Genomic DNA, 576,716 nt, shown 5'->3' with positions numbered 1-576,716 from the left:
GTGTTCCACAAGAGTTAATGGCAAATGGAGATGAAATTTGAGTATTTAAATTTTTGGGCAAATTTTCCATTTTATTAATTTTTTCCAGTAACAAAGCAAGGGTTAACAGCAAACAAAATGCTATATTTATTGCCCTGATTCTGTAATTTGCAGAAAAACCCCATATGTGGCAGTAAACTACTGTACGGCCACACAGTAGGGCGTAGAGGGAAAGGTGTGCTGTATGGTTTTTGGAAGGAAGATTTTGCTGGACTGGTTTATTTACACCATGTCCCATTTTAAGCCCCCCTGATGCACCCCTAGAGTAGAAACTCCATAAAAGTGACCCCATCTAAGAAACTACACCCCTCAAGGTATTCAAAACTGATTCTACAATTTTTATTAACCCTTTAGATGTTACACAAGAATTAATGGAAAATAGAGATACAATTTAATAATTTCACTTTTTTGGCAGATTTTCCATTTTAATAATTTTTTTCCAGTTACAAAGCAAGGGTTAACAGCCAAACAAAACTCAATATTTATGGCTCTGATTCTGTAGTTTACAGAAACACCCCATATGTGGTCGTAAACCGCTGTACGGGCACACGGCAGTGCGCAGAAGGAAGGCAGATTTTGCTGGACTGGTTTTTTGACACCATGTCCCATTTGATGCACCCCTAGAGTAGAAACTCCAAAAAAGTGACCCCATTTTAGAAACTACAGGATAGGGTGGCAGTTTTGATGTACTAGTTTAGGGTACATATGATTTTTAGTTGCTCTATATTACACTTTTTGTGAGGCAAGGTAACAAGAAATAGCTGTTTTGGCTCCGTTTTTTGTTGTTGTTACTTACAACATTCATCTGACAGGTTAGATCATGTGTATTTTTATAGAGAAGGTTGTCACGGACGCGGCAATACCTAATATGTATAATATTTTTTTATTTATATAAGTTTTACACAATTATTTCATTTTTGAAACAAAAAAAATCATGTTTTAGTGTCTCCATAGTCTGAAAGCCGTAGTTTTTTCAGTTTTTGGGTGATTGTCTTAGGTAGGGTATCATTTTTGTGGAATGAGATGACGGTTAGATTGGCACTTTTTTGGGGGGCATACGACTTTTTGATCGCTTGCTATTACACTTTTTGTGATGTAAGGTGACAAAAAATGGCTTTTTTGACACCGTTTTTATTTTTTATGGTGTTCACCTCAGGGTTTAGGTCATGTGGTATTTTTATAGAGCAGATTCTTACAGATGCGGCGATACCTAATATGTCTATTTATTTATTTTTACGTTTAACATAAAAATGCATTTTTGAAACAAAAAAATCATGTTTTAGTCTGAGAGCCATATTATTTTTTATTTTTTGGCCAATTGTCTCATGTAGGGGCTCATTTTCTGCGGGATAAGGTGACGGTTTCATTGGTACTATTTTGGCGTACATATGAATTTTTTGATCACTTTTATTACCTTTTTTGGGAAGTAAGGTGGGCAAAATTTAAATTTCATCATAGTTTTTATTTTTATCTTTTTATGGCGTTCACCGTGCGGGGAAAGTAACATGACTTTTTTATAGATCAGGTCATTACGGACGCGGTGATATCAAATATGTGTAGGTAATTAGAATTTTTTCATTTTTAATCAGTGATAAATGTTTTGGGGTTTTTTTTAAATTTTTTTCACTTTTTTTTTACATTTTTTTGACCCAGACCCACTTGGTTCTTGAAGATCCAGTGGGTCTGATGTCTGTATAGTGTACTGTACTGTATTTTCATTTTACAAAGTCTGATTAGACTTCTGCCTTTAGCAGAAGTCTGATCAGCACCATGGACAGCCGGATGCCTGTGAAGGCGTGTGGTTGCCATGGTAACCATCACTCGCTGCCACAGCAGAGCAGTGGGTGATGGGGAGGGAGGGGGTCCCCCTCCCTCTCCCATCGGGGGCTGAAAAGGCACAGCAGCCCCCGATGGGAGAGGGAGGGAGCTCCCTCCCTGTTAACCTCTTCCATACATCGGTCCCTACGGACCGCGGCATGGAAGGGGTTAAACGTCTGACATCTGTGCCAGCAATTTGCTGACACTCTGCAAACTGCTCGGCCATACTGATAGAGGGAGCGGACGGATGATAAAATAAAGGCATTTTGACGTTTCTTATCCCCGTGGTCACAGGGATCAGAAACCTCCCGAAAGCGCTGCAAGCCGCAGGTCTGAATTGACCTGCGGTTTGCAGCGATCGCCAATACGGGGGGGTCACAGGACCCCCCTGGGCATTGACCCTGGGTGCCTGCTGATTGATTTCAGCAGGCACCGGGTACCGATCACAGCCCGCCGAGCGGCGGTGATCGGAAATACATAGGACGTACCGGTACGTCCTGTGTCCTTAAGGACTCAGACATCAGGGCGTACCGGTTAAGGATGGGTTCACACTTGGGTTCTGGCATTCTGCTATAGGTTCTGATTATAACGGAACGCACAGACGGAATGCAAAACGGAAACCTTTAAGAGGGATCCGTTATACTTGTCCATAGACTTCTATTGTGACGTATCAAAACGGAATGCCTCTTAAAGGTTTCCGTTTTTCATTCTGTTTGGGTATTCAGTTATAAATGGAGCCTATAACAGAAAGCCAGAACGCAAGTGTAAACCCACCCTTATTTGCTTGTATACAGTAATTTTGGTACTGGCAATTGATGGTGCGGGCAGCGGGTGAGAATGCAAGACCTGTGCCCGCATCATAATTGCAACATAAAATTACAGCAAGTTGCAGAAAGGAAAACTACAACTCCCAGCAGGTCCTGAAGGTTTGCATCTGAGAAGGCATGCTGGGAGTTGTACTTTCTCTGCAGACTCCAGGGCGCGGCGGGGAACCTTACTGGCTGCTAGTGTTGAGCGCGAATATTCGAATTGCGAATTTTTTTCTCGAATATCGCAATTTAGAGATTTCGCGAATATTTAGAATATCGTTCTATATATTCGCGAAATCGAATATTCGTTTTTTTCGTTTTTATTTTATTATTATATTTTTTTCTTTCCCACTTCCCTAAAGTTGTTCTTACCTGTCCTTTGGATTCCTGGCTTCCTGGCTGCTCCAGTCAGTGGCGTTTTCAACTTACTGCTATATTCCATATTAGCTAAATTACAATCTAATCTATATGTGTATTTTACGAAATTTCGCAATAGTCGCAATTGCGATGCGAGTAATATAACACGAAATATTCGCATGAAGATTTCAACTTAGCACTGCTATACTCCATATTCTAGCCTAATATGGAATATAGCTGTGCTAAGTTAGCACTGCTATATTCCATATTAGGCTAGAATATGGAGTATAGCAGTGCTAAGTTGAAATCTTCATGCGAATATTTCGTGTTATATTAGTCGCATCGCAATTTCGACTTTTTCAAATGTTCTTAATATTGCTCTAACTTCGTCTTTTAGAAATTTCGTAATATTGCTCTAACTTCGTCTCTTAGAATATTACGAATATTCTAAAAGACGAAGTTAGAGCAATATTACGAAATTTCGTAAAATACACATATAGATTGTAATTTAGCTAATATAAAGCTATAATCCCTTTTTTTTCCTGTAATTTTTTTTTGCCTCTTCTGAACTTAAGTTTTGTAAAATATGTACACTATTAAAAATTATTACTATAGCAGTATATTAGCTTAAATACAATCTATGTGTATTTTACGAAATTTCGTAATATTGCTCTAACTTCGTCTTTTAGAATATTACGAATATTCTAAAAGACGAAGTTAGAGCAATATTAAGAACATTTGCAAAAGTCGAAATTGCGATGCGAGTAATATAACACGAAATAGTCGCATGAAGATTTCCACTTAGCACAGCTATATTCCATATTCTAGCCTAATATGGAATATAGCAGTGCTAACTTAGCACAGCTATATTCCATATTAGGCTAGAATATGGAATATAGCAGTGCTAAGTTTAAATCTTCATGCGACTATTTCGTGTTATATTACTCGCATCGCAATTTCGACTTTTGCAAATGTTCTTAATATTGCTCTAACTTCGTCTTTTAGAATATTCGTAATATTCTAAGAGACGAAGTTAGAGCAATATTACGAAATTTCGTAAAATACACATATTAGCCAAGCCATAGTCATTAGCATAGGAACGTTGCCTTATACTATCAAGATAAATATTCGCAATATGCGAAAAAATAATTTCGCGATAATTGGAATAATTGCGAATATTCGATTTCGACGAATATAACACGAATATTCATGCGAATATTCGCGAAATATCGCGAAATCGAATATGGCACATCCCGCTCATCACTACTGGCTGCGTGCCTGCGCTACGTAGGGATGCTCTGTACGTAGAGCGCAGCGCAGGCACGTCACATATGAGGAGGTGGGGTCCACGAGCAGCGCTGCAGGGGAGCGGTCTGGAGAGGAGGCGCTGGGCACTGGCGGGCGGCGGCCATGGCAAGTGAAGTGGCGAGGTAAATGATCATGATCTGGATCAGTCATCTCGCCACTTATATGACAAGTCTGAGGACTGGAGTCAGTCACTGTCGTCAGTGCTCATTGAAGTGGCAGGCAGTGGTGCTTGCCAGCGGGAAGCTGGAGAGCTGCCTGCCGCACTATTACTAATCATTATGAATGAAAATGCCTGGGGCCCACCGAGAGTTTCCCCAGTTCCGCGGTGGGTCAGTCCGAGCCTGCACATACAGATATTTCTCCCAGTCCGAGCATTCTCATTTTATATACTAACCTTGTATGTGGTACAGTGTCAAATGCTTTGGAGAAGTCCAGATATACGACATCCATTGATTCGCCACTGTCAAGTATAGAACTTGAAAATAGGGTAGCAGGCAACACTAACATAAGGAGCACGTATTTATTATTAAGTGTTAAAAACAAATAGTATTAAAATATATAGCAGCTAGTACAAGTGGATGCAATATATAGCAAATGACAAGCAGCAAGTAAATATGGTGCAAAATCGCAAATAAATATGAACAAGTAAAAGCAGTAGCTGGTGGAGATCGAACAAGTTCAATTGAGATCGATAGTATATGAACAAATATGGCAATAATTCGCTGAATGTTCCAATTGTAAGGAGAGTGCTTTGGTTCAAATCAATAATCCATAGAAAAACAAGATGTCATAATAGTTGCAATGTGGACAGAAATAGTAGTAGTTTTTATCTATCGATGGAAGCGCAACTCAGTTTCAAATAAATTAAGGACCTGCAATTGAGGGTGGAATGGATCACAGGCCGGATTGCTTTAGTGCGGCGTCCCGCAAATTCTACAGTATACAATCCGGCGCTTACCTTTCCTGTAGTTTTCCCTCTGCAGACCCGTAAGTATGCGTCTCTCTGTTCAGACTTTCTCGGCGTCTCACGTGGAGTGGTATTTCCAAGTTCCGTTGTAGTGGAGTGATGTTGTATAGTTGTAAGCAGTGACGCTGGGTTACCTTTTGCACGTGACCCAGATGCCGGAGAGCAGTATGCTGGATTCAATGGAGTACCTTTTTTTATCGCTATTCACATTGATATCACTATGCGTTTTCTGGTTTTTTCTAATTGAAAGTCCAAAAGAAGTTATTTTCTTAGCTTGCAAGCAGAGGGTACCAGTTGCAGTCACAAATCAAGAAAATAACTTTGTTTGGACTTTCAATTAGAAATAACCAGAAAACGCATGGTGATATCAATGTGAATAGGGATAAAAAAAAAGTACTCCATTGAATCCAGCGTACTGCTCTCCGGCATCCGGGTCACGTGCAAAAGGTAACCCCAGCGTCACTGCTTACGTCAGGACTATACGACATCGCTCCACTACAACGGAACTTGGAAATAGCACTCCACGTGAGACGCCGAGAAAGCCTGAACAGAGAGACGCATACTTACGGGACTGCAGAGGGAAAACTACAGGAAAGGTAAGCGCCGGATTGTATACTGTAGAACTTGCGGGGCGCCGCACTAAAGCAATCCGGCCTGTGATCCATTCCACCATCAATTGCAGGTCCTTCATTTATTTGAAACTGAGTTGCGCTTCCATCGATAGATAAAAACTACTACTATTTCTGTCCACATTGCAACTATTATGACATCTTGTTTTTCTATGGATTATTGATTTGAACCAAAGTACTCTCCTTACAATTGGAACATTCAGCGAATTATTGCCATATTTGTTCATATACTATCGATCTCCATTGAACTTGTTCGATCTCCACCAGCTACTGCTTTTACTTGTTCATATTTATTTGCGATTTTGCACCATATTTACTTGCTGCATGTCATTTGCTATATATTGCATCCACTTGTACTAGCTGCTATATATTTTAATACTATTTGTTTTTAACACTTAATAATAAATATGTGCTCCTTATGTAAGTGTTGCCTGCTACCCTATTTTCATTTTCAATATTTAGAGTGGGTGAGTCTAATAGCAGTGCACCTATCCGTTTTTACCCCTGGTTGAGCAACCCATTTTATTTTTGCAAGTCTAGAACTTACCTCCTCATAGAAACTGATTAAATTAGTTTGACATGACCGATCCCTCATGAAGCCATGCTGATATGATGTTATTTGCTTGTTTTCATTGAGATCCTCCAAGATAGCATATCTTAGAAAACCTTCAAAGAGTTTACCCACAACAGATGTTAAACTTACCGGCCTATAGTTTCCGGGGTTCTACACCACTATAAAGGCTCTTTGCAGCCAGGAAATAGCTGTTTTTTAATGCGATTCATCACAAATAAATTTGGATCGAAACCAATATTTTTGGGAAATTCGGCAAACTGTTCGAATCGAATATTTGAAAAATTTGCTCATCTCTAGTTATTATCCATATTGCTCCCTTTGCTGACTTGAATAATTTTTCCACCACATTATACACTGCTCGTTTCCATGGTTACAACCACTCTGTAATCGGTCAGAGATGGTCGTGCTTGCACACTATAGGAAAAAGTGTTGGCCTAGGCTGGTGCTTTTTCCTATAGTGTGCAAGCACGACCACCACTGCTGGATTGCAGAGTGGTCATAACCATAGAAACAAGCAGTGTATAATGTGATGGAAAAATGAATCAAGCCAGCAAAGGAAGTAATATGGATAATCACATTACATTAGTAAGTGGGTTGTATTAACTTTCTCTACATAATAAATGTTATTTTCTGAAGTGAGAGAACCCTTTTAAGGCCCCTTTACATAGCCCTATGTAGCAAGTGATTCTCGGGAAGGAAGTGTTCTTTCCTGACAATCACCTGCTCATCAGTGGAAGAGCACAGTATGGAGAGGAGCTATCGCTAATGCCATCACTCATCCATCATACAGAATCATTGTTTGCTGGTAGCAGAGTGCTGGTTAGACCGCATAATCTGCTGCCAGCAAATGATGATTTAGTTGTCCCCACATTCAATCCTAATACCAGGTGGACGAGCGTTTCGCTCATTCATCTGTAATTGGCGGAACCTTATCACTAATGAGTGTTCGTACAAATAGTCATTAGTGATAATCTGCCCGAATAACGGCCCCTTAAAAGTACATTGTAAATATTTACAATTACTGCTTCTAATATCTTGATTCCAGATAAAACAGGACACCTTAAGAGGTCTTCTGCAGTCTATTTAATCAACAAGTCGGAGCTGCATGAGAGAGACACAAAATTTCATTCAGGAAGTTTTAATGTATTTTTCTGATTGATATATGTTTCTATGCATGTCAATTTATCAAAACTAATGCAAGGGAAAGGCAGGCTTTGTCCATAGCAACCAGATTCCAGCTCTAATTAGTAGAGCTCATTTTGAATAATGAAAGGGGTGGGGGTGTAAAAAATTTGAATGATTGTAAAAAATATTTCCTGCTTGATATTAAAAACAAGCATTTATTGTATGCTGTTTGGTGAAATCTAGTGACAAATCCTCTTTAAAAGAGTATTGCAGAATTCAGATGGGAAATTTGAAAGAAGATTACATTGCAGTGTAACACTATTGGTACGAATAGTATAATTGTGGCACAAGTGGTACAATTGTGCTCCTATCTAATGCATCAAGAGTGGATTTGGCTTCAGCAGCAGCCATGTTGGTAGGAGACTTCAGTTCCCATCTTGCATTTTTAACATCTATTCCCGGCTGTTCTTCACCCCTTGTAGCTAAAGAGGAAGTGCCCCACCCCACCCATTATTCATTTCATATTGTGGTCCCTTACGACTGAACCTCTCACATTAATTCCCAGTTACAGCTTCTCCCATCCATTGCTGTTTCATAGAAAATTGTTTAACTCCTAGTGCGGAAACTGAGCAAGCTGAAGTTGAATTACAGGTCGTAACCCTGGGCAATAATCTGGTAAGTGGTGAGTTAATAAAAAGATTCATTACTATATATGGAGCATCTTTACTTTGTACACGTTCCATAGGATTTAAGATTTGTATACTAGAATACCTTTACTCATAGGCATATTTAGTTTGTTATAAAACGTAGATTCAAGATTTTGAATAAGTTTCACTCTTTTCATTAGCTGCATTAAATTCATTTGAGTCAAATAATTCAGAAATAATTTAATGTTTCTACACATAACCTCAGAAAATATTCAAAAATATAAATATTTGTTTTTATTTTTGCATAGTGTTTGACATTTAAATGAAAAAATACTCAAAATGTGTGAATGAATGAAACAAAACAGTTTTACATTACAAAAAATGTTCATATATACAAACACTTCCTGAGATTACAACTTGAAAGAACGGCAATTTTAAAAACTAGCTTAAAAGAAGAGATGCCCTTTGTTTTTAAACAAATTGGATGGATGTTTGATAAGAGTCCTGAAGATAACAAAGCTAAACATTAAAACATATTCATAAAAAATTAGAAGCATCAAACAATAAATTAAAAAGTCAACGGGAAGATTTATCAAAAGTGACAAAAAGGAAGACTGGCCTAGATGCTCATAGCAGCCAATCAGCTTCCATCTTTCATTTTCACCTTTGAAAAATGAAATTATCAATCTGATAGGTTGCTAATGGGAACTAAGCCAGTTTACCTTTGCACCATTTTTTATAACTCTCCCTACTGTGTGTTTTGGGAAGTAGGTTTTCAAGATTAAAGGACCCTTTACACTGCTAGATATAGCAAACAACTGTACGGAAGGAAACATTCCTTCCCATAAGCTCCTGCTCATCAGCAAAGGAGACCACTGCATTTTGTTCATTTATTGGGTAAACAGCTGCACCTTTACACCAGCAGATGATTGATAACGCTTGTTAGCGATTATCTGGCCGATGCTCAGCCAGTGTAAGGGATCTTTACTAACCTGAGACACAACTAACTCAAACCGAGCAATTAGGTTCAGTTTGCAAAAAAGGTTGACTCCTTCATCATAGGATTTTATCTGCACCACATAGACACAATTGTCTACATTATTTGGCCACACAAGCAGTTTGATTGTGATCATCTTCCAACACAACTGCTGTGATAATGTGTTAAAATCAAGTATGTTGTATCTATTTGTTATTGCAGCATTAATAAATTAAAACAACCATAAAGGAGATTTTAAGGATTAAAGGGTTTCTACCACCAGATTTTCACCTATTTAGCTGTCTGACACTAGTGATCTGCTAGTGTCTGCTGTACCTAACCATGTTCATGTATTACCTTTGTCTGGAGCGTTTAAGCTTAAAAACGTAGTTTTATTGATATGCAAATGAGCCTCTAGGTGCTATGGGGGCATTTTTTCAGCACCTAGAGGCTCCGTCTACTCACTATTTCTGCCGCCCAGCACGTCCCTCCAGCCCGGCCCTCTCCTCTAGATTGACAGCCTACTTCTCTCCATCTCGGCCGAATTCTCGCACCTGCGCCGTGTGCTTCTGTATTCGCCCCAGGCGCAGTGACTGTCGGACCGCTCCCTGCGCCGTCATCTTCACTGCGCCTGCACCGATTACGGAGCAGGGAGCGGTCCGACAATCACTGCGCCTGTGCCGAATACAGAAGCACACGGCGTAGGTGCGAGAATTCGGCCGAGATGAAGAGAAGTAAGCTGTCAATCTAGACGAGAGGGGCGGACTGGAGAGACGCGCTGGCGGCAGAAATAGTGAGTAGACAGAGCCTCTAGGTGCTGAAAAGACGCCCCCATAGCACCTAGAGGCTCATTTGCATATCAATAAAGCTACATTTTTAAGCTTAACCGCTCCAGACAAAGGTAATACATGAACATGGTTAGGTACAGCAGACACTAGCAGATCGCTAGTGTCAGACAGCTAAATAGGTGAAAATCTGGTGGTAGAAACCCTTTAAGATAGGCCATACAATATATGCTGGTTGGGTCCAACCTTAGGAAGAGCCAATAAGAAAAAACACAGTTGGCTGGTAGGCCCATTCTACTGATCCGTGAAGTTGAATCCCCACTGTTCACACTTTCATGACCAATAAATGCCATAACCGGGTTAAACCCCGTACCATAAGCTGGCCATGCCATTTATCATTTCAGTTTTCTCATCTTTCAGGGTTGGTCTGTGAAGGTTGACATTTTCGATGAAAACAATAAAACACTGATCAATCGCTGCTCTGATCTGTATTCAGATCTCTCCACAGATATTTTTATTATGTCAGCATCTCTTATGCCGATTCGTGTTATGGAAAGACCTTGCTAGGTATGTCTCCAACTCATCCTTTTTGTTGTCCAGAATCTGTAGTGGATGGCCAGCTTTAACCAGTTGCAGTAACTTTTTTTTTGGTTGACTGAAAGATATTTATGAAAGCAATTTGAAGGCATTAGATGCCTTATTTAATCAGCAATTGCCTGAAGTTTGCTTCCATGTTTATCCACTGTAAGTAAGAGACTGCTTAACATTTTAACTCATTTGCTGATTTAAAAACAGAGATACGAGCAAAAAATATAACTCAGCATTTCAGTGACAATACAATATTGGCTATTACAAATAGAAAACACATACTAAATTATTCTTATTAAACTAAAAAGATAAGTCATTCATGCTTGCCAAGTCACAATGCTTGGCTTTTTGACTCTCATAATGGTAATTCACTGCACAAATTGGATTTTATGGTAAATAATCCATTACCAGTAGCTATCGTGTTTTCAGACATTACCGGCTAGACGTAAACTTAAAATGATATCAGGCTGTGATTATGTATACTTGTGACAGAATGTGTCATTGACTTGGCTGAAAAATCGTTGTTGAAATGGGTTTCCATTTTATAACTGAACTGCTAGGTAAGAGAATAATAAACAGTTTGGATATGTTTGTGGAGAATAAAGAAACTTTAAAAAAGTTTTTCTTAAAACGATTTCTCAGCTAGTACAAATTCTCTTTATACAGTATGAGGAGATTTATCATATCCCTGCGCCAGAAAATCGGTGTTAAAAAGTCACAAAGAACAGTTTTTACACTGCCCTCGCCACTTTTCATAAAGGGCATGTGGCAAGGGTGAGAAGGGGGTGTAGCCAGATCCAGCAGCAAATGTATCTTCATTTATGCCATATTTATGGTGCAAATGAAATTTCGAAAAAAGGAAATATATAGGATGAGATTTATCAAGACCGACACTTTCTGTGCCACTCTTGATATCCCCTGCACTGCCAGAAGATATGCTTAATTTATGATGAGACGCACGCCTCGTCATAATTTAGGCAAATCTTCCTGCAGTTCATGCGTCTCAACATAAATTAACAACAGCTCAGAGCTGCAGTAGATATCTGGCTTCATTTGCACCAGAAAACTGATCTAAATGAAGATAAATTTGTTGGGACAGCTGGCCATGAGGTGTAAAATGTTTAAAAAAAAGTCATAGTTGAATAGTGGCAAACACACAGGGGGTCATTTATTAAGATCCGCGTTTTAGACACCGTGTACCTCGTCATAAATAAGGGCATCCTCTGGCAGCGAGGCGGATATCAAGACCGGTGCAGAAACCACCGGTCTTAATAAATCTCCCCCTATGTGTTTGACAAAATATACCACTTACTAATATAGTTGAATTAACGAGAGTGCCATGGATCTCCTGCTGTCGGCCATTATCCCAGTGCCTCTACTTCTGGCTTGGAGTCGACAGAGGAGAGTTTCCTGAGTTGGCATGGGACCTATGTTTTGTGTGAAGGGGTCTGGCTGAGTGAACTATTCTAATAGCTAAGCCAGCACCCTTCACTGTCCTTGCATCAGCCATGACAGGAAAAGGGACTGGCTTCGGTACTGAAATGTGCCAGTCAGTCAGCCACCTTCTCAGAGCAGTGGAAACACTCTCCTTTGATGAAAGCAAGCCAGAAATGGAGGTGCCAGGACCAGGACTGACAGCAGGAGATTAGGACACCTTTGTTAATTAATAAGCTGTATTTCCTCTGTTTTTAAAACACAGATATTTTTCTAGCTGGAAAACCCCTTTAAATGCTCATTTATGTTAAATTTGTTGGCCTTTTATTCATTGTGATGATTGTTAGTATGTATATTAAATCCAAATGCAGTACATATCACAAAAGATATGCACTGAGTTGTAAGAATAGTTCTTTTTGCCAAAAGGAAGCATCAATTTTTGCTGGTCTCCCAAAATGGTAAACAAAAAAAAAATTATTAACTCGTTCATCACAGCAATAAACCTTTGTTTTCTACATGTCATGTAAGTGTTAAAACTACTTTATCTTCAACTGAAAATGTACCTTCCAACTTTTCAGACAAATTTATTCTATGATTTGCTAATAGCTCCTTATGTACATATTTACAGTCAAATACATGCAATCTGTGTTGCCACATAAAATATAGCAAACATAAACTCCTGCATTAAAACACAATAGGTGGCACGTACTGTAGGTTACTGATTGTTTAGGAATCCCAACCGCCTATACAAGATCTCAAAAATCTCAGCTACACACAATACTATTGTAATTACAGTAAATGTGTACATAGCAATTAGGAAGATTGTTTTCTCAAAGTGTTCTGGTACCATGCATCTGGTAAAATTATATTTTTTATCTAGGCTTCCTGCATCACATTTAAAAACTGGATTCACTTGAAAGCCAAAGAGATGACTCTGTAACCAAAAGGCTACTACTTCCAAAGTAATCCTTAACAGTACAGAGATTATATAAAAAACTGTGTAAACAGGCTTCTGGAGAATATCCTCTTGATCAATACTCTTACAGGCTGCATAGAGATGGAAAACTGCTCCTGGAACTAATACAGTAACAAGCTGTAGGGCCCAAAATACCTGAAAAAAAAAAAATGTTTTACTATTGCAATGGTGATTAACATTTAGAAAATAAGCCTATTATTAAATATGCGGTAAAAATTAGGGGTTGTCTTTTTACCAAATAGTAAATGTCTTATAAGCGTCGTTATGCAGTGTTCACAAAACCCTTTGCATATATATTTATAGGCGGAATTTAACCACTTAATGACCAGCCTGTTTTAGGTCTTAATGAGCTGGCAAGTTTTTTTTTATTGTCCAAGAGCTATAACTTTGTTATTTTTCTGTCATATGAGGGCTTGTTTTTGCAGAAAAATCATAGAAAATAATGCACTAACACAATAGATGCAAACATTATATATAGAAAAGTCCTCACTCTGATATGATAAAATCTGAGACTCTCAGCCAATATATTTTGACCAAAATACATCTGTGCCTGTCTCAGTCAGGCATAGGAAGGCATCAGTAATTCCAGCAAACCTTGCTTGTTCCTGGGGTGCAGGTTCTGTGTGATACAGCCATTTACGGGGTATGTTAATAGGAAATATACGTACGTCCTATTAGCCGTTCTGTGTTGATTTTACGTTGTTTTACATTTTTTTGGGCGGTGTATTAATAGTAAAAAAAAAGGAAACAATATATATCATAATTGCCGTTCTGCAGCGAAGTTACATTGTACTACAGCCATTTACAGGGTGTATTAATAGGAAAGATAGGTACGTCCTATTAGCCGATCTGCAGTGAATTTTGATTGGTTTTATTTTTTGGGCGGTGTATTAATAGGGAAAAAAAGGAAAAATTGCCATTCAGCAGTGAAGTTACATTGTACTACAGCCATTTACAGGGTGTATTAATAGGAAATATACGTACATTTTATTGGCAGCTCTGCGTTGATTTTACATTGTTTTACATTTTTTAGGGGGTGTATTAATAGGATATATACACTCACCTAAAGAATTATTAGGAACACCATACTAATGCGGTGTTGGACCCCCTTTTGCCTTCAGAACTGCCTTAATTCTACGTGGCATTGATTCAACAAGGTGCTGATAGCATTCTTTAGAAATGTTGGCCCATATTGATAGGATAGCATCTTGCAGTTGATGGAGATTTGAGGGATGCACATCCAGGGCACGAAGCTCCCGTTCCACCACATCCCAAAGATGCTCTATTGGGTTGAGATCTGGTGACTGTGGGGGCCATTTTAGTACAGTGAACTCATTGTCATGTTCAAGAAACCAATTTGAAATGATTCGAGCTTTGTGACATGGTGCATTATCCTGCTGGAAGTAGCCATCAGAGGATGGATACATGTTCTCATTCTGTTTACGCCAAATTCGGACTCTACCATTTGAATATCTCAACAGAAATTGAGACTCATCAGACCAGGCAACATTTTTCCAGACTTCAACAGTCCAATTTTGGTGAGCTCGTGCAAATTGTAGCCTCTTTTTCCTATTTGTAGTGGAGATGAGTGGTACCCGGTGGGGTCTTTTGCTGTTGTAGCCCATCCGCTTCAAGGTTGTGCGTGTTGTGGCTTCACAAATGCTTTGCTGCATACCTCGGTTGTAACGAGTGGATATTTCAGTCAACGTTGCTCTTCTATCAGCTTGAATCAGTCGGCCCATTCTCCTCTGACCTCTAGCATTTACAAGGCATTTTTGCCCACAGGAATGCCGCATACTGGATGTTTTTCCCTTTTCACACCATTCTTTGTAAACCCTAGAAATGGTTGTGCGTGAAAATCCCAGTAACTGAGCAGATTGTGAAATACTCAGACCGGCCTGTCTGGCACCAACAACCATGCCACGCTCAAAATTGCTTAAATCACCATTCTTTCCCATTCTGACATTCAGTTTGGAGTTCAGGAGATTGTCTTGACCAGGACCACACCCCTAAATGCATTGAAGCAACTGCCATGTGATTGGTTGAGTAGATAATTGCATTAATGAAAAATAGAACAGGTGTTCCTAATAATTCTTTAGGTGAGTGTATATATATGTCATAATTGCCGTTCAGCGGTGAAGTTACATTGTACTATAGCCATTTATGGGGTGTAATAATAGGAAAGATACGTATGTCCTATTTGCCGTTCTGCGGTGAATTGTGATTGTTATATTTTTTTTGGGGGGGTATTATTAGGAAAAAATATATGTCTTAATTGCCGTTCGGCGGTGAACTTACATTGTACTACAGCCATTTATGGGGTGCATTAATAGGAAAGATACGTACGTCCTATTCGCTGTTCTGCTGTGAATTGTGATTGTTATATTTTTTTTTGGGGGGGTTATTAATAGGTCAAGGATGGCTGAGCCATGTGCACGTGTTCAATCTGGTCGTAAAGCGATTCCTGAAGTCTTCACCCCATCTGAAAGACATTCTGAAAATGGTCAGGAAACTTTGCATGCACTTCAGCCACTCGTACACTGCAATGCACACCCTTCTTGAGCTGCAGCGGCAGAACAGTGTCCCCCAACCTAGGCTGATGAGCAGCGTTTCCACCCGTTGGAATTCCACCCTCCATATGTTGGACCGGTTATATGAACAGAGAAAGGCCATAAGCGATTTTTTGACGATACAGACAGACAGAGGTACTCCCCTGTGTAACTTCGATGTTAGCCAGTGGCAGCTTGTGCGTGACAGCTGCTGTTGGCTCGGGCCCTTTGAGGAGGCCACTTTATTTGTCAGTAACCAGGACTACGGGATCAACAACGTCATTCCACTGATTCATGTCATGGAACAGATGCCGCTAAATCTGTCTGGCCAGGGGACAGGAGACATGGCGACTACATGTCATGGCCACATGAGCCCTGTGGGGGCTGAACTAGAGGAGGAACAGGAGGCGGACATTCGAGCACAAGCAATGCATAGAGAAATGACTGTTTTTTCTACACAGGTGACAGGAAAGGAGGAGAAGGAGCAGCCGAAGGAGTTACAGGGTGATGAGGAAGACGAGGTAGATGACCCAGACACACAGTGGCAGTATGCAGTGGAGATGGAGGCAGGGAGTCCCGATGCATGCTCAGTTGCTTCGTAGTGACAGCTGAGTTGTCACCATTCGGCAGAGGGATGACTACTGGCTCCCCATCATGTTAGACCCTCACTACTGGTTGAAAATGGAGGCATTTTGTACACCTGCTGAGAGGGAGGACAAACTGAACTACTATTGAGATATACTATGTAGTCAGTTAGCCGTTGCCTATGTGCACCATCGCCCATCCTCGCCCATTCTCACGCAGGTCTGACGCACTCATGTTCCACTGCCATGGCTGCCTGAGGGGTGGGGGGGCAGGAGCAGTATCAGCTCCATCAGCAACAACTTAAGTCTAGCGTCGCTGGGATACCTTTAAGGTCTATATGAGGGGTATAATGGTCAGTCATATTGCAAATCTGAGAAAGATGTACGGGAAAAGTGAGAAAATTTTTAAAAGACAAGCCTCTTCAGCCACACAGTCTTTCTATATAAATAGGACAGAGGAAAATAGGGAAAATATGCAGAAGGCTGCACAAGCATACTCTGACTTCTTGTTGGAGAAGGCACAACAGAGATTATTCTTCAAAGGGCAAAAATATTTTACTGAATCGGGGCGATCGGGGAAACTTCTATCTAGGGTGATCTCGAGTCAGGAATCCAAAAAGAATATAGATAATATACGATTGGCCAATGGGAGGATGGTTAGGGGACAAGACTCCATAGAGAAGGTCTTCCTCGATTACTTTTCAGATCTTTACAGAGCCGATGGTAAGATTACGGATGAATTAATGGACTTTTATCTTGATGGTATAGTCTTTCCTACTATAACTCTGGCTCAAAGGAATGTACTCGAGGCCGATCTCTCTATTCAGGAGCTGGAAGGTGCAATCAAGCTATGTTCGGGTAACTCCACCCCCGGCTGTTAGATATAAAGAGGATGTTTTTCCTAGATTGTTGGAGGTCCTTGTTGAATCGGTGGAGGAGGGGAACCTGCCTGGTTCAATGATGGAGGCCGTAATAATATTAATCCCAAAAAAGGTAAGGACCCCATGGATATGGGATCCTATAGACCGATTTTGCTGCTGAACGCGGATGCAAAACTCCTGGCGAGTATCCTGGCCACAAGACTTTCTGGGGTTATCTCCTCCATTGTCCCCCCGGACCAGAACGGCTTCATTCCAAACAAAGGCACACAATATAATCTCCACCGGCTTTTTGCCAACATACAGGCCCCTGGGGGGTCTGCTCGTTCCATCCTGTCCTTAGATGCCTCTAAGGCCTTTGACAGGGTGGAGTGGCGGTTCCTATGGAGGGTTTTGGCGAGGATGGGCTTTGGGGAGAGATTTATAAACATGATCAAAACACTCTATAGATCCCCTACGGCCAAGTTGAGTATCAATTGGAGCCTTACTGCTAGTATTGATCTAAATAGAGGTACTCGTCAGGGTTGCCTATTATCTCCACTCCTATTCGATATTTATATTCAGCCTCTGGCCTTGGCCATTAGGCAGGATGTCCAAATTAAAGGATTTGGAACACTGGGAGAGGAAGATTGTATCTCTCTATACGCGGATGATATCCTTTTTTTTGCAGATAATACAGAGATAACTGTCTCAAGAATGATTCGGATGGTTAAACTATTTGGTGAGGTATCAGGCCTGGACATAAACTGGTCAAAGACTATTCTGATGCCAATAGACCCGGTGTCTCAAGAGGAGTCCTTGATAACCCAGTTAGATATTGTTGATACTTTTCAATACTTAGGCATGACGATATCCCCCAAGGTTGAAAATTCTGTACATCTCAATCTGACCCCATTGATAAAAAAAACAAGGGCAAAAATAGGGATTTGGTTGAGGCTTCCCTTATCCAGAGCTGACCGAGTTTCACTGGTCAAAATGGTAATTCTACCCCAATTCCTCTATGTCCTTAGGAATAGGGTTGTCCCGATACCACTTTTTTAGGACCGAGTACAAGTACCGATACTTTTTTTCAAGTAGTCACCGATACCGAATACCAATACTTTTTTTAAATGTCATGTGACCGTTTTGGGGGATCTGTGGATCTGTGGATGACGCACTGTCATGTGGGGGATCTGTGGATGGCACTGTTATGGGGGACCTGTGGATGGCACTGTTATGGGGGATCTGTGGATGGCACTGTTATGGGGGACCTGTGGATGGCACTGTTATGGGGATCTGTGGGTGGCACTGTTATGGGGGATCTGTGGATGGCACTGTTATGGGGATCTGTGGATGGCACTGTTATGGGGGATCTGTGGATGGCACTGTTATGGGGGATCTGTGGATGGCACTGTTATGGGGGATCTGTGGATGGCGCTGTTATGGGGATCTGTGGATGGTGCTGTTATGGGGGATCTGTGGATGGCACTGTTATGGGGATCTGTGGATGGCACTGTTATGGGGATCTGTGGATGGCACTGTTATGGGGGATCTGTGGATGGCACTGTTATGGGGGATCTGTGGATGGCGCTGTTATGGGGATCTGTGGATGGTGCTGTTATGGGGGATCTGTGGATGGCACTGTTATGGGGATCTGTGGATGGCACTGTTATGGGGGATCTGTGGATGGCACTGTTATGGGGGATCTGTGGATGGCACTGTTATGGGGGATCTGTGGATGGCACTGTTATGGGGATCTGTGGATGGTACTGCTATGGGGTGGGATATCTGTGGATGGCATTGTTATGGGGTGGGGGGATCTGAGGATGGCATTGTTATTTGGTGGGGGATCTGTGGATGGTGCTGTTATAGGGGATCTGTGGATGGAACTGTTATGGGGGGGGGGGGGGGATCTGTGGATGACACTGCTATATGTCATCCACAGATCCCCCTCATAACAGTGTCCCGCAATACACCGGGCCCCGCCGCTCACCGAAGTATTTATAAACGTGAATCCTTATCCTGTTATTAAGTTGAACTAACGCTGCCCTCTCCCATGTTCCCCTGTATCCCCACAGCACTTACTTAAGCTTCCATAGCAGGCAGAGCGGACGGCACCAGTAACGTCACTCACTGACGTCGCGCGTCTGCTCCGCCTGCTTCACTCATAAAGTGGGCGGAGCAGGCGCTCTACGTCAGTGAGTGACGTTACTGCTGCCGTCTGCTCTGCCTGCTATGGAAGCTTAAGTAAGTGCTGTGGGGATACAGGGGGATACAGGGGAACATGGGAGAGGGCAGCGTTAGTTCAACTTAATACCAGGATAAGGATTCACGTTTATAAATACTTTGGTGAGCGGCGGGGCCCGGTGTAAGAGTACAGTGACTGCACCGGGCCCCGCCCATAGTTACGCCCATAGTATTCTATTTATGTATCGGGGCGGGGTATCGGCGGCTGAGTACCGCCGAGAAAACTCGGAATCGGTCCCGATACCGATACTAGTATCGGTATCGGGACAACCCTACTTAGGAATATACCTATTTGGGTAGAGGATAACTACTTTAAACTAATTGAAAGAATAATCAACGATCTGGTTTGGGGAAGAAAACGAGTAAGACTCAAATTAGAATATTTGTATAAGCTGCTGGAGCAGGGGGGCTTAAATCTCCCATGCTTTAAAGGCCATTTCATCGCTGCTCAGCTATGGATGTGTAATGAATGGCCAAATAGTACTTCACTAAGTAGCCTAGTAAGAAGCTCTGCACATAATAATATATTTACGCTTTTGGAATCTGGGCTATTGAATAATAGGGACTGGGGCCATAAAGGGACTAAACAATTACTATTGAAAATGTGGGCTACTACTAGAGGATGGTTGGGGGTAAAGGGATCACTTATATTCACCCCTCTCTGGCACAATTCTCACTTACAGATGTTAGATGGTATACCAAGGGATCAATTCTGGCAAAATAATGGGATTCTCTATACGGCACAGGTGGTTAAGAATGGAGAAATTAAGTCATTTGTGGAATTATCACACAGTGCAGAAAATCTATCTTGGTTCAGGTACTTTCAGCTTCGCTCTGCACTTTTTAGTTTGGAGGATAAATCACTGTTAGATATAGATAGTTCTTCTCCGTTAAACGAGAGGTTCGGGAAGATACCACTAAGAATGAAGATGTCAAACATATACAAATTATTAATTAAGTCACGGTTTTCTGAGACACTCTCTCCCAGGCCTTCTGCCCTGGTGATTGACTGCCCAAATATACGAATGGTAGGGTGGGGGAGCATCTTCACTAATCAAGATGCACTTTCTTATAACTTCAATCATGTTATAGTACAGTTCAACATTTATCACAGATTATATGTTACCCCTGTTTGGTTAAACAAGTGTGGAATAAGAGATACCTCCAAGTGTCCTCGTTGTGACACAGATGGTGCGGATTATCTACATATGATCTGGGCATGCCCAGAACTCGAGGCATACTGGAGTGGTATTAGTAACATAGTACATAAGGCCGAAAAAAGACATTTGTCCATCCAGTTCGGCCTGTTATCCTGAAAGTTGATCCAGAGGAAGGCAAAACAAAAAAACCTGTGAGGTAGAAGCCAATTTTCCCCACTTTAGGGGAATAAAAAATTCCTTCCCGACTCCAATCAGAATAACTCTTCTATTAACAATCTTCTCACCCACAAATTAAAAGTACAGATTCCTCTTGAGCCACAATTGTTTTTACTGAACGATCTTTCCACATTAAGTAGCCAGAAACCCCAAAAGATTCTACTAGGCAGAACATTACTACTGGCCAGGCTCCTGATTAGTCGGAACTGGTTTGCACGCCATGCCCCAGAGGTAAACAATTGGATAAACCTGGTTAATAAGGTGAAAAACCACGAACAGATTCTTTATAAGCAGAGAGGTGGACGAGAGAAATGGGCTAAGATTTGGGATGGCCAGTAGTTCTGAAAGAATCGTATTATTTATTTATTTAAATTATTATTATTTTTTTTTTTTTTATTCCTCGTCTTCTTTTCTCCTGCTCTTCCCTCTTCCCTTCTCCTTATTTTCTTTTGAGGGGGATAATGGGGTTAAGCGGGAAAAATGTTGAAATTTTTTTTTTTAATAAGCTCTAATTGCACGATGTGTATTTGCTTTTCACAGTAATAAAGATGTTAAACTTAAAAAAGTCTAGAGTCGCTGATGAGCAGTTTTCTTCACCCACCTACTGAAGAAACTACTCACCAGCAGCACCAGCTGCAGAACCTATAGCAGAACCTGAACTAGTAGCTTGTGGCATACTTGGACTGCACCCTGCCACCGCACATCGAAGATCCCCTGGACTACTGGGCAGCCAAACTTGATTTTTGGCCGCAACTGGCCGAGTTTGCCCTGGACAAGCTTTCCTGCCCGGCCATCAGTGTGGCATCAGAGCGGGTGTTTAGTGCGGCAGGGGCCATAGTTACCCAAGGATAACTGGCCTGTCCACCCAAAATGTGGAGAAACTGACCTTAGTGAAGATGAATCAAGCGTGGATCAGCCAGGATTTTCAAACACCAGTGCCTGATGCATCAGACTAGATCATCCATGGTGCCACACCTAAACTTTGTCAAAAGAGACCTGTTTCTTCCAGCTACCTGCTTCAGCTACTATTCTGAGGCTGCCACCTGCCTGATGCCACACCTGCTGCCAGGTCCTCCTACTGCCACCCACCATCTTCAGCTGGTACTGGTATTCCCTCCCCACTCTGTCACTGGGCCACTCTGTGGTCTCCTCATGCTGCTGCCACCTCCCCAATAGGTGGTCTCCTCATGCTGCTGCCACATCACCACTCTGTGGTCTCCTCATGCTGCTGCCACCTCAACACTCTGTCATTGGGCAACTCTGTGGACTTCTCATGCTGTTCCCACTCTGCCCACTCCATGACTGGGCCACTATTTTGCCTTTTTGACCTGGTTGACATCATAATTCATTTGACCCTTCTTCTGATCTGTCAGAAGGAAGGAAAAATGAGAATCACAAGGGATCTTGTTTATGTAGCAGCTGTAAGGCCTGTATGACATGGTCCCTATTTTGCATGAGAATTAGCTTATGATTTGGTAGCCAAAAGCAGGAGTGGGTACAAAACACAGAAGACATGCAAATATTCCATTCACGTGTCATCTCTGTTTTGGATCCACTCCAGTTTTTTGGGGGGCTTTAGCAATACTGATGGATTACTTACCAAATGCTGACCGAGTGAAGGCGAAAGCTCAACAGACAGGATCAATTTTTTTAGGGTTATTGTTCTGACAGATCAGAGGAAGGGTAAAATAATCAGTGACATAGTAACATAGTACATAAGGCCGAAAAAAGACATTTGTCCATCCAGTTCGGCCTGTCATCCTGCAAGTTGACGGCAACATAAACCTACTGCTGACACCCTCTCCACTCTGTCAGAGGGGTTCTACTTGTATAAGCGTTTAATAGAATAGGTTCTGTAGAAATCTATGTGGAATTAGCTGATGACGATGTAACAAAAAATGCGCTTTTTCATGCTATAGTAGGATCTTGGGCCTCTGCAAAGTTCTTTATACTTGGTGCTAACATTGACCTGTAAGGCTGAGTTCACACTTATTATTATTCAAATAAGTGAAGTGTGCAGTGATTCTAAGAGCGACGCCTGTCATCTGCGTGTCATACTGACTCACAGTATTGTTTCACTATCACAGCAGACTCCCTATGCGTGTTTCTGCAAGGCACAGTGTTCTTCATCATTATATAGGCTCTCTGCAGCCAGGAAATAGCTGTTTTTTAACGTGATTCGCCACGACTAAATTCGGATCGAATTGAATCTTTTTGGAAAATTCGGCAACCCGACCAAATCAAATTTTTTAGAAATTCGCTCATCTCTAATTATAACTATTACAGGCAGTGTGGGGGCATTATAACTATTACAGGCTATGTGGTGGCATTATAACTATTATAGGCTATGTGGGGGTAATATAACTTACAGGCAGTGTGGAGGCATTTATAACTGTTACAGGTAGTGTGGGGACATTTATAACTATTAAAGGCAATGTGGGGGCCTTATAAGTATTACATGTAGTGTGGGGGCCTTATAACTATTACAGGCAGTATGGGGGCAATTATAACTATTGCAGGCATTGTGTGGGGGTATTTATATTTATTACAGGCATTATAACTATTATAGGCACTATACAGGCATTATAATTATTGTGAGCACTACAGGGGGCATTATAACTGTTGGGGAGCATTATAAGTACTAGGGTACTATATGAGAGCATGATTACTGCATGCACTATATAGTATAATACCTACTGGAGACACTTTGGGGGAAATATTTTCTACTAAGGGGCCATCATTATTACTGTGGGTACTATGGGTGCATTATTATTTGGTACAATATGGAAGGCACTGATACTAACGAAGGCACTGAGAGAGAATTATAACTATTGGTGGGGCTTTGGAGTTTGCTATTACTACGGGGGGACTATCTGCATAGCATTATTGTTTCTGCAGTATAGTATATGGGGGAGCACAGTGGTCAGAATACTGGGGGTAGCAGCAGAATAGGGGCATCAGGTAATAAGTCGAATAATCAGGCCTTCTCATTAGATGTCATATGGCTATTGAGCCAATCAGCAGCTGACCTCTAATGTACCAGCCTCTACTTTGCTGCCCCTTCGAGCTCCGAGCTCACCAACACTACAGTTCCTGTGGGGGCTAAATATCCAACCAGCTCAAGATACAAAATGATTATATAATGTATACAGTGAAGGTGTATCTACTGTAAGTGTAGTCTATGTGTAATTTATATACTGTATGGTGTATAGTACTTACAATACGTGTTTGTATATGGTGTATGAATGTGTGTAGTGCACACTATATATGGTGTATGCATATTTATATGTAAGTGTCGTATATATGGTGTATTTGTGTGTAGCATATACACTCACCTAAAGAATTATTAGGAACACCTGTTCTATTTCTCTTTAATGCAATTATCTAGTCAACCAATCACATGGCAGTTGCTTCAATGCATTTAGGGGGTGGTCCTGGTCAAGACAATCTCCTGAACTCCAAACTGAATGTCAGAATGGGAAAGAAAGGTGATTTAAGCAATTTTGAGCGTGGCATGGTTGTTGGTGCCAGACGGGCCGGTCTGAGTATTTCACAATCTGCTCAGTTACTGGGATTTTCATGCACAACCATTTCTAGGGTTTACAAAGAATGGTGTGAAAAGGGAAAAACATCCAGTATGCGGCAGTCCTGTGGGCAAAAATGCCTTGTGGATGCTAGAGGTCAGAGGAGAATGGGCCGACTGATTCAAGCTGATAGAAGAGCAACGTTGACTGAAATAACCACTCGTTACAACCGAGGTATGCAGCAAAGCATTTGTGAAGCCACAACACGCACAACCTTGAGGCGGATGGGCTACAACAGCAGAAGACCCCACCGGGTACCACTCATCTCCACTACAAATAGGAAAAAGAGGCTACAATTTGCACGAGCTCACCAAAATTGGACTGTTGAAGACTGGAAAAATGTTGCCTGGTCTGATGAGTCTCGATTTCTGTTGAGACATTCAAGTGGTAGAGTTTGAATTTGGCGTAAACAGAATAAGAACATGTATCCATCCTCTGATGGCTACTTCCAGCAGGATAATGCACCATGTCGCAAAGCTCGAATCATTTCAAATTGGTTTTTTGAACATGACAATGAGTTCACTGTACTAAAATGGCCCCCACAGTCACCAGATCTCAACCCAATAGAGCATCTTTGGGATGTGGTGGAACGGGAGCTTCGTGCCCTGGATGTGCATCCCTCAAATCTCCATCAACTGCAAGATGCTATCCTATCAATATGGGCCAACATTTCTAAGGAATGCTATCAGCACCTTGTTGAATCAATGCCACGTAGAATTAAGGCAGTTCTGAAGGCAAAAGGGGGTCCAACACTGTATTAGTCTGGTGTTCCTAATAATTCTTTAGGTGAGTGTATATACGGTGTATGTAAAGTGAGTGTAAGGGGTATATATTATGTATGTATATATGAGTGTATTGTATATGTGGTGTATTTGTGTGTGTAGTGTATACAGTATATGGTGTATTTATTTATGTGCGTAGCGTATAACTGATGTATTTGTGTGTAGTGGACATATGATGTGTGCGTAGTGTATACATGGTCTGTTCATGTATGCATACACTCCCAACCATCCGTGATTCGGTATAACTACTGTGTGGGGTCACAAAGGGGACTGGGAAGGATTAGGACATATGTATAGTATATGAGCATAGATAGACACTGGGCATAGGTAGAGGTGTGGCTTAACGTAAAAAAAAGAAAGAAAATTGCTATGTTGCGTTAAGCGCGCAACTGATGTGCATCTGTGTTTTTTTTTAAAGTTGAGAGATATGTGTGTGTAGTGTAAATATGGTGTATTTCTGTGTGTGTAGTGTATATATGGTGTATTTATGTGTGTGTAATGTGTATATGGTGTATTTCTAATGCTGCATGTCTGCCATTGAACAGGGAACGTGTTGTCGTGTTGTTAAAATTTTGAATCCCACCCCTGCCCTGACTGGATTACACAACATCAGCACAGAAGGAGGCTGCCGCTCATTCCTGTGCTGATGATTATACTGTCACAGCAGGCCAAAAGCTCCCGGAAGTGCTGCAGGTAATAAATCTATTTACATCACACAAGATTCTGTGTGTAAAGACAAAGATGAGAACAACTCGCCACCATTTCTCTGCCACAACAAGTCAACAATAAGACAACGTGAGAGAGGGTACTATTGCGCTGCCACTCTTCTCTAAAACCTCGGTGTCTGGAGTTGCCCTAGGTGTAATCCCAGGGGGCAGCGGCTGGGTTCCAAACGTGAGCCCTGCCTGGACTACACTGCGTGCAGAATTATTAGGCAAATGAGTATTTTGACCACATCATCCTCTTTATGCATGTTGTCTTACTCCAAGCTGTATAGGCTCGAAAGCCTACTACCAATTAAGCATATTAGGTGATGTGCATCTCTGTAATGAGAAGGGGTGTGGTCTAATGACATCAACACCCTATATTAGGTGTGCATAATTATTAGGCAACTTCCTTTCCTTTGGCAAAATGGGTCAAAAGAAGGACTTGACAGGCTCAGAAAAGTCAAAAATAGTGAGATATCTTGCAGAGGGATGCAGCACTCTTAAAATTGCAAAGCTTCTGAAGCGTGATCATCGAACAATCAAGCGTTTCATTCAAAATAGTCAACAGGGGCGCAAGAAGCGTGTGGAAAAACCAAGGCGCAAAATAACTGCCCATGAACTGAGAAAAGTCAAGCGTGCAGCTGCCAAGATGCCACTTGCCACCAGTTTGGCCATATTTCAGAGCTGCAACATCACTGGAGTGCCCAAAAGCACAAGGTGTGCAATACTCAGAGACATGGCCAAGGTAAGAAAGGCTGAAAGACGACCACCACTGAACAAGACACACAAGCTGAAACGTCAAGACTGGGCCAAGAAATATCTCAAGACTGATTTTTCTAAGGTTTTATGGACTGATGAAATGAGAGTGAGTCTTGATGGGCCAGATGGATGGGCCCGTGGCTGGATTGGTAAAGGGCAGAGAGCTCCAGTCCGACTCAGACGCCAGCAAGGTGGAGGTGGAGTACTGGTTTGGGCTGGTATCATCAAAGATGAGCTTGTGGGGCCTTTTCGGGTTGAGGATGGAGTCAAGCTCAACTCCCAGTCCTACTGCCAGTTTCTGGAAGACACCTTCTTCAAGCAGTGGTACAGAAAGAAGTCTGCATCCTTCAAGAAAAACATGATTTTCATGCAGGACAATGCTCCATCACACGCGTCCAAGTACTCCACAGCGTGGCTGGCAAGAAAGGGTATAAAATAAGAAAATCTAATGACATGGCCTCCTTGTTCACCTGATCTGAACCCCATTGAGAACCTGTGGTCCATCATCAAATGTGAGATTTACAAGGAGGGAAAACAGTACACCTCTCTGAACAGTGTCTGGGAGGCTGTGGTTGCTGCTGCACGCAATGTTGATGGTGAACAGATCAAAACACTGACAGAATCCATGGATGGCAGGCTTTTGAGTGTCCTTGCAAAGAAAGGTGGCTATATTGGTCACTGATTTGTTTTTGTTTTGTTTTCGAATGTCAGAAATGTATATTTGTGAATGTTGAGATGTTATATTGGTTTCACTGGTAAAAATAAATAATTGAAATGGGTATATATTTGTTTTTTGTTAAGTTGCCTAATAATTATGCACAGTAATAGTCACCTGCACACACAGATATCCCCCTAAAATAGCTAAAACTAAAAACAAACTAAAAACTACTTCCAAAAATATTCAGCTTTGATATTAATGAGTTTTTTGAGTTCATTGAGAACATGGTTGTTGTTCAATAATAAAATTAATCCTCAAAAATACAACTTGCCTAATAATTCTGCACTCCCTGTACACACTAATAATATGAGTGAAAACTGCCAGTGAAATAGGAACCCGCGCTATGTCCCAGACACGTCCCTAAAGTGTTAAAACTGGTAAGAACTATTAATATAGGTTAGTGTGCAACAATCTCAGCATACAGCGATCTCACCTGGAATGTAGCGCTGTTGGCTGCTTCCGATATCTGTCTCTTATCCGACAATATTCTTTCCTATAGGGTCTTCTGCCTCTGTCTTTAAACCTTGTAATAGTTAAATTCCTCTGTTCTTTCGCCTCCCCTCCTCAACACACGCCGCACTGGCCGGTAGCTGGCGTGGAAGCAGGGAAGCTTGAAAAAAAAACTGGTCCTGTGTGACATCAAACCTCTAGGTACGAGTACCTCAGGGGGAAAAAAGACCATCCATCCCTGACGAAGAAACACGAGTGTTTTCGAAACGTGTTGGATGGTCTTTTTTCCCCCTGAGGTACTCGTACCTAGAGATGTGAAGTCACACAGGACTTCTTCTGGAACCTGTTTTTTTTTTTCAAGCTTCCCTGCTCCCACGCCAGCTACCGGCCGGAGCGGCGTGTGTTGAGGAGGGGAGGCGAAAGAACAGAGGAATTTAACTATTGCAAGGTTTAAAGACAGAGGCAGAAGACCCTATAGGAAAGCATATTGTCGGATAAGAGACAGATATCGGAAGCAGCCAATAGCGCTACATTCCAGGTGAGATCGCTGTATGCTGAGATTGTTACAAGCTAACCTATATTAATAGTTCTTACCAGTTTTAACACTTTAGGGACGTGTCTGGGACATAGCGAGGGATCCTATTTCACAGGCAGTTTTCACTCAAGTCAACAATAAGGTTAAGTTAATCATTCTTAAAATGGCACTAACCAGCAGTTTGGGGCTTTACACTTATTATCTGTCGCTGACTCTAAGGGGGAGATTTATCAAACTGGTGTTTGGAAAATGAAAGGTGAAATTTGGTTGCTATGGGCAAATAAGCCAGGTCTACTTTACACCAGTTTGACTAATTTTCTTGGCAGAGGGATGTGATATTCTAAGGGAGGTGTGAAACACCAAAAGTAATACAGAAATATCAAATGTCTGACTCAAGCTGTGTATGCACCTGAAAGGGAACCTATATAGAGCCAGTACCCTACCTATGCCTATGCACATTAATAGGGAGAAAGCTGTCAATTGGCAACAAGTGAGAGGGTGGAGCCTGCATCTCATGAAGAAATTAGACTGATTCGTGCCTCCTTCTGACCAAAAGCCTTTTGTTTTGGAAGAAATTGCCTTAAGTAAAGTAGTCAATGAATTAAAAACAAGTTTCGTTATAGCATACAAGCTTTTAGTCATAAGGTTTCCTTATAAAAGGTTACATATATTCAACAATATCAAGGTAACACCTATTATAATTTAATCTCTATCAAATACTATAATTAATTAATAAGCAATGCTGTAAAACATACCTCAATATAATGAAAAAAGACCTTCTGTACCATATGTGAACTCTGAAGCAAAAGTTGCTGCTGGAGTGACTAGTAAAACAGGCTCCCTAGAAACTAGAATTTATCAGCAGACATGTTCAGTGGGTTCTCTTCCATGGAGCATTGATCTAAAAGATATCCATTACACTTCCAAAGTGACTATTGTTACAACCATTATATCCCAAAGGAAACAATGCATTTATTGAGTAGGGATCATTTCCCATAACAAGCAGACCTTTTCAGAACTCTCTTTTTCTTCAATGATCGGAGAACTTGTATTTATATCTTCCTGACCAATGAGATTGTGTTCGCCTTGCCCATGAAAATGGACATGGGTACCTGCTGGAAACTCCAATTTAGCAAAATATGCTGTCTCAGGAGAGTCAGTTCTACTTGGTTCTCTTACAGTTTTACCTGACAGCATGAAAGTTAAATCTTATTAAATTAGCAAAACCTGATCCCAAGCTGAAACTAGCAGAGGTGGACTGGCCATAGACCCTACAGGGAAATTTCCTGGTGGACCGATGGCTGACAGCCGGGTACATAATGATCTGATGCTGTAGGTATTAATAAATGCTAGGAGCATCAGGTACTGTACTTAAGAACCTGGCCAATCGCAGCAGGAGCCCTCCTGAACTGTATCACTGTCCTCAGGGCGGTCATACAGTTGAATAGTGGGCTGCATGCGCCAGTATTTTGTGCTGCACTGTGGTATTTGCTTCTGCTGAGGCAGTATTTTGTGGTATTTGGCTCTTTTGAGGAGGTATTTTATGCTGCACTACAATATTACAGGCCCTACCTACTTATTTTGTCCCTGCCTACTTGTGTTGCCCCACCTTCTGTCAGTTTGTACGTACTTACAACATAGGTCCACTTTTAGCTTTTGTTTTCCCAGGGCCACTTTAAGTTCCCAGTCCACACAGGAATACTAGCAAAGTTTATATCCATAGCAACACTATTTTTCTGCTACAATAAGACTCCAATAAATTTTCTCATTTACACCAAATCATCTCTTCTGAATCGAGAAAAGTTTAAGACATTATCGAAGTTTACAGCTAAAGTATTTTAGTATTTTTTAGCTTGATGACTTTCCTAGGATCCTTTAACCCCTTAAGGACACAGCCCTATTTCACCTTTAGGACCAGGCCATTTTTTGCAAATCTGACCAGTGTCACTTTAAGTGCTGATAACTTTAAAACGCTTTGACTTACCCAGGCTGTTCTGAGATTGTTTTTTCGTCACATATTGTACTTCATGACACTGCTAAAATTGGGTCAAAAAAGTAAATTTTTTTGCATAAAGAAATACCATATTTACCCAAAATTTTGAATAATTAGCAAATTTCAAAGTTTCAGTTTCTCTACTTCTGTAATACATAGTAATACCCCCAAAAATTGTGATGACTTTACATTCCCCATATGTCTACTTCATGTTTGTAGCATTTTGGGAATGATTTTTTGGGGATGTTACAAGGCTTAGAAGTTTAGAAGTAAATTTTGAAATTTTTCAGAAATCTTCAAAATCCCACTTTTTATGGACCAGTTCAGGTTTTAAGTCACTTTGTGAGGCTTAGATAATAGAAACCTCCCAAAACTTTGTTAACCCTTTAGGTCTACCACAAGACTTCATGGCAAATGGACATACATTTTAAGAATTTTGATTTTTTTGGAAAATTTTCCAATATAATAATTTTTTTCATGGAAAAAAACAAGGGTTAACTGCCAAACAAAACTCAAAATGGGTTGCCCTGATTCTGTAGTTTGCAGAAACACCCCATATGTGGTCGTAAACTACTGTTTGTCCAAACGGGAGCACATAGAAAGAGGGGAACACCATATGGGTTTTGCAAGGCATATTTTGCAGGACTGGTTTTGTTTATACCATGTCCCATTTGAAGCCCCCCGTTGCACCCCTAGAATAGAAATTTCAAAAAAAGTGACTCCATCTAAGAAAGTACACCCCTCAAGGTATTCAAAACTGGGTTTACAAACTTTGTTAACCCTTTAGGTGTTCCACGAGAGTTAATGGCAGATGGAGAAACAATTTAGAAATTTCAATTTTTTTGAAAATTTTCAACTTTAACCCATTTTTTTCAGCAATAAAGTAAGGGTAAAAAGCCAAACAAAACTCAATATGGGTTGCCCTGATTCTGTAGTTTTCAAAAACACCCCATATGTGGTCGTAATCTACTGTTTGGCCAAACGGGAGCACATAGAATGAGGGGAACGCCATATGGGTTTTGGAAGGCAGATTTTGCAGGACTGGTTTTGTTTATACCATGTCCCATTTGAAGCCCCCCGTTGCACCCCTAGAATAGAAATTTCAAAGTGACTCCATCTAAGAAAGTACACCCCTCAAGGTATTCAAAACTGGGTTTACAAACTTTGTTAACCCTTTAGGTGTTCCACAAGAGTTAATGGCAGATGGAGAAACAATTTTGGAATTTCTATTTTTTGGAAAATTTTCCATTTTAACCCTTACTTTATTACTGAAAAAAATGGGTTAACAGCCAAACAAAACTCTAAATGGGTTGCCCTGATTCTGTAGTTTGCAAAAACACCCCATATGTGGTCGTAAACTACTATTTGGCTAAACGGCAGGACATAGAAGAAGGGGAACGCCATATGGTTTTTGGAAGGCAGATTTTGCTGGACTGGTTTATTTACACCATGTACCCTTTCAAGCCCCCTGATGCACCCCTAGAGTAGAAACTCCATAAAAGTGACCCCATCTAGGAAACTACGGGATAAGGTGGTTGTTGTTTTGGGACTATTTTAGGGGTAAATATGATTTTTGGTTGCTCTATATTACACTTTTTTGAGGCAAGGTAACAAAAAATTTAAATTCTAAAATTGTTTCTACATTCGCTATTTAATTTTGTGGAACACCTAAAGGGTTAACAAAGTTTGTAAAGTAACTTTTGAATACCTTGAGGGGTGTAGTTTCTTAGATGGTGTCACTTTTTTGGAGTTTCTAGTCTAGGCTAAATCAGGGGGGCTTCTAATGGGACATGGTGTCAAAAGAAACTGTCCATCAAAATCTGCCTTCCAGAAACCATATGGAGTTCCCTTCGTTCTATGCCCTGCCGTGTGGCTATATAGCCATTTATGACCACATATGGGGTGTTTCTGCAAACTACAGAATCAGGGCCATAAATATTGAGTTTTGTTTGGCTGTTAACCCTTGCTTTATTACCGGAAAAAAAGGATTCAAATGGAAATTTTGGCCAAAAATTGGTGTTTTGGCACCGTTTATATTTTATATTTTTAACGCTGTTCATCCGAGGGGTTTGGTCAAATGTTATTTTTATAGGGAAGATTCTTACAAACGCGGCGATACCTAATATGTCTACATTTTAGAATTTATTTAGATTTTACACTACATTATCATTTTAGGAACCCAAAAAAAATATTTTAGTATCTCCATAGCCTGGGAGCTAAATCTTTTTTTTTTTTAATTGGGCGACTATCTAATGTAGGGGCTCATTTTTTGCGGGATGAGATGGCGGTTTTATTTGCAATAATTGGGGGTGCATATGACATTTTGTTCGCTCGCTATTACACTTTTTTGTGATGTTAGGTGTCCAGAAATGGCATTTTTTTACACTTTTTTTTTTTTTAACGCTGTTCATCCGGGGGGTTGGGTTACATGTTACTTTTATAGAGAAGATTTTTACGGACGCGGCGATGCCCAATATGTATGGCTCTCAGACTTTGGAAACAATAAGCAGGCATCCTAAAACTACGGCCCTCCAGATGTTGTAAAACTACAATTCCCACCATGCCCTGCTGATGGCTGTAGGTTGTCTGGGCATGCTGGGAGTTATAGTTTTACAACATCTGGAGGGCCGCAGTTTGAGGATGCCTGCACTAAAACTAATATTTTTTTTCCCAAAAAAATATTGTTTCTGTGTCTCCAAAGTCTGAGAGACATAGTTTTTTATGTTCTCTAGGGGACTGTTGTGGATTATAAAAATTTTGTACTCCATGGAAGTGTGATACTCCCTAAAGCAATCGATAATGCAGAGGCCCGGATGATCGGGGCAAGTGTTACATTGAGTAGTGGTGTCCTTCCGTATCCCCCTCTTGTGACACACTCTGCATCTTTTTTGGTTTCGTCCCTTCTTTCCAGTATGGGGGACCACACCTGGAAAATGTTGGCCAGGGACGATCCGGGCGCCTCCAATTCCCGAGGTACTCCGGCCTGCTCTTTCCCGGTCCGAAAAGATCAGGTCTTTGAGGACTGCCTCATAGAATTGGAGGAATGTCCCTGTGCTGCCAGCGCTTCGGGATAGTACAAAAGAGTTGTACATGGCAACCTGTACCAAGTAGACCGCAACTTTTTGTACCATGCCCAGGTTTTGCGCATGGCGTTATATGGCTTGAGGACTTGATCAGAGAGATCAACTCCTCCCATATACCGATTGTAGTCGACGATACAATCGGGCTTGAGGACCGTTGCCGCGGTACCTCGCACAGAGACGGGGGTGGTGCCATTACCGTGGATTGTGGACAGCATAAGGACATCCCTCTTGTCCTTATACCTGACCAGCAACAGGTTTCCACTGGTAAGGGCACGGGTCTCACCCCTGGGGATAGGTACCTGGAGGGGGTGGGCAGGGAGGCCGCGTTGATTTTTCCGCACGGTCCCACAAGCGAACGTGGATCTGGCGGCAAGGGACCTGAACAAGGGAATGCTGGTATAAAAGTTATCCACATACAAGTGGTAACCCTTATCCAGCAGTGGGTACATAAGGTCCCACACGAGTTTCCCGCTAACACCCAGAGTGGGGGGACATTCTGGGGGTTGAATACAGGAATCTCGCCCCTCGTACACACAAAATTTGTAAGAGTACCCTGAGGTACTCTCACAAATTTTGTATAGCTTCACGCCATACCTCGCCCGCTTTGTGGGAATGTATTGGCGGAAACTGAGTCTCCCCTTGAACGCAACGAGAGACTCATCAACCGCGACCTCCCTTCCAGGTACGTAGGCCTGCTGAAATTTGGCCCCAAAGTGATCGATGACCGGCCGTATCTTATACAGCCGGTCATAGGCAGGATCACCTCGGGGGGGACATGCTGCATTATCGGAATAATGCAGACATTTCCAGATGGCCTCAAACCGGGAGCGTGTCATGGCCGTACTGTAGAGTGGGGTCTGGTAGAGGATGTCCCCACTCCAGTATTGCCTGACACTGGGTTTTTGCACTAGACCCATATGCAGCAGGAGGCCCCAAAATGTCCTCATCTCGGCTGCACTGACCGGCGTCCAGCCACCAGGTCTAGCCAAAAATGAGCCCGGGCGCTGAGCAACGAACTGTTGGGCGTACAGGTTCGTCTGCTCCACCATCAGATTCACCAATGGGTTACTGAAAAAAAAACTAAAAAAGTCAATTTCAGTAAACCCCACTGTGGGAATCTGGATTCCTGGATTGCCAGCAAAATCCGGAATCTCGGGCTGAAAGTCCACTGGGGGACACCAGCTAAGTTCATCGGCAGGGGGCTCCGGTGGGCTTATTTGGTGGTCTGGGAAACCAGAACGAACCCCAGGGCGGCTCGTACTAGGGTGGGCCACAGGATCCCTAGCATGTGGGGCCCCTGGCTCCGCCTGGCGGCGTCTCCGCCGCCTTGGGGGCTCATCGTCATCAGATGATGATGAGGAGGATGCGGATGACAAAAGGAACGTGGGGTCATCCTCACTGGGGCTCTCGGAGTCGGAGGCAATCTGGGCGTATGCCTCCTCTACTGAGAACATCCGGCGGGCCATTGGTATGTGTGTGCGTGTGTGTGTAAACCTTTATTCTATGTGCGTGTGTGTGGGGGCACGGGTGTTCGCGTACTAAAAAATCCAAGCAAAAAAAGTGTTAGGAAAAAATAATAATAATAAAAAGTTCAAACTTGCTGATCAGCGGTGGGGCGGGCGATGCGCTAACAGTGGCCGCCGAACGCTAAGAGTGCCGGCCAGTCAGCGCATGCAGAAAAAAAAAAAAGTGGTGGTGGGGGGCTGGTGGTGGAGGGGGGGGGGGTAGGCGGGGGGGGGGGTCTAGGGTCTGAAAGCTGAAGCAAAAAAGTTTAGAATAAATGTGCTTTTTTTTTTTTTTTTTTTACTTTTCCCTTCTATCCCTGCCTAACGGTGCCTCTTCCTCACTGACCCTAACCTACCTGGAGGGCGATGGGTGCAGGAGGGTGATGGATGGCGATTAGGGGGACTCAGGAGCTGGTGCTGGATGGTGCTGCAGGGTGCTCGTGCAGAACAGGAAGAGGAGGGGAGAGAGGAGCGCAGGAAGTTTGAATCTCGCGCCTCTCTCCCCTGCACCAATCAGCACCCTAGACAGCAGCATTCAGCACCAGGGCCAGCACTGCCTCTCCAAATCTTCGGACTGTGATTGGTGGTGTATAATCACGCCACCGATCGCAGTCTTTTTCCGGTTCATCGGGTCACCGGAGACCTGAATGGACCGGAAACGCAGCAAACCGCAGGTCTGAATTGACCTGCGGTTTTCTGCGATCGCCGATACGGGGGGGTCAAATGACCCCCCCTGGCGTTGTTACAGGATGCCGGCTGAATGATTTCAGCCGGCATCCCGTTCCGATTAACCCCCGCGGCGCCGGCATCGCAATTTAAAGCCATGACGTACCGGTATGTCATGTGTCCTTAAGGACTCGGGAAACATGCCGTACCGGTACGTCATGTGTCCTTAAGGGGTTAATAAATGCCAGCTTTCAGCCAGAGAAAAAATACTGCATGCAATGGTATTTGTCCGACAGAAGGCCAGCATTTAAGCCGAAAACCAGACAGATCTCAGTCGGATCCCATTATAGTCAATAGGGATTCAGCAGTTGCAGCAGTATCTGGATATGGTAAACTCCGGTAGTCCGTTCCTCTGCGAGAACAGACTACTAGAGTTTGTGACACATATGAGAATGTAACCTTAGCAAAGCTTTAACAGCATTGCTAAGTAGAGTCAGTATTCAGTGTTCCACATTTTACTGAGCGCTGTGTGTAACATATAGAGGCTTCCAGTCTGCTTCTTGTTACTACCTCAGTCCCTGATTTTCTACATGTGCCCTATCACTGTCCATCACTCTGCCTATCTGACTTGTTATGCACAGGCACCTTCAGTGTTGCAGACTGAAGACAGACTCTCCTTATCAACGTTCAGAGCTTTGCTAAGACTTGTTAATCTGAAAAGACAAGGACTTGTTAAACCGAAAAGGCTAGAATTTGGTCTTAATTTTCATACAATACATGTTTTGTTCCACATGTATTATGTGGGTTAGATTTTTTTTTTCTCAAGCAGTAAGAATGGCTTAGGGAGAAAAGGACATGGCTTAAGACACACCAATGTGTGCCACAAAATAATCTGACCAGTAGGTACTGTAAAGTTAGACAAAAGTTCCTAAAGATGCACCAGATTTATCGTCCAGCATGAGCTGCTTTAATCAATTTGTCACATGTTTAGACTATTTAGTTGGTAATTTACACACTCCATATTAGACAGGATTAGTAAATCTGCCCCAAAGTACTAAAAGTTGTCAAATCAATCATAAGGTACCCTCTTGATCCATCCCCAACTTACAATCTACTTCTTAGTGATGACTTTTCCCATCGAATAACTTACTGTTTTCGGTTTCTCTTCTCTTCCTCCTCTATATTTCATTTTATTGTGAACGTGCACCTTTCATTTCAGGTGTCATTTTGGAATAAGCTGTTGTATGTTACATAGTAACACAGTTTGTAGGGCTGAAAAAAGATGTTTGTCCATCCAGTTCACCCTGTTTCCTGCAAAGTTAATCCAGAGAAAGGCAAAAAAAAAAAACTTATGAGCTAGAAGTCGGTTTTCCTCATTTCATGGGGAAAAAATTCCTTCCCGAAAATCAGGCAATCAGAATAACTCCTTGAATCAACAACCCTTGTGTGTACATGAGGAAGAACATTATATCTGCCCATTATATGACTTGTCTGCATTATTCACCAGTTTTCCCTTCTACAGGCTTTATCCCTCCTAGTTTCCCTGAGCTTGTAGGTGGAAAGTAGCTACTATGATGTCTCGCATACACTGCACACAAAAATAAGAGGCAAAATTCATAAATATAGAACATTTGGTGTTGCAGAAAATGTTCCTAAAAATAATAGTCTTGAACAACTTTGCGTAGCTACTGACAGAAACCACTTCCATCATCCAATTAATGGGTAAGTACGTCATTATTCCACACAAGGGAAACAGGGTTCTGTTTTTCGTGGCCCACCCTTTACTACTGATTTCTACAATGTTTTTTGAAAGTACATTGCCTATTAAAACTTCTTATCCCAATTTCCTTTTCTATTAATAATATCACATGCTAAAGAAGTTATATATTTATAAATGAATTCATTTGTACTATATAATTAATAGCTTATAGTTTTGATGGTGAAGTCATAAATGCTGATCTTATTTTAGGCAAGCGCAGCCTGTGGCTCCTTAGATATTCATCTAGGTGCTTTTTATTCCTTCCTGTATAACTCATTGGAGACATTTTGTATTGCTGGAAATTCATCACTGTTCTAAGGCTAGATTTAAATGTGTGGTGGAGGTTACAGCAGGAGCCTCCATCACAGATTCTGGCAAAAAAAGGATAAAATATTGCTGCATGCTGCACTATTTTGTCTGACAGAATGCTAATGGTTTGGCTGGGTGAGCCTCTTGGGTTTAATTCTGGATTTTAGGGTACCACTTTACGTCATTATGAAAGTATTGTTAATGTTCCACTTGGAAACATTAACAATAAGTCCGGGGAAACCATCTCTTTACAGGTGGTTTCACACAAAGAGCCACTTATCAAAGCTATCTTAAAAAACAAATGTATTTCTTGCCCAGAGCAAACAATCAGAGCTCAGCTTTCATTTTATTAACTGCTCTGGTAAAATGAAATCTGCACTTTGATTGGGTGCTATGGTCAACAAAGATAGTTTTGCTTTTAGATATCTGCCCATAGTCTTTTTGGTGTATTTGCTGTTTTAATGGCTTTTTTTGTGGCCTTTTCTTTTTTATGCAGCCACATGTAGCTACACAATCTATAGTGCATGGCATTTTATTCTGGGGGTTTTATGTCAACATCTATGTAGGAGTTGAAAAAATTGCAAAATACATAAAAATTGCTAATACCCCCATCCTCCCTCGCACACACAAACAGTAAATAATGTAAGTTTTTAGCACAAAAAAGACTGCAACTTTTTGCCCATTTATGCTGCACTCCCTGATTTTCTTAAAAGGCAGGAGTGGCATTGCCTACAGAGTTAGGCAAGTTTACAATTTATCTATGCCAGGGAACTAGTGCAAATAACACCTGAAATCTATGCCAGCTCCTAGTTGGCATCAATTTCAGTTTCTGCAACACTGACATGTTCCTCTTAACAAATTTGGCACACCTTACACCAGCGTATTTTTCTTATTAAGACTTATTAAAAAAAAAAAAATTCCTCCTTGTGTGTGAAGGAATCCCACCCAAAATGTATACAAACAGAATAGTTTTTTTTTTCTGTGGCAGATCACACTCACAAGCCCTCTCAAATTCTAAATGCAATAGCCACACTAAATAGAGTCTCTTTCCTTAGGCTTCATTCACACGTCTGTGGAAAATGGTCCGTGAGATACCGGACTGGCGTGTTCCACAGACGTGGAGGTTTAGGGTTGAGCAAACCCGAACTTTACGTTTTTTTGACCCCGGTTCGAGTTCGGTGTTCGGCAATTTAATGGCGCGTGTTGAAAAGCTGCAGGGCAGCCAATCAACAAGCATTTAACTCGTGTGCCCTTAGAAGCTACTAATGGCATGTCTGTGATTGGCCAGTGCAGCATGTGACCCAGCCTCTATATAAGCTGGAGTCATGTAGCGCCGCACGTCACATCAGCTCTTACTAGTGTAGGGAGAGGATGCTGCAGCTGTGAGGGAGAGATTAGGAAACAATTCGGGTGTTCTTGGTGTTAAATCTGCAAACTACAGCTATTGTTTTTGTGGGTACTATGCTATAATTTTGTACCCCTGAGCCCAGTTCCACAGAAATAATAAGCTTTAATCAGTCAGTTTGTTAGGTGGGCATCGGCGACCATTTTTGCAAGTGCAGTGCCCTTGCAACTGCATGTGTGCCAGGGACATTACTTTAATCCTGTTCTGGTAGCTCAGTGGGCGACATCTAGGCATTTTTTAAGGACACCTGCACTGCATATGTGCCAGGGGAAGGGAAAATAATATAGGTAATCCGTCTGTGACTTCTGGGCCCCGGGGGGGGGAACATATTAAAAAAAAATTCTGTGAAGTACCCCTGTGCTGAATATCTGACAGGGAAAATCTATTCATTAAATCCAGGGGGACAAATTCCCTTTTTTTGGCGGTAAAGTACCCCTGCGGGCTACAGTGCATACCTGCCAGTGAAAATAATTCAATTACTTTAGTCTGTCACTTATTTGTGTGACCTAAAGCAATTTTTTCTCTTTCTGACACTGGCACTGCATATCTGACAGTCAAATAAAACCAGTAAATACTGCTGTTACATTGTCGGTTGACAAATTCCCATTTTTTGTGCTAGAAAGAAATTTTTTTGGCCTGCGCTGCATTTCTGGCAGTCCAATAAAACCAGTAAATACTGCTGTTACATTGTTGGTTGAAAAAAAACACACTTTTTGTGCTAGATTGTACATTTGCAGCCTGCGCTGCATTTCTGACAGTCCACTAAAACCGTTAAATACTACTGTTACATTGTTGATTAAAAAAAGCACACTTTTTGTGCTAGATAGTACATTTGCGGCCTGCGCTGCATTTCTGACAGTCCACTAAAACCGTTAAATACTGCTGTTACATTGTTGGTTGAAAAAAAAAAAAACTTTTTATGCTAGATTGTACATTTGCAGCTGCATTTCTGACAGTCCAATAAAACCGTTAAAGGGAGTCTTTCACCTATACTGACCGTTTTTGAACACTAACAGCATGCTCAGCATTATAGTTCCCATATGTGAATGCTACTTACTGTTTAGCTGTTCGTCACTTATTTCCTTCAAAAAACACTTTTATCCAATATTCAAATTAGGTCTGAAGGTGCCCAGGGGAGGCGTTCAAGTGGCCAGTACCCAGGCCCCTCTTCGCTATTCATATGAAACCCCTCCCCTTTAAACACTCAGGCCGGCCCTAGGTTCTTCTTATTACTGCCTCCCTTCAGTGTGAAATCCTGTGGATGCGCCATTCATCCGAATCGCCGCACCTGCGCCCAGCATTGCCCATTATGGGCATCGGCATCCTAGCATTTATTGCGCATGCGCCTGCCCCAACATCCCGATCTAGCCGGCGGAAGTAAACAGCCGCATCGGAGGGCTGTTAACCCTTTCACTGATAATTTCTTTTGGCAGGGGGCTCTAATCACATGGTGTATATGTGGGGATGACTTTTAAGAGTGGGGCTGTGTCTGACTTAAAAGAATTGGTGGACACCTACTTCGCAGCATCACAACTAAGGGATGGCAAAGGAGTAGAGAGATGATACTGCGCCGACCCGCCCCCCCTTCTCCGGCTTCAGTACAGCCCTCCGATGCGGCTGTTTACTTCCGCCGGCTAGATCGGGATGTTGGGGCCGGAGCATGCGCAATAAACGCTAGGATGCCGATGCCCATAATGGGCAATGCTGGGCACAGGCGCGGCGATTCAGATGAACGGCGCATCCGTGGGATTTCACACTGAAGGGAGGTGGTAATAAGAAGAACCTAGGGCCGGCCTGAGTGTTTAAAGGGGAGGGGTTTCATATGAATAGCAAAGAGGGACCTGGGCACTGGCAGCTTGAACGCCGCCCCTGGGCACCTTCAGACCTAATTTGAATATTGGATAAAAGTGTTTTTTGAAGGAAATCAGCGACGAACAGCTAAACAGTAAGTAGCATTCACATATGGGAACTATAATGCTGAGAATGGTGTTAGTGTTCTAGAACGGTCAGTATAGGTGAAAGACTCCCTTTAAATACTTCTGTTATATTGTTTGAAAAAAAACACCCTTTTTGTGCTAGATAGTACATTTGCGGCCTGCGCTGCATTTCTGACAGTCCAATAAAACCATTAAATGCTGCTGTTACATTGTCGGTTGAAAAAAACCTAACTTTTTGTGCTAGATAGTACATTTGTGGCCTGCGCTGCATTTCTGACAGTCCACTAAAACCAGTCAATACTGCTGTTACATTGTTGGTTGGCAAATTCTCATTTTTTGTGACCGTGAAGTAATTGTATTAAATTCGCCTGTCACACTGTCATGTGACCTCAAGAATTTTTTTCTCTTTATGATACCGGCACAGCCTTACTGTCAGTGAACTAAATTGTTGACTATTGGCGGTTACATTGTCGCCTGACATAAACCATCTGTTAGTTTGGTGGGTGAACGCAAAGAATGAGGAGAGCATCAAATAAGGGATGTGGCCCTGGTCGTGGTGCTGCTGGTGTTGGTGGAGCTCCTGCAGGGAGAGGACGTGGTCAATCTGTGCCAGCTACACACACAAGTGAAACACCTTTCTCAGGTGCGAGTAGGCGACATAACCTTCAGCGTTATTTGGTAGGCCCGAATGCAGCTCTACAAATGGTGAGGCTAGAACAAGTACAGGCGATAGTAGATTGGGTGGCTGACAGTGCCTCCAGTTCCTTCACATTGTCTCTCACCCAGTTCCCTGCTGAAATATCAGCGTTGCCACTTGCAGCCCATGGCCATCAGTCTTTCACCTCACCCCCTTGCAAATCAGCCAAGCAGTCTGAGCCCCAAGTCATGCAGCAGTCTCTTCTGCTTTTTGATGACTCTGCTAGAAGGGTTTCCCAGGCCCATCCACATAGCCCTGCCCCAGAAGTGGAAGAGATGGAGTGCATCGATGCCCAACACTTATGTTTCAGGATGAGTACATGGGAGGACCATCGCAGCACTTCTCGGATGATGACGAAACACAGGGCCAACTGCTGTGGCTTTCTGCAGTGTGCAGACCGACAAGGAAGGCAGGGGTGAAGACTGGGTGGAAGATGATGTGGAGGACGATGAGGTCCTTGACCCCACATGGAATCAAGGTCATGCGAGTGACCTGTGTAGTTTGGAGGAAGAGGCAGTGGTCGCACAGAGCCACCAGCACAGCAAAAGAGGGAGCAGGCTGCAAAAGCGTAGCGCCGTCCCCTAGACAGTATGCCTGCTACTGCCCACTGCACCAAGGGACCGAGCACACCAAAGCCAGCTCCAAGTAGTTCCCTTGCGTGGCAGTTCTTCAAACAATATGCTGACGACAAGACACAAGTGGTTTGCACGCTGTGCAATCAGAGCCTGAAGCGAGGCATAAACGTTCTGAATTTGAGCACAACCTGCATGACCAGGCATCTAAGTGCAAAGCGCAAGCTGCAGTGGAGTAGACACCTCAAAAACCAAGAAAGGTCTCTGGCTCCTCCTGCTTCCTCTTCTGCTGCAGTCTCTGCCTCTTCATCCTCCTCTGGAGTGACAGTGGCACCTGCCCCCCACAAACAGAGGATGTGCCAGCAACACCACTACCTCGGTCACCAAGCATCTCCACAATGTCCCATGGAAGCGTTCAGCTGTCTATCTCCCAAACACTGGAGCGAAAGAGGAAAAAAAAAACTACCCACCCCAATTCCTGGCCCTGTATGCCAGCATTTCCAAATTCCTTGCCTTTGAAATGCTGTCATTCCGTCTGGTGGACACGGACAGTTTTAAGAATCTGATGGCGGTGGCTGTCCCACAGTACGTTGTGCCCAGCCGCCATTACTTTTACAGGCGAGCCATCCCTTCCCTGCACAACGAAGTGGGGGACAAAATCAGGTGTGCACTGCGCAACGCCATCTGTGGCAAGGTCCACCCAACTACAGATACGTGGACCAGTAAGCACGGTCAGGGACGTTATATCTCCCTAACAGCACACTGGGTAAATGCAGTGGCGGCTGGGCCTGAGGCAGATAGCAGTTTGGCGCATGTCCTTCCACCACCGAGGATTGCAAGGAGTTTCTCTTTGCCTCCTGTTGCTTCCTCTGCCTACTCCGCTTCCTCATCCAGTCAGCGTAACACCTTCACCACCAACTTCAGCACAGCCAGGGGTAAATGACAGCAGGCAGTTTTAAAACGTATCTGTTTGGGGGAAAAACCCCACACCGCGCAGGAGCTGTGGACGGGCATGGAACAACAGACCGATGAGTGGTTGGTGCCATTGAGCCTCAAGCTCGGCCTGGTAGTGTGCGATAATGGGCGAAATCTCGTAGCAGTTCTGGGCCTAGCCGTTTTGACGCACATCCCTTGACTGGCGCATGTGCTGAATTTTTTTTAATAACTTGACCCACCCTCTCCACCCAATCAGATTTCAGCCATTGACCTCACTTGGATGTGGTATCCCTTTCTCAGGCTCCCTCTCCGGCATGGAATCCTGATTCCCTGTTACCCGTGATCACCATGGTAGGCGCATAAAAGAACATTGAAAGTTGATAGAGAAAATATTCAATAGGATCGTGGACATCACGGGGACGTGCGATCAGGCAGAAGTTATCTAGAGTCAACAAAGCGGCAGCTGGGCCTCTCCTGTATAACGTTTCCTCGTAGCAGTTCTGGGCCTAGCCGTTTTGACGCACATCCCTTGCCTGGCGCATGTGCTGAATTTTTTTTAATAACATGACCCACCCTCTCCACCCAATCAGATTTCAGCCATTGACCTCCCTTGGATGTGGTATCCCTTTCTCAGGCTCCCTCTCCAGCATGGAACCCTGATTCCCCGTTACCCATGATCACCATGGTAGGCGCATAAAAGAACATCGAAAGTTGATAGGGAAGATATCCAAATGGATCGTGGACATCATAGGGACGTATGATCAGGCAGAAGTTATCTAGCGTCAACAAAGCTGCAGCAGGGCCTCTCCTGTATAACCTTTTCTCATCCAAAATACCGCAGTGACATTCCATGTAATTTTTTCTTACTCATTCCAATAACAGGGCATCTTAAGAGTCCTGTATTGTTATTTATCGTCACTACCTCTCCGAGTCGGGAGTGGGTAATTGCTGCGTGCCTCCTGCCTTCCTTCGATTTTTCTGCTTTAATAACTTGTTCCACATATCCACCCAATCAGATTTCAGCCACTGACCTCACTTGGATGTGGTATCCCTTTCTCAGGCTCCTTCTCCGGCATGGAACCCTGATTCCCCATTACCCGTGATTACCATGGTAGGGGCATAAAAGAACATCGGAAGTTGATAGAGAAAATATCAAATTGGATCATGGACGTCACGGGGACGTGCGACATGGTGGAGCAGTATGTGTGCACACGCCTACACGTACTGACTGATGGGTCTGCCCCCTTCAACTTCTGGGTCTCCAAATTGGGCACATGGCCTGAGCTTGCCCTTTATGCCTTGGAGGTGCTGGCCTGCCCTGCAGCCAGTGTATTGTCTGAACGCTTGTTTAGCACGGCATGAGTGGGTTATCACAGACAAGCGCAGCCGCCTGTCCACAGCCAATGTGGACAAGCTCACGTTAATTAAAATGAACCAGGCAGGGATCCCACAGGACTTGTGCGTACCTTTTGCAGAATAGACATGTATACCGGCATCACCCAGCCATTGTTGTGTGAAGGCTGCCTGGGGTCTGATGCAGGCCCCAAACCAGCCTTGAGTAATTTCCAGCAGGCTGCACCTCTCTGGTGCAGCCTGCTGGTCAATGTCAGAATACCTTTGCCATTAAAATGCAATGCACTATAGGGATAGTGCATTGCATTTAAAAAGCAATCAAAAAGCTGTCTGTTATAGTTCCTTTGTGGGACTATTAAGTGGTAAAAAAAAAGTAAAAAAATAAAATAAAATCATTTATTCAATAAAACAAAATCCCATAAAAAATGACGCTTTTTTTCCCATTGAAAATACGTTTTTCAATTAAAAAAGTTGCAAAAAAAATATCTTCCCCATGTGTTTGGTATTGCCGCATCCGTAACAACCCGGACTACATAAATATCCTGTAAATTATCCCCTATGGTGAACACCGTAAAAAAAATAATAATTTGAACACAGAATTACTAATTTATTGTTAGTTGCCACCGAAAAAACTTAACAACAAGCGATCAAAAAGTGCAATTTACTCCAAAATTATACCAATGAAGAATAGAAGTCGTCCCCCAAAAATCAAGCCCTCACACAACTCCATATAAAGAAAAATAAAAAAGTTATGGGTCTTGGGAAGTGGAAATGCAAAAACATTTTTTTCTTTAAAAAAAACTTCTTCACCCCAAAATGGTGCCATTAAAAACTACAACTTGTCCCGCCAAAAAAAAGCCCTCATAAAGCTATATAGATGGAGAAAAAAATAATGTATAGCTCTTGGAACACGATGATGAAAAAAGGAAGAAAAATGCTTGGTCAGTAAGGCCCAAAACAGGCTGGTCACTAAGGGGTTAAACAGAGAGAGGAGGTGATTGTAGGGTGTTGATGGGTTGTCATGGCAGCCAAGAATATAATAAAGGCTCCTAGGTCTGTTAACTTCATACACCAGAGGCAGGATCTACTAGGAAAGTCTGTAAGCATTACGCTGACAGGGATAATACACTGCAATACAGGAGTATGGCAGTGTATTGCATAGAAGATCAAGCCTTCATATAAGTTCATGTTTTTTAAATAAAAAGAAAAACATTGTTAGTTAAACACAAAAGTACACATAGTTATTATCAGCACATAATTAACAACCCAAACTAAAATGATCACATTATTTATCGTACATGTTAAAACCATTAAAAATAAAATAAAAAATAATGCCAGAACTACTGTTTTAGCATATCTGCAATCTTCAAAAATGTAATATACCCCAAAATTATACCAATAATTTTACCTTAACTCTCAAAATAAGCCATCACATACCACTGTTAACAAAGCAGAAAAATTACAGCACTCAAAATATGGAGATTTTTTAAAATGTTTTTTATTGTAATAAAACATAAAAAAATTATATAAATTTGGTTATCCCCATAATCCTACTATCCCTTAGTGAAAACAAAATAAAAAAGCTCAAAAACGTTTTGAATTTTTTATTTTTTTCCAATATACCCTCAAAATAATTATTAGAAGATTTTCTGTTTGTTATAGTTAACCTAAATTGATGGCATTAAGAAACACAACTCCTTCTAAAAAAACAAGTCTTCTACATTAATGGAAAAATTTAAAAAAGTTATCACTTTACAAAGGGATGGATGAAAAAACAAACAAAAACATTGAGTAGTGAAGGCTACGTTGCGTCCTTAAGGGGTTAAAGATCACTTCAGACCAATGGAAATGTGTTTCATCAGTCAGAACAGCTTTGTTCATGTTTTTGCATTTGTAAAGTTTACTATTGCCAGAAAACAAATTCATATGCAAGACAAATGCTTATGCAACTATCACAAACTGCAGTGGTTTTAACTGAACACCAACCTTCCCCAATCTTATCACCTGAGATCCATATCTCTCATGTAATTCAACATGCCTGATACTTCGTTCCTCCAACATTTGCCACAGGATGGTTGGCACACCTACATATTAAAGCTCAGTGAATTTCTTGAAATTCATTTTGGGTCCAATTCTAACGAATCAATCGAAAGATTCAATTCAGAGTCAAATCCATTCTACCTGAATCAAAGTTGCTTTGATTGGCCTAAAAATTGGTATTTGAGACTCTGAGGTCTCCTAGAATTCCTATTTTTCTCTTGTCTTTCTTTCTTTCTTGTTCTCTTTCTCTCTCTCTCTTGCCATCTCTTTTAGGCCTCATGCACACGACCGTTGTGTGCATCCGTGGCCGTTGTGCCATTTTCAGTTTTGTTTCGCAGACCCATTGACTTTCAATGGGTCCGTGGAAAAATCGGAAAATGCACCGTTTTGCAGCCACATCCGTGATCCGTGTTTCCTGTTCGTCAAAAAAATATGACCTGTCCTATTTTTTTGACGGACAACGGTTCATGGACCCATTCAAGTCAATGGGTCCGTGAAAAAACTTGGATGCACACAAGATTGGCATCCGCGTCCGTGGCCGTTGGCAACTTTCACACAGATGGATCACAGATCCGTCTGCATAAAAGCTTTTTAAGATATGAGTTTTCACTTCGTGAAAACTCATATCCGACAGTATATTCTAACACAGAGGCGTCCCCATAGTGATGGGGACGCTTCAAGTTAGAATATACTGAGAACTGTGTACATGACTGCCCCCTGCTGCCTGGCAGCACCCGATCTTTTACAGGGGGCTGTGATCCGCACAATTAACCCCTCAGGTGCCACACCTAAAGGGTTAATTGTGCGTATCATAGCCCCCTGTAAGAGATCAGGTGCTGCCAGGCAGGAGGGGGCAGACCCCCTCCCTCCCCAACTGGGACTCCGATCGGAACTCTCCACTGCCACCAATGATGGAGGATTCGGAACGTGATTTTAACTAGGGGGGGGGAGATGTGAGGCCGCACTGGCCACCAATGATGGGGGATTTGGAACGTGATTTTAACAAGGGGAGGGGGGGAGATGTGAGGCCGCACTGGCCACCAATGATGGGGGATTCGGAACGTGATTTTAACTGGGGGGGGAGAGGGGAGGCCGCACTGGCCACCAATGAATATAATATTGGGGAGGGAGGGGGTCTGCCCCCTCCTGCCTGGCAGCACCTGATCTCTTACGGGGGCTATGATACGCACAATTAACCCTTTAGGTGTGGCACCTGAGGGGTTAATTGTGCGGATCACAGCCCCCTGTAAAAGATCGGGTGCTGCCAGGCAGCAGGGGGCAGTCATGTACACAGTTCGTAGGATATTCTAACTTGAAGCGTCCCCATCACTATGGGAACGCCTCTGTGTTAGAATATACTGTCGGATATGAGTTTCACAATCTAACTCAAATACGATCGTATATATTCTAACTTAGAGGCGTTCCCATGGTGATGGGGACGCTTCAAGTTAAAATATATAATCGGATTGGAGAAAACTCTGATCCTATGGTATATTAACTCCTGACTTTACTTTGAAAGTCAATGGGGGACGGATCCGTTTGTAATTGCACCATATTGTGTCAACGTCAAACGGATCCGTCCACATTGACTTGCATTGTAAGTCAGGACGGATCCGTTTGGCTCCGCACGGCCAGGCGTCCGTGGATCCTCCAAAAATCAAGGAAGACCCACAGACGAAAAAACGGTCACGGATCACGGACCAACGGAACCCCGTTTTGCAGACCGTGAAAAAATACTGTTGTGTGCTTGAGGCCTTAATCTCTTTAATGCAATTACAAGAATAGTAAATAATGTTAGACTGACACTGACATATATAGCTATGGGTAAAAGCATGGTTGATGGTATTAAACAGCCTGTTTAAAACACACTATGCTATTGTATTTGTTAAGCTTTTTAAAATTAAAAATGTTTCAAAAATAGTCCCTTTTTAGGGGAAGAGGCCTGCCGGTGTTTATGTACACATGATGGTATCAGAAAAGGCAGTGGGTTGTTCTGAACAAGTGCCCAAAACTTGTCCCTTTTCAGGAGCAGCAGTGCAATGCAGAACCGCATGTACAAGGCAGGAGATGCGCAGCCATTTAGAAATAATAGTAGTGGCACCAGGGGGAGTAGCAGCTGCTGTACAATATGGAACATAATGAACAGGCAGACAGTGACAGTTGCGTCATTTGGCCAGAAAAAATAGCCACTGTCAGCAATGGCAGATCTTTTTCATTATCATTAACTGGAGGTGTGTGAAAATCCTCACAGATTCATGCGCATGATTCATTTTAACACCTAAACGGGACATTTTTGCCCACCTGAGTGTGAAGATGCCACCTGCCATGCTGAGTCTCTCTGACACAGGGGCATTGCTAGGGTCTCAAAAGATCCAGGGCCCAAGCCCCAATGAATATGGCCCAGTTCTTTAAATCAAGCCTCCCCCGCACACCACATTTTGCTGTACTTGCTATACAGCAGCACATACCTGTCACATCCAGGGCCTCCCAGGTGAGGTTTCCTCCGATGTACTGTAGATCTTCTCTGTCATCATCTTCTCCATTTAGTCCGTACAGCTTCTTTCAGCCGCGCCTCGTCTCTGCAGAGTGTGACACACAGCTTAGCTTCCTCACATTTCTATCATCATCCCCCAACCTGGTGTCCCAACAGTGTTATCCTGTTGCTCGATGTGCTCCCCAATACCCCCCAAAAACTAACCTGAAGAAAAATTAGTGCCCCCTATAGTAATAGTGATCCTCTTACAATAATAATTCCCTTCTAGAATGCCCTCATTAGTATCACTGCCCCCTACAGTGCCCCCAACCGTGATAATACTCCCCAAGAGTGCCTCCATTAGTAGAAGAGCCCCCCATTATTAATAAAACCCTTACAGAGCCCCCAGTAGTAATATCCCCTGGATTTAAATTATTCCTACAGTGCCCCCAGTATTTATACTGCCCCCTACTGTTATAATGCTCACCCTGAAGTGCCCCCAGTATCTATAATATCCCCTGCAGTGCCCCCTGTACTTACACTCACCTAAAGAATTATTAGGAACACCTGTTCTATTTCTCATTAATGCAATTATCTAGTCAACCAATCACATGGCAGTTGCTTCAATGCATTTAGGGGTGTGGTCCTGGTCAAGACAATCTCCTGAACTCCAAACTGAATGTCAGAATGGGAAAGAAAGGTGATTTAAGCAATTTTGAGCGTGGCATGGTTGTTGGTGCCAGACGGGCCGGTCTGAGTATTTCACAATCTGCTCAGTTACTGGGATTTTCACGCACAACCATTTCTAGGGTTTACAAAGAATAGTGTGAAAAGGGAAAAACATCCAGTATGCGGCAGTCCTGTGGGCAAAAATACCTTGTGGATGCTAGAGGTCAGAGGAGAATGGGCCGACTGATTCAAGCTGATAGAAGAGCAAGGTTGATTGAAATAACCACTCGTTACAACCGAGGTATGCAGCAAAGCATTTGTGAAGCCACAACATGCACAACCTTGAGGCGGATGGGCTACAACAGCAGAAGACCCCACTGGTACCACTCATCTTCACTACAAATAGGAAAAAGAGGCTACAATTTGCACGAGCTCACCAAAATTGGACTGTTGAAGACTGGAAAAATGTTGCCTGGTCTGATGAGTCGCAATTTCTGTTGAGACATTCAAATGGTAGAGTCCGAATTTGGCGTAAACAGAATGAGAACATATATCCATCCTCTGATGGCTATTTCCAGCAGGATAATGCACCATGTCACAAAGCTCGAATAATTTCAAATTGGTTTCTTGAACATGACAATGAGTTCACTGTACTAAAATGGCCACCACAGTCACCAGATCTCAACCCAATAGAGCATCTTTGGGATGTGGTGGAATGGGAGCTTCGTGCCCTGGATGTGCATCCCTCAAATCTCCATCAACTGCAAGATGCTATCCTATCAATATGGGCCAACATTTCTAAAGAATGCTATCAGCACCTTGTTGAATCAATGCCACGTAGAATTAAGGCAGTTCTGAAGGCAAAAGGGGGTCCAACACCGTATTAGTATGGTGTTCCTAATAATTCTTTAGGTGAGTGTATATTCCTCCCTCCGCCATAATATCCCATGTAAATAACATCACACCATCTCTCCAGCCCCCTCCAATATACAGTCCCATGTAAATAACATCACTCCCCTCCCTTCAGCACCTCCAATATATAGTCCCATGTAAATAACACTATTTCCCTCCCTCTGCCATAGAGTCCCATGTAAATAACATCACACCATCTCTCCAGCCCCCTCCAATATACAGTCCCATGTAAATAACATCCCTCTCTATCTACAGCCCCCTCCAAAATATAGTCCCATGTAAATAAGATCACCCCTTCTCAGCCACCTCCAACATGCAATCCCATGTAAACATCATCCCCTCAACATCCAGCCGCATGTAAATAACATCACTTCTTCCCCCAGCCCCCTCCAACATTCAGTCCCATGTAAATAACATCACTCCCTCCCACAGTCGCCATCAACATACAGTCCCATGTAAATATCACTCACTCCCCAGCCCCCTCCAACATACAGTCCCATGTAAATAACATCACTCTCTCCTACAGCCACCATCAACATACATTCCCATGTAAATAACATCACCCCCTCTCCAGCCATCTCCACCAACATCCCTCCCTTCATCCCTAACATACAGTCCCAGTTAAATAACCACAACTACCAGCATTCTTCTGCCTCTCCCTTCACTTACCTCTCCTCATGTAGCAGGCATCACCACATCTTCTTCTCCTCTTCCATGCTGTCCTCTCCTGCACTGATCACATGATGGTGACATAGCAAGTTCTTCTTAACCACTGCCTGTTTTACTGGTCACATGACCTGTGATGTCATCACGGGTCCTTCAGCTCTTCCAATGCATTAGATTAAATTGTATTACCATCCTGAGGACAGCAATACAGTTGTATCTAGCTAGCAGGCAGTACATTTGGGGCATGGGACTAAACATTAGGGGCCCAGGCCTGAATGTTTTAACCTAGCAATGCCCCTGCTCTAGACCAGTCCAAGCCACTGCCAGTTCTGGCTCCCCAGAAGTCCATGGGAGCAAGGTATGTGCTAGAGAAAGAGCACAGGTATTTAGAAAATGAGACAATTTATAAACAGACAGCCTGCCAAAAGTACTACTATGTGATGGCTAAAATTTGAACGAAGGCTTGGAACTGCACCACATCTAGAAAACGAAGAGATACATTTTACAGACATCTGGCAAAAAGTTTGAATGCAAAATAAAAACCAAGTCAGCACATCACAATGTGTAGGTGCATGTTGCAACAACACTCTGCAAGAACAAAAAGCTAAATATATAAAATAGTGCCATACTCACTATACTCAATATACTAATGCTATACTCATATAAATGTCAGTTTCCACCATGTTTGTAGAATGACAAGACGCGGTTTACGGACAATAATGGATGAAGACACGTAACTCTGCCACATTTGGAGAATGTAGAATAAAAAGGAAGGACTTTTGTGGATCAGCACTGACAGAAGCAAGAGATTGTCAGGAAGGATTATAGCTTCTAGTCCTTTATTAGTACATGTTACAGACAATATGTTTCAGAGGTAAAGAGCCTCTTTCATCAGGTCACAAGAATAGACCTTCCTGATGACCTCCTGCCTCTATCAGCGCTTTTCCACAGAAGTCTTTCCTTTTTATTCTACATACTCGTGAACTACCTGGATGCCGCGTTCAGTGCCTACCTGGTAAGGACTGGACAGCAAGTGCACTCATCGGCGGCTGAGGTCCAAAAAATACAAGCTTGTAAAGTTGTTACTCTCTCATAACAAAATCAGAGAAGCGCTTTATACAGCACATTTATTGCCTGTAAAATCTAGCAGTATTACACGAGAGGTGCTGCCTCTTTTTTCAGAAGGAGTAATTTTGGTGAAGGCACAGATCTGCACTATAGTTACCATAACTAAGTGGTATAGCAGCAATTGTACAGCCAGCAATTTGGCCAGGTGGGAGTGCAGCATGCTTGCAACTGGACTGCGGAGCTCACAAAGTTGTGTTCTGGCCATGCATTCCTTTATCAATGACAGAGCGTAGGAGGAGGACAGTCTTGCTCAGATTGCTGGCCAGTTCTATTTTTCCACTAGATCTGGTGATCCCGCTTCATCTGTGTGGAACTGCATGACATTTTAAAAACTAGACAATTTTTAGGGAAAATGGGAATTCAATTTAGGTGAAATGTGCCACATTTACTACAAATAAGTGGTATGGCATCAACTACACCACCTGAAACTTGGCCAGGTGGAAGTTCAGCTTACACACAAGCTAATTGTTGGTTGTGTTTTCTCATGGCCACACTTTCTGTTATGGATGTCTCAGTAGGAGAAGAACTAGCTGATGAGGATTATAAGGACACTGTACTTCTTGAGGATGCAACCTGGCTGCAACAAAGAAGACCAGGAGAAGGACAGTCTTATTTCAAATGCTGGCCAGTTCTATTTTCCCACAGGATGCAGTGATGCCACCTCACGTGCTGCAATGAAAACTATGTTTGGGTTTGAAAGCCCATGGCTTATTTTCTTCCTGCAGATATTGCACACAGCAGTGGTTTTGTGTGCTTGCCTTGTGAAGAAAAACTGCCAAACATGAGATACTTGTCATGATGGCAGCTGTCCCATGGTACGTGGTTCCCAGCCGCCACTACTTTTCCAGGTGGACCATCCATGCCCTGCACTTGCACAGAGCTAGAACATAGCTCTAGAATGTTTTAAACCTGTGCCCACAGTATCAGCAGCATCACCAATTCCCAAACTGACCATAATAGAAGCATATCTGGCGCTAGCAGTTTTTTGGGAGGTTTGGCCGTATAATGCCTCTGCTCTTAATTGTCGCCGTGGCCACAGCCCTCCTCCTCTGATGTCACCTCCTTCTTTGTGATATGTTGTGTGCCCCATGGCCCCCCTTCTGATTCCCTCCACTTTATTTTCTCTGAGTGCCAATGTCGCCATGGCTACCACTGCCTCTACCACCACCATCGATAACAGTGCCACGAGTAACACCAACACAGCTATGCATGAGGTCCCCCACCTCTGCCTGGACCTCCTCCTTATGGCGGTCCAAACACTGACACTGATTCTTCTCATACAAGTCATCAACAGGAAGACTATCTTGAGTATCTTCCATGAAGTTTTGGTGTCTTAGGAAAGAAAAGACTTGAGGGGGCAGTGAAGACAGCAAAGTCAAAGGCTTATCATGGGCCACAAGGAGGAGCAGCAGGAGGAAGGTGCTGGAGGCACAGTGTCAGACTCAGAGGTGACATCAGCATCATCCTGACGACCCATGCAGTCCACAATGTCATGCTCTTTGCCCTCAATAATTTGGCACCTACCAGAAGCTAGGGAGAGCTGTGGCCTGCTGCTCTGCTACTACTACTGGCTGAATGTGTAGTGTTGACTATGCTACTATTGCTGTTTGCACTACTACAGCCATCCACATTCTCACTTGCAGATGACAAGGCACCAGTCTTTTGTTTTCCACTCTGTCGTTTACTAGAAATTTTATTATAAGGCCTATTTGAACAATGCCAAGTCACAGGTTTGATACTCTGATTATTAAATGGTAGCAAAATTGCAGGTGTATTTTCTGTAATTAACTGACAGAGACATAATTAAACTACCCTCCTCTTCTATGAACACACTGCACACTGGCATTGACAATGTACAATGTGTCGTAGTCCAATGGGTTGAATTAAACTGCTATATTAACACAACAGTATAATGCATTAAATTTAACTGCTTTATTAATACAACAGTATAATGCATTGAATTAATCTCCTTTCCAATAACGCCGATCATGATATTAAACCCTTTATATGCTGTGGTCAAGTGTGAACACGGCATCTGTGATGCTTATAGCTCTGCGATCAAGGAAGCCATTTGGTTGCCATGGCAGTTTAGGAAGGATCCAAGGCTACTACATCAATAGTTCCTATAGAGTCCTACCTGTGGCAAGGCTCCATAGAAAAGTATTCAATCCCCCATATACTTCAATGGTAATTTATTGCAATCTATAGGAGAAGCGATCTAATGAACGCATATTCAAATCTCCTATGGGGATTTAATATGTAGAAAAAAAGTTAAAAACAAGTTTTCATTTTTTTTTTTTATTATGTATATATACACATTATATATATATATTGTAATGGATTGCGTTTGACTACAATGGATGTTTAGTGTAGCGGATTGCGTTTAGCTACAATGGATGTTTCAACTGGACTGTTGATTGGATTTGCAATGTTATGTTTAATTCCCTATGGTTCATTACTTGTAAGACAAAAAGTAATCAGTAACCTGCTGAGCACTCGTCTGGTTGTGCGGTAGAAACACAATGGCAACAATGTATGTCTCAACTGGACTGTTGATTGAATTACTTCTCAGGCTAAGGGGAGGGGATGTGTGGGCTGTAACCAGTCTGTGATTGAAGAATGGATAATTTTCTGTAGGTGTCTCCCTTGTATGGGAGAGTGGCATAAAAGTAGGACATGTGGTATTAAACAGTGTCCTGCTCCTGATACTGTGTGTCATCCAGTTATTGGGAAGAGTGATGGGATATTCGTGGATGGTTTTATTTACTACTGATGCTGTGCTTCCTGTGCTAATAACCTGATCCTGAAGTGACCCTTAGAATACCGGCGGAAAAAGCCTATATCGCACTAGCGCTCCTCTACATTTGGTTGGCAGCAACGGGATCCAGAACTCACAAGGGAACAAGTAACAGGGAAGGCAGCAGTACCAATGGATTGCAAATGGAGATCGACTATTCTTCACTTAAGCGGTCCGGGGTATTCCGGCCAGCAACAAGAAAAAGGCTGTTCTTGTTACAGAAGTAAGGGCGGAATAACGAATGGAGGGCGGTTCGGTTCCCGAACTGAGCCATTCGGCTAACGAAGAGGAACAGTCTGAGTTCCAAAGGGAGCTACAATTCAGGCTGTCGTTTTATGGCGAAAACCCACCAACGGATATAATCTCCCGAACCATGACAGAAGTTCAGGAGTTTGTACTGAAACAGAGAAACCAGAAAACCCCAGAAAGAGGCCAAAAAGTGACAATGATACAGGAGGGTAAGCCTAACATACCTTACCATGCTTTTAAAACATATGTAGAGGCAGAGGAAGATATAGATGAATTCCTCCAGGATTTTGAGAGACTGTGCCCTACATAAAATAAATACGGAAGATTGGGTCCCCATCCTAGCAGGTCGGCTGTCAGGGAGATCAACGGAGGTACCCAGTTGGGGTGCCAGGAGATCCGTTACATATATATATATATATATATATATATATATATATACACACACACTCACAAAAAGTTATGGATATTTGGCTTTCGGGTGGAATTTTTGGAAAACATAACTTGTCATGTGGCCTTGAGCATCAAGTACAGCTTGACGACGACGTCTCATTCTGTTCACAAGTGGACTTATTGTCTGCAGAGGCATGGCATTTCACTCTTCTTGAAGGGCGGCCCTCAGGTCATTGAGGTTCTGGGATACAGAGTTACGAGCCACTACACGGCGACTCAGCCGTGTGAAAGTGCAGGGTACTCCATTTGAGGTACCCCAGTCTCCCTAATCATGCAACCTCGACCAGCTGGCGCATTGTCATTCACAAAGATGAAATTAGGCCTGTGTTGCTCATGCAGAGGCACAATGACTGGATTAATGATGGTATTCAAGTAGTATGGGATTGTCACTTTACCATTCACAAAGTATAGGGTAGTTCTGTATTGACTAGACCCATTTGCCCACACTGTAACACCACCACCACCACCAAAGGCTTGTCTGATGACAACAGTGGCTGATGCATAGCGCTCTCCTTGACATTTCCAATATCGTTGACAGCACTGAGGCCCACTGGTCCCTCGTCCAGCATACTGTAGATGCTCCCTGGCCCATGTAAGACGATGATGCCTGTGCTTGGTGGTGTGGTCAGGTACCCTTGCAGGTCGTCTAGCACGCAGACCACGCTAATGTAAATTCTTTCAAATGGTCTGGCATGACACTTGGGTGCCTCTCACTTCCCTTAAGTTGTGTGGCATTCATCATCCGGTTCCACAGGGCATTGCTCACAATGAAGCGGTCATCAGTGTGGGATGTGGCCAAAGGACATCCACTTCTATGCCTTTCAGTGACTCTTCAAGTCTCTCTGTATCTCCGTTGAAACCTGCTGATGACACTCTGTGACACTCTAAGCTTAGTGGCTGCTTCTGTCTGAGAACATCCTGCTTAAAAGGTTTCTGTCACCCCAATTTTCGCTATTAAACAGGCTGACATTATGAATGTGAAAATGTCACCTGAATTTAACTCTGCATTTCTTTTATTTATTTAAGTATGCCCCCGTTTTCGTGTAATTTTAACTTTTATTATATGCAAATGAGCCTCTAGGAGCAGGGGGGGGGGGCGTTGCACCTGCTCCTAGAGGCTCCGTTCGCCCACCTCATTTCCACGCCCTTCTGTCTTGATTGACAGGGCCAGGCCAGCGTTGGTTCTCCTGCTGGCCCCGTCTGCCGTGTAAATCTCGTGACTGCACCGTCCCGTTAAGTATTCGGCGCATTTTCACATCTATGATGTCAGCCTGTTTAATAGCGAAAATTGGGGTGACAGAAACCCTTTAAACCCTTGCAGTACTGTTGATGAATTGTTAGGGTGTCGTCTTGGTCTCATGATGTCAAAATGTTAACAGTATGAGGAGGATGGCTGTTTAAATAGTAATTCTAATTGAGGGCTCTTTCACACTTGCGTTGTTGGGATCCGACGTGCACTTCCGTTGCCAGAGGTGCCCGCCGGATCTGTAACACCGCAAGTGAACTGAAAGCATTTGAAGACTGATCAGTCTTCTAAATGCGTTCAGTGTTACTATGGCAGCCAGGACGCTATTAAAGTCCTGGTTGCCATGGTAGTGGTGGGGAGCGGGGGAGCAGTGTGCTTGCCACCCGTGCGGCTCCCGGGGTGGCGTCGGATTGCGTGATCCATGCGATCGCGTGGTCCATGCGCGTGGGGCGCCCTGGCGTCGCTCTGGGGCCGCGCGGACTGTGGGTGTGCTGCTCGCCACTACACTTTACCATGGCAGACAGGACTTTAGCGTCCTGGCAGCCATGGTAACCATTCAGAAAAAGCTGAACGTCGGATCCGGTAATGCGCCGAAACAACGTTTAGCTTAAGGCCGGATCCGGATTAATGCCTTTCAATGGGCATTAATTCCGGATCCGGCCTTGCGGCAAGTGTTCAGGATTTTTGGCCCGAGCAAAAAGCGCAGCATGCTGCGGTATTTTCTCCAGCCAAAAAACGTTCCGGTCCTGAACTGAAGACATCCTGATGCATCCTGAACGGATTTCTCTCCATTCAGAATGCATTGGGATAATCCTGATCAGGATTTTTTCGGCATAGAGCCCTGACGACAGAACTCTATGCCGGAAAAGAACAACGCAAGTGTGAAAGAGCCCTTAACTAGTGAATTTATTGGGCGATTCATGGATCAAACACCTGTTGTGTATTTTGCCTTGAAGTTCCGTGTTAGAGAACAGCAAGTTGTGAAAAAGTTTAGAGAAGGTCACATTAAGTTCACTTGTAAAGGTTAGAGTGCATTTTAGGTTTATCCAGAAATTTCACCCACAAGCAAAAAAATCTAAATGGCCGATTCACCAAAATTAAATAAAAAGTGATCAAAAAGTGACATACAATCCAAAATAGTATTAATAAAAACTGCAGATCAATCCACAAAAAATGAGTCCTCACACACCTCATAGACTATAAAAAAGTTATGGAAGTCAGAATATGGCAAAAGTTTTTAAGAAAATCAATGAAAAAAAAGTGATATAGATGTAATCGTATTGACCCAGTGATAAAAGGTAACAGGTCAGGGAGCCCGGTAAAAAAAAAAAAAGGAAACTGGCTTTCTGGTTTGCACTGGTGCCTAGCAGTGTTGGGGTCCTAGGTTCTAATCCAACCAAGGACAACATCTTCATGGAGTTAGATTGTGAGCCCCAGTGGGGACAGTGTGATGCTTATGTCTGTAGAGTGCTGTGGAATATGTCCGTGCTATTTAAGTGAGTAAAATAAAGTAGTGTTTCTTTCCAATTCCAATTTTTTTCTGGCTTACCACTATATCGCATGCAATATTAAAAGGTGGCAACTTGTCCTGCAAAAAACAAGCCCTTGTATGGCTATGTGAACAGAAAAGTATAACAGTTATGGCAGGGAGTGGAAAACAAAAATGTGAAAACAGAAAATTGCCCGGTCAGGAAGGGGTTAACTGCTTTATTAATGGAACAGTATTATAGATTGAATTTAACTACTTTATTAACACAACACTATAATCCTTTGAATTTAACTGCTTTATTAACGCTACAGTATAATGCATTGCATTTAGCCGGTATATTAACACAGCAGTATAATGCATTGAACTGGTATATTAACACAGTAGTATATTGCTTTGAATTGAGCTAGTATATTAGTGCAGTAGTACAATATGTTGGACTGCGCAGTTTTAAATGATAGCAAAATTGCAGCAGGTTTGTACAATTGTGCAGCATAGCCAGCGAAATGTATACTGCAATACTGGAGTTGCCTGGGAATATGCTAATAAAACCCTTATGAACTGTAGAAGCTTATTTTTTTTTTTTCTTTAAGGCTGGTTTCTACACGCACTGAAGGATTTTAGTCATTGCAGTAGCTTTCTACTTTCCAGCAGCTGCCCTCAGTATAAAACACACAAAAGTCAGAGTGGCCCTATGCTTTCCCTGTCTGATAAAACCCTGACTTTTCTACCTATTGATTAAATCTATCTAACTAAATATGTCCCTAAACTGTCCCTACAATAACCTAACATTTCTGACTTGTGTGTGTAATTTTTTTCTGCCAGATTGGCTTACAGACAGTCAGCCTCTGAGACAGTCAGGGCAAGCCACTTCCCTCCCAGGGTTATTCTCCCTGCCCTGTTTCCTGTAATTATCACAATAAAATAATGTAGATTAGCAGATTAGTTTGGCGGCAGAAATTTTATAAAATTTGTAGCAATAAATTTGCTCATCTCTATTCCATACACAATTGGTAGTCAGCTGATCTTTCCAAAAATGTTTAGCCGATGTACTATATGGGAAGCTTTTGATCAAATACACGGCAGATTTTGACAGCGCAAACTTGGATCAGACAATCTAGAACTGCACCAAATTTATGACAGTGACTGATGCTGTGTAATACTTTTAGACTGTCTACTTTAAAGGGGTTTTCCAATTATTATTTTTTTACTGATGACATATTTTCTGGATAGGTCATCAGTATCTGATCAGTTGGGGTCCAATAACCAGGACCCCCACCAATTAGCTGTTTGAGAAGGCACTGGCACTTGCATTAGCTCCTCGGCCTTTCCTCCACTTACCAAGCACAGCTCCATACGCTGTATAGCGGCTGTGCTTGGTATCGCAGCCCAGCCCAGTTCAGTTCAAAGGGGCTAAGCTGTGTCTAGGCCATGTGATCGATAAACGTGACTTCACATGGCTTAGGAAAAGCTGGAGAACGCACTACTGTGAGCGCCGCTGCCTTCTCAAACAGCTGATCTGCAGGAATCCCCGGTGTCGGCCTCCCACCAATCAGATATTAATTACCTATCCAGAGTATAGGTCATCAGTAAGAATCAATTGGAAAACCCCTTTAATATTGATAGCCTATTCCCAGGATCAGCCATCAATATCTGATCATCGGTGGTCCAACAACTCGCTCCTCCACTAATCAGCTGTTTCAGCATGGTTCCTCTGCCAGTAGTTGGCAGCAGAACAACACACCTCTGTCCATTGTGTAGTGGATGGAGCTGGTAACTGCAGCACTGTTCACATGAAGTGATGCAGTGGTTCAGGGCTGCAGTTACCAGCTCCATCCACTATACAATGTGTAGTTCAGGTGCTAGCTTCCAGCACAAGAGCTACATTGAAATAACTAATAGTCAATCAAATATTGGTGTCTTATCATGAGGATAGGCCATAAATATTAAAATCCAGGAAACCCCTTTAAAGGGATTGTCTGTGTTCCGGAGTAAATGGACACCCCCAGCATTCACCTGAAATAAATAACAGGTAAGTACTCACCTGACAGATCCTGTGCCACCACTCTGTTTCTCCTGGCTGGACTCTATTTACCCAACTGTTGCAATGTCACGTAGACAATATGTGACCGCAACTGCAGCCGAGTAAGTAGAATCCAGCCAGGAGAATCAGAGTGGCAGCATGGGATCTGTCAGGCAAGGATTTTCCTCCTGAAAATGGATAACCTCATAAGTTCATACCAACTGTTAGTTTTCTTACTTTACACCAGAATCATGCCCCAAAATTTTGTTGCTAAGTTGCACATCGTAGACCAGGTCCCTGTTCTCGCGAAACAAGTCCCCTTGTTGAGCACGGCAAGAAAATAATCTAAAACACTTTATTATTGTGTTCCAGTATTCTGGCTCAATTTGAGTTAAAACCCTATGGCCTTTTTTTATTAGAAAAGTTGGCCCAATATGTCTTGAGGAAACAGCAGCAGAGTAGCTGCCGGGATAAATCAGTTATAATGCTGATAAAAAGACAGATACCATCTAAACTTTTGAAAATAATAAAAAATATTATATTTGTAAGTATGGGATATTTGATATGACACTTCACACAGCTTCTCCTTTAAATGTTAATCCCTACAGGTCAAGTAAATGTAGAATGTAATAAAAATAAATTTTTGGGTGAGTAACTAGTGAGCAATGTGCACCTTTTTCTGAGTAGGACTTGGTTCACATTAGCATCAAGACTTCCATTCATTACAAAGCTGTGGTGGATCAGTATGCTTTACAATGGGATGAAGATTTTGTGGGGACTTTGATGTCTTTGAAGGCAAGAAAAACAATGAAGACTACACTGTTCTTGCTTTCAAATATACCAGAACCATTGAGGGATAGCGAATAATGCCATTGGGCCAGATTTATCACTACTCTGACAGCTCACGTCACTTTCACATATGGCTAAAGTCAGTTTTAACCAAGTCAGATTTATGATCGGTCCTTTAAGACTGTAATAAATGTGGTTTGACGGTAGTACTTTATCCGTCAGTAAGCAGCTTTACAAAAGTCGCACGTCTTTACGAAAAAGTCGCATGTTCTATTAAAAAGTCGCATAAGATAAGCATGGTCCTCACTGGAGTGAAATTGCACATTTTTTTGCGACTTTTTAAATAGTCGCAATAGTAAATCTGTCTAGAGATTCATTTACATAAGAAAACACGCCCACTTTCAGAAAACTGGCGAGCATAGTGCACAGCCAATAAAAGTCGCAAATTTTTGCGCAATTTAAGCGATTGCGCAAAAATATTCGTCCTTTTTCACTCCATTATTCTGACTTGAGCTAATGATAAATCTGGCCCATTGTCTATAGAGACTTACTAGTCAGAATAATATGATTAGTTCCAAGTACTTCACTAAATAGTACTTTCAGAGTTTTGCTACTATTTTATGAACATTATCCAAGGACCAATATAGACTTGTAATTATGTTACAAAAGAATATAGGTTATTTTGGCAGGGTTAACATGCAACTAAATATTGCTTGTGCAGGTCACAGACTTTTTTAGTTGAAGGAGTTGTCCCATTAAGACAACCTATCCCCTAACCACAGGATACAAGTACTTGGCTATCTCTGGCAGCCCCACAGAGCTGAATGGAATTTCAGCGAGCATGCATGACCGCTACTACATTCAAACAGGGGAGACCAGACACCTGTTCTCATGAAAAGCGGGGACCCCAACAGTTGGACCCCCTGCAGATCAGACACATAAGCCCTATCCTATGGATAGGGGATAAGTGGTTTTATTGGGACACCCCTTTAAAAAGAACTAATACAATTAAGTAAATGTTCTATTAAAATTGCTTGATGCTGGTGCTAAATTTAGGAGAAATATAAACGAGGCTACCTGGATAAAAGAAAGGGTTAATCTTCATTTAGGCTACATTTTACTTAATTTCACACACATTAATATGAATGACCAATTGCTGTGATGTTTCATGTGTGCCACTATGTTGCCTCACCTGCGGCGTTATTGGTCGAAATTGGTTGTAGCAGAAGAGGTTAACTTCCCTCTTGTCAGGATCACAGCTGAAATGTAACGCCTCATTTCCATATACAGCAAAACCCAGGACACCAAGGAAAAACATTCGCACAGATCCAAAGAAAAGAGTGTGGAACTGACCAATCACCGTTGGAGGTCTGAGCTTCAAAAAAAAAAATATTATTTTTAATACCAACTCTTGTAATAAGTTTAAGTATTCCTATTACATTTCTATTAATTATTTCAAAAAAATGTCTTAAATAAATACAACTTACATACATTCTTCACTGATCACATATTATTTCAGGTTTTACTTTGTTGTGCACTACTGACACGTACAAGACAGACTGGAATCAACATAGTAATTATGCTAGAAAAAAGTTCACAGTATGCTCATGCAACCAATGTGGATCTAGAGGCCTCGATTGCTTATTGTACTATATCAAAGAGGAGTCAGCAATGTAGGAAAACAGAGCACCAGATTTATCCATTGTTGTCCACCATACAGTTGATAGAAATCTCCAGATACACCCTAGCAAATAAATAACTCCTGTTTGTTTCACATTATTTTGGTACATCAGAGCAAGCTTCACTTTCTAGAAGACAAATATCTTAGTTAAAACATTATTACAGAGCCAAAAGACAAAACTACATACAATGACCACAACACATGGACCAAACTCTAATATTCTTAAGTCATTACCTAAATCCCATGATTAAATTCTACAGAATTGTAACATTTTCATTTATTTTGTATCAGAATAATTTAGGAGTCCATGTTGTGTTTCACTTAGTCAACATTGTTGACTATAACAACTGCTAAAATACTCTACAGAAAGAAGCCTCTCTGGTACTTCGCAAACATTGCCTCGGTCAAAATGCTGCACTGTCACTTAATACTCACACATCCTTCATAGAAGTTCTTGATATAATTTAAAGACATCTTTTGTAAAAATGTTATCTCGGTGTAAATATGAAGTAATTCATGTCTCTCATTGCCAATTTGCTGTCACCGTAACCCAGTTCACTGTTATTGCTCTCTCATGACCCTTGCTGTAGAAAACTCTTGTGACTGCACATTTCTCTTTTATCTCTAGGCCCCAATCAATTTACTCTCTCAGGACAAAAAGAGCAAAACAAAGCATAGTACATGTGGTCAGCTCTATGGTGCTCAACAAACATGTCAGCATAAACCTCAACACAATTATAAGGTAAGAGTACAACAGTTATATGTAGACTTTTGACAAAGACAGATCTTCTGCCCAGCCTTTTTATTCATAAAAAGCAATTCAAAACTTACTTTCAGTAGAGAGCACAGAAACGGGAGGCAGTACATGCTACACATTTAAATTACATCTTTATATGATTTGTATGTCTTTAGGCAAAGTAATAAAATATCACCTTAAGTTACCAATGCAGGTAGAAACACATCCACTCATTTGAGTTTTCATTATGTATAGAACATAGAAACATCTTGTTTAGTTCATTATATAAGAAAGGTCTATAAGGTTCTTTTTAGTATTGTAATTGTTTGTAAAAACTGTTTACTCCAATTTGTATTAGTTTTAGATTAATTCACTCTGTTTCACTGACATAAAATGATATAGTGACCATACAGCATAAGTTACTCACCAACCTCAGTCCAGGTGTTGTGTTGTTTGGACGACCCATTTATTCCTTTTTTGGGATCAGTTTCATCCTTAGAATTCCCAGTCTGATCTGGAGTAACAGAGCCAGTAAGAGCCATATCTCCTTCATCATTAATTAGTAAATTGTACATGTAAAAAAGTCATCTATAATGCTTGAATAAGCATCACCAACATAATATCAAATAGGCACATTATATTCCAGCATTGGTGATCAATTCTCTGATGGCAGGTGTTGTACCTTACTATTGCCGGAGTCACAAAATAGGAAAGAACCACGTACTCCACAGGAGATCCACCAATACAAAAATGTACTACACAATGTGTCTGATGAGTGTACTGAAAAGCTAAGCATCATGTGACACTAGAGCTAAAAGCTCTTTATACCCTAGGCTTTTAATAGTTGACATAGCGGATTTTTTCCAAACTGTCACCAATGGCATTTGCTTGTTTAATTATTTGCTTGCTTAATTATTTAATAATATTTATTATTACTATTATTATTATTATTATTATTATTATTATTATTATTAATAATGTGTATAATATATTAACATACGTTCAGTTGCTACACAGTTTTGTATAAAAATGACAGGAATTTACAACCAAGCTAGTGTTCAGCTTCCTGACCAAGCCTAATTTTGCAAATCTGAAATATTGTAATAACTTTGGAATGCTTTTATTTATCCAATTATTTTAAGATTATTTTTTGGGGCACATTGAACTTCATGGTAATGGTACATTTGGTTCCATATGTTTTACCTATATTTATTTTTAAAAAATCCCAAATTAACACAAAATTTACATGAAAAATTATCAATTTTCTAAATTTGAGTTTCTCTACTTTTAAGACAGATAGCTATGTCTCACAACATAATATTAACATTCTCCATATGTCTACTTTATATTTGCATCATTTTGTAAATGTTGTTTTATTTTTTTAAAGACATTAGAAACTCAACTGAGACTCTGAGACTCAACCACACTTCTTAACCACCTCCCGACTGCCTAACGCAGGATTGCGTCCTGCGGGCGGCCGGGTTATTCCTCCTGGACGCATCGGCGCGTCCTCTCGCGAGACGCGAGATTTCCTGTGAACACGCGCACACAGAAGCGCGCGTTCACAGGATCGGGAGGTAAACGAGTGGATCTACAGCCTGCCAGCGGCGATCATTCGCTGGCAGGCTGTAGATGAGATTTTTTTTAACCCCAAAAAGGTATATTAGACGCTGTTTTGTTAACAGTGTCTAATATACCTGCTACCTGGTCCTCTGGTGGTCCCTTTTGCTTGGATCGACCACCAGAGGACACAGGCAGCTCTGCAAGTAGCACCAAACACCACTACACTACACCCCCCGTCACTTATTAACCCCTTATTAACCCCTGATAACCCCATATTAGACTCCCTGATCACCCCCCTGTCATTGATCACCCCCCTGTAAGGCTCCATTCAGACGTCCGTATGTGTTTTGCGGATCCACGGATTTGCGGATCCGCAAAACACATACGGACGTCTGAATGGAGCCTTACAGGGGGGTGATCAATGACAGGGGGGTGATCACCCCATATAGACTCCCTGATCACCCCCCCTGTCATTGATCACCCCCCTGTAAGGCTCCATTCAGACGTCCGTATGTGTTTTGCGGATCCGCGGATCCACTGATCCACAAAACACATACGGACGTCTGAATGGAGCCTTACAGGGGGGTGATCAATGACAGGTGGGTGATCACCCCATATAGAGTCCCTGATCACCCCCCTGTCATTGATCACCCCCCTGTAAGGGTCCATTCAGACGTCCGTATGTGTTTTGCGGATCCGCGGATCTGCAAAACACAAACGGACGTCTGAATGGAGCCTTACAGGGGGGTGATCACCCCATATAGACTCCCTGATCACCCCCCTGTAAGGCTCCATTTAGACGTCCGTATGTGTTTTGCGGATCCGCGGATCCACAAAACACGGACACCGTGGATCCGCAAAACACAGACACCGGCAATGTGCTTTCCGCATTTTGCGGATCCGCACATTGCCAGAACTATACAGAAAATGCCTTTTCTTGTCCGCAATTGCGGACAAGAATAGGACATGTTCTATAGGCTCTACAAAAAAACGCAGTGTTCGTCTGATCAGGCCTGATCTTGTGCGCACACTTGCGTTCAGTCCGCCCCACCGCAGTGACAGAATTATTTTTTTTCTGATCACTGCAAAAACACCGTAAAATCGCTGCGGCGCTATAAAAATCACTTTTGAGGGGCATCGCGAGTTCATAGAAGATTTTTTTTTGCACAAGTTAGCGGAAATTGATTTTTTCTTTATTTTTTTCTTACAAAGTCTCATATTCCACTAACTTGTGACAAAAAATAAAATCTCACATGAACTCACCATACCCCTCACGGAATCCAAATGCGTAAAAAAATTTTGACACTTATATTCCAGACTTCTTCTCACGCTTTAGGGCCCCTAAAATGCCAGGGCAGTATAAATACACCACATGTGACCCCATTTTGGAAAGAAGACACCCCAAGGTATTTCGTGAGGGGCATGGCGAGTTCATGTAAAATTTTATTTTTTGTCACAAGTTAGTGGAATATCAGACTTTGTAAGAGAAAAAAAATCATTTTCCGCTAACCTGTGCCAAAAAAAAAATATTCTAGGAACTCGCCATGCCCCTCACGGAATACCTTGGGGTGTCTTCTTTCCAAAATGGGGTCACTTGTGGGGTATTTATACTGCCCTGGCATTTTAGGGGACCTAAAGCGTGAGAAGTAGTTTGGCATCCAAATGCGTAAAAAATGCCCTGTGAAATCGTAAAGATTCTCATTGGAATTTGGGCCCCTTTGCGCACCTAGGCTGCAAAAAAGTGTCACACATGTGGTATCGCCGTACTCAGGAGAAGTAGGGCAATGTGTTTTGGGGTGTATATTTACATATACCCATACTGTGTGTGAGAAATATGTCTGTAAATGACAACTTTTTAAAAAAAAATTATACAAAGTTGTCAATTTACAGAGATATTTCTCTCACCCAGCATGGGTATATGTAAAAAAGTACCTTTAGGCTTTACAGGGTTGCTCACAATTTAGCCCCGCCCAAAATGCCAGAACAGTAAACACACCCCACAAATGACCCCATTTCGGAAAGTAGACGCCCCAAGGTATTCGCTGAGGGGCATATTGAGTCCATGAAAGATTGAACTTTTTGTCACAAGTTAGCGGAAATTTCCGCTAACTTGTGCCAAAAAAAAAAAAACTTCTATGAACTCACCATGCCCCTCACGGAATACCTTGGGGTGTCTTCTTTCCAAAAAGGGGTCACTTGTGGGGTATTTATACTGCCCTGGCATTTTAGGGGCCCTAAAGCGTGAGAAGAAGTCTGGAATCCAAATGCCTAAAAATGCCCTCATTGGAATTTGGGCCCCTTTGCGCACCTAGGCTGCAAAAAAGTGTCACACATGTGGTATCCCCTTACTCAGGAGAAGTAGGGCAATGTGTTTTGGGGTGTCTTTTTACATATACCCATGCTGGGTGAGAGAAATATCTCTGTAAAATGACAACTTTGTATAAAAAAAATGGGAAAAGTTGTCATTTTACAAAGATATTTATCTCACCCAGCATGGGTATATGTAAAAATACACCCCAAAACACATTGCCCTACTTCTCCTGAGTACGGCGATACCACATGTGTGACACTTTTTTTGCAGCCTAGGTGCGCAAAGGGGCCCAAATTCCAAAGAGTATCTTTACAATTTCACAGGGCATTTTTTACGCATTTGGATTCCAAACTACTTCTCACGCTTTAGGTCCCCTAAAATGCCAGGGCAGTATAAATACCCGACAAGTGACACCATTTTGGAAAAAAGACACCTCAAGGTATTCCGTGAGGGGTATGGTGAGTTCATGTAAAATTGTATTTTTTGTCACAAGTTAGTGGAATATGAGACTTTGTAAGAAAAAAAAATAAAATTAATATATCATTTTCAGCTAACTTGTGACAAAAAATAAAAACTTACATAAACTCACTATGCCCATCAGCGAATACCTTAGGGTGTCTACTTTCCAAAATGGGGTCATTTGTGGGGTGTTTCTACTGTCTGGGCATTGTGGAACCTCAGGAAACATGACAGGTGCTCAGAAAGTCAGAGCTGCTTCAAAATGCAGAAATTCACATTTTTGTACCATAGTTTGTAAACGCTATAACTTTTGCGCAAACCAATAAATATGCACTTATTGCATTTTTTTTTATCAAAGACATGTAGAACAATAAATTTAGAGAAAAATTTCTATAGAAATTTAGTTTTGTTTGAAAAATTTTACAACAGAAAGTGAAAATTATTTTTTTTTTGCAAAAATTTATGTCAATTTCGATTAATAACAAAAAAAAGGAAAAATGTCAGCAGCAATGAAATACCACCAAATGAAAGCTCTATTAGTGAGAAGAAAAGGAGGTAAAATTCATTTGGGTGGTAAGTTGTATGACCGAGCAATAAACCGTGAAAATAGTGTAGTGAAGAATTGTAAAAAGTGGTCTGGTCATTAAGGGGGTTTAAGCTAGGGGGGCTGAGGTGGTTAAAGAGGACTTGTCACCAGACAGCAGTTATAGAGCACAAAAGGATAAGCAGATTTATATATAGTTTTATGAGAAAATATTCAGTAAAACCCCAAAGAAGTGACCCCATTTTTTAAACCACACCCCTCAGAAAATGTATAAAGGGGAGTATTAAGCATTTTAACCCCAGAGGCGTTTTGCAAAAATTAATGCATAGCAGATGGTGCAAATTGCAATTTTTCCACAGAAATGCCATTTCAGTGAAAAATATGTTGTGCCCAACTTGTGCCAGTATGAAAAGTCAGCCTTTATTAATATGTGTTTTCTGGCATTAGAAACATCCTACATGTGTCCCTAATCCTTTGCCTGGACATATAACAGGGCTCAAGTACTGTAAAAGAGCATCATGAGTATTCAAGGCCCAAAGTGGTGATTTACATAGCCTGTGCTGACAACTATAGAGGCCCTAGGGTGAAATCATAAATAGAACCCCTCAAAAGAGACCCCATTTTGGAAACTAGCTCCTGATGGTATTAAGGAACAGAGTGAGCATTTTGATGCCACAGGTATTTTGCAGAAATTAATGTGCAGTAGACTGTGCAAAAATTTAAATTTTACAGATATGGAATGTCAGCTCCCAATATGCTGGTCCAGTTGGTGCTATCTGAGACTCAACCACAGTTCTTAAAGAGAACTTGTCACCAAACAGCATTTATAGAGAACGAAGAGCTGAGCAGATTGATATATAGTTTTGTGGGAAAATATTCAGTAAAACTTGTAATTTATATATTTACATCTCTGCTTTTCCTGACTTTAGTTGTACAAGGGTTATTAGTGATTAGAAGCATTCTCTGTGAAAGTGTGTATCCGGAGATAGCGGTCAGTCACTGCTAGCTGTATATGGGGAAGTCTAAAGTAAAAAATATATATATATAGAAATAAATGTATAAACAGAAATTTTACTGAATCTTTTCCCACAAAACTATATATCAATCTGCTAAGCCTCTCTTGCTCTATAACATGCTGCCGGTAGACTGCACTTTATTTTGTGGTGATGGAGCCTCTTTAAATTGTTAGCTGAGTTTTACTGGGTTGCAAATGCCATAAATGTGGACCTCAGCTGTTCGGCAAGGCTTAGAAGGGAACGAGCGCTTTTGGAGAAAAAAATGTATCTGGAATGGACCCTGAGATACCCATACAGTGAAAACCTCCAATGAGTGACCCCATGTTTTAAACTATACTGCTCAATTTATCATGGGTTGGAGTGAACATTTAGACACCACAGGTATGTTGAAGAAATTAGCAGGGGACTGTGCAAAAGGAAAATTGCAAGTTTTCCACAGATATGGCATTTCAGTGACCATTATGCTGTGTCCAGCTTGTGCCATCTGAGAAACACTATGGGGCACATTAAAACCAGCATTTTAGACACTTTGTAAATGGTAAAGTGACAAGCCCATACTACTTGAATAACATCATGGGGGTATACCCACCACTGTTGGAGGATTTTGTTTCAATAAATTGTTTGGATGAGGAATTTACCATTACATGCTTCTACTTAAATGCCCTACTCTCATGATATAATATCACTGTAGCATGAACGTTTTATGTTTTCCATAAATTTCCCCTGAAAGCCAAATATCCCTAACTTTTTGTGAGAAGCGTATATAGCATGTAGAAGGGATCACAGCACTCCTGTCACCGCCGGCCCTGGGAGAGAACTTAGAAGTTCTAATAGACGGAAGACTCAGGTGTCTATTTGACAGATCTCTCTTGTTTTCATTGCTGCTGACAGGTTTCCACCCCTTCGCAGATGCTGCTCATTATCATTCAGGTGGCTCTTTATATGGTCCACCTCTTCCTTGTTTTCTCTGCAGCTGATAGCTCTTCTGTGGAGTGCTCTGCCTCAGGGAGACACTGGCTCCTTCAGTTTGGAAGGAGCCGGTTGCCTCTTTCCCTGTTCCCTAAGCTGAGGGTTTGGTGCAGTGTTTCAGCAGTCTCAGGTTCCTGTGCATGTGCATTTCTACCATTGAGATTTGCGCATGTTGTGAGCAGCTTAGGGAGAGTATCAGGGAATTCTAGGAGGTGACCTCATTATTCCCTAGGTTTGTGGCCTAGTCTGTTGTTGTTTAGTTGCGGTTCCCTTTGGTTGTCTTTCCTTTCCCGTACTTCCCATGACAACTCCAGGGATGTGAAAAAAGTAGTAGATTTATTCCTCTGTATCCATAAAAATGCAATGTTTCAGCTCCCACCCGGAGCTTTTGCTCAGTTGGGAGCTGAAACTTTCCTTTTTTATGGATATACAGAGGAATAAATCTACTACTTTTTTCAAATCCTTCAGAGTGCTGTGATTTCTTGTACATGCTATTTGGGACTATTTGATCAAGGTCTGGATTGTGTGCACCATACTTTGAATACTTTGTCTAGTGCTGCTGTAATAGACTGCCTGTCTGAATGACTATGCATTGTAATACAGGAGTATTACAGTGTATAGTACAAATGATCAAATGAACACAGGTTCAAGTCCCCTAAAGGGACTAAAAAGATGTTAAAGAGTAACTAAACCTTTGTGTAAATTTTCAATAACATATCCCTAATGCCCTAATAAAACTTTTTCTAATATACTTTATTATACTTTTCCCTACCTGCTTCTGCTTCTGCCGACTCCGCTAAGCTAAGAGCTGACATGAAGCTCTCTTAGCTTAGCGAAGCAGGCAGAAGCAGGAGCACTCTCCGCTTAGCTAATCCTGGCATAGTACATGGTTATGGGGTACCCATGTATTATACCAGGAGTTAGTAATCCTCCGGGGGACACGGCCAGGAGCAGCAATATGTGCTCCTGACCATTCTCACTGCTGCTGTGGCCCCATTCATAAATTTCACAGTCCATACTCCATACACCGCTGCGGTGTACAGAGAACTGAGTTTTAAGCGCATAGTGAATGGTGCACTTTAGGTAGGGAATCGTATAATAAAAATACAAAATTAATTAATAAAGTACCGGTATATTGGAAAAAGTTTCATTAGGGCATTAGTGACATCTTATTAAAATTTTACACAAAGGATTAGTTACTCTTATAGCCTCTTCAGAATTGGTCACCAATATCAGATCAATAAGGGAGCAGAAGGCTCTGTACACTATATAGTTTCTGGCGTCAGCATACTAAAGCTCAGCTCCTAGCTCCATACACTGTATAGCTTCTGGTGCTGCTGTAGTTTTTGAGTTCAGTTGTACACGGAAGCTGTTTTATCAGTGATTGATAGCATTCCCTATATGTGTGTATATAGAGATAGCTATCAGTCACTAATAGTTGTGTACGGGCGTGGTCTTAATTTCAGAAAGAGCAGGAAAGAGGTTTAAATGAATAAATACGTTTTGCTGAATCTTTTCCCACAAAACATATCAATCTGCACATGGTGCCTGCATGACTGCACTGCATCTGGTGAGGACAGATTCTCTTTATCCCTTTCTCACCATTTTCTGTTTTTGTTTTAGTTTTTTACTCCCAGCCTTCTCAGAGCCATAACTTTTTTATTTTTCCATTCACATAGCCATATAAGGGCTTTTTTTTTTTTTTTGCTGGATAAGTTGTACTTTCTAATTGCACCATTTGCTGTTGCAAGTGATGTAGTGGAAAGCTGGAAAAAATTCAAATGGGGTGGAATTATAAAAAAAAACACAAGCCCACCATAGTTTATGGGTTTTGTTTTTGCAATGTTTCCTATGCGGTAGAACTGACCTGTTATCTTCATTCTATGGGTAAGTACAATTACAATGATACAATATTTATATAGTATTTTAATACTGGAAGAAAAATAAAAACTTTGTAAAAAACAAATTTTTTCTTTGCATTACCATATTAAGACCCCCATAACTTTTTTATTTTTATGTGTTTGGAGCTGTGTGATACCATTTTGGAGAGTGTATGTCTGTTTGATTACTTTTTATTTGGGGAGCTATTTTGATTTTCTTTTTCCATTATGCAATTAGTCATATAAGATAAATATTTTATATTTTAATAGTATGGGCATTTTCACACACAGAGATGCCCATGATGTTTACTTTTTTTTATTGTTAGTTTTTATTTTAATCTTGTGGAAAGGGAGGTGATTATTTATATTTTTTATATTTGAAAAACGTTTTCACTTTCTTTTCCACTTTTTATAAGTTCCCCTAGGGAACTAGAACAAGCAATCATTAGATTGCTTCTCTCATAGACTGCAATGCATTAGCATTGGGGTCTATGAGCATCTAACTAAGTTCCTATGGAGCCCTGCCACAGGCAGGGCCTTCATATGAACAGAGCTGTGGCAGCCTCAGATCATTCAAGAGGACTGAGGCTGCCACACACACCATCTTACTCCCCCGATCCCTACTAGAGGGAGACGTTGCACACCCAGGAGTACATGATCCTGGGTTTTTAAGGTCGCAAATGGCGTGGTTGCATTTGACAATAGCATCTGAGGGGTTAAATCTGTTCGACCTACATTATTGTCAATCGCATACATTGGCTCCTGCTGTCTGCTGTTTAAAACTGCTCACAAGCGCAGTAGGCACCATATTTAAATACTCGACTCCTAACGCAAATTTATAGTGGTCTGTCGAGAAGGGGTTAAGGGGTTAAACACATCAATATAATAGAATTGTATTGTCAGACTCTATTTAAACTGAGAATTTTAAACATTAAAAATTACTTGTAAGATTAGTCTTGCAATTGAAAATTATATCTAAAATCAGGCATATCTTGCAACATTGTCCCATCATATGCAGTTGCAAAAAGATGTAAGCGAACTGTTTGGAATTGCCTAATATAATGTTGTCTCATTGTTATCTATGTCAAAATTATAGACAAACACAATCTAAATAAACACACAAACATTTATACCATTTATGTCACTTATTGAGTACATTAAAGGAGTTCTGTACCTTTATCTTACTGATGATCTATCCTTCAGATAGATCATCAGCATCTGATCGGCTGGGGTCTGACACCCGGGATCCCTGCTGATCAGCTGTTTGAGGAGGAAGTGGCACTCGCAGTAGCTCTGCAGCCTTCTTGTTGTTTCCCGCAGGCCAGTGACAGCACGACTATTTCACTGACCCGAGCATAGCTCAGCCCCAATGAAGTGAGTGGGACACCTTGATGTGGTGAGTAAGGGTACTTTCACACTAGCGTTATTCTTTTCCGGCATAGAGTTCCGTCCTAGGGGCTCAATACCGGAAAAGAACTGATCAGTTTTATCCTAATGCATTCTGAATGGAGAGCAATCCGTTCATGATGCATCAGGATGTCTTCAGTTCAGTCTTTTTGCCTTTTCAGGACGGAGATAAATCCACAGCACGCTACGGTTTTATTTCCGTTCAAAATTCCGTCAAAACGGATTCGGCATTGCGGTCTGCGCATGCTCAGACCGCAAAAAATGTGAGAAAAAAAAATGACGCATCCGTTTTTTCCGGATGACACCGGAGAGACAGATCCAAACATTAAATACATTAAATAGAATATTAATAATATACTAATAATCAAAAAATAATAATTCTAATAATATAAAACATATAAGCTCTTAATATGTGATAAATAATGTTAATGTCACTTAAATACAGAAAATGTATGCTTTGAAATGGCAAGATGCTGTGGCATGACCTGAAGAGAGCTGTGCACACAAGGCCTTCCAGAAATATTGATGAACTAAAACCAAAAAATCTGGCTGAAATTATCCAAAATTCCTGCTCAATGTCATGCAAATATTATTTGCAGTTTCTGGAAATGTTTGGTTGAGGTGATTGCTGCTAAAGGAAGATCTACAGCTCTTTAAATTCAAGGGTTCAATTACTTTTTCTCCCTGTACATTTATGAGCAATCAGTGCAAAATCCAGGTAATTCTAAAAAGTTCACTTACTTTTTCTTACAACTGTATATAAAAACTCTGCAAAGCACAAACCAAATTACCAACAAAGGGTCATACATTGATATACCAAATCTTCTAGAAAACCATTGACTTCTTCTTACATGCAAGTAAGGGCTCTTTCACACTTGCGTTGTCCGGATCCGTCATGTACTCCATTTGCCGGAAATGCCCGCCGGATCCGTAACACCGCAAGTGAACTGAAAGCATTTGAAGACTGATCCGTCTTCAAAATGTGTTCAGTGTTACTATGGCAGCCAGGATGCTATTAAAGTCCTGGTTGCCATAGTAGTAGTGGGGAGCGGGGGAGCAGTATGCTTACCGTCTGTGCGGCTCCCGGGGCACTCCAGAATGACGTCAGAGCGCCCCATGCGCATGGATGACGTGATCCATGCGATCACATCATCCATGCGCGTGTGGCGCCCTGACGTCACTCTGAAGCGCCCCGGGAGCCGCACGGACGGTAAGTATACTGCTCCTCCGCTCCCCACTACACTTTACCATGGCAAACAGAACTTTAGCGTCCTGGCAGCCATGGTAACCATTCAGAAAAAGCTAAACGTCGAATCCGGTAATGCTCCGAAACGACGTTTAGCTTAAGGCCGGATCCGGATTAATGCCTTTCTATGGGCATTAATTCCGGATCCGGCCTTGCGGCAAGTGTTCTGGATTTTTGGCCGGAGCAAAAAGCGCAGCATGCTGCGGTATTTTCTCCGGCCAAAAAACGTTCCGGTCCTGAACTGAAGACATCCTGATGCATCCTGAACGGATTTCTCTCCATTCAGAATGCATTGGGATAATCCTGATCAGGATTTTTCCGGCATAGAGCCCCGACGACGGAGCTCTATGCCGGAAAAGAACAACGCAAGTGTGAAAGAGCCCTAACATCACAATTAAAAATATCTTTCATACTACCACATAATGCTTGTAAAAGATTGATCCTGTAAAATCTGTCATGCTTTCATGAGGGTTCTGGTATTTTGACAGCAAGGAAAAATATAAATATTGAACTGACTGAACACAGCCTAATATGGTGCTTTCAGCACATTATTGACATAGGCTGAATACAAACTTGGCTTCTTTCTGTACCATCAAGAATGGAATTACTTATGACAAAAAAATCTTGTGTGTGTGTGTATATATATACACACATATACAGTCAGGTCCATAAATATTGGGACATCAACACAATTGTAAATTTTTTGGCTCTATACACCACCACAATGGATTTGAAATGAAACAAACAAAATGTGCTTTAACTGCAGACTGTCAGCTTTAATTTGAGGGTATTTACATCCAAATCAGGTGAACGGTGTAGGAATAACAACAGTTTGCATATGTGCCTCCCACTTGTTAAGGGACCAAAAGTAATGGGACAATTGGTTTCTCAGCTGTTCCATGGCCAGGTGTGTGTTATTCCCTCATTATCCCAATTACAATGAGCAGATAAAAGGTCCAGAGTTCATTTCAAGTGTGCTATTTGCATTTGGAATCTGTTTCTGTCAACTCTCAAGATGAGATCCAAAAAGCTGTCACTATCAGTGAAGCAAGCCATCATTAGGCTGAAAAAACAAAACAAACCCATCAGAGAGATAGCAAAAACATTAGGCGTGGCCAAAACAACCGTTTGGAACATTCTTTAAAAAAAAGGAACGCACCGGTGAGCTCAGCAACACCAAAAGACCCGGAAGACCACGGAAAACAACTGTCGTGGATGACCGAAGAAGTCTTTCCCTGGTGAAGAAAACACCCTTCACAACAGTTGGCCAGATCAAGAACACTCTCCAGGAGGTAAGTGCATGTGTGTCAAAGTCAACAATCAAGAGAAGACTTCACCAGAGTGAATACACAGAGTTTACCACAAGATGTAAACCATTGGTGAGCCTCAAAAACAGGAAGGCCAGATTAGGGTTTGTCAAACGACATCTAAAAAAGCCTTCACAGTTCTGGAACAACATCCTATGGACAAATGAGACCAAGATCAACTTGTACCAGAGTGATGGGAAGAGAAGAGTATGGAAAAGGAAAGGAACTGTTTATGATCCTAAGCATACCACCTCATAAGTGAAGCATAGTGCTGGTAGTGACATGGCGTGGGCATGTATGGCTGCCAATGGAACTGGTTCTCTTATATTTATTGATGTGACTGCTGACAAAAGCAGCAGGATGAATTCTGAAGTGTTTCGGGCAATATTATCTGCTCATATTCAGCCAAATGCTTCAGAAGTCGATGGACAGCTCTTCACAGTGCAGATGGACAATGACCCAAAGCATACTGCAAAAGCAACCAAAGAGTTTTTTAAGGGAAAGAAGTGGAATGTTATGCAATGGCCAAGTCAATCACCTGACCTGAATCCGATTGAGCATGCATTTCACTTGCTGAAGACAGAAATTGAAGGGAAAATGCCCCAAGAACAAGCATGAACTGAAGACAGTTGCAGTAGAGGACTGGCAGAGCATCACCAGGGATGAAACCCAGCGTCTGGTGATGTCTATGCGTTCCAGACTTCAGGCTGTAATTAACTGCAAATGATTTGCAACCAAGTATTAAAAAGTGAAAATTAGATTTATGATTAGTATTCTGTCCCATTACTTTTGGTCACTTAACAAGTGGGAGGCACAAATGCATAATGTTGTAATTCCTACACCGTTCACCTGATTTGGATGTAAATACCCTCAAATTAAAGCTGACAGTCTGCAGTTAAAGCACATCTTGTTCATTTCATTTCAAATCCATTGTGGTGGTGTATAGAGCCAAAAGTTTTAGATTTGTGTAGATGTCCCAATATTTATGGGCCTGACTGTATAAATATAATTAAAATTAACATCAAATAACACCATATAGAAACTAAGTACAATTGATAGTTTTTGTATTTGTGGTTATCATTTATGTAATCTAAAAAAAATACTCAAATCTGTGATTTTTCCACTCACAAGCTATTGTATATAGACTATAATGTAAAGTGGACCTACAGTATCATTTAAACAAATGTCTACAATTAGTAAAGTAAAAATAAGTATATCCATACCATAGAACATTTTGGAAAAGCAGTAAACCTTTGTCTCTGTCAGAAAGTTCCTACTACTGCAAAGTACCTACCAAAGCAGGACTTTTATTTCTACACTTCGTCATGATGAGAACAAGATTTCTATAGATTTCTACAAGAGCTTATAGCTAGATAGTTTTCATTTATTAAAATGATGTGTTCTTTTAAAATCATAAATGTTACATATCTACCGGTATATGACAGTAAATATGCAAACCTCAAGTCAGTGAATGTCTGAGATTTAATTTATTCAAATTACGTGTTCTTTTAAAATCATTGGATTATTAAATGTTATATATCTATATGACATATGCCGGTAAGTATGCAAACCTCAAGTCAGTGAATGTCTGAGATAATTTCTAAGTAACAATAAAGTAATGAAGTCAAACAGTTGTATGTTCAATATATGCTAGCCCTCATATAACATTTGTGACACATATTCACATGATTTACCACATTGTTAAGAAACTGTACAGTTAAATGTTTGGATAATCCTAATCAGTTGTCTTTGCTTATGGTTAAACACTTGACTAGTGCATGCATTTAATAATATTAAACATGGTGGTCATTTCATTACAATTATTCCTGCAAATTTTTTATTTTAAGTAATTGTCAGAGTTTTTTGGGGGTCCAGTAAAATTTTAAAGTAAAAATTACAGATACACAGGCACAGTGGGGAATATACTAATATACTAGCCTCCCAATGTTACACTAACCTCTTTACCTCCCACGGTCAGTTGTAATCCAGATATCTATTTGTTGCATGGAACAAAAGTTGATGCTCTTGTATCTACCCCAAAAACATATCAGGAGTCTCCTCTCTAAATATTTAAACCACAAAAAAAAAAAAAAGTGAAGATCAAATGTTGCAACTGCTACAAAGAGAATGTAAGGCTGTAAACAGAGATTTGCAGAGCTGCACAAACAGTACCCCCTCCAACTTTCTGCATCATATGAACTAGTTGAGCTGCTACTAGAACAGGCAGGTTTGTTTCTGAAAGGCTGCTGAATGGACCCTATGAATAACAACCTCCTCCCATTTTCTGGTCCTATTAACACTGTTGAGCATGGCTGTCTAAAAACTAGAATGTAAATTGCATTACTTTGTTAACGCATGACACATGACATTCTGGATATATTTTTGCTAATAATACAGATTATGTGGACTGTGAAAAATATAATTTTGTAGGTAAAGGGCAAATGTCTTCTTGCAGTAGTGGTAAAACTAAAGTTTGCAATATTTAAACATGTCACAGTATCTAAGAATTTTGGGGTGTTTACTAGAGATGGTACAGCCAGACCATTCTGCCTTAGGGTACGGCCACATGTAGAGGCCGTGCTGTGGGCTGTTGCGGCCATGGTATGCGGTTTGGCTAGTAAGGTGGGGACACAATATGCAAATTATTGCTGTTCTAGCCTGCAATCTCCTGAAGGTTATTTGACAGTAAACACAGATTATTAATCAGCTCTGGCATACCCACTTCTCCAACCCCAGCGCTCTCCTGCCCTACAGGTGGGAGCCCTTCCTCTGCCATCTACGTTTCCCCCTTTTCCACATCATCTAATATTGATGAGATGTCACGGATGAAGTTAACAGATAGCTGGAACATATAAATAAACGAGTGACTGGCTTGATCCCAAAATAAGGAGCTTATAGGTGAGCCCTATAAAACCCTAAGAGCTCTCCCTGACTGCTATGCACATGCATGGATCTGTATGGTAGACGATTGCATGCCCGCGTACCTACTACTGTGTGACACCTGAAAACCCTATAATAGTGAGGGGACACGACCACCGGCTCCCTGCACTTAATACGGACGGAGTCAGGGTCACCTAGAATCAAGCCAGCAAGGAAACACAATAAAGTAAATGACTTATCTGAACAAACAGCAGAAGCAGCCTCCAGCAGTGAACACCCCATCCAGGAAGTAGTATAAACCGCAAAGTGACGCAGTATGGGAGGGATTATAAAGGAAGACAATTAGTCGAAATAAGTGACACCTGGCAGAAGGAAAGGAGATGAGAAAGTGAAACCAAAATAAAGAACATCATACAAGAGGTAGAGAAGAACGTCTGCCAGATCTTCTCACAGAACTGGCGGTAACATGAGAATATGTCATCAGGAACATCCAGCTCCTCCTCTGTCTGCATCTTGATGAATTTTCTAGGACATGGAGACTTTGAAGGATGATTTGGAAGAGGAGACTTTGAAGGATGATTTGGAAGAAGTAAAGCCAGCAAAAGACAAGAATGGTCATCATTAAGATCTGGCCCCCCCTAAGGGGTGCAGACTGGATGGTATTGGTCGGCATGCTGGCACCAGAAAAATAAAGGTTTCCATCTTATTGGTATTGAATTACATTTACAGCTGATGTAGAAATAAATAAAACTGATGCAGAATAAGTCTCCCTGTACTCTGCCTCTCCAATATTCTTCAATTGTTAATTTTCATAAATTTTTTTCAGCAACACTGTCCCTAACCCATGAGCACTAGCCATGTCTCTCCCTATGGTCAGCTCACAGGGCAATGACGGAGACCGCGTGGATGAGGGTTTTATAGGATTGTGACATCACAGGAGATCTGTACGGCATTATGGGTGATCTTGCATTCCCGGGTTTGTCTCTTCTCTTACTTTCGCTTTATGTGCAGCCGCCATTTTAGGTAAACCTGATTTGTTACCACGAAGCGTGAAAAAAATTCAGATTCAAAAGCTTCGCTTTGCTCAACACTAGTGTTTACTATATGTGTTGAACAATTGTAAATTGAAGTAAATAGTACAGGTGACTTTAAAAAACCTTATAACCTTATAGAATCTATCAAATCTTTTGAATCTTGAATCCTACGAATCCTGTACATAAAAATTGTGTGAACGGTGTAAGAAACAAAGTGATCCAAACACTTATGGGGGGAGGGGGGGATCTGTACATGACACTGCTATGGGGGGGGGGGGGGAAATCTGGGGATGGCACTGTTATGGGAGGGATCTGTGGATGGCACTGTTATGGGGGGATCTGTGGATGGCACTGTTATGGGGGGGATCTGTGGATGGCACTTTTATGGGGGGGATCTGTGGATGGCACTGTTATGGGGGGGATCTGTGGATGGCACTGTTATGGGGGATCTCTGGATGGTACTGTGATGGGGGGGGATCTGTGGATGACACATATGCATCTTATCCACCTCCGGACCGCTGTACGCAGATTCGCGTTCCGGAGGTGGCAGCGCTGCGCACAATCACACATATACGCGTCATCTCGCGAGACGCGAGATTTCGCTCAAAGCCGGCCCGCGCATGCGCATCGCGGGCCGGCAAAATTCAAAGAAGAAGTTCGTCACCAGCCTGCCAGCAACGATCATTGGCTGGCAAGCTGGCGATTTTCAAAAAATCCAATCAAAAGTCATATAACAGATCATATTAGTAAATATGATCTGTTATATGGCTTCTCTGCTCCTCTGCTGGTCCTTTTCGTCGGTTGGATCCAGCAGAGAAGCAGACTGAACTGTGAGTACACCAAACACTTCACTGTAGCCCCTGATCACCCCCCTGCACCCCAATTAACCCTTTGATCATCCCTTTGATCGCCCCTGTCAATCACTAGTGAAAGGAAAAAAAGTGATCAGTGTAAACTGTCACTTTTATTTTTCCACTGGTATTGGCTGTTAGGTTTTAGGGATAGTTTAGGCCCCTTGGTTAGGTAGTTAGCGTCAGTTAGCGCCCACCCCACCGCACCGCAGTCACTTTTATTCGCTGAATAGCGTATCGCTAATCAGCATTTGTACTTTTATAGTATCTGTAAGTAATCAAAACTGATCACGGTCAGATCTATAATAGTATTAGTGTCACTTTAGTTCGCCCTCCACCCAAAACGCAGTGTTTGCCCGATCAGGCCTGATCGGTCGCCCACACGTGCGTTCACCCACGCCCGCCCCACCGCAGTGACAAAAAATATATTTTTTTTGATCACTGCACATTCATTTTACACGCACTGCGGCGATAAAAAAATCAGTTTTGATATTTTTTATCAACCGCAGCGGCCTCCGGTACTTCGCTAGCCTCCCCTTTGTAAGACAGGCTTGCTTTTTTTCTTGGGTAGTCTCAGGGAATACCCCTAAATTTAGTAGTCCAAAATGTCAAACAGGGGGTATTCTTCTGAAGAGGCCTACAGGATTCTGACCCAGTCGGATGAGGAGTGGGAACCCTCATCTGATGAATCTAGCGGGTCAGAATATGAACCTGTGGAAAGCAGTGGCTCTCTGACCCAAAGTTCGGACGAGGAGATGGAGGTCCCTGGCAGCACCAGGCGTACCCGGCCCCGTGTCGCTAGACCACAGGTTATGCAGGATCCGCTTCAAGAGCAGCAGAGTGGGGCTGTCGCTGCCGGATCACGTGGTGAGGCATACACCAGCAGCGCAGCCCTCCCTGGACCTAGTACCAGCACTGCCGTACAACATGGTGACGTGGCGAGCACCAGAAGGGCAGTTGAAGCTGGTACGGTGGCACGTGCACTAGTTACCCCGTCGCAGCCACCGCACAGACAGGCCCGTAGAGCCCCTAGAATCCCTGAGGTGCTGGCAAACCCTGATTGGCAGTCACCAACTTCAGCCGCACCTGTAGTTCCCCCTTTCACCGCCCAGTCTGGAGTTCGGGTTGAGACGGCTCAAATCGGTTCGGCCCTGGGATTTTTTGAGCTGTTCTTGACTGCGGAGCTCTTGGACTTAGTCGTGGCAGAGACCAACCAGTATGCCACACAATTTATATCCGCCAACCCGGGAAGCTTTTATGCCCAGCCTTTCCGGTGGAAACCAGTCCAAGTTTCCGAACTTAAAATTTTTTTGGGCCTTCTCCTCAACATGGGCCTGACAAAAAAGCATGAATTGCGGTCATATTGGTCAACGCACCCGATTCATCACATGCCCATGTTCTCTGCTGCTATGTCCAGGGCACGATTTGAGGCCATCCTCCGTTTCCTGCATTTTAGCGACAACACCACCTCCCGTCCCAGAGGCCACCCAGCTTTTGACCGGCTCCACAAAATTCGGCCCCTCATAGACCATTTCAACCAGAAATTTGCAGATTTGTATACCCCCGAGCAAAACATCTGCGTAGACGAGTCCCTAATACATTTTACCGGGCGCCTTGGCTTCAAACAGTACATCCCAAGCAAGCGTGCCCGGTATGGGGTCAAATTGTATAAGCTCTATGAAAGGGCCACAGGCTATACCCACTAATTTCGGATCTATGAGGGAAAAGATCAGACCCTGGAGCCGGTTGGTTGCCCTGACTACCTGGGGAGCAGTGGGAAGACAGTCTGGGACTTGGTGTCACCCTTATTCGGCAAGGGGTACCATCTTTATGTGGACAATTTTTACACAAGTGTGGCCCTCTTTAGGCATTTGTTTCTAGAACGGATTTGCGCCTGTGGCACCGCGCGAACTAGTCGCGTGGGCTTCCCCCAACGGCTTGTAACCACCCGTCTTGCAAGGGGGGAGAGGGCTGCCTTGTGTAACGAAGAACTGCTCGCGGTGAAATGGAGAGACAAGCGTGACGCTTACATGCTCTCCTCCATTCACGCAGACACGACAATCCAAATTGAGCGAGCAACCCGTGTCATTGAAAAGCCCCTCTGTGTCCACGACTATAATGCGCTCATGGGAGGGGTGGACTTCAATGACCAGATGTTGTCTCCGTATTTAGTTTCCCGCAGAACCAGACGCTGGTATAAGAAGGTGTCTGTATATTTAATTCAATTGGCGCTGTACAATAGTTTTGTTCTCTACAGTAAGGCTGGGAGAACACGATCTTTCCTCAAATTCCAGGAAGAGATCATCGAGAACCTCCTTTACCCAGGAGGTTCCGTGGCCCCATCCACCAGTGTAGTTAGCCGTCTACACGAGCGACATTTCCCCAGTGTCGTTCCTGGTACCTCAACCCAACCGTCACCCCGAAAAAGATGTCGTGTCTGTAGCAGGAGTGGAATAAGGCGTGACACCCGCTATTTCTGTCCTGACTGTCCTGACCACCATGCCCTATGCTTTGGTGAGTGTTTCCGGAAGTACCACACACAGGTACACCTAGCATAGGGATTGCATCTCACAGGACAGGCACACAGGGCTATTAGGGCCCTTTTACTCTCAGCTGCTGCAAACCTCTCCTTTCACCTGGGATAAAGTGCATAACGTACTTTGCCACATCTTTGGGCGATTTGCGCTTTGCACATTGTCCCATGGGGAAGGAGAGGTTTGTTCTATAAAGGTAAAAAAAACTAAACAAAAAAAAAATTACCGGTAAGTAAAAAAGTTAAAAAAAGTTAATATGTTCTGTTCTAAAGTTAATAAAGTTATTGCTTTGCGGCCTGGTTTTTTCTTTTTTGTTTTGTTTTTTTTACCTTCCAGGTGGACCAACCGATCGACCAGCTGCAGCACTGATGTGCATTCGGACAGAAGCATTGCGCTGCTGTCAGATTACACGCAAGTCGGTGTATGCGGCGCTGCAAGACGAGATTTCTCCTCTGCAGTAAAAGATATGTTTGCCGAGGCATATGAGCTGAGGAGGTGGCGGTGTTCATATACTTTGGCAAACACTTTGTATATATAAAAAAAAAAATCCCGGCAATGATTTATTCATCCACATCGATTGATGTGAATGGAGAAATCTGGTTTGCCAGGGCATACGAGCTGAAGTGGGTATGGATGTTGGGCGGAGCTCCTATGTCCTGGCAGACGCCTTTACCCTCCTTTTTCTTTTTTTGGCAGAGATTTTTTCATCCACATTGATCGATGCGAATGAAGAAATCTGTGCCGTTCATTTTTTTCTTTCAGCCCAGAGGCTGAACGGAAAAAAAAAATCTCATTACCCGTATGCTCAATATAAGGAGAATAGCAGAAACTCCTAATGCTGGGCATACATGTAATGATTGCAGAGACCCTCAAATGCCAGGGCAGTACAAACACCCCACAAATAACACCATTTTGGAAAGAAGACACCCCAAGGTATTCACTGAGGGGCATATTGAGTCCATGAAAGATTGAAATTTTTGTCCCAAGTTAGCGGAAAGGGAGTCTTTGTGAGAACAAAATCAAAAAAATCAATTTCCCCTAACTTGTGCCAAAATTTTTTTTTTTCAATGAACTCGCCATGCCCCTCATTGAATACCTTGGGGTGTCTTCTTTCCAAAATGGGGTCACATTGGGGTATTTATACTGCCCTGGCATTTTAGGGGCCCCAAAGCGTGAGAAGAAGTCTGGTATCCAAATGTCTAAAAATGCCCTCCTAAAAGGAATTTGGGCCCCTTTGCCCACCTAGGCTGCAAAAAAGTGTCACACATCTGGTATCTCTGTATTCAGGAGAAGTTGAGGAATGTGTTTTGGGGTGTCTTTTTACATATACCCATGCTGGGTGAGATAAATATCTTGGTCAAATGCCAACTTTGTATAAAAAAATGGGAAAAGTTGTCTTTTGCCAAGATATTTCTCTCACCCAGCATGGGTATATGTAAAATGACACCACAAAACACATTCCCCACCTTCTCCTGAGTACGGAGATACCAGATGTGTGACACTTTTTTGCAGCCTAGGTGGGCAAAGGGGCCAACATTCCAAAGAGCACCTTTCGGATTTCACAGGTCATTTACCTACTTACCACACATTAGGGCCCCTGGAAAATGCCAGGGCAGTATAACTACCCCACAAGTGACCCCATTTTGGAAAGAAGACACCCCAAGGTATTCCATGAGGGGCATGGCGAGTTCCTAGAATTTTTTATTTTTTGTCACAAGTTAGTGGAAAATGATGATTTTTTTTTTATTTTTTTTTCATACAAAGTCTCATATTCCACTAACTTGTGACAAAAAATAAAAAATTCCATGAACTCACTATGCCCATCAGCGAATACCTTGGGGTCTCTTCTTTCCAAAATGGGGTCACTTGTGGGGTAGTTATACTGCCCTGGCATTCTAGGGGCCCAAATGTGTGGTAAGGAGTTTGAAATCAAATTCTGTAAAAAATGACCTGTGAAATCCGAAAGGTGCTCTTTGGAATATGGGCCCCTTTGCCCACCTAGGCTGCAAAAAAGTGTCACACATCTGGTATCTCCGTACTCAGGAGAAGGTGGGGAATGTGTTTTGGGGTGTCATTTTATATATACCCATGCTGGCTGAGAGAAATATCTTGGCAAAAGACAACTTTTCCCATTTTTTTATACAAAGTTGGCATTTGACCAAGATATTTATCTCACCCAGCATGGGTATATGTAAAAAGACACCCCAAAACACATTCCTCAACTTCTCCTGAATACAGAGATACCAGATGTGTGACACTTCTTTGCAGCCTAGGTGGGCAAAGGGGCCCATATTCCAAAGAGCACCTTTCGGATTTCACAGGTCATTTTTTACTGAATTTGATTTCAAACTCCTTACCACACATTTGGGCCCCTAGAATGCCAGGGCAGTATAACTACCCCACAAGTGACCCCATTTTGGAAAGAAGAGACACCAAGGTATTCGCTGATGGGCATAGTGAGTTCATGGAAGTTTTTATTTTTTGTCACAAGTTAGTGGAATATGAGACTTTGTATGAAAAAAAAAAAAAAAAAAAAAATCATCATTTTCCACTAACAAAAAATAAAAAATTCTAGGAACTCGCCATGCCCCTCACGGAATACCTTGGGGTGTCTTCTTTCCAAAATGGGGTCACTTGTGGGGTAGTTATACTGCCCTGGCATTCTAGGGGCCCAAATGTGTGGTAAGGAGTTTGAAATCAAATTCTGTAAAAAATGACCTGTAAAAATCCGAAAGGTGCTCTTTGGAATATGGGCCCCTTTGCCCACCTAGGCTGCAAAAAAGTGTCACACATCTGGTATCTCCGTACTCAGGAGAAGGTGGGGAATGTGTTTTGGGGTGTCATTTTATATATACCCATGCTGGCTGAGAGAAATATCTTGGCAAAAGACAACTTTTCCCATTTTTTTATACAAAGTTGGCATTTGACCAAGATATTTATCTCACCCAGCATGGGTATATGTAAAAAGACATCCCAAAACACATTCCTCAACTTCTCCTGAATACAGAGATACCAGATGTGTGACACTTTTTTGCAGCCTAGGTGGGCAAAGGGGCCCATATTCCAAAGAGCACCTTTCGGATTTCACAGGTCATTTTTTACTGAATTTGATTTCAAACTCCTTACCACACATTTGGGCCCCTAGAATGCCAGGGCAGTATAACTACCCCACAAGTGACCCCATTTTGGAAAGAAGAGACCCCAAGGTATTCGCTGATGGGCATAGTGAGTTCATGGAAGTTTTTATTTTTTGTCACAAGTTAGTGGAATATGAGACTTTGTATGAAAAAAAAAAAAAAAAATCATCATTTTCCACTAACTTGTGACAAAAAATAAAAAATTCTAGGAACTCGCCATGCCCCTCACGGAATACCTTGGGGTGTCTTCTTTCCAAAATAGGGTCACTTGTGGGGTAGTTATACTGCCCTGGCATTCTAGGGGCCCAAATGTGTGGTAAGGAGTTTGAAATCAAATTCTGTAAAAAATGACCTGTGAAATCCGAAAGGTGCTCTTTGGAATATGGGCCCCTTTGCCCACCTAGGCTGCAAAAAAGTGTCACACATCTGGTATCTCTGTATTCAGGAGAAGTTGAGGAATGTGTTTTGGGGTGTCTTTTTACATATACCCATGCTGGGTGAGATAAATATCTTGGTCAAATGCCAACTTTGTATAAAAAAATGGGAAAAGTTGTCTTTTGCCAAGATATTTCTCTCACCCAGCATGGGTATATATAAAATGACACCCCAAAACACATTCCCCACCTTCTCCTGAGTACGGAGATACCAGATGTGTGACACTTTTTTGCAGCCTAGGTGGGCAAAGGGGCCCATATTCCAAAGAGCACCTTTCGGATTTCACAGGTCATTTTTTACAGACTTTGATTTCAAACTCCTTACCACACATTTGGGCCCCTAGAATGCCAGGGCAGTATAACTACCCCACAAGTGACCCCATTTTGGAAAGAAGAGACCCCAAGGTATTCGCTGATGGGCATAGTGAGTTCATAGAACTTTTTATTTTTTGTCACAAGTTAGTGGAATATGAGACTTTGTAAGAAAAAAAAATAAAAAATAAAAAATCATCATTTTCCGCTAACTTGTGACAAAAAATAAAAAGTTCTATGAACTCACTATGCCCATCAGCGAATACCTTAGGGTGTGTACTTTCCGAAATGGGGTCATTTGTGGGGTGTTTGTACTGTCTGGGCATTGTAGAACCTCAGAAAACATGACAGGTGCTCAGAAAGTCAGAGCTGCTTCAAAAAGCGGAAATTCACATTTTTGTACCATAGTTTGTAAACGCTATAACTTTTACCCAAACATTTTTTTTTAATCAAAGACATGTAGAACAATAAATTTAGAGCAAAATTTATATATGGATGTCGTTTTTTTTGCAAAATTTTACAACTGAAAGTGAAAAATGTCATTTTTTTGCAAAAAAATCGTTAAATTTCGATTAATAACAAAAAAAGTAAAAATGTCAGCAGCAATGAAATACCACCAAATGAAAGCTCTATTAGTGAGAAGAAAAGGAGGTAAAATTCATTTGGGTGGTAAGTTGCATGACCGAGCAATAAACGGTGAAAGTAGTGTAGGTCAGAAGTGTAAAAAGTGGCCTGGTCTTTCAGGGTGTTTAAGCACTGGGGGCTGAGGTGGTTATGCTATGTGCCATCCACAGATCCCCCGCATAACAGTGTCCCTGCAGTGTGAATGACCCCCAATACAGGGGCTGGGGGCCGGCATCTGGATTAGTAATGACAGCGGGGACCGATGCAGTCCTTGTATTCTAATGCACCGGCCCCACTCACTGTTGTATAATCTTATTCTTATCTAACCTGTAGGCATTGTTAAAATATAATAATCATTTGTAATCCAGCTGTATTACGTCATGCCCCTGCGCCGCCCACTTTATGAATAAAGCAGGCGGTACGGGCGCGTGACGTAGTGAGTGACGCGCCACCCGCCCGTCCTCCAGGCCTGCCTCCTGCCTGCCTCCTCCCTGCTACGGAACTTAGCTGTAAGTAATACAGCTGGATTACAAATGATTATTATATTTTAACAATACCTGCAGGTTAGATAAGAATAAGATTATACAACAGTGAGTGGGGCCGATGCATTAGAATACAGGGACTGCGCCGGTCCCCGCTGTCAGGATTCGTCGGATAAGAATTTTACAAAATAGGTTGGGATTCGAGTCCACGAATCCCTCGAATCTTGTTAGATTCGAGGGATTTGTGGATTCAACGGATTCGTCGTCCCACCTCTACTTATAATATATTTTATCGAAGAATTATGCTTCTTCCTGGACTTCTCTGGGTGCTTTCCTCCTCTTTCTCTTCACTCAGCTTATCTCTTTTAGCACCCATCTCCATATCCAGCCTCACACACAACAGTTTAAGGAGAGAGGTGTAGGAAGGAGGACACTGCTGCCATCTAGAAAGTGATTTATTATCACACTCTGAACAGTGGTAGCCTCTTATTCTACTAGACAAGGGCGGATAGAACTTACAGGGAAATTTCCAGGTGTGCTGATGCCCAGGGGGCTGCCTGAGCCCTCCTCACAGTCGGCCAGTGGAAGTTTTTGGGGATGTATTTTGTGCTGCTGGCGGCAGTAATTTGTGATGGACTGTGGTATCTGTTGGGGTGGTATAATGTGCCACAATATAGTATTGCTGACCCCGCCTACTTGTGTTGGCCCTGCTTTCCATCAATTTGGACCCGACTACAAAAAGGGGCCACTTTTAGTATTTTTTTCCAGGGCCACTTTAAGCTCCCAGTCCGCTCCTGCTACTAGATATAGTAGAGTCAAATGTGCTAAGTGTAGCAGAGATAAGAACCTGCAGTTGTGTGTGTCATCCAACAGCCTCTCTTACCCCCTCCTCTCTCCATAGACATCAATGTTAAAAGCAGAATAATAATAATATTTATTTATATAGCGCCACCATATTCCACAGGGCTTTACAAATTCAGAGGGTTCATGTACAAAACAAAAGACATCACAACGTATCTGGCTAATATACAAACTGAAACACTAGGAGTGAGGGCCCTGCTCGCAAGAATATACAATCTATGAGGAAGTGGAGGTAACATAAAAGGTAGTAGAATAGAACAAAGCAGCCTGATAAAAGCAAATAGAAACCATTTCCTTTAATAAAATATACTGTATTACAACATTTCTTATATTTACCTGCATTATTTATTTATGGAAAGTTGTTTTAAAACTGGAGGTACTCTTTAACATATTGTAAGGGATCGCTTTACTTCAGGGGGTCGCCATCACAAACTTCTTCGCCAGACACCAAGTTTAAACTTGTGATTTATTATGGCACTTCAGAATCAACAAAACAAAACAAACACCTGCTCGTCTGGGCACTACCTATACAAAATATGTCCCTACCTCTCTTGTAGAGCACTGTTCACACGTGCAAGTCGGTCCGGCTTTACTCAGTAGTCCAAATAGTCTACCAAGGGAAGTGATCAGGCGTTGGCAGGTCTCTGCTTTTAAGTCACTCTCTCTTCCCCCAGACTGGCACCCTGGTAAGGCACTTTATCCCAGCCTGACTAGAGCAGGCCTCACCTGGGAATCCCTTCCTGCTAGGGAAAAACCAGCCCCGGACTGGGGGAAGGGGGAGGTGTGGATCGGAAGGTCCCACTGCCAAAACCTACCAACCCAATCAAAGTAAAATCCAGCCCTGAACAAATAAGGGCTCTTTCACACTTGCGTTCTTGTCTTCCGGCATAGAGTTCCGTCGTCGGGGCTCTATGCCGGAAGAATCCTGATCAGGATTATCCTAATGCATTCTGAATGGAGAGAAATCCGTTCAGGATGCATCAGGATGTCTTCAGTTCCGGAACGGAACGTTTTTTGGCCGGAGAAAATACCGCAGCATGCTGCGCTTTTTGCTCCGGCCAAAAATCCGGAACACTTGCCGCAAGGCCGGATCCGGAATTAATGCCCATTGAAAGGCATTGATCCGGATCCGGCCTTAAGCTAAACGTCGTTTCGGCGCATTGCCGGAGCCGACATTTAGCTTTTTCAGAGTGGTTACCATGGCTGCCGGGACGCTAAAGTCCTGGCAGCCATGGTAAAGTGTAGCGGGGAGCGGGGGAGCAGCATACTTACCGTCCGTGCGGCTCCCCGGGCGCTCCAGAGTGACGTCAGGGCGCCCCAAGCGCATGGATCATGTGATCACATGGATCACGTCATCCATGCGCATGGGGCGCTCTGACGTCATTCTGGAGCGCCCGGGGAGCCGCACGGACGGTAAGTATGCTGCTCCCCCGCTCCCCACTACTACTATGGCAACCAGGACTTTAATAGCGTCCTGGGTGCCATAGTAACACTGAACGCATTTGGAAGACGGTTCCGTCTTCAAATGCTTTCAGTACACTTGCGTTTTTCCGGATCCGGCGTGTAATTCCGGCAAGTGGAGTACACGCCGGATCCGGACAACGCAAGTGTGAAAGAGGCCTAAAGAAAATAGCTCCAGCAACTATGTTTGCTGAAGCCAGCATTATCCTGGATTTCACCCACCTCAGCCAGTTGAGGAATCTGGGATAGATATACCCCCTTCCAGAACTTTCCCATGCATTTTATGGTTCACATAAACACATCCCCCCCCTTCTTCAGACCGGAGGTCTGTGGATCTTCCCACATCGTACCATGCCCTCTGGAAGTTTCACATTTTTCCCTCTATTCTGCCACCCCCAAACTAGGAGAGCTTGGTTTTTTATAAACACTGACTTACTACCTAGCAAATAGTGTCTAAGGGACTCAGTTGCCCATCTCATGGCCAGATACTCTTTCTCTACTCTTTTACGGGTGACGATGATGCGCTCTCGCACCCTTTGATCTCGCTCTCTTTGTCTCTTTATTTTATCAACAGATAGTATCTCCCTTTTTCCTTTACCATTAGAGTTTCGCTCTCGGCTTCTGTTTCCACATATGTATTTATACAACCGGCAGACTCCCTTTTTAGATTCTCTGGCTCCTGAACATGCTCCTCATGTCCTTTCTTGGACTGCTGCAGCTCTTGACCGAACTATTCCCAGTCATGGTCGTGTCCCGATTAGAGTTGAGCGAACACCTGGATGTTCGGGTTCGAGAAGTTCGGCCGAACTTCCCGGAAATGTTCGGGATCCGAACCCGAACCGAACTTCGTCCCGAACCCGAACCCCATTGAAGTCAATGGGGACCCGAACTTTTGGGCACTAAAAAGGCTGTAAAACAGCCCAGGAAAGAGCTACAGGGCTGCAAAAGGCAGCAACATGTAGGTAAATCCCCTGCAAACAAATGTGGATAGGGAAATGAATTAAAATAAAAATAAAAAAAATTAAAATGACCCAATATCAATTGGACAGAGGTCCCATAGCAGAGAATCTGGCTTCACGTCAGCAGAGAATCAGTCTCTTCATGCCATAGCAATGAATCTGGCTTCATGTCAGCAGAGAATCAGTCTCTTCATGCCATAGCAGAGAATCTGGCTTCATGTCACCCACCACTGGAACAGGCCACTGTCACATATTTAGGCCCCGGCACCCAGACAGAGGAGAGAGGTCCCGTAACAGAGAATCTGGCCTTATGTCAGCGCAGAATCAGTCTTCATGTCATAGCTGAGAATCAGGCTTCACGTCACCCACCACTGGAACAGGCCACTGTCACACATTTAGGCCCAGGCACCCAGGCAGAGGAGAGAGGTCCCGTAACAGAGAATCTGGCCTTATGTCAGCACAGAATCTGTCTTCATGTCATAGCAGAGAATCAGGCTTCACGTCACCCACCACTGGAACAGGCCACTGTCACATATTTAGGCCCAGGCACCCAGGCAGAGGAGAGAGGTCGCGTAACAGAGAATCTGGCTTCATGTCAGCACAGAATAAGTCTTCATGTCATAGCAGAGAATCAGGCTTCACGTCACCCACCACTGGAACAGGCCACTGTCACACATTTAGGCCCAGGCACCCAGGCAGAGGAGAGAGGTCCCGTAACAGAGAATCTGGCCTTATGTCAGCGCAGAATCAGTCTTCATGTCATAGCAGAGAATCAGGCTTCACGTCACCCACCACTGGAACAGGCCATTGTCACACATTTAGGCCCAGGCACCCAGGCAGAGGAGAGAGGTCCCATAACAGAGAATCTGGCCTTATGTCAGCACAGAATCTGTCTTCATGTCATAGCAGAGAATCAGGCTTCACGTCACCCACCACTGGAACAGGCCACTGTCACACATTTAGGCCCCGGCACCCAGACAGAGGAGAGGTTCATTCAACTTTGGGTTGCCCCGCAATATAATGGTAAAATGAAATTAAAAATAGTATTGAATGAGGAAGTGCCCTGGAGTAGAATAATATATTGTTAAGGGGAGGTAGTTAATATCTAATCTGCACAAGGGATGGACAGGTCCTGTGGGATCCATGCCTGGTTCATTTTTATGAACATCAGCTTGTCCACATTGGCTGTAGACAGGCGGCTGCGTTTGTCTGTACAGACGCCCCCTGCCGTGCTGAATACACGTTCAGACAAAACGCTGGCCGCCGGGCAGGCCAGCACCTCCAAGGCATAAAAGGCTAGCTCTGGCCACGTGGACAATTTGTAGACCCAGAAGTTGAATGGGGCCGAACCATCAGTCAGTACGTGGAGGGGTGTGCACAGGTACTGTTCCACCATGTTAGTGAAATGTTGCCTCCTGTTAACACGTTCCGTATCAGGTGGTGGTGCAGTTAGCTGTGGCAACTGCACCACCACCACAAAACTTTTCCACATCTCTGCCATGCTAACCCTGCCCTCAGAGGAGCTGGCCGTGACACAGCTGCGTTGGCGACCTCTTGCTCCTCCTCTGCCTTCGCCTTGGGCTTCCACTGGCTTCCACTGGTTCCCCTGTGACATTTGGGAATGCTCTCAGTAGCGCGTCTACCAATGTCTACCAATGTACTCGCGCATCTTCCTATCACGCTCCAGTGTAGGAAGTAAGGTGGGCACATTGTCTTTGTACCGGGGATCCAGCAGGGTGGCAACCCAGTAGTCCGCACACGTTAAAATGTGGGTAACTCTGCTGTCGTTGCGCAGGCACTGCAGCATGTAGTCGCTCATGTGTGCCAGGCTGCCCAGAGGTAAGGACAAGCTGTCCTCTGTGGGAGGCGTATCGTCATCGTCCTGTGTTTCCCCCCAGCCACGCACCAGTGATGGGCCCGAGCTGCTTTGGGTGCCGTGCTGTGAACATGCTTCATCCTCATCCTCCTCCACCTCCTCCTCATCCTCGTCCTCCTCGTCCTCCAGTAGTGGGCCCTGTCTGGCCACATTTGTACCTGGCCTCTGGTGTTGCAAAAAATCTCCCTCTGAGTCACTTCAAAGAGACTGGCCTGAAAGTGCTAAAAATGACCCCTCTTCCTCCTCTTCCTCCTGGGCCACCTCCTCTTCCATCATCGCCCTAAGTGTTTTCTCAAGGAGACATAGAAGTGGTATTGTAACGCTGATAACGGCGTCATCGCCACTGGCCATGTTGGTGGAGTACTCGAAACAGCGCAACAGGGCACACAGGTCTCGCATGGAGGCCCAGTCATTGGTGGTGAAGTGGGGCTGATCCGCAGTGCGACTGACCCGTGCGTGCTGCAGCTGAAACTCCACTATGGCCTGCTGCTGCTCGCACAGTCTGTCCAGCATATGCAAGGTGGAGTTCCACCTGGTGGGTACGTCGCATATGAGGCGGTGAGCGGGAAGGCCGAAGTTACGCTGTAGCGCAGACAGGCGAGCAGCGGCAGGGTGTGAACGTCGGAAGCGCGAACAGACGGCCCGCACTTTATGCAGCAGCTCTGACATGTCGGGGTAGTTGCGAATGAACTTCTGCACCACCAAATTCAGCACATGCGTCAGGCAAGGGATGTGCGTCAAACCGGCTAGTCCCAGAGCTGCAACGAGATTTCGCCCATTATAGCACACCACCAGGCCGGGCTTGAGGCTCACCGGCAGCAACCACTCGTCGGTCTGTTGTTCTATACCCCCCCCCCCCACAACTCCTGTGCGGTGTGGGGCCTGTCCCCCAAACATATGAGTTTCAGAACGGCCTGCTGACGTTTACCCCGGGCTGTGCTGAAGTTGGTGGTGAAGGTGTGTGGCTGACTGGATGAGCAGGTGGAAGAAGAGGAGGAGGAAGCTGAGTAGGAGGAGGAGGAGACAGGAGGCAAAGAATGTTGCCCTGCGATCCTTGGCGGCGGAAGGACGTGCGCCAAACAGCTCTCCGCCTGGGGCCCAGCCGCCACTACATTTACCCAGTGTGCAGTTAGGGAGATATAGCGTCCCTGGCCGTGCTTACTGGTCCACGTATCTGTGGTTAGGTGGACCTTGCCACAGATGGCGTTGCGCAGTGCACACTTGATTTTATCGGACACTTGGTTGTGCAGGGAAGGCACGGCTCTCTTGGAGAAGTAGTGCCGGCTGGGAACAACATACTGTGGGACAGCAAGCGACATGAGCTGTTTGAAGCCGTGTGTGTCCACCAGCCTAAATGACAGCATTTCATAGGCCAGTAGTTTAGAAATGCTGGCATTCAGGGCCAGGGATCGAGGGTGGCTAGGTGGGAATTTACGCTTTCTCTCAAATGTTTGTGAGATGGAGAGCTGAACGCTGCCGTGTGACATGGTTGAGATGCTTGGTGACGCAGGTGGTGGTGTTGGTGGTACATCCCATGTTTGCTGGGCGGCAGGTGCCAACGTTCCTCCAGAGGCGGAGGAAGAGGCCGAGGCGGCGGCAGCAGCAGAAGAGGCCGAGGCGGCGGCAGCAGCAGAAGAGGCCGAGGCGGCAGCAGCAGAAGAGGTAGCAGGGGGAGCCTGAGTGACTTCCTTGTTTTTAAGGTGTTTACTCCACTGCAGTTCATGCTTTGCATGCAGGTGCCTGGTCATGCAGGTTGTGCTAAGGTTCAGAACGTTAATGCCTCGCTTCAGGCTCTGATGGCACAGCGTGCAAACCACTCGGGTCTTGTCGTCAGCACATTGTTTGAAGAAGTGCCATGCCAGGGAACTCCTTGAAGCTGCCTTTGGGGTGCTCGGTCCCAGATGGCGGCAGTCAGTAGCAGGCAAAGTCTCTTGGCGGCGGGTGTTCTGATTTTGCCCACTGCTCCCTCTTTTGCTACGCTGTTGGCTCGGTCTCACCACTGCCTCTTCCTCCGAACTGTGAAAGTCAGTGGCACGACCTTCATTCCATGTGGGGTCTAGGACCTCATCGTCCCCTGCATCGTCTTCCACCCAGTCTTGATCCCTGACCTCCTGTTCAGTCTGCACACTGCAGAAAGACGCAGCAGTTGGCACCTGTGTTTCGTCATCATCAGAGACATGCTGAGGTGGTATTCCCATGTCCTCATCATCAGGAAAAATAAGAGGTTGTGCGTTAGTGCATTCTATCTCTTCCACCCCTAGGGAAGGGCTAGGTGGATGCCCTTGGGAAACCCTGGCAGCAGAGTCTTCAAACAGCATAAGAGACTGCTGCATAACTTGAGGCTCAGACAGTTTCCCTGATATGCATGGGGGTGATGTGACAGACTGATGGGCTTGGTTTTCATGCGCCATCTGTGCGCTTTCTGCAGAAGACTGGGTAGGAGATAATGTGAACGTGCTGGATCCTCTGTCGGCCACCCAATTGACTAATGCCTGTACCTGCTCAGGCCTTACCATCCTTAGAACGGCATTGGGCCCCACCAAATATCGCTGTAGATTCTGCTGGCTACTGGGACCTGAGGTAGTTGGTTCACTAGGACGTGTGGCTGTGGCAGAACGGCCACGTCCTCTCCCAGCACCAGAGGATCCACTAACACCACCACGACCATGTCCGTGTACGCATCCCTTATTAGATGTTTTCCTCATTGTTCCCGTTCACCACAATTTTGAGAATGGCAAATTTGGGAATAGTTTTTCAACCCAGAACAAAAAGTGTGCTTTTACGGTCACTACAAATAACTTGACCAGCTAAAACAGTACAGATTTGGTTGAATAGAAATGCCAGGCCTGTTTTTTTTTTTGCGCTGTGTGACAGGTATAGGTTTAATCACAGAATTAGACTTCTATCTGCACGGTAGCGTGTGTCTTAGGTTTTTATGAATGACACTATCAGCACCTTCAATGTAAGATATCCTTTTTGGGATAGATTTCAAGTAGGCCTCATATACCAGAAACTAGTTATTTTGAGAATGGCAAATTTGGGAATAGTTTTTCAACCCTTAACAAAAAGTGTTCTTTTACGGTCACTACAAATAACTTGACCAGCTAAAACAGTACAGATTTGGTTGAATAGAAATGTCAGGCCTGTTTTTTTTTTGCGCTGTGTGACAGGTATAGGTTTAATCACAGAATCAGACTTCTATCTGCACGGTAGCGTGTGTCTTAGGTTTTTCTGAATGACACTATCAGCACCTTCAATGAAAGATATCGTTTTTGGGATAGATTTCAAGTAGGCCTCATATACCAGAAACTAGTTATTTTGAGAATGACAAATTTGGGAATAGTTTTTCAACCCTTAACAAAAAGTGTGCTTTTACGGTCACTACAAATAACTTGACCAGCTAAAACAGTACAGATTTGGTTGAATAGAAATGTCAGGTCTATTTTTTAGGCGCTGGGTGACAGGCTCAACTTGCCCCTGATGTAGTATATGGCCAAAAAATAACCACACTATTGATGGTTAAATGCACTTGGGTGACACAGGCTCAGCCTGCACCAGATGTAGTATATGGCCAAAAAATAACCAGACTGTTGATGGTTAAATGAACTTGGGTGACACAGGCTCAGCCTGCACCTGATGTAGTATAGGGCCAAAAAATAACCAGACTGTTGATGGTTAAATGCACTTCGGTGACACAGGCTCAGCCTGCACCTGATGTAGTATATGGCCAAAAAATAACCAGACTGTTGATGGTTAAATGCACTTTGGTGACACAGGCTCAGCCTGCAGCTGATGTAGGATATAGCACAAAATAACCACACTATTGATGGTTAAATACACTTGGTGATAGCTTGTGCTGGCGCACCACAAGTCACAAAATGGCCGCCGATCACCCCAGAAAAAAGTGATCTAAAAACGCTCTGGGCAGCCTCAAAAAAGTGAGCAAGTCGATATTAGCACTTCAATGATCCACAGCTGCAGATCGATCACAGAATGAAGTCTTTTGGAGGAGTTAATCTGCCTAATCTCGCCCTAACGTCGCAGCTGCAACCTCTCCCTATGCTTGAATCAGCAGAGTGACGTGCAGCGCTACGTGACCCAAGCTTATATAGAGGCTGGGTCACATGCTGCACTGGCCAATCACAGCCATGCCAATAGTAGGCAAGACTGTGATGGCCTCTTGGGGCAAGTAGTATGACGCTTGTTGATTGGCTGCTTTGCAGCCTTTCAAAAAGCGCCAAGAAAGCACCGAACCCGAACTTTTACGAAAATGTATACAGTTCGGGTTCGCTCATCCCTAGTCCCGATCCTTTCTCCTTTGCCTTGCGGGGCTTTTTCAGCAGTGCAGGCTTGTACCAGCTCACTTCTTTTACGTGTCTCCAGTTCACTTCTTCCTTCTTTCTAGCAGTGGCTTCCCCCGCTTTGGGGCCAGTTTCAGAGACATCTGCTTCTTTAGTGTTTTTTTCCACTTCTGTAGCTGCTCCTTCGGTCACTGCAGCACCTGAGGACTTCACGTCCTCCAACACATTGGCCTTAATTTCTTCAACCTTTGTTTTCTTGGATCCGGCATCATATACTTGCCCTCGTAAGTCCTTTTCCTCTTTCTCATCGAGGTAGGAGGCACCGGCAGACTGGGGTCTTCACCAGACTTGTCGACTTCTGGCATTTTCTGCATAGGCTCCCTCAAAGACACTGTTGTCCTTTCAGGAAGAATTCAGGAGAGCCAGCCCATAGTAGTAGACAAAATCTGCATTCTGGTCGTCTGTCTCCCCATATTTCTTCCCCAGAAGACTACCGGCCTCTTGGAAGGTATTGTTGGCGGAGGGGACACCTTTCATGACCAGGTCCTGGCTACTCACTGCCATGAGTCTTTTGACTTCTGCCTCCACATCAGCTTCATCAACTTGTTCAGAAGAAACTTCTTCCATCTTCTCTGCCTCGGCCAACAGCACAGTGCCACCATCTCCAGACCTATTCTTAACAGGCTCTGACTTCTTGGCATCTTTCAGAGGATTCTCCTCTTCAGGTTTCTCATTTTCCTTTAATTGAGCCAACCTCTCATCTCGAGAAGCTCTTGCCTCTAACTCTTCAGGCTTAGTCTTCTCCAACTCATAGAGGTTCTTCCCGACGTCATCCTTTGAGCTCATGAGATCCTCCATCTCTGGTCTGAGTTGCTTGTTCAGCCTCTCACCTTCACCTCGCTCCTTAAGCGCTTCTTCAAGGGCTCTAACCAAGGAGAGGGCATTGATCAGCCTCCGCTCGGTCATGTTGTTCGGCATATCGGGCCAAGATGTATTTCTCTTCAAACAGGAGCCGGTCAAACTTCTCCATTTTTCGCACCAGCTTGTTGGAAGCGCTCCGCTCTTGGGCCTCCTGTTCTAGCTGCTCTTCACTCTGCTCTGCTGCAGCAGATGTACGAGTATCACCATTCACTTTTGGACACCCTGTGGGGGTTCCACCCAGGGTCCCTTTAAGCACTTTGTCTGTGTCTCTTGCAGTTTTCTGTGCTTCTTTGGAGCCTTTACTCTTCACCTGGATATCAGACAGTAGACTCTTCAGCTCACTCATCTCTTTCTGGGTCTCCTCCTTTTACCCTTCTGAAGCCTTCTTCAGTTGCTTTGTGAAGACAGCTAGTCCCTTCTCTAACGTATCTAGGAACTGTGTGGAGAGAGAGAAATCATCTTCCTGATTGCAGCTGTACTGACATGTCAGGTCATCTACCACTGCCTGGGTATGGGCTTCAGACACTAGGCTGATGTCACCTGTGTTATCTCTCGTCAGCTATACAGTTGTGTTCAAAATAATAGCAGTCAGACATCACTAACCTGATCAATCACTGTTTTTGGTAGAAATGATATTTCTTTATGGCAAATAATTTACTAGCAGGTGTAGTAGAGTAATAGAAATTCAACAGACCCAACAGTCATGACATGCATGCTGCTGATTCTCTGTAATTCAATCATTTACAGTGTGGAGTTCAATGGGTGAGGTCATTCATTCTTTGAAAAACAGGTGGCAATTAATGCCCTTATTTAAGGAAGGAAGGCAACAAATGTTGTACATTTTACAGTGCATTTCTCTCTGAAATTCTGAGGAAAATGGGTTGTTCCAGACATTGTTCAGAAGTACAGTGTACCTTGATTAAAAAGTTGATTGGAGTGATGATAAAAGAAGGATGTTATAAATGTGTCCTGCTCTTGTAGGGTTTGGGAGGGGGGTGGGGGTATGGGTTTATTTGTTTATGGAAGATATTTATTATCACATTGGAGATGTCTTTGATATTTGAATTTGTATGTAAATTCATGCCATGTCTTTTGTAGATATATGCTACATAATATATATATTATATTTTATATATGACTGATAATGTACATGTCTGCTGTCTACAAAAAAAAATGTCATGTTAATGTTATAAAAAATGACTGAAAACTGTTAATAAAGAAACATCTGATTTAAAAAAAAAAAGTTGATTGGAGAGGGGAAAAAATTGTCACGGATGGTGTTGCAGAAAGCTGGAACTTATAAATAAACATCCGACTGGCTTGATCACAAACTAAGGAGCATATGGGTGAGCCCTATAAAACCCCTAGAGCTCTCCCTGACTGCTATGCCCATGCAAAGGTCTTTATGGTAGACGATTGCATGCCCACGTACCTTATACTGTGTGACACCTGAAAACCCTATAATAGTGAGGGGACACGACCACCGGCTCCCTGCACTTAGTACGGACGGAGTCAGGGTCACCTAGAATCAAGCCAACAAGGAAACACAAATAACGGAAAAGGACTTATCTGAGGAATCAGCAGTAGCAGCCTCCAGCAGTGAGCAACTCATCCAGGAAGAAGTATAAACCGCAAAGTGAGGCAGTATGGGAGGGAATATAAAGGGAGACAATTAGTGTAAATAGGTGACAGCTGGGAGAAGGAAAGGAGATGACAAAGTGAAACCAAAACAAAGAACCTCATGCAAGAGGTAGAGAAGAACGTCTAACAGACCTTCTCACAGAACTGGCGGTGACAAAAATATAATGAAGTGCAGAAAATGATAGGCTGCTCAGCTGAAATGATCGCAAATGCTTTAAAATGGCAACCAAAACCTGAAAGACGTGGAAGTAAGCGAAAAACTACCATTCGAATGGATAGAAGAATAGACAAAATGGCAAAGACTCCAGGAATATCAAAGAAAGTCTAAAGTTACCTGTAAGTACTGTTACAATTGGAAGAGGCCTATGTGAAGCCAAGCTATCTGCAAGAAGCCCCCGCAAAGTCCCACTGTTGAAAAAAAGACATGTGTTGAAGAGGTTACAATTTGCCAAAGAGCACATTGACTGGCCTAAAGAGAAATGGCGCAACATTTTGTGGACTGAGGAAAGTAAGATTGTTCTTTTTGGGTCTAGTAGCCGGAGACAGTTTGTTAGACGACCACCAAACACTGAATTGAAGCCACAGTACACTGTGAAGACAGTGAAGCATGGTGGCGCGAGCATCATGATATGGGGATGTTTCTCATACTAAGGTGTTGGGCCTATTTATCGCATACCAGGGATCATAGATCAGTTTGAATACATCAGAATACTTGAAGAGGTCATGCTGCCTTATGCTGAAGAGGAAATGCCTTTGAAATGGGTGTTCCAACAAGACAATGACCCCAAACACACCAGTAACCGTGCAACATCTTGGTTCCAGACCAACAAGATTGACGTTATGGAGTGGTCAGCCTAATCCCCGGATCTTAATCCAATAGAAAACTTGTGGGGTGACATCAAAAAGGCAGTTTCTGAGGCAAAACCAAGAAATAGAGAAGAACTGTGGAATGTAGTCCAATCATCCTGGGCTGGAATACCTGTTCACAGGTGCCAGAAGTTGGTTGACTCCATGCAATACAGATGTACAGCAGTTCTCAGAAACAGTGGTTATACAACTAAATATTAGTTAAGTGATTCAAAGGAAAGCAAAATCTTCAAACATTTTTCAGTTTACCGGTATATAGTGAATGTTTGAGTTTGTAAAGAAGAATACAAACACTGCTATTTTTTGAACAGTCTAATATTCACTTTTCTTCAATTTTTTAGAGGAACAACACAAATTTGATAAATTTTTCTTCATGTTTTGATTTGGAATAGAATGTGTAGTGTTCCCAATGCATTTGTGTGTATGGAAATATAAGTTATTAAAAGGATTTTGAGCTTTATTCACTTTTTTAAACACACTGCTATTATTTTGAACACAACTGTAACTGTCATCTGGTCGCTACTAGTATCCACCTTAGTTTCACAGGACCCTGACTGGGTTGCCTCACTCTCTCAGTTGCTATTGGTCTCAGCACATATGTCACATATACCTCTCATGTCAATATCAATCCTGACCTCTAGGGGCTCCGATGAACCAATTCCCACACTGGACACTTCCCCAGCGACCATAGAACCCCGTGGAGACTGCATATCCACCTCTGGTATGTGTGGTACACCTTCTAGTATTGCCACACTTTCCTGCACGTTTACCACAGTAGGTTCGCTCCAATCTGTGCTTACAACATCATTCACAAAAATCCACATTGTCATTATGCCTTTCAAGTAACTTGACACTTTCACTTTGCACCTCATCTGTACCATTGTTTTCAATGTGCAGCTCCCTCACATTATCATTTAAAGGGACAGGTACAGGTTCTGAAGGAGTTACGTCACTGGTTGCAGGAGTGTTCCCCTTTCCCCACAAATCACGGAACAACGGGAAATCACAGCCCAAAATGACATCATGCATGAGCGTATTTGCAACTCCAAACTTATGAGTCTCAGTTCCCAATGGAGTGTCACACTTAGTGGGAACCACCGGATAGTCCTTACTATCCGCGCGAACGTCCCGCACATAGTCCCCAGCTACCAAGCTGGCATGTTCCAGGCTCACCTGGCTTTCTGCGTCCAACAACGCCCAAACTGGACTGCCATTTATCACAACGTCGCACATTTTTTTAGCAGTCTCGCAGTGTCTTATCACCTCCAGACTCGGCACATAGCGACTGCCGCCTGCTCACATCACAGTTTACGATCTCTGAGGTACCAGGGCACTGGTCAGCAACCTGCCCAGTCTCCAGAGCCGTGCCCACTGTCACTTTGTCTCTTACACAGGAAAAAATCGGAATAGTCTTACCCTCAGATGTCACAGGTTCGGCAGTCCCAGGCGATGAGGGAGTTCCAGGAATATCTTCCCCGAGGTCACCGTCCTTCTCCTGGACATTAGGAACCTCCCGCCTTTGACTTCTCCTTACCTGACTCCTGATCATAGGACAATCAGGTGCACATTTTGCCACCTGGCGGCATCTCCAGCAGCACTCTCTCTGTTGCCGGGAAGCTGAATGCTGTCGTAGTTGGTTGCACCTAGCAACCGCATCACGGCTCCTACGCACATCCTCTCTAGGACTCTGTACACACTGGCTGTAAACACTTGAACTCTTGAGAGCCGCACCGCTCTTCATCTCACTCTCTTCCTATCGGTTGCTCTTGGCAATGGCACATACCACCTTTTCCTCTGGAACTCCAGGTACATCACCGACACCTTGGACTTTTATAAAGTGTCCCCTCAGTGTTGAAGAGTTGCGCCCTCAAAGCTTCCCCCTCTGCATCCAACTGCATCCTGAGAACCTGCAGTTATTGGTTCCTGGCCACGAGGTCACTGCCCAGTTCCTCAGCACAGGGGTTACCACAGGAAATGCCTCGACCTTGGGTTATGACTTCTCTTGGTCGGTCAAACTGCTCCATGAGCTTTTCATGCTCCTGTTGCCACTTCAGGTGCCTTTGTTTAGCCTCCAGATTGGCCTGCCTCAGCTGATTGGTGTGATCCTCCATCCACTCCATAGCAACAGACAGTATAGGCACCCAAAAACATATTTTTTTAATTTTTTTTTTTAACACGTCCACTTTAGGCTACATGCACACAAACGTTATTTGTTTCCGTGTCAGTTCTGTGTTTTTTTTTTTGCGGATAGGATGCAGACTTATTCATTTCAATGGGTCCGCAAAAAATGCGGACAGCAAACCGTGTACTATCCGCATCCGTATGTCCGTTCCATAGCCCCGCAAAAAAAATATAACTGTTCTATTCTTGGCCGTTTTAGGCATTGTTACAATGGATCCACACACAAAAACAGATGGCATACGGATGTCATCCATTTTTTGGGCGGATCCGCAATTTGCAGATCGAAAAACACATATGGTCGTGTGCATGTAGCCTTAGGGCTCATGCACACGAACGTATTTTCTTTCCGCTTCCATTCCGTTTTTTTGCGGACTGTATTCGGAACCATTAACTTCAATGGATCTTCTACAGAAGAAACCATATCAATACATAAAAACACAGAATATGTGGTGGGAACTATATCATATCATTGTTGCAAACTTAAATCCAATCTTTTGTTTAAACCTTTTGGCTGACAGCTGTTCAGTTGAAAAATCCAAAAGGATTCCCTATTTAGGAGTTTCCTTTTGTGATCACCTCCTCTAGCTGGCATCTTAACCCTTTCTATTCCTTGTATGCACATACCTGACGTGTCCCCACCATGAGCCACCGCAAAATGCAGACTGACTGCTGACACATTGCGGCTCCCATGGTGTGGCACGTCAGATATGTGTCTGCGTGCCCTCACTTTTATCGCATTGGTCGTGCAACTGACATACTGTAATTCACAGATTGTGCAGGTAATCAAATAAACAGCAAATGTAGTATTACAATAAAGGTAAGATTTTATCTCAAATTCATTACCATTCGCAGTGGATTTGAATGTTTTAGCAGTCACTGTGTGGTCACACTTGTAGCTGCCTTTAGTACTCAGCCATGTAGATTGTGATTTCTTTCCATCCTGATACAGACTGGGACTAACTGAGTTTGCTATGGTAGGGGCCCTTCTGGCTGCACATTTTACACCTCCTTGGGCTATTTCTGCCCATTGTTTATCATACGCTAATACTGGGAGATGTTTTTTAATTGTGTTGCAGATTTCTGGAAATTCAACACTGTCTTGTGTCACAAAAGTGCTTTGGGGCTTATTCACAAGAGGCATTCCATATTTCTTTTATTTATTCTGAGGGTATACTAATGACTTCCTATCAAGTTCCAGTGTCTGATGCATGCAGCTGGTGACATGTTTCACTGAATAGGCCCTCTGAGATAACCTACTGGTTATATCTCTCACCTCCTGTACAAAGGTTTCCATATCTGAGCAATTCCGTCTCGCACGGATCATCTCGCCTTTTTTAAATAGAGGAGTGTTTTTGTACCTGATTGCAGGCATGTTCTCTAATCACATGATGCCCTAATCATAGGTGCAGCTGTGTGGCTGGCTTATATGCTGGAATCATAGGTATCCTCAGTATGTCATGAGTAAGGGCAGACATCACAACAGCCCGAAACCGGTAGACAAGGATTTTGTTTAACTGGATATTTGATTTTTAACCGCTGAAATAAAGTACCGTTGCACCGTCTGCGCATTGAGCTGGATTACCTTTCTTTCTACTGGATTTCCACTTACCCGCATCCAAGTGTGGTTGTTCCGTGCTCATAGCAGATGAAGATCAGGTGAGAGCCGTTTTATTTTTTATTTATTTATTTATTTATTTATTTTTGCTGTGTTTGGATTAACTTCAATGAGTCCGCAAAAACAACAGAAGGTACTCCGTGTGCATTCAGTTTCCGTATTTCCGTTCCGCAAAAAATAGTGCAAGTCCTATTATTGTCCGCAAAGCACGATACGAGGCCCCATTTAAGTCAATGGGTCCGCAAAACATACGAAACGCACACGGAACACATCCGTATTTTGCGGATCCATACTGTAGAAATGCTATGCCCAGCCCATATTGCTCATGTGTTTGGTGATTAATAAGTTACTGTTTCCGATCCGCAAAAAACTGAACACATACGGAAACCATATGGTTATGTTTTGTGGAATAACGGAACGGAAGAGGACTTAAATCAGAGGGGAAAAAAAAACTCAGATAATAAACAACGGATCCGTGAAAAACGTACCGCCAAACAACAACAGTCGTGTGCATGAGCCCTTAATCTGAGACCACAGTCTCCAGGTGTCTCTCTCTGTAGAGACAATCTCAGCACTGCACCGCAGACATCGGTCTCTTTAAACTTTGCTTCTGGCCCTTTACATTTCTCACAGTCACAAAGCAGCATTCAGCAGCACATGCTTTTTCTGTCCTGTCGTTGCCCCTAGCAACCTGCTGTCGTTGTTTATGCACGCATCCTCCACCAGTTGTAAGGGATCGCTTTACTTCAGGGGGTCGCCATCACAAACTTCTTCGCCAGACACCAAGTTTAAGGTCCAAACTTGTGATTTATTATGGCACTTTAGCATCAACAAAACAAAACAAAACAAACACCTGCTCGTCTGGGCACTACCTATACAAAATATGTCCCTACCTCTCTTGTACAGCACCGTTCACAAGGTGCAAGTCGGTCCGGCTTAACTCAACCAAATAGTCCACCCAAGGAAGTGATCAGGCGTCGCATAGCCTTGTGGCCCCTCAGTCCTCCTGACTGGGACCACACAGAGCCTCGGCAGGTCTCTGCTTCCAAGTCACTCTCTCTTCCCCCAGACTGGCACCCTGCCAAGGCGCTTTATCCCAGCCTGATTAGAGCAGGCCTCATCTGGGAATCCCTTCCTGCTAGGGAAAATCAAGCCCCGGAATGGGGGGGGGGGGTTGTGGATTGGGAAGTCCCACTGCCAAAACCTACCAACCCAATCCAAGTAAAATCCAGCCCTGAATAAATAAACAAAATAGCTCCAGCAACTATGTTTGCTGAAGCCAGCATTATCCTGGATTTCAGCCAGTTGAGGAATCTGGGAGAGATATACCCACTTCCGGGACTTTCCCATGCATTTTATGGTTCACACCACCACAATATTCAGATTGCATACTTAAAAAGCATTTTTGTTGATTTGGTTGTACGTGTTTTCTAAAGGGTTGTCCTAAATTTTTGTGGGAACCATTAAAATGGTTTTCCAAGATTTATTTTACTGATCACCTACTCTCTAGATAGGCCATCAAAATGTGATGAGTGGGGTTCCGACAGCCCTGCCAATGAGCTCTTTAATAAAGCACCAATGCTCTCAGTAGCACTGCAGCCTTCTTTCTGCTCACCAAGTACCACGCCTTGATAGTGGTTATGCTCGGTATCGCAGTTCAGCCCTATTGACTTTAATGGGTCTGAGGTGCGCTTAGGTCATGTGACCAATGAATGTGATGTCACATGGCCTCGTTCAGTGATGGTGAACCTTTTAGAGACTAAGTGCCCAAACTGCAACCCAAAACCCACAAACACGGCAATTCAACCTGAATACTCTAAAATACTGCTCAAGTTGAGCTGTGGGGCGTGGCACAGGCCCCAGTAAAAAAAAAAAGTCCTGTTATTGGCTCCTAGTATTAATAATGCCCCAGTATTAATAAGGTCCCCATTAATGGCACCCAGTAAAATGAATGCCCCCTTGAGTGTCCCCTGGTATTAGTTCTCCTCCATTAGTGGCTCCCAGTATTAATAATGCCCCCATTAGAGGCCACAGTATTATTAATGCCCTTTCCCCACTCTTCTTGTGCAAAAAAATAAAAAAATAAAACTCACCTCATCCATTTGATCATGGAGCGGTGAGCACTCGCTGCTCACTTTATGCGCAGGACAAGAACTGCATTTATTCCCATGGTGCAATCAAATAGATGAGGTGAGTTTTATTTATGTATTTATTTTAACACAAGCAGAAGAGGGGGGCAAAGGCTGAACTAATGAGCTCTCAACAATAGAAGCGCTCATTAGTAATGAGTGGCAATCCTAGGCATGGCCCACACAGAGCCACATGCCCAAAGAGAGGGCTCTAAGTGCCCACTCTGACACGCATGCCATAGGCTCGCCGCCACTGACCTAGGGAAAGCTGCAAGCAGGCCGCGCTGCTACTGCGAGCGCCAATGCCTTCTCAAACAGCTCATTGGCGAGGTTTTTGGTGTTGGACCTAAACCAATCAGATACTGATGATCTATCTGGAGGATGGGTCATCAGTTAAAAAAACTGGTAAAACCCCTTTAAATATTTTGCTTGTTTATATTATGCTTTGTATAATGGTTGAGATTGAATACTAGAGGGATTGCTACTCCTGTGACACATAAATTGTACATTATAGCATCTTTATCACTTCTTTTTCACAAATGATATATTGTTTCTATATAATTGTTATTGTATATACTGTGGGGATTTGCTCTGGTAGACAGGCTGGCGGACGCAGTATAGAGGCAACGACAACGTCTTTAACTTAAACAGTTCGGTGTTTATTCACACATCCCTATAAGCAAAACAAAAAGTTAGTTTCAAGGAAAACAGTCACCTTGAGTCTGGTGTTTGTTCACACCATGCAGCAATGCAAAAGTCCTTGGACATAGCAGAAACCACCTACTCTCACCAACAAGGTAGCAGGCCTTTACCCAGGCCCAAACTCCCAGGTCCCAACACAGAGACTGACAGAGCTTCACTGTCAGAGAGGAGAAAATGCCTACCACCTGACAGTGCTGCCAGACAGAGCCGGACTGGGGGCGCAGCCTTGGGGGGAGGCGACCATGACGGGGGGCTGGTTTGAGGGAGCCCCTGGGGAGGGATTGGTCAGTTTGAGTTAGGGGGGCGGGGGAGCGAGGGGTTAAAAAGGTGAGGGCCTGGGAAGAAGGAGGCCATTTTGTGGAGAGAACCGAGCTGCACACAACGACTCATTGCGCTCACTTACATTCGTCATGGACGTCGATTCACTCCTGGCGGATCTCAGGTCGGCGGCAGCTGCTCGGGGACCAGGCTGGCTCCAGGAACAGGTCCAGCAGCTGCTCAGAGGGGCGGCTGAGGCTCCCGCTTCGCCTCAGCCACGGGCATCCCGGCCGCGGCGGGCCCGGCCGCCGGCGCGCCTCAGCCCAGATATGGCCTCCCCTAGGGCTCAGCGCCGCAGACGGAGCCCTGCTTTTCAGGACCCTTCACGCCTCCAGGCGCCGGCTGCAGCTCCTTCCCGGGCGCCCAGGCGTGGAAGGAATCCAGCTAGTAGGCGGAGCCCTCGGTCAGGCCTCAGCAGGCCTCATCAGCAGCGCAGCAGCGCCACCTTGTGGTCGGGACCAGGAACGGCGGGCTCTCTCCAGGATCTTGATGTGGATGAGGCCCCTCAGCCAGAGCAGTGTTCCAGAGGGCACGGGGCTGCTGCGGACCTTGGCAGCAGGCCCTCGTCGGCCAGGCAAGTTGAAGAGGATGGTGTCGTCGCGCAAGTCGGTTCCAGGGAGGATCCGGAAGATCACGTCCCTGGCCCCAGCCCGGCCAGGGGACATCCGTGGGAGCTCGCTGTGCCAGGACCGTCTCAGAGGACCGAGCGTCGGGAGTCAGGACCTTCGGCTGATGGGGTCACAGCACCCAGGCAGCCAGGTGAGGCACCTTGGGGACCTTTATGTCAGTTAGTGTCTGGGGGGGTTGGGGGGTCTCAGTCGGATTTGAGTAAGGGGCTGGGCCAGCTCTTGGGGGGTTTAGTGGGGTTGTTAGCAAATTTGGGGGCGGCAGGGAATCCCGTGTTACCGTTGGGGGGCCTGGGGGGTGGGGTCGGCGGGTCGGTGGCGTCAGGGCCGTTGCCGGCGTGGGGCGTGGGGGCGGCCGCCGGGGGGCCGCCAGCTTCCAGTACACCTACGGTGGTTTCATGTGGTACTTCGGCGTCTGTCCAGACGCAGGTAGGTGGGTCTGATCAGGAGGATGTAATGCGGTTGGACGATAGGGCTAAGGGCGAAGTTTATGTTTGTTTCGAGGGCCCGTTGGGGGCACATTTGAAGCAGGAGGTTAGGGAGCGCATTTGGAAAGGGGAGTATGTGGATATATTTTCCTTACTCCCTTTGGAAAGGTTCAATTTGGATAGGGCGCGAAAGGATGAGGGTAAGAGGGAGGACGAGGAGAAGCGTAGGCACCGACTGATACCGCGGACGTTCCCTAACTGGTTGCAGGCGTTCGCGATATTGGCCAGTGTGATAGGGGAGAAGGCGCCGGAGTGCTGCTCCGCGCTTTTTTGTTACCTGGATGCTATTGGGGAAGCTTACCGGGTGTATGGGGGTATGGCCTGGCTGCGTTACGACGAACAGTTTAGGCAGCGGAAGGCGGTACGCCCTAGCATAAAATGGGACCACAAGGATATCGCTTTGTGGCTCAAAGTGACGGCGCCGGTTCGGTCAGGTCAGCCCTTTCGGAGCGAGTCAGGGGCGGGGGGACAATCCGGTTTCGCGGCAGCATCTGCGAAGGGGTTGTGTTTTTTATTCAATGAAGGGGGGTGTAAATTTGGAGCCAAGTGCAAATTTAAGCACGAATGTTCCACCTGTGGCGGGTCTCACGGAGCCACGCGCTGCTTTAGAGGGGCAAGACAGAAGGGGGGCGAGAGTTCTGGAAAAGGGGGAGACGCCGGTGCGTCTGGAAGAGATGGACCGGTTTCTCGCTAGATATCCAGATAGGGGGGCTGCGCAATTGTTGCGGGAAGGTTTTTCAGGGGGGTTTAAAATTCAGTTTGTTCCATCGGGGCCCGTGTTGCTTAAGAAGAATTTGCAGTCGGCGAGGGAGCACCCTGAGGTGGTGACTACTAAGTTAGAGAAGGAAGTTAGACTGGGAAGGATGGCGGGCCCGTTTTTGGAACCACCTTTGCAGAACTTGCGTGTGTCGCCTCTGGGGGTGGTCCCAAAGAAGGAGGCGAATACGTTTCGCCTGATTCAACATCTATCCTTTCCTAAGGGATCGTCGGTCAACGATGGCATTGACCCGACGCTGTGCTCGGTAGTCTATACCTCGTTTGATGCGGCAGTGAAGTGGGTTAGGAAGTTTGGGAGGGGTGCATTGATGGCGAAAACAGATATTGAGTCAGCATTTAGGTTGTTGCCGGTGCACCCAGAGAGCCTGCATTTGTTGGGATGTTTTTGGGAGGGTAAGTTTTTTGTTGATCGTTGTTTGCCAATGGGGTGTTCGTTGTCCTGCGCGTATTTTGAGAAGTTCAGCTCTTTTCTAGAATGGGCGGTAGTGGATTCCTCCGGATGTGAATCACTTATTCACTATCTGGACGATTTCTTATGTATTGGCCCCCCGGGATCCAGGGTGTGCTCTTTACTGTTGCACACGATGGAGGCGTTGTTTGATTCCTTCGGGGTTCCCTTGGCGGCAGGGAAAACGGTGGGGCCGACCACGGAATTGAGCTTCCTGGGCATAGTGATTGACTCAGTGAGGATGGAATGTAGGCTGCCCTTGGACAAGGTTGAGGATTTGAAAATGGAGGTTGATAGGGCGAGGCGACTGCAAAAAATCCAATTGCGGAGCCTACAGTCACTCCTGGGGAAGCTGAATTTCGCCTGTAGGATTATCCCCATGGGTAGGGTATTTAGTAGGCGTTTAGCGGCAGCAACGGCAGGGGTGGCAGCGCCGCACCATTTTATTAGACTGGGGAAAGAGCTTAGGGCGGATTTGCAAGTTTGGGCATCGTTTCTGGAGTGTTATAATGGCAGAGGTCTGTTTATGGGTGAGGCGGTAGACTCCTTTGATTTTGACCTTTTCTCTGACGCGGCGGGAGGAGGCGGTTTCGGGGTCTATTGCGGGGGGCAGTGGTGTGCGGGGGGTTGGCCTGATACCTGGGTGGAGAGAGGCTGGGTCAAGAATTTAGCGCTGCTGGAATTGTTCCCCATTGTGGTGGCAGTAATGTTATGGGGGGAGGAGTTTAGGAACAAGAAGGTTCGTTTCTATTGTGACAACTTGGGGGTGGTGCAAGCGATTAACGGGTTGTCGGCTTCTTCACCGTTGGTCGTTCGTCTATTGCAGAGGCTGGTGCTGGAGTGCTTGTCACTTAATGCTTGGGTGGTAGCAGTGCATGTACCAGGGGTTGATAACTGTATTGCTGATGCTCTCTCTCGTTCACAGTGGGAACGTTTCCGCCAGCTGGCTCCGGGGGCAGAGGAGCGAGGGCTGGACTGCCCGAGTTGCCTGTGGGAACTTCTGGAGACACCGTAGCGGGTCTCATACGGGCTTCACTTGCACCCGGTACGTGGGAGACATATGATAGGGCATGGCAATGCTGGGAGGATTGGAAGACCAGGTTGGCTGTTGTGTCAGAGGACTTTGAGATTCCATTGCTATTGTTCATAGGGCATTGTAGAGAGGAGGGGTGGTCTGTCTCTAGGATTAATAGTTGTGTTTCAGGTTTGGCTTTCGGTTTTCGTCTTAGGAACCTGCCGGACGTCACCAAGTCTTTTCTGGTGGTGAGGGCTTTAAAGGGTTGGCGGCGTTCTCAGTCGGGGCAGGATGACCGTAGGCCGGTGTCTTTTGCTTTGCTGTTGAGGTTGGGGGATCAACTAGTCGACGTTTGTGCCTCGTCGTGGGAGTTACGTTTGTTCCGGTTGGCTTTTTCGCTGGCATTTTTTGGGGCCTTGCGTTTGGGCGAGTTGGTTTCTCCGTCGGTTAAGAGACAGGGCGGTTTGTTTAGGGACGATGTAGACCTTTTTCAGGACAGGGTGGAGTTTCGTATTAGGCGGTCAAAAACTGATGTGGAAGGGAGAGGGCGGAAGGTTGTTTTGTTCGCGGTCCCGGGTTGCGCAATGTGTCCGGTATGTTGCTTGAGGGAGTACGGGGTTGCGGTGGGGAGGGCGAATTCCCCTCTCTTAGTGCATGCGGACGGGTCTTTCCTTTCCCGTTTCCAGTTCACGGCGGTCTTTAAGCGGTGTCTAGGGCAGTTGGGCCTAGCGCTTGGGGGTTACTCTAGCCATTCTTTTAGAATCGGGGCAGCGACGGAAGCGGCCAGACGCGGGGTGGGACAGGACGTGATCATGCGGATAGGAAGGTGGGAATCGATTCGCTTTAGATCATATATTCGTCTAGATCGGTTGTGATATTGTATTGTATGCTGTCTCATCACGCACGGTATGCTTTTGTTTTGTTATTTCGTTGCAGGTTCGGACCCAGCGCTTATCTGGATAATGGGTCACTCCTATGTTTTCTGGGGAGCCATCCGGGCAGCGGTTCGGCCGGATGGACAACAGTTGGGGATTGACCGGTCGGTAGCGGTGGTAAGATGGTTGGGGCGTAGGGGAATGGTGTGGGGGGGGCGTGTTACCTGAGGTCCACAAGTTTGTTAGGTTGGATAGGGTGCCGGATGTGTTGGTGTTGCACGTGGGGGGCAACGATTTGGGGGCGCGGCCGTTGCGGGAATTAGTGAAGGACGTTAAATTCGATCTACTCCGGTTGTGGGCGCTGTTCCCGGGTCTTATTTCCGTTTGGTCGGACATTGTTCCCCGCAAAGTGTGGAGGGGGGCGAGGTCGGTGGAGGGGATAAATAAGGCTAGGATAAAAGCTAACCGGGCCATAGGGCGGTTTATGGCAAGGAATGGTGCAGTGGTAGTACGGCATACTGAACTGGAAAAAGGGGTCGGAGCTTTTTGGCGGTCTGACGGCGTTCACTTGAACGCAGTGGGTATTGACATGTGGTGTCTGGCAATACAGGAGGGCATTGAGACAGCTTTGCGGATGTGGAGGGACGCACAGGCTTAAGGTGTCAAGCATGTGCGTTCGTGGCGGTGGGAGGTCCTTGAAGTTGGAGAGATTCAGGTGACGAGGATGGGAGGGCTCCACGGTTGGGGCTGGACTCCTATGGCTGGTGGTCGGTTGTGGCGGAATTTGGGCGAGCCGTCAGTGGTGCCCCCGAGCTGGTGCTTAACGGCTGGGGGCAAGTCGGCTCAAAAAGGATACTGGGAAAATTCCGAGGTTTGGGGCTTCCAGGACCTCCCCCGTGTTACTCAGGTGAATTAAGTTGGTTATATCTTATGGGGATGTTTTGTGGAAAATAAAAGGTTAATTATTTATGTATATGTTTACAATAAACGGCTGCTGTGGCCGATATAATCCAACTTGGTGTCCGTGTCTTATTGGGGTTTCTGACAGGGCCAGTTTAGAAGGTCAGGGCTTGTGGTAAGTGAGTCAAGGGTTAGTATGTGACTGTTCATGAGGGGCGAGCGGGGAATAACCAATACCCTGTCAAGACAGAGCCGGACTGGGGGCGCAGCCTTGGGGGGAGGCGACCATGACGGGGGGCTGGTTTGAGGGAGCCCCTGGGGAGGGATTGGTCAGTTTGAGTTAGGGGGGCGGGGGAGCGAGGGGTTAAAAAGGTGAGGGCCTGGGAAGAAGGAGGCCATTTTGTGGAGAGAACCGAGCTCCCACCCACCCACCCCTTTTGGCTCAGGTTCCAGAGCTTGGGCCGGATGGCGGGGGATGGGAAGGGGACAGAGTGGGGGGATTGTTTAAATGAATGAGTGAAATAAAATATTAATTATTTTGTCACGGCGGCTGTGGCGGTGGGAGGTCCTTGAAGTTGGAGAGATTCAGGTGACGAGGATGGGAGGGCTCCACGGTTGGGGCTGGACTCCTATGGCTGGTGGTCGGTTGTGGCAGAATTTGGGCGAGCCGTCAGTGGTGCCCCCGAGCTGGTGCTTAACGGCTGGGGGCAAGTCGGCTCAAAAAGGATACTGGGAAAATTCCGAGGTTTGGGGCTTCCAGGACCTCCCCCGTGTTACTCAGGTGAATTAAGTTGGTTATATCTTATGGGGATGTTTTGTGGAAAATAAAAGGTTAATTATTTATGTATATGTTTACAATAAACGGCTGCTGTGGCCGATATAATCCAACTTGGTGTCCGTGTCTTATTGGGGTTTCTGACAGGGCCAGTTTAGAAGGTCAGGGCTTGTGGTAAGTGAGTCAAGGGTTAGTATGTGACTGTTCATGAGGGGCGAGCGGGGAATAACCAATACCCCGTCATGTGTTTTATAGCCCAAACCAAGACCCGGCCTGGAACGTGGGGAGAAGCCACCCACCCTGCACTTTGGCTGCTCCCAGTAAGAGCCGGCCCAGATAATCTTTGCAGCCATACTAAATAGCAAAGCCATGTCACGTATATGTAGAGAAAAAAGGCTCCAGCACTCGTAGTAAAAGTTTTCAGGTCCCGGTCTTTATTCCACCAAAAGTATCATGTACAAACACAGTAGCACCTTCTCCCACTCTCCCCAGATTTACGCGTTTCGAACACTTCTGTTCTTACTCATAATCCAGTGTGTCTGTTCCACCATGAGCTTAGATAGGCTACACTCCCATCCGCCCAAAAAGAGGGGGGAGGGGAGCCCAGACCTAATCATTAGTGTGTCAGACACCTGTTCAAACACAATACAAAATACACCCGTGATAAGTGAAATAAGTTGAATTGAATTAAATAATCCATGTGATTCTATGTCAGTGAGTTGGCACCACTAAACTAAAATAAGGTAAGATAAAATAAAATAGAGTAAACATGCAGGTCATAAATAAAAACATATAATATGCACCCTCATGTGAAATCTTTTATCGTTGCATCATGTTCTAATATAGGTCGCAGATGTTATCAAAAATATGCCATATCCATGCCACTTCATAACAAGTCGCATTATAGGAACCTGGTTCAGAGGGCTGTTCTGTACAGGTATATCTCTTTTTTTGTCTCTTGCTCCAATATAATGCTATTCCCATGTAAATTCATAATAAATTGCATGGTGGGAACGTGGTTCAGAGAACTATCCTGCGCAGATATAGTCTTCTTTCTTTCTGTGATGCTTCGGTGTGGTGCAAACTCAGTCACATAGGTCAATAACCATTCAATAAAAAGCAACAAATATATAAATACATAAATTCAATAGAAATACATAAATTCTTTTCTCATGTTCAGAACCCGTGGATATCTGGTGTTGAGTTTCCAGATCCAGAAGTCTTCACGTGAGAGAATTTTTTGTTTAATATCTCCTCCCCTTCTTGGAACTGTAACCCTTTCCAAAGCGAATGTACTAAAACCATTGATACTGCGATTATGTGTGTTGATGAAGTGGTTTGCTGCATTAGATACTCCAGTGGATGTGGGATGTAATTTAAATGTTCCCTCAATCTCTCTTTAAATTTTCTGCTGCTGCTGCCCACATACATCAAATCGCACAGGATGATATAAATGACTCCTGTAGGGTTACAATTAATGTAGCTTTTAATGGGGAAAGTTTCAGAATGTGTTGAGTCATGAAAATCTTTTGTTATGCACAATACATTACAGGTTTTGCAGGGATAACCCCCACATTTTGAGAAGCCTGTATATTTTAACCAAGTTGATGGTGTCTGTTTCTGTGCTGAAATGTACATGAATGGTGAGAGTGTAGTGCCCAGAGTATTGGGTCTCCTGGACACAATCTGGCATCCATCTTTTAGGATTTCACGGAGTGTATCATCCTCATATAAAATTGGAAGACCTTTTTCAATGATCTTTTTTATTATGGGAAATTGGCGGCTGTATGTCAGCACAAGAGTGGGTTTGGGACCCCTTTCTTGTTCCGTGAGGGGTTTGTCAGGTATGTTATTTATATTTATTTTGTTTTTGTGGGTATTATTGTTTTTCTTATTGTGATTTATGTTGTAGTCTGATGTTAAACCCAATAAAACCGAACTTAGTTTATTCTTTGCAATATTGAGACCCCTGGAAAGCATCCACTGGGGATATCCTCTTGTTGTTTAATGTTTCCAAATAATCTCACATTCCTTGTTAAATGCTAACTCAGTACTGCAATTCCTACGGGCGCGTATGAATTCCCCCACCGGTATTCCTTTGATTGTATAAGTGGGGTGATATTTCTTTTCGGTATGTTGCAGTATTAATTATTTGGTCTGGGATCCCTATCAGCTTTAAATAAAAAAAAACGGTCATTTCAGCATGTAGTACATTAACAAGTTTTAGGTTATATGTGTTGTCATTGACATAAGCTATGAAATCTGGTATGGCAGATACATCGCCGCCCCATATAATGAGCAGGTCATCGATTTATCTGCCATACCAGACCACACATCCAGAGAAAGGATTGTCCACTGAGAATATAGATCTCTCCTCCCAGTAGGCCATAGTGAGATTGGCTAAAGAAGGGGAGAATTTGGCCCCCATGGACACTCCTGCAATTTGAACATAAAAACCCCCATCAAACAAAAAATTATTATGTGTCAGCAGATATGATGTTATTTCTAAAATATAATCAATAAACATATTGGAGTGCTTGCTGTATTTATGTACCGGTAGATGGTATTCCAATGCTAGAAGGGCAATTGAATGGGGAATGGATGGATACAGCGACACCACGTCCAAGGTTAACCATGTATAATCTCTCTGCCATCTGCGGTCATACATACATCTGTAGTGTCTTTGATGTATCCAGGAATTATTTTGACTAGTGGTTGTAACACTGTATCCAGCCACTCACCCATTTTTTCTGTCAGGGATCCAATAACTGATACTATAGGTCGTAATGGGGGAGGATTAATGCCTTTATGGACCTTTGGCAGGGCATGTATGATGAGATAGCAAATACATTAGGCGTGGCCAAAACAACTGTTTGGAACATTCTTAAAAAGAAGGAATGCACTGGTGAGCTCAGTAACACCAAAAGACCCGGAAGATCACGGAAAACAACTGTGGTGGATGACCAAAGAATTCTTTCCCTGGTGAAGAAAACACCCTTCACAACAGTTGACCAGATCAAGAACACTCTCTAGGAGGTAGGTATATGTGTGTCAAAGTCAACAATCAGGAGAAGACTTCACCAGAGTGAATACAGAGGGTTCACCACAAGATGTAAACCATTGGTGAGCCTCAAAAACAGGAAGGCCAGATTAGAGTTTGTCAAACGTCATCTAAAAAAGACAATCAAAGGGAACCCGCGCTTCCTTCTTTAGTAGAACAATGTGTAATATATGGTGCACTGAGTAACACTCCTAGGAGTGTGCCGCTGCAGGTTTATAATAGGGAAAAAAATGCCTAAACCCTAGAACAAATGAGAAGAATCAAAAAATTCCGAAACAGGTATCCAAGACTGTACGGAACCCTCATTAATTAGTAATCACAACAGAAGCTATAGCGCTGTAGTTAAAAGTAATGCTTCAAAGAAGGACCGTATATCATTACCTAGAAGTTATACCCCTAAAAACACTAGATCTACAAAATATACAAAAAATACACCAATATCTGAGGCTAATACGAATTCAGTTATAACCAAAAATAAAACATTGAGGAAAAGTATCAAAAAGGATTTTTTTTCAAGCACGTCCATCACGAAAACAACAAAAAGAAAACAACGAACCAAAAGGAGAAAAAGGGGGGAAAAAATCTCCAAGAAAGTAATTAAATCTGAGGGACAAAAAATATATAATTTGAGTAAATATGTCCTTACTACCGGTGACCAAAAACTATTACAAAAAGGTCTGAAATATGCACCATCCTCTCTCTTTAACCCCTTTAATGCGTTTGTGGGCTTAAAAAATTTTTTGCGCAATCTGGCCCTCAAAAAAATTTTGGGGAAAAAAGAATGAATGATATGACTATGCTAATCACCAAAAAAAATGGAAACAAAAATGAAAATAAAATTACAAATATTATAATGAAGAATTATATAGATAACAAGAGAGCAGATATGAAAAATAATAAAATGAATATAGGAAAAATCATCACAGTAGAAAATATAGATAATAATGATACCAAAGCGACACCGGAAGTAGTACCAAATAATGAAGTGATATATTATAATACTTTTCTAAAAAATAAGTCCAATTTCAATCCCTTGAATGAATACTCGGAAGCATTTAAAACCTTTGAACATCTAGTATTAAGGGACTTGTGAAAAATAAAACCAAACCGAAAAAGACACAAACACAATCTAAGTCGAGACGAACAAGCGAGTATAAAATCCCTTCAAAGTAACAATGATATCATTATCCGCCCGGCTGATAAGGGTGGGGGTATCGTTGTATTGGACTATTCACAGAATCATATTGAATCCATGAGACTCCTGGGGGACACTAAAACGTATCAACCACTTAAATCAAACCCTATTTTTCAATACAAACATGAGATGACCAGGCTGATACAAAAAGGGAGAAAAAAGTTATCACCAAAGAGGAAGCTGATTTTATTAACATCCGATCCCCACGTATGGCTATATTTTATTACTTGCCCAAAATTCATAAGAGTACCACTGACCCACCAGGGAGGCCTATAATTTCGGGCATAGGCAGCCTCACATCAAATCTGTCAAAATATGTTGATGTGATCCTACAGCCCTATGTTCAAAAACTTCCAGCGTATTTGAAAGACACTCAGCATATTTTGGAAATTTTGGATAGTGGAATGGAAATCAGGATACATTTTGGGCACTCTTGACGTGTCCTCACTGTACACTGTTATCGAAAATGAGAAGGGTAGAGAAGCTGCCGAATATTTTTTAAGGAAAGATTATGCACTACCATTGGAACAAATCGAGTTCATTGGGGAGTGCATTTTATTCATTTTAAAACATAATTATTTTAAGTTTGAAGATAGTTTTTTCCTCCAGACATGGGGTACCGCCATGGGGACCAGATTCGCGCCGAGTTTCGCTAACTTATATATGGGACGGTGGGAGGAACTTACCATCTACCCAGGTGGCGAGCTCCGCGCGAATCTGGTCCTCTGGCATCGCTTCATAGATGACATTGTTTTTATTTGGAGGGGGGGGCAGGAATCACTCCAAGATTTTTTAACGGAAATTAATAAAAATGAGTTTTATCTTCAATTCACCCCAACCTTCAGCACTGATCAGATCCACTTTCTGGATCTTACAATTTCCATCCAGAATGATACAATATTGACCGAAACCTATCTAAAACCAACTGATAGTAACAGCTATATCTCACTGGAAAGTTGCCATTTACCAACTTGGCTAACCAACGTGCCACGGAGTCAATTCATCAGACTCAGGAGAAACTGCACACTTTTGGAGCAGTTTGACAAGGAGGCCAAGGTGTTAATAAGTAAATTTGAGGAGAAGGGCTATAGGACTGATGAATTGGAAAAAATAAAGTTAGAAATAGCACTAATTGATAGGAAGTCACTGATACATAAAAAGATCAATAGGGAGGACAATGTCCAAAAAGATTATTTGGAGAATGCAACTGACCTCATAAAAATTCCCATTATAACACAATATAGTGAAAAGGAAAAAGTTTTTAAAAGGATTGTCAAAAGCCACTGGGATATCCTGAAACAGGATAAAATAATAGGGGGAAAAATATCTAAACACCCATGCTTTGTATTTCAGAAGGCTAAAAATGTGGGTAATTTAATAGCTCCGTCTGTCAAAATAATAAAGAAAAATATAAAAACTATCACTCATAATCCTAATTCTGGTTTCTTTCCGTGCAAAACCTGCAAAGCCTGCCATATTACAAGTCAGACAAAACCAATAAACACCATAGAAGGCACGCAGGGGACATTTGGGATAGAGGGTCACCTCACTTGTTACACCAGTGGGGTGATTTACTTTATCAAATGCCCCTGCACAAAATTATATGTGAGGAGGACTAAAAGAACTTTGCAAACCAGGATAAAGGAACATATTGCTAACATAAAGAAAAAATTTGACGGTCACCCACTATCCCGACATTTTACCGAAAAACATGGAGGAATTTTCAGAGGATCCACGTTTGGTGCGCTGGAACATATTAAGCCTGACCAACGAGGCGGAGACTTTATTAAAATAATGTCCAGAAATGAAACAAAGTGGATTTTCAATTTAAACACCCTTGCACCAGCGGGACTCAATCAAGAGATTGAACTATTCGCCTTCTCCTAATATCCATGACTGCATAATAGCTGTTGAAAACAAATGTATAATGATGACTTCAGGATTCATACAACCTATATTGTTTGAAATCGCATTTATATTAACAATATATCATACAACCATATCCTCTAAAGCCCCTATCTGACTGCAACCGCAGAGACGCTAAAATGTAGATTCCTGCATGTAGTCATAATTTGTTGCGGGGAGTGACGGGTTAACTGGTGACCATGGAGACGGATGCCTATTTACTCTACGAGAAATCTACCAGAACTCATCCCTGATGAAGAAATTCGGCAATTTCGAAAGGCGTTGGAGAGGTGTTTTGGTCTAAAAGAGTATCCTTACTCAGTGTGACGTCACACGGAAGCAGCGTCCTCCTTGATCATCAGCCTGGGTTTCCCTCACGCGCACGAGTCACCGGCCGGGACCGCGCGCATTTGAAAGTGGAAACCTGAAGACACAGCCGTCACCACTATCCCTGAACACAAGCATCAGGAAGCTCTGTAAGGAATCCGCAACAGCCAGCGGCAGTAAGGCAAGTTTATAGCATACATACCCTGTTCCAGACACATAACCTGTAGATTCACACTGGATAGCCAGCGCGGTTTGTCATCTAAAAAAGCCTTCACAGTTCTGGAACAACATCCTATGGACAAATAAGACCAAGATCAACTTGTACCAGAGTGATGGGAAGAGAAGAGTAGGGAGAAGGAAAGGAACTGCTCATGATCTTAAGCATACCACCTCATCAGTAAAGCATGGTGGTGGTAGTGTCATGGCGTGGGCATATATGGCTGCCAATGGATTTGGTTCTCTTGTATCTATTGATGATGTGACTGCTGACAAAAGCAGCAGGATGAATTCTGAAGTGTTTCGGGCAATATTATCTGCTCATATTCAGCCAAATGCTTCAGAACTCATTGGACGGCGCTTCACAGTGCAGATGGACAATGACCCAAAGTATACTGCAAAGGCAACCAAAGAGTTTTTTAAGGGAAAGAAGTGGAATGTTATGCAATAGCCAAGTCAATCACCTGAACTGAATCCGATTGAGCATGCATTTCACTTGCTGAAGACAAAACTGAAGGGAAAATGCCCCAAGAACAAGCAGGAACTGAAGACAGTTGCAGTAGAAACCTGGCAGAGCATCACCAGGGATGAAACCCAGCGTCTGGTGATGTCTATGTGTTCCAGACTTCAGGCTGTAATTGACTGCAAAGGATTTGCAACCAAGTATTAAAAAGTGAAAGTTTGATTTATGATTATTATTCTGTCCCATTACTTTTGGTTTCTTAACAAGTGGGAGGCACATATGCAAACTGTTGTAATTCCTACACCGTTCACCTGATTTGGATGTAAATACTCTCAAATTAAAGCTGACAGTCTGCAGTTAAAGCACATCTTGTTCGCTTCATTTCAAATCAATTGTGGTGGTGTATAGGTGTATAAAGCCAAAAATGTTAGAATTGTGTCGATGTCCCAATATTTATGGACCTGACTGTACCTATAATATAATTTCTATATAGTGCATTTGTATTGTGCAGCATTTGTGTGCGGTTCTGCTGAGATACCGCAGCTATACAGAAGGACAAACGTTATTGGAACAACTAATTGCAACTGTTGTGATTAGAGATGAGCGTATCGAAGCTGACGAAGTCTAATTCGTTCCGAATTTCAGGAAAAAATCGATTATCAACTAATGCGAATTTCCTCACGCTTCGTGGTAACGAATCGCATTAATAGCACGAGTTTAAAGTGACCACATATAGCACATAGTGGAACACTGCATCAAGATGAATCAGGCGTGGATCAGCCAGGATTTCAACACACCAATGCCTGATGCATCAGACTAGATCATCCATGGTGCCACGCCCAACATTTTGACAAAAGAGACCGTTTTCTTCTGGCTACCTGCCTCAGCTACTATTCTGATGCTGTTACCCGCCTAATGCCAAATATCTGATGCCAAGGGCTCCTTCTTTCACCCACCATCTTCAGTGAGTACTAGTATTGCCACCCACCTACACACTGTCACCTTGCCACTCTGTGGCCTACTGATGCTGCCATATCCACACTATGTCACCTTGCCACTCTGTGGCCTCCTGGTGCTGCCATGTCCACACTGTCACAGTGCGACTCTGTTGTGTCATGCTGCTACTGCCATGTCCACACTGTCACCTTGCCACTCTGGCCTCCTGATGCTGCCATCTCCACACTATGTAACCTGGCCACTCGCTGGCCTCCACATACTGCTGCCAACTACATACTCTGTGAATGTGCCACTCGATGGCCTCCTCATACTGCTGCCACCTCCAAACTGTCATTGTGCCACTCTATGGCCTCCTGATGCTCCAGCTACCTCCAGACTTTGTCATTGGGCCACTGTGTGGTCTTCTCATGCTGCTTCCATCTCACCACTTCATGACTGGGCCACTATTTTGGCTTTAGGCCTGGCTGACATCATCATTTATTTGACCTTTCTTCTGATCTGTAAGAAGGAAGGAAAAATGAGACGCAAAACAGATCCTGCTTTAAGGCCTGTATGGTCCCATCAGAATTGGCTTGTGATTTGGTAGACAAAAGCAGGAGTGGGTACAAAACACAGAAGACATGCAAATATTCAATTCACGTGTCATCTCTGTTTTAGATCCACTCCTGTTTTTTTGGGCATTAGCAGTACTGAGCAAATGCTGATCGGGGGAAGGCGTATGCTCCAAAGACAGGATCCATTTTTTGTGGGTTATTGTTCTGATGGTTCAGAGGAAGGGCAAAATAATCAGTGACGTCAACACAAACTTACTGCTAACATCCTCTCCACTCTGTCAGGGGTGTTGGATTTAAATATATATGTATATATGCCCTTACATATATGCATGTATATTGGCCCTTTTGCATGGGCCGGTCCAGGTGGTATGGGTGTATACATGGAGATGTATGTATGCCCCCTTGTCAGCATACATCAATATGTATAATATATCCATAGGCAGGTGGGCTTATTACTGCCCATTTATGCCCCAGAATTATATTGTGTATATGTACATGCAGGTTGATGTGCCCCAAACATCTATATGGATGTATATACGTAAATGTTGGCCCAGTAGGTTTGTATTGTGGTGTGTGCGTCTATATGTATATATATTTATAACCATTGATCTATAAATATATATAGATATAGCGTAGGGGTGGGCGATATGGCCTAAAATCTATATTGCGATATAATTTTAAGCATGTGCGATATGCGATATATATTGCGATATATTGTTTTCTATATTTGGGGGGGCGTGTTTAAACTTTTTTTTACTTTTTATTTAATAACTATTAGTCTCCTTAAGGGCTAGAACGTAGAACCCTTGTCATATTCACCCTAACAGAGCTCTATTAGGGTGAATAGGACTTTACACTCTCCCTGCTGCCCTGTGCTTTGTGCACACAGCAGCAGGGAGCTGATCCCCCTCCCCTAAACGGTGCCATCCCCAAATCCCCCCCCTCCCCTAAACGGTGCCATCCACAGATCCCCCCCTCCCCTAAACGGTGCCATCCACAGATCCCCCCCTCCCCTAAACGGTGCCATCCACAGATCCCCCCCCCTCCCCTAAACGGTGCCATCCACAGATCCCCCCCTCCCCTAAACGGTGCCATCCACAGATCCCCCCCCCCCTCCCCTAAACGGTGCCATCCACAGACACCCCCCCCCTCCCCTAAACGGTGCCATCCACAGACACCCCCCCCTCCCCTAAACGGTGCCATCCACAGACACCCCTCTCCCCTAAACGGTGCCATCCACAGACACCCCTCCTCCCCTAAACGGTGCCATCCACAGATCCCCCCCCCCCTCTCCCCTAAACTGTGCCATCTACAGATCCACCCCCCCTCCCCTAAACGGTGCCATCCACAGACACCCCCCCTCCCCTAAACGGTGCCATCCACAGACACCCCCCCTCCCCTAAACGGTGCCATCCACAGATCCACCCCCCCTCCCCTAAACGGTGCCATCCACAGACACCCCCCCCCCTCCCCTAAACGGTGCCATCCACAGACACCCCCCCTCCCCTAAACGGTGCCATCCACAGACACCCCCCCCCCCTCCCCTAAACGGTGCCATCCACAGACACCCCCCCCTCCCCTAAATGGTGCCATCCACAGACACCCCCCCTCCCCTAAACGGTGCCATCCACAGACACCCCCCCTCCCCTAAACGGTGCCATCCACAGATCCCCCCCTCCCCTAAACGGTGCCATCCACAGATCCCCCCCCCCCCCCGGACGCTCACAGGAATACATTTAAAAACTAATCAGTAACTTTATTCATTGGTGATCTCTTTACTGTATACCTTACTAGGTCTTAGCTCCGGTAACAGCAGGCAGTGCGGGCGGGCGGTGCTCACTCACTGACGTCACGCGCCTGCGCCGCCTAGTGGGAGGAGCAGGCGCGTGACGTCAGTGAGTGAGCACCGCCCGCCCGCACTGCCTGCTGTTACCGGAGCTAAGACCTAGTAAGGTATACAGTAAAGAGATCACCAATTAATAAAGTTTAAAGTTACTGATTAGTTTTTAAATGTTCTACTGTCAGCGGCGTGGCCCTGTATGTTCTAACCCCCAGGCAAGCGTCCCTGTCACCATGGGAAAGCCTGGGGGTTAGAATATACCATCGGATTTGAGTTTTCACGCGCTCACTGAGATCGTGAAAACTCAATGATTTACTGTCAGTCCCTCCCCTCCTCCTCTTTTGTCATTGGTGGTCAGCGGCAGCCGCGCACAGTGGGGAGGGAGGGACTCTCTCCTTCTCCACTGTGCCGGCTCAGGATCATATCGCGGTCCGGCGATATAGGCGATATGCTCAAAATCCATATCATGGCACAAATTTATATCGCATATCGCCTATATCGTCTATATCGCCCACCCCTAATATAGCGTATAATTAGACTTGTATAATTGTCCCTGACCAATAACCCCTTCACTACATGCTGTCCTGCCTCAGCCCTGCTCTGCAAGTCCCTGCAGAGCATTAACCCCCGCATTACCCAGTGTGAAAACCCAGCAGTAGCCCCTTTACTGCTGCTGCCTTGTTAACCCTTTCTTGGGTTACCCCTGCATAGTTACTACCCCGTGTTCCTTGGCCTGCATGTATTAACCCCTGCAGTGCCACAATTGTGTGATTAAACCCCTTGTACCCCGTAGGGACAGTGAGTAGCCAGGCGGGTGGGTTATTGATATTTGTGTGTATTATTGTAATTGTAGTTAGATCCTGGGGAGGACTTGGGACTGTGTTAGTGTAGTTAGAACCGTATTAGTGTGTTGTTATAGTGTGTTTACTTATATTGCTGTGTGCTGCTATAAATATATATATCTATTCCATTGATATAGATATATAATTATAAGCAAATATTAGACTGTTACGTATAGTGTGTTAATAAATACCTTTTATTTAAGCACAGTGTGTAGTCTTTTGTAGTAGTAAGGCGCCTCAGCAATAGTCGCACGTAGTGTAGTTCAGTGGAGTGTATAGGTAACCGAGGTAGTTAGCTAGTTAACATAACTTAGGTTAGGTTATATATATTTGATTTAGGCATAAATAGGCAGAGTCTTCACTAGATGACTCACGCCTATTTATGAATATTAATTATTGAGATTTGCACAAATATCAATAATTAATACCCCCTTTAACATTGGCGAGTCAGGCCCACTGCTAGGAATCTGTATCTGTATCTGTGTTTGGTTTTGGTGAGAAAAATCATTTACGCTGTGAACTAGTCAGGTGGGAGGGACGTGGTCAGTGGATTCTGAGCGTCCATAGCCTGATAGTTCGGACAGATAAAGTGGATTTCTCAATCAGAACTAAACACAAGGCAATTTCTACAGCAGAGAACCTAAAATCTTTTCTGATTTTTGTGTATTAACGGTTTTCTGATTGCCTTGCACGCCCACTGAACACTGGAGATAAGTCGTCACATGCGTGACTGAAGAGAGGACCATCACCGTCAGAGCTGAACAGAGAAGTCCGGCTTGACGGGAGAAGGCGTTAAAGGACCTCCTCCACGCAGCACACAAGGGACAACAAAGGACAGCACCAAGGAAGATGGCCTCTCATCAAGACGTAAGTATGGACTTCTCCACACTACACCACCTAGCTAAATACAGCACATTTAACCCCATCCTCCCCACCACTTACAAGTCAGCAGAAATGCTGTGGTCCGATTTGTTAGCACAGGCTTGTAGCTATGACAAGCTATGTGTTAACAAACGGACGGTGTTGAACAAGGCCACCAAACGGCTTCGGATGCTAGCCAAACTTGTGCATACATTTGAGGTTAGCATCTGCAAGCCGAAGGAAGTTGCTCTGGTGTCTCAGTCAACAGAGACAATTCCTCCAAACATTCACTGCCAATGCTGTGCCAGTAATTTGGACCAGGTTTTGGCATTGCGGGCACAGCTGGCGGAGAATGTACAGTCTACTGTTGACCGAGATGCGCAAGTGGCTAGGATAGAGTCAAAGTTAGTAGAGCTGCAGAGGCAGAAGGAGGAAATTGAGGCTAAGTTGACTCAGTCTTCTACTGAGGTCAAAACCTTCAAAGAGCGGACTGCCTCTACTGTCGTGACTGTAGCCAAATTGAAGGCTGAGGTTGCTGTAAGGTCCCAGCTAATGTCTGACATACAACAGGTTATCACCAATTTGGTGCCGGCCCTTTCTTTTTCCGTAAAGTCAGGGTCGGAATCTCCCAAAACGTTGCCCTGTGCAGGGCAAACGGGGGAGAGTAGTCTGTGACCGGTCAAATCATCAGATCAAGCCGGTCCAGACTAACAGAGATTTTTCCCTGACTTTGGGAAAAAGAACTGTTGTGAAGAGTGCGTCCCTGAGAATGGAACAATTCAGGAGAAGGGAGCACGGCTGCAGTGTAGACAGACCTGGGCCATGCAGAGCAAACATCAGATGTTTTGCATGTGGTGGCCTAGGTCACATAGCGAGACACTGCAAAACAGATAGGAACATAACACACAGGACAGGAAACCAATTCACGTGTTTCAGGTGTGGGAACAAAGGACACATTGCAAGGAATTGCCCTTGTGCAAGTAATTGTGTCCAACAGTAGTATTAGCCAGGTAACAAATTGTGTAGTGGGGTCTAGTCAGCTTGGCCATAAAGGAGTTACCTCTCGGCAGCATCACCAGCTGCTGAGGGGTCAGAATGGCCAAGCTAGGCTAGGCAACATTTGACACCCCTGTACTATTTGTTACACCGTTTGTTCCCTGTGTATGTCCATGTTGTGTGTTTTTGTTATCTGTTTGTAAGTTTTCTTGATGTTGATGGTGGTAGTCCTTGTCTACGGATGTGTTCCACCATGCTGATTTTTGTAGTTTACATTCCTTGCTGTAAGTCCAGTCGCTGCTGTTTTTGATTCATTCTTGTGTCCCCTTTGAGTAGAACTTTGTTATACTGTGGATCGAGAAAATTGTTGGTTTGCGGAATGGGTGACATTGGAACACAGTTAAGTGGGATGTCACGATGAGCAACCAAGGTCTCTGATCGATACAGGTAACACTGTTTTGCTCAAGGTTTTCGGTAGGGCTGTGTTACACTGGGGACTGGGGCTGACAGACAACATTGGTGTAATGTTGTGCTGCGCACTTAATTCTAGTCCGAACAGGTAACACAGCTCTGATAGGGATTGGACACAGAATGTATGGCAGCAGAGTGTGGACTGTGTTCTTGTATTGTGGAGTCCTGGGGAGCCAGGGCATGACCCATGCCACTGATTCTGCAGGCCTCCACAAGACAGGATCACAGGGGGAAATCAGCCTGGATACACATGAGTGGACGGGGATACGGTGCCATTAATAACAAGATGGTGCTTTGTCCACAGCTCACTTCAGTTATCCTAACCTAGTAGGGTGGCCATCCTTATCTGTTGCAGAGGGATGTGTAGCGATCCTCTGAAGATAGGGTGTTCAGACACCAGTGTTAGGATAACGAGGGGTCCTGTGAGATGAAGGGCAGCCAATACCTTTCTCTACTCATGGGTCAAAGGTGTTGGTGCTGGGATTTGACATCTAATTACACCGTGAGGGAAGAAATCCCCCAGGAGCGCCTGGTATTTTCTTCCGTCATAGGTGTGTTCACTATGGAGCAGAGGAAAAACCCAGATGAACGCCACAGAAGAGAGTAGCTATCCCCCCTGACACTCTTGTGAGGATCCCACTGGATTTTGGCAATCAAGCGACCTTTGTTCAGAGGTTTTCAAGAGATAGAGGACTGTGCCACAATCCAGCGGGAGCATTATCTCAGGCTCTAGAGAAAGACTTGGAGATGTTTGGGTGGAAGAGCTTATTCAGCTACGATCTCTTGTTTCACCCAGTGAAACTTCTTTTAGTTCTGGTCATCATCATCTACATTAGACTGCGTATCGGAGGGTCAAGGGACTTATTGACCAAACACACCAGAACCAGACAGAACTTTACCAAACTAACCGAAGGAGGAGGCTCAGGACATAACTCCAACATAGTTCTGTAGCCAAATATCTTATGGACACACTTTGTTCAGGACGTATAACTTGTGCTATCCTGAAACCTCATAGCACTATGTACATATATTGATTTTGTTTGTTGTTGATTGTGTACCCATGGACACTCTAGGTACAAATGTGTGCCTATACTCAGGGAAACTCGCCAAACGCACTGCGGTGAGTTATAATTTGGCTGTACACATTTGCATATTATAGTCGTTTCCCATTGACACAGGGGTCTGTGACCTACCTGTGTCTTTGGAGGTGTAGAGAGATAGGCCAGGTTGCATGAGTCTCTATGGGTACACACATTTAATGGAATTTGGTGGTGTTGGGAATTTGGTGGTGTTGGGAGGGATGTGACCTGTTTTGTGTGAATGGGGAAGAGTAGATTCCCTAGGGACAGGCCCCCCTCCTTTACCAAGGTATTTGCCACTTTAACCCCAAGAACGGTGACGTTTGTAAGGGTTGGACTGAATGTCAGTGAGTGCGGTGTTCTTTCCCGCAATTAGAATTTAGGTACCATGACATCACTTCTTACCAGAAATTCTGACCTGCCTTGTAAAGACCTACGTATCCGTCCATGGGAGAACCTCCCCAACAACTGATTCTTCAATCAAGATGGAAGAAGCAGTGTCGGAAGAAAAGTCGTGCCGTTACTAACAGGAAGCCATTCCACGGTTGACCGTACTACCTGGAGATCGTGAGGGTGAAGCGATCCTAGAGTCTGACTAAAGAAAGACGAAGATGGGGACAGCAGTGGGGTACCTAAAGATCGACACTGACAGCATAAACGAAAGGAGGCCAGTCCACGGTTGCTACGTGGATCGACCCATAGACTGTGAGGGTGAAGCCATTCCAGAATCATTGGGAGAGGCTGATACCTGAAGATTGACACTGACAGACCACAGACCAAGAAAGTTCCAGAGAAAAAGACAGGGCCATATTACTTCAGTCCTTCCTGAACTGTTACCAAGAGGGGGGTTGAGGGGGAAAAAATATCCCAACCCTTCCCCCAAAAGTTGATTGTCGGAATTTCGACAACACGGGGGTTGTTGAGGGAAGTGTTGGATTTAAATATATATGCCCTTCCATATATGCATGTATATTGGCGCTTTTGCATGCGCCTGTCCAGGTGGTATGGGTGTATATATGGAGATGTATGTATGCCCCCTTGTCAGCATACATCTCTAGGTTTAATATATCCATAGGCAGGTGGGCTTATTACTGCCCATTTATGCCCCAGAATTATATTGTGTATATGCAGGTAGATGTGCCCCAAACATCTATATGGATGTATATACGTAAATGTGGGCCCAGTATGTTTGTATTGTGGTGTGTGCGTCTATATGTATATATATTTATAACCATTGATCTATAAATATTTATAGATATAGCGTAAAATTAGACTTGTATAATTGTCCCTGACCATTAACCCCTTCACTACATGCTGTCCTGCCTCAGCCCTGCAAATCATTAACCCCCGCATTAACCTGTGTGAAAACCCAGCAGTAGCCCCTTTACTGCTGCTGCCTTGTTAACCCTTTCTTGGGTTACCCCTGCATAGTTACTACCCCGTGTTCCTTGGCCTGCATGTATTAACCCCTGCAGTGCCACAATTGTGTGATTAAACCCTTTGTACCCCGTAGGGACAGTGAGTCGCCAGGCGGGTGGGTTACTGATATTTGTGTGTATGTAAGTGTATTATTGTAATTGTAGTTAGATCCTGGGGAGGACTTGGGACTGTGTTAGTGTAGTTAGAACCGTATTAGTGTGTTGTTATAGTGTGTTTACTTATATTGCTGTGTGCTGCTATAAATATATATATCTATTCCATTGATATAGATATATATAATTATAAGCAAATATTAGACTGTTACGTATAGTTTGTTAATAAATACCTTTTATTTAAGCACAGTGTGTAGTCTTTTGTAGTAGTAAGGCGCTGCAGCAATAGTCGCACGTAGTGTAGTTCAGTGGAGTGTATAGGTAACAGAGGTAGTTAGCTAGTTAACATAACTTAGGTTAGGTATGTAAATATGTTATGATTTAGACATAAATAGGCGGAGTCATCACTAGACGACTCACGCCTATTTATGAATATTAATTATTGAGATTTGCATAAATATCAATAATTAATATCCCCTTTAACAGGGCTCTACTTGTATAAGCCTGTAATAGAACAAGATCTGTAGACATCTATGTGGAATCAGCTGACAAGGGTGTAAAAGGAGTGCACTTCTTCTTGACACTAACATCGACCTATAAGGCAGAGTTCATACTTGAGTTATTAGGCCAGTTTTGGCAAATTTAAGTATACTTTCTTATAATTTTAATCAAGTTTTGGTTTCATAAAATCAATGTTAAAATATTTAATAAATTTAATAATAAAAATTAAATGTTGCATAAGACAGGAGAGAATCGACTTGGTGTTGCGATGGAGAAAGCATAAATTTTTTTTTTTTTAAATTACTCTCCACCTAGAGCCGAATCCTGTCAACATTGAGGCAAGTGCGGCATTGGCTGCTCACCCAGCAAGATACTTATGGGGTAACCTGCCTGGCATGCTTAGGCCTCTACTAGCGACAGACAATGAGAAGAAGACAAAGCTTCAAGATTGCTTGGAGCCCGGAACAGTTGCGAATTTAATCACAATTCAAACCAACCAGGTCCCAGTCTCTTCGTCAGGGGTTCCCAGTCATCATGGAATGGAAAGGAGGGCATCCTTATTATATTTAATACATTTAATAATAAAATGTTTAATAAATGTTCTAATAAAGATTACATTTTTCCTAACACAGGAGGAGGACATCCTGTGGTGCACGGAGATGAAGATGGACTTCGGATTCCCACACAGACCTCTCAGAAATGAACCGCGGCTCCCAAAAGCAGCTCCTGGGAAGATCATGGAGCGTCCCGATCATCCGTCATCTATTTGCCCCACTCTATTTTGAAAGTGTATAGAGCCCGTGTGGGACCCCCACGCTGAAGATTGATCATGGAGACACCGAATTTTATAATATATTTGGAATAAATTTCATAATAAAATATTTAATAATAACATAAAAAAAAATTCTTAGGAGAGAATCGGCCAGTCTTCAGTTTATTCAACAACGTGGAGGGTGTTGCGATGGAGAAAGCATTCCAAAAAAACTATTCCTCTACACCTGGAGCCGAATCCTGTCAAGATTGATGCAAGTGCGGTATTGGCTGCTCATCCAGCAAGATACTTCTGGGGGAACCTGCCTGCCATGCTTAGGCCTCTACTAGCGACAGACAATGAGAAGAAGACAAAGCTTGTTCTTTTCTGTACATTGAATAAATAATTGGGGCCTGTACTCCACTGGCTTACAGTAAAATTGATATCTAATGACCATCTAATATACCTCCAGCCACATAATCACTTGATGTTTTCTGTCCGGTGAATGCCTAATGTTTGGGGCCTGTACTCCCATGACCTAAAATAAAAAATTTCTAGGCTCCAGCAGGGCACATTTTTGAGAGTTTCAATTTAAGATGCATAAAAATGGCCCCTGATTAAAAAAGATATTTTTTTGGTGGAAATTTTTGCCATTGATCGCCCCCCTGGTATGTATTTGCTGGCTGCAAATATGAGCTGAAGGATTTTCAAGTTCGCCTGCCATTAAAATGAACGGGGCCCACCGCGAACTTGCGGTTCGCGAACATTTGATCGCGTTCGCGAACCATCCCGGGCGATGTTGATCCATCACTAGAGATGACTACTCTTGTCCACAATAATGACAAGAATAGGACACGTTCTATAATTTGTGGAAAGGACACACGGATGCAGACCGCACATGAATGACATCTGTGTGCTGTCTGGTTTTTTTTGTGGATCCTTAGAAATGAATGAGTCTGTGTGCAATCACAAAAAAATACTGATCGGACACAGATGCAAAATACGGTTGTGTGCATGAGGCTTAAAGGGAACCCTGTCAGTGGCACAACCCATCCCAAACCGCCAGCAGTACCTTCAAGGAGGTGGCAGTGAGTTTCAAATGATGATTTTCTTACTGCATTCTGATGAGGCAGAAGTATGAAAAACATTCTTTTATCCTCTGTCCGCACTTTTTTCCAGTCAGGCTTGAAGTCAAGGGGGCAGCGGCCTCCTTGCTTCAAGTCAAAGTAACTGCACCCCCTTCCCTGCCCCTTCTCCTGTGACTGACAGCGCTTATGCCCGACAGCCGGCTGTCAGTCACAGGAGAAGGGGCAGGGAAGGGGGCGCGGTCACCTTGACTTGCCCCCTTGACTTTAAGCATTTTGCCGCTGACAGGTTCCCTTTAAGGATGTTTCTGAAAGTCCTTTCAGAAATGGAAACTGCATGATGCAGCTGCAGAAGCGGATAGCGGGCTGACAGTGACAGCAGAGCTCACTATAGAGAAGGTAGAGACTTTGTTTGCCACCCCTGCCATCCCCAGTGATGTTCCGGTCCAAGCAATCATGTGATCGCTGGCGGTGGGGTAACTGCATGAGCTGCTGGGTCTTAGCAGAGCCTGATCAGTAAGGCCTCTTGCCCACGAAGCTAAGGGCTCGATGCTCGTGCTGCGGACCGCAAACGGCAGTTCCACAATACATGAGTCACCAGCCGTGTGCATTCCGCATCACAGATGCGGACCCATTCACTTGAATGGGTCCGCAAATCCGGAATGGAACTACAGAGTGCTTCCGTGGTGTTCCGTTCCGTGCTTCCAAAAAAAATAGAACTTGTTCTTTTTGCGGAACGGACGGATCGCAGACCCCATTCAAGTGAATGGGTCCCCGATCTGCATGCGGCTGCCCCACAGTCGGTGCCCATGCATTGCGGACCGCAATTTGCGGTCCGCAGCACGGGCACGGAGCCCTTACGTTCATGGGCAAGAGGCCTAAAGCTTAACATCCATATTAAAGCCTTCAGGGGCTGCATTTCCCTGTAACTGGGTTTAATATGTCAGCCCCAGTTACATGTGAAATTCGCAATATAGAAATGTAAAATCTATGTAATGCCAAATTTCCCCCAAAGGTCTTGACCATGACAAAATAAAGAAAAAATTTTTTTTGTTGTACTGTACTTTGAGCTAAGTATAAAAACAAACAAAAAAAGCTAAATTAAAATGAATGAAAAATAAAGCCCCATGTATATTTAAAGAGTTGCAATTATATAACCAAACAGAATAAAAAGTTACAGCTTTAAATGATGCATGTGATAAAAAAAATATGTGGTCAGAAAGGTAAATAGTCCAGTCAGCTGGTTAAAGGCTGCCAGTGATGAGCACATGATCACTGCAGCCAATCATTGGACTGATTGATCACATTCAATATTTTAGCCCCGAGGGTTGATGCCAGTCTATGATAGTACATGATTGACCAGTGAGACAGTGATTGACTGCAGCTATCATGTTCCGATACAGCATGTCATCAATGGTAGCTTGTTCATAAAGACCAGTGGAGAGCCATGAGAGGCTAGAAAAGTGCTCTTTTATTTAGCTTTTTAGAAATCTCAGGCAACCCCTTTAATATTTGTAATGTTCTAGAACAGTGGTCGGCAAAGTGCTGCTCGCGAGCCACAAGCGGCTCTTTAGACACTTCTATGCGGCTCTTTGGTGCGCAATAATCGAATCGCGAATAATCGAATAATCGATAAATGCGATTTTGCGGACCCGAAAATTATATATGAAGGGGCAAATAACTGGCTTTGTGTGTGAAGTTTGTTTACTACTGTCTGAACTCTGAAACAAGCTCTCTCCTATTGATAATATGGCCAGCCTCTGTACTCACTGTCACTATGAATGCACTGCAGCGAGCGGCTTCCGGTGCAGCTACATCACTTCCGGGTATAGACTTTTGTCCGGGTATAGAAAAGTGGCAGAACACCGGCCCGCTTGCTGCAGTGCATTCATAGTGAAAGTGAGTACAGAGGCTGGTGATTTTATCAATAGGAGAGAGCTTGTTTCAGAGTTCAGACAGTAGTAAAAAACTTTACACACAAAGTCAGTTATGTGCGCAGTTTAGGACACATGAGGGGACACATAGGGCCATGAGGGGGACCAGCATAAGATGCTATATATGTGTCTTATGCTGGCCCCCCTCATGGCCCTATGTGTCATAGCACACATCCCTGGCCCTGCCTATAACAGTGCCATCCACAGATCCACCCCATAACAGTGCCATCCACAGATCCACCCCAAAACAGTGCCATCCACAGATCCACCCCATAACAGCGTCATCCACTGGTCTCCCATAAGTGTTCTCCACAGAACCCCCACATAACAGCGTCCTCCACAAATCCTTCACATAACAGCGTCCTCCACAGATCCTTCACATAACAGCGTCCTCCACAGATCCTTCACATAACAGCGTCCTCCACAGATCCTTCACATAACAGCGTCCTCCACAGATCCTTCACATAACAGCGTCATCCACAGATCCTTCACATAACAGCGTCATCCACAGATCCTTCACATAACAGCGTCATCCACAGATCCTTCACATAACAGCGTCATCCACAGATCCTTCACATAACAGCGTCATCCACAGATCCTTCACATAACAGCGTCATCCACAGATCCTTCACATAACAGCGTCATCCACAGATCCTTCACATAAGTGCGTCATCCACAGATATCCCCCATAAGTGCGTCATCCACAGATATCCCCCATAAGTGCGTCATCCACAGATATCCCCCATAAGTGCGTCATCCACAGATATCCCCCATAAGTGCGTCATCCACAGATATCCCCCATAAGTGCGTCCTCCACAGATATCCCCCATAAGTGCGTCCTCCACAGATATCCCCCATAAGTCCGTCATCCACAGATATCCCCCATAAGTGCGTCATCCACATTACATCCACATCTGCAGACAAGTTTAATAAAAGTAAAAAATGATAAAGATAAAATGAAATAATAATCAAGATCCAAATAAAAGAAAGTACATATAAAAGTATTCAAAAACACACTCTGGGCTCATGCCCACGAATGTAAGGGCGCCGCAATGCACGGACACAGACCATGGGGCAGCTGCATGAGGATCGCGGACCCATTCACTTGAATGGGGTTCGCGATCCGCATCCGACTGCCCGCACCGCAAAAAAGTAGCGCATGCTGAAGTGAATGGGTCCATGATGCGGGCTGCACACGGCCGTGTGCAGCCCGCATCATGGACCCATTCACTTCAATAGGTTCAGGATCCGGGATATGAGTGCTACAGTGTGTTTCCGTGGTCCTTCTGGCTGTGCCTCCGCACCGCAAAAAAGTAGTGCATGCGCTACCTTTTTGCGGTGCGGAGGCACAGCCAGAAGCACCACGGAAGCACTCTGTGGCCGTGTATTGCTGACCCGCCGTATGCGGCCTGCAATATGGCAACGGCAGGCACACGGTCATGTGCATGAGCCCTAATAGTTGTCACTGGTACTGTTGACGCAATATTTTAGGTTTTAAAAATGTGGCTCTCGAAAGAAATTTCAATCGTGGTTTTGGCGATATTTGGCTCAGTTGACAAAAAAGTTTGCCCACCACTGGTCTAGAACAATGCCTACTAATCATTACTAAGTCAAGTAGCCCCTAGTCAAACAAATTACCTAAGGTTATGATCATACCTTGTGCTATAGAGGCCACAGTGCAAGTACCCTGCATAGGAGTACAGTGCAAGTACCTGTTAGATATACTGTAGCATGTACTTGGGGTATATACACCATAGGTTGAAAACATAGATTTTAAATAGCATTTAGGTCAACATGGCAGTATTGTGGCTCAGTGGTGAGCACTGTAGCCTCGCAGTGCTGGGTCCTGGGGTTTCAGATCTCATTAAGGCTACATTCACACGAACGTATTTTGTTTCCGTGTCCGCATCCGTATGTCCCTTCTGTAGCCCCTCCAAAAAATATAGAGCATATCCTATTCTTGTCCGTTTTGTTACAATGGATCTGCAAAAAAAAGGGATGCAATACGGATGCCAAAAGGACGTCATCTGTATTTTTTGCCGCAAAACACATACTGTGTGAATGTAGCCTAAGACTAACATCTGCATAGAGTTTGTATGTTTTTCCCTGTTTTTGCTTGGGTTTCCTTTGGTTTTCTCCCACGCACCAAAGACATACTTATAGGGAATCTAGATTGTGAGACCCACGTCAGACAGTGACTGATGACAATGCTAGTAAAGCACTGCAAAATATGTTGTGCTGTATAAGCATGCAAAATGAATTTAGGACAAATTCACATTAGGTTGGTCCAGTAAAGAATAGTAAGTCCATCTTCCCCTCTATCATTCTTTAGACTTTACTTCCAGATATGTTATGTTTGTTTTTATTGACTTGTCTTTCCTGAAAACATAAAGGAAAAAAAACACGGTCATGTTAATTAAAGCACAGGCTCATATCTCCAATAGGCTACTAGTAGGCTACCTCTCTTGTACAGACTTTTGATCATGTTTGGCAGTACTGAAATGGTTAACTGCAAAACTTCAAGTTCTATACAACTCTGGCATTGGCACCAAAATAGAGCTGTGTATTACAGGTAGCAGAAACTGCAAGATCAAGATGACAAAAACGTACATCATGACGTACGTTTTCACCATGGCTTGGGAAACCCAGTGGAACCATTATCAATCAATGAGGTTTGTTGGGCATTGGTAGTGTTCACTGCATTGTGGTTTCTGTTCTAAATGTCATAAACCACAAGCTCGATGTGAAAACAATCTTTTATTAATATTACTACAGTTCTCAATGACCCTTGGAAACTAAGCAAATACTATAAATGTTTTGTTTAGTATTTTAAAGAAATAAAGCCGTTTAGAATTTACCGTAAATTAAAATGCTACTTTGTATTATATACTTTTTTTTTTGTTTTATAATGTTTCCCAGTTCTCTGAATACAGACCACGATGTAAACTAGGGATTCGTTCTGTTTGCCATGATTACATAGTTGTGTCTGCTGCTGCATCAACCATCCAGAATTTGCATGGAATGCTCCTAATTTAGACACCCAGCACCCCCGCCGATCAGCTGTATGAAGAGAAGGTACAAGTACTTGCTCCATTCAAGTGAATGGATGGAGTGAGTATTCGTCATTGCACTGCATTTCCGAGACAACGTGCAGTGTAATGAACAGGAAGTGGCGCTCGCATGCAGCACCGCCTCCTCTTCAAACAGCTGATCAGCGGGGGTGCTGAGTGTCGGACCCCCGCCTTTCTGATTTTGATGACCTATCCTGACTGGTCATAAATATGTATGGCAGGACAACCCATTTAATATAACACTTGTTTAACTCACCTATGTAAATTCTCTGCTTCTTCAATGGTTTCTGGGAGAGCACATCCTTTGGTTTCAGGAAGAAAAAATACAAGTATCCCCGAAATTATTCCTGTAACCGCTGTGTATGAAAAATAAACAAAAAAAAAGGAAATGAAATAAAAACTCTGGTAGGGAGACAAATTATTTAATTGACCAACTTGGCAGCTCCTGTATCATTTTTACAGTGTGGTGTCCAAAACTCCAAATTTTCTTAAAAGGAGTTTCTAAAGGCAACATTGTATACACCGTACATGCAAGGAGAACAACAATGTATGGCTTAGTAGAGATAGATATTACACTGCAATTGCAACATGTAAATTAGTAGTATGGTCAACTTAGACTGGGTTCACACCTGAGCGTTTTACAGCGCGTTCCTATGCGCTGTAAAACGCTCAACAGGCAAAAACCAATGTTTCCCTATGGGCATAGTTCTCACCTGAGCGTTTTACAGAGCGTACGAATGCGCTGTAAAACGCCCTACGCCCCCAAGAAGTACAGGAGCTTCTTTTGGGCGTATTGTCGCGCGTAACACCTCTGTTTTTCATTGTACGCCTCTGTGGCCAATAGCAAGAACGCGCGTACGACGCGCGTTTCCAAAATACAGAAACGCCCCAAAACCCGCCCGATAAAAACACCTGTAAACAGCGCATATCGAATACGCTCAGGTCTGAACCCAGCCTAAGACTGATGAGATGGAGAACTTTTGACTGTCACATACTGAAAAACATTTATATTTAATATGTTAATTGATGGAATGTTGATTTTAGCTCTGGGTTTCTTACCAAAGACTATCAGTGGTAATTCTTTCCAAATACCTGCCAGTCGATAAACAATGAATGGCGTTATGGTTCCACCAAGATCACACATGGAGGAGCAGACCATTACGCCAAGGTTCCTGAAAATGCATTACATAAATAAAAGACAGCAATGCTTAAATGGTTCTAGAAAGAAAAGCTCAAAGAAAGGTATGGCCACATTGCACAGGTTTCACTGGAACTGGAATATTTAGCAAGCAAAGTGTAGCATGTCCACAAAAGTGAAAATGGTGTAAAGTACAACTGGCTTAGTTGCCCATAGCAACCAATCAGATTCCACCGCTCATTTTCCAAAGGAGCTGTGAAAAATGAAAGATGGAATCTGATTGGTTGCTATGGGCAACTAAACCAGTCCTACTTACCCCAGTTTGATAGATCTCCCCCTTAGTTGTTTGTAAAACAAATCTTGGCACCCTATCAGTTTTGTATGAAAGTAATAATGTACTGAGCACATGGAATTTCTATGCTTTAACCCTTAGGCACCCACACTGTATCCTGACCCATTCATTTCAATGGCGATGTGTTTTTTTTTCACGTATCATTTTTGCGTTGTGTGAAAAACGCAATATTCTATATATTCTGCGTTTTTCCGTCTCCGTATGTCCGTATTTCCGTTCCGCAAAAAAACATAACATGTCCTATTATTGTCCGCATTACGGACAAGGATAGTACTATTCTATTAGGGGCCAGTTGCTCCGTTCTGCAAAAAACGGAATGCACATGGACGTCATCCGTATTTTTTGTGGATCCGTTTTTTGCAGACCGCAAAATACATACGGTCGTGTGCATGAGGCCTAAGGCCTATTGCACACGACCGTATGGCTTTTTCAGTATTTTGCGGTCTGCAAAAAATATGGATGACGTCCGTGTGCATTCCGTTTTTTGCGGAACGGAACATCTGGCCCTTAATAGAACAGAACTATCCTTGTCTGTTATGAGGACAATAATAGGACATGTTCTATCTTTGAACGGAAATACGGAAACTGAATGCATACAGAGCACATTCCGTTTTTTTTGCGGACCCATTAAAATTAATGGAAAACGGAACGGAAACAGAAAAAAAACGTTTGTGTGCAAGTGGCCTAATAGATGTTGCTTGTAAACCTTCAGTTTTTTATCACGCAAGTGAAAAACGCATCAAAACGCATTGCACCCGCGCTGAAAAAACTGAACTGAACGCAATCGCAGACAAAACTGACCGAACTTGCTTGCAAAATGGTGTAAGTTTCACTGAACACACCCTGAACGCATCCAGGGCCAATCAGCCACGCTCGTGTGAAAGACGCCTTATAGGACCTGGCAATTTTCCATTTTTGCATTTTCGTTTTTCAATCCCTGACTTCCTAGAGTTACAACTTTTTTATTTTCTGTTAACTTAGCCTTATGAAAGCCTATGTTTTGCGGGACAAGTTGTTCTTTCTAATGGCACCAATTACAGTTGCATACAATGTAAGCGGGAAAATTCCAAATGGGGTTGTTCTGTCCTCAGATACAAATCTAGTCATTTCTGTGTGTTTACCAGTTTAGACATTGCTATTACCTGTGTCTGTATTCCATCTGCATTATATTGTATGATAACAGCACCATCTACTGGTTTAGTGTATTTCGTCTAGCCTGTGTTTCTATGCATTGTGGGAGTCCCAGGGCATTGTGGGTAGTTCCTGGTTCTTTGTGGTCTTGTTCTTGTTTAGAAGCAGCAACCATCTTATGTCAAGAGCCACACTCTCACTGGTTCTGCTGCCCCATGATCTGTTATTCAGCCTGTTTTTAAGCATAGTCGGTAAGGGCACTATCTATGTGTCATTATACTGCAGTTTATTATGTTGTTGCATTTGATATTGCATTATTACCTCATGTACTGTATGTATAGCAGATTATTCTGTATCCTATGCAATGTACTATCGATGTATATGTTCTGAAATAGTATTGTTTTTATTCTGCAGTTTCACCTTTCCTGTCACAATCTACTAGCAATAAAGAGAAGGTTACAGCTGCACAGCCTTTATCTTATGAAGACAGGGGGTTTAGCTACATGTCAGATTACACACCCTGCTAACGTGTATGAGGACAGTATAGGGGTGGAATTGGGGAAAAAAACGCAATTCTGCCACAGTTTTATTTTTTTTTAAACGGTGTTCACTATGCAGTAAAATTGACCTGTTGCCTTCATTCTCCAGGCCAGTATTACAACCATGCTTGTATACAACACTTGTTTAGTTTTTCTTGTGTTTTAATACTGAAAATAAAAATTAAAACCTTGAAAGAATTTTTTTTTCATCACCATCTTCTGACCCCTATAACTGTTTAATATTTATGCATGCAGAGCTGTGTGAGGGCCCATTTTTTTTGTAGGTCGATCCTTACTTTTCAGTGATGTCATATGGAAGTGTGTGTGACTTTTTGATCACTTTTTATAAAACAAAGTTGGAATGACAAAAAATTGTGAATTGGCTGTTTTTATTTTTTTCCATTATGCCATACGCCATATGGGATTAATATTGTTATATTTTAATAGTACGGGGTTTCACACTCGACGATGCCCATGATGTCTATTTTTTATTGGTTAAGTATTTTGATTTTGATTTTGGGGAAAGAGGGTGATTTGAATTTTTATATATTTTTTAATGTTTTTAAAAACTTTTTTTAAGTCACCTAGAGTGACTATAACTGGAAATTATTAGATTGTCCATTGTGTTCATTGATGCCTATATGGCCACTATTGAACACTTCATTTTTAATATAACAATACAGTGCCGCCACCTGGTGGCTTGTATTTGGCTTAGTATATTCTACTAATAGTTGCAAAAGCCTGCTTGAGTCTTTGGGCTATTAGTATAGTGTAACATGTTCCCAGATTTCAGCTGAGGAATGCTGCTATGGGAGCGGGAGCTGCTAAGACTGCTGTGGTCACCTTTGACCATGGCATCTAAAGGGTGAAATATATGCGATCGGCCATATAACTGATCTCATACATGTGTCGCAGAAACTCGGTGGCTATGGCGCCCGCTCACGCGTTTCAAACAGCAGAGACCCGCTTGCAATCAGTTTAAAAACGCAACTTGGAGTCATTACAATATGGCTATAAGTCACCTTCTAACATAGGTCATAAATTCAATGAAGGCATGTAAGTGCATGTATTTCTGTGAGTGGCGCTCATACTTTTTCAATTTTAAAATTTTTCATTATTTTGTTTCCATTTTTCATAATTTACACATCATTAACAGGTCTTTAAGTCCTGTGATTTCCATATTTTTGCAACCTTTCCTTTTTAGTGTTGCAATTTCAATGTTGAGGAGTGTATTTGCATTTTTGTTCAGTAACATACATAACTCATTATACACCTGCATACTGAAATATGATTTTTATATATTCACACCTGATAAATGTTGGATATAACTCAGCATTGACCAAACAAATCATCTCATAAGAAAGTGTAATGCCCATTCTGCTCACACATCCCAGTGCTATCTTGAGTCCATGGAATCCTACAAATAACAAAAAAAATTAGATGTTTTACAACACTAAATATACTGCAAAATGATGTAAAGCATACATCTGATCATTTCTATATTTCAAGAATATTTCAAGATCTTTTTGACTATAAACCTTGAGTCATAGGAAACTTGGAACAAGCATATTTAGTTATAATAATTACAAACCACAGTTAGTGGTGGTCAGCACTATCAAAATCAAGTATTGATCAATAGATCAGAAAATATATAACCAGGAGTATACCACTACTGAAGGACCAATATACATTAAAACTTCATTTTTATTCATCCTCAGTTAAGACAATAATCAAAAGAGATAGATGTGTAAACCCATAGTGACATAAAAAAAACGTGCACAACTCCATTGAGTTGTCTCCAGGGAGGTTTTAGTGGAATATAAACACACTGCCCCTAGTAATTCATAATTACCCTAGACTGTTCTGGCTTTCCCGATAATAGGGTGTTCTCTCTGACAGAAGTAGCACCTCTGGAGTTTCCCTGTCAGCTACCTACAGCAGAGCCCTAAATACAACCTTAACTGACTGATATTTAATCCTAGTAGTAAAAGCACTATAGACCACAAGGGACCATACATACCAATATGTCCCAATAAAGCATAGCATATTGCTCTGTGTAGGGAACTATGTTGGGCAGCAAGTGGGGCGTCCCATGTGTGAGCATAACTAGTCGGGACGCCGCTCTAACTCTGCCCACAGACACTATTAGAGATGAGCGAATCGAAGCTGATGAAGTGGAATTCGTTCCGAATTTCAGGAAAAATTTGATTCACACCAAAGGCGAATTTCCCGGCGCTTCGTGGTAACAAATCGCATTTTTTCCTAAAATGGCTGCTGCACGTGTGAGGACATGGAGAAAGGAACTCTGGGAATGCGGGATCACCCATATTGCCATGCATGCAGCCAGTCAGCAGCCAGCCATCCCTGTGATATCACAGCCCTATAAATAGCGGCAGCCATCTTAGATTCTGCCATTTACCAGTGTACGTAGTGCAGGGAGAGACGTCTGCAGGCGCTAGGGACAGAGATAGGAAAAACTTGATTGTGGGGAAAAAACTATTTATAGGTGCAGGGAAAGGATAGGGAGGAATTGTTCCACAACGTTTGTGTAGAACAGGGTTCAGTAGGAGAGATTGACTGGGTAATAGGAACAATGCTATTACACCTTGGTGCACTGACTGGGGATCCAAATTTCCATTAAACAGCTATGTGATTCCAGCAAACCGTTCTTGTTATTGGGGTGCAAGTGCTGTTTGATACAGCCTTTAACAAGGTTTATTACAAGGAAATATTTCAACAGTACATCTTATTTGCCCTTGTGTGGTGCAATTACATGTTAAGCTCTTTTTGCCGTGTATTAGTGGCGAAATAAAAATATATTCACCGTCCAGCTTTGCACTTATCTGTTGAAAAGCCTGTTGTGTAAAAGTAGAACTGAATTAGGACCTGATTGCCGTTCAGCTGCGCAGTGATATATTCTACAGCCCTGTTTGCCGTGTATTAAGGGCGAAATAAAAATATATTCGCCGTCCAGCGTTGCACTTATCTGTTGAAAAGCCTGTTGTGTAAAAGTAGAAAGAAATTAGGACCTGATTGCCATTTAGCTGCGCAGTGATATATTCTACAGCCCTGTTTGCCGTGTATTAGTGGCAAAATAAAAATATATTCGCCATCCAGCATTGCACTTATCTGTTGTGTAAAAGTAGAAAAAAATTAGGGCCTAATTGCCCTTGTGCAGTGCAGTAATATATTCTACAGTCCTGTTTGCCGTGTATTAGAGGCAAAATAAAAATATATTTGCCGTTCATTGTTGCACTGATCTGTTGAAAAGCCTTTGGTTGAAAATTAGGGCCTAATTGCCGTTCAGCTGTGCAGTGATATATTCTACAGCCCTGTTTGCCATGTATTAGTGGCAAAATAAAAATATATTTGTCGTTCAGCGTTGCACTGATCTGTTGTGTAAAAGTAGAAAAAAATTAGGGCCCAATTGCCCTTGTGTGGTGCAGTGATATATTCTAAAGCCCTGTTTGCTGTGTATTAGTGGTAAAAAATATATATATTCGCCGTTCAGTGTTGCACTTATCTGTTGAAAAGCCTTTTGTGTTGTGTAAAAGTTGAAAATAATTAGGGCCTAATTGCCCTTGTGTGGTGCAGTGATATACCGTACTCTAAAGCCCTATTTGCCGTGTATTAGTGACGAAATAAAAATATATTCGCTGTTCAGAGTTGCACTTATCTGTTGAAAAGCCCGTTGTGTTGTGTAAAAGTTATAAATAATTAAAGGGGTTATCCGACTTAAAAAAATATGTGTTAGGGCTGCTTTATACATCATTAAAGATACATTTCTAATATACTCACTTTATTGATTTTGCGCTGTTTCCAGACTGTTTATTTGCGTCATGTGACCCCCAACGTCATCAACCCTTCTCTGGCACTGATGTCTCGTTTACAAGCTTCTCCCTGCTTGAGGGAGTGGCCCAGCTCTGTAAACGAGACGTCAGAGCCTCTGGTGCCCGCCCCCTCTCTCCCTGTATCTGGCTGCTGGGATCTCATTATCATAACAATAGAGCAGCAGGGCTGTCATTTCCATACACATGGCCGATAGTACTGTGCAAAACAGAAGCTCCTATGTTGCACTGAAAGAGTTAACAGGAGAGCTCTGATAAGGAAAGGGTTACCCAGGCGCTGCCACCCATCCTTGCCCCCAGGACCCAATCTGTGCCCCAGCACCCCCCATCTGATCAGCAGGTAATTAGGGAAAGTATAGGGAAAGGTTGGGCAAGGCAGGGATAATAAAGGGAAAGTTAGTGTGAAAAAAAAGTTTTATTGCATCACCCCTGCCCCCCCTCCCACAACTTTTTTGGGGCGCAGGCATTTTTTTTTTGTTGTTTTGTGCGTTCGCTGACTGTGGCCGGCACTCTTAGCGTCCGGCCACTGTTAGCGCATCGCACACCCCACCGCTGATCAACTTCGGACGGGTGATCAGCGGTTTTGAATTTTTTTATTTTTTCACATTTTTCCCCATTTTCTAGTTAGTTTTAGGGATAAGTACGTGAACACCCGTGCCCCCACACACACTGAATAAAGATTTACATGCACACACACACGCAGACACACACTCCCCTATGGCCCGCCGGATGTTCTCTGCCGAGGAGGCATATGCCCAGCTTGCCTCTGAGTCCGAGAGTCCTAGTGAGGACGAGGATGACCCCACTTTCCTGTTGTCATCCGTATACTCCTCATCATCTAGCGATGATGATGAGGCCCCAAGGCGGCGGAGCAAGGGGACCGCCATGCTACAACATTGTTCATTTTATCAACTGTAGTGTCACAGGAATCATATATCACGCCACATGTCCATGTGGCCTGATATATATTGGTATGACGACTCGTGAGTTTCGGGTTCGCATACAGGAACATCAGAAAGACATTCGGGCAGCTGCCAAAATTGTGGATGGAGAAAGAGATAAACTTGTAAAACTAAAACCTATTGCAAAACATTTCCGTCAGAAACATAACAACTGTTGGCAGGACTTAAAATTCAGGGGGATAGATAGGGTCTCCCTTGGTGCGCGTGGCGGAGATCTGTTCAAACGGTTGGAGCAGGTTGAAAGCAAGTGGATTGTGAAGTTGAACACTCAGGTGCCATTTGGCCTGAATGACAAAATTCCATTTGCCTCGTTTTTGTAGGGTGCAGCATCATCCCTGATGTGTGGTGTTTTAGATAGTTAGGATGTCTATGTTTTTAGGTTATCTCTAGCCGGGTTCCTATGGTGTGATGTTTGAATTATGCACACTGATTTGATCTCTTTTTTGTCTACATATGTAGGGTATATATATACTGCTGTTGTGGGATCGGAAAATCTTTTTCTCCATAAGAATAAATATGGATAGGGCCTACAAACCAGTGGATCGTCTGGTGAACTGCGATCAATGAGTCATGTATATACATCATGTTATGAAATGCATTTATGTCTGTACATTATAAACACATGTTGATGAAATCATGTATTCTTATTACTAATAATTTTTAAATACATGTCTTTCTTTATTTTTATAACACATGTATTGTTCGTTCATGCCGGTGTTGTTGTACCGTGATAAGGTAGAGATTGTGGTCAGTATGCTTCCTCATTCATGTCATTATTTGTTTAGAGTCACCGATGTGAGTAATAGGTCCTTTTTAGTCTATGGTTTAATGTTTACCGTTTGCTACATGGTATAGACAGGACTTAACTCGGTGTTGGGCATTGACCAATCTCCTCTGCTGTAAAGTAATTTTAGCACTTGCACTTTACGCACAATTATTGTAACTACCACATATCTGCGGTCTGTATGGCATTTTAAGTGTTCTTAAATGTCTGTGTGGCCAGTGGTCACAACTCTATTTTTTGTACCAATAAAAAGATCTGTGATTTTGTATAAAACTTTATTGCTTGAGTTGTGATTTGATACTTATAGATCCATATATCTTGTATTGGTTTCGCCATGCTAGGGACCCTGTGGCCCACCCTAGTACGAGCAGCTCTGGGGCTCGTACTAGTTTTCCGGCCCACCAGTTAAATCCACCGGAGCCCCCTGCCGGTGAACTTGTCTGGTGTACCCCAGAGCGATTTGAGCCCGTGATTCCTGAGTTTGTAGGCCAATTAGGAATCCAGATTTCCACAGTGGGCTTCACTGAATATGCCTTTTTTATTCTTTTTTTCAGTGACCAACTGGTAAACCTAATAGTGGAGCAGATGAACCTGTATGCCCAACAGTTCATTGCTCAACACCCGGGCTCCTTTTTGGCTAGGCCCGGTGGCTGGACCCCGGTCAGTGCAGCCGAGATGAGGATATTTTGGGGCCTCGTGCTGCACATGGGCCTAGTCAAGAAACCTAGTGTCAGGCATTACTGGAGTGGGGACGTCCTCTACCAGACCCCACTTTACAGTACGGCCATGACACGTACCCGGTTTGAGCCCATCCGGAAATTCCTGCATTATTCAGATAATGCAGCATGTCCCCCCCAAAGTGATCCTGCCTATGACCGTCTGTATAAGATACGGCCGGTCATCGATCACTTTGGGGCCAAATTTGTACAGGCCTATGTACCTGGAAGGGAGGTAGCGGTTGATGAGTCTCTCATTGCGTTCAAGGGGAGACAAATTTTCCGCCAGTATGTTCCCTCAAAGCGGGCGAGGTATGGCCTGAAGCTGTACAAACTTTGTGAGAGTACACTTAGAAGTTTCGTGTGTACGAGGGGAGAGATTCCCGTATTCAACCCCCAGAATGTCCCCCCACTCTGGGTGTTAGCGGGAAACTTGTGCGGGACCTTATGCACCCACTGCTAGATAAAGGTTATCACCTGTACGTGGATAACTTTTATACTAGTATTCCTTTGTTCCAGTCCCTCGCCGCCAGATCCACGTCCGCTTGTGGGACCGTGCGGAAAAATAAACGTGGCCTCCCTGCCCACCCCCTCCAGGTACCTATCCCCAGGGGTGAGACCCGTGCCCTTACCAGTGAAAACCTGTTGCTGGTCAGATATAAAGACAAGAGGGATGTCCTTGTACTGTCCACAATTCATGGTAATGGCATCACCCCTGTCCCTGTGCGAGGTACCGCGGCAACGGTCCTCAAGCCCGATTGTATCGTCGACTACAATCGGTATATGGGAGGAGTTGATCTCTCTGAACAAGTCCTCAAGCCATATAACGCCATGCGCAAAACCCGGGCATTGTACAAAAAAGTCTGGCCAGACTATTTATTGTATGGTATTGTTATGGACTATTGATACAAAATGGATACTTGCTTGTTGAGGACTATGTTTAGCTAAGATGGCGGCCAGGCATTCAGCCAACACCTATAAACTAGAATCTTACTTTGTGTTTTATCATGTGTTTCTTTGTGGTTTCCGTTCAGCTCAAGCAAGCAGTTACAAAGAAAGAAGAAGTAACGGTTTCACCCACGAGCAAGGGGGGAGGGGGGAGGAATTTCCTCTGAGCCGTCAAGGTTACAGAAAAGTATAGAGTTCGTAGCCAATAGAAAAGATATACTCTATCTTTCACACCCCCCCCCCTCCCACTTCTTCATGTCGTAAAACCTATGTATTGTCTGCTGTTTTCAGAAAATAAACCAGAGATCCTGTTATAACTCCGAGCAGTGTGTTGTCTCAGATTTGATCTCTCCGTGCACGTACATTAATTAATTTGGAGCAGTACATCAACCGAACTGGCAGCTTGGCCAGAACCAGAACAGTATTTATTTAGAGTTTTAAATGCTTATAGTATACCACTAATATTAAGATTTATCAATAAAGTACCGCCCACTCCAGGTAATGTGAGTGCCCAGCCTTTTCTTCATATACTATGTCACCTTGCCACTCTGTGGTCTCCTGATGCTGCCGCAACCTCCACACTCTGTCATTGTGCCACTCTGTGGCCTCCTGATGCTGCCGCCACCTTGCCACTCACTAGTTCCTGATGCTGCCGCCACCTCCACACTGTCATTGTGCCACTCTGTGGCCTCCTGATGCTGTCACCACCACCAGACTCTGTCATTGGGCCACTCTGTGGTCTCCTCAAGCTGCTTCCACCTCACCACTATGTCATAGGGCCACTCTGTGGGCTTCTCATGCTGTTCCCACCCTCCCCACTTCATGACTGGGCCACTATTTTGCTTTTCGGCCTGGCTGACATCATTTATTTGACCCTTCTTCTGATCTGTCAGAAGGAAAGAAAAATAAGACGCACAATGGATCCTCTCTGTGTAGCAACTGTAAGGCCTGTATGGTCCCATCAGAATTGGCTTATGAGTGGGTACAAAACACAGAAGACATGCAAATATTCCGTTAACGTGTCATCTCTGTTTTGGATCCACTCCTGTTTTTTTTGGCATTAGCAATACTGATGGATAACTGACAAAATGCTGACCGAGTGTAGGCGGATGCTCCACAGACAGTATCCGTTTTTTGTGGGTTATTGTTCATTGATCAGAGGAAGGGCAAAATAATCTGTGATGTCAACACAAACTTACTGCTGACTAGAGAGGGCCTTGCGGTTTGCCCGGCAGTCATTTTGAGGCGAACTCTGCTCGTTCGCTATTCGTCGAACATGCGAATATATGGCGATAATCACACGCGCCATACTTTTTTGCATAGTGCCGAACTTTGACCCATGACACATCCACCAGGTGGGACAGGACTGCCAATTGAGACTTTTAAGCACATGGACACCCCCCCAACCCTATAACAGAACCCGATCTGGCAGCCATTTTACATTATGTGTTTTGCCAGTGTAGGGAGAGGTTTCATTTTAGAGCAGGGACAGTTAGGGACACCAAACGCTATCTAATAGGGCCACAAAAGTGCTTTTAAGGAATGGTATAGGTGTACTATCAATAGGTGTGATATAGAGGGGTGTGATATACTTATAATACACTTTCCAACATAGAAATTATATTATAGTGTATTTGTATTGTGCAGCAGTTGTGTGCAGTTCTGCTGCGATACTGCAGCTAGATAGAGGAACAAATGCTATTGGAGTAACTAATTGTTGTGATATACCTGTTGCCCCCCAAAAAACTGCTTGAGGGCTGCGATATACCTTCTTCCACAAAATCCTGATTGAGGGGTGCTATATATTGGTTTCTGCCAAATACTGATTGAGGTGTGCCATATACTTTCTTCCACAAAATACTGATTGAGGGGTGCTATTGCTATATACCCTCTTCCACCAAATACTGATAGAGGGCTGTGATACACCTGCTTCCACAAAATACTGATTCAGGGGGGCCATACCTGTTTCTGCCAAATACTGATTGAGGGGTGTTGTATACCTGTTTCTGCCAAATACTGATTGAGTGGTGCTATATAGCTGTTTCTGCCAAATACTGATTGAGGGGTGCTATTGTTATATACCCTCTTCCACCAAATACTGATTGAAGGCTGCGATATACCTTCTTCCACAAAATCCTGATTGAGGGGTGCTATATGCCTGTTTCCGCCAAATACTGATTGAGGGGGGCTATATACCAGTTTCTGCAAAATATTGATTAAGGGGTGCTATATACCTGTTTCCGCCAAATACGGATTGAGGGGTGTTGTATACCATCTTCCACAAAATACTGATTGAGGAGTGCCATACCAGTTTCCGCCAAATATTGATTAAGGGGTGCTATATACCTGTTTCCGACAAATACTGATTGAGGGGTGCCATATACCTTCTTCCACAAAATACTGATTGAGGGGTGCCATACCTGTTTCCGCCAAATACTGATTGAGGGGTGCCATATACCTTCTTCCACTAAATACTGATTGAGGGGTGCTATTGCTATATACCTTCTTCCACCAAATACTGATTGAGGGCTGCGATACACCAGCTTCCACAAAATACTGATTGATGGGTGCCATATACCTATTTCTGCCAAATACTGATTGAGGGGTGCCATATACCTTCTTCCACAAAATACTGATTGAGGGGTGCTATTGCTATATACCTTTTTCCACCAAATACTGATTGAGGGCTGCGATATACCTTCTTCCATAAATATTGCACTTTTCTATGGACTTAGGCAGAGGGGCATTTAGAAAATGACAGGCAGAGGAAGAGGCAGACTGTTCCGCAGGGATGGTAGGGCTCGAGCAGGTGCACCAGGCTGGAGATTAAGTGGGAAGTTGGAGAAGGCGCGTGCGATAACTTCAAAGGGCGCACCAGAGTTGGTTGATTGGCTCACTCAGCCTTCCGCTTCTGCAAATGCTTCATCCTCTGTATCTGCACCCTCCTTACTCTCTGCTGTGTGCACCCCCAAAGACACCACCACCACCACCATAGCCCCTCCACTCGAGTCAGAGGAATTATTTTCCCATCCATTCCCAGACCTTACCGATGCGCAGCCATTCTTGGCATCGGAGGAGGAAGAGGAGGTAGCAACGGCCGCCACCCAGCGGTCTGACGACAGTACCTATATCACCCACAGGAGGGTGGTGTCACGGCCATGGTCATGGTCGTGACTCTTAACCGCATGCAGTTGCCTGCGGTCTTGGTGTTGTTGTCAATCACAGGTGAGGGCTATAGTATGTTGTGTATGTGAGGGCTATATGTTGTGTATGTGGCAGCAGAGCAGCCTGAGCGGTGCTTGCTGCAGTAAACATAGAAACATAGAAACATAGAATGTGTCGGCAGATAAGAACCATTTGCCCCATCTAGTCTGCCCAATATACTGAATACTATGGATAGCCCCCGGCCCTATCTTATATGAAGGATGGCCTTATGCCTATCCCATGCATGCTTAAACCCCTTCACTGTATTTGCAGCTACCACTTCTGCAGGAAGGCTATTCCATGCATCCACTACTCTCTCAGTAAAGTAAAACTTCCTTATATTACTTTTAAACCTTTGCCCCTCTAATTTAAAACTGTGTCCTCTTGTGGTAGTTTTTCTTCTTTTAAATATGCTCTCTTCCTTTACCGAGTTGATTCCCTTTATGTATTTAAAAGTTTCTATCATATCCCCTCTGTCTCTTCTTTCTTCCAAGCTATACATATTAAGGTCCTTTAACCTTTCCTGGTAAGTTTTATCCTGCAATCCATGTACTAGTTTAGTAGCTCTTCTCTGAACTCTCTCTAGAGTATCTATATCCTTCTGGAGATATGGCCTCCAGTACTGCGCACAATACTCCAAGTGAGGTCCCACCAGTGTTCTGTACAGCGGCATAAGCACTTCACTCTTTCTACTGCTTATACCTCTCCCTATACATCCAAGCATTCTGCTGGCATTTCGTGCTGCTCTATTACATTGTCTTCCCACCTTTAAGTCTTCTGAAATAATTACTCCTAAATCCCTTTCCTCAGATACTGAGGTCAGGACTGTGTCAAATATTCTATATTCTGCCCTTGGGTTTTTACGCCCCAGGTGCATTATCTTGCACTTATCCACATTAAATTTCAGTTTCCAGAGTTCTGACCATTCTTCTAGTTTTCCTAAATCCTTTTCCATTTGGCGTTTCCCTCCAGGAACATCAACCCTGTTACATATCTTTGTGTCATCAGCAAAAAGACAAACCTTACCAGCGAGGCCTTTTGCAATATCACTTATGAAGATATTCAACAAAATCGGTCCCAGTACAGATCCCTGTGGAACCCCACTGGTAACATTACCTTGTTTTGAATGTTCTCCATTGACTACAACCCTCTGTTGTCTGTCACTCAGCCACTGCCTAATCCACTCAACAATATGGGAGTCCATGCTCAATGACTGCAGTTTATTGATAAGTCTTCTATGTGGGACAGTGTCAAAAGCCTTACTAAAATCTAGATATGCGATGTCTACTGCACCTCCACCGTCTATTATTTTATTCACCCAGTCAAAAAAAATCTATAAGATTTGTTTGACATGATCTCCCTGAAGTAAACCCATGTTGTTTTTCATCTTGCAATCCATGGGATTTTAGATGTTCCACAATCCTATCCTTTAATAGGGTTTCCATTAATTTGCCTACTATTGATGTCAGACTCACTGGTCTATAGTTGCTCGATTCCTCCCTACTACCTTTCTTGTGAATGGGCACGACATTTGCCAATTTCCAATCTTCCGGGACGACTCCTGTTACTAATGATTGGTTAAATAAATCTGTTAACGGTTTTGCCAGCTCACCACTAAGCTCTTTTAATAATTTTGGGTGTATCTCATCAGGCCCCTGTGACTTATCCGTCTTCACCTTAGACAGCAAACTTAGAACATCTTCCTCTGTAAAGATACATGCATCAAACGATTTAATAGTCATTCTTTCTAGTGGAGGTCCTTCTCCTTTTTCTTTTGTAAAAACTGAACAGAAGTATTCATTAAGGCAGTCGGCTAGCCCTTTATTCTCTTCTACATACCTTCCGTCCTTTGTTTTTAATTTAGTTATTCCTTGTTTTAATTTCCTTTTTTCATTTATATATCTGAAGAATGTCTTATCCCCTTTTTTCATAGACTGAGCTAGTTTTTCTTCTGCCTGCGCTTTAGAAGTTCTTATAACTTGCTTGGCCTCTCTCTGCCTAATCTTGTAGATTTCCTTATCTTCATTGCTCTGGTTTTTTTTATAATTACAAAATGCTAGCTTTTTATTTTTAATGATTTGGGCCACTTCTGCTGAGTACCACATTGGTCTCCTCCTTTTTTTGCTTTTACTGACAAGTCTAATGGGATCCAGCCTCAAGGAACACCTAGACCGACAGGTGTCCGACTACATAGGGTTAACGGCTGATGTGGACGCTCTGAGAAGCGAGGAACCCCTTGACTACTGGGTGTGCAGGCTTGACCTGTGGCCAGAGCTGGCACAATATGCCATGGAACTCTTGGCTTGCCCCTTGTCGAGTGTCCTGTCCGAAAGGACGTTCAACGCAGCAGGGGGGGGGTCGTGACCGATAAGCGCACTTGCCTACCTCACATTTTTTTTTATGAATGAGGCATGGATCTCGGAGGAATTCAACACCTGTGATGACCATGTGGAATTTCCTCATGCCAGCCCACACATTTCCGCCACCACCCAAAACAAAGAATGGTCCTTGCCTTATGTATATACAGCGGCATAAAAGGCCTTTTATGTCAGGTGAATGCCTAATTTTTGGGGCCTATACTGGCGACAGTTACATATTTATCCTGTGACCGCCTAATGCACCTCCAGTCACAGATTTCAAAGTTCTGTGCTGTCAGGTGAATGCCTATTGGCTAATTTTTTGGGGCCTGTACTGGCCTACAGTTATTTATCCTGTGACCGCCTAATATACCTCCAGCCACGGAATCCAAAGTTCTTTGCTGTCAGGTGAATGCCTATTGACTCATTTTTGGGGCCTGTACTGGCCGACAGTTACATTTTTTTTTTTTTTTCTTTGTCAAATTTCTTTTTATTGAGCAGAAGAAATAAGTGCAAAAAGGATCCAACTCCTTTTAGAATCTGCACAATGTAGAAAATAATGTACACAACATGAATATACATGGTACAAAGTACAAAGGCACAAAGTATAAAGGCACATGCGGTACATAATGGGATGACATGTTATACTACAATACATGTATTGATTATAACATAAGATATACGTGTAACATAGCTAGTGGCAAACCTCGCGTTGGACAACAAGGCATCTGATCCGTAAAGCCGCTAGACTAAGCATACATGGGTCTAATCGTAGTTTTCTTGTATATCTGAAACAACAACAAAATAGCTATGACCTAGTACAAATGAGGCATTACTATGGCAGCCACCATCCTGGCCAGGCATCTTTTGTTGAAAGGTTACGGAACTCACTTTAGGCGCTGGTCAATTCCGCAGGACAACATAAGCCATTCCATCAGCATGGTATGCTAGTATACAAAGAGTGCCACATGTGTAGCCCATGGTGGGGCTAATATTTAAACAGAAGAGATAAGAGAGATAAAAGCCAATAAAAAGAGAAAATGATATGGGAGGGGGGGGGGGGGGAGAGAGGTACCCTTCTACTCTTTACTTAAACTTTCTGAAGTTTTTCCAAGATGACCAGATCTTGAGAAAGTGGGGGCGTGTGTAAGTTTCCCAATGAGCCAGCTCTTCAAATCTGTAAATCTGATCAACCTTGTCTCTCCACATCAGTACTGATGGAGGCTCAGTGTTCTTCCAGAGCAGCGGGATAAGCATTCTTGCTGCTGTGATAAGCATAGTGAGGAGGTCAGATTTAGAGGGAGTAAGCGACTCATTGGGACACCAGAGAAGGATTAATTTAGGGTCCAATTTGACCTGAGTATCACAGACCTCATTTATCAATTTTTCAATGTGTGACCAGAACAGACCGATTTTCTCACAATGCCACCAGATGTGTGTGAGCGAACCTACATCTTTTCCACATCTCCAACACAGGTTCGAAATCTCAGGGTTGAGCCTATGTAGAGATTCAGGGGACTTGTACCATCTGGTAAGCAGCTTATACGAATTTTCCTGGATTCTAATACAACAGGTAAAACCATGTGAGTGAGAGAGTATGAATGCTTTTTCTGGGGCCAAGAGGCGGGTGGAGAGTTCAACCTCCCAACCTCCTTGTATATCGTGGAAAGCGGTTTAGTAAGTGTATGCATTTCCGCAATCCGATCATCTAACCAGGAGAGAGGGCCGGAAATATCTGGAGTTGGTAGTTTGAGTATTTTAATATCTTTTTGGAAGGCAAATACCTGAAAGAAAGAGGCCTTCTTGACCCTGGAGTTATTCCAGATCATATTCCAGTCAAGGTTACCGTCTAGGGTCTGTATATCACTCAAGTGAATATCACTTAAAAGAGGCCATATCCCTGAGGGGTCCCGTGACTCTGGATGTATGTAGAACTGTAAGGAGGGGAGTGGCATACGTGAGTTTGGGAATTTAACCCCTTAAGGACTTAGAATGTACCGCTACGGCATGTTTCCCGAGTCCTTAAGGACACACAGTATTACTCATACAGCCAATGCATTCCAATACAGAAGTATTGGAATTCATTGTAAAGGATTAGACCCCCAAAAGTTTAACTGCCAAAGTGGGACAAAAAATAAAGTGAAAAAAAAAAGTTTAAAAAATAAATTCTAACCCCAAAAAATTTAAAGTTTCAAGTAAAAATAAACAAAAACGTCATTTATCCAAAAATAAAGTTAAAAAAAGTGGTACAAAATAGGGGGAAAAAAAAGTCTACATATTAGGCATCGCCGCGTCCGTATCGACCGGCTCTATAAAAATATCACATGACCTAACCCCTCAGATGAACACCGTAAAAAATAAATAAAAAACTGTGCTAAATAAGCCATTTTTTTGTCACCTTACATCACAAAAAGTACAACAGCAAGTGATCAAAAAGGCGTTTGCCCACCAAAATAGTACCAATCTAACCGTCACCTCATCCCACAAAAAATAAGCCCCTACCTGAGACAATCGCCCAAACAATCGCCCAATCGTGTAAAACTTACATAAATAAAAGAAAGTATACATATTTGGTATCGTCGCGTTCGTATCGACCGACTCTATAAAAATATCACATGACCTAACCCCTCAGATGAACACCTTAAAAAATAAAAACTGTGCTAAATAAACAATTTTTTGTCACCTTACATCACAAAAAGTGTAATAGCAAGCGATCAAAAAGTCACACGCACCCCAAAATAGTGCCAATAAAACTGTCATCTCATCCCGCAAAAATCATACCCTACCCAAGGTAATCGCCCAAAAACTGAAAAAATGATGGCTCTCAGACTATGGAAACACTAAAACATGATTTTTTTTGCTTCAAAAATGAAATCATTGTGTAAAACTTACATAAATAATAAAAAAGTATACATATTAGGTATCGCCGCGTCCGTATCGACCGGCTCTATAAAAATTTCACATGACCTAACCCTTCAGATGAACACCGTAAAAAAATTTAAATAAAAACTGTGCTAAATAACCATTTTTTGTCACCGTACATCACAAAAAGTGTAATAGCAAGCGATCAAAAAGTCACACGCACCCCAAAATAGTGCCAATAAAACCGTCATCTCATCCCCCAAAAATCATACCCTACCCAAGGTAATCGCCCTTGGAAACACTAAAACATGATTTTTTTTTTGGTTAAAGATAAATGTTGTAAATAACAAAAAATAAAAACGGTGCCAAAACAGCTATTTCTTGTTATCTTGCCTCACAAAAAGTGTAATATAGAGCAACCAAAAATCATATGTACCCTAAACTAGTACCAACAATACTGCCACCCTATCCCGTAGTTTCTAAAATGGGGCCACTTTTTTGGAGTTTCTACTCTAGGGGTGCATCAGGGGGGCTTCAAATGGGACATGGTGTCAAAAAAACCAGTCCAGCAAAACCTGCCTTCCAAAAACCGTATGGCATTCCTTTCCTTCTGCGCCCTGCCGTGTGCCCGTACAGCGGTTTACGACCACATATGGGGTGTTTCTGTAAACTACAGAATCTGGGCCATAAATATTGAGTTTGGTTTGGCTGTTAACCCTTGCTTTATAACTGGAAAAAAATTATTAAAATGGTAAATCTGCCAATCTCTATTTTCCATTAATTCTTGTGGAACACCTAAAGGGTTAACAAAGTTTGTAAAATCAGTTTTGAATACCTTGAGGGGTGTAGTTTATAGAATGGGGTCATTTTTGGGTGGTTTCTATTATGTAAGCCTTGCAAAGTGACTTCAGACCTGAACTGGTCCCTAAAAATTGGGTTTTTGAACATTTCTGAAAAATTTCAAGATTTGCTTCTAAACTTCTAAGCCTTGTAACATCCCCAAAAAATAAAATATCATTCCCAAAATGATCCAAACATGAAGTAGACATATGGGGAATGTAAAGAAATAACTATTTTTTGTAGGTATTACTATGTATTATAGAAGTAGAGAAATTTAAACTTGGAAATTTGCAATTTTTTACAAATTTTTGGTAAATTTGGTATTTTTTTATAAATAAAAATTTATTTTTTTGACTTCATTTTACCAGTGTCATGAAGTACAATATGTGACGAAAAAACAATCTCCGAATGGCCTGGATAAGTCAAAGCGTTTCAAAGTTATCACCACTTAAAATGACACTGGTTAGATTTCAAAAAATGGCCGGGTCTTTAAGGTGAAATAGGGCTGAGTCTTTAAGGCTGGGTTCACACCTGAGCGTATTCGATAAGCGCTTTTTACAGGCGTTTTTATCGGGCGTTTTTGAGGCGTATTTTGGGGCGTTTTTGTATTTTGGAAACGCGTGTAGTACGCGTGTTTGTGTGATTAATCTAATGAAAAACTGCCACAATACACCCCAAAGAAGCTCCTGTACTTCTTGGGGCATAGGGCGTTTTACAGCACGTTGGTACGCACTGTAAAACGCTCAGGTGAGAACCATGCCCATAGGGATGCCCGTAAGAACGCGCTGTAAAACGCTCAGGTGTGAACCCAGCCTAAGGGGTTAAAGGGGTTATCCAAGTTATATTTATTGATGACCTATCCTCAGGATAGGTCATCAATATCAGATCGGCGGGGGTCCGACACCCGGCACCCCCTCCGATCAGCTGTTTGAAGAGAAGGCATGTGCGGTGTCAGCGCTGCCTCCTCTTCACTGTTTACCTTCTAGCCGTTGCATCTGCAGTGGTGAGCAGGTGTAATTACACCCAAGCCGTCCCATTCATTTCAATAGGAAGGCTTGGGTGTAATTACACCTGCTCACCACTGCAGATGCAACGGCTAGAAGGTAAACAGTGAAGAGGAGGCAGCGCTGACACCGCACATGCCTTCTCTTCAAACAGCTGATCGGAGGGGGTGCCGGGTGTCGGACCCCCGCCGATCTGATATTGATGACCTATCCTGAGGATAGGTCATCAATAAATATAACTTGGATAACCCCTTTAATCACTTTGTACTTGTATTGTCTAGCCCACTCCGTTAGCATACCTTTCCAAATGGGTGAGAAGGAAGAGCCACCTGTTGCACAGGGGGAAATACCCCAGAGGATCCGACTCTCCCTGGCAGTTATCAAGGAGCACTCTAAGCGCACATAGGGTGCATCATATTGATCATTGAGAAGAGATATCCCACAAAATAATTGAAAAGCTGTATAATATAGACGCAGATCGGGTAGACCAAAACCGCCAAATCTCTTCTCCCTGACCAATACTGAATATGCAATCCTAGAAGGGCGACTACCCCATAAAAAAAGAGAGAAGGTACGGCGAATTTCAATAAAAAAGGAAAGTGGTAGCCATATAGACAACGCCTGAAAGAGGTACAGAAACTTCGGGGCAATGAAGGTCTTAAGGTAACTCTTCCTTCCACAGCACGATAGAAACGGAAGCTTAAGGGACTGCAAATGTTTCTTAACAGATGTTAGTAAGGGGGGTGTAGTTAAGAGTGAGTATGTCTTTTGCCTGTGCAGATATACAGTTGCAAGAAAAAGTATGTGAACCCTTTGGAATGATATGGATTTCTGCACAAATTGGTCATAAAATGTGATCTGATCTTCATCTAAGTCACAACAATAGACAATCACAGTCTGCTTAAACTAATAACACACAAAGAATTAAATGTTACCATGTTTTTAGTGAACACACCATGTAAAAATTCACAGTGCAGTTGGAAAAAGTATGTGAACCCCTAGACTAATGACATCTCCAAGAGCTAATTGGAGTGAGGTGTCAGCCAACTGGAGTCCAATCAATGAGATGAGATTGGAGGTGTTGGTTACAGCTGCCCTGCCCTATAAAAACACACACATCAGTTCTGTATTTGCTTTTCACAAGAAGCATTGCCTAATGTGAATGATGCCTCACACAAAAGAGCTCTCAGAAGACCTACGATTAAGAATTGCTGACTTGCATAAAGCTGGAAAGGGTTATAAAAGTATCACCAAAAGCCTTGCTGTTCATCAGTCCACGGTAAGACAAATTGTCTATAAATGGAGAAAGTTCAGCACTGCTGCTACTCTCCCTAGGAGTGGCCGTCCTGTAAAGATGACTGCAAGAGCACGACGCAGACTACTCAATGAGGTGAAGAAGAATCCTAGAGTGTCAGCTAAAGACTTACAAAAGTCTCTGGCATATGCTAACATCCCTGTTAGCGAATCTACGATACCTAAAACACTAAACAAGAATGGATTCTATGGGAGAATACCACAGACGAAGCCACTGCTGTCCAAAAAAACAAAACCATTGCTGCACGTTTACAGTTTACACAAGAGCACCTGGATGTTCCACAGCAGTACTGGCAAAATATTCTGTGGACAGATGAAACCAAAGTTAGGTTGTTTGGAAGAAACACACAACACTATGTGTGGAGAAAAAGAGGCACAGCACACCAACATCAAAACCTCATCCCAACTGTGAGGTATGGTGGTGGGGGCATCATGGTTTGGGGCTGCTTTGCTGTGTCTAGGCCTGGACGGATTGCTATCATCGAAGGAAAAATGAATTCCCAAGTTTATCAAGACATTTTGCAGGAGAACTTAAGGCCATCTGTCCACCAGCTGAAGCTCAACAGAAGATGGGTGTTTCAACAGGACAACGACCCAAAGCATAGAAGTAAATCAACAACAGAATGGCTTAAACAGAAGAAAATACGTCTTCTGGAGTGGCCCAGTCAGAGTCCTGACCTTAACCCGATTAAGATGCCCAAGAATGCCCAAGAATATTGCTGAACTGAAACAGTTCTGTAAAGAGGAATGGTCAAGAATTACTCCTGACCGTTGTGCACGTCTGATCTGCAACTACAGGAAACGTTTGGTTGAAGTTATTGCTGCCAAAGGAGGTTCAACCAGTTATTAAATCCAAGAGTTCACATACTTTTTCCACCTGCACTGTGAATGTTTACATGATGTGTTCAATAAAAACATGGTAACATTTAATTCTTTGTGTGTTATTAGTTTAAGAAGACTGTAATTGTCTATTGTTGTGACTTAGATGAAGATCAGATCACATTTTATGACCAATTTGTGCAGAAATCCATATCGTTCCAAAGGGTTCACATACTTTTTCTTGCAACTGTATGTACTCCTAGAAACACAATGTCTCTTGGGGCCCACTGAAAGGGGGTAGACTGCTGTAGGGAAGTTTTCACCAAGCTGGGGCAAGTGACGTTGAGGGCGATAGATTTACCGTAGTTAATTTTAAAATTCCTCAAAGATGGACAATAGCCTGGGGAAGGACATCTCCGGGTTGGTCGTCATTATTAATAAACCATCTGCGAATGCGGCTGTCAAGTGGGTCTGAGAGTGAATGGTGAGGCCTACAACAGCTGGATCCTGCGGGATCCTACAGAGCAAAGTTTCCATAACTAAAACAAAAAGAGACGGTGATAGAGGGCATCCCTGTCTCGTGCCATTATAAATGGCAAAGGATGGGGAGAGAGTGCCATTTATTTTGAGCTTCGCAGACGGGGCAGAATACAGAGTAAAGATAGCAGCCATGAATGGAGCTGTAAAACCAAACCTCGACAGGGCCCGTGACATAAAATGCCAACCGACCCTGTCAAAGGCCTTCTCCGCATCTGTGCTCAGCAAGGCCAGGGGTATGGACTTCTTCTTCGCCCACTCCATAATATGAAGCAAGCGCATCGTATTCTCACAGCTCTGTCTGCCTCGCACAAATCCCACTTGTTCACTATCAATAAGATCCGGCAGGATCAGCTGGATACGCTGAGCCAATATTTTTGCGTACCACTTAACATCCGCATTCAGCAGGGAAATAGGGCGATAACTGCCACATTGCAGCGGGTCCTTATTCTCTTTGTGGATTATGGTTATATGCGCTTCCAATGTCTGAGGAGGCAGTGTGCCTCCAGACATAAGAGAGTTACATAGTGAATGGAAATGCAGGATCAAAACTTCCTTAAAGGTCTTATAATAGGAAATTGAAAGGCCATCTGGGCCTGGGCTTTTGCCGGAGGGTATAGAGGAGAGAACTTTAGTAATCTCTAGCTCTGAGACAGGGGCTACTAGTTGGGAAGCCTGGAGAGGGTTTACAGAAGGCAGCTTGAGAGTAGAGAGGAATTCGTCTGTGGCATGCTCAATTGTCTCAGGACCAGGACAGCTAGGTGTGGGGAGATTATAGAGGTCGGCGTAATAAGCACAGAAGGCCTTTGCTATGTCGTGGGTTGATTTGTGCTTATTGCCATTTACATCTCTAATTGCCGGGATAAAGGAGTCCGTGTGGCGCTGTTTGGCCATGGCGGACAGCAACTTATTCCCTTTGTTCCCATGGGCATAAGCCTTAAATTTGGAGCGAAATATAAGTTTAGCAGATTTGGTATTAAGCATGTTTTTCAGTCCCGTCCTAGCCTCTACCAATTCCGCAGCCACAGCTTTAGCTTGGGATTGTTTATGGGTCAGTTCCAGGCATGCTATACGGGATAACAGGTCATTCACTGCTTGGGATCGTCTTTTTTTGATATGGGAACCCAGGGCTATTAGTTCACCTCTAATTACTGCCTTATGGGTTTCCCACAAAACTGAGGGTGATGGGGGAGGATCTCCTATTGAGTTGAGAGAGAAGAATTCTGACATACGTCGAGATATGTTTGTTGCATTTTCAGGGTCTTAGATCAAAGTCTCATTGAGACGCCAAATCCGTTCTCTTTTGGGCAGGGAGGATAGAGATATGTGTAGAAAAACAGCGGCATGATCTGACAACGTAATGTTACCTATTTTGCCATCTAACACCAGGGGAATCTGGGAAGATGATAAAAATATGTAATCCAACCTGTGGAAAGAAGCCTTAGCGTTAGAATAGAAGATATAGTCCCGGCTAGAGGGGTGCATAGTACGCCAAGCATCAATAACCTGCAATTTCTTCAGCGCAGTCTGAAAACGGCGAAGGAGCTTATGAGAAGTTTCTGACCTCTGGGAGGATGAGTCAAGGGCTGGCTCTAGAGTCACATTAAAATCCCCACCCAGTATGACCATACCTTCTCTAAAAGTAGATAGTTGTGCCAGAGTCTGAACAAGCCAAGGGATCTGTCCCCTATTGGGAGCATAGAGGTTGGCCAGGGTGACGGGTATGTCGGCGATGGATCCCTTCACGAATAAAAAATCGACCCGTTCGAGGACACTGCGGAGTGCTTAAAGGGTAAACGTTTGTGGATTGCCACGCTGACACCTCTGCTAGCTGAGATGTTTGTGCTATGAAACCATTGCGTGAACAATTTAGAGGGCAGAGTCGGCAGCTTCCCTATTTTAAAATGAGTCTCCTGAAGGAGTGCAATTGAGACATCATCTCTTTGGAGTAGAGATAACACTTGAGATCTCTTACATGGCTCATTCAGACCCCTGGCGTTTAGTGATGCGATTACAATAGATGCCATGTCAGAAGTGGGTATGACCTTATAGCTGATAACATGGAGAAATCAGATCCGGGTAGCCGAGTAAAGAGTACAAGGGTAGAGGGGAAGGAATGAATCAGAGGGATAGAAAAAAGAAAATCAAAGAGCATAATAAACATAAAATAAAACAAAACATCTGGTCCCACCCAGCACCTGAAACATCGTAGATCCTTTCTCATTACGGCTACCAGCCGGGATCTATCAGAGGGGGCTCCTGTGGGACCAGCAAGTGACGGGTATAGGGAGAAGTCGGTGTTAATACCAACATGAGGGCATATGTGCAACCCCTGCAAAGTTAACATGACTAACAAGATAACAAATCAATTCCTGAACCTGTGTTAGAGACAGCAATATTGATTTAAAGCGAACCTTTCACCTGCATTTCACTTAATAAACTATCAAAAGTACCTTATAGATCATCCTCATTGTGTTATCATACAGTCTTGTCCCGCTTTTCTGCCATGTATATGCATGAAAAAATCGCCTTATAAAGTACTCTTCTCCAGCTCCACAAGTCACGTTAGAAGTCAAGGGGGTAGCCCTTCCCTCACTCCAGGCTGTAACTCCCCTGCCCTAACCCCGCCTCTATGCAGTCTAATTGACACCCGGCTCAGTCGCCGGGACCGCGCTTGTACAGGCGGCGCATGCGCCGTCGGACTCAAGCGCGATCCTGTAACTGAATCGCACATGCGCCGTCCCGATGCCTGCCTGTCTTCTCTTCCTCGCGCGCCCCGATCTTCACGCTCCATGCGTCCACGTGATCACTGTTGACTTGCCGCAGATCGCAAGCCAGTGATCATCTGGAGCATTGTTATCATATTCAGCAGGTATTATATGTCAAAAACTCCGCATATTTCATGGGGCTATCTATCTATACATAGATATACACATGTGACAAACCCAGATTTAATTAGATGGCTATCTTGAAGACAGGCAGGCATGCTTGCCGTTTTTCAGTATGGCCAGGCCAAAGGGGTATAACCATCTGAATGGGATGGCTGAGGCCTTTAGTGCTTCTTGTAGTGGACGTATAATGCGTCTTTTAGCTAGGGTAGACGGGGCCAGGTCTTGAAAAAATAAGATGGGTGTCTCACCATACAGGATCTGCTCCGATTCCCTTCCAGCTTTCCATAAAGCGGCGGTCCCCACATAGCTGAGGATGCCACAAACCACGTCCCGTGGTGGCTCATTAGGTTTAGGTTTAGGCCGCAGGGCCCGATGAATGCGTTCCACTGCGATAAAGGTTGCCCGCTCCGGGCCTAGCAGCGAGGAGAAGATCTCGTGTGCTACTGTACGCAGCGCATCAGCTGCTGTGGACTCAGGTATGCCGCGTATGCGCAGATTTCTACGCCGGCCCCGGTTCTCCTGGTCCTCAATGCGGTGTAGGGCATCGTTCAGCAGGTCTCTGTGCGCCCGCAAGGCATCGCATGTCAGTCCTTCATTTTTCATGATGGCTTCCTGCGCGTTTTCCAGCGATACTACTAGGTGCCCAATATGGCGGAGGTCTTCCTTTATCTCCTCGAGGTCTCTCTTTAGAGGCGCTAGGGCAGTTTCTAGCAGATCCCTGAGGGTTTCTTTGGAGAAAGGAGTGTTTCTGCGCGGTGGTCTGCGGTCCGAAACATCCGAAGCACTGCCTGCCTCCGAGCCGTCCTCTGCTTCAGAGTGCCGCGGCACCATCTTGGCAAGTTCCAAGGCGGGAGTCTTGGGCTGTTTCTTAAGGAACCGCTCCATATCTGGTTGTTTGGAGCGGACCACGTTCGGTTCTGCTGCGTCTGTGTGACGTTCTTTGTTAGTTTTCCCCATTTGAGCGAGGAAAATAGCTTATAAAAGGGGTTACAATGACTGCCGGGAAGAGGAGCTCAGTAACAAGCAGCCATTCAGCTCCAAGGTCAGGCTCCGCCCCCGACAGTTACATATTTATCATGTGACCGCCTTATGTACCTCCAGCAACAGAATCCAAAGTTCTTTGCTGTCAGGTAAATGCCTTTTGCCTAATTTTTGGGGCCTGTACTTGCCGACAGTTACATTTTTTATCTCTAGCCACATAATCACACCCCTGTCTCACTTCTCTGCCTCTCATTATGGTGGCGTATGAACCACATTCACCATAAGGACCTTCTAATGTCACAGGGTCATGTGACTGTGCCCCCCACTCCGTACTGTGCCCCTCACCCCGTTCTGTGCCCCCTTATACCCTGCATTGTGCCCTCTTACCACACCCTGTGTAGTGCCTCTAGTCATTCCCTGTACTGTGCCCTCTTATACCCTTTTATCCGGTCGCGGTATGGCGGTGTTATCCGGTCACTGTGCAGAGGTTCTATCCGGTCAATGTATGGCGGTGGTATCCAATAACTGGATGGCCATAACTGTATCCCTTTCCCTGTCCACGCCATCCTTTTTTAGACCTAGCATGAGCGGGAAAAATATGCAAATTGCGGTGCTAAGGACCTTTGCGCCACAATCTGTGTCAGAAATACACCTAACAGACATATTTCTATATAATAAATGACCACCTAATTGTATTATTATTCAGTGGTAGGGCTAATATCTTTATATTATATAGATTCTAGTGTATTATACTGTGCCCTGTATTTCCCAGTAGAAAATGATCCTTGGGAAACACAGTCCTCATCCCTGACCACCAGAACCAGGTAGCTCTCTGTCAGTACATGGCGGCCTCCCCTCTCCGCCACGCTGTTCCGCTGTGTACTGGTGCTCATTCTGACACTAGGGCAGGGTTGACATCCTATTTTTGCCATCCATTTAATGCATACCAAAAATGTATGCGTTAACAGATGCCTCAGACTGATGCTGTACAGTGGCGTCCGTTCACCATACAGTTCCATGGTAGAAAAAAAATGTACGTTAACTTATGCATTTTTTTTATGGACTCTGCAGGATACAAAAACGTGGAGTGCTGCACATTTGTATACATCAAACCGATAGGAAATAAAAAATTTCTAGGCTCCAGCAGGGCACATTTTTGAGAGTTTCCCTTTAACACACATAAAAATGGCCCCTGATTAAAATACATATTTTTGTGGGAATTTTTGCCAATGATCCCCCTCTGGTATATCACTGTCCATGTTGTGGGACTATTTGTGTACTTCTAGTAAGTGTTTGCTGGCTGCAAATATGACCTGCCATTAAAGTGAATGGGGCCCGCCACGTACGCGCAGTTCGCGAACATTTGATCAGATTCGCGTATCGTCCCGGCCGATGTTCGGCCATCACTACTGCTAACACTTTGTCGGGGGCTCTACTTGTATAAGCGTTTAAAAGAACAGTTTCTGTAGACATCTATGTGGAATCATCTGATGACGGTGTAAAAGGAGTGCGCTTCTTCTTGACGCTAACATTGACCTGTAAGGCTGAGTTCTGTGTTATTTGGTCAGTTTTGGCCCCATGACTGCCCTAATAAGTGAAGTGTGCAGTGATTCTAAGTGCGACATCTGTCATCTGCATGTCATACGGACTCAGCATTATTTTACTACCACAGCAGACTCCCTATGCATGTTACTGCAAGGCACAGTGTTCTCACCACTATAAAGGCTCTGTGCAGCCAGGAAATAGCCATTTTTTAACGTAATTCGCCGCAAATAAATTCGGATCAAACCAAATTTTTCCCCAAAAAATGTGGATAACTGGCGAATCGAATTTTTTTAAAATTCGCTCATCTCTAGACACTATGTCATAAAGAGATCCCTCCCCTTTGCAGAGTGGACCAATGTAGAGGGGGAGGGAGAACACAGCCCCACTCCTCCAGATCATAGCAAGGGAGAACCAGTATTCCCATTACATGATTAGCCATGCCCTTGGGAGCTAGCAAACGAGCCATTGCAATATGCGCTCAATGTCTCAGCAGCATGTAAAGTAAAGAGACTTATTATGGCAGGAAATAAGGTCAATCAGGATTTGGGAAGATGTATTAATAGGAGATGAATAAAGAAGCATCATCCTATAGGAAATATAATGGATGAAGTTCAGTTTTTTTTAAATCCTTAGTATGGCATTACAATTTGCAAATTTACTTTTTAATAGATAAGATGACACATCAAGTGGTAAGTCACAGGAGGGGATCTAGGGAACAAGGAGATAGACCCAGAGATAATTGATGTAGCTATTATATCAATGTCGGCAGGTTGGGCATTAGATCATGGATTTAAACTTATACTACAACAGGAGTGCACTAAAGATTTAAGGGGTCATTTATTAACCTCAAATACACCTATATTAAGCTTGAGAGGGATGGGCCGGCTGGCCCGTCTCATTCATCATGTTCTATGCCTGTTTTAGGCGTAGAAAATGGTCTAAATGTAAGCCAGCAAGGAAGCTGGCTTACATTTAGACTGGAGCTGGATAACCCCAAGTTATATAGAGGCTGGCACCTCTTCATAACTTCGGCGGAGCCACCACCAGATATAGGGGTTATTAAGACCGGTGTCTAAAACGCCGGTCTTAATAAATGACCCCCTTAGAGTAAACAGCAAAACCGTAGCTGTTTATTCAAGCTTGATGGGTGTGATGTTTTATGGTGAAAAATCCAACAAGCCTCTCTCTCTAAGGCCGCAATGCACGACTACCAACCGTGGGGCAGCCGCAGCGGATCACAGACCCATTCACTTTAATGGGTCCGCGATCCGCCTGTTCCGCAAAAACATAGGACATGTTCTATCTTTTTGCGGAACGGAAGTACGGGACGAAACCCCACGGAAGCACTCCGTAGTGCTTCCGTTCCATGCTTCCGTTCCCCACCGTTCCACATCTCCGGATTTGCGGACCCATTCAAGTGAATGGGTCCGCATCCATGATGCGGAATGCCCACGGAACGGCGTCCGTGTATTGTGGATCCGCAAATGCGGTGCACAATACGGCCACGGAGCGCATACATTCGTGTGAAAGAGGCCTAATTGTTTTTTATCTAGATCCCCTCGCCTTATGGAGAGAGATACCATCCTGGCACCATTTGTTACAAATTTACCCTCTTATACCAGAGACACTGGGGATCTATTGCATAGACTGGAAGGACTAACACTTGAGGAAGTATCATGTTTGTGGAGGACACCCCATTATCTGGAAAACCAGTACAGTTTGGGGTAATTGGGGATTACTCGGGGCAGTGTGTTTATATCCTACCCTAACCCCTCTGGAGATGGTTACAGCTATTGCGGCCAGAATTTACGGTGTCTGGTAAGCATATTTAAATATTTTAAACTCCAAAACATTCTGAGACTATTGATTTGTTAAACCATCATAATATTTTTATGCAACTTTAGAACTCTGTTCAAAAATATTCTAAGACAACACAAACAGACCATAATCACATAAGCCTAATTGTTGACCAGACACCACCTATTCATATTTTTCTACCTCTAATGTAATTATTTTACACACAATAACATTTGTTTTAATCAGGATATATGGATTATGTCTCTCTTGCTAGTGAGTCAATAATTGTGTTGTGTTTAGTGCAATGAGCAGGCGACATAATATAGTTACAGTATAAGTATATATAGTGTCTACACCATTTTCCTATTGTAACAGAAATAAACATATATTATAAAATGGTAATATGATGATGACAACATCAAATATATTTTCCTTGGCACTAAGTAATATAGGGATATTTAAACATACCTTACTTTAACCATTACAATACTATGAGCAATCAGATAGCTAAAACAATTGGAGATACAGTATAAACTGTTATAGAAAGGGGCAGCCTTTACACAGGTTTGGATTAACCACTAACCAGTGTTACCAGATTTTTCACACTGGATAAATATAAGACAATAAGTATAAGTTGTCCTTTCATTATCCATCTGTCTCTACTTTCCAATTTCTTTGCTCTTATGCCATATCAATCTTTTCCTTATGCAGCATAACAGAGGATAGAATAGATTAAGAGTCACTAAGTAGATAGAATAAATAAGCTGTTGTAGTCTATATACAACTACTTTCACTGTCCCCTTGCCTACATGTATGTTTTCATTTCTATGTTATGGTTCATCAAGGGCTTACAGTATATACAGTAAAGGTTACAGACCCCCTTTGAACTGATTTTTAGATTGTTAATTTACATCCTAAATGCAAAATCAGGCCATTTTCAAAATAGTCTTCTTTAACAATTTCCTATTATTTTGCTATTGTAGAGTTTGTGCATCTCTATCACATAGCTGGCTTTCCTGCTGAATGTAACATAGATCTGACTACTACACACTGTTCCTGGCTTTCTCTGCTCTCCCCTTACCATATTATACTATGATGGTCTATTGTCATAGTGTTAAGCAGACGTTGCACAAAAGATAATTGTTGGATGATTTTGACCATTTCAGCCGACCACTGTTCAAATATTATGCGTGACTGATTGTCCACCCTGGCTTCTATCAGTCTTATGTCTGCCAAAAGTGTGATCTGTCAGGTTACATTTTTTTGAAAACGCAAGTGTATTAAATTATCAGCCAAATTCACCCACTGTGTTGTTTCTACTTAAACTGACTCCCTGATCATCCAGGTATTATTATTATTATTACTATTATTAAAGCGCCATTCATTCCATAGCGCTGTACAAATGAAAAGGGGTGTACATACATAATACAGACAATTGCACTAAGCAAGATGAGAGAACAAGACGAGTTACAAACTGGTACAGAAGAAGAGAGTGCCCTGCCCATGAGGGCTTACAAACTACATGGTATTGGAGAAGGACACAGTAGGTGAGGGTAAAGTTGGCGGTATAGAGGCAGCAGGGTCACTGTTGTAGGTTTGTCTGAAGAGGTGGGTTTTCAGGTTTCTTTTGAAGGATTCCACTGTAGGTGAGAGTCTGATATGTTGGGGTAGCGAGTTCCAGAGTGTGGGGGATGCACGGGAGTAATCTTGGAGGCGATTGTGGGAAGAGGTGATAAGAGGAGAGAAGGGGGTCTTGTGAGGATCGGAGATTGCGTGTGGGGATGTAGCTTAGAGATGTAGGGAGGGGACAGGTTGTGGACAGCCTTGTATGTATTTGTTAGTATTATGAACTGAATTCGCTGGGCAATGGGGAGCCAGTGAAGGGATTGGCAGAGGAGTAATAAGGTAAGAGGTGGATTAGTCGGGCAGCAGAGTTGAGGCTAGATTGGAGGGGTGCGAGAGTGCTAGATGGAAGGCCACAGAGGAGGATGTTGCTGTAGTCTAAGCAGGAGATGATGAGGGCATGTACAAGCATTTTCGCAGACTCAAAGTTGAGGAAAGCGCGGATGCGGGATATTTTTTTTGGAGTTGGAGGAGGTGGAAAGGGCTAGGATGTGGGGTCGGAAGGAGAGGGCAGAATCCAAGGCAGCAGACTTGGTTGACCGGGGAGAGTGTGCAGCCATTGATCGTGATAGATAGGTCTGTTGGGGGGGTTGAGCAAGATGGGGGAAAGATGATGAATTCTGTTTTATCCATATTAAGTTTTAGACGATAGAGGAGAAGAAGGAGGATATGGAAGATAGACATTGTGGGATTCTGAATAGTAAGGTGGTGATGTCTGAACCAGAGAGGTAGATTTGTGTGTCATCAGCATAAAAGTGATATTGAAAGCCATGGGACTCTATGTGCTGTCCCAGGCCGAAAGTAGATACAGAAGAGCAGTGGTCCTAGGGCAGAGTCTTGCGGGATACCAACAGAGAGGGAATGAGACAAGGAGGTGGTGTGAGAGTGGAAGATGCTAAATTTCCGCTCTGTGAGGTATGATGTGATCCAGGAGAGGGCCAGGACAGTGATAAGAGATAAGAGAGTATGTAACAGAAGGGAGTAGTCGACAGTGTCATGGGCAGAGGACAGGTCAAGGAGAAGGTATGTCTGACATGTTGCTCTTGGGATCATTTATGGCCGATTGATCAGACAAATTCTGGATAATCAAAATCTTATGCATATGGTTGGCTAAAAGCAGAAAATGGAAGAAAGTGGTACATTGCAGATCACAGAATTGGTAGGGAAGAAATAATCCAGGTTTTCAGGAAGGGCAAAGCACATAAACTGTAGATAAGGGGAAATCATAGTGGCAGAGAGAAAGAGAACCATATAAGCTTTCATCACTCTATGGTATAAAGAAAAGGGAAGGATCAGTTAGGTGGAAGGATCAGAAGCTCCTCTTATGTAGAAAGAGAAATGCTGATGGACACACAGACCTCAAATCGGACATTTATTACTGAGAGACACATGCACATGAGAAAAGTAATTAAATTTGCAGCCAGAAAATTAGTTTGACATTTTTAAACTCATTGTGACCTCTGACATAATTTTTTCAATGTCAAATTTCTCTATCATCTTTAAAGAGTCACTGTACTTTCACAATATGTTATTGCATTTAATAGGGAATGGTATAAATAGCACATTTCTAAATCACTTCATTTAAAAAATATGTCCGCATCCAGCTAAAAAAATCTAAAAGTCATGGCTACTAGTGGTCCTACTTCCATCTAATATGCAGTCTACTACCTATTGTCAGGCAAGATCTTTCCCTAGTTACAGAAACACAGAAGATGGTAGAGAGGAATTGGGGCATCAGAGCTAGCTGAGATCCTGAGCCTGATAAAATAACTGCTCCCCCCCTTATCTGTTCTGTGAGCTTCAGAGCTGAAAACAACTCTGTGAGAAGTAAGGGAAAGAAAGTCAGAGCAGTACAGTGCTGGCACATGTCACAGAAGGGATACATACCCCCTGCTTGTGAGAGAAATCCATCTAGCTGTGCAGCTGAAGAGGGGGATAATTAGGCTGAAAAATACATTAGGGAAGCCCAAAAAAAAACTATTCTTTGACAGTTATGATTGTACAAGCCATTATGCAAACCGTTTTTGAAAACTCAGGTACACTTTAAAGAGGACCTTTCACTAGAATAAAAAATGTAAACTAAGCATACAGACATGGAGAGCGGCGCCCAGGGAGTTCTCTGCACTTACTATTATCCCTGGGCGCCGCTCCGTTCTCCGGGTATAGGCTCCGGTAGCTTCATATGTTCAGCTCAACTGGGTGGAACCTGCCGGCGTCTCTTTCTCCCAGGCTGTAGCGCTGGCCAATCGCAGCGCTCAGCTCATAGCCTGAGAGAAAAAAAAACCTCTCAGGCTATGAGCTGAGCGCTGCGATTGGCCAGCGCTACAGCATGGGAGAAGGAGACGCCGGCAGGTTCCACTGGGTGGAGCCGAACATATGAAGCTACCGGAGCCTATACCGGGAGACTGGAGCGGCGCCCAGGGATAATAGTAAGTGCAGGGAGATGCCTGGGCGCCGCTCTCCATATCTGTATGCTTAGTTTACATTCTTTATTCTAGTGAAAGGTCCTCTTTAAGGCTAATAGCATGAATTAGTGGCAGAGGGTTTCCCAACTTCAGATACTGCAACAACCAATGTCCACTGATCCACTATACATAGCGAGAGAGAGATTCACTCCCTTTTTCATTTTTATGAATTAACCATTACAACATCCTCTGGCAGAGCGTCCCAAAGTCTCACTTTTTTTACAGTAAAAAAAATAAATAAAAACTCCTGTGTTGATATTTAAAAAAGACATACTGGATTTAGTACTTTAGTAGCCCTCCTCTCCAGTAAATAATAGACAATTTAATGATATTTAGTAAAGTTTCACTTTTAGAGGTCAATTTTCTCAATTGTATTTTAAAAAGGCAACTGTTCAATTTACCTTCTGGAATAAAAGCAGTAACTAGACATGTCAGCCCTGTTATTATACACGCCACTGCCCATGGGTACCTCCGTCCGATACGATCCACGGTAACAATTATTATTAGGGCTGCAGGAAATTCAACCAGGGCAAAGATGAAAAAGTCGAAGTAAATGTTTTTGCTAGTACTTCCCATGTGCATTATTAGGCCCTGGTATATAACAGCACATGAAAACCTGAAGACATAGAAAATAAGTTTAGGCTTTATAACACTGCAAAATCAAGTGTTTTATTAGGTAGATTTATAAAAACTACTTCAAATGAAAAATAGAGCATGTTCCCAATGAATACCAGACAGCTTGCTGGTTCAATTTCTTTTTTTTAAATCCTCTGAAAAGTAAAAGCTGAAGTGTGATTGGTTGCTGTGGGCAACTGCTCTGCACCATATGTGACCAAAATCCACAGCAGTAAAACGTCTGTAGCATAGAGATTTTCACAAATTGCATCCACTTTGCTTCTGTAAACACAGAGATTTCTGCACACACTTATGGCCAAAGATTTCTGCATGTAGTTTTGGAAGCCAAAACCAGGAGTGATTTCAAAAAAAGAGTAAAAGTTGTATACAGGGCCAGAGTTAGACAAAATATGGCCCTGGCCAAAATCAAAAGTTGGGCCCCAAATCTTCTAATAATGTACTAACACCACAGTTACATTCTCTCGATTACGGCCCCACCTCACAGATTTACACCCCATAAAGCCCCTCACAAAGATCTGAACCCTCATGGCCCCAGAATACACCACATGCCCCCTCCCCTCACAGCAATGAGTTCCCCTCACTAGCGGCATCTGAGAGTGTTAAAAACCAGAAGCGCGAGCTTCCTCTTCAGGCGCGCTTTTTCCCCAGCGGAGATCGGGGAAAGCACACTGTTCTAAAAAGGAGCTGCAGCCTGTACTAGGCTTCCAGGCTATTGTTAGTATATCCCAGTTCAGGCCACTAGATGGCAGCACTGAACTGTGATATAGTGATTTTTATACAAAATAATGGAGCAATTTCCATGATTCTATATAAGTTGCAATTTGATGATTTCAAGTTGTGGTCCACTTGGGGACCTAACAAAAAGTAATTTCTTCCCAGAATTCCAGAGGAGCATGTATGGCCTATAAGTCTCCTCACGCCAATTAAGGCACTCTCTCCCCAAGGAGAGCTAGTACCCCCTAAATCCTGACATAGGCCTCTCACCCAGTTAAGCCAGTGCTCTCTACTCTGCACTGATGAGGAGCAATCACCTCGAAACAGCTGCCTGCAGATGAGGTGTTGGCTTATGTAATATCCGAGTCATGTCTCAAGGCCTATTTAAAGGGTCAAACATTGACTTATAGGATAGCAGCCTTACATCTGGTGGCATTAGAGGCATAGCTTGTTAAGAGATCATTTGCATCCATTTTGTCCTGTAAAAACACAGATAACCCTAAGTGATTTTGTGATAACCACTGGACAAAGTTAAAGGGGTTATCCGAGAGTATAAAAATGTCCCCCAATATGCCATGCCCCCCACGTTGAATATACTTATCCGGGTTCCTGGTCCCAGCACAGCAGCTGCTGCTTGTCCCTGTGCATGAATGAAAACATCCGGTGTCGGGGGGGGGGGGGGGGGGGGAGCCTCCCTAGCGTCACCCACGATGCTAGGAAGGCTCCCCCCCGACACCGGACGTTTTAATCCGCATATGGGGAGAAGCTGCAGAGGCGGTGCGGGGACCAGGAGCGGCGCAGGGAGCAGGGAGCCAGGTAAGTATATTCAATATGGGGGGCCCGGCATATGGGGGGATATTTTTATACTCTCGGATAACCCCTTTAAGGCCTCTTTATACTGCTCAACTGTGCATTCCTTCCCAACAATCACTTGCTTATCAGTGAAGGAGAAAGCTGCAGTGACACCTTTACACTTTAGATGAACGCTTGTTAACGATAATCCACCCAATGTTCGGCAAGTGTAAAGGAGCCTTTAGATCTGCTACATCTGCATATTAGAGAACTTATATGATGAATAAGCAGCATAAATATAAGGATCCTTACCAGATATACATAAGAATAAATGTGTATTTTCTAATCTGAGTAGTTCTAAAAAGGTCTGCAAAAGATGGAACTTTCTTATTGCTTGTTTCTTCCTTTTCCATCAGGCTCTGTATATAATAAAGTATAATATTAATAGTTAATAAAACATTAGTAAGTGGATGTTATCATTATTATGTACAGCCAATACAAGCCATATGGCACCTCCTTTCTCTAATTAATCAAAACTTCAGACCCAGTGCATCCATGTCTTACAAGGTCTGCAGGAGAAATGTATGACTGTCTACATCAGGGTTGCACAACCTTTTTTGATTGGGGCCCACATTGTCAGACTAAACCAATTCCGAGTGCCAAAAATACAACTTAAACAGGTATTACCAACTGACATATTGTATTCATGGTATATTGAACATACAGTATATACTATCATTATCATTTTATGGGAGAATACATAAAAGATACATTTCAGCAGCCACAAGACATAGACATACATGTCTGTTACCAGATGGTTGGGGCCCGCACAAAATGGTATAGAGGGCCACATGTGGCCCCCGACCCATGGTCTACATCATCCTGATAACAGTCTATACTGGTGGTTTTCTGAAACCCAGTATGCAGTGGGTAATTTATTGCAGTCAGAACTATGCTAGGTATAGATAAGCCCAGCAGCTGCATCACTTGACTCTCATTACAGAAAAAAGATGGGAGGCAGCATGTGTGTCGTCTCGCTGGTGGTATAGTAGATAAAGTAATACGCTTACCAGATTATGTTGTGAGGAGTCACAACATCTATAGATGGCCTTGCTGGTTTATTGACCCGGCCAGCAAATGGGAATCCAGGACTGCTGCCTGGTTTACAGCCTGCAACTTAGAAATGATTGCCGGGATGACAATGTAGAAGGAGAAGAGAAGGATAAGGAACAGTAGTATCGGCGTTGTCAACAGAAGTCTTCAGTCCGGGTAAGAGTTAGTTTATTGATTAAAAGAACCACAGAGACCAGAGAGGGGGGGCATTAAGACGTTACTAACTTTGACAGATGGATAGTAGATTTACGTGAATGGAAACATGTTGCCACTATCGCAGCGATGTATCTAAGTTGCTGCTTGATAATCCTACCAATGGATACATCAGGAACGTTGCCACTCAAATTGGAACAATTGTGCACTCTTCAGGGTGTGACCTGATTATAGCTGTGTATCAGGGGAAATGTAGCAGGACTTGATAACAGTATATCAATATATACAGAACATAGATAGATACAGATATGTACATAGGTGTGATAGCAAATGTATATTTACATATATTGCTATATTTATCTATACATACTGTATATATCAACTAGTCTCAAATAGAGTTGGTTATAGTGTTATCTATACATGTATTTTCGAGTTTGGGCCATGGTGTATTTACTGTAAATATATGAGTATAAAGATGTGAAAAGAATATATATATATATATATATATATATATATATATATATATACACACACACAAAAGGTCTAAAAGGCAAAGCAGTTGCACAATAAAAACATTATGTATATACACATATATAGTTTGTATAGTATAAAGATGAATATACTGTACATAAAATCATTCCTTATTAAATATTACATGTATATTATTAGAAAGATAATGGATGAAGCGCATACGTGGAGAAGTTTAAAATCAGCTCTAATACCTCTGCACTTATCACGTGTACACATAAATATACCTTAGTCACCCCTATTTTTGCAAAAGGAGGGGGGGGGGACTTTTTAGTAAGGATAGTTTATAGTATTGTCTCATTGATCTCATTCAGCCCCTGGGGAGTGAGGGTGTCTAACTTCACATTTTTGGAGCATGATTTGAGTGGCAACATTCCTGCAATGATGTATCAATTGGTAGGATTATCAAGAAGCAAATGAGATACATCGCGGCGGTAGTGGCAACATGTTTCCATTCGCAATTCACATAACTCTACTATCTATTTGTCAAAGTTAGGAACGCCTTAGACCCCCCCTCTTCCCGCCTCCATCTCTCTGTGGCCTGCGCACCAAAAACCGCTATTTCAAATATGTGCATTACTGCCTGTAATCCTGCAATAGTCCTGGTGAAGAGGCCTTTCCACCTTTGAAATGTGTTGACTTTCTTTTAATCAATAGACCAACTCTTTAATACTTACCCTGACCGAAGACTCTTGGTGACAGTGCCGAGATTAGGGTTCCGTATCCTTCTCTTCTCCTTCTACATTGACGTTATTGTTGGAGGCAACGAGAAAGCAGCCCAGTGAAAAGTTTCTTATTTTGGGCTGACTGGTTCCAACTTTAAAAATCTTTAAAAAGCTATAATAAAGCCCCTTAAAGAGGTTTTCGAGGATTTTAATATTGATGGCCTACCTCAGTATAATCCACGGGTAGGCAGTAAACTTTACAATGTATTCACACAGCAAACAGATATGTATTACTCACAATTAATCTGGTACAGAAACTTGCTGTTGTTTTTTTATGAATTTTTTTCACAACAGCTTATAGCAGTACATGTGTAAATCAGTTGTATGTGGACATATAATTTGTTAATTGACTACCTCAATATAGGCGTTCAGTATCTGACACCTCGCACCCCCTGCTGATCAGATGTTACTACACAGTTGCATCCATTGTGTAGTGGATGGAGCTGCTAATTTTAGTGCTGCTCCAACTCACTTCAGTGGGAGCAGCGCTGCAGTTACCAGCACCCTCCATTACACCTGAGGATACACCATCAAAATCCCAGAAAACCCATTTAGTGTTATAAAAGGGTACATATGTGGTTGTTATAGACGTAAATGGGTTCTAATATTTGTAAGCACCAGAGGTGGTTTGTCTTCTGCAAAGGCTGCTGCAATGTCTGTATTGGTAAATATGGTCTTCTAAGAAGTGGATCAATATTTTCTTGTAAAAGGCTGCTTAATTGCTGAGAAAGCCTGTGATTAACAGCATTTTCTGTATGAATTAATATACAAGGAGAGCTGTCAATTTCACCATGTGGTTGGAGGAAGCAAGGCCCACATGTTTAAAGTAGTTAAAATGATAGATTACTGTTTACCTCTGAGCTAGCATCTCCCCCTCTATCCTGTACTTCCTTCTGAGACCTGACAACTCCTGCTTGTATGGCTTGGCCCATGAACAACACCTATCACCTATCCACAGTGTTTGATCTCTGCAGGGTTGACCACAGGGACTTCCACAGATTATGAAAACGGGGGTGCCAAGAGCACTGCCGCTACATTAGATGTCTGTGGAACTGACAGACACTAAGGTTTCAATGTGTTTTATACTACAGGATATATGCTAGCTACTTTTCAGATTAAAAGTCTCATTTTTTAAATGATTTTGGCTGGTCTGCACTATATTCGCTTTCTAAACCTAGGTATGCAGATTTATGTGACAGGTGACATGCATTAGGATATCTCTCCTATGGATATATACAGTATGATAGAGGAATGGATGCGATTGTCAGGAGCTGACATTTACATCTTGTTGTGCTTTTTCATAAGTGTAAACAGTTATATCTACTTATTTTAGTTATAATGGGTATTTATTGCCTTTAAGAGCAATGTTGATTTATATTCACTGTTTTGTATGGATTTTCATGTAGGCCAAAGTAAGTCCATGAGAAGATTACTGTGCTGTTCAAAAGCTAGTGTTATAGTAACAATATATTATACATTTAGAAAGTTAGAAGATACACCGCACCTGTAGATTCTGAGGCTTCATTGTTTTTCCTATCTGAACATGAATTCCACAGTGTGAGAATTGTCTAGATGTTCCTCAAAGTATACATTCATGTATCAAAGTTTGTCCCTCGGCCCTGAGACAAGGCCTCTAGACGTCAGAGGTGTAGTAGTGAAAATATCAGGCATGTATGAGTTAACCCTTAATGGTATCATGCCTATTGCTTACACAACAGTGCCACCTAGATATGAGCAGTTAATACTACATCAGTAGCAAAAGTGCATTCTGGGTAGTATTATGACGTCAGGCTCCTTATCAATGCACACACCCATCCAACAATGATTGGAAGTTGTAAACCAGGAGGGCGTGTTCATCTGATAAGTTTTGGGTTAAGAAACCAGTTACCAAGAAAAAAAAGGGGAAGGAAAAGAAAGAAAAAACAAACAAACAAAGAAACACATTTGGATTATAGATCTCTGGAGAATCATTTGGATTATCGGGAAAAACTCTTGAGAGCTGACTGCCCCAAGACTCTGCACATCACTTGACCCTTGGGTAATGTATATTTTTGTTTTATGTAGTATTGATCTAAATTAATTGGCTTGATAATTAGCCAGATACCCGCTCATTTGCGGACGTGTAACGTTAGTAGCTACATCAGTATTTTCTCTGATTTCAGTTACAATGCATGTAACTGAATAAAGGGGATAATATTGGAGAAACTCTCTGTTGGGAATCTTAGTATTCCCTAGTTTGATATCAAGCCAATAATTTATAAGTTTTGTTGCAATACTACGATTATCTGAGTTTGGTCATCATTTTATTTTGGCCAAAGCAAGGGCTCGTATATGTCATCTTCTTGATTGAGTTTTTCCGCATAATCCATTGATTGTATCTCTCTCACAAATTTAAAGCTGTATTGCATTATATTCTTGTGTTGGTTGAGTATTGTTTTGTTGGCATCATATAGTGGTGAATTCTGGGTACTGCATATCATTGTATATTATTGAAATTTATGTTGATTCATTTTTGATTGTATATTAAACTATTGTATAATAAACCATTTATATTTTTGCATAGACGCTTGTACCCTGTTTTACTGATTGCACAAAATAATCAGGTTCTTGATCGAACTCGTTTTGAGATGATTATGTCCATCTCCCGGATCAATATCGTTTGCATAATTTTTCTTTTGATCCGTTAATTTTTTTAAAATCTTTATATAAAGCATTTGCTTTATATACCCGACATAAAATGGAGGCCCCGGTAGCGAGATCGAGTTAATTCTTTGATTATTTGTGCAAACAGTAAACTGTTCCATACCTTTCTTGGCTAACCAGATTATTCATAAATCTGTGTATAACTTTATTACAAGAAAATGAGTGCAGCCGGTAGTGATGTTGCAACAGGAGATAGTCCATCTAGCCCGGAGCAGTTAATCCAGAACGTTGTTGAATATGTAAATTCACATTTAAATTTGGATCATGATGTGGCTGCATGGATAAATGAGTTGCAGGCAGAAGCCAAGAGAGAATGTGTGGATGTATGGACGCCACTTGGCACAGTCAGGAGACAACTAACTTATCTTGATGTGAGTAAAAATACTGCCAGTAAAAAACAACACCTCTTAAAGATGTTGCCATTAATTTTGTATGCATTATTAGAGGTCAGCATTCTCTCAGAAAGTAGACATGTGCATATAACGAAAGTGCAAGCATATGTATCCCATATGGAAGAAAGATTAGAATCTGCAAAGGCATCGATCGAGGATTTAAAATGAGAGCTCGATCACAGCCATGCTGCCTATCACAAATTAAAAAGTGAGGCAGAGGATCTACACATCGTTATAGCAGTCTGCAGCAAACAAATGAACTAAGCCAAACTATAGCTAATGTTCAAAGTGATCTGTCTGATCATGAGGGATCTCCAGACCCTCCAATTCTCACACCCCAAAATGTAGATAGGTCATCATCACATGCTCTTAAAGCGCAATCCATCCGAGACCCTAAGCCATCCGAGGGTGATGGCATGATTAAATAGGAGGCCTTAAACCAATTAAATCAGGCGTTTCAAGCTGTAACCGCCTTACTAGGCGCTAGCAACGCAAAAGGGCACAGAAGTGCCCCTCCACGTCCTCCTCTAGAGAGGAATTTTAGGGTTAAGTCACCTGTGCCAAGAGGGTCTGATGGAAGTGAGCGGAGCGTGAGTGATTGTGACAGTGATGTGGGAAAGCGTGTGATCCATTCCCTACCACGCAGGCATAAGATTGCCCATCAGGGGGATGAGAGTTTCAGACGACCAACATATGCTGAGGTGGTCTCTAGAAAGAAAAATACTCAGTGTTCAGAAAAGGATCAGAACTCCTCGAGTATCATTAAGTTTCTAAATGTCACTGTGCCCAAATTCTCTAAAAAGGGTTCTGCTGAAATTGCCAATCACTTAGAACTGTACCAGTCCACCATGGATTCTTTAAAATTGTATTCTGATGCGGACAGGATCAGATTCCTACCATGGGCATTTGATGGTAAATATCGCCACTACTTTATTTCATTTAGGGAGAGGGGAATTTCTTCTTCCCATTCAAATAAAGAAGGGACAAAGACTGAAGAATGCAGATGCTTTGATCTGTTTGTCCAACCGGATGCAGCAACTCGGCCTGAAGGTAAAGCCGACTCCTATGGTAAACATTCATCAGGATCCATTACATATGGTAATTCATAACATGGCTCCCCATAGTATATCTCTACAAAAAGACACTATAATTGGTCTGGCTATGGATTCGGAGTATTACACTTTTGGTTTCCAAAATGATGTCATTGGACTTATTCCTGATGAATACCTGACAGAAGAACAGGTAGTGGAGCAACATTTTTCCTCAACACCTGAGGGGTTATTTAATATCCACTCTGTTTATCCTTTCAGCTCTGAAGAAGGTACATGCCACATTGAAGAATCATCATTGATTTTCAACCATGAGATCGATGAGAAGGAGTACGAGTCATGCCAACAAGGAAAGGATAAGGTACGCAATACTCAAAACGATTTAACTAGTGAGCTTGAAGAAGCTTACGAGTTAAGTCAACCTGAAATCTTTCCAGAATTTCAGGAAAGGGTGGAAGAGCAAATCTCTGTGGCTGACGCATGTTCCGAGGAGTCGGAGCGTCAACAGCTAAAGGGGCTCTTCGCCGAATTCCAGGACATGTTTGCTAAGGATTCTTACGACTGTGGGGAAACTGACCTACACGTTGCAAGAATTCAAACGGATCCCAATGCACCCCCTGTATATGTTAAACAGTACCGACTTCCGCTGGCGGCATATGAGTCGCTATCGGAAATCGTCAAAAACTTGGAGAAGCGGGGGATCATCCGTCCAGTGCACAGCTCGTTCAACCATCCTGTGCTTGGGATTCTCAAACCCAATGGTCAATTCCGTCTCTGTTCGGACCTAAGGCAGTTAAACAAACGTGTATACATGTCCAGATGGCCCGTGCCGTATATCGACCAGAGTTTGGCGCAAATACAGGGATCCAAAATTTTCACTGCTCTGGATTGTGCGCAAGGATATTGGACAATTAAAGTGGACGAGAGGGATCAATACAAACTGGCCTTTACGTTTGGAAAGCAACAATATGCATGGACCCGATTACCTTTCGGGTACATAAATGCGGGTCATGAGTTTGCTGTGTTCATGCATAAGGCAATGCCTGATGCCACTGAACGAGGTACCTTATCCTATGTGGATGACATCCTAATCAAAAGTACAACTTTTGAGGAGCATATTGCGGAACTGAGGCATGTACTAACCCAACTGAGAAACGCTGGTGTAAAACTTTCTTTACAGAAGGCTCAATGGTGTCGTACCAAAGTAAATTTTTTAGGTCACAAAATCACTGCCGATGGAATTAACCCACAGAAGAAGAAAGTGGAAGCAGTGATCAACACAAAGTCACCTACAAATACACAGGAGTTGAGATCCTTCCTGGGCATGATGAACTATTCACGTAAGTTCATAGATAACTATGCCGAGATTACAAAACCTCTTTTGCAGATGCTAAAGAAAGGAGTAAAATGGGAGTGGAGTGAGCGTCACGAGCAAGCTGTGAATGAGCTCAAAACCAGACTTATCCAGGCCCCATGCCTTGCCTATCCAGAAGGTGGAAAACCCTTTTACGTTGAAACAGGCTTCACCGACAAAAGCGTGAGTGCAGTCCTTTTCCAAAAACAGGACAACCTAAACAAGATCATCGCCTATGCCAGCAAGTCCTTGTCACCGGTTGAGGTAAAATTCAATGACTGTGAAAAAGCATTACTGTCAACTGTGTGGGCTTTGCAATATTTCAGGAGTTTTATCCAGGGCGAAAAGATCATTGTGGAAACTGCACACCAACCCCTGCAATATTTGCAGAGTGATAGAATCAAGGATGGGAATTTATCAAACAGCAGGATAACCGCCTGGACGATGTCCTTAATGGGATGGCCATTGGAAATCAGGTACAAACAAAATAATAAGAATCCAGTTGCTCAAGGATTAGCCGAAGTGCATGATTGTTCCAATTCAGGACATAAAGGTGAACCGCCACAAAATGATTTCCTGGAAGAACAATATTCATCTCCATACAAGTCTTATGAAGAGGAATACTGCAAATCCTTACCATGTGTATATGTTGATGGCTGTTCTTTCCATACCAATGTAGAAACTGAACGCAAATTGGTTGCAGGTATCGGAATCGTATGGAATAACACATTCCCAGACATGTCCGTCGGATATAAAATTGGTTCCAAAAGTAGCCAGTTCGCGGAGCTCACCGCTGTGTATAAAGCTGTACAAATGGCTATTGATTCTGGTCTTAAAGAGTTTGTTATAATCACAGATTCTAATTATGTTCGTAGTAGCTTCGTGGAGTACTTTCCTGGATGGAAAAGGTCTAATATGGCAAGAAGTAACAATAAGCCTGTCAAGCATGGTAAAATGTTTTGTAAGATCGATGACATGGTTACCACCCATGGTCTCACCATTTACTGGAAAAAGGTAAGAGGTCACTCAAAATATCCAGGTATAGACAAAGAGGGGAATGATTTGGCAGATTCCCTCGCTAAACAAGCAGCCATTAATGGAGAAGTCTTGGACGTTGATGACCTCATGGGAACTATCCACGTTGATGCAATGACAAGAAGACAGGCCCAAAAGGAAACCGAAGCCAATGTGGCACAATGGAGCCAAGATTCCCCTAGTGAGGATCTCATCGCGAGTCAAAAGGGGGATCCAGTCATTGGTATGTTTTACAAACACATTGAAGATCCGCAGAATTGTCCCGTAACTATGGAAGACTGTGCAGGCAAAGAAGAGTTACGAATTTTTATGAAGGGTAAGTCCCAATTCTCGTTACAGGATGGATTGTTGTTAAGAACCTCGAAGAATGGTATCTCACAATGGGTGGTACCCACAGCATACCGAGGTTTGATGTTACAACACGCCCATGACGCCCCAACAGCTGGTCATCGAGGTGAGAAGTTAACGTATGAATTACTACGGGATTACGCTTATTGGCCTCATATGTTGCAAGACGTTCGCACATATTGTCAAGGATGTTTAATATGCCCTCAATTCCAGCCGCAAGCACCCACTCATCGAGCACCGCTGATGAAAAGGGGGATGTCCATGCCATGGTCAGACATCCAGATTGACTTTATTGGACCAGTAACAACTTCATCAAAAGGCAACAGATATATGTTAACCGTGACTTGTTTATTCACAAAATGGGTAGAATGTTTGCCTTGCAAGACTTGCAGTTCAAGTGTGTGCGCGTCTCTACTCATTAACCACGTGTTTTCCAGGTTCGGTCTTCCCCAACGCATAGAGTCCGATCGCGGAAGTCATTTCACTAGTGAGGTGATGACAAAAACGTGGGAGATACTGGGAGTAAAAAGGAAGCTACATATAGCTTACCGGCCAGCCTCTAGTGGTGGAGTGGAACGCTACAACCAAACAATTGTCAACATTCTTAAGAAATTTGTCAATGAATCCGGTAAGGACTGGGATGTAAAGTTGCCTCTGGTTCTCATGGCCATCAGAGCCACTCCAAGCGCAGCAACCAAACTTTCTCCCTTCAAAATGATCACAGGAAGGAAGATGGTGTTACCCCAGCATTTACTCTACCGGACAACAGACCAAAATTTGATAAATGCTTCAACAGCCCATCAATACATAGAGAATCTACGTAAGCACCTTCAACATGCTTTTGCATTTGCCCAGAAGAATCTGGAGAAAGCAGCCATAAGCGCCAAAACCTACTATGATCTGAAGACTACTCAAAAGGAGTACCAAATTTCCGATCAGGTTTATCTCTATAACTTCACCCGGGATCAGGTGAAGGAAAAGAAGTTCCTGCCTTCCTGGAAGGGACCCTATGTCGTCATGGACAAATTGTCACCTGTGGTCTACAAGATCAAAATTCCTAAAGGGGATGAATTTATAGAGAAATGGGTGCATATTAATCAATTACGTGTTTGTCATCCTAGGTCACAACTTCGCCAAATGGAAGGATTGCCGGATGATGAGTAGTAAAGAGATATTAAGGTTCCAGCTAAAGACGGAAACCCAGGATTGGTATAGTATGAACATACAAATGTACTAACCTATCCTCATGTATTTTCCTCTGTAACTAATTATCTCTTGACTCACTTTTGTATCGAGAACTTGCTCTGTCCAAGAAAAGAAACAATGCCAAATCAAAGATGTATGGTCCTATTAACTCTTTTCTTGCAGGAGTGATAAAAAGTGGAAGATGTATGTACTTATATTTGTCATACAATATATTTCAGGCGCAAGATGGCATATTGTCGTTGTCTACATCATCCTGATCTTGGGGAAGGAGTTCCAGGCTGAGCCGATTACTGTACCAGGCCCTTCATCTGGGATCATGCTACAGGATACCACGGGATTCCTCTTGACGAATAAGAGGAGTCTATCCCAAAAGATCTACATCAGTTTGGATCCACGTGTCTTCGTCGAAAGACAGTTCAACATTTCCGAGATTTTGTCTCCGGAGATAAAGATTTGGTATCAAATGCACATCGGCTATTCCCAAGAAAGGATTACACAGATCCTGGAACAGACAAGGAAAACCATGACTAGAGAACAGTTTTCAACAAGTCGACGACCAAAGCAGTTCGTTTCTGCGATTACAGCCGCCATAATCTTTGCCGTAGTGGGCACTGTCATTGCCACCGGTGTATCAGCTGTTAATTCCATCTCTATTAAGACATTGGAACTTGAGATTGGTTCACTGAAAAGGAACCTAATGAGTATTTATGCAGAGATGGAGAATCAGAATCAGAAAAAACATTTATAGGACTTATATTCCGTTGTAGAGGGTACTGTCGTTACCACCGTCTTACACTCAAAATTATTGACTCATTCAATAAATCTTCATGAGAGTCACGAACAGTTTAAACAAGAACTAATGTCTCTGAAGAATCCGAATGAAAAGCCCTTTGTGACATTCCAATGTAGTCCAACTTCTCTATTGGATTACATTGTAATGAAGGGGGATTTGTTGTGCTTTTTCATAAGTGTAAACAGTTATATCTACTTATTTTAGTTATAATGGGTAATCATTGATTTATACTCACTGTTCTGTATGGATTTTCATGTAGGCCAAAGTAAGTCCATGAGAAGATTACTGTGCTGTTCAAAAGCTAGTGTTATAGTAACAATATATTATACATGTAGAAAGTTAGAAGATACACCGCACCTGCAGATTCTGAGGCTTCATTGTTTTTCCTATCTGAACATGAATTCCACAGTGTGAGAATTGTCTAGATGTTCCTCAAAGTATACATTCATGTATCAAAGTTTGTCCCTCAGCCCTGAGACAAGGCCTCTAGACGTCAGAGGTGTAGTAGTGAAAATATCAGGCATGTATGAGTTAACCCTTAATGGTATGATGCCTATTGATTACACAACAGTGCCACCTAGATATAAGCAGTTAATACTACATCAGTAGCAAAAGTGCATTCTGGGTAGTATTATGACGTCAGGCTCCTTATCAATGCACACACCCATCCAACAATGATTGGAAGTTGTAAACCAGGAGGGCGTGTTCATCTGATAAGTTTTGGGTTAAGAAACCAGTTACCAAGAAAAAAAAGGGGAAGGAAAAGAAAGAAAAAACAAACAAACAAAGAAACACATTTGGATTATAGATCTCTGGAGAATCATTTGGATTATCGGGAAAAACTCTTGAGAGCTGACTGCCCCAAGACTCTGCACATCACTTGACCCTTGGGTAATGTATATTTTTGTTTTATGTAGTATTGATCTAAATTAATTGGCTTGATAATTAGCCAGATACCCGCTCATTTGCGGACGTGTAACGTTAGTAGCTACATCAGTATTTTCTCTGATTTCAGTTACAATGCATATAACTGAATAAAGGGGATAATATTGGAGAAACTCTCTGTTGGGAATCTTAGTATTCCCTAGTTTGATATCAAGCCAATAATTTATAAGTTTTGTTGCAATACTACGATTATCTGAGTTTGGTCATCATTTTATTTTGGCCAAAGCAAGGGCTCGTATATGTCATCTTCTTGATTGAGTTTTTCCGCATAATCCATTGATTGTATCTCTCTCACAAATTTAAAGCTGTATTGCATTATATTCTTGTGTTGGTTGAGTATTGTTTTGTTGGCATCATATAGTGGTGAATTCTGGGTACTGCATATCATTGTATATTATTGAAATTTATGTTGATTCATTTTTGATTGTATATTAAACTATTGTATAATAAACCATTTATATTTTTGCATAGACGCTTGTACCCTGTTTTACTGATTGCACAAAATAATCAGGTTCTTGATCGAACTCGTTTTGAGATGATTATGTCCATCTCCCGGATCAATATCGTTTGCATAATTTTTATTTTGATCCGTTAATTTTTTTTAAATCTTTATATAAAGCATTTGCTTTATATACCTGACAATCTGTCTTGCACCAAATCTCCCTGTTTCCTAAAGTGTGGTGAATGCCTCTGTCTGCAGGGAACTGTTCTGTTTTTGTCCAGGTGTATGAAGAGTAATGGGACGGCTTTGTCCAGGTGTAGTAGGCTTTTTACAATTTATTTTTCTGTGACCATTTTTATTAAGGATTTTGGACTTGATCCTTGCATCATGTGGATCACCAGAAGGACAGAGTGGTTCTGGCCAAATCTATTTGCTTGAGTTTCCTGGTAGTATTTATTTTCTCACTGGTGTGACTATTTCTCATATTTTATAATAATTCTAATCTTGGGGTGCATTCACATGGTCATATACATTTTGTGGACCGCAAACCGTGGATCTGCAAAACACGGCACCGGCCGTGTGCACACCAAATCGCCTTGCAGACCCATTGACTTCAATGGATCCTCGATCGGTATGTTGTGACCAAAGATAAGACATGTCCTCTCTTTTGTGGTGAGGCCACACGGACCCCTAAGCACACGGAAGGGCCTCTCTCCCATCAGAGGCACAAAGGAAATTACATTGCATGACAAATGATCAATAATGAAGCTATTGATTAAAATATGAAATAAAAATATGTTACTCCTGACCAATAAACAAAATATACTGTGAATTTTATTTATTTATTATTAATTTTCCCCATTACATATAGTAAAAACAAAAAATGTTAAACATTTATATAAAAGTTGTTTTACCCTTACAGAAACACTACAATCCCAGAACTCAGACATGAGAGAAAAAAATTGTAAAGATTGTGCTATTTACTTGTAGAGCATCTGGAAACTCTTTCTTATTTCTCTTGGCAATTTGCTTGACAATTTCATTAGCCTCAGCTTTACGGTTTTGGGAGATAAGCCATCGTGGTGATTCTGGAACACACCTACAAATGAAAAAGTAACTATTAAGGGATGAATCTATATGATTGACATAATCAATAATATTAAAACATAACTTTTACTAATTATGGTTAAAAGAAAAAAAAACACTGTGCTCAAAACAATGGTGTCTACCCACCTGAATATACCATCAGGGAACTGGTAAGATTCTTTCATTGATTACTGGTTATTTTCTACCTTAGTTAGAATTTTTCATTTTATTATCCTTTTTTTTTTCACTGATGTTTTGAGCACTATGTGTTTTTTTTTTCTTTTAACCATAATTTGTAAAAGTTATGTTTAATATTATAAGCCAAGGTCTTCTTTGAGGAGTTGTGTAATATTTGAGGGCTTGACCTTTAATTTATACGGAGTTTTCGTGTATACAGTAGACGATTTATAATTAGAGTTGAGCGAACACCTGGATGTTCGGGTTCGAGAAGTTCGGCCGAACTTCCCGGAAATCTTCGGGTTCGGGATCCGAACCCGACCCGAACTTCGTCCCGAACCCCATTAAGGTCAATGGGGACCCGAACTTTTGGGCACTACAAAGCATGTAAAACAGCCCAGGAAAGAGCTAGAGGGCTGCAAAAGGCAGCAACATGTAGGTAAATCCCCTGCAAACAAATGTAGATAGGGAAATGAATTAAAATAAAAATTAAAAAAATAAAAATTAACCAATATCAATTGGACAGAGGTCCCATAGCAGAGAATCTGGCTTCACGTCAGCAGAGAATCAGTCTCTTCATGCCATAGCAAAGAATCTGGCTTCATGTCAGCAGAGAATCAGTCTCTTCATGCCATAGCAGAGAATCTGGCTTCATGTCATAGCAGAGAATCAGGCTTCACGTCACCCACCACTGGAACAGGCCACTGTCACATATTTAGGCCCAGGCACCCAGGCAGAGGAGAGAGGTCCCGTAACAGAGAATCTGGCCTTATGTCAGCACAGAATCAGTCTTCATGTCATAGCAGAGAATCAGGCTTCACGTCACCCACCACTGGAACAGGCCACTGTCACATATTTAGGCCCAGGCACCCAGGCAGAGGAGAGAGGTCCCGTAACAGAGAATCTGGCGTTATGTCAGCACAGAATCAGTCTTCATGTCATAGCAGAGAATCAGGCTTCACGTCACCCACCACTGGAACAGGCCACTGTCACACATTTAGGCCCCGGCACCCAGACAGAGGAGAGAGGTCCCGTAACAGAGAATCTGGCCTTATTTCAGCGCAGAATCAGTCTTCATGTCATAGCAGAGAATCAGGCTTCACGTCACCCACCACTGGAACAGGCCACTGTCACATATTTAGGCCCCGGCACCCAGACAGAGGAGAGAGGTCCCCAAACAAAGAATCTGGCCTTATTTCAGCACAGAATCAGTCTTCATGTCATAGCAGAGAATCAGGATTCACGTCACCCACCACTGGAACAGGCCACTGTCACATATTTAGGCCCAGGCACCCAGGCAGAGGAGAGAGGTCCCGTAACAGAGAATCTGGCCTTATGTCAGCACAGAATCAGTCTTCATGTCATAGCAGAGAATCAGGCTTCACGTCACCCACCACTGGAACAGGCCACTGTCACATATTTAGGCCCTGGCACCCAGACAGAGGAGAGAGGTCCCGTAACAGAGAATCTGGCCTTATGTCAGCACAGAATCAGTCTTCATGTCATAGCAGAGAATCAGGCTTCACGTCATCCACCACTGGAACAGGCCACTGTCACATATTTAGGCCCAGGCACCCAGGCAGAGGAGAGAGATCCCGTAACAGAGAATCTGGCCTTATGTCAGCACAGAATCAGTATTTATGTCATAGCAGAGAATCAGGCTTCACGTCACCCACCACTGGAACAGGCCACTGTCACATATTTAGGCCCAGGCACCCAGGCAGAGGAGAGAGGTCCCGTAACAGAGAATCTGGCCTTATGTCAGCAAAGAATCAGTCTTCATGTCATAGCAGAGAATCAGGCTTCACGTCACCCACCACTGGAACAGGCCACTGTCACATATTTAGGCCCAGGCACCCAGGCAGAGGAGAGAGGTCCCATAACAGAGATTCAGGCTTCATGTCAGCAGAGAATCAGTCTTCATGTCATAGCAGAGAATCAGGCTTCATGTCACCCACCACTGTCACATATTTAGGCCCAGGCACCCAGGCAGAGGAGAGAGGTCCCGTAACAGAGAATCTGGCCTTATGTCAGCACAGAATCAGTCTTCATGTCATAGCAGAGAATCAGGCTTCACGTCACCCACCACTGGAACAGGCCACTGTCACATATTTAGGCCCAGGCACCCAGGCAGAGGAGAGAGGTCCCGTAACAGAGAATCTGGCCTTATGTCAGCACAGAATCAGTCTTCATATCATAGCAGAGAATCAGGCTTCACGTCACCCACCACTGGAACAGGCCACTGTCACACATTTAGGCCCCGGCACCCAGACAGAGGAGAGGTTCATTCTACTTTGGGTTGCCCCGCAATATAATGGTAAAATGAAAATAAAAATAGGATTGAATGAGGAAGTGCCCTGGAGTAGAATAATATATTGTTAAGGGGAGGTAGTTAATATCTAATCTGCACAAGGGATGGACAGGTCCTGTGGGATCCATGCCTGGTTCATTTTTATCAACGTCAGCTTGTCCACATTGGCTGTAGACAGGCGGCTGCGTTTGTCTGTAATGACGCCCCCTGCCGTGCTGAATACACGTTCAGACAAAATGCTGGCCGCCGGGCAGGCCAGCACCTCCAAGGCATAAAAGGCTAGCTCTGGCCACGTGGACAATTTGGAGACCCAGAAGCTGAATGGGGCCGAACCATCAGTCAGTACGTGGAGGGGTGTGCACAGGTACTGTTCCACCATGTTAGTGAAATGTTGCCTCCTGCTAACACGTTCCGTATCAGGTGGTGGTGCAGTTAGCTGTGGCGTGGTGATAAAACTTTTCCACATCTCTGCCATGCTAACCCTGCCCTCAGAGGAGCTGGCCGTGACACAGCTGCGTTGGCGACCCTTTTGCTCCTCCTCTGCCTTCGCCTTGGGCTTCCACTGGTTCCCCTGTGACATTTGGGAATGCTCTCAGTAGCGCGTCTACCAACGTGCGCTTGTACTCATGCATCTTCCTATCACGCTCCAGTGTAGGAAGTAAGGTGGGCACATTGTCTTTGTACCGGGGATCCAGCAGGGTGGCAACCCAGTAGTCCGCACACGTTAAAATGTGGGCATCTCTGCTGTCGTTGCGCAGGCACTGCAGCATGTAGTCGCTCATGTGTGCCAGGCTGCCCAGAGGTAAGGACAAGCTGTCCTCTGTGGGAGGCATATCGTCATCGTCCTGTGTTTCCCCCCAGCCACGCACCAGTGATGGGCCCGAGCTGCTTTGGGTGCCACCCCGCTGTCAACATGCTTCATCCTTATCCTCATCCTCCTGTAGTGGGCCCTGTCTGGCCACATTTGTACCTGGCCTCTGCTGTTGCAAAAAACCTCCCTCTGAGTCACTTCGAAGAGACTGGCCTGAAAGTGCTAAAAATGACCCCTCTTCCTCCTGGGCCACCTCCTCTTCCATCATCGCCCTAAGTGTTTTCTCAAGGAGACATAGAAGTGGTATTGTAACGCTGATAACGGCGTCATCGCCACTGGCCATGTTGGTGGAGTACTCGAAACAGCGCAACAGGGCACACAGGTCTCGCATGGAGGACCAGTCATTGGTGGTGAAGTGGTGCTGTTCCGCAGTGCGACTGACCCGTGCGTGCAGCAGCTGAAACTCCACTATGGCCTGCTGCTGCTCGCACAGTCTGTCCAGCATGTGCAAGGTGGAGTTCCACCTGGTGGGCACATCGCATATGAGGCGGTGAGCGGGAAGGCCAAAGTTACGCTGTAGCGCAGACAGGCGTGCAGCAGCAGGGTGTGAACGCCGGAAGCGCGAACAGACGGCCCGCACTTTATGCAGCAGCTCTGACATGTCGGGGTAGTTGCGAATGAACTTCTGCACCACCAAATTCAGCACATGCGCCAGGCAAGGGATGTGCGTCAAACCGGCTAGTCCCAGACCTGCAACGAGATTTCGCCCATTATCGCACACCACCAGGCCGGGCTTGAGGCTCACCGGCAGCAACCACTCGTCGGTCTGTTGTTCTATACCCCGCCACAACTCCTGTGCGGTGTGGGGCCTGTCCCCCAAACATATGAGTTTCAGAATGGCCTGCTGACGTTTACCCCGGGCTGTGCTGAAGTTGGTGGTGAAGGTGTGTGGCTGACTGGATGAGCAGGTGGAAGAAGAGGAGGAGGAAGCTGAGTAGGAGGAGGAGGAGACAGGAGGCAAAGAATGTTGCCCTGCGATCCTTGGCGGCGGAAGGACGTGCGCCAAACAGCTCTCCGCCTGGGGCCCAGCCGCCACTACATTTACCCAGTGTGCAGTTAGGGAGATATAGCGTCCCTGGCCGTGCTTACTGGTCCACGTATCTGTGGTTAGGTGGACCTTGCCACAGATGGCGTTGCGCAGTGCACACTTGATTTTAGCGGACACTTGTTTGTGCAGGGAAGGCACGGCTCTCTTGGAGAAGTAGTGGCGGCTGGGAACAACATACTGTGGGACAGCAAGCGACATGAGCTGTTTGAAGCTGTCTGTGTCCACCAGCCTAAATGACAGCATTTCATAGGCCAGTAGTTTAGAAATACTGGCATTCAGGGCCAGGGATCGAGGGTGGCTAGGTGGGAATTTACGCTTTCTCTCAAATGTTTGTGAGATGGAGAGCTGAACGCTGCCGTGTGACATGGTTGAGATGCTTGGTGACGCAGGTGGTGGTGTTGGTGGTACATCCCATGTTTGCTGGGCGGCAGGTGCCAACGTTCCTCCAGAGGCGGAGGAAGAGGCCGAGGCGGCGGCAGCAGCAGAAGAGGCCGAGGCGGCAGCAGCAGAAGAGGTAGCAGGGGGAGCCTGAGTGACTTCTTTGTTTTTAAGGTGTTTACTCCACTGCAGTTCATGCTTTGCATGCAGGTGCCTGGTCATGCAGGTTGTGCTAAGGTTCAGAACATTAATGCCTCGCTTCAGGCTCTGATGGCACAGCTTGCAAACCACTCGGGTCTTGTCGTCAGCACATTGTTTAAAGAAGTGCCATGCCAGGGAACTCCTTGAAGCTGCCTTTGGGGTGCTCGGTCCCAGATGGCGGCGGTCAGTAGCAGGCGGAGTCTCTTGGCGGCGGGTGTTCTGATTTTGCCCACTGCTCCCTCTTTTGCTACGCTGTTGGCTCGGTCTCACCACTGCCTCTTCCTCCGAACTGTGAAAGTCAGTGGCACGACCTTCATTCCATGTGGGGTCTAGGACCTCATCGTCCCCTGCATCGTCTTCCACCCAGTCTTGATCCCTGACCTCCTGTTCAGTCTGCACACTGCAGAAAGACGCAGCAGTTGGCACCTGTTTTTCGTCATCATCAGAGACGTGCTGAGGTGGTATTCCCATGTCCTCATCATCAAGAAACATAAGTGGTTGTGCGTTAGTGCATTCTATCTCTTCCACCCCTGGGGAAGGGCTAGGTGGATGCCCTCAGGAAACCCTGGCAGCAGAGTCTTCAAACAGCATAAGAGACTGCTGCATAACTTGAGGCTCAGACAGTTTCCCTGATATGCATGGGGGTGATGTGACAGACTGATGGGCTTGGTTTTCATGCGCCATCTGTGCGCTTTCTGTAGAAGACTGGGTGGGAGATAATGTGAACGTGCTGGATGCACTGTCGGCCACCCAATTGACTAATGCCTGTACCTGCTCAGGCCTTACCATCCTTAGAACGGCATTGGGCCCCACCAAATATCGCTGTAAATTCTGCTGGTTACTGGGACCTGAGGTAGTTGGTTCACTAGGACGTGTGGCTGTGGCAGAACGGCCACGTCCTCTCCCAGCACCAGAGGGTCCACTAACACCACCGCGACCATGTCCACGTCCGCGTCCCTTATTAGATGTTTTCCTCATTGTTCCCGTTCACCACAATTTTGAAAATGTCAAATTTGGGAATAGTTTTTCAACCCAGAACAAAAACTGTGCTTTTACGGTCACTACAAATAACTTGACCAGCTAAAACAGTACAGATTTGGTTGAATAGAAATGTGAGGCCTATTTTTTTTTGCGCTGTGTGACAGGTATACGTTTATTCACAGAATTAGACTTGTATCTGCACGGTAGCGTGTGTGTTAAGTTTTTCTGAATGACACTATCAGCACCTTGAATCTAAGATATCCTTTTTGGGATAGATTTCAAGTAGGCCTGATATAGCATAAACTACTTATTTTGAGAATGTCAAATTTGGGAATAGTTTTTCAACCCAGAACAAAAAGTGTGCTTTTACGGTCACTACAAATAACTTGACCAGCTAAAACAGTACAGATTTGGTTGAATAGAAATGTCAGGTCTATTTTTTAGGCGCTGGGTGACAGGCTCAACTTGCCCCTGATGTAGTATATGGCCAAAAAATAACCACACTATTGATGGTTAAATGCACTTGGGTGACACAGGCTCAGCCTGCACCTGATGTAGTATATGGCCAAAAATTAACCACACTGTTGATGGTTAAATGCACTTGGGTGACACAGGCTCAGCCTGCACCTGATGTAGTATATGGCCAAAAAATAACCAGACTGTTGATGGTTAAATGCACTTTGGTGACACAGGCTCAGCCTGCAGCTGATGTAGGATATAGCAAAAAATAACCACACTATTGATGGTTAAAAGCACTTGGTGGTAGCTTGTGCTGGCGCACAACAAGCCACAAAATGGCCGCCGATCACCCCAGAAAAAGTGATCTAAAAACGCTCTGGGCAGCCTAAAAAAAGTGAGCAAGTCGATATTAGCACTTCAATGATCCACAGCTGGAGATCGATCACAGAATGAAGTCTTTTGGAGGAGTTAATCTGCCTAATCTCGCCCTAACGTCGCAGCAGAAACCTCTCCCTATGCTTGAATCAGCAGAGTGACGTGCAGCGCTACGTGACCCAAGCTTATATAGAGGCTGGGTCACATGCTGCACTGGCCAATCACAGCCATGCCAATAGTAGGCAAGGCTGTGATGGCCTCTTTGGGCAAGTAGTATGACGCTTGTTGATTGGCTGCTTTGCAGCCTTTCAAAAAGCGCCAAGAAAGCGCCGAACACCGAACCCGAACCCGGACTTTTACGAAAATGTTCGGGTTCGGTTCCGTGTCACGGACACCCCAAAATTCGGTACGAACCCGAACTATACAGTTCAGGTTCGCTCATCCCTATTTATAATCAATAATGTATAACATTTATCATTAACCCTTTAATGTTAAGACCTATTTTAATTTTTTGCATTTTGGATTTTTCCTCCCCACGTTCTATATGAGGCCTTATTTTTTGCGGGACACGATGCATTTTATAATGCCACAATTTAATTTACCATATTTTGTATGGCAAAATTGAAAAAAAAACTACAGCATTCTGCCAAAGTTTTTTGGGGTATTGACATCATACTGTGCACTAAAATGACCTCACGTCCCTATTCTGCGGCTCAATTTGAATGTGGCGATATCAAACTTGTATAGGTTTTTAGTTGTCTTACTGCTTTTAAAAAAATAAAAAGCTTTGAAAAATGTTTTTACATTTCTTTGCTTTGCCATATTCTGATCATAAAAATTTAATATTTCGATCTACAGAGCTGTATGAGGGCTTACTAACCTATTAAAATATAAAAAAATTGAACTGAAAATTGAATGAAAAAAATAAAAAAAACACACGATTCACCATATTTTTTGTCATTTTGTCCCAGCCAAAAAATTGAATAACGATGATCAAAAAGGTACTAATAAAAAACAGTTAGTTACAGTAAGCGCTGGCTGCGCTTTTTCCCCGGGCTGTTATGCAGTATCCGACACTCCATTGGTAGGGGGGGGGGGGGGGGGTGTCAGTGACACGCCTTCACTTCCTACTGGACGGTGGCTGTGGCGCACACCTACGGGGGCGGGGCTAATATCATTTATGCCCGGCGTCTGAGCGGCCACACGGCCATCACAGTGCTGGGTTTAGGCTATCCGCATCAGTAGCGGACAGATCTTTGTATTTACAGTCACTATTCAATAACGGCGCTCCTCATGAAACCCATGTGGAAGCGCGTTGATGAGACCAATAAGGACATTTAGTTACACTTTTAAGGCAGGATCTATTACACCAATCATGTGCACCATGTATGGATCTCTTTGCCCTTAGTGAGCAGGATCCACAACGATACTCAGTTATACTGTGAAGCAGGGTATTCAACTTATAGAATGATGCTAGGGGCTACCAAGTAATGAGGTCCATATTTTTTTTTTCTTAACGTTCCATCAGGCTGAGAAATTACGATAAATTGGTGAACGTGTATTTGATACATCTACATTATTTTTGTACTGCTTCATACATCCCCTAACTCATAATGACATACAGGTACATTGAAATGCGTGAAGGGGTTAAAGAGATTTTCTGGTTATATTACGTTATCCGCTATCTACCATTGGGAAGCCCACAGATCACTAGAATGGTGGCCCCGTACCCTGTGGAGCCCCCCGACAATTAACATAGTGGCTAGTCGGGTATGTGTGCAGTCACTCCATTCATTTTTATGGGAGTTTTTTACTTAGATTTCTCTTTTGTTCATTCACTTTGCATTTTGTTAATTGATTTTAAAAAAAGCAAAAAATCGTAAGTGGAATACAGCGGCTCACCCCTATCTCGTATGGATAGGTGCTCACCCTCCGGTCCTACCCTCAGGACCTGAAAGGATTATGAAACGTATAGAAAAGTGAGGGGGCACACACAAGAGGGAAACACTGAGTGGATGAATAAATGGTAATTTAATACTCTAAAAACAAACCCCTAAAATATACATAAAACGTACATCAAATTACATATATACTGTGTAGCAGCCTAAAATTGATATACACACTATCCCAATATTGATGGCGATATCTACTGTGCAGCAGCCTGCACAATGCTGTAAGTGCGATGTGGTCACACAGAGTTCATACAGACAATGTCCCAATTGTGGTTGTAATATAAATAGCAACCTACACAGTGCTGTAAATGCGATGTGGCAGCACAAAATTCAAACAGGCAATGTCCCGGTTGTGGTGGTGGTACTAAATGTCCGGAAAATATAGCACCAATGGATAAATGGGGCACTGCGACTGTTGGGGCAGTGATGTAATGAACACACTATGTCCAAATCAGATGGGGCAATAGTGGTGACTGTATGCCAATGTCCGTTGTTCAGAGATGCGTACAAGTAAAGCACATTTGAACTAGCCTCCAGGTTACTTACAATATCTGGCCGCTTATGATCTCCCGGTCTCACCCCTCCTTGCTGCCTGGCCGCAGCGCTGGTTTCCCAGGTGGCCGTACACGGCCGACTGTGGCGTCCCACGTGACCTGGTAATCTGGGGTTCCGGGCGGATGCTTGGATGACGTCACTGCTGTGCGGCGGTAATTTCAAATCTAGAGGTAGATCTCTTGCGCTTACAGCTTTTGATATCCAGTTTCTTTATTCTTTTCTTTGAATCCACACTCACTCTGTAATGCCAGACGCGTTTCAGGGTCTTACGCCCCTTCCTCAGTGGCCACTGAGGAGGGGTGAGACCGGGAGATCATAAGCGGCCAGATATTGTAAGTAACCTGGAGGCTAGTTCAAATGTGCTTTACTTGTACGCATCTCTGAACAACGGACATTGGCATACAGTCACCACTATTGCCCCATCTGATTTGGACATAGTGTGTTCATTACATCACTGCCCCAACAGTCGCAGTGCCCCATTTATCCATTGGTGCTATATTTTCCGGACATTTAGTACCACCACCACAACCGGGACATTGCCTGTTTGAATTTTGTGCTGCCACATCGCATTTACAGCACTGTGTAGGTTGCTATTTATATTACAACCACAATTGGGACATTGTCTGTATGAACTCTGTGTGACCACATCGCACTTACAGCATTGTGCAGGCTGCTGCACAGTAGATATCGCCATCAATATTGGGATAGTGTGTCTACTTAATGACACCACATGTTATGCCACATTACCAACAAACCCCACGACCAAATTTAATATGGAGCTTGAGACCATATTAATTCAGGCACTCGATGAGAAACTAATATCCAAGGACGAAATGGGTTATATGCTATCGAACCATCCTCAAATCCCTACCTTTTATGCTCTCCCCAAGATCCACAAGGGTTACCCACCCCTAAAAGGACGACCGATCGTCTCTGGCATTAATTCCATCACGTATGGTGTCAGCTCATATGTTGACAAGGTCCTGAGACCGTTTGTGCTCTCTCTGCCGTCCCATATTAGAGACACCACAGATTTATTACTCAAAATTGAGAGTGTCGAGGTTGCGGATACCATCTATTTGGCATCCATTGATGTGGAGGCTCTATACACCAGCATTCCACATCACTGGGGGGTTACCGCGACAAGACATTTTTTGAGTACACGTGGTGTCCAATACCAACGTCACTCTGAATTTATCATCAGAGTGTTGGAATTTATCCTATCCCACAACTACTTCCTATTTGAAACACGTTTCTACCACCAGCTCAGGGGCACAGCGATGGGTAGCCCATGTGCGCCCAGTTACGCTAACTTGTTCCTGGGCTGGTGGGAGGACACGCTGGTATTCAATGAGTCATGTCATCGATGGGCCCCCAATATATTATATTGGGGCCGATACATCGATGACGTGTTCATTTTATGGGACGGCAGCAGAGAAGAGTTCTCGGACTTTGTCAAACACCTTAATGTAAACGAGATAGGACTGAAATTTACATCTGAGATTGACCATGACACCTTGGCATTCCTGGATGTACGTATAACCAAGCATATGGGTGTACTACATACTGAGACATACAGGAAGGCGACCTCCACTAATAGTCTGCTTCAATGGGATAGCTACCATCCAGTGAGCCTTAAACAAGGTATTCCCAGAGGCCAATATCTGCGGATGAAAAGGAATTGTTCATCACATACCTCTTTTTACAAACAATCCGCAGATTTACGTGGCAGATTTCAAGAACGGGGCTATCCCGACCAGATACTAAGGGCGGCATTTCAGCATGCCGACCAAAGAGATAGGCATTCGTTACTTGTTAAAAAGGTCCCCCAATGTCAGACTGACACCAAAACCAGGATTATTGGCACATTTGACAAGCAGAGTCAGAGGGTAAGAAATATCCTGAATAACAACTGGGGTATTCTACTCTCTGATCCTGATATAATTGAGTTTCTACCAACTACCCCCACCATCACATATAGATGCGGTAGGTCACTACGGGATAGACTAACACATAGTCACTATCAAAAACCACCTAGTGACCCTATTTGGCTGGGAAACAGACCCCCAGGAACTTTTAGATGTGGCAACAACTGTGTGTGTTGCCCATTTATATATAAATCTAACTCCTTCTCTAGTACAAGCACGGGCAGAGTATAGAGTATATCGAAACTATGATTTCGCTAACTGCCGCACCCAAGGAGTAGTATACATGTGTTCCTGTACCTGCCCATTAAACTATATTGGGAAAACCAAGCGCGAATTTAGAAGAAGAGTATGTGAACATCTGGGGGATATCAGGAATAAACGTGAAAAACCAATAGCACGTCATGTAAATGAATGTCACAATGGGGATGCAAAAACCCTGAAATTTCAAGTGGTGGAGGTGGTAAAGCAATCACCTAGGGGTGGAGACTGGGACAACAGAATCTTAAGAAAGGAGGCCCAGTGGATCTATAGACTTAAAACCACCCATCCCTTGGGATTGAATGAACAAATCTCATACACTTGCTTTATCTGAATCAGTCTTTTCCCCCCCCCCTCTGTCTTTTCAGTTATGCCTCTATGCTCTCTGTACCATAGACATAGGATCCACTAATAAACTATATATGACTATGAATCCAGTTATTATCAGAGCCAGAATAGGCTCAAATAGTCTAAAGACACCTTACTACTAATTACCAATTTCCAAATTATCGAGTAAATATTGAATCCAATACATTTCTCTGTACTGGCCTCTAGTTGCAGAGTCTCTACTTATAGTTTAGATAAGATAATAACATTCCGATACCCAAGCGTCCGTGTGAAGAAGGAGGATCAGTGGTGGGCTGTGCGTGTCATACATATGGCACGCATATGCGTTCCACAGACAGGAAACCATGACCATGTGACGACTAGGGCTCCCGATCATGTGACCGGACATGACGCAGAGCATCGGAGAGACAGAGGATAGCGAGGCCGGCTAGAGGTGTGCTATACTGCGTGAGGGACAGCGCTCATGCACCAATAAGGACATCGGCACACCAACACACCCACCGAGGAGGGGGGGCGTTACTATACAGATGGCGCCAAAAGGCCTGCTATTTAAACTCTGCCAGAAGACAGTAGAGGTTGCGTATCATCAGCCTCTGTTACCGCCAGAACGTATAGCCACCATCCTTCGGCTACGGATCATCATCATAGTCCCCTGACGAACCAAGCTTTCGTGCTTGGGGAAACGCGTCGGGACACTTCTTCCTTGGACATTCCCTATCGGAAGTCACCATCAACAGGACAATGCCTCTTGTCCTATTTACCAGCAGCCTACCTGAGGAATTTGAGTGAGCATTAGGGTCATGTTAGGGGTAAGTAAAGGGGTAGTCATCACATATCCTCCAGGATATTGAATCCTCCACACTTGCATATATCATCCAAACGTAAGTGTTGACGCTCTACTTTCTCCTATATCAATTGAACCTTTTTACCCTAATGTACAGGATAGGTCTGCCTGTAATCACATCTGGCATACTAACCAATATCATAGAAAGAATTGGAATGATGCTCTTTTATTATTACTGAATAAAAGTTATTTTTTAATAGGTAGCTATATAACTCTGTGATATTGTCATTACATCACTGCCCCAACAGTCGCAGTGCCCCATTTATCCATTGGTGCTATATTTTCCGGACATTTAGTACCACCACCACAACCGGGACATTGCCTGTTTGAATTTTGTGCTGCCACATCGCATTTACAGCACTGTGTAGGTTGCTATTTATATTACAACCACAATTGGGACATTGTCTGTATGAACTCTGTGTGACCACATCGCACTTACAGCATTGTGCAGGCTGCTGCACAGTAGATATCGCCATCAATATTGGGATAGTGTGTATATCAATTTTAGGCTGCTACACAGTATATATGTAATTTGATGTACGTTTTATGTATATTTTAGGGGTTTGTTTTTAGAGTATTAAATTACCATTTATTCATCCACTCAGTGTTTCCCTCTTGTGTGTGCCCCCTCACTTTTCTATACGTTTAAAAAAAAGCAAGGCAATCAATTTTTTTTATGATGAACCAGTGTTGTATTTCTGTGTTGCTGAGGAGTTTCAGATGTTTGAGACGAGATGTAAAAACCAGTTTGCAAATTTGGAATCTATGTGCCATGAGGATGCAGTTGGCAAATCTATCTGCTGTATATGTTATTCACGAAACAAATTTCTCATAAAGTGCTGCATGGGTGCTCACCTCTAAATTCTGAAGGTCAAAATATTGCCCAGTAATGCAAAAAAATAAAAGAGAAAATGTACATGACTATAAACAGCCAGCAATTTTCAAAAGGCCCACCTCAGACATTGATGGCATATCGCTAAGATATGCTATTAATGTCAGATAGGTGTAGGTCCCATTTCTGGGACCCACTCCTATGTCTAGAAAGGGGACCCTGAAGTAAAGGAGAGCACACCACGCTTGTGCGGCATGCTCTGTATTCATTACTAGGAGAGTTCTGAAAATAGTCGCGTAGTCGTGCTTGGTTGTTTTCAGAAGTCTTATAGCGGTGAATGGAAACTGCACTATGCAAGCGAGACCACCACTCCATTCACTGCTATGGGACTGCTGGAAATAGCCAAGCCAGGGCTTGGTTATTTTATAGGGGTTATCCATGACTTGAAAAGACCTCAGAGAGTGGCCGACCCACTATGGGGTTCATACTTACCTGTTCCTCACCGATGGGTTTTGGATCCATTGCTTCCCAGCTGTCTCTGCAGCCACGTGATGCTGTGGCATCAAAATCCTGTTGACAGGCACCACATGGACAAAGCAGTGACCTGTCTTCCGTGCGGCACATGACCCGGTGTGAACCCCACCATGGGTCGGCCGCTCTCTGAGGTCTTTTAAAGTCCTGGATAACCCCTTTTAGAACCCCCATATCCATGAATGGAGAGAGATCATGCATGTCCGGCTGCTGTCCATTCACTTTGGGGCCCAGTTCTGGAGACAGGAGTGAGTCCCAGAGGTGGGACCTGCAACTAACACCCATGGCATATACTAACAATATCCCATCAATGTCTTAGACATGCCAACCCCCCTTAATGACATTGTTTTGAACTACAGTGCAGGAATTTACCAATAGTATGTTAAAAAGACAAAGTTTGGCAAAGTGACAACCAGTTGAAGCCATCTCCAGTTAGTAATGCTGTAAGCCAATCCTGAAAGTGCTAAAAGTCCAACAGTGAACGCTACTTGGTACACAATTCCTACTGTTCTTCTGTGGTCCATGCCTACAAACTCTGCAACTAAAAACAATAAAAAAAAATGTTATTTTATTAATGGAACATGGATGGAACATGTGAAAGAGTATCGGCAGGTTGGCGGATTTGCTCTTCAATGGAGTTTAATTTTGGCACATTATACAGTATGTCATTGAAATCACTGCTAATATTGGCTTGAAGATTCAATAGCAGCAGGGCAGGAGGGGGGCAAGACTTTACCATAAATTTGTCTGTCGCAGAAGTAGAGCAGTAAGGGCTCTTTCACACGAGCAGATCCCGTGCAAGGAATCCGCTGCGTGAAAGAGAGCCAAGCCCCGTTCCGGACAGCAGAGACACGGAGCAGTAACATGATTGATAATGCTCTTTGCCTCTCTGTGATCTTTTTACTACAAAATCACAGTGAGATAAAATTGTCACCGTGATTTTGTAGTAAAAAGGTCACAGAAAAGCAAAGAGCATTATCAATAATGTTACTGCTCCGTGTCTCTGCTGTCCGGAACAGGGCTTGGCTCTCTTTCACGCAGCGGATTCCACGCACGGGGTCCGCTCGTGTGAAAGAGCCCTAACAGTCATATGTACTACTAGAAGGCAGGTCAGAAAGTGTTTTGATGTTAGCTTGAAACAAGCAACGTCCTGAAGCTGGCTGGTCCTGACGCAGAGTGTGGACTTTAGTGCAGTGGCAGCAGAAGAGCCAGGAAATGTACTAGTAAAGGAGCCCAGATGCACTTCTTAAAGAGCATCTGTCAACAGTAGAGATGTCGCGAACATAAAATTTTCCGTTCGCGAACTGGCGAACCGCCATAGACTTCAATAGACAGGCGAATTTTAAAACCCACAGGGACTCTTTCTGGGTCAATAGTGATGGAAAAGTTGTTTCAAGGGGACTAACACCTGGACTGTGGCATGCCGGAGGGGGATCCATGGCAAAACTCCCATGGAAAATTACGTAGTTGACGCAGAGTTTGGTAAGTTAAATTCGCAATGCGATTAATATAACCTGTATTAATCGCATTGCGATTACAACTTAGATCTGAGTTCCTAATGGTTGTATTGCTAGAATTGACGAATATAACGAATATAGCACTATATTCTCAATCTTCGTTATATTCTAGCAATACAACCATTAGGAACCCAGCTTTTAGTTGAATTCGCAATGCGATTAATATAACCAGTATTAATCGCATTAGGATTACAACTTAGTCAAATTTGTGACACTGCAGCTTCAGAATGAATCTAAGATAGATGCTGTCCTTGCTTTTTGATAGGAGGTGGGAGGGTCTGGGAGGGAGGGTATGCTGATTGGCTGGAATGTGTCTGCTGACTGTGAGGTACAGGGTCAAAGTTTGCTCAATAATGATGTATAGGTGGCGGACAGAACATCGCATATGTTCGCCCGCCGCGGCGAACGCAAACAAGCTATGTTCACCGGGAACTGTTCGCCGGCGAATAGTTCGGGACATCTCTAGTCAACAGATTTGTACCTATGAAACTGGCTGACCTGTTGCATGTACGTTTGGCAGCTGAAGGCATCTGTGTTGGTTCAATGTTGATGTGTCCGCATTGCAGAGAAAAATTATGTTTTAATATATGCAAATGAACCTCTAGGAGCAACAGGGGAGTTGACTTTACACCTAGAGGCTCACTGCAACTGCCACTCCCTCTACTCTTTGATTGACAGGGATCACATTTACACCACCTGGCCCTGTCAATTAAAGTCCGTAGGGTGCTGCAATGGCATAGAAAGCTGATCCTCTTAGAGTAATGGCAACACCCCCGTTGCTCCTAGAGTCTTCTTTGTATATATCAAAACTTCATTTTTCACAGCAATGCGGACACATATGAACATGGGATCAACACAGATGTCTTCAGCTGCCAAGCGCACATGCAACAGGTCAGCCAGTTTTATAGGTACAAATCTGGTGACGGATGCCCTTTGAAGGGAATCTGTCAGCTCCAAAACACCCCCTAAACTAGACTAAGTGGTGTATAGTGTAAGCGGTGCTGAGTCCGGTTATGTAATTTTTATCTTCATATTGACTTTGATTGACTGTGCTCCCACAAACCAGCAGTAAAATGCTTTGGGAGGACTCCTCTTTGAGTCCTCTCCTTTATGTGTGTCAGCTCAGGAGTCCTCTCAATGCATTTTACTGCTGGTTTGTGGGAGCACAGAGTCAGAATGCAAATGAGTATAAAGATAAAAATTACATAACCGGACTCAGCACCACTTACAATATACACCGCTTAGTCTAATTTGGGGGCGTTTTGGAGCCGATAGATTCCCTTAAGGCTGGGTTCAGACCTGAGCGTATTTGATATGCGCGTTTAACGCACGTTTTTGTTGCGCCTTTTTTTGCGCGTTTTTTGCAATAGTAAACGCGCGTTTGTGTAATTGACTGCAGTGTCCTATGGCCATAAACGCGCGTCAAAACGCCCCAAAGAAGCTCAAGAACTTGTTTGAGCGTAGGGCAATTTTCAGCGCGTTCAAACGCGCTGTAAAACGCGCTGTAAAACGCTCAAGTGAGAACCAGGGCCATAGGGAAGCATTGGTTTTCATGTGTTGAGCGTTTTACAGCACGTTTGAACGCGCTGTAAAACGCTCAAGTGTGAACCCAGCCTTAAGAAGAGCTGCAAGCTGGATGGTAACTCCTAATTCGGGATTTACTCTTTATTGCCTCTTGTGGTTCCCCCGGCCCTGGACACCCTCATAGTGAAGGAGAAGGAGCCCCTGTGCTAATATACCTATCACACCAGAAGTGTCCTACATCTATAGGCAGAAATTCCAGCACTGCACATTTCCCCTTTGCACCTTCAGTATAAAAATTCTGCCAGTAAGTGGCATTTATGTCCCGGAGCCTACAAGCACCTCATCTGCTCAGCTTCTTCTGTCTTACACATTCCTCAGGGTGTCTGGGCATCAGCAGAGGAGTGGTGCAGAGTCCCTGGGGGGTAGCTGCTACTGTGTTCAGGTAGCTTTATGGTCATTTCTGATTTATAGTGCTGCAGGACCTGCATTACTCTATAGGACTCCTATAATACTGTATATTGTAGTTTATTAACCACCTCCCGACCGCCTAACGCAGGGATGCGTCCTGCGGGCGGCCGGGTTATTCCTCCTGGACGCATCGGCGCGTCATCTCGCGAGACGCAAGATTTCCTGTGAACGCGCGCTCACAGGAGCGCACGTTCACAGGATCGCAAGGTAAAAAAGTTGATCTACAGCCTGCCAGCGGCGATCATTCGCTGGCAGCCTGTAGATGCAATTTTTTTAACATCAGAAAGGTATATTAGACGCTGTTTTGTTAACAGCGTCTGATATACCTGCTACCTGGTCCTCTGGTGGTCCCTTTTGCTTGGATCGACCACCAGAGGACACAGGCAGCTCTGTAAGTAGCACCAAGCACCACACTACACTACACTACCCCCCCTGTCACTTATTAACCCCTTATTAACCCCTGATCACCCCATATAGACTCCCTGATCACCCCTCTGTAAGGCTCCATTCAGACGTCCGTATGTGTTTTGCGGATCCGCAAAACACGGACACCGGCAATGTGCTTTCCGCATTTTGCGGATCCGCACATTGCCAGAACTATATAGAAAATGCCTTTTCTTGTCCGCAATTGCGGACAAGAATAGGGCATGTTCTATATTTGTGCGGACCCGGAAGTGCAGATCCGCAATTCCAGATCCGAGCGGGACAAAGTCTGTCCCCATAGAAATGAATGGGTCCGCAATTACGTTCCGCAAAATGCGGAACAGAATTGCGGACGTGTGAATGGGGCCTAAGGGTAGTTAGCGCCCACCACACCGCAGTCACTGATTAGTCGCTGATTAGCGTCATCGCTGTCGCTAATCAGCACTAGTACTATATAGTATCTGTAAGTGATCAAGACTGATCGCAATCAGATCTATATCAGTACATTAGGGTCACCTTAGGCTCTACAAAAAACGCAGTGTTCGCCCGATCACGCCTGATCTTGTGCGTACACTTGCGTTCAGTCCGCCCCACTGCAGTGACAGAAATGTTTTTTTTTCTGATCACTGCAAAAACACCGTAAAATCGCTGCGCCACTATAAAGATCACTTTTGAGCTTTTTGGATCTTTATTAGCGATCGCAGCTTTTTTTTTTTTTTGCACATTTTTTGGAAGAGATTTTTACATCCACATTGATCGATGCGAATGAAGAAATCTGTGCCGTTCATTTTTTCTTTCAGCCCAGAGGCTGAACGGAAAAAAAAAATCTCATTACCTGTATGCTCAATATAAGGCCTCATGCACACGACCGTGCCGTTTTTTGCGGTCCGCAAACCGCGGATGCGCAAAAAACGGAAGGCGCCCGTGTTGACGTCCGCAATTTGCGGAACAGGCCCCGGCAATATAAATACCTATTCTTGTCCGCAAAGCGCGGACAAGAATAGGACATGTTATATTTTTTTAGCGGGGCCGCGGAACGGAGCCACGGATGCGGACAGCACACGGAGTGCTGTCCGCATCTTTTGCGGCCCCATTGAAATGAATGGGTCCGCATCCAAGCCGCCAAAACGGCAGCTCGGATGCGGACCCAAACAACGGTCGTGTGCATGAGGCCTAAGGAGAATAGCAGAAACTCCTAAGGCTGGCCATACATGTAATGATTGCGGAGACCCTCAAATGCCAGGGCAGTACAAACACCCCACAAATGACCCCATTTTGGAAAGAAGACACCCCAAGGTATTCGCTGAGGGGCATATTGAGTCCATGAAAGATTGAACTTTTTGTTACAATTTAGCGGAATGGGAAACTGTGTGAGAAAAAAAAATATATCAATTTCCGCTAACTTGTGCCCAAAAAAAAATCTTTTAGGCACTCGCCATGCCCCTCACGGAATACCTTGGGGTGTCTTCTTTCCAAAATGGGGTCACTTGTGCGGTATTTATACTGCCCTGGTATTTTAGGGGCCCTAAAGCGTGAGAAGTAGTGTGGAATCCAAATGCGTAAAAAAATGACCTGTGAAATCTTAAAGGTACTCATTGGAATTTGGGCCCCTTTGTGCACCTAGGCTGCAAAAAAGTGTCACACATGTGGTATCGCCGTACTCAGGAGAAGTAGGGCAATGTGTTTTGGGGTGTATTTTTACATATACTCATACTGTGTGTGAGAAATATCTCTGTAAATGACAACTTTTAAAAAAAATTTATACAAAGTTGTCAATTTACAGAGATATTTCTCTTACCCAGCATGGGTATATGTAACAATACACCCCAAAACACATTGCCCTACTTCTTCTGAGTACGGTGATACCACATGTGTGACACTTTTTAGCAGCCTAGGTGCGTAAAGGGGCCGAAAGTCCAACGAGTACCTTTAGGCTTTACAGGGTTGCTCACAATTTAGCCCCGCCCAAAATGCCAGAACAGTAAACACACCCCACAAATGACCACATTTCGGAAAGTAGACACCCCAAGGTATTCACTGAGGGGCATAGTGAGTCCGTGGGAGATTTTATTTATTTTTTGCCAGAAGTTTGCAGAAATGGAAACTTTATTATTTTTATTTTTTTCGCAAAAAGTGTCATTTTCCGCTAACTTGTGAAAAAAAATTAAATCATACATGAACTCACCATGCCCCTCCGCGAATACTTTGGGGTGTCTTCTTTCTAAAATGGGGTCATTTTGGGGGTATTTATACTATCCTGGCATTCTAGCACCTCAAGAAACATGACAGGTGCTCAGAACTGCTTCAAAATGCGGAAATTCACATTTTTGTACCATAGTTTGTAAATGCTATAACTTTTGCGCAAACCAATAAATATACACTTATTGGATTTTTTTATCAAAGACATGTAGCACAATAAATTCTGACACAAACTTGTATAGAAATTTAATTATATTTGAACAATTTAACCAGAGAAAGTTAAAAATACACTTTTTTTGAGAAAATTGCGGCCTATTTTGATTAATATCGGAAAAAATAAAAATCTTAGCAGCAATCAAATACCACCAAAAGAAAGCTGTATTTGTGAGAAGAAAAGGAGGTAAAATTCATTTGGGTGGTAAGTTGTATGACCGAGCAATAAACCGTGAAAGTAGTGTAGTGCAGAATTGTAAAAAGTGGTCTGGTCATTAAGGGGGTTTAAGCTAGGGGAGCTGAGGTGGTTAATGAGTATATCCCCTACTTTTTATTTTCAGTGTATTTCCGTCTGTGTCTTGGAAAGTTGAGTGGCTTTCCAAGAATTAAATCAATGCTACAGTACCCATATATGTTGCCACCCTACTTGTGTTTCCCCATCTTTTGTTAAGTATAATAAACCCACTTTCCTGTACTTCAGCATAACAAGCAGGCTTCATATGTCTGGGGAAGCTCGGTGGCCAGCAGAGGCAGACTGGCTTTACAGGGATGCCCACCCAGGCCCTACCCCTGGCATTTTTCCCCATAGGAATGTATGCGTATGCGTCTCACAAATGCTTTCAGTCACATCCAGATCGGCGGATGCGGCAGGCAGTTCCGACGACGGAACTGCTTGCCGGATCACACTGCCGCAAGTGTGAAAGTAGCCTAATCCAGTCATTGTATGGTGGTGTCATTTAGTTCTGGTAGTGTTATCCAGTCACGAAACAGTGATGTTATCTGTATGGTGGTGTTATCCAGACAGGGTATGGTGTATTGTTATGGTGTTATTCAGTCATTGTATGGTGGCAGAGCCACCCATAAGCAGAGTAGGCCACCGCGTAGAGCGCACTCTGCCTGGGGGCGCCGACACTGTGGAGTCCGAATCCCAAGCAGTAGCACCTGGCCGCCGCCTGCGCCCCGCCCCCTACTTGTGATCCATCATCTCCTTGAGTTCCTGCACTTGCCGGCCGGATGCGCTGCGAGTGCGAGCCTGCACGGGCATGAGTTTGTTCAGTCACTTCGGGCAGAGCGAGCAGCACACAGCTGACACACAGCTACGAGACCCTGGTGTATTTAAATCTCATTTAGCCTGTCTTTCAGAAAAGTTTCTCCTGGGATTCGAACTCACGACCTTTACACATCAGAGGCAAGGCATTTACCCACACAGCTATGAACTTTTCTGAAAGACAGGCTAAATAAGAACACGAGCACCAAATCTTCAACACAAGAGGCTGGTGGGAACACAGGCCGGAAGAGACTGACATGGAGGTAAGTATAAAAGTGTTTCAGGAGCATGAGTGCGGACGCACGCAGGTGACGTGCGCACCTCGCTCTCGGCGTCTGCGCTCCCAGCCCAGCGTGAGCTCGGCCTGACCCAGGGGATCGATGGTATGAGGTGGCCCTGAATACTGCTGTACTCCTACTCCGATACCGCTTGGCTGGCGTGAAAGTTTCTCTCGGCTGATCTAAAGGAGCCAGATGTGAAATGCCGACTGCCGTGGAATCCTGAGTCCTACCTCGATCGTCCCCTGCCCCGTCCCTGGGTTCCGTGTAGCATGCAAGCTCTCCTGACACACAGACTCCCCACCTGTTGATGGCCTAGTTCTGGTGTTGCCGACCGCTGACTGCCTCTCCTTTCACAGGCGAGATGAGCGTTCGATTCTGGAGTCCGAGAGTGTAGCCGAGAAGGGGGATAGTAGGTGACCTGGATCGATGTGCAAGTGTGTTCCCTTCCCCGCTTTATGATGCGACAGCGTGGTGAGAAAACTGACTTTTTTTATCCCTCTTTTATTTCTGCTGGCTGCCGTTGGACACAGTAAGTGAAGCTGCGGTCTGGGGGGTGTGAGGGGATCATGACATCAAGTTCTAAAGTATATACATGTGGGGCTTGAGTGGGGTCCCCCTCCCATATGCAGACAGGCAATCAGTTTCTATACAGATAGAGGAGGACTGTAAAAGAATATGAGACCCAGGTTATAAGCATTTAAATGGCTGACGGCAGTTGGCAGGGGGAGAATCAATAATCTAACGGGTCCAAGAGGATTAAAACAGCTACAGATATCCAGGATGGTATACATTTAGAACAACTGGAGGAGCTGGAGACACATTAAGGGAGGGATGTTTAATTTCCCCTCTGGGCTTATCTTCAAAGTACTGGGCAAGATTGCTTATTAAGGCAGGTGAGAGCTGCCACTGAAGAGTTTCGGTTTAAAGGTCGTGGGGAGAGACTGGTATAACAATAAACTAATATGAACTAAAAGGAACTAATACGATAACCCAAATGACCGAGGCTCGCCACGATCTATGGCCCAGTTACCACCTGGAATAGCAAGACAAACAATCCATAATTACACAATCTAACAAATGTTATTAACTGACTAACGTAAAGAGGACCGTTAATTGTCAGCGATCACTGGAAAACGGAATTGACGGCTAAATGTGTACATTCGGGTTGGGTTGAAATACTGTAATCCTGGACGTCATATATGTACCCCCGCCCCCTGGTTTTGTTGGTTTTTTCCTCTCCTTGTTGTGTTTTTTGAACCCATATATTTATTTGGGCACAGAGGGGGGAGGAGGTCAAGCCAGCTAGGGGAAGGTGGGGAGATGGCGAGACAGGCTGCAGGGAAAAAGACAAAGGGACAACTAGAGCTGAATACCTCGATTTCCCAATGCCTAAAAAAGTGGAGAAATCCAGGCAGCTCCTCCTAACTAATATGCATGGACAGACTAGCCCCGTAAAGAAAAAGATAGAAGAAGGGCCCTGGGAGCAAGAGGGAGAGGATCCTAACGTGCTCCCACCTGAGGAGGCTTCCCAGCCTGAGGAGAGAGGGGAAAAAACAGCCAAATGAGGCGGGGAAAAATGCCTCAGAACAAGACCCAAGCCTGCAGGACATATTTCAAGAAATAAAAAAATGCAACCTGGCGATACAGGACCTCTCTCTCCAGACTGGGAATATAAGAGTCGGTGGGACTGTTGAGGGCGGACTTAAAAAAATATAAGGATAGGTTGACGGAGGTGGAAAGTAGGACATCGGGGGTGGAAGATTTAGTGCAGAGGGTAGTTAAAGATAATACAGTTTTAATGGCAGAAAATAAGGAACTAAAAAACAAAATACTGTATATGGATAACAATTCCAGGCGGGCTAATCTGAGATGTCTTGGATTCCCAGAAGGAGCGAAAGGGCGAGACCCCCGCGCATTTATACAAACATGGCTGATAGAACAACTGGGCCAAGACATCTCTGATTATAAAAACTTTGTGGAAAGGGCATACAGATTAGCTGCTAAGATACCTCCCCCAGGTACAAGAATGAGAGCAATAATGATAAACCTCTTATCGGTCAGAGATAAAGAGGAGATATTGCATAGGGCAAGGAGGCGGGGGAGGTTGGAATATCTAGATACAACAATAATGGTGTTTTCTGACTTTGCAAAAGAAACGGATAATGAAAGAAGCCGTTTCTTGGAAGTGAAAAAAATACTGCGATCCACGAATATAAAATACTCAATGCTGTTTCCAGCTAAGCTGAGGCTAGAATGGGAAAGTAAAACTTGTTTTTTTTTATAAACCAGAAGCAGTCAGGGATTGGGTTAGAGATAACATCAAGAGCTGAGGGGGAGTGGGGTGGGGCAGGTGTCGGGAGGGGGAATGCAGATGTAGAGAACCAGGTTTAGGTATCCTGGCTCATTTGGGGGGGGGGTTGGGGATAATGTCGGTTGGTTGCTGGGGTGTTTTTTTTTTTTTTTCTCTTTCTCCCCCCTTTTGGTCCTTCCATCCCCTTACTCTCGTCTCCCTCCCCGGACCGCTGCCCACCGGGGGTTCTGGAGTGCCCTATTGATGGGTAGGATTAAGAACATAAAGGAAATTTATGAGAATCCTTTCATGGAATATAAGGGGGTTGAGTAGGGGCATAAAGAGAGTGGCAGTCTTCGACGCAATACATAGGTCACTTCCCGCTATTGTCTGCCTACAGGAGACACACTTGACGGGCGAGACAGTGGATGGGGTGGGCAGACCATGGATGCAACATGCTTTTCACTCAGTATATTCAGCATACGCAAGAGGAGTAAGAATATTAATACATCGGGATATAGATATAAAAATACTGAATGTAATCACAGATAGGGAAGGTTGCTATGTCCTGATAGACTGTATATTAGAAGGCAGGGCATGGGTAATAGCAAGCGTGTATATACCGCCACCCTTTAAAATCAACGTCCTATTAAAAATTTATGAGATTACACTTAATGCAGGGGATAAATCACTATTGGTGGTGGGGGACCTCAACAATGTAATGGATGCAAGTCTAGATAGATGTAGAATAGGGAATATTCAAGGTCCCTGTACAGGATCTAAATTAAAGAATGTCACTAAAGAGATGGGATGGATTGATATTTGGAGGGTTATGCACCCTAGCTTACGGAAATACTCGTGCTTTTCAAAAACTCACAGAAGCTTATCACGGATTGACTTAGCCTTCACAAATGAGAAAGGTTCTCTAGAAATAGAAGGGGTGAAATACGGGTGACGGGGAATTTCGGATCACAACCCAATTAATATTAAAATTAGAACACAAATAATTAAAAAAAGAAAAATGAATATAAATATAAATATAGGATGGATAAATATGTTGGATATACACAGCAAAATTTTGGGAGAGATAATAGAATTCTTTGAGATGAATGATGGATCATCAACGGTTAATACGATATGGGAGACTGCCAATGCCATTATTAGAGGGATTATTACAAAAAATACAGCAATATATAAGAAAGGAGCAAGAGAGAAAATAAAAAAATGGGAAAATGAGACAGAAAAAAGTGAGGAAAAGTATATTGAAAATCCCACAGAGCAAAACTATACTGCTTGGATAGAAAAGGCCTCTGAACTAAAGGAGGAATTGTTAAAGATGGCAGAACCGCAAAAAGAAAATCAAGAGATAATTTTATATATGCACATATACCCAGGAAAAAAATAGCGGCTCTGGCAGCGACCCAAACAAACAAGAATAAGTATATCCACTGTTTAATGGACGAATTGGGATATAAAAATACAGAACAAACTACCAAAATAGAATTATTAAAAAAATATTTTGCCGATATATACAGTAGTAAGATAAAAAAAAATTTGAGCAAATACAAAACTTTTTGGATGAAATTATTATCTCGAAGTTAACATTAGATCAAAGCAAGCCTTTGGAAGACCCCTTAACCCCTCTAGAAGTGAAGGATATGTTAAAAGCGACAGCAAAGAATAAGACCCCAGGAATAGATGGAATCCCGTTTGAGGTGTATGCCCAATATAAAGAAATACTAATTCCCAAACTGCTTGGGATGTGGGAGTCCTCGAAACAGTTAGGGAAGTTGCCAGATTCCATGCGTGAGGCCTTAATTACACTTGTTCCGAAGCCGGGCAAGGACCCAGCCTTAATGGAATCTTACCGTCCTATATCACTGATTACCACTGATAATAAAATTCTAGCCAAAATCCTGGCAACCAGACTTAAGAGTGTGATTTCAGCGCTCGTTCATGAGGATCAATCGGGGTTTATGTCAGGGAAAACTACCACAGAGAATATGATGAGATACTTTGTGAATACCCAGTTTGAACCTACAAACTGTGGAGAACGGCTGATTGTAACTATAGACACCTCAAAAGCGTTTGATACGGTAGAATGGCCCTTTCTGCTTAACGTGATGAAGAAGATGGGACTAGGGGACCAATTTGTTGCATGGGTAAAGCTACTGTACACTTAAATTTATGCTAGGGTGATAGTAAATGGAGAACATTCGGATAGCATACCAATTGGCAGGGGGGTTAGGCAGGGATGCCCCCTTTCTCCTCTGCTACTTGCTATAGCTATTGAACCGCTTGCGGATATGATTAGGCAAGACCCGCGAATTGTGGGGTTCAGATACGGTACATATGAGGAAAAAATTGCTCTATATGCGGATGACATCATGCTATTTGTGGGTTCACACGGATCACTTACAAGGATTTTTCAGGTATTTGAACAATACGGCAAATATGCTGGACTTAGTATAAACTGGTCTAAGTCAGCTTGTATCCCGATCGATCCTCTGAACGAGTTTTGCCCGGGAATGCCGGAAATTAAGAAAATTAACGAACCGGTCAAATATCTGGGAATTCAGATAACCCCAGACCCCAATGATTACGTTCGATTGAATGTGATTCCGAAAATTCAGGAATGTAGGAAAAAAATAGAGGTATGGAAAAGACTGTACCTGTCTATGGCAGGACGCATCTCAATGGTAAAGATGTGCCTATTACCGGCACTGAACTATATTTTGTGGAATACACCAGTGATAATCCATAAAAAATGTTTCAAAAAAATCGCCAGTTTACTAACCGATTTAATATGGCGAGAGAAAAAGCCGAGGATAAAGGCACAGATATTATGTACCCATGAGAAGGAAGGTGGATTGTCCGTACCAGATTTGGAACTATATTTCAGTTTGGTTTTTAAGCACGTTTCCTAATAAAATACCCACTGCGAAGTGAAGCTGGACAATCTACTTTTTTTTCGCTATTTTATTTCAGGGACTATAAAAAATATGTTCACGTGGAGTAACAATTCATTAGCTGAAAGTACTAGCTTCAAGTACTACATTAAGTACTAGTAAAGAGATATTGCAGCAGACTGAAGAGATTCAAGAGATACTGCAAGAGATTGGCTTAGAGTCTCCAACTGGCTCATCTGTGTTGTTTTTGCTGATCATTGCTTGAGAAGAGGTAAGGAATTCGGTCAGCTGTTTGCTATTGTGCGTTTGCTAATGAGCCTAGCTCACTAAGGTGTTACATTTGTTGCTGGGGGAGGAGTTTGGGAAGGAGTGTGTGTATATATAGAGACAGACTCATTAGCTGGCCTAATTCATTAGCTGAAAGTACTAGCTTCAAGTACTACATTAAGAACTAGTAAAGAGATATTGCAGCAGACTGAAGAGATTCAAGAGATACTGCAAGAGATTGGCTTAGAGTCTCCAACTGGCTCATCTGTGTTGTTTTTGCTGATCATTGCTTGAGAAGAGGTAAGGAATTCGGTCAGCTGTTTGCTATTGTGCGTTTGCTAATGAGCCTAGCTCACTAAGGTGTTACATTTGTTGCTGGGGGAGGAGTTTGGGAAGGAGTGTGTGTATATATAGAGACAGACTCATTAGCTGGCCTAATTCATTAGCTGAAAGTATTAGCTGCAAGTACTACATTAAGTACTAGTAAAGAGATATTGCAGGAGATAGTCAGGAGGTAGGCTGGAAGGTGGAAACAATACAAAAAAAAAAGGTAAGATTTGTTTGATTTAAAGTTACAAATTTATTTTTTTATTTTTTTCTCCTCTTTAAAATGGCAGACTTGGTTCAGTGCAGGAATTGTTGTGCATTTATTTCATGTTCCACTCTTTGGAGATTCGGATGCTGTCAGATCTGTAGACAGTTCTCCTTACTGCAGCAGGAAATTGCATTTTTGAAAGCTGAAATATTTAAATTATCTGTTAAACAAACTCCAGCTAGGACTGCTGCAATGCCACTGCCACAGAGGACCCCCAGAAATGGCAGATGGGTTAATGTAGGTTCTGGAAGTCTTAGAGTGGTGGATAGAAGACATGTCCCACAGTCGGTGGTTCTCCATAATTCATTTGCAGCACTCTCAGAATGTAAGGACAACATGGATATGGACTCAAACACAGAGGGTGAGAAACCATCGACTCCTATGTCTAATGTATGCAACAAAAAAGATAAAGTGAAGTCTCAAAGGATGCAGCTGTTGCTGGGTGATTCAATCATAAGAAGTGTGGAGCTTAAAGAAAATGGTTTTGTGAGATGTCTCCCTGGGGCTACTGCTAGAAGAGATAGAAGACGTATTATTAATATTGTTAAGCAAGAAAAGCAGGAAGGGGACGTGGATGTTCTTGTCCATCTAGGGACAAATGACCTGGCTTGCAATGAAGTGTCAGAGGTGAAAAAATCTTTTATCACACTTGGTAATGACGTACAGGATTTTGCATCCACCATTTCATTTTCTGAAGTTCTGCCTGTGCATAATGTTCAGAATGATAGGCAGAGGCGCATAAAGGAGTTCAACATATGGCTTGGTAAATGGTGTCAAGAGCAAGGATTTGGCTTTGTTTCTCATGATAGCTCTACTTGGAATAGAAAGGAACTGTACAAAAAAGATGGTTTGCATCTTTCTCTCAAAGGAACAAATGTACTTAGTGAACAGCACCAAGAATTTGCGAAAGAGTATTTAAACTAGGAAGGGGGGGCAAAAGAGTGAAAATAAAAGAGTCCAATTGCCCCCCGAAACAATGCCAGAACAGGTCAGAAGCACAGAGGTTAAGAAATGATAAGCTCAGAGTCCTGTCTACAAATGCTCGCAGTTTAGGTAAAAAAATCAATGAACTTGGGTCAATAATGGCATCTGAGAATGTAGATTTAGTGGCTGTTACGGAGACATGGTTTAATGAAAGAAATGACTGGGACATAACCATACCAGGGTACTCTTTATACAGAAGAGACAGAGAAGGCAAGAAAGGAGGAGGAGTGGCCCTGTATGTGAAAGATAGCATTAAATCTAACCTAATACAAGTTGGTGAGGCCAACATAGAGTCAGTTTGGGTTACGTTGCAGTTTGCTAACCATGCAGTAACTCGTGTAGGTGTGATATATAGACCACCTGGTCAAGTTAAAGAACTAGATGATCTACTAGTTGAAGAAATAGCTAAAATGACAATGAAAGGAGAAGTTATCATTATGGGAGATTTCAATCTTCCAGATATAAACTGGAAAACCAAAATAGCAAGTTCTACCAGGAGTACAGATATTCTAAATTCCCTACTGGGGTTATCTCTACAACAAGTGGTTGAGGAGCCAACCCGGAGGGAGGCCATTTTGGATTTGGTATTCACAAACGGGGATTCGGTATATGATGTCATTGTAGGCGAAACCTTGGGATCTAGTGATCACCAGTCAGTGTGGTTTAATATAAGAACTGTGAAAGAGTCCCACCACACAAAAACAAAAGTTTTAGATTTTAGAAAAACAGACTTTTCAAAAATGAAATTAGTCATAAATGAGTCCTTATCAGACTGGAACGGATTACATGGAGTCCAGGAGAAATGGGACTACTTAAAAGGTGCATTATTGAAGGCAACAGAAAATTGCATTAGACTCGTCAGTAAAAGCAAAAAAAGGAGGAGACCAATGTGGTACTCAGCAGAAGTGGCCCAAATCATTAAAAATAAAAAGCTAGCATTTTGTAATTATAAAAAAACCCAGAGCAATGAAGATAAGGAAATCTACAAGATTAGGCAGAGAGAGGCCAAGCAAGTTATAAGAACTTCTAAAGCGCAGGCAGAAGAAAAACTAGCTCAGTCTATGAAAAAAGGGGATAAGACATTCTTCAGATATATAAATGAAAAAAGGAAATTAAAACAAGGAATAACTAAATTAAAAACAAAGGACGGAAGGTATGTAGAAGAGAATAAAGGGCTAGCCGACTGCCTTAATGAATACTTCTGTTCAGTTTTTACAAAAGAAAAAGGAGAAGGACCTCCACTAGAAAGAATGACTATTAAATCGTTTGATGCATGTATCTTTACAGAGGAAGATGTTCTAAGTTTGCTGTCTAAGGTGAAGACAGATAAGTCACAGGGGCCTGATGAGATACACCCAAAATTATTAAAAGAGCTTAGTGGTGAGCTGGCAAAACCGTTAACAGATTTATTTAACCAATCATTAGTAACAGGAGTCGTCCCGGAAGATTGGAAATTGGCAAATGTCGTGCCCATTCACAAGAAAGGTAGTAGGGAGGAATCGAGCAACTATAGACCAGTGAGTCTGACATCAATAGTAGGCAAATTAATGGAAACCCTATTAAAGGATAGGATTGTGGAACATCTAAAATCCCATGGATTGCAAGATGAAAAACAACATGGGTTTACTTCAGGGAGATCATGTCAAACAAATCTTATAGATTTTTTTGACTGGGTGAATAAAATAATAGACGGTGGAGGTGCAGTAGACATCGCATATCTAGATTTTAGTAAGGCTTTTGACACTGTCCCACATAGAAGACTTATCAATAAACTGCAGTCATTGAGCATGGACTCCCATATTGTTGAGTGGATTAGGCAGTGGCTGAGTGACAGACAACAGAGGGTTGTAGTCAATGGAGAACATTCAAAACAAGGTAATGTTACCAGTGGGGTTCCACAGGGATCTGTACTGGGACCGATTTTGTTTAATATCTTCATAAGTGATATTGCAAAAGGCCTCGCTGGTAAGGTTTGTCTTTTTGCTGATGACACAAAGATATGTAACAGGGTTGATGTTCCTGGAGGGAAACGCCAAATGGAAAAGGATTTAGGAAATCTAGAAGAATGGTCAGAACTCTGGAAACTGAAATTTAATGTGGATAAGTGCAAGATAATGCACCTGGGGCGTAAAAACCCAAGGGCAGAATATAGAATATTTGACACAGTCCTGACCTCAGTATCTGAGGAAAGGGATTTAGGAGTAATTATTTCAGAAGACTTAAAGGTGGGAAGACAATGTAATAGAGCAGCACGAAATGCCAGCAGAATGCTTGGATGTATAGGGAGAGGTATAAGCAGTAGAAAGAGTGAAGTGCTTATGCCGCTGTACAGAACACTGGTGAGACCTCACTTGGAGTATTGTGCGCAGTACTGGAGGCCATATCTCCAGAAGGATATAGATACTCTAGAGAGAGTTCAGAGAAGAGCTACTAAACTAGTACATGGATTGCAGGATAAAACTTACCAGGAAAGGTTAAAGGACCTTAATATGTATAGCTTGGAAGAAAGAAGAGACAGAGGGGATATGATAGAAACTTTTAAATACATAAAGGGAATCAACTCGGTAAAGGAAGAGAGCATATTTAAAAGAAGAAAAACTACCACAAGAGGACACAGTTTTAAATTAGAGGGGCAAAGGTTTAAAAGTAATATAAGGAAGTATTACTTTACTGAGAGAGTAGTGGATGCATGGAATAGCCTTCCTGCAGAAGTGGTAGCTGCAAATACAGTGAAGGGGTTTAAGCATGCATGGGATAGGCATAAGGCCATCCTTCATATAAGATAGGGCCGGGGGCTATCCATAGTATTCAGTATATTGGGCAGACTAGATGGGCCAAATGGTTCTTATCTGCCGACACATTCTATGTTTCTATGTTTCTATGCAAACCTATAAGAAAATAATAGTAGGGATAAATAAAAGACCCAAAAAATGCAACATCTTTCAAATTATGGAGACAGGTATTTTGTCCCAACAGGGCTGTAAACACATACCTTTAACCGTGTTGATGGCTAAAAACTGGAAGATGGCAAAGGAATTGTGGCCCCAAATTGGATTTTATTCTGACACCATACTTTGGGACAATACTAGCCTCATAGAATTAAAGGCAATTGAACAGAGGGTCTGGTGGAAACATGGAATATATACATTAGGTCAGGTATGGGAAGAGGGGGATATTATCTCTTATGAAGAGCTAAAAAGGAAATACCAATGGGAAAATACAGAGCTGAGTTTTTTTTACTTTCAATTAAAACACGCACTTTATAAGATGATAGGGAAAGGTACACAAATTACTATCTTACCACAGCCTTTGGACTATATAACTAAGCTAATAGCTGGTAAGGAACTGGTCTCAAGAATATACCAATGTCTGTCACACCGCAAAAATAACAGAAGAGCAGTTGAAAATTTGACCCATAAATGGCAGGGAGCCTTGAACCCCGCACAAGAAGATTTTTGGGAGTCGGCTATAAAGGCGAAGAATAAGGAGGATAAAAATTCCCTTTTTTTTTCCTCAGCAACTAATTGGTTGAGGGTGGGGGGAAGATATGTTATGTATGAAAAAGATGATGGTTTGAATATTTATGTAAAATTTGAAAAAATGTAATAAAGATTTATTAAAAAAAAAAAAAAAAGTATAAAAGTTTTTTTTTTTTTTTTTTTAAATACCGGACTGTTACTTTACTGCCACGGGGGAGGGGGGGGGGGCTATTGGCGCCATGATTCTGGCATATGGAGGGGTGAGGAGAGAGGCACTTGATATTGGCACATTATGGGGCAGGGGGAGAGGATGGCACTATGATATTAGCACATGGGGGGGCAAGAAATTGACATGGATCATGAGGGGCAGAAATGTGAATGATGGGGGGGGGGGCAAGAAATGGACTTGAATCATGAGGGGCAGAAATGTGAAATGATGGGGGGGGGGCAAAAAATGGACATGAATCATGAGGGGCAGAAATGTTAAATGATAGGGGGGGGCGCCAAAATGTAGATTCGCTTGTGTTGACAAAAATCCTTGCACCGGCCCTGACTTCGGGCGCGCGATCCCGCGAGACCAGTGACCTCCAGAGGTGGGTCTCGCGGGATCACGCGCCGAAGACACATGATCTTGGCAAGAGCCAAGGCAATGTGGACCTGGAGCACAGTGAGGAGCAGAACCTGTATAGCACCCCTGGCAACCGCATTCTGACAACCTGCACTAGGGTGTCAGAGGCTGCAGGACAGTGACTGGCAGCAGGGTGGCACACACTTGTGTACAGGGGTCAGGGCACACCTGCTGCTTGACTAGGGGCCATAGATTCTGACTGGCACAGGGTGCCCAGCAGTGGCACATGGAGCCTAATAGGTGGCACAGACTGTCTAAAGGGCTATGAATGGTACAGGGTGCAGGACAGTGCCAGACTAGCAGAGGGCACAAGGCAGCATACTGTTTTATGTTGCCCTGGTGGCACAGGATTTCAGACAGTGGCTGAATGGCGCCTGGCAGTGAATAGATGGCACTGCTAGTGTTTCGTGTGCCAACCTGCTGAACAGCGCAGAGTGATTGGCATCACTGGGATGGTACTAGGTGGCAGACAATGGCTGGATATTATATATACATGACCATAGTCAGACTGGCACAGGGTATGCGACCATAGTCAGACTGGCACAGGGTACATGACCATAGACTGGCACAGGGTACACGACCATAGTTAAATGTTGCATGCAATAGGTGGCTGAAAAAGGGGCGGGTAAAAGGGTGTGGTCAATGGGCGGAGTCAAGGGGCGGCAAAAATCCTTGCACCAGCCCTGTATGGTAGTATCATTCAATTATGTTATCATGGTAATATGTAGTCATTGTATTATTTGAGGGTATGGCTAACCTTTGTATACCTTAAATAACTTGTGTAAATATCATCACAAGCGTTATTATCATTATCAACTGTGGCACCGATAACATTAATTTTTACAGCATCACAACTGATGAAAAACAATAGTTTTATCCTTGGTGTTCGCCTTTGCAAACACTGACTTATGATTCTGATTGCTCAAAAATGAACAAAACATGGTGATAGTTGTTGAGTGTATATGGGCCTTTAAATGAGGCATATTCAGGATTAGTGCCTAGGGTGGCATAAACTGTAAATAAAGTCCTTCACATGCATTCATGTAGCGAGCACACAGCGTATTAAAGTCCATGTTAAACTGAGATTTTGGTAAATGCTGTTTGTATAGATGTGTCATATCTGTATTGTAAGGTATTTAGGCCCTATCTGGCACTATGTAGACACTGCACCATTAATCTGGGAACTGCACATACACCATGCTGTTAGGGTAGTTCCTACCTACATTTCCATTGGCAGTATGTATACCAAACCTGCCTTTCTTTGGACTTTGGGACTTATATACAAATGTTATGTAAAAGACATATTTCAGAATAATGTTTCTTAAAGCTAGCTTAGATGAATCAATTACATTTATTCCAACAGTTACACTTTAAATTGACTTCAGTTCTTACCTAGAATGTATGCTGACAGCCATGTGCCTTTACTAACTAACCCCTGAATGAAGCGAAAAGTAATAAGCCATGGATATGTTGGTGCAAATGCCACAAGGACACCAAAAATAGCAGTGATGAGGAGTGACGTTAATAGACATGGTTTACGGCCAAATCTAAAAAAAGAAAAATAAGAAATAGTAAAGAATCTTACATTTTATTAATGTGGTATTCTGTGTTTTAAATATGAATATTCTAAACCCGCACTGATCTGATACTGATGGCCTTTCCTGAAGGTTGGGCCATCAATATTCCGAACCTGAAAAACTTCTTTAAAGGGGTATTCCAGTCAGATTAAGTTATTCCCTATCCACAGGATAGGATAGGGGATAACTACTAAATCGGTGCTGGTCCTACCACTAAACCCCCACCGATTACTTGAACGGGGGCACCAGTACCCCCTGCAGCACCCCTGAAATGAATGGAACAGCTGGTAGGGCATGCATGTGGCTGCTCCATTCATTTGTTAGGGAATTCTAGAGATAGCCAAGCACGGAACTCCCATAGAAATGAATAGAGCAGCCATGCGCATGTACGACCAGCCACTCCGTTCATTTCAAGAGGACTGCAGGGGGTATGGGGCCCCCATTTTCATGATCTGTGGAGATCCCAGCGGTAGGATCCCCACCAATATAATAGTTATTCCCTATCCTGTGGACAGGGGAATAACTTAATCTAACTTGAATCTTAAAGGGCTTCTGTCACCCCATTAAACCGTTTTTTTTTTCTTTACTAATAATCCCTACACTGCGATCTCAGCATACATAAACTAATTAATGATTTTTGTTCAGTAGAATTTGCTAAAAATCGATTTTTATAATATGTAAATGACCTTGCTACCAGCAAGTAGGGCGGCTACTTGCTGGTAGCAGCCGCATCCTCCGATCGTAATGACGCCCCCTCCGCTTGTTGATTGACAGGGCCAGCGGACGGGATCTTTCTCTGCTGGCCCTGCCTGTTTTCATTCAATATCTGGCGCCTGCGCCGCGGCCGTACCTATCTTCAATCTGCGCAGGCGCACTGAGAGGCGGCCACTCACTCGGCCGCTCGCTCCTCAATGCGCCTGCGCCGATGACGTCACATCTACACCCGGCGCAGGCGCATTGAGGATGGCGCGCCGAGTGAGTGGCCGCCTCTCAGTGCGCCTGCGCAGATTGAAGATAGGTACGGCCGCGGCGCAGGCGCCAGATATTGAATGAAAACAGGCAGGGCCAGCAGAGAAAGATCCCGTCCGCTGGCCCTGTCAATCAACAAGCGGAGGGGGCGCCATTACGATCGGAGGATGCGGCTGCTACCAGCAAGTAGCCGCCCTACTTGCTGGTAGCAAGGTCATTTACATATTATAAAAATTGATTTTTAGCAAATTCTACTGAACGAAAATCATTAATTAGCTTATGTATGCTGAGATCGCAGTGTAGGGATTATTAGTAAAGAAAAAAAAAAACGGTTTAATGGGGTGACAGAAGCCCTTTAAGGGTCCATTCACACGTCCGTATGTGTTTTGCGGATCCGCAAAACACGGACACCGGCAATGTGCGTTACGCATTTTGCAGACCACACATCGCCGGCACCCTCATAGAAAATGCCTTTTCTTGTCCGCAATTGCGGACAAGAATAGGACATGTTCTATTTTTTTGCGGAATACGGAAGTGCGGATCCGGAAGTGCAGATCCGGAAGTGCGGATGCACAAATGCGGATACGGACAACACATTCCAGCCCCATTGAAAATGAATGGGTCCGCACCTGTTCTGCAAAATTGCGGAACGGATGCAGACCCATTTTGCGGACGTGTGAATGGACCCTAACTCTTATTCATAGGACAAAACAATGTCAATGTCCTATAATTTAAGTGAAATAACACATTTACTTAAACAATAGAATATAATTCATTCGTTCAACTGTATTACACAATTGAAGAAATAATAAGCAATACAATACCTGTCTGAAATATATCCAATAAAAACAGAGCCAAGAAAAAATCCAAGGTTTACAAGTGACTGAAACAGATCCAGCTTCCAAGCATCATCACATACAAGGTTAAACTAAAAGAAAGAAGTGCTCATTTGTGTTATTTGATTTCCCAATGTACATTACATTCATACATTATAAGGGGCTGTTCACATCTCGTTTTTACTTTACGATGAGCATATACATTTGAAATAGATATCAGAGAACTTCTTCTATGCTTCGTGTCCAGTTGTGAAAACTTGTCAAAAAGTTTGGCTGTTTAAGGGTAGTAGCAGTAGTGATGGCTGTGTAATGGTAATGTAAGGATAGGTCATCAGTTCTGAAGTCTTGAAAAACCCTTATAAATGTCCCTCCCTTTCTACAAATACACTGCACATTGCTATTGACAATTTACTTTGGGAATAGTCAGTGTTGGTGCTTAAATTTCTTTGAAATATGTTTGCGTTTAATATCACTGGACTGGTTCAACAATGACATCTTTGTACTATAAAACACACGGTGCAATGCAATGTGCCGGCTAACACCAATATAGTGATGCAGTGCTGGCGGTGAAATTTCTATGAACTATGTGTGAATTTACTCCCACTCAGCTAGTTGAGACGCGTTTCTAAAGGATCGCCTTTCTTCTTCGGATTTTGGTCCACAACAGCTCCTGTAGCTGTAAGCTAGCGTAACGTCACCGGCTCTCTGATTAGGAGCACAAGCTTTTTTGAATAGGAAACGTGCTGCCGGCCGGGGCACGTTTTCCAACTACACAGCCTGACTGCTTCTACCAGACTGGAGAATCGGGACAACTATAAAGTATTCACCACTACACATCAACATCACGGACTCTCCTCTACTTATTACAATTAGAGTACAGCAGACGTGGTAGAAATCCGCTTCTAGTCACTGGTACTTAGGTGCAGTCTGAGAGTAAGCGCAGGAATTCTTCTTTTACTTCTAATTGTCATTGCGGCACTGACCTTCCTTGCAGCATACTCGCTAAATTATTAAGTAAGACCACCAGTAAACTTATTTTATTTCTATTCAATTCAATTTTTGTACTACAGTGCCTTGTAAAAGTATTCATACCTCTTGAACTTTTCCACATTTTTTTCATGTTAGGCTACTTTCACACTCGCGTTTGGTGCGGATCCGTCAGGGATCTGCACAGACAGATCTGTTCAGATAATACAACCGTCTGCATCCGTTCAGAACGGATCCGTTTGTATTATCTGTAACATAGCCAAGACCGATCCGTCTTGAACACCATTGAAAGTCAATGGGGGACGGATCCGTTTGCTATTGTGCCAGATTGTGTCAGATTGGCTCAGTTTCGTCAGACGGACACCGAAACGCGGCAAGCGGCATTTTGGTGACCACCTCCAAAGCGGAATGGAGGCGGAACAGAGCCAAACTGATGCATTCTGAGCGGATCCTTATCCATTCAGAATGCATTAAGGGCAAAACTGATCAATTTTGGACCGCTTGTGAGATCGCTGAACAGATCTCACAAACGGAGACCAAAACGCCAGTGTGAAAGTAGCCTTACACCCACAAACCTAAATGTATTTTATTGGGATTTTATGTGATTGACTAACACAAAGTAGCAAGAAAATGATACAGTGGGATGCGAAACTTTGGGCAACCTTGTTAATCGTTATGACTTTCCTGTATAAATCGTTGGTTGTTACGATAAAAAATGTCAGTTAATTATATCATATAGGAGACACACACAGTGATATTTGAGAAGTGAAATTAAGTTTATTGGATTTACAGAAAGTGTGCTATAATTGTTTAAACAAAATTAGGCAGGTGCATAAATTTGGGCACCACAAAAAAGAAATTAAATCAATATTTAGTAGATCCTCCTTTTGCAGAAATTACATCCTCTAAACGCTTCCTGTAGGTTCCAATGAGAGTCTGGATTCTGGTTGAAGGTATTTTGGACCATTCCTCTTTACAAAACATCTTTAGTTCATTCAGGTTTGATGGCTTCCGAGCATGGACAGCTTTCTTTAAGTCACACCACAGATTTTCTATTATATTCAGGTCTGGGGACTGAGATGGCCATTCCAGAACGTTGTACTTGTTCCTCTGTATAAATGCCTTAGTGGATTTTGAGCAGTATTTAGGGTCGTTGTCTTGTTGAAAGATCCAGCCCCGGCGTAGCTTCAGCTTTGTCACTGATTCCTGGACATTGGTCTCCAGAATCTGCTGATACTGAGTGGAATCCATGCGTCCCTCAACATTGACAAGATTCCCAGTCCCTGCACTGGCCACACAGCCCCACAGCATGATGGAACCACCACCATATTTTACTGTAGGTAGCAGGTGTTTTTCTTGGAAGGCTGTGTTCTTTTTCCTCCATGCATAACGCCCCTTGTTATGGCCAAATAACTCAATTTTAGTTTCATCAGTCCACAGCACCTTATTCCAAAATGAAGCTGGCTTGTCCAAATGTGCTTTAGCCCACCTCAAGCGGCACTTTTTGTGCTGTGGGCGGAGAAAAGGCTTCCTTTGCATCACTCTCGCATACAGCATCTCCTTGTGTAAAGTGCGCCGAATGGTTGAACGATGCACAGTGACTCCATCTGCAGCAAGATGATGTTGTAGGTCTTTGGTGCTGGTCTGTGGGTTGACTCTGACTGTTCTCACCATTCGTCGCTTCTGTCTATCCGAGATTTTTCTTGGTCTGCCACTTCGAGCCTTAACTTGAACTGAGCCTGTGGTCTTGCATTTCCTCAATATGTTCCTAACTGTGGAAACAGACAGCTGAAATCTCTGAGACAGCTTTCTGTATCCTTCCCCTAAACCATGATGGTGAACAATCTTTGTCTTCAGGTCATTTGAGAGTTGTTTTGAGACCCCCATGTTGCTACTCTTCAGAGAAAATTAAAAGAGGAGGGAAACTTACAATTGACCCCCTTAAATACTCTTTCTCATAATTGGATTCACCTGTGTATGTAGGTCAGGGGTCACTGAGCTTACCAAGCCAATTTGAGTTCCAATAATTAGTTCTAAAGGTTTTGGAATCAATAAAATGACAACAGTGCCCAAATTTATGCACCTGCCTAATTTTGTTTAAACAATTATAGCACACTTTCTGTAAATCCAATAAACTTCATTTCACTTCTCAAATATCACTGTGTGTCTCCTATATGATATATTTAACTGACATTTTTTATCGTAACAACCAACGATTTATACAGGAAAATCATGACGATTAACAAGGTTGCCCAAACTTTCGCATCCCACTGTACATGATTTAAAAAAAAATTTATAAATAAAAATCTGAAAAGTATGGCGTGCATTTATATTCAGCTCCCCTGTATTCTGATACTCCTAAATAAAATCCAGTGTGATCAATTGCCTTCAGAAGTCACCTAGTTAGTAAATAGATAGTCACTACAAATGAAATACAGTTCCAAATGGCACCAAATAATGCAGAGTATATGAGAAACAACTTTATTAGCACATATAAAGATCAGTGTAGATAAATGGGCATTACGATCATTAAAACCAACAGAAAGTGGTTGGTAGCACTATAGTCCCACAAGCGAACAAGAACCATTAATCATGTGAGCAAGATTCAAACATATCTCTCCAATTCTCTAGGACTGTGATGGCTAACCTCCAGCACTCCAGCTGTGGTAAAACTACAACTCCCAAGATGCACACTTGCTTGGCTGTTCTCAGAACTCCACAGAAATGAATGGAGCATGCTGGGAGTTGTAGTTTCACCACAAAGTGCCGGAGGTTAGCCATCACTGCTCTAGGACTACAACATATGGTTCTCACACATATCATAAGTATGGGGAAAAAAAACAAAGATATTAATTCATAAGTTCCCTCTTCCAACGCGGTGGCCGAGGTGCGCATGGCTTGGGCGCATGCGCATTCCCGCACGATATTGTGAGGGTTCACAGAGTGATGTGAAAGGTGCATATGGCATACACCCTTCTCATCTTTCGGACACTGCATCTCGTGGGGGTTGTTCAGCATGGCACCTGATGTCCATGCACCATATAACTCACATATAGTCATTAGACTAAAACGCCTGTCTTAATAAATGTGCCCCATACTTTCTTTTCACATTGTAGTAAATGAGAGAATGATGGAAACATAAAACATTACATATCCATTTATCTAGAGAGAGAGACCCATGTTTTTGTCTGTAGTCTCAATGAGGGTGGGTTACAACAAATCCAACGTGAGATCCAATGATCCACATGACCCGGACATACCTTATTAGAGATGGCCTTGCGGTTCGCCCGGCGGTCGTTTCGCGGTGAACTTTGCTCGTTCGTCGAACGGGCGAATTTATGGCGATGTCCGCCGGTGCCATATTCTTTTACATTGTGAAGAACTTTTACCCATGACACATCCATCAGGGACAGACTGTGTGTGGTTCTGCTGCAATACTGCAGCTACATAGTGCCAAACACTATTGGAACAAATAATTTCTACTGGTGTTATATACCAGTTGCCCGCCAAAAAAACTGATTGAATCAGGGGTGTTATATACCAATAATATACTTTCTATATAGTGCATTTAGGTAGTGCAGTATTTGTTTGCGGTTTTGCTGCGTTACCGCAGCTACACAGTGACAAACGCTATTGGAACAAATAATTTCTACTGGTGTGATATACCAGTTGCCCCCTCCAAAAAACTGAGGAAGGGGTGTAATATACCTTCTTCCACAAATACTGCTCTTCTATAGGGACTTTTGTCACAGGGTCATTTACTCATGACAATGGTATAAGCTGAGTGCCGGTCTTAAGTAAAAAGAGGCCGAACATCTCAGGTGTAGAGATGTCCCGAATAGTTCGCCGGCGAATAGTTCCGGGCGAACATAGCTTGTTCGCCGCGGCGGGCAAACATATGAGATGTTCGGTCCGCCCCCTATTCGTCATCATTGAGTAAACTTTGACCCTGTACCTCACAGTCAGCAGACACATTCCAGCCAATCAGCAGCAGATCCTCCCTCCCAGACCCTCCCACCTCCTGGACAGCATCCATTTTAGATTCATTCGGAAGCTGCATTCTTAGTGAGAGGAGGGACAGTGTAGCTGCTGCTGATTTAATAGGGAAATCGATAGCTAGGCTAGTGTATTCAGTGTCCACTACAGTCCTGAAAGACTCATCTGATCTCTGCTGTAAGGACAGCACCCCAAAAAGCCCTTTTTAGGGCTAGAACATCAGTCTGCTTTTTTTTTTCCTGTGTAATCTAATTGCAGTTGCCTGCCAGCGTGTGTGTCAGGCTCACAGCGTATACTGTGCCCACTTGCCCAGTGCCACCACTCATATCTGGTGTCACAATAGCTTGCATTTTAAAAAAAACAACACTTTTTGGACTGAAATAATAGCAGTCATTTTCCTTCACAAGTGTGCGTTTCAGGGCATGCAAGGGCACAGTGTCACACCAGTGCAACTCATATCTGGTGTAACAGTAGTGCACATTTAAAAAAAAATACAATTTTGACTGTAATAGATTAAATAGCAGTTAGTTGTCTACAAGCGTGTGTGTCAGGCCTACAGCGTCTACTCTGCCAACTTCTGCCAGTGCACAGTGCCACTCATATCTGGTGTCACAGTAGCTTGCACGCATAGTACAACTTAACTAATCTAAAAAAAAATGACAGGCAGAGGCAGGCCACCCCGCAGGGGCCGTCGTGGTCGTGGTGCTGTCATTCCCTTTGGCCCTAGAATAATGCCCAGTGTTCAGAGGCCACGTACCCTGAACTCGAAAAGTTCTGAGGACATAGTTGACTGACTAACACAGGACACCCAATCTTCTACAGCTTCCGCTTGGAAATTTGACGCACCATACTCCTCCAGCTTAGCTTCGGGCACCTCTCAAGTTACCACTCGCCCGCCTGCCGCCACCACCAACGCTAGCACCACAGCCGCTTCACTTGATCTGTCAGAGGAGTTATTTACACATCAGTTGGAAGAAATGAGTGATGCGCAACCATTATTGCCAGAGGATGTAGATAACAGGGATATGTCAGTCAGGCAGCATTACACACATGGACGTACGGTGTGATGATGATGATGTTGTACCCGCTGCTGCTTCCTTTGCTGATTTGTCATATACAAGTGAAGCGGTTGATGATGACGATGTGTCCGTGGATGTCACGTGGGTGCCCGCTAGAAGAGAAGAAGAACAGGGGAAAAGTTCAGATGGGGAGACAGAGAGGAGGAGGAGACGAGTTGGAAGCAGGAAGAGGTCGTCGCAAGGAGCTAGTGGCACAGTCAGACAGCATGCATCGGCACCCGGGGTCAGCCAGACAGCACGCCAATCAACGCATGCTGTTGCCACCACCAGAATGCCGTCATTGCAGAGCTCAGCAGTGTGGCTTTTTTTTGTGTGTCTGCCTCTGACAACAGCGATGCCATTTGCAACCTGTGCCAAAAGAAACTGAGTCGTGGGAAGTCCAACACCCACCTAGGTACAACTGCTTTGCGAAGGCACATGATCGCACATCACAAACGCCTATGGGATCAACACATGAGTACAAGCAGCACACAAACTCAAAGCCGCCATCCTCCTCCTGGTCCAGCATCTTCAGCCACGTCAACCACTGCTGTCCTCCTTGCCCCTTCTCAACCATCCGCCACTCAGTCTCTCGCCTTGAGCATTTCCTGCTCATTTGCGCACAGTCAGGTGTCTGTCAAGGACATGTTTGAGCGTAAGAAGCCGATGTCACAAAGTCACCCCCTTGCCCGGCGTCTGACAGCTGGCTTGTCTGAACTCTTAGCCCGCCAGCTTTTACCGTACAAGCTGGTGGAGGCTGAGGCGTTCCAAAAATTTGTAGCTATTGGGACACCGCAGTGGAAGGTACCCGGCTGAAATTTCTTTGCACAAAAGGCAATCCCCAACCTGTACTCGATTGTGCAAAAGGAAGTAATGGCATGTCTGGCACACAGTGTTGGGGCAAGGGTCCATCTGACCACTGATACCTGGTCTGCAAAGCACGGTCAGAGCAGGTATATCACCTACACTGCGCATTGGGTAAACCTGCTGACGGCTGCCAAGCATGGAATGCGTGGCTCTGCAGAGGAGTTGGTGACACCGCCACGACTTGCAGGCAGGCCTGCTGCCACCTCCTCTACTCCTCCTACTCCTCCTACTCCATCCTCTTCCATAACCTCCTCGGCTGAGTCCTGTTCTGCTGCTGCGTCTTGCTCCACATCAACTGCACCCCCTCCCCCCAGCTCCCCAGGGGCAATTCCACATCCCGGATACAGCAGTGTCACGCCGTCTTAGGGTTGACTTGCCTGAAAGCTGATAGGGGACGTAACAGGGATTAAACTGATAAGAATAGAACACCATAACACACCACAACTATCTGGCGGCACATTAGATTGCACGCTCAGTGCCCCAAATTTAAAGTAGGAGGACCGACCAAGCATCTTTTTCCATCTCCCCGTTCCTAAAACCGATGCCATATACACGTCCCCTGATAGGGGACGTAACAGGGATTAAACTGATAGGAATAGTACTACTTAACACACCTTATAATAACGCAGAGAGAGGAGTCTGAAGAAGAGGAGTCAGAGGAGGAAGGTGGCTTTGAGGAGGTGGAAGACCAACCACAGCAGGCGTCCCAGGGGCCTTGTTGTCACCTTTCGGGGACCCTTAGTGTTGTACGTGGCTGGGTGGAGGAAGAGACCTTCAATGACATCAGTGAGGACAAGGAACGGGACATGGCTAGCTTGGTATACAACCTTGTGCAAATGGACTGTTTGGTCTGTCACTGTGAAGCGGGCGTAACCTTTACACTACCTGATCGATACAACATCATACCTGATGTTTTAAAGCACGTTATTCCAAACAATTTAGGAATGTTAGGTGATTTATGGCCTTTATGGTTTAAAACCCGACTCTGCGTCAACTACGTAATTTTCCATGGGAGTTTTGCCATGGATCCCCCTCCGGCATGCCACTGTCACGACTGTGACTGATCCAGACAGGTCTGGGAGGAGAAGGTAGCAGCGACTTGCTACTCGCGATAGCTTGTGAGTTTGCTCCATGGTTCAGTGTATGTCATCCGGGTTTTGCCTTGTGAACCTTTTTGTCCGGACTGGGAGTTTGTAGGCATACTTCTCAGGTGAGTCCTGTCTGCCACTCCCAGCTACTATATTAGTTTCACTTTCACTTGCAGTCATTGCCAGATATAGTCCTTACTTCCAGTTCTATTCTGACCTTTGAAGGAGATCGTTTGATGGTGTTGCTGTGGAGCTCTTGTCCGGCGTGGACTGTCGGGATTGGGATCGCCTTCTCTGCTCGTGACTGGATAAGTCTATCTCTGCTATAGTTTGTTTGTTGCTGTCTTCCCCTGCTGTTCTCCTAGACATGAGTGATGGTGACTAGTGCTCCCATCGGCCTTTCCCCACTCTAGGCTTGTTAGGGTGACTGAGGGTTTAGGCATCCTGCTCGCCGCACGGGTTCACACCCCGTCTAGGGTATCAGGGCAGACAGGTGCCAGCTTAGGGTTAGTCAGGGGTGGCCATACTATTCCCATCCGTAGATAAGGGTCCCCCTTCCCCTCCGTCTGGTGCGACACGACTGCGGCTGGGATAGCGGTCGTGACAGCCACAGTCCAGGTGTTAGTCCACTTGAAACAACTTTTCCATCACTATTGTGGCCAGAAAGAGTCCCTGTGGGTTTTAAAATTCGCCTGCCTATTGAAGTCTATGGCGGTTCGCCAGTTCGCGAAAATTCGCGTTCGACGTTCGCGAACGGAAAATTTTATGTTCGTGACATCTCTACTCAGGTGGAGATAATTAGCAATAACCACCTATCTATGCTTTGTCATGATTCCCAATGGTCAGATATAGTGCGCCCAGGTATTACCTGCATTGCTCGCAGGGCGCCCACTATAGCACAAAAAAAATCAGTCCTAGCCTATTTTTGGACTCTGTTCAGACATCACAGTGTTGGCTGCAGTTTAAGGGCACTTTTAAATGCGGTCATCGCATTTGCATGTGTTGCGATTTTATACAACCAGGCCCAACCATACAATCCACAGCCAATAATAAAATATACACTTTGAAACAGTATGTCAATTGCAACACCACATTTGTGGTTTACTGCATTACTTGCACATTATGTCAACTACAATATATTGGCTGTACTTCCAATAATCTCAAGGTGAGGATACGCAGACACATTTCTGATATACCTTTTGTTTTATCTAGAAATGTGTCTGCGGTCAGTGCACACTACGCGGCATGTCATTCGGGTGATGTCACTGGCTTAAAAGTACAAGCAGTGGAGAGAGTTAATTGTCCTAAGCGAGGTGGTGACCACAGGCGTGTTCTCCTAAATAGAGAATCCTACTGGATTTTCTCTATGGATACACGCATACCAAAGGGACTCAATCGCAGACAGGATTTGATATTGCACTACTGATCCTAGCACATGTTGTCTTTTTTGTCTTTTAAATTTTAATTTGCATGTAAGAAGGAGTGGTTATTGCTAATTATCTCCACCTGAGATGTTCGGTCTCTTTTTACTTAAGACCGGCACTCAGCATATACCATTGTCATGAGTAAGGATCAGAACCTGATGATCCGAAACGCGTAGATGTACATGTTGGATTTTATTCTGCACCCATGAAATAAAGAATATCACGTTTACTACTGCCATCCTGGAAGCTGGATTACCTTCATTTGTTTCTTTCGGCCACGCCTGGTTCCTGGCGTTTTTTCCGGGCTTCCACTGGTGGTGATTCAGGTGAGCTCCACCACACTCCATTGCATCTGCCTGGGCCGTATGGGCAATAACAGAAGCTACTTGAGAAACCTTGGCACGGTGCTCAGGGCTCAGACATGTCCTCCAAGTCTTTTTCTGATTTTTTTTTTTTTTACTTTATTTCTGTCCCACTCTGGGACTTTACTTTTGGGGCTCTGATCCCGTCTGCAATGCATTACAATACATCTATATTGTAATGCATTGCCTGTTAGTGTATTACACAGAGTAATACACTAACAGGTTTCCTAGGAGACCCAGCCTGAGGCTGTATCTCCTGGGTACCCGTAGAAGGCAGGTCCCGCTGCCGTGCAAGGTATTGGGCAGCCTCTGCACGGCATCGGGCTGCCTTCTCACCCATCAGGTCCCCGCCACAGCAGCATGGGGACCCGATAGGCTCCCTCACCCGCCGCAAATCCATTCTATGCCGCGGTCAGCGCTGATCGCGGCATAGAAGCGTTTAATCCGCCGGCATCGGCTTGTACAGCGATGCCGCGGATACAGCAGGGGCCCGGCTATCAGGGACTGCCGGGCCCCTGCAGTGATCGGGAGCGCACCGCTCTGGTGCCCGCCCGATCACAATGACGTAATAGTACGTCAAAATGCGGGAACACACCTGCCGCCATGACGTACTATTATGTCATATGTCGGGAAGGGGTTAATCCATGTGACAAATGGTCAAGACATAGGGGGTCATCTATCATCTTCTTCTAGCAACATCTTGTCTCTGCAGAGTTTTTGACAAAGGCATCTTACCTCATTCCTTAACTTTCATCATCCTTCCCACCTTCTCAGCACAAGCTTCCCAAACTTCCTATCCTGCTTCTCGATCAGTCATCCTACTGTCACATCCCTAATACTGTTCCCACAAATACTATACTGCAGAAATAATAGTGCTTTACAGATAGTATCTGTAAAAAAAGAAACCTAGTAAAATACAAAAATCATTGTGCCAAGCAGAGTGCCCTCATTAGTTATATTGCCCTCCTATACTGTAGGGCTGCCAGAAATAATATGTTCCCCAGGAGTGACTCCAGTAGAAATAAAGCCCCCGTAGTTATACATAAAGCCCCTATTATTGCCTCCAGTAGTAATAAAGCTCTCTATAGTGGCCCCATAGTAATAATAACCCTTATAGTGCCCCCAACAATAATACTTTCTCCCTATAATTCTCCAGCAATAATGCCATTTAGTTCCCCAATATTAATAATGCCCCTATAGTGTGTCCAGCAATAATGATGCCCCCCAATAGTAGTAACAATGCACCCTATTGTGTCCCTAGTAATAATAATACAGCTCCCTATTGTGCCCCCAGTATTAAAATTACCCCATTGTAAAAATGCCCTTTACAGTGCCCCCAGTAATATGCTCACCAAGTGTCAGTAATAATGCTCCCCAAGACTTCAGGTAAGAAGGACAGTGATATAATTAAATTGGGCACTTGTACAGCTGACTGGTACAGATGCATCTGACCTTTGCAGCATTACCACTGGCAGCATGAGGTTGCTGTGTACCTGACCAATGGCTGTGAGGAGACTTGGGTAGCCCCTGGGTATCAGGCCCCACAGAAGTTTTCTGGTAGGGTCTATGGCCAGTCTGCCCCTGATGTTTTTTTTTTACATACTCAAAAACATAACTATAGAACAAGCACATTATATAAAGGCAGCATTCATTGCATAAACTTAACTCTGGATTTCCGTGGCTTTGACATTGGCTTCTTATGGGGCATGCAGCTGTGTCCAACTACAATTCTTTCAAAATCGGCTTCATCTTTTTACCAAAAAAGGTCAAATAAAATTTTATCAAATAGAAAAACAATATAAAATAAGATATACTTCTTCACAAAGATTAAAATTCCCTTTTGTTACTATTATTCATATTATACCATATAATTTTCTTTTTATTATGACACCCCAATGCCAGTGTGAAAATATTGTTCCAAACAATCATATTGTAAAAATTACACTGCTAAAATGTATAACTAACTACAATATTGAAAATCCTGCCAAAGGGAACATAGTCATAGATACAGAGACATCCTTTGGAAGCACTGTCTGCCCCATCCCGATGTGGTAATGTGGCATTTTTCTTCAGGAGGATATTTCACCTCTGGTTGCACTGAAGCATCCATTTGTGTCTTGGAACTTTGACCACTGTTGATGCAGTGAAGAAGATTTAGCTATTACAGGACACAAGCTGGCTCTAAAAAGATTAAAAAGAAGCAGATGATCCTGGTGTAGAAAAGTTCAAGAGGATAGCTGCACCAGAGACCCTAGTGCTGTGATGACTAACCTCTGGAACTCCAGCTGTGGTAAAACTACAACTCCCAATATGAACACTTGCTTGGCTGTTCTTAGAACTCCATAGAAATGAATGGAGCATGCTGGGACTTAGCCATCACTGCATGTATGACACAGACATCTCACAAGTTCTCAGCCAGAACCTTTTTTAAACAGTTTCTTTAAAAAAAAAAAAAAAAAACTGTTCAAGAATACATAATGTAATTGAGTGTGGCCAAAAAATTTCAATTGTGAAAAACCATGACATTGGATAAAGGGTGATTGGACAGAAGAATCTAAATTTGCATCACAGAGAAATATATTTGTGAGGCAAGTATAATGAAGAAAATGGGAGGGTCTAGGGTTGTTGCATGTCCGACTTTTCTCACCCATCTAAGCCAACAATTGACTGAGCGGGCATTTCCTGCATGTTGAGAGACCAGGAAGCAGAGACCAGTGGGAACTCTGTAAGCATCGGAACAGAATGTGCAGAATTGGTGAGGTGAGAATCTTTTTTTTTTGTTTGTTTGTTATACCAGTCTGACCAATTTGAAAAATATGGCCCTGTCCCCGTGGCCCACCACTTCAGAGGCAGCTGCACAGAGCCCTGCAGGCTAGTTTCCAACCTTACTACTCTAAACAGCAACAATCCCCTAGGTAAGTGATGCTGAACCTATGGCACGTGTGAGCCCTATCTGTGGGCTCACACGCAGGCAGGTCCGGTCTGGCAATCTGGGGGCCGGCCAGTCTGCTCTTTATATGTGAGGCACGGTGACATGTCCTGGCTGGCAGCGCGTCCGCCCTCCATTAGCTCTGTGTGGGTTGTCGCCAACATTGCTCTGTGCAGAAAGGAGTGCTGTGTCAACACATCAGAAACTCTGCTGCGCTTCTGGCTCCCTCAGTGTGCGGTGGACTCCCATACAGTTTGTGACCCTTGAATCTACGTAGGTAGGCCTCAGGCCTGTATATGGACTCCATATTTTAGAGATCCACCATTGGAGGATGTATGTAAGCAGATGATGAGCTACAGTTAGTGATGAGAGAATCGAAGTTGACGAAGTGGAATTCGATCCGAATTTCAGGAAACATTTGATTCACATTTGATAAAATGGCTGCTGCACGTGTTAGGACATGGCGCAAAGAACTCTGGGAACAAGGGATGCATGCAGCCAATCAGCAGCCAGCCAGCCTCTATGATGTCACAGCCCTATAAATAGACTCAGCCATCTTTGATTCAGCCATTTTCCAGTGTACTTAGTGCAGGAAGAGTTGTCAGCAGGCTCTAGGGACAGTGCTAGGAAAGACTTTATTGTGCTGAAAAATCGATGTAAAAGTTCAGGGAAAGATTATTCAAGGTGTAGAGGGATCATCTACACTATAAAAGGAGAACAGGGTGCAATAGGAGAGTGTACAGCCTGGGTAATAGGAGTGATTCTATTACACCTTGCTGCAGTAATTGGGGATCCAAATTGGAGTTATACTGCTGGTCCTAGGTTGTTTGCACTATATGATACATCACTAATGCCAGCAAACCTTGCTTGTGATTGGGGTGCAAGTTCTGTGTGATACAGCCATTTACGGGGTGTATTATTAGGAAATATACGTAGGTCCTATTAGCCATTCTTCGATGATTTCACATTGTTTTACTTTTTTTGGGAGGTGTATTAGTAGAAAAAAAAGAAGAAAAAAATAAATGTCATAATTGCGGTTCAGCGTTGAAGTTACATTGTACTACAGCCATTTATGGGGTGTATTAATAGGAAAGATAAGCACGTCCTATTAGCCGCTCTGCGGTGAATTTTGTTTTTTTTGGGGGGGGCGGGTATTATTAATAGGAAGAAAAAAAGGAAAAAATATATTTCATAATTGCCGTATGTTCAGCAGTGAAGTTACATTGTACTACAGCCATTTACGGGGTGTATTAATAGGAAAGATACGTACGTCCTATTAACCGTTCTGCGCTGATTTTACATTGTTTTACTTTTTTGGGGGGGGTGTATCAATAGGAAAAAAATTAAAAAATATGTCATAATTGCCATTCAGCGGTGAAGTTACATTGTACTAACGCCATTTATCTGGTGTATTAATAGGAAAGATACGCACATCCTATTAGCCATTCTGCGGTGAATTGTGATTGTTATATTTTTTTTTTCTGGGGTCTATTAATAGCAAAAAGAATACGTCTTAATTGCCGTTCTGCGGTGAAGTTACATTGTACTACAGCCTTTTTTGCAGTGTATTATTTTAATTTTAATTATTTTATTATACAGTATGTTAGACAGACAGGTGACAGGCATTTTAAAGGGAACGGGCAGTGGCCAAAATGTTTCTGTCGCAGGCAGAAGTAGCAGCAGAAGAAGTAGGGGTGGCAGCAGGAGTTGCAGAGAGAGGCCTGAGCTACCAGTGTCATCTAGATGTTGTGTCTTGACCAGCAACCCAGCGGTGTTTGAATGGTTGACTCTGTCTTCGACTTTGTCGCAAGTGACATCAGACACCCCCAGCCAAGAGTCGGTGGGTTCCTCTGACACGATGCTTAGTTGGCATGGCCCGGGAGCAGGCCCTGTGCCCCAACTGTCCTCAACCTGCCTCTGTCATTTTCTGTGCCCTCAGCGCGAGAAGTAGGCTCGGCTCCACTTTTCAGCGAGGACGAGCTACTAGAAGACAGTCAGCAGCTACTGCACAGCCAAGATCTGGAGGACACATCCGCCGCTTCCTCCGGTAGGCTGGCAAGTAGTGATGATGAGAGTCGCATGGGAGCAGGTGTTGCGAGCAGTCAGAGTCCTGGCCCTGAGACCGTTGTGGGGGACATCAGTAACGTGCAGTCAGTAGTGGATGATGATGATGTAGTCAATTGCACTTGGGAGCCGGGTGAAGAAGGGGCTTCATCATCATCATCTGGAGAAGAGGGTGGCAGCTTGCGCGTGAGGCAATGGCTAAGCCAGTAGGGTGGTAGCAAGGGGGTGGGTCAACAGGGTGGCAGCAGTGAGGTCGGGAGCTAAATGTGCTCAGGGTATGTGAGGGGTTCACCGTCTGGGGCCCTCAAGATGAGACATATGATACTCCAATTGAATACATCTGTGACTACATTGAATAAGCTATGAGTGATAAAACATGCAGTTTGTGTGACTGGCCACTAGAGGCCCTTAGTCGGGCAGCCCCCTTAGAACTAATGGAGCGAGATGTTGACAATTAATATAAAAAGAAAAGTAATCTTATAGCTGCACAGGATTTGCTTTCTTATTGAAATGGACTGTTAAAAGTAGCTTCTTATTTATTTTGTGCATTTTGTTACTTTGTTGCCATGTCCTAACTTCCTGGGAAAAGCTACAGGGGCTGGAGAAAGGAAGTGGCAGGAGGACAAAAAGTCGGAAGTTAGAGAGCAACAGATACAGAGGTGTTTGCTAAATTGTTTTACCTGAGGTGTACTGTGATCAGCCAGAGATTGAAGACTTTATCTACAGCAAGCAAGGGACGATTGTTGAATTTCTGCTGCCTGCTAAAGAGGACCTGTAGTCTTCGTTTATAATCAGGAGCTGGGGAGACCTGAGGCTAGCGTTGGATCATCCATCAAGAAAACAAAGTTACCATTCAGGCCTGCACTGGAGATCTCAGCCTGAAGCATTTTCCACTGTTAGTGCGCACTTTGAATGGGACTTAAATCCTGAGCTCAGGTACCTCCCTGCAATCAGGGTGAGGACAAGTTTTGGCGCCGCTGCAGCAGTTAAAGCTTTACTGCTACAGCAAGCGGATCCACATCCCAGCTCTGGAGTTACAAAAAGCCTCGTGGTAGTTCAAGGGAGTCTAGCTGAGGTGGGGTGGTGGGCATTACCGGCATCCGGGAGGGATAGTGTGGGATTTTTTCTGTATTTGGCCTCTGTGAGCCACAGTGCCCCTCAGCCGAGATCCCAGGTACACAGACCCCAAATTTGGTGTTGATTCCCAGTGGCTTCAGTTCTCTGTGTTTGGTTAAGAGATCCTGTCGTATTTAGCAGCATTTAGGCAAAATATATATCCTTAAAGGTACAGTACCTAAATTAGGGAATTCCTGGCTGGGGTCCTACTGTGGACAATCTTGGGTTGCTAGCAACCCAGAGAGATTGTACCACCACTTCAGTACACCGGAGCACACCTCACTCCGTGTGGTCCGGCTGGATCACGGTGTACATTATATTGTATATACAGGGTGGGCCATTTATATGGATACACCTTAATAAAATGGGAATTGGTTGGTGATATTAACTTCCTGTTTGTGGCACATTAGTATATGTGAGGGGGGAAACTTTTCAAGATGGGTGGCGACATTTTGAAGTCGGCCATTTTGAATCCAACTTTTGTTTTTTTTAATAGGAAGAGGGTCATGTGACACATCAAACTTATTGGGAATTTCACAAGAAAAACAATGGTGTGCTTGGTTTTAACGTAACTTTATTCTTTCATGAGTTATTTACAAGTTTCTGACCACTTATAAAATGTGTTCAATGTGCTGCCCATTGTGTTGGATTGTCAATGCAACCCTCTTCTCCCACTCTTCACACACTGATAGCAACACCGCAGGAGAAATGCTAGCACAGGCTTCCAGTATCCGTAGTTTCAGGTGCTGCACATCTCGTATCTTCACAGCATAGACAATTGCCTTCAGATGACCCCAAAGATAAAAGTCTAAGGGGGTCAGATCGGGAAACCTTGGGGGCCATTCAACTGGCCCACAACGACCAATCCACTTTCCAGGAAACTGTTCATCTAGCTGGCACGTTCCCTGAGTTTTTCCAGCAAGATGGTGCACCACCACATTATGGGTGTCAGGTCCGAGCATTCCTAGATGAACAGTTTCCTGGAAAGTGGATTGGTCGTCGTGGGCCAGTTGAATTGCCCCGAAGGTATCCCGATCACCTCACATTTCTCCTGCGGTGTTGCTATCAGTGTGTGAAGAGTGGGAGAAGAGGGTTGCATTGACAATCCAACACAATGGGCAGCACATTGAACACATTTTATAAGTGGTCAGAAACTTGTAAATAACTCATGAAAGAATAAAGTTACGTTAAAACCAAGCACACCATTGTTTTTTTTGTGAAATTCCCAATAAGTTTGATGTGTTACATGACCCTCTTCCTATTGAAAAAACAAAAGTTGTATTCAAAATGTCCGACTTCAAAATGGCCACCATGGTCACCACCCATCTTGAAAAGTTTCCCCCTCACATATACTAATGTGCCACAAACAGGAAGTTAATATCACCAACCATTCCCATTTTATTAAGGTGTATCCATATAAATGGCCCACCCTGTAGTTTTCTCCTCTAGAGTCAGTAAAGTTCTTTTGGTTCACATAGCTCACTGTCCGTGCATTCATTCTTGTGTGGTTCACTGTATCCCAACAGACTCCCTCGGGTCCACCTCTTACAGGTAGACCACCCGCTTTGTAGGAGCCTGCCTACCTGCCCGGAGGTATCGGTGCAGGGGTTCACGGAGGCAGCGGTAGCAGGCAGTCAGCGCAGAGTTTTGGGGGGAAAATGCAGTGGCGTGGCAATTTTTTGTTAGGCCGCCGGAGGAGGTGAACATGGCCATTTGCCGAATTTGCGGGCAGAAGGTGAATTGTGGCCAGGGTGCCAATGTTGGCTCCATGGCCCTGTGTCAACACATGCAGCGTCACCATAAAGTGGCCTGAGAGAACCGTGGCTCTGATGTGGTGGTCCAGCCTGCCACAGCAACCACTGCATCACCCAGTGGCATGCATCCAATTTCATGCAGTCAGTGCTCCACCATCTCAGCTGAAGGGAGCTGTCTGTCCTTCCCATCATCTGCTGGTCCTCATGCTCTTTCTCCTCATCAGTCATTCCATCAGCAATCGATCACCGAAGCAATTGCCTAGAGACAACAGTATACATGCACTCATCCAACGGCGCAGAAGCTGAACGTGCTCCTGGCCAAGTTGCTGGAGCTGCAGTCCCTCCCTTTCCAAGTGGTGGACTCTTCACCTTTCAGAGACATGATGGGTTGTGCCGAGTTGAGGTGGAGAGTCCCAAGCCTTGATTTCTTTGCGAAAAAAGGCAGTACCAGCCCTGCAAACAGATGTAGAACAGAAGGTGGACCAGTCCTTGAGCCTGTCGGTGTCTGCCAAAGTGCACGGCAGCACCGACGTGTGGAGCTGTAACTAAGGTCAAGAACAATATATGTCCTTTACGGCCCACTGGGTAAATTTGGTTCCTGCCCAGCCACACCAGCAACTTGGCCAGGTGACGTTGGTCCAGCGACAATGTCTGTCTCTGCCTCTTCATGCTCCACCGTGTCCTCAGTCTCCACTGCAGGGACAATTCACAGTGCTCCTCCAGGATACCACATGTGCAGGGCAGGGTGGTGTCACGCTGTTCTGCACCTAGTTTGCTTGGGCGAACGGAGTCACAAAGGGGAGGAACTGCTCTGCGTCCTCCATCAAGAAATCGAATTCTGGCTTTCTCCTCGACAACTCAAAATCTGAACCTTGGTGACGGACAACGGGAAGAACATGGTGTCGGCACTGGAGGGCTGAGCCATGCGCCCTGCACTACTTGCTACCATCACAGGGATATATAATTGTTATCCAGACAGTTAATTGGGTTGGTTGACCCTACCTATTTTTTGGTTGAAAAAACACTACTTGCCACCGTCACAGGGATATATAATAGTTATTCAGCCGGTTAATTGGGTCGGTGAGACCTATTTTTTTGTGCTAAACACCTCTTTTGCATCTGTGACACGGATATACAATTGTTCATATGTCAGCCAATTTTGTGGGCGACTGTAATAAAATGAGGAGAGCATCAACTAGTGGACATGGCTGTGGTCATGGTGTTGGTGGTAGTAGAGCTCCTGCTGCAGGGAGAGGACGTTGTCGATCTGTCCCATCTACGCGCCCAAACTTCCTCTGGTGCATGCAGGCAACAGGATATTCTGACACATTTTGTAGGCCTGAATACCGCTCTAAAAATGGTAAGGTCAAAACAAGTAGAGGCGGTAGTAGATTGGATGCCGGAGAGTGCCTCCAGTTCCTTCACATTGTCTTCCACCCGGTCCACTGCTGAAAGCGCAGAGTTAGCACCGGTGGCCCACGGGCATCAGTCTTCCACCTCAACCCCTTGCACATCAGCCAAGCAGTCTGAGCCGCAAGTCATGCAGCAGTCACTTATGCTTTTTGATGACTTTGCTGGCTGTGTTTTGGGGACCATCCACCTAGCCCTGCCCCAGAAGTGACAGAGATTGAGTGCACTGATGCCCAACCACTTATGTTTGAGGATGAGGATGTGGGAGAACCACCGCAGCACGTCTCTGATGACAATGACGAAACACAGGTGTCAACTGCTGGGGCTTTCTGCAGTGTGCAGACTGGCCAGAAGGGGTGGGGGTGAGGAGTGGGTGGAAGATGATGGGGAGGATGATGAGGTCCTAGACCTCACATGGCATCCCGGTCATGCCAGTAACGTGTGCAGTTCGGAGGAAGAGAGGGGGACACGCAGCGCCAGCTGCACAGCAAAAGAAGGAGCAGGGTGCAAAAGCAGAGTGGCCATCCCCTAGCCAGTACGCCTGCTACTGCCCAACGCGCCAAGAGACATAGCACACCAAAGCCGGTGCAAAGGAGTTCCCTGGCATGGCAGTTCTTCAGGCAGTGTGCTGACTACAGGACAAGGGTGGTTTGCACGCTGTGCAGTCAGAGCCTGAAGCGAGGCATAAATATGCTCAACCTGAGCACCAACTGCATGATCTGGCATCTAACCGCAAACCACGAGCTGCAGTGGAGTAGACACCTCAATTACCACGAAAGATCAGAGGCTCCTCCTGCTCCCTCTTCTGCTGCCGTCTCGGCCTTGGCCCCGCAAACAGAGGATGTGGCAGCCACACACCACCACCGTCACCCAGCAGCTCCACACTGTCCCAGGGAAGTGTTCCGCTGTCCATCCCCCAAACACTGGAGTGAAAGAGGAAGTACGCCCTTACCCACCCACAAGCCCTGGCCCTGAATGCCAGCATTTCAAAGTTGCTAGCCTTTGAAATGCTGCCATTCCGTCTGGTGGAGACTGAAGGGTTTAAAAATGTAATGATGGCAGCTATCCCATGGTACGTGGTTCCCATCCGCTACTACTTTTCAAGGTGGGATATCCCTGCCCTGCGCGAACAAGTGGCGGAAAAAAATCTGTTGTGCGCTGCGCAACGCCATCAGTGGCAAGGTCCACATAACCACAGACACGTGAACCAGTAAGTACGGGCAGGGACTCTCTCTAACTGCCCACTGGGTAAATGTAGTGGCGGCTGTGCCTGAGGCAGGCAGCGGTTTGGCGCATGTCCTACCACCATTGAGGAGTGCTGGATGTTTCTCGGTGCCTCCTGTTGCCTCCTCCTCTTACTCCGCTTCTTCCTCCGGGTCCTCGTCTACCACCTCCTCATCACGTCAGCACAACACCTGCACCACCAACTTCAGCACAGCAAGGGGGAAACTCATATGTTTGGGGGAACGACCGGGCAGGAGCTGTAGTAGGGCATGGAACAACAGACCGATAAGTGGCTGGTGCCACTGAGCCTCAAGCCAGGCCTGATGGTGTGCGACAACAGGCAAAATCTCTTGGCAGCTCTGGGCTTAGCCAGTTTGACGCACATCCCTTGCCTGCCGCATGTGCTGAACTTGGTGATGTAGAGGTTTGTGTATTGTGCGAACGTTTGTTTAGCACGGCAGGGGGGTTATCACAGACAGGCACATCCACCTGTCCACAACCAAAGTGGACAAGCTCAAGTTCATTAAAATGAACCAGGCATGGATCCCACAACAGGACTTGTCCGTACCTTGGCCAGAGTAGAGAGGTATACCAGCCGCACCCAGCCATTGTTCTACTCCAGAGCAGTTTGTGCGTTCTATTTGCCATCTCCCAATGTTTGGTGGTCGACAGTTAGCAGCCCCCCAAAAAAATAAATAAAGAATTGTGAGACTTAAATTGTGATGACATAAATGTTCTTGCCCGCTGGGTATGACAAAGTGATACGGCTGGTGGCCTATAAGGGAAAGGCTGTTAACCCCTTTCTTTTACGTGCTAATCCTTAATCGACCTGGATGATTAATTCCTAATTAAAGCTTTTGTAGTTTGTGAGAGTTGTTACTGGAATTGCAATGCTACATGGGGAAGAAGTGACAACATTGGACTGACATGAATTAATATGAACTAACTCAACTAATCCAACTAATTCACTTAATTATCGGACTGCTAGTGACTTCTATGCTATTAACCACTTGGAACTGTTGGTCCTATAAGGCCCCTTTCACACGGGCGAGTATTCCGCGTGGATGCGATGCGTGAGGTGAACGCATTGCACCCGCACTGAATACCGACCCATTAATTTCTATGGGGCTGTTCACATGAGCCGTGATTTTCACGCATCACTTGTGCGTTGCGTAAAAATCGCAGCATGCTCTATATTCTGCGTTTTTCACGTAACGCAGGCCCCATAGAAGTGAATGGGGTTGCGTGAAAATCGCAAGCATCCGCAAGCAAGTGCGGATGCGGTGCGATTTTCACGCATGGTTGCTAGGTGACAGTCTATTCACTGTATTATTTTCCCTTATAACATGGTTATAAGGGAAAATAATAGCATTCTGAATACAGAATGCTTAGTAGGTGATCAATTGAGAAATTGAAATAAATACAATGCACCCCTTTAAATAGCCCCCTAAAAAATACATAATTTATACATAACACTCAGTTTGAAAGAATTTAGGCATAAAGCCCCCAGCCTGACACAGACACACATATACATACATACACACACACAGATATATACATAAACACACACAAACAGAGATATTTCCACTTACCTTTTCTGGAGGCAGATGAAGTTCAGCTCAGTGTCTCTTGTTGGTCCCCACTGATTAGCAGTAAGCTGTGGGTTCTGAACAACCTTCAGGAGGAAGGAGAGGCAGGATCACCATTTCCTCAGCACACTCTGCAGACTGGCTGATGGCAGGGGCCTCTGCTCTGACTTCCTGCTCTGCCAGAGCAGAAAGGGCAGCTTCATTTCATTAGGGGGGAGGGTTTGCAGGATCGTGCAGTGGATCCTCCCAACCCTGGTAACAGTTGCAGGATATGGCCAGGCCCCTATTGTACTACCTCTGGGCCCCATACAGCAGTAGTAGCTGTACAGCCCTGATGACAGCCATGACTGCTCCCGGGCCCCTTCTAAGCTCGGGCCCGTAGCTACGCCACTGGCTATTCAGCAGCATGCCATACTTGCCAGTGTCCCTGAGGACCCTTTTTTTTTTTTTCAGACTCCACTCCCCACTGGGATGATTCGTCATGATCAGTGTCATCATCATCAGCCTCATCCTCCACCACCACCAACTCCTCCTTTTCCAGCGGTAACTCCTAATCCTTATGTAGTACAGTCGATATGAACCACATGAAGTTTCACCAAATATCCAGTCTGCAGGTTTGCAATAGGGTCATACCAATATACAGGAGCTGCAGCAATGAGCACTTGTTAAATATAGTTCCATATATTCATAAGCTGTTAGCGAGTCAGGACATGCTAAATAAACCTCTTCAAATGTGCTATTAGATAACTGAGGAAAGTTTTAACAGACAGAGTCTTTACAGTGGACTCTTCCAGAAAGCCCCCTGTGTATTCTGCTACTTGGTTTGGTCTCCTCAGTGCAGACATTTACTGTGAAGGAGGTAGGATCTCTGTCTAAGTTCTCTAAAGCTAAAGTTCATTTATCTGTTGTAAAAAGTTATAATATATACCCATAATAGTTCTGTAGAATGTAAAGAGGTGACTGTATGTTTTTTAGCAGCCTTGAAGCCCTGCAGCACATGCTAGGCTGAGTAGATGATGTACAGTTAGAGAGCCATGTGCTCTTCCTAAAATGGCTGCAAGACATGCTGTATTCCAGGTCACCCTGCTGCAATATCTTTGTAAATGGTTTTCTCTTGTTCATTTTTCTGTATGCTTTGTTATATCCTGTAACATGTATGTGGGAATGTAATATAATGACTGCCTGTTATGATATAGGTGGGCTGGTGACCTGGCTGTATACCACATAGTGGCAGTGTTTCCCTGTTGTATTACAGGTATGTTGCAGTTATCTTCATATACTTGTTCAATGTAAAATCCACTATACGATCACTGTTTTATAATATATTTAGAGTGCAGACATTTACTGTGAAGGAGGTGGGCTGGTGGTGGGCTGGTGACCTGGCTGTATACCACATAGTGGCAGTGTTTCCCTGTTGTATTACAGGCTCCAGCCAAGTGCACTCCACTTCAATAAAGCTTTAAACCACAGAAGACCTGAGTGTCGTCCCTTAGAGTCCACTTAGAGTTTATGCCTGGAGGAGCTGGTGACCGAGTGAGTGTGAAAGCTGGAGGTGTCGCAGATGGTGTAAGGAAAAGAGGGTTACACTTATACTCCTCTACTATGAGACTTTCATCTATGTGGGCCCCCCAACAGGTACGGTACAGGGCTGCCATAATATGCGAAGCTATTCTTCTTCCACCATCCCTTGTTGCATTAGCAAGAGCCTTTGCTCTAATATAAGGTTGATGACATCACTGATGCTGCTGTTGACCATACTTAGAACTGGACTCTTTAAAGGGCCTGAGTACGCGACACGTTTCCCTGATGAGCTGCCATTGCCTGACATATACTCCCCGTCATGGGATCATGCAGTGCAAAGGCATACTGTTCTATTGTTGCAAGTCCAAGAGGGCCTTCTTAGCCATATGAGAACAGCTAAAATGCATCACTTCAGTTTACACATATGAAGGGAGGGGGCATAAATGGAAACAAAGCTCAGTACCGTTTTTGTTGGGGATATGAGGAAGTCCATTGAGGAGGATGTGGAGATGGTGGACAAGCACCTGGTGTGGGAACCAGAGCAACACAAATGTGGAGGTGTCAATAGGACCTGGCCTTGTTTCAGTGTGGGGCGTTGCCACTGCTGCACAATACATTGACCCAATGGTCCATGAAAGACATGTACTGTCTTTTACTATAATTACTGCTTGAAGTGTTGATGGTGGCGTGCAACTTGCCCCACATTCTCTGGCACCAGGAATGGCTCTTTTGCAGGGATAATGGAAGAGAAGACATTTTTTGGGTAAAAATCAAGTAGAGCTTGTAGATGGTGATGGTTTGCAGATAGTATACGCAAACATACTGAAGAGATTATATTTTTGGGAGTACAATTTTTTTTCAATTTTAGCGAAGACAAGGAACTTAAATACAATATTCATCTATTTTTGAAGACAGGACACTTAAACAATTTTGGTGAAGACATGAAAACCACAGAATTTAAATCAATCTTCTAAATAAAAATAAATTAGAGCTTGCAGGTAGTGATGGTTTGGTATACGCAGACACACTGAAGAGATTGTATTTTTGGGAGGACAATTTTTTTAAAAAAATTTTGATTAAGACAAGAAACTTAAAAACAATATTGATCAGTTTTTGAAGACAGGACAGAGTTTTCGTCAATCTTTATAATAAAATAAATAAATAAATTGAGCTTGCAAAGGGAGGTGGTTTGGTATATGCAGGCATACTGGAGGGAATGAATTTTAGTGAAGACAAGGAATTTAGACAACTTTCGGCTATATCCACATTTGACTGAGCTGCGGTCAAGATTCACCATTGTAGATTTTTGTGTGGCAAATCTGCAGCATTATACAGTTCTGGCAAAATGAATTAACTTTTTGAATATTCTCATTTACACATGGCAGAAAATATCTGCAGTTTAAACTCACCTGGGCATATTTTAATTCTGAAGCATGTTATTTTATACCATGAACTTTCACTTTTTTCAATACAAAACTTGAAATCTGTGTCTAATCTGCTGCATTTCAGCAAAAAAATTAGCGACAGAAACCCATTTGGTGCATTTTTTTTTGTACTGCAGAAATCCCACAGCTAATCAGTCATGTGTGAACGTACACTTCATACATTTTTTTAATTTTAAACAATTTCGGTGAAGACCTGGAACTTGAGGATAAGGCTACATGCACACGACCGTATGTGTTTTGCGGTCTGCAAAAAAAAAAAAAAAAAACGTCATCAGTATTCCATCCGTTTTTTTTTTTTTTTGCGGATCCATTGTAACAATGCCTAAAACGGACAAGAATAGGACATGTTCTATTTTTTGGGGGGGGGGCTACACAACTGACATACTGATGCGGACCGCATCTTATCCGCTAAAAAAAAACGGAACAGACACGGAAACAAACAATGTTCGTGTGCATGTAGCCTAAATCTCATAAATTTTTTGAGGACAAGACAATTTTAAAAACGTAATGTACAATGTGTCTGACTTTTTTTCCAAAAAATTTGTCAGGCACACAACTATGATAAATGGATTTTCCCATGCGAGACTGTGATGCCAATTAATGTATTGGAAAGCCATAGTACCTACATTTGTGCCAAAATGGACATCTTTTTTTCTGCCTGCTGACCACAATGATTTGGTATGTGGGCATACAGATTTCTTGCAAGACAGTCAAGTAGACAACTCTGATACATGGATTTTTTAAAGACAATTTTTATAACTTTTTTGAGCTGAAGTTGGTTATTCACAAAGTGAAGTGTGACTTCGTTGAATAACTTTAAAACTCGAAACCGAACTTTGCTTCAGTTCCCAGGTACTAGTCTGGAGCAACAGGCAATTAAAAAATAGAGGAGATACATTTTGATCTTTTGAATGTGGAGAAAGAAAACATGAAATTGCAAACTACTGACAAATATTTCAGGGTGAAATTTCACACTAGTGTTATATCATGCAAATTGGCATTGTTTGGTGGTAAATCTAGGAGAGGTATGCAAAAATCTAAATTGCTAGTACATATGGTCATAACTCAGGACTTCCATGGTGAGCCACACAGCAGGGGGTCCTGAGCCACTGGTTGGGGACCAGTGCACTACAATATGTTTATTGTTGCACTGATGGTAGAAAAACTGCAAACAGGTTTTAGGGAAACAGTAAAAGGCCCAATTGGACATCTACTAGGTGCAGCAAAAATATATGCTGCTATGCTGCTGTTGAAGCACTTAATGTGTTTATTGCACATGTGTAAACTGTAGAAGTTTGAAACATTTTTGGAAGAAAAAAGGCTCAATTGTGCAGCATATGCGGTGATATAAATACTGCTGGAGATGTTGGGAAATGACTATTGCACACTTATGAACCGTAGAATCTTTGCAACAGGTTTTTAGACAAAAATGGCTGTCCCCTGCACATAAAAAACTGCCCCTATCCTGTTCCTAATCGTTAAACCTGAAGTTCTACCTAGTATTTCAATCTACGTATCTTCACAATCACTACACTGTCCCTGCAAAACTATAATATGCCTGGCATGTGTGTCTAACATAACAGGAAGAAGAAGTATTCCACGGCACACACACGTAGTTTGCACGGAATATGTATTTAATATAAGCCACCACCAACTTTTACAATGAATCGTCACTTGTATTCAGGGCCGACATTTCGGTCCACCCGGGACCTTGATCACGGCCTTGCGCTGGAAGAGGAATGTTTATTCGTTGGTGGCATAGTGGACCGAAATGTTGGCCCTGAATACAAGTGACGATTCATTGTAAAAGTTGGTGGTGGCTTATATTAAATACATATTCCGTGCAAACTACGTGTGTGTGCCGTGGAATACTTCTTCTTTATATAGTGGCCTGACAGCCCGTTCACGAAGCACCCCAAACTGGACTAAAGTTACTTTGGCGGTAGTGCCATTCAGTATATTTTAACTTTGTCTAACATAGCAGACATGTCCTATCACATAGTGGCTGCGCTTATAATGGCATCTGTGCTTCAGAACCTTATATACCAGTCAACATCTGCATCCTTGCTGTGGTTTCCCTTACTAGTGTATTTTTACAGAATTTTAAATGTAAAATGGCAGTCGCCGTTTCACTTGATTTGTCCGAAGCAAATAGACAAAATTCTGAATTTGTTTGGAAGAATTTTTGTTAAATTCTTGACGAATCAGATTCATTTAGAATCGATTCACTCATCTCTAGCTGGGAGTTTTCCCAGCATATTCTTTAACCATAGACTGCAATTGCAATATGAATCTATCCCTAAAGAGAAGTATAGGTCTCCGAGCTCTCAACTAGTCCTGTGAGCTCATTCTATTCCGTTATTTTTGGATATCTTTGTCTCCCTCACATGTAATAGATGCAGTGTGACAACCACTAATGGCTGTCATTAAAATGTTCATAAGGGTTGTCAGTATCGCCTAGTTTTCCATTCAGCATAAGGCTTCTTTCACACATTGTTTTGAAACTGTAATGCATGAAATATAAATATATTAGATTATATTTACTATCTTAATAGCCCAATGACTACATTTTCTACAAGAAACTTTGCTATCTTTATAGTAAGTAGGCAATGCTACATTTGTGGCTGCATTCCATGGAGACACATCTAAGGTTTTGTTCATATATGTTTTCAGTCCCTGAAACCATAACACTTTACCAAATCCATTGTATCGGTAAACAGTACCTACTAAATAGGATCTGCCGGGGTTCCCCATTTGATATTAGAAAGTGGGCTGCATGCTGCAATATTTTTGCCATCAGGTGGCAGAAACCATGTCTGAACCCCGATGGAAGGCTCAATATAACATAGTGTGATGTTACAAAAATATAAATATGTAAAATGAGATAAAGAAGCTTACCTCTGTCACAATGGATGACCCAGTAGTGTCATAAACCCAACCATTTGTACAGCTGGTAAGAGTTAGGTTGCTGTATCCAGATTTTGTAAGATTCCCTAATGGGTCAATACAACTCAGAGATGTCCTGTTCCAGTCAATATCATATTGAAGACACTGACTGGTTTGAGTAGAGTCATCAAGCCATGGGACAGTATAGTTTATCTCCTGTTCAAAGCTCCAGCCACATTTGCTCCTCAGCTCCTCAATTGCAGGATTACTGCATCTAAAGTCAGGCACAAAGCCTAGAAAGACAATGCCTACATATATTGGAGTAAAGACAGCAGAAATGAAGCACATGATAAGGAACAGTTGCTTTTGGAACAAACCAAACTGTCCTATGTCGTCTAGAATATCATCAAAAGACGTCATTGTTGGAGTGTATCGCAGGATGTGTGATGGCAGTCCAGTCTTTCCAACTATAAACTGAAGTAGAAACGTTCAAATATATCTAGTAACGGGCAACTTGTTATACAGGTCTTGATGACAATCACTCTACCTTTACACACTCTTCTTTTTGTGTGTGTTTTTACATGCTAAACCTGCTTAACACATTTTAAATATTTAGCCTTTATAAGTCACTAAATTGAGGAACTAAGCCAAGTGATATATTAAAAAAAAAAACCTTACGAAAGCAGATCCCAGTAAGCAGACTTTTTTTTTATTCAGTGAAGTGAATCCCCCCCCACAGTAATATAGTCAAAATCGCCCTTATTCTAAATATTACCTAGGAATCCTAATGGGAGAGACAGTGTTATTCGCTATCACATCACATGTGGTCGTACTCTTTCTAGCCAATATTTTACCATGATATTACTAATGACCCATACCAGCCACATACAGTCATAAAATAACCTTGGAAAAACTAGAGATTTGGCTCTTTATCCGGTTGGCAACTGATAATAGAAACCATTTCACAAATAGAATGTGCACTTTTTATTTGGTACCAAATGTCAGTAAGTGGGCGATGGTCAAACTGAGTGAATATGGATACAAAGAAAAAGGGGGTCAGTCAGCACATCCCAAAGCGCAGGGGCACGTTGCTATGGCTGAGAACAAGACTGTTAAACAAAACAAGCAATGCAACAGCTCACTGCAAACCAAATAAAGTACAAAATTGCATCATAATTGCAAATGCTGAACTAATAAGTTAGAGATACTTGGCAAATCGTTTTGTACAAAATTATTTGAGCCCGTCTGCCGAACGTCAAGGCAATCTCTAGTTAGACGGGTTCCTAACACTAAATATACCTGTGAAAGTGCAGGTTCCACTTACTGGATCCGCCTGAATTTCTGTCATTTTCGGTGCCAAAATGGCCTCCATTATATCCAGGGAAAGCAGCTACCAGCATGCACGCCGGGCCCACTCCACACCACCCCTGGCGCCACATGGTCACCAAGGAATATGGATACAGGTGGAAACATTCATGTCTTTCTAATATCTATTGGGCACCTTATGGATGACAGAGTCAGATATCTTCATAGGAGTGTTGCTCATCATATTATCAGTCATCCATGGTGGTCTTTCATCAACGTCTATGAGCTCCTTTAGGGAGATGATTGTTATGAAGGTTTTTAGGTTAATATTTATTGTTCTCCTCTCTGAGAAAGGTTTCTACCACCAGAAATACTGTGATGTAGCTGACTGATATAGCGATGCATTAATGTCAGCACTACATAACAGTGTGTTTTTTACCTTTCTCCCTGCAGCCGTTCTAATAAAAAAAAAACACTTTTATTATATGCTAATGAGCCTCTAGGTGCTATGTGGGCGCAAAATAAGCACCTAGAGGCTCCATCTACTCACCCTTTATCCCGCCCAGGTCCCCTGTTCTGCCCGCCTCACTACTCTTGATTGATGGCATGGTCCGCCGCATCGCTACCGAAATCCCGCGCCTGCGCCGTTCACTTTTGTATTCGGCGCAGGCGCAGTGAGGGGAAGGCTGCTCTCCTGATGCCGGCTTCTTCACTGTGACGTAGTCGGCGCAGGCGCAGTGAGGAATCCGGCACCAGGAGCGCATCATTCACTAACTGCGCCGAATACAGAAGTGAACGGCGCAGGCGCGGGATTTCGGCAGCGATACGGCGGACCGTGCCATTAATCAAGAGGAGCGGGGCGAGCAGAACAGGGGACCTGGGCGGGATAAAGGGTGAGTAGACGGAGCCTCTAGGTGCAGATTTTGCGCCCACATAGCACCTAGAGGCTCATTAGCATATTATAAAAGTGCTTATTTTATTAGAACGGCTGCAGGGAGAAAAGTAAAAAGCATACTGTTATGTAGTGCTTAAATTAGCGCATCGCTATATCAGTCAGCTACATAACAGTATTTCTGATGGTAGAAGCCCTTTAACTTAGAGGGGGGGGGAAAAAACACAAATAAGACGCAAGAACTAACAAAGCAAGTAATCCTTGCTTTAACTTTTTATTTAGTCAATGATTGTCAAATGTTTGAACAAGTTAAAACCTCATATATTCCCAGTCCCAGGTAAAAAGAATAGTAACAAATTATAGTCATCCAATTCTATATACACAACAAATGGCACTGTGCAAGGGTTAAAAAAACAGCCCTCTTCATGCTAAGAATCTGTGAGAATCCCAGTGTCTGGATGCCTACAGTCAGTTATTGGTGGAATATCCTATGACTATGCAATTAAAGAAGTTTGCCCACGAGTACCCTCTGTCTACAGTTCCAGTGATAAATATCGTATTGGGGGGGGTGGATGTGTGATGGCTGGGACCTCCAGTGATCCTGAGAATGGAGGGCCCCAAGTCTTAATGCGGTGATATTGCGCATGTTGGTCCACAACTCCATTCACTGGTATGGGACTGACATACAAAATGCTCCATCAGTCCCAGAGAATTGGATGGAGCAGCGGACCACCATGTGCACTACTGCTCCATTCAGAGGGGACTCTTGGGATTGCTGTGGGTCCCAGCAGTCAGACCCCCTGTGGGTAGGCAAGAAATACTGTATATTGTGTGGGATACCCCTTTAATGCCAATACTTCTTTAATGTCTATTGTTAGAAAACCCCTTTAATGTCCACAAACCATATATTACCTTAAATTGGCTGTATACATATTTACAGATGGATCCTGCTTATTTTTAAAATGCATTTAATGACTATAGGAATGGCTCTATTATTGGACACAAAGGGATCAAAAAATGTTTGATATTCTATTTCAGTGGAAACAAGCTTCTAGTGAGGTGGCAACCCCATCTACTGCATGGGTACTTTATGTGTATGGCCAACTGACGGAACCTTTGTAGTGAACCTAAGTACTAGAGATGGCCTTGCGGTTCGCCCGGCGGTCATTTCGCGGCGAACTTTGCTCGTTCACTGTTAGCCGAACATATGGCGATATTCGCGCCCGCCATATTCTTTTACAAACCGGATCCCAAAAAAGTTGGGACACTATACAAATCGTGAATAAAAACATTTGAATGCAATGATGTGGAGGTGCCAACTTATAATATTTTATTCAGAATAGAACATAAATCACGGAACGAAAGTTTGAACTGAGAAAATGTACCATTTTAAGGGAAAAATATGTTGAATCAGAATTTCATGGTGTCAACAAATCCCCAAAAAGTTGGGACAAGGCCATTTTCACCACTGTGTGGCATCTCCCCTTCTTACAACACTCAACAGACGTCTGGGGACCGAGGAGACCAGTTTCTCAAGTTTAGAAATAGAAATGCTCTCCCATTCTTGTCTAATACAGGCCTCTAACTGTTCAATAGTCTTGGGCCTTCTTTGTTGCACCTTCCTCTTTATGATGCGCCAAATGTTCTCTATAGGTGAAAGATCTGGACTGCAGACTGGCCATTTCAGTACCCGGATCCTTCTCCTACGCAGCCATGATGTTGTGATTGATGCAGAATGTGGTCTGGCATTATCTTGTTGAAAAATGCAGGGTCTTCCCTGAAAGAGATGACGTCTGGATGGGAGCATATGTTGTTCTAGAACCTGAATATATGTTTCTGCATTGATGGTGCCTTTCCAGACATGCAAGCTGCCCATGCCACACGCACTCATGCAACCCCATACCATCAGAGATGCAGGCTTCTGAACTGAGCGTTGATAACAACTTGGGTTGTCCTTGTCCTCTTTGGTCCGGATGACATGGCGTCCCAGATTTCCAAAAAGAACTTCGAATCGTGACTCGTCTGACCACAGAACAGTCTTCCATTTTGCCACACTCCATTTTAAATGATCCCTGGCCCAGTGAAAACGCCTGAGCTTGTGGATCTTGCTTAGAAATGGCTTCTTCTTTGCACTGTAGAGTTTCAGCTGGCGACGGCGGTTGGCACGGTGGATTGTGTTCACTGACAATGGTTTCTGGAAGTATTCCTGAGCCCATTCTGTGATTTCCTTTACAGTAGCATTCCTGTTTGTGGTGCAGTGTCGTTTAAGGGCCCGGAGATCACGGGCATCCAGTATGGTTTTACGGCCTTGACCCTTACGCACAGAGATTGTTCCAGATTCTCTGAATCTTCGGATGATGTTATGCACAGTTGATGATGATAGATGCAAAGTCTTTGCAATTTTTCGCTGGGTAACACCTTTCTGATATTGCTCCACTATCTTTCTGCGCAACATTGTGGGAATTGGTGATCCTCTACCCATCTTGGCTTCTGAGAGACACTGCCACTCTGAGAAGCTCTTTTTATACCCAATCATGTTGCCAATTGACCTAATTAGTGTTAATTGGTCTTCCAGCTCTTTGTTATGCTCAAATTTTCTTTTTCCAGCCTCTTATTGCTACTTGTCCCAACTTTTTTGGGATTTGTTGACACCGTGAAAATTGGAATCAACGTATTTTTCCTTTAAAATTATACATTTACTCGGATTAAACGTTTGATCTGTCATCTACATTCTATTACAAATAAAATATTGACATTTGCCTTCTCCGCATCATTGCATTCAGTTTTTATTCACAATTTGTTTAGTGTCCCAACTTTTCTGGAATCCGGTTTGTACATTGTAAAGAACTTTGACCCATGACACATCTATCAGGCGGTACAGGACAGCCAATTGAGATGTTTCAGCACCTGGACATACCCCCTACCATATAAATAAACCTGATCTCGGCGCCATTTTACATTCAGTCTTTTGCCAGTGTAGGGAGAGGTTGCTGTGTGGAGCAGGGACAGACTGTAAGGGACACAAATCGCTAGCTAAAAGGGCCACAAAAGTCCTTTTAAGGACTGGTATAGGTGTGCTATCGATAGGTGTGACATACTGAGGGGTGTAATATACCAATAATATACTTTCTATTTAGTGCATTTAGGTAGTGCAGCATTTGTCTGCGGTTTTGCTGCATTACCGCATCTACACAGAGTGAAAAACACTATTTGAAGAAATAATTTCTACTGGTGTGATTAACCAGTTGCCCCCCCAAAAAAACTGATTAAAGCAGGGATTTTATATACCAATAATATACTTTCTATATAGTGCATTTAGGTATTGCAGCATTTGTCTGCGGTTTTGCTGCGTTACCGCATCTACACAGAGTGAAAAACACTATTTGAAGAAATTTCTACTGGTGTGATTTACCAGTTGCCCCCCAAAAAACTGATTGAGGCAGGGGTGCGATATACCTTCTTCCACAAATACTGCTCTTCTATAGGGACTTTTGAAAATGACAGGCAGAGGAAGAGGCAGGCCATTCCGAAGGGGTGGTACTGGTCGGGCAGGTGCACCAGACCGCAGCCTAAATAGGAAGTAGCAGAAGGTGCGTGCGATTACGTCAAAGGACGCACCAGACTTGGTTGAATGGCTCACTCAGCATTCCGCTTCTGCACCCTCCTCATCCTCTCTATATGCACCCACTTCACTCTCTGCTGTGTGCACCCCCAAAGACGACATCACTACATCCCCTCCTCTTGAGTCAGAGGAATTATTTTCCCATCCATTACAAGACCTTATCGATGCGCAGCCATTATTGGCATCAGGAAGAGGAGGTATCAACGGTCGCCACCCAGCAGTCTGATGACAGTACCCAGATCAGCCCAAGGAGGATGGTCCCCGCTGTTGCTGCCTACTCAGAGATCTCTAATGTCAGTGGTGGTGAAGGTGATGAATCCGATGATGACGTGTCGATGGATGTCACGTGGGTGCCCACAAGAGAGGAAGAGGAGGGAAGTTCAGAGGAAGAGACGGAGCAGCAGATAGGGAGAAGAAGGAGGACAAGCAGGCAGAACTTACAGTGCACAGGAGGCAAAAAGCAGACTGCTAATGTATCTGGAACGAGCCATCCACCATGCACGGTCACATCTGGCGCTCCAAGTATGCCGGCACATGGCTCTGCAGTGTGGGCTGTGTCCGCTGCTGACAATAGTGTTGCCATCTGCAGCCTGTGCTGTCAACGCATAAGTCACGGTAAGCCCAACACTCACCTAGGGACGACCGCCTTAAGAAGGCACCTGGCCTCCCATCACAAAGCCCAGTGGAAGAAACACCGTCAGAACCCACAAAGCCACACTCCCACCGCACCCCGTCCTGCCTCTTCTTCTCCTCTCTCCTCCACTCCACCTTCCACCATGCCGTCGTCGTGTTCATCTGGCAAACGTCAGGCTTCGTTTCCCCAACTACTGCCATATAAACTGGTGGACTCGGAGGCCTTTAGAAAATTTGTGGCCATTGGAACACCGCAATGGAAGGTCCCCGGAAGAAAATATTTCTCCCAGAAAGGCATCCCAGAGCTATAGGGCCACATTCAACAGCAAGTGAATGTATCTCTGGCACATTCACAAACACGGGCAGGGAAGGTACATAACTTTTACTGCCCACTGGGTGAACCTTCTGACGGCCGTCAAGCATGTAATTCATGGCACCCCTGTAGATTTGGTGTTACCGCCACGGATTGCATGCAGGCCTGCCTCTTCTTCTCCTCCTCCTACTTCATCCTCCCTCTCCTCCTCGGCTGACTCCTCCTTTTTCGCTGCTACAGTCTCTTCGGCTGCGCACCCCAAGCTCCCCAGAACCTATTTGACGTGCCAGGTAAGACGTTGCCATGCTGTGCTGCGTCTGTTGTGCCTGGAAGCCAAGAGCCACACCGTTCCTGCACTCCTTTCAGCTTTGCGGTCACAGGCCGATCAGTGGCTAACCCTGCTCAATTTGACAGTTGGTAAAGTGGTGTGCGACAACTGTGTCAATCTGCTGAGCGCGCTGATACAGGGCAAAATGACACAGGTGCCGTGCATGGCACACATCCTCAACTTAGTAGTGCAGCGATTCATTGCCAAATACCCCGGGGTCCAGGACATCTTGCGGCAGGCCAGGAAAATCTCTGGCCATTTTAGAAGATCTTACACACCCATGACACCACCTGCCCGTCAGACGTCTAATTTGTGACTGCCCGACGCGATGAAACTCCACCTTGTATATGCTTGATAGGCTGCTCCAGCAGAAACGTGCAGTTGACTACCTGTACGAACTCTGCGGCAGGACAGGTTCTGGGGAGATTGTTTTTTTTCCACTGCGCCAGTGGCTGCTCATGCGCAAAGCATGCAGACTTCTGCGGCCATTTGATGAGATCACCAAACTGGTCACTCGCAGCCAGGGCACCATCAGTGACATCGTACCTTATGCCTTCTTTCTGGAGCGTGCATTATGTCGTGTCATTGATCAAGCCGTCGAGGAGCAGGAGCAGGAAGGTGAGGAAGTCACAATGCTGGATAAATTCCCAGGGGGGCTACTCCACCTGAGACAAGTCAACAACAGGAGTCTGAAGAGGAGTCAGAGGAGGATGGAGGAGGAGCAAGAAGAGCATGCTTTAAACATTTCTGGGATCCCTGCTGTTGTCGGGGGGGGGGGGGGGGGGAGGAGAATGAGGACAACATTATCCTGGATGATGAGCAGGAGCCAGGCCACTACACCGCTTCCAGTTTAGTGCAAATGGGGGCCTTCATGCTCCAGTGTTTGAAGAGGGACCCCCCGTATAAAAAGCATAAAGGGCAAGGACCAGTACTGGGTGGCAACATACTTAGACCCCCGATACAAACACAAAATGGCGGGAATGTTACCACCATCACAGAAGGCTGTCAGAATGCAGCACTTCCAGGCCTTGCTTTGAGAACTGCTGTATTCTGCTTTTGAGGGCGCTAGCAGAGGAATTTCCACTTACAGAGAAACAGTTGTGGGTACCAATCCAACAGCGCATGCAAGAAGAGGGTGGTTTGAAGATGTGTTGGTCACTTCGGATATAAGATCATTCTTGCAGCCAACCCATCGACAGCCGTCCTCCGGATCCAGCCTCAGGGAACGCCTGGACTGACAGGTGTCCGACTACATCGGGTTAACGGCCGATGTGGACGCTCTGAAAAGCGATGAACCCCATGACTACTGGGTGTGCAGGCTTGACCTGTGGCCAGAGCTGGCACAATTTGCCATGGAACTGTTGGCTTGCCCCTTGTCCAGTGTCCTGTCCGAAAGGACATTCAACGCAGCAGGGGGGATCGTGACCGATAAGCGCACTCGCCTAGCTCAAGACAGTGTGGACTACCTCACATTTCTAAAAATGAATGAGGCATGGATCTCGGAGGAATTCAACACATGTGACGAGTCGACCACGTTTGATTGAATTTCCTCATGACAGCCCACAAATATCCGCCACCACCAAAAACAAATCATGGTCCCCGTCTTCTGTAAATACAGCGGCATAAAAAGCCTAATTTTTGGGGCCTGTACTGGCCGACAGTTACATATTTATTCTGTGACTGCCTAATGTACCTCCAGCCACAGAATCCAAAGTTCTTTGTTGTCAGGTGAATACTTCTTGGCTAATTTTTGGGGCCTGTACTGGCCAACAGTTAAATTTTTTTTTTATCTCTAGCCACATAATCACACCCTTGTCTCACTCCTCTGCCTCTCATTATGGTGGCGTATGAACCGCATTCACTATAAGGATCTTCTAATGTCACAGGGTCATGTGACTGTGTCCCCCACCCTGTACTGTGCCCCCCTTATACCCTGCATTGTGCCCTCTTACTACACCCTGTGCAGTGCCCGTAGTCATTCCCTGTACTGTGCCCTCTTATACTCTTTTATCTGGTCACGGTATGGCAGTGTTATCCGGTCAATGTATGGTGGTGGTATCCAATATCTGGATGGCCATAACTGTACCCCTTTCCCTGCCCACGCCATCCTTTTTTAGACCTAGCATGAGCTGGAAAAATATGCAGATTGCGGTGCTAAGGACCTTTGCGCCACAATCGGTGTCAGAAATACGCCTAATATAGATGTATTTCTATATAATAAATGATCACCTAATTGTATTATCATTAGGGGGTAGGGCTAATATCTTTATATTATATAGATTCTAGTGTATTATACTGTGCCCTGTATTTCCCAGTAGAAAATGATCCTTGGGAAACACAGTCCTCATCCCTGACCACCAGGACCAGTTAGCTCTCTGTCAGTACATGGCGGCCTCCCCTCTCAGCCACGCTGCTCCGATGTGTACTGGTGCTTATTCTGACACTAGGGCTGGGTTCACATCCTATTTTTGCCATTCATTTAATGCATACCAAAAATGTATGTGTTAACAGATGCCTCAGTCTGATGCCGTACAGTAGCGTCCGTTCACCATACAGTTCCATGGTAGAAAAAAAAATTACGTTAACGTATGCATTTTTTTTTTTTATAGACTCAGCAGGATACAAAAATGTGGAGTGCTGCACATTTGTATACATCAAACCGATAGGAAATAAAAAATTTCTAGGCTCCAGCAGGGCACATTTTTGAGAGTTTCCCTTTAAGATGCATAAAAATGGCCCCTGATTAAAATACATATTTTTTGTGGGAATTTTTGCCAATGATCCTCTCTGGTATGTCACTGTCCATGTTGTGGGACTATTTGTGTACTTCTAGGAAGTGTTTGCTGGCTGCAAATATGAGCTGAAGGTTTTTCAGTTTCGCCTGCCATTAAAGTGAATGGGGCCCGCAGCGAACTTGCGGTTCGTGAACATTTGATGTCGTTCACGAATCGTCCCGGCCGATGTTCGTCCATCACTACTAAGTACACTTCAACTTTGGGGAAACTTTCATTCAGAAATCTCCAGCAGACACATGAAAGTCATTCTCACAACCCCCTTGCCCACATCTTTTAAAGGGGCTGTCGAGTGGGACAAACAGAGTGGTATAAAAAAAAAAAAAAGTACCCATTCTGAAACTTACAGGCTTACTGGTTCCCCTCTTTTCTCCACTTCCTGGTCTGGGCTAGACAGGCATTAAATATCAGGAGATGACTGCTAAACCGAACTATAGGTATATGGCTTATTCCAAAATGTGAGTGAGATACTTTTCTAGTCTGTTGCAATTCATCAAATCTAGGCCTATTTTGCCTGACATTTTATTACTCAGAAACACGCAAGACACAGCAATGACGAGATCACAGATGGAATTTCATATGGGAAACTATGGTCTGTACCAAAGTTTCCCATAAATAAGCCATAGGCCTCATGCACACGACCGTTGTTGTGTTCCGTTCCGCAAAATGGGGTTCCGTTGTTTTGTGATCCGTTTCTGTTTCCGTGTGTCTTCCTTTATTTTTGGAGGATCACCAGACATGAAGGAAAGTAAAAAAAAAGTCTAAGTCAAGTTTGCCATGCAAACCATAGGAAAAAAAACTGACGCGGACGACAATCTTGTGTGCCTCCGCGTTTTTTCACGGTCCCATTGACTTGAATGGGTCCGCGAACCGTTTTCCGTGAAAAAAAATAGGACAGGTTATATTTTTTTGACTGACTGGAACCACGGATCACGGACGCGGATGACAAACGGTGCATTAGCCGAGTTTTCAACGGACCCATTGAAAGTCAATGGGTCCGCAGAAAATCACGAAAAACGGACACGGAATATAACAACGGTCGTGTGCATGAGGCCTTATTCACTCGTCAGTGTTCGTGAGCCAAAACCAGGATTGGAGCCTCCACAGAGATAAGGTCTAAGGCAGGGATGCTCAACCTGCGACCCTCCTAAAACTCCCAGCATGCCCTAATAGCTGTAGGCTGTCAAGACATGCTGGGAATTGTAGTAGTGCAACAGCTGGAGGGCTGCAAATTAGGCATCCCTGGTCTAGGGGAAAGACCTGTACCTGCTCTTTGTTTAGAGCCGTACCTAGTTTTGGCTCAAAATCACTGATGGCAATAAACTAATGGGTGCTTAAAAAAAAAATACAAACTCACTAAACTAAGTGAAAGAAACAATTACTAGATGGCCTTTAAGCACTGTGAAAAGGATAAGGAACTTAGAACGAAACAAGCACAGCAGATCTGTGGCTCTAGACAATTTCTTACCCTGAGAATGACACTAGTTTGCTTTTGGGGGGGGGGGGGGGGGGGGGGGGATAGTCTGTTGACAAGAATGTGTTAGTAGTTATGTGCGCTCAGATGAACTCACCTTTCATCTTGATAGCAGACAAGAATATAATATGAAATCACACTTAAGGAATTACAAACACTTATTTTTTTGGTTTAAATTATGTTTTAATTAATTTGCTCAATACTTTTATATTACAAGTGGATCAAAAATGGAAAAAGTCCATTGTACCAATCAACCCAAAGAAATCAGAAGATACAAAAATGCGCAGCAGATTAGTGTCGTACCTGTAGTCAAGGTCACACAATGATTAATGCAGAGCATTGGCTCTTAAGCAGCACTGTCATGTCAATGTTACTTATTAGATTCTATCCACTCTTGCGTATCTCACGTTACCTTTGTATCACAAGACGCTTTGACTGCCAATTGCCTGGCCTCATATTCTTATTAAGCACAGTACTTTCTGTAATAAATAATGCTTCAACCCTCTTCACTCTTACTGTACGTTAAATGCTGTATTGTATGCATCAGTTATGTCTTTCTGGGTTTATAAAATAAAGCTGATTTGGTGTACAATTACATAAGTTCAATATACTTTGTGTTCAAACTTTTTTTTATTTCAAAATCACTACTTGCTATCAGTGAAATAAGATGTTTTTGTTGATCGTTAGGCCTGTTCTGATCATGGGATGCTCATACACCGTTTATTCCCATCTAGTCATTTATGGCATATCCACAGGATATCTCAAAAATGTCTAATTGGTGTGGGTCCCAGCTCTATCTGGAGAACAGGGGCCCGTCTCGCATCCCTTGTAAATGGAGAAGTTGCATGCTCAACTCCATACTTTCAAAACTCCCGTAGAAGTGAATGGAAAGACCCGAGCATGCAATCTCTCCATTCACAGCGGCCGTGAGATGGGGGTGGGACCTGCCCCAACTGGACACTTACGGCATATTCTGTGGAACTGTCATAAGGGTCCGGATGGGAAAAACCCTTCATGTGTATTGGAGCTCTCTCTTCTACAAGTTTTCAACCTCTGAATTTAAACAAGAATATTTCCATTCAGTGAAAGCAAGTAGATGCTGTAGATGGTGTTTAAAAGTGCAGTATTAAAACACACCAAGTAGATTAGAAAGTATCATTACGTTTCATTGTACAATGAATACACTTGCACAACACTGGGTTGTTCCTCCTGGTAAAAATCAGCTCAGTGAAGGACAGTAGGAATAACTGAGGCCTACAGTGCAGTATTTCAATACAAAAGTGAACATAGCATTACATCCACCAATAACAATAAATCCAGAGTCTTTTACAAATTAGAAAGGACTCAAGGCTGGCTAAAGAGGTTTTGCATGATCGGCACCTTACTATAAAAGACACATGTTCAAGAAAGCTGTACTGAGATCTGGGTAATCCAGGATCTAGGCAGCAGAAAAGAAAAAAAAAAGTGCAAAATTTAAAAAAAAAAGTACCTCATATGCGGCAAATATGTTTTGTAATGGGGCATGAGATGTTCTTAACATGACGTAGGTCGAGCAGCTATGGTTTAGGTGCGTTATAAGTTGCTCCATTCAAGATTGTCTATTAAAAGAGTTGTCTGGTGTAACAAACCTGTTTTCCAATACCCGGGGGAAATCAGAGTTAACGGGGGAGGTTCCCTGTTCAAGACCTTTATCTACAAGTAGAATGGATGAAAAAGTATCTCTCTCTGGAGGACATGGCATTGATTTCAGTGTGCACTGCCTAGTGCATCATCACCTCTGTGTTGGCACTGCAGGGATATTGAACATTTGCTTATTACAGCTGCAGAACAGCCAAGTGGATATTGCTTTTAAAGGGAACCTGTGAAAATGCTAATTAACCTGCAGTCAGCATGTCATAGAGCGGGAGGAGCTGAGCAGATTGATATATAGCTTAATGGGAAAAGATTCAGTATAACTTGTATTTAGATTCCTGCTCATTCTCAAGTAGACGGTCCTATCAGTGACTGACCGCTATCTCTGTATACACAGTCATTTAGGGGAAGGCTGTCAATCAATGATAGGACCGGCTCATTGGCTTCAAACTCACAACAAGCAGGAATTTAAATGCAAGATATACAAATTATACTGAATCTTTTCCCATAAAACTATATATAATCTGCTCAGCAACTTCTGCTCTATAACATGCTGCCTTTAAGCTCAGACATCATGTTCAATGTGAAAGGTTCCCTTCAAAGTCCATGAGTGCAAATTAATGGCTATGTTTTTTATTTAATTGATTATGCAATTTTGTAATTAGTTAACATTTTGCACTGTTTTGTGTCTGAAGCCTGCATGCATTACAATGTATAGCAAGATGCTCAATAATGTACACAGTGAACTTGGTCAGACAGCCTCTCTGACAGCTCCTCTCCGTCCCCACTCTTCAATGCTCAGTAAAGCTGAATTCGCATAAGTCTATGTATCAATCAGAATTCATCTTAATTGACCTTTCAGAAAAGGGGGGAGGGGCTGAAGACAACCTGTTAGAACCCATTTGATGGAACTGACCAAACAGCATTGTGCAGATTGCTATGTATTGAAATATATGCAAGCTGCAGAAAAATGTTAACAACCTATCACAAAAGTGTTTTTAATTCCTCACATACTGGATTTAATAACAAAAAAAAAAAGAATATAAAAGATGTCCATAGCCTTTAAAGGCTATGTGCACCTTTGGGGGCAAATTTTTTAAAAATAATCATTGCATTGTACTCATTTTGAGCTAAAATTATTTTTTAAATTGCTCTTTATTATACATTTTGAGCCCTTTTCTCTGTACCTGGCTAAGATGCTCTAGTAGCAGGATCCGAATTTTCTCTCTGTTCCGACAGCCAGCTCTGCTAACGGCTCCTTACCTCTGATCCCTGACCTTATAAAACACTCATTATAGCTCACTCCTTATCTTACTGATCAGAATGGTATTTAACTAAGTGTTTATGACCTTTTAGGCTGAGTTCACACTTCAGTTATTTGATCACTTACAGTATTTTCATCAGTGATTGTGAGCCAAAACCAGTAGTGAAGCCTACACAGCGATGAGGTATAATGGAAAGTTTTGCACCTGTTCTGTGTTTTTGACCTGCACCTGGTTATGGCTCACAATCATTACTGGAACTAACTGACCAAATAACTGAAGTGTGAATGGCTAAATATGCGTATTAAAGATAAACAGATTTATATTTTTTTAGCCCAAAATGAGTAAAATGCAATTATAAAATAAATTGCCCCCGAAGGTGTACATAACTTTTAAGGCTTCTGTAAGACATCAGTTTATAAATATGAATACATTAACAAGAGAAAAAAATATCCTAAGCGAACGTCAATCAATACAACTCATCTTATGCCAAGTACAGACCTTATTTCTGCTTCACATTTTAGGATTGTTTCAAACAACCACAATGTAATACCTTTGTTTTTCCTTGGACACCGTGCACAGGACAGCAGCAGAAACGTACATATACTTATAAGAAATACTTCTTCAGAATTTTCTACTTAACCCTAAAAATAGGATATTAACACCTGAAATCATAGTCTGGAATCAACACAATGGTACCTGTAAATAATTACCGAATAGGAGCGCATTTCTCGATATGTCCCTTCATGGATTAGCACCCTGCCGGCAGGAATAGTATAATGCTTTATTCAGTCAACCTGAGTTGTAGTTCAAGTGAATAAATAAGTAGTCAGACTTGGTTTGTGTTGCCAGAGACAGAGGATCCAATATGAATGGAAATAGCTTGTACCTTCTGACTATCTGATTGCGAAGAGCGATTTACATACAAGAAGATGCCAGCTCCCATACTAAGAAAGGAAGTTCCAATTATTTAATTTACCATCTTGTGCAGGGATTCTTAAAACCACATATACTGCACATGAAGTTTCCTCAAAGTACCAGTGCAGACTTCCATATAATTTTACAACTGCTGTAAACCGAGTGAAAGAAAATTCCCTGCCTTCCCATGTACTGATTTTATTCCAACCTATAAAAAGGTGAACAAAAAAGTTGCGCATATTTGGCTGCGGTAGCTTTGTCCGTTGAAATATTTCTTTTTAGGCACAATTAGGAGTAGGGGTTAAGAATGCAGAGATGCATTAGACATGGAGCAGGTCCTCATCACTGTCATCATGAAAGGAAGCTATAGTAGGCTTGTCCTCCTTTTTACGAGATCTGGATTTTCCAGTCTGTCCTTTTTCTCCATTGGCTATCCCTATCAAGTTCTCATCAGTACCAGATACATATTGGCCTAAAGGTTGGTGTGAAATTTTCTGTTTGTTTCTTGTAGACTGTATTCTGACTTCAGGAACAGTCAAGACCTCGTCTTCACTGTCAAGATCATCAACATGCAGTGACGTGAAGGCTCCGGCTTTAACACTCCTAATGTGACCATTCTCATGATGCGGCTTTCCATGGTTAGCAGATACTTCTTCCATGAGCCACTCTGTTTCATTGTCGGCTTCTTCTTCTGTATTGATCTGAATGATGTGAACCAGAGACACAAATTAGACAATTGAAAAACTAAGCAGAGTTTGTATGATTATGGAATACTGAAAATCTGTATCTGCTATTAAAGGGGGATTCCAGTTTTATGTAATTAATGTTCTTAAGACCTGTCAGCTCTCCTGATGCATTTTAGTAAACGTTTAGAACTTTTCATTATGCTGTTCCTCTATTATGCCTCATAAAAATGTCAAATTTTTTTTTGACAACTGGATGTCACCATTCAACCTGTCAAGGGGGTGTGTCATTACACAGTCTGAATCTGTCAGCTAAGATTAAACAGTGTACCCCTAACTAGTAACACCTAGTCATCATTTTATTCATGAATTTCTAGGAGGAATAACAGAGGATACGGTATATGAAGTTTTAGGAAAGATGCTTCAGAATAGTTTTTTTAGTCAGAATACAGGGGTGAAGATAGACCCTCTAATCACTATATAAATGAAAAGTTATACAACTTTCTAATATACTTTGCGTTTCAGTTTTGCGCCATTTTAAAAATAGCTGTCCTCTATATTCACAGGCTGTAATCCAGTACATACCATATTTTTCCACCCTATAAGACGCACTTTCCCCCCCAAAAGCAAGGGGGGGGATGGGGGGGGGGTCAGTGCTCATTGGTACAGCAGGACCAGGCAGCAGTGAATGCAGCACTCCCTGTGCTGGCTCTGTACTCACCGATCCATGGTCTTCATCTGCCAGCGCCGCAAGCTGTGCTGTGACCTGCATACAGAGTGAAAACCTAGGACGTTCTGTGACCTTACGGTATACGACGTCGGTCATAGCACAGTGCTGCACGATGAGCAGGCACTGGATCTCAGGAGTGGCGACAGGGGGAACAGGACAGGTGAGTGGATTTTTTTTTTTTTTGTCTGATCTGATTAAGGCTACATCCACACGACCGTATGTGTTTTGCGTCCGCAAATTGTGAATCCACAAAAAAAAATAAAAACGATGACATCCGTATGCCACCCGTTTTTTTTTTTTGCGGATCCATTGCAACAATGCCTAAAACGGACAGGAATAGGACATGTTATAATTAATTTTGTGGGGCTACAGAGCGGACATACGGATGCGGATAGCACACAATGTGCTGTACGCATTTTTTGCGGACCCATTGAAATGAATGGGTCTGCATCCTATCCGCAAAAAAAACCTGAACGGACCTGAGGCCTAACATTGGTGGTCTGATCTGAGGTCTGATTGGGAGTCTTATTAATACTGGTGGTCTGAACTGAAGTCTGATTGGGGGAGGTCTGATTTACATTGGGGATCTGAGCTGAGGTTTGATTAACATAAGGGGTCTGATATTTTTTCTCCTATAAAACCTAGGTGTATCTTACAAAGCAATATGGTACCTGGTCCTGCTGTCAATTGAGAAGTGGATACAACTGTATCCAGTCTAGGTAAAACGCTAAGGCTTCGTTCACATCACCGTTCAGACTTTCCATTCTCCTGCTCAGTTTAGAAGCAGGAGAACGGAACGGACGGATTCGGCACATAACTGAGCCGAACAGAACCTAAGGACCCTATAGACTATAATGGGGTCCGTTAAGTTGTGGAAATACTGTAAATAAAAACACCACACACCATTTTTTTTTTTAAATAAGCATTAATAGCACAGTGCTGAGATACAAAACACTGACCCAAGTATTGCCGCTACTAGTGAATCAACAACTGTCCCCTGTTTCACCATGACAGTTTTAAATTTACACGTGTGGCTCATTTTGTAGTTTTTAATAAATAAAAGTATGTAGTTTTCTTACACACAAGTTGGGACCCCTAACGGGGTTTGGTGGTCAATAGACCATGATTGTTATTTTGTATTTATCCCGAGGGTCCCAACAAGGGCACAGAAGTTTAGTGTTCATTTGTATTCAGCCCCCCTGAGTCAATACTTTGTAGGACCACCTTTCGCTGCAATTACAGCTGCAAGTCTTTTGGGGTATGTCTCTACCAGCTTTTCACATCTAGAGGCTGAAATATTTCCCATTCTTCTTTGCAAAATAACTCAAGTACCGTAGATTGGATGGAGAGATTTAGGTCTGGAGTTTGAATATGCTTTTCTCTAACCCAGGGATGCGCCACCAGCTGTTGCAAAACTACAAGTCCCAGCATGCCCTAATAGCTGTAGGCTGTCTAGGTATGCTGGGAGTTGTAGTCCTGCAACAGCTGGAGGCCCGCAAGTTGAGTATTCCTGCTCTAAATCATTCCATTGTATCTCTGGTAGGGATCTAATATTATCGTCCGATATTCATGATTTTTTAAGTTATCGGTATCGGCATCTAACTTTGCCGATATGCTGATAATGCGTCCAGAGCGCTATCACAGAACATGAGCGGGCTGCTGTCAGCGCGCTCATGTTTTCTTAGCAGCACAGGGGAGAACGAGTCACTCTTCTTCCCCACAGTGCCACGCTGCCAATGAGGAGAGATGGGAGGAGGAGGGGCAGGCGCTCTGCACCACCAATGATAATTAAAGTCTAATACACATACAGTTGCCCAGTCTAAATGACAGGAAGCTGCGATTAGCGGCAGTTAACTCCTCAGGTGCCGCAGCTTCCTGTCAGAGGCAGGGTGTCAGCTATGTGATTCTGTGCCGACACACCCACCTCCTGTATTAAACGTTTATCATCATTGGTGGCACAGTGCACCCTCCCCAGTATTAAAAACATTGGCGGCACAGTGTGCCCCCCCTTCCCCCCCAGTTTTAAAGTCATCGGTGGCAGTGGCCACAGGGTCCCCTCCCCTCCTCTTCATTGGAGGCAGTGGCAGCTTCTGATCGGAGCCCCAGCAGTGTAATCCTGGGACTCCAATCAGTTACTGTGACGGTATCATCCGTGTCACCGTCTAGTATTCCCTTCTCCCCTTGAAATAGCACAGCCAAATAATCCACCGAGCAATAAATCGCTATTATCGCTGGTATCGCCAAATAAGTCTATACATTAGCCCAAGCTGAATGCTAGAAATACTTTACTGGAAGGCCTCACATTGAAAAAATACAATTGCTTTTATCCCCTGCTCCCATGCAAGGGAGACACCCACAACAAACATACATTAACCCATAACACAAAAGTTACAACCCACATAGTCTCCTCCCGTCTGCATGTGATATAATCATGGTACACAACGGTTAACATAATCAACACAGGCAGGAGAATACACATTGCCCTCTGTCCTGAGAGACAATCGAATTACAACTCCGTTGTCTCCAGGACAAAGGACAATCGCCAATACACACAGAGAGACAATGGAACAGACATCACTTACTCAAACATACAATGTCCCACCCTTTACAATACACATAGACATTTACCACATCCCAAAATGGCACGAATTAGACCAGGAATTCAAAAGTTAGTACAAGTCTCTTTGGCCTGGCTGTACTCATGGCTTTTCTGCACAAAACCGGTGCATTCAACATGGGACCATAATCGCATGGTAAGAGGCTGGTAAGTAGTCCTCTCTAAGCACTCGTGGTAACCTCAAAAGAGGGGAGTTTGTCACAGTTACCATGGCAGCCACGACGCCACTGAAGCCCTGGCTGCCATGTGTACTATGCACAGGGCAGCAGGGAGTGAAGTTCTATTCACCCTAATAGAGCTCTATGAGGGTGAATAGGACAAGGGATTAAAAGATCCCAGATTATAGCCCCTAAGGGAAGGGAAGGGGGATTGTTATTAAATAAAAAGTAAAAAAAAAAAAAAAACCCACCAAAATATTAAGTATAAATCACCCCCTTTCCCAATTTTACATATAAAATATATAAACAACAAATAAATAAACATCACATATTGCCACATCCAAAAAGTCCAAACTATATATATATATATATATATATATATATATATATATATATACACACACACACACACAGTACAGACCAAAAGTTTGGACACACCTTCTCATTCAAAGAGTTTTCTTTATTTTCATGACTATGAAGGCATCAAAACTATGAATTAACACATGTGGAATTATATACATAACAAACAAGTGTGAAACAACTGAAAATATGTCATATTCTAGGTTCTTCAAAGTGGCCACCTTTTGCTTTGATTACTGCTTTGCACACTATTGGCATTCTCTTGATGAGCTTCAAGAGGTAGTCCCCTGAAATGGTCTTCCAACAGTCTTGAAGGAGTTCCCAGAGATGCTTAGCACTTGTTGGCCCTTTTGCCTTCACTGTGCGGTCCAGCTCACCCCAAACCATCTCGATTGGGTTCAGGTCCGGTGACTGTGGAGGCCAGGTCATCTGGGGCAGCACCCCATCACTCTCCTTCATGGTCAAATAGCCCTTACTTTCAAAGTTTTCCCAATTTTTCGGCTGACTGACTGACCTTCATTTCTTAAAGTAATGATGGCCACTCGTTTTTCTTTACTTAGCTGCTTTTTTCTTGCCATAATACAAATTCTAACAGTCTATTCAGTAGGACTATCAACTGTGTATCCACCTGACTTCTCCTCAACGCAACTGATGGTCCCAACCCCATTTATAAGGCAAGAAATCCCACTTATTAAACCTGACAGTGCACACCTGTGAAGTGAAAACCATTTCAGGGGTCTACCTCTTGAAGCTCATAAAGAGAATGCCAAGAGTGTGCAAAGCAGTAATCAAAGCAAAAGGTGGCTACTTTGAAGAACCTAGAATATGACATATTTTCAGTTGTTTCACACTTGTTTGTTATGTATATAATTCCACATGTGTTAATTCATAGTTTTGATGCCTTCAGTGTGAATCTACAATTTTCATAGTCATGAAAATAAAGAAAACTCTTTGAATGAGAAGGTGTGTCCAAACTTTTGGTCTGTACTGTATATATGTGCTAAACGCTGTAAAATGAAAAAAATAAAAAAATTAATCAAAAATGAAAATGCACAGAATATCGGTATAAGTTATCGGCTATAGGCTTGAAAGTTCACAGGTTATCAGTATCTGTTCTAAAAAAAATCTATATCGGTCGATCCCTAATCTCTGGCTGTATGTTTAGGATCGTTGTCATGCTGGATGGTGAACCTTTGCTCCTGTCTCAAGTCTTTTGCAGCCTCTACCAGGTTTTCTTCCAGGATTGCCCTGTATTTAGCGCCATCCATCTTGCCATCAACTCTGACCTGCGTGCCTGCTAATAAAAAGCATCCTCACAGCATGATGCTGCCAGCACCATGTTTCACTTTATCACAGTACAGTTGAATGCAGGAGGGCACTTTCTTCTGCTAGCCAGGAGCAGAAGTAGCAGATGTTCCTAGCATTAATAAATGCTGAGAGCATCAGATCGCTATGTAAATGACCGGTGGCTTAGGCGGCCCCCTGGTCATCGGCCCACCAGGAAATCTCCCTGTGGGGTCTATGGCCAGTCTGTCCCAGTTGCCCCTTTTCCATAAAGGCCAGATTTGTGCAGTACATGACTAATGTTGCCAAGTGGACAGATTCTCCCACCTGAGCTGTGGATCTTTGCAGCGCCTCCAGAGTGACCATGAGTCCCTTGGCGGCTTCTCTGGTTAGTGCTCTCCTTGCCTGGGCTGTCAGTTTAGGTCGATGGAGAGGTCTTGGTAGGTTTGCAATTGTGTCATACTCCTATTTTCGGGTGATGGATTGAACAGTGCTCAGATACAAGGGGTATTTTTTATAACCTAACCCTGTGTTACACTTCTCCACAACTTTATCCCTGACCTGTCTGGTGTGTTACTTTGTTTTCGTGAGGCTGATAACTAACAAACTTCTGAGGCCTTTACAGGACAGCTGTAGTTATACTGAGAATAAATTACACACAGGTGGACTCTTAACTAATTAAAAGACTTCTGAAGGCAATTGGTCACACTGGATTTATTTAGGGATATCAGAGTACAAGGGGCTGAATACAAATGCACTCCACACTTTTCAGATTTTTATTTATTAAAAATTTTGAAAACCATGTATCATTTTCTTTTCTTTTCACTTCACACATACTTGCTACTTTGTGTTGATCTATCACAAAGATCTATCACATAAAGTATCAATAAAATAAGTATCAATAAAATACTTTTAAGTTTGTGGGTGTAACGTGAAAAAATATAGAAGTTCAACGGGTACGAATACTTTTTGAAGGCACTGCATACTTTCTGCTCCAACTCGCGACCATTTAAAAGAGCTGTGGTTCCCGTCAGTGAAAGTGAAATAATTATTTACACCGAGACTGAAAACCACCTCCAGAACTCAATCTTCACAGCAGGAATACTGTGCTGCTTTTTACACACTGACAAAAAAATAATGCACCAAGGAGTTGTGAATGTAACAATGATATATGTAAGCGATTACCATATAAAAAGAGGGAAAGGATGTGTTTACTGAAGTTCTTACGAAGAGGCCTCCATACTTAAAACCAACTGTCATATCCCAAACAGAAAATAAATTAGTGACTAGATGATACAGTTCCAGTCTGTAGCAGTCTAGGTTCCTCGTTCCAGACACCACTGCAAATGAAGGCAATAATGGCTGGCTGGCAATAGCGGGACAAATAGTGGGAGCCATGATTGCAAATTTCCTTCTGGAAACGCCTGGAAATTGTGCAGGCAGAAGAGTAAGGGGTGTGTAATGAAGGTGCCAGCTGTGTTTGGATGATAGACAATGAAACTGTGGGAGTTGCTCGTGATTGTCGGCAGATCAAACAATCCTCACTATTGCCAGTCTGTCCAGGCCATTTGGAGCCTGTTTGCCATGTGTTCATGGCCTAAATGGCGGACATTTTCTGGAAATGACCATCCTACTTCACTCAGTCCAATTATGCACACCCCCTCAAAAACTGCCAACTGATCAAAATATCTTCGAGTCATAGAAGCATGTTAGACAGTCAACAATCTCTCACCAAGTAATACACTACCCAAAAGTAACCTCTGAGAGCCTTTTGACAGGGAAGTGGAGGAAACACTTTTACACCCTCTTGTGGGCAAGACCCAGTGTATAATCATAACATATCTTTATTTACACTTATGCCTGAGACATAAATGCATGCCAAGTTTTGCAGCAATCGGACATTTCTACATGGTTGTATTATTTTTGTCAATATGTGCATATTACATACAGTAAATACAGTCATCAATCTGCAGAATGTTTCCATGTAGTTCAGCACAAACCAAACATAGCCCTACATCAGTGGTACTGAGACCATACTATACAAACTGGTCATGGACTGACCAGAATTAATTTTAGGCTGCAGTCTAAAAGCTGTTGTAATCGCGCTACATAAGATCGCAACATTACCTACTACGTTGTTCTTCATCTTGACATGTTGCTACTTACAAATTGCCACAACCATGATATAACTGAGGATACCGATACTGGCGGCAAGTGGACCGGACCAGTACCATACAGAATTGCACCGGAGAAAGGGGGGGACTGACATGGATATGAGCTAGGCCAATGCATAATATAGTTAAAGAGGACCTTTCACCTATTATGACAATGTGAACTAAGTATACAGACATGGAGAGTGGCACCCAGGATCTCATTGCACTTATTATCCCTGGGCGCCGCTCCGTTCTCCCGTTATGCCCTCCGGTATCTTCGCTCAGTAAGTTATAGTAGGCAGAGATTTCAGTCACTAAGTTATAGTAGGCGGAGTCTGCCCTTGTTCTGCTGTAGCGCTGGCCAATTGCAGCGCAGAGCTCACAGCCTGGGAGGTTATTTTCTCCCAGGCTGTGAGCTCTGCAATGTGATTGGCCAGCGCTACAGCAGAACAAGGGCAGACTCCGCCTACGATAACTTTGTGACCGAAGATACCGGAAGGCATAGCGGGAGAACGGAGCAGGGAATGGATTTTTGGGCAAAACCACCACATGTGGGATGGAGTTCCTTTTTGATCACAGCCTCTCCAGCAACTAGCCGAATATTCTGCACCTGCACTTACATGTGATATCCTGTCTGGAGTCAGATACCATCTTAGTTGAATTTTCCTGTTCTGCATGGTTTATAGCTGGTCTCCCTAAGGTCAGCTATTGTTTTGTTTGAGTAGTCTCCAAAGCATTGCTCCCAGTTAGCAAGAATCCTACTCCACACTGATGAGGGCCAACACCCCGAAACAGCTGTCTGTGGATGGATAACTGGCTTAGGTCTTCCCTGTCACATCCTTAAAGCTTGTAAAAGAGCGGGATCTTGACATAGGGGCCACTTAATATGGTGGATTTGGTGATCTCTGTAATGGGGACACCCCTTTGCTTGGTTTTCCTTCCTTTGAGGGATATCTAGCTTTCACTGTGTTGAAGACCTGTAACCAGGGCCGCTGATAGGCCAGTACAGCTGGCCCAGTTGTACCGGGCCCGGCTGGCAGGGGGGCCCGGGCAGCCTCGACAATTAATGTTTTTTTTAAAAAAAAAAAAAAAAAAAAAAACCTCCACAGCCCTGACCGCTAGTCAACGTAACGCCCCAGATCCTCCCCCCCCCCCCCCCGCGCTCTACGTTTTTTTTTTTTTTTTTTTAAATCGTCGCTCAGTACTACCTGCCTGCTTGCTGTGCCTGTAGGGACTATTTCCTCTGTTTCGGGCGCGGAAGAGTATCTCTTCTCTTCTCTCTCCCGCGCCCGCTCCTCTGCTCAGTCCCGGAATCAAGTCCCGGCCAGCTTGTCGGCTGTTTTTTTTTACCGCCGCTTCCGGGTAGGTCTTCTGCGGGACTGGGCGTTCCTATTTGATTGACAGGCTTCCGACCGTCGCATACTGCGCGTCACGAGTTGCCAAAAGAAGCCGAAGACCGTGCAACATCGACTGTGTCAGGTGGGGGTCAGCGTCTGTGTCAGGTGAGGTGGCCAGGTGGGGTCAGCGTCTGTGTCAGGTGGGGGTCAGCGTCTGTGTCAGGTGGGGGTCAGCGTCTGTGTCAGGTGGGGGTCAGCGTCTGTGTCAGGTGGGGGTCAGCGTCTGTGTCAGGTGGGGGTCAGCGTCTGTGTCAGGTGGGGGTCAGCGTCTGTGTCAGGTGGGGGTCAGCGTCTGTGTCAGGTGGGGGTCAGCGTCTGTGTCAGGTGGGGGTCAGCGTCTGTGTCAGGTGGGGGTCAGCGTCTGTGTCAGGTGGGGCCCCCTGATCACCCCCCTGTCATTGATTACCCCCCTGTCATTGATCAACCCCTGTAAAGCTCCATTCAGACGTCCGCATGATTTTTACGGATCCACTGATAGATGGATCGGATCCGCAAAACGCATCCGGACGTCTGAATGAAGCCTTACAGGGCTTACAGAAGGCGGCGTCTGGGGAGGGGCCAAGGGCGGGGCCAGGGGTGTGGCTGAAGGAGGGATCAGGGGGTGGAGCTGAAGGGGGCCCCGTCATGTATGCCGTACGGGGCCCCATGATTTCTATCAGCGGCCCTGCCTGTAACGGGGGCTCCACAGTTATTTTGCATATTACTGTTTCCCAGGGAGCTTTGCACTTTGGATTGCTGTGTCGAGACTCTTAGGCTGCGTTCACACGGGCGAGATTTCCGCGCGGGTGCAATGCGGTAGGTGAACGCATTGCACCCGCACTGAATCTGGACCCATTCATTTCAATGGGGGCTGTTCAGATGAGCGATGATTTTCACGCATCACTTATGCGTTGCGTGAAAATCGCAGCATGCTCTATATTCTGCGTTTTTCACGCAACGCAGGCCCCATAGAAGTGAATGGGGTTGCGTGAAAATCGCAAGCATCCGCAAGCAAGTGCGGATGCTGTGCGATTTTCACGCATGGTTGCTAGGTGACAGTCTATTCACTGTATTATTTTCCCTTATAACATGGTTATAAGGGAAAATAGTAGCATTCTGAAAACAGAATGCATAGTAAGTGATCAGTTGAGGGTTAAAAAAAATAAAAAAAATTAACTCACCTTCTCCGTTTGTTCGCGTAAGTCCCGGTCTCTTCTTTACTTCTCAAAAGATGAACTATGGGCTAAAGGACCTTTGGTGACGTAAGATCACATGCTCCAATCACATGGTCCATCACCGCGGCTACATTTTGCAAAAAGACATCTGAAGTCTCCCAAAAGCATGTGGGAAAAGGTGTTATGGTCTGATGAAACCAAGGTTGAACTTTTTGGCCATAATTTTAAAAAAAGATATATTTGGCGCCAAACCTTAGTTAAGCTAGAGGGAATTATGAACAGTTCCAAATACCAGTCAATATTGGCACAAAGCCTTCAGGCTTCTGCTAGAAAGCTGAACATGAAGAGGAACTTCATCTTTCAGCATGACAACGACCCAAAGCATACATCCAAATCAACAAAGGAATGGCTTCACCAGAAGTAGTTTTGGAATGGCCCAGCCAGAGCCCAGACCTGAATCTGATTGAAAATCTGTGGGGTGATCTGAAGAGGGCTGTGCACAGGAGATGCCCTCGCAATCTGACAGATTTGGAGTGTTTTTGCAAAGAAGAGTGGGCAAATCTTGCCAAGTCAAAATGTGCCATGCTGATAGACTCATACCCAAAAAGACTGAGTGCTGTAATAAAATCAAAAGGTGCTACAAAGTATTAGTTTAAGGGTGTGCACACTTGTACAACCATATTATTTTAATATTTTTTCTTCCCTCTACCTAAAAGATTTCAGTTTGTTTTTCAATTGAGTGGTACAGTTTATAGGTCACATTATAAGGTGAAAAAAAGTTCTGAAATGATTTATCTTTGTCTCATTTTTTTTTACATCACAGAAACCTGACATTTTTAACAGGGGTGTATAGACTTTTTGTATCCACTGTATGTAATTCCAAACTATTCCAAAACAGAGCATCTTAAAAGGTGATGTCATTATGAGTTGCTTCTCCTATTCTCTCCAAAATACTAGTTTCCTAAATAGGAACTTTACAAAGCACAACCTCCTTTATGATAGAAATTAGCACAATAACTAACCAGACACTTGATCCCCTGCACCTACAAGTACAGAAAATTACATCTCCAGCTGAAATGTCATTTATGTAAGTGGCCATTCTGGGATTTCAGTGAAAAGCGATCATTACCTTTGTATATTTGTAGGACACGCTGGAACTTCTCCGGCAGCAGTTGGTTAGCTTATACATAACCATTTCCCTTCAAATAAAACACAGAAATGTCAACAAGTAAAACCAGTTTACAAATTAAAATTGCAGTCTCCATGTTAATCAATGTCAAAGTAGAACTCAGAGAGATCCCAGAGATTTACTTCCAAATAAGCAAACGTGCTTCAGCACTAAAAGGTATATATGTTAGATTCAGAAACTACAGTTCAAATAAAAAGTGGAGCAGATGCCTATAGCAACCAACTAGGTTTCATATCTGGAATCTTACTGGTTGCTGTAGGTGACTTCACTTTTTCTTCAGGCTAAGTTCACACAATTCACAGGAGAAAAATCAGTAGCAGATTACTAGCTGTTTTTTTGGTGGCATATTTCTAATTTAATGATGGATTCAGAGGAGTATTACAAGCTTTTTAGAAGAGTATTTGGCTGGGGATTCGGAAGAGGTTTTGCCAGCAGTTTTTTCATCTTGCTCTAGGTTCGGATATAATTCAAAAGCATTTTTGGTGGCAGAAACAACATTAAAAATGCTTCTAAAACTGCTAGTGTTTTATCTGCTTCCCCATTGACCACAAAATCATCTAACAATTTGTTTCTAAGTAACATGCCAATTCAGATTCAGATCTCAATTTAGCGGCGGAAAAAAAACCATCACCATGTGCACATAATGGCGTTTGTTTTTTTTAAGTCAATGGAAAGCCATTAGAAGCATTTTGCTGGCAGAACTGACATTTTCCATGATGGAATCCGCAACGGATTTTATTTGTGTGAACATAGCCTCAAGTGTTGATAAATCGTCTGCACTGGAGGCACTGACTACACACTTGCACTGACTACAAAAAGACCCCAATGGAAAAAATACTTTGGGTCCCCCGTTTTCCACCTAGCAGAGTGCCAATCATAAAAATTCTCATTCATATCTCTTCAATAAGTCCTTCACCAGTGTGTCAGTCCACCAGTGAATGAATGGGAATGAGTGGAGTCATCTATATGTAATTTCATAGACTATAGGGCGCACTTAGCTCCTGAAATCTGCAGAAAAAGCGTAGAGTGCCATTTCAATAAGACATGAAGTAGCTAACAATCATTGTCAGTCATATTTATGGTTATAGAACACATTTTTTGGTCACCAATGTGCATTCCTCTATCAGCACTTCCAGGCATTTATTCCCACTGAAAGAACCCACATATTTCCATCTTTTTCACTGTACAGACAGCTGTTTGCCTGAATCTAAGCTTGTAAGGTATGAAATATGATCTAATATCAATAACCAAATGTTTGTATGTCCACCAGGAATGCACCAGATAAACTGGAGACTTCCTCATAGTTTAAAGACCAATGTTCCTCAATTCCAGTCCTCAGGACCCATCTGAGGGTCGTGATTTGAGAATCTCTCACAGAATGAATTACTAATTATATCACCTGCTCAATACTAAGGTGGGCCATGAGGGCTGGAGATGAGGAACACTTCTACAGACTATTAGTTAACAAATGAGGCAATAAAAAAGAAAGAAAGATGGGCAATGTAGCTCAGTATAGCAGACGCATTTTAGGGTACCAATCTGGAGAAAAGCTTTTGGGCTGGGTTGTAAGATTATTGCATCTTATAAAAAAAAAAAGTAAAAAATAAAATTAACATAGTATTTCACAATAAAGTTTATGTAACAATTAATAAAAAACTAAAGGGACTCACCTTCTTTCTTTCTTGTACAACAACAGCACAACTAGACATGCCACCAGAATCACCAGAAGAATGCTGAGAACGGCACCCACAGCTTGGCTCCTACCAGATAGGCCTTGAAATTGATTCTCATTATCAGATTTGTCACCGATTTCTTCTGGACTGTAAAGCACACAAAACAATATGCAAAATTATACACAAAATGTACAATGCTATTTAACATCAATATTCTGGTTAAAAATGTAAGAAGCAGCAATATTAAAGGGGTTTTCCAGAGGGAAAAAAGAAGTGGCAGAGGGCATACAATGGATTGGAAAAAAAAAAAAAAAAGATGCTCATCTCACCAACTCTCCACCGCTGCCTGTGTCCCCACTGGTCTCTCTACATGCAGGAAATGCCTGCAAATGCCCAATAAGCCAATTATTTTATGGAGCAGTGACCTGGCTCAGCCAGTGATTGCCTAGGCGGGCATTCTGTGTGTGTTAAGACAGGATCAGGAAGCAGAGACAAGCTGGGACCAAGGCAGTGGATCAGAGAGGAGAGTACCGATTCTTCTTTTTTATGCTCATTGTGAACCAAACCAGCAATATTTTTACAATAGGAAATTCCATTTAACATGACAGATACATTTCAAACAAAGGAATGTAGAAGATGTCCACTAATGGTTGATGAAGAACCAAAGATGTGTGCTGCAACTTACACTAGTGGGCAAACAGCAGAGGTGTACCAGGCGAACAGATACTGACAGTCAGCGGTTTCATGTAGGAATTCTGGTTGTCCTTCCCCATGGGATGGGCTGCAACGTAACAATATAGAAGAGGTGGCGTTTTTTGTCTTGTCTTTACCACACTTTGAGCTTGAGGTGAAAACAACATCCAAGTCATCATCTGTAAAGACGAAAAGTAATATAAAAATGATTCAACCACACTGAATGGTGAGAAGCTTTGGTCTGTCCAGTCAAAAAAAGATTTATATATATATATATATATATATATATATATATATATATATATAATATATATATATATATATATATATATATATATATAGAGAGAGAGAGAGAGAGAGAGAGAGAGAGAGCGCAAGAGAGCGAGAGCGATAATTTGATGATAACTGAGCTTAACCTCTTCCCAACTGCCTCAAGTAATTTAAAAATGGCACATGGCGCAATAGCACCCAGGACTAACGTATAGGAGTGATGATGATGTCAAAACGCATAAATTTAACCAGTCATATGCTGTGGTCAAATGTGATGGCATTCGCCATTTGACAGCTCCCCTTAGCGAGATTCAGGGGAGCTGGGTGTAGTGTGCAGCAGCTTCTGTACTCCTGAGTGATACGAGGCTGCCACAAATTAGTTTCTTGGCTCCATAGGAATATAGGGGGTCATTTATTAAGACCTGCATTTTAGACGGAAAAAAAGTCAAAATTGCATATTTGACCTTTTTCTGGTCATTTCATCTCCCACAAAAAATTTTATAAAATCAGAGTGATAAATACCCCAAAATGGTATTAATGAAAAGTACAGATCGCTTGCAGAAATATGTGCCCTCAGACAGCTCTGTACACATTAAAGGGTAACTGTCATATTTTTTTTATTTGCTAGTTTATTAGAGCAAGGCATGTATACCTAAGTTAGACTGTCAATGATTGCCAAAATATCTGTAATTACCTTATAATAACAGATTTCATTAATGTCCTCTGTCCCTTTCTAATGGCTCATCTGTCTCCGGCTAGGAAGACAGAGGGGCGGTCCTTCACACTGCATGCCTGCATTAGGCTTCAGAGTGAGGAGGCGTGTCTCTCAGTAATCCAATCTGATTGGCTGGCAGGAAGCTGCTGGCTACAGCAAGTTTGTATGTGACCTGAGGGAATGCAGTTTTGGTCTCAGAGAACTGGCAGAGGAGCCATCTTGAGAAGATCCTCACAATGTAGGATTCAAAACAGCCCTAACTAAGGGGAAAACCTCAAGAAAAACTGTGGTAAGTGAAGAAACTAAAGATTGCTTTATGCATAATGCTGCTGCAGCAGTAACATATGCTAAAATAGATTTTTTTTTAAATGAAAATATGACAGTTATCCTTTAAAATAAAAAAAAGTTAAGGAGGTCAGAATATGGTGATGCAAAAAAAAATATTTTTCCAGTATTAAAACACATCATAAACTACACATCTGGTATCGATGTAATCGTACTGACCCATTGAGTGAAAGTAACAGGTCAGTTTTACCACATAAGACACGCTGTAAAGACAAAACCCATAAAAATGTGTCGGAATTGTGGCTTATTTTTTTTTATAATTGCACCCCACTTGGAATTTTTGCCACTAGATGCAACCATAAATGATGTCATTAGAAAGTACAGGTGAAACTCGAAAAATTTGAATATCGTGCAAAAGTCAATTCATTTTAGTAATGCAAATTAAAATTTGTGAAAAGGTTCAATATTCTAGGCTCAAAGTGTCACTCTCTAGTCAGCTGATTGATCCATACCCCCTGAGCAAAGGGTACCTCAAAATTGTAACTTTAGGGCTTACAGCTTATGAAAACCCCAATCATCCAAATTATAACACATAAAGGCTTGAAATAGACTCATTACATGCAAAGTGAGATATCTCATACGTTAGTTTCACCTTTTAAGTTGCATTACTGAAATAAATGCACGATATTCAAATTTTTCCAGTTTCACCTGTACAACTTATCCCGCATTAAACAAGTCCTCTGTGAATGGAAAAACAAAAAAGCTATGTATTTGGGAAGGCTGGAAGTGAAAAACCCCAAATCGCCTGCTCTTGAAGGGGTGAAAAGATTGTTCATGCAAATATAGGAGTGGATGGAGATTGAGCTGTTAAGAGCTTGTGTGACAGATTTGACCACTTGCCATAAACGGATACGTAAAAGCTGAAACATAAAAATAAAATAAAAATCTAACAAAAAATATATACGATACATATCTTAAACACAAATACAGGCATTTCAAATTAAATTAATCAAAAGGTGCCCATATAGTAGTTAAGGCAATATTCTGTTATGTTATCACACATTTGTGAAGTTTATCAAGCAGGCAGAAATACAAAATACTTCTGTGCTTCTCTATGCAGCTGCTAGAGCCATATGTTTTAGGAGAACGCCCACTGAGAAAGCATTTACGCACAGTAGTTAAGGAGATAAAAAAATAGTGTATAAAGCCTCAAAACACATACATTTCCATGTATACCTTTTACTGCAGAATATCCCACTTAAACAGAAAATAATAAAGTTCTACTTCAAAGACTTAGAAAGGTGTATAAAAATAAAAAAATAAATAAAAAGAACATTGCTCTTGCAAGATAAAAGGATAAAAAGGAACAATTTTCTTACCATCAAGGTAATACTTTGCATTTCCGGCAGAGCCGACAGCCCGAGTAAAGTCCTCAGTAGTCTTTACTTGACATATGCTGGCTTTGTTACATTTCGGATAGGTTGAGTTCTCATTTCCAGAAAGCTGAATTTCATATATGTATTTATCTTTGGTCCTTATATCACCACTAGCTGTATAAGACCTGTGGGGACAGAAATTTATTTTTTATGTTTCAGTGTCTATATTACGTGTTTAAATGATGGGGTGATTGTGTTTTTATAAATTATTATTTATTTTTTTTACAAACCTTCAATTTCATGGTTTGCTGTTAGTGGATATGTAATGAACTTAAAAGTCACAGAAATTCATGTCAATAGGTAGACCAGGAGGGGATGTTTCCCCTGCCCAGTGTAGAGATTTCCCCAATAAACTTTATCCTTTCCCTTTAATATTTTAACCACTTACATATACCATAATATCACCCTTTCATTCGATTTCAACAACTCCTTCTTGGTGTGTTATTTTTTGCCAATGAGTGTAGAAGCAGTTTCTCAGAGGTGAAACCCATACCTATTAAATATTTATGGCATTTATTTTTTATTTTTTTTATAAACGTCACCATGAGGTCATCAGACCCTGTGTCTGATAAAGCCACACCTGTAATGATTTACATAACTGCAGAAATCTAACATTTCTATCGGACAAAAAAACATAACGAATCCAATGGGTACTTCAAAAATGGGACCCATTGCGCACTGCCATGAACGGAAAACAGGCTAAATGCCTCTCTCCAGTCACTGCTATAAAACTTCTGAAAGGCTTGAAATAGCAGCGGCTCCCAGAGGTGGAACCTGCATATATCGGATATATAACTTTAGATGGGAAAACATCTTTAATAAATGTTACATAATACATTAGATGCACCTCAACAATGTGGCCCTAAAAAAATAAAAATAAAATAAAAAAAAAATCATACAAAAAACAAATTCTCATACAGCTGTCAACAATAAAAAGATTTATGGTTCCTGAAATGCAGAAGAGTGGAAACATCTGACACATGTGGTACCACATAATCTTTGTCTTATTTTGTAGAACTTTGTATCCAGAGATAAGAATTTCAAACCAGTGTATTGTCTACTACCAGCTAGTTATTTATATAACATCCCCACAAATCAATTAAAAGGAGATATCTGAGATTGGACAAAAATCTAGCCAGGGGAGAGGGGCTTTGTTTACATGGTTACACCAATGACGTGACCACTGCAGCCAATTACTGGCTTCAGTGGTGTACGGCTCGAAAGTGCTGAGGCCTGTGATTTACTGCAACAGGTGTGTGGACAGGCACATCATCAGTGATGCCAAGTAAACAGTCCAGTGGGTAATTTAACCCTTTCTACCCGGGGGCCAGTTTTCACCTTCCTGCCAAGGCCATTTTATGTGGTAATAACTTTGGAACGCTTTTATTTATCCAAGACATTCTGAGACTGTTTTCTCATGACACATTTTACTTCATGACAGTCATAAAATTGAGTCAATATATTTCACCTTTATTTATGAAACAATGCAAAATTTACAAAACATTTAGAAAAATTAGCAATTTTCAAAATTTCAATTTCTCTGCTTTTAAAACAAAGTGAGACCTCATAAAATATTTATTACTTAACATTTCCCATATGTCTACTTTATGTTTGCATAGTTTTGTAAATGTCATTTTATTTTTTGGGGACGTTAGAAGGCTTAGAATTTTAGAAGCAATTCTAAAAACATTAAAGAAAACTTCCAAAACCCCACTTTTTAAGGACCAGTTCAGGTCTGAAGTCACTTTGTGGGGCTTACATAATAGAAACCCCCCCCATAAAATGACCCCATTGTAGAAACTACACCCTCAAGTTACCCAAAACTGGTTTTACAAACTTTGTGAACCCTTTAGATGATCCACAAGAATTAAAGAAAATGGAGATGACATTTCAAAATTTCACTTTTTTGGCAGAATTTTCCATTTCCATTTTTTTCTTTAACACATCGAGGGTTAACAGCCAAATAAACGCAATATTTATTTCCCTGACTTCTGAGGTTACAGGAACACCCCACATGTGTTCATAAACTGATGTAAGGGCGCAGAAGGAACGGACTGACACATGGTTTTTGGAAGGCAGATTTGCTGGACTGGTTTTTAGACACCATGTCCCATTTGAAGCCCCCCTGATGCACCCCTACAGTAGAAAACTCCAAAAGTGACCCCATTTTGGAAACTAGGGGATAAGGTGACGTTTTATCTGTCCTATTTTATGGTACATATGCTTTTTAATCGCTCTATATTATGTTTTTGTGAGACAAGGTAAGCAAAAAATGGCTGTTTTGGCACAGTTTTTATTTATTTATTTTTACAGCATTTACGTGAGGGGTTAGGTCACATGATATTTTTATAAAGCAGGTCGATACGGACGTGGCAATACCTAATATGTATACTTTCTATTTAAGTTTTACACAATAATAACATTTTTTAAACAAAAAAAAAATTATGTTTTAGTGTCTCCACAGTCCGAGAGCCATAGCTTTTTTATTTTTTGACCGATTGTCTTAGGCCTCTTTCACACGGGCATCCAGGATTTGCTACGGATGTGTCACATGTGCATTGTGGGAAACCCGCGCGAGTAGGCACGCAGCAATTGGTCAGTTTTGTCTGCGATTGCGTTCCGATGTTCAGTTTTTTTCTGCGCGAGTGCAATGCGTTTTGCATGCGCGTGAGAAAAAACTGAATGTGGAACCCACATCCGAACCTGGACTTCTTCACTGAAGTTCGGGTTTGGATTAGGTGTTCTATTCATTTTATTATTTTCCCTTAATAATAGCATTCTTAATACAGAATTGCTTACTAAAATATGCCTTGAGGGGTTAAAAGAAAAAAAAAAAAAAATTAACTCACCCCATCCACTTGTTTGCGCAGCCGGCATCATCTTTTTTCAGGACCTGCAAAAGGACCTTTAATGACGTAATCGCGCTCAGGTGACGTCAGCGCAGGTCCTGCTGAATGAAGATAGAAGATCCTTCTATCGTAATTCAGCAGGATCTGCGCTGACGTCACCGCGCTCACCACGTGGTGAACGAGATTACGTCAAAGGTCCTTTTGCAGGTCCTGAAAGAAGACAATGCTGGCTGCGCGAACAAGTGAATGGCGCAAGTTAATTATTTATTTATTTAAACCCCTAAAAAGGCACATTTTACTATGCATTCTGTAATAAGAATGCTATTATTTTCCCTTATAAACATGTTATAAGGGAATAAAATACAGCTATTAGACTTTAATGGGGTTTCTCATCCCTATCATCTCCTAGCAGCCATGTGTGAAAATCGCACCGCATCCGCAATTGCTTGCGGATGCTTGCGATGTTCACGCAGACCCATTCATTTCTATGGGGCCTGCGTTGCGTGAAAAGCGCAGAATATTGAACATGCTGCGATTTTCACGCAAGGCAGCAGTGATGCGTGAAAATCACCGCTCATCTGCACTGCCCCATTGAAGTGAATGGGTCCGGATTCAGTGAGGTGAACGCATTGCACCCGTGCAGAATTCTCGCCCGTGTGATAGGGGCCTTAGGTAGGGACTAATTTTTTGCGGGATGAGATGACGGTTTGATTGATTCTATTTTGGGGGGCATACGCCTTTTTGATCGCTTGGTGTTGCGCTTTAAATAAGGTTAGGTGACAAAAAATAGCTTTTTTGGCACAGTTATAATTTTTATTTTTTTACGGTGTTCATCTGAAGAGTTAGGTCATGTGATATTTTTATAGAGCAGTTTGTTACGGACATGGCGATATCTAACATATCTACTTTTTTATTTATTTCACATTTATTACACAATAATAGCATTTTTGAAGCAAAAAAAAAAAAGAAAATCATATATTAGTGTCTTCATTGTCTGAGAGTCAGTTTTTATTTTTTGGGCGATTGTCTTAGGTAGGGGCTTTTTTGCGGGATGAGATGACTTTATTGGTACAATTTTGGGGGGCATATGCCTTTTTGATCGCTTGGTGTTGCAATTTTTGTCATATAAGGTGACAAAAAATGGTTTTTATTTTTATTACTGTGTTCACCTGAGGGGTTAAGTCATGTGATTTTTTTTATAGAGCTGGTTGTTACGGACGCGGCGATACCCAATATGTACACTTTTTTTTATTTATTTCAATTTAAACACAATAATTGCATTTTTGAAAAAGAAATTAAAATTATTTTTGAGTGTCTCCATGTTCTGAGAGCTATAGTTTTTTTGGGCGATTGTCTTACGTAGGGGCTCTTTTTTTGTGGGATAACGTGACTGTTTTATTGGTACCATTTTGGGGGGCATAAGCCTTTTTGATCGCTTGGTGTTGTACTTTTTGTGATGTAAGGTGACAAAAATGTTTTTTTTTAATCTTTTTTATTTTTTTTACAGTGTTTATCGGATAGGGTGGATCATGTGATATATTTATAGAGCCGGTCATTACGACGCTGCGATACCTAATATGTGTGTGTGTTTTCATATTTTTTTTTGTAATATAAAATCTTTCTTTTTACTTGAAACGTTTTTTTTTTTTTATTAAAAACTCTTTTTTTTACATTTTTTTAACTTTATTTCTTCCCCACCCTTGGACTTTACTTTTGGGGGTCTGATCCCCTCTGCAATGCATTACAATACATCTGTATTGTAATGCATTGCCTGTTAGTGTATTACACTGAGTCATACACTAACAGGTTGCCTAGGACAGTGTTTCCCAACCAGTGTGCCTCCAGCTGTTGCAAAACTACAACTCCCAGCATGCCTGCACAGCCAAAGGCTCTCCGGGCATGCTGGGAGTTGTAGTTTTGCAACAGTTGGAGGCACACTGGTTGGGAAACACTGGCCTAGGAGACCCAGCCTAAGGCTGAATCTTCTGGGCACCCGTAGAAGGCAGGTCCCTATGCCGTGCAAGGCATCGGGCAGCCTTCTCACCCATTGGATCCCCGCCACAGCAGCGCGGAGACCCGATGGGCTCCCTCACCTGCCGCAAATCCCTTCTATGCCGCGGTCAGTGCTGATCGCGGCATAGAAGGGGTTAATCTGCCACCATCGGCTGGTACAGCGGGGGCCCGGCTATCAGGGACGTCAAAATGGTAATTAGTAATAGTACGTCTTATGTCAGGAAGAGGTTAATAAAATACCCAATAAATCACCCCACTCCATTGCAGGCTGGATTTTCTCCAATCTGGGGCAAATCATTTGATGGATAATATACATAATGATCAAGCTTTCACAACCCACAACCATCTACTCCCTAGCCTCTTTTCCTCTTTGGTTCCTGAACTACATAGATAATAGATTTTTTTTATCATGTACTGCATTTTATCATCTTGTACCTGATCCAAAACTTGGAAAATAAAATGGAAAATAAAAACCTCCATTAACCATTATATGCAGACTCTAAACTGGATAAAACCAACCGAATCCCTTTTCACACTTACTTGATGTAGATCCTGGTTAAATTGATATTTACACCATTTTCTAAATGGATTATTCCATTTGTCATTGTAACTTCTTTTGGAACAACCGCACATGCTGCTCGTGTCTCCCACTGAATGTAGTAGTGACAAGACTGTGTATCGTACCTAGAATAAATAATAATAAAAATAATACCAATAAACTCCCATCTACTATACATACAGCCAACACTTATCTTATGTGTAAGCCATCTACACACATTAGATGTCAGGGGGTCTCAACAGTTTTAGCAGGACCACTGAATCCAATATGGGGTCCAATAGTTCCTCGATTCAGATGCCACATTAGGTTTCAAGACCTGGATAACATAATACTAAAAAGAGAGCTGAGACTACAAGCAACACAGTGAACCTACACTATATATAACAATTCCCTTACAAATCATTTTATCATTTGGAGACATCTCAATGGTCAGTGTCTGAAATAGGAGTAACGTTTTAAGAGAAAAGGAGTGTTTCATAAGTAATATCGCCTACAATGTCATTACAGGGGGGTGTCCGAGACATATTTTTATTTTTTTGTTCCAGCACAGCCACTCCTTCCACCAGGATTTATTGTTCTGACTGCAGCAGTGACATGTTCGTATACTACCGGTGACTGCTGCAGCCAATCACTGACCTCAGTGGTCCTGTGTTTTATACTGCTGTGGACAATGACTAGCTTCAGCAGTCATGTGTGTTATAAGGCATGCTATCACTGCAGCGGAGCTCGAACGGAGGGGGTTTGGAGTGGTAGATATAAAATTTTTCATTATTACAAATATCCCGTGGCAAAAAATCTGTTTCTGTGCTGTATGAACTCTCTAGCTAAGCTGTGCTGGTAGGTACAACTCTAATAGGCATATTGGGAGTGTCTCAAATATCACCGAATACCTAAGGCCATATTAATACAATGTTAGCTTTAGGGCTAATGTACACGACCATATGAATTTTGCAAAAAATACAGATGACGTCCATGTGCATTCCGTATTTTGCAGAACGGAACAGCCAGCCCCTAATATAACTTTACTATCCTTGTCCGTAATGCAGACAATATTAGGACGTTCTATTTTCTTTTGCGGAATGGACATACGGAAACGGAAAGCACAAGGAGTGACTTCCTTTTTTTTGCGGACCCATTAAAATGAATGGTTGTGCATACGGTCCGCAAAAAAAAACGGAACGGACACAGAAAGCAAATACATTCGTCTATAGTATAAGAGTCAAAGGAATCAACAAATCTAGAGAGGAGGTATACAGGAACTGAGATGGCAGAGAAGTTACTTAGTCCACATGTTGAACAATATACACTACCAGAAAATGAAAAAAACTACACCTGGAAAGCTTCATGTGATTGAAAAAAAGACTGACCGATGCTAGGGGTGCCAGGACAATGATCACGTTACCACAGCGGTGTGCCCTTTCCTTCGGGTACTCCAGCAGGGAATATGTTGACGCAGAGTCACATTAATACTGGGTGGCATCTCCCCTTGCTGTGATACAGGCTGGCGCTCTGCCATGGTAATGGCCATGATAACATGAATGTTTCAGCTCACCACTGCCCTAGTTCAGTTCCACAATCTTCCCCCTGCATCAGAACGTTTCTTCGGATCTCCGTGTGGGCTCAGGGTCATACACTTGTGCATAACCTACTTCTGGCACTCCTAAAAACAGATGCTTTTATTCATTCACATTAAAAGTTAGCACCCACAGCTACAGAAATGATGATTATAACAAACGTACTGTATCCTTATTCATGGTCCATGAGTAAGGAAACGTTTGGTTATCTGAAACATGTAGGTCTGTTTTAATACGAATGAATAAAAGCATCTGCTTCTATGGAGACGAGTGCCGGAAGAATGTTATGCACAAATAGTAATGGTCATACAAATGCTGGATATCCTCCTGGCGTGTGTCATTCCAAGCTCTTTCAAATTGGACCTGTAGTTCAGCCAAGGTGGTTGTTGGCATTGTGCATGGGAGATCCATCAACCTATCCAGCCCCAGACGTTCTAAATGGTGGAGAGATTTCGTGATCGAGCCAGGGGAGTTGCTAGTATACTCTGAACAGTATGTTGTGTAGCACGGGTAGTGTTTGGTCGGCTGTTATTTGGTTGAACACCATGTCTCCAGAGTCAAAAAAATAAAATAAAGCAGTAGGACTGGTTCCACAATATCCTGAACATACCGAAGGCAGGTCAAGGTTCCTTCCACAATTACTAGACAGGAACAGTTATGGTAACTGATAGCATCCAACACCTGTGTGTATACATAATGGCAGTAAGCGCTCTCCAGCCCTTCTGCAAACTCTGAGGCAGCCATCAGTGACAAACAATAGTCTTCAGGTTTGGAATTAAGTTTTCCAGGTGTTCTATTATCATTCTGGTAGTGTATGTGGCCTCACAAAGGCTGGGAGATGTGTGACCACTCTATGAACCACTTACTTTTGTAACACAGGTTTGCCAGTTATATTCTTACATATCAGATTTATGGTAGTAGAGAATCTTTGCTCTTTTCCACACAGGTCTCCATTTGAATAGGTCACGGAAATGGTTTTGTCTGCTGGAAGAACAACATGTTATTAATGATGATTACATTCTCTAATATAGATGGCATGAAAACAATTCACAAATATAAAAGGGGTTGTCCCAAGCTATAAACATATCCCTCGGGGCTCGTTCACAGGACCGTGGTTTGGTTCCGCATCCGAGCCGCATCTTTTGCGGCTCGGGTGCGGACCCCTTCATTTCAATGGGGCCGCAAAAGATGCGGACAGCACTCCGTGTGCTGTCCGCATCCGTTGCTTCGTTACGTGGCCCCACAAAAATTAGGAGTCTGGTCCTATTTTTGTCCGTTTAGTGGGCAAGAATAGGCATTTCTATAAAAGGGCCGTCTGTTCTGTTCCGCAAATTGTGGAAGGCACACGGGCGGCATCCATGTTTTGCGGATCCGCAATTTGCGGACCGCAAAACACGCCAAGTTCGTGTGAACAAGCCCTTATTCACAGAATCTGATCAGTGGGGGTCCAAATGCTGAGATCCCCACAGATCAGAAGAATAGGGTACTCTGAATAAATGAATGGTGCAGCATTGGAGTGGATAGGTGATCTGTTAATATCTTAGGACAACCCCATAATGTTATATCTGAGCCATTCAGCTGGACTAACTGGGCTCTGTTCACACTGGTGACAGGAGATCAGTTTTTACAGGATCCATGACTGATCTAAGGCTACTTTTACATTAGCGTTTTTTGCGGATCCGTCATGGATCTGCAAAAACGCTTCCATTACAATAAAACAACCGCACGCATCCGTCATGAACGGATCTGGTTGTATTATGTCTTCTATAGCCATGACGGATCAGTCATGAACACCATTGAAAGTCAATGGGGGACGGATCAGTTTTCTATTGTGCCAGATGAAACGGATCCGTCCCCATTGACTTACATTGTGTGTCAGGACGGATCTGGCTTGCTCCGCACCACATAGAGAACAGAAAAACGCTGCTTGCAGCGTTATTCTGTCCGTGATGGGAGCACAACCAAATGGAATTGAATGCATTCTGTTTCGTTCAGTTCCGTTTTGTCCCCATTGACAAATATAGACAAAACTGAAGTGTTTTCTTCCGCTATTGAGATCCTATGACTGATCTCAATAGCGGAATTGAAAACGCTAATGTGAGTCTAATCTGTAAAGGATTCCAACAGATTAGGATTGTGGGGCAATGGTTATAGGCAGAGGTTTGCTTCCTTGAGTACATACATTTAGCAGAATGTATGCATCATCTCACATACACAACGTTAAGGACATATAAATATACAGGGGGAGATTTATCATAGCCTGGCGGTGTATGTTGGGCTATGACACCCCAGCACGATGCCGGATACTGTGAATTTATGACACGGCGTAAGCCTCCTTATAAATTAGGTGCAGCATCTGGCAGTCTCTGCGCCTCAAGTGAAAACCCCTGGCTCGCATAGATTTCAGTGTTCTTCTACGACACAAAACTGGCGTAGAAGGTGAATGTGGTGGGGCCACTGCCCCACCCCCTCCTTTTCGAGAAAGTGGTGAGGCTGGCACAGAAATGGCATTCATGCAAAAATAGGATTTTTTGTGCTTACCTGTAAAATCCTTTTCTCTCCAAGTTCACTGGGGAACACAGGAGACTATGGGGTATAGCTGCTGCTGCCAATAGGAGGCGACATTGGGCAAAAAAATGTGTTAGCTCCTCCTCTCAGCTATACCCCTCCTGCAGACACTGAGCTAATCAGTTTGTACAAAAGCAGTAGGAGCAGCCAGGAGAAGCCAACAGACACCAATTGTAAGAAAGAGTTGGAGATGGGTCAGAACCGAGAACAGGTGGGACCCATCAAAAAGAACCAGCAACGTACGTACTTACTGGGTGGGTGCTGTGTCCCCCAATGAACTCAGCGGGAAAAGGATTTTACAGGTAAGCACAAAAAAGCCTATTTTCTCGCTCGTATCATTGAGGGACACAGGAGACCATGGGACGTTCCAAAGCAGTACCATGGGAAGGGAATAAAAGACTAGAACAAATCTAAGGTTGGCCATGGGATCCTGCACAGAAATGTGGGGCAAGGATGTACAGGAACCCTGAATAGCACAGGATGAGCATGAACCAGGAAGGCCAGCCAGAGAGCGTTGAACGCACGGCGTCTTCGACTGGGCAAAAAGAGGAAAACCCAGTTAAACGAATTCCAAGGGCTCAAGAGGCTTCAGAAGATGTGGATATCACCACATAATATCCACAAGAAGGATAAGCATGTCTGACGACTGAAGATGATGTGCGGAAGGTATTTTCAGATAACGAGCACCACAGAATTGCTGTGGGGACCTGGACTGGAAATTGGAATGTCTTGCATGACAATAGGCCCCATGGAAAACCGAGGAGTATTTAAAATCAACAGAAATGAGCCTGTAGAATCTGGGTATGCACGAGACCAGGCAAACGAGCAACAGGAAGACCCAGACACGACCTTACCAAATGTGTAAGTATCGGGATGGCATACTTCAACCCTGGAAAAACTGGGATGAATTACTAGGCAACTGGCAGAGGACTAGTCCTGTAGGGATCTCCCAGGTACGTAAAGAGACCCCTGTGGGCCAATTTGTAAAAGATAAATAGATAAAGATAAAATAGCGAGTAGCCACTCCCTTGTAAAGAATCCAGCAGGAGAAGAGACTAAAAAATATGGAATATGATCACTCATCAAGACAGAGATAAGGGATGGGCAATGAGGACAAAAAGCCACAACAGGAACCAGAGGTAGAAAATGAAAAACTATAGGCAAATGGGGAGTCCTCGGGGATCAATAGCATCCCAGCCGTGCAGCAGAGAACAATGCGGCAGAAGAGTTTAGCCAAAGCAACCTCCGTCACTGGATAAAAGGAAGACTGCGAGTGATGCTGGATCCAGGACCATGATTGGCATTAGACAGCCTAAGGAAACTGAGCAACCGCACTGTTAAAAGAGAGCAGGCTACAATACATGAGAGAGAGCACATACATTCACCGGAATACACTCATAGAAGCCAATCCAAAAAGGTAAGGATCGCAGCATACATCTCTGCTTAAAAAGGAAACGCTCCCTAAGGAGCAGGTACTGTGGAAGACAGATGCCCTAGAGCCGTAGAGACTTGTCGTAAAGCTTCTAACAAAAGAAGCTGCTTGATACTCTGAAAACTGCCTAGATCAAGCAGACCCAACTGTTGGCTGACTAACAAAAATACTGTAGTGATAGGTAGAAGCAAAGCTGATGCCAAACATATCAGAGGTGTGGAGACCATCTACAGTCATCGTGTAGAGACTCTGCCTGAAGGGGACAAAGGTCATCAGCGGAATGCACATATTGGTCCGAGATAGGAGAAAAACTTCTCCAGGAGAGAATGTGATGACTATGTCCTACGTCACAAAAACACCTGAGAAAATCTGGACATAAGAAAAAATTGTGCAGGTGTTCCAGAACAGTAAGAATCCAACCTTAGGAGTATGGATACTGGCCAGGGAGACAGAAACAGCATCTGGGGGAGCGCAATTCTTGTGGAGGGGCATAACGTCGAAAAGGTGTTGCGTTCCAGCAAGAAAAATCTATTAGCATTGACAACATGCGACAGCACCATAGCTCCGTCCGGTGAGGAGGAAAAAGCAGTTGATGCACACTATGTTCCCTGAATAGGAAAGTCTCCTACATAAGGACATGTCAAAGCTATTACTCATCTCTTAAAAGAAGCAGTGCTGATGGTGTTACACCGTCACCAGTTAGCGCCAATGTCCCACTTGAAATGGGAACCATGTGGTAGACAAATGTCACAGAAACGAGGAGGTTATGCCAACCAGGGAAAACCCCGCAATAGTGCGCACCAGAAGTGAATGACTCATCAGCTATAGCATGCATACTAATGCAAATACCTGGTCAGAGAATGGAAGTACTGCAGATGACCATGTCATCAGGAATGAGTCGACGAATCAGCTAAAACTGCAAGCGCCAGCATAAAGACCCCACCTACTGGTGCAACAGCATCCACTGGTCACGTGAAATGAGCCGGAGATCCACCTGAGAGGGAATGTAGACACAATCAATCACCACACCTAGGACCAGTGTGAGGGTTCCACCTACAGAAGGAGAGAAGCGGTAGAAGCTACAACATACAGAGCCAGTGCCAAAACATGGAATGGAACAGAAGGCAATGTGGTAGAAACCACAGAACCATATCCAGTGCAAATGCAAGGAGTGAGGAGGAAAGCAATGCGAGTGCCACTATGGCTTGCAGGGTGAATGTAAACACTGAGCCTGAGAAGGGAACCACACAGTGGTAGAAAAGGCACTTAGGGCCAAGGCAAATTCTCCACCTGAGAATGGGGCCAGACAGGAGTAGCCACAGGAACTAGTGCAATACTCCACCTTCCATAGTATACGGTGATGACACCATACTTCACCCGATGAGAAGACCATACAGTAGGAGCCATGGTATGTAGTACTAACGCAAATACTCCACCCAAGGTCCAGATTGTTCAGTAGGAGCCATGGTACGGAGTGCTAACATGCGGTAGCTGCAGTATCCAGTATTCCGCTTGTGGGGGAGGACCGGGTAATAGTAGGTACCGTCTCTTGGCATACACCCCCCGTGGAAGAGGAAGAATACGATAGGAAATATAGTATCTGGTGCTGTGGAGTAGTAGATATAGTATCCAATGGTGGTTAAATTACTTCACCTGTTCATGTGATTACTGAACTTGTGGGAGTAGGTAACGCAGGATATCCTATCCAGTAATAGAGGAATTACTCCGCCTATGGAAGGGGGTAATGCGACCGGCTGTGCAGTATCCAGTGGTCGTGCAATTACGCCACCTATGAAGGGAGTAAATGTGACAGGTTGTACAGTATGCAGTGGTTGTGCAATTACACCACCTATGGAGGGGGGTAATGCGACCAGCTGTACAGTATGCAGTGGTAGTGCGATTACGCCACCTATGGAGGGGGGTAATGCGACCAGCTGTACAGTATGTAGTGGTAGTGCGATTACACCTATGGAGGGGGTAATGCAACAGGCTGTACAGTATGCAGTGGTAGTGCGATTACGCCACCTATGGAGGGGGATAATGCGACAGGCTGTACAGTCTCCAGTGGTCGTGCAATTACGCCGCCTATGGAGGGGGGTAATGCTACAAGCTGTACAGTATACAGTGGTAGTGCATTTATGCCACCTAAGAGAGGGGGCAATGCTACAGAGTGCAAGGCATCCAGTGGTAATTAATCCACCCGAGTGAGTAACACGACAGGATGTACGGTATACAACGAGAACAGAGTGGGGAGAGCTGTGGCTGGAGGACCCCGGATTTCCCGGGGTCCATCTACCACCAAGCGCTGCTCCCATAGAAGTGAATGGGAGCAAACAACGCACGCGCGGCCCCTGCTATCTTGCCTGTCAGCTTGAGGTCAAGGAGGCAGTGGCTTCCTTGCTTCAAGTCAAGGTAAGCATGCCCCCTAACCGTCCCCTCTTTTGTTAGATTGACAGCCTGCAGTGCGTCCGGGATCGCATAAGTCTCGCGCATGCGCAGTGCACCACTGAAACACAGCTAACAGGCGGAGACAGGATCGCGCTTAACCAAGGAGCGCAGCACACATGCGCGACACTTATACGATCCCGGCCGCACTGCAGGCTGTCAATCTAACAAAAGAAGGAACAGTTAGGGGGCGTGCTTACCTTGACTTAAAGCAAGCAAGCCACTGCCCCCTTGACTTCAAACTGACCGGCAAGATAGAGCTGATGGCGCTTAAAACATCGTTTTTTGAATCTATGGAGCATCAGACTACCGGATAAAACATATGATTATTAACAGACTGGGGACTACTATGAGGCAATACTGGCAGTTTTATATGCGTTTTTGAGGTGTCAGGTTCCCTTTTAGAGGAAAAAAGGTAAAATAACAAAAGAAGACACCGCGCAAAGCAGGGAGGTCCACCTCCTAAAGACACTAAGCTAAAACTGATTAGCCCAGTGTATGCAGGAGGGGTATATCTGAGAGGAGGAGGTTACACACCTCTACACTAAACCCACAGATCGCAACAGTTTGTTACACTATTCCAGTTTTCACCCTGGCAGCATGAAAAAAATCCCTTGAGCTCCCAGTTCAAGAGAGTATCCAGGATTGTAGACAACACTACAACTAAAGAACACAGGCTACTTGAAATGGCCTCCCGTTTTCACGACAGGGGCTACCCTGATAAGATAATTAGAGATGGTCTGACCGAAAATCATAATGCCGAAAAACACCAAAGAACGTAGGATCCCTTTCTTACACACCTACCACCCTTTTTCAGCCAAAGTACAAAATATCCTACGCAGACACTGGCATCTCCTACGCCAGGCCTATCCTCACATAGAGGAGTTTGCCTCTCTACTTCTACCCTGCAATAGGCGTCCTAAAAATCTTAGGGACACCCTTGTACGAGCTGACGAGGGCTCTATCACTAAAATACCCAGGCAGACATTCCTCAGGACACAACGTAGAGGCCCATTCCCTTGCTTACATTGTATGTAATGCTCCCACGTTACAAGAGGAGACATGGTCTATCACCCTCACACTAGTAAAGGTTATCTTATACGTGGCTTTTACACATGTGACACTTCCAATGTCATCTATGTAGTCAAATGCCCCTATGGCCTGACGTATGTAGGAGAAACCACGCAAAACATCAGAAACAGAATCTGTCAGCATAAGTCTACCATCTGCTGTCAGAATATTCTTTTGCCCATTCCAGCACATTTCATATCCAAATGACACAGCATTGCCCAGCTACATTTTCAAATAGTCGGACAGATAGAAGCCCCAAGAAGGGGCGGTGACATCTCTCGAATACTCAGGAATAGGGAGGCCTTTTGGATCCAACGACTACAAACACTGGAACCCAAAGGTCTCCACCGTGAATACGAACTGGGGAGCTTCATATGAACACATTTTCATGTTTAATATTGTCTGTTGATATTTCTATTACTTGAATTTTCCTGTACCATTGCATAATTTATTAACAGGGCATTTTCTCTTTTCAGACGAGATATTGTAAGTTCCCTCTGGATAAAGCCGCACCTAGTCTATATCTCAATTCGTTCTCTCACACATCTCTATTCTCTTCTATCTGTCACATTCTTATCTCCATCTGCACCTACTGCTTACACCTCGCCTATTTTCTTTACCTCCATCCTCTTCTCACCTCCACCTCTCTGTTCTCCTTATACTCTTTTAGACACTCCACATATCTCCGCTCGCACTCTTACTGGCATTGGCACCCGCGCCGTTTACTCCCGTTATATTACGGGCCTTCTACTAACACATGGCACATGCGCTGTGCCACTCTGAAGCAGCAACCACCACCATCTTAGGTATTCCTCCTACCCGGTCTTCCCCTCCTCTCCGGGCACCACCTACCCCCGCATGCCCAGAGCCTACCTGACGCAGCAGCCGTCATTCCGACATCCCTCCTCCCTTTCTCCGCCTCTGAACCGCCCTGCTCTCCTTCCCAAGCACCAATGTGGCAGGATATAAAAACGCCACAGGTTCCACATGTTTCATGGCGCCATTCTGATAGGGCTGTGGCCCAGTTTAAACCCAGCGCTGACAAGGGCCACAGAGCCCAACATACCAGGACCACTTTTAGATCCTTTACTCGATTTGCCACTGGCTGGGGGTACTTTACTCTACCTTCATTTCTTCACACAGTGCGGCTCATCCAGGTAAGCATTTCTCCTCTGCTGTTCATGGTTTACTACGACTACAACAGATGAAACCCCTACTAGGCAGTTACCGGTTACCTATCGCTGCATTATATTACCACAACGATACCCCACCTAATATTGTTGCCTCATTGCTCTGATATACTGCTGTATTTTTAATCTATTTCCCACATAGTGAATATGTTACATAGTGAATATGCTAATTATCTTCCTTTACGTACGGCTAGATACTTATGTATATGGATTTTATCCAGCCAACCACATGGACCCAGCAGAGGACATCCCTCCCCCATTAAGCAGATTGCTGTATAAAGATCATTATTGTTTATGGTCTCTCGGGATTACGCACTTTGCGATTTGATGCTTTGACTAGAACATTTTCTATTTGATTATTGTGTTTATATCGCGTTACATTATATTATGCTTTGCACTATTTTCTAATGATGGCATGTCTGTAAATTATTCCAGTGTTCTGAAGAAGGCTAAATGCCGAAAACGTTCAGTATATTTCATTTGAACTGGAAATCCGCTTGTTAAATAAAATACAACACTTGAAGCAATCTAGTGGAGTACAGGAGTTTTAATTTTTCTATGAGAGGAGGACCGAACACTAGTGTCGCCCCCTAGTGGCAGCAGCAGCTATACCCCATGGTCTCCTGTGTCCCCCAATGATACGAGCGAGAAAAACATGTGCACAAGTGGCATTCAAAAAGGTGCAAACACACAGTTGGCAACTTTTTCACGCCACAAATCCTAATGGTAAATGTGGCCCCTAGTCCTCACTCCAAAATTTCATTCTAATAGGATTTTTTTTCACCGTGTCTGGGTCAGAATAAACTAGGGACAGAGTCTCTGATGGAAACGCTGGGCCACTTATGTTTTTTTGCCCAGTTTTATTAAAATCCCTGGTCGAGAAGCCGCAGTGTGAACCAAGCACTGGAATTCAGATATTCATGAACTGCAGCTGCCCCATCTTCTCATGAATGATTGACAGCTCTCTTCCCATACTATGCATAGAAAATCTATCAATCAGCAGCAGGTGAGACAGCACCTGAGAAATACAGGGACTCAAAAGCTTGTGCAATGCACCGTGCGGGAGCTGCTCAACAGGGATCGTAAAGGCAATCTGTCACTCTGATTTTGGATTATTATCTGCAGTAATACATGAGTAGCACTGCAGACATTGAGTCCAGATCACCATTCTTTATCTTCCTACTGCCCCCCATTCCCCAACTGTCAGAGCTGCACTGAAATACATTGGCAGGACTGTGGTGCATGCGCACAGGAGTCCTCTCCGTTAGAACAGCAAAGCAGTCTGGACTGTGTATTTCAGTGGAGCTATTTGTGCTGACAGCAGGGGAACCAGGGCAGTAGGAAAACAGAAAATCTGGCCTCCTTATCTGCAGCATTATGCCTGGTTTACAGCGTTCACAATTAGCATATGTAGTACTGGATCAAGAAACCATATACATCTTGCAGTGTATAGATCTAAGCCATATACATCTTGCAGTGTATAGATCTAAGCCATATACAAGTAGGGCGGCTGCTGATGCTAACAGCATTAAGTGGAATCACCTGGCAGAGGGCAGAATCTAGTCACCATGGCTAATGATGCTGCCATGGCATGAGACCTGCCAAGTGAACTTTGACTAGTCTTGCCTTACAGGGAACCTGTCAACGGCGACCTACCTATCCAACTGTTTTCATAGACACATAGCTGTGCTTCACCTGATTAAAATGGCACTTTTCTTTTGTTGATCCGAAGCTCCATTCCCAAGTTATGATGCATTATCCCGATAAGCAAATTAGGCCTCTTGTGTAATGAGGACATTATCATGGCTCTCGTTGCACCCAAAAGCTCCGCTCCTTTCTGTGGCCAGCCTCACCCTCACTGCTTTACTACTGCCTGGCCCTGTCAACAAGAGCTTGGGTACAACTAGAGCAACTGTGATGCCCTCATTGCACCAAAGGCCTAAATTGCACATTAAGAAAAAGTATCATAACTTGGAAATGGAGCCTCAGATCAACAAAATAAATACTACATTTTAGTCAGGTGAACCCCAACTACAGTGGATATAAAAAGTCTACACACCCCTGTTAAAATGTCAGGTTTCTGTGATGTAAAAAAAAAAGAGACAAAGATAAATCATTTCAGAACTTTTTCCACCTTTAATGTGACCTATAAACTGTACCACTCAATTGAAAAACAAACTGAAATCTTTTAGGTGGAGGGAAGAAAAAATATAAAAATAAAATATGGTTGCATAAGTGTGCACACCCTTAAACTAAACTTTGTTGAAGCACCTTTTGATTTTATTACAGCACTCAGTCTTTTTGGGTATGAGTCTATCAGCATGGAACATTTTGACTTGCAAAAACACTCCAAATCTGTCAGATTACAAGGGCATCTCCTGTGCACAGCCCTCTTCAGATCACCCCACAGATTTTCAATTGGATTCAGGTCTGGGCTCTGGCTGGGCCATTCCAAAACTTCTTCTGGTGAAGCCATTCCTTTGTTGATTTGGATGTATGCTTTGGGTCGTTGTCATGCTGAAATATGAAGTTCCTCTTCATGTTCAGCTTTCTAGCAGAAGCCTGAAGGTTTGGTGCCAATATGGACTGGTATTTGGAACTGTTCATAATTCCCTCTAGCTTAACTAAGGCCCCAGTTCCAGAGCTGAAGAAAAACAGCCCCTTGGCATGATGCTGCCACCACCATGCTTCACTGTGGGTATGGTGTTCTTTTGGTGATGTGCAGTGTTGTTTTTGCGCCAAACAAATCTTTTGGAATTATGGCCAAAAAGTTCAACCTTTGTTTCATCAGACCATAACACCTTTTCCCACATGCTTTTGGGAGACTTCAGATGTGTTTTTGCAAAATGTAGCCTGGCTTGGATGTTTTTCTTCGTAAGAAAAGGCTTTCGTCTTGCCACTTTACCCCATAGCCCAGACATAAGAAGAATACGGGAGATTGTTGTCACATGTACCACACAGCCAGTACTTGCCAGATACTCCTGCAGCTCCTTTAATGTTGCTGTAGGCCTCTTGGTAGCCTCCCAGACCAGTTTTCTTCTCGTCTTTTCAATTTTGGAGGGACATCCAGTTCTTGGTAATGTCACTGTTGTGCCATATTTTCTCCACTTCATGATGACTGTCTTCACTGTGTTCCATGGTATATCTAATGCCTTGGAAATTCTTTTGTATCCTTCTCCTGACTGATACCTTTTAACAACGAGATCCCTCTGATGTTTTGGAAGCTCTCTATGGACCATGGCTTTTGCTGTGGGATGCGACTAAGTAAATTTCAGGAAAGACCAAGTAGAGCAGCTGAACTTTATTTGTGGTGAATCAGAGACACTTTACATTATGGCAGGTGCATGCTGACTTCTATTTAACATGATTTTGAATGTGATTGCTTAATTCTGAACACAGCTACATCCCCAGTTATAAGAGGGTGTGCACACTTATGCATCCACATTATTTTAGTTTTTTTTGTTTTGTTCCCTCCACCTAAAAGATTTCAGTTTGTTTTTCAATTGAGTGGTACAGTTTATAGGTCACATTAAAAGGTGGAAAAAGTTCTGAAATTATTTATCTTTGTCTCATTTTTTTTTTTTTACATCACAGAAACCTGACATTTTAACAGGGGTGTGTAGACTTTTTATATCCACTGTATGGGTCTATGCAAACAGCTTGATAGGGAGGTCGCTGGTGACATAGTCCCTTTAATGCAAGACTAGGTAAAACACACTTGCCAGGTCTCTCTCCATGGCAGCATCATCAGCCATGGAGACTAGATTTCGCCCCCTACCGGTAGATTCCACTTAATGCTAAATGCATAGAGCTGCATCAAGCTCTATCTCTCCCAGCAGAAGAGGTTCTATACTGCTCCTCACAGAAAGGGAAAGCACACACAGACTCATATCATGACAGTGTTGCCTACTCCACCTTCATCAGTCTCTGTAAGAATAGTAAAACATGTTATTGCTTACCTTGTAATGTCACTTCCTGCGAATGAACTCGCCCCAAAACCTGGACCTTTCCATTACTTTCTTGACACACACTTGCAGTTTCTGAGCAGCCACTAGGCCCTTGGTTTACCCTCTGGCAAAGGTTAAGATAATACCTGCACGTAAAGACAAAAAACAGTAAGAAAACACTACACAATTCATTGTACTGCAAGCACTTGTATATAAAACATCATTATTTTACCTATCACCATTTTGTGTAAAATCCCAGTTTCCGGTCATGGAGGAAAGGCTTCTAAGGTCATAGGTCTGATGGTTAAATATAATTTTGCAGGTCTGTTTTGGAAGACAGGCTAGCTGCGTTTTCCATTCAAACATAGCTGAACATCCTTTGGGCTCACTGATTAGGACAGGAAATCCCTTTCCAGCACTTTCGTCACATTTAAACAAGATGGTGGACTGTCTGTTTTCGGTTGCTAAAGGTAGGCAATGGAAGAAGACAAACAAGGTGAATATGGTCATCTAATGTTTTTCAGTTCATCCAGGTCACAAGGGGTACAAGTAATCCCTAGGTCATGCACCGTTCCCCGAGGCTCCGGCACTAGACAGTAAAGCCTGTCACTTTAGCCTGAAGTGTTCTTTTAAAAATTTGGATGAAGCTGCAATACCCTGCACCACCAGTAGTAAGTAGGTGGTGGTCAGCTAGAGCTGGAAGCTGAGCTGGAGCACCCTGGCACGGCCACTACACAGTGTACAAAGCTGTCTGCCTTCAGCTCCGTATAATGTATAGTTTCTAGACAAACAACAGCCCAAAACTGCTGATTGGTGTGGGTGCAGTGTTGGACCCCCACTGATCTGATATTGATGACTTATCCTAACCAATATTCATAACCTGGAGAAGCCATTTCATTTAATTAACCCCTTCAGGACCCTGCCATTTTTCACCTTAAGGACCAGGCCATTTTTTGCAAATTTGACATGTGTCACTTAACGTGGCGATAACTAGGGATGAGCGAATCGACTTAGGATGAAACATCCGAAGTCGATTCGCATAAAACTTAGTTCCAATACAGTACGGAGCAGGTGCTCTGTACAGTACTAGAATATATTGGCTCCGATGAGCCAAAGTTATTGCCTTGCGAAGTCTTGCGAGACTTTGCGTAATAACTTCATAAATTAATTTGCACTGTAAAAAAACAACATTTCCCGAACTCAGGTTACCACTTGGAACCGAACCAGAGTTTGGGAAATAGGTTTTTACAGTACAAATTAATTTATGAAGTTATTAGCCGAAGTCTCGCAAGACTTCGGCACATCTGAGACAATACATTCTAATACTGTACGGAGCTCCTGATCCGTACAGTATTGGAACGAAGTTATTTATTCACTCATCCCTAGTGATAACTTTAAAACACTTACTTATCCAAGCCATTCTCAGACTGTTTTCTCATCACATATTGTACTTCATGACAGTGGTAAATTTCAGTAAAAATATTTCATTTTTATTTATAAAAAAATACCAAATTAACCAAAAAGTTGGAAAAAATTTTTTTTTTTAAATTTCATTTCTCTGCTTTTAAAACAGATAGTGATACCTCCTAAAATAGTTATTACTTTACATTTCCCATATGTCTACTTCATGTTTGGATCATTTTGTAAATGACATTTAATTTTTTGGGGACGTTAGAAGGCTTAGAAGTTTAGAAGCAAATCTTAAAAAAAATATTTAAGGAAAATGTCCAAAACACAATATTTAAGGACCAGTTCAGGTCTGAAGTCACTTTGTGGGGCTTATATAATAGAAACCACCCATAAATGGCCCCATTTTAGAAACTACACCTCTCAAGGTATTTAAAACTGATTTTACAAACTTTGTTAACCCTTTAGGTGTTCCACAAGAATTAAAGGAAAATGTAGATGAAATTTCAGAATGTCACTTATTTGGCAGATTTTCCATTTTAACTCATTTTTTCCAGTAACAAAGCAAGGGTTAACAGCCAAACAAAACTTAATATATATTACCCTGATTCTGTAGTACAGAAACACTCCATATGTGGTCGTAAACTGCTGTGCAGGTGCACGGCAGGGCGCAGAAGGAAAGGAACGCCATATGGTTTTTGGAGGGCAGATTTCATTTAATAATTTTAAAGTTGCCATGTCACATTTGAAGACCCCCTGATGAACCCCTAGAGAAGAAACTCCAAAAAAGGTGACCCCATTTTGGAAACTACGGGATAAGGTGGTAGTTTTGTTGGTACTATTTTAGGGTACATATGATTTTGGTTGCTCTATATTACACTTTTTGTGAGGCAAGGTGACAAAAAACTGAAATTAGACTTACCAGTAATTCCTTTTCCATGAATCCACCATGACGGCAAGATAGGAGATTGACCCCTGACCTCTGTAGGGGCAGGAAAACAGAAAAAGGCTAAATTGCCCCCGCCCCCCACCCTCTTCAGTGTTTACCAGATTACTATAGTAACCCTTCACCTAGGTATATACACACACTTTTTTTTTTTTTTTTGCATTTCCTCATACTAATTCACATGAAGCAAAATTTCAGGTAGACTCCTATAAACTGTCTGATGTCTATCCCCCTTTTTTTTTTTTGGGTGGGAATTCCGTGCAGTCATGGTGGATTCATGGAAAAGGAATTACCGGAAAATCTAATTCAGTTTTTCCCATTTTACCACCATGACGGCAATATAAGAGACCTACCAGATTATTCAATTAAGGGGGGGCTATGGCTTGGAGGACCTTCCTACCAAAAGGATAGTTCTGAAGATCCTGACAAGTCAAGTCTTTAGTGCTTTATGAAGGTATGAATGTTGGACCAAGTCGCGGTCCTACATATCTGCTCCAATGAAGCACCTGCTCTTTCTGCATAGGAAGAAGAGACCACCCTGGTGGAATGGGCCCTAACTTTCACAGGGCAAGGAAGATTTTGGAGAATGTAACAGTCATGGATAGTTTGTTTTATACACCTGGCGATGGAGGCCCTAGAGGCGGCTTTCCCTTTATTTTTCCCTCCGAACTGTACTAACTGAACTAACAGGTTCATAAAATCTCTAGTTACTTCCAGATATCTCATTACAACTCGTCTAAGGAATGGAATTCCTCTTTTTTGTTTTACGGGTTACTACAAAATGAAGGCAGCCCTATTTCCTAGTTTCTATGGAAGTCTGACACTTCCTTCGGAAGAAAACCTGGATCTGGTTTAAGAATCACTCTATCGTCCGTGACAGTTAAGTATGGATGTCTGATAGAGAGCGCTTGAATTTACCTTATTCTCCTAGCTGATGTAATTGCTAGGAGGAAAACTGTCTTGAAAGAAAGCATCTTAACTGACACATCCTCTAACGACTCAAAAGGACTTTTTGTTAGACCCTTGAGTACTATGTTTAGATCTCAAGTTGGGATTCTAGGTCTAACAAAAGGTCTTAAGTGGCAAGCGGCCCTGAAAAATCTCTTAATCCACCTGTGCTCAGCTAGATCAGAGTCAAAGAAGGCACTCAGGGCTGAAACCTGCACCTTCAGGGTCAAATGACGCAAGCCTAAATCTAACCCCTGTTGTAGAAAATCTAAAATCTTCTGAATGTTTGGGGTTGATTGATCTATCTCTCCATGTCCCCATCATGAGCAGAAACTTTCCCATATTTTTTGATAAAATCACAGAAGTCACCTTTTTCCTACTAGCTTTCAGAGTGGTGATGACCTTCTCTGACAACCCCTGGCTCCTTTGATTTTCCGATTCAGGATCTAGGCTGTCAGCCTGAAAAATTCTGGGCATGGGTGTATTAATGGCCCCCGAGTTATGATGTATTTTCTGGGAGGGAGTACCCACGGATCAGACACAGCTACGTTTTTTAGGATCGAGAACCTACTTCGTTTTGGCCAGAATGGGGTTATTAAAATAAGATTTGGCCTGTCGAGGATAATCTTTTAGATAACTTTTGGGATTAGCTGGAACGGGGGAAAAGCATAGGTCAGCTTCCAATCCCAAGTGAGAGAGAACGCATCTACTGCCCACGGTTTGTCTCTTGGGTTTAGGGAACAGAATTTCTTGACTTTTGCTTTTAACCCTGAGGCAAATAGGTCTATGACCGGGAAGTTCCATTTCTCTACTATGAGGCTGAATGTCTCTGGATTAAGTGCCCAGTCTCCCTGGTCTAAGGTTTTCCTCGCTCAAAAAATCCACCACCTGATTTTGGGAGCCTTTTAGATGTACTGCAGATATAGATTTTAGGTTTTCTTTGGCCCAAGAAAATATTTTCACTGTCAGCTTCATTAACTGTTTTGATCTTGTTCCCCCTTGTTGCCTTAAGTAGGATACTGTTGTCACGTTGTCCGATTAGAATTTTATGTGATGTCCCTTTATAAGGACAGACGCGGCTTTTATTGTCTGCCATACGGCTCTTAATTCCCTGTCGTTTGACGATTGATTTGCTATAACTTCTGGCCAAAGCCCCTGAAAGAGTCTTCCTTCTATATTTGAACCCCATCCGTTTCTGCTGGCGTCTGTCTGGATTTGAAAGAACAGAGTCTTCTGCCAGGCCACTCCCTTTACTAGATTTTTTTATTGGGTCCAACATATGAGAGATAGTTTAATATAATGTGGAATACGTATCTTCTTGTCTAAGGAAGTCTGTCTCTTGTCCCAGCATCTCAGTAACCATAGCTGAAGAGTCCTGAAGTGGAACTGAGCCCAAGGGACTGATGTTATGCATGACGTTAATACGCCTAGAAGTCTCATTGCCTCTCTGATGGAGCATAGATTCCTTTTCTGGAACCTTTGGACCTTTTTTTTTTTTTTTAGATATACTGTCTTTTCTTCTGGAAGAAAGGAGGATTGTTTTTGAGAATGCTGGAGAATTAAAAAAATATATATACGGTATATTTTTGTTTGGGGAAGAAGGCATGATTTTTTATTTTATTTACAATCCATCCCAAATCCTCTAGTAGGGATAGGAAGGATTTTAAGTCTCTTTCCATCTTTTCCCCCAGAGTTTGCCAGTAATAGGAAGTCGTCTAAGTATGGTATTATCATTAGACCTGGTTTCCTTAGATGAGCTACCATTTCTACTACTATTTTGGTGAAGACTCTTAAGGCTGCTGAAATACCGAAAGGGAGGGCCGTAAACTGAAAATGATGAACCTTCCCTGTACTGTCTCTTAGGGCGAATCTCAAGAATTTTTGCGACTGCTGTCTGATTAGTACATGGTAATATTCCTCCTTGAGATCTATCATGCACTCTGACCTATCAATAGAATTGTGGATGCCAAGGACTCTTTAATTTCCTGTATAGGATGTTCTTGTTCAGTTCCTTTAGATTTATTATTGTCCTCAACGTCCCGTTTGGCTTGGCCACTAAGAATAGGGTGGAGTAAAAGCCCTCTCTCTTTACAGTGGGGAACTTGTGTAATGACTCCCAGATTTAACATTTCCAGTACCCCTTCCAGAGTCTCTCTCTTAGTAGAATGGATGGTGGGGATGTTATCACAAATTTCTTTGGGGGAAGAGAGAAAAACTATCTTGTATCCTTTGGTGACTATATCTAATACCCATTGGTTTGAAGTAATTCCTTCCCATTGAAATAGGAACCCTCAAGTCTTCCCCCAATCCTGGCATCATTGTTTTTCGCTGGTTTTATTTTGGAGATTAAAGAGGAACCCCCTACTTCGACCACCTTTTAGGTAGCTCAACCTCCCCATTTTCCCTTTTCCCCTGTAGGGTCTGTCTCTCCCCCCATAGGGACGAAAGGAAAAAAAATTCTTTGAGGTTTCTCTTCAGGAAACCCTTTTTTCTTATCCGTCGCTTTTTCCAGGATTTTGTCCAGAACTGGTTAAAAGACATATTCCCCAGAAAAAGCGATAGAACAGAGCTTAATTTTTGAAGCCTTGTCGCCTGACCACGACTTCATCCATAAGGCCCTTCTAGCGTAGTTAGAAAGTGCTGCGTCCCTGGCAGCAAACGTAACTGTCTCAGCCGAGGCATCTGCTAAGAAGGCTGTGGCAGATCTTAAAAGGGGCAGAGAATCTATTATTTCCTCTCTCAGGGTTTTATTTTTTTTATGGTTTTCTAGCTCGTTTAACCAAAAGTACATAGATCTCGCTACCGAAGTTACCGTAATGTTGGTCTTGATACTGTACATAGTCTCCTGTGTAAGGAGTGGGAAGCAGCTATCAGCCTTTCTCTCCATCGGGTCCCGCAGCTGGGAAGAATCTTCAAATGGTGGATGCGGTCTTTTTGTTTACCTTCGCTACCTGCACATCGATCTTAGGAATATCGTCAAACAATTTTGACTCGGAGGGCTCAAATAGGAGCCGGTTTCTAAATTCTCTCGAAATACCCAGGCGTTTTTCTGGTTCTGACTTAGTCTAGAATCATCTACTTTATATTCTCATTTATGGGGAAGACCTTTGATCTATTAGTTCTTCACCCAACACCCCCCCCCCCCCCCCGAACATCTCTTCCTTTATTGAGTGTGGCTTCTGGACCTCTTCAAAGCCCATTGTGGCCCTTACTGCTTTCAATAGGTCTGCCATTTCCTCAGAAGAGAAGTATAAGTTTTTGCATCCTCTACAATCTCCCCTTCAGAAAGGGGGTCGTCCTCCTCCCTCCGCCTTGAAGGCTCGGCTTCGTCCATTTCATCCTCGGATTTAGAGGAGGAAGGGACTGCCATTTTCTGTCTCTTTGGAAGAAGATGACCCGGACTGGCGTCTTTTAGTAAAGTCGGGGAAGATTTAACTTCATCAAGAATTAGTGTTCTAAGTTCCTCCATCATTGATGGTTGTTCCTCTCACAACGTCTGAAATACATTCCTTGCACAATTTTTTAGAATCGTGCTCAGGAAATTTTTTGAAACATGCACTTAACACTCTTTTTGGGTCTTTTTTGCGCCTCCTTAGCACCCTATTGAGAAGAGAGGAACAATCAGCCAATATACCCCTCTGTTTAACAGATTGTATAATCTAAGAACAAATGTTCTTTTATGTAAGCTCCAATACTATAATTAGTATGCAGTTAGTTTCCCCATGTGGGGACTTCCTGTCACCGATGCAGGAGTGTCCAGCTCTCTAGGCTGCTCAGGTGCCGACATCTCTGTGGATGTGATCCTCAGTCCTTAGATCAGAATCCACCATGGCTTCCTGCATTTTTAAATTTGCCGCCAATGAAACACACTCCCCCCCCCCCGTGGGGCACTCCGGCTCAAGTCTGCTTATCCTCACCAGGAGAAAGGAAGACGCTCGCGCGCAACCCGTGCCGGACACAGGCATCCGATGAACAGACTCGAGGTCCGCATTCTCTCCCCTGCCCAGCTTTAGAATCCTACTGCCGGCGAGCAGGGGAGTTCTTCGCAGTGATTCCTGAGTTAAGGGAGGCTCCAGCCGCCGATGAGTCCATGCTGCCCATGTATTAGATCCAGCTTCCCCTCCCTGACGACAAGAGAGGTCCTTCTCTGACCTGTCCACTATAGGGGCAACTAAAAACACTGAAGAGGGTGGGGGGCGGGGGCAATTTAACCCCTCTCTGTTTTTCTGCCCATACAGAGGTCAGGGGTCAATCTCCTATCTTGCCGTCGTGGTGGTTAAATGGAAAGAGCTGTTTTAGCACTGTTTTTATTTTTAGTTCTTTTTACAATGTTCATCTGACAGGTTAAATCATGTGCTATTTTTATAGAGCAGGTTGTTAAGGACGTGACAATACCAAATATTTTTTTTTGGATGTTTGTTTCAGTTTTACATAATATAGCATTTCTGAAAAAAAAATTTTTTTTAGTGTCTCCATATTCTGAAAGCTATGTTTTTTTTTTTTTTTTTTGGGCGACTTATGTAGTGGCTCATTTTTTTTCGGTATGAGATGACGGTTTAATTGGTACTATTTTAGGGTGCATGTGACTTTTTGATATTTTTATACAGCAAGTTGTTACGGATATGGCAATACCCAATATGTACACTTTTTTTATTTAAGTTTTACACAATAAAAGCATTTTTGAAACAAAAAAAAAAAATCATGTTTTAGTATCTCCATATTTTGAGAGCCATAGTTTTTTTTTTGTTTTTTTTTTGCCCGATTGTTTTATGTAGGGGCTTATTTTTTGACGGTTTGATTGGTACTATTTTGGGGTGCATATGCCTTTTTGATCACTTTTTGTGATGTAAGGTGAAATGGTTGTTTTAGCACAGTTTTTATTTTATTTTTTTCTACGGTGTTCAGGACAGGGGGTAGATCATGTAATATTTTTATAGAGCCGATCGTTACGGACGCTGCAATACCCAATTATTTGTGTACAATGTACCCAATTTTGTAAAATGTACCCAATTTTATTTTTACAATTTTATGTTTTTTTTTTTTTTTTACTTGAAACTTAATTTTTTTAAATTTTATTATGAAAAACACCTTTTTTTACTTTTTATTTTTCTCCCACTCTGGACTTCAACTTCTGGGGTCTGATCCCCTCTGCAATGCATTACGATACAACCTGTATTGTAATGCATTGGCTGTCAGCTTTTATGCTGACAGCCTGCCTGTGAGACCCAGCCTAAGGGCTGGATCTCACAGGCTTACGAAGAAGGCATCGGGCTTGCCTTCTCTGCCGTCGGGTCGCCGCCACTGCAGCGCTGGGACCCAATGGAGATGCGGAGGGCACGCATACCCTCTGCATGCCGTGGTCAGCTTTGACCGCGGCATACAAAGGGTTAATACGACATCTGTGTTTTCACCGATGCCGGCGTATGCAGCAGGGGCCTGGCTATCATTGACTGCCAGGTCAGTGCCGCTGATCGCAGCTCCTGCAGCCGCTCGATCAGCCCGCCGTACATGTACGGGGCTGGTCCTTAGGTCACGTCCACCAGCACAGTACATGTATGGCACAGGTCCTTAAGGGGTTAAATAGAATTGTAAACATTACAAAAGAATGATACACGTTTTTTTCTTACATGGTGAGCAAAGGTCTCCTCCAACATACGTAAGTTCTACCATATCCTGTTGGTGATGATACTCCATTTTCATTGCATTAATGTTTCCAAAAGAGATGGCTGTGTTTCCAGACTGAAGACACACAGCCCCATTACAGTTACCAGATGGCATACTTTGTGCTGGAGAGCACACTCCAATGTAATAGGTGTTTGTTTTTTCAGACACCTGGCCCAAACAAAAAAAATAACAATTAGACAGATACCAAATACAGTAGAAACTTTGTTTTTGATAATTCTCAAAAGTCTTCTTGGGTCCCACATTGTGTGCACACTTGAAGAAAGTAGTTTTTAAAAGGCAGTGCGTGACCACTTTTAACCTTCCTCCGATCCGTGTAAGGTGACAATGAAACTAATTTAGACATTTTAGAATTTATCTTCACAGTACTATATTCAAACTGCAAAAAACAAAAGCACATAACAGCAATAGTCCGACAGGCCTTCCTGAAGTTGTTTATAGGCCTGCGTGCTGAAACATTGCTGTAATGTGCTGCACAATAAATCACCGTCGGTGTACTGTTATTCAGAGTACTTCACAGTGCAGGCATCACCCAGAAAGAAATGTTTTATTTGCACACATCATATAGCAATTGCCTCCTTAGTGAGCAGCCGATTTTGTTTCTTAGTGACCAATTTCTTTTTGTTTACATTTTTTCATTGTTGCATTCCAAGAACTAGGGCTTGTCATTTTTCAATCAAGTTGCAATGTCATTTTTCAATCAATTAGATTTTTCAATCAAATTACATCATATTGTGGTACACAACTCTGTAGAGATCCCAGGTTTGAATCCTGGGAGAAACGTATACATTTTTTCCGTTATTTTTCTCTCTCTCTTATTTAACCCATAATAAAATAGGATTTTTTGTGCTTGCCTGTAAAATCCTTTTCTCGCCGAGTTCATTGGGGGGACACAGAAGACCATGGTTATAGCTGCTGCCACTAGGAGGTGACACTAAGCAAAAAAAAGTTTGTACAAAAGCAGTAGAAGCAGCCAACAAAAAAAAGGAAGAAAACCGGAGATGGGTCATCATCCAGAACCAGAAGGCCCCATCTAGGAGAACCAGCAATGTACATACAGGGTAGGAGATGTGTCCCCCAATGAACTCAAGAGAAAAGGATTTTACAGGTAAGCACAAAAAATCCTATTTTCTCGCTTTTTATTTTTATTGGGGGACAGAGAAGACCATGGGACGTTAAAGAGCAGTACCATGGGAAGGGAACAAGAACAGAACGAATCCAAGGCCGGTTATAAGGCCCCGCACAAAAATGTGGGGCAAAGACACAACAGGAACCCTGAAAAGGGACAGGAAGACCCATTCCCGGGAAGGCCAGCCAGAGAGCGGCTGAATACGAACAGCCCAGGGAATATAAGTCATGGCTTAGGAGACTTCAGATAAAGCGGAGAGCACACAGAATATCCACAAGATGGACAAGAATGAAGACAAGTCAGTCACCTGACAGGGAAAGAGTGTCCTCCGGGATCAAAAACGTCCCCTTCAGACCTACGGCCAAGGGGGTTTCTTCATAAGAATGTTCCCCCAGGAAAACGCCAATGTGGTAGGCAGAGACATGTAGAGGAGGACCTTAAATTCCAGAAAAAGAGAGGCGAGAAGCAGTCTGATACTCCATGGAAGGCTGCCTGAACTGGCAGACCTAAATCGGAAACTGCAGACAGGAACTAGAGATAGGAAAAATACTGCACCAGAAAGGGAGTGCGGACCCCAAATGCCACAAAACCCCAGAAAAAAACTGATAGCAGAACCAACACCACCCGCGCAGGCACCCCACAGCAGAAAGGGGGCATACGAGAACTCAATGGCTATGAACACTGGCCGAGCAGGAAGTAACAGTATGTGGGGGAGCGCAACTACTCGCCCTGCGAAAGGGGAGAAATAGAAGCAGCCGATGCGGCTTAGTAGAAAACCAGCACTTAGGGGTGACAACAAAGGCAGTACAACCGCTGGACCTGGTGAGGGGAGCCATGCAGACAACTCACATATGCAAACTGAATAAGTGCATACCCAAACTCCACAAGGAGGGAACGCTTATTCTGTCACCGTAGTAGATTGTAGAGGCAATGCGGTACATGTAAAGGGAACAAGGCGCTAAGCCAGCGCCATAGAAATCGGTAGGTTATACCAGGTACAGAAAACGTAGTAATGCCCAGCAGAAGTGAGCAAACCCCTCAGCCAGAGTGTGTCATGGCAGAAGATAAGCAAAGTGGCCCCTGTGGAAGAAGGAAATGTAGACACGATCACAACTACAACTAGCAAGATGGTACCATGCCTAGAAGGAGGAATGCTGTGTAGATACCGCCAGAATGCCAGGGCCGATACGCCACATGGAGGAAGGGGATGTGGAGAAAACCATAAATGCAGAGTTCCCCACCCATGCGTCATGCACGCCGCAGTTGAAGAATTAACGCAAAAATTCCCCCTGGGAAGGGGGTCACACAGTAGTAGCCACAGAACCGGAGTAGCCAAAATATCTATAGGCAGTGCAAAGACTGCATCACGGGGGGAGGTGATAGTAACAACTATGGCCTCTAGGGTCAGAGGAGAGACTCCACCAGAAAATGAGGACAACAGCAATAGCTACCAAGAATTGGTGCTAGCGCAACACTCCACCTGAGAAGGAAGAAAACTGGCAATCAGAGCAGACGTTTAGCAGTAGTGCCAAAATACCTCCTATGACGGGGGATAAGGCGATTGTAGGTACCGTGTCTAGCCAATAGGCCACCCATGGAACGGGATGCCATGCGACAGGGAACAAATTAGAGTAGTCGCGGTAGACAATGTTGAAGCAATTACTCCACCCAAGAAAGACGGATAATATAATAGGAGGAACAATGGTAATGGAATTACTCCGCTGACGGAAAGAGGGGAACTGAAAAGATGTACAGGGTCCACTGGTAGTGCAAGCAACTACTCTGTCAATGGTGGGAGGGTAATGCTACGGGATCTATAGCACGCAATTGTGGTGCAACCAATCCCCCAATAGAAGGGGAAAAGCAGACAGGACAGATGATATCCAGTATGAGAGTAATTACTCCGCCTGGACGTATGGTATCTGGTGGAAGTGCAATACTCCACCTAAGGAAGGAGGGTAATGCGACAATCTGTACAGCATCCAGTGATAGTGCAATTACTGTATGCGACTGTGGTGCAACTAAATCACCTATATAAGAGGGAAAACCGACAGGACAGATGATATCCAGCATTAGTGCAATCACTCCGCCTGCGTAGGGAGCAATCCAATAGGACATATAGTATCTGGTAGAAGTGCAATTACGCCGTCTAAGGAAGAAGGGTAATGCGATAGTCTGTACAGGATCCAGTGGTAGTGTAATTACTCTATAGAAGGAGGGTAATGTTACTTTGGGTACTGTACATTCTGTAAGTGCAAATACTCCCACTAAGGAAGGAGGGTAATGCTACCGGAAGCATGGGATCCAGTGGTAGTGGAACTACGCCACCTCTGGAAGGAGGGTAACGCTACCGGATGTACGGTATCCAGTGGTGGTGTAAATATTCTGACCATGGAAAGAGGGCAATGCTACCGGACGTATAGGAACCAACGGGATGTAAACACTCCGCCGATGGAAGATTACTCTGCCCATGGAAAGAGAATAATGCTACGGGCTGCACAGTACCCAGTGGAAGTGCAATTACTCTGCCTAAGGAAAGAGGGCAATGCTACAAGCCGTACAGAACCCAATGGAGGAGCAATTACTCCTCCTACGGAAGGAGGGTAATGGCACGGGCTGTACAGTATCCAGTGGTAGAGCCAGTACACCGCCTAGGAAGGAGGGTAAGCTCTACAGGCTGTACGGTATCCAGTGCAAGGGCAATTACTCCGCCTATGGAAGGAGGGTTATGCTACAGGCTGTACGGTATCCAGTGCAAGGGCAATTACTCTGCCTATGCTACAGGCTGTACAGAAGCCAGTGGTAGTGCAAGTACTCCGCCTATGGAAGGAGGGAAATGCTACAGGCTGTACGGCATCCAGTGTAAGGGCAATTACTCCGCCTATGGAAGGAAGGTATGCTACAGAATGTACAGGGTCCAGTGGTGAGCGCACATATTCTGCCTAAGGAGGGAAGGGAATGTGATAGGACTCCCGGAATTCAGTGGTAGTGTAACTACTCCGCCTATAGGAGAACGAAACAAAAAATTAACCCAAGGTGTCCCAGGGAAGGGGAGCCTATAGGAGGAGGGGAAGTTACAGGGAGTGCGGTATCCAGCGGTAGTGCGGTATCCAGCGGTAGTGCCAGGATTCCGCTTACGCTATAGGATGTATGTATCCAGCGGTAGGGTAAAGAAATTCTGCCTACAGAATGGTGTGGGAACTAGGTCCAGAAGGATCAGCTAGCTCCAAGGGTTAATAATATGTAAATATATAGTTTTTTTTTAGCTTTGTTTTTTTACACATGCAGCTCAAGTCTAACAAAACAGAGCAAGGGGAACTGAACCCACATCCGTCTGTACTAATGACCAGCACCACTGTAAGCCTCAGCAGAGAGCCCAGTAAGCACTTTCGTCAGCACAGTAGTACTGAGGCATGGAAGGGGTTAAGCAGAACGCAGGGGCAGAGCTTTTTGGGCAGCTGGAGGGGCGAAGGCATGGGTGCGAAATGTCCGCGCTCTGAAAATACAGATCCCGCCTCTGAAACACGCTGGGAGATGCGGCCTGGTAGGCCACAGAGCTGGGGCCTCAAGTACAGGCGGGGCAGACCAGAAGAACTTTTGGTTGGGGCAGCGATGTAGGGAGGGAGCGGAGTGCACTGGGAAACAAGGAGGCCGGGAGCGGGCATACCGGATGCCCCGAGCAGAAAAGCACCGGCCGCCCAAGGAGACATGCGACCACCGGTACTGGCTCACAGGGCATGGATTGGGCCGGGGACCGGCGGTGGGACCAAGGCGGTGAGTCACCAGATACAAGGGCCAAGGTCTAGGAGAAACATATATTCCTTTGTTCACTTAGAGAAAACAGGAGAAGGGGGCTCAGGCACAGGGGGGGACCGCAGCAGAGGTAGGTAATATACTTACCCAGAGGTTTTTTGCCTACCCTAATTCTAGCAGTGTCACCTTCTTCAGTGTGCTGCCCCTTGGGAGGGCGGCTACACCAGTAACATGGGGGACTTCCAGAAGTAGAATCCAAGGTGACACAGTAGCTGGCAGGTAACAGCGGATTTGAGATGCACTGTCTTCCTTGTCTTCCAAAGGTGGGGAATGAGCTGCAGGCTTGAGGACCCGCTGGTCTCCCCCTTCAAGTGTGGGAAAAACACATGGTGAGAGCCCACCTGCAGCCCGAACCTGAAAAATAAAACTAAATAGAAAAAACTTTGGCTGACCTGCAGAAAAAAATGTCCGCCTCCTACGAACACTAAGCTAAAACTGATTAGCTCAGTGTCTGCAGAGTGGGTATAGCTAAGAGGAGGAGTTAACACTTTTTTTTTGCTTAGTGTCACCTCCTAGTGGCAGCAGCTATACCCATGGTCTTCTGTGTCCCTCAACGATACGAGCAAGAATAGACTATACTATACTAAATAATATATAATCATATTAGGCCTTTCACACGGGTGTTGCGGGAAAATGTGCGGGTGCATTGCGGGAACACCCGCGATTTTTCCACGCGAGTGCAAAACATTGTAATGCGTTTTGCACTCGCGTGAGAAAAATCGCGCGTGTTTGGTACCCAAACCCGAACTTCTTCACAGAAGTTCGGGCTTGGGATCGGTGTTCTGTGAATAGTATTATTTTCCCTTATAACATGGTTATAAGGGAAAATAATAGCATTCTGAATACAGAATGCATAGTAAAACATTGCTGGAGGGGTTAAATTTTTTTGTTTTTTTAATTAATTTTTTTTTAACTCACCTAAGTCCACTTGTTCGCGGCCCGGCATCTCCTTCTGGCTTCATCTGATCTCTGTGCAGCAACAGGACCTGTGGTGACGTCATTCCGGTCATCACATGGTACGTCACATGATCTTTTACCATGGTGATTCACCATGGTAAAAGATCATGTGACGTACCATGTGATGACCGGAGTACGTCATCAAAGGTCCTTGACCTATAATTAATGCTCACCACAGGTCCTATTCAGTAAAGGGGACAGAAGGAGATGCCGGCATCGCGAACAAGTGGACTAAGGTGAGTTAAATGATTTTTTATTTTTTTTTAACCCCTCCAGCGCTGTTTTACTATGCATTCTGTATTCAGAATGCTATTATTTCCCCTTATAACCATGTTATAAGGGAAAATAATAATGATCGGGTCTCCATCCCGATTGTCTCCTAGCAACCATGCGTGAAAATCGCACCGCATCCGCACTTGCTTGCGGATGCTTGCGATTTTCACGCAACCCCATTCATTTCTATGGGGCTTGCGTTACGTGAAAGACGCACAAAGAGGAGCATGTTGCGATTTTCACGCAACGCACAAGTGATGCGTGAAAATCACCGCTCATGTGAACAGCCCCATAGAAATGAATGGGTCAGGATTCCGTGAGGATGCTGTGCGTTCACCTCCCGCAACGCATCCGCGCGGAAAACTCGCTCGTGTGAAAGGGGCCTTACTATTTTATTCACAGGCACAATATAGGATTAAAAATAAACCAGCAATATTTATGAGCTTTTTAAGCCTAAAAATATTATTCGCTTATGGGCTAAATGTGGAAGTAAAAAAAAATCTGAAGAAAAAAACTGGAAGTCTCTCCCAGGATTCAAATCTGGGATCTCTACATGCAAAACCATGGGCTTACCACCTATATCAGGCATGATCAACTTGCTGTCCTCCAGCTGTTGCAAAACTACAACTCCCATCATTCCCTGACAACCTACAGCTATCATCCTACAGAGGAGCATTGTGGGAGTTGTAGTTTTACAACAGCTGGAGGACTGCAGGTTGAACATCCCTGACCTATATGTAATACACCATGACTTAAAAAGCTTGCTGCAGCTTATAAGTGCAATATAAGTACTAGATCTTGGTATAAATGTTAAAACCCAGAATCTTCACTTTCAAATGATACCAATCTCAATACTCCAGGTACTATATTCAAGGCGCAGCACTTGTATGAAGTCAGCAGCATATGGAGTTTACCTGGTTGTGTGCCTGTTAGGGAGGCGTAGGGTTCAAGTGACAACAGGAAGTAAAATCAGAGCCTGTTACTGTCATCTTTCACACAGTGATCCCAAGAGGGACACAAGGACTTCATACTATCAGCCCGCCATTGATATGGCGATCAGAAAGATTAGAAGATAAGTAGTCACATTTGTAATCATTCCCTAATCAGGACATCTGTTGACTGGCATCTGCATTTCACATATCTTCAGTCTATTTAGTTTGATGATTATGCTAAGGTATAAGCATGTTTGCATAGGAAAAAAACAAACATGCAAGATCCTTAAATATCTTGTAGGTCGAACAACAGAAGGTCATTAGGAGGAGGGGAATATATTTTTAATTCTTTGAAGGGGTTCTCCAGGAATTAATAAAATTACTGAAAATACTTAAATATTACTGTATTATAAATATATGCCTAAATACCTTTCATTAGTTATAAGGACTTGTTTAGTCTAGGGAGTAATCATTAGGAGAAATAAAATAGACGCCTTCCTATTAGTACACACAAAACCTGTCCTAATCACACAGCAGAACAAGTTACTTCACAACACTGAGCTGAAGAGCTGCCTCAACCTCCTCTCTGCTCTACTCGTCAGAGATTATTGTCCTGAATACAGCTGATCTTTAGCTGAATTTCTGTAGGAATGGAGTTCATGAGACACAGACAGGACAAACTGTGGTAATGTGGGGCAGTGGTAATGCAGCCGAATGCACACAAGTGCTGCTCATTAGCTACACCACCAACCTCATCTCTGTACTTCATGTCTCCTCGTGAACTCCATTCGTACAGAGATTCAGATAAAGATCTTATCAGCTGTATTCAGGATCATAATCCCTGACAAGTTGGGGAGTAGGATGAGGCAGCTCTTTAGCTCAGTGTTGTGAAGTAACTTGTCCTGCTTTGTGATTTGGACAGGTTTTGTGTGTACTAGTAGGACAGCTGCCATTTTATTTCCCCCGATTGCTCCTTAGACAAAATGAGCAATTATAACTAATCAAAGGTATTTGGGAATAGGCAAGTAGCCTCGAAACGCGTCTAGTCACCAGCTAACTGTGGCTTCTACATTTTCCATTACCGGTCCGGACCTAAGACATAAAGATATTGTGCGCACAAAGGAAGAAATCTTACACTTTCTATATCGCATAGGACCTGTGGATCATCTGACCAGACCACTTGACCTGGTTGTCAAGATCACCTGACCTACAGAGACACGCCCATCAAGCTACGCAGTGGAACGCTCCCGACCTCGTGAATTCAGCGTCCCTGCAAACTACTTACATCCCGCGCTCCCTGGATCGTGTTCGAATATACACGTGAGTAGGCAGTTCTCTGCCAAGACTATTCACAAAACATGCCCAAGGAAAGTAAGCGGTAAGAGCTCTTAGTGATCAATATCACTATTTACACATATTGGGCTGTCCACCAGATTTCTGATGAGGATCGCTGTATTATAACCCCATACATCTAAGAGTGGGACTTCCTGCAATTCATCTAAAGAGACCGTTCATATATCCCCCCCCCCCTTTTTTTGGATATTATCTATATCTATATGGACTGAGGTACATTGTTGCTAATACTGGACATATTTGCTGTTAATTTATTTTTCACCGTGTATGGTTTGCTGCTATTTTTCACCGTGTATGGTTTGCTGCTATTTTTCACCGTGTATGGTTTGCTGCTATTTTTCACCGTGTATGGTTTGCTGCTATTTTTCACCGTGTATGGTTTGCTGCTATTTTTCACCGTGTATGGTTTGCTGCTATTTTTCACCGTGTATGGTTTGCTGCTATTTTTCACCGTGTATGGTTTGCTGCTATTTTTCACCGTGTATGGTTTGCTGCTATTTTTCACCGTGTATGGTTTGCTGCTATTTTTCACCGTGTATGGTTTGCTGCTATTTTTCACCGTGTATGGTTTGCTGCTATTTTTCACCGTGTATGGTTTGCTGCTATTTTTCACCGTGTATGGTTTGCTGCTATTTTTCACCGTGTATGGTTTGCTGCTATTTTTCACCGTGTATGGTTTGCTGCTATTTTTCACCGTGTATGGTTTGCTGCTATTTTTCACCGTGTATGGTTTGCTGCTATTTTTCACCGTGTATGGTTTGCTGGTATATTTCACCGTGTATGGTTTGCTGGTATATTTCACTGTGTATGGTTTGCTGTTATTTTTCACTGTGTATGGTTTGCTGCTCTCATCCTTGCAGATATTATCCGGGCTGCTACATTACTGTTGCCACTTCACACTGACGATATTGATTTTACTACTGATTTTATTATCGATTTTTTTTTACTGAATTAAACTGTTGGTTTACACCCCAGAAGGTGGTTGTGCCTGTTCATTTCCTTTTTCTTTTTTGGGAATATATTTATAAAAAAAGGAGACTTTTGTATTACTTACCAGTAAAGTCTCTTTCTCGCTCTTCCTTGGGGGACACAGGAAACCATGGGTATAGCTCTGCTCCCTAGGAGGCGTGACACTAAGTGAAAGCTGTAAGCCCCTCCTCCATCAGCTATACCCTTCAGCCTGGAGAAGAGACTGCCAGTTGCGTGTCCAAGTAGTGAAAGATAACCACCAACCGGAAAAAAGAACTGTCGAGCCCCAACGGGGGCAACCAAGCCGGAACCACAACTGTAACCCAAATGAAGGGCGGGTGCTGTGTCCCCCAAGGAAGAGCGAGAAAGAGACTTTACTGGTAAGTAATACAAAAGTCTCCTTTTCTCGCCCATATTCCTTGGGGGACACAGGAAACCATGGGACGTTCCAGAGCAGTCCCAGAAGGGAGGGACCAGAACAAACTAGACCAACACCAGAGGCATCAGTCAACTGCCGCCTGCAACACCAGACGGCCTAAAGCAGCGTCAGCCGACGCATGAGTATGCACCCTGTAGAACTTGGTGAAGGTGTGCAAGGAGGACCAAGTGGCCGCCTTGCAAATCTGCTCCGTAGAAGCCCGATTCCTCTGAGCCCAGGAAGCCCCGACCGCTCTAGTGGAGTGAGCGGTAACACCGAGGGGCGGAACCTTGCCCTTGGCGAGATAAGCCTCAGTAACAGCCATCTTGACAAAACAGGCGATAGCAACTTTGGATGCCGCCATCCCTCTGCGCGACCCCTCCGGAACCACAAAGAGCGAGTCAGTACGCCTGAAAGAGCTGGTTACCTCCAGGTAAACCTTGAGCGCCCTGACAACGTCCAGGCGATGAAGCTTCCTCTCCTGCGGGTGGGAAGGGGAAGGACACAAAGAGGGGAGAACGATGTCCTCGTTCAGATGAAAGGCGGAGACCTGTCAGATCATGGTGCGGACGACGTCCGCAGAAAAACCCCTACGTGTCAGGACGGTGGTCTCAACAACCACGCCATCAAACGTAGGGACCTTAAACGCGGGTGGAAGATTGGTCCCTGAGAGAGAAGATCTTCCCTGGCGGGCAGCGGCCAGGGCGCGTCTGCCAGGAGCAGCATGAGGTCGGCATACCAAGACCGGCGGGGCCAGTCCGGAGCGACCAGAATCACCGAGACGCCTTCCGCCGCGATCTTCCGAAGGACCTTGGGCAGGAGTGGGATGGGAGGGAATATGTATGGACGCGCGAAGCCTCGCCAAGGAAGAACGAGGGCGTCGGCTCCGCAGGCTCCCGGATCCCTGGCCCTGGACAGATAGGCGGGGACCTTGTGATTGAATTTGGAGGCCATGAGGTCCACGTCCGGTATGCCCCAACGAAGGCAAATGGCCTCGAACACCTCCGGGTGAAGAGACCACTCGCCACGGGGTCGACGGTGGTGCGACTGAGGAAGTCCGCCGCCCAATTGTCCACCCCTGGAATAAAAATTGCAGATAGGGCCGGGACGTGGGCTTCCGCCCAACGGAGAATGCTGGTGACCTCCCGCATTGCTGCAGCGCTGCGAGTGCCCCCCTGGTGGTTTATGTACGCCACGGCCGTGGCGTTGTCCGATTGCACACGAACTGATGACCCTTCAGCAGATGAGTCCAGTGTCGCAGAGACAGAAGGGCCGCTCTCAGCTCCAGGACATTGATCGAGAGTTTGGACTCCGATGGAGACCAAATGCCCTGGACGGATCGGGGAGGAAACACGCCTCCCCAGCCCAAGAGACTGGCATCGGTTGTAACCACCAACCAAATGAGCGGCAGAAAGGACCTGCCCAGAAGAGGGGACTGCAACCACCAGCGGAGAGATGACCGCACCGGAGGCGATAGATGGAAGGGATGATCCAGAGTCTCCGGCGATTTGTCCCAGGAGGAGAGGATCGCCCGTTGGAGAGGGCGGGAGTGAAACTGCGCAAATGGGATCGCCTCAAAGCAGGCAACCATCTGCCCCAAGACCCGCATGCAGAAGCGGAAGGACGGTCGACGGTGGAGAAGGAGACCCCGAATCGCCCGACGGAGGATCAGTCGTTTTTCCGAGGGAAGACGTACCTCCGCCGCTCCCGTGTCTAAAAGCATTCCCAGGAAGACCAGTTGTCTGGAGGGAGGAAGGGAGGACTTGGGGAAGTTGATGACCCAACCGAATCTCGCCAGAGTCTCTAGAGTGAGATCCACGCTGGCAACCGCTTGAGAAAGGGACGGAGCCTTGATGAGGATATCGTCCAAGTACGGTAGCAGAAAAACACCCCTGGAACGGAGTAAGGCCAAAACCGGGGCCAGGACCTTGGTGAACACCCGGGGGGCTGTTGCCAGCCCAAAGGGAAGGGCGACAAATTGGAAGTGGAGGTCCCCCACGGCGAATCGGAGGAAGCGATGGTGACACCGGGCTACCGGAACATGGAGGTAGGCATCCTGTATATCGATGGAAGACATGAAATCTCCCTGCTCCAGGGAAGCCACCGCGGAACGGAGGGACTCCATCCGAAACCGTCGAAGGAGGAGAAAACGGTTGAGCTTTTTGAGGTCCAAAATGGGCCGCACCGAACCTCCCTTCTTGGGAACTACAAAGAGGTTCGAATAGAACCCTTGGAACCTTTCCTCTAGAGGAACGGGGGTAATCACCCCCCTGTCCAGAAAGGCTTGAACAGCCGCGGAGAACGCAGCCGCGGGGGGCGGGAGCGAAAGAACTGGAGGGAAGGACACAAATTCGATTTTGTATCCGGAGGACACAATTTCGAGAGCCCAGGCGTCGGAGAGGTGAGCCATCCAGATGTCCCTGAAAAGGAGGAGCCGGCCCCCCACCCGGGTGGGTGGGGGCGCGCCTTCAGGCAGAGGACTGCTTTGCTGCGGGTGTGCGGGCAGCCTGCGGCCTGCGCCAGGAGGGCTGCGCCCGAAAAAACGGCTTCCTACGCTTATCCTGGGGAGGGGCCGAAGCGGCAGCTGCGGGGGGAGCCCCAGAGGTCCTGCGGGAGGACGGAAAACGAGACGCACCAGGGCGACCGCGGGGGGCGCCCCTGGCTTGGGGTTGAGGAAGATGGGTGCTTTTACCACCCGTGGCCTCCGAAATAAGCTCGTCTAGGCGGACCCCGAAAAGGCGGGAACCCGCAAACGGTAGCCCCGCCAAGGAACGTTTGGAGGCAGCGTCCGCTTTCCAAACCTTCAGCCAGAGCTCCCTCCTGACGGAAACTGCCAGGGCGGAGGAGCGTGCAATAAGGGCTCCCGCATCAAGGGAGGCCTCACAAACAAAATTCCCGGCCCGAATAATAAGCTGGGCCAAGGAACGTAGGTCTGAGAGCAGAATCGGAGGCAGCAAAAATGCCCTTGGAAAGGGTCTCCATGCGGCGGTCCTCCGCTGACTGAAGAGAGGACCCGTCGGGAACAGGGATGGCCGTGTTCTTTGACAGACGGGCCACAGGGGGGGTCCACCTTAGGTGGGGACGACCAGGTGGCCACGACATCGGCTGGAAAAGGATAGCAAATGTCCAGCTTCTTGGGATTGACAAAACGGGCGTCCGGGCGAGCCCAAGCCTTAGACACCATGGAGGAGAAATCAGAGTGGATTGGAAAGACTTTGGAGGCCTGCTTGGGTCTGATAAAGGAGACGCTAGCTGCGTCAGAGCTAGGGGGGGTCATCTTGCACCTTAAAGGTGTCACGAATATCAGAGATGAGTTGACCCATCGCTGAGGCTAGCTTGGACGGCAGGGCCGAGTCCATTTCCAAATCTGAAACCGCCAATTCACCTTCAGAGAGCGAATCCTTTGGAGAGGAGAGGCCCGTCTGAGTGCGCACGCGTGGCGGGGAGAGGGAGGCATCCGAGGAGGAGGCTCGCTCTACTCTAAGACGCTTCTGAGAGTGCCTAGCTCGGGAGGGGTCACTAAGAAAGGGTGAACCCGCTGCAGCGGCAGAAGCGGTGGACCCGGAGGGCGCGACAGTAAGAGTGGCGTCCTGCGGGGTAGGCGGCCTGACTATTAGGCGGCCCACGACATGAGTGAGGCTTTCCACGGCCTGGGACAGGGATCTAGCCCAGTCAGGCGGGTCAGAGGAAGCAGGGAGCGACACAGCGGGCGACTGAGGCTGCGGTGGAGCTCGGCATGCAGGACAGTGCGGATCAGACTGCCCCCGGGGAAAGGGTTCCCTACAAGCAGTACAGGCATGGTACCAAGGCTTGGCGGCTGCAGAAGGGTCTGACATGGTGGAAAAAATGTTGCACTTAAAGTGGGAGACCCCAGGGCAAAAGCGGAACGGGGATTACACCCAAGCAACAGTACTGGTGGCACGGAGGGGGTTAACAGTCCTACCAGACCCGGATGATGCAAGCGGCAGCAGCAAGGGGAGCAGACTGAAGGAGGCTGTGGAGGAGAGGCAGCAGGCACGGAGATGAATAGCTTCAGGATCGGACGGCAGAGAGGATTCCACGCAGCACTATGAGATGTGGAGCCCGACGAAACCGGAAGTAGCGGAGCGCATGTAGGAAGCTCCGCCCCCCCCCCTGCCGCGCTCAAGGAGAAGCAGAGCCGCGCGCGCGCGGCAAAATGATTTTAACCCCCGAGGAGGATGAAGTGCCGGCCAAGATGAAATGGCGCCGTTCGCGCCAAGTAAGCGGCCCCCGCCGCGCCTGGATGTGGCAGACGGCCTCCTGCCTACAGCCGTCCCCTGAAGGCAGCGTCCGTGCCCTGCCGCTACATAAAGGACTTCCCCAGACAAAGTCCCCCCCAAATGATACCCGGTAAGGTTGCCGGTCCGATATGCCCATGGGGGGGGGGGGGATGTAGCAGCGGTGGGAGGAAGGAAGGGGAGGCTTGTAGCCACTCTCACCATACGCTGTCTTCGCCCTCAATCCATCCAGCAGGGTCGCCCCTCCAGCTACTGGCACCGCAGTGGCAGGAAGCCGGGGGAGGGACTTGGCGTGCGGGCGACCCTTGAGCTGGCGGGACGCAGGGGAGCGAGGCTGCCCTGGTCCACCTTGTCTTCTGTGGGGGAGGCGGCAGTGCGGAATTACCGGCACTGGCGCAACTCAACCCCGGGAGAAACAGAGGGGTCTAATGCGCCTCTGTTGTCCCTGTAAGTAGAAAAAAATCGAATTAAAACAACAAAAAACGCAAAAATAAAAAATTATAGGAAAACAACCCTGCATAAGCAGGGGGTGTCTTGCCTCCTTGGACACTAAGCAAAAACTGGCAGTCTCTTCTCCAGGCTGAAGGGTATAGCTGATGGAGGAGGGGCTTACAGCTTTCACTTAGTAGTGTCACGCCTCCTAGGGAGCAGAGCTATACCCATGGTTTCCTGTGTCCCCCAAGGAATATGGGCGAGAAAGTATTATTTACAGTAAGCGTTTTCAATAATTTTATTAATTCCTGTAGAACCCCTTTCATTCATGTTTCATTCTCGTTCGTCAAACGTGTGAAAATAATTCATATAATAATCATAATTTGATCTGTATAACACAATCTTTACAGTTTCACAGACAACCTAAAGATCACTACTGAGCAGGAGTATGGCTATGGCCAGCTTTAGGGCTCATAGAGTCATGGAAATACCATACACTCATATGGTTATGAGTCTGTATTATAGACCCGTAGACACTATGTGCGGCCATATGGGGCACTGTATTTTCTGTAATTTTCTCTTAAATCCTGTGTATCACAGTGTAAAATTAAGAGACAGACAGATGTACCCTATGGAGCCAAAGAATTGTATGGTTGTTGTATTACTGATCGGTACAACACAAATCCATAGTATGGCCAAATACATCAGTCCTTATGACAATTTGCCTAACTGTGCATAATTTTTTTTTTACAAACTGCCCTTATAACTATCCTGTCAATTACAGATGAACCATCTTCATTCATAGCAAATGTCCTGCTTACAACAGTAAAAGTAAAAAAAAATAAATAAATAAAAATATAGGACAAAGCTGCAATACCCAAGACAGCCACAGCTTAAACCTAAGGTGTGCTGAGTGTATTGGAGTACTGCAAACAATACACAGGCCACAGCGCTCAGGCCTCTTCAAACTGATCAGCTGGGATGCCAAGATCTGGACACTGATCTGTTATTGATGGTCTACCCAAAGAATAGGTCATCAGTAGTGTTCAGCAAACTTCTGTTTTAAGTTCGGCGTCTAAAGTTCGGCTTCCGGTTAGCGGAGAATCCCGATATGGATTCCGAATTCCGTTGTGGTCCGTGGTAGCGGAATCAATAATAGCCGATTATTGATTCCGCTACCACGGACCACAACGGAATTCGGAATATATATCGGGATTCTCCGCTAACCAGAAGCCGAACTTTAGACGCCGAACTTAAAACAGAAGTTCGCTCAACACTAGTCATCAGTACTTATCAGTAGTGCCAGAAAAACACCATTATTTGTATTCTATTAGATGGGTTACATCCATGTTTCTCTTACTTTGTAGGTCTCTTTAGAGAGGCTAGAGAAATTAAAGGTGTATTGTAGTTTCTGATCTGTCAATGCACATCCTGAGACGCTCTCCACATCTGGGCACACTAATGGGGTGTCCCATTCGAAAAGATAGTTACATTCAAAAAGCTGGAGAAACTTTGGTCTTCCCTGTGGATAAATCAAGTATTAAAACAAAATTAGTTTATCAAAGCAGAATATAATTGAAAAAAATAAATAAATAAATAGATATCACACAAAATGATAACCTAAATACAACAAACTTACTAGATCTGTGCCTGCATTGCAATGAAAGATAATAGTAGTAGAATAATTTCCCTGCCCCTTCTCTGTAGATTCACATGGCGTCCGGCTCTCCATTCTGATGGAAACAGTTTGTGTAGTTTGATCAATCTGTGGAGGTCCCGACTGGCGGCCAATGTCCTTTAATTTATAATAAAAAAAGGCAAAAACATAAAAAGTTCCATCAATAGTAGATACATTAACACAAGGTTTACTTTCTACTCTGATATTAACTGCATTATTGGCTACAACTGGGGGCAGGGTAGAAATGAATTATGACATGATTCCACAATAAATTGCAGAATAAATCACATACACCACATATTAATCTTTATTATGGCTTGGTTATGAACAGGAGCCTCAGGAGCCCTGAGGAAGCCGGATTGTTCCGGCGATACGCGTTGGGCGCTTGTTATGTTTCCAGGTCCACTGCACCGGCTGGCTATGTAGGTTTGGCTCTTGATATTTGACCCTATGGTGGTCTGTCTTTATCCTCATTTCTAGTGGTCTCACCTTACCTTACATTTGCTATATGTGATTCATTGTATTGCTTTTTGTATATGCTGGTTGATAACGCATACATTTATATGTGGTAACCCAGTGGACCTGTGTGTGTCGGTTACATATATATTTTATTGCATACCGCACTTTGTTCTATATTGTATACAATTTTTTTAATGCGTGTGTGTTGTTGTGTCTAATAAACTTTATATATACTTTTAATATTCCTTCATGGTCGGATGTGCATTCATGGGGTGGCTCTTTTGACTCACTCTTGGGTCAGATTATTGGTTATATGTAGTTATACCACCCTTTGCACTCCTTTTAGTATTTGGTGTGCCCCCTGTCTCTTTAAAGTAATGAACAGGAGCATTGCCATGAGATTATTATGTGACTTTTTCCATGTTCTAACAATATATGATAGAGCACAAGTTTTGCACTTTTTTGTAGACTTCAATACAGGATTTACACACTTGCATCGATGATACTCGAAAACCCATTTCAATTAAATTTCCCCTTTAAATACTGTATAAATCTATGCATCTTATTAAAAACTTCTGTACTTCACCAACCCGGAAGCAGGATTTAATGTTAGGCAGATTATAGCTATGTTGATAGGAGAAAATAGAAAGATACAGGGGTTTAAATATGGTAGTATTGAAGAAAAAAATTACACTATATGTAAACGTAATAAAAAATATATAAAGTATGGCATCTTCGTAATCACTAACCAACAGAATAAAGTTATTTATACCAGATGAAGACTGTTAACATATATCCCCATAAAAAAAGAAATTATAAAGTATCCTAAAATGGTTCCTATATTAAAAAATAAAAAATACAACCTGTCCTAAGCTAATTTAATAGATTTTTTTTTTTTTTGTTTATGACTGCTAGAACGAATCACTGGTCTTTAATGGTAAAAGTTACATCACTAAGGTTAAAAGGGTTAAAATGCCGAGTTGTACGCTATGTTTATATCGGATATAAATTCAAAATGTACAACAAAAATGACATTTTCCGGAAGATTTTTACTTTATTTTTTGTGTGAGCGTTAGTGGGTTTACTAAGAAAGCATGTGCACTTACAATCGGTTTTCCACCAGAGGTCACTCTGCATGCTGATGCCCCGAGTGGACATTTCAGATCTTCTATATTGTTTAATGGCTGGCAAATATTGATGTAGAAATTGGAGTCATCTCTATCCTGGCTTTGCAGGACCTCATAATAATCACCACGCTTGATGAGAGGGCTCAGATCAATAAGGGATGTGCCATTTTTCACAGAGCATTCAATCTGTACAACAAATAAATCAATCAATCACTTAATATTTTTGTGTCGACATGACACAATTTTACCCACTGGAATTACAGGTTTCTATTAAATAACAGCAAGTAGAGATCTTGAAAACCATGAGGGATACAGAAAGTGCATTGGAAAATAGAGTAACTTTATATTAAGAATAACCTTTATATGCTGCAAACGGAATACCCATTTTAGGATAGGTCAAGCCCCTTTTAAAAGTGGTGCTATCATACACACCTTCTCTTCACAGACTAAGGGTGTTTGCCAGGAGAACTGCCAGGTACAGGTGTCTTCTGTATAGGATATCAGGGAAGGGAGACTGCCGCCAGCTCTATCTGCTCCACATACAAAAGTAAAGACACTACGGTGTTTCATCAAGGGGTTCTTGTCACACTGGTCACCTTCTTCATAAACTAGTTTCAGCATCTGGTCCACATAAGTGATTCGGCTATGTGATTTCCCAGCATTTGTGGTTTTGACACCTTCTGATACACACACACCTGTCCAACAGACAAAACCATTAGCAAGGCAGTTTCTCTGGTTGTCCTTCACCTATGACTTCTACATACACTTATTGGCAAAAAAAATAATGCACCAAGATGGAGATGTTGGAACTGAATGAAACTTTGTATGTGTGAATGTAATGATAATACTGTAATCATCTACATATCAAGATCGAAAGGATATGTTTATTGGAGAAAACTGAAAGGACGCTCTTTTACCCTGTTAGGCAGCTTCTAGTCTGGATACAAAATTAGATATGGTTGGCCTGGAACCATACAGGTTCCATATGGTATCCTGCAACACATTTGTCCAGACATTACAGCTGGCCTGTAGATCCTGCACACTTGTAAGTTGCCAAAGATAGTGTCCCAGTCTGGAGACTGGGCAGGCCAAGGAAGTGTTGCAGTCTGGTGGAGACCTTCCTGGAAAAGTCTTGGTGTGTGTGGACGAGCATTATCCTGCTGAAAAATGCCAGCTGGAAGCCATGCCATGAGAGGCAACACACATCGCTGCAAGATGTCTTGTACATATCACTGAGCTGTAAGGGTCCCTCATATCATTACTAGGGGTGACTGACTACGGTCACATAATGGGCGTTATGACACCAAACTTCCTTCTGCTAAGCGCCAGGAAATGGTCCGGGCAGAGACAGTTGTGGGTAATGAAGGTGCACCTGTGTCTGGATGGTGGACAATGAAACTGTCTCTCTACTGGTGGTCTGTGGGAATTTGTAGCTCTGCTGTCGATGAAGGCGACTCTAGAGTATTGGTTTTGGAAAATGTTATTGTATCAATACAGTTTTGGATCGTACCGATACATAGGTCACAGGTCAGATACACATCAAATAAAACTTTCCACATCCAATACTCTGGGGTCATCTTCATCAGCAGTGCTACTACTACTAGTTCTCGTTTCTTTCCAGTCTTCAACTGCGCAAAATGTCTTTAAGTGCATTGTAGAAGCATGTCTAGAAGTCAACGATTACTTCCCCGGGGGGTGCACTACCCAAAGGTAGCCTCTGAGAGCCTTTTTATAGGGCAGCAAGGAAGGCACCTTTAAGCCCACTTGTGGGAAGACCTAGTGTCTAATCAGACCACACCTGTTATGTTTTACATATCTGCCAGAGACATAACTGCATGCAGAGTTCTGTAGCAATTAAATATTTCCATCTGACTGTGTTATATATTTGTCAATGAGTGTATATAAGAGGACACACATAAAAAAAAAAAAAAAAAAAATTAAAAAGTACAAATCTTTAAGTAGACACATTAACATGTTAAATATACAACTGAGGTAAACTTTGAATCGACTCATCACAACAAAGGCACTGAAATTCAAGTTAAAGGGGTAATCTGGGAATTTGATATTCACGGCTTATTTTTGGGAGTCCCATAGAAATAAATAGGAATCGCACTGGGCAAGTGCGGCCACAGCTCCATTCACTTCTATGAGGCTGAGGGAAATAGCCTTTTTATAGGAAGGAACCTGCCACAGCTGAACATACAGTTTGATCTGCCAGCAGCATGTTATAGAGCCAAAGGAACCGAGCAGACTGATATCTAGTTTTCTGGGAAAAGATTCAGTACAATCTGTATTTATATACAAACGGAAAATGCAAATGTGATCGCACACTACATCCAGCACTCTGCCCTCCATGCTGGATGAGACATTGGTTTATATTTTGGCCAAAGCATAGTAAGCCACTCACCGCGTCAAGGCTGTCTCATGAGTGGTCCCTAACTCTTGTTCCTACCTGTTCATGGGCCATGACAGCCACATAAAATCCAGGGAATGCAGGTCAGCATGCAAGCCAAGTACACTTTGCTTGTAACCCCGTCCGGTGCCATTACAGCTTTCATCGGATCCAGGGATGCAAGTACCAACATGCATGCTGAACCTACCATATACTTCTCCTGGAGCCAGATGGCTAATGGTAGGTTCTATACAAGCAGACTCAGTTTTATACTGACTTTAAAACCAGCCTCAAGGACAGATTAACTGGTCAGGTGTGCAATGACTCCAAGGAGATCGCCACGCCTCCAATATATACTACAAAGAAAAAAATAAGGGGTTGGGTCAGCACAACCTGCTGCAGGTGCAGATCACTATGGCGAAATACATATACAAACGGAAAATGCAAATGTGATCGCACACTACATCCAGCACTCTGCCCTCCATGCTGGATGAGACATTGGTTTATATTTTGGCCAAAGCATAGTAAGCCACTCACCGCGTCAAGGCTGTCTCATGAGTGGTCCCTAACTCTTGTTCCTACCTGTTCATGGGCCATGACAGCCACATAAAATCCAGGGAATGCAGGTCAGCATGCAAGCCAAGTACACTTTGCTTGTAACCCCGTCCGGTGCCATTACAGCTTTCATCGGATCCAGGGATGCAAGTACCAACATGCATGCTGAACCTACCATATACTTCTCCTGGAGCCAGATGGCTAATGGTAGGTTCTATACAAGCAGACTCAGTTTTATACTGACTTTAAAACCAGCCTCAAGGACAGATTAACTGGTCAGGTGTGCAATGACTCCAAGGAGATCGCCACGCCTCCAATATATACTACAAAGAAAAAAATAAGGGGTTGGGTCAGCACAACCTGCTGCAGGTGCAGATCACTATGGCGAAATACATATACAAACGGAAAATGCAAATGTGATCGCACACTACATCCAGCACTCTGCCCTCCATGCTGGATGAGACATTGGTTTATATTTTGGCCAAAGCATAGTAAGCCACACAATCTGTATTTACTTAGTTGAATTCCTTATTCTTACTTTGCTTAGGAGACCAATGGGTGGTCCTATGCACTTACTGATAGCTGTCAATCACTGATTAGGCCCTCGCACTGGAGTAGAGATTGAAATTAATAAATTACAAGTGATAATGAATCTGTTTCCACAGAACTATATAATCAGTCTGCTCAGCTCCTCCTGCTCGATAACATGCTGCCTGTGAAACATGACTGGTTCCATTTATAGGGGTTGTCCAACTTTTAGGTGAGGTTTAAAAACCCTTTCACCCAAAAGGACCTGCCAATAGAAGCAAACTTAGCTGCTCCGTGATGCATGGGTCCAGCTCTGCAAGTCCACATTTTTCTTTGCTCCGCTGGAGTCCCCGCATGGATGGGCACACATACACTGCTGCGGCCAATGTCAGTCCACAAATGGCGCATCATAACAGTCATGTGCTCCTCAGGAAACACATCACCGTTGTAGACATTGGCTGCACCAGCAACACACGTGACCTCCGGCTGTGTCAGAAGTTTACATGCGGGGAACGAAGTGCAGTCAAGAGAGTGGTGGACCCACGTAGCCAGAAGGAAGCTTTAGGGAGGGGGTAAGAATGTTTCTACTGACAAGGCCATTGCGTGGGGGACGTAGAAGGTTAAACAACCCCTTTAAGTAAAGTCATATATATTATACGATGCTACCTCAACTACTGACTGAAGCCCTAAACAGGCAACATCTAACAGACCGCAACAGATCACATCTTGACTCATTTCTGCAGAAGTGCTGTGGAGTAAACCTTTGATGTAAAGTTGAGGAAACAGGTTATATATTTAGTTCTCAGATGGACGGTTAACTCACCAACTCCGGAGCCACATGGACTGTTAACATCACTGCAAATATTTAAACGAATTGATCTATCACGATCCTTTATAAGATAACCATCCTTGCTTGACAATGAAGACAGGTCAAACTGATAGCCTGGAAGAGTACAGTCACGATATTAGCCATGAACCTGGTTTTGATCATAACTTTACTTTGTCAGTACTTTGCTCCTAGGACACTTTTTCTATACTATTAATACTGAGAACGGAAACCACAGAGGCTACACTGGCTGGTTCTATCCAATGGACCCAAACAAGAAGTGCATAGAAATAACTCAATCACCGCGGTTAAGTTAAAAATATTTTAGAGAAAAAGCTTCTCTCAAAATCTGCAGACACAATCCCTAAAATTAAGGAGCAAAGATCTAGATTTCAGGAAGCGATTTGTATAAAACCAGTCAGTGCATGACCTTTAGCAGAACTGGTATTAAACATACCAATGTTTGGGGCTGGCGCCCTTCAGGCATGAGGTTATATCCTGGTGACTACATGTAAGAGCTGCATGGCAGGGGTCCAGTATGCTGGAAACGTGGCTTCCAAAGAGATTTATGGAGACACTGCTGGCCTCCATTAATCCCTATTGGAAGCCAGGTCTCCAGCATGCTGAATCCCAGCTGTCCAGCTCGTACTAACCAGGAGATGGCCTCATGACTGATGAAGAGTGCTGACCCAAAACGTTGCTATATTTAATACAGTGTAAGGTCCCATACACACAAGACATGTCAATTTTATGCATCTGCAAAATAGGACTGCGGTCCTTAGGCCACCCACATTTTTTCACAGAGCCGTTAACTTCAAGGGGTCCGTGATCCACATTTTGCGAACATATGCTATCTTTTCGAGGAACAGGCATACAGATGTTGAAAGAACATGGATGATACATGTGCTTTCTGCATTCGTATGTCTGTTCTACAAAGGGATAGAACAAGTCCTATACTTGCCGCAAAATGCAGATGCAACACATGCAGTATCCATATTTTGGGGATCCAAAAATACATACAGTCATGTGCAGGAGGCCTTATTTGTGGATCTGAATTGCATCAATAAAAATCACTTGAAGTTGACAAATGAGGAAATGCTTTTCTACAATTTATTATACGATTTATATGTGGAACGGGAAGTGGTCAGCACCGTAGAACGTGCACCCAAGTACATGAACAGAGAGCTGTGCTGCCTGGTCGTCCCTTCTCTCATTATCGTACCTGTAGCAGAGTTCCTGACTTTGCACTTATCATGTGTGCTTATTGTCAATGGGCATGCATATGCTGTGACCCACAAGAAATTATAGTCACAGTCCTGTAACTTCGTGATTAACTCAGGTCCTGATACCTACGAAAGAAAAGAGCAAATTGATCATTAAGATATATAGATTTAAGATAAAGCAATCTCGAGACTGGAGAAACAAAAACATCTCGTCTCCAAATAACTTACCACTTTGTTCAAGTCACACATGAATCTTATTGTAGTCGTCCTATTTCTTATACCGTCAAGGCAACGGTCTCCATTTTTATATTCAAGCACAGACACTCCGTTGTCCCATCTTGGGCTGGATACAAGTTCACCCAGATTTACAGCCTTGTTGTCTTTTAATAAACAGACAGCAGAGCCATGGGGACATGAAGCTGGCCCTTTAAAACAAAAAAAGATCACATAAGTGTAATTTCACTTACGAAGAAAACGAAAGACTGTCGCCATTTTTGTTTGAAAGGGAATTTGTCATCAGTTAACAAATAATCTGTCTAAAAATGCAGCAAATATAACAATTAACATGTGGCCCTTTTTGGGCCAGGAAAAAGAATACAAAAATCTTACCAGTTTCTGGCACGAGAGGTCTGCATACATTTATGCGAAATTTCATGTTTGGATCAGTTGGAGAATCTACTTCCCAGTTTTTATTGTAAAGTGACAGCTGTGACAGATCATAAGAACTTCCAAGTGTGTCCCTAAAAGGATATACAAGAGATTGCAATATGATGTGCTCTAAAGTAATAAAATCAAATTAAAGGGGTTATCCAATTCCTATAAAATATCCCCCAATATGCCGGGCCTCTCACATTGAATATACTCACCCTGCGCCGCTCCTAGTCCCCACACCACCGCTGCCGCTTCTCCCCGTGTGTGGATGAAAACATCCTGTGTCGGGGGGAGCAGCCAATGGCAGGCAGGGACTGGGGTGAGCCTCCCTAGCATTGCGGGTGACGCTATAGAGGCTCGTCCCCGTCGGCCATTGGCTGCTCCCCCCTCCCCCAACACCGGATGTTTTCATCCGCACACGGGGAGAAGCAGCAGCGGCACTGCGGGGACCAGGAGCGGCGCAGGGAGCACGGTAAGTATATTTAATTTGAATGACCCAGCATATGGGGGGGGGGGGCGCATTTTATAGGATTAGATAACCCCTTTAAGGCTGAAGGATATTTATGAACACTAAATGAAAATAAAAGTGGAGCGGATTCGGGAATATCTTAACAGAGGAAAGCCTTGTCCATATACATGACGTCCCCTCTATTGCCATCTAGCTTGTATACCAAGTATTGCACCTTAGATATATTCAAGATTTTATTATGTTAAAAATAGGGCTGCAGCTACAGATAATTTGGATAATCGATTAGTTGTCGATAATTTAATCGATTAATCGGGGGGGAAAACACCAAAATGACAAAACAAAGAGGTTTATATGATTTTACTTGAAAAATTATGTTCAAAGGCCATATTAAAACAAATTGTGGATGGTGCTGTTATGGGGGGGATCTGTGGGTGGCGCTGTTATGGGAGGGGGATCTGTGGGTGGCACTGTTATGGGGAGGGGGATCTGTGGATGGACCTGTTATGGGGAGGGGGATCTGTGGATGGACCTGTTATGGGGAGGGGGATCTGTGGGTGGCACTGTTATGGGGAGGGGGATCTGTGGGTGGCACTGTTATGGGGAGGGGGATCTGTGGGTGGCACTGCTATGGGGAGGGGGATCTGTGGGTGGCACTGCTATGGGGAGGGGGATCTGTGGGTGGCACTGCTATGGGGAGGGGGATCTGTGGGTGGCACTGCTATGGGGAGGGGGATCTGTGGGTGGCACTGCTATGGGGAGGGGGATCTGTGGGTGGCACTGCTATGGGGAGGGGGATCTGTGGGTGGGACTGCTATGGGGAGGGGGATCTGTGGGTGGCACTGCTATGGGGAGGGGGATCTGTGGGTGGCACTGCTATGGGGAGGGGGATCTGTGGGTGGCACTGCTATGGGGAGGGGGATCTGTGGGTGGCACTGCTATGGGGAGGGGGATCTGTGGGTGGCACTGCTATGGGGAGGGGGATCTGTGGGTGGCACTGCTATGGGGAGGGGGATCTGTGGGTGGCACTGCTATGGGGAGGGGGATCTGTGGGTGGCACTGCTATGGGGAGGGGGATCTGTGGGTGGCACTGCTATAGGGAGGGGGATCTGTGGGTGGCACTGCTATGGGGAGGGGGATCTGTGGGTGGCACTGTTATGGGGAGGGGGATCTGTGGGTGGCACTGTTATGGGGAGGGGGATCTGTGCACTGTTATGGGGAGGGGGATCTGTCCACTGTTATGGGGAGTGGGATCTGTGCACTGTTATGGGGAGGGGGATCTGTGCACTGTTATCCCAATAACCGTGCACAGATCCCCTTCCCAATAACAGTGTACAGATCCCCCTCCCCATAACAGTGCCATACACAGATCCCCCTCCCCATAACAGCCCCGGCCCCGCTGCTCACAGCAGACTATTCTGGCAGTAACATTTACTCAGCGCATCTTTATTACCTTACAATGAAGATCAGGTAACAGGCAGAGCGGGCGGTGGCGTAACGTCACTCACTCACGTGACGCATCTGATCCGCCCACTTTATGAATGAAGGAGGCGGAGCGGGCGCGTCACGTGAGTAAGTGATGTTACGCCGCCGTCCGCTCTGCCTGTTACTGGAGCTTCATTGTAAGGTAAAATAAAGATGCGCTGATTTAAAGTAAACCGCCCGCCCGCATAACAACGAATCGGCGATTATTCGATAACTGGATTCGTCGACAACGAATCCCGTTATCGAATATTATCAATAAAATCGATTAATCGTTGCAGCCATAGTTAAAAATAATCCTACCGTATCACCTATCACAACTAAATTCTAGTTAAGTGTGACTACCACCACGGGTCCAGCCATGCTGTAGAGCAGGGGTGGCCAACCTGCATCTCTCCAGCTTCTGTAAAACTACAACTCCCACCATGCCCTGCTGTAGGCAATGTGGGCATGCTGAGAGTTGTCGTTTTGCAACAGCTGGAGAGCCTCAGGTTGGCCATCCCTGCTGTAGAGAATGTAGAAAAGGTCCACAAAAGGTGAACAATCCCTTTCACTGGGATATACCATCAATATTAGCTAGAAGGGAGTCTCAGAACAGGGCTCCTGAAGTGAAGGAAAGCAGATAGTACATGTGTCGCTTGCTCTATGTTCACTGCTGTGGTACAGCTGAGCAAGCATGCTTGGCTATTTTCGGAAGTCCAATAGCGGAGAATGGAGAACAAGCCATACAAGTGTGGCCATCTCTCCATTTACTGCTATGGGACTACTGAAAATAGCAGAGCTTATGCTCTGAACTCCTACAGCAGTGAATGGAGGGTGGCTGCACATGCACAACCCCATTCTGGAGATAGAAGAGGGTCCCAGAGGTGGGATCCACACCTATTTGACATTTATGGCCTACCAATGTGCCAGATGGGAAAACCCCTTTAAAAGCAGGCAAGGGAGGTAAATTCAACCTCCTAATGAACTAGGTATCTGTAAGAAAATTGGTGGAACTTCGTAAATGTGAAAGAGAAGTCAATGAGATCTTATTTAGCCCTCAAATATAAATTCTGAAAATCATGACCTAGAACAATGTCAAAGCATGAAATGATTACAGTGTTTTCACCCGTACTGAGAGCAATTACATAAGCTTACTTGAAGGAGCAGTCAATGGGTTTGAAAGGTAGACAGGCTAGAGGTGTGCGCCACTCAAACTTGTAAATGCAGTCTGGAGTCTCTTTCAGAAACACAGGCTAAAATGAAACATAAAAGATGAACTATGATATTTGAACTTCTTCTCCCAGTCCCACCTCAAACAGTACCTCAGCACTTGCACCTACGCTACTATGAATTGGTCCCAAAAAACAGTCAAACTATTATTAAGTTATAAAAACACAGTGGCACCATCTAAAATCTCCAATCCAGCTCAGTGCCCACATGGGCACAACCACCAGGATGGATATACATGTTTACTGGGTTGCAGAAACTTCTCCCTCACATTCTAAAATAAAAGTGTTTGTGCACATAGAGATGCCATGGATATGTTCACGCCCCAGAGGCCTGTAATCTGGGTGGCAAAGCAGTTTAAAGGCAAATTAGAAAGTCACTTTGCGTCTCCGAGGCTATTTGGGGCTAGTATTTAAATTTTTTTACTTCCCCGTAACCCCTTCAGTACAGAGCCACTTTTCACCTTAAATCCCAGGCCGATTTTTGCAAATCTGACATGCGTCACTTGATGTGGTAATAACTTTGAAACGCTTTTACTTATCCAAGCCATTGTTTTCTCGTGACACATTGTAATTCATGACACTGGTAAAATGGAGTCAATATATTTCACCTTCATAAAAATCCCAAATTTACAAAAAAAAATTTAAAAAAATGCATTTTTCTAAATTTCTGTTTCTCTGCTTTCAAAACCGAAAGTGATATCTCAAAAAATATTTATTACTTAACATTCCCCATATGTCTACTTTATGTTAAAATGACATTTACAAAATGATGCTATTTTTTTAGGACGTTAGAAGGCTTAGAAGTTTAGAAGCAATTTTTTAAATTTTCAACAAAATTTCCAAAACCTTTTTTTAAAGCACCAATTCAGTTATAAAGTGATTTTTAGGGGCTTACGTAATGGAAACCACCCATAAATTACCACATTTTAGAAACTACACCCCTCAAATTATTCAAAATTGATGTTACAGACTTTGTTAACCCTTGAGGTGTTCAACAAGATTTAAAGGAAAATGGAGGTGAAATTTCAAAAAAATTGGTACTTTTTTTAATGTTAATCAATTAATTTTTTCTTGCAACACAGCAAGAATTAACAGCAAAACAAACCTCAATATATATTACTCTGATTCTGCAGTTTACAGAAATATACCATATATGGTAGTAAACTGCTGTTGTGGCACGTGGCAGTGGTCAGAAGGAAAGGAGCGCCATATGGATTTTGGAGATTTTTCTAGAATGGTTTTTAGGCGACATTTTGTATTTGAAGTGACCCTAATGTAACCCTGCAGTGGAAACTCTCAGAAAGTGACCCCATTTTGGAACTACCGCTTATATTAGGTGGGGGTACTTGGAAACTTGGCTGTGAAAATGAAAAGTTTCATTTCTTCAATAAAATGTTGCTTTAGCCGCATATTTTACATTTTTACAAGGGATAACATGAGGAAAAAAAAGCACCCCATAATTCTTTTACCCATTTTCTCCTGAATACGGCAACACCCCATATGGGTTGGTAAACTGCTGTAGGGGCACATGGCACGATTCAGAGCGGAAGGAGCGCCATATGGATTTTGCAGTTCAGATTTTGATGGATTGGTTTAGGGGTGCCATTGTTTTTTTTTTAAGTGATTGTCTTATGTGGGGGCTAATTTTTTGCGGGATTAGGTGATGTTTTCATTGGTACCATTTTGGGGTACATAAGACTTTTTGATTATTTGGTATTACACTTTTTGTGAGGAAAAAGTGAAAAAAACGGCATAGTTTTTTTTATATTTGTTTACAGCATTCACCTGAGGGGGCATATAATGTAATATTTTTATAGAACAGGTTGTTACGGACGTGGCAATACCTAAAAAGTCTATAATTTTTATTTAAGTTTTACACAGTGAAAGCCTTTTTGAACAGAATCAAATCTTGTCTGCGTGTTGCCATTTTCTGAAAGCCATATTTTTTGGGAGATTGTCTTAGGTAGGGGCTCATTTTTTGCGGGAGGAGACGACTGTTTGATTGGTACCATTTTGGGGTACATAAGACTTTTTGATCGCTTGGTATTGTACTTTTTGTTAGGCAAGGTGACCAGAAAATGGCTGTTTTGGCACTGTTATTTTATACGACGTTCACCTGACGGGGTGGATCATGTGATATTTTTATAGAGTCGGTCTATACGGATTGGGCGATACCTAATACAGTGTGTCTATTTTTGTCTTTTTCCCTACTTTATTTTGGGAAAGGGCCTTTTTTTTTTTTTTTTACTTGAAACTTTACAATTTATTATTTAGTAAAACTTAATTTTTTTTACTTTTTTTTGTTTTTTTTACTTTTTTTTGTCCCATTCTGGGAATTTAACTTTTGGGCCTCTGATCCCCTTTACAATGCATTACAATATATTTGTATTGTAAAGCATTCGCTGTAAGTATATTACTCACTGTAATACACTTACAGCCTGCTTCCTGTGAGATCTAGGGGGCTGGATCTCACAGGCTTACAGGGAATGCAGCCACGATGCCTAAGGAAGGCATCGGGCTGCCGTCCAAGCCATCGGGTCCCCGTCAAAGCAGCGTGGGGACCCGATGGACATCGGGACCCGTCATGATATCGCATGTGCCGTGGTCAGCACCGACTGTGGCAGTGTGAGGATTAATGGGCCGGCATCAGTGAAAACACCGATGCCGGTGCATACAGCAGGGGACTATCAGTGACTGCGGGACCCCTGCAGCTGATCGGGTGGGCACAGCTTCTGCGCCCACCTGAATCAGCGTGCCGTACCTGTACGGCGCTGGTATCCTACGGGATAAGAGAATGTTCACAGAGTGGAAAAATCTGAAATGTGTTTTTTGTTGTCGAATCCACACTGGCCTCAGATTTCTGCAGTTTGCACAGCCATGAACCTACCTGTCAATTAGTGATTGGTAATCTACATGCAGCAAGCAACCCAGAGTGGTTTCCCCGTTGAAAAAAAACATGAATTCCCATTTAAAACAAAATCCTTTTATGAAGATTTTGGTACGAAAAAAATGCACCAAAATCCATCTGAATCCGCACTGTGTGAACATACCCTAATAATAACTTGTTCCATATAGGTTTATAAAGGCAAAAAATTATCTTTACCCATTGTTTGTTCCTCCACTAGATAACAATAATTGCATACATACAAACCTTTTCCTCAGTCTTGTCACACTGAAATATTATAAGAGTTGAACGCTGATATTTTTTGTGGCAGAGTGCTCCTCCGGTGTAATTTATCTTTATAATTCCATCTTCATATATCAGCTTTTGATTGGTTAAACCTAAAAAAAACACAGAATAAAGTATGCTCACTGAGTCTGGCAGATCAGGAACCCACATTCTACTCATAGGGGAAACCAAAAAATGCCAAGACATTTGTGGTATTTCCTATGTTTAGGTTTCATAACTACCTTGGTAAATCTATCCATATCTGCCCCTATTTGAAGGGTCTATACAGGCTAGTGATCTTAAAATAAAAGTAAACTACACTAAAATCCCTTTAATCTAGCATCAATACGACCAAATAGGTCCTAAATTATCAAAAGTTCTGGACTCAAAGGCAGCCACAGAAAATTATGTAAAATTGTGTAGTAAGAAGTGAAGACAGACTACTAATTAACTACAAATGAACATTAAAGGGTTGTCTGAGAAAATAAAAAATAAAAAATCTGGGACTTGCCTTCAAATTACCAAAAATAAAAAAAAATGTAATACACCTGCCCTTTAATGGAATGTGCAGTCATTTTCTATGTGTCGAGAGGGATCTGGAATCACAGCCCAGCATGGCAGAAGGAAGCGTTGGAATGGCAGGGGATTGGTATGAGCTAGGGCCAGGCAATTATATTAATTTGATTAATTCTCACTTTTATAGTGTTTGACAATCTTTTTTTTTTTTTTTTTTTTTTTTAAATCATATCAAATTTCTACCTATACATAATTGCAGCCTGTGTATTTTCTTCAGTCCCTGCCACCCATGCCATTAAATCCTGAAGCAGACCCTGTGGATCACCGCAGGGGACCAGAACTGAGGATCCCCACAGGGGGCCGAAGCTGAGGATCCCCACAGGGGGCCGAAGCTGAGAATCACAACTGGGACCCGGAAATGTGGATCACCACATGGGCCCAATTCTGAGGTAACTCCAATCCTGGTTGTTTAACTCCCTATGCCAGGGCTGGCCAACCTGCGGCTCTCCAGCTGTTGTAAAACTACAATTCCCACCATGCCCTGCCGTAGGCTGATAACTGTAAGCAGTCTAGGCATGCTGGGAGTTGTAGTTTTGCAACAGCTGGAGAGCCGCCGGTTGGCCAGCCCTGCCCAATGCAGTTACACGGAGGTGACCTAAACCCATTGGTCCCCTGTGAAGACAATAGCAAGGTGCTGATGTGTTGCCAGAGCAGCCAGGTGCCTAACAATGGCCATAATTCTATGTCTATTAGGCTAGGGCAGTGATAGGCAAACTGCGGCTCTCCAGCTGTTGCAAAACTACAACTCCCACCATGCCCTGCTGTAGGCTGAAAGCTGTAGGCAGTCTTTGCATGCTGGGAGTTGTAGTTCTGCAACAGCTGGAGAGCCGCAGTTTGCCTATCACTGGGCTAGGGCTACAGGACGACATGTTGCACAAAACATTTTATTGCACCAATGTCACACAACATATTTTGCAATGCTAGTCTATGGTGTTGCACTGCGACATGCTGAGACACGAAAGTCGCAAAAAATCTATGCAAGATGGATTTTTGTAAGACTGTTGTGTCGCAGTACGATAACATAGGCTAGCATTAAAAAATATTTCATGCGACATTGGTGAAACATGAATGTCGCGAGACACACGTTTCAGTGTAGTTGTACCCTATATGTCGAATGAAGCATCCGAAGCTCGCTTCGCTCAACACTAGCTCCAACCTGGTTTTTAGATCACAATCACTGATGGAAATCACTGATCAAGTGAGGCTTTTAGACTGTGATGCAAAAAACACATAAAACAAGTTATTTTGTGCCATGCTACTGTCCCATAGAATAAATGTAACACGTTAGTAATGCCACACAGTCAATGTCATATGTTTAAAGTGCAAAATATAATGTCAGAATAGCTTTTTACAGCAATTATCACATGCCGAAAAAAATAAGTTATATGTACCCCAAAATGGTGTCACTTAAAACTGCAATTCAGTCCACAAAAAAACAAGCCCTCATACAGACAGAAAATTAAAGAAAAATTAAATAAAATAAAATTTTAATTGTCCTTAAATTAAATATATTCCAGACTATTATTTTTTTGTTTTTCGCAAAAACGTCCAACCCTATTACAGGCAAAACAAAAATGTAAATGGTCATACAACCCATTTAAGTGCGGCATTTTGCAGATTAGTTGCAGAAATTTCCACAACTGTCTCATTCTCTTGAACAGATTTGAAGCTATATCTATAACAAATCGGCAGCATGTGACTGTCCCGTTATTTGTAAAATTGTGTGACTGATGGATATGTCTAATTTATTGAACCATACCTGCAAATATTGCATTTGAGCCCTTCACTTGACAGGATGACACAATTGATCCGGCTGGTGCATTGGCTGAACATGCAGAATCTTTAAGTCCACCACACACTTTGAGCTTGTAATTATATTCCCCATCCGCCACCTCTATAACTTTTTCTCCGAGTGGCTGAAGGTTATACACATAGTCATACTTTGGGTCTTTAACTTGGCAGTTGTCACCTGTATAAAGCAGATAATATAAGACGCTGTATCGTGTCGTTACCTCTGTATACAATATTACAGTGGATAATAAATGTACATTTTTAACATATGGTTTGGAGACGGCTGAAGTATATACTCTAAGGATGGCAACTGGTGTAACATCAGTAATAAATAACTGGTAATAAGGGTTATACATGACTGGCATATGAAGTCTCCATGCTTGATTATACGGATATTTAGATATGGTTTCTGCCAAAATCAGGCACAGACTACTTTTACAGGTCTGCCCAGAAATCCCTTCATATATGTTTTTACCAAAAGATAAATTGGGTACAAAAACGAATTAAAGAACATATACAGTATAGACTGAAAGCCATACCATTGAGACCATCTGCCTCGTATTGTGTAAGCCTCCCAAGAACAGATGAAAGATATTCAGATACAAACTCTGCAAGACCTCTGAAGGTGTCCTGTAGTACTTGGCACCAAGATGTTCGCAGCAGAGCATGTGAGTAAGCTGCGAGGTTTGGCCCTCGTGGACATGTTTGTCCAGAACATGCCACAGGTGTTCAATTCTTGGCTTCACGTCTGGGAATATTGAAGGCCAAGTAAGGCTACCTGGCACACGTGTTCACACGTTTACAAACAGATGTTACAATTTACAACCAGCACAACTGTTGATTTTTGTGCATTTCCACACCAAATACAGCACGTGTTACTTGCAGTTTTTGGTGCGGATTTGATGCAGTTTGGCCGCAGATCTTACGTGTGCATGTATTGTTGAGCGACCTTGTGTTTGAAGTTCGGCGTACAAATTTCGTGTTATCTGAAGAATTCCGTTACCACGGAGGACAACTTATGGTCCGTGGTAGTAGAATCCATAACGGAATTCTTAGATAAGCCGAAACCAAACTTTGTACACCGAACTTGAAACACACGTGCATTTAGAAGGGTGAAATCCGCAGAAAGAATTGACAAGCTGTAGCTTTTAATATCCACACAGCAGGTCAATTTCCACTCGGAACTAAAATGCAAAGTGTACATAAGATTTCTCTAGTCTCATACACTTTGCTGGTACTGTATTACCCCGCGGTTTTCACGCACAAGAATCCGCACGGAAAAAAACATGCATAATCCACAAAGCGTACAGGTAGCCGAACACTTTAAACGCAGCCATGTTCTCCAAGCCATTTCATGTCGCTGGAATACTGTTGCCAAAAAGGGCACACCTGGTCTGCAACAATGTTCAGATAGGTAACTTTTCTCCAGGCAAATAATGCACACACTCGATCGACCACATAATATAATAAAAAACATGATGGATAAAAGTGGGCCACACTCTTCCATGGATTGGAGGTCCCGTTCTCACACGTATGTGCCCCGTTCTGGTGTTTTTGGTGGTGGATAGGAGTCAGCATGGACAATGATCTGCAGTTACATGGCAAGCTGTTATGCCCTGTGTGTTATGATATCTTTCCATCACAGTCAGCGTTAAAGTAGTTATGCCATAAACTACGGTACCTTTAAAGGGGTTATAAGAAACTAAAAAATGTCCCCCATATGCCCAGGCCCCTCACACTGAGTATGCTTACCTGGCTTCCTGCGCCGCCGCTTCTCCCCGTGCGCCACCCGCGAGGTTATGGAGGCTCGTCAAAGGCCCCGTCTGCCATTGGCTGCCCCCCCCCCCCCCCCCCCCACTCAGATACCTGATGTCTTCATCCACGCACTGGGAAAAGCAGCGGCGGCGGTGCGGGGAACAGGAGCGGCGCAGGGAGCCGGGTAAGTATATTCAGAGTGAGGGGCTCGACATATGGGGGGGCATTTGTTTTAGTCTCAGATAACCCCTTTAACACTGAAGTTTATTTTCATCAATTGCTCTAGCTTCCATTCCTCCTTGGATAGTTTTCATTTTTTTAGAACCTCATTTTCTCTCATCTCCCATGCTTGGATCCTACTTTCTGGTTTGCCATGTGTCTGCTGTCCCATCATGCCTTAGGGCAGTGAGATGTGTCCGGGCACCACTTGTTTTTACCAATGATGCTTCCCACATTCTACATTACAAGGCTCCAAAGCAGGATGTAACCTACAGAAACTGAATATCAAAACAGATTTGCCACAGGGTGCAATGGTAGGCTAATAACCTTTGAATAAGGCCGTTTTGGCAAGTGGTGGTATTTGGGCAAAATTATATAACAGTGCTATCTGTTGGGCAGGATACAGTTATATTAGTGGCACAACCCCTTTAACTATTTTTTACAGTATCCTGTGGAATGGGACCAAACAGCTAGCCTTAACACCTCGTGAGCATCAATAAGCCTCGTGTGCCCATGACCTTGGTAGTTTATGGGTTGCCCTTCCTTGGACGTTCGTAAATATTTATACCCCCACAAGACCGGCTGTTTTAAAGATGCTCTGACAAAGTCATCTAATTATTACCACAATTTAGCCCCTGTCAGATTACTTCAGATTGTTAAAGGGAACCTATTACCTATTTCATGCCCTCTCGAAGAGCTGCATCTATTAGTGACCGGCACACTGATTTGAAGAGTGTGCTTGTTACTTATGATTATTGTATGGTTTGCAGAAACACACAGATTAATCCTTCTAGTGAGTTGCCAGAGATGTGCAGGAAGAGAACAATGTATTCACAATATCCATGCCCTCCTCGCCTTCCTCCTGCTGACAAACGGCTTTCCTCCCAAGTATAGTAATAGGGAGAAATCTGTCAATCAACAGGGGCTGGGACAGGGGAATCTTAAATACATTGGACTCTCCCTGCACAACCCTGGCATCGCACTACAAGGATAAAACAGTGGAGGAGATTCATCCTCCAGTCTGAATGCCCTGTGCGCCTGAGTGAGATGGGACCACTTTTTTGAAGAGGCTAAAGTCTCATAATACATCAGGCGCCTCTATGGCTATCCGCGCGGCAGAAACTAATCTCTGCCAGCCATGGACTGTCATAGACTAACTATAATTTACACCATATTCTGGCACAAGTTATAGTAAATCCGGTAGGCCATGGGAAGTCACGCCCCTTTTCTCTCCGCTTTAGAAAAGTAGACAGCTCAGAAAAAGTTTCAAATTATGACACAAATATGTAGTGCGCCATACATTGCAATTTTTTTTTCTACCACCAATTTTTTTTTCTAGGTTTTTTCAGACAACCTAAACAATCATAAAATGACAGCTACACTGTTCAAATCAGTGCCAGAAGGCAGCAAGAAGTCGCTGACAGATTCCCTTTAAAGGGAATCTCTCCCCCGATTATGGAGTCCAGATCACAATTTTTTTTTATTTTGCTACTGCCCCCCGTTCCCCCGCTAAGTGCTGCACTGAAATACACAGTCAGGACTGCTGTGCCATGCTAGCATAATGAAAAGGACTCGTGCGCATGCTCAGCAATCCTGACCATGTATTTCAACACAGCTCTAAGTGCTGACAGCGGGGCAACAGGGGGCAGTAGGACAATAAAACAGTCATCTGGACACCGCATCTGCAGTACTACTCATTTATTACTGTAGATAATGGTCCAAAATCGGGGTGACAGATTCTATGTGAGTTTGCCCAATTCTCCTGTATCCAGTGCATCAACTACAATACCCAACTATTCCCTTGCTGCCTACTATATTCCCAGAAGCATACATAGATCTCAAAAGGGCCGCACAGAGATATCTAAAAAACGTATGATATTTTTTTTCCCATTAATAAGGCATTCATTCCGAACACAATATTTCCCAAAGTATTTACAAGCAACTGGCATAAATACTTTAAAGAGGACCTTTCACCTGGAAAAACATTGTGAACTAAGTATCCTGACATATACAGCGGCGCCCAGGGATCTCACTGCACTTACTATTATCCCTGGGTGCCGCTTCGTTCTCCCGTTATGTCCTCCGGTATCTTCGCTCAGTAAGTTATAGTAGGCGGAGACTCGGGACTCTTGGTTATAGTAGGCGGAGTCTGCCCTTGTTCTGCGGGCGTCTCCTCCTCCTAGGCTGTAGTGCTGGCCAATCACAGCCTGGGAGTTTTTTTTCTCCCAGACTGTGAGCTGTGCGCTGCGATTGGCCAGCGCTACAGCCTAGGAGGAGGAGACGCCCAGCAGAACAAGGGCAGACTCCGCCTACTATAACTTACTGAGCGAAGATACCGGAGAACATAACGGGAGAACGGAGCGGTGCCCAGGGATAATAGTAAGTGCAGTGAGATCCCTGGGCGCCGCTGTATATGTCAGGATACTTGGTTCAATGTTTTTCCAGGTGAAAGGTCCTCTTTAATAAAACTCCCTCATACTATTCTAAAGCCTGAGCTCCCCTTCACATACTACACTACAAACCTGGTGGCCTGTTGCCACCAGTAGGGGGAAGCACAGTGCATAGGAATTTACAGTTACCATTACAGTCAATGGATGCTGTAGAATTTCTACATACCGATCTCCCCTAGTGGTGTCTATAGGAAAAATTTCATGAATTTATGTAATTAACACAAGAAGTGGTTTAGCGCTGGACCCTCCCTCCCCCGGGCCCCGTGGCAGTTGTGTGACCTATCTCCATGGCAGGATCGCTACTGTATACTCCACTCCTTGACAGGTGTGTTGTCAGTATCATGAGACTATCAAGTTATTCAATTCATCTTTCAGTGGTTTTAGGTTGGGTTTCTATCTGCTTTATCTGTTTTTAAGAAATCGTGGCAATCCACTGCAGTTTTCAGCCACGCTACACACTTCCAACCCTCACCCGCTACATGGAAGCCCAGCAGCCTCAATGTTATGGATGATCACTGTACGACAGGTGTTAAACACATTAACTAGAAATTTTAGGTTTTTTTTCCACTTAAACTTAGATCCCAACAGGTCACTGACAGGAGTTACAGGATAGCTTGAGTAACATTCTATGAAATGGGACACATTGATATCTAAAGTAACAGGGGCTGTGCAGCTTAGTAATGCACCCTAAAGGGGTTGTCCTGCCATATATATTGATGATCCATCATTAGGATAGGTCATTAATATCTGATCGGTGGGGGGTCCGACACCCCTTTCGATCAGCTGTTTGAAGAGGTGGGCTCTATGCGAGTGCTGCTTCCTGATCATTACACTACGTGTGGTCTCCTGTGGAGCGGCAACGTAGTGTAATTACAAGTACTTACTCCATTCAACTGAATAGATTGACTACTTGTAATTACATTCACTTTCAACACAAAGTGCAAAGTGCAGTGTAATGGAGGAAGCAGCGCTCACATGGAGAACGCCTCATCTTCAAACAGCTGATCAGCGGGAGTGCCGGGAGTCAGACCCCCGCCGATCAGATATTGAAAAAGCTATCCTGATGATAGGTCATTAATATATATGGCAGGACAACCCTTTTAACCATTTATGTCTTCCAAAAAAAAAAAAAACAGATCTGAAGAGGAAAAGTTATTATTCTGGACCCCTTTCTAGTTCACTTCCTACCTTCTGCTCTAGCAACAGGACAAGCCTCAGACGTTCTCCATAAGAAGACATATTCACAGTCATCTTGCTCTTGGAATACAGGAGACCCCTGTTAACAATAAAATCTCAATCACATTAAAATAATTTAGAAGCTACCATGAATCCTATGCACAATGGTAATTAACAGTACAGGGTCCATGTGCCATGGTTATAATAACAGTTTCTAAGGCTGAAAAAAGACATTTGTCCATCCAGTTCAGCCTGTTATCCTGCAAGTTGATCAGGGTAGATTGCCATGGGATATTATAATTTAACTGGAAATAGCCATGGTAACTCATAAGCGTTGAACGAAAGTGTGATAGTTTCTGTATTTAAAAGTGCCATGGAGCTTATATTTTTATAAAAATATATATATATATATATATATATATATATATATACATATATATATATATATACACACATACATACATACATACATACACATATACATATACATACACACACACACACGCTTTGTTATCCTCATTATGTGGGAGTACGGATTAAACTGTGGGGTCCAGTGATCGATGTAATGGAAGGAACACAGACACTGCGTCTTCTGGCTCTCCTCTATGCTAAAGCCTGGCATAACACATTAGATGGTACAGGTAGGAGTTGTTAGGAGGACGCTAAAACTAAAATCATAAATTTTATTGGTATATTAGGTTAAAACTGAACGAAATTAGAACACATATCAAATAATAAAGATCCCATAAGAAATATCAGATCAATAGAAGATGCACTATTGGCCAGGTATTTGCGTAAAGGTGCATCTATTGTTGTATCTGTCCGTACTTGGTATGACTAATGAGGGTACACTTAGGGATAGTGATACACTTGCTAATAACCACCCCTCAACTCCTGGTGCCATCTAGATAATCTAATCCACCCCTAGTTTACATACAGCCGCAATAGTGCAGATAGCGCTGCCACATGGAGAGGTGGCGTGTACTCTTATTTGTTTGTTTGTCCGTTTGTTATTTTGTTTAAAACAAGTGCTGATACCAAGGCAGGGCTCCTGATGAGGAGCCAGAAACGCGTCGAGCCTGAGCTTGCAATATGTTCCAGGCAGCTACTTCATAACAAACAACAGAGGCACTATGCATATTAATCCTTAGTAGCGAGGGATAAGCAGGTGTAATTAGATACATTCACCCATTTAAACTAAGGGTGGATTAGATTATCTAGATAGCACTAGGAGTTGAGGGGTGGTTATTAGCAAGTGTATCAGTACCCCTAAGTGTACCCTCATTAGTCATACCAAGTACGGACAGATACAACAATAGATGCACCTTTACGTAAATACCTGGCCAATGGTGCATCTTGTACTGATCTGATATTTGGTATGGGATCTTCATTATTTGATATTTGTGTTTTCATTTTGTTCATTTTTAACCTAATATACCAATAAAATGTATGATTTTAGTTTTAGCGTCCTCCTAACAACTGTGAGCAATCTCTACTAGTGACGCAATTGTTATTTGTTTGATATTGCGGTGATTTAGTGGCCCCGCAGTAGAATCCGTACACCAATACACCTTATGACATGTCAGTGGTGTATTATTATAAGGATTGCAAAGCGCGTTAGACACCTGAACTTCGGGTGCTCTTTTCGCATAGGAAACCTGAAAATAATAAAGAATATAAAAAAATATAAAAAAATCTCAATATTTAGAATAAATTTTAATAAAGTTGATTCCAAAGCTTAGGTATGCTTTAAAAAAAAACACATAGTGAGATTTATCAAGCTTCTATAACTGGTGTGGAAAATGCACAACATTTTGTGGGCAGAATCCGCAACATTTGAGCCATAAAAATGGCTCACATTACACCAGAAGTCTACTTCAGCTCCTGGCTGGAGTACATTCCTGCTCTAGTGCACAGGTGGCCAAAAGTGCACCACTGATAACTGCATCTCACACCAGCACACACAATACCACTTTTAATACATTTTCCGAATGGTATTTAATGGCCAATGGCTGTCTTTGTATATTGTTAGCAAAACAGACCTCCAGTCTCACCAGCAGACAGAAGAGAGCTCAACTAGCATGTGTGCCCTAGGCTATAGACACCTTTGGGGGAATTGCTTTATTATTGCCTTCTATTAGGCTCCTTTCACACTCGCGTTATGTGCAGATCCGTCATGGACGGATCCGTTCACATAATACAACAGTCTGCATCCGTTCTGAACGGACCCGTTTTATTATCTTTAACATGGCCAAGACGGATCAGTCTTAGGCAAAACTGATCCGTTTTAGACCGCTTGTGAGAGCCCTGGGAAGGAGTAGTAACAGGCTGCAGTGGCAGGGAAACTGAAGGCCTAGAAGAAAGACTGTTGACAAAGTTTGATAAAAACTAATTGGTAAAATAATTTTAGTCCAAGATTTAGTCTACTTTCACACTGGCGTTTTGGCTTTCCGTTTGTGAGATCCTCACAAACGGAAAGCAGACTAAATCTTGGACTAAAATTATTTTACCAATTAGTTTTTATCAAACTTTGTCAACAGTCTTTCTTCTAGGCCTTCAGTTTCCCTGCCACTGCAGCCTGTTACTACTCCTTCCCAGTGAATCCATCAGACAGCTGCTCTGACTGCTCCATCTGCAGCCCTCATCTCTATTTACCTGGAAGGTCAAAAACTCATTTAGGGTCCATTCACACGTCCGTAGTGTATTGCAAAGCCGGCACCCCCATAGAACTGACTATTCTTGTCCGCTATTGGGGACAAGAATACCACATGGTCATTTTTTTCCGGAGCTGCGGACCGGAAGGCAGGGGGCTGACTCCAGAAATGCAGATGCGGACAGCACACTCTGTGCTGTCCGCATCCATTCCTGCCCTATAGAGAATGAATGGGTCCGCACCAGTTTCATAATTTGCGGAACTGATGCAGACCCATTCTACGGACATGTGAATGGACCCTTAAGCAGTTTAGATTAAATGAGTGTCAAGATGCAGTCAGGGAACCAGATATAAGGGCTACAGATGGAGTCAAATAATCTCTGAAAATTTTTACTATGGCTTATAGTTTGTACCTTCTGTTAAACTAGAAAACTGCTAATAAAAATTACTGCTTATAAAGAAAATAATAAAATCTCAGATACTTACTACATTGTGATCACAATGAAAGATAATCCTTGTAGAGTAATGCTTCTTATCCGAACATTTGTCCCCACTCATATAAACTATGGTAAGGGATCCATCATCAGACACTTGGGGACTCATCTGGATGTAGCCAAGATTTAGGTTTTTATGGTCTGAAGTCTGCATGCAAGACCCAACTGCTCCTCCTACAAACACAAATATAATGACCGCGTTAAATTAAACAATTTAACTAAAACTGGATGTGTCAGCTGCATATGGAAGCAGCACTAGATAACAAAATGGCCATCTTCTTGAGCTCTACCAAATGTAGTTACATGTGCTTTGGTTTCCTTTAAAAAGTAGTGCTTTTATTCTCTAAACACCATAGACAACCCTTTCCAAGGAGTCAAGTTGCCTGCCAGGCACTTCCCTTGCCAACGACACTGCAGGAGAAAAGGAGAACTACAGTCTGCCCATCCAGATGAATAGTTCTCCGAGCACATTCAAGTGAGAGCTGATGCTTAATAATACCTATTAATAAAGGCTCCTAGAGTGGGGACCCAGTCTATGCTATCTAGAAGCCCAAATACATCCAATGGGCAGGGCTTGTCCTTATGGGAGGGATTACATTTAGCGACTTAAACTTGATTGCCCATGAGAAACATTTATCACCTATCCACCGTACGTCGCTGTCCAACATTGGTCCTCAAATCCTCTGTGTGTAGGAATTGATATTGCACATGTGTTACCACCGCTTCATTCACTGACTATGGGACTGTTGAGTAAAGCGCTTGGCTAAATCCAGCAGTCCCACAAAATTTAAAGAGAGTCCGTGGCCACACATGCACATTACCATTCCTTAACAAAGGGAAGAAAGGACCACCCATTTTCATGATTGGTGGACCAATCCTTTACAAAATGCTACTGAATTTAACCAAACTTCTGTTGTCTCTCTATGGGCAAAGCTCCAATGTCTTCTTGTCCCTCTGTAACACAATACTACCCTCTTCTGTGTAAAGTACTCTACAGAACGAAGGAAAAGAGCAAGAGTACTTGCCTGAGCATCCACGAGTATATGGAAGAGGTTTGCAGATATTGAGAAAAAATTTTCTTTTTGTAGCTTGGTCAGAGGTGTCAACGGCAATCCAGGGTTCATCTTCCCGACTAAGGTCACTTAGATCATATTCATTACCATTGGAATCTAGAAAAGAGAAGTCCCTTAACATTAAGCGATAAGTAACATACAAAACCTCAAAAACAAACAGTCGTCCTCTAACCTGTAACTTGGCAGTCAACTGGGGCTGGGGAACATGCCATAGCTGTTTCAAAATTAAAGAAAGTGTGATAAAGATGTGTTTCGGAATTAATCTCCTCTCTCTTGAATGAAAGACGACCTGGATACAGATCATCATTGCACTCAAAATTAATTGTAAAGCTGTCTCCGGGCCCTGCAATGTAGAAAGAAAAGGGTTTAAAAAAAATTTAAAAAAAAGTGAAATTATAACTTTAACAGTTATTTTTGTTCTAGGACAGCATAAGTTATGCGATTAAATTCCAAAAGGTCTCCCTTCTTTAGGCCTCTTTCAGATGAACGATACGGATTGCGTCAGGGTGCATTAAGGATGTGTTCAGTGAGACTCGCACCATTTCGCAAGCAAGTTCAGTCAGTTTTGTTTGCAATTGAGTTGAGGGTTTCAGTTTTTTCCACGCGGGTGCAATCAGTTTTCATGCATTTTTCACAAGTGTGACAAAAACTGAAGGTTTACAAACAACATCTCCTAGCAACCATCAGTGAAAAACGCATTGCATCCGCACTTGTTTCCAGATGAAATTTGTTTTTTTACTAAAACCCCATTCACTTCTATGGGGCCAGGGCTGCGTGGAAAAACACAGAATATGGAACATGCTGCGATTCTCACGCAACGCAGAAATGATGCGTGAAAGACAACGCTCATGTACACAGACCCATTAAAATGAATGGGTCAAGATTCAGTGCAGGCGCTATGCGTTCACGTCACGCACTGCACCCGTGTGGAAAACTTGCTCATTTGAAAGGGACCTTGTAGTCATTGCCCAAGATCCCGTTAAAGTTTATGGGACACATTCAAGCGCCTCCTTATCATTTGAAAATCCAACAAAAGGCATAAGGAAAGGCCCGATTCTTATGAGGTGTTAATCAGGTTGTCGAGTTCCAGATGTCACCAACTGAGACATGTGCTCACCTGAACAATTCATAATGATAAAAGGGAAGGTCTGTTTAACTCTTTATGGGTTTCTAACAATGCAATGTATAGAGTTAGTCAGAAAACCATGATATATAGAGTAACAGGAATATTACTACAGCAGACCTTGGGACTTTGTTAGACCCCTGGTCGCCGCTGTAACCCATAAACATTCCTCACGGTCAAGTGCCTTAGATGTTGCAGTAGTTATTGACTATAGCATCTATGTGGTTACATGACCTACATCAGAGGTCTCCCATCGCTGTGCCCCTATAAACTTCCTGATGTAACTGTACGACATGGAACATCTAGGCCAGGCTACCTATTGCATACATGACCTAATCCACACACATGAAGGCATCATGTACTTTAAATGGGTATTTGAATGCTAAAAAATGTACACCATAAATGATATGCCATAAAAGTCTGATAGATATGGGCCCCACACCTAACATCCCCTAACAAGCTTTTTCCTAGACTACCACCTCTGCATTCATTCTCCCTAAGGATGCAACTGCCACATCACCTAAGGATAGGGATCTCTGAAGACAGGTTCAGGTTCCTAGGTGGGGCCCACATCTATCAGACATTTAAGGCATATCTTATGGATAAGCAATACTTGTCTGAGGTAGGAATATTCAGTTAAGTGAAGCATAAGTTAAGTATAATCACTATAAAAAGGTTGTATGCCACAGATACAATGGTTCTCTTTGGTGCCACTGCCAGTACAAGCACCTCCTCATATCTGAAATCACTAGAATTTCAGATGTTGATGATTTCAAATGTTCCTTGGCATGGAAAGTGGATGTTAGGTTGGTGGTGGAAAGAAACCCATGCAAGCACACTCACCTTGGTCGTCCTTTGCTCCACTGTAGGTAAGAGTAATAGTGCCTTCTGAAGCCAGATCAAGCGACTTTCTTAGTGTCACTGGTCTAGATACGGAATGGTTTTCAATTTCACAACCAGCTGCTGGACTGTTACCAATCTTGCCACAGTCACTGAGAGGCCCACAGATATTCAGCTATAGAAACCGGACGAAAATGAAAATCACATACCAAATAATTACAGTACTCATAGACAACATCAAAATAATAACCATTATAGACGTGGAGTCTGCTAAAATACAGAAAGTAGTAGCAATGGAACAGAAAAATCCCTATGCATCTTCAGTAATCACATGCAGAAACCTGGAGAGTCTTCACCTCAATTGACAAAATAGTGGTCGTCACATATGCTTGTGAAAGCTGTTCCTACTGGCTCCCCGTTTGCAGCATCGATGCACCATCATGCAGCAATCTTTGGGTCTTTAAACAATATGGTCCAAAATTATTCTCCACAGACCATGTTTGATTTTTTATATTTTTTTATCTTCCCCAGATATTTTACAATGTGGTTGTTATTACAAGTGTAAGCAATAGCGTTATTTCTGTTTTGAAAAGAACACAAAGTATAGATGAGCAGGCACTCTATTTATGGGCTCATGGAAGGCAATTTTATTAAATATTAAAATGGAGTTAAAATAGGCATACAACCCACAAAATAACGACAATTGGATACAAATAATTCATATAAATATTCTAGCAGCAGTATCAGTATTCTAGCAGCAGTATCTATATATAAAACAAATGCATAAATCACAGCAGGTCAATTGATAAATAACGATTAGAGGATAATAGCAAATATAAGCAGCATTAGTAATAAATAAATATATATAAAAAGCAGGATTATCTTGCTTTTATATATATTTATTTATTACTAATGCTGCTTATATTTGCTATTATCCTCTAATCGTTATTTATCAATTGACCTGCTGTGATTTATGCATTGTTTTATATATTGATACTGCTGCTAGAATACTGATACTGCTGCTAGAATATTTATATGAATTATTTGTATCCAATTGTCGTTATTTTGTGGGTTGTATGCCTATTTAAACTCCATTTTAATATTTAATAAAATTGCCTTCCATGAGCCCATAAATAGAGTGCCTGCTCATCTATACTTTATTTTAAACCTACTTTTAAATTGACATGGGTGAGTCAAATTGAGCAAGAGCACCTTCTCCAGAAACCCAGTGGAGAGCCGCCTCTTTCTTCTATACATTTTTTTGAAAAGAACACAAACTATGTTGTTCCACATTATTCTGCAGAATTCAGTTTAATGTGTGATCTCTTTTCCAACAGAAATCTGGGATGCACAGAATTTAACAAAAAATAAACACAACTTAAAGAGGACCTTTCATGGGTCCCGACATTATAAAATAAATAGCACGTTATGTAAGGCATAAAGCAGGGATCTAATGGTGCTTACTATTTTTCCTGGGCGCACGTTGTGCCCCTGTTAAATTCTCCCGCCTGGTATGCTAATTAATAGCATCGGAACAGGGAGGAGAAGACGCCAGGGTTTCTCAATGGGCGTCTCCTTCTCCCTGGCTGTAGCACGGTTCAATCACAAAGGAGAGCGTCACGGCCAGGGAGAAGGTGATTTTAATTTTAATTCCCTTCCTGGCTGTGACGCTCTCCTTTGTAATTTGACCGTGCTACAGCCAGGTAGAAGGAGACGCCCATTGAGAAGCCCTGGCGTCTTCTCCTCCCTGTTCCGATGCTATTAATTAGCATACCAGACGGGAGAATGTAACATGGGCACAGCGGGCGAACGGAGCGGCACCCAGGAAAAATAGTAAGCGCTATTCGATCCCTGCTTTATGCCTTACATAATGAGCTACTTATTTTATAATGCCTGGACCCATGAAAGGTCCTCTTTAAATCAGAAAAACTGATATTTCCAAATCAGGTTACATATTGATAGATGAGCTCTTCTTTGAGATGACTTGAACAACTCGTATCCATTGAACTTGTAAGTCCATGTACAGTCTCGGCTTGTATTTCATTAGAAGATGCCAGTATTGCCTCCCAGAGCTGCTGTTTTGAGGTATAATGACAGCCACTCTCATAGGTCTTCCTTGTAAGGATGCTTCATGGGTTTTCAATAGGATTGAGGTCAGGAGATGATGGTGGCCAAACCATTATTTTATCTCTTTTTATGCCCATAGCAACCAATGATTTAATTGTGTTTTTGCAGCATGGGATGGTGAATTGTCTTACAAGAAAATGATTTTTGTTTCGGAAGGCTGGATTCTTCTTTTTATAACATGGCAGAAAATGCTCAGGTAGGATCTCCACATATTGCTCAGAATTTATATTGACACCCTCAGGGAGCTACCGTCTCACGTTCCTATATTCTGGACCAAATGATCACTCCGCCACCTCCTTGCTGATGTCACAGTCTTTTAGGAACAGGGTGACCACTCACCAGCCATCTAGAACATCATCCATCAGGACCATCCAGTGCAGCACTGCATTCACTGGTGATTAGTCTTAATGTATTTCTGAGCCCACTGCAAAAGCTCCTATGTGTGAGCTTTGATTAGGAGTGGATGAACTACAGGTTTATGCACAACTGCCGGGCCTTTGAAGGATCCTGTATTGAGAGATTCGTGACAGTCCGGAGACACCAGTAGTTTTAAATAGCACAAATAAGGCCACGGTGCCCACAGAGTCGGTAAGGCCTTCTCAAACAGCTCATCGGTGGGGTTCCCTGGACCCCTACTGATCAGATGCTGATGACCTATTCGAAAGGATAACCCCTTTAATAAGCTTTTATCAGATCATACTCGTCTGTGCTGTGAATCACTCAAATCTATTTTTACAGTTCAACAAGCCCACTTAAGTTTTCATAAAATAATTGTTTTCATGCCTTTTGCAAGACATTGAACTATTTCACGCTTTTTATCTTCAGAAAGGTATTTCTTCCTCCCCATATTGCATAAGAACTGTGACATGCTTAATAATGTGGAACAATCTCTTAAAAAAACTTTCCCTTTAATATCACCTGTAAATCTAATTAAAAACCTGTCTTGAGACTGACACCAGACATGTAAAGATACGAGGCATTTATCAACTGAACGTTTTTTTTCTGTCACTTTTGGTTTCTTGTGCGGTGCCAAATTTCTGAGATTACGCACGAGTTTTATAATTTTGGCACGCGTGTAATATGGTTTCGCCTTTTTAAGCGTTTGACGTACTTTGCAACTGGTTGCGACACTGATGTCGCACATCATAAATGCACATTAAAAATGATCTATTCGGGGCGTGGCCTGACCGAGCTAGATGGCGGCTGCTTGTTAGCAGAGCTCTCGCCACCAGCACCCATCTAAGCCTCATTCTTAGCGCTATCCTGACCTCGGTATGAAGATCCAGTCGAAGGATTGCATGCAGACTGCACCAGGACGCAGAGAGGACCCGAACTCCAGCCTAGAGATGGATAGATTCCCGAGTAAATCGGCAGCACAGCCGCCGGCGCGGCCTTCCAAGATGGCGCTGAAACCTCCCGGCTCGGCTACAGGAGACCATGCTTTCACCCAGATTCCAGGAGATGACGGGACATCGCACAGTGACGAAAGGTCAGGTCTCACCAGGGAAATTCTTGAGGAGGCTTTACAGCGAGCCCTGGCCCCTTTAGCCGCGGATCTAGTGGCGATCAAAGCGGACGTGCACCACATAGGTGACCGCGTTGAGGCGCTTGAGCAGTCGGCAGGACGCCATACTCACCTTTAATGCGTCTGTAAAGGCTTCCTTGCTCTCGCATGCCAGGGCGATGAACACGCTCCTGCTTTAAATGGAAGACCAGGAGAACAGGAATAGAAGAAGGAACATCAGGCTCAGGGGGCTTCCAGAGGCGGAGGATAAGGAAGACCTTTTTCAGGTCATGGACTCCCTCTTTAGTATGCTACTAGGCCCAGAGCAAGCGTCACATATTACTGTGGAGAGAGTGCATAGAGCATTGAAACCGAAGCCAGCGTCACGAGATAACCCAAGAGATATAATCTGCGGTATTTTAAGCTTCAGAGACACCGAATTAATACTCCAAGCGGCTAGGAAACAAGGAGAAGTGAAGCTTCAAGGAGCCCAAGTTCAAGTCTACCAAGACCTAGCTGCATCCACGTTGCAAAAACGGCGCTTACTGAAGCCTCTCACTGATCTCCTGCGGTCGTCCAAATTCCCATACAGATGGCTCTTCCCATTTGGGATTTCAATCACGGTAGAGAACCGCCGTTACACCGTTCGATCGCCTGAGGACTTACCACCTGTTTGGGAAGCACTCCAACAGCCTCCGGTCGAGATTCCCTCCTGGTTACCCGTCCTGCCCGCGGAGGATCTACCACCGCTCCCCCAGGCGTCTAGATGGATGAAGCCAAAACCCCAGAGAACTGGGAAGAGTAAAAGAGCATGGCCGCAAGGAGTCCCGGACTAAGGGTTCACTGTTAATGCATCTTTCTTTTTCTCCCATAGCAGTGTAGCATTGTTGGCACAGTGGCACTGCGTCCCTGTTAGCTGTTAACTACCCTACCTGGGTTTACCTTGCCTTTTAAAATGTCCATGATAGTCAGTATCACTGACATTCTTTAGTTTACTAGCATCTTGTCTGGATGGGGGCGCATGCCCAGCTGGATGGCTAGGGGGCCTATTGCTATGCTCTGCCAAGCTGCTGTGTATTATGTCTTCCTTCCTCAACAAAATGTTGGTCAGGATAGCTTTATTATAGCTTTATTATAGCTGTATTAAATATACTAATGTGCACGAGGTTTAGAAGTGGGGTTCTGGGCTGGTTGGGATACACATTGTTTTCACATGTGCGATTTTTTAGCCCCCCCCCCCCCCCCCCCGGTCCAAAAGGCCGTACTTCTTTGCCATTACCTTTAAGTTATAGTTATTGTTTGAATTGGTTCTTTAACCTGTTTGGTACATCCAAGTGGTCTAGTGAGACAAACGACCTAAATATGCAAAATGTCACTTCTATGAGATGGCTCCATTAACTTTATGTTTTTCCACCTTCAACGTACATGGTTGTAATAGCCCTAAAAAACGTAGTAGAGTGTTTCAGGTTCTCAGGAGAATTGGTGCGGATATAATACTCCTCCAAGAGACCCATTTCTCTCATTCGCATGTTCCTAACTTAGAACATAGCCCTTTTAATGTGTGGTACCACGCTACCTCCAGTAGTTCTGCGGCCAGAGGAGTCAGTATAGGCTTTAGGCGGGGCACCCCTTTTGCTTTCCAATCCGCAGTGAAGGATCCGGAGGGGAGATATCTATTATTGAAGGGAGAGATAGGACACATAACTGTCACAATATGTAATCTCTATGCACCAAACGTGAAGACGGTTGGTTGGATGACAGAAGTGCTGGACAAAATTGGTCCATTTGCTGCGGGTCTATTGTTAATCGGTGGTGATCTTAATCTAACCCTGAACCCTTTACTTGACTCCTCTGCCCAGAAATCTGCCGTTTCATTCCGAGCTCTCAAAACAGTTCAGACACGTCTTAGATCTTTGCACCTTAGTGATGTCTGGAGGTCGGCGCATGGTGACAGGCGTGATTACACATTCTATTCTAACCCTCACAAATCATACCAGAGGTTGGACTACCTATTTGTGCAGGATAAATACCTGCCAGCTATTAAGTCCTCCACTCTCCACAACATCACGGTCTCTGACCATGCGCCGGTCTCCCTTGTCATCAGTTTTCCAGAATTGTGTAGTAGGGAGTGGACATGGAGGCTAAATCACACCCTTTTGGATTCGCAGTCTAGGGTTGACTCCATATCACAGAAGTTACGGTCAGACTTGTCTACCAACACAATGCCCGATATATCCCAGGCAATAATATGGGAGGCACATAAGGCGGTGATTAGGGGGGAATTTATTGCATTAGGGTCCCACATTAGCAAACTAAGAACGCGTAAAATGTCAGACCTCTTATCTGACATTGCTAGCCTAGAATCATCCCACAAACGTTCTGGTGCACTTAGAGATCTGGAGGAGTTGAGGATAGTGAGACGAGAACTGCAGGAGCTGTTAAACATTAAGGCGTCTAAAGCCTATCTAAAAGTGAAACACAAACATTACGTCCACGGAAATAGGGGCGGAAAAATAATGACTGCACTTATTAAAAAACGAGAGGACCAGGTTTTCATTAAGCGCATGAAATCGCAAGCAGGATCGGTTAAGACTGACTCAAGGGATATATCAAAGATCTTTAGAGATTACTACCATAATCTATACAACCTTAGAGGGGAGGAACAGGAGGAGGTACGGATAGACCGCAAAAGGGAGATTGAGCAATTCCTGGGGACATTAAACCTCCCCACCCTGGATGACGCCTCCAAATCATCACTGTTGGCTCCCATTTCATTAGCCGAAGTAAAAAAAGTCCTGAACTCAACTCCATCAGGTAAGAGCCCAGGCCCTGATGGGTTCACAGTGGCCTATTATAAAAAGTTTTTCCCGGAATTAGGCCCACAACTAGTAAGCTTTTTCAACGCCCTTTTAAGCGGTTCCCATATAGCCAATCAGGCTCTAGAAGCACATAGAATTGTGTTGCCTAAGCCAGGTAAAGATGTCGAGGTCCCCTCTAGCTATAGGCCAATCTCTCTGCTAAATGCAGATGTCAAGCTATGGGCCAAAGTCTTGGCCAATAGGCTATCTCCCCTACTCCCAGGGATCGTATCCCCCGAACAATCAGGCTTTGTGGGGGGCAGGGAATGCAGAGACAGCACCTTCAGAGTTCTTCAAGCTCAACAATTTGCTTTAAAACAGGGGAAGAAGCTTGTGTTCCTCAGCACCGATGCCGAAAAGGCGTTTGATAGAGTGGCCTGGGATTATATGGAAGCCACACTGCATAAGTTTGGCCTCCCCCCCCCAATTTGTGGGGGCGGTGCTGTCTCTGTATTCTAACCCCTCCGCAAAAGTACAGGTGAATGGTATCTTGTCACCCCCATTTAAAATCTTAAACGGGACACGCCAGGGATGCCCGCTTTCGCCCACTTTATTCATCCTGTGCTTAGAGACTTTTATACAATCTCTGAGGCAAGATCCTGAGATTCAGGGGCTCGCAATAGGCAAGGACCTACATACTATCGCCGCGTTCGCAGACGATATGCTTATATTTCTGACCAACCCTGAAAAGGCATTCCCATCCCTCTTACGACAGTTAGAAGTATATGGAGCCCTTTCCAATTTCAAGATTAACCTTTCTAAGTGTACGGCAATGGGTATTAACATTTCTCACTCATCTATCACGAAATTGGAGAGGGATTTCCCGTTTGAGTGGAATAACTCCCATATAAAGTACCTAGGTATTAACATAACTAAAGACCCTAACTTATTATTCCACCAAAACTACACGTCATTATTCGACAGTATGAAACAACAACTAGTTGATATAAAGATTCCTTTCTTATCCTGGTTGGGGAGGAAAAATTTACTGAAGACCTATGTACTTCCTAGAATATTATACACTCTCCAGACCTTGCCCATACCCCTTCCTCAATCTTTCCTAGCAAGAATCCGGAGTCTTTTCTCCTCTTTTGTGTGGGGAGGTTGTAGGCCCAGGTTAGCATATAAGATCCTCACCAAACCCATAGTTAAAGGAGGATTCGGTCTTCCTGATGTTGCAGCATATTATAGAGCTGTCCAACTTAGGCTGCATTCCGAAATTTGCAATCCTATGAATACAAAACTCGGATGTAGGATAGCTAGGAATATACTAGGCCCTAGAGGAATGGCAGCATTATGGGACCCAAAACTAGTGACGAACCGTACCATAAGTAAAGGGGGACTAAATCCTCTACAAGGGGCTCCTGCGTAGCTCCCCATGTATGTCTCCGTACACTCCCATTTGCTACGTCCCGTTTTTGGTTACTCAGGGATTTCAGGATGATTTAGGTTTATGGAAGGCAATGGGTAGTGTAGCAATTGGGGATATCTTGAAAAAAAGGGCAATCCCCTCTGCTCAAAGTTTGTCAAGGAGCTTTCCTCATATCCCTTGGTCGCCCACTCAATATTCACAGTTCCAAAAGGTATGCACTCTATATCTGGCATGTACCCCTAGTAAACTAGACCCTACTTGGTATGACACTTGTCTGCTTAGCCAGGGGAACAAGAAAGGAGCTATATCTAAGGTATACAATAAGTTATTGGAGGAAGAGGGCCACGATAAACCTTGGTTTATTTCCCAATGGGAAAAAGACCTTAATACTACATTCGATGAGGGAATAGTAGATAGGATTCTGTGTCATTCACATGGATATTCTCGGTGCATTAGGATCCAAGAAAATGCATTTAAATTGGTAATTAGGTGGTACAATACGCCAGCAAAATTGCATGCCATGGACCCCTCGCATACGGAACAATGCTGGAGATGTAAAGGTTCCAGTGGCACTTTACTGCACATCTGGTGGACCTGCCCCTCGATAAAACCATATTGGGAGATGATTTCTGGGAACATATTGGAAATCATCCCTTCCTCACTGACCCCTTTAGTGGTCCTGTTAAATCTCCCTAATGAAAAATTTATTCTTACCAAACATTCTCTATTATCATCCCTTGTAGCTGCAGCAAAACTTCTGGTTCCAGTCCATTGGCTTACCAATAAAATTCCAACAATTATGGACTGGGTAAACAAAGTTCAGGAGATCCGCTTACTAGAGGAGTTGTCCAGCTGGGAATCTCTATCACACGAAAAACACCTGAAAATATGGGCTCCATGGCTGCAATGGCAGGCTAAAAATCAAAATGCTTTGGCACTGGGAGTGGCATCTGGTCCTACTAACAGTGATTAGTGTTTATTGTATTTTTCGTGCATTATGCTTCCCGCCATCAGAATGATTATGATCTGGCTTTAGTGTTATGAGATAGAAGTGGAATTTGCCCCTGACCTCCATTCCTATATACAACATGTGATTTTTGTTCAAAAAGAGGCTTTAATATTAAAAATAATACCTTTTTTACACCATAACCATACGCTCATCAGTATTACTTCCTATGTATTGTTCTGCTAAAATGACAGTATGCATGTTATAACTTGTATGCCATCTTGTGCTTACCCCACGAGTCGTATTGTCTTATACCTCTAAATATCTATTATGATATATACTGGACCAAGGATGTAATGTTCATGTTTGTTAATGTTTCTCAAATATGTCATGCACCTTATCTTTGCTTTGTAAATTGAAGATAATCTTAAATAAAGATTTGTTAAAAAAAAAAAAAGATCTATTCTATGAAATAGAACAACTCACTCCACTTCGACAATGCCATGGGAAGGCAAGCTACAAAATGATGTGCAAATTGTTGCATGCCTCAAAGCAAGCAACAATTTAGTGACAGAAAACTGGTGTAACAACCTTAATAAATGTCCCACTGTATTAAAAAAAAATACAAATCTAAATACTCATTTTACTGATATCCTATTAGGTCCCTTTCACACGGGCGAGATTTCCGCGCGGGTGCACGCATTGCACCCGCACTGAATCCGGACCCATTCATTTCAATGGGTCTGTGCACATGAGCGGTGATTTTCAAGCATTACTTGTGCGTTGCGTGAAAATCGCAGCATGCTCTATATTGTGCGTTTATCACGCAACGCAGGCCCCATAGAAGTGAATGGGGCTGAGTGAAAATCGCAAGCAAGTGCGGATGCAGTGCGATTTTCACACATGGTTGCTAAGATGACAGTCTATTCACTGTATTATTTTCCCTTATAACATGGTTATAAGGGAAAATAATAGCATTCTTTAATACAGAATGCTTAGTAGAAGGTCAATTGAGGGTTAAAAAAATGTAAAAAAAATTAACTCCCCTCCGCCACTTGATTGCGTAGTTGCCAATCTCTTCTTACTTCTTTAATCATGCGCTGGCGGCTAAAGGACCTGTGGTGACGTCACATCACATGGTCCAATCACATGGTCCATCACCGTGGTGATAGACCATGTGGTGAGCTCAGTGACGTCACCACAGGTCCTTTGACAGGTCCTGAAGAAAGAACAAGAGAACGGCAGCTATGCGGTCAATTGGAGGAGGTGAGTTAATTTTTATTTATTTTTTTAACCCTCAATTGACCTTGTACTAAGCATTCTGTATTAAAAAATGCTATTATTTTCCCTTGTAATCATGTTATAAAGGGAAAATAATTACATCTACACAACCTTGAATCCAAACCTGAACTTCAGTGAAGAAGTTGGGGTCTGGGTACCACATTCAGTTTTTTATCACACGCGTGCAAAACGCATTGCACCCGCACGATAAAAACTGAACGGAACGCAATCGCAGTCAAAACTGACTGCAATTGCATACCTACTCGCGCGAGTTTGCTACAATGCATCCGGACACGCTCGTCTGCAAGGGGCCTTAATATTTCACTTGCAGAATAACTTAGAACACAGTGGACATACAGTCAGGTCCATAAATATTGGGACATCGACACAATTCTAACATTTTTGGCTCTATACACCACCACAATTGATTTGAAATGAAACGAACAAGATGTGCAGACTGTCAGCTTTAATTTGAGAGTCATGGTTTGTAGAGTGAAACTAAATCGCACCTCCTCATTCCTATACTATTGACTACTGTATGTAATAAGCAGCATTTCTTATGATAAAACATGGCTATACAGCGGTTATATCAATCATTTGCTGTGCACTATTAGGAGGCAATTAGTATACAGTTTGACCAAAGAGCATAGGCCCACTTACCGCGACAAGGTTTCCTCCTGTTAAGTGGGAACCTACTCTAACCGTAGCGCAGTGCCGTGTGGCGATCACCGTGTCTCCACACTGCTCCAGCAGGCAATGGGATCCAGCAGCCAACCAGCCGCCCCGCTGTACAGCGGAGCCACCTAGGCCTCGGATCCCACAGCTCCACCAGCACAGCACAGAAACAACGACGGCCGCTATCCAGCGCCGCATGTGAACTGGTGCTAAAGGATCACCTGTTCACAGCTTCTCAGGAACTCCAACTGAGATGTGGTAGGAATTAAAACCCTGTGCAGACTACTGCTAATTTAAGTACAGAGCACCTGTGTCACATGGGGAGGAGTGCTGACTTAGTATGGGGGGAGAAAGACTATAGAACGAATAAATCATGGTTTGTAGAGTGAAACTAAATCGCACCTCCTCATTCCTATACTATTGACTACTGTATGTAATAAGCAGCATTTCTTATGATAAAACATGGCTATACAGCGGTTATATCAATCATTTGCTGTGCACTATTAGGAGGCAATTAGTATACAGTTTGATCAAAGAGCATAGGCCCACTTAGCGCGACAAGGTTTCCTCCTGTTAAGTGGGAACCTACTCTAACTGTAGCGCAGTGCCGTGTGGCGATCACCGTGTCTCCACACTGCTCCAGCAGGCAATGGGATCCAGCAGCCAACCAGCCGCCCCGCTGTACAGCGGAGCCACCTAGGCCTCGGATCCCACAGCTCCACCAGCACAGCACAGAAACAACGACGGCCGCCATCCAGCGCCGCATGTGAACTGGTGCTAAAGGATAGTGGGGCTGCTGTGCGGCTGCTGGATCCCATTGCCTGCTGGAGCGGTGTGGAGGCGTGGTGGTCGCCGCACGGCTCTGCGCCATGGTTAGAATAGGTTCCCACTTAAACAAGAGGCAACCTTGTCGCGGTAAGTGGGCCTATGCGCTTTGATCAAACTGTATACTAATTGTCTCTTTATAGTGCACAGCAAATGATTGATAGCATCGCTGTATAGCCATGTTTTATCATAAGAAATGCTGATAATTGAAAACAGTTGTATATCAGAAGCATAGGTATGAGGATGTGCGATTTAGAGATTCTCTCTACATATCCATTTAATTTGAGAGTATTTACATCCAAATCAGGTGAACGGTGTAGGAATTACAACAGTATACATATATGCCTCCCACTTGTTAAGGGACCAAAAGTAAATGGGACAATTGGCTTCTCAGCTGTTCCATGGCCAGGTGTGTGTTATTCCCTCATTATCCCAATTACAATGAGCAGATAAAAGGTCCAGAGTTCATTTCAAGTGTGCTATTTGCATTTGGAATCTTTTGCTGTCAACTCTCAAGATGAGATCCAAAGATCTGTCACTATCAGTGAAGCAAGCCATCATTAGGCTGAAAAAACAAAAAACAAACCCATCAGAGAGATAGCAAAAACATTAGGCGTGGCCAAAACAACTGTTTGGAACATTCTTAAAAAGAAGGAACGCACCGGTGAGCTCAGCAACACCAAAAGACCTGGAAAACCACGGAAAACAACTGTGGTGGATGACTGAAGAATTCTTTCCCTGGTGAAGAAAACACCCTTCACAACAGTTGGCCAGATCAAGAACACTCTCCAGGGGGTAGGTGTATGTGTGTCAAAGTGAACAATCAAGAGAAGACTTCACCAGAGTGAATACAGAGGGTTCACCACAAGATGTAAACCATTGGTGAGCCTCAAAAACAGGAAGGCCAGATTAGAGTTTGCCAAACGACATCTAAAAAAGCCTTCACAGTTCTGAAACAACATCCTATGGACAGATGAGACCAAGATCAACTTGTACCAGAGTGATGGGAAGAGAAGAGTATGGAGAAGGAAAGGAACTTCTCATGAGCTCCATACCACCTCATCAGTGAAGCATGGTGGTGGTAGTGTCATGGCGTGGGCATGTATGGCTGCCAATGGAACTGGTTCTCTTGTATCTATTGATGATGTGACTGCTGACAAAAGCAGTAGGATGGATTCTGAAGTGTTTCGGGCAATATTATCTGCTCATATTCAGCCAAAAGCTTCAGAACTCATTGGACAGTGCTTCACAGTGCAGATGGATAATGACCCAAAGCATACTGCAAAAGCAACCAAAGAGTTTTTAAGGGAAAGAAGTGGAATGTTATACAATGGCCAAGTCAATCACCTGACCTTAATCCGATTGAGCATGCATTTGACTTGCTGAAGACAAAACTGAAGGGAAAATGCCCCAAGAACAAGCAGGAACTGAAGACAGTTGCAGAGGCCTGGCATAGCATCACCAGGGATGAAACCCAGCGTCTGGTGATGTCTATGTGTTCCAGACTTCAAGCTGTAATTGACTGCAAAGGATTTTCAACCAAGTATTAAAAAGTGAAAGTTTGATTTAGGATTATTATTGTGTCCCATTACTTTTGGTCCCTTAACAAGTGGGAGGCACATATGCAAACTGTTGTAATTCCTACACCGTTCACCTGATTTGGATGTAAAATACCCTCAATTAAAGCTGACAGTCTGCAGTTAAAGCACATCTTGTTCGTTTCTTTTCCATTGTGGTGGTGTATAGAGCCAAAAATGTTAGAATTGTGTCCATGTCCCAATATTTATGGACCTGACTATTTTCTGCTGTGGCTGTAGCTGGGAAAGAAACATATACAGTGGCTATAATAAACTCATAAAATATGAGTTGCTTTGTGTATTGGTTCTATCAACACTAGGGTTGCACCAGGTATTGAAGTCTTGATACTTTTTTAATACGATACCAGATTTTTTCAATACTAAGCTGCACATTTTTTGAGGAATGGATGCGGACAGCACACCGTATGTTTTGCTCAACACTAATTTGCGGACCACAAAACACTTATGGTCATCTGAATGTAGCCTAAGGGTGCATTCACACGACTGAATATATTTTGTGGTCTGCAAAGCGTGGATCCGCAAAAAAATTTAGATGACTTCCATGTGACGTCTGAGATGCATCCGTTTTTTTTTGTGGACCCATTGTAACAATGCCGGCGCCCATATATTGCAGACCTGGTTGTATGCACGCCGAAATACGGGCCCGGCCGGCACACAATTAATAACGCCATGTGCCTCACATTAATAGTAACCCCGTCACTACCTCCTCACATAATGGGCAACATGGGGTTAATGTGAGGTACATAATGGGTTTACTTATTAATGTGAGGCACATAGAGGTCCAAATTGATAAAACCATGTGCCTCACATAAACAGTAAGTAACCCCAACATGTACTTCACATTAACCCCATATTGTCCATTAAGTGAAAAACACACATTAACCTCATGTTCTGAAACAAGAGGCTAAGGTGTAGGTATTTTGTGTGTTGTTGTTTTTTTGCATAGTATGGAATGGTATTAAGTATCGCAATACTTTTTCTTGGTATCGAAATTGAATCAAAATTTTAGTATCGTGACAACTGTAGGAACTGTAGTTAAGCTGTAGTCAGAGCTTATAACCCTGCCCTACAGGAACTCATCTTAAAAGCAGTTACGCTGCAAGATCTTTAGGAGCTTATTTTTCATGAATAGACAGTGGTTTGTAACCCAGTGTAAGAGAAATTCTAGTGCTGAGATCACAGGAAACAAGAGATATAAGCAAACTCATTGATGCTTAAAGACTACAAAACTTTCATCTTGATTGCTTCTCAGGAAAGCCCCCGTCAAGGACAGGTCACCAATATAAACCCCTTGCACAACCCCTTTCATTTTTATCTACAGCCAGGAAATGGACGTCAGAAGAACTAAACTAAAGCTCATGTGGATAGGGCTGCAGTAAACGATTATTTAGGTAATCAAGTATTCTATCGATTATTTTTTACGATTAAAGGAAACCTGTCGCCAGGATTTTGTGCATAGAGCTGGGGACATGGGCTGCTAGATGGCCGCTAGCGCATCTGCAATACCCAGTCCCCATAGCTCTCTGCGCTTTTATTGTGTTAAAAAACAGTTTTGATCCATATGCAAATGACCTGATATGAGTCCTGTATCCGGAGATGAGTCCAGCGGAAAGGAGCCCAGCATCGCCCCGCGTCCTCCGAATCTCCTCCTTGCTGGCTGACGTCACAGAGCTGGAGCGCCGAAATCTCGCGATGCGCGAGCTAGCGCATGCGCAGTGTCGGCATCATGTTCATTGCCTGTACTGGCATCAGCACAGGGAACGAACTACGCATGCGCTAGCTCGCGCATTGCGAGATTTCGGCGCTCCAGCTCTGTGACGTCAGCCAGCAAGGAGGAGATTCGGAGGACGCGGGGCGGTGCTGGGCTCCTTGACGCTTGACTCATCTCCGGATACAGGACTCATATCAGGTCATTTGCATATGGATCAAAACTGTTTTTTAACACAATAAAAGCGCAGAGAGCAATGGGGACTGGGTATTGCAGATGTGGTAGTGGCCATCTAGCAGCCCATGTCCCCAGCTCTATGCACAAAATCCCGGTGACAGGTTTCCTTTAATCGAGTAATCTAATAAGAAAAACCTTCTTAAAATAATGTATTGCTTTATAAAAATGTCCCCCTTTCCCAGTGCCATCAGTTCAGCAGCCCCTCCATGCCATGTTCCCCAGTGCCCCCATGATGGTACTGCCATCAGCCCCTCCATCCAGATTGCCATGATGTCCCCCTTCCCCAGTGCCTCCATGCCATCCACCATGTCCCCTACTCCCCCAGTGTCATCAGATCAGCAGCCCCTCCATGCCATGTCCCCCAGTGCCCCCATGATGGCACTGTCATCAGCCCCTCCATGCCATCCAGATTGCCATGATGTCCCCCTTCCCTAGTGCCTCCTATGCCATCCACCATGTCCCCCAGTGCCATCAGATCAGCAGCCCCTCCATGCCATGTCCCCTAGTGCCCCCATGATGGCACTGCCATCAGCCCCTCCATCCAGATTGCCATGATGTCCCCCTTTCCCAGTGCCTCCATGCCATCCACCAAGTCCCCCACTCCCCCAGATCAACCTTCCGAGTGCCTAATCACAGGTGCCCCCATTAACCCCTTCCCCCCCCAATACTTTTATACATGGCAAATCATAGGTGCTCCCATTAACCCCTCTAACGCCAATAACGTTATACATGCCAAATCACAGGTGCCCCCCCGCCAATAACTTTATACATGCCAAACCACAGCTGCCCACATTTTCCCATGCCAAATCACAGGTGCCACCAATTTACTGCCCCCACCCCCCCAACCCCGCCGCCTCTGCTAACTTTATACTTACCTTTCAGTGCAGAGTGCGTCGACACACGGAGTCCGCAGGAGACGCGTCTTCATCCCAGCATGCACTGGGGACCTAACGTCACACACAGCGTCAGCCAGCGCGCTGACGATGTGTGAACGCAAGGTCCTGCAGCGCAGTGCCGACGGGAGGCCATAGAGCAGTGAGTGAGAAGCTTAATTTCACTCACGCTCCGTGGTCATGTGATTTAAACGAATCCTCGATGCAGAAAAACTGCATGGAGGATTTTTTTGCCTCGATTACATTGATTAAATCGATGAATCGTTTCAGCCCTACATGTGGAGTCTACATGCAAATCCTGTAACAGAATCTAACATCATATTAAGCATTTGTGAAGTCTACATTAACCATTTCCAGAACAGGCCATTTGCTCCCTTCCTGACCAGGCCTAATTTAGCAAATCTGACATATGTCACTTTATGTGGTAATAACTTTGGAATGCTTTTACTTATCGAAGCCATTCAGAGATTGTTTTCTAGTGACACATTGTACATCACGTCAATGGTAAATTTGAGTCAATATATTTCACATTTACAACAACAAAAAAAAAAATCACTGTTTTCTAAATTTGAAGCTCTGCTTTTAAGAGGGATAGCAATACCTCATAAAATACTCATTAATTAACATTTACCATATGTCTACTTTATGTTTGCATCATTTTGGTAATATAATTTTATTTTTTTAGGACATCAGAAGGTTTAGAATTTTAGAAGCAATATTTGAAATTAAGAAAATATCCAAAAACAATTTTTTTTAGGGACCAGTTCAGTTCTGAAGTAATTTTGAGAAGCTCACATAATAGAAACCACCCATAAATACTGGTTTTAGAAATGTTGTTAACCCTTTAAGTATTCCACTGGAATTAGAGCAAAATAGAGGTGAAATTTCAAATTTTCACTTTTTATTGCAGATTTCCCATTTTAATTTTTTTTTTCCTGTAACACATCAAGGGTTAACAACAAAACAAACCTCAATATTTATAACCCCGATTCTGCAGTTTACAGAAACACCCCATATGTGGTCGTATACCGCTATATGGGCACACGGCAGGGCTCAGAAGGCAAGGAGCGCCATATGGTTTTTGGTGAGTAGATTTTGCTGGAATGGTCTCTGTATCCCAACAGTGAAAACCCCCTAAAACCCAAGGAATTTTTAAGGGGCGCAGTTTACTTTGACCCAACAGGCGTTTCATAGAATTTATAACCCTTGGCTGTGAAAATGAAAAATCTTTATTTTTAATTTTTATGAAAATGGTGCTTTAGGCCCAAACTTTTTCACAAAATATAACAGGAGAATATCCCCCCACAATTTGCTACCCATTTTCTCCTGAATACAGTAACACCCCAATTGTGGTTGTAAACTGTTATTTGGGGACACGATAGGGCTCAGAAGGGAAGGAGCGGCATCTGGATTTTCTACCATGGAATTTTCTGTCATGGTTTTTAAGAACTATAATTTTAATTTTTCTGTTGACTGAGCTGAGTGAGGGCTTTTTTTTTTGCGGGATGAGCTGTAGTTTTTGTTTGTTTGTTTGAAATCTCTTTTTATCAGACAAGCAAAGAAAGATCATCATATCGCATGTAGCGCAGTACAGCGTATGTCACAACACAATCAAGTCTAGCCATAGATCATCAAAGGCAATGCCTAACAATACAGGTTAGTATGTGACAACCACTTATCTAGGGCTGAGAGGCCCTTGAAATGATTGATCTTACAATGTATCTGTAGATAACGTTAATTACATATCAAACATATCAATAAAGGGAAGGGGAGAGGGGTAGTAACAGACCCAACAGTGTGTAGACCCAAAATGGAATTTACATCCTGCTCAGGAATATCTATGAAGATCATACTGCTTATATTATCAAAGGCATGGTACAACAGATTTTTACTAAATCACTAGAAATGACCACATTGGAGAGAGAAGAAGTGGAGGGGTAATTGCCTAGATATTAAAGGAGGTAACAATCTATCTACATTCCTAATCAGATTCCCACAGTTGAGAGTTGAGAAGGTTTGCGCTATAATCTAACCATGGTTGCCAGATCGGCAAAAATCTATTTCTGCTATGGTAAGTGCAGCCTATCAGCTCCTCCATCTGGCATATCTGATGGACCCTATTACGCCACATCTTCAGCGTTGGTGGATCAACTGATCTCCACTTAACTGGGATTAATAACTTTGCGGCCATAAGTAGATGAGTGGCCAAATTATTTTTTCCGGGGCGGAAATTTGAGGTGGGCATCCAGAGTAGCACTAGCTGAACTGAAAGCTTCAGGGTCATTGTACAGATCATGTTAATGGCAGATTCTACATCTGCCCAGAAGGATTTGATGGCAGGACAAAACCACCAGATGTGAGACATGGATCCGGTGGCAGCAGTACACCTCCAGCAAAGATCCGTGGGTAGCAGATGGATTTTAAAGAGATACTCAGGGGGTTCTATACCAGCGCAACGCTGTCTTAACAGAATTTTCTTGAATTTTTATGCACTTGGAAAAGCCGTGCGAGGATTTTTGAATCCAATTACTGTCAGTGTTGTTAAATTCAAGATGAAGTTCTCTTCCCCACTCAGTAACCCAAGGCGGTACATTAGAGTCTCTCGCTTTTAGAATCTGTCTATAAATGAGGGTAGTGCATTTATGAGGCAGGTTTGGGAGTAAAACATAATTCTCTAACCATGACGGATCAGGTAGTGGGATGAACTTGGATGCCATAAATTGCCTACAGGCATTATCAAAGTCATTAATTTGAATAAAGTCTTTACCAAGGGCAGGTACACCCGAGAGGGCAGTATAGAAGTTGGATGTGGGCTGCAACCCTTTCATATCTCCTAATCTGTGATGTGACATTGATAACCAAATGTCCGATGGAGATTTAATTCGTGGAAATATTAGTGTGGGAATAACTGAGATAGGGGCTAGGGGAGAAATCTTGTCCTGAGTAGATGTTAACACCAAAGACTTATGGCAAATATGAAGCATTCCTTTGGTAAGTTCACTTACTACTTTGGTTTCTTCTCCTGCCTCTCGGGTGTCCATAGCCTATGAAATAGCTCCCTACCCAACAAGGCCAACTCCAGGTCAACATGCATACAGTGTGTCTCTTGTCTGGCGAGTTTAAGCCACCTCTCCAGACTAATAGCTTGTATGTAGGTCGATAGGTCAGGAAGGGAGATACCCCCATATTTCTTTCTTTGGGAAAGGAGGCGAAAGGACATTCTGGGGCGCTTCTTATCCCATAAGTAACTGCTCATGATAGATTGTAGTTTATTGATGAAACTAATAGGTATCAAGATGGGTAAGGCTCTCAAGGTGTAGATTATCAATGGCAGGATGTAGGTGGTAAGGACATTTTTCCTGCCTAGCCAGGTCAGGAAAGGAGAACTGCTCCTATAGAGAATTGAGGTGACCTTGGAGAGTAACGGAGGGAAATTAAGACTAAACAGCAACTTGGGGTTCATCGGGATCATCACTTTTAAGTATTTTATAGCTTGCGCAGGCCACTTGAATGGTGTAAGGGCTTTAACTTTAGTACGTAGGACAGCAGGAAGGGAAACGCCAAGGGCCTCCGACTTATCAAAGTTTATCTTAAAATTAGAGATGCCCCCAAAAGATTCAAAAACCTGCATAACCTCCGGCAGAGCCTCTTCAGGATTAGACAGTAGGAGCAGCAAATCGTCCGCAAAAGCAGCCATCTTGTGGACGAATTTACCTAGTTTCACCCCTTTGATCGTGGAAGATTGGCGGAACTTAAGAAGAAGTGTCTCTAGGGTGAGGACGAATAAGGTGGGAGATAATGGACATCCCTGACGGGTACCATTTCTAATTTGGAAGGCGTTCGATAGGGTGCCGTTAACTAGTATTCTCGCAGATGGTGCAGAGTATAGTGTATAGATAACTCTGATAAAGTCTTCAGGGAAACCCAAAGCTTGTAGTACTTTACCCATATAGGCCCAGCTAACCCTATCGAACACCTTTTCCGCATCAGTACCCAAAAGCACAAGAGGGGAGTTGGATTTGATGGAGTGGGTAATCGCATGTATCACTCTACTGATGTTATGCTTGCCCTCCCTTCCTGCAACGAATCCTACCTGTTCTTCACCCACAAGCCCAGGAAGCAACCTTGACATCCTGCTGTTAAGCAATTTAGCCCACCACTTCAGGTCAGTGTTCAGCAGTGAAATTGGCCTGTAACTTCCACAAGCCTCCTTATCTTTCCCTTCTTTATGGATAATCGTTATGTGTGCTTCCTGGGCCTGTGGGGTCAGAGAGCCACCTGTGAGGAGGAGATTACATGCTGTAACAAAGTGTGGAATTAATATATCTTTATATTTTTTATAATAAGAGATTGGAAAGCAGTCAGGCCCGGGGCTCCTGCCGGAAGGGATGGACATTAGAACCTTTTCTACCTCTTCTAATGTGAACGGCTGAAGTAGCTGATGTATATCAACCGCAGATAATCTTGGGATGTTGATGGAGCTAAGGAACTCGGATGAGCGTGCCTCAATTTGCTGGCTAGTGAGGGGTACCGGGAGGTTATACAAGTTCGAGTAAAAGGAGCAGAACTCCTGAGCTATCGCCGGGGTATTGATAAGTCGGGGGCCCGAGGCGGATTTGATGGCTTGAATAAAGGATTTATTTCTTTGGTTCTTAATAAGGTTGGAGACTAACTTAGATCCTCTATTCCCATGAAGATATTGTTTGAAGCGCAATGTCTTCAAGGCCCCAGCCGCTCTAATGTTCAAAAGGTCAATGACCTTATGCCTCAAACACTTAAGTGACACCAGGACCTCTTCTGTTTTTGTTTTCTTGTGGAGAGTTTCAAGTGTGGAAATCTGTTGGAGGGAGTCTAATTGTTTCGGTCTACGTTTCTTGGCACTAGATCCTAGGCTAATGAGTTCCCTTCTGATTACAACCTTATGAGCCTCCCATAGTGACGTCCCATTAGCAAGATCTCTGGCATTCTCTAAAAAGTAGTTTTTAAAGGCACAGCTCAACGGCTTTTTTATGGGATTCCTCTTCTAGGAGCGTCTCATTTAACCTCCAGACCCAGGATCTCGGAGGCAGTGCGTTGATTCTCACTTTCACACTCACCGGCGCATGGTCAAAAATGGTTATGTTACCAACTCTGGCCTCAGTAACCGAGGACAGTAGGTGGTTTGCAAAGAAGATGTAGTCCAAACGCTGATATGAATTGTGCGTCAGTGAGTGAAAAGTGTAATCTTTACCCTCAGGATGGAGGATGCGCCAGACATCCGAAACCCCCAAGTCCCTTAAAGTAATAAGTAATCTCCTCAGCTGTCTTCTTGAGGTAGGGCGACCTATAGAGGTCGAGTCTATGGAAGGATCGAGTGTAAGGTTAAGATCTCCCCCTATAATAAGGAACCCCTCCCTAAATGCTTTTAGGGCCTCCAGGGTGTGAAGCAGCCAAGTGACCTGTCTACTGTTTGGGGCATACAGGTTGACTAGAGTAAACATGGTGTTTGCAACTTTGCCTTTTAAGAAAAGAAAGCGGCCATCAGGATCAGCTATTTTGGCCTCCAAAGTGAAGGGAAAATTCTGTCCTAGGGCTATGGAGACACCTCTGGCAGCTGAGGAGTAAGGCTGGGTTCACACTTGAGCGTTTTACAGCGCGTTCAAACGCGCTGTAAAACGCTCAACACATGAAAACCAATGCTTCCCTATGGCCCTGGTTCTCACTTGAGCGTTTTACAGCGCTGAAAAACGCGCTGTAAAACGCCCTACGCTCAAAGTACTTGAGCTTCTTTGGGGCGTTTTGACGCGCGTTTGTGGCCATAGGACATTGCAGTCAATCACACAAACGCGCGTCAAATGCGCGTTTACTATTGCAAAAAACGCTCGTCAAAAACGCGCGTTAAACGCGCATATCAAAGACGCTCAGGTCTGAACCCAGCCTAAGAGGCATGATGCCAAACGGGAAAGTGTTTATTTACTGTTTTGGGTATATGTAGATGTCTAAAATGGGTCTCCTGCAAAAGGACTAAGTCAGCTCCTTCCTTTCGGAGTGTATGGTATATTTGGCTCCTTTTCTGCGGTGTGTTCATACCATTCACATTGAAAGATAATACCTTTAAGTCAGACATGGTAAAAATCAGAGGACCTGAGCAGTAAAGCTATGCGGCCAGATGAGGGCGACACAGGGTAACAATAGAACAAGGAATATTAACATAACATCTAGAGAAGATATTAAAGGTAAGTACTAAACAGGTAGAAACTACCTAGAGGGTCAAGGACCCCGGCAGGGGGGAAAACTAGTGTGTAAACACCCAAGAGCCAGAGCTCACACCCCAAACCCAACGCATAAGAATGGACATTGGATTTGTGTTGACCCTGAGTAAAGCATGAGCACATTAAATGATACGAGCACCTTGAAGTATTGCATAATGTCACCACCATAAACCCACAAAGGGTCAGGGTAACTGGGTCTCGTATGCTGTAGTTTTTATTGCCACCATTTTGGGGTACATTTGGATTTCTGGTAGCTTTTTAGCTAATTTTTTTTAGGGAGGTGAACTGTTTGTTGTCATTTTTCTATATTTTTTTTTACACCGTTGACTTGATAGATCATGTGCTATTTTTGTAGATCTGGTCGTAATGGACACAAAAATACAAAATAGGTCTACTTTTTTTGTATTGTATTTTAACACAATAAGAACATTTTAAGAAGAAAAAAAATCATGGTTTTGTGTTGTCATTTTCTTAAAGACATTTTTTATTTTTTTCTGGCTATGGTCTTGTGTGAGGGCTTGTTTTCTGCGAGATGAGGTGACATTTTTATTGCTACCATTTTGGGCTACATACGATTTTTTGTTTGATTGATAATATGTTTTTTTGGGAGGTGAGGTAAATAAAAAACCTGTTTTGGCGTAATTTATTTGTTTTTGTTTTTTACGCCGTTAACCTGATGAGGTAGATCATGTGATATTTTTATAGAGCTGGCAGTCACAGATGCAGCAATACCAAATATGTCTATTTTATTTATTTCTTTTCTATATATTTTTTATTTTTTTTTGTTTACATTTTGTGTTCCCCATAAGGTCATACAAGACCTCTGGTGGACATTTAACATTTTTTTTTTTTTCACTATTGATTTCTCCTGTAACTGGGGCTGACATAGTAGCCCCAGTTACAGGGGAAATGCATCCCCCAGAGAGGCTGTACAGCCTCAGTACAGGGCTGATCGTGGTCTATGGAAGACCCGACAGCTCCTGCACTCCCCCGGCAGTCACATGACCACAGGGCAGTGACAGGAAGCGGCAGATCACTTCCTCAGCTGTATACACAGCGCTCATTTAGCGCTGTGTATACAGCGATCTAGAAGGCAGGGACACCCAGGGCACCCTTCTCTCTCGGGTGCCCTGCTGTCACTGACAGCAGGCCCCCTGCTCAGCAGCTGCACGATTAGCGTGCAGCTGCTATCTCTGAAAAGACGTTTAGAAACGTCCAATCAGAGATAAACCCGACCGCCCAGGATATTTATAGTCAATGGGCGGTCGGGAAGTGGTTAAAGTCAGCATCAAGTGTGCTTTAAAATTGAAGGGGTTTTCTAAGACCAGAAACAATCATCTGCTTTATATCCCCCAAATCACAAAAGAAACAGTGTGAGGGATACCACCACTCGTGCTCGCTTGACGTCAACTAAGTCGAGCTTACGAGACGCGGTATGTTCACTGGTTACCAAGATGTGACGCTACGCCCTCCTGGAGAAGAATGTAAGGTCAGCTTGGTACAGTTTACGCAGACACCTCCTGTCTATGCGGTCACAGAGAGGCAACAAGCTGAGAGAGCCTTTTCACTGCCACAGTGAAACAGCGCTTTCTCAGCCCGCGGTATACTGCCACCAGCTTCTTGTTTGATATAAGCCCGATCCGCTAATGGGATTATACAGGGTGAGAAACCAACCCACGGTAGCTTACAACTAGGCCGAAACACGGACGTGGGGATTCGTGATCGAGATACAAAACAGCACAAGATTAAATTATATATTTAATCGCCTTAAGGGCACACTAGATAACATACTATACACAAAGAATATATACAGTGGTCTGAGGTTACAAATACAGGTAATATGGTACACACAGGATTACACAGAGCACAAGTCAGTTACCGGGTAGATGAATGTTCCTTTGCATTATGATTAGTCCTTTGCTGTATTCACATGGAGGGCAGTGATATCACCTGGTTGCAGGTCCCTCAAAACATATGGCACGATGTGACCCTCCTACAGAGAAAAGACATGCCCACTTGCTGGCACAAGCCTTTTAAACTGTACCGGCCGCTCCTCTGGGAAGGGTTCACTCCCCCTCTTCTGGGCTGGCATTAAATGACCCACAAAACCCTTTAGGGTTCATAGCTCCAGACCAGAACATCACAGGGGGATGGTTTTGAGACCAACAGATCCGCTTGGGTTCCGCCTACAAGTAGAGTCCAAACATGGTACCGTTATTTGGTTTCTGTGGGGAGATATGTATATCTCCCTTTCCTGGCATCACACCACCAAACTAAGACCATGGGCATGCTCATTGTGGCCACCAGGACACAAATATGTATCCAGTTTGCACCTGTGATGGCCGGGCAATTCATAATTCCTTATAAATTGCTGGTTCCATGCTGTCTGCTAGATTTGACTGAACTGGGGAATGGCTTAAACCACCTGCAGGGAGGTTTTCCTGCAGGATCCATGCTGTCTGAATGGGGTGTGAAATTGTAAACAAAGGTGGCCTGCAAGAAGTTCCCTGCCATATGGCTGGAGCTTTTAAACAGGGCCCTCCTGTGGAGTTCACTACCTCGGCTATCTTTCAGCAAATGGTGGGTGTAGGGACATGGCTGAAAGTAAATATTAATCCATATTTCTCACAAACAGCAATACACTTGTCCATGAGAAGTTTACCGTATTGCAGCTCATCCATTTTCAGGAGAATGGAGCTGAACTGCAATACCAGAGAGAGTCAGGAGTAGCTCAGTTTTCTAATCCTGAAAATGAAGTTTCATTGGAAAAAAAGTTCTCTCTTATATAAAACATGTTCATATCCGTGTTGGAGGCTTGGTCTAGATCCCTCCCTCACAGTTGTACTTGAATGCCATATGACAGATGTGGAACTGGGTTGTGGTTACAGTTTCATTATACGGCGGAAAGAACAGCACCAGCACGAGTCTTACACACACAGAGAAAAATTCTCACCTTATATGTCTTGCCATTGCCTTCTACCTCATAACCAGACTCATTCTTCAAGGATTCAAAGTTATAAGTAAAACCAGTGTTAGGATTTTCTATCAAACAGTCCTGCAGGCAAAAACAAGTTAAGTTATTACTTCCCAGTTAAACAAGTATTTAGGTTATGTGAAGTTATCCCCATCCACAGAATGGAGGATAACTATTAGATTGGTTGGGTGTCCTACCATAGGGATCCCAACCAATCACAAAAAAATGCACCCCTTGGAGGCCCCCAAAATTAATGGAGCAGCCTGTCGGGCAGACACGCTGACGCTCCACTCATTTCTAGAGTTAGAGATAACCAAGTGGCGTGATTTAAAGGGAGTACCGAGTACCTACTCTGTGGATAGGAGACCGCAGTTTAAGGCCTCATGCACACGACCGTATGCATTTTGCAGTCCGCAAAAAATATGGATGACGTCCGTGTGCATTCCGTATTTTGCGGAACGGAAAAGCTGGCCCCTAATAGAACAGTACTGTCCTTGTCTGTAATGCGGACAATAATAGGACATGTTCAATTTTTTTTGCGGAACGGAAATACGGACATACGAAAACGAAATGCACACGGAGTACCTTCCGGTTTTTTTTGCAGACCCTTTGAAATGAATGGCTCCGTATACGGTCCGCAAAAAAAATAAAATAAAACTTAACGGACACGGAAAGAAAATATGTTTGTGTGCATGAGCCCTAAGGCTTATGTAGAACCCTTTGTCATAAATATAGGCAGGAAAATAGGAACACATTTGGTCCTCACCTCCTTCCCATGTATGCTTTTGATGATCGGACAAGCGGCTTCTGTATTCCAAAGAAAGGTGGCTACACAGTTTTCATTAGACATAAATCTAGGGCTGGAAAGCTATAAAACAAAATCAATAAAAAAAATATATATATTAAGCCATATATGTCATGCAGTTTTTAAGTGTGGGTAAGACTGAATGACACAATAGAGTGTGGTCCTATCCATGAGCCATACTGGAGTGCCAGTGAATATCATTGCTCCTGCTCTAGCTGAAAAGCCGGACCCTCAAAAATCAGCTGACTGCTGCACCAGCTTTGTTAAATATAAATCACTTTGTAAAAATACTTCAAAGAAATGGCATAGTTTCAGGGATCGGTAAATGCCATTCGCCCCAAGTACTGTTTTCAGGAATTGCTACTACAAAGCTTGGATTCCATCCTGCCTCTGATCCCATATGGCTGGGAGTCTACGCTATACTTTCCCTTCATGAGCACAGTGTGTCACATATGCTTAGAATGCCTGTATTAATTGTAGTAATAGTTGTGCTGCTCTTGTTACTCCTCGTGTATTCATAGACTTTTAAAGGTTTCTACTAGAATCAATGAAACTCATAGGTGAGATCTGAGATTTATCAAAACTGGTGTAAAGGAAAACTGGCTTGGTTGCCCACAGCAACCAATCAGATTCCACCTTTCATTTTCCAAAGGAGCTCTGAAAAATAAAAGGTGGGATCTGATTGGTTGCTATGGTTGCCATTGTTTTTGATAGATGTCCCTCAGAGAATTCAGAGAAGCATGTGCCATGAACCTTCTCACAATTATCCACGGGCTGCAAGGCCAAATGCTATTATAAATCACTCTGGGCACTGTTTAAATCCGATAAGGGTCCAATAACAAGTCCGCAATTTTCTTCCGGATCCGTTCCAGTTTTTGCGGACTCATTCATTTTCAATGTGCCGGGAACGGATGCTATGTGCTGTCCGCATCCGCACTTCCAGATCCGCAATTCTGTTCCCCCAAAAAAATAGAACATGTCCTATTCTTGTCCGCAACTGCGGACAAGAAAAGGCATTTTCTATTATAGTGCCGGCGATGTGCGGACTGCGAAATGCGGAACGCAAATTGCTGGTGTCTGTGTTTTGCGGATCCGCAAAAAACACTTACGGACTTGTGAATGGACCCTAAAGAAGCTCTAGGCTGAGGGATTGTGGGAGAGGCAGCAGCACATCAGTAGAAACGGCCAGACTGTCCACATTTTCAGTACTGATCCAGGAAGTACAGATGAGTTAATAGGGACATCAAAACTGGCGAAAAGCAGGGTTTTTAAATGGGGAACTAAAGCCAGAATAAAAACACATAGAAGAACAACATGTAACAATCTCCTTATGTGTCTATTATTTGCTCTTGTTTCATTTGATATCACAATTGCAGATCAGGATAAATGAACTAGAAAGGCAATGCATTGTTCTCTCAGACTGCAGCCATGTCTACTACTCCTTCTCCCCTCTCATGCTAATGCACGTGAGCCAGGAAGTATAGGCGAAGGGGGCTGGATTTAGTCTGGATAACATTTGTCTACACAATGAAAATGGCCCCTTTCGTTGGAAGTAATCTCCCAGTAAAATTACAAAATAGATTTGGTTACAACGACCATGTGGTATTGTAATAGAATAGAGAATACAATATCTAACAAAATATATCCCATCTCACTCCTCAATAATGCCAAAACTTTGCCTTTCAGGATCCTGGGAAAGCTGGGTTACCTCCATGTGGAACTGTAATAGACTACGGAATACTAAGTCTACCAAAATAAAAACATCTCCCCACTTAAATATACACAAGAAATAACCCAGACAATGGTTTGTAGTGACAGTGAGAGAAAATGCCTGTTCTGATAGAAACCTTCCCCATCTGTCAGAAATCTAGCAGATCTTCCTCTCCAGTGAGTGATTATCATTCAAGAGTGTAAATCTGTTATTATGGGGCATCAGTGCACAATATAGGGAGACAGGTATAAGAGGAGAGAACAACTCTCAGCATTTCTAGGATGTTGTTATGGGCTATCAGAGGAGGTTACAGGGAGTAAAGAGAAGAACTACAACTCCTAGTATATGACAACTTATAGAGTGCGCACAAACAGAGCACAAGAGCTCTAAACACATCCTGTTCAGTGTGTGTGAGACATCAGGCACGTTCACCCAGCCAAAGAAGAAGTGTGGGAGAAAGAAAAAAGTTGCTTGTCTGCAAGATCTCTCCTAAAATGACAGTTGTTTGGGGACCACCTTGTAGATATAGCTGTATGTACACTATAGATTAAATTTACCATATTTTTCGGACTGTAAGAAGTACTGAATTATAAAGACACACCTAGGATTTGGAGGAGGAAAATAAGAAAAAAGATATTTTCCATAAGACCTCAGAGAAGACCCCAAAAACAGACCCTCATTCTTCATCAGACCTCAGATCAGACCCACAAGCTCCATCAGCCTCCGATCAGACCCCCAGCCTCCATTAGCCTAAGATCAGACCCCGATCACTCAGCTCCAATCAGCCTCAGATGGTACCCCACAGGCCCCATCAGACCCCTCAAGCACCACTCAGCCTCAGATTGGACCCCCCAGCCCCACTCAGCCTCAGATCAGCCCACATCAGATCTCAGATCAGACATTTAAAAAATAAATAAATAATAATAAAAATAAACTCACCTTGCTTGCTCCAGACGCCAAAGCATATCCAAGACTCACCAAAGCGGGACCCAGAAGACGACCAAGGGGAGGTGAGCACAGCCCTAGCAGTGCTGTCCTCACCTCCCTGTGCCCCCCGAATGCTAATGACCACTTCTTTAAGCGGTCATTAGCATTCAGATTATAAGATGCACTGCCACTTTTCCCCCCATTTTTAGAGAGGGGAACAGTGTGTCTTATAGTCTGAAAAATAGGGCATTTGTGTTAAAGCTTTTTCAGGGTTTAGATCCCCCTTAACAAAAATAGAGCCCAATTTGTATGCAAACTTATCCTACATGTCCCAATAAAAACTAAGTGACTTTGGCTTGAGGAAAACCCCTTTTAAAGGGGTTGTCCAGGCTTTTTAATATTGAAGATCTATCCTCAATATCAGATCAGCGGGGGTCCGACACCCCGCCGATCAGCTGTACGGGGAGACAGTGCATAGACATAGCAGCAGTGGACAGGAAGACAGAAAGGAGACGGCACGTGTGCACTGCACGCACCGTCTCCCCTGTACAGCTGATTGTAGGGGGTGCCGGTGTCGGATCCCCGCCGATCTGATATTGAGGATAGGTCATCAATATTAAAAAAGCCCGGACAATCTCTTTGAGTTTCTTAAATACAAAAATGCCCATTATGTGAAAATTCGGTAATTATAACTGATAAACTTACCACAGCTCCCTTTTCACATATAAGATGCAACTGTGATGAATATGAAACCTTGTTATTTTCTTCATTGATACATTCAGAGCCATTGGTGTATTTTATGAGTATTTTTCCACTGCCTTCTATAATGGGTTTCTTGCTTGCCACACCCATGTTGTTGACTGCCACAGTTTCATGCAGCTTACCCTGCAGTAAATAAAAAAGTAGTTAGATAAATGGAATACAATGCTGTTTAAAAAGGTAAGGAAAAATACATATACTGTGCACAATAAATGAATATAATCTAAAACTGGTAACTTCGGTGTGATAGGCCAAGAGGCTTATGTGTATAAGAGCCGCCCAACTGTCTTGCAACCACTGGAAAGATAGGGCTCGTTACAGAGACTAGCTGTAATCTGTGGGTAAACCCAGCACGATGTCTTCAGTTTCTCTGCAGTGCCACAAAAAGCGAAATGAAGCATCACCTAGTTCCCTCTAAGATGAACATTCCCCAAAGTAAGGGCTTGTTCACACAACCGTATAGCTTTTTCAATGTTTTGCGGGCTGTTTTTCACGGATCCGTTTTTCCGTTTTTTGTTTCAGTTGTGTTTCCGGTTCCATAACGTTTTTCCGTATGGCATATACAGTATACAGTAATTACATAGAAAAAATTAGGCTGGGCATAACATTCTCAATGGATGGTTCCGCAAAAACAGAACGGATACGAAATACATACGGAGTACATTCCGTATTAGGGCTGCACGATATGGGAATTGTGTGCGATTGTGATTAGGGCCCTAAAAATTGCAATAACGATATGCAATGCGATATTTTAAGGGAATTGTGCTAGAGGTCTATTTGCACTGTTATGGAGGGGATCTGTGGATGGCACTGTTATGGAGGGGATCTGTGGATGGCACTGTTATGGAGGGGATCTGTGGATGGCACTGTTATGGAGGGGATCTGTGGATGGCACTATTATGGGGGATCTGTGGATGACACACTTATGGGGGGGGGGGGGGGGATCTCTGGATGGCACTGTTATGGAGGGGATCTGTGGATGGCACTGTTATGGAGGGGATCTGTGGATGGCACTGTTATGGAGGGGATCTGTGGATGGCACTGTTATGGAGGGGATCTGTGGATGGCACTGTTATGGAGGGGATCTGTGGATGGCACTGTTATGGAGGGGATCTGTGGATGGCACTGTTATGGAGGGGATCTGTGGATGGCACTGTTATGGAGGGGATCTGTGGATGGCACTGTTATGGAGGGGATCTGTGGATGGCACTATTATGGGGGGGGGGGGGGGGGGATCTCTGGATGGCACTGTTATGGGGGCATCTGTGGATCCACAGATCCCCCCCACCCATAATAGTGTCCCTGCAGTGTGAAGGGGCTGGGGGCCGGCATCTGTATTAGAAATAACGGTGGGGATCGGTACAGTCCCTGTATTCTAATGCACTGGCCCCGCTCACTGTTGTATAATATTATCTAACATGTAGGCATTGTTAAAATATAATAATCCTATATAATCCAGCTGTATTACCTACAGCTAAATTCTGTAGAAGAGAGGAGGGAGGAGGCAGGCTGGGAGGGCGGGCGGCGCGTCACGCACTACGTCACGTGCCCGCACCGCCTGCCTCCTCCCTCCTATGGAACTTAGCTGTAAGTAATACAGCTGGATTATACAGGATTATATTATAACAATGCCTACATGTTAGATAATATTATACAACAGTGAGCGGGGCCGATGCATTCGAATACAGGGACTGCACCGGTCCCCGCTGTCATTCCTAATACAGATGCCGACCCCCAGCCCCTCCTCCCTCTGTATATAGGTAATCGCAGCATTTTTGGGTCTACCAAATCGCCATATCTCACTCGTCGATTATCGCGATACGATTGCTTTGGCGATATATCGTGCAGGCCTATTTATATGTGTTCAGTTTTTTTTTTTTTGCAGACACATTGACTTGAATGGAGCCACGTAACGTGATTTGCGGGCAATAATAGGACATCTTCCATCTTTGAACCGGAAAAAGACGGAAATGGAATGCATACGAAGTACATTCAGTTTTTTTTTTTGCGGAACCATTGAAATGAATGGTTCCGTATACGGAATGCAAAAAACGTTCGTGTGAACGAGCCCTATAACTTACACATTTAGTAGAAGTTCTCCACTATAAAAAGAGATAAAGGTCCAAAATGCGGAACCCATCTAGTAACTAAGAATTCCTTAAAGGAATTTTAAAAAGGGTTTACAGATTTTTTGAGAAATTAGGCAACTCTAAGTATACTTACCGACACTTTGGTATAACCCATTTGGCACACAGCAGCAAACGGGTCACATCCCTTCACTGGTACTAATGAACGACACACATTAATATAATATTTCTTGTGACTCTCTTGTGCTTGATCCATGGCAAACCAGTTTGAAGAATGTTCTCCTTGTACCTTAGATAAACTGTAAAAATGGGGGGAAAAATGGGTTAGACCGCGGTTCTCTGTATACGACAAAGGAACTGCGAGGCCAGGTCTATCTCCCCATGAGCCCCATAACAGTGGTGTGGCGACCCTGGATTTCTCTCTTACTGGCAGTCAATCACAGCAACCGTAATCACCTTGCTCCTTCTATCTTTTTGATTTGGTGATAAAATCTTTGCTAAACAGTAACATGCCAGGCAAACCAGATACGCGTAAATTACCCTTGAAGAAAGGAGGATCCTGGCTTTTTCTCCTACTTTGAATTGAAAATCAATCAGCAAGGCGTAGTTCACTTATCAGTGTTTGTTCAGTGTTTTGCACCAGTGATGGAGCCAAAACCAAGAGTGAAACCTACACAGAGCAATAAAAGGTATAATGGAAAGATTTGTACCGATTCTTTTGACCCGCATCTGGTTTTGGCTAAAAACCACTGACCAAGCTTAAAAAGGCCATGTACGTACTTTTCAGGACAATGTTTATTATTATTGCATTGTACTCATTTTGAGCTAAAAATTTTTTTTTTTTTATTTGGTCTGTATTAAAACTATGGGATCCTTTTTTCTGTACAGAGCTGAGATGCTCTAGTAGCAACCTTTGGATTTTCTCAGACCAGGAGCAGACGACTCCTTATCTCTGCTCTCTGACAATATAAACACTCATTACAGCTCAGTTCTTATCTTACTGATAAGAATGTGGCTTAAATAAGTTATTATGACCTGTTAGTGGTTTAAAGGTTTATTAGATGACTGGCACAAAGTGAAAGTACCAGTCACCCAGCTAGAAAAACTGTTAACTCTTTGTGACAGAAAAGCTCAATATTTTTTAATAAAGGCCAATTGAAAAAATGATTTTTAGCCAAAAATTTGTAACATGTAATCATACTAAATTTGTCTCTGAAGGTGTACATTGCCTTTAATTAAAACACTGACGTATGAACTAGGCACAATGCTGGTCATTAGGTTCATTTGAGATTTTGGATGAAGGTTTGTCAGGACATCAACCAACTAAAGTGCAATTAATCCACCAAGTGAAGGATGTTCCAGAATTGTTATTACATGATGAATTCATGTAGCTTTTAAAAAAGACATGTAAGGAGGTGTGAAAGGTCCTCTTCCAAGCCCCAAGAATCATGAAGGAACTGCCATGAGAGATCACGCAAAGAAATAAGACAGTCTTTGGTGACTGCTAGGCCACGGGCTATAGCATGTGGCTGCCTCAGCTGCTCAGGGTGGAAGAGGGGCAGCCATAGCACGCACCTGTCGAGCGCAGGCCTGGACATGAAGGGGTGCAGGAGTAATGGCCCAGTAAGCCTCCTCGGCCATTTAGACAGATTGATAGGCTAGGGAACAGCAAGGAAGGGAATGGAAGGATGGAGCTGTCTGATGCCCATCTTCCGAGTTTATGACCTGCCATTCCTCATCTTCTAGAGGCAGGGAATGAGAAGCAGGCTTTGTGACCTGCTGATATCCCTCCTCGAGTTTGGGGTAACAGGAGCTCAGTATCTGCAGGAGGGATATAGCTGGCAGGAGAAGAAAAGACTTGTTTTTCACTTAGTATCACCTCCTAGTGGTAGCAGCTATACCCATGGTCTTCTGTGTCCCCAATGACACAACCAAGACATTCTATTTGAAAACCCGCACCAGTGTGCAGGTAGCCTTAAGGTACCTGCACACGATGTGGATTACATGCGGTTTTTCCACATGGGCTTCATGCTCAAAAAAATGCTGCACAATACAGTACCAGCAAAAAAATAAAAAATAATAATATGACATGTGCCAAATCTCATGTACACATTGCGTATTTTGTATGATCAGCAACTGACCTGCCGCACAGATTTTAAAATCCACAGCTTGTCAATTGTTTGTGCGATTAAACAGAAAATAGTCACCCCAAAAAAAATACACATGTGCAGGTAGCCTTAGGCCCCATGTTCACGGCCATATTTTTGGTCCGCATCTGATACACATTTTCTTCGGATTGGATGCAGAACTATTTCAATGGGGAGGCAAAAAATGCGGATAGCACACTGTGTGCTGTCCGCATCTGTATGCCTGTTCCTCCGTCCCACAAGACACATGCACATATGTACATCAAACTGCAAAAGGAGTGGCTGGGAAGCACCAAGGGCAGCAACAGCCACGGTGGAAGGAACAGTTCATGTGCATATTTGTAAAAACTCAAAAAACATGCAATTACTTCTTTAGACTCAGGCACGCAATACGTATACGAATTTGGGCTTAGTTTAATTAGAAGTGCTGCTGACAGGCTCCCTTTAGTAAACGTGGTTACACAGTGGTGCAAGTTATATTAGTTGCTGTTCTTCTAATACCTGGACAGATCATACTGTTCATCAGTTGTTTCATCCACCACAACACACTCCACTGGTAGAGCTGGGCAGGCATATTTGGTGTACCACTTGAAGTTATACGTATAATTGTCTTCTTTCTGAAAGGCAAATTAAAAAGGATCAGTTGATAACTTGTTAACATCGGACATACTACGCAGAAAGGACAAGTTCTAAAACTGGAAGGTAATGAAATGGAAATATCAACTGTTCACATCATCACTGGGCCAGGCTTACGCAATTAGATCCAGTGACAACAGGATTTACCACCACATTGGCCGTCACTGATCGGTCCAAACACAGAAACCTCGCCGTAAACAAAGACTATGTACACAGCCAGTGAGGCCCTTCCATATGGACCACTATGCCTGGCTCTGCCCTGGGTAATGCATTACCGGGCAGGTATGGAAAGCAGTTTTTCCTATGTAAATAACGAAGCCTGCAGACGCTTTGTTACGCTAAGGGTCCATTCACTTGACCATAAGTGTTTTGCGGTTTGCAAATTGCGCATTTTGCGGAATGCACAAGACCAGCCCTATGATAGAAATGCCTATTCTAGTCCGCGATTGTAGACAAGAATAGGACATGCTCTATCTTTTTCGCAGGGCCGCAGAATGGAACTACGGATGTGGACAGCAGACAGTGTGCTATCCGCATCTTTTGCGGATCTATTGAAATGAATGTACAAACAAAGCCAGAATGCAGTGCTCACCCGGCTGTTCAAATTCCAAGGGGGGCATGGATAGACGTCAGGGACCAAGCGCCAAATGCAAAAAATCAAACAGAAGAAAAATCCAGCTTCCCAAGAAAAGTGATAATCTTTAATACATACGTGCCTTAAAAGCAGACCTACAATACATACATGTCTACGCGTTTCGGATCACAGAAATGTGGACCCTTACTCATGACAAAAAACAGAAGTATTCACCTGACAAATAGAGAAAGATATCAGCAAAAACGGGGGTGAACAATTAACATAGAAGCAGCCTTTGGGGTGGAGTCTAAGTGACAGCATACAAATACAAAAAATAAAAACCATATACATTTGTGCTTTTTTAAAAATACACAAAGAGACAGAATAAGAATCAACAAAGTAATATAAGATCATGTTTACGATCAAGACCTTTTAGAACGCGAGAATCCATACGGAAAATCCAAAAGGATTCCCTGTTTAAAATAGCCGTCTATGATCCCCCCCCCCCCCCCCCCCAACGTTTAGGCGGATTAACCCTTTCCAAGCCCTGTACCAGGTCCATGGTTCTGTTCATCCATAGGTAGGCTTGCCTTTTTAAACCTGTCATTTTCCCCTGACCTTTTACTCCTCCTGAGGAAGCGATCACACGCGAAACGCGCGTCGAGGAGCGCCACCACCCTGTCTTTACCTCTCTTTCCATTGGTATGTTGCCATGCATGTCGCATTTGTAGGTTAGCGAGTATACTTGTTTGTTATTTCCCTGCTCTTAATATGCACTAGTCACTTTTTGGCACATTTTCTAATGCATATGCACTTTATATAAACTTGACCGCTTTACCCTGTATTGGGATCTGTTATTAACATCTTTAGAGGTCGTTTTTTTTGTTGCAACTTGTTATAGCTGAGAGTCCACAATTGAGGTGGTGTGCAACTGTGTTTTTGTCCCTGCTCATTCACAAGCTAGTATTGTGAATATCATTTTTTAATTATTGTTATCAATAAATTGAACATTTTATGATTCTTCAATGGTGTGTTTTGCACTCCTTTTTGTGGTCGATCCCCGTTTAAAAATAGCCTTCGATGATCTCCCCCACGTTTTGTCGGATTAACTTTCCAAGCCCTGTACCTGTAAACCTGTGGTGTCTCCAGCATGACATGCTGCATAGTGTGAACTGACCGCTGATACATTTTTGGTTGTAACATGTGGAATATCGGAGATGTGTCTCCGAATTCTGACCTTTAAACAGTTAGTGGTGTAGCTGGCCAGCTACGACCTGTCCTAGGTTGCTAATATAGCTTGTGTGTTTATACAGCTAGACCTGCCAATAATACAGTTCCTAAGTTTGTGTGTTAACCCTTTCATGACCAAGGGTCATTGATGCCCCAGTGTCCAGGTCAAAATTTACAAATCTGACATGCGTCACTTTATGTGGTAATTGCTTTGGAACACTTATTTATCCAAGCCATTCTGAGATTGTTTTCTCGTGACATATTGTACTTCATGATGGTCATAAATTTGAGTCAATATATTTCACCTTTATTTATGCAAAAAATCCCAAATTTATAAAAAAAAAATGAAAATTTCACAATTTTCAAAATTTAAATTTCTCTGCTTCTAAAACAGAAAGTCATACCTAATAAAATATTTACTACTTAACATTTCCCATATGTCTACTTTATGTTGGCATCGTTTTGGAAATGTCATTTTATTTTTTTAGGACGTTAGAAGGCTTAGAAGTTTAGAAGCAATTCTTCAAATTTTTAAGAAAATTTCCAAAACCCACTTTTTAAGGACCAGTTCAGGTCTGAAGTCACTTTGTGGGGCTTACATAGTGGAAACCCCCCATAAATAACCCCATTGTATAAACTACACCCCTCAAGTTACTCAAAACTGATTTTACAAACTTTGTTAACCCTTTAGGTGTTCCACAAGAATGAAAGGAAAATGGAGATGAAATTTCTAAATTTCACTTTTTTGGTAGTTTTCCATTTTATTACATTTTTTTCTTTAACACATTGAGGGTTAACAGCCAAACAAAACTCAATATTTATTACCCTGATTCTGCGGTTTACAGAAACACCCCACATGTGGTCGTAAACTGATGTAAGGGCGCATGGCAGGGCGCAGAAGGAAAGGAACGCCGTATGGTTTTTGGCAGGCAGATTTTGCTAAACTGGTTTTAGATGCCATGTCCCATTTAAAGCCCCCCTGATGCACCCATACAGTAGAAACTCTCAAAAAGTGACCATATTTTGGAAACTAGGGGATAAGGTGCCAGTTTTATTGGTACTATTTTGGGGTACATATGATTTTTAATTGCTCTATATTAAGTTTTTTGTGAGGCAAGGTAACTGAAAAATGACTTTTGGCACAGTTTTTTTTTTACAAGATTCATCTGACAGGGTAGATCATGTGCTATTTTTATAGAGCAGGTTGTTACGGACGCAATAATATCAAATATGTCTACTTTGTTTGTTTGTTTCAGTTTTACATAATAAAGCAATTTTGAAAAATAAATAATGTTTTCTGAACGCCATATGTTTTTTATTTTTCTGCCGATCGTCTTGTGCAGGGGCTCGTTTTTTGCAGAAAGAGCTGAGGTTTTTATTGGTACCATTTTTGGGTTTATCTGAGGGGTTAGGTCATGTGACAGTTTTATAGAGCAGATAGTTACGGACGTGGCAATACCTAATATGTATACTTTTTCTTATTTATAAAAATTTTTCACAATAATAGCATTTCTGAAACCCAAAAAATGATGTTTTAGTGTCTCCATAGTCTGAGAACCATAGATTTTTAATTTTTGGGGCGATTGTCTTAAATAGGGTATCATTTTTTGCGGGATGGGGTAACGGTTTGATTGGTATTATTTGGGGGGTCATAACCCTTTTTGATCGCTTGCTGTTGCACTTTTTGTGATGTAAGGTGACAAAAATGGCTTTTTTTTTTACACAGTTTTTTTAAATTTATTTTTTATGGTGTTTATCGGACGGGGTCTATCATGTGATATATTTATAGAGACGGTCGTTACGGACGCGGTGATACCTAATATGTGTATTTATTTATTTTATTTTTTTCATTTTTTATAGGAAAAAGCAATTTCTTTTTTTAATTTACATTTTTATTTATATTTTTTTTACTTTTATTATTTTCACTTTTTTTTTTATCAAGTCCCTCTTGGATCCTGAAGATCCATTGGGGCTGATGGCTGTACTATACTTTGCAATGCTCTTGCATTGCAAAGTATAATACAATCAGATGCCCTGTAGGTGGCAACAGCGGACGCTTTTGCAAAGCGTCCGGTTGCCAAGCGTCCGGTTGCCAGCGCAGCAGCCCCGATGGTGGAGAGAGGGAGCCCCCTCCCTCTATCGCGGCATCTATGGGATTAATGCAGAGTGTCAGCATAGAGCTGACACACTCTGCTGATGGCGGCAGCTCAGGAATGGAGCCGCCGCCATCACACACAGCAGGGGGACCGCACGGCATGGGGGCAGCGCTGGAAAGGGGGGGGGGGATGTCACGGCCAGCACTGAGGGGGCAGGAGGAATGTATGGGGCGGGGAGGGGGCGGACCGCAGGAGGCAGGAGATAAGCGCTTCAGCGGCAGGTGGACACAAGGGGGGCTTGGAGGGGCACAGATGGGGGGCACAGATCGGGGAGGAGGGGGCACGAGGACACATTACCCGATTTCAGGCTCTGATCTGCAGAGCGCAGATCAGAGCCTGAAACCGGCATTTTTTCACTGCCGCGATCCGATTGGTTAGTCTGCACAGACTAACCAATCGGATCGACTGTCGGCAAGGGGCACTCTGATTGGTCCCTTGCCGGCATTACTGAACTGTATGCTGTCCGTGACAGCAGCAGGACAGGGGCAGAAGCTTTAATCCAAGCGCTTTGCAGCGCTTGGATTAAAGAGCTGCCATGACGTCTATACACGTGGTAGCTGCACGGGGTATGTGCAGCTATCACGTATATATACAGATTGCGGTCGGGAAGGGGTTAAAGACAAAAGCAGAGTTTACAGTGACTTCATGTTTGGATGTCATAACTGTTATATTTTGTGTTCACAAAAGCAAAAAAGATAAATATCTTGGTCAAATGCCAACTTTGTATAAAAAAAAAATGGGAAAAGTTGTCTTTTGCCGAGATATTTATCTCACCCAGCATGGGTATATGTAAAATGACACCCCAAAACACATTGCCCAACTTCTCCTGAGTACGGCGATACCAGATGTGACACACTTTTTTGCAGCCTAGGTGGGCAAAGGGGCCCACATTCCAAAGAGCACTTAGGATTTCACCGGCCATTTTTTACAGATTTTGATTTCAAACTACTTACCACACATAAGGGCCCCTAGAATGCCAGGGCAGTATAACTACCCCACAAGTGACCCCATTTTGGAAAGAAGACACCCCAAGGTATTTCGTGATGGGCATAGTGAGTTCATGGAAGTTTTTATTTTTTGTCACAAGTTAGTGGAATATGAGACTTTGTAAGAAAAAAAAGAAATTATAATTTTCCGCTAACTTGGGACAAAAAATAAAAAGTTCTATGAACTCACTATGCCCATCAGCGAATACCTTAGGGTGTCTACTTTCCGAAATGGGGTCATTTGTGGGGTGTTTGTACTGTCTGGGCATTGTAGAACCTCAGGAAACATGACAGGTGCTCAGAAAGTCAGAGCTGCTTCAAAAAGCGGAAATTCACATTTTTGTACCATAGTTTGTAAACGCTATAGCTTTTACCCAAACCATTTTTTTTTTTACCCAAACATTTTTTTTTTTATCAAAGACATGTAGAACAATAAATTTTGAGAAAAATTTATATATGGATGTCGTTTTTTTTGCAAAATTTTACAACTGAAAAATTTCATTTTTTTGCAAAAAAATCTGTAAATTTCGATTAATAACAAAAAAAGTAAAAATGTCAGCAGCAATGAAATACCACCAAATGAAAGCTCTATTAGAGAGAAGAAAAGGAGGTAGAATTCATTTGGGTGGTAAGTTGCATGACCGAGCAATAAACCGCTAAATTTGTGGAGTGCCGATTTGTAAAAAAGGGCCTGGTCACTAGGGGGGTATAAACCTGTGGTCCTTAAGTGGTTAAGCATACCGCCATTTTGTGATACTTTATTCAACAAGTGTTTTGTACATGGACTATCTGCTGCGGAGGCGGCAGTGTTATATATGAAGAAAAGTTGAAGTTAATAAAGAAGTTATTTCAAGCATTTGGTGTGCTCTTTAAACCTACTGTTTCCATAGAACGGCGCTAAAGGAATTACAGAGTAATAGACAGTCTGGTTAGACTAAAAAGTCAAAGATATCAAAATTCTTCTAATGCCACAGCGAAAAAGGCACTATATAGTGCTGCGCCTGCCACAAGTGGTACAGCCCACATATTGGAGACAGCACAGGGAACAAGTAATATACAATACATCACAAAACTGGTGTTGCAATTATTATGCTGTTTTATTTCAAACCCCTGCTGGTTTGCAATAGAAAAAACTGACCATTCTGAATAAATCCACAGCATGTGCATATGCCATGTCCACACCTATAATTGCCCTTAAAACGAAGCCAAGTGGACTGGGTGCTGTTCACACTAGAAAATAAACTTGGACTAACTTTCTGGGCAAAGGTCGGTGCACGTCGAGCTACACATTTTATTCCTGAAGACACGATGTCCGTCCACTGTTCATCAGAGCAGAGTACTGGTAAATATTTTTTTATAATATGACAGATTTTAGGGTATTCAAGACTGAAGTTGAAGTAGCAAAAACTGAAGCAGATTGTTTTCCTCTATTTTTCAGTACTGCTTTTCAAAATTATATTTTGGAAGTGGTTTTCTTTTTACTTAAACATAATGTGTTTATGTTTAATCAACGGTTTTTTTTTTTTTACAGCGTTTTGGAGTATCCATGGGGGCAAAGTTCTCACCCTCCTTGGCAATCATATATATGGCATGGTGGGAGTATATTTCAATGGTATGGTCGTTATATATTGATGATTTGTTATTTATATGGTCAGGGGACCAAGCGACAATATCGCTGTTTGGAGAGTTTATCAACAATAATAAATGCAATCTCAAATTTACACTTTAGTTTGATGCCTCCACCATCCCATATTTAGATCTCCTTCTCATAGGCGAGGTTAGTACTTCCAAGGTGACCGCACATACATATCGCAAAGAAACCGCCGGCAACACCACTCTTCTTGCTACATCATGTCATCCCCCACATGTCATTCACAATACACCTAGGGGTGAATATATATGCGCTAGACGCTATTGTTCTGACGATGAGGCTTTTTCAAAAGAGTTGAATGTGGTTGCCGACCTTCTAACATTACGACAATATTCTAATCAGTCCTTGAATCAAGCTAAAAGATATCTATCTTTCATCTACATTGCGTGCGGATTTGGTTTTTCCTAAAAAAAAAAAAAAAAAAAAACACACTAGTCAAGCAATACAGAAAAATAGAGGAAAACAATCTGCTTCAGTTTTGGCTACTAACTTCAGTCCTGAATACCCCAAAATCTGTCATATTATTAAAAAATATTTACCAGTACTCTGCTCTGATGAACAGTGGACAGATATCGTGTCTTCAGGAATAAAATGTGTAGCTCGACGTGCACCGACCTTTGCCCAGAAAGTTAGTCCAAGTTTATTTTCTAGTGTGAACAGCACCCAGTCCACTTGGCTTCGTTTTAAGGGCAATTATAGGTGTGGACATGGCATATGCACATGCTGTGGATTTATTCAGAATGGTCAGTTTTTTCTATTGCAAACCAGCAGGGGTTTGAAATAAAACAGTATATTAAATTGCACCACCAGTTTTGTGATGTATTGTATATTACTCGTTCCCTGTGCTGTCTCCAATATGTGGGCTGTACCACTGTTTAAAGGTCAGAATTCAGAGACACATCTCCGATATTCCACATGCTACAACCAAACCTGTATCAGCGGTCAGTTCACACTATGCAGCATGTCATGCTGGAGACACCACAGGTTTACAGGTACAGGGCTTGGAAAGGGTTAATCCGCCTAAACGTGGGGGGGATCATAGACGGCTACTTTTAAACAGGGAATCCTTTTGGATTTTCCGTATGGATTCTCGTGTTCCAAAAGGTCTTAATCGTAAACATGATCTTATATTACATTATTGATTCTTATTCTGTCTCTTTGCATATTTTTTTAAAAGCACAAATGTATACATTTTTTGTATTTGTATGCTATGGCACTTAGAAGCAGCCTTTCAGGTGGAGTCTATGTTAATTGTTCACCCCCATTTTTGCTGATATCTCTATTTATGTCAGGTGAATACTTCTGTTTTTTGTCATGAGTAAGGGTCCACATTTATGTATTGTATGTCGGCTTTTAAGGCACGTATGTATTAACCACCTCCGGACCGCCTAACGCAGATTCGCGTTCCGGAGGTGGCAGCCCTGCGCAGAGTCACGCATATACGCGTCATCTCGCGCGAGCCGAGATTTCCTGTTAAGGCGCGCGCGCTCACAGGAACGGAAGGTAAGAGAGTGGATCTCCAGCCTACCAGCGGCGATCGTTCGCTGGCAGGCTGGAGATGTTTTTTTTTTTAACCCCTAACAGGTATATTAGACGCTGTTTTGATAACAGCGTCTAATATACCTGCTACCTGGTCCTCTGGTGGTCCCCTTTGTTTGGATCGACCACCAGAGGACACAGGTAGCTCAGTAATATGTTGCACCAAGCACCACTACACTCCCTCCCCCTGTCACTTATTAACCCCTTATTCACCCTTGATCACCCCATATAGACTCCCTGATCACCCCCCTGTCATTGAATACACCCCTGTCATTGATCAACCCGCTGTAGAGCTCCATTGAGATGTCCGCATGATTTTTACGGATCCACTGATAGATGGATCGGATCCGCAAAACGCATACAGACGTCTGAATGGAGCCTTACAGGGGCGTGATCAATGACTGTGGTGATCACCCCATATAGACTCCCTGATCACCCCCCCGTCATTGATCAACCCCCTGTAAAGCTCCATTGAGATGTCCGCATGATTTTTACGGATCCACTGATAGATGGATCGGATCCGCAAAACGCATACGGACGTCTGAATGTAGCCTTACAGGGGCGTGATCAATGACTGTGGTGATCACCCCATATAGACTCCCTGATCACCCCCCTGTCATTGATTACACCCCTGTCATTGATCACCCCCCTGTAAAGCTCCATTCAGATGTCCGCATGATTTTTACGGATCCACTGATAGATGGATCGGATCCGCAAAACACATACAGGCGTCTCCCTGGAGCCTTCCGGGGGGGGGGGTGATCACCCCATATAGACTCCCTGATCACCCCCCTGTCATTGATCATCCCCCTGTCAGGCTGCATTCAGATGTCCGTATGATTTTTACGGATCCACGGATACATGGATCGGATCCGCAAAACACATACGGACATCCGAATGGAGCCTTATAGGGGGGTGATCAATGACAGGGGGGGTGATCACCCCATATAGACTCCCTGATCACCCCACTGTCATTGATCACCCCCCTGTCATTGATCACCCCCTGTCATTGATCACCCCCCTGTCATTGATCACCCCCCTGTCATTGATCACCCCCCTGTCATTGATCACCCCCCTGTCATTGATCACCCCCCTGTCATTGATCACCCCCCTGTCATTGATCACCCCCCTGTCAGGCTCCATTCATTATTTATTTTTTTTCTTACAAAGTCTCATATTCCACTAACTTGTGTCAAAAAATAAAATCTCACATGAACTCACCATACCCCTCACGGAATCCAAATGCGTAACATTTTTTAGACATTTATATTCCAGACTTCTTCTCACGCTTTAGGGCACCTAGAATTCCAGGGCAGTATAAATACCCCACATGTGACCCCATTTCGGAAAGAAGACACCCCAAGGTATTCCGTGAGGGGCATATTGAGTCCATGAAAGATTGAAATTTTTGTCCAAAGTTAGCGGAAAGGGAGACTTTGTGAGAAAAAAATAAAAAATATCAATTTCCGCTAACTTGTGCCAAAAAAATAAAAAAATTCTATGAACTCGCCATGCCCCTCATTGAATACCTTGGGGTGTCTTCTTTCCAAAAAGGGGTCACATGTGGGGTATTTATACTGCCCTGGAATTCTAGGGGCCCCAAAGCGTAAGAAGAAGTCTGGTATCCAAATGTCTAAAAATGCCCTCCTAAAAGGAATTTGGGCACCTTTGCGCATCTGGGCTGCAAAAAAGTGTCACACATCTGGTATCACCGTACTCAGGAGAAGTTGGGGAATGTGTTTTGGGGTGTCATTTTACATATACCCATGCTGGGTGAGAGAAATATCTTGGTCAAATGCCAACTTTGAATAAAAAAATAGGAAAAGTTGTCTTCTGCCAAGATATTTCTCTCACCCAGCATGGGTATATGTAAAATGACACCCCAAAACACATTCCCCAACTTCTCCTGAATACGGCGATACCACATGTGTGACACTTTTTTGCAGCCTAGGTGGGCAAAGGGGCCCACATTCCAAAGAGCACCTTTAGGATTTCACAGGTCATTTACCTACTTACCACACATTAGGGCCCCTGAAAAATGCCAGGGCAGTATAACTACCCCACAAGTGACCCCATTTTGGAAAGAAGACACCCCAAGGTATTCCGTGAGGGGCATGGCGAGTTCCTAGAATTTTTTATTTTTTGTCACAAGTTAGTGGAAAATGTTTTTTTTTTTTTGTTTTTGTTTTTTTCTTACAAAGTCTCATATTCCACTAACTTGTGACAAAAAATAAAAACTTCCATGAACTCACTATGCCCATCAGCGAATACCTTGGGGTGTCTTCTTTCTAAAATGGGGTCACTTGTGGGGTAGTTATACTGCCCTGGCATTCTAGGGGCCCAAATGTGTGCTAAGGAGTTTGAAATCAAATTCTGTAAAAAATGGCTGGTGAAATCCGAAAGGTGCTCTTTGGAATGTGGGCCCCTTTGCCCACCTAGGCTGCAAAAAAGTGTCACACATCTGGTATCTCCGTATTCAGGAGAAGTTGGGGAATGTGTTTTGGGGTGTTATTTTACATATACCCATGCTGGGTGAGAGAAATATCTTGGCAAAAGACAACTTTTCCCATTTTTTTATACAAAGTTGTCTTTTGCCAAGATATTTCTCTCACCCAGCATGGGTATATGTAAAATGACACCCCAAAACACATTCCCCAACTTCTCCTGAATACGGAGATACCACATGTGTGACACTTTTTTGCAGCCTAGGTGGGCAAAGGGGCCCACATTCCAAAGAGCACCTTTCGGATTTCACCAGCCATTTTTTACAGAATTTGATTTCAAACTCCTTACCACACATTTGGGCCCCTAGAATGCCAGGGCAGTATAACTACCCCACAAGTGACCCCATTTTGGAAAGAAGACATCCCAAGGTATTCGCTGATGGGCATAGTGAGTTCATAGAAGTTTTTATTTTTTTTGTCACAAGTTAGTGGAATGAGACTTTGTAAGTAAAAAAAAAAAAAAAAAAAATCATCATTTTCCGCTAACTTGTGACAAAAAATAAAAAGTTCTATGAACTCACTATGCCCATCAGCGAATACCTTAGGGTGTCTACTTTCTGAAATGGGGTCATTTGTGGGGTGTTTGTACTGTCTGGCCATTGTAGAACCTCAGGAAACATGACAGGTGCTCAGAAAGTCAGAGCTGCTTCAAAAAGCGGAAATTCACATTTTTGTACCATAGTTTGTAAACGCTATAACTTTTACCCAAACAATTTTTTTTTTTACCCAAACATTTTTTTTTTATTAAAGACATGTAGAACAATAAATTTAGAGCAAAATTTATATATGGATCTTGTTTTTTTTGCAAAATTTTACAACTGAAAGTGAAAAATGTCATTTTTTTGCAAAAAAATCGTTAAATTTCGATTAATAACAAAAAAAGTAAAAATGTCAGCAGGAATGAAATACCACCAAATGAAAGCTCTATTAGTGAGAAGAAAAGGAGGTAAAATTCATTTGGGTGGTAAGTTGCTTGACCGAGCAATAAACGGTGAAAGTAGTGTAGGTCAGAAGTGTAAAAAGTGGCCTGGTCTTTCAGGGTGTTTAAGCACTGGGGGCTGAGGTGGTTAAAGATTATCACTTTTCTTGGGAAGCTGGATTTTTCTTCTGTTTGATTTATTGAAATGAATAGGCCCGCACCCATTCTGCAAAACTGCTGAACGGATGCAGACCCAGAAATACGGTCGTGTCTGACCCTACCTATCAAACATAACCAGCCACTCCTAAGAATAAGCCATCAATGGTAAAGTCCTGGCACACCCTATAAACATAAGTTTATATTGAAGTTAATGCAGACAGCTTCTTTAAATCATGTTACAGTGCATCTTTAAGGGGTTGTCCGGGTTCAGAGTTGAACCCGGACATATCCCCATTTTCACCCAGGCAGCCCCCCTGACTTGAGCATCGGGGCGGTTCATGCTGTAATGCTCTCCTTTGCCCTGCGCTGAATCGCGCAGGGCAAAGGCATTTTCTGGAGTTCCGGTGACGAACCGGGTTCTCCTTAGGGCTGCCAGGCGGAGGCTTCCGCCCAGCAGTGAGCACGATGACGCCACCGGCATTGATGGGCGGGCTTTAGCGCTGCACCAGCCTGTAAAACGGCCCATCAGAGCTGGTGATGTCACCGAACACACTGCTGGGCGGAAGCCTCCGCCCGGCAGTGCGTTATGGTAAATAAAAGAGCCCTTGCACTGCGCGATCCTAACATCAGGGGGGCTGCCTGGGTGAAATGATGGGTATGTCCAGGTTCAGCCCTGAACCCGGACAACCACTTAAATGGGCTTTTCTGAGCATTTTAGACTGATGACCTATCATAATGATAGGTCATCAACATGTAATTGGTGGGATCAGACACCCATCAACGCCGCTGATCAGCTGTTTGAGGAGGCGGAGGCACCGCAGTTGCGCCTAGGCAATTCCTGTGAGCACCGCAGTTACGCCTAGGCAATGTGACCAATGAATATGATGTCACTAGCCTATGGTAAGTGGTGAGGAGGCCACAGTCTACTCAAAAAGCTGATCGCCTGGGATGCCGGGAGCTTGGCCCCGTAGAAGAGAATGGGGCTGAGCGCAATACTAAGCACAGCTGCTATATAATGTGAGACGCTGTACTCGGTAAGCTGCAAAAAGGCTACGGGACTTATAGGAGCGCCGATGCCTTCTCAAACAGCTCACTGTTTGGGGTCCCGGGTGTCGGACCCTAACTCATCAGATACTGATCTGTATAAAACACTCAGAAAACCCATGTAAGAAACACAATTACTTTAAGTTGTACCTGATATTCTGGCTGACCAATATCAACACTTCTGTCACAAAGAAAAGTTATTAGTGATGAGCGAGGAGTTTTCTTTTCGTCGTTGTAGGGGCTCCCACCAGTGTAGCTGAGCTGGATCATTCCATCATAGTAGGAAAGCTTAGAATTTCCCACACCAAGATTCCATTTATCAGTGCCCCTGAGCAAAGGAATAGAAACAGCAGTTATTTAAAGCCCACCAAAAAGATTATCAGCAATAAAGGAGTTCCCAGGAACTACAAAACTGATGGCGATGATTCACTTGAATTGGAGTGATATGTTCTGAGTTGTAATACCACTCAGGGCCACTACCAAAAATATGGCGCTATATACAATAATCAATTCCAGAAATTTTCGAGGACCCAGCAGGCCCTGCGAAACCACCTTAATTATTCATCTCTCACCTGCAGAAGAAAATTTGTAATATACTTAAAGTCTCAAAGTTGAGTTATGTTATGCTCCTCTTCTGAAAATTCTGCATCAGATAATGGCACATGCTTTACCAGATTTCCAGTCTTGGCTATGGAGCGGACATCACTTTTAAAAAGGTCAGGGCGGGCACTATGGATGGGGCACAACTATTTGCCTCCCTAGTTCTAGATAAATAGTTCTAGCTCTGTGGTGGGCCCCGAGAGTGACGTCCCATCCATAACCCAGAAAGGACACCTGGTAAAGGACGCAATGTCAGTGGATGCCCGGTTTTCACAAGAAGAGCGTCACGTGACCAGGTTTATGCAATTGTGAGACACTATTTGAAACTTTCCTCCACAGGGGATATGAGTATTTACAGGCTATGTACATCTTTGGGGCAATTTTTTAAATTATTGGATTCTACTCTTTTTGGGGTAAAATATATTTTTTCAATTGGACTTCTTGTACTACAGGGTTTAATGGAGTACGTATCTGCAGACCATCAGCTTGTATTTAGCTTGAGTCCCTGTCATCCAGCACTTCTGTTTGCTCAATCTGTAACCTGTTCTTTGAACTCTTGACAGCTCATAAATACTCATTACAGCTCAATTCCAGTTATACTGATGAATATGGCTTAAAGGGGTTGTCCGGGCTTTTTAATATTGATGATCTATACTCCGGATAGGTCATTAAAGTCAGATTGGCAGGGGTCCGACACCCGGCACCACCGCCGATCGGCTGTACGGGGAGGCGGCGCACGCAGTGTGTACGTGCCGTCTTCCCTTCTCTCTTCCTGCCCTCCACTGTATATCTATGGGCCAGCAGCAGTGGATAGGAAGAGAGAAGGGAGACTGCAAGTGCACACACCGTCTCCCCGTACAGCCGATCGTCGGGGGTGCCAGGTGTTGGACCCCAGCCAATCTGATATTGATGACCTATCCTGAGGATAGGTCATCAATATTAAAAAGCCCGGACAACCTCTTTAAATAAGCGTTTATGGGATTAAGGAGATCACAGATAAGGTATTCACATGAGCCTTCAGATGACAGGATTGAATGCAAACACAGAACCCTGCTGCTCTACAAATACACAGATCACACCGTTATACTGGGAGGCTGAAAATTAGAAAATTGAAAAAAATATTTTTACCCAAAATAAGTAAAATGCAATAAAAAAAATAATAATAATAATTGTCCTCCAAGCTGTCCATAGCCTTTAAGATGGGTTTGCAGGGCCGCTTGATCCTGGGAAACCCCACGTGGCTTGTGGGTCTGTGGGAATGCAGAGAGTAAGACCCCCACCTATCTGATATTGATGGCTTATCCTAAACATAGGCTATCAATTTCGAAGTCCTAAAGAACCCATCTTATGCCATACACTGTATATGACTATAGTTTATTTACTCTTTAGCCACTTGACACGCTCCGGAGTTGGGTTCACACGGCTGCTGGGTTACATTGCTGCAAACATTTATATAGAAATTGTACGTATCAGTAGTAATATTGTAGTTTTCACTTTTACTTGTCAGCGGTGAAAGATCAAAGTAGAAACCTGCAAAATATAAAGCAATTTGGATATTAAAACCGTACCTATACACAGAAGCCCTGGATTTGATCACAAACAGAAGCATCAATAGCTACTTGAGAGTAACCCTTCATTTATAATGCCTAATGTGCACTTTTTTACATAATGTCAAGGGTAGCCATTTGTGGTTCTTTTATGTATATGTATCCTAGGAATTATATACTTTGCTTCCAGGACCCCATACTTGGCTGTGCTTCTAACACGGTGAGAACCCCTGCATTACAATGAAAGCCTGAACTATTGTGCCATCACAGCATACATAGAGAAGCTGCATTACACATTTCGAGGAAGTTAAATTTCATTAGATCTATATGAAAGGCAGTTGCATCCGCATGCTTATACAAGAAGACATGACCAGCGGTGCTGCACTGCTGATCCAAAGTTCTGATAAATAAGCACATCAGAAGTCCAAGATCTTGACATCATTTTGAAACAAAAAGAAGCTAGATGGACATATAGGTTGAATACCATCACCCCGTTTGGTCTTAATGATTATACAGATTTTGCATGCTTTATCCGATTTATTTGGGGGTCATTCTATTCCTTATTTTTATCTTCTGGCGAGGTTGCAGTGTAACAGAAATATTTGTTGCGCTGTCTTTATCTTTGAATATGTGGGAGAGTAACCTTCCCCTATTGCACCTCGCCATCCCTTTGTCCATTAGTCGCGATGAAATGATACTGTTAAATAATAATAAAAATGATTAATTCCAAATAATGTGACACTTTTCTACATTAGCATGAATCAGTGGCCAGTCTCCTGCATCATTATTTATATGCCCAGTGGTTTTTCTGCCCTTTTCTATGTATTATTATGAAATCTTCGATTTACACGTTCTTCCTGGTTTTGCGGTCCACCATGCGTTCCACTGCCTATTTCCGGTCACATGACTTCTGCTTCTCGGCGCGCGGGAATTTAGAGAGACGCTGACAGCATGCAGGTATGGACAGATACCACACTGTCCACCAATGTTCCTAGGCTGATCCAGAACCAATCTTGGACTGTATCCTGCTCTGATTCGGTACTACATGTGGATTTTAGCTACATAAGGGAAGTAAAACTTATCCTCCCCTCTGCTCCCATGTATACGTGTAATGATATGCTTTAGTGATTACCATTATGGATATATACAGCCACATCATTATCAATAATTAATTTATTGGTTGTTGCACGCTTATTTGAGTCTGGATTCTAAACTTTGGGTTGGAACTTTTTTTATGGCCATGAGATCACTGTTGCAACACCGTATGGGCATTGTTTAATGTATTCTAAATGGACTTGCACATATGTTCCATCTGTTCGTATTGGTCGATAATTTTTTTTTTAGGTAATTTTTTGTTAAATGTGGTCCCCTGATGAACTGATACAAGAGAACGGCTAAGAGAAACGCGTCGGGGCAAAGTTTGCATTCCTGGGACATATGATATGTGCTCCTTTTGTATATTGGTGATCCTATAGTGACACCACCTGATAAATTAGGAGCATATGTGTACTATGTGCGATAATATTATTTATTTTGGTATCTTTATTATTTTTCATGTATATTCTGACCACTGACAATCGACACTGGACAGTAGTTTTAATAGGTCTTTTCTTGGGTGACGGTATCTATCCCTTGTCAGGGACATATAGGGTTGATTAGCAGGTTCCTGACACGGGATCGCGCCTATTGGGGTGGCCATTCCGTTTTGATAGGCAGGGCTATCAGTCTGTAGGGAGAGTGTCAGGGTGAGGTTTTTAATTCCCTCCTTAACCAACCCAGCCTAATTGATAAATTGCTTTGTTTGGCACATTTTTGTGATACTTTTAATTAATATCAGTAAAGGTTACGTTTTATACTGGTGAAGGTGCTCTGCGAGAATAACCTATTTTAAGGACACACACTGAGATCTTTTGTACATTTATATAATACTGGATCTTTAGGAGTTGTTTACATGGTTTGAGAGTAGTGTTGAGCTTACTTCTGTTTTGAAGTTCGGCATACAAGGTTCGGGTTATCTAAGAATTCCCTTATGGATTCCGCTACCACGGACCATAAGTTATGGTCCGTGATAGCGGAATCCACAACGGAATTCTTAGATAACCCGAACCTTGTATGCCGAACTTCAAAACAGAAGTTCGCTCAACACTATTTAAGAGTATTTACATGGTGCTTTTTGGCTGTTATCTTCAGAGCAGCCAGGTGAACTGAAAAGGATTTTGTACTGTACATGGGAGGTGTACATCAGGAGGTGCACCTCCAGTATAAACGTATACCTCTGGTGGGGGCCTTTAACACATGGCATGTATAGACATGCATTTCCCACAGGCTCATGTGAAAAAAGGAAACTGCAGTATACAGTGGATATAAAAAAGTCTACAGACCCCTGTTAAAATGTCAGGTATCTGTGATGTAAAAAAAATTAGACAAAGATAAATCATTTCAGAACTTTTTCCACTTTTAACCCCTTAAGGACTCAGCCCTATTCCACCTTAAGGACTTGGCCATTTCTTGCAAATCTGACCAGTGTCATTTTAAGTGGTGATAACTTTAAAACGCTTTGACTTATCCAGGCCATTCTGAGATTGTTTTTTTAGTCACATATTGTACTTCATGACACTGGTAAAATGAAGTTAAAAAAAATCATTTTTATTTATAAAAAAAAATACCAAATTTACCAAAGATTTTTTTACTTTACATTCCCCACATGTCTACTTCATGTTTGGATCATTTTGGGAATGATATTTTATTTTTTGGGGATGTTACAAGGCTTAGAAGTTTAGAAGCAAATCTTGAAATTTTTCAGATTTTTCAAATCTTTGCGGGATGAGATGACTGTTTTATTGGCACTATTTTGGGGTGCGTGTGACTTTTTGATCGCTTGCTATTACGCTTTTTGTGATGTAAGGTGACAAAAAATTGTTTATTTAGCACAGTTTTCATTTTTTACGGTGTACATTCATCTGAGAGGTTAGGTCATGTGATATGTTTATAGAGCTGGTCGATACAGACGCGGCGATACCTAATATGTATACTTTATTTATTTATGTAAGTTTTACGCAATAACAGCTTTTTTAAAACAAAAAAAAAAGATGTTTTAGTGTCTCCATATTCTTAACCATAGTTTATTTATTTTTTGGGCGATTGTCTCAGGTAGGGGCTCATTGTTTGCGGGATGAGGTGACGGTTAGATTTGTACTATTTTAGTGGGCAAACGCCTTTTTGATCGCTTGCTGTTGTACTTTTTGTGATGTAAGGTGACAAAAAAATTGTTTAGCACAGTTTTCTTTTTCTTTTTTTTACGGTGTTCATCTGAGGAGTTAGGTCATGTGATATGTTTATAGAGCCGATCGATACGGACGCGGCGATACCCAATATATATACACTTTTGTTTTTTCCCCTATTTTTTACCAATTTTTTTTTTACTTTATTTTGGGAAAATGAGGTTTTTGCTTATATTTACTTGAAACTTAATTTTTTGGGGGGGAAACTTTAATTTTTTTCAACTTTTTTTTTCACTTTATTTTTTGTCCCACTTTGGGACTTGAACTTTTGGGGGTCTAATCCCCTTTACAATGCATTCCAATACTTCTGTATTGGAATGCATTGGCTGTATGAGTAATACTGTGTGTATTACTCATACAGCTTCCGGCCTGTGAGATCAAGGGGGCTGGATCTCACAGGCTCTTTTTTTTAATTTATTTATTTTTTAATATATTTTATTTTCCAAAAGACAAAAACAAGAAGAAAAAAACGACAATCTTCCACTTCAGTGTCACATAATAATAGAGTCAGTATATTAGATTCATCTTGTATTAAATTTCTCTTATACTAATCATCCCCCCTGTCCCTCCCTCCACCCCCCCTTTTCTTTCCGCGGAGCTGCCGTGTCTACATTGATTGTCAATTCATTATTATTTCTAGTTGTCCCCTTTCTGTTCCATATCTACATCAACTATCATTGTTTCCAGGTACCCCAGATCCGCTGCCAGACTACCTTTTTCCGAGCTGTTTGGGCTAATATGTGTTCATACTGCCTAACCCTGTTCATCCACTCCATCCACTCCCAAAAACTGGGGTATTTCATTGTGCCCCAATGTTTAACAATTATTATTTTGGCTAGTGCTGTGCCCCGTAGCCAGAGTGTCTGCTCGGTTTTATTTTGATCTGTCTCTGGGAGAATCCCCAGAATAGCATATTCAATGCATGCCTGGTACTTCATCGGGGAACAGTCCTGCAGTTTCCGAAATATTTTGATCCAGTATTGATTTATCCCTGGGCATTCCCACGGCAGGTGTTTATAATCTCCTCTATCTTTGTTACATTTATAGCAGTTCTGTTTCCTATCTTTATAAATGGTATGGAGTAATGCTGGTGTGTAGTAAAGGCGGTGTATGATTTTCAAAAGAATCCATGCATGGGCGGGCGACAGTCGATCTTTTAATATTTCTATAAACAATATTCCAAAAAATGGGTTCCCCCTTCTGTAAATCTCTTTCCCATTTATCCTCACCTCTAAAAGTGATCGTTTTTGTGTATTCATATTTTAACTTAACATAAATGTGCGATATAGACGTGTTGAATGTCATGTCGTGGCAATCATCTAAAAAAGTGTTTTTTCCTATCTTCAAATAGTTCTTATTATCCGTGTGGTGTTTAGCGTGACGTAATTGTTCATATCTAAATTTATCCATAAATCCTAGTTTAGTGTCTAGTAGTATTTCATTTAGGGGCTTAATCTGTCCCTTATGAAAAACTTGTGTTACTAAGTGTATCCCATATTTTTCCCAATATTCAGCTTGACCCAGTTGCATAACTTGTGGCAAGTGTGCATTGCCCCACAGTGGGGTGTACTGAACTGCTTCAGATGCACCTACCATATCTCTAATCTGTTGCCAGATGTAACCAAGCATTCTACTAAACGGATTTGTTATTGTTTTCTTCTTAAAGATACCGGTTTCGAGAATATGAAAGAGGTCCGACCATGGTCTACAATGCTCCCCAAAAAGGAGCCGAATGCATTTATTCTTTCGATTCCTCACACACCATCTCAGTTGAGCAGCAAGATAATATCCTTTTATGAACGGGATGGACATTTCACCCCCTTCTTTATACAGATACCGTATCTTGATTCTGACTCGTTTACGGCCCCAAATCAGTTAGTTAAATAGGCTCTCTAACTTAAAGAATTTATCTTCTATCGTAATTGGACTGGCATTGAAAACGTATAGTAACATTGGTAGTAATGTCATTTTGATGAGGGCTATTCGGTTAATTTGTGACAGGGGAAGTTTAAGCCATGTTCTAATTTTTTCCTTAACTTTATCTATTATTGGGAGTATATTCAGTTTCTTATAATGTTCCAACTTGGTCCCTATCTGGATACCCAGGTAAAGTAGGGAGTCTGCTGGGGTCAGTATACTGACCCGAACATTATGGCCCTGTGGAACCGGGCGTCTCAATGGAAGAAATTTTGATTTTTCCCAGTTTATATCGTATCCAGACAGGCATCCAAACTCGTCCAGACTTTCCATAACCCTGGGTAAATTTGTATACCCCTTCCCCAAAAAGAGCAGCATATCGTCCGCGTATAAACTAATTTTATCAGTTTCCCCCTCGCACCCAAAGCCAAATATTTCCACATCTGATCTAATTTTACATGCAATTTGCTCCAGGAACAGTGAGAAGAGCAAGGGGGAGAGGGGACATCTCACAGGCTCTTTACCGGAAGGCAGCGCAATGCCTCAGGAAGGCATCGCGCTGCCTTTCATGCTATCGGGTCCCCCCTACAGCCCCACGGGGACCCGATGGCACCTGCACCCGCCGCACCAGGTAAAAACCGCAGGTCTAAATTGATTGCCGACACTGGGGGGGGGGGGACCCACCCGCGCATTTAGCCAAGGTGCCTGCTCAATAATTTGAGCAGGCACCGGGTTCCAATCACCACCCGCCGGTGATCGGAACTATACATGACATACCAGTACGTCATGGGTCCCTAAGGGGTTAATGTGACCTATAAACTGTACCACTCATTTGAAAAGCAAACTGAAATCTTTTAGGTGGAGGGAAGAAAACAAAACAAAAAAAAAAACTAAAATAATGTGGTTGCATAAGTGTGCACACCCTCTTATAACTGGGGATGTAGCTGTGTTCAGAATTAAGCAATCACATTCAAAATCCTGTTAAATAGAAGTCAGCATACATAAAGTGCCTCTGATTCACCCCAAATAAAGTTCAGCTGCTCTAGTTGGTCTTTCCTGAAATTTTCTTAGTCGCATCTCACAGCAAAAGCCATGGTCCACAGAGAGCTTCCAAAGCATCAGAGGGATCTCATTGTTAAAAGGTATCAGTCAGGGGAAGGGTACAAAAGAATTTCCAAGGCATTAGCTATACCATGGAACACAGTGAAGACAGTCATCATCAAGTGGAGAAAATATGGCACAACAGTGGCATTACCAAGAACTGGACGTCTCTCCAAAATTGATGAAAAGATGAGAAGAAAACTGGTCTGGGAGGCTACCAAGAGGCCTACAGCAACATTAAAGGAGCTGCAGGAATACTGGCAAGTACTGGCTGTGTGGTACATGTGACAACAATCTCCCGTATTCTTCATAGGTCTGGGCTATGGGGTAGAGTGGCAAGACGAAAGCTTTTTCTTACAAAGAAAAACATCCAAGCCAGGCTACATTTTGCAAAAACACATCTGAAGTCTCCCAAAAGCATGTGGGAAAAGGTGTTATGGTCTGATGAAACCAAGGTTGAACTTTTTGGCCATAAATACAAAAGATATGTTTGGCCCAAAAACAACACTGCACATCACCAAAAGAACACTATACCCACAGTGAAGCATGGTGGTGGCAGCATCATGCTTTTGGGGCTGTTTTTCTTCAGCTGGAACTGGGGCCTTAGTTAAGCTAGAAGGAATTATGAACAGTTCCACATAGCAGTCAATATTTGCAGAAAACCTTGAGGTTTCTGCTAGAAAGCTGAACATGAAGAGGAACTTCATCTTTCAGCATGACAACAACCCAAAGCATACATCCAAATCAACAAAGGAATGGCTTCACCAGAAGAAGATTTAAGTTTTGAAATGGCCCAGCCAGAGCCCAGACCTAAATCCGATTGAAAATCTGTGGGGTGATCTGAAGAGGGCTGTGCACAGGAGATGCCCTCGCAATCTGACAGATTTGGAGTGTTTTTGCAAAGAGTGGGCAAATCTTGCCAAGTCAAAATGTGCCATGCTGATAGACTCGTACCCAAAAAGACTGAGTGCTGTAATAAAATCAGAAGGTGCTTCAACAAAGTATTAGTTTAAAGGGATTCTGTCACCAGGTTTGACCCCTGTCAGCTAAACATATGCTGATGTTCAGGGCGTCTTCACGATTCCCAATGTGGGCTTATAAAATGTCATCTGTGGGCTTATTTAGCTAAAAAACAGCTTTTACTAACCTGTCAGTCAAACAAATAAGGTGCCCAAGGGGATGTTAATGGGTGCAAGATGCCCGCTGCACCTACCGCCGTTCTTGCCCAGCGCCGCCTTTCCGGACTTCTGCGCCGCCTCCTAATCCTCTGTGCCGCCTCTCGCTCTACCTCCCTCCCCCCTCCTTCTGCTGTAAGATCTCGCGCTTGTGCACAGGGCTCTGCCTGATGCGCCTGTGCGGACTTCTCCATTTGGCTTCTTACAGCGAAGTGCGCATGCGCCGGCACTTCGCTCAACCCCTGTATGCGCGAGATCTTACAGCAGGAGGAGGGGGGAGGGAGGGAGAGCGAGAGGCGGCGCAGAAGATTAGGAGGCGGCGCAGAAGTCCGGAAAGGCGGCGCTGGGCACGAACAGCGGTGGGTGTGGCGGGCATCTTGCACCCATTAACATCCCCTTGGGCACCTTATTTGTTTGACTGATAGGTTAGTAAAAGCTGTTTTTTAGCTAAATAAGCCCACAGATGACATTTATAAGCCCACATTAGGAATCGTGAAGACGCCCTGAACATCAGCATATGTTTAGCTGACAGGGGTCAAACCTGGTGACAGAATCCCTTTAAGGGTGTGCACATTTATGCAACCACATTATTTTATTTTTATATTATTTTTTTCTTCCCTCCAGCTAAAAGATTTCAGTTTGTTTTTCAATTGAGTGGTACAGTTTATAGGTCACATTAAAAGGTGGAAAAAGTTCTGAAATTATTTATCTTTGTCTCATTTTTTTACATCACAGGAACCTGACATTTTAACAGGGGTGTGTAGACTTTTTATATCCACTGTATGTTTTTTTTTTTTAAATGCTTCTGTACTGACCAGTGTAGTAGTCTCTTAGTTTCACACCTGCGGTAACAGCCTAGCCAGATACCGCTGCGTTTAACGCCAGACCCTAATTATAGTCAAAGAGGCCTGGCAATGCACGGTCCTATCCAGCTAAGCCAGATATGGTGAACTCAGATCATCTGTTCCTCTAGAGCAGTGGTGGCGAACCTTTTACAGACCGAGTGCCCAAACTGTAACCCAAAACCCACTTATTTATCGCAAAGTGTCAACACTGCAATTTAATATGAACAGTGTCAGACTGGGGTGCCTAGGGCCCACCAGTAAAATTTATTTTGGGGGCACACCATACGGATATATTCAAATATAATAAATAATCTAACAAGTTTTTTTTATATGCATTGGCTGGTTGAGGTGCTATACATTGAATATATGTATGTAGTGCAGTAAGTCTACTGTGCTATGAGCCACTTGTGCAGGGGTTGGGAGACTAGGGGCCCACTGTGGGATTCACCTGTACCCCTGTGGGCCAGTCCGAGCCTGAATATGAATACCAATATAGTATATCTTCCATGTACTTTTATAATTTAGCTATAATAGCCTGCCTACATTCAATGCACTGCCTGTGCTGTTCATAGTGCGCCCTGCGCTGATAAATGGCAGGAAAAGTCTATGGCATATTGGTACACCTTAGACTTTTTCCATGGTGCGGGTGCCCACAGAGAGGGCTCCGAGTGCCACCTCTGGCACCAGTGCCATAGGTTCGCCACCACTGCTCTAGAGGAACAGCCTACCTGATAACTTACCACATGTGCAAGCAGCTTTACTAAATGTAGCTACAGGGTGTTCATCACAATCAATTATAGTTGTTAATTTACTTTCATTAATATAAAGAAGTTGTCCGCTTTTTCTATAGGATAGGTCAATATCAGATCGGCAAGGAGGGGGTGGGGGGGGGCGACTCTAAGGATTCCACGGTGATTAGCTGTTTGAAGAGAAAGCAGCATCAATCAGCTGATCGGCAGAGGTATTGGGATTCAGATCCACGCCAATCTGATATTAATGACCTATCCTGAGAATAGGTCATCAGTATGAAAAAGCAGACAACCCCTTTAATGTTTCTGCTTTCCTGTAACTCTGTACATAAACATTACTTATTTTACTCATGATGTACTAAGTAAACACACCCAGGTTTTTTATAGCAGCATATTTCCACTGTGCAAATGCATGCCAGTAATGAAAACGATAGAAATAATGACTTTCAAAGAGCCATTTATACATTTCTAATGGTCGGGCTGATTTAAGAAAAAAATGTCGATTTATAAATATAAAAAAATGGGTATGACAAGACTTGGGTCATCTAACACTCACCAGCCTGTGGATCTGCAACAGTGCAATCATCGCCTTCAGTTCTGGATACGATACAGGCAGCAGCGGTATTCCACTCAAATTCATAGTAGCAGTCCTCAGCGCTCTTCAGTACAGGAGGGCTCTCGCGGTTACCTAGATTAACAGAGATGTTATAGCGGTCTGTGCACCGAGATGGTAACTGTTTATTTCTTCGCTATACAATACTAGAACTATTTCTTGTTTGTAGCACAAAAGCTGGAGGCACAATCCTCACTACAAGAGGATATAGTAACGGAGCTCACATCCTTCATGACAAGGTTTGCCATACATAGTCCAATTGGACAGGCTTATTCAAGACCAAATGTATCATCACAGAACTGAACAATCAGCCGTCACTGAGCCACAAAAGGGAGAAGAACAGAAGCAAAATTCACAGCAAAGAGAACAAAAATATTCTCCCTAAAACACACCCTTTATACAACAAAAGAATAAAACTCCCACAAAAATACAAAACACCAAAAAGAAAAAAAAAAATCCTCAAAATGGAAAATGCTTGAAATTGACACCTATTTACAGAACTTCCAACAAGGAACAGATGGCAATTGATGTTAGTGACAGATACTGACATTCCGCCCCTTCACTAGGAGACTGCTCACATTAATGGTCTTTATTGTGATATCATTAAAGGGATTTTGCCCACAATCAACATTTATCATCTATACATAGGACAGGTGATGAATGGCTGGTCGCTGGGGGCACCCTGATCACAAGCCCCCACTTTTGCTCTCTGCACAGAGCATGCACACTGCTGCTCCATTCAAAGCCTATGGGGCTGAAGGAGATAGTGGAGTACAGAGCTCCTCCTTCTACGGCGGGCTTAGGACTCCCATTCAAGGGTTCGGTGGGGTCCCTCCCAATTGTTGAGTAGTAAGACATTTAGCACAATAAATGTTGGCTATGATCATTTCCTTTCTGCCCAGATCGGCTAGTATACTCCCAATACCTGTAGCTGAATGCCATAGAGCAGATGTTAATATTAAAGTATATATCAGCATTTAAACCAAATCAACATAAATAAAAACTACCAAATCAGCAAACTTCTTCTAGCAGGTACCTGGGCTGCACATAAGTATGATTTTGGTGTGAATTTGTTTGTTTCCTGCACAGGGTGACCCATCTGTGTATTCAAGCACAATGTGCCCATTAACAAGCTCTGGTTGAGTCTGAAACTTTCCTAAGTTTTTCTTGACACCGGGACCTGAAAAGCATAAAAGTGAAACCGAGATAATAAAAACAAAGCTCTAAATAATATCAAAAATGCTGTGAAACAGCAACATTGATGCCATAAATGCACCCTTACCCACTGCACAAACGGCTGCATCGTCCTCACAGACACTGGCCTCTCCCGTCTGTAGGATATCATGACAGACGTTGATATAGAAGCGACTCTTATCCGACGGCTTCAGGCTTACTGCCTCCCAGTTCTGCGCATCACTGGATTCTGAAATGAATTAAATCAATGGGTTAGAGGTTTATCATTTGTAATCAGAATTATTCATCCCCCCTCTCTATCATTTCAAATGCTGGATTTTTATAGTCATATACCTATTGGAGAGATCTTGCAGTAAGGTTTTAGTGGGAATTTACCCGTCAAGCTAAAATTAGGGGCCAATGATAAAAGTATTATAAAGTAATGGTATATCGCTAGTATATACAAGCACTTTATTATTGGTAGGTGTCTGACTACTGGGAAAGATCCTGAAAATGAAGCAGTCACTGCACTGATTTAGTGTTGCGCCCCCTTCAGACCTACTGTGGATGGGAAATTCAGCAAGGCTTCAATAAAGTAAATGGGGCCAGCGAGGCAGCCATGGGCACCAGTGTTCGTGGGGAAACCCAGATAGGGATGCAGTTCTGTTCCCCCGTCATTTCTAAGATTATTGGGGGTCCTAGAGGTCAGTCCCCTGGTATTATAATGTGATGGCATAATCTAGCAATATGCTGTTACTTTATAAGATGGGAACCGCCTTTAAATTCTTCAAAGCCTCAATTTTTTCACACACCTACTTTTCAAGGTGGTGATTTTATTAGTACGAGAATATCTGGAAGACTTTGTGAAAAATGCATGGAAAAATTCACTAAAAAGGTATTGCATAGACTTTCCTCGACTTGGACTTTAGTTAGAAAAGTCTATGATGTAACAATAGGGGAGATATATCAAAACTGGCGTAATAGGAAAATTGGCTTAGTTGCCCCTGAGCAACCAATCAGATTCCGGTTTTCATTTTTCAAAGCTCTTTTGGAAAATTAAAAGTGTAATCTTATTGGTTGCCATGGGCAACTAAGCCAATTTTGCTTCACGCCAGTTTTGATATATTCCCCCAAAAGTGTTGCTTATAAAACGGCAGAATCCATTCACTGGGAATCACAGCGACAGAAACAGATGAATAAACGCTACCAGTTGTTTTCAATGCTCTCATTCATCTGTAGGGAGAGTAACGCAACATGCCCATTCTGCTCTCCAGCCTACAACAAATATTTCAACCCCCTCGTTCCCAGCACGGTGGGGGATCCAGAGTTCGGACATCTCCCAAACTAACTTTTACAACTTGCCCGAGAGAGGAATAAGCCACTGCCTCGCCCTTGAGGGCAAAGACATATTGAAGTTTGGGGTTCACAATCCTCCTTTATCCCAAAATCTGCCATCAGGGCAAGGACTCATGCACACTAACGTATTTTGTTTACATGTCCGCAAAAAGAATGGAAATGACTCCATGCGCATTTAGTATGTCCGTTCCGCAAATGCATAGAACATGTCCTATTATTGTCCGTATTACGGACAAGGATAGGACTGTTCTATTAGGGGCCAGCTGTTCCGTTCCGTAAAATACGGAATACGCGCAGACGTCATCCGCATTTTTTGTGGATCAGTGTTTTGCGGACCACAAAATGCATACGGTCATGTGCATGAGCCCTAAAAGGGTAGAACACCCTCAGACACATGAGATCAGTCAGTCCTGCCGATATCAATGGGTGTGACCAACATTCATCTAAGGTGTATGGAAAGAGGATTTGGTAGACAAATCTGAATATTCGAAACTGATATGATTCTCTTACCTGCAGTGCGCATCAAATTAAACAAGTTGTATTGTTTCTTCTTGGATTCGACATAGCACATGTCCTGTTTCTTTTTCAGACAAGCATATTTGGTTTGCCAAGAAAAGAAATAGGTACAGTCGGCTTCACTCTGAAATTCGGGCAATCCCTTTCCATCATTCACTTGAATAAAAAATAAATAAAAAAAAAGTATTAGAATCAGGATATTTTGCCATAAACATAGATTCTATCAGAAAGGTAAAGAGTCCTGGGAGAAAAAAAGCACCTCTACCGCTGGGTGTGAAAATATTATAGGACAAACTTGTAAGGTCCAAAAATCGGATTGGATAGGCGGCGATAATCTGAGGCTGACACTAGGATTTCTGCCATGGATGTGCAGTTTGAGGTGCAATGTAAGTAGAATTCTGTTTTGCCAATATGTAAATGTATTTTTTTTATTGTGGGGTGCTTAATCCATGCAGATTTATTTTCTGAAGCATGTGAAGGGGGTCAAAAAAAAACAACAAGTGGAGATAGTCTGTCATCAGTTTTTAGGTCAATACAGATCACGCTTTTAAATAAATCAGTATCTGAATATGCATATATTTTACTATTATACAGAACATACAAAAACAAGATGGCTGCTGTTACTCTTACCTGCAGTCTCATTACAAATGAAATTAATAACAGTCATACGCTGGAAACCAGAGCCGCATGTTTCTCCCCCAGGGTATGTCAAAGTTATATCCCCATCAGAAAATCTATAGAGAAAATGATTGATAAGAAGGTATTTATTTCAATAGAAACTGAATGAAAACATAAGAAATGACACGTGACTAGAATAAAAGAAGCACATGCTTAGCAGAACCAAAAAAAAAAAAAACGACAACTTAGACAAACCACGACTATATTCCTATCAATGAATAGGACTACATTTTCAAATATGATATATATTGCTATGTTTCAATTGCACGCTAAAAGCTGTAGAAGACCGTATCTGCATCACTAGCTAACCACTTGACTGTACTTCTAGCAAAGCAGCTCGAAATGCATGATTTACCTGAAAAGGAACTAAAAGTTAAATGATAAAATTATTAACAGATTCAGGGCAAATTGGCTCTACATATGGACTACATGAGAGAATATAGTAACACATTCACTGATTTCTGAAATAGAATAACCCTCAAAGGTTCCATCAGGTGTAGTTTGGCGTGCAGCAGTGGAGTCATCATCAAGAAAATGAAAAAACACATGGATTCCAATAAAGTCAATGGAATCCACTGGGGACTGTTTGGACCTATTAGACGAAACAGTCAGCGCATCCATTGAGTCACGATTAATGTGGTGTGTTAATTTTTGAAAAGTTCTAAATTGTATAACTGAGGGTGACCATACAAATTAGAGAGCTGTCAAATGAAAATGCTTGCTTGGCCAACAGGTATCCCTCCCAACCATATTCCGAAGGCTCAGAAGGGAAAACAATAATTGCTCTTACCGGTAATTGTTTTTCTTGAAAAAACGGCATGACGGCACCCATGCGACTAGGACCTCCCATCCAGGACAGGAAACCTGAAGAGATAAAATGGTTCACACCCCCACCACACCTCAGTGATTATAATAAACCTCAAAAAGCGGGTAGTATCACATCTGTGAAAATCTGAGACCACCTTGGGCTGGAAAGATGGAATTGGTCTAATGATCACTTTATCTTCCTAAATCGTGGTATAGGGAAGGAAAGCAGAAAAAGCTTGAATTTCAGATACCCGTCTAGCTGAGGTTATTGCTAGAAGGAAGGCCATTTTAAAAGAAAGCATATTGATAGAGATTTCACTTAATGGTTCAAACAGCTTCTGAGATAGGGCCGAAAGAACAGTATTCAAATCCCAGGGAGGAGACAATGGTCTTAAGGAAGGATGTAACCTGGAGGCTGCTGAGAAGAATCTTTTAATGCATGGATGATCAGCTAACATATAATGAAATAAATAACTTAGAGCAGCCATCTGAACCTTTAGTGTGGAAGCCTTAAGATTCCCATCTAGCCCTGCTTGTAAAAAAAATCTAGTATCCTTGGCATTTCTGGAGATTTAAAGGGATCTGGGTTCTAACCTAGGAAGGTAGAAAAAAAATATTCAAAATTTTAATATATATATATATATATATATATATTATATATATATATATATATATATATATATATATATTTTTTTTTTTTTTTAGGTAACCATTACTTTTAGGAAACTACATCCCCTTCCCGACCAGACTTTCCTTTCAAAATCCACGCTGAAAGATGAAAGACTTCTGGGCTGGGATGAACTAGCAGACCCTGGTAAAGAAGATCCTCTCTCAATGGTAGGGACCATGGAGGCTGTACTGCCAACCTCAGAAGATTCGAATACCAGGACTCTTGGGCCACTTTGGAGCTATCAGAATACCAGAGGCTTCCTCTCTCTCTGCTTTCTTCAATACTTGATAATGGCAAAATGGAGGTAGGGCGTACCCTAATTCTTGGCTCCAGTCCTGTGCTAACCCGTCCACTGCTGATGGGATGTCCAAATGATTGAGGGAGAAAAAAAAATTCTACCTTCCTGTTGGCTCTTGAGGCAAAAAGGTCCACTGTAGGAAGACCGTACTTCTGGACTATCTGCAAAAATATATTTCTTTGTTCAGACACTATTCTCCCTGTTTTATGGAAACTGAACTAAGGAAGTCCGCTATAACATTCTCCTTCCCCTTCAGATGACCATATTTGTTCCATAATCGACACTCTCCTTTGAGGTGGAAGAAATGTTTTTTGTAAACAGGAGTCCAACTGAATCCCCAAAAAAACGCAAACTTGAGAAGGAATCAGATTTGATTTTGTCCAATTGATTATCCATCCTAGATTTTCTAAAGTGGACCAGAGGAATTTCATCTTTTTCTAGCCCTTCTTTTGACTGAAAGACTATCAAAAAATCGTCTAGATAGGGCACCAGAGTAATTCCTGACTGTCTTAAAAAAGCCGCCAACTCCACTACCACTTTGATGAAGACTCTTGGAGCTTGTCCTACACCGAAGGGAAGCTCTCTGTATTGGAGATGCAGCAATTTCCCCTGAACCCAGACTGCTGTTCTTAAAAACTTTTGGGAGGAGGAATGGATTGGAAAAGATCCAGGCTTGCCATCCAGCAATCTTTGAAGAGGAGGTTCACAGTTGCTTTTACCGTCTCCATTCAAAAATTCTAGTAGACCAGGGATTTGTTCAGTTTCTTCCGATTTAAAATAACCCTGAATGTTCCATTTGGTTTCTTCACTAAAAATAAAGGGGAATAGAAGCCTTTGCCCCTCTCTGTCTTGGGAACTGGACAAACTACTCCCTTGTCTAAAAGAGAAAAAATCTCCGATTTTAAAGCTTAACTTTTTTCCGGATTTCTGGGACGAACTGTGTAAAAAAAATTTTTTGGACGAGAAATTAACTCTAGCCGGAATCAGTTTTCTACTACACTTAGGATCCACTTGTTCTGAGAAATGGACGTCCAGGCTGGGAAGAACTGAGACAGTCTTCCTCCCACATGACTTCTGGCGTCATTGCTGTTTGTCTTTTGGTCTGTTTTCCTGGGTTTTAAACAAAAACACCCCAGATCTTTTAGGAAATTTTTCTCTTTCACTTCTATTACTTTGCCTACCCCTCTGTCTTTTAAAACTGGCCTGGGATTTACGAAAAAAATAAAAAATAAAAATGAAGTTTTGGGGGGAACCGGAAACCCCTTTTTGTCAGAGGCTCTCTCTAAGATGTCATCAAGAGAGGAACCAAACAATCTAGAACCTTCACATGGGACAGAGCAAAGTCTAGACTTGGACCCTTGATCCCCTTTTAATGATTTAAGTCAAATAGCACGCCTTGCTGCATTTGACATGGCAGCTGCTCTGGCAGCAAAACAGACCACATCAGTAGAAGCGTCTGCAAGGAAATCTGCTGCCTTTGGAAGGTTGGGAGGGAGGATAGTAAGTCCTCTCTAGGAGTTTTGTCTCTAATATGAGATTCTAGTCGACCTAACCATAGTCTTAATGACTTGGAGATCCAAGAGGCGGCAATGGCCGGCCTGAGACTTGTAGAGGCACATTTCCAAGTACGTTTAAGATAAACGTCTGCTCTTTTATCTAAAGGGTCTTCTAAACTGCCTAAATCCTCAAATGGAAGAGCCGATTTTTTGGCTATTTTAGCTACAGGGGTATCTACAGAGGGAGCATTGTCCCATACGCCCGCCACTGACTCTTCAAATGGATATTTTTTCTTAACAGAATTCGGTATAAAAATAATTTGTCAGGGCTTTTCCATTCTTTCTTAATCAGTGCTTCTATGTTCTTATGAACGGAGAAAACTATATGGCGTTTAGAGCCATGGCCCTCAAAAACCTGGTCAGCGATAGTCTTAGGCTGTTTTACGTCCTCCAATTGCATTGTGGTTTTCACGGGTTTTAACAAAGGCTCAATATCTTCAGGTGGAAATAGCGCTTTCCCCGCTGAATCCTCATCTGAAGACATAAAATCAGAAGATAAATCCTGACCTGATTCTATGTCTTCGTCTTTGCCAAAAAGATCAGAATCAGAGTCCATGTTATAGGTACGCCTTTATGGCAATTTCGGACGGCCCCGACTGAAGGATTTAAAGGAAGACTTAACTTTAGATCAAACCAAGGCCTTAATAGCTTTAGATAAGCTATGGGATTCTTCCATGACTAACTTACACTGACAAGCTTGACATAGTGGTTTAGCATATGAAGCGGACAACGCTACTCTACATCCTCCACATTCTTTATGTTTAGTTTTGCCGGAAGATTTCTTAGGTGTTTTTGCTACCTACAAAAAAGCAAACACCCAAATGTATTAGTAGAGGATCAATCTCACCAATTCGTAGAGTCAAGCTTCCCCACTCCTCAGGTCCAATACCAGGCTCGTAGGCTTCGAGGGTTCCAACGGATAGGCGCGTCCGGCGTCACCTGGTTCCGAGATTTTTTGTGGAAGCTCCAGATCCTGCACAGCACTGTGTGCGCACCAAGGCTGGCTGTCCCCTCCTGCTGCCAACTTATTACGCACCTCGGCTCCTTTTAACACCAGGCCCAAAAAACACCTAATCCATGAGGCAGGTGAGCCCTCCCCATTCCGGTCAGCGCTGCCGGAAACTGCCTCAATGCGCCGGAAGAAGTGGAGCGCATCGGGAGCATGCTCCGCCATTTTAAAAGTCGGACGCCGGCCACCGCACTACTATGGACCGGGAGCCATATGAACACTGCCACAGTAGCTCCTCAATGAGGCTTGGGAGGAGGCAGGAAGCAGGACAGACTTAGGCGACGGCTCCCCCAGGAGACTTACGCCGCCAGGGATAGGTTTATTATAATCACTGAGGTGTGGTGGGGGTGTGAACCATTTTATCGCTTCAGGTTTCCTTTCCTGGATGGGAGGTCCTAATTCGCATGGGTGGCTTCATGGGTGAGGGGAAAAAGCCACTGCCAGACAACTCTGGTCGCAGTTTATCTTCCCAGAGAATAAATGTACAGGGTCTTTATATACATTAGATGGTTGCCCGGTACTGCCGAAATCAGCAGATGGGCCGACAATCATCTATTGTGTATGGCCTGCTAACAGGAAACCTGTCAGCTGTACTGAAGACAACATGGTGTAGTGACAGGACCCCCGATTTCAGCGTTCTGTCACTTTGTAATGCAGTCAGTACTTTTAGAGTACTAGCATGCCGGACACCACTGCGAGAGAGAGGAGTGTGATAAGGGTCAGTGTTTCGTCCTCCCCAACTTCAGGACGATGAGTGACAGGTTTCTTTCTTATGACAACAGAAACAAAACCTGTCACACATCATGCGGTAGCCGGGGAGGATGGGAATATTGAGCCTCCTCTCCCTTACAGCACTGGCGCATCCTGCAAAGTTACGGATGTCAGGACTCTTAAAGTACTGACTGCCATCACAGAAGTGACAGACTGCCGAAATCAATAGTTCTGTCACAACACTATTCTGCCCTCAGTTCCCTTTAAGTATCACACAGAATAACCAGTGAGACTAACGAAAATCAGAAGGCCCAAATCGTAGACCATTTACTGTGCATTTGGCGTCATCAGATGATCCTGGGAACTAACTTTCAGAGCAGGAAATAAAATGTCAGATTTTTTTCAAACAATTAATTTCCTTATCTTATTGAACATTCAACGGCGCGATGCCTCTAAAACACGTTAATGGAAGAGTGAGCAAAAATAAAAGTACTTGAGTTTAGCAGAAGGTAATATGCAGATTTAACATACCTGAGAGTTTGATTTTTATAGGAACCTGCAGACTTAGCAATTGTATTTGACATGATCTTTTGACAAGATGAAACACTGTCAACTAAGCATCCGCCTTCCGAAATCTTATCACACACATTCAGGTAATACGTATATTCACCCTTTGGATCTTGTGCATGGTAAGGGTTTGCTACAAAACAGGAGAAAAGAAATTCCATTCATGAACATTATTCTTGTAAAGTTGGGTCACTTAAAAGCCAGTCAAGAGGTACATAAGACAAAAAAACACTGCGCTTGTCAAAGCTAAAAACTGAAATCTAGGAATGGTCTCAGAAAAACAAGGAGACTAACCAGTGGAAGCAAGGACAAAGTAGAGGAAATTGGAACATTACTAATGGAAGCGTTGTTAAGTACAATGCACATCACATGAATATGAGAGCAGAAGGTTTCATAAGGTCTGTTCTGTAGAACATTCACAGCAGCATTACAAAAAAATCGGCTGATAAAGGCTTTTCTGTAACAAGTCGCATTAGTACTTTAACAAAATAAGATGACTCCTGATGGCCAGGTTTTGCATTCAGGATGAAGAAAAGGCAACAAACTACACTGGACCACCACTTCCTTAACATTGGAAGGAACAGACAAGTAATCAGGCTGGGTAAAGATGGAGTTGCAAAATCCAGCATAGACCACTGGAGGAACTGAAGGACATAAGGCCAATCCTCATTCCAGCAGCTCAAATAACCCATGTTTAGCCACTAGACACAAACCAGAATAAGGAAAATGCCATCTGAGATCGGTTTTTGGGAACATCTTTCTAATAAAGTTGATCTAGTAGAATCAGGCAAGTGTTGGAGATGATTTCCATTATGACAGTCATGGCAACCTTCTCAGCTTACAAAATACAGAAATCAGTGTGCCATGCCTCTAACCCGATTATCACCTTCACTGTCAACAGTGAAAAGGACATAGTCAGGTCCATAAATATTGGGACATGGACACAATTCTAACATTTTTGGCTCTATACACTACCACAATGGATTTGAAATGAAACAAACAAGATGTGCTTTAACTGTAGACTGTCCGCTTTAATTTGAGGGTATTTACATCCAAATCAGGTGAACGGTGTAGGAATTACAACAGTTTGCATATGTGCCTCCCACTTGTTAAGGGACCAAAAGTATTGGGACAATAATAATCATAAATCAAACTTTTACTTTTTAATACTTGGTTGCAAATCCTTTGCAGTCAATTACAGCCTGATGTCTGGAACGCATAGACATCACCAGACGCTGGGTTTCATCCCTATGTAACATGTCATATTAGGACTAGAGCTTATATCAGATAGGAGGAGATATGTGGCTTAATAATTTGTGTGAATTTAAAGGAATATCTCACCTATGTGTTTACCAATTAATTGTGCATTTTTTATTCTATTTTCTAGAGATAATTATGTGGGGAGCGATCTTGCCCGAGCTAATGTTAACAGCATATGAAGATATGCTTTACAGCAGTCACATGGAGTACAGGCACAATAGACAGGAATTGTCTTCTATTAGAGAGTTTTCTTGACATAATATGTGACTTAGGCCTCATGCACACAACAGTTGTTTTTCTTGGCCTCCGTTGCGTTTTTTTTTGCGGATAGGATGGGGACCCATTCATTTCAATGTGTCAGCCAAAAAATGCTGATTATTCATTCGTTTGTGTTCCGCGTCCGTTGTCCTTGTTTTCCTTCAGCAAAAAAAATAGTGCATGTCCTACTTTTATTACAAAGGATCTGGGGGAAAAAACGGATCCTCCAAAAAAAAAAAAAAAAACAGATGCCGTATCAATTTTTTTTGGCGGACGCAAAAAACAACTGTCGTGTGCATGAGGCCTTATACAGAGAACATTCTGCAGTGAGGGGGAGTGTATAAGATCTGATGCCATTTATTTGGACTGGTTGATCCCATGTCATCTACATATAGGCGCTACCTTGCATTGCAATCCTGCCTGTGACGATAATGAGATGACTGCTGAAAAGTGATCTGTACAGACCAGAAAGTGTAGGCACTGTATTAGGCTTAGTGGCCAGAATTTATTTTTAATAAAATCAAAATAAACAATAGATCATTTTCTGATTACATATTCCCTTTACATTTAAGGTAATATTCTTTTGGACACAGACGCATTTTTATACAGCACGATTGTCATTTACGTCCGGAAAAGTTTGCTCAAGCTGTACAGGCCATTGGCTCTTGGACGTATCGTTACATACTGACACTGTGCACACACAGGGCCTAGAGAAAACCAGGGAGCAATGAGTACAGCACTACAGTCACTTCACCCTGCGCCTTCTGGGTACTAGTGAGCGCTTTCATAATTTAAGTGCTCAATAGTAAGTATTCATTTTGTAAGATGCACATTTTTTTTTGGGGGGGGGGGGGGGGTCTTGTAAAGTGGAAAACAAGGTATATTTAATTTAGCTACTTGTAAGGCATTTACTACTACTTTTGTTCAAAAACTAGAGACACTAAATCTGACCTGGTTTTTCTCTGAGTGGAGACAAGTCAATTAAAATTCCTCTTTTCTTGCTGAAGAGTGTACAATTGTCACTTTCTAAGTAATCTACGTGACACGCATTCTCTGTAACCCATTCCACCTCATAGCGACAATTGCTGCTTGCTGTTAGTTTGGGGTCAGTAACCTACAAGAAAAAAAAAAATTATTCCATATTTCCAAAATACGCAAGAGCAGTTCATTTAGTACGAAAAACAGAAGACCATAAGAATAGGTACAATAGGTTAAGCACAATTAAAGCGGTGGTCTATCAGTAAAATGTGGCTGGAGTGTGTCAGCAGTTCCTGCAAGACGAAGGCATTGATGCTATGGACTGGCCCGCTCGTTCCCCAGACCTGAATCCAATTGAGCACATCTGGGACATCATGTCTCGCTCTATCCACCAACGTCACGTTGCACCACAGACTGTCCAGGAGTTGGCAGATTCTTTAGTCCAGGTCTGGGAGGAGATCCCTCAGGAGACCGTCCGCCACCTCATCAGGAGCATGCACAGGCGTTGTAGGGAGGTCATACAGGCACGTGGAGGCCACACACACTACTGAGCCTCATTTTGACTTGTTTTAAGGACATTACATCAAAGTTGGATCAGCCTGTAGTGTGTTTTTCCACTTTAATTTTGAGTGCGACTCCAAATCCAGACCTCCATGGGTTGAAAAATTTGATTTCCATTTTTTTTATTTTTGTGTGATTTTGTTGTCAGCACATTCAACTATGTAAAGAACAGTATTTCAGAAGAATATTTAATTAATTCAGATCTAGGATGTGTTATTTTTGTGTTCCCTTTATTTTTTTTGAGCAGAATATAAATATATATAAATATATATATATATATATATATATATATATATATATATATATATATATATATATATATATATATATATATACACACACACTACAGACCAAAAGTTTGGACACACCTTCTCATGCAAAGAGTTTTCTTTATTTTCATGACTATGAAAATTGTAGATTCACACTGAAGGCACCAAAACTATGAATTAACACATGTGTATTTATATACATAACAAACAAGTGTGAAACAACTGAAAATATGGCATATTCTAGGTTCTTCAAAGTAGCCACCTTTTGCTTTGATTACTGCTTTGCACACTCTTGGCATTCTCTTGATGAGCTTCAAGAGGTAGTCCCCTGAAATGGTCTTCCAACAGTCTTGAAGGAGTTCCCATGTGTTAATGTGTTAATTCATAGTTTTGATGCCTTCATAGTCATGAAAATAAAGAAAACTCTTTGAATGAGAAGGTGTGTCAAACTTTTGGTCTGTACTGTACATTATATATATATATATATATATATATATATTATATATATATATATATAATAAAAAAGTAAAAAGAAACAATACTAACCCTCACTGCAGTATACACCATCCCCCATGCCACTGTTATTCTGTTTTGTCAATTGCCATAGTGGTGACCTACCTCAACCAGTAACTGGTGTTTCTGGTATGGGACTGGGAAGGCACAAAACAGTGTCGAAACGGCAGCTGCGATGGCATGGTGGCTTCTTTACTTTTAACCTCTGTGAGTCTTATATAGATTAATACTGCTGGACAACCCCTTTTGACTGGTAATGGAAGTCACCTATAAGGGTATATTTCACAGGCGGCAAATTCGTTCCAGAAAATTATGCGACCGTCTCAATCATCTGAATAGGGTTTGCAGAAACCCATGTGCAACCTCATTCAGATGTATAGAACAGATTTTCAGTCAGGGCAATAACTGCAACAAATGTGCTAAATGGCAATACACCCAGAAACCTACAGCAAGCTAACCCATACTGAAATGTCAACTCCTTCCCGACCACACCATGTAAATTATACAGACTGAAAGACTGGTTCCTGTGCCTCCAAGCCATTCATTTATGTGGCAAGATTGATGGCACGGCACGCTCCTGTACCCAGTGCCATCTGCAAGATCAGCATTTCACACAGACATAGGTGCTCAGGCAATAATACTTTACTTTTAGGCAGAATATATATTATGCCAAACAAATCATTGCCCCTGGCCACCAATGTTTGACTCTCCTTGATCATTAATTACATGAGTCTCTTCAGGCATCTGAGATTCCTGATTAAAGCTGTCTTCTGGGACCCATCATCATCATCAATATCAGATCAGTGGAGCTCTGTAACACAGGACCCCTAATGATTAGCTATTCTCTTGGTATAGAAAAACTTCAGATTAGCCGCATTAAATAGGGCTAACCCTTGACCAGAAGAAATCTGATGATCAGCCTTGGATTTCTACCCAAGATCTAGCAAATACCCATCTGTTACTTGAACATACCCCATAAAATACTCACTAACCTCAGTTCCAGAAGATGGACAAGAAAATGTTATTTTTACTGTTGGAGAATGGCCATTGCAAAAGTCAGGTTTGTTATCTGTTTCATACTGAAGAACCAGCCTAGAAAACATAAAAAGTGGTTCATATTCAAAAGTGGTGACCAGAAATACATGTAGTTGAGGGTCAGACAGGTGAGACCCCCACTAGCTGTTAATTATTGTAATAACTAAGCATGCTAAACCAAAAGGTGATCTAACATTTAAGCTATTCAAAGAAAGCACAATTAAAGGGTTTTTCTGCTTTCCCCATATTAATGACCTATACTTAGGTCATCAATATCAGTCTGGCAGGGGTCTGACTCCCAGCACCCCGCCTGCTCATCGCCATTGCAGAAGTGAGAACACAATGCAACCACGAGCGCAGCATTCTCTTCATACAGCCGATTGGCGGGAGTGCTGAGAGTTGGACCCTCAAAGATCTAATCAGAGGAAAGGTCATCCACATATACTGGTTGCACAGTGCCGTTAAGGTTCCCCAGTTTTACAAAGAATCTTTCTTAAAATCACATAAAAGGCTATATCCTATTTGTTCTGAAAAGTATGGAAGTGTCAAACCTATTGAAAAAGAAGTAAAATCATACCTGTCTTTTTCATAAGAGGCAAGAGCACTTTTTGGTTGTCCGACATCATACGCCTTACCATCTTTTATAAGGCAAGCAGCACTTTTTGGGGGACAGCTTGAGGTGTTTCCCACAGAGGTGCCTATGAAGGATAATAAGACAACAATGGTCAGCCACAGCAACACATATCCGTCATCACTGGTTAAACTAAAGCCAGTTAGACCAGTTCAGAAAAAAAAACATGCTGGAGAACGTGGTGACACTTTCCAGTAACAGATGAGGGATGAGCAGATGTTTCCAGTTTACAAGCTACTTGTAAAGTCAGAGCCAGGTGATCTACTGACCACAGGTCAATAGCTCACCACCCAAGAGCTGGCATGCACAAGTTTTCTTCATTGTTCCTTAGGAGGATGAGGTCATCAGTATCACAGATGCTTATCTATAGTATCCTTGTCTGTCTCTCCCCATCAAGTCTTCCTGTGACACACCAACTCTAACTTTCTAGTTCTCTCTCTCTCTTCTCAGTTACGCTTGAAGGGATTGTTCACCCCTTTGTAGAGACTCTCCAGCGTTGCCAGACCCCTAGTGGTAATCATACCGTACTTACCTGATCTCCACCGCTAGGTTCTGGGGGGGGGGGGGGGGATAAAAAAAAAAAAAAAGTCAGATAGGGTGGATTCAGACATACCTACCCTTTCCAACTTTTTTTTTTGTGCACTTGTGCTTTTTGTTGTTGTTCTTCTCTTTGTGCCATTGTTTGTAAAGCACATTGTTTTAAAATAATGGCACTAGAAAAAAAACATAACAAAACTCATGCAGTATGGAAAAATTACACTGCAAGTGGTTTTTAGGAACGTGTTTTTAAAAAAACACCAGAACTAGCATTACTCACCCCATTCCTCAACGAAAAAGCCAGGAATGGCCCACTCAGCCACTCACAGATTGGAGGAGAGTTCTCCTCAGACGTGAAGCCATTTGGATAGTGACTATGGGCAGGCGTTATCCAAATGGCTTAAGCCTTAAACCGGTTTCGGCTTATTTTTATTATGTCATTATTCTCTACAATTATTATTTGTTCACAATAGGTCACTGAAAACCATTTGTGTTTTTCATGTACCGTATTTGTGCTTTCTTGCATATTCTCTGTAGGCACAGTTCACAGTTCCATGACAGATTATTCAAAGTGATGTTCTCCACGCACGTCTTGCTTTTCAACATTTAAAGTCATTTTATCCTTTATGTATTGTGCTATAACTAAGGGCTCACGGCCCGAAAGCGGTCGGCGCTATGTTTTTAACTTTATGTCCCGAGATGAAATAAAGACATTTTACGCTTATCCTACGAGTGCTTAGCAGACTACTTATGGAGGCGAGCTGATTCTAACCTACGTTCCTACTAGCGGTGACACGCCTCAGCCTCTTCATGTCAGGAAGTGGGGAAAAGTGAGGACCGGAGCAGCAGCAGGGATGGATGAAGGTAATGCTTCTAGGTCACTGCTTTTCTTGTTAATGTTCTGTCCAGAACTAGAGTCATAGTTGTCTGTTATTGCAGTTATTAATTAGAAGAAGTCGTCCCAGTAGAAATATATCGATTTGTTGGCTATTCCTACCATACATAATTTAAACCAATTGAAATATTCCCCAAAACCTCAACGTGCTATGTATAACTCCCAAGCTTTGAGTATTTCACGTGCAGCTAGAGTTTGGCGAGGAAAGTCTGGGCACCTGGGAGATCAGCAACATCTAAAACTGAAGCAGATGGAGAAGGCACAGCTAAAACCTGGAGACAACTGATATGTGGTGGAGCAGTCAGGAAAATGTATCTTGCCCATCACCTGAAACTACTTTGGCATTATTTTTTGAGATCTACCTAATTAGCAATACAGAGGAGAAATCCCCTATCTAAAATCACTGTGTGCCAAGTAATACATAACTCCTATACATCAACATCTCTCCATTTTGGGTCCCATAAATGTAAAATACTCAACCTGGCGCATCCCTTACCGGATCAGTGTATGCCCTTTTCAGCAGTGAGATGTAAACTGGGGCCCCATTTCCACGTATTGATTAACCGGCAGTGCTATCATCTCCACTGTGTGAGTCGTTCCATTATAAAGAGGATTTTCTGCCAAGCGAAACCATTGTGCTAAAAGCATTCTCATGTGTTGCTGGCTGCTGTAATATCATTTACTAATGGACAGCATCTATCCAAACGTCAGCCTTAATGATACTGACTCAGATGTAGCAGAAATAACATTACGCATTAATAAACGTAAAATATCTCATACTACTGAAACTGCACTTAGTCATGGATCCGAGAGAAAATAAAATCCATCCCTATAACATATTACTTGTAGTTCTTGTTTGCATACCTAAAGGGGTTCTCCGGTTTCATAATGGCATTTTTTTTTTTTTTTATCTGCCCAGGGTGCCTCAAAAACTGCATAATTTTGCCCCACATACCCGTTTTCACATCAGCACTTTACTTTCCCTTTTTTCGGCATCACTGCATTCCGGCAGGATGTTTACATGCAGAATTTCCTGTTTTCATCATCTTACTGCTGGTTTTGCTAACCAAACCCAGATTGTATTGCTCAGTTAGGTTTCTCAGGGCTTGCTCCACTTTGCGAATATGGAAAAGGGAGGTATAGATGGCATAACTACCTTGGCAGGTGAAGCAAGCCATGTCTAACATTAAAGAGCAGTAAGATTCAGTTAGCAAACCCAACAGGAAGTTCTGCATGTACAAATCATGCCAGGCTGCAGAGATGCTGAGAAAAGGGGAAGAAAAGGGCTGATATTAAAAACTTATTCTCTAGCACATAAGAAAAGGCAACTGATATCATAAGTTTCAGTGAAGATAATATTTTTACCAGTGGCTGTAGTTATCCGCTCCCGTCTAGTTCTCCGCTGTGCTATGTGACCGACACAATGACTCTCCAACTGACAGGAAGTCAGTTTCTCCATTCATTCCTATGGGAGCCACAAGGTCATTCTCCTAGGAATGAATAGAGAAACTGACTTCCTGTCTAAGGCGCTGCATCAGTCGGAGAGTCAGAGTGTAGGTCAGACTCCGCTGAGGAGAAGGGGCAGAATAAAGCACTTTCACACTTACATTTTTGTTTTCCAGTATAGAGGATATCAATACCGGAAAAAAAAATATATATAAAAGTTTCTGTTTAGTCCTCATGCATTCCGAATGGAAGAGATCCGTTCAGGATGCATCATAATGTCTTCTGTTTCGTCAGCATTCCGTTTTATGACTGGACACAAAACCGCTGCACGCTGCGTTTTTGTGTCATAACAAAGGAAAAAAACGGATTCTGCACTGAAGACAATGTAAGTGTCGCGACCTATCGCTGACCCTGTTGTGCCTGTGGTCAGAAGGTCACAGTGGGTGGCTACTCACTCGGTTTCAAGAGAGATCGCTCCGTGACCTAGTGCTGGGAATGGATTCCGGTCCAGGTTTTCCTGCTTAGGTTTGCAATCCTTTCTGTCCCATTTAGGAATCTGTAGCTTTTCCTTTCAGCTGTTCTGTCAGCCACTCCCAGCTACTATATATTCTCCCTTTCTGCTTCCCTTGTTGCCAGATATAGACCTTCTCTCCAGATCTTCTATTCTGACCTCTGGTGGTGGAGTTGCTGTGGAGCTGTCGGATCTCTGGTTCTCTCCTGTTTGTTTTCTTCTTTCTGGGACCGTTTGTGTTGTTTGCCCTTTCCCTGTTACCCTAGGTGTCAGTGGTGAGGACTAGTGCTCCCACAATCCTATTCACTACCTATGGCTTATTTCAGGGCAAGCCAGGGATGAGGCACATGATCGGCGTGCAGGTTAGCAGCCCATCTAGGGACGTCAGGGCAGCCAGGTGCCAGTGCCAAGTGAGTTAGGGGATCACCACTCCTCCCTCTCCCTAGTGAAAGGGTACTCTCCTTCCCTCCCCTCTGCGCCTCACGTCTGTTACCGGCCATATCAGACGTGATAGTAAGTCAATGCAGCCTAAAAAAACGGATCGACTTTCAATGTATTTGATGACGGACCTGTTTATTTCCGTTTTGAATTCACACAACCACATCCTAACAGAACGAATGCATTCTGATGTGCAAAATCAAAAACGGATCAGTTTAATTCCAGTATTAAGATCCTCTGCTGGATTTCAATACCGGAATTAACATCGCAAGTGTGAAAGTAGCCCAACTAACAACTATAACCACTGGTCAGAAGATTACCGTCACTACAATTTATATCATGTACATTTCTAACGGGCCAGAGAATATACATTTTTGAAGGAGTGCTTCTTTAATTTGGCCAATCGTACAAGTCCATTTTGATAGAGAAGCATAAATGAGAACATAAATGTCTTGTAGTCTTCCAAACACAAGATGAAGAAAATAGGCAGCACTCACCACTGGTTCTTGTAAAAGAATGCGATGTCTATCCCCGCCCTGAACGGGGTGCGGGACGACCTCCACTCCGGCGAACCGGAGCGCTTTTACATTTCCTCTGTGTACGTATGTGGTTTATGTTTTGATGTGTGACTGTGGTAATTTCTATATAGGAAAAACCATCAGGTGTTTATTTGAAAGGATCAGAGAACATGAACGGGAAAGGGCTGTCGCAGATTAATTGATCATGTGAGAGAAGTACACAGAGGAAATGTAAAAGCGCTCCGGTTCGCCGGAGTGGAGGTCGTCCCGCACCCAGTTCAGGGCGGGGAAAGACATCGCATTATTTTACAAAAGGGAAAAAAATGGATTATATGTACAGAAGCATTGGGTCAGTTAGGTCTCAATGACCAGAATGATTTAAATGTGTTTTTGTAACTGCATGCTTTCTGTTGTACATTTTTACTGATGGACCCTTATATTTGTGGCGTCTGGTTTGTTAGGGGTTTCCATGACAACTAGACGCCGGGTATAAGAGGCCAGCACGTAGATCCGTGCTTACGTAGTGGCCTGAGGAAGCCCGAGTATTCGTGCGCGAAACTGCCGTCGCCGCTTGCATGTGAATTTGGCAATCTGTTACCCAGCCGCATGAAATCTGCTTACATGAAATAAAAGAAGCAAGAACCAGTGGCGAGTGCTGCCTATTTTCTTCATCTTGTGTTTGGAAGATTTGGATGCCTTGATTTCATGGATTGTGCACCGCTGTGACTGGTTTTCTGGAGGTGTCGAGAGGTGTTTGTCAAGCACTCAGTGTTGTTGGTGTGGACCGGCAGTGCTACCTGTGATTCTATTGTGTGAAATAAATGTCTTGTAGAACAAAGGATCAACATATTAAAATCCATCATCAGACGGTGAGGAGGACCAGAAAGTCAAGTTATACAGATCTATACAGATACAAAGTTGATCCTGGAATTTATATAATGCACAAGACCAACTTTATATGATTGGCAAATCATCCTAAAATAATTAAATGTGGCGACAAACAAAATTTTGTGGGGAGGTATAAAATAAACTTTAAAGAAGTTGTGCAGGCTATATAGAAATATATATATTTTGATGATCTATCGTCAGGATAGGGCATCAATATCTAGCACTACGAGGAACATTTATCATTCCCTGTGCGCCTGAAAAGTGGCGGTAAAAAGTCGCAGGTGACTCCAAAGGATATACATAAATGTCTGACAGATATGGGTATCAACCCAGTGACCTATTGGTTAACATTGTGTAGTTGCACCAAATTTATGAAATGGTGCACATTTTTCATTTATTTGGTGCAACTGCACTGTGTTGTATGACTAGTGATGATTTTTCACATTTTAGCTATTTTCCGCTCTGCTAATCTGTAGTATTACTCTTAGATTTTGGATTTGAGCTGGTCAATGTCGATTGTAAATTTTAACATATTACATGCCCAATTTCAAGTAATCAGGTCTTCGCTAATTTTACAAAAGCAATTAGGGAAGGGAACATTTTTGGAGAGGGTTATTTTTCAGGTATACCAATGGAGGACTTTTGTTTTATTATTAGAATATTTTTAGACCATTCCACTTTTCCACTGTAATCAGGGTTGCTTTTAGCAACATTGGATGCTGGATTCTTCTTGTCTGTTCCAATTATATATAAAAAAAAATTATATATATATATATATATATATATATATATATATATATATATATATATATATATATATACATATACATACATATATACACACACATACACACACACACACATACAGACAAATTAACTATAAGTAAAAAGCAATATAATAAAAACCAAAATATGGAGATTCATACCAATAGTTCGACAAATATTAATGTACAAATCAGAGCCATGATCCCAGCTGTTCACCGAGTGTCCACCTGAGGTCTTTATGAGTGGATTCAAGTCATGTTTTTTGTAATCAGAGTCGAAAACATAGCACGGTACCTGGAAAAAAATAAAAATAAACTGTATATCCTCCTTACCCATACATAGATATCTTTCAAGTTTTTTGATAAAGTTTAGCTAAAAAATGCTGCACAAACTATTACTGAGAAGTCTGAGAAAAGCACAATGATCCTTGTGGCACAAGGACTATGGGGGAATTTATAAAAAGGGATGTTATTGATTTATTTTTGGAGACTGCCTGGGGCCTGGTAAAATAATACAGGCACTTATACTCACCTTTCCAGGCCTCTGCCATTTAATGTTATGAATTTTCCATATACTTTTGCAGCCTGACTTTGGCAGTGTATGGCACATGCCCGCTGATTGGGCTGCAGCAGTGTACAGAACATCAATGCTACAGCCACAATAATACGCAACTGGCACACGTTAAAGGGGTTGTGCAGGCAGTATATATTGATGACCTATCCTCAGGATGATATCTGATCTCCATGCAAGCTCTGCTTCCTCTTCATTACACTGAGCATCGTCTTAATTGCAGCGGCAGCACAGTGTAATTACTCGCTCCATTTACTCGAAGTACTCTGCGTCGCCAAGACTTCCAAGACGACGGGCAGTGTAATAAAGATGATGTAGCGCTCGCATAGAGCGTCACCTTTTTCTCAAACGGCTGATTGGTGGGGGTGCCAGGTGTCGGACCCCCGACGATCAGATATCGATCATAAATATATACTGCCTGCACAACCCCTTTAAACCTGTGAAACTACACCAGCTCCTAGCTGGCATAGATTTCAGCTTCTGCCACAAAGACCTCCTACCCTGTGCAGAAATTGGCACATTATTCTGTTAGTAGTCCATGATACATGACTAGTACTGCACATACAGACTTTATATTTTCCCACTGCCAGCTCTCAAAGCTGTGCTGAAATACACAGTCAGTCAACGCCTCATAATAAATCGGACGCATCTCTGGCCCACCGTCTGCCAGAAACTATATTCTACGCCAGCTAGGGACTGCTGTACACTTTATCAATAACTTACGCCACTTTCTGGCGCAAGTTATAGTAAATCCGGCAGGCCATGGGAAGCCCTGCCTCTTTTTCTCTCTACTTTAGAAAAGTGGAGAGTTAAAAAAAAAAAAAAAAAGTTTAAAATTATGGCGCAAATATGCAGTATGCCATAAATGTTAACTTTTTCATTCCACAATAGTGACATAAAAAAGGTTTGATAAAAGGTCCCCCAGTGAGTTCATGCAAACTAAAGGATCATAAAATGACAGCTACACTGGTCAAATCAGGGCCAGAAGGCAGCAAGATGTAGCCGACAGTTTTCCTTTAAAGGGAATCAGCCACCCTGATTTTGGACTATTATCTACAGTAATACGTGCACAGTACTGCAGGTAAGGACTGCAGATCACTATTATTTTCCTACAGCCTCTGGTTCCCCCGCTGTCAACAATCAAAGCTGCACTGAAAAGCAAAGTGAGGACTGCTGTGCTGTTCTAACATAATGGAGAGGACTCCTGTGTGCATGCGCTGCAGTCCTGACAATGTATTTCAGCGCAGCGCTTAGCCCTGACAGAGGGGAAGTGCTCTGGACTCCATATCTGCAGTACTACTCATGTATTAGTGGAGAGAATGGTCTGGAATCGTGGGGACAGATTCCCTTTAAAGGCCATAGCCACCTTCACAATCCGAATTTATTGTTTTAAAATACATCGAAAATGGAAAAATACATTGTACTCTTTTTAAAAAGTCCTACAAGTTTTGGGTCTTCAGCTCTATGTAGGCCGATATATATCCATGGGAAGCGAAAACAAAAACCCTCTATAATCTTATCCTGCAGTCAAGCTTTCCTCCATCTGCTGCATGCCACTTATCCACATGACTGCAGGACTGTAATTCCTCTATAAAAGTCACCTTACCCAAGTATTAAACTGTGTTATGGGACTCAGATACCCGCCAGCCATACAGACTAGGAGCTATACTCCATCTCAGGCACTCCCAAAGAAACGACTGGAGCATCAGCACGCTTTTCTGACCAGCTGCACTGTCCATTTCAGGGGGGCTCCACATGGCTCCTAGTGAACGGTGGCAGTCCAGCACTAGGACTCCCACTGATCTGATATCACCTATCCACAGGATAGAGGATAACTTTCTAATACCAGAATATCCCTTTAAAAAGGGGTTGTCCGGGTTCAGAGTTGAACCCGGACATATCCCCATTTTCACCCAGGCAGCCCCCCTGACTTGAGCATCGGAGCAGTTCATGCTGTGATGCTCTCCTTGCAAAGGCATTTTCTGGCGTTCTGGTGACGAACCGGGCTCTCCATGGGGACTGCCAAGCCTCTGCCCGGCAGTGTATTATTGTAAATAAAAGAGCCTATGCCCTGCGCGAAACAGCGCAGGGCCAGGGAGAGCATCGGACCATGAAATGCTCCAATGCCAACATCAGGGGGGCTGCCTGGGTGAAATTATGGGTATGTCCGGGTTCAGAACCCCTTTAAGTTGGCCATATACAAAGAACATTAATGATCAAATTATATTACTATTATTAGTTATAACCTTATTATCATTTTCATTCTCAACAATCTTTCTTCTTAGCTGTAGGCATTATAGCACTTTCCTTTCTCACTTAAAATAATGTATAATGTTGTACAATGAATCCTATTGTAGGATTTATTAATTTAATAATGCATTATTCCAGGGGAGCTTTATGACTATGGCTAGCTTAAATCACTTAAGATCACTTCATTGGAAGATCTGATTTGTCACAGTAGCTTTAAACATATTCTTAGACATTTTTCATTCAAAATAAAAAGAGAGCTATCACGGATGATGGCTGCCCATGCACACTGGATTCATGGCAGAGGCCGTACAGGGGCAGCCTCCCCACTTTTTCCCTTACAGCAGATGCCAATGCAAACGGAAACAAGATCAGACATATTAGATTTCAACATGACCAACCCTTAGCCTTGCCTAAAGCGAAATCAACATGAATGTTGGCCTATGTCAAGCATGCATGTTTAAGGGTCATACTATCTTAGGTCTACAACATGTTTAGGTTTAAAATAAATAAATAAATAAAAATCTGCATATATGCACCAGAAATTCTACTAACATATAGGCCCTGAGTAATCAAAATGGGTGTAAAGGAAACCTGATTTTATGGCCAATAGCAACCAATCTGATCCCACCTTTCATATTCCAAAGGAGCTCTGAAAAATGAAAAATAGAGAATCTGATTGGTTGCTATGGGCAACTAAGTCAGGTTTCCTTTACACCAGTTTTGATTAATCAGGGTCATGGGCTGAATCTGCCTTTAGACTAACACTAATCAGACATACCCTTTTGGCGTGTATTTGGCCAGGACATATTTGCAGTCAATGATGCAAAACCAGATCATACCACACATTGCTTAGTATAGATATACAACTGCACATTTCTGGAGCATACCTTCAGCAGAAAGCTTTTAACAGTTCTGCTGGACATAATGCTTTAGGCTAGGTCTACACGACGACATTGTCGCGCAACAATTTTTATAATGGTAGTCTATGGTGTCGCAATGTGACATGCTGCGACGTGACATTCGCAAAAAATCCAGATGCCCTATCTGCCATGCTATTTTATTTACAATTGGCCACAATGACCATTAATGTCCCTGGGCTGACACGTATTATTAATTATAAAATGTAACATTTATTTCTTGTCTTTAAAAATAAAATATATCTAGAACTCTAAAGATTAAAATTATCAGTCATGTCTGCCTACCGTGTATGATAATAACATTGGGTCTGATTGTTAGGTACGTCCATTAGAGGGCACTATACACTGGTAGCTATTGTCTCTTTGCTTGCTTTATTATGGCATCGTCTATACTAAGATAGCTTACACATGTGTCACGCGACACATGTCGTCGTGTAGACCTAGCCTTAGGCCTTTTGCACACAAACTTTTTTTTCCGTTTACGTTCCATTTTTTGCGTTTCGTATACGGTACCATTCATTTCAATGGGTCCGCAAAAAAAAAAAACGGAATGTACTCCGTATGCATTCCGTTTCCGTATTTCCGTTCAAAGATAGAATATGTCCCATTATTGCCCGCAAATCACATTCCATGGCTCCATTTTAGTCAATGGGGCTGTGAAAAACAGAACGGATACGGAATGCTTCCGTATGTCTTCCATATCTGTTCCGTTTTTGCGGAACCATCTATTGAAAATGTTATGCCCAGACCAATTTTTCTATGTAATTACTGTATATGCCATGCTTCAGTTTCCGTTTGCGATCCACCAAAAATGGAAACCAAACGGAAAGAGGGATCGGCAGAACGGAAACAGAAACACTACTGAAACAAAAAACGGATCCATTTAAAACGGACCGCAAAACACTGAAAAAGCTATACGGTCGTGTGCAAGAGGCCTTAAAGGGGTATTCCAGTTGTTAAAAGTTATCCCCTATCCACAGGATAGGGGATAACTATTAGTTCGGTGGGGGTCCTAGTGCTGGGACCCCCACCAATAACAAGAACGGGGGCCACCATACATCCTGCAGCCCCCCTGAAATGAATGGCGCGGCCGGTCGCACATGCACGTGGCTGCTCCATTCATTTCTATGCGAGTTCTGGAGATATCGCTTGGCTATCTCCGGAATTCCTATAAAGTGAACGGAGCAGCAAGGTGCATGCCCGACTGGCCACTCCGTTCATTTCAGGGAATCTGCAACGGGCACGATGCACGGATTCTCGCGATTGCTGGAGGTCCCATAGATCTAATAGTTATCCCCTATTACGTGGACAGGGGATAACTTCTAACAACCGGAATACCCGTTGAAATTTGTGTGAGCCAAGTCTTTTATGTCCATTGTACTTCAATCCAACAGAGATTAGATATATGCACAATGAAATAAGCAAAGAAGACAACTATTTCTGACACACTTTGCTCATAATGGCCACATGGAAGGAAGGAAATACTCAACACTTCCTGATCCCAACTTATGGAAGATCTTATTTGTGGCTTTAAGAAAAATAAAACTCTATGAAAGCCATGCATGCACCATTTTCTGTGTTTTCTCTATTAGCATCTATACCACTACCGCTGTTTTTGGACATTGGCAATTAGTAATATGCAAACCAGACAAACTTACCTCTTTAATTGGTTTAAATTTATTCTTCTTGCAAGCAGGGAATGTTCTCCACTCAAAGTAATGAACACATTCGTCATATTTAATAAATTCAGGGGTACCCTATGATAGGAGCAAATATATAAAGATATTAAATAAAAGAAAATAATTAAGCTCTCATTTTGGCCTAGTACACTTGTCCATTACTTTAAAACCTGCGTGAAAAACATTGTATTATGTTGTTTAAAGGGATTCTGTCACCAAGTTTTGGGCTATAGAGCTGCGGACATGCACGGCTAGATCGCCGCTAGCATGTCCGCCATATACCTGTCCTATAGGGCCGTGTGCTTTTAATTTCTTTAAAAAAGGATTTTATAGATATGTAAATGAGTCTTGTATGTGTCCAAGGGGCTGTACGAACCTTCCTGGAGCCCAGCCACGCCCGCCTGTGAAGGAGCCCAGCACCGCCTATGTCCTCCGAATCTCCTCCTTTCATCAACGATAGATTGCCGTAATCTCGCGATGCGCGAGCTCACGCATGCACAGTTCTTTCCCTGAGGCTGATGCCAGCACAGGGTAGAACACTATACCGGCACTGCGCATGCTCGCGCATCGCGAGATTACGGCAATCTATCGTTGATGAAAGGAGGAGATTCGGAGGACATAGGCGGTGCTGGGCTCCTTCACAGGCGGGCGTGGCTGGGCTCCAGGAAGGTTCGTACAGCCCCTTGGACACATACAAGACTCATTTACATATCTATAAAATCTTTTTTTAAAGAAATTAAAAGCACACAGCCCTATAGGACAGATATATGGCGGACATGCTAGCGGCGATCTAACCGTGCATGTCCGCAGCTCTATAGCCCAAAACTTGGTGACAGAATCCCTTTAAATGTATCAGCAGCTATTACCTTTAATCCTTTCTACCCCGGGCCAGTTTTCACCTTCCTGCCTAAGCCATTTTTTCAAATCTGACATTGTGTCAATTTATTTTTATTACTTTATATAGTTTATTACTTTATATTCCCCATATGTCTACTTTATGTTGGCATCATTTTGTAAATGTAATTTTATTTTTTTCTGGGCGCCGCTCCGTTTGCCCACTGTGGCCCCCGTTGTATTCTCCCGCCTGGTATGCTAATTTTAGCATTGGTACAGGGAGGAGGAGACTGCCCTGTTCCCCAATGGGTGTCTCATTCTCCCTGGCTGTGAGCTGTCCAATCACAGCCAGGGAGAAGGTGAGGTTTTTTTTCTCCCTGGCTGTGATGCTCTCCGCTGCGATTGGACAGCTCACAGCCAGGGAGAATGAGACGCCCATTGAGAAACAGGGCAGTCTCCTCCTCCCTGTACCAATGCTAAAATTAGCATACCAGGCGGGAGAATACAACGGGGGCCACAGCGGGCAAACGGAGTGGCGCCCAAAAAAAATAGGAAGTGCAGTTAGATCCCTGCACTATGCCCTACATATCCTGATACTTAGTTTATAATGTCTGGACCCATGAAAGGTCCTCTTTAAAGCTGCTGACCATTCATAAACTTCTAGAATAAATAACAGAGAATGGCACAACCTAGAATCATAAGAATCCAGAATTGCTATTACATGGGGAATGCAAGTAGTTACTACAATAGATGTCTGGAGAGGTGACAGGTGCTCTTTAAAAGGGAATCTACCACCTCTGATAAGTCCTAATAAGTACAGTAAAACATGTATAGAACTCCTGCCACTGACTCCAGGTCAGTAATTTGTATATCGTGTGACACAGTGAGAGGTTTTGTCTGGGAAAACAGGTATTTTCCTCCCAGCATGTGCTGCTGGGCTAATTTACAGGTCAAATACCGGACCGGATTTTAAGTGCTGGTCTGGGTTTTGGCAGCACCTGGCTGTCCTTAAATAGGCAGCTGGGCTCAGAAGCCAGGTCTCTGTGTTGGGATCTGGGAGCCTTGTGTCTGGATGAAGGCTTGCTACCTGTTTGCCGTGAAAACAGGTTGGTGCTGCTATGGTCAAGGACTCTTTGATGCAGAATTGCTGCATGGTGTGAATTAACACCAAAACAGCAAAGTGACTTATGAATGCTTGTTTTCTCACTTGCCTAAAGTATGAATAAAACACTGAACTGTTTGATCCAAAGAACTTGTTGTTGCCTCTATACTGCGTCCGCTAATCCTGTCTACCAGAGCAAAACCCCACAATCGATACACACACCAATTCCCCCGCAGTCATGAAAGCTGCAGCACTACTCTACAGAATCAGCCTGCGATCGATTCTTCCAGGAAAGATTGAGGTGGATGCTATAGGAGGCAGAAATCGTCTCCATGCATTCAGGACCAGATGGAAACACTTGGCCATAGAATAAAATTTAAAAAAAAAAGGATAGAAAGGAAAACCAGGTCGCCATAACCAATTTTCTAGCTGCCATGACCACCAGGTTTTGCCCAGACAGGTACATACAGATACATTCATAAAAGCATACAACACATTTGAAGCCATACAAAGAAAAATCTCACAGACAATAATTGGAAAAACAAAAAGGAGAAAGAATGCCTGCATTAAACACTGACCAATGACTTCCCGCACAATAAGTTGATGACACTTTGGATTTTATGCTCGGAGCCCGGACAACTTTCGGTAGTATTAAATACAAGGACATTATCGCTAAACTGGGCCGGCAAAGTTCCTGAAAAAAAAAAAAAAAAAAACACATTTTAAAGTGCAAAAATTATATTCTCTCTTCTTAAAGGGTTTGTTCCATGAAAAATGTTCTACATTTGTTCAAATCAGCACCTGGATATGAATAGTTTTGTAATTTTCTTCAATTAAAACTTTAGTATTGCCACCAAGTTTTTCAATAAAATCTGTATAGTGCCACCTGCTGTTTGTTATTTTCCTTATTTCTCTGTCCACCTCTGTAACAGTTTTGAGGTGGACACACATGCTCAGTCTCATCCTTCAACCGCCACCAGCTGTATCTACTCTGATAGGTACTGGGAGAGAGCAGCGACAAAATGGCCATGCCTCCTGAGCTGCAAGCCTGAAGAACACGCCTCCTGAGCTGCAAGCCTGAAGAACACGCCTCCTGAGCTGCAAGCCTGAAGAACACGCCTCCTGAGCTGCAAGCCTGAAGAACACGCCTCCTGAGCTGCAAGCCTGAAGAACACGCCTCCTGAGCTGCAAGCCTGAAGAACACGCCTCCTGAGCTGCAAGCCTGAAGAACACGCCTCCTGAGCTGCAAGCCTGAAGAACACGCCTCCTGAGCTGCAAGCCTGAAGAACACGCCTCCTGAGCTGCAAGCCTGAAGAACACGCCTCCTGAGCTGCAAGCCTGAAGAACACGCCTCCTGAGCTGCAAGCCTGAAGAACACGCCTCCTGAGCTGCAAGCCTGAAGAACACGCCTCCTGAGCTGCAAGCCTGAAGAACACGCCTCCTGAGCTGCAAGCCTGAAGAACACGCCTCCTGAGCTGCAAGCCTGAAGAACACGCCTCCTGAGCTGCAAGCCTGAAGAACACGCCTCCTGAGCTGCAAGCCTGAAGAACACGCCTCCTGAGCTGCAAGCCTGAAGAACACGTCTCCTGAGCTGCAAGCCTGAAGAACACGCCTCCTGAGCTGCAAGCCTGAAGAACACGCCTCCTGAGCTGCAAGCCTGAAATCAATTTAGTTGAGCAAAAGCAGCCATGAATAGGGAGAGCTCTGGATCCATGTGAAGCACAGGGCTGGTTCTAGCTTTGTTACATTATCATACTATATTAAGCTTGATTTTTACATTAATCACGAGTTAACCCCTTTAATAAACAGGCATGTGTGGATCATTTGAGCAAGGAGGAGCATGTACAGTACAACCTAAAAGTTCTTACAGTACAAATGAATAAACTGCTGTGTATCAGCATATAGCCCCTGAATGAATGGAAGCAGAGCAGCTCATGTGGTTTGTGACAGTCATTTTGTTAAGTAGATTCCTGTCTACAAGCCATTAATTAGCCTTAATTTGTATGAGTGGCACCCATACTGTTAGGCTAGCTTCACACTAGAGCTAAAATTTTCATAAGAGTTCATAACATCTGGCATAGCTTGCAGCGGTATTTGTCCGTCTGAATCTTGGCGCTAATGCTGGAAACAGGCCGGATCACATTATTGTCAACGGGACTGACGGCACTCTGGCAGTTTCCAGCGATGCCAGATACGATAAAATCCTGCAGGCTGTTCCTCTATCGTAAATATAAGACACAAAGAAAGTTTCTGTGCGATATCAGGAGCGGTTAAAGCAGCAGTCCCAAAAAAAGGAGTATGGTAACGCCCCAGATCAAGCTAAGGCGAAACCCGGGTCGGGCATCTATATACGCTTTTTACCAATGGATGTTTGTAAGTACAATAAATCTTACTGAATATTAAACACCCTGGGTATTGCACTATGTTCTGTTTCTCCTGAAGGAGAGAAAAAAATTTGCTGGTCGGTATCGGGATATTGGAGATGCACTGGTGATATCGTGGAATCTCCATAGAATCTTCCTGTGAGTGAAACTCCTGCCTGTGGAAACCTACCGCGGACCCATCTACATGTACTTTTGTTCCTCTATCGTAACTGCCTGCTGGAACAGTTTAGCGCTAGTGCAGGGATGGCCAACCTGAGGCTCTCCAGATGTTGCAAAACCACAACTCCCATCATGCCCGGACTGCAAACAGTTATCGGCCTACAGCAGGGCATGGTGGAAATTGTAGTTTTACAACAGCTGGAGAGCCTCAGGTTGGCCACGCCTGCGCTAGTGTGTGAAACTAGCCTTATATGGATAGGAGTCTTTTGGGGAGATTTATAAAACAGTCGAAAAGAAAAACAGATTTTCTTGGCTATAGCAAGTAATTAGAGATGAGTGAATTTCTGCTTATGAAATTTGTCCACACTTCGCGTTTGGTAGTAAAAAGGTGAATTGCGTTATGGATTCTGTTACCACGGACCATAACGCAATTCTCTGATGGAATGCATAAAGGAATACCTTTAGAGGCATTCCGTTATTCATTCCGTCATAATAGAAGTCTATGGGCTGCAAAACGGAGCCGTCCCGTTTCAGTTATGCAGGAGAGGACTCCCCTGCATAAAGGAAACGGGACAAATCAGTTTTGCAGCCCATAGACTTATAATTTGCATTCCGTCATAGAATTGCGTTATGGTCCGTGGTAACGGAAACCATAACGCAATTCACCTTTTACCACCAAACGAAGTGTGAACGAATTTTAAAATAAAAAATTCGCTCATCTCTACAAATAACCACAGCATAGTTTTCATTTCATATTCTAATCTTCCAAAATAAAAGTGGTGCTGTGATTGGCTGGGATGGGCAGTTTTTATAAATATGCCATCTTTATGTATGCTCTATATACATGCGGTTTCTTTTCCACATTACACAAGCCATATGCAGGGTGACACTTCTGCGAGATCTCATTGAGCTGGTAATTGTTCGACCATTCTGACAGATTCCCCCAACTTAAACCCCAAATCTTAACATAAAATTACAGTTTTTTAGTCAATCTTACCCACCTATAGCTACGGGTGGGTTTGCAGTCTTCACATAACACACATTTAAAGGGTCAGTGAGTTTTCATAAAGACATATCCAAGGTTTTGGTCGGGGGGGGTCTCAGTGCTCATCTCTAGAATGAGGAGAGAAAAGCTCTCACATATCAGAATCCAGATAGACCTATAGACTTTCTATCGAGTCCATCTCACTTCCTTTCTTGCCCTGAGGAGAGAGCACGATATGCGAGCGCATGTCTCTCCTCGTTCTTGCAACTGGTGGGGGTCCCAGTATTTTGTACCCTCACCAATAAAAACTTTTCATATGCTTCTATCAGATATTAAAAGCTTCATGAAAACTCAGTGACCCTCAGGTGTCCATACACCGGCCAGTGATGTCAGACTGACACTCATTCGGTCTACAGCTATTACTCAAGACCTCTTCCATACACGTCAGAACAAAATACAACAACATAAAACAGTAAAAACAGGCTAGAGCTAGTGTCCACTGTACTCTGATATTTCATCACAACATACAGTCAGGGCCGCCATCAGGGGGGTAAAGCCGATACCCCAGTAAGGGGCCCGGACCCCGGGGGGGCCCGGCCGGTCCCGAGCCATATTTTTATTTTTGTGTCAGTGTGTTAACTTTGCATTTTCAAGCGCCGCCCAGCTCATCAATATTCACTTCGCTGGGCGGCTTCTGCTGTCTCCGACGCTCCGAGATCCCGCGCATGCCCAATAGAAAGCTATGGGCATCGGCCTCACTTGCAGCTTCTGGGCATGCGCGGGATACCTTGCCCGGCACTCCCAGTGGCCACAATGATACTGCGCCTGCGTCCTGGGTGTCGGAGTCTGGTAACTTTAACCGGGCCACTGTTTATTATTTTGAAAAGGTCTTTGGGCTAAGAAGACCATGGCTTCCTGAGACAGAAAGCTAGCCCATCACCAGAAGCTGACATTCTGCTAGGTTGTAGGAGAGAGCCAGCTTGATCTGCATATTTGAGCATCTGTTGCTGGGCTAGCTCGAGGATGGCCTGCCTTTCAACATTGGGGTGTGCAGTACGCAAAAACCTGAGGTATCTGCAAATATTTTGTTGTATATTGACATGTAATGTTATGTATTGGCCATTTGTTTCAGCAGAGAAGGTATGGTTGGAAAAGGTTGGCTGGACCAGGTATAATCTGTATGTATTCATAAAACATAACATTTATTTAATTTTGTTAAATAGAAGGTCCTAAAGATAATAAGTGATAATAAAAGTACAAGGAATTACTTCCTGTCATACAATTAATGTAGTACAGGAAAATCAATAGTAGTAAGAACTATAGTGCACGGCAGCACTCAAAACTACTTTTGTCCTACCACTTTGTTGAATGGTTCCAGGATGCAGCCATTGTCTTGGGAGATGAAGAGATCCTTTCGTAATATAATCCAAAATGCAGCAACAGATTACGGAGTTAGGTGCAGAGTATCCCTTCTAATGCCCTATGCTGTGGATACGGAACAAACCCTAATAACTTATGAATCAGAGCAGCCTAACCACAGGGCACTTGTCCTAAAAAGGGTGACCCCGTATGGAACCTTTCCCTCAGTTACTGGCCCTAATAAGATCCCTATCCTAATCCCTACGTGCACATTTGTTCAGAGAAAAACTAATCAGGGGAAATAAAGAGGACATTGGGCAAAAATACATATTAGTGAGCTACATGTTCAGCCTGAAAAATGACATAAAGCTCAAAGGTAGAGGTTCCTGATATAATAACCTCACACACAGCAGATGAATACACTTCGCCTCCAGACATAGGGGCATGATGTCACCCCTGTATTCATCTGCTGGCACCTTCAATTTTCTTCCCTGCGAGAAGTTTCTGCTTCTTCCCGAGAACTTTCCTCATTCTATATATGCGGGGAAGAGTAACCGCAGCCCTCCCATCACCTGCCTGGACAATCCCTTTAAAACCGCCACCGGCAACTTTTTGTTCCTGGGAAAGCTGGGTGATAACCAGTATGGTCGCCATTATGTCCATGGCGATTGTCATACAGCTTTCCTTGACGCCTGAATGATAACCCATAATGTGCCATGGTAACTGGGCAGCCCTGCCATTGAGGAAAGCTGGGTCTTTATATATTAATATTATATAGGCCTGCAAATTCTTTTGACCCCATATTTGTCTCTGGGAAAGCTGGGTGACCACCACAACAGTGCAACATGACGGGTGACACAGGGGTAGTCATCCAGCTTTTCTAATACACTCAGTGGCAGACCTGCTATGTGGTATTACAAAGGCCCTAAGGGGCCCCAACCACACATGGCAGAGCCCTGATACAGATTTTGCATTGGGCTTTAGTTACCCCCTTGCATTACTATGCAGCCTGCCATTCAGGATTCTGGGAAAGCTGGGTAACCGCTACAAGTCTATCTATGGTCTGGGATCAGAACTGTTCACTATCCTGTAACCAGGGGCAACGAGAAACAATGTAACAGCCTCGCCACATTGTTTCACATGTCCTCAGAAATGTGCATTAGGCCTGGACGTCGGTGCCCGCGGGCAGTGCCAGCTTTCTGCATGGCTTAGTGCATTATGCCGCATTATTCCAACCCATTCATCCTCCCCTAAAATTCTGCAGGACCTAGGGGTCCATTATACCTTAATGGGCACAGTAGAACCCCCTCCCCCAGCACCATTCATCCCACAGGGCATAAGTCCTCATGTGAACAATGGGAATGCTCTGTTCCTGGAAAAGCTGGGTGACAAATAATGGCCCTTTTACCCTCCCATAAGGGTTGTTACTCACCTTTCCCTCATTAGTTACAACCCTGCTCCAGAATCACAGGCAGATTTCCCATTCAGGACTCTGGGAAAGCTGAGTGACAGACCCAAATTGACCGCATAGATTTTGCATGGGGGGCATTAGATTATTTTCTATACACGTGAAGGGTACAGTCACTCACATGGAGGGTCATGGCAGTCCTGCCAACAGCAGCCCTATGTAAGGGACACGCTGCTAGTTTACTGCTTCTGCAAACATTCCCTCCCAGTCAGGTTCACACAGCATATACAGGGCAGAAATAATACAGCACAGGTGGTCTGAGTTCTGATGTGTGTGACCCACTAACCAATAGATACAGAATTGTGAAGAAGAAACACAGATCCCCCATAACAATGTCATCCACAGATCCCCCATAACAGTGTCATCCACAGATCCCCCATAACAGTGTGTCATCCACAGATCCCCCATAACAGTGAGTCATCCGCAGATTCCCCATAAGTGTGTCATTCACAGATCCCCCATAACAGTGCGTCATCCACAGATCCCCCATAACAGTGCGTCATCCACAGATCCCCCATAACAGTGCGTCATCCACAGATCCCCCATAACAGTGTGTCATCCACAGATCCCCCATAACAGTGTGTCATCCACAGATCCCCCATAACAGTGTGTCATCCACAGATCCCCCATAACAGTGTGTCATCCACAGATCCCCCATAACAGTGTGTCATCCACAGATCCCCCATAACAGTGTGTCATCCACAGATCCCCCATAACAGTGTGTCATCCACAGATCCCCCATAACAGTGTGTCATCCACAGATCCCCCATAACAGTGTGTCATCCACAGATCCCCCATAACAGTGTGTCATCCACAGATCCCCCATAACAGTGTGTCATCCACAGATCCCCCATAACAGTGTGTCATCCACAGATCCCCCATAACAGTGTGTCATCCACAGATCCCCCATAACAGTGTGTCATCCACAGATCCCCCATAACAGTGTGTCATCCACAGATCCCCCATAACAGTGTGTCATCCACAGATCCCCCATAACAGTGTGTCATCCACAGATCCCCCATAACAGTGTGTCATCCACAGATCCCCCATAACAGTGTGTCATCCACAGATCCCCCATAACAGTGTGTCATCCACAGATCCCCCATAACAGTGTGTCATCCACAGATCCCCCATAACAGTGTGTCATCCACAGATCCCCCATAACAGTGTGTCATCCATTATCCCCCATAACAGTGTGTCATCCACAGATCCCCCATAACAGTGGGTCAACCACAGATCCCCCATAACAGTACTATCCACAGATCCCCCATAACAGTCTCATCCACAGATCCCCCATAACAGTGTGTCATCCACAGATCCCCCATAACAGTGTGTCATCCACAGAGCCCCATAACAGTGTGTCATCCACAGATCCCCATAACAGTGTGTCATCCACAGATCCCCATAACAGTGTGTCATCCACAGATCCCCATAACAGTGTCATCCACAGATCCCCATAACAGTGTGTTATCCAAAGATCCCCATAACAGTGTGTTATCCAAAGATCCCCATAACAGTGTGTCATCCACAGATCCCCCATAACAGTGTCTTCCACAGATCCCCCATAACAGTGTCATCCACAGATCCCCCATAACAGTGTCATCCACAGATCCCCCCATAACAGTGACTGGAGCAGACCTGCTGATAAACACAGCTAGGCCACCACCAGTCAAGGTAAAAACTTAGTTGTCAATAATGTAATGTAGTGTAGGGGGCCAAGTAATGTTTTGAGGCCAAAATGGCAAAGATGACCACCAAGAATATCTAGAATATCTAAAATTAGCTGGTCAAGTAAAACGTTGCATGAAGCAATCATTAAATAGGTGGCTGACAAAAAGGGGCGGGTTAAAGGGTGTGGTCAATGGGCTCCAGGGGGGCAGCAAAATTAGCTTTCGCCTAGGGGGGGGGGGCATGGGGGGCCCAGGCCTTGAGCTGTGTAAGGGGCCCCAAAATTTCTGATGGCAGCCCTGCATACAGTAGGCTTATAAAAAGTTCTACTCTGCTAACCGATAGAAGAAAGTTTTCCATCTGTGTTTTTTTATTTTCTATATGTTGCTATGGTGTTGCAAGCAACTGCATTGAATTGTGCTGACTCTGGATATACAGTACAAGCATCTAGGAACCTGGGATGGAAGGATTAGTGTCCACCTATGTGGACATATTTGTCCTCTCCTCCAAAAAGTCCTGGCCCTCGTATTTTATATTTCCACACTCTCCCTCCTTGGTTGTCAGAGGTGCTTTATAAGCTGTGTTCACATCACATTTTCGTCCCACTCTTAACTTAAAGGGGTTTTCTCATGTCAGACAATGGGGGCATATCGCTAGGATATGCCTCCATGGTCTTATAGGTGCGGGTCCCACCGCTGGGACCCGAACCTATATCTAGAACGGAGACCCAAAAGTGAAGGAGAGCGCACTGGACATGCGCAGCCGCCCTCCATTCATTTCTATGCGGCCGCCGAAAATAGCCGAGCACTGGCTCGGCTATTGCCGTCTTCCCTATAGAAATGAATGGGAGCATGGGCCGCGCATGCGCGTCACACTCCCATTCACTTCTATGGGAGAGGCAGGGATTAGCGCTTGGTGGTGGACAGACCCCGGGAAATCTAGGGTCCTCCAGCCACAGGGCTCCCCGCTCCATTCTCGATATAGATGCGAGTCCCAGTGGTGGGACCCACACCTATCAGACAATGGGAATACCCCTTTAAAGATCAGGAAAAAAACACAAGTATGGAAAACTATGGCATCCCATGCACTTTAAAAAAAAAAAAAAAAAAACATACACAGGACTCTGCAAAATGTTTAGGCAGCTGTGCAAAAATACTGCAAAGAATGCTTTAAAAATAAAAGGAGTTAATAGTTTATTTTTATCAACTGAAAGCAAAATGAATGAAAAAAAGTGAAATTCAAATCACTATTTCATTTGGCTTCCCTTTTCCTTCAAAACAGTATTAGCTCTTCTTGGTACACATACACCTGACTACGAAATCCATAACTTTGAGTATGTTTAACCAATTATATCAACCAGGTGACAATGATTTCATTTTCACAGGTAGGCTCAAACAGTCTGTAACTGAAATAGAAACTGCTGTGTAGGACGCTTAAAAAAGGGAGGAAAACAGCCGAAATCTGCTACAAAGGTGAGGTTGTGGAAGACAGTTTCAAGTTACAGGTCATACACCTCGGTAAGACTGAGCACTACAACAAGACACAAGGTACTTACACTGCATCAGCAAGGTTTCTCCCAGACAAAGATATTAAAGCAGACTGATGTTTCAAGATTGTCAAGCTCTTTTGAAGAAGAAGAAAGAAAAGGGCAAGGCTGAGAACCGCTGACGCAGTGGTCACCCAAGGAAACTTAGTGCAGCAGATGTAAGACGCACGATGCTTAGTTCACCTCAAAATTGGAAGAAATCTATACATTTGGCTTGAAAACAAGGCCAAGCAACTCAACTATGTACAAAATGGCAGTAGGGACTGCTACTCAGACTGCTGTAGTCTGAACTACTGGACTACTAGAAATTTGAAATATTTGGTAGTAACAGGAGGCAGTTTGGTAGCCAAAGGGCTGGACATTGGTACAACAATTTATTTCTGCAGGCAACAGTAAGGGTCCATTCACACGTCCGCATCCGTTCCATAAATTGCGGAACGGGTGCGGACCCATTCATTCTCTATGGGGCAGGAATGGATGCGGACAGCTCCCCCGATCTTCCGGTCCGCAGCTCCGGAAAAAAATAGATGTCCTATTCTTGTCCACAATTTTGGACAAGAATAGGCAGTTCTATGGGGGTGCCGGCTGGGTGTATTATGGATTAGCAATTTGTGGATCTGCAATACACAACAGATGTGTGAATGGACCCTTTAGCATAGTGTAGGTTCCTGGCAAGTTTCGGGCTGCATTTCAGCAAATGGGAGTTGAGGATTTGGTCTGGCTTAATGGTGTCATCAGTGCGAAGAATACAGGTAAATACTTAGCAATCATCATCAGGGAGGCATCAGATTGGCTCTAAATTTATTCTGCAGCAGGACAAAGACCCCAAACATACAACCAAGACCATGAGGAACCGTCTTCAGCATAAAGAACAGGGAGTCCTGGAAGTGATAATATCTCCACAGAGCCCCGATATCCACATCAGAGTGTGTCTGGTATTTCATTAAGAGACATAAGGATTTTAGCAAGGCTACTTCGACAGACGATCTCTGGTTACTTCTCCAAGATGTTTGGAACAACCACCCTGAAGAGTTTCTCTCCTCCCCCCACCCCCAACATCTGCTATAGTGGGACAGTCAGGACAACCTCATAAGATGATCGACTGGTCTTGCCAAAATCGGTGGGTTGGCCAACATTCATCTAATATGTATTGCCACCTTTAGTGTTAGCATTATAAAACAGTTAATGAAACTATAGATGGTGGAAAATCATCTGGCACCTGGAAAGGAAGCGATAATATAGCGATTATATGGTTTTCCACTTACCAACTGACTGAAAAGTATTCTCCTTCATGTCATGAGCAGAAATGGCGCATTCAGTGTTCGCACAATCGCTTGAGTGTAAACTTTCACAGAGATTTATTTTGTAGTGCACATTTTTCTCATCGTCCAACGCTTCCCATGTGTGCCTGTGTAGAAAAATGCAAAGGGTTCCTACTTGCAGCATTGTAAAACACGGTAATGCCTTAATAAAAACAGCCTTTTATTCCTAATACAGAACACAGTTATACATTGCATAGTAACTTATGGGGTCATTTATCAAACTGGTGGAAAGTAGAACTGGCTTAGTTGCTCATAGAAACCAATCAGAGTCCACTTTTCATTTTTGACAGCTACTTTGGAAAATGAAAGGTGGAATCTGTTTGGTTGCCATGGGCAACTAAGCCAGTTTTTTTTATGTATTTATTTTATGCACTTATATAGCGCTACTATATTCCACAGACATTAGCATCACATTGTCCCCAATGGGGCTCACAATCTAAGGTTCTTATCAGTATGTCTTTGGAGTGTGGGAGGAAACCGGAGTACATTTATCAGTGTTTGGGCTCATGCACACGGCCGTTGCCCGGCCGTGCCTGTATTGCGGCCCACAAACAGTGGGTCCGCAATATACTGGCACTGGCCATGTGCACACTGTATCACGAATGCAGACCCATTCAATAGGTCCACAATCCAAGAGATACGGTACAGTGTCAAATGCTTTGGAGAAGTCCAGACATATGACATCCATTGATTCACCGCTGTCAAGTCTACAACTTAGGGCTCTTTCACACTTGCGTTGTCCGGATCCGGCATGTACTCCATTTGCCGGAATTACACGCCGAATCCGGAAAAAGGCAAGTGAACTGAAAGCATTTGAAGACGGATCCGTCTTCAAAATGCGTTCAGTGTTACTATGGCAGCCAGGACACTATTAAAGTCCTGGTTGCCATAGTAGTAGTGGGGAGCGGGGGAGCAGTATGCTTACAGTCCGTGCGGCTCCCGGGGCGCTCCAGAATGACGTCAGAGCGCCCCATGCGCATGGATGACGTGTCCATGCGATCACGTGATCCATGCGCGTGGGGCGCCCTAACGTCACCCTGGAGCGCCCGGGGAGCCGCACGGACGGTAAGTATACTGCTCCCCCGCTCCCCACTACACTTTACCATGGCAAACAGGACTTTAGCGTCCTGGCAGCCATGGTAACCATTCAGAAAAAGCTAAACGCCTGATCCGGCAATGCGCCGAAACGAAGTTTAGCTTAAGGCCGGATCCGGATTAATGCCTTTCAATGGACATTAATTCCGGATCCGGCCTTGCGGCAAGTGTTCAGGATTTTTGGCCGGAGCAAAAAGCGCAGCATGCTGCGGTATTTTCTCCGGCCAAAAAACGTTCCGGTCCGGAACTGAAGACATCCTGAACGGATTTCTCTCCATTCAGAATGCATTAGGATAATCCTGATCAGGATTTTTCCGGCATAGAGCCCCGACGACTGAACTCTATGCCGGAAGAAAAGAACGCAAGTGTGAAAGAGCCCTTAGCTCCTCATAAAAACTGATATTGCTGATGCGCTTATTTTCATTGAGATACTCCAGGATAGCATCTCTTAGTAAACTTTAAAACATTTTACCCATAAACAGATGTTAAACAGAACCATGCGAATATAAAAAAAAAAATATATAAAAAATGAAATAAAATAAAAAAAAAAAGAGATAAAAATACAGCCTAAACACATAAAAAGCACCTTGGGTATAAGTCAGTGATGGAAAAAAATAAAATAAAATACTATAAATTAGAGAACTTTCGCACTTGCGGCAGAGGTATTGCAGTCCATGTCAATTGAAAATATCTGATTTGCAAATAGGCCATGTGACCAAAGAATATAGAGTCATCGGCCTAGGTAGAGACAGCGATGCCCCCAGAGTGCCATGACCTTTTTAAAAAAAGCTGATCGGCAGAGGTCTTTGAGAGATGGACTCCACCATTCAGAGATTGAAGGCTTATCCTGAGGTCATCAATACTGAATTCCTGGAAACCCCTTTAGTATTGGAAAGCAAGCGTACCATGTCAGAAGACAGCTAAAATCTTGTGGTAAAAGCTGGTGGCCGATCAGGTTCAGCCAGTGGATGTGGGCCTGAAGACCTTCTACAGACATTAAAAGAAAACTTCTTGGTGCAGCCAAGGGGTAACATATTCGATCAAAACAAAGCTGCGATAAATAGCAATGGTTATTCCCATACATGTTCTACAAACCCAATCTGAAAGGAGCCTTCGAGCTTTATATCAAAGTTTATCACTGCATAGATGAAAAGATTAAATTCATCACCATTTGCAAAATATTAGTTTGCGGTCAGTGAATGAGAATATATCAAAGGCAGCAAACCAGGCCATAACAAGTCCTGCATTCAGCTGCGAAGTGGAAGCAATTGTATCTAAGGGATGGTCTGTGAGCTAATTACATCTGCACAAATAACCCGTTCCCGCAAAAGGTTATACCTGTACGGCACAGGCTCCGAAGGTCAGCCCATGTTATCTGCGGTGGGAACTACAATCCATCCCGCAAAAAAATTAAGTGACTTTATGATTCAAAAGTAATAAAACATAAAAAATGTATATAATACAATTGTTGTACATTCATTACTGAATCAGCCCACTGAATCTAACATTAACGTTTCATTTTTACCGCACAAGAACATAAAACTTTTTTTTTTAAAAACACAGAATAGCAGTTTTTTGTTAATCCTGCTTCCCTCTTGGCTCTTTGGCTATACTGAATGCTCTGACTGAGAAAGTCGAGCAAGACTGTTTGCCCTGCTTTAAGTCCAAAGAAAAGAGGAAGTTAAAGAGCCAGGTCAGGAAGTAGAATACATGGAGTTACAAAAAAAGCGTCAAAAAATGACATCCAGAAAACCATACACCAGTTTTTTGGCACAAAATAAGATTTACATGTAGGCTGTTAAAACACAATAAAAATAAATAATGATAGTGTTCCTTTAAAGGGAACTTGTCATCAACTTTATGCTACCCATAATAAAGGCAGCATGAAGTGGAGACAGTTGAGTTGATTTCAGAGGTCTGTCATTTATAAGTTTAAAAGTAAGTCGTTGCCGAGAACTAACATCACAATCATTGCAGACTGGGCCTGGAAAAGAGTCTCGGCCACCTGAGAAGAGTCATGGTTATTTATGAATTCTTGCTCTTCTTGCCCACCTGCTGATGTCTGACAGTCTTCTACCTAGTTTTCTCCCCTTCTCTCTAGGAGAGAACTGCCAATCATCAGCAGATGGGTGAGAGAGCAGGAGATTATGAATAACCAGGACTCTTCTCAGGTAGATTTGACTCTTTTCCAGGCCTGGGCTGCAATGATTATGATGCTGGTTCTCAGCAACCACTTACTTTTAGCTCATGAGTGACACACCGCTGACATCAGCATTTCTGTCACTATTTATGCTGCACTCAGTGAGGTCAACATAAAGTTGATGACAGGTTCCCTTTAAGTGCCGTAAAAATAACAAAGTTAACTTTAATGTTTGGCTCCAAATAAAGTACTAACTTTTTCTTATGTTTTACTACTTTTGGGAAAAAGAAAAAAAAACAGGTTTTATGTAAATAAGTACCATAATCTTTGTGGTGCTATAATACAAGGATCATTACTTTATTTTTCCATGAATGTCGCCATGAGGGATATTTATTTTAGAGGAAGGTTTGAAGTTTGTTTTCTGCCTTTTTTAACCACCTCAGCCCCCAGTGCTTAAACACCCTGAAAGACCAGGCCACTTTTTACACTTCTGACCTACACTACTTTCACCGTTTATTGCTCGGTCATGCAACTTACCACCCAAATGAATTTTACCTCCTTTTCTTCTCACTAATAGAGCTTTCATTTGGTGGTATTTCATTGCTGCTGACATTTTTACTTTTTTTGTTATTAATCAAAATTTAACGATTTTTTTGCAAAAAAATTAAATTTTTCACTTTCAGTTGTAAAATTTTGTAAAAAAAAAACGACATCTATATATAAATTTTGCTCTTAATTTATTGTTCTACATGTCTTTGATAAAAAAAAAATGTTTGGGTAAAAAAAAAATGGTTTGGGTAAAAGTTATAGCGTTTACAAACTATGGTACAAAATGTGAATTTCCGCTTTTTGAAGCAGCTCTGACTTTCTGAGCACCTGTCATGTTTCCTGAGGTTCTACAATGCCCAGACAGTACAAACACCCCACAAATGACCCCATGTCGGAAAGTAGACACCCTAAGGTATTCGCTGATGGGCATAGTGAGTTCATAGAACTTTTTATTTTTTGTCACAAGTTAGCGGAAAATGATTATTTTTTTTTTTTTTTCTTACAAAGTCTCATATTCCACTAACTTGTGACAAAAAATAAAAAATTCTAGGAACTCGCCATGCCCCTCATGGAATACCTTGGGGTGTCTTCTTTCCAAAATGGGGTCACTTGTGGGGTAGTTATACTGCCCTGGCATTCTAGGGGCCCAAATGTGTGGTAAGGAGTTTGAAATCAAATTCTGTAAAAAATGACCAGTGAAATCCGAAAGGTGCTCTTTGGAATATGGGCCCCTTTGCCCACCTAGGCTGCAAAAAAGTGCCACACATGTGGTATCTCCGTATTCAGGAGAAGTTGGGGAATGTGTTTTGGGGTGTCATTTTACATATACCCATGCTGGGTGAGAGAAATATCTTGGCAAAAGACAACTTTTCCCATTTTTTTATACAAAGTTGGCATTTGACCAAGATATTTCTCTCACCCAGCATGGGTATATGTAAAATGACACCCCAAAACACATTCCCCAACTTCTCCTGAGTACGGAGATACCAGATGTGTGACACTTTTTTGCAGCCCAGATGCGCAAAGGGGCCCATATTCCTTTTATGAGGGCATTTTTAGACATTTGGATCCCAGACTTCTTCTCACGCTTTAGGGCCCCTAGAATGCCAGGGCAGTATAAATACCCCACATGTGACCCCATTTTGGAAAGAAGACACCCCAAGGTATTCAATGAGGGGCATGGCGAGTTCATAGAAAAAAAAATTTTTGGGCACAAGTTAGCGGAAATTGATTTATTTTTTTTTTTTCTCACAAAGTCTCCCTTTCCGCTAACTTGGGACAAAAATTTCAATCTTTCATGGACTCAATATGCCCCTCACGGAATACCTGGGGGTGTCTTCTTTCCGAAATGGGGTCACATGTGGGGTATTTATACTGCCCTGGCATTCTAGGGGCCCTAAAGCGTGAGAAGAAGTCTGGAATATAAATGTCTAAAAAATTTTACGCATTTGGATTCCGTGAGGGGTATGGTGAGTTCATGTGAGATTTTATTTTTTGACTCAAGTTAGTGGAATATGAGACTTTGTAAGAAAAAAAAAAAAATTCCGCTAACTTGGGCCAAAAAAATGTCTGAATGGAGCCTTACAGAGGGGTGATCAATGACAGGGGGGTGATCAATGACAGGGGGGTGATCAGGGAGTCTATATGGGGTGATCACCCCCCTGTCATTGATCACCCCCCTATAAGGCTCCATTCAGATGTCCGTATGTGTTTTGCGGATCCGATCCATGTATCCGTGGATCCGTAAAAATCATACGGACATCTGAATGCAGCCTGACAGGGGGGGTGATCAATGACGGGGGGGGTGATCAATGACAGGGGGGGTGATCAGGGAGTCTATATGGGGTGATCACCACAGTCATTGATCACGCCCCTGTAAGGCTTTATTCAGACGTCCGTATGCGTTTTGCGGATCTGATCCATCTATCAGTGGATCCGTAAAAATCATGCGGACGTCTGAATGGAGCTTTACAGGGGTGTGATCAATGACAGGGGGTGATCAGGGAGTCTATATGGGGTGATCAGGGGTGATCAAGGGTGAATAAGGGGTTAATAAGTGACGAGGGGGGGGGGTGTAGTGTAGTGGTGCTTGGTGCAACATATTACTGAGCTACCTGTGTCCTCTGGTGGTCGATCCAAACAAAGGGGACCACCAGAGGACCAGGTAGCAGGTATATTAGACGCTGTTATCAAAACAGCATCTAATATACCTGTTAGGGGTTAAAAAAAAACCCACATCTCCAGCCTGCCAGCGAACGATCGCCGCTGGCAGGCTGGAGATCCACTCTCTTACCTTCCGTTCCTGTGAGCGCGCGCGCCTGTGTGCGCGCGTTCACAGGAAATCTCGGCCATCGCGAGAGGACGCGCCGGCGCGTCCACTCGGAATGAATCAACCACCTCCAGGACGCGTCTGTGCGTACAGCGGTCCGGAGGTGGTTAAATCGCTGTATTCCTTAATTAAATCGCTGTATTCCCTAAATTAACGAAGATTCATACCAAACATGTAGATTTTCATGGTGAACAAATTAGAAAAGAGAAAAAAGGTCAAAATCAATCAAAAGGTATTAAACTTTGTTGTTTTTTTTTTTTTTTATGTCCCCCTAGGGCACCTAAATCTCCAACAGTATTTCGCTGACAGGCAAACTATTAGGCTGCGTTCACACGGGCGAGATTTCCGCGCGGGTGCAATGCGGTAGGTGAACGCATTGCACCCGCACTGAATCCGGACCCATTCATTTCTATGGGGCTGTTCAGATGAGCGATGATTTTCACGCATCACTTATGCGTTGTGTGAAAATCGCAGCATGCTCTATATTCTGCGTTTTTCACGCAACGCAGGCCCCATAGATGTGAATGGGGTTGCGTGAAAATCGCAAGCATCCGCAAGCAAGTGCGGATGCGGTGCGATTTTCACGCATGGTTGCTAGGTGACAGTCTATAAACTGTATTATTTTCCCTTATAACATGGTTATAAGGGAAAATGATAGGATTCTGAATACAGAATGCTTAGTAGGTGATCAATTGAGGGTTAAAAAAAAAATAAAAAAATTAACTCACCTTCTCCTCTTGTTCGCGTAGTTCCCGGTCTCTTCTTTACTTCTCAAAAGATGAACTATGGGCTAAAGGACCTTTGGTGACGTCAGATCACATGCTCCAATCACATGGTACATCACCGCGGTGATGGACCATGTGATTGGAGCATGTGATCTGACGTCACCAAAGGTCCTTTAGCCCATAGTTCATCTTTTAAAGAACTAAAGACCGGGAGAACTACGCGAACAAGAGGAGAAGGTGAGTTAATTTTTTTTATTTTTTTTAACCCTCAATTGATCACCTACTAAGCATTCTGTTTTCAGAATGCTATTATTTTCCCTTATAACCATGTTATAAGGGAAAATAATAACATCTACACAACACCGAACCCAAACCTGAACTTCTGTAAAGAAGTTCGGGTCTGGGTACCACAGTCTGTTTTTTAACACGCGCGTGCAAAACACATTGCACCCGCGCGATAAAAACTGAACATCGGAACGCAATCGCAGCCAAAACTGACTGCAATTGCATTCCTACTCGCGCGGGTTTGCCGCAACACACAGGGACGCATCCGGACACGCTCGTGTAAACCCAGCCTTAGGCCATGTTATTAGACAGATGCTTATGGCAGACCTGGAGGCCTTTGCTGCCATAATAAAGCATCAGCAACCATAATCGCATTATGGAGTGCTAAAGGGCTGACAAGACGGAGGATGCCCTCCCTCTGTTAAACACCTTAGATACTGCAGCCATTATCGACTGCAGCATCTTAAGGGTTAAACAACCGAAGACCAACTTCAGTTTTTACTTTACTAACAGCGTAGACATATGGATTGTACAGCTCAAAGCGCTGTAATATTCTTAAAGGAGTTGTGCAGACCATACATATTGATGACCTACCGTCAGGATAGGTCATCAATAGCTGATCGGCAGGGGTCTATCGCCCGACACCCCCGCCGATCAGCTGTTTGAAGAGAGGGCGGCGCTCCGTGTGAGCCCTGCTTCCTGTTTGTTACACTGCCTGTCATCTTGGAAATTTCCATTCACTTGACTGTAGCGAGTACTTACAATTACACTACGCCACCGCTCCAGCAAAGACGACGGGCAGTGTAATGAACAGGAAGCAGCGCTCGCATGGAGCGCCGCCTTCTCTTCAAATAGCTGATCCAATCAGATATTGAGGAACTAATCCTGATGATCGGTCATCAATATGTATGGCCTGCACAACCCTTTTAACTACGAACGTAAAAAGACAGGGTTAATATAAATGAACAAGTCTCGAGTCATGGCTGTTTAGGAAAAGCTGAATAAAAACAAATTGGTTCAATGGTTTTTTTGTTGCCAAAAGCTCCAGACTGATATACAGTATAGTTATATAAAGTGCTGGAGTCACAAGACATTACATAAGTTAATGGAGTTACTGCTGAAAGATGAGATGGGAGCTTCCTTCTCTCAATATCATCAGGTGACTGCATAGAAATCCAGCCTGATCTTTAATTATGGGTGTGCTTATTATGACTTCACAGCGCAAGCAGCATGAAGCTTTACTGCTTACTGAATCTGTCATAAGCTGCTATGGATGTGGATAAGCCCCTACATGCACTGCTTTTTATTCCCACAGCACCATCCCATGGCAAGGTCCATCGGACTGCTTGGCATGCTTTGTATAGGAATTCTCCTGTAAAAGCAATTTCATATTGGGCTCTGCATGTACGGAGGTGTTCACCTCTAGAAGCAAAAGTTCTAATGGACTCTGTATGTACAGGTGTATTCTCCTCTACAGGCATTGATTGTACGGCGAAAAATAATAATAATAATAATAATAATAATAATTTATACATATATACACACACAAAAGTTTGGACACACCTTCTCATTCAAAGAGTTTTCTTTATTTCCATGACTATGAAAATTGTAGATTCACACTGAAGGCATCAAAACTATGCATTAACACATGTGGAATTATACACATAACAAACAAGTGTGAAACAACTGAAATATGTCATATTCTAGGTTCTTCAAAGTAGCCACCTTTTGCTTTGATTACTGCTTTGCACACTTATAAATGGGGTTGGGACCATCAGTTGCGTTGAGGAGAAGTCAGGTGGATACACAGCTGATAGTCCTACTGAATAGACTGTTAGAATTTGTATTATGGCAAGAAAAAAGCAGCTAACAGTCTATTCAGTAGGACTATCAGCTGTGTATCCACCTGACTTCTCCTCAACGCAACTGATGGTCCCAACCCCATTTATAAGGCAAGAAATCCCACTTATTAAACCTGACAGGGCACACCTGTGAAGTGAAAACCATTTCAGGGGACTACCTCTTGAAGCTCATCAAGAGAATGCCAAGAGTGTGCAAAGCAGTAATCAAAGCAAAAGGTGGCTACTTTGAAGAACCTAGAATATGACATATTTTCAGTTGTTTCACACTTGTTTGTTATGTATATAATTCCACATGTGTTAATTCATAGTTTTGATGCCTTCATAGTCATGAAAATAAAGAAAACTCTTTGAATGAGAAGGTGTGTCCAAACTTTTGGTCTGTACTGTATATCACACATGTTCTATTCTTGTTCGTATTAAGGACAAGGACAGGACAGTTCTATAGAGGACAGAACTTTCCTAATGCACATGGCTGGAATTCGCAATTTGCGGATTGCAAAAAAGGCTCTTAAAGGGAATCTGTCACTAGCAATTTACCAAAAAAATGTTTTCATGAATCCATGTTTAACAGAGTACCTTTTTTCCATCGGTCTTGTTCTTTTGATTGTCCATCTTGTCATTTCTTCAAAAAATCGATTCTTATGATGTGTAAATGACGCTGTAAGGAGCCCAGAAGGGCGTTCTTTCTCCACGGTGCCCAGGAACGCCCCTCTGAAGTGCCGTGCCCGCCTAAATTTGAAATCTAATAACGCCTCCAAGTTCATCTAAATCCCCTCCCAGAGGCGCGGCTAAGTGCTCAACAACGCCCCCTCCTCAGCGCCGCGCTCTGCGGCAAACACCCCGATCCTCCTCTCGCCGGCATCCCAATCCCCGCGCAGGCGCAGTGCCGGCGATTTCCTGGGCTATGATAAGATGACTGTCGGCACTGCGCCTGCGCGGGGATTGGGATGCCGGCGAGAGGAGGATCGGGGTGTTTGCCGCAGAGCGCGGCGCTGAGGAGGGGGGGTGTTGAGCACTTAGCCTCGCCTCTGGGAGGGGATTTAGATGAACTTGGAGGCGTTATTAGATTTCAAATTTAGGCGGGCACGGCACTTCAGAGGGGCGTTCCTGGGCACCGTGGAGAAAGAAGAACGCCCCTCTGGGCTCCTTACAGCGTCATTTACACATCATAAGAATCGATTTTTTGAAGAAATGACAAGACGGACAATCAAAAGAACAAGACCGATGGAAAAAAGGTACTCTGTTAAACATGGATTCATGAAAACATTTTTTTGGTAAACTGCTAGTGACAGATTCCCTTTAAGCCTCATTCACACGTCAGTGTTCCACGGACAGCACACGTCCCTATTCATTTTAATGTGTGTATTCAGACATCAGTGTTTTAGCACAGTCCATGGGTCCATTTTTTTTGTTTTTTTATTGACGGATGCATGCTCTATTTTGTCCGTTCACGGATCCATCACGCCCATTATAGTCTACGGGTCTGTGAAAACCGGATCATTAAGAAGAGATTCTTTGAAAATTATTTTTCAGCTGTTCAGTGTCAATGAAACATGGATGCAACACGGACAGCAAAAAACAGACACACAGACCCAACACGGATCCTTCACGGACGCATCACTGACCACCTGCTCACGGATTTGAGCACGGACGTGTGAATGAGGCTTTAATCTTATGGCGATCTAAGTCTGGGTCAGAATCAAAAAATTCCAGGCCTGAGGCCAAAATAAATATCCAAAAATGCACTTGCTTTAGGAATGCAGCCCATGTCCCTAGGCTAACAACCATATTATAGAACAATGTTATAAGGATCCAGAGTATTCCAACATTAAAAATATAGGAGCTCATACTGTACAGCTCTGATTGCATATGGGGGTATTCCATGTTTTGCTATAAAAAAGAAAAAATCATCAAAAACTGGATCTGAAAGTGCACTGTGCTTATCTAAAATATGTTAACTCTTCAGGGCACTCTTATTAGAATGGTACCATGAAAATACCGTAAGTAGAGAACAGTACCTAGCTGCTGGTGATCCTTGTAATCTGTGGGGAAACCTGTCGGCTAAGGCCCCTTGCAGACGAGCGTGTGCAGATTAGGTCCGGATGCGTTCAGTGAAAACTGCGCAATTTCACAAACAAGTTCATTCAGTTTTGTTTGCGATCGCGATCAGTTGTTCAGTTTTTTTTTTCGTGGGTGCAATGCGATTTGATGCGTTTTGCACGTGCGTGATAAAAAAACTTAATGTTTACAAACAACATCTCTTAGCAACCAAAAACACAGCTCCATTCACTTCTATGGGGCCTGCGTTGCGTGAAAAATCGCATAATATCGAACATGCTGCGATTTTCACGCAACGCACAAGTGATGCGTGAACACCAACACACTTGTACACAGAGCCATTGAAATGAATAGGTCCGGATTCTGTGCGGGCGCAATGCGTTCGCATCACGCATAGCACCTGCGCGGAATACTCGCTCGTGTAAAAGGGGCCTAAGTGTTCAATTCCCTTGCAGTGGGAAAACAAGGGAAGCAAAGCATTACCTGGTGCCCAAATCAATCAATAGGCTGTCCGAGTAATGCATGGATCTGCTGGGACCTCCAGAGACAGAGGGACAATGTATCTCTAGCCATGCAAAGTATGCAAAAAATATATTGGAATACTAGATATTCCCGAAGGCTCAAAAACACACAAAAAAACATTTACACAGACAGATGATTGGGTCAATTATCGGGAATAAATGTTTGCACCAACACTCGTTTCCAATAACTGACCTGTGTACATGTGTTGCCAATCACGTGATCGTTTTGTTGGCTTATCTGATTGTTTAGGGCGGCTGCTCATTGCCCTGTGTAAGAACGGATGTGCTGGCGGCAAGCAAGGGTCATCCCATATCACTGCAGCATGTAAATACAGCCAACAGACAGGCAACGATGGAGAATAAATGGCCAACTCGTTCTCATTGCTCAACATACTGGCCGGCCATGTATAATGGGTCATAACTAACCAAATAGATGATAATCTTAACTAGAAAAATTACAAAAAGGAATGTAAACGCAACTACGCTGAAAAGCTGTAGAACAAGTTCTTCATTCATTTGGCAAGCCTGACGTCTCCTCAGTCCCATGACTCGGCATCATTCCTTACTGTATTCAGTTAGAGAGGTGGCAATAACACCTCTAGAGGCCACCGTCTCATGCACAGCTATACACAACACTGAACAGCTCTGGGACTATGGCCTCTTTCACACGGGCGTTGCGGGAAAATGTGCGTTGCGGGAACACGCACGATTTTTCAGCGCGAGTGCAAAACATTGTAATGCGTTTTGCATTCGCGTGAGAAAAATCGTGCATGTTTGGTACCCAAACCCGAACTTCTTCACAGAAGTTCGGGCTTGGGATCGGTGTTCTGTAGATTATATAAATTTTCCCTTATAACATGGTTATAAGGGAAAATAACAGCATTCTGAATACAGAATGCATAGTAAAATAGCGCTGGAGGGGTTAAAAAAAAAATAATAATAATTTAACTCGCCTTAATCCACTTGATCGCGGAGCCGGCATCTCCTTCTGTCTTCATCTTAGCTGTGTGGAGCAACAGGATCTGTGGTGACGTCACTCCGGTCATCACATGGTACGTCACATGATCTTTTACCATGGTGATGGATCATGTGATGACCGGAGTGACGTCACCACAGGTCCTGTTGCTCCACACAGCTAAGATGAAGACAGAAGGAGATGCCGGCTCCGCGATCAAGTGGATTAAGGCGAGTTAAATTATTATTATTATTTATTTATTTTTAACCCCTCCAGCGCTATTTTACTATGCATTCTGTATTCAGAATGCTATTATTTTCCCTTATAACCATGTTATAAGGGGAAATAATAATGATCGGGTCTCCATCCCGATAGTCTCCTAGCAACCGTGCGTGAAAAATCGCACCGCATCCGCACTTGCTTGCGATTTTCACGCAACCCCATTCACTTCTATGGGGCCTGCGTTGCGTGAAAAACGCAGAATATAGAGCATGCTGCAATTTTCACGCAACGCACAAGTGATGCGTGAAAATCACCGCTCATGTGAACAGCCCCATAGAAATGAATGGGTCGGTATTCAGTGCGGGTGCAATGCGTTCAACTCACGCATCGCATCCGCGCGGAATACTCGCCCGTGTGAAATGGGCCTAAGGGTGCCTACACACGGATGCAGGGTAAAGGCAAATTCACATGCGCCAAGGAGCATCCAATTATCAGGAAGGAAGCGTCCCTCTTCTCTCTTCCTCATAGAGCTGCTTTGCTTCTAGGCAGCAGATCGCTGTTTATACAGTAAACTGTTGTGCAGGCACTGCTAAAAATCGAGCAGGAACAATTGTATTATTACTGTGCCCACACTTCTACTAACCTCATCTGCCTAGATATCAGGAGGGGTCTTCGTGTGGCAATAGTCTGCTATGAGGGCGATGATCTGGGCACTCAGATCTCAAGACTACTGCCAGAGTTAAGGCTCACGCTCACGGCCGTGTGCTGGCCAGGCCAGTGCTGCAGAACGCAAATTGCGGTCCGCAATACACGGGCTCGACCGTGGGGCAGCCGCCTGCGGATCGCGGACCCATTCGCTTGAATTGGGTCCGCACCCCAAAAAAGTAGTGAATGCACTACTTTTTTGCGGTGAGGAGGCACGGCCAGAAACACCACGGAAGCACTCCGTAGTGCTTCCGTTGGGTTCAGGTCCGTGTCTCCGTTTCGCATCTCTGTGATTGCAGACCCATTGAAGTGAATGGGTCCGCGATCTGTGGTGCACACGGCCGATACCTGTGTATTGTGGACCCCCTGTAATCGGGCCACAATACGACGACGGCCGGGCAATGGCCGTGTGCATGAGCCCTTAGTTTAAGAAAGCAGAGATTAGTAAAAAGCCATCTAACATTTGTGGAAAGATTTTTTTAGAAATCTACTGCAGACCTTCAATGTAATCCCAGTGGAGGAAGAAAAACACAAAAACATGATGAGTCAAACACTATGAAGAACCTAAAAAGATTTAACAGCTAATTTGAAGGGAGAAAAGAAAATGCACAACATTTCTCTAATGAAGCCAATTAGCACCATCAGCAAATTGCGAAAATAATTATAGCAACAGTGAAAACTGCTGCTGAGGCTGTGAATGGGACGTGGAGCCGGTGCATACATTACTGGCTTCAGATCTGCATATTAACCACAACCCGTTGTCAGCTTTTGGGCTCATGCACACGAACGTGCGCCGGCCGTGACCGTATTTCGGCCCACAAACAGCAGGTCTGCAATATACAGGCACCAGAGGTGCAGAGACACGGAGTGGAAGGCTACGAAAGCACTACAGAACGCTTCTGTGGAATTTTGGTCCGTACCGCAGCACCACAAAAAAAATAAAAATAGGACATGCGCTATTTTTTTGAGGTGCAGACGGATTGCGGTCCCTTTCAAGATGAATGGGTCTGCATCCATCCACATTGCGGTCCCCAATTCCGTATTCCGTATTTTGCGTGTAACCACACCTATGCCTCAGCGATGGACATGAGCACTAGAGTCTCGGAAATCCCACTCATGCTCTGTAATGAGAGCACTCCAGACAAGAGCAGTGCGCTGATAAAGCGGAGCTGTATACACATGAAAAACTATTCCTGAGGGCAGAATGATGCCAAAGAGACCTACAGCACCATGCCACTTAATGCCGGTTCCTTTAAACCAATAACTGTACATCTTTATTATGTAATGTACTAAGGAGTTTACCAAAAATGCACAAGTCTGGGTGACCACTTTTTCAAAGGCGGATGTGCAGTAGTCGCCTCTGTGGAAACCTTGCAGAACAGGTCCAGCAGCCTGGTACAAAGCTCACCCATTACTGCTGCTGCGTCTCAGCACCCTGCACGATGGCTAAGCTTTTCCTGTAGAAGACAACGATACTAGACATGGCTTTAAGGTCCTTGTAATAAGGAGGATAAAGTAGAAAGCACTTACTGACACATGAAGAACCCACCCTACCCCAAGCGATATGCCGATGCCATGGAGAGCAGCGCTGAAAATAAGCTTTTAGAGCTTTACAAGAGTAGAACATGTTTCGGGCGTAATTTATAGGCCATCTGCTGTACGTGCTAGAATACGCTCATGCACGCAATGTTATTCTTGTAAAAATGGATATATTATCTACTTGTTCGAGCAGTCTAGTGCGTGTATGGGCTGCAGGAATCCGGGGATCCTGGGAAGCACAATTTGATTTCTTCACATTTTTCTAAGGCTCAACCCTAGAGGTTGTCTGGCAGCCGCCATTCCTGGCATCTCCATCAAGGAACAATTTGAATTTCCGGCCAAGCTGAACATATGTGACATTAGGGTAATTGCGTATTAAATTGTTTTTTTTTATCCCGAGGCTAAACCATTGATGGCAGATCAGTGGGTTCGGTTTTATTCTTTACTGTTGTGCAGCATATTTGGTAATGGTTGTTACTCGTACTACAAGTGGGTCCAAGCTACAGATCAATGGGCGTGTTTGGGGTTGGACCCTCACCAATAAAAACACTCCCTTAACTGCTTTATCCTGATGTGGAAATATACAGCACAAGGCCTCTTGCACACGACCGTATGTATTTTGCGGTCCGCAAAAAATACGGATGACATTCGTGTGCATTCCGTTGCAGACCCGAACAGCTGGCCCTTCATAGAACAGTACTATCCTGGTCCGTAACGCGGACAAGAATAGGACATGTTCTATTTTTTTGCAGAACGGAAACTGAATGCACACAGAGTACCTTCCGTTTTTTTTTTTGCAGACCCATTGAAATGAATGGTTCCGTATACGGTCCGCAAAAAAAAAAAACGCAACGGACACGGAAAGAAGACCTAAGGGTCCATTAACACGTTCACAGCTGTTTTGCAGGTCCGCAAAACACGGACACTGGCCATCTGCATTCCGCATTTTGGGGACCACACATGGCTGGCACTATGATAGAAATGCCTATTCTGGTCCATGGCTGCGGACAACAGTAGGACATGCTCTATTTATTTTATTTTTTTGCGGGGCCACGGAACGGAAGTGCGGATGCAGACAGCACACTGTGGGCTGTCCGCATCTTTTGCCATCGAAAATGAAACCCCATCCCTTTCCCTAAAAGGGGTTGTCCAAGTTATTTTTATTCTCTGTATATTTCTAAGTAAGCAATTCTAAGAGGTTTTTAATTCTGCCTAGTTGGCAGAGGATGACGTCCTCCGATGCACAAGCCTGAGGGAAGCAGGTCTGCCTCTGTGCACAGAACATCGTTAGGCTCCAGTCACATGTCCGTAGTGTATTGCGGATCCGCAATACACCCATCCGGCAACCCCCACAGAACATGTTCTATTTTTTTCAGGAGCTGCAGACCAGAATATTGGGACTGCGCTCCGGAAATGCGGATACGGAGAGCACATAGTGTGCCCTCCGCATCCATTCCTGCCCCATTGAGAATAAATGGGTCTGCACCCGTTTCGGATATTGTGGGACGGATGCAGACCCATTCCGCAAACGTGTGAATGGACCCTAAAGGCAGTGCTGGTTGGAGGCACAAGCCACGCCTCCTGTACTGCCCGATCTGCTGCTGTCTGCCCTGTGTCTCCCCTCCCACTGGATTCTAAAGCAAAGTTTAACCCCTTCTACCATCATCAGCACAGACTTAGGGTGCATGCACACGGCCGTGGCCATATTGCAGCCCGCAAACAGCGGGTCCGCAATACACGGGCATCGGCCGTGTGCACTCCGCATCACGGATGCGGACCCATTCACTTTAATCAGGGAGATGCAGTGTGGAACGGAGGCACGGATCGGAAGCCCATGGAAGCACAACGGAGTGCTTCCGTGGGTTTTCTGTCCGTGCCTCTGCACCGCAAAAAAAGAAGTGCATGCACTATTTTTTTTGCGGTGCGGACAGTCTGATGTGGATTGCGGACCCCATTCAAGTGAAAGGGTGCGGCGGCCCCAAGGTCTGTGCCTGTGCATTCGGAGGTCCGCAGCACAGGTCCGGCCAGCACACGTTCGTGTGCATGAGGCCTTAGGGCTGGAGGCTCTGCCACAGGTACTAAGCAGGTGCAGGGTTTCCTCTTCTCCAGGCACTGAAGAGACGATTGCTGTGCACAAGATCTTCCCTCATCCTGCAGGAGTTCTCTCCTCTGTACTCTTCTGCTGTCTGCAGATCATTGCACAGCAACAGGTAGGGGGAAGATTCTGGGTGTATCAGCAATGTCATTGTACTGTACAGCTGGGGATAGTAGTCCTACACATACAGAGTATTCCAGCAGTGCAGACAGGGCAGCAATTGTATTCACTCCCTTGCAGAGCAGGGGGAGGGAAAGGCAGTCTTTTGTTGACACCCACAAATATTCATGAGGAAAACCTCAGAGATTGTTGTTACTCTCCCCCACAGCTCTGCAACTGCATGTCAACAAAGGACCAGAACACAACTAAGCATATGAGCAATTTTAGTTTGCATAAAACCTGCTTAGCTTATGTGTATATTGCTGACTATCAGATTTACAGTGCTTAATCCCTGGGCGGGCTCTGTACTCACCGCTCCCTGGGCGGGCTCTGTACTCACCGCTCCCTAGTCTTCTCCTGCAGGGCTCTGCACGCTGTGCAACATCAGGTCACAGCAAACTGCATCTGCAAGACCAGGAAGAGCTCTGGATCTCAGGTGCCAGCCAGAATAGAAGAGGCGAGTTTTTGGTGTTTTTTTTTGTCTGCTCTGAGGTCTGATTAACATTGGGGGTCTGATTGGTGGTCTAATGAAAAATAGAATTTTTTATTTTCCCCCCTCTAAAACCTAGGTGTTTCTTAAACAACGAAAAAGACGGTATCTGAGCATTCAGTGTGTCATTATTTGCTGCGTCTGGTGAGCAGCCCAGATTTCAATGCTTCACAATAGATTTCCATCTGCATTACTTTGTATACAGTGAACACAGCTAGAAGTTGTTCTGATTATCTGGGATATTTAATAGTCAGATTATCTAACACGCTGGTATTTTTTGAAGCAATCCTACCAAATTAAAAAATTCCTGTTAGTCATTATGGCTTAAAGGGGTTGCCTTGCTTCAGCAAATGGCATTTTTCTTGTAGGTAGATAAAGTTCATGCACGGCACTTAATAATGTATTGTGATTGCCCACACTGCTTCTTTGCTGGCTTGATTCACTTTTTTCATCACAGTATACACTGTTCACATCTAGGGGTTACAACCACCCTGCAATCCAGCAGCGGTGGTCGTGCTTGCACACTGTAGGAAAAAGCGCTGGCCTATGTGCACTCCAGCGGGCCCTGTCACCAGAGAAGCCGGCACTTTTTTCTATAGTGTGCAAGCACGGCCACTGCTGCTGATTTACAAGGTCGTCGTAAGCCCTGGAAACGAGCAGTGTATAATGCAATGGAAAAACTAATCCAGCCAGCAAAGGAGGAAATATGGACAATCACAATACATTAGTAAGTGCCTTGTATTAACTCTGTCTACATTATAAATGCTATTTGCTCACGTGAGACAACCCCTTTAAAGATATGTAATGATTACTGTAGATTAACATTTTAATAAATCTCTGTTCTATGTACATCAATCTAGGGTTGTCACGATACCAAAATTTTGATTCGATACCATAAAAAAAGTATCGCGATACTCGATAGCACGCGAAAAGATATATAACACCAAAATAGCCGCATGCATTAAGCATTTTATAGAACGTCCGGCCCATAATAGAACAGTCCTATCCTATTTTTGGGAGGGACAAGGTGACTAAAAAAATGGCGAATTGCGGACGTGGCAATATGTAATATGTTTATTTATTGTTTATATATTTATACTTAATATTTTGGTGTTTTTTTAGGGTGAATTGGACTTTACATTTTCCCTGCTGCCCTGTGCTTTGTGGACACGGCAGCAGGGAGCTTACCATGGCAGCCAGGGCTTCAGTGGCGTCCAGTGGTAACCAATCGGATTACACTGCTGGGGCTCCGATCACAACTGCCACTACATCACCAATGAGGAGGAGGGGAGGTGACCCTGTGGCCACTGCCACCAATGATTCAATACTGGGGGGGTTGGGGGCGCACTGTCCCACCAATGTTTTTAAACCATTAATACAATGGGTTACTTTTCTTCATTGGTGGCGCAGTGGCCAAAGCCCCTCCTCTACCCCTCTCTCCATCATTGGTGGTGGCAGCAGCGGCAAGGGGGAGGGAGAGAGTGACTCTTTCTCCCCTGTGCTGCTGAGGGAACATAGAGCGAGCTGTGAGCAGCGAGCTCCATGTTCTCTGATATTATCGGTAAATGGCAAATCCTGGTATCAAATCGATACCGGTACAAAAGTATTGATTGGGTATCCACAATTCGATACCCAGTGCAACCCTACATTAATCTTAATGGGAACCTGTCAAGAGAGATTTGCACACTAAACTACCGGCATTTCATGTATACTGCTGAGGTTTAGCATTCTAAACATACCCTGTCAAAAAGTCTCCATTACAGCATTATAACTAAAATTATCCGGCAACTGGTGCATGCTCGGTGAAACTATAAGGCCTCTTTCACACGAGCGATACAGATTGTGTCGGGATCCGTTCAGGGAAAGGCTATATTCACACGACCATATGAATGAGTCTGCACAGGTGCAGACACATTCATTTCAACAGGGCTGCAAAAGATATGGGCAGCACACTGTGTGCTGTCCGCATCTGTAGTTCCGTTTCGCAGCTCAGAGGAAAAGATAGAGCATGTCCTATTCTTGTCCGCACAGCTTTTTTCTGCCATTGCGTTCAGTGTGTGTTTTTTCTGTCCGCAATGCACTCGCCTGAACAATAACAATCAACAGCTCTAGCAACCATCAGTGAAAAACGCATTGCATCCGGATGTCTTGCGTTTTTCACGAAAGCCCCATTCACTTCTATGGAGCCAGGGCTGTGGGAAAAACGCACAATACAGAACATTTTTTCAGATTTTTCCTAAACGCAAAAGATTAAACATGAAAAATGACAGTCGTGCACAGACCCATTGAAATGAATGAGTCAGGATTCAGTCTAGATTTCAAGCGTTCATTACATGCATCGCATCCAGACGGAAAAGTCGCTCCTGTGAAAGAGCCCTAAAGCGGAGGCTAGTACAGTACATCCCACTTCACTAAAAGCTGAGCCCTAAAAAGTATACAAAATGCAGGAACGCTGCTTGTTAACCCATGGTTACTGTCAGAACAACCAATACTGCTTAAACTGTTATATTTTTGATTTCCAAAAAAGCTCATGCATATAGCCGTTTCATGGCTCTGTATAGCCGTATACATCACATGCTAAGTGCACTAAATTTTTCTCCCCTTGACACAACGTGAAGCATTTTTTCACATCTCAACATGCCAGGTCAGATGTTGTGCTCCTCATTGCCTGGCATTTTCTTCATTAAAGAGGACCTTTCACAACTGTACAAAATAAAAACTAACTATATCAGTGGGCAGAGTGGCGCCCAGGGGTCCCCCTGCACTTACTAGTATGTCTGGGCGCCGCTCCGTTCGCCCGGTATAGGCTCCGGTGTCTGCGCTCCCTCTGACTGATTTCTTGTATGAGGCGTGTCTTGCTGCAGCGCTGGCCAATCGCAGCGCACAGCTCATAGCCAGGCTATGAGCTGTGCGCTGCAATTGGCCAGCGCTGCAGCAAGACACGCCAGGCTATGAGCTGTGCGTTGCGATTGGCCAGCGCTGCAGCAAGACACGCCTCATACAAGAAATCAGTCAGAGGGAGCGCAGACACCGGAGCCTATACCGGGCGAACGGAGCGGCGCCCAGACATACTAGTAAGTGCAGGGGGACCCCTGGGCGCCGCTCTGCCCACTGATCTAGTTAGTTTTTATTTTGTACAGTTGTGAAAGGTCCTCTTTAAGGGCTCATGCACACAACAGTATTTTGCGTTCAGTATACTGGCCGTTTTTTTTAGTTCAGTATGCGGTACATATACTGAACCATTCATTTCGATGGTTCAGCAAAAAAAAAAAAAAATGGCGTCTCCGTGTGCATTTAGTTTCAGTATTTCCGTACCGTGAAAAGATAGAACATGTCCTATTCTTGTCCGCAAATCACGGTGCTTGGCTCCATTCAAGTCAATAGGTCCGCAAAAAAAACGGAACACATACAGAAATGCATCCGTATGTCTTCCGTATCTGTTCCGTTTTTGTTGAACCATCTATTCATGCCCAGCCCAATTTTTTCTGTCATTACTGTATACGGCAAACGGAAAAACGGAACGGAAAAATGGAAAGGAAATACAACGGAAACAAAAAAACGGAACACCGGATCCGTAAAAAACGGACTGCAAAACACTGAAAAAGCCATACTGTCGTGTGCATGAGCCCTATACCTCCATAGTTATTTTTAGTTTTTTTTGCTGCTTTAAAACCACAAATGTGATTTGGCTTTGTAAAGGCGTTTTTGTATGCCGTTATTTTACCAATGAGTTGTTCCATTACAGCTCTACAGAGGAAGTGACATTACACATACGTTCCCTTTAAAAAATGCTAGGCAAGCAAAAAAAAAATAAAAAAATTATGTTTTTTTTTTATTCAAAATGGCGGTAAAACACACTATATGGGTAAAAACTCAAAAAAGCCTAAAAGAATAAAATTACTACAAAAAAAGTTTATCAAATAATCAAAGCAATTTACAATTTTTTATTTTGGCCAAAAGAAAGGCAGTGACAAAACTGTGAAGGAACTCCAACAGAACCATGAGGAGGAAGCGCGGCTCCGTACTAGACAGCAGTATAGCTTCAACTCACTGCCATATAGGCCCCATGAACACTGCTCTGACGTGTGCTCAAATGATCATTATATCCAAAACAGGAGATGCAAAAGTCTCAACATACAACTTGATGTCAGACATTTCCAACCTTTTGGCAAAATATTCAGATAAAAAATAAAAATAAAATTTACAGCAACATTTCCCATAGTGGCCAATCAGATTACAGCTTTCATTTTTGTAAGTGACTCTGGAAAATAAAAGAGGCGTTCTGACTGGTTAGTATAGGCAATAAGAAGGAAATACTGAGACTGGGAGAAAGGAGTGTGATGGCTAAATCTTTCATGACAGGAAGAAACTAAGGGGGATGAACTTAGCGGCCATTAAAGTCATGGTGATGTACTACAAAGAAGATGCAGTGTAATAAATAGATTGAGGTAAATAAAGTACAAGCCAGTAGAAGAGCATTCCTATATGATTAATAGCAGTACAGTGATCCCACAAGACACAACCGTCTGGACCATCGTAAGTTGAAACTTGACTCAGACCCAACCAATCAACATGGCCATTTCTCTGTATTGGTTGTGTAGTAGCTCCTCTCCACAGTACTACATCTCCCGTACTGCCCTATCTGTACCAGGATGAGCTGCCCCTTCTGACACCAGGTGAGGGTGGCTCCATTTTAGGTTTCTGGCACATTGTGAGTACTGTGAAGGGCCCTAAAGAAGCGCCTGTCCTCATCATAGAAAGTTATTTACAGCTTCTAGCATCTCTCCCTGACTAATACATGTAAGGACTTGCTTCATCTATCTTAGTTGTCTGCTTATTATTCTTACATCTTCATTTTGTCTTGTGTTGGGACTCTGAGACCAATTATTAGTTTTCCATAAAGTTATGGACTTAAAGGGTTTCTACCACCTCGTTTTGTCATATTTAGCTGTCAGACACTAGCGATCCGCTAGTGTCTGCTCTACCAAACAATGCTATTATAATAGCTTATTGTGCAGCCGTTTCCATAAAAAACGAACTTTTATCGATATTATGCGGGCGTCTTTTCAGCACCTAGAGGCTCGGTCTACCTTCACAAAATGCCGCCCGGCGTGTCCCTCCAGCCTGCCCATCTCCTCTGGAATGCGATCCTCCCTCTGAGTCAGCGGACGAATTCTCGCGCATGCGCGTCTGTCTTCTGCGCAGGCACATGTTAATGTCTGACCGCTTTCTGCACAGACATCTCCACTGCGCCTGCGCCGATGAGGTCATAGTGCTCCGAGGAAGCACTGAAAATGCCCAGACAGTAGAAAAATCCCACAAATTACCCCATTTCGGAAAGTAGACACCCAAAGGTATTCGCTGATGGGCATAGTGAGTTCGTGGAAGTTTTTATTTTTTGTCACAAGTTAGCAGAAAATGATTATTTTTTTTTTTTCTTACAAAGTCTCATATTCCACTAACTTGTCACAAAAAATTTAATTTTACATGAACTCACCATACCCCTCACGGAATACCTTGGGGTGTCTTCTTTCCAAAATGGGGTCACATGTGGGGTATTTATACTGCCCTGGCATTTTAGGGGCCCTAAAGCGTGAGAAGAAGTCTGGAATATAAATGTCTAAAAAATTTTACGCATTTGGATTCCGTGAGGGGTATGGTGAGTTCATGTGAGATTTTATTTTTTGTCACAAGTTAGTGGAATATGAGACTTTGTAAGAAAAAAATTAAATAAATAATAATCTATTTCAGCTAACTTGTGCCAAAAAAAAAAAAAAATCTATGAACTCGCCATGCCCCTCAAAAGTGATCTTTATAGCGCCGCAGCGATTTTACGGTGTTTTTGCAGTGATCAGAAAAAAAAAAACTGTCACTGCGGTGGGGCGGACTGAACGCAAGTGTGCGCACAAGATCAGGCCTGATCGGGCGAACACTGCGTTTTTTGTAGAGCCTATAGAACATGTCCTATTCTTGTCCGCAATTGCGGACAAGAAAAGGCATTTTCTATATACACTGCTCAAAAAAATAAAGGGAACACAAAAATAACACATCCTAGATCTGAGTTAATTAAATATTCTTCTGAAATACTTTGTTCTTTACATAGTTGAATGTGCTGACAACAAAATCACACAAAAATAAAAAAAATGGAAATCAAATTTTTCAACCCATGGAGGTCTGGATTTGGAGTCACACTCAAAATTAAAGTGGAAAAACACACTACAGGCTGATCCAACTTTGATGTAATGTCCTTAAAACAAGTCAAAATGAGGCTCAGTAGTGTGTGTGGCCTCCACGTGCCTGTATGACCTCCCTACAACGCCTGTGCATGCTCCTGATGAGGTGGCGGACGGTCTCCTGAGGGATCTCCTCCCAGACCTGGACTAAAGCATCTGCCAACTCCTGGACAGTCTGTGGTGCAACGTGACGTTGGTGGATAGAGCGAGACATGATGTCCCAGATGTGCTCAATTGGATTCAGGTCTGGGGAACGGGCGGGCCAGTCCATAGCATCAATGCCTTCGTCTTGCAGGAACTGCTGACACACTCCAGCCACATGAGGTCTAGCATTGTCTTGCATTAGGAGGAACCCAGGGCCAACCGCACCAGCATATGGTCTCACAAGGGGTCTGAGGATCTCATCTCGGTACCTAATGGCAGTCAGGCTACCTCTGGCGAGCACATGGAGGGCTGTGCGGCCCTCCAAAGAAATGCCACCCCACACCATTACTGACCCAATGCCAAACCGGTCATGCTGGAGGATGTTTCAGGCAGCAGAACGTTCTCCGCGGCGTCTCCAGACTCTGTCACATGTGCTCAGTGTGAACCTGCTTTCATCTGTGAAGAGCACAGGGCGCCAGTGGCGAATTTGCCAATCTTGGTGTTCTCTGGCAAATGCCAAACGTCCTGCACGGTGTTGGGCTGTAAGCACAACCCCCACCTGTGGACGTCGGGCCCTCATATCACCCTCATGGAGTCTGTTTCTGACCGTTTGAGCAGACACATGCACATTTGTGGCCTGCCGGAGGTCATTTTGTAGGGCTCTGGCAGTGCTCCTCCTGTTCCTCTTTGCACAAAGGCGGAGGTAGCGGTCCTGCTGCTGGGTTGTTGCCCTCCTACGGCCTCCTCCACGTCTCCTGATGTACTGGCCTGTCTCCTGGTAGCGCCTCCATGCTCTGGACACTACGCTGACAGACACAGCAAACCTTCTTGCCACAGCTCGCATTGATGTGCCATCCTGGATAAGCTGCACTACCTGAGCCACTTGTGTGGGTTGTAGACTCCGTCTCATGCTACCACTAGAGTGAAAGCACCGCCAGCATTCAAAAGTGACCAAAACATCAGCCAGGAAGCATAGGAACTGAGAAGTGGTCTGTGGTTACCACCTGTCGAACCACTCCTTTATTGGGGGTGTCATGCTAATTGCCTATAATTTCCACCTGTTGTCTATCCCATTTGCACAACAGCATGTGAAATTGATTGTCACTCAGTGTTGCTTCCTAAGTGGACAGTTTGATTTCACAGAAGTGTGATTGACTTGGAGTTACATTGTGTTGTTTAAGTGTTCCCTTTATTTTTTTGAGCAGTGTAGTTCTGGCAATGTGCGGATCCGCAAAATAAGGAAAGCACATTGCCGGTGTCCGTGTTTTGAGGATCCGCAAAACACATACGGACGTCTGAATGGAGCCTTACAGGGGGGTGATCAGGGAGTCTATATGGGGTGATCACCCCCCTGTAAGGCTCCATTCAGACTTCCGTATGTGTTTTGCGGATCCGCAAAACACATACGGATGTCTGAATGGAGCCTTACAGGGGGGTGATCAGGGAGTCTATATGGGGTGATCACCCCCCTGTAAGGCTCCATTCAGACGTCCGTATGTGTTTTGCGGATCCGTAGATCCGCAAAACACATACGGACGTCTGAATGGAGCCTTACAGGGGGTGATCAATGACAGGGGGGAGATCAGGGAGTCTAATATGGGGTGATCAGGGGTTAATAAGTGGTCGATCCAAGCAAAAGGGACCACCAGAGGACCAGGTAGCAGGTATATTAGACGCTGTTATGAAAACAGCGTCTAATATACCTTTTTGGGGTTAAAAAAATAAAATAAAAATCGCATCTACAGCCTGCCAGCGAATGATCGCCGCTGGCAGGCTGTAGATCCACTTGTTTACCTCCCGATCCTGTGAACGCACGCTCCTGTGTGCGCGCGTTCACAGGAAATCTCGCGTCTCGCGAGATGACGCGCCGATGCGTGAAGGAGGAACAAATCGACCGCCGCCAGAACGCATCCCTGCGTTAGGCGGTCCGGAGGCGGTTAAGTTACAATGGTTTCCACTTACAATGGTTGTACCGGAACCAATTAATAATGAAACTTGGGGGACCACTTGTACATGTTTTAGGCCGCGTTTACATATGCCCTGTGAACTCCGGCAGTTTGTTACGGCAGAGAAACAGACTGCTGGTATTCACAGTTTTTTTTTGTCTGGGGCATATATGCCGGAAAGTTGCCGGATCCCATTACAGTGAATGTGGATCCAGCGGTGATCCGTGGTATCCAGTTATGCCGGATACAATGAACTCCGGCAGCATGTTCCTCAGCCAGAACATACTGCCGGAGTTCACAGCGCATATGTGAACCCAGCCTAAGGGCGCATTCAGACGACCGCTTCGTGTTTTGCGGTCCGCAAATTGTGGACTTTTCAGACGTGCCAAGAAAAAAGGGGCGTGGCTTAGCGGAAGGGCACAAGGCTTCGCCCTGCTGCTGCCGTATTTACCATAACTTTCGCCAGAGAGTGGCTGAAGTTATAGCTGAAGTCTATGTCAGCCTTTAGCTGGTGTAGACGGTTTCTGGCGCACAGCAGGGCAGAGATGCGCCTGATTTAAGATGCTTCTGTCCCTTAAATAAATTTTTAAAAAAATAGGCGCATCTCATGCCAGCGCAGGGAGATTGAGACTGGAAGATGGATCCACCAGTCTTCATAAATCTTCATTATATTTGTATTAGTTTCTGTTCCGGGAATTGGAGCAGATAAATTGTTGCTTTTCTCACCAGCGGGAGGTTGACTTGACAGATAAACCACGTGTAGAGATTGTGGTTTTGCATAGAAATACATCTAGGACATTTTTCAAAAAGAGGTGTGAACAGATCAGACAATAGCAGCATACCATGATATGAAGCCGTCACTGCAAATGTGAAAGCCGTAATAACAGATCTTCATCTATTCACCTAAAAGATGTCCCACATGCATCAAAGAGAAGCTCTTATTAAATTAACTGGACGGACGAGTGAGGACAAATTCAAAAGCAAACTTGCACACCAAGTTAATGAACCAGATTAAAAGTTAACTTCATAGCATGGACCAGACCTGTTCCCATCAAAAGAGGAGATCTTTGATCACCAAGGAGTTCACTTGTGAAGTAGCATCACTTACAGATGAAAGGAAGTGTAATGACTGAGTGGTAGTTACAAAATTGGGCAAATGTGACGGTTTCTGTGTTACATAAAGAGTACAGACACGTAGTCACAGACCTTATAGTCACTCATATTGCACAGTAACTGTCACTACTTACACTGACGAGAATGAGGTAATAGGTTGATGAAATGGAAAAACCATAACCATATAGCACCAGACTCTAAATGTGTTCTGCTTTCAGACACCCTCCACCACCCACATCCAGTATTTGCAGTGCAAGAGCTTCCACAGGAACTAGGGCAGGACAGAAGTGGGATACTGCACAGGCCGGGAAAACCTTCCGTCAAGTGGTATGCCAGTATGCCTACTGAAAAATACAAAAATGGAGTTCATTATGAATGGTCCTGCTTCTTGGTTGATTTGGCCATGCAAGATGACGATACTAGATGAACTTAAGGCCCTAAAACCAAGAAGGACATGGAGGAGATGGCCCAGGAAGAGCAGAGATGCACAGTGGCATAGACCCGCTCTTGGTGCACAATTGCATATCAATTTAAAGTACATTTTGTGCAGAATAAAGCAATGGATGCTTAAAGGGGTTCTGCAGTTTGTTTAAACTGATGATCTATCCTCTGGATAGATCATCAGCTTCTGATCGGCAGGGGTCCGACACCCGGGACCCCCGCCGATCAGCTGTTTGAGAAGGCAGCGGCGCTCCTGCAGCGCCGAGGCCTTCTCGCTGTTTGCCGCCGGCCCAGTGACGTCACGGCTTCTATCAACTGGCCTGGGCTAAGCTCCATTCAAGGGAACGGAGCTTAGCCGCGCCCAGGCCAGTGATAATAGTCGTGACGTCACTGGGCCTGCGGTAAACAGTGAGAAGGCCGCGGCGCTGCTGGAGCGCCGCTGCCTTCTCAAACAGCTGATCGGCGGGGGTCCCGGGAGTCGGACTCCTGCCGATCAGATGCTGATGATCTATTCAGAGGATAGATCATCAGTTTAAACAAAGTGCAGAACCCCTTTAAGTTAAAGGTATGGACACAATCAGCTGAGCTAGCCCTACAAAGCATTGTGCCTGGTTTAAAACCGAATTTCCTGGCGACAGACTCCTTTAATGCCATTCTTTTGAAAGCAAGTAGGCAAGAAAAATGTGGCCAAGGACTGGCTTCTTTGGTCTCGTGCAAGGCCAGCTTTAGCAGAACATCCTGTGTTATCACAGAAGACGCAGCCAATGCCACTGTTGAAGCTTTTTTGCATAATACATTGGTATTACTTGTGCCCTGTAATGTGGTACTTACATTGTGTAACACTACTACTGAACCATATATTATTTTTGGATAGTGTTATGGTGGCTACACTATCGAGCACAGTTATTCAGACAGAAATGTAAGGCACTGTTACTTAGGTGCCATAATGCACCATGCTAATGATCAGGCACTGGACAACGTCAGGGAAGGCATGAAATGTAACTACGGTACATCTCAACCAAAGTTAAAGGGGTTGCTTCACGTCAGCAAATAGAATCTATTATGTAGATCAAGTTAATACAAGCCACTTACGGTACTAATGTATTGCAATTATCCAGATTGCCTTCTTTGCTGGCTGAATTAATTTTTCCATCACATTTTACACTGCTCGTTTCCATGGTTAGGACCAACCTGCAATCCATCAGAGGTGGTCATGATTTCCACTATTTAGTGGCCGAGACCTTGGTAGCGCACATAGGCTAGTGCTTTTTCCACTAGTGTGCAAGCACGACCACCACTGATGGATTGCACAGTGGTCGTAACCATGTAAACGAGCAGTGTATAATGTGATGAAAAAATTAATCCAGCAAGCAAAGGAAGCAATATGGATAATAACACATTAGGAAGTCGCTTTTATATTGTGATATTTTGAAGCATGTCCCCCATCCAGCGCCCTCAGCCCTATGCCATTGCTATTTGCAATCATCCATCTCCCCCGGTAGATTCGGGCCCCTGCTAATATACTTCCTTTTCCTGCAGGGTGCGCGGCTGGCTGATGGAGTCCGCAGGAGACGGTCCGCGTCTTCTTCTTCCCAGCATGCACTGGCAGGGACCTGATGTCACACACAGCGCCAGCCAGCGCGCTGACGATGTGTGCACGCAAGGCCCTGGCCAGTGCAGCTTGGTGCAGAGTCGGAAGGCCACGGAGCGGTGAGTGAGAAGCTTCTTCAATTCACTACCGCTCCGTGGTCCTCTATCGCGATATAGACAAAATCTATATAGTTGCCCGAATTTATATTATTTTATTTTTAGGAGTTCATGTCTGGGCTGTGCAGTATTTGTTTATTGATGGCCCATCCCCAGGATAGGCCATCAATATCTGATTAGTGATGGGTGTCAGCCCAATCTAATATTGATGGCCTTTCCTGATATCAAACCTGTGGGCAACCCCTTCAGGGCTCAAGCACACAGATGTATTTTTTTCCGTGTCCATTCAGTTTTTTTGCTGAATGCATTATCATTTACTTCGACGGGGCTGCAAAAAAGAAACGGAAATTAGTCCGTGTGCACTCTGTGTCCGCATGGCCGTTCCGCAAAAAAAAAAAAAAGAACATGTCCTATTATTGTCTGCATTATAGACAAAGATAGGACTTGTCTGTTCTGTTCCTCAAAATGCACACAGCCGGTATCCATGTTTTGCTGATCTGCAATTTACGGATGGCAAAACATCCAACAGTGGCGCGCATGAGCCCTTAAGGACCTATTTACAACTGACAGCGTGAATTATTAAAACCGCGGGCCAAAACTGCACCACAAAGAGATATATCATGAAAAGTTGTCAAAATTCTTCCCGTGCAGTTAGCTGCCGCACACAAACCTACCAGTGTATACTGTAATATACCGCAAATGTGAAATAATTCCGTCAAGTGTGACAAAATGTCCGCATATGAACAAATACCTGATGCAGCTCAAGACAGGAGGACAGAATATGACGGTTACTTCAAGAAATGTATGAATAGAGGTGGATGGAAAACTGAAGATATGGCCTACACTACAGGATGTGGACAGCAGATAAAGAACGCAACGACAGACGGCTGTCTGCGTAACGTAATCCAATGATTGAGAAATGCCATGAAACATTACACTAACTCGTCAGCTACAATGCTCTATTAAAAGGAACAAGTATGTGTCACGAGACAGAAGGCAGACGGGAAGGATGATGTGAAGAGAATGACACAAAATGCTACCAAACCACACAGAACAGTACAATTACAGGCCACCAAGAACATTAATCATCTATCCACAGGACAGGTGACAAACATAAGACTGCTGGGTAAGTGACCGCTAGGAACTCTGTGGATAATGAGAATGGAGGCCTCGGAGCCCTGTGTGAATGTGTGACCACCGCTCCTTCCACTTCTAGGGGACTGCTGGAGACAGCAGAGCGCTCTCCAAGAAGTGAATGGAGCAGTGGTCGCTCATGCGCTCTACCGCTCCGCTCACCCCATACTTGTGATCAGTAGGAATCCCAGCAGTAGGACCCCAGAGATCATATATTTATCACCTACCGCGTGGAGAGGTTTGAAAACGAGATTTTTGTATAACTTACCAGTAAAATCTCTTTCTCGCTCTTCCTTGGGGGACACAGGAAACCTTGGGTATAGCTCATCTCCATAGGAGGCGTGACACTAAGTGAAAGACTGTTAAGCCCCTCCTCCAGCAGCTATACCCTCAGCCTGGAGCGAGCGACTACCAGTTATGTGCCCAAGTAGTTAAAACAAAGGCAAGGATCAACCAAATTAACACCAACAAGTCAAAACTCCCGTCAGGGCAACCAAAACAATGGGTGGGTGCTGTGTCCCCCAAGGAAGAGCGAGAAAGAGATTTTACTGGTAAGTTATACAAAAATCTCGTTTTCTCGCCCAATTCCTTGGGGGACACAGGAAACCTTGGGACGTTCAAAAGCAGTCCACAAATAGGGAGGGACCACAACCCAAAGTGAATTAAAGCACCCTAGGCACTAAGGCACCGCCGCCTGCAAGACCAGGCGGCCCAAAGCAGCATCCGCCGATGCATAAGTGTTCACCTTGTAGAACTTGGTGAAAGTGTGCAAAGAAGACCAGGTGGCCGCCTTACACAATTGTTCAGCCGAAGCTCGATTTCGCTGAGCCCAGGAAGCCCCGACCGCTCTGGTAGAATGAGCGGTAACACCAAAGGGCGGTTCCCTGCCCTTAGCACTGTAAGCCTCAGCAATAGCCATCTTGATGAAGCGGGCAATAACCACTTTAGATGCCGCCAGCCCCCTGCGCGGACCCTCCGGAACCACAAATAGAGAATCCGAGCGCCGAAAGGGTCTAGTTACATCCAAGTAGATCCTCAGAGCCCTAACAACATCCAGACGGTGAAGATCCCGTTCCCGAGGATGAGACGGGGACGGGCACAGAGAAGGAAGGATAATATCTTCATTCAGGTGAAAAGCGGACACCACCTTCGGAAGGAAATCCGGAACCGGGCGGAGAACCACCTTGTCCTGGTGAAAAACCAATAGGGGTTCTACGCAAGAAAGTGCCGCCAATTCAGACACACGCCGAAGAGACGTGATGGCTACGAGGAAAAAGACTTTGCAAGACAACAAGCGAAGGGAAACCCTGCGCAAAGGCTCGAAAGGAGAAGATTGGAGAGCCGTCAGCACAACATTAAGATCCCAAGATGGAACGGGAGCGCGATACGGGGGAGCATAGTGAGCAACCCCCTGCAGAAAAGTCTTAACTGGACCGAGCGAAGCCAGAGGTCGCTGAAAAAGGATCGAAAGCGCTGAGATCTGACCCTTTAGGGTACTGAGACCCAAACCCAAGTCCAGACCAGACTGCAAGAAGGATAAAATCGTGGGGAGAGAAAACCGAAGGGGATGAACATCTAAGGTCTCGCAGAAGTTCAAATAGGCCCGCCAGGTTCGGTAATAAATCCTGGACGATGCCGGTTTACGCGCACGAATCATGGTACGGACCACGTCAGCAGAAAACCCCCGCCGCGTTAGGACCTCGGTCTCAATAGCCACGCCGCTAAACGTAGCGACCCTAAATGCTGGTGGAAGATCGGCCCTTGAGAGAGGAGGTCTTCTCTTAGAGGCAGAGGCAAGGGGGCGTCTGCCAGGAGCAACATAAGGTCGGCGTACCAAGGACGACGAGGCCAATCCGGGGCTATTAGGATCGCAGGCGTGCCCTCCGCCGCGATCTTCCGAAGGACTCGTGGAAGAAGAGGCAGGGGCGGAAAAACGTAGAGGAGAGAGAACTCCGTCCAGGGAAGGACGAGCGCGTCCGCGCCGTAAGCGTCCGGATCCTTGGTTCTGGCCATGAAGGTGGGGAGCTTGTGGTTGAATCTGGAGGCCATGAGATCCACGTCCGGACGACCCCAACGGAGGCAAAGAGACTCGAAGACGTCGGGGTGCAGAGACCACTCGCCCGGGTCGATCGTCGTCCGGCTGAGGAAATCCGCCGCCCAATTGTCCACCCCCGGGATGTAAATGGCCGAAATGGCTGGAACATGAACTTCCGCCCAGCGAAGGATTAGAGACACCTCCCTCATTGCCGCCGCGCTGCGAGTGCCCCCTTGATGATTTATGTATGCCACAGCCGTGGCATTGTCCGATTGGACACGAACAGGGTGACCCTGAAGCAGCGAAGTCCAATGCCGGAGTGAGAGGAGAACCGCCCTCAGCTCCAGAACGTTGATCGGCAGTTTGGACTCCGATGGAGACCAAGTGCCTTGTACGGACCGAGGAGGAAACACCCCCCCCCAACCCCGCAGACTGGCATCGGTGGTAATCACCAACCAAGTTATCGGTAGGAAGGACTTCCCTTGGAGAGGGGTCCGTAACCACCAGAGTAGAGAGGAGCGAACCTGGGGGGGAAGGGGAAAGTGCTGATCCAGACTTTCCTGGGACTTGTCTCATGCGGACAGAATGGCAGTCTGAAAGGTGCGGGAGTGATACTGCGCGTAGGGGATTGCTTCGAAACAGGATACCATCTGTCCCAAGACCCGCATGCTGAACCGGAAGGAAGGACGGCGGTGGTTCAGAAGGCTCTGAACCGACCGATGAAGGAGCTGGCGCTTCTCTGACGGAAGCCGAACCTCCGCTGCATCTGTATCCAGCAGCATCCCTAGAAAGATCAGTTGCCTGGATGGAACAAGAGCGGATTTGGGTAGATTGATAATCCAACCGAACCGGCGTAAGGTTTGTAGCGAGAGGTCCACACTGGCAGATGTCAGTGACAGAGAGGGTGCCTTGATAAGGAGATCGTCCAAATATGGAAGAAGAAAAACTCCCCTGGAACGAAGTAAGGCGAGGACAGGGGCTAGGACCTTTGTGAAAACGCGAGGGGCCGTCGCCAGCCCGAAGGGGAGGGCAACGAACTGGTAGTGGTCGGACCCCACTGCAAAGCGCAGAAAGCACTGATGACACCGAGCGATTGGAATATGAAGGTAGGCGTCCTGGATGTCGATAGAGGCCAGGAACTCCCCTTTTTCCAGAGAGGCCACCACCGACCTGAGAGACTCCATCCGGAACCGCTGAAGACGAAGGAAACGGTTTAACCGTTTTAAATCCAGAATGGGACGAACCGAGCCTTCCTTTTTGGGGACCACAAAAAGGTTCGAATAGAACCCTTTGAATCTTTCCTCCATAGGAACCGGAGCGATGACCCCCTTGTCCAGAAGGGTACGAGTGGCAGTAAAGAAATCGGCCGCCCTTTGGGGATCTCGAGGAACCCGGGAGCGAAAGAACCGAACTGGGGGGAGGGACGCAAACTCGAGTTTGTACCCGGAAGACACCACCTCGAGAGCCCAGGCGTCGGAGACGTGCGTCTGCCAGAAGTCCCTGAACAGGAGGAGACGTCCCCCCACCCAGGTGGGTGGGGGCGCACCTTCAGGTAGGGTTCTGCTTGGTCGCGGGAGGACGAGCAGGCTGTGACTTGCGCCAGGAGGGCTGGGTCCGAAAAAAAGGCTTCTTACGTCTGTCTTGGACAGGGTTAGAGGATGGACCTGAAGTGGTGCGAGGTGTGGGAGCTCTGCGGGAAGACCTGAAGCGAGAAAAGGTGGGACGGCCTCGAGTGGTGCTCCTAGTCCTGGATTGGGGAAGATGTGTACTCTTCCCTCCCGTGGCTTCAGAGATGATTTCATCCAAGCGGGCCCCGAACAATCGAGAACCAGTGAAGGGAAGGCCAGTAAGAGACCGCTTTGACGTGGCGTCCGCAGTCCAAACCTTTAACCAAAGCTCCCTTCTAGCCGAAACGGCCAGGGCAGATGAACGGGCTATAAGAGCCCCCGCATCCAGGGATGCCTCACAGACAAAATTTCCGGCTTGAACGATAAGTTGGGCCAGAGCCCGGAGGTCCTGAATAGGGACGTCGGATTCAAGCTCCTGATCTAGCTGAGACGCCCATTCTGAAACCGCTTTTCCAGCCCAAGCGGAGGCAAAGACCGGCCTGAGGGCGGAACCGGAGGCTGCAAAGATACCCTTTGTAATGGCCTCTATCCGGCGATCTTCCGTGGATTGTAAGGAAGAACCATCTGCAACGGGAATAGCCGTGCTTTTGGACAAACGGGCCACAGGGGGGTCGACTTTTGGTGGTGACGCCCAGTTTGTAATGCAATCCGCCGGGAATGGATAACAGATATCCAACTTCTTAGGCGGGGTAAAACGGGCATCAGGACGGGCCCAGGCCTTAGAAACCACCGACGAGAAGTCAGCGTGGAGGGGAAAAACCGCAGACGCCTGTTTTTGGCGAAAAAAGGAAACACTGGCCTTTTCAGAATTAGGAGGGTCATCGTGAATCTTAAAGGTATCACGGATATTGTTAATAAGATGGCCCACAGCAGAAGCCAGCTTTGAAGGCAAGGCCGAGTCCATATCCCAATCAGAATCGGCTAGTTCCCCTTCAGAGGGCATATCCTGTAATGAGGAAGGACCCGACTGAGGGCGCACCCTTGGGGGTGATACCGAAGCATCCGAGGATGATAGGTGCTCCGCCCTGGACCGCTTCTGGAGTTGACGGACTCTGGAGGTGTCGCCTGGAGAGAGAGACTCAGACGGGTCAGCTAAGGTAGCGGACCCGGAGGGCCCAGCAGGGGAATTATCCAGCTGCGGTAAGGGCAATGTATCTGCAAGGCGGCCCACAACATTAGTGAGACTGACCACAGCCTGGGAAAGGGATCTAGCCCAGTCAGGGGGATCCAAGAGGCCAGGGGGTGACACAGCAGATGGCGGACCCTGTAATGGGGCTTTGCAAGCCGAGCAATGCGGGTCAGGCTGCCCTTGAGGAAGGGGTGCCTTACATGCGGTGCAGGTATGATACCAAGGACCAGCAGGCACTGAGGGGTCAGACATGTTGGCTGGAAGTAATATACAAAAAACGTCCAGGCCAGAGGGCTGCAGTGCTGGAAGGGGTCAACAGTCCTACCAGGTCACAGTGGGAGCAGACGGCACAGCAGCGGCAACAGCAGCGGTCCTCAGAGCCCTGAGGTAATCTGTCCTGAGAGCAGGCAGGCACGAAGAGGAGGCGGGGCTAGTGAGGAGCGGGAAGAAAGACGTCCGCACCTTGACTGAAGTCTAACATGTACAGTGGAACAGAACGAAGCTCCGCCCACCGATAAAACTTTTCGCGCGCGCGCGATTCAAAATATTACATGCCGCCGAAACCCCACAGAATAATGTCCCCCGTTCACTTCCATATAAGCGGAGGCGAACGCCAGTGGCCGGACAAGAGCGTGCGCTTGTCAGAATATCAGCCGGCAGTTGAACACAGCCGCAGTACACGTGTGCCTGCTATCCAGCAGCTGATAACGAAAGGCGGCCCACGGCCGCCGCACCTGAGGTAAAACTGCGCTGTAACCCTCCCCCACGAGCATCGCTCCGCTTTGCCCCACACACAAAGGAGCCGCAGGACTCACAGCTAAGAGAGCTGTAACTTGTAATTGACATGAAGGTCAGGCAGAGGGGACAGCAGCATCAGGCCCTAACGGGGGGGGGAGGGGGTAGAACGGCTGCACAGCCACCTCACCATCGACGTTTTCACCCTCTGTCCATCCAGCAGGGACGCCCCTTCAGCCACTGGCACCGAAGTGGCAGGGAGCTGGAGAGGGGCTTGCAGGTGGGCGACCCTTGTGCTGGCGGGATGCAGGGGAGCTGGGCTGCCCTGGTCCTCCTTTTCTTCTGTGGGGGAGGCAGCAGTGCGGATAACCGGCACTGGCGCAGCTCAACCCCGGGAAAACAGAGAGGTCTAATGCGACTCTGTTGTCCCTGTTGAAAAAAAGGAAAAAAAGTTGAAAATAATAAAAGAGAAAAAATAAAATCTTTAGCAAAGACAGCTCTGCAGTGCAGAGAGTGTCTTGCCTCCTTGACACTAAGCAAAAAACTGGTAGTCGCTCGCTCCAGGCTGAGGGTATAGCTGCTGGAGGAGGGGCTTAACAGTCTTTCACTTAGTGTCACGCCTCCTATGGAGATGAGCTATACCCAAGGTTTCCTGTGTCCCCCAAGGAATTGGGCGAGAAATATTGTTTGTTGGTCAACCACAATGTTCCAACAAAGCCAAAAACATCAGCTGCAAAGATGGCCTGAAATGTGTGTCGATTATACAACAGGTCTGGATGCAATGTTTCCCCCTACAATGCATCCAATCTTCTCTAGAGGTCAAATGCATCTGGTTCTGTGCACTCGTCACGCTCTAAAGCCTCATGCACACGTCCGTGGAACACGGGCCGTGAGATACCGGCCTGGATTCCTGCTGTACAGAAGCGGCGGCACGAAGCGCACGGCGTCATAGCAACCAATGACGCCGTGCGCTCCTGCACTCAGCAGGAATCCAGGCCGGTATTTCATGGTCCGTGTTCCACAGACGTGTGCACGAGGCTTAAGAGCATCCCAGTCACTTTGGAGATTTTCACCAGTGGATTTCTTTGGCTTGGCAATCTGCTGGAGGCCTAAATTCAAAGTTCATTAATAATATATTTTGACATGTTGTGTGACATCCAATTGCATCGGATTGGGGAGTCACAGTTAGACCTGGCCTCCTGAGTCTTAGGAATTATTCGATTAGCTTTCTTCTGCATATACTGGGAAACATTTATATAGACTGGTCTGAAACACTGGTCTACCGTAACCATATTCACTATTGTGAAATACAGAGTAGGATCCAGTTCAAGATGATGTTCCACAAGACATAAAACAGTGGGGTCTTTTATCAAACTGGTGTAAAGTAGAACTTGCTTAAATGCCCATAGCAACCAATCAGATTCCACCTTTCATTTTCCCAAGGAGCTGTCTAAAATGAAAGGTGGGATCTGATTGGTTGCTATGGGCAGCTAAGCCAGTTCTACTTTACACCTGTTTGATAAATGACCCCACAAGTTTATTAGTAAACTTATGGGGAATAATACAAACGTATTTACTATATTAATTGTGTATTTCTGTAAGGTAACCCTATTAAGGGCTCTTTTACACGAGCGGATGCCGTGCGGGTAACCGGCTGCATGAAAGAGAGCCAAACCCCGCTCCAGACACGGAGCAGTAACATGACTGATAATGCTCTGTGCCTCTGTGACCTTTTTACTACAAAATGAGAGTGACAACTTTATCTCACTGATTTTGTAGTAAAAAGGTCACAGAGCGGCACGGAGCATTATCAGTCATGTTACTGCTCCGCGTCTCTGCTGTCCGGAGTGGGGCTTGGCTGTCTTTACGCAGTGGATTACCCACACGGCATCCCCTCGTGTGAAAGAGTTCTAAAGGGGTTGTTCAACATAATTAAAATTCTCAGACAAGCCCAAAAAATAAATAATAAATCTGATTGGCGGTGGTCCCGGGGATCACACAGCCACAAATCAGAGGACAGGTCATCAGTTAGAAAAAAAAAACTAAGAAAAACACTTTAAGGGAGTCATCACACGTGGCATAATCTGTTGCAGAAAGTTTCTGTGACTGAAACACCGGTCCCCTTTATTTGAATGGGGCTTACAGAAATCCATGTATTTGCTGTCAATACAGCCCCATTCAGATAAATAGAACTAATTTTCAGTTGCAGAAAATTTTCTGCAACAAAATCTTATGTGTATTAAGGCACCCTAAAAAGGAATAATGGAAACAAGACTAATGACACCTAGGCAAGAAACCACCAGAACAATGACAATGGTCAATGATTTACTGTATTGTAATTACCAGTGGTGAGTGTTTGAGGCGAAAAAGTTATGACAGGTCTACTGGTAGCATTCTAAGAAATATCTATTCAGATGTTCCACGGGTGACTAAACCCCAAGCTATGATTAAAGCAGATGCTGAAGTGATGATGGGCAGACATACTAATCCTGTCTAATGTTTAGACTGTGTAAACTTAAAGAGGACCTTTCATTACAATAAAAAATCTAAACTAAGCATACAGACATGGAGAGCAGCACCCAGGGATCTCCCTGCACTCACTATTATCCCTGGGCGCCTCGCCGTTCTCCCGGTATAGGCTCCGGTATCTTCAGATTTTCGACTCAACTGGGAGGAGCCTGCTCTTGTTCTCCTCGGCGTCTCCTTCTCCCAGGCTGGAGTGCTGGCCAATCGCAGCGCTCAGCTCATAGTTTTTTTTCTCCCAGGCTATGAGCTGAGCGCTGCGATTGGCCAGCGCTACAGCCTGGGAGAAGAAGACGCCCAAGAGAACAAGAGCAGGCTCCTCCCGGTTGAGCCGAAAATCTGAAGATACCGGAGCCTATACCGGGAGAACGGAGCGGCGCCCAGGGATAATAGTAAGTGCAGGGAGATCCCTGGGTGCCGCTCTCCATGTCTGTATACTTAGTTTAGATTTTTTTTATCGTAATGAAAGGTCCTCTTTAAAGGGGTTCTCCAGGAATGATTTAAAATGGACGCCAGCAACCTGTCCTAGACTGTTTCCACCACTCGCAGAGCTGCCTATTCATTATCGGCAGCACATCCATGACAAGATGTGCATCTTTCACCCTGATGAAAGACACCCATTCGCTCGTTTACTTGTTCATCAGCTGATCAATTTTACAGGCCAATTATCAGGAACAAGTGTTTGTATAAAAGCTCGTTCCCGATAACTGGCCCAAAAATTTTCAGTCTAAGGGCTCATTGCCGTGCTGTGCATTGGGGGCTGCAAATTGTGGCCTGTGCAGACGGATGTAGACCCATTCAAAAAATAAAACATGTACTATTATTTTGCGGTGCGGAGGCACGGATCGAAATGTCATTTAAATGCATTCTAGTGCTCCCGTAGTCTTCCACTTCGTGCCTCCGCTCTGTATCTTCTGGATTGTGGACCCATTCAAGTGAAAGAGGCTGCATGTGTGAAACGGTACGCACACAGCCGGTGCCTGCGGGCCGCAGTACAGGTACGGCCAGCACACATTCGTGTGCATGTAGGGTTACACCGGGTATCAAATTTTCAATACCCAATCAATACTTTTGCACTCAGATCGTCACGATACTGGGATTTGCTATTTTCTGATACTAGGCTGCTCTACTTACTGCACAGCCTAGTATCAGAGAACATGGCAAGCAACGCCCTCAGCACGCACCATGTTCTCCTGGCAGCACAGTGGCAGCTTCTGAACGCTACTGACACCCTCCATGGTAATCTCCCTGCTGCTGTGTGCACAAAGCACAGGGCAGCAGGGAGAGTAAAGTCCTATTCACCCTAATAGAGCTCTATTAGGATGAATAGGACAAGGGTTCTAGCTCCCTAAGGTGGTTAAAGTAAAAAAAAAAAAATAATAATAATAATAATAATAATAATAATAATAATATTGAAAGCTTAAATGAAAAAAAAAAATTAAAATAAAACATTAGGTACCGCCACGTCTGAACTATTAAAATATTTTAAAAAATTACAGAAAAAAAACACGCGATTTGTTATTTTTTAGTCACCTTGTCCCCCCAAAAAATAGGATAGGACTGTTCTATTATGGGCCAGAAGTTCCACAAAATGCGGAAAGCACGCAGCTTTTTTGTGTTTTTATTTTTTTTTTTCGCATGGTTTTGAGTATCGCAAAACTTTTTTATGGTATTAGAATCAAATAAAAATGTTGGTATTGTGACAACCCTACGTGCATGAGCCCCAATTGTCCACATTTCTGTTTTTCATGGACGTGTGCTGTCCGCATTTTCTGCGGACACCACACGTACCCATTGATTTGAATGTGTCTGTTCACACATGATGCAGAGCAAACACTCCCATTGAATCTATGGGTCTGTGAAAATCATGGACACAACATGGATGGCATCCGTGTTGTGTCTGTTTTTCACTGAAGACTAATAGGAGATGCTCTAGAAATGAATTTTTAGCTAGGCAACGTCCATGGATTGAGGAGGGTAAAAAGGGACACGCGGACCAAACACAGATCCTTCACAGATGAATCAACAACGCTTTTTTTCACCAACTTGAAATAGAGGACGAGGCCTAAAGCCTTATTCACAGTCAGGCCTAGTCCCCATTTCCGTGTCAGGGTCACATCCGTGAAAAAAAGCGTACACATTTCATACGTGAAGATGTCCATGAAGGATTCGTGGTTGGTCCGTGTGTCCATTTTTACCATCAGTGTGTCATCCGTAATTCACTGACGTTGCTCAGCTGAAAATTAATTTCCAATCTTCTATCAGTCTTCAGTGAAAAACGGACGGACTGATTCACGGCAAGTTAAAAAATACTGAAATGTGAATAGACACATTTAAATCAATTGGTACGTGTGCTGTCCGTGGATAATGCGGACAGCACACGTCAGTGAAAAACGATAATATGGACGAGGCCTCAGTGCTCAGTCAGCAATTTCCATCAGTGATTTTGAGCCAAAACCAGGTGCGGCTCCAAACACAGAACAGGTGCAGATCTTTTCGTCTATGGAGGCTCCAGTCCTGGTTTTGGCTCACAATCACTGACCAAAACACTGATGTGTGAATAAAGCCTAATAGGACATTTACACTAGGAGTTTACAGAAGAACCAAATTTTTAAAGTGGCTGAAGTTGGATCATAAGTTTGGAGCACGTCTAGACGCTTGCCTAACTTTATGCTACCAACTGGATGGGCCAAAAATTTTCGACAAAATTTTGATGCATCATTATCCATGGTCCTTTCCCATAAAACCACACCCTTTGCCCCCTTTGTCTAAACCACGTAATAAATGTACACCAGTATTTTTCTCTACAGATTAGATCAGAATTCTCAGTACATGCCCTCCATAGAGAAGAACAGTATACACCACAGTACCAGCTCATGACAGCTGTACTCTGTTACTTCACAGAGGAACCACATTTACTTCTGAGGGTGCTGCCACCCGTTCAGGATTTGTAATGCTCTTTTAGGGTACGTTTACTCAAAGCTGTTTTGAGGCAGATCTGCCGGCAGGATTTTCAGCCAAAGCCAGAAGTTACTTTCAAAGGAACCAGAAATATGAAGGAAGGACTTCTAGTTCTTAGTTGCCCACAGCAACCAACCAGATTCCACCTTTCATTTTGAAAAGGATCTCTGAAAAATGAAAGATGGAATTTCATTGGTTGCTGTGGGCAACTACGCCAAATTTCCTTTACACTAGTTCTGCTAAATCTCCCCCCATGACTGGATTAAAAAAAGGGAAGTTGTATCTGTCCTTAATACTTCCTTCTCCATACTTCCTTCTCCATACTTCCTTCTCCTTTCTGACCCACTCTCCTTCAAAAACTGCAGCACGCTTAGGCTAGGTTCACATGGGGTATTGTGGGTGAGGATTTTGGGGCAGATTCCACACCAAAAATCCTTATCCAAAAACGTATGCAGAACTTCCCCATTGATTTTATGGGGAATCAGTATGTAAACCATACGGTGCTTTTATTCCCGCCTGCAGTTTTAAAAACCGCACCATGGAATATGGAAGTGTCCTATCCATTCTTGACACAGAATCCACCTCCAGAATTCCACTGAAAATGGGCAGGAATGAAAATCCTCACCGAAACCACACCCAAAACTGTGTGCATCAGGTTTTGTCAGCGCCCAAAATATTCCTTGTGAACCTAGTCCTAGAATGGCCTGTCAATATAAAAGGTAGGCTCGTGTAAGTGAGTGTTAGGACCCGAGCTACTTGAGAAACCTTGGCGCGGTGCTCGGGATCAGACATGTCCTCCACAGCAGGATATGTTGGCTAATCTCTCGATTTTAACATCAGTTTGAGGGTTTAGTAAGACCGCAGAGTGCACCTGTCTTTGCTAACCCCTTTAAGTTCTCTGGTAATAAATAAGTCACTCTCCCACTGAAAACATATACAAGCCCGGATCATTTCAAAGAACCACACGTGGAACATAAAATTCAGCGACACAACCCAAAATAAAATTACTGTAGTGTCTACAATAAAAACCTATAGTTCTGGTCTCCATATGTTCCACACATGAGCACCACCAATGCTGGCATCATAAATACAGACTACAGCGAGGAGGGTGACACTGATCACGTGATTACACCCCACAACAATGATCACATACAGCAGTCACCCCCATTACTAATCTGTGGCGACCGTGCACACATGAGGCACAGCACCGCATACACTGACTTGTGCATTGTCATGTTCCGCACACTATAGCTGCAGATAGAGGAAGTGCCCCCATGGGTGGGCAGCGCTCACCCGCACAGCTCGCTCGGTACACCGGTAGTCTGCCCGGTAACACCAGTGACGACCAGCAGGACAGCGACGAGTGCCGAGATCCCCGGGGGTTTCATGCTGCGGCCGAATCCAGTCCGAAGCCCCAGCGCACAAACACAGGCTGCCCAAGGAAGAGTCATGTGATCGTCATCTGACAGCTCCGCCTACTGACCAGCACATGATCTGTGGTCAGCTCCTCAGCTCCCCCTAGTGGAAAAATAAAATACAGTCCATAGATTATGCGTCGCGCGTGCTTCCCGTTTTTCACTAGTGCTGCGTCTTTTACAAAAGCGCCAACATGCTGTTTTTAGAGGCATAAAACGCCACCAATTAAAAAAAAAAAAAAACTCCACTAGGACAAAATATACCTATCTGCCATGATTTTTATATTCTGCAAAAGTGCAGAAACGCCCAAAAAGGAGTGTTTTCAGACGAAGGAGTGATTTTTGTCACATATTTATGACATGCATTTTTTTTTTCCAGACAGAGAAGTAGGATGGAAAAGCACCATACCCAGAGCCAAACCTAGCATTGTCTAGGTAGCACTGCTTATTTGGTGATTTTTCTCTGTAGGCTTCTCTATATGAGTTGAAAAACTCCAGAAAACGCTTAATGTTTAAAGGAACCATTATCTTAGACTATTAAAGGGGTTATCCAACCCCTATAATGACACAGAGTCTGCAGTCTTTGCCCAGGGCTAGCTCCAGGTTCATGTGAGCCCTTGGGCAAAAAAATCTCAGTAGGCCCCCTTGTGGCATTTTTTTTACAGTGACGTCCCCCTATGGCTCCCAGTGCCCCCCAGAAAGTATAGTGACCCCCCTACAGTATAATAAATATACTGTGTGGGGGTCATTATACTGTGTGTGGGGGGGGGGGGGCACTACTCATTATACTGTGTAAGGGGCACTCACACAATATAATGACCCCCCCAATGGACCCCTCACACAGTATAATAACCCTGGCCCCTCATAGTGTAATGACCCCCTAACATAGCTATCATTGCTGGAGCACATTCCTTATAGCAGCTGGCACCCCTTTTTCCCGAGAGCCTGCACCCGGGATCTACCGCCACGCCCCGCCCCCCCAACTGCGACACGCCACTGTACAGTGGGCCCAGGGCCAGTTTTAGACAAAATGTGGCCTTGGGTAAAATCAAAAGTGGGGCCCCAAATCTTGTAATAATGTACTAACAGTCACATTTTGTCGATTCCAGCCGCCCCTCACAGATTTACACCCCATAAAGCCCAACACACAGATCTGCACCCTCATGGTCCCCAGAATATGCCACATGCCCCCTCCCCTCACAGGAATGCATATGCCACGCATTGATCTATTGCTTCTAAGCACTAGTGTAACTATAGGGGTTGCAGCGGTTGCGGCCGGGCCCCTAAGCTCTGTGAGCGCTGTACAGTAATTACCCCTCCTCCTGCTTGCTCTTCTGAGGGCCCTGACTGCTGTGTCCTGGCTGCCTGCAGCGTCAGGACGTACAGAGCGCACTCTGACCTGACGGTGGAGGAGGTCAGCTGACTGCAGCGCGGGCCCTGAGAAGAGAAGACAGCCAGAACAAGGAGAGTGGCAGCAGGAGAGGTAAGTTACTTTATTATTTTACAGTCTAATGGGGTCTTATATGTTGGTCTGGAGGTCTAATGGGGGTCTTATCTGAGGTCTGATATTGGGTCGGGGTCTTACATGGAGGTCTAATGGGGGTCTGATCTGAGGTCTAAAACTGGGGTTTTATATGGGGTCTGACATAGAGGTCTAAAGGGGGTTTGGTCTGAGATGGGGGATCTTATTTAGGGTTTTATACAGGGTCTGATCTGAAAGGAAGGGGGGATTTTTTTGTACTAGAGGACAATATAAAGGGGTGTTTTTGTACTGACGCACTGTGTGGTACCAGTATTTTCAGGGGGACTGTTTCTGCATGAAATATTGGGGAGCACAGTAAGCACAGTATTGGGAGTGGCAGGATGGGGTGTTGAGAAGGTGAGGAGGACGATGGAAAAGTAGAAAAGTAAGATGTCTGTTTGTTAAACTCTGCAGAGATGAGGCGCGGCTGAAAGAAGTCACCATGGCGGTCTGGCCTGACAGGAGAAGAAGAGGAAAGAGAATATCTACATTAGAGAAGAGAAGTCACTGGATGTAAGAGGTACATATGTGGCGCTGTATTATCCTGTATGTTCTATAGTGCTTTATGTAATGTTTTTAAAGTATGTCCGCTTTTTTTTTTTTTGTATGAGCGCTGCCTTCTCTGCTCTGTTTACCTGCTCATCACTGCAAATGCTATGACGAGCAGGTGAACAGATCAGAGAAAGCAGCTCTCATATGAGCGCTGCCCTCTCTTCAAATAGCTAATCGTCGGGGTACTGGAGGACCCCAACTGATCTGATATTGATGACCTATCCTGAGGATAGGTCATCAGTAGTAAAAAAAAAAAAGGACAACCCTTTTAACAGCAGGACTGGAGGGAAGGGGGGGGGGGGGGGGGCAAGCTGAACTCTTGCACCAGGTCCCATGAGCCTTTAGCTACGCCCCTGCTTCTAAGCATCCATTTATACACTCACCTAAAGAATTATTAGGAACACCATACTAATACGGTGTTGGACCAGCTTTTGCCTTCAGAACTGCCTTAATTCTACGTGGCATTGATTCAACAAGGTGCTGATAGCATTCTTTAGAAATGTTGGCCCATATTGATAGGATAGCATCTTACAGTTGATAGAGATTTGAGGGATGCACATCCAGGGCACGAAGCTCCCGTTCCACCACATCCCAAAGATGCTCTATTGGGTTGAGATCTGGTGACTGTGGGGGCCATTTTAGTACAGTGAACTCATTGTCATGTTCAAGAAACCAATTTGAAATGATTCGAGCTTTGTGACATGGTGCATTATCCTGCTGGAAGTAGCCATCAGAGGATGGATACATGTTCTCATTCTGTTTACGCCAAATTCGGACTCTACCATTTGAATGTCTCAACAGAAATCGAGACTCATCAGACCAGGCAACATTTTTCCAGTCTTCAACAGTCCAATTTTGGTGAGCTCGTGCAAATTGTAGCCTCTTTTTCCTATTTGTAGTGGAGATGAGTGGTACCCGGTGGGGTCTTCTGCTGTTGTAGCCCATCCGCCTCAAGGTTGTGCGTGTTGTGGCTTCACAAATGCTTTGCTGCATACCTCGGTTGTAACGAGTGGTTATTTCAGTCAACGTTGCTCTTCTATCAGCTTGAATCAGTCGGCCCATTCTCCTCTGACCTCTAGCATCCACAAGGCATTTTCGCCCACAGGACTGCCGCATACTGGATGTTTTTCCCTTTTCAAACCATTCTTTGTAAACCCTAGAAATGGTTGTGCTTGAAAATCCCAGTAACTGAGCAGATTGTGAAATACTCAGACCGGCCCGTCTGGCACCAACAACCATGCCACGCTCAAAATTGCTTAAATCACCTTTCTTTCCCATTCTGACATTCAGTTTGGAGTTCAGGAGATTGTCTTGACCAGGACCACACCCCTAAATGCATTGAAGCAACTGCCATGTGATTGGTTGACTAGATAATTGCATTAATGAGAAATAGAACAGGTGTTCCTAATAATTCTTTAGGTAAGTGTATATGGATTGTGTCAGGATCTGTTCAGGGAAAAACTGATGATTTGGCACACAGCTTCAATCAGTTTTGTCTGCGATTGCCTTCAGGGTTTTTCCCGTCCAGGTTTCATGCGTTTTTCACACACGTGAAGAAAAACGGAATAATCTACATCTCCCATTAACCATCAGTGAAAAACGCATTGCATCCCCATGTCTTCTGTATTTTACACAAGCCCCGTTCACTTCTATGGAGCCAGGACTGCGAGAAAAACGCACAGTATAGAATATGCTGTGATTTTTCCTGGACATAAAGATGATGAAAAACGAGGCTCATGTACACAGACCCAGTGAAATTAATGGGTCAGGATTCAGTCCAGATGCCAATTGTTCATTACATGCATCATATCCAGATGGAAAAGTCGCTCCTCTGAAAAATCCCTTAGGCCCCTTTCACACGGGCGAGTATTCTGCGTGGATGCGATGCGTGAGTTGAACGCATTGCACCTGTAGTGTCCCACTGGGTAAAGGTGGGCACTACACAAGGGTTAATATGTCTATCGCATTAATGTGTTATGTTCATTTCCCTGTATTATCTGGGTGTCAGGCCTGTTAGGGTGTAGTTCAGCCTCCTACACATTAGAGGGAGCTAGAGAGCCCTGAGTATATATAGGTAGTCCCAGACAAGGGAGAGTTAGTGCATTCCAGGTGGCTAGTAGTGCAGTCTAGCCTGCCTGAAGTTCCTGAGCCTCTGTTAGCTCAGAAGATTCACCCCAAGAGAAGAGTTTGCCTCCTGGGAGAAACCTACACTTCCCACAAGCAGAGCAGAGCCAGTGTTCCAGCTAAACAAGTAAGCTGAAGGGCAGAGGAATCATTGAATTAAAGCAAGGGATATATACCTGAGGAAGATTGTTTACCAAGGATAAAAGCCAGCATTAGGGCATATGGGCCTTGAAATATAGCCAGCCAGAACAACTGAGGAGTAGTGCAGCCTGGTCTGGAGCGTTGATTTTACCCTCTGAGTATCTTGCGAAGAACATTATCTGCCATTTATAAAAAGCCTGCTAATCGTTACTGCTGCAATGTGGAACTGAACCTGAATTGTACAAAGTTGAACTGTTTTACAGTAAAGCAAAGTTTGGTTCACCATACCATCTGTGTACCTCACTTATTACAACTAGAAATCGGTGTGCCACCGTTATAGGCACTGGCGTCATGAACCTTAAAGGGACCTTGCCCCAGGCACATAAAACACCTGTAACATCCAGGGCACCTCATCCACCACCAGGCCTGGTCCCTAAATACAGAGTGTGCCCCAGAGGACTCCTGAGCCAGCCTCTCCTTCACTGCTGTATGCCTGCCCAGGGTTTTTCCTACAGAACTGTGAGTAACCCTCGCTTGCCATTAACCGTGACCTCACAATCGCAATACCCTGCAGGTCTGGCGTGCTGCATAAATTGGCATCACGAACAGGATACGAAAATCATAATTTCATTTCTGTTGATTTCTGCGCCATTGTGGAATATAAAAACTGTGTGCCGTTATATGCCCATAAAGTGACTAAGCCCTACTTGTTTATTGGAAAAATTGCTGGGCCAAAGAACTGTAATAATCGCGGTGTGAAGATTTTGTTGCATGGACTGTTTGCGGTTTATTTAAGTGACCGCTTGCTGTCAGTGAATATACAGCGATGTGCTCAAAGATGGCCGCTTAACCTGACCGGATTATTAGTGCGCCTCGTTGTGCCCGTTTGGCGCAAAAAAAGACAAAGAGAAGGTACCGCCCAGCCTGCAAGGAGGAAAAACGCCGCCCTGTCTGGAAAGAGGATAACGCCTACCTGGAATCCCGGAGCTCCAAGAGGCCGCGCCTACCTTCTGACGCTGTGTGTGGGACTCCCGTCTGACATAGCCACGCATCTCACGAGATTTGGAGCGAGCACCGCCGGAGTAAGTACAAACTTTCCCATTCACCGGCGCCTTCATATAACTGCACCGGGGAGGTCCCTATCCTTGCTAGGACTAGCAAAAAGAGACTTGACCTGGGGGAAAAATCTGTCCGTCTTAGCTCCGGTCCGCTCCGCAGTTTTTTAAAGGGCCATACTCACTCCATCGCCTCCTTAGCAACGCTATGTCTGCGCCTGAAGAAGCGGGGCAGGCGGCCCCTGATGTGCCTACTGAAGTGCCCGCAGCTGAGAATAGGGCGCCTGCCGCCGCGGCAGCATCAAGCCTGATGCCACTGACCATGCCGTATTATTTTGGGGCCCCCTGGTTCCCGCGATATTCCGGGGAAGCCCATAAATTAAAGGACTTTAGAGACCAGATCCTGGCCTTATTCCGGCTCTACCCTATCTCTGTTGAACAACAAATGGAGATCCTCCTAGCTCAGTTAGAAGGGGCCGCCCGCAGGGAAGTCATGTCATCGCCCCGTTCTGAAAAGAGTAGCCTGGAGCAGATTTTCGATCGCCTCGGCACCACGTTTGAGGCCAGAACGGTGTCCGAAGTTAAAATGCGATTTTTCAGCAGGAAGCAACAGCCTGGGGAGTCGCTCCGCGATTTTGCTCTGTCCTTGCAAGAGACCCTGAGGGCTGTGGTCCAGGTGGACCCCAAGGAGGCCGAGGACCAGGACAGGACTCTTAGAGAGCAATTCATTGCGGGTATAAGTACTGAGCACTTAAAGGGCCAGCTGAGGATGCTGTCAGCTCAACACCCCAATTGTGCATTTTTGGATTTTAAGGAGCTGGCCATCAGTATCCTAGGCCAAAACCCAGCCAGCAGCCTCCCCTGAACCTCAGGCCTGTCAGCCAAAGACTGTCAATGTGGGGCCGGCTGGAGTCAGTCAAGCCACGCAGGCTCCAGTAACAGATGTGTGGTGGCGGCTCTAATGGAGCAGGTAAACCATCTCACTATGAGCCTAGAGAAAGTGTGCAAGAAAATAGAGGAATGGGTGAAACCATTGTTACTGGAAGATGAAGGCCCTTTTCCTCCAAGGCTCCCGCCTGCATATAGAGATGTATACCCCAAGGAACCTGATGGACGACCAAGTTACCGGTCTAGAAATCGTAAGCAGCCTGTCTGTCACTATTGTAAAAAATATGGACATACTGAATCAATGTGCTGGCAGTTAAACGGGCAACCCCTGAGGCAGAGGACCACCCCTCGGGAGGTAGAACAGTAGGTCCAAAGGATCCAAGCTGGATGCCTAAATACGTAGGATCCCGTCCAAAAATTAACATATGTATAAACGGGATACCTTTTGAAGCCCTGCTGGATACTGGGTCTCAGGTCACCACCATCCAACGACCTGCCTTTGACAAGTTCTGGGATTCAAGCCTCCTCACCCAGCCACCAGAGTCCTGGCTGGATATCATCGCCAGCAACGGTAGGCCAGTGAAAGTCCATGGGTACTGGGAACCTACCCTTCAGGTGGGAGAAGCCACCTTACCACAGCAAGGTGTGATCGTGGTACAAGCAGGAGATAAAGGAGGACACCCTGTGATTCTAGGGACTAACGTCTTTAAAAATTGTTACTCCGAAGTGCTTGAAGCTTTGAACCAAACTATATCTTCGGCCTCACCAGCTTCCAGAAGAGTCATTCAAAAGACTATCAGTGTGCTGTGTGCTCAGCAAAGGTTCGCCAACAGAAAAGGAGAAATCTGTACTGTCCGGATCCGGGATAACCGGCCGGTAATTCTGCCTCCAAATTCCCAGATCATCCTGTGGTGCCGTGCAGTGTTAGGGATCCAGGGCCAGGACTATCAAGCCCTAGTGGAACCTATCCAAATTGAGAATCACCCCTTCGTACGAACGGCCAAGAGTCTGGTGACCGTGTCTAAAGTGCCTGTCCGTTTGATTAATTTTGGTGATCACCCCGTTACTCTCTTTAAGCACTGCCCTGTTGCTCAGCTTTTCCAGGTGTCTTTCCAGGATGTGATCCGTCTGCCTGCCACGGAGACGTTCCAGACCACACAGAGAAGCAGCGCCCCTGCCAGCGCCTCTTCAGTATCCTGGTGGGAGGAACTTCATGTGGGGAACGAATCCACCCCGAAGGAGCAAATAGAGGGGGTCCTGAACCTGGTGAGAGAGCACCACAAGGCCTTTAGCAAACACTCCACGGACTACGGAGAGGTCAGTGTAATCAAACACACCATACCCACTGGCTCTCATCCTCCTATCAAGGAGCGATACAGACCCATACCACCTACTACCTATCAGTCTGTGAAAGAGATGATACAGGAGATGAAGGACTCTAATATAATCCGGGACAGTCATAGTCCCTGGGCTGCGCCCCTAGTCCTTGTTCGAAAAAAAGATGGCAGTATAAGGTTCTGCGTGGATTACAGAAAAATCTATCAAATCACCCACAAAGATGCTTATCCATTACCACGCATTGAGGAGTCCTTAACTGCCCTGGGGTCATCAGCCTACTTCTCCACTCTGGACTTAACTAGCGGGTACTGTCAGGTACCTATGGCCCCGGAAGATCGTGAGAAGACCGCTTTCACTACACCTATGGGCCTGTTTGAATTTAATTATATGCCGTTCGGACTGTGTAACGCTCCAGGGATGTTCTAGCGGCTGATGGAGCGTTGTTTAGGTCATAGGAACTTTGAGACTGTATTGTTATACCTAGATGACGTCATTATCTACTCCAAGACGTATGAAGACCATCTAAAACACCTGGCCGAAGTGTTTCAAGTCCTTACTAAATATGGCCTCAAAATCAAGCCGTCCAAGTGCCACCTGCTGAAACCAGCAGTAAAGTATCTAGGGCATGTTGTTAGTACCGAAGGAGTCCAGCCTGATCCTGATAAACTTGCTGCTGTCCGTAATTGGCCTACTCCCACCACCGTGAAAGAGGTGAGAAGTTTCCTCAGCTTTGCAGGATATTATAGACGCTTCATCCCGCATTTTGCATAAATTTTGGATCCGATCCAGGAACTCCTAAGGGGGCATCCCAAGAAGAGTCCAAAGACTCCTATCCCTGTTGAATGGAATGAAGAACGGGAGATTGCCTTCCAGCTCTTAAAGAAGAAGCTGACTGAACCCCCTGTCCTGGGTTACCCGGATTATCAGAAGTCGTTCCACCTCTACACGGATGCCAGTAAAAGAGGCCTGGGAGCCGTGTTGGCCCAAGTGCAAGACAACAAAGAGAGGGTGATTGCCTACGCCTGCAGATCCCTGAGGGGAGCTGAGAAAAACGATCAGAATTACAGTTCCTTCAAGCTGGAGTTCCTTGGCTTAGTGTGGGCTGTGACTGAAAAATTCAAAGACTATCTTGCTGCCACACCGTTTGTCGCTTTCACGGACAATAACCCCCTGGCACATCTGAATACAGCCAAGTTAGGGGCCCTGGAGCAAAGATGGGCCACCCGCCTTGCCAACTATGACTTTACGGTGAAATACCGGGCAGGCCGCTCCAATGATAATGCTGATGCCCTGTCTCGGCTCCCCACCACAGAAGCACCAGATGAGCCAAAGGATGCCTGGGAAGAAGTGGAAATGCTGGCATTTTACAACAAATTTGCTCAGCAAGATAATATTCGCACTGAAAACCACTCAGCTGCTGATCCTTCCTCATCAAATATTCCTGAGTCCAGGGGCGACCAAGAAAGGTAGATTAAGCTCCAGTCAGAAAGTACAGTCCTCGGTGAACTGCTCGACTTCCTTACCAGTGGAAGAACTCCTGAGAGAGTCCGCAGGAAGAGTGCAGACCCAGAACTAATGAGACTGTGGAGACATCGCCACCAACTCTTCCTTCAAAAAGGCCTGTTGCTAAGAAGGAGCCTGGATCCAGTGTCCTGTGATAGGATAGATCAGATCCTCATACCCCGTCGAGATGCCAGTCTGGTGTTAGAAATGTATCACAACTAGGGATCGACCGATTATCGGTTTTACCGATATTATCGGCCGATATTCAGTATTTTGAGCGTTATCGGTATCGGCATCTATTTTGCCGATATTCCGATAACGTATGGGGAACACTGATCACGCTGCTCTCAGCGCTCTCCTTGTTCCCTCAGCAGCACAGGGGAGAAGGAATCAGTGTCTCCCTCCCCCCTGTGCTGCCGCTGCCGCCAATGAGAGGAAGGAGGACAAGAGAAGGGGAGGGGTTATGGCCACTGCGCCACCAATGAAGAGAAATCTCTCATTCATTTGTATACAGGAGGCGGGAGCTGGCTGCAGAATCACATAGCCGGCTCCCGACCTCTATGAGTGGTAGCTGCGATCCACGGTAGTTAACCCCTCAGGTGCCGCGGATCGCAGCTACCGCTCACAGAGGTCGGTAGCCGGCTATGTGATTCTGCAGCCAACTCCCGCCTCCTGTATACGAATGAATGAGAGATTTCTCTTCATTGGTGGCGCAGTGCGGCCCCCAGTATTAATCATTGGTGGCGCAGTGCGCCCCCCACCCCAATATTAAAAACATTGGTGGAGCAGTGCGTCCCCCCCCAGTTTTACTCATTGGTGGCAGTGGCCACAGGATCCCCTCTCCCCTGCTCCTCCGATCGGAGCCCCAGCAGTGTAATCCTGGGGCTCCGATCGGTTACCATGGCAGCCAGGACGCTATTGAAGCTCTGGCTGCCATGATAAGCTCCATGCTGCTGTGTGCACAGAGCACAGAGCAGCAGGGACAGTGTGAGATCCTATTCACCCTGATAGAGATCTATCAGGGTGAATAGGACAAGGGTTCTAGTCCCTAAGGGGGCTAAAAGTTAGTAAAAAAACAAACAAACACTGAAATATTAAGTATAAATGAAAAATAAAGATTTACAAAAAAAAAAAAACTACACGTTAACAATAAACATTATTTTTCAGCAGATTTGTGTAGGAATATATTTTTTTTCAAAAATGAAAATTCCCAGACTATCGGTATAAATTATCGGCTATCGGCCTGAAAATTCACAAATTATCGGTATCGGCCCTAAAAAATCAATATCGGTCGATCCCTAATCACAACCAGTCCGGACACTTCGGCGTACAGAAGACTGAGGCCACCATTCGCAGGAGATTTTATTGGATCGTGATGAGAGAAGACATTGAGAAATGGTGCCGAGAATGCACTGCCTGTGCCGTGGGGCGAAGTAAACGCCATGACCAGAGGGCGCCTCTCCATCCTATCGTCAGTAAAACTCCTTTAGAACTTGTTGCTATTGATCATGTGAAGTTGGAGCCAAGTCGCTCAGGGTATACCTATGCCATGACCATTATTGATCACTTCACTAAGTTTGTCGTAGCAGTGCCTGTGAAAGACCTGACAGCCAAGACTACAGCGGAGGCGTTCTGGAAGCATTTTCTCCTGCCTTACGGCTGCCCAGAGAGGATCCTCACCGACCAAGGGTCTGCGTTTGAATCACAGCTGTTCCAAGAGATGTGCCTGCTGCACAATTGCCAGAAAGTCCGGACTACCGCCTATCATCCACAAGGTAACGGACTCTGCGAAAAGATGAATCAAACTCTCATTGAAATGCTGAGAGCAAGGGGTGATTGGCCTACTCTGCTGCCACAACTCATGTATACCTATAACAACACAATTCACTGCTCCACCGGGTACACACTTTTTTATCTGATGTTTGGCAGTCAAGGGAGGTTACCTGCTGACCATTCCCTGGATGTACAAGTGCCTGATGTTATCAATCCACAACCAAAGACTGATTGGGTGGTGGAGCATCAAAGGCGTCTCCTCAATGCTAAGGAGATTGTGCAGGAGCGCATGGAGAATGCCCGGGAACGACAGCAAAAAGACTATGACCTGGCTGCCCAGGCGGAACCCCTAGCCCTAGGAGACATGGTATGGTTGAAGAACAACCATCGAACCAGTAAATTGGACAGTAAGTGGGAAAGGATTCCCTATGTCATTTCTGCCATCCCTAATGCTGAGGCTCACATTTATAAGATCTTCAGAGAAGGTAAAGGCTCCCAAGTTGTACATAGAAATCGTTTAAAACCCTGCATAGAAGGAGAACCTGCAGCAGAGGACATTGAGCCGGAGTCTCCTGAGCCCGAGTTGCCAGCCCAACCTGCTGATCCTATGCAGGCTGTTGAGAACCTGATACATGACCAAGATCCACTTCATTGGTTCCTCACACCCTGGTTGAACTTGGTGGTACCAGCTCCAGTTCCTGCTAGTCCTCAACCCCAGGACAATCTGTCCCAGAGCGTACCTGAAACAGCTCCAGAGCCTGTGAGCTCCTCTGACCCTCCTGAGCCGAGGCAGGAAGAACCTTTGCCAGTAAGGAGGTCCACGCGGTCTACCAAGGGGCACCCACCTGTGAGATTTGGAGACTACATTATGGGCCCAGGTAGCCCCTCATGGGAAACCCCTGTTTAACCATTTACTAGACCCGGGTACGGACTCATTTTGTTCTTTGAGCCTCCAGGAACTTATGTCATATCTGCATTTTCTATAGACTATCATTATGGACTATGCTGGTTATCCTTGATTCGCTGTGCCAGGTCAGCGCCCCCTGTTCCTTTACACTATCCTGAGAGAAGAGAACGACGCCCCTTTTCACCGCACTTTCCAGTGGAACTGCTTGATATATTTATACTGCTAGTATGGTGATTACCGTATATGCCTGTTCTAAATTCTATCTTTCAGGTTGCAGTTTCCAGCTGGGCGGGCCCCTTATGTTGCGCCGAGGATGGGCAACGTCACAGCAACGGGGTATGTAGTGTCCCACTGGGTAAAGGTGGGCACTACACAAGGGTTAATATGTCTATCGCATTAATGTGTTATGTTCATTTCCCTGTGTTATCTGAGTGTCAGGCCTGTTAGGGTGTAGTTCAGCCTCCTAGACATTAGAGGGAGCTAGAGAGCCCTGAGTATATATAGGTAGTCCCAGACAAGGGAGAGTTAGTGCATTCCAGGTGGCTAGTAGTGCAGTCTAGCCTGCCTGAAGTTCCTGAGCCTCTGTTAGCTCAGAAGATTCACCCCAAGAGAAGAGTTTGCCTCCTGGGAGAAACCTACACTTCCCACAAGCAGAGCAGAGCCAGTGTTCCAGCTAAACAAGTAAGCTGAAGGGCAAAGGATTCATTGAGAATCATTGAATTAAAGCAAGGGATATATACCTGAGGAAGATTGTTTACCAAGGATAAAAGCCAGCATTAGGGCATATGGGCCTTGGAATATAGCCAGCCAGAACAACTGAGGAATAGTGCAGCCTGGTCTGGAGTGTTGATTTTACCCTCTGAGTATCTTGCAAAGAACATTATCTGCCATTTATAAAAAGCCTGCTAATCGTTACTGCTGCAATGTGGAACTGAACCTGAATTGTACAAAGTTGAACTGTTTTACAGTAAAGCAACGTTTGGTTCACCATACCATCTGTGTACCTCACTTATTACAACTAGAAATCGGTGTGCCACCGTTACAGGCACTGGCGTCACGAACCTTAAAGGGACCTTGCCCCAGGCACATAAAACACCTGCAACATCCAGGGCACCTCATCCACCACCAGGCCTGGTCCCTAAATACAGAGTGTGCCCCAGAGGACTCCTGTGCCAACCTCTCCTTCACTGCTGTACGCCTGCCCAGGGTTTTTCCTACAGAACTGTGAGTAACCCTCGCTTGCCATTAACCGTGACCTCACAATCGCAATACCCTGCAGGTCTGGCGTGCTGCACACCCGCACTGAATCCTGACCCATTAATTTCTATGGGGCTGTGCACACGAGCAGTGATTTTCACGCATCACTTGTGCGTTGCGTGAAAATCGCAGCATGCTCCTCTTTGTGCGTTTTTCACGTAACGCAGGCCCCATAGAAATGAATGGGGTTGCGTGAAAATCGCAAGCAAGTGCGGATGCGGTGCGATTTTCACGCACGGTTGCTAGGAGACGATCGGGATGGGGACCCGATCATTATTATTTCCCCTTATCAGCCCCTCATGTCAGCCATTAGCCCCTCATGTCAGCCATCAGCCCCCATGTCAGCCATAAGCCCCCCATATCAGCCATAAGCCCCCATGTCAGCCATAAGCCCCCCATGTCAGCCATAAGCCCCCCATGTCAGCCATAAGCCCCAATGTTGGCCATCAGACCCCCATGTCAGCCATCAGCCCTTATATCAGCCATCAGCCCCCCATGTCAGCCATCAGCCCCTTATGTCAGCCATCAGCCCCTTATGTCAGCCATCAGCCCCTTATGTCAGCCATCAGCCCCCCATGTCAGCCATCAGCCCCCCATGTCAGCCATAAGCCCCCCATGTCAGCCATAAGCCCCCCATGTCAGCCATAAGCCCCCCATGTCAGCCATAAGCCCCCCATGTCAGCCATCAGCCCCCCATGTCAGCCATCAGCCGCTTATATCAGCCATCAGCCCTTATATCAGCCATCAGCCCCCCATGTCAGCCATCAGCCCCCCATGTCAGCCATCAGCCCCTTATGTCAGCCATCAGCCCCTTATGTCAGCCATCAGTCCCTTATGTCAGCCATCAGCCCCTTATGTCAGCCATCAGCCCCTTATGTCAGCCATCAGCCCCCCATGTCAGCCATAAGCCCCCCATGTCAGCCCCCAGGTCAGCCATAGCCCTTATGTCAGCCCCCAGTGCAAATAAAAAAAAAAAAAACACTTACCTCTCCTGTCCTGGTCACCATCACGATCCTCTTCATTCTGCTGTCGGCTGTGTATCGCGACGTACAGTGTGAGGTCACAGAGTGACCTCACGCTGTGCGCAAGCCTGCACAGCCGATAGCCGAGCCGAGGACCAGGAAGTGGTGAGTACAGATCCTTCACCGCTTCCTGGTCCTTCTGTACTAATGAAGCGATTCCATAATGGAAGCGCTTCATTAGTACTGCGTTAAAGACGGCCCGGCGGTTGGGGACCGCTGCTATAGGGTGCCTTATTACTTCTGTGGGCTCTATATAGGTACCTTATAGAGGGGTCTTGTTACTGCTGGGGGCATTATGGGGGCCTAATTTCTACTGGAGGCACTGTGAGGCATTATTACTACTGGAGGTACTGTGGGGCATTATTGGGCACTACTACTAAGGGGGGCACTCTAGAGGAGTATTATCATTATTGGGATACTGTAGGGGACGCTATTACTATTGAGGGCAGTCTGGGAGCACTATTACTATGGGGGGTCTATCTGCATGGCACTATTATTTTTGTAGTATAGTGTTTGTGGGCTATGGGGAGCATAGCGGGCATAGTAATGGGAGTAGCAGCAGGATAAAAATGTTATCCTGGTGCATCAGTAAGGGCAAGATGATGAAAAAATGAGGAATGTAAGATGTCTGTTCGGTAAACTCTCTAGAGATGAGATGCAACTTAAATAAATCATCATGGCTGTCTGGGCGGGATGGAGAAGATGAGGAAAGAGAATATCTACATCAAAGGAGACATCACAGTATGTAAGAGGTATGTGGTGCTGTATTACTGTGTATGTTTGCACACTATATGTAATGTTTTTCAAATATGTCTCTAAGGCCTCCTGCACACGACCGTTGTGTGCACCCGTGGCCGTTGTGCCATTTTCCGTTTTTTTTCGCGGACCCATTGACTTTCAATGGGTCCGTGGAAAAATCGGAAAATGCACCGTTTTGCAGCCGCATCCGTGATCCGTGTTTCCTGTCCGTCAAAAAAATATGACCTGTCCTATTTTTTTGACGGACAACGGTTCACGGACCCATTCAAGTCAATGGGTCCGTGAAAGAACACGGATGCACACAAGATTGGCATCCGCGTCCGTGATCCGTGGCCGTAGGTTACTTTCATGCAGACGGATCCGAAGATCCGTCTGCATAAAAGCTTTTTCAGAGATGAGTTTTCACTTTGTGAAAACTCATATCCGACAGTATATTCTAACACAGAGGCGTTCCCATAGTGATGGGGATGCTTCTAGTTAGAATATACTACGAACTGTGTACATGACTGCCCCCTGCTGCCTGGCAGCACCCGATCTCTTACAGGGGGCTGTGATCCACACAATTAACCCCTTAGGTGCTGCACCTGAGGGGTTAATTGTGCATATCATAGCCCCCTATAAAAGATCAGGGGCTGCCAGGCAGCCGGGGGGCAGACCCCCCTCCCTCCCCAGTTTTAATTTCATTGGTGGCCAGTGCGGCCCCCCCCCCGGCCCCCCCTCCCTCTATTGTAATATCATTGGTGGCCATTGCGGCCCCCCCCGGCCACCCCTCCCTCTATTGTAATATCATTGGTGGCCAGTGCGGCCCCCCCCGGCCCCCCCTCCCTCCCTTTATTGTATTATCATTGGTGGCCAGTGTGCGGCCCCCCCTCCCTCCCTCTATTGTATTATCATTGGTGGCCAGTGTGCGCCCCCCCCCCCCCGGCCCCCCTCTATTGTATTAATATCATTGGTGGCCAGTGTGTGGCATCCCCTCTCCCCCCCCCACGATCATTGGTGGCAGCGGAGATTCCGATCGGAGTCCCAGTTTAATCGCTCTGGGGCTCCGATCGGTAACCATGGCAACCAGGACGCTACTGCAGGCCTGGTTGCCATGGTTACTTAGCAATATTTCAATATTAGGCTACTTTCACACTAGCGTTCGGGGCTCCGCTTGTGAGTTCCGTTTGAAGGCTCTCACAAGCGGCCCCAAACGGATCCGTCCAGCCCTAATGCATTCTGAGTGGATGCGGATCCGCTCAGAATGCATCAGTTTGGCACCGTTTGTCCTCCGCTTCGCTCAGCAGGCGGACACCTGAACGCAGCTTGCAGCGTTCGGGTGTCCGCCTGGCCGTGCGGAGGCAAACGGATCCGTCCAGACTTACAATGCAAGTCAATGGGGACGGATCCGTTTGAAGTTGACACAATATGGCTCAATTTTCAAACGGATCCGTCCCCCATTGACCTTCAATGTAAAGTCAAAACGGATCCGTTTGCATTATCATGAACAAAATTTTTTTTTTTTTTGTTCATGGTAATGCAAACGGATCCGTTCTGAACGGATCTAAGCGTTTGCATTATAGGTGCGGATCCGTCTGTGCAGATACCAGACGGATCCGCACCTAACACAGGTGTGAAAGTAGCCTTAGAAGCATCATACTTACCTGCTGCGCTGTCTGTGACCGGCCGGGAGCTCCTCCTACTGGTAAGTGACCGGTCTGTGCAGCGCATTGCTTAATGATCTGTCACTTACCAGTAGGAGGAGCTCCCGGCCGGTCACAGACAGCGCAGCAGGTAAGTATGATGCTTCTAATATTGTAATATTGCTAAGTAACCATGGCAACCAGGCCTGCAGTAGCGTCCTGGTTGCCATGGTTACCGATCGGAGCCCCAGAGCGATTAAACTGGGACTCCGATCGGACTCTCCGCTGCCACCAATGATCGGGGGGAGGGGAGGCCGCACACTGGCCACCAATGATATTAATACAATAGAGGGGGGACGGGGGGGGGCGCACACTGGCCACCAATGATAATACAATTAATGGGAGGGAGGGGGGGCCGGGGGGCCGCACACTGGCCACCAATGATAATACAATAGAGGGAGGGAGGGGGGGGGGCCGCACACTGGCCACCAATGATAATACAATAGAGGGAGGGAGGGGGGGGCCGCACACTGGCCACCAATGATAATACAATAGAGGGAGGGAGGGGGGGCCGGGGGGGCCGCACACTGGCCACCAATGATAATACAATAGAGGGAGGGAGGGGGGGGCCGGGGGAGGCCGCACACTGGCCACCAATGATATTACAATAGAGGGAGGGGGGGGGCCGGGGGGGTCCGCACCGGCCACCAATGAAATTAAAACTGGGGAGGGAGGGGGGTCTGCCCCCTGCTGCCTGGCAGCCCCTGAAATCTTATAGGGGGCTATGATATGCACAATTAACCCCTCAGGAGCAGCGCCTGAGGGGTTAATTGTGCGGATCACAGCCCCCTGTAAGAGATCGGGTGCTGCCAGGCAGCAGGGGGCAGTCATGTACACAGTTCGTAGTATATTCTAACTAGAAGCGTCCCCATCACTATGGGAACGCCTCTGTGTTAGAATATACTGTCGGATATGAGCTTCACGATCTAACTCAGACAGTATATTCTAACATAGAGGCGTTCGCATGGTGATGGGGACGCTTCAAGTTAAAATATACCATCGGATTGGAGAAAACTCTGATCCGATGGTATAATAGGGACTCCTGACTTTACATTGAAAGTCAATGGGGGACGGATCCGTTTGAAATTGCACCATATTGTGTCAACGTCAAACGGATCCGTCCCCATTGACTTGCATTGTAATTCAGGATGGATCCGTTTGGCTCCGCACGGCCAGGCGGACACCAAAACGACTTTTTTTTCATGTCCGTGGATCCTCCAAAAATCAAGGAAGACCCAAGGATGAAAAAACGGTCACGGATCACGGACCAACGGAACCCCGTTTTGCGGACCCTGAAAAAATACTGTCGTGTGCAGGAGGCCTAACAGTAGGGCTGGAGGGTTGGGGTTGGATTGAGAATTTGGCACAGTGGGGAGGCGCCATGTGGCATGTGGCAAATGTGGGAAAGGCTTGGTGCACCCCTGTCACCATGTCGCACTCCGCCAAATTAGAGTAGGGCCTATGTTGTTGGGATTCACACAGCATTGGCTGAAAATTGCAAAGGCTCTGGGGTGAAATTATTAATAAAAACCCCAAAGAGTGATCTCATTTTGAAAACTTTGACCCTTTACCAAAGGTTGTAGAGCTTGATTTAATCCCACAAGTGTTTTGTAGAAATGAATGTGCAGCTGAGAGTGCAAAATTTAAATTGCAATTTCTCCACAGATATGGCATTTCAGTGCCCAATATGTTGTGCCCAGCTTGTGCCATCAGAGACAGACACACCTTAAATTGTTAGGCAGGTTCTACTGGGTATGGAAATGCAATTAAGGCCTCATGCACACGACCGTGCCGTTTTTTGCGGTCTGCAAACCGTGGATCTGCAAAAAACGGAAGGCGCCCGTGAAGGCGCCGGCAATATAAATGCCTATTCTTGTCCGCAAAGCGCGGACAAGAATAGGACATGTTAGATTTTTTTAGCGGGTTGGGGAACGGAGCCACGGATGCGGACAGCACACAGAGTGCTGTCCGCATCTTTTGCGGCCCCATTGAAATGAATGGGTCCGCATCCGAGCCGCCAAAACGGCGGCTCGGATGCGGACCCAAACAACGGTCGTGTGCATGAGGCCTAATGTGGATATAAATTGCTTTTTGAACACACTGCAGTGCTCAGAAGGGAAAAGCCACCTTTTTGGCTTTTGGAGAGTGGATATTTATAGACTGGTTTACCTGCACCATGACCTTTTGAAGAGACTCTGAGCTACCAGTACAGTAAAACACCCAAGAAGTAACAACGTTATAGAAACTGTATCCCTTTGAGTTTGCATCTAGGAGTATAATAACAAGTAGTACGAAGTACAAATTTGCCTGACCCCTCGGTGCTCTGAATCGGTGTCTCTGACCTATGTGGGTCAGCTGTCAATCACACAGAGACTACTCCAGGAGGTAGCGGCCTTTTGGTTCCCCTGCAACAAAGTCAAGATTCCTGTAAAGATTGAATATCAGGGGACTGCCAGGATAATACCCTTAGGATTGGCCCAAAGTCCAATCTGTTGGTTGACCCGGTGGTTCCACACCCACTGCCTAAACAATACCATTCAGTGTACCAAAGTGATTCCATCAGCTGTTCTGCTTCCTGTTATATGTAGTGCAGAACCAAATACACTACTGCCACTACTGCCCCAGCAGAACTAAATACCACAGTGCAGTACAAAATACTGCCACCTACACCACAGGATTTTGTAATGGTAGAGCGGACAAAAAGTAGCAGGCCTCTGTGGAGACAGTAGAGGGCACGGGAACAGAAAGTGGCAGGGTGAGAAAATCGGTTCAGAGGAGTGACATTATTTGGCAAGGTCTCCTTGGCCAAGGGGGAGTCATGATGTATTAGAGCTCTGTGAGAAGTTTTGGTGGGGCACAATGGGTCAGATCTGGCCAAGTCAGATGGGAAGAAGACAAAAGGATTAGAAAGGGAAGATACAACCTGCCAGGGACTCTTTTGGGAGGGGGGGGGGGAGACAAGGGGAAGACACAACCTGGTAGTGAAGGAGAAAGGAGGTGGGATAGGGCGACAGGTGAAGGGGGAGACAATGTGTGGCAGGGCCTCCAGGGGGGAGTAGATGAATACTGAGGAAAATAAATCAAGCTGCTCCCTGTATGGAACACAGAAGGACAGCAGTCACCTGATTCCCCTGCTACAGTCACTATCCAAAAATGTTGCAGGTTGTGAAATCTCTGCACTGTGAAGGAGTCTCTCACTATAAAGCCTCATTCACATGTCCGTGCTCAAATCCGTGAGCAGGTGGTCAGTGATGCATCCGTGAAGCTGTCCATGAAGGATCCGTGTTGGGTCCGCGTGTCCGTTTTTTGCTGTCCGAGTTGCATCTGTGTTTCACTGACGCTTAACAGCTGAAAAATAATTTTCTAAGCATTTCTTCTTAATGATCCATGAAACACAGATGCAACACGGATGGCATCAGTGTTGCATCCGTGGTTTTCCCGGACCCATAGACTAAAATGGACATGATGGATCCGTGAACGGATAAAATAGAGCATGCATCCATGCTAAAAACACTGACCCATGGACCGTGCTAAAACACTGAATGAATTAAAATTAATGGGGACGTATGCTGTCCGTGGAGAACGCGTACAGCACACGTCCGTGAAACACTGACGTGTGAATGAGGCTTAACAGCCAACCACTTCTCCTGGTTGTAGAGAGGGATGGAAGAATGCTGAGAACTTACTTTCTCCCCTTCCTCTTCCTTTACTTTCTAGCAGCACTGACATGCAGCAGGTGCAAGCCCCACTTTCATTTCAATATCAGCAGCAGGCTGCATGATGCTGCTACCTGCGGGTCAGAAAAACTAACTATTCTCTAAAAGCAGAGGAGAGATGATTATTACTACAGCTTTATGATGCTGATGCTGTGGGACCCTCTCCTTACCCTCCGAGCCCCAAGCAGTGCCAGAAGAAAGCAGACCATAGGTACTATTCAACCGTTGCTCTTTTGTTATTTTGAGACTTTATTTAGGCATTCATATCTGCAGGTTTGGGTGGGACATCCAAAAAATATAGAGCATGTCCTATTCTTGTCCATTTTGCAGACAAGGCTAGGCATTGTTACAATGGATTCACACACAAAAAAAACGGATGCAATACGGATGCCAAAAGGACATCATCTGTATTTTTGGCGGACCGCAAAACACATATGGCCGTGCGATCCATTACAGATTTTGCATCAAATTTTCATCAGGGACAGCAGGCCTGTCTTATTTACCATTTTCTACGCCTGTTTTAGGCAAATAAAAAATGGTCTAAATGTAAGACAGCTCTGAAGCTGTCTTCTTTTTAGAAGTGGCGGAGTATCCATCGAAGTTATGTTGAGTCCAGCGGCTCTACAAAACTTAGGTGGATCCACTGCCAGGTTAATGGGTTATGCCCCCTTGAGTTTATCCACCCTGTGTGGACATACCCTTATAGTTTCTGATTAGTATTTCCTCCATGCCTTATTAGTTTATTAGTGTATATACTTGGAAGCACTGCAGATGACATCACAACTAAGAGCATTGTGATGCAATTTTCCCTTGAACAGAACGCCCAATATCCCATCAGTTGTGTCTCTTAGACCTCTTTCACATGGGCGTTCCAGATTTGCTCCGGATGCGACGCGTGTGCACTGCAGGAAAACTGCGCGAGTAGGCATGCAATTGCAGTCAGTTTTGACTGCGATGGCGTTCCGATGTTCAGTTTTTTCGTGCAAGTGCAATGCATTTTGCACGAGCGTGAGAAAAAACTGAATGTGGTACCAAGACCCGAACCCGTCTTCTTCACTGAAGTTCGGGTTTGGGTTAGGTGTTCTATTAATTTTATTATTTTTCCATATAACATTTTTATAAAGGAAAATAATAGCATTCTTAATACAGAATGCTTACTAAAATGTGACTTGAGGGGTTAAAAAATAAAAAAAAATTAACTCACCTCATCCACTTGTACGCGCTGTCGGCATTGTCTTCTTTCTTCTTCTTTCAGGACCTGCAAAAGGACCTTTGATGACGTAATCGCGCTCAGGTGACGTCAGCACAGGTCCTGCTGAATGAAGATAGAAGATCCTTCTATCTTCATTCAGCAGGACCTGCGCTGACGTCACCGCGCTCACCACGTTGTGAGCGCTATTATGTCATCAAAGGTCCTTTTGCAGGTCCTGAAAGAAGAAGAAAGAAGACGATACCGGCTGCGCGAACAAGAGGATGAGGTGAGTAAATTTTTTGTTTTATTTTTTAACCCCTCAAGTCACATTTTAGTAAGCATTCTATATTAAGAATGCTATTATTTTCCTTTATAACCATGTTATAAGGGAAAATAATACAGTAAATTGACTTTTATCAATTTACTAACATCATCTCCTAGCAACCATGCGTGAAAATCGATTTGCATCTGCACTTGCTTGCGGATGCTATGCGATTTTCACGCATCCCCATTCATTTCTATGTGGCCTGCGTTGTGTGAAAAACGCTGAATATAGAACATGCTGTGATTTTCACGCAACGCACAAGTGATGCGTGAGAATCACCACTCATCTGCACAGCCCCATTGAAGTGAATGGGTCCGGATTCAGTGCGGGTGCAATGCGTTCACCTCATGCATTGCACCCGCGCGGAATTCTTGCCCGTGTGAAAGGGGCCTTATGGTCCCTGAAAGCAAAAAGCTAGTCATCACATAATGCTAGAGTCCGTGGCTACATGGGATTACAAGATAGACTAATGAAATTTGGAAAAGTAAATTTATTATGGGCTACACAATTAAAAGGGTTAACTACTCTCTGGGTACTACTGACCAACGTGCTTGTAAGATGACTATATGGCATATATTTCTTAAGTATGTCCCCTTTTTTGCTGTCCACACAGAGGTCCTGTCCATAAAATGGCTGCTGATGGAGGGTCATGTGACCAGGCAAATCACCCCCATGTGATGTCTCCACCATTCAAATACACTGCACCTGCCATCTATACTTGTACTGTTGGGAGTTTAGTGCAGGTGCTGTGTGTATCTGAATGGAGGAGACTGAGTGATATGATGACCCTCCACCAGCAGCCATATTATAGACAAGACTTCTATGCGAACAGCCTAAAAATGGGACATGGCTTATGAAATATAGCAAACGGAACAGAATATCAACAAAGGATATATTAGGGTACTTTCACACTTGTGTCGCCGGAATTGCCTGCCTGATCCGGCAATCTGCATGCAAACGGAAAGCATTTGTAGATGGATCCGGATGCGGATCCGTCTTACAAATGCATTGCAAGAACGGATCCGGCTCTCCGTTTGTCATCCGGAGAAACTGATCCATTATATATTTTTTTCACATTTTTACAGGTCTGTGCATGCGCAGACCGGAAGGACAGATCCGGCATTGCAGTATTTTAAATGCCGGATCCGGCACTAATACATTCCTATAGAAAAAAAATGCCGGATCTGGCATTCAGGCAAGTGTTCCGTTTTTTTGGCCGGGGATAAAACCGCAGCATGCTGCGGTATTATCTCCATCCTGAACAGTCAAAAAGACTGAACTAAAGACATCCTGATGCATCCTGAACAGATTGCTCTCCATTCAGAATGCATTAGGATAAAACTGATCAGTTCTTTTCCGGTATAGAGCCCCTAGGACGGAACTCAATGCCGGAAAAGAAAAACGCTAGAGTGAAAATACCCCAAGGCTACTTTCACACTAGCAGCACGGACCTCCGGCAGGGTGTTCCGTCGGGTGAACAGCCTGTCAGATCCGTCCTGCCGCTAGTGACCGTGTGCCCCCGGACTGCCGCTCCGTCCCCATTGACTATATAATGGGGGTGGGGGCGGAGTTCCGGCGGATGCACGGCGAGAGGCTGCCGGAATAAAACTACGACATGTCCGACATTGTCTCGCCGTGCACTGACAATGCACTGCCGTGCCTCCGCCGGAACTCCGCACCGCCCCCGTTATAGTCGATGGGGACGGAGCTGCAGTCCGGGGGCACACGGTCACTAGCGGCCGGACGATCAGACAGGCTGTTTACCCGACGGAACCGCCTGCCGGAGTTCCGTGCCGCTAGTGTGAAAGTAGCCTTAGTAAGGGTCATATAGTCATATCACATACACATTGGTCACAAGTAACCAGAAAACGGTCAACCCCTTTAAACAATTAATGAATTAATAAATAAATACATTTAAAACTGAATAACCTCAACCTTCAATGAAGTAAGCTATAGTCCACGAGCTCAATGTACCAGTTAGGCTTCGTTCACATCACCGTTTAGGGCTTTCCGTTATACTTGTATCCGTTCAAAATGACGGAAAGCAATGCAATAACGGAATGCAAATTGATACCAATGGAAAGCATCTTTTCCGTTATTTTAACTGATTGATGAAACGGATCCGTTAAAAAAAACGGACACGATGCATCCATTTGCTTTCCGTTATTTGTTGTTTTGTAACGGATGTGTTTTTTTTGGTTTTTTTTTCTTACCTCCCTCTTTTTGCTTTGTATATATACAGTACAGACCAAAAGTTTGGACACAACTTCTCATTCAAAGAGTTTTCTTTATTTTCATGACTATGAAGGCATCAAAACTATGAATTAACACATGTGGAATTATATACATAACAAACAAGTGTGAAACAACTGAAAATATGTCATATTCTAGGTTCTTGAAAGTAGCCACCTTTTGCTTTGATTACTGCTTTGCACACTCTTGGCATTCTCTTGATGAGCTTCAAGAGGTAGTCCCCTGAGATGCTTAGCACTTGTTGGCCCTTTTGCCCTCACTCTGCGGTCCAGCTCACCCCAAACCATCTCGATTGGGTTCAGGTCCGGTGACTGTGGAGGCCAGGTCATCTGGCGCAGCACCCCATCACTCTCCTTCATGGTCAAATAGCCCTTACTTTCAAAGTTTTCCCAATTTTTCGGCTGACTGCCTGACCTTCATTTCTTAAAGTAATGATGGCCACTCATTTTTCTTTACTTAGCTGCTTTTTTCTTGCCATAATACAAATTCTAACAGTCTATTCAGTAGGACTATCAGCTGTGTATCCACCTGACTTCTCCTCAACGCAACTGATGGTCCCAACCCCATTTATAAGGCAAGAAATCCCACTTATTAAACCTGACAGGGCACACCTGTGAAGTGAAAACCATTTCAGGGGACTACCTCTTGAAGCTCATCAAGAGAATGCCAAGAGTGTGCAAAGCAGTAATCAAAGCAAAAGGTGGCTACTTTGAAGAACCTAGAATATGACATATTTTCAGTTGTTTCACACTTGTTTGTTATGTATATAATTCCACATGTGTTAATTCATAGTTTTGATGCCTTCAATGTGAATCTACAATTTTCATAGTCATGAAAATAAAGAAAACTCTTTGAATGAGAAGGTGTGTCCAAACTTTTGGTCTGTACTGTATATATATATATATATATATATATATATATAGACTGTGTAGAATCAGGGCAGCACTCCCTGTAACAAACCGATGGGTGCCAGCGGTGTAAACACCTTACCAAGGTGTGTGATATAAAACAAGAAAAGACACCGCAGCACATCCGTTGGTGAAAAGTAGTGGATCTTTATTCACCCTTGCGACGTTTCAGTCCACTTCCTGGGACTATTATCAAGCAATGCATCATACAGCAGTGTGGGTATTTATGTGAACAAATCAATTAATATACATAAGTGGTAATTAACAACATATATGGAAAAATATACAGTAGAGCATCTCATACATAAATGAGAAAAAACACATAGTGTCTGGAAAGCCGTAGAGTCAATACAGATATTCATATAAAGTACATCCAATATTGTGATCTATCAAAAACATGATACAATTTACAAGTGATAATCAACATGTGTTATACTCATCACCTGTGAAAGTACGAGTGTAGGCAGGACCGACATGGAATCAGGTGGGCTCAATGGCTGGCGGATACACTATTGCGGTATCACCGCATGGATACGGCGTCCCGGAACTAAAGCTGCGCATGTCCGTGATGTCATTCCAGGGATAATCACGTGATCCCTTGTAAGAGAGTAAAACTGTGTCTGCGCATGTCTGTGAGGTCATCCCTGGAGCAATCACATGATCTCGAACAGAGACATCACATGATCCCATACGGAGGCGTCACCTGACAGGCCGCATAGCAGTCTATTGTAGTAAAAAATCTAATGCCAATGCAAGCGTATTCCATCAATATTTATAAACAGTATAGGCTATTAAATCCGGATGTAACACCCCGGGTAAACTATCGGGTGACGTGCTATCTTGCGATGCACTGTCATCCGAAAATTATGAAAAGAAAAGGTGGAAAGCAGCGGCAGCCGTTATCCTCCCATAACTCTCATTGTGTAATAACCCTATCAGGTGAGAAACATCCTATAAAGCCATAAAGTAACGCTTGCTGGCGTATATTTAAGGGAAACAAAAACAAAAACACAATCTAATAAATATGCAGCTTTCAAGGGATGAGTCGTGCATTTTCTAGAGTATCCACCCTCCTGTTGAGCGAACCCTGTCATCCATGGGTCCTGTAAGTGATAAAAATAAAAAATACATTATCCAAATGTATTAATAAAAAAAGGACAAATTTTTCAATATGGGTCGACAAGGACTAGACAGTCGGAGATCATATGAATAGCCATGGTTTATATTCAACATTCAAACCCCCGGGTTTAATCGTTTGTAGTTTAAAAATCCATTCGGATTCCCGCTTTTTTAGCATTTTTATGCGGTTTCCGCCAGTTCGCGGTAATGGGACATGATCAATGATCATAAATTTTAAGTCACCTTCAGCATGGCCCATGTCCGCAAAGTGATGCGAGACAGGCAGATCCTTTCGTTTCTTACGTATCGAGAAACGGTGTTGATTAAAACGGGACTTGAAATCACAAGTGGTTTCGCCCACATACAATAACTTGCATGGGCACCACAAAACATATATTATAAAGCTTGAATCACAGGTCAAATAAAATTTGATGGGATAAATAACCCCTGTGCGGGGATGAGTGAAGTCACGCCCCTTCACCATGTATTTACAGTTTACACAGTGAAGGCACAAATAACTGCCAGTTTTTTTAGGAGCCAGAAGTAATTGGCGTGTGCTTTTTTGTGGGCCTATATCGTTTTTTACAAGCTTATCTTTTAGATTGATGGCTCTCTTGTAAGACATAATTGGTCGAGTGGAGAATTCTAAAATATTTCTATGTTCTGTGCTTAGAATCGGCCAGTGTTTGTTGACAATCTTGCTTATGTAAGGGCTTGCTTCACTAAAAGTGGATACAAAAGGTATTTTATGGACTTGATCCCTTTTAGTACCCTGAAACAATTCTCTTCTTTCTTTTTGATTAATACGGTTTAGTTGTTGTTGTAATATGATAGTCGGGTAGTGCCTTTGTTTGAAGCATTGTGTCATGCTGTCTAAAGTTTTGTCTAATGAGGAGGGATCACTGACAATTCTTTTTGCTCTAGTAAACTGGCTATATGGTAATGACCGCACCATCGTCTGAGGGTGAGCACTGTCAAACCTTAGGACGGTGTTGCGGTCAGTAGATTTAGTAAAAACCTCAGTGCTCAACACATTTCCCGTGAATCGAACATTGACATCCAAAAAATGTATTGTATTTTCAGAATACTCCAGCGTGAATTGTATATCGGGGATCAGGCTATTTAAAAAATTGTGGAACAATTGTAGCTCATTTGCTGAACCCGTCCAGATTACAAAAATATCGTCTATGTATCTCCACCACCTCAGCACATGGCTGAAGTGGTGGGACACATAGACGCATTTCTCCTCCAAATAGGAGACGACCATGTTGGCGTACGTGGGGGCCACATTCGTCCCCATGGCCGTCCCCCTAATTTGCATATAATAATCATCTCCGAAGAGAAAATAATTATTATATAAAATCATTTGTAGCAGAGCCAGAAAAAAAGTTTGTGCCTCTGTAGTATAGTCAGAATTTTCCAAGGCAGATTTCACCACGGTCATGCCCAAGTCATGCTGTATCGAAGTGTACAGACTGACGATGTCGAAGGAGGCCAAAATGGCGTCCTCCGGCATCGTCACGTCTGCCAACTTTATCAGAAAATCAGTTGTGTCTTTCAAGTAGGATTTAGAATTGACCACATAGGTCTGTAGAACTTTATCTAAGAAGATAGAAGCATTACTAAGTAAAGAGCCACGGCCGGAAACAATTGGTCTACCGGGCGGGCACTGAAGGTTTTTATGGATTTTCGGTAATAAATAAAGTAATGGGGTAACCGGATGCTCTATCAATAGGAACTCACTAAGTTGATCATCTATGAGGCCCATTTGTGTGTATCTGCCAACAAGTGATTTCAATTCTCGCTGTATGTCAAATTTGGGGTCCCTTTGGAGTTTTGCATATACAGCAGTGTCAGATAACTGGCGGGTAGCTTCAGCTCCGGGACGCCGTATCCATGCGGTGATACCGCAATAGTGTATCCGCAAGCCATTGAGCCCACCTGATTCCATGTCGGTCCTGCCTACACTCGTACTTTCACAGGTGATGAGTATAACACATGTTGATTATCACTTGTAAATTGTATCATGTTTTTGATAGATCACAATATTGGATGTACTTTATATGAATATCTGGATTGACTATACGGCTTTCCAGACACTATGTGTTTTTTCTCATTTATGTATGAGATGCTCTACTGTATATTTTTCCATATATGTTGTTAATTACCACTTATGTATATTAATTGATTTGTTCACATAAATACCCACACTGCTGTATGATGCATTGCTTGATAATAGTCCCAGCAAGTGGACTGAAACGTCGCAAGGGTGAATAAAGATCCACTACTTTTCACCAACGGATGTGCTGCGGTGTCTTTTCTTGTTTTATATATATATATATATATATATATATATATATATATATGGATATTTCTGAGTAGAATTTTAGTTGTGGCTTTTCTATTGAAAACAGAAAATGCTGCCGGCTGATTTCTTGTTTTCATTTGATTATTTTATGTAAGGATGCAATGGAGACAAATGGAAATACAAGCACGCCGAAGAAGATATTGGGTTCATCCAATTACCTCAGCACTATGCACAAGAGGTGTATTCTCCACTTTATATCAAGATCTTCACTGTCGTCCTGAAAAAGTTTTGGATTTATGGATGAGTATGTCAAGCTTTGATGAGCTTGTGCAGAAACTTCACCTACGTCTACGTAGAAGGAATACCAAATTCAGACAAGACGTGTCACCCGGAGAACGCTTAATGGTTACCCTAAGGTACATTTTCTATTTTAATTTACATTAGCATTGCTGAGGTTTGAGATGATGTACCAAATTTTGTAGCAAATATGGTACTTGAATCAAACAGAGAGAACTTAAAATGATCTCTCTTGATATTTTAGGTTTCTTGCCACGGGAGAAAGTCTATCAAGTCTTCACTTTCAGTTCCGTCTGGGTAAATCAATAATTTCCTACATAGTACAAGACACATATAAAGCAATATGGGATCTGCTTCATGATGATTACATTCCACACCCAACAACAAAACAGTGGAATGAAATAGCAGCAACATTTTATGAGAACTCAATATCCCAACTGCCTTGGAGCAGTTGATGGTAAACATGTTTGGATTTTAAAACCTCCGGGAAGTGGTTCATTGTATCTTAACTATAAAAAATGTTGCTCAGTAATTTTGATGGCCATCGTGGATGTGCAGTACAACTTTGTAGCAGTGGATATTGGGGCCTATGGCCGGACCAACGACTCTGAAGTCTTTAAAAACTCTAATATGGGACGAAGAGTATACTCCGGTAACTTTGGTTTCCCCAATCTGCGTCCTTTACCAGGAACAACTCTAACTTGGAGAACACCTTGGCTCCAATAATTTGATCAAAAAGGTCAGAAATCAAAGGGGATACGGATCACGGACCGTTATGCGGTTCAATTCCCGGAAATCCAAACAAGGTCTAAGCGATCCTTCCTTTTTCTTTACAAAGAATAAACCAACTGCGACCGGCGACTTAGATGGCCTAATATGATCCTTTGCCAAACTCTCGGCAATATACTTCCGCATGACCTCTCTTTCGGGTTGAGAAAGATTGTATAGCCGAGACTTTGGCAACTTAGTCCCTGGGACGAGATTAACCGGACAATTGTATTCACGGTGAGGAGGCAACTCCTGAGACCCACCCTCCAAAAAGACATCCGCAAAATCTGAGAGATACTGAGGTAGAACCGTAGTAGACACCCCTGAGATAGATGCACTAAGACAATTGTCCGAACAAAATTCACTCCAACCAATGATCTGCCTTGCCCGCCAATCTATATTAGGGTTATGTTTTATCAACCACGGTAACCCTAAGACCATAGGAGCGGGCAAGTCCTTCATTACAAAACAAGAAATGATCTCAACATGTGAATCACCCACCCTTAACTGAATACCATGAGCAATATGAGTGAGACTCCTTTGAGAAAGAGGGGAAGAATCAATTGCGAACCCCGGAACCTCTCTTTCTAAAGTGCAAGTACTTAAGCCCAGATTTTGAAGAAAAAGAAAATCAATAAGGTTTACCCAGCCACACAGTCAATGAATACTTCAAAATTAAATTTTCCTGAGTCTAGCGCCACCATAGCTAGAAGGAGAAAACGAGAATTGCAGGGAGATTGCATACCTGCTTGCTCCGACACCCCATTCACACTACCAAGAGACAGGGATGTTTTTTTATTTTCTTTATGTAAACCTCTTTGTAATTCTAAATCATCAACTTGCGGTTTAACAAAAGGACAAGCATAAACAAAATGACCACTTTCTCCACAGTAAAAACATAGCTTATGCAACCTCCTAAAGTTCCTATTACCAGAACAGGAAGACACCTGACCCAGCTGCATGGGTTCCTCCCCTACCCCAGAATTATATGTCATATTACCCTGGGGAACCGGTGAGACTAAATCACTCCCAGAAGGGATCCCTCCCGCGGAAGGAACCTTACACCTCTCTCTAATGCGTCTATCTAAATGCTAAAGACATAGCATTCTCCAACATATCCGGATATTCAGGAAAAGCGAGGGCATCTTTCAATCTCTCAGATAACCCCTGACAAAACTGACTACGTAGCACGGGGTCATTCCACTCAGACTCTGTTCCACTCAGACTCCGTAGCCCATCTACTAAACTCAACGCAGTACGCCTCTGCAGTATGTTCTCCTTGTAATAAATTACGCAATTTAGATTCTGCCATCGAGACCCGATCTGGGTCATCATAAATTAATCCCAAGGCTTTAAAAAAATTCATCCACCGACCAGAGAGCCAGAGAACCGGTCGGCAGAGAAAAGGCCCAGGACTGCGCGTCCCCTTTAAGCAGGGATATGATTATCCCTACTCTCTGACTCTCATCACCAGATGAAGACGGCTGCAGCCGAAAATACAGCTTGCATGACTCTCTAAAGCTGATAAAGTGATCCACACCCCCTGAAAATCTATCAGGGAGAGCGACTCTAGGCTCCCCATAACTTTGACTTCCTCCTATAGCACCTGTTGCCAGAGCATTCTGACACCGTGCGACAGAATTATGCAGATCAGCCACCTCTAGGGATAATCCCTGCATGCGATCAACTAACGCATCAATTGACTCCATCTCGAAGCAGCTGAGAAATGGCAGTCTAGGTATTGGCAGGTTATAATGTCACGACGGGTAGGATACAAGATACAAAAAACACACAGAAAACCTCAAAACAAGCATCTAGGCCAGAAGCTGGGGATAAGGTCACCTCCTGACAATTCCCTACCAGCTCTCCATGGACTTCTGCGCCCACGTTCAGACCCTAAAGGTAGGAATCAACGTGCCCCCGTGCCTAAGGCTGGAGATTCCCTAACAGCCCCTGAGATGGTGAAAAGGGGGAAAGAGGCAGCCTGCTTCCTCAGGACCTGGAGGAGACAGGAGTCTCACTAACAGCCTAGACAGAACACAAAAAGGAAACCAAAAACCAACTTATCTTGTAGCAGAGCAGAACAGCAAATCCACCTCTCCTCAGAGCAAGATAGAAGCTATAACCCGCATAGGACACTGGGAAGGGGCGTAATTTAAACTCACACAAATGACCCCACCCAGTGCACCTGAAGGGAGGCGGATACAGCTCAACTCCAAACCCAAAACAAACAAAAAACTACACACGTGCTGCTAACCTGGCAAACCTCCGCACATAACCTGAGCAGGGCATGACAATGCCTCTACACTAACATGTACAACTGGAGAAATTCGGAGCTACCTAGAGCAGATGTCCTTCCCACAAGTGTTTAAGGCAGATAGGGGAATCAAGCATGATTCTATCTCTCCCTTAGATATTCAGGCAGCCATAGACTCCATGGCCCTGCATAAAACCCCAGGTCCAGACGGTTTCCCGGCTGAGTGGTATAAAATGCATGCAGAGAAGTTTAGTGATCGTTTGAGTAAACTTTTTACTCACTCATTGGAAGTGTTCACATTACCACCCACATTTTCTGAAGCCACAATAGTGGTGATCCATAAGGCTGGGAGACTGCCGGATCAATGTAGTTCTTACCGTCCTATTTCTCTTATTAACCTGGATGGTAATATTTTGGCAAAGGTTCTGGCATTGCGTTTAGCTGAGGTTATTTTATCTATAGTGGGACCAGATCAATCTGGCTTCATGGCTGGGAAGTCTACTGACATCAATCTCAGGCGACTCTATACCAATCTGCAGATCAAACACGATAATACTGGGAATAGGGCTATAGCATCCTTAGACAATAGAGATGGCCCGAATAGTTCGCCGGCGAATAGTTCCCGGTGAACATAGCTTGTTCGCGTTTGTCGCGGCGGGCGAACATATGCGATGTTCGGTCCGCCCCCTATACATCATCATTGAGTAAACTTTGACCCTGTACCTCACAGTCAGCAGACACATTCCAGCCAATCAGCAGCATACCCTCCCTCCTAGACCCTCCCACCTCCCGGACAGCATCCATTTTAGATTCATTTGGAATCTGCATTCTCAGTGAGAGGAGGGACAGTGCTGCTGCTGCTGATTCAATAGGGAAAGCGTTAGCTAGGGCATTGTTCTGTGTCCACAGACTCATCTGCTGTAAGGACAGCGTCCTGACAGCATCCCAAAAAGCCCTTTTCAGGGCTGGTACATCAGTCTGCTTTTTTTACATTTTTTATATATACATATATTGCAGTTGCCTGCCCGTGTGTGAGAGCAGGGACAGTGCTGCTTGCTGCTGCTGATTCAATAGGGAAAGCGTTAGCTAGGGCAGTGTTCTGTGTCCACAGACTCATCTGCTGTAAGGACAGCGTCCTGACAGCACCCCAAAAAGCCCTTTTCAGGGCTGGTACATCTGTCTGCTTTTTTTATTTTATTTTATATATACATATATTGCAGTTGCCTGCCCGTGTGTGAGAGGCTGCAGGCTCAGTCACAGACAGTACTGTGTGCACACCATTCATACAGGGTGTGACAGAAAATACCTCGCAGATAAAAAAAAATCTATTTAATATTTTTCTGTGATTTAATCCCATTTGCAAGCCTGTGTGTGTCAGGCCCACACAGACTGTATTGTGGCCACTGGCTAGTGGCTAGACCTCCACTTATACCGTTACAGGGTGTCATTTACTCACAAATACCTCGCAGATAAAAAAAAATTCTATTTAATATTTTTCTGTGATCTAATCCCATTTGCAAGCCCATGTGTGTCAGGCCCACACAGACTGTATTGTGGCCACTGGCTAGTGGCTAGACTTCCACTTATACTGTTACAGGGTGTCATTTACTCACTAATACCTCGCAGATAAAAAAAAATTATATTTAATATTTTTCTGTGATCTAATCCCATTTGCAAGCCCGTGTGTGTCAGGCCCACACAGACTGTATTGTGTCCGCTGGCTAGTGGCTAGACTTCCACTTATACTGTTACAGGGTGTCATTGACTCACAAATACCTCGCAGATAAATAAAAATTATATTTAATATTTTTCTGTGATATAATCACAGTTACAAGCCAGTGTGTGTCAGGCCCACACAGACTGCACTGTGCCCACTGCCCACCATTTATATAGGGTGGCACAGTACCTTGCACGCATAGTAACACTTATCTAATAAAAAATGACAGGCAGAGGCAGGCCACGCCGCAGGGGCCGTCGTGTTCGTGGTGCTGTGATTTCCACTGGCCCTGGAATAATGCCCATTGTTCAGAGGCCACGTACCCTGAACCCAAAAAATTCTGAGAAAATAGTTGACTGGCTTACACAGGACACCCAATCTGATGAGAAGAGAGAACTACAGAAAATACCACTCATATCGGGTTGGGCAGTAAATTGCACGGCGCAGACGCAGTGACCGTGGCGTGGATTCAAACAAAGGGGAGGGAGCCAGCATTTTATTTAACCATCTCCCCGTTCGAAAAATCTATTTAATAAATTGACCCCAGATTGGGGACGTAACAGGGATTAAACTGATGAGAAGAGAGAACTACAGAAAATACCACTAATATCGGGTGGGGCAGTAAATTGCACGGCACAGACGCAGTGACCGTGGATTCAAACAAAGGGGAGGGAGCCAGTGTTTTTTTAACCATCTCCCCGTTCGAAAAATCTATTCAATTCACCTTTCGGGGACCCTTGGTGTTGTACGTGGCTGGGTGGAGGAAGAAACCTTCAATGACATCAATGGGACATGGCTAGCTTGGTATCCAACCTTGAACAAATGGGGAGTTTGCGGTTGGGCAAATGGACTGTTTGCGGTTGTTTGTGGTGCATTAAAAGGGGAGTTTGGTCTGTCAATGTCTGTGAAGCAGGCGTAACCCTTACACTACCTGATCGATACAACATCATACCTGATCGTATACACACACTGGATGTTTTAAACCACGTTGTTCAAAAAAAAATTGGATTGTTAGGTGATTTATGCCCTTTATGGATTAAAATCCAACTCTGCGTCAACTACATAATTTTCCATGGGAGTTTTGCCATGGATCCTCCTCCGGCATGCCACAGTCCAGGTGTTAGTCCCCTTGAAACAACTTTTCCATCACTACTGTGGCTAGAAAGAGTCCCTGTGGGTTTTAAAATTTGCCTGCCTATTGAAGTCTATGGCGGTTCGCCCGTTCGCGAACATTTGCAGAAATTTGCGTTCGGCGTTCGCGAACGGAAAATTTTATGTTCGCGACATCACTATTAGACAACGTAAAGGCTTTTGACTCAGTGGAAGGGGTCTTTCTGTGAGAATTATTGGGAAAGTTTGGATTCACGGAAAATTTTCGGAAATGGCTACACCTCCTCTATTTACGACCGGCACATGTTAATGGAATTTTGTCTAAACCTTTTCCCCTGAATAGAGGTACGCGACAGGGGTGCCCTTTGTCCCCGCTGCTCTTCGCGTTTGTGATGGAACCCTTATCCATTCTGATAAATAGTTGCCATAGGATAGAGTGATGGAATATTGCAGGGATAACAGATTACAATTGTCCTTGTACGAGGATGACATGTTGATATACCTGGGAGACACGGGAGTCTCTTTAGAGGCGCTCTTAAAAGTAGTAGATATATATGGGAGACATTCAGGCCTAAAAGTTAACTGGACTAAATCAGTGATATATCTGGTAGATGAGGTAGATAGGCTATATAACTCAGCCCAGTCGAAATTGTTAGTAGTGGACCATTTAAAATATTTAGGGATCTTAATACATAAAGAACCCAAACCATTTGCTTCTCTTAACCTGATACCTACCATGGAATGTATTACCCAAAAGCTGAAGGCATGGGTGACCCTCCCCCTTTCACTAATAGGGCGTATAAATATTTTTAAAATGGTAATACTGCCAAAGTTGCTGTATTTTTATAGGGCAGCTCCGGAGCTTTTGCAAAAATCTGATTTTATATCGATTAACAGACTGCTCACTCCCTTTCTTTGGCCTAACACCCAGCCTAGAATTGCCAGAGAAACTCTTAAAGCACCATATGCTAGGGGGGGTTTGGCCCTGCCTGATATGTACAAGTACTATCAGGCGGTACAATTAACATATGCCAGCTGGTGGATTCGAGCAGATGCCAATCAGATACCATCACCTATGGGACGTGGGACTGGTTCTCCGTATTTTCAGGTATTGGCTTCTGAATGACCGCCTCTCCCTTCGCCAACTATCCGCTAAGTGCGCTTTTCTTCTTTGTCTAGTGTCTTTCCGACGGGTTTCGGACGTTCGGGCCTTCGATGTTGATGCCTTTGAGGTGGCCCCTGAAGGAGTCACATTCCATATCTCTCGTCGCACTAAGTCGGGTTCGGCGTCGGTCTTTTACCTCTTTTTTCCAGACGACCCGCAGCTCTGTGTCGTGTCCACCCTCCGCAGGTATGTTTCGGTTACCTCCTCACTCCATTCCTCTACGTCGGGTCAACTCCTAGTTTCCTACGTGCGCCCTCACGCCCCAGTCTCGGTCACCACGCTGGCCCGTTGGATCCGCTGGATCCTTTCCCTCGCAGGTATAGACCCCACTTTCGGCGCCCACTCCGTTCGCAGAGCGGCGGCTTCATCAGCCTTCCTGGCAGGGGCGTCCCTTTCGGATATTCTCCGAACGGCGGACTGGTCTAGGGAATCTACTTTCCGTACTTTTTATTTTCACACTCCCCCTTCTGCGGGGACGTCTCTTCTTCAGCGTTAAAATTGCAAAATAGGAAGCCTCCTGTCATGTTATAAAATTGAAGATTATGCTAGCTTTAGTGTACTAATAATCTTAATTTTAATAAGGACAGGAGGCGAGTATTTTCCCTCTCTTTTGTTCCCTACCCTGACTCCTCGGGGGAGTGGATCTCAAGGTGACGGATATGGGGTTTGATTTTAGTAATCTCTCTATTATTGGGACATATTCGGAATCTCTCACCCTAATATTGCCTTCTAGACGGACAGATTTTAGTTGTACTACATGCTTACACCTACCATACATTTAGCCACTAGACAATTTACACTCTGTTTGTAATTATTTAACTTTACACCATTTCGTTAAGGCCCACAGGCGTGAACAGTTACGGTTCATTACATAGAAACATAGAAACATAGAATGTGTCGGCAGATAAGAACCATTTGGCCCATCTAGTCTGCCCAATATACTGAATACTATGGATAGCCCCCGGCCCTATCTTATATGAAGGATGGCCTTATGCCTATCCCATGCATGCTTAAACCCCTTCACTGTATTTGCAGCTACCACTTCTGCAGGAAGGCTATTCCATGCATTACCTAACCTATTTTTTATACTCTCCTTTCAGTGTAACCCTCTTCAGGACCTCCACTGGTCGCTGGTTTGTTAACCTCACGACTCCATAGGATGGGATGAGAGCTTTGTTTGGTCTTACCTCCAACCTCGTTTACCAGGAGTCTCCTCAAGTTCCGCTCGCCAGAAACCGCTGTTGCAGTTTTCGTTGAATTTCTGGATGTTCGAGCTCAAACTGGACTTGGATGTAGTTTTCGTTGAATTTCTGGATGTTCGAGCTCAATCTGGACTTGGATGTCGCTTCTAGAAAGAGGAAGTGTACAGGCAGCATGACCCTTATATACTATGCTGCGCAGTGATTTACTTGTTACTCTTTACGTTTTTCTTTACTGCTGTGGAGTTTAGTAAAGAGAGTTAATGCAAAATACTCGCCTCCTGTCCTTATTAAAATTAAGATTATTAGTACACTAAAGCTAGCATAATCTTCAATTATATAATATACTGGCTGGTTAGGAGATGATATACTGGTAGTATACAGGCTGGGGGAACAATTATATAATATACAGGCTGAGAAGGGAGACATTTTATAATATATAGGCTGAGAGAGTGGAAGTTGGAAGACTGAAAAGGGGGCAATAATACAGTAAAATATAGATGGTGGTTGGAAGGTGATATAATATACAGCCTGGGGGGTGCAATTATATAATATACTGTCTGAGAGAGGTTGGAGATGTATAGGCTGAGAGGGAGAAATTATATAATATACAAGATGAGAAAGTGGAAGATGAGAGTTGATTTATTATACAGGCTGAGGAAGCAGTGTAATTATATAATTTTCAGGCTGACAGGGAGCAGATATATTTTATAGAGGCAGAGAGAGTGGGCATATAATATACAGGTTACATTACTATTCATGTCTATTCACATGGTGTGGTCAAGGTTTATTGCTACGATTATCAGAAAGCGCAGCAAATTACATGGTTTTCCGCCAATTTCACAAACAAATGCTGGTTTTAGTTAATTAATTTATTTTATTAATTTATTTTATTTTTGTAGTAATTGCAGCAATAATCAGTGATTTCACTATGCCGTGTCAATAAGGCTTTTGGGGGTATAATAGATTAGTATGAAAGTGTAAATACATCTGACAAAATATTTCATAGGTGCTCTCATAGGGTAAAACAATCCGTATAAGGCTCAAACTGGTCCTTAGTGGTGACTGAAGATATGACGGGAGCCCAAATTTTTTAAACAGACGACTGTTTCCTCATGTATGGCAGTATGTTGATTGTTTAGATATATCATAACTCACTGAGCTACTTGTATTTTTGATCATTACTGCATGAGCTCCATTCATTTATGTCTACTACATTTTTTTGTCTTTTCTATACAATATGACTTTTTAATGCAACTCTGTAAAAAAGTATGTTATGCAAATATGAGGTGGGATTAGAAGTTTCTTTCATTATAGAAAAATACTAATCCCGTTTCCTATAGGTTTTGAATATTATCATCATGCTCTGCAGATCACAATATACCATTTGGGATTATTTCTATAACTGCAAAAGTTATATGACAATTCAGCTCTGTTACTTCATTATATATAATCGTAATTACCAAATAATTATGACGAGCAATGAAAGGTATTCCAGTTATATCCCCTATCCACAGGATTTGGCCTGCCACGATCACGAGAACGGGGGCTTTTTGAAGCGCCAGAGATAGCCGAGTACAGAGCTCGGCTTTCTCCGGTGCTCCCATATTAATGAATGGAGTGGCTTTTCCGACCACTCCGTTCATTTCAGGAGGCTCCACTGTGTACAGAGTCCTCATTCTCGTGATCATGGAAGTCCTAGCGCTGGGAAAGGGGATTGCTTTCTATAACTGGAATATCCTTTTAAGTTTATAAATGATCTGATGTTCTAAGCAATCACAATGCCATTATTATCATTTATACCTGTAGAGTAGGATAGATACATCACAAAATAATATAAAATAGTCTGCAATCTGCATCTTTTTACTTCTTTTTTTTTTTGCCAGCTTCAAACCGCATGTAATGTATGACATCTAGTGGCCATAAGTGAGTACTACAGATTAATAATAGTGCTTTAAAGTGATTCTGTCATGAGATTTTAGCCCTATAAGCTAAACATATGCCCATGTCCGTACTAATAACATGAATCCTAAACTGGCCTTATTAAACCTGCTTGTGGCTCTATTAGCCCAAAAAACAGGTTTTTATAACCGGTCAATCGCCTACCTAAGGTGCCCAAGGGGACGTCAGTTAATACAGGGTGCCCGGCCGTCTGGTGCCCAGCGCCTCCTTCCCAGTCTTAATTGCCGCCCTCCTCACCTCAGCGCCACCTCCGCCAGATCCGGCCAGCCCTCTGCCAGATCCAGCACCTGCGCACTATGCTCAGCCTGATGCGCCGCGGACTCCTGGCAGCGGCTTGGTTGATCGAAGTGCGCATGCGCCCGGCCGGGCACCCTGTATTAACTGACGTCCCCTTGGGCACCTTAGGTAGGCGATTGACCAGTTATAAAAACCTGTTGTTTGGGCTAATAGAGCCACAAGCAGGTTTAATAAGGCCAGTTTAGGATTCATGTTATTAGTACGAACATGGGCATATAATTAGCTTATAGGGCTAAAATCTCATGACAGAATCCCTTTAATATCTGACAAGATATTTATGACCTGGGATGGCAAATTTGCATAATTATATTTACAAGTTAGCTTGCTATCAAGGAAAGTTCCCATCCAGATTTCATTTTAGGTCTAATTCAAACAAATCGGTCGACAGATTGGGGTATAAATAAACTCAACCCAGATCGAAAGTGCTCAGATTGCCCTGAAAAGTTGTGTATAACACCCTGAGGTTTCCTAGGACTGTATCCATCCCTTTCCAAGCTCTTTAATGCCAAGACAGCATTATTAATGATAAAGTGACAGCAACATATATGGCTGTGGGTAAACGAATGGTAGTTGTTGGTAATAAAAAGCCTGTTTAAAAAACACACTGCACTGTTAGATTTGTTGTGCTTTTAAAATATACACATACATGGAAGAAGCAATTTCTTGTTTAAAACGTGCAGTCCAAAAGTTATCCCTTTTTGGAGGCAGATGCCTGATGCTGTTTATACACACAGTGGTATCAGGAGTAACAATTGCTTGCTTTAACAAGCTGTCCACAAATTATCCCTTTTTGAGGAGTAGCAACAGGTTTGGTGCTATTTTAAATAATAAGTGACCATCCTGGAACATGAAAAGGCAATGGCATTTTACAAACGCCATAAAAAAAAATATCCTTGTTTTGGAAGCAGTTTCAGGTTTGTTATAATGTGCTGGGTAGAGTTCCTAGCAGTAGCAGTACAGTATGGAACATAATAGACAAGGCAGGGGATGTGCAGCTGGGTAGGGGTAGTAGTAGCTAGCAGCAACAGTGGCACAATATTGAAGATGATGAACAACGCAGGGGATGTCCAGCTGTCTTGGCATTAAAAAAAATTATGATTGTGTATATATATATATATATATATATAGCATGTGTGGTGTTGTGTGGGCGAGCGGTTTGCTGACGTTAACATTGTGGATCGAGTGGCCCATGGTGGTGGTGGGGTTATGGTATGGGCAGGCGTATGTTATGGACAACGAACACAGGTGCATTTTATTGATGGCATTTTGAATGCACAGAGATACCGTGATGAGATCCTGAGGCCCTTTGTTGTGCCATTCATCCACGACCATCACCTCATGTTGCAGCATGATAATGCACGCCCCATATTGCAAGGATCTGAACACAATTCCTGGAAGCTGAAAACATCCCAGTTCTTGCATGGCCAGCATACTCACCGGACATGTCCCCCATTGAGTATGTTTGGGATGCTCTGGATCGGTGTATACAACAGCGTGTTCCAGTTCCTGCCAATATTCTGCAACTTCGCACAGCTATTGAAGAGGAGTGGACCAACATTCCACAGGCCACAATTAACTACCTGATCAACTCTATGCGAAGGAGATGTGTTGCACTGCGTGAGGCAAATGGTGGCCACTCCAGATATTGACTGGTTTTCTGACCCCCCCCCCCCCCAGTAAGGCAAAACGGTGCACATTTCAGAGTGTCCTTTTATTGTGGGCAGTCTAAGGCACACCTGTGCAATATTCATGCTGTCTAATCAGGACCTTGATATGCCACACCTGTGAGGTGGGATGGATTATCTCAGCAAAGGAGAAGTGCTCACTAACACAGATTTAGACAGATCTGTGAACAATATTTGAGAGTAATAGGTCTTTTGTGTATGTAGAAAATGTTTCAGATCTTTGAGTTCAGCTCATGCAAAATGGGAGCAAAACCGAAAGTGTCGCGTTTATATTTTTGTTCAGTTTATATTTTGGGGATTCTCTCTGGTGGGCAGGTTAGCGGACGCAGTATAGCGGCAAAGGACCAGGTTGTAAATTACTCTTCAGTGGTTATTCACACTTATAACATAACACACTTATAACATCACTTTTCAGGCTTGGTTAACGCCAGACAGTCAGCAGCCCTCTGACCAGAGGAAAAGACAGCAACATTCGCATCGACAGACCGATCCACAAACAGCAGCCCTTCGCGGTCATCGCATCCATCTGCAACCGCGCTGCCGGCCCCGTCTATCCATAACCGCACTAAGCATCCACAGCACACAGAGGATCCTGCGCGGAGACACCCACGTTGAAGAACCGACGATCCTCCAGAAAGGTAACAGCGACCAGATAGCCAATTTTAGGTGGGACGCCACCAGGCACTGATTCGCTGAAAATAACTTTCACATAGCCGTGTATACACATACATCGGATCTGGAATGCTGCTGATATATTCTTTTAAACCTGTCACAATTTAGATCTTTGTACTAACTTTTTACTTATTTTAATCAACTGAATCCATCTCAGACTATTGACTATATTTGTCTAATATTTAAAGTTCTACATACCATGATTCTGGACTTATAGCCCAATACAGGGTGTTTTATCATCACATTTTCACATTATTTTTCTTTTTCTTTATTCATTTATCCATTCATCTATTTTACACCACCCACTCCTCTCCCTATACATTGGGAGTGACCTATATTGATAACGTTTTTATTACTACCCAAATAAATATAGTTTTTATCATATACACACTATCCCTTGTCCTTTGTTGATATCTGCTGGTGACCTCATATAGAGTGCCTGTCTTCCTATGTTCCTATAAAGCAGGGCGTGTCTGTTAGAGTGAGAGGCTACAGATCAGAGTTCAAGGCACGTGTGGAGCAACACGGGCCTGTAGACGGACCTAGAGGGGACCGAGCCTGCATTACTTTATTTTGGATGTCATGGACTGCTTACCTGACCCGGCTGCAATCCGTCTGTACTGAGCTGTAAGTTTGCTGGAACCTGCAATAAACCGTATTGAAGTAACTTTGTTGTGTCACTGCCTTTTTTCAACACTGGTCATAGGAGCCCACGGCATTACAATATATATATATAAAACTATGCACACACTTTTACTAGAAATGGTAAGCTGATCCACATGTACGGAATGAGCTGGAACCAGAGAACATTCCTCAGGTCCATAACCTTTCCAATGCAGCAGTTACGGAAGGGAACCTATAACCCTATGAGAATCCACAATATGTTGTACTTCATACTCCAACTCCCTCCACCTGAACTGGAGGAGTAGGCCCCTTAGAGTGAGTCCTATGTACTTTTTGAGAAGAAATTTATGAAACACATCATGAATTTTAAAAGACGAGGGCAACAGAAAACAGGAAGGACAAAGGATTAACAACTTCCACAATCTCACAAGAATCATTATGCAAAGGTTCTTTGAGATGGAAATTTCTAGTAGATAACTGCCCCACAGAAAACAGGAGCCCCACAAAACGTCTCTTATCAGCACTGTTTTTTTTTATTGGGCTTTCTTCAGGTTGTGCACAATTTATTATAACCCAAAACAAGGATGAAACCCTTAATTTAAAAAAAGGCAAAGTATCGAGAGACACATGATGGCGATTTTTGATAGCAAATAAGGCAGATAAGTTACCTATTCAGATTGATGATCTGCAAAATAACAGATAAGATACTGATCAAGGGTTTGATTAAACCTCTCCATATGTCCATTACTCTTAGGTCCCTTTTACACGAGCGAGTTGTCCGTGCGGGTGCAATGCATGACGTGAACGCATAGTGTTGTGCCTTTTCAGAAGTACAGTATAAACAGTTATATCTACTTAGTCTAGTTATGATTGATATTCATTGCCTTTAAGAGCAATGTTGGTTTATAGTCACTATTTTTATGAACTTCTGGGAATGAGACTTCGTTCAGAGGAAGTTGTGTTTTTGTAACCAATAGTCAATCGTCATTTAGATAGTAGAGGCTTCATTGTATTTCTTATCTGAACATAAATTCCACAACGTGAGAAGTGTCAAGATGTTCCTCTGAGTCTATATTATAGTTGGTTCATGTATCAAAGTTTGTCCCTCAGCTCTGAGATAAGGCTTCCAGATGTCAGGTATGTGTAGTGTTGAAGATGTCAGGAATGTATGAGGTAACCCTTAATGGTATGATGCTTATATATTATACAACAGTGCCACCTAGGTATGAGTAGGTAACACTACACCAGTAGCAAAAGTGCATTCTGGGTAGTGTGACGTCACATTCTTTATCAATGTACATGCCTATCCGACAATGATTGGAGCGTTCCAAACTAGGAAGGTGTGCTCATTTGATAAGTTTTTGGTTAAGAAACCACATACCAAAAAGAGAGATAAAGAAAAGAAAGAAAGAGGAGGAGGAAACAAAGAAGAAGAGCCTGGAGAAGGATCTTGATTATCAGGAAAACTCTTGAGAGCTGACTTCCCCTAGACTCTGCCTATCACCTACATTCTCGGGTAATGTATGATTTTTATGCGCGTAGTATTGATAAATTAATTTGCTTGATATCTAGCCAAAATCCCAATTTTGTGTGGATATAGTGTTAAGGTGCTACATCAATATTGGCGCTGTTCAGTTACGATGCATATAACTGAATAAAAGATCTAATATTGATACCACAAGAAAACTTCTCTGTTGGGAATCTTTATATTCCCTAGTTTGATATCAAGCCGATAAATTTATAAGCTTTATTGCAATACTACCAATATAATCCGAGATTGGTCATAGTTTTAGCAGAGCAAGGGCTCATATCTGTCATTTTCTTGATTGAATTTCTGTGCATAATCAATTGATTGGTATATCTCTCATAAATTGAAAGCAGTATTGCATAATATTCTTGTGTTGGTTTTATAGTGTATCATTGAACTTTACATTGATACATTTTTGATTGTATTTTAAACTATTGTATATTAAATCATTTATATTTTTGCATAGACGCTTGTACCCTGTTCTTACTGATTGCACAAAATAATTAGGTTCTCGATAGAACTCTTTTGAGGTGTTTATATGTCCACCTCGCGGATCAATATAATTTGAATCATTTTTCTTTTGATCCATTGTTTTTTTTATTTTATATAAAGCATTTTCTTTATCTCCCTGAAAATAGCACCTTCACTGAATCCTGACCCATTCATTTCAATGGGTCTGTGTACATGAGTGTTGTTTTTCACACATTAGTTCTGCGTTGCGTGAAAATCGCAGCATGTTCTATATTCTGCGTTTTTCACACAGCCCTGGCTCCACTGAAAGGAATGGGGCTGCGTGAATAACGCATTGCATCCGGATGCATTCCTTTTTTTTACGCATGTTACTTAGCAACAGTTGGAAGGTAGATTCCACAGGAAATGAGCATTTTATGTGTCTGGCTCCTACTACCTGTGTGGAGCTGCTTTCCTTGGATATATTGCTGCCCTTGCTGAGCCACAGCTAAGATACCAAGGCAACCCAGCAGGCCTATGGATGTGGAGAAGTTAATTGTGATGGTCCAGGAGAGGACCTACATTTGGGACACCAGGTCAGGGGACTACCATAACCGATACAAAAAGGATGCCGCCTGGGTGGAAGTAACACAGGAAGTGTTCGCAAGTGTTTGGGCAAAAACCCCAGAACAAAAGCGTATGACTTTAAGTAAGTGCACTGTCCATATATACATACATGTGTGATATCATAGTTTCTGTTAAGTAACATAGCATATGTCTAATGTTGTACTCCATTATATAGCACGTTAAATGAAAACATTGTTTGATATGTGCTATGCTACAGACGACATCTCTTGACATGTGCTATGCTACAGACGACATTATTTGACATGTGCTATGCTACAGACGACATTGTTTGACATATGCTATGCTACAGACGGCATTGTTTAACATGTGCTATGCTACAGACGACATTGTTTGACATGTGGTATGCTACAGATGACATTGTTTGCCCGACACCCCTAGGTTAGCACATGGTAATGATACCGTATTTCATTTTTACAAATATGGTTGTTTTCAATTTTTTGTAGTTGAAGAAGTCAAGAGTAGATGAAGGAGCTGCCGGCACCAATTTCGCAAAGAAATGACCCATCAAGGCCGCAGTGGGTTGGGCCCACTTAAGAAAAGGCCCTATATGTTTAAGGAACAACTAATGTTCCTTCGTGACATACTGGAACTGCGCCTGTAAGTATATATATAATCATATATACTTTGTAATATATATTAAATTATCGGATGGACCAAAATCAAATGTGTAATTATCAATACAATTTTTTTTAATGCTTTCTCTATTGAAGAACAGAGGACAACCTGGAAGAGGAGAGTGACAAGTCTGCCCAGCATCATTCTTCCACAGTTAAGGAGGAGAATCCCCCTTCACAGCCTACGGAAGATATGCCAGAAGCAGGACCTTCCACCATCTCCAGGCCCCATATCCCTCCTGCAGTGGAGTCAGCACCTTTACTTCAGCTGCCGACACGTCGGAAACGGTCGTTGCCATCAGCTGAAGTGGAGGTGAATAGTCGGGTGCTCGACTACCTTGCACGAGCCTGCCAGGAGGACCATTATGAGATGTATGGTCGTAGTGTGGGCCCTCTTTTGAAGAGAGTGCCAGAGGATCTTTACCTGCGGTCCCAAGGTGCACTTGGGATTGTTCTGGAGGCAGCCCTTCAAAACTGGTGATTACATCAGAACATCAATGGGCCACCACCTAGGGCTCCTCCACATATACCCATCAGGGCTCCCCACTACGCTCCTCCTCTCCAAACATTTGCCCCTCCACAGCAACAATATGGGCAGCAATACCTTGGTGTGCACCAAGGTCCCTCCGCCTCTCAGGCTGCTCCACCCCAGCACTTAGTACCCTCTTCTCAGGTAACTTACCAGCACTCTCAATGTGAAGTGCCCCTGCCCTTCCCAGGACGTTATTATAATTTGTAATTATGTTTTGTATATTGTAAGATATTTTATTTTCATTGTCAGATCAGACTCTAATTTTTGATTTGTTCATTTTTGAAATAAACAAAATAATACAGACAGAAAATGTAATTGTTTTTTATTTTTAAAGTAATATACACTGTAATTTTATTTAAAGAAATTTGTAAAGATGACTTATTATATTGTAATAATGAGGGATTAGTTTATATTTCACACACATTTCTACTTACATTATGCATGCGAAATATGTAAGCTTGCAACCCATGTCAAGGGTCCTCATTGTTTTTCGAGTCCCTAACTAAAAAATGTAAATATACTAACTAAAAAAATTATCCATCCAGGATACATACACTGTATAGTCAGCTTGAGGGGACCAAAAAAATTATGTTGCTTCATGTGAAGAGTGCTGTTGCTGAAAAGGGAATGAACCAACTGGAGACATAAAATAGTCTGAAAATAATTCCCTCACTCTGTCCTGCTGAACCAGCTCTTCCCAGTTGAGAGGGGTCTTCATGGGTTGCTGCTGTAAAGATGTCCGCATCTTCATCAGGAGTTGCCTTATACATGCGAATGCAGTTATAGAGAACTACACAAGCTTTTATTACATTATTCACATTTTCCGGGGCCAGCTGGATAGGCGAAAGAAATATACGCCATTTTCTGGCTAAGATCCCGAAGGCACACTCCACAAACCTTCTGGCCCTGCTTAACCGATAGTTGAATGTGTGCCTTTTCTTATCCAATCCTCGCCTGGGGAAAGGACTCATGAGGTTTGGCGATAGGGCAAACCCCTCATTGCTAATCACATATGGTGCAGGTGGGCCAGAGGAGCCAGGAAGAGGAGCTGACTGTGGAATTTCCAGTTGGTTGGACTGAAGCCACCAACCCATTCTGGAAGCCTGGAAGATGTGAGCATCAGTCGAACTTCCTCAGGCCCCGATATCTACAATTATAAACCTGTAATTTGTATCAGCCAAGGCCAACAAAACTACAGAGAAAATCTGTTTATAATTATAGAATCGGGACCCTGAGTTCGGTGGCTTCTTCATTCGTATGTGCTTCCCGTCAAGGGCACCAATACAGTTGGGGAATTGTGCACTCTCCAGGAAGCCCTGGGCAATCTGAAGCCGCTGCTGGCTTGTTGGTTGTGGCAGCAGAGCAGCTCGCATTCACAACCAAATGGTGGCACAGGTTTCCCTCACTATACCACCAATTGTGGAGGTCCCCATTTGAAATTCAAAATGTAAGGAGGAGAATGAATTTCCTGTGGCCAGAAATCTGTGAATAAAAAAAAAAACGGTCAAAACACTATCACCATCCACTTTATTTAGTTAATATGCCACTTTAAATCATCTATATATTAGTAATAAATTATATTTATTTGTTTATAAGTGCACAAATATTTACATACCTCAGAGTTATAATTAGTCGTTCCTCAGTTGAAACACAACGTCACATATTGGTGTCCAGGAAGGTCAAGCCAGGCCTCAACTCCGCAAAAGCAGATCAAACGTAGTGATTGACATTCGACAATAATTATAAAATTTTGCAGGGTGCTCACGTAGGTCTGCATACAGAATCGTAAACTGACCTTTGCAAGCCCTCTGCGAAATAATAGGATGAACACACTTCTTCTTCCTCCGCGGTTCCTCCTCAAGCATTTCTCTCTGCTCTCCAAAGCATCGGTACACCAGCCAGTGCAAAAGCACATGGTCAGGATTTGATAAGGGGAAAGCGGACATCCTGCAAAGGACAAAATGCTAACACTCCACACACTATATTATATCCACACAAAATGGAGCTTTCCCAAACAGATCAGCATGCTGAGGGTTTTTATATGTGTTTCAAATAAACATGTGACTCTAGAGAATGGTTGCGTTTTTTTTCACATGCGTTAAAAACGCATGCCATCCAGATGTCATCCCCCCGGAAAAAACGCAAACACTGAACCCAATCGCAGACAAAACGGAATCAATTTGCTACCAAAATCGCGCGGTTTTAACTGAACGCATCCAGACCTAATCCGTCACGGTCGTGTGAAAGAGGCCTTAAGTCTGTATTACACCTGCTGGTTTTCCGCAGATGATTGCTAACAAGCATACGTATGAATGCTCGTTAGCGATCATCTTGCAGTGTAATACTGTCACCGATTGACATATTAAAAAATTATCGTTTGCTGGCAGTAGATCGTGGTGTCTAATCATGATCTGCCACTGGCAAAACACTATACAGCATAGAGAACAGCGACAGCATAGCAATCGCTCCTCCACATGCTGCAGAGGAGATCACTGTATGTAATAGCAACGGTCTCTTCCCCTAGCGAGCAGGCGATTGCCGGTGTTCCGGAATTTTCTGCTACCCGGAATATTTTGCTACCCACGTCACTTCCGGTAGTGACGTGGGAGGTGTGTCTCTCACCTCGGCTTCTCATTGGCTCTGCCGGGGGTTTGTCGGCGCAGGCGCGGAGGATTCACCCATAGCGTGAACGCGCCGAGGGTAGCAGAAAATTCCAGACCGACAGAAGGTAGCAGAAAATTCCGGCTTCGCGCCTGCGCAGTAGCCCGGAATTTTTTGCTACCTTCGGCTCCTACTGCGCCTGCGCCGAGCCGTCTTGTATAACGAGCCGAAGGTAGCAGAACATTCCGGACCACTGAGCATGCGCGAAAAAGGACGGTTTGGCGCAGGCGCAGTAGCGCCGAGTCAGTTAACAGTAAAGTTTAACAAAATGCAAATATCTAGACCTCTTCAGCACCTCTGTGACGTTTACTTGACAGTATTATGTCTATATTGTGGAAGATAGTTTTAAGGAAATTAAATAAAGATTTAAAATGTTATATTAGTCAGCACTTCAATCTAGACGTAATGTGGTCTGAGTGACCAATTAATAAAAATACTGTGAACGCGCCGAAGGTAGCATAAAACTCCGGCACACTGCGCATGCACGAAGCCGGAATTTTCTGCTACCTTCGGTCGTCTTCTTCGCACATGCGCAGTGGGCTGGAATTTTCTGCTACCTTCGGCCGTCTTTTTCGCGCATGCGCAGTGGGCCAGAATTTTATGCTACCTTCGGCGCGTTCACACCACTGCGCATGCGCGAAGAAGGCGACCGAAGGTAGCAGAAAATTCCGGCTTCGCGCATGCGCAGTGGGTCAGAATTTTATGCTACCTTCGGCTCCTACTGCGCCTGCGCCGAGCCGTTTTTTTTAGCGAGCCGAAGGTAGCAGAAGATTCCGGCCCACTTCGCACGCGCGGAAAAAGACGGCTTGGCGCAGTAGCGCCGAGTCCAGTTAACAATAAAGTTTAACAAAATGCAAATATCTAGACCTCTTTAGCACCTCTGTGACGTTTACTTGACAGTATTTTTATTAATCGGTCACTCAGACCACATTACATCTAGATTGAAGTGCTGACTAATATAACATTTTAAATATTTATTTCATTTCCTTAAAACTATCTTCCACAATATAGACATAAACTGTTTAAAAGTATGCGCGAAAAAGGGCCGAAGGTAGCAGAAGATTCCTGCCCACTGCGCATGCGTGAAAAAAGATGGCCTGGCGCAGGCGCAGTAGGAAATCACGCCGAGTCCAGTTAACAATAAAGGGCTACGGCGCATGCGCGCCTAGGGTAGGGTAGCAAATTTTTACAGGTCAGTGCGCAGTGTTTTCTGTAATTTGTTGCTACCTGTTCTGTTATTTTATGCTAACTGTAAAATTTTGCCAACCTTGTCACTTCCTGTTGTGAGGTAGTGTCACGGCTGTATGTGAGCAACAAGAGCATGCACAGAAAATAGAGCTACTGACCGGACCCAAACTAGGGAGGATAAAGGGTGACCCCTGTCAGACCCTCAAAAGCTTTTTCCTATGCTGCTAAGCCCATGCCCGGATCCAAATGGTGGAAGGAGGCATGCCCGCGTACCTAAGACTGATGACCACTGTAACCCCTACAATAGTGGAAGGGGCACGGCCATCGGTGCCCTGCTCAGTATATGGAGGGAACCGTGGTCGCCTCGGATCCAGTCAGAAAACACACAGATACACAGCAATGTCTGCACACTTAGCTGAAGGGCTGCAGCCGCAGTGAAGACGGATCCAACGACAGGCTGGCAATATCCGGAGTACTTGCTGCAGCAGAACACAGGTCCAGTGAAAGGATAGCATACAAGGGAAGATACTCAAGCAAGAGCTACAACCCAAATGAGAAATATAATCCACACCTACAATAGGAGGAGGGGGAATATAAAGGCAGGGAAATCAAACGGAGGAGAAACAGCTGGGAGGAAGGAAACAGAAAACTCCTCCCAGCTCTAGTAGTGACATCATCACAGGGGTGGAGAAACAGAGCTGTGAGAACGTCCCAAAGCTCTGGTAGTGACAGGTAGCCGCACGGAAGGGTTTTGAAGGAGTTGTACCCACCGCTCTTACACCTCTATGGAGTCAGGGATGTCACCGCTCTTACACCTCTATGGAGTCAGGGATGTCACCGCTCTTACACCTCTATGGAGTCAGGGATGTCACCGCTCTTACACCTCTATGGAGTCAGGGATATCACCGCTCTTACACCTCTATGGAGTCAGGGATGTCACCGCTCTTACACCTTTATGGAGTCAGGGATGTCACCGCTCTTACACCTTTATGGAGTCAGGGATGTCACCGCTCTTACACCTTTATGGAGTCAGGGATGTCACCGCTCTTACACCTCTATGGAGTCAGGGATGTCACCACTCTTACACCTCTATGGAGTCAGGGATGTCACCGCTCTTACACCTCTATGGAGTCAGGGATGTCACCGCTCTTACACCTTTCTATGGAGTTAGGGATGTCACCGCTCTTACACCTCTATGGAGTCAGGGATGTCACTGCTCTTACACCTTTCTATGGAGTCAGGGATGTATCCTGTATGCAGTAGCGTGCAGCAGCGAGACACGACTCCTTCAAAACCTTCTGGTGCGGCTACATAACAACAGGAAGTGACAAAGCGGTGACATCCCTGACTCCATAGAGGTGTAAGAGCGGTGACATCCCTGACTCTATAAAGGTGTAAGAGCGGTAACATCCCTGACTCCATAGAGGTGTAAGAGCGGTGACATCCCTGACTCCATAAAGGTGTAAGAGCGGTGACATCCTGTAACAGTACAGCCTGGATCGCAGCGGCTCCCTGTGACTCCGCCCACTTACCTTCGGGCCTTAAATAGAAGACAGGTGCTAAGCAGGGTGTTCCACTAATGGAGTGCGCACCCTGCTAGCTCCATTGGATCTGAGGACTCGGTCCACATATCCAGACCTGGATCCCTAACAACATTGTGAAGGACTGCCTACCTTCTTGCCACTGGCTTCCCCACTGCTGGCTTCCTAGCCAGGACCAACTAACCGCAAGTATATGCCTGTTACCTGCTCTGATTAAGGTCCTGGAACTCAGAGTGGGGTGGTTCCTGCTGGTGTGAGGCGATATTCCCAACCCAACTCTGAACTCAGGACATGCTATACTAACTCTGAACCTGCTGCATATTATATACTAAACTGAGGACATGCTATACTCACTCTGAACCTACTGCATACTACATACTAAACTGAGGACATGCTATACTAACTCTGAACCTGCTGCATATTATATACTAAACTGAGGACATGCTATACTAACTCTGAACCTGCTGCATATTATATACTAAACTGAGGACATGCTATACTAACTCTGAACCTGCTGCATATTATATACTAAACTGTGGACATGCTATATACTAACCCTGAACCTATGGCATACTATATACTAAACTGAGGGCATACTATAAACTAACTCTGAACTGTGCACAAGCTTATACTAACTTGTGACTCCTGTAATACTGGGGGACCTTCCTTTCCAGCAGTAACTAATTAGATGGATAGCGGTAAATGATTTTGTTACCCCAAACTCTCCGCCCAAGACTGAGAGAGATGCCTGGGGTACATACTGAGTAACCGCGAATCCCACAGCCAAAAACAAGGGCGGTGGTATAATAGTGGATGTCCATTGCTTCCGCAGTTGAGATCCTAACTGATCAACTAGGTGCGTTACACATCCCTGACTCCATAGAGGTGTAAGAGCGGTGACATCCCTGACTCCATAGAGGTGTAAGAGCGGTGACATCTGCAAATAATTCTCCCTAAGTACCTGGAGGACAGATTTCAAGTGTCTGACATAGGAGGACCAATCAGGGGTACAGTGTTCATTTTAGGACAGGATCAGATATCATAGTCAAATATCAAAATAATGTCAGTTTTAGGCAAAATACTCTCCCTGATAACTGACTGACATGTGACTCAGACTTTGATATCTGACTCTGACTTTGATAACTGATAACTCAGTACCCAAACTTGTGTTTTTTTTGTCTGCTTATTATATATTTTTGACTGAATATCTAATCAAATAAGCAGTGTCGAATAGAAGGTTTGAAATATGCTAGCTTGATGACAAGCTAGATGATTTTATGTAATTACAGAATAAGGCTATATGCACACGACCGTTGTTTTGGTCCGCATCCGAGCCGCAGTTTTTGCGGTTTTAAATAAGGACATTTTTTAAGTGGTGAGTGGCGTGATCTTTTTCCTATCTTTTTTGTACGCTTGTGGAGACTTTAATTATCGCTGAGCACCACCATAATTACACACGCTGTGTCTTCAGAGCATTGATTTGCCGATACATTGATTGCTTAGGCAGCAGTGCCAAACTAAGTTTTATTTTTACGTATACAAGCTCAAATTGTGTTTGACGTTTGACTTTTCTCATGGGTCAAACTGAGAATAAGTTTCAGATGCATTGTTTATTTGCTAGCTAAGGCTACTTTCACACTTGGGTTGTTGATTTCCCGTATTGAGATCCGACAGAAGATCTCAATACCGGAAAAAAACGTTTCAGATTCGTCCTCATGCATTCTGAATGGAAAGAGATCTGTTCAGGATGCATCAGGATGCTTTAGTTTCTGTCAGCATTCCATTTTGTGCTGGACACAAAACTGCTGCAACAGAAAAAAAACGATCCGTCACTGAAAACAATGAAAGGCCTCATGCACATGACCGTTGTGTGCATCCGTGGCCGTTGTGCCGTTTTCCGTTTTTTTTCGCGGACCCATTGAACCCATTGACCCATTAAAAATGCACAGTTTTGCAGCCGCATCCGTGATCCGTGTTTCCTGTCCGTCAAAAAAATAGGACCTGTCCTATTTTTTTGACGGACAACGGTTCACGGACCCATTCAAGTCAATGGGTCCGTGAAAGAACACGGATGCACACAAGATTGGCATCCGCGTCCGTGATCCGTGGCCGTAGGCTACTTTCATACAGACGGATCCGAAGATCCGTCTGCATAAAAGCTTTTTCAGAGATATATCCGACAGTATATTCTAACACAGAGGCGTTCCCATAGTGATGGGGACGCTTCTAGTTAGAATATACTATGAACTGTGTACATGACTGCCCCCTGCTGCCTGGCAGCACCCGATCTCTTACAGGGGGCTATGATCCGCACAATTAACCCCTCAGGTGCTGCACCTAAGGGGTTAATTGTGCATATCATAGCCCCCTATAAGAGATCAGGGGCTGCCAGGCAGCAGGGGGAAGACCCCCATCCCTCCCCAGTTTGAATATCATTGGTGGCCAGTGTGTGGCCTCCGTCGGCCCCCCTCCCTCCCTTCATTGTAATATCATTGGTGGCCAGCGTGCGGCCCCCCCTCCCTCTATTGTAATATCATTGGTGGCCAGTGTGCGGCCTCCATCGGCCCCCTCTCCCTCCCTTTATTGTAATATCATTGGTGGCCAGCGTGCGGCTCCCCCCCTCCCTCAATTGTAATATCATTGGTGGCCAGTGTGCGCCCCCCCCCCCCCCCCCGCCCCCCCTCTATTGTATTAATATCATTGGTGGCCAGTGTGCGGCCTCTCCTCTCCCCCCCCCCCCCCCGATCATTGGTGGCAGCGGAGAGTTCCGATCGGAGTCCCAGTTTAATCGCTGGGGCTCCGATCGGTAACCATGGCAACCGAGACGCTACTGCAGGCCTGGTTGCCATGGTTACTTAGCAATATTACAATATTAGAAGCATCATACTTACCTGCTGCGCTGTCTGTGACCGCCCGGGAGCTCCTCCTACTGGTAAGTGACAGATCATTAACCACCTCCCGTCCGCCCATAGGATATAAACGTCCTATAGGTGGATCTCTATTTCTGAACGCACGTTTTAAAACGTCCGTTCAGAAACTGCAGCTGCACGCTAATCGTGCAGCTGCTGATCGGGTTGCCCGCTGTCAGTGACAGCAGGGCAACCCGTAGAGAAGGCAGGGACAGTTCCCAGGTGTCCATGCCTTCTAGATCGCTGCATACACAGCGCTCACCGAGCGCTGTGTATGCAGAGCAGGAAGCGATATGCGCTTCCTGTTCCGGCCCGGCGGTGATGTGACCGCCGGAGTCGGGTGAGTGCAGGAGCTGTCGGGTCTTTCACAGACCTCGATCAGCCCTGTTCTGAGGCTGTACAGCATGGGTGTCAAACTAGGGGCGGGGCCCGATGCAGTCACTGTACTCTTACACCGGGCCCCGCCGCTCACCAAAGTATTTATAAACGTGAATCCTTATCCTGTTATTAAGTTGAACTAACGCTGCCCTCTCCCATGTTCCCCTGTATCCCCATAGCACTTACTTAAGCTTCAATAGCAGGCAGAGCGGACGGCAGCAGTAACGTCACTCACTGACGTCGAGCGCCTGCTCCGCCCACTTTATGAATGAAGCAGGCGGAGCAGACGCGCGACGTCAGTGAGTGACGTTACTGGTGCCGTCCGCTCTGCCTGCTATGGAAGCGTGTTCGTAAGTGCTATGGGGATACAGGGGAACATGGGAACATGGGAGAGCGCAGCGTTAGTTCAACTTAATAACAGGATAAGGATTCACGTTTATAAATACTTCGGTGAGCAGAGGGCCGGTGTATTGGGGGACACTGTTATGAGGGGGATCTGTGGATGACATATAGCAGTGTCATCCACAGATCCCCCCCATAACAGTTCCATCCACAGATCCCCCCACCTCATAACAATGCCATCCACAGATATCCCACCCCATAGCAGTACCATCCACAGATATCCCACCCCATAACAGTTCCATCCACAGATCCCCCACCTCATAACAATGCCTTCCACAGATCCCCCATAACAGCACCATCCACAGATCCCCCACCCCATAACAATGCCATCCACAGATCCCCCACCCCATAACAATGCCATCCACAGATATCCCACCCCATAGCAGTACCATCCACAGATCCCCATAACAGTGCCATCCACAGATCCCCCATAACAGTGCCATCCACAGATCCCCCATAACAGTGCCATCCACAGATCCCCATAACAGCGCCATCCACAGATCCCCCATAACAGCACCATCCACAGATCCCCCATAACAGCGCCATCCACAGATCCCCCATAACAGTGCCATCCACAGATCCCCCATAACAGTGCCATCCACAGATCCCCCATAACAGTGCCATCTACAGGTCCCCCATAACAGTGCCATCCACAGATCCCCCACATGACAGTGCGTCATCCACAGATCCCCCATAATAGTGTCATGCACAGACCACCATTAATTCAAAGCCCAACTTTTGGTTAAAAATATTTTTTTCTTATTTTCCTCCTCAAAAACCTAGGTGCGTCTTATAGTGAAGTTTAATATTTTTATATATATATATAGGTCTCACTTGTGTTATTGGGCAACGGGATGTTGGGGGTCAGCAGTCATGAAACAACAATGTTGTTCTATGAAAATGTACGATTTTTTTTAATTTTTTTTGATGCGTCCCACATAAACTTAAATTTTGTTTTTTTGGCCCATGTTAGCCTTTGAGTTTGACATGCTTGCTGTACAGCGCTGTATTGCGCTGTACAGCCTCTCTGGGGGGTGCATTTCTTCTGTAACTGGGGCTACTATGTCAGCCCCAGTTACAGGAGAAATCAACAGTGAAAAAAAAAAAAGAAAAAGTGAAGCAAATGTCCCCCAGAGGTCTTGTATGACCTTATGGGGGATGAAAAGTGTAAAAAAATAAAATAAATAAATAAAGGGTTGAAAAAATAAAATAAAAAAAAGTTTCACCTGTAAAAAAAAAAAGTCCCCAAGTAAGGAATAAAAAAAAAAAGTTAAAAATAGAAACAAATAAAAAAAAGTATACATATTAGTTATTGCCGCGTCCGTAAAAAACAGCTCTATAAAAATATCACATGACCTAACTAATAAAAAAAACTGTGTCAAAACAAGCAATTTTTGTCACCTTACATCACAAAAGGTGCAACACCAAGTGATCAAAAACGCGTATGTCCCACAAAATGGTACCAATAAAACCGTCACCTCATCCCGAAAAAAAGAAGCCCCTACATAAGAAAATCTCTCAAAAAATAAAAAAAACTATAGCTCTTAGAACATGGAGACACTAAAACATCATTTTTTTGGTTTCAAAAATGCTATTATTGTGTTAAAGTGAAACAAATAAAAAAAAGTATACATATTAGGTATTGCCGCGTCCGTAAAAACCAGCTCTATAAAAATATCACATGACCTAACCCCTCGGGTGAACACCGTAAAAAAAAAACTGTGTCAAAACAAGCAATTTTTGTCACCTTACATCACAAAAGGTGCAACACCAAGTGATCAAAAACGCGTATGTCCCACAAAATGGTACCATTAAAACCGTCACCTCATCTTTTAAAAAATGAGCCCCTACATAAGAAAATCTCTCAAAAAATAAAAAAACTATAGTTCTCAAAACATGGACACATTAAAACATAATTTTTTTGTTTCAAAAATGCTATCATTGTGTAAAACTTTAATAAATGAGAAAAAGTATACATATTAGGTATCGCCACGTCCGTAACAATCTGCTCTATAAAAATGTCACTTGACCGGACCCCTCAGGTGAACGCTGTAAAAATAAATAAATAGAAACTGTGCTAAAACAACCAATTTTTGGTCACCTTGCCCCATAAAGTGTTATAATGAATGATCAAAAAATCATATGTACCCAAAAATAGTACTAATAAAACTGGCACCTTATCCCCTAGTTTCCAAAATGGGGTCACTTCTTGGGAGTTTCTACTGTAAGGGTGCATCAGGGGGCTTCAAATGGGACATGGCATCTAAAAACCATGTGGAGTTCCTTTTCTTCTGCACCCTGCCGTGTGCCCATACCACAGTTTATGACCACATGTGGGGTGTTTCTGTAAACCACAGAATCTGGGTAATAAATATTGAGTTTTGTTTGGCTGTTAACCATCGATGTGTTAAAGAAAAAATTGGATTAAAATGGAAAATCTGCCAAAAAAGTGAAATTTAAAAATTTGATCTCCATTTTCCTTTAATTCTTGTGGAACGCCTAAAGGGTTAACAAAGTTTGTAAAATCGGTTTTGAATACCTTGAGGGGTGTAGTTTCTACAATGGGGTCATTTATGGGGGTATCCACTATGTAGGCCCCACAAAGTGACTTCAGACCTGAACTGGTCCTTAAAAAGTGGGTTTTGGCAATTTTCTTAAAAATTTGAAGAATTGCTTCTAAACTTCTAAGCCTTCTAACGTCCTAAAAAAATAAAATGACATTTCCAAAATGATGCCAACATAAAGTAGACATATGGGGAATGTTAAGTAATAAATATTTTATGAGGTATCACTTTCTGTTTTAAAAGCAGAGAAATTGAAATTTAGAAAATTGCGAATTTTTCAAATTTTTGGGTAAATTTGGGATTTTTTCATAAATAAAGGTGAATGATTTTGACTCAAATTTATGACTATCATGAAGTACAATGTGTCACGAGAAAACAATCTCTGAATGACTTGGATAAATAAAGGCGTTCCAAAGTTATTACCACATAAAGTGAGATATGTCAGTTTTGCTAAATTAGGCCTGGTCAGGAAGGGGGCAAATGGCCCAGATGGCAAGTGGTTAAGCAATGCGCCGCACAGACCTGTCACTTACCAGTAGGAGGAGCTCCCGGCCGGTCACAGACAGCGCAGCAGGTAAGTATGATGCTTCTAATATTGTAATGTTGCTAAGTAACCATGGCAACCAGGCCTGCAGTAGCGTCCTGGTTGCCATGGTTACCGATCGGAGCCGTTATTAAACTGGGATCCAATCGGAACTCTCCGCTGCCACCAATGATCGGGCAGGGGGGAAGGAGGCCGCACACTGGCCACCAATGATATTACAATAGAGGGAGGGGGGGGCGACGGAGGCCGCACACTGGCCACCAATGATATTACAATAGAGGGAGGGAGGGGAGGCCGGGGGAGGCCGCACACTGGCCACCAATGATATTACAATAGAGGGGGGGAGGGGGGGCGACGGAGGCCGCACACTGGCCACCAATGATATTACAATAGAGGGAGGGGGCGGGCGACAGAGGCCGCACACTGGCCACCAATGATATTACAATAGAGGGAGGGAGGGGAGGCCGGGGGAGGCCGCACACTGGCCACCAATGATATTACAATAGAGGGGGGGAGGGGGGCCGACGGAGGCCGCACACTGGCCACCAATGATATTACAATAGAGGGGGGGCGGGGGGGGCGCACACTGGCCACCAATGATATTACAATAGAGGGGGGGCCGGGGGGGGCCGCACACTGGCCACCAATGATATTCAAACTGGGGAGGGAGGGGGGTCTGCCCCCTGCTGCCTGGCAGCCCCTGATCTCTTACAGGGGGCTATGATACGCAGAATTAACCCCTTCAGGTGCGGCACCTGAAGGGTTAATTGTGCTGATCACAGCCCCCTGTAAAAGATCGGGTGCTGCCAGGCAGCAGGGGGCAGTCATGTACACAGTTCGTAGTATATTCTAACTAGAAGAGTCCCCATCACTATGGGAACGCCTCTGTGTTAGAATATACTGTCGGATCTGAGTTTCACGATGTAACTCAAATCCGATGGTATATTCTAACATAGAGGCGTTCCCATGGTGACGGGGACGCTTCAAGTTAAAATATACCATCGGATTGGAGAAAACTCCGATCCTATGGTATATTAACTCCTGATTTTACATTGAAAGTCAATGGGGGATGGATCCGTTTGAAATTGCACCATATTGTGTCAACGTCAAACGGATCCGTCCCCATTGACTTGCATTGTAATTCAGGACGGATCCGTTTGGCTCCGCACGGCCAGGCGGACACCAAAATGACTTTTTTTTCATGTCCGTGGATCCTCCAAAAATCAAGGAAGACCCACGGACGAAAAAACGGTCACGGATCACGGACCAACGGAACCCCGTTTTGCGGACCGTGAAAAAATACGGTCGTGTGCATGAGGCCAAAGTCAATGCTGATGGATAAGTTTTTTTTAGGAGCCTAAAAAACTGGATCCGTCACCCATTGACTTTTAATGTATTTAGTGACGGATTAATTTTTTTTCTTTTTGATTTCATGCAATCGCATCCTAACGGAATGGATGCATCCTGATGTGCAAAATTAAAACTGATCTGTTTATTTCCAGTATTGGGATCCTCTGCTGGATCTCAATACCGGAATTAACAACGCAAGTGTGAAAGTAGCCTTAGGCTTCTTTCATACTAGCGTTAGGCTTGTCCAGCAGGCTGCGGTATTTTGTCTGGTCACCTCCCGACATGTTTGCCGTGCCGCGTCTGCATCTCCTGCCTGTCCCCATTATAGTAAATAGGGCCAGGACAGACTTCCGGCAGCACACATGTGCAAGCGTTAGTCTGTTTCCCTGCCAGACAAGCCAAACGCTAGTGTGAAAGAAGCCTTAAAGGGGTTTTGCCATCTCAGACAATGGGGGCATATCGCTAGGACAACAGGACTACAATGAGAACAGAGCAGGGAAATGAACGGAGGGCGCACTGCGCATGTGCAGCCGCCCTCCATTAATTTCTATGGCGTCGCCGAAAATAGACGAGCGCTGGCTCGGCTATTTCTGTTTGCCCCATAGAAATAAATGGGAGCCGGGACCGCGCGTGCGTTCCTATTCAATTCTATGGGAGCAGCGCTTGGTGCTGGACGGACCACAGGAAATCCAGGGTTCTCCAGCCACATCTCTCCCCGCTCCATTCTCCTTGTACGTGGGGGTCCCAGTGGTGGGACTCGCACCTATCAGACAATGGGGGCATATCCTAGCGATATTCCCCCATTGTATGTGATGGGAATACCCCTTTAATCACATGGACAAAGAAACATTTTGCTCAATGGTAAGGTCTCTGTGTCACACATTGTGAGTTCTGGGTTTTAAGGAAATGTGTCATCAGAAAATTACCTATTATTTGAATCACATTTTTATGTTTAACATATTTTTTTTTTTTACTTTTGATGATGTTATTTTTAATTTTCCATGTCAATATCTATATTTAAACAACAACCATAAAATCCTGCAGTTTTCACACTGGCCACTAAGGCTACTTTCACATTAGCGGCAGCCTTCTCCGGCAGGCTGTTACGGTGGGTGAACAGCCTGCCGGATCCGTGCTGCCTCTAGTGCACGCGTGCCACCGAAGGTCCGCTCCAGCCCCATTCACTATAATGGGGGCGGACCGGAGGGCTGGCCGCAGCACGGCAAACATGCAGAGAGGTGGCCAGAATAAAACTACGACATGCCGGAGAAGGCTGTCGCTAGTGTGAAAGTAGCCTTGGCCTAATAATAGGCGCCTCTTCTTTGTCGGTACGGATCACTTTATGATAAAAGAACTGGGCACTCTCAGGATATAGGGATCATACAGATATTTATTATGTATAAGACAATAAGAAAGAACAATAAAAAGAGAGAATATGGCCCTCCTATTGTACTAAACAGCACTTCCTCACTATAACTAGCACTATGGATCTAGATAAGTACTAATAGCTTGTATGGCATATTCCTAAAATAAAACGGCAATAAAATGGTACAATCGATCGCTAAATCACAAATTATTCACACAATAAAAAATTTGCACATTATAAAAAAACGCATAAATAGCGTGGACGCTGAATGTTCACTGGGAAAACTCCAAATGTCACTGTTGCGAGTTATTCCCAAACTCACTGATAAAATTCTGAAGCTCCAAAGTAACAATTATTAAAGGCACCGTGGCGTGATAGTTCCACAACAAACAGGTATAGCGGCGTCCCGCTCTAGATTCCACCAGTAGCGTCCCACTGGGCGAATAACATTCAAGTCTTGTTAAATTTTTAGTTGCAAATATTCGATGAAAAAGATAGTCTTACCGGAAAAAAATTTCCTCACCACTTCGCTGCCCGCCGTCGCTCTGCTGGGTCACATTTTATAAATTACCTCCAGACTTTTTTGAGCGGTCAGGTTGTTGAAATCCCACGTAGGTAAAAGTTTGGCATGTGCAGCCTGGTCTCTGCTGTAGGCCGTGACAAATTTCTTATACTTTAACCTTATCGTGGTGTTGAACGGTGTGGTACGCAGTTCCGGCACTATCTGTTGGTCCTCACTCTTTCAAAGTTTGGGGTCCTGTTAGAGCTAGACGCGTTTCGGGGCTTAAGGTTGCCCCTTCCTCAGTAGCTACCAGTCCCCCTAAAAATGCTTCCTTTAATAGTCATAGACTACTTCCTCAAAACCCGTCATGGATCCTGACCGGAATCGGGACCCGCAGTTTACTGGAGCTAATATTCGCTCCTAGAACACCTGGAGCTTTTTTCTTTATGCTTCTAGCGTATTGTATTAAGTTTATTAGCATTAGTATTCAATAACATACAGCCTGTTTATACAAAAATTATTAAAAACACATCAAAGCAATATCAGTTTTAAAAAATATTCATACCAGTGACTTGTCTCTCTCTACTGGTTATATTGCACCAAAAAACGCATCTGCACCCATGCGGTTTTGGTGTGATTTCCATGCGTTTTTTTGGGGGGGTTTTTCTCTCTCTCTATGCGTTTTTTACAAAAAACATCTGCTCATATTCCCTACTGTCTGTTGGGTAGTGGACATTACACAAAAATTTAGTCAATAACTCCAAAGTAATAAAAACTATTATTTTAAGAACATATTTCTAAAAATTACCAAATTCATCAATAAAAGCTACTAGGGAGCAGTTTCAATATGACTTTGGGTCTTGCCGTTAGGTATTTCCAATATTTTCAATGTTTCGTAAAGTTGTGGGAGTGGGGGGGAAATATGAGGAAGGGAGTGGGAGCCCACTGCCAAGGACCATCCCACCTTGGCAGTGGGCTCCCACTCCCTTCCTCATATTTCCCCCCCACTCCCACAACTTTACGAAACATTGAAAATATTAGAAATACCTAACAGCAAGACCCAAAGTCATAATGAAACTGCTCGCAACAGTGACCCAAAGTCATATTGAATAACTCGCAACAGTGACATTTGGAGTTTTCCCAGTGAACATTCAGCGTCCACGCTATTTATTCGTTTTTTATTGTGTGAAATTTTTTTATTGTGTGAATAATTTGTGATTTAGCGATCGATTGTACCATTTTATTGCCGTTTTATTTTAGGAATATGCCATACAAGCTATTAGTACTTATCTAGATTTATAGTGCTAGTTATAGTGAGGAAGTGCTGTTTAGTACAATATGAGGGCCATATTCTCTCTTTTTATTGTCCTTTCTTATTGTCTTATACATAATAAATATCTGTATGATCCCTATATCCTGAGAGTGCCCAGTTCTTTTATCACAAGTTTTACGTCATTTTAGTGGACTGGGTGAGTCCACTTTACTGAGTGCACCTCTGGTTGGTCTTGGTGTGTTCCTGTGCGCCTCATTTACTATTTTTATTGCACGGATCACTTTATGCAGTTACCTGCTTATCTATACACAGAGATGATATCATTACAGGCAGGATTAGAATGACAGATAAGACAGGATCCACCCTTCACAAAAGGGGATTGTCAAAGCTTATCTAGTCTATCCATGTAAAATGACCTCTGCGCAGTGCATGCCTAGAAAACTCTCCCATAGAAGTCAATGAGGTCCCCTGTAGACCATTGAGTCTATGGACCATGGGGCTGCCATAAAGCAGTTTTTTTTAAAGGTTTCTAAATGCTGTTAAGAACAGCTCAGGCAAGATGGTCGTCCCCATAATCATGTTCAGGAAATAGATTTAAAAAATCTGTAATCAGAAAATAAAAAGAGATGAGAAAAAAAGGATATGTATTGCTAATTTGGTTTTAACTGGCAGAAAAAATAATAATTTGGGACACATTTCCTTTCAGACCCGCTAGCAGCCAAACAAAGGAGCAACATTTTGTAAATAAACTAAGTAGATCACAAATTCAAATGATTGACTTTGATGTCTGACTTTTCTTACTGGTCAAAGTCAGAATGAGTTTCAGAAACACTGTGGCTGGGTTCACATCACGTTTTAGGCTACTTTCACACCAGTGTTTTTTGCGGATCCGTCATGGATCTGCAAAAACGCTTCCGTTACAATAATACAACCGCATGCATCCATCATGAACGAATCTGGTTGTATTATGTCTTCTATAGCCATGACGTTTTCTATTGTGTCAGAGAAAACTGATATTGACCCTATTGACCTACATTGTGTGTCAGGACGGATCCGTCTTGCTCCATACCACATTGTGGACAGAAAAACGAAGCTTGCACCGTTATTCTGTCCGCGATGGGGACTCAACCAAACGGAATGAAATGCATTTTGGTGCATTCCGTTTCGTTCAGTTCAGTTTTGTCCCCATTGACAATGAATGGGGACAAAACAAAAGCGTTTTCTCCACGCTATTGTGATCCTATGACGGATCTCAATAGCAGAAAGGGAGAACGCTAGTGTGAAAGTAGCCTTAGTCTTACGGTTAATGTATACAAAAAACGTACACATTAAATGGATGCCTCAGACAGATGCCATACAGTGGCATCCGTTCACCATAGAGTTGCATTGTAAAAAAAATATATATATACATTAATGTATAATTTTTTTGTGTTACTTACTGCTCCATGACGAGTATACACGTCATGGCTAGAAACTGTCACCATGTTTTACTACATGGTGGCAGAGCTGTGATGATTACTGTCATGGACAGCTGATTATCACAGCTGGCCGGTCTGGGACCTGTGAGAGCACCCCTTGGTCGGCTATCGCTGTGATTGGTCCATGAAGTCTCATGGACCAATCAGAGCTAGTTTTCTTAGCAGCGCATGTCTTCAGGGAGGTGGGCTGTAACGGAGACTGCAGCGGTACTCCGACAGCCACGCTACTACTACAGAGACTCTGATGGTACCTCCAATGGACCGATCAGAGCCATCCCAGACGCAGATGTGGATGCGAAACTGTCACCATGTAGGTGGTGACAGTGCTGTGATTGGAAGCTGTCACAGGCAGCTAGCAATCACAGTTTTCCAACCCAGGGCCAATTAAGATGGTCCTAGGTTGGCCAATCAGGGGACAGGAGTCTGGGTAGGTGACTTCACCCCCCTCTGATCACCTCAGTTCTGTCAGAGAGGTGATCAGAGAGGGTTATTGTCACTCAGAGCTCCTGTCACAGTTGCACCAATCACTATACACCCCCCCCCCATCCACCTCCCATTACTTTCCAGTCCATATTTTGTTTTCAGAGCAAATATTTTTTCCCCCATTTTAAATATATATATTTAGTGCCGTTTAGCTTTATAATTTTGTTAGCGGCCCTTTATTCCCCCCATCATCCTCACTGGCTAGCATCCACCAGTCCCTGACCCAGTGAGCCCCAGTACACCCAGTGCTCCTGCCAGTCGCACAGAGCACTACATATCCCGCCCCCTCCCAATCAACATCCGCACAGGCCAACGGCCACCAGTCACTGACACAGTTTTAGTGTTATTTTAGTAGGTACGCCCAGCACCCCTATCAGAGTCGCATCAGGAACTACATATTCTATTCCCCTACTTTATTTTTTTCTAAGCAAATTTTTTTATACAGAAAAACTATTTTGGTTCGTACTGTTTTACCGTTAATTTAGTAGGTTCGCCCAGCAGCCCTATCAGAGTCGCACCAAGAACTACATATTTTCTAGAGGGCCTCCCCCCCTCACCTCACTTCCCATTGACATCCACACTGGCTAACGGCCATCAGTCACTGACCCAGTGAACCCTAACCCACTCCTATATATAAAATCATTTTTAGTTACAGTTTTTTTTTACAGTTATTTTCTTGGGTACACACAGACCTATTGCCAGAGTTACACCAAGCAATACATATTCTTAGTGGGCTTTTTTCTGCCATCAACACCAATCACTGACCCAGTGAGCCCAATCCCACTCCTATTTTTATTTTGGAGCAAATTTGCTTTATATATTTAAAATATTTCAGCTAATACCTTTTGAAAAAAATAAAAATGTAATCTTCTACAGTTTCTGGACTGTTACGTTGTTTACTAAAATTCAAATATGGCGCATCGCAGGCGGTTTACTGCAGAGCAGGTGTACGCCATGATTTGTTCAGACACTGAGTCTGCAAGTGAAGGTGAAATTTATTTTTTTTAATCACAAAGTTTTTATTGAATATCTCCAAAAAGTAAAGTTACAATGTCACATACAGGGCGTAATAGCGCCTAAACAATAGTTATTCATTAGCCAAATTATTATCAGTTATCGTTCAAGTAATAATACAAGTGTCAAATATACCGCAGAGAGCATTACACCCCATCCAGGGGTTCATTGAAGGAGTGAGATTTCAAAGAAAATAAAACAAAGTAAAAGAAACACAAAAATATAAATGACAATGAACATAGAACAGAGTTAACAGTCTGAACACAAGGCTATCAGGTGACCCACTAACCGGAATCGCAGCTCGAAACCGACACTGACCTCAAAGAGGGCCTAAGATCTAAGGGTACTCTGGGACAATCATCTGGAATTTGTTAACACACATACCACTGACTGGAAATCCAAACTGACCATGCGGGCTGGAATATTTTTAGGGACAGAGTGCCAGTATGAGAAATTTTTTCGTGCATACAGGTAGAATTTACTAGAGAGATCACCTCCTGTAGGGGAGGGGTATTAGGGTCCTTCCAATGCTTGGTGATCGTTAATTTGGTTGCCATAAGTATATGAGCCAATACAGTCCTACAGCTACTATCTATGGTGTCTATTCCGATGAATAGAAGTGCCAGTTCGGGCGATAGAGGGGAGAGTGTAGGCATAAGGGTGGCCAGTAGGTGATGCACACTACTCCATAGAAGGGAAACCTTGGGGCATGACCATAGGATATGGAGGAGAGACCCCCTGTGTCCACATAATCTCCAGCAGTCCGGAGTGGCAGAGGGAAACATCAGGTTTAGTCTATTCGGGGTAAAATACCATCTTAGGCTAGTTTTAAAAATGGCCTCTTGGTGTATCACACATCTAAAAGAAGAGGTGGCTATTCTGAAGGCTGCATGCCATTGCTCTTTAGAAAACGTTTGATCGAGGTCTTTTTCCCATGCTTTCATGGGGGGCGGTTTTGTCCACTCATTTCCCCGATTCAGAAGGTCATAAAAGAGAGAGATACCTCCCCTTTTCGGGAACCTATCATGCAAGAATCTCCTAACTATCAGTGGGAACTGTAGGGACTTGCCCTCCCTCCCCTTCAGAAAAGATCTGATTTGTAGGAATTTGTAGAAATCCCCGTGGGGAATGTGATAATTATCATGTATATGGGAAAAGGATAGAAGATCCTCCTTGTCCATCAAATCTTGCGCCGTTTTGACACCCTGGGAGATCCAACTCCGAAGGTTAAGTCCCGGAATGTGATCAGCCAGACAATTCATGGATATGACCTGGGATGGGATAGTCCCTGCATTGCCAGTACTGCCCAGGTACAATTTCCACGCCTTGAGGGATAATTTAACTGTCTGCAGAGGGGAAGGCCTAGTATTACGATTCCATAGCGCGCTCATCATTGGTGAGCGGAGTGAGGAGAGGTTGAGAGATGTTCTCTCCATGGTTACCCAGTGTTTATCTTTGGAATCATTCCACCAGTGAACCAGTTGGTCCAGTAGGCATGCTGTTCGGTAGTGTTTTAGGTTAGGCACTCCCAGTCCTCCAGTTAGGTGAAATGAATTTTATTGCATCATCATCTTCAAATTGATCAGTTGAACCCCCAAGAAGGCGCCAAAGGGTTGATGATCAGTCACTAACCCAATCAAGTGCACCTATTTGGGCACCCCCAGATAGCTATGTGGCCCAGGTACCCGACTTTTCTGCTGATGCAGGTATACATGTTAATACGACTGGGTTTAGAGTTGATTTTTTCAAGCTTTTCTTAACTGATAATTTAATTTTATTAATGGTTGTGCAAACCAATTCATACGCAAACCAATTTATTGCCATGACTCTTACATTTCATGCCCAGAAATGGACCCCTACCGACGCTGGGGAGATGCGTACATTTTGGGGCATTGTATTAAGGGCCTAATATGGGCCTAATAAAACAAAAAACTCTATACGAGCATACTGGAGTACAGACGTACTTTACTACCCCCGCCCCCAATGTACTGTGCAGCCATGTCTAGAATGAGATTTGAAGCGAACATGAAATTTATACACTACAATGATAATACCAGATGCCCACCCCAGGATGATCCTAATTTTGATAGATTGTATAAATTAAGGCCCATAATCACCCATTTCAATTCTATGTTTGCAGAAATGTATACTCCTGAAAAACATATTTTTGACGACGAATCCCTAGTGAACTTCAAAGGAAGGCTGCATTTTCGACAGGGCTTGTCTAAAAAGTGGGCAAGATACAGCATCAAACTGTATAAATTGTGTGAAAGTAAAACTGGCTACACACATGGATTTAAAATATACGAGGGGAAGGATTCTAAAATAGAACCCCCAGAATGTCCCCCCACCTTTGGAATAAGCAGAAATATTGTATGGGATTTGGTTCACCCATTGCTGGATCAAGGATACCACCTGTACCTTGACAACTTTTATTCCAATATATCACTTTTTAAGTCCTTTGCTAACAGAAGTATGGTGGCACGTGGCACAATAAGAAAGAACCAAAAAGGCCTCCTGTAACGGATCTCCTGGCACCCTGACTGGGTACCTCCGTTGATGGATGCTCCCAATGCCTCCCGAGGACTCCAAGCACTCCGCTCTGCACCAAAACCACCACAGGAGCCAGGAACAGCTCTTACAAGAGCTAGTAGTTATAGCCAAGGGAGTATAGTAAATCTTCAGCGTATAGCAATCCCCAGCGTCGATCAGTTACCCAAACACCAGCCTCAACTTGGTAAAGGGTAAAAACAAGAACTCTTTATTGAGGGCTACTGTCACGACTGTGACTGATCCAGACAGGTCTGGGAGGAGAAGGTCGCAGCGACTTGCTACTCGCGATAGCTTGTGAGTTTGCTCCGTGGTTCAGGGTATGTCATCTGGGTTTTGCCTTGTGAACCTTTTTGTCCTGACTGGGAGTTTGTAGGCATCCTTCTCAGGCGAGTCCTGTCTGCCACTCCCAGCTACTATATTAGTTTCACTTTCACTTGCAGTCATTGCCAGATATAGTCTTCACTTCCAGTTCTATTCTGACCTTTGAAGGAGATCGTTTGATGGTGTTGCTGTGGAGCTCTTGTCTGGCGTGGACTGTCGTGATTGGGATCGCCTTCTCTGCTCGTGACTGGATAAGTTTATCTCTTATATAGTTTATTTGTTGCTGACTTCCCCTGCTGTTCTCCTAGACATGAGTGATAGTGACTAGTGCACCCATCGGCCGTTCCCCACTCTAGGCTTTTTAGGGTGACGGAGGGTTTAGGCATCCAGCTCGCCGCACGGGTTCACACCCCGTCTAGGGTATCAGGGCAGACAGGTGCCAGCTTAGGGTTAATCAGGGGTGGCCATACTATTCCCATCCGTAGATAAGGGTCTCCCTTCCCCTCTGTCTGGTGCGACACGACTGCTGCTGGGGTAGCGGTCGTGACAGTATATCTGGCCTTTTAAAAAAAAAAAAAAAAGTGACATTTTTTTTTGCTTGCTGTTTTGCTTTGTATTTTTCAGTTCCACTATGGATCCGGTTACGGTTTTGGCGAAACAATTACAGGGATTATCCCTTGAAGTGGCAGGATTAAAAGCAACAGTGCTGCAGCAGCAGCAGCCATCCTTGGGTTCCACCGTTGCTACGGGAAACCAAGGTACTCCTGAGCCAAAAGTGGCTTTACCTGATAGGTTCTCAGGAGGGAGAGACCAATTTGTAACCTTCAGAGAAGCTTGCAAATTGTTCTTCAGGTTACGCCCTAGATCCTCCGGCGGTGAGGAACAACGGGTGGGTATTGTAATTTCTCTCCTGCAAGGAGATCCGCAGGCTTGGGCTTTCTCCCTACCATCAGACTCTCTGGCCTTACGATCAGTGGAGGAGTTTTTTGAAGCCCTGGGTCTCGTATATGATGACCCGGACAGGGTCTCACTGGCTGAGTCTAAGCTACGTAGACTTCGGCAAGAGAACCGGTCTACTGAACTATATTGTTCCGAATTCCGTAGGTGGGCTACTGATACATTGTGGAACGACTCGGCCCTTAGGAGTCAGTTCTGCCAGGGGTTGTCTGAAAAATTAAAAGACGCGCTGGCGGTATACGAGGTCCCTGGGTCTCTGGAGGCTGCTATGTCTCTGTCCATAAGAATCGACAGACGACTCAGGGAGAGACTATTAAATTTTACGGAGGCCTCTATAGGGCAGGGATCGGTTTATGATCCAGTCGAACCAATGCAAACAGGGGGCGCCACTAGACGGGTGAATCCTCCTAAGTTCCGCTGTAGGTCAGAGGTTTGTTTTCGTTGTGGGGGGAGGGGTCATTTTGTAAAGGTTTGTCCCTCAGAACCCAAGAGACCACAAACAAAGGAGCCGCCGGGAAAACTAGAGTCCCCAGATTGTGCGGAGGATAACAGTCTGGGCGTATTCGTTTCCTCCATACGCATGTCTCAGTTTTTGTTGTCCGCTACCGTTGAGGCGGGCAATAAGACTGAGATCTGTTCCGTCTTTTTGGACAGTGGGGCGGGGGTCAACTTGGTGGCTTCACGGTTTGCTCAGGCTCTGGGTTTTACTCCTGAACCGATATGCAGAACTATTCCTGTTTTTGCCATCGACTCCTCCCCTCTTACTCAGAAAGAGTTAACTCAGATCATTCATAATATCCATCTGCAGATAGGGGACCTCCATAAAGAGCATATCTCGTGTTATGTCCTGGACGGTCTTCCGGCTCCTATGGTATTGGGGCTTCCCTGGCTGGTGACTCACAATCCAGTGGTGGATTGGCAGGCCGGGGAGATTGTGGAGTGGAGTGAACATTGTAAGGACAACTGCTTGAGTAGTAGGTGCTCTACACTCTCTGTAACATCTTTACCTGCCTTTCTGTCAGATTTTATGGATGTGTTCTCTGAGAAGGGTTGTCAGGGGTTACCACCTCATCGTCCATATGATTGCCCGATTAATCTACTACCTGGGGCCAAACTACCTAAAACCCGGTTATACAATCTTTCCGGCCCGGAGAGGAAGGCTATGAAAGATTATATTTCGGAGAGTTTGGCTAAGGGACACATCAGACCCTCTTCTTCACCTGTGGCTGCAGGGTTCTTTTTCGTTAAAAAGAAAGATGGGGGCCTACGTCCTTGCCTGGATTTCCGGGAATTAAACCGGATAACTATCCGAGATCCCTATCCTCTTCCTCTCATTCCCGACCTCTTTAATCAGGTTGCTGGTGCTAAATGGTTCTCCAAAATGGATCTCAGAGGAGCCTATAACCTGGTTCGCATCAAAGAGGGGGATGAGTGGAAGACGGCTTTTAATACTCCGGAAGGGCATTATGAAAATCTGGTCATGCCATTTGGTCTTACTAATGCGCCTGCGGTATTCCAACATTTTGTCAACGATATTTTTAGTCACCTTATCGGGAGATTTGTTGTGATATATCTTGATGACATCCTGGTCTATTCCCCGGATCTGGATACACATAAGATCCATGTGAGACAAGTGCTGCAGATATTAAGGGCCAACAAATTGTTTGCTAAGTTAGAAAAATGTGTGTTCGCCGTAAAAGAACTGCCATTTCTAGGGTATGTGTTGTCAGATTCAGGTTTCCGCATGGATCCAGAGAAAGTCCGGGCGATTATAGACTGGGATCTGCCTGAGAACCTGAAGGCATTGCAACGCTTCCTGGGGTTTGCCAATTTTTATAGAAAGTTTATAAAAAACTATTCCTTGGTGGTCAAACCACTGACGGACATGACCCGAAAGGGATCCGATTTTTCCAAATGGTCACATGCAGCCAAAACTGCCTTTGCATCTCTGAAGGAGAGGTTCACCTCGGCCCCTATTCTCGTACAGCCAGATGTCTCTCTTCCTTTTATTGTAGAGGTTGACGCATCAGAGGTGGGGGTGGGAGCGGTACTATCTCAGGGCCCGTCCCCTGGTGAATGGCGTCCGTGTGCTTTCTTTTCGAAGAAATTGTCTACTGCTGAAAGGAACTATGATATTGGCAACAGGGAACTTTTGGCTATTAAGTTGGCTTTTGAGGAGTGGCGTCATTTTTTGGAGGGGGCGGTTCATCCCGTCACGGTGATTAATGATCACAAAAACTTATTATATCTGGAGTCTGCTAAACGTCTCACCCCTAGACAGGCTCGGTGGTCGTTATTTTTTACTAGGTTTAATTTTGTAATAACCTATCGCCCGGGGGGGGAAAATACTAAGGCGGATGCATTGTCTCGAAGTTTTCCTGGAGGGGGTGATGTTGAGGTACCAGAGCCCATTTTGCAAAAGGGGGTGGTGGTCTCTGCATTACACTCAGGTTTGGAGGGGAGGGTGTTGGAAGCTCAGGGGGACGCCCCGGCCTCCTGCCCCTCGGGTAAACTGTTTGTGCCAGAAAATTTACGACTGGAGATACTAAAAGAACACCATAACTCCACACTGGCAGGACACCCAGGTAGTAGGGCAACCTCTGAGTTAGTGTCTCGTCGGTTCTGGTGGCCTCAATGGCGCCAGGAGGTGTTGAATTTTGTGTCTGCATGTGCTACCTGTGCTCGTTCTAAGGTAGATCATACTCGTCCGGCAGGGCGTCTTTTACCTCTGGCCATCCCCAACAGGCCTTGGACGCACCTGTCAATGGATTTCATTACGGATCTACCAGTATCAGCGGGGAAGACTGTTATTCTTGTAGTTGTTGACAGATTCAGTAAAATGGTGCACTTTATTGCTCTTGCCGCATTGCCTAATGCTAACACACTGGCTCAGGTTTTTATTGACCACATCGTGAAGCTTCACGGGGCCCCTTCCGATATTGTTTTGGATCGTGGTACCCAATTCGTTTCTAAATTTTGGAAAGCTTTTTGTTCTCGTTTAGGGGTTCATCTGTCGTTTTCTTCATCTTTCCATCCACAGTCCAACGGTCAGACTGAACGTACCAATCAAAACCTAGAGACATATTTGAGATGCTTTGTTTCCGAAAATCAGGAGGAATGGTCATCTTATTTACCGTTAGCCGAGTTTGCCATTAATAATCGTCGTCAAGAATCCACCGATAAGTCACCATTTTTTGGTGCGTATGGTTTCCATCCTCAGTTTTGTACGTTTAGTGAGGGGGGGCCGTCTGGGATTCCCGAGGAGGAACGATTTGCGTCTTCACTTTCTTCAGTGTGGCAGAGTGTGCAAGAAAGTTTGAAGAGAATTGGTGGTAGATACAAACGTGCGGCTGATAGGAAGCGCTCTGAAGGTCCGGACCTTGGGGTGAATGACTTGGTGTGGTTGTCTACCAGAAATATCAAGTTGAAGGTTCCCTCGTGGAAATTAGGTCCGAGATTTATTGGTCCTTATAGGGTAATTAAGATCATTAACCCGGTGGCTTTTCGTCTGGAGCTACCTCAGACTTTAAGGATCCATAATGTCTTCCACAGATCTCTGCTTAAGAGATATGTAGAACCTCCTGAACCATTGCCACTACCGCCTCCACCGGTGGTTGTTGATGGCAGTCTTGAGTTTCAGGTAGAAAAGATTGTGGATTCACGATATGTTCGCCGCTCTCTTCAGTACCTGGTGCACTGGAAAGGTTATGGTTCCGAAGAGAGAATGTGGGTTCCAGCATCAGAGATAAAAGCGGACAGACTCATTCGGGCTTTTCATAGCTCCCATCCGGAGGTCCAGGGGCCCCTCGTAGAAAGGGGGGTACTGTCACGACTGTGACTGATCCAGACAGGTCTGGGAGGAGAAGGTCGCAGCGACTTGCTACTCGCGATAGCTTGTGAGTTTGCTCCGTGGTTCAGGGTATGTCATCTGGGTTTTGCCTTGTGAACCTTTTTGTCCTGACTGGGAGTTTGTAGGCATCCTTCTCAGGTGAGTCCTGTCTGCCACTCCAAGCTACTATATTAGTTTCACTTTCACTTGCAGTCATTGCCAGATATAGTCTTCACTTCCAGTTCTATTCTGACCTTTGAAGGAGATCGTTTGATGGTGTTGCTGTGGAGCTCTTGTCTGGCGTGGACTGTCGTGATTGGGATCGCCTTCTCTGCTCGTGACTGGATAAGTTTATCTCTTATATAGTTTATTTGTTGCTGACTTCCCCTGCTGTTCTCCTAGACATGAGTGATGGTGACTAGTGCTCCCATCGGCCGTTCCCCACTCTAGGCTTTTTAGGGTGACGGAGGGTTTAGGCATCCAGCTCGCCGCACGGGTTCACACCCCATCTAGGGTATCAGGGCAGACAGGTGCCAGCTTAGGGTTAATCAGGGGTGGCCATACTATTCCCATCCGTAGATAAGGGTCCCCCTTCCTCTCTGTCTGGTGCGACACGACTGCTGCTGGGGTAGCGGTCGTGACAGCTACCCGCCCGTATTTATGCAGGTCCCCATCTGGTGGACACTCCCCTAGGGGACCAGATGGAAGACTGTGACACAGGACAGATATGCAGCAATTCAGGATACACAGACACAATACATCCCCACAATGCATCATGGTTTCCTCCTCTCTGCCCTGGAGACACCCGAGGAGTAATTCAATTATCTCTCAGGACAAAGGGAAATCGCCAATACACATGTGGGGACAACAGGACAGAAATCACCATTTAAACATACAATGTCACAACCCTTACAGTAAACACAGACATTTAACATATCCCCAGATAAGTCAAGTCTGAGTGCATATTATTAGGTGAATGGCACTCAGACTACACGAATACAATAAAATTAGCTATCTGGGTACCCTCACATAACATACAATACAATTCCAAAGACAGATATGTCTGTCACACAACTCAAAACCTAACATATCCCCATAATGTATACATCCATGGATAGCTCTGATCTGGGTGAACAACATATCCAAAAATCACCCAGATCCGAGCAGGGGTTCCCGAATTCCATGGAAGTCACATTTGGCCGACCGCAAGCATGGCTTTCCTGCCCAAAACAGTTCCACAGATTTAAACTGTGCGGCCGGTCTGTCTTCTCCTTTAAAGTTAGTATGGGCCATAATCCTGAGGCAAGAGGCTGGTAGCCAGGCCCCTCCAAAACCCAGTGGCGAGGTTGGTTTCGCCACACCTCCCAAAAAAGCTGCTGGGGCAAATGCTTAGGGTGGGAGAGAGCAGAGCACTTTGTAGCGAAAATGTATTATGCTTTAAATATAAAGACAAAAGAGATGTACTTATGTTAACCACAATAAATTGCAACATCATCACCCTTGTACCTGTTAGAGGTACTGGCACTGAAACCCTTAAACCAGTGTGCATTCAAGAATATAATAGATTTATGGGTGGCGTAGACCTGTCAGACCAGGTACTCAAACCCTACAGTGCCATTTGAAAATCCAGGATATGGTATAAAAAACTTGTGGTGCACCTTACACAGGTTGAATTATATAATGTATTTGTGCTTTACAGAAATTCAGGCCAAGAGGGAACTTTTCTTGAATTTCAAGAAAATACAATAAAAGCCCTCATATATGGGGAATGGGTGGAGGCAGGCCACAGTACCACTTCTACATGTGAGGCAACAAGGATAGTGCCAGTACAGCGCTTCCCCAGTGAAATTTCTCCCACTGCAAAAAAGAGCAAGCCGCTAAAACGTTGTGTTACAAAAATGGTATAAGAAAGGAAACCAGCTATCAATGTGAAACCTGTCCATCAAATCCTGGCCTTTGTATGAAAAGATGCTTATAAATTTACCATACTACTTTTGATGTATAATTTTATACTTTTACTTTCATGAAACCCTTTTTATCCTTTCCTGTTGCCCAGTGAGAATTTATATTTTTGAAAAATCTTTGTCCACCATGTCTAAATTATTCTAACAAAATTTAATGTACAAATTATAATGAAACAAAAAATCCACTATACCTCCTAGATGACTACCTTAGTGGGAGTAGTTTCCAAAATGTGGTCACTTATTGGGGATTTCCACTGTGGGGTTACCTCAGGATCTATTCAAGTGAAACATTGTGCCTGAAAACCATTCCAGCAACATCTGTCCTCCAAAAACCATATGGTGCTCTTTCCCGTCTGAACCCTGCTTTGTGCCAATATATTAGTTTACGAACAAGTATGGGGTGTTGCCATATTCAAGAGTAAACAGTTAAAAAAAATCGCGGAGTGCATTTTCTCCTTTTGCCCATTGGGAAATGTAAAAATGTGGGCCTAAAGCGACATTTTCATGAAAAAATATGCTATTTTTTATTTTCATGGCCAATTGTTTCTAAATTCTATAAAATGCCTGTTGGGCCAAAGTGTTCACTACTGCAGAAATGAGGTCACTTTTTGGGGGTATCCACTGTAGGGGTACCTTAGGGTGTCTTAAAATGCGACATGGCACCTGAAAATTATTCCACTTAAATCTACCATCTAAAACCCATTTGGTGCTCCATCCCTTTTTAGCCCTGCTGTGTGTCGACATAGCAGTTTGCAACCATATATGGGGTGTTGTTGTATTCAGAAGAAAATGGGTAACAAATTGTGGAGTGCATTTTTTTCGATTATTCCTTGTGTAAATAAAATATTTGGACCTACAGTGACAGTCTCTTGCAAAAAAATGCATTTTTTTTATTTTTATGGCCAAGTGTTTCTAAATTCTAGAAAACGCCTGTTGGGCCAAAGTGCTCACTACTCCGCTTAAAAAATTCCATAGGGGGTTTAGTTTCCAAAATGGGGTCATTTTCTGGGGGTTTCCACTGTAAGGGTACCTTAGGGTGTCTTAAAATGTGACATGGCACCTGAAAATTATTCCACTGAAATCTGCCATCTAAAACCCATTTGGTGCTCCTTCCCTTTTTAGCCCTGCTGTGTGTCGACATAGCAGTTTGCAACCATATATGGGGTGTTGTTGTATTCAGAAGAAAATGGGTAACAAAATGTGGGGTGCATTTTTTCTATTAATCCTTGTGTAAATGAAATATTTGGACCTACAGTGACAGTCTCCATTTTAATGGCCAAGTGTTTCTAAATTCTAGAAAGCGCCTGTTAGGCCAAAGTGCTCACTACTCCACAAAAAAAAAAATTAGGGGGTTTAGTTTGCAAAATGGGTTCACTTTCTGGGGGTTTCCACTGTAGGGCTACCTCAGGGTGTCTTCATATGCAACATAGCTCTCAAAAACATTACAGCAAAATCTTCCCTCCAAAAGCCATATGGCACTCCTTCCCTTCTGAACCCTGCCATGCGCCCATACATAAGTTTCATATTGCCTTATTCAGTGAAAACTGGTTAACAAAATTTTGGGTGCATTTTGTCCTGTCCCATTGAGAAAGCGAAAAATGTTAGGCTAAAGCAAATTTTTATTGAAATTTTTTAAAATTTTTCATGTTCACAGCCAATTCTATGAAACACCTTTGGGGTCAAAGGGCTCACTACACACCTTAAAAGATTCCCTAAGGGGTTTATTTTCCAAAATGGGGGTGACTTTATTTGGATTTCCACTATGGGTACCTCAGGGTGTCTTCATATGCAACGTGGCTCCCAAAAACCATTCCAGCAAAATCTGCCCTCCAAAATTCTTATGTTGTTCATTCAATTCTGCGCCCTGTCATGTGCCCATACAGCAGTTTATGACCACAAATGGGGTGTTTCTGTAAACTACAGAATCAGGGTAATAAACATTGAGTTTTGTTTTGCTATTAACCCTGGATGTGTTACAGAAAAGATGGATTAAAATTGGAAAACTGGCCAAAAAAAATAAATTTTAAAATTTCCCCTCCATTTTGCCTTAATTCTTGTGGAACACCTAAAGGGTTAACAAAGTTTGTAAAATCAGTTTTGAATAATGTGAGGGGTGTATTTTCTAAAATGGTGTTATTTATAGGTGGTTTCAACTATGTAAGCCCCACAAAGTGACTTCAGAACTGAACTGGTCCTTAAAAAGTGGGTTTTGGAAATTTTCGAAAATTGCTTCTAAAAGTCTAAACCTTCTTACGTCTTAAAAAAATTAAATGACATTTACAAAATGATGCCAACATAAAGTAGACATATGGGGATAAATAAATATTTTATGAGGTATCACTTTCTGTTTCAAAAGCAGAAAAATTGAATTTTTGTGAATTTTTTTCCAAATTTTTTGTAAATTTTGTATTTTTTCATAAATAAAGGTGAAATATATTTCATAAATAAAGGTGAAAATAATTTCTAACTTATTACCACATAAAGTGACACGTTAGATTTGCAAAAAATGGCCTGGTCCTTAAGGTGAAAAATAGCAAGGTCCTTAAGGAGAAAAATGGCTATGTCCTGAAGGGGTTAATAGCAAACAGTTTTTGATATGTTTATAACTGTTTGTACATGAACCCCCTGGTTGTAAAGCGCTGCGGAATATGTTGGCGCTATATAAAGATTATTATTATAAGCAATGAAGATCTCTTGTCTGTTTCTCATAACATTGTTTGAGACATTTGCTATGCAACTGTCTTACACCTGAATCTTCACTCATGGCAAAAAGTTTTGAGACTGACACAAATCTTTGTTTTTACAAAGTCTGCGGCTTTAATTTTTACGTTGGCAATTTGCATTAACTGTAGATTGTTATGAAGAGTGATCAGATGAATTGCAAAGTCATTCCT

The 576,716-nt window shown here is 43.8% G+C and overlaps 3 protein-coding genes across 4 annotated transcripts; all 3 read right to left on the bottom strand.

The window, feature by feature from the left end:
* Positions 1 to 11,735: 11,735 nt before the first annotated feature.
* GJE1 (gap junction protein epsilon 1) lies at positions 11,736 to 64,282 on the bottom strand. The gene is made up of 3 exons (XM_040430143.1): positions 64,172 to 64,282; positions 62,516 to 62,755; positions 11,736 to 13,167 (listed from the first exon to the last, which is right to left on the bottom strand). Exons 1-3 carry the CDS (start codon positions 64,280 to 64,282, stop codon positions 12,772 to 12,774), a joined length of 747 nt encoding a protein of 248 aa, XP_040286077.1. The 3' UTR covers positions 11,736 to 12,771.
* Positions 64,283 to 137,045: 72,763 nt separating this feature from the next.
* SLC22A2 (solute carrier family 22 member 2) lies at positions 137,046 to 253,253 on the bottom strand. The gene is made up of 11 exons (XM_040429477.1): positions 252,767 to 253,253; positions 225,023 to 225,126; positions 223,045 to 223,199; positions 203,200 to 203,368; positions 188,677 to 188,791; positions 175,219 to 175,325; positions 173,166 to 173,380; positions 142,576 to 142,684; positions 139,167 to 139,279; positions 138,364 to 138,463; positions 137,046 to 137,415 (listed from the first exon to the last, which is right to left on the bottom strand). Exons 1-11 carry the CDS (start codon positions 253,172 to 253,174, stop codon positions 137,358 to 137,360), a joined length of 1,653 nt encoding a protein of 550 aa, XP_040285411.1. The 5' UTR covers positions 253,175 to 253,253; the 3' UTR covers positions 137,046 to 137,357.
* Positions 253,254 to 266,849: 13,596 nt separating this feature from the next.
* Positions 266,850 to 498,707, bottom strand: IGF2R (insulin like growth factor 2 receptor). Of its 2 annotated transcripts, none has more exons than XM_040429474.1 (47): positions 498,555 to 498,707; positions 455,747 to 455,889; positions 445,491 to 445,606; positions 442,956 to 443,054; positions 437,722 to 437,854; positions 431,509 to 431,629; positions 430,889 to 430,988; positions 428,527 to 428,689; positions 426,022 to 426,190; positions 420,392 to 420,495; positions 419,756 to 419,917; positions 417,999 to 418,139; positions 417,753 to 417,896; positions 416,660 to 416,791; positions 406,871 to 407,018; positions 405,039 to 405,216; positions 391,992 to 392,107; positions 389,480 to 389,642; positions 387,203 to 387,382; positions 383,821 to 383,922; positions 383,034 to 383,135; positions 357,809 to 357,980; positions 356,015 to 356,185; positions 355,795 to 355,938; positions 354,762 to 354,943; positions 351,635 to 351,722; positions 345,991 to 346,200; positions 343,638 to 343,768; positions 340,413 to 340,510; positions 337,286 to 337,416; positions 336,905 to 337,101; positions 336,676 to 336,802; positions 335,451 to 335,570; positions 331,585 to 331,847; positions 331,132 to 331,338; positions 329,528 to 329,683; positions 329,249 to 329,410; positions 313,299 to 313,503; positions 304,603 to 304,834; positions 304,383 to 304,516; positions 292,584 to 292,701; positions 290,125 to 290,268; positions 284,666 to 284,847; positions 282,009 to 282,195; positions 281,321 to 281,470; positions 279,591 to 279,660; positions 266,850 to 268,626 (listed from the first exon to the last, which is right to left on the bottom strand). In XM_040429474.1, exons 1-47 carry the CDS (start codon positions 498,647 to 498,649, stop codon positions 268,246 to 268,248), a joined length of 7,173 nt encoding a protein of 2,390 aa, XP_040285408.1. In that variant the 5' UTR covers positions 498,650 to 498,707; the 3' UTR covers positions 266,850 to 268,245. The 2 variants fall into 2 exon arrangements, with proteins under 2 accessions (XP_040285408.1, XP_040285409.1); XM_040429475.1 differs by having other exon boundaries at positions 292,584 to 292,698.
* Positions 498,708 to 576,716: the final 78,009 nt, after the last annotated feature.

This window comes from Bufo bufo, chromosome 4 (genome assembly GCF_905171765.1).
Source record: "Bufo bufo chromosome 4, aBufBuf1.1, whole genome shotgun sequence".
Lineage (NCBI taxonomy): Eukaryota > Metazoa > Chordata > Amphibia > Anura > Bufonidae > Bufo > Bufo bufo.
The sequence above is the reverse complement of the archived record's forward strand: the minus strand, read 5'-3'. Positions and strand labels throughout refer to the sequence as shown.

Bases quoted from the DNA above. Each gene is read 5' to 3' on its own strand.
- GJE1 (XM_040430143.1), bottom strand. From the start codon at position 64,282: ATGGCTCTTACTGGCTCTGTTACTCCAGATCAGACTGGGAATTCTAAG. The intron at 62,756-64,171 runs GTTGGTGAGTAA...GAAATGTAATAG, and splicing joins AACACAACACCTGGACTGAG to GAATACTTAAACTTATTACA. The intron at 13,168-62,515 runs GTGAGGCAACAT...TTTTTTTTTCAG, and splicing joins TTCGACCAATAACGCCGCAG to GTATTTTGGGCCCTACAGCT.
- SLC22A2 (XM_040429477.1), bottom strand. From the start codon at position 253,174: ATGACGTCTTTTGATGATATTCTAGACGACATAGGACAGTTTGGTTTG. The intron at 225,127-252,766 runs GTAAGCTTCTTT...TCTTTCTTTTAG, and splicing joins GGTCATCCATTGTGACAGAG to TTTAACCTTGTATGTGATGA. The intron at 175,326-188,676 runs GTAAATAGCACA...TATTATATACAG, and splicing joins AGTTTCCAGATGCTCTACAA to AGCCTGATGGAAAAGGAAGA.
- IGF2R (XM_040429474.1), bottom strand. From the start codon at position 498,649: ATGAAACCCCCGGGGATCTCGGCACTCGTCGCTGTCCTGCTGGTCGTC. The intron at 445,607-455,746 runs GTAAGTGGAAAA...TTTTTTTTTCAG, and splicing joins GAATACTTTTCAGTCAGTTG to GAACTTTGCCGGCCCAGTTT. The intron at 290,269-292,583 runs GTAAGTGGTTCA...TATTTATTCTAG, and splicing joins GGCAAACCTGTGTTACAAAA to GTACGATACACAGTCTTGTC.